Source organism: Felis catus, chromosome A3 (assembly GCF_018350175.1).
Source record: "Felis catus isolate Fca126 chromosome A3, F.catus_Fca126_mat1.0, whole genome shotgun sequence".
Classification (NCBI taxonomy): domain Eukaryota; kingdom Metazoa; phylum Chordata; class Mammalia; order Carnivora; family Felidae; genus Felis; species Felis catus.
Genome location: NC_058370.1, coordinates 108,393,521 through 108,970,236, shown reverse-complemented (window position 1 = coordinate 108,970,236; position 576,716 = coordinate 108,393,521). Strand labels below are relative to the sequence as shown.

Here is a 576,716-nt window from a genome sequence, read left to right as displayed (position 1 = left end):
AGAACACCACCAGAAACTCCAACGCTACAAGCATCATAATGGCAATAAATTCATATCTTTCAGCACTCTAAACGTCAATGGACTCAATGTTCCAATCAAAAGACACAGGGTAACAGAATGGATAAGAAAACAAGATCCATCTATATGCTATTTACAAAAGACCCACTTTAGACCTAAAGACACCTACAGACTGAAAATAAGGGGATGGAGAACCATCTATCATGCTAATGGTCAACAAAAGAAAGCCGGAGTAGCCATGCTTATATCAGACAATCTAGACTTTAAGATAAAGACTGTATCAAGAGATGCAGAAGGGCATTATATCATAATCAAGGGGTCTATCGACCAAGAAGACCTAACAATTGTAAACATTTATGTGCCAAATGTGAGAGCACCGAAATATATAAATCAATTAATCACAAACATAAAGAAACTCATCGATAGTAATACCATAATAGTAGGAGACTTCAACACCCCACTCACAGCAATGGACAGATCATCTAATCAAAAAATCAACAAGGAAACAATGGCTTTGAATGACACACTGGACCAGATGGACTTAACAGATATATTCAGAACATTTCATCCTAAAGCAGCAGAATATACATTCTTCTCCAGTGCACATGGAATGTTCTCCAGAATAGACCATATACTGGGACAAAAATCAGCCCTAAGTAAGTACAAAAAGATCGAGATCATACCGTGCATATTTTCAGACCACAATGCTATGAAACTCGAAATCAACCACAAGAAAAAATTTGGAAAGGTAACAAATACTTGGAGACTGAAGAATATCCTACTAAAGAATGAATGGGCTAACTAAGCAGTTAAAGAGGAAATTAAAAAGTATATGGAAGTCAATGAAAATGATAGCCACAACCCAAAACCTCTGGGCCGCAGCAAAGGCAGTCATAAGAGGAAAGTATATAGCAATCCAGGCCTTCCTAAAGAAGGAAGAAAGATCTCAGATACACAACCTTACCTTACGGCTTAAGGAGCTGGAAAAAGAACAGCAAATAAAACCCAGAACCAGCAGAAGACAGGAAATAATAAAAATCAGAGCAGAAATTAATGTTATCAAAATAAATAAATAAATAAATAAATAAATAAATAAATAAATAATAAAAATAATAAATAAATAAATAATGAACAAAGTGAGGCTCCAAGGGATTAAAAACTTGCCAAAGTCCCATGGCCGCTCAGCAGAGCGCCTGGGGCTCGGACTGATCGATGACTCCCTCCCCTGCACAGCACAGCCCCTCCAGGGCTTGGGGGTGAGGATGGCTCAGCGCACAGGCAATGGTACTTTTATTTGAGGCAGATTGGAAAGTAGCTTATTAATGTTTCTCCAAGACTTTGAAACAGGTGACGGACTAGTGCCACTCGCTACCCACCGCTCTGAAAAGGGAACTCCTTCTACCAGATACTGAGTCTATAGTTCATTTCTCCCACTTCTGCTCTGGTTCCAGTTTGCAGTCTTCTCTGCATCCAGCAGTGAACTGTGTGGTGAATGCGCCTCTCTCCTCATGTTCCTCATGATTCCTGGCATTCCAGTGTGCCCTGGCCTGGAGCTGGAGCTGTTCACTCTCTGGTTATATAAGGGTGAAATCCACCAGGCATGGACAGAGAGGAAACCCTTGTCAAGAATGGATCCAGATTTGCAGGGCCTACAGCTTATAAAAATTTTTAAGATCATCTTGAATGGGAAACAATGCAAAAAAATCTTATTTTTTGCTATTTATACAAACGCAGGAACGCATCACTAGGTCCCCTCCTTGTGCCTTAGAAGAGGCCAGGCCCTGGAAAGTGAGGGGTGCTGAAGATTAATTTTCTTTAGCTTCAGGGTAAAATTGCCCCTGGGCCTTATATAATGTAAAATAGGACATGCCTGGGGCACCCTTTCTGATCCCCCACATGTCTTTGAACAAAGCTGGTCAGACCCCTTTGGGAGGTAGGACACACAGTAACCAGAAGCCTTGGGGTTTTCAGGACAATTCCTATTTCAAATATTTTATCAGACCATATGTCAAATGATGCCTCTTGAAAAAATGTAGGTGATAATGTGATAGAAAAGAGGTACAAAAAACAAAACAAATAAATAAAATAAAATAAAATAAAATAAAATAAAATAAAATAAAATAAAATAAAAATCAACCCTCTTCCCTCTCCCCACCAAATGAGTCCAAATGGAGACAGAACTGCTACTTGCTTCCTATGGATGTTCTGCTTCCTGTCTCAGAATGGAAGAAACAAACCCAGGAACTTCAATAATGGAGTACAGCCGGGGCACCTGCGTGGCTCAGTCGGTTAAACGTCCAACTTTGGCTCAGGTCATGATCTAACGGTTTGTGAGTTCGAGCCCCGCATCGGGCTCTGTGCTGATGGCTCAGAGCCTGGAGCCTGCTTCGGATTCTGTGTCTCCCTCTCTCTCTGCCTCTCCCCCACTTGTGCTCTGTCTCTCTCTCTCAAAAATAAATAAAATGTGGGGCGCCTGGGTGGCTTGGTCAGTTAAGCGTCCGACTTCGGCTCAGGTCATGATCTCACGGTCCGTGAGTTCGAGCCCTGCGTCGGGCTCTGTGCTGACCGCTCAGAACCTGCAGCCTGTTTCAGATTCTGTGTCTCCCTCTCTCTGCCCCTCCCCTGTTCATGCTCTGTCTCTCTCTGTCTCAAAAATAAATAAACATTAAAAAAATTTTTTTAATTAAAAAAATAATAATAAAATAAATAAATAAAATGTAAAAAAATAAATAAAAAAAAATAATGGAGCACAGCCTCTGCAGAGACAGAAGTGTCTACCCTCTAAGAAAACAGCAGGAATCTTTAAAAAGAAATCACCTTCCCTTAGTAGGCAGCAATAATCACGTGGCCAAGAAAATCCTGCCTCCTTAGACTTACCTTGGGTAAGAAACAAAACGTAGTCAGAAAGGACAAGTTGAGTTCCAAAGACTGGAGAACCTTCTTCTAGTCCCTGTCGTCAGTTTTCCATTCCATGGTAACCACGCCCGAGACTTCAGAGCAAAACATTGAAGCGGATGTGCCATGTAGGTCTCCCATCCCCCAAAGACTCAGGCTCAACTGTCCCACAGACTTCTCAGGGGCTGCCAGGGAACAGATGTGCGGCAATAAGCTATTCACCAAGCAAGAATGGGAAGAGGTGTTCGTTTTGCTTTCCAGGAAACACTCTCTATCTGAAAGGCAGAAGATAACATACGCAGCACTTCCAAGGTTAGCACAGTGCATTTGCGGCTTGTTCATAACGGTAACAGTGATGACGTGCATCGCTACTGTTTACTGAGACTTACTATGTGCTATAAATGTATTATCTTGTTTAACCCACATAACAACCCTATCACTATTCCTATTTTACCTACGAGAAAACAGAGATGTTAAGAAGCATACCTAATATCATACAGCTAATAAGTGCTACAGCTGGTACTCAAACTAGTTCTATCATCAGTTCTAACCAATGTGTTTTCCTGTCTCCTTTAATGGCCATTTGATAGATATCCGAGTGATTCACTAAGAAAGAAAGGAAAAAAGGAAGTGAGAGAAGAAAGGAGGAAGGGAGGAAGGAAGGGAAGAAGGAAAGAAAGAAAAATTCAGTTAAACATTTCCACAAAGATCAGCCAGTCCCTGCCTGGTGGTGATGTCAACCGAAATTGCTGTGGGGCAAGCTCCGTTCCCTCACCAGTTCCAGCAGCAGAATAACCTGGGCACTTAGGAAAAAGGCCAGTTGTTGGGCCCATTCCAGACCTACTGAGTCAGAATCTCCGGGGATGGGGCCTAGGAGTCCTCCTGACACATGCCTCCCTCCACTACCACCCCGACCCCCCAGGCAATTCTGTCACACTGCTGCTTGCCCGATGTTTGAGAACAGCTGCTTGTCGACAGGCCGTGCCTCCTGGCTCACCTGGGAGACCCAGTTGTCCGAGCATAAGTGGCAAGAGCACCCCCTTTATTCTCCTAAGTGTTCCAGTGCAGACAATCCATTCGCATGTGTATATCTCTGTATTTTTCGTACCAAAAATCAGACCATATTGTACATGCTATTTTATAACCTGGCTTTTTTTTTTTATTTGACCATTCCTACTTTTCCATATAAATGAAGTTTTATCTTGACTAATACCAATCCATATTCAGATTTCTTCAGTCATCCCTGAAATCTGGTTTAATCAATATGTAATCATTTTATAATGGTTATGACTATTATAATTGCTTTATAATAACAGTTTTCTCTTCTAAACTGAAAAGTTTCTTTTTTCTTTACAACCTGTCCTATCAACTAGACCAGGCAGATGCACTGTGGGCCATGGCATCTTTTGGATTTTTCTGGATACTTGTTAATTAGTTTGCTCCCCTGTTTTCCATATTGCTTATCAACTAAAAATTAAAGTTTCATGGAGTCAAGTTTGGCTATACATCATAGGTAATGTTTACTTCACCTCTGTATCACATCAGGAAACAGGTACCATCTGGTCGACCTACCATTATTGATGCTAAGATCAACCACTGGATAAAGGTGCTAACTTTCTGATCCTACGATGGGAGAGTTACATTGTTTCCCTTGCACCTAGGAAGTAATCCGTACAGCCTCACTTTGGCTTTATATGAACATACAGTCTCCCATCAACCATACACCTAATGCTTTTAGCACTATTACTATTTAGCACTGATAACTATTGCCTGAGTTAGGGATGTTGCAGAATGTTGACTTGCTAAATCTATCAATCCTTCTACATGATTGGCAGGTATTGTTTGGTAAAATCAAGATTTTTATGCATCATCTGAGGCCATTTGGTTACCAGTCCCTATTGAAAAGGAAGGTTAAATTTCTTTTTCTCTACCATTTTCCAATTGAGGAGCTAGTTTAACAGCCACATGGGCCCAATTTCTGGAGTCAGTTGTACAATATCTGTGTCTGTGCTCAGACATGATTGGCAACCAGAAATACTCTATCAAAAAGAGTATCCATAAGTGTTGACCTAAGCTAACTACAATTTTCACATCTGACCCTCAAGCCACAATCTTGTACTGCATTTCTTTGAGCTCAGGAAGTTCTTAAAGAACACTTAGTTTATGATAAAACACATTCTATTGCCTCTCAGAAATGAGCTTTCATTAAGTAGAGGCAGAATTGTTCTAGTTAATGGGCTTTCAAGAAACATGAGCACTGTACCAAGCTATGGGACAATGATTCTTTGTGTTTGCAGTTTGACATGTGGCATAGGTCTTTAAAAAGAGTTAGCATTTCCGAGGGAACATACATCAGACACTGTGGCATGTTCAACAATCTCTCATTGTACATGTCCTTCTTACATTGTGACTCTGACACTCCTGGCAGTGAGAGGTGTGGTCTGTGTTCCCTTCCCTTGAATCTGGGCAGGCTTACAGCATGGCAGAAGTGACACTATGTAAGAATATACCACCATTTTTTTTTTCATTCGCTTGTTGATGGACATGTGGCTGTTTTCAATTTTGTGCTATTACAAATAAAGCTGCTATGAACATTTGTGTACAAATCATTCTGTGGACATGTTCTTTCTTTTCTCCAGAAGTAAGTGGCTGGGTCATATGGCAGGTATATGGTTTAACTTTTAGGAAACTGTCAAATACTTTTTGCAAAGTGTTGAAACACTTTTTGCAAAGTGTTTTACATTCCCACCAGAAGTGTATGAGAGTTCTGGTTCCTCCACATCCTCACCAACATTGACTATGGTCAGTCGTCTCAATTTTAGCCATTCTAATAGGTATGGAGTGGTATCTCACTGTGGTTTTAATTTCCATTTCCCCAGTGACTAATGATGTTAAGCATCTATGCATATGCTTATTGATCATTCATAGATCTTCTTTGGTGAAATCTCTATTCTAACCTTTTTGACATTTTAATTGGGTTGTTTTTAAAAAAAATTTAACGTTTACTTATTTTTGAGAGAGAGAGAGCGAGAGCGCACGAGCAGGAGAGGGACAGAGAGAGAGGGAGACACAGAATCCAAAGCAGGCTCCAGGCTCTGAGCTGTCAGCACAGAACCTACGCGGGCCTCGAACTCATGAACCATGAGATCGTGACCTGGGCTGAAGTTGGACGCTTAACCACTGAGCCACCCAGGCACCCCTAATTGGGTTGTTTTTTTATATTGAGTTTTGAAGGTTGTTTATATTTTCTAGATACAAGTTCTTTATCAGATACATACATTGCAAATATTTTCACCTAGTCCATGGCTTGTCTTTTCATTCTTTCCAAGAGCAGAAGTTTTTAATTTTGATGAAGTCCAATTTATGAGTTTGTTCTTTTATAGATCGTGCTTTTGGTGTTGTAACTAAGAAATCTTAACCTAACAATGTCACAAAGATTTTCTCCTGTTTTTGTATACAAGGTGTTTTCTTTTTAAAGTTTATTTATTTTGGGAGAGAGAGAGAGAGAGAGAGAGAGAGAGAGAGAGAGAGAGCATGAGCAGGGGAGGAGCAGAGAGGGGGAGAAAGAGAATCCCAAGCAGGTTCCACACCATCAGTGTGGGGCCCGCTGTGGGACTCGATCCCACAACTGTGAGATCATGACCTGAGTTGAAGAGTTGGGTGCTTAACCAAGGGAGCCACCCAGGCACCCCTACCTACAAGGTTTATAGTTTTAGCTCTTTTTTACATTTAGATCTATGACCAACCTTGAATTAATCTTTGTATGTGGTACAGCATATGCATTAGAAGTTCTTTTGTTGTTGCTTTTCACTTTTGTATATCCTATTGTTCCAGCAACATTTGTTGAAAAAACTATGCTTTCACCACTGAACTATCTTTTCATCTTTGTAAAATAGTCATCAGTGTATGTGTAGATCCCTACGTTCTTTATTCTGTCCCACTGATCTATTTCTATCTTGTACCACCACCCACTGAGTTTGAAACCAGATAGTTTTAGTTCTCCAATTTTGTTCTTCTTCAAAGTTGTTATGACTACTCTGGGTCCTTCACATTTCATATGAATTTTTAGAATCAGGTTATAAGTTTTAATTGGAAAAAAAAAAAACCCTGCTGGGATTTTGATAGGGATTGACTTAAATTTATAGATCAATTGGCAAGAATTGACCTTTTAATTATATTGAGTCTTCTGACCCATGAGAAAGTAGACCTGTGCTTTTATTTAGGTCTTCTTTAATTGCAGCAATTTCTTGTAGTTTTCAGTGCACAGGTCTTACACATCTTTTGTCAGGTTTAGTCCCTAAACAGTTCATATTTTTTATGTTATTGTAAGTTGTACTTAAATTTTTTTGCAATTTGATTGTTGCTAGTATTCATTGACTTTTAAATTTTGAGTTCTATTTTTAAATTTCTTGGGAGTTTTTTTTTTTTATAAGTCTGTTCTTTTTTGTTGCTGTTGTTTAAAAGCACCCCATACTTGGGATGCAAAATCTTATTGAAGAATGTAAGTTTTTGCTTTAAATTTTCTTCTGCTCCCTGAATAGTCTGTTTTCTCCAGGTTTCTCTGTTGTTGCTTATTTGGGTCTTTATCTTTCATGTTAAAGTACTGATTGGGGCAGAGGGGAATCCATTCATATTGAAGAGAAAGACACTAAAACGCCAATTAGAGCTCTGCATGCATGGGCGAGCACGGTTCACTACTACCCATCTCTGTAGGGTAACTGTCCATTTCACACACACACAAAAACCCCCAAAATGTTGGAATCTGTAGGGATTTTTGCCTTTGACTGGACAGGTTCTCCAGAGAAGAATCTTCCAATCTTTTTCCCAGAGAACCTAGTTCCAAGAAGGGAGAGGGGGTGGGATGAGGACAAGGTTCCGAAGGGGAGTCTCAGTTTTCCGCATGTAGATTTTCACTTAATTGTCGTTTTCAGGATTGTGCTTCAGCGTGCATCCTCTCTGCCTTTGTTCCTAAGTCTGATGCTTCTCTAGTTGAATTTCTTAAGAAAATAAACTTCCTTTCTACTTTCGGAGTACAGGAGAGGTAGTCCTGTTTCAGGGTAGCATATGGAAAGGAATCTGCGGTTTAATTGTTCCTTTTAAAGCCTTTCAACAAATCATCCTGTTATGAGCCCTCTCTCCCTGAACTGGCAGAGTTCTGCTGTGCAAACTGGCATGCCTATTGGCACTTTCCTCTATAAGCTAGGTCAGTTACCACTTGTCCATTTGCTTCCCCTTTTTTAATGTTTGTTGACATCTCTAATTCACTAGCTTCTGCTGTCCCGTGTGGATTTAAACGTGTTTATCCTTTGCACAAGAGTGCAGGCCACAATGTTTATCTAGAAGTCAAACAGCTTTTGAATTACCAATAACCCTCTGTGGCAGTCCTGACCCTTCATTGCATCCAATGAGGCTGTGAGGCTAAGTCTAACGGAAGGAGTGAGGCTGAAAGGTGGAGTCTGCTCAGTAATTAGTAATTTCAAATCCATACGTGGTAGTTGTAAAGATATATAAGAAAATGTAAATCACTATTTCTACAATAATGACAAACTGGTTAAAAAAATTGCAACATGTACGTCAGACAGAATGGCCCCAATATAACAAGAACAAAACAATGCTTATAAATCAGTAAAAAGATGAACGCTAAGAAAATAAATAGGGGCACCTGGGTGGCTCAGTTGGTTAAGCGTCCGACTCTTGATTTTTGGCTCAGGTCATGATCTCACAGTTCATGGGTTCAAGCCCCACATCAGGCTCTGCACTTAAAGTGTGGAGCCTGTTTGGGATTCTCTCTCTCCCTCTTTGCCCCTCCCTCCTCTGCTTACACTTTCTCTCTCTCAAAATAAATAAACTTAAAAAAAATTTTTTAAGGCAAAGAAAGATGGTTAAAATATATAAAAATACATTACAATAAATGTGCAAATTAAAATAATATTGAGCTAATTTTCACCTATGAGATTAACAAAGTTTAACGGTTCAACCTTAAAAAAAATAGTTGTCTTTCTTGGATTGAGCAGTTCAATTTGACAATTCCACCAAAATTTGAAATGTGAATAACTTTTTGACCAAGAAATTCCAATCCAGAGTATCAGGTCAGGAGCATATAAAAAAAATTTTAATGTTTATTTTTGAGAGAGACAGAGACAGAGCATGAGCGGGGGAGGGGCAGAAAGAGAGGGAGACACAGAACCCAAAGCAGGCTCCAGGCTTTGGGTTGTCAGCACAGAGCCCAACATAGGGCTCAAACCCATGAGCTGTGAGATCATGACCTGAGCTGAAGTCGTACACTTAGTGAGCCACCCACATGCCCCCAGAGGATCAGGAGCATATAAACAAGTGCTCAAAAGCTACATGCAAAACCCATTGGTGTGAAATTAAGTTACCATTCTATCTCATGGAGAATATTCTGCAGAGAAGATGATAGTGAATTTAGAGATGATTTTCCTTTTGTTTACACCGATTTGACTGAATCTTTTGTAATAAGCATGTCTTACTTTTACAGTCAGAAAAATTAAGAAAGGCATTTTTGTTTTATTCATTTAGAAGCAATTTTAAATAGTTAAGGGGCACTGGGTGGCTCAGTTGGTTGAGCATCCAACTCTTTATTTCAGCTCAGGTCATGATCTTGTACGTGGGGTCAAGCCCTGTGTTGGGCTCTGTACTGTCAGCGCAGAGCCTGCTTGGGGATCTCTCTCCTCCTCTCTCTTTGCTCCTCCCCTGCTCACGCACACTCTCTACCTCTCAAAATAAATATATATATTTTTTAATAAAAATAAAATAGTAGTTAAGACTATGACCTGGGTTCAAATCTGAGCACCATTCCCTTGTTCAGCCTTCAGCAAGTTGCTTCGTGTCTCTGTTCCTGTTTGCCATTATTACATACGGTTATTTTAAGGAGTAGATTAATGTATGTAAAATGCAAAGAACCTGCTTGGCATGCAATAAGCACTTGATATGCACTAGTTATTATTTCATTTTGGAAAAACAAAGATTATTTAGTGATTTGTGTTTAGGTTGTGTAAAAATGTCTCTATTGTCAAAACAGCTGACTCAAAATGCCAATAAGTCAATGGGATGAGACAAAAACAAAATGACAAGTTTAAACACTGGAAAGGAAAAGACAAAGTGCAATTATTTTCAAATGCTACAACTGTCTACCGAGGGAAATCCAAGATACTCAATTTAAAAATTATCAGGATTAATAAGAGAATCCAGTGGAATGGGAAAATAAGGGTTAAGTATTCTGAATTCAATAGCTTAACACTATAGTAGCAATAACTAGTTAGAAAATATAATGAGTTTCAATTCACAGTAAAAATAAACAATACAGCTAGAAGTAAGCTTCACAAGAAATATATAAACTCCACATCAAGAATATCACAAAAATAGGGGCACCTGGGTGGCTCAGTCGGTTGAGTGTCTGACTTCGGCTCAGGTCATGATCTCACACTTCGTGGGCTCGAGTATGAACATTGTTTTTTAGACATACTAGTATTGTACACTTCATAGACTATAGTATAGAGTAAACATAACTTTTATATGCACTGGGAAACCAAAAAATTCATTTGACTTGCTTTATTGTTTTATTGCAGTGGTCTGGAACTGAACCCACACTATCTCTGAGGTACACCTGTATTTAGACTGTGGTCAGCAGTAAGCCCCCAGAGGTCCAACCAGGTTTCTGTCAGAAAACTAATGCAACTCTATTAGTTTTCTATTCTTGTCATAACAAATTACCACACACTTAATGGTCTGAACAACATAAATTAATTACCACAGTTCAATAGATCAGAAGTCTGACATTGGTCTCACTTGGCTAAAATCAAGGCTGTGTTCCTGCTCGGAGGTTCTGGGGAGAATCCACGTCTTTGCTCATTCAGGTTGTTGGTATAATTCAGTTCATTGCAGTTGCAGCACTGAGACCCCCATTTGCTCTCTGATGGTCAGCTTGATGGCTGTTCCCAGCTTCTAGAAGCTGCCCACATTCCTTGACTTGTGGCTTCCATCCTCCATCTTCAAAACCACCAACAGCAGGTCGAGTTGTTCCCATGTTTGAATCCCTCCTCCTATCTCCTCCCTCAATGCGGACAGAAAAGTGTCTCAGTTTCAAAGACTCGTGTGATTAGATTGGCCCCACCTGATAATCCAAGATACTCTGCCCATATAAAAGTAAATTTACTCACATCAGCAAAATCCTTTTTGTCATAAAGGTTACATAGTTACAAGTTTTGGGGATTAGGACTTGGGACATCTTGGTGGGCAATTAAGTATGTGTGCTCTGGAATCCTCAGGGGTTGGAATTTGGTTCTAATAGTCAATGGCTGAACAACCTTGGACAAGTTACTTTAAATTTCTTCATCTTTGTAATAATGCTGGCACCTATCCCAACTATCATAAGAACTATGTAACACATACACTTAGCAGTGCCTCACTGCTCAATAAATGTTAGCTATTATTAAACTTAAATGAGGAACCTTTTCTTATCTCAATTAAATTTCATCTTATTCTTTCCAACTCAGGGCCGCAGGCTGTCAAGATAGTTTTTAATCTCAATTCTGTGGTCTTCAATATTATAACTTCCTTTTAGATTTGTGTTATCTTCCCCTTGATAAGCATGCTTGCTCCTTCCTCTCGGTCACAAAGTTAGGCAAGGTCAAGCTGTAGCTTTGGCATGAATGGAGACAGCTTTCATCTTTGAAAACAATTTCATGGGACAGACCCTGACTCGAAGGATCAGGTGCTAAGAAAGGGAAAGGAAATACAAAGATTCCTCTTGCACTTATGGACATTCCTAATCTAATGGCCCCTTTCAAGATGAGAAAAAAATAGGGTCACTGCAAAATGGCACCCAAGGCCTACTGGAAGACGACTTATTTTTAAATGGATAAAGGAGATATTTACATCTCCATTTTATACATTAATAAACAACCGAGGCTCAGTCCATTTTAAAGGACTTGTTCGGGCTCATTATAGCTGATAAAGGGCAGAGTGAGGCCATGAACCCAGGATTTCTGACTCCAAATCCTACCGTCTTTCCCCTTCAGCACTCTTCCTTCTAAGGGTTCTGCTTACCACATCTGGGAACTGGAAAAGCCCCAGAAAGGAGACAACTAAATGATGGAAGAAATCTTGGGTCTTTGATGAAAGAAGAGATACTTCATTGGAAGGAAGGAAGGAAGGAAGGAAGGAAGGAAGGAAGGAAGGAAGGAAAAATTGGAACTCTTTTCTTCAGCCTAGAAATGTTACAACTGAGAAAAAAAAAAAAATCAAATCCAGACTGACAAAACTAAGATTGATGGGCACTATTTGCTATAATCTAGTTGGCGCCTTTCAAACTCCTGTTAAAGTACTTCTTCACAGAGCATAAATGTATCCAACTCTATACTTCGTGTAGTGCCAGCAAGAAATATTCAGGCAATCAGTCTTCATAACAGTGACTTCCTGGAAAAAACTTACAAATTGATCATTAGGAATTATAGTGTGTTTTCCCATTTCCCAACAGTATGATAAAGAGGCTCGACCAAAGGAGTATTATGTCAAATACATCACACATACAGCCAACATAGGTGAAAATCCAATATTATGACTTCAAAACTCCGTATTCATAAAAAAAGGGTCAATATGTACCACATCCTGGTTGTGCAAGAGATCTCAATGTACTATAACATGTGTATACAAATATATGTAATTTATGTATATTTAATACTAAAAGTGAAATTCTATCATATAAACTTCTCTTAAACAGTTTAATTTTGTCTGCCTTTAGAATTTAGGAGGGCTTTTGAGGTTGTCTGGGTGGTTCAGTCAGTTAAACATCCTACTCTTGGTTTTGGCTCAGGTCATGATCTCCCGGTTTGTGAGTTTGAGCCCCACATGGGGCTTCTCACTGACAGTGAGGAACCTGCTTGGGGTTCTCTCTCCTTTCTCTCTCTGCCCCTCACTTGCTCACACTCTTGTCTCTCAAAATAAACTTATAAAAAAAAAAGAATTTAGGAGGGCTTTTATTGAGATTGTAGGAGTAAGCCAAGTCATAAAAAAAAAAAAAAAAAAAAACTGTCCAACTAGGTTGAAATAATTACAACCATCAACTTGTTGGATTTTCTGTATCTGAGTGAGATATCCTACTTTTTAATCTATAAAATCCTTTTTTATTGCTGAAAAATTCTCAAAGGAGCAGCTGACCATGAATTTGAAATGACAATGATTGGGTTGTAACCGCTTGTATTTCCATCCCAAGTGTCAGCCCCATGGCAGTGCAAAGGCCCTCTCCAATGGAAGTGCCCCCTATCGGTCCTAAAGATTTGTATGGACTACCACCAGAAGTATTTTTATATATATTATTTCATTGTGAGGTAAGTAGGACAGATACTATTATTCTCATCTTACACATAAAGGATCTAAGGTTTAAGGGACCTTAAATGACTTCGCTCAAGGTCACACAGCTCATTAGTAGAGTAGCTGGGACAAAGAAGCCAGGTCCCACAATCAAGGCACAGTGTCTTTTCCTGCATTGTATCCACTCACCTGTCTGCCAGGACAGAAAGGTTTCTTCTAAGAATCTTTGGGAATTGGCAAGATGATCACAGCAGGACTTTTGGTTGATACAGTGTGACTATAGTCCAGACAGACTACAATCCAGGTCTTTCCAGTAAGGTGTCGCCCATTTAATGGAGCTATTTTTAAAATGCCTACAATCACTCCCTCTCACAAGATGGGCAATGCACAGTGAGATTTTCTTGTGATCACAAATGTCTAGATTTTTCTCAAAGCCACATAGCTTTGGAGGGAACAAAATAAAAATTCTAACTACTGTGTTTCTTTGCTCCCACTCTGAGTCAGAATCATCCGGTGTACCTCAGATACTGCAAGCTTAGAAAGGCAAACCCAGGGGCGCCTGGGTGGCGCAGTCGGTTAAGCGTCCGACTTCAGCCAGGTCACGGTCTCGCGGTCCGTGAGTTCGAGCCCCGCGTCAGGCTCTGGGCTGATGGCTCAGAGCCTGGAGCCTGTTTCCGATTCTGTGTCTCCCTCTCTCTCTGCCCCTCCCCCGTTCATGCTCTGTCTCTCTCTGTCCCAAAAGATAAAAATAAACGTTGAAAAAAAAATTTAAAAAAAAAAAAAAAGGCAAACCCAATACCCAGGTATGCCAACACTGCCATTCCCCTCCTCCATCACAAAACCTGACCCCATCTATCTTACCCATAACCCGCATTAAGAGGTGGCTGATGGGGCGCCTGGGTGGCGCAGTCGGTTAAGCGTCCGACTTCAGCCAGGTCACGATCTCGTGGTCTGTGAGTTCGAGCCACGCGTCGGGCTCTGGGCTGATGGCTCAGAGCCTGGAGCCTGTTTCCGATTCTGTGTCTCCCTCTCTCTCTGCCCCTCCCCCATTCATGCTCTGTCTCTCTCTGTCCCAAAAATAAATAAACGTTGAAAAAAAAAATTAAAAAAAAAAAAAAAGAGGTGGCTGATGTCATTAGGGAATACCATGGAATGGAACCACTGTTACGCAACCACTGTTGCTTGGCAATGATCTCCTCAGACAGCTTCCCATAAGCTAGGATAGAAATTTCTTCCCCTTATCCAAGCTACTTCTGTGACATATACCAGCTTTAAGGATCTTCACATGAACATTCCAGATGCAAGAAATTGGTAGGCAGCCTGATCCTTTCCTCTATTCACTAAAAAATTTGCTACCGAGGGCAAAATTACTAGGCAACAAGAATAATTAATTTGATCCGTTTAGGAAACCTATCTGGATAATTCAGACAAAAAAACACCTGTTACTCAGGAACAATTTTACCGATTTTATCCAAATAATTTCAACAGCCCCTTTCCTCAATTGAGAACTGCTAGGTCAGAAAAGAAACAACAACAAAACACCACCAAATAGAACTGCTTTCTTGAGCAAACAGCGTCACCCCGCCTAAACCCTACACTGTATCAACACTAGACCTAGGAACCATTACTACAATCCAGCTCTCCTTCCTCAGTCTCTGCCCTTTGCACCAAATACAATCACATGCTCTTCATTGGAAAAGCACCACAGCCCATTAAACAACCTTGGGTTATAGTTACAGCTCAGTCCAATGTGTCACACCTGATGGCAAGTAGGTTGAGGGTGGGGCTCTAAGATGTTTGCCCTGTGCATTTCAGGGTCTTACTCTACAATTTATAAACCATGTGGTCCTCATTCACACATAATGGAAATAATTCCCCAAAGTGGTCCTACCTTCCTCAGAAACATAAATGAACTAAGGAAAATAACAGGTTTTACTAACTGAGACTAGTGTTTAGAGCAGAAACTCTAGGGAGCACAGGGTTATTACACAGCAGGAGGAGGTACAATAGGCTGTGAAACGATTTTGGTCTTTTTGGTCCAGTGGTAGAAATTTCAGCTCAAACAACGGCACTTTGCTGAGAAGTATCTTGCTGTTAAATAAACAATTGTATGAGGCCTTTTTAGAACAATGAATTTGGATTGGCAACAGCTCTGTAGATATTACTTATAACAGTTTAGCAAGAAAAGCTCTACCATGATTGAGGTCATTGATATTGGCATCAGTCCTCTCAATTATTTTGTATTAGGCAGAAAACGCTTAGGTTTTATCATGTATCGTACAGATGCATAAAACAAAATGCATTAGCCTTCTCATTTTAGATAAGTCTCCTAAAGCTCTCTTGAGCAAACCATGAGCAAAAATTTATATATTATATACATAAACATTTTTGGTTTCACATATTATTTTCTATATAAGCCAGGGTCTAATTGCTCAAGACTTTGAAGCAACTATGAATGTTAGCAAATGGATCAAAGTCCAAATACAATCAGGTAGACTGGATAAGACAGTCTATGAACTTTCAAGGAAATTTGGGTAGAATTATAAACGTCTGCCTGTAGGCTGAGGCTCCTTAAGACAGCTCAAAACTTAGGACAGAGTCCCAGCAGAACCTGAACTGAGCAGCTAGCGCACTACCCTGGTTTAGGAATGCAGAGAAATTCTACTTTTCACTTATGGAATCATCCCTCCCTTTCCCAAAACCTCTTTCCTAACTGCTCACTGTTCACAAAACTCCAGTGGGCTCTTTCCTGGCTCCAACTCCCCTGCCCCATAGTCCAGGATGACAGACGAGAAGTGACCAGCCATCAGAGCAATACAACCATAAACCAGATCTAGAATCACATCTTCTGCTGGTGTTGGTAAAAGTAACCCACTTTCCCCCTATGCCCCACATTCCTTCCTCAACCTATCTAGCCAGCTACATGAAAGTCCTGACGCACTCACTGTATTGACCCTTCTCTAAACTGAAGGGTCGCTGGGCCAGACCTTTTTTTATTCCCATTTTAACGTGTACAATTCCATGGCATTTAGTACGTCACAATTTGGTTAACCACTACCACCATCTAGTTCCAGAGGAATATCATCACACACCACCCCCACCAAAATCCTGTACCCATGAGCTGTCACTCCCCATTCACTCCTCACCCCTCCCCCAGTCCCCGGCAACCACCCATTCTACTTTCTGTCATTTTACCACAGCAATTAATACTTTGGGCAAATACAGCTAACACTTCCAAGTCACTGAGAAAGATCAATTAACTTAATGAAATAAAAGGGCTTTTTTGTTTACATAAGAATCTTAAGGATTAACATCTGGGTTTTACGTCAAATTGAACTTCAGGTCATAGCATCCCTACAAGGTTTTGTTAAACTTTAACAGATCACAGTATCTGGGCTTCTCATCATTAGTTTGTGAAACATTACCGCTTCCCTCCACACACCCACGCAGTGCTAATCACTCCTTGACCTCATTTTTCCATTTTATAGAATTCATAAAAGAACAGATTTAAATATATTACTCAAAGATCAGAGATTCACTAATTGATTTTTAGTTCCTCCTACTTAGGAAATAGTGTTTCCTATCTGGGAAGATACCTTTGCCATTCTTCTATTGGTTCCTTTGTAAGCTCAAATTAACCTACTGACTGCTAAAAGCTGTCTGTTTGAACTTCTAATGTCTGGTACATTCCATGCGCTTAACAGATATTAAAAAAAAATAAATGAGTTAAATGTCCAAGAAGCCAAATGGTTGCAAGCGACATTTCTGGAATGGTTTTTGTCGAAACTAAGGCAAAATCTGCAGATGGACTGGCTATCAGTAGGATTCTAGTTTCTACTCATGGAATCGTTCCTCTTCCTCAGCCCTCCAACCGTCCGACCCCTCCCCGCCCCTGCCACCTGCGAAATCCTCTTTTCTAACTGTTGCAAATCATGCCAAGTATTACTATGCAACATAGGTGTTATCTACGTTTTTCTCACCCTACTGTCTTAAAAAAAAAAAGGTATTTCAAATAAACAAAACCACTTCAATAACCATCTTAACAACCTAAGTTTCACAATCCTAAATTATAATCAGGTTTCAAGTCCCCCAACTATCCCACTGGTATTCAGTTACCTAATTAGCCAATACTTAAATTATGGTAATAATCACAATATTTGAGGCCATTTACTAGTTTACTTTCCAGACTTTCAATAATCCATAACTATTCCCCAGAAAGAATTAATATTGCTCTTGATTTCTCTTGGTGTTTCTCAGGAGAAAAAAACAAATGATAACCAGATTATCAAATCAACTCAAAGCAAATATTTCAAGGTTATTCAGTAGCTTTGGTCTTATTACTGTGTCATATTAGGGAGCTGTGTATGTTTTCAAATCAGAAATTGCCACTAATTCAGTGCTTCTACTTAATTCAATTAAATTCTGTAAGATTTACATAAAAGGACTGAAGTACACAACGGAGAGAATTTTTAGGTTGAGTATATATTAAAAGCAACTCACTAACAAACCTACAGAGAATAGCTTCAGTATAGAAAAGTGTCCAGAGGTATTTGACTTATGTTTAAACTTTATGGTACTACTTAGGACAAAAAAATTCAAAGTGGGAAAATACAATGGGAGTCATAAGCCCAGACTGGCAAAAAGATAAAAATAGCTCAGTTTAAAAACAGGGCTACCTGTCAAACAATTCTCTGTACTCTTTCATTTGTGTTGTTTGTACACTACAATGGCTTAAGGTGAGATTTAGGCACTTAGACATTCTTAAAAATGTCTAGCTAGGACTTCAAACTGAAAAGGGAACTCTGAAGACAGGAGTCTACGGAGCATGAGCAAAGTAGCCTATGCTCACAGTGGTTTCCACAGCTGTCTAAATTAGTTCTATCCTCTTCTGTTTCTTTTTTTCCCCACCTGCTGGTATCTCTCAAGATAGCAAAATGGCAATACAGTCCCAGGCCTACCTCATAAATGCAGACCACACGACTTTGGGAGAGCATCTCCTTACCCCTTCTTCAACAAATCCTAGGCTTCACTGTCTTTGGATCAACCTAGGTTTACCAGTTCAACCCAGAACCAGATTAGGTTAAAGCAATGGTTCCCAATCCACACAATCTGACACCTTTAACATTATGCTCAAATAAACTTCCTTGATTATACCTACCTACCCTCCCACCTACCTACACACACATGCATGCACACACACACAATATTTGAAGGAAAACAACATAAAACCTTAATTATATAAAACCTGACCTGCATACTGTGAAGCATAAATGTTCAGGAATGGTTACAGTAGAAGACAAAGAGATGAGCATGACTGCTGCAAATGAAAACTGACCCTGATGTGTTATAATATCAATGTAATGTCAACTCAATCTTTCCATGACCTAATTTTCCAAAATAACAAAGAACTTTCAGAAATACTGCAATCATCTTTCCTTGATTTACAAGGTAGTTGCATTCCTATGAAATTCATTGTACTGTATACAAAAAGAGTTTGTATTTACAAAATTCTTTTTTTTTAATGTTTAGTTATTTTTGAGAGCTATAGAGAGCAGGCATGCATGCACAGGTAAGGGGCTGAGAGAGAGGGAAAGAGAATCCCAAGCAGGCTCCTCACTGTCAGGGCAGAGCCCAAAACAGGGCTTGAACTCACGAACCTTGAGATCATGACCTGAGCCAAAGTCAGACGCTTAACCAACTGAGCCACCCAGGTGCCCCACCTGAAGAACTTTTTAAGTGAAGCAAAGTTCCTTGTGCTTTTGCTTCCTAATTATGGAAGAATGCTCTATGGTCAAAATGTCTTTATTCTAGAAAGAATGGAGTATCAATGGTAACTACTAAAAAGCAGTTACCTAGCAACCTATCCTTGCAATAAAAAAAGAAAAGATGAAATGTAACTAACCCCATTTGGTAATTTTTATTTTCTTCTCTCAACTGGAGTCCTAGAAAACATAGTCTGGATAACCAAATCACTAGGATGTTCGTAAGTCTCATGTCAGCTGCAACCATAAATTTTATTTGAGGTAATACCCTCAGCAGGAAAGTGAGGATTTTAAAAGGCAGCTTATATTCCTTAACTCAGTTATACAGATATATTTTCTAATATTTAATGGGATTTAGATATGGGATAGGATTCCAATACTTAAAAAATAAACTCAAAGCTAATATTATTTCTTTATAGCTATAGCATCTACTCTTTCATGTTCTCCTAAAAGCAGAAAGATAGCACAAAGAATGTTTATCTAACATTGTTGTTAAGGCTAAGGAAATACAGAATGTTGCCAAAGCCAATTCCATTCCAGGATCAGATAGTATCAGGTATTAACAGCAGTGACACCCAAGTAAACTGTCAAAGACATTACTGATAACAATAGTATAGGGCTGACATACCAGTGTATAGATCAGCAAGGTATAACTTAACAATACTTTACACCTTAGGAATTTACTCATCATTCTGTTGGGGAAAGAGCATTAAGACAGAGTTCGTATCTAAAAGTCAATACCATTTAAACCAAATCTAAATTAATTAAGACTTGTCACCATCCATGGGTGTGTTTCCTAAAATCTTAGGCACAAAATAATCTAGAATGCTGACATCACTATTAGTTTTCAGAAAAGGGAAAGGGAGGGAGACAACTATTACATAAACTCAGAAATTACCTTTTAAAATAAAGATAATTTCATTTTGCAACAAATGTAAAAAGTATAGGGGAGGGGGAAAAAAAAGATTTGGTTATCGTAGAGTTAGGTAAACATAAAATTGGCAACAAATGAATGAGGAACACACAGAGCCCAGTATCATACAATTACAGTTCATACACAAGGTGCCCTTGGCATAACTTACTGGGTTCCATGTAATGCCTCTAGATTGAATTTAAATTTTTCTAGATCTTTAGAGGGCTAAAGGGACACTGGTTCACAGCTGTTAAAATTCAAGGGGAAATAAATGTTAACGTGTGTTTACTTTCCATCTTAACTTCCTATTCAACAGCTCTAAAATTTTTTAAACCCTTGCCTCATTTCTAAATGGATTAAGGCAGACTGTTTTTATGTTAAAATTCAAAATAAAACTTTTACAAAAGATCTAAATAGAACTTCTACTTGGAAATTTGTTTAAAAGTCTCAAGATCACAAAACTGCTACAGCTAACTATAGACTTCAGTTATTCTAGGTAGATGAAACATATTCCCCTTCTATTAAAGATAAATACAAAATGGCTACATCACATTTTTATTATAAAAAAGCTATGAATTTGATAACAAGTGTGCTATAGTCTCTTAATACCATGTTTAGTCCTTACAACTCCTTGAGATATATTATTTTCCAAAAAAAGGAAAAAAAACAGTTCCAATGGGAGAAAGAATGTTTAATAAATGGTGTTGAAACAAATAGCTATCTGTTTGGAATAAAAATAAAATTAGATCCTTACACCTTGCACCATATAGAAAAATACATATATTACTGATGGATTCAAGAGTAAAAAATAAAAATGCAAGTACCCCAAATTCTACATCCAATATTAAGGGGTTCACGAACTCCCTAAAGCCCATCCATGGATCTCAGGTTAGCAAGAAGAGGAACTGTTAATCATAACTTCCATTAAAATCTCAATGCCAAACACCAGATGTGTTTTCAAGATCAAGTCACATGCAACAAATGAAGATGAACACATTAACTCATTGTTGTAACTTTATAAAATCTCCAAACTGGAACTAGAAACAGAGGCATGTCAATACAAATGGACAATGACTTAAAAAAAAAAAAAATTACACCAATTTAAATAAGTTTGAGTGCATACTGTACAAGTGTACCCATGTCTGTTAGCCTTTCAGAAATATAAAATCAGCTAAATCTTTAGTACTTAAAATTCATTATGTGCAATGTTATTCTCAAACTTGATTAAAATACTTAATAAATACAAGTTATGTTTAATATGAATAACTGCAACATACGTAAACATCTAAACATATAATAGGAATTCTATATTAAAATGCAATACTTTCACCTGCATTAATCTCATACACAATGGAAAAATACTTGCAGATAGTTAGCATTAAGAATGCAAATATATTTTCACTGTGGAAGAAAAATAATAAGATTAGAAATCATATATTTGAGTAATCTACAAGGAAGCTGTAGATAGTCTACATTATGATATTCTATTTTAAAATGAAAACAATTCAATATTTAACTTTACAACAAATTTACTCAAGGCAAAATATTTGTTTATTACAGAACAGGATCTTAAATCAAAGGAAGCAAGGCAACATTAGATCAACAATCTTAGATTTTTTTTAATGAAGTGTAGCTTTAAAACTGTAATAAAGGTGAACATAAATTCTAACATGCTCTTCTCTTCTTATAAATGGGATGATGTAGAAAAGCAAAGCTTCAATGTGTAGGGATTGGAACCATCTGTAAAAATTAAAAAACAAAGTTAACAGTTCACTTCATCAAACTTTCAAGATTACCTTGAATTAGCAGAGTCAATTATTTCACCTTCATATAGCATCAGGAGCAGAAACATAAAGAAGGAAAATTTCTATGCAAGGAAAGGGGAAGATTACTTCTGTACATCGCTACTGGCAGTTAACCTACATGAAGACAGGGACTCTGTCCACGGTTACATTCCTACTGCTGAACATTATCTGACACACAGAGGAACTCAATGCTTCTCAGTGAATTAATTAATCATTACAGATAAATAGTATAGGATTAGGCTTATGTTCACCAGCAAAGCTCCCTTTGCAGAATACATTAGAATGGCAGTTCCTCTACAAAAGCCAATTCAAATACAGGCTGGGAAATGGGACAAGACTGGAATGTATAGGAAAATATTAATAAACTGAAAAAGTTCCAGAAGATCTACTATTAAATTCTAAAATTACTCAATAAAAACAGTATTATCCACAAAAAATTTTTCCATTTTATACATTTTTCCTTAACTTTTCAGACTAGACAGAAATAATTCTTCCTTACTTGATTATGCAAAGAAATAATTCTGGTATCTTAACGTATTAAAAGCTATCATCCTTCAAGAAAAACATTCCTATAAAGGAAAAAGCTTATAAATAACAAGTATTTGCACGACACTGGAGAGGATAAAAAGATAAATAATTGTTCTAGCCTCCAAGGAGTTTAAAATTCATATACTATCTTGTCTACGTCTCAAATATACATGTAATTTTAGCCTTTAAATAACTTCTATTGAGGGGGTGCCTGGGAGGCTCAGTCAGTTAAGCGTCTGGCTCTTGGTTTCGGCTCAGGTCATGATCTCACGGTTCATGGGTTCAAGCCCTGCATTGGCCTCCACACTACCGGTGGAGCCTGCTTGCAATCTCTCTCTCAAAAATAAACTTTAAAAATAAATAAATAAAAACCTTCTGATATTAAGCTATGATTCACTACCTAAAATTTACTTTTGTGACTAAAAAGTTAAATGAGGAGATATTCCTATTTATTTTTTATCTTTTAATTAAAATTTTCAAACATAAAAAAATTTATAGATTAGTATGACAAACCCCTATATATCACCTAATTTTTTGTTTTAATTTTTTATGTTTATTTATTTTTGAGAGTGAGAGAGACAGAGTATGAGTGGGAGAGGGGCAGAGAGAGAGGGAGACACAGAATCCAAAGTAGGCTTCAGGCTCTGAGACGTCAGCACAGAGCTCGATGCGGAGCTCAAGCTCAGGGACCACGAGATCATGACCTGAGCCAAAGTTGGTCGCTTAACCAACTGAGCCACCCAGGTGCCCCTCTATCACCTAATTTTAATAATTGTCAAAGTTTGACAGTCTTATTTTATCTACCTACCCTCCACACACTTTTTGGGAGCTAGAATATAGAAAAAAAAATTTTTTTAACCATTTATTCATTTTGAGAAAGACAGAGGGTGAGTGGGGGAGGGGCAGAGACAGAGGGAGACACAGAATCTGAAGCAGGCTCCAGGCTCTGAGCTGTCAGCACAGAGCCTGACGCGGGACTTGAACTCACGAACTGTGTAATCATGACCTGAGCCAAAGTTGGATGCTCAACCGACTGAGCCACCCAGGTGTCCCTGGGAGCTAGAATATTTTAAAGTAAATCCTCAATATGTTATTCTACCCATAAATCCTCAGTGCGTATTTTTCCTTTCTTTCCTCATCATACCTAATAAAGTTAGTAATATTTTTTCTTCCAATATTTAGAAAAATAAACTTTTAACGCCCTTTAGATCCAGGATCAAAGTACACAGCACAACACTTCAGAAGTTATATACTTGAGTGTTCTTTGCATGGTAGAAAAAGAGGCCATTTACCATTTTGGAAAGATTAAACAGAGAGACGATTTCATTTGATACAAATTAAAACCAGTATTCATGGTAAATCAAATTGTGGTACATCTCTACCATGAATAGCTACTATGCCTATGCTTTAAAAAAAAAAAAAAAAAAAAAAGTGGCTTTGCATGTGCTGATACAGAAATAGCTCTAAGACATAGTAAATGAAACCAGTAAGGCAAAGAAGAATATGTACAGGAGAACCATTTTGGGGGCACCTGGGTGGCTCAGTTGGTTGAGCATCCGACTCTTGATTTTGGCTCAGGTCATGATCCCAGGGTCACGGGACTGAGCCCCACATTGGGCTCTGCACTGAATATGGAGCCTGCTTGGGATTCTGTCTCTGTCTCTCACCCTCTGCCCCTCTCTCCTGCTTTCTGTCTCTCAAATGAAAAAGTAAAAGATTCTCTCTCTCTCTCTCTCTCTCCCCCCTGTCCCTCTTCCCAACTTGCGCTAACAACAACAACAAAAACAACAAAAACAACAACAACAACAACAAAGAAGAACCATTTTGTGGGTGTGCCTGGATGGCTCAGTCAGTTAAGAATCCAACTCTTGATTTTGGCTCAGGTCACCATCTCACAGTTGTGAGACTGAGCCCCTCACCTGGCTCCACACTGAGCAAGGAGCCTCCTTAAGATTCTTTCTTTCTTTCTTTCTCTCTCTCTCTCTCTCTCTCTCTCTCTCTCCCTTTTTCTCCCTCTGTCCCTCCCCCACTTTTATACATGCACAGGTGCATGCATGCACCCTCTCAAAATATTAAAAAAAAAAATTTTATGTAAATTTTTAAAATGTAGATATACATACACTGGAGGAGGAATAAAGAAGACAAACAGATTATAAGTTGTAGAAACCTTTAACTTTCATTTTGTACCCTTATGTGCTTTAAGCTTTTTAACCATATAAATGTATGTATTACTTTCTTCTAAAAACATCAAGAGGGATTGTGGGAGCCAGCATCCAAGATGGCCTCGATGATCCACCCTTCCGGTATTCATAGCCCTGTACGGTCTCCTCCCACACTGTACCACAGTTGGTCTGTGCAATTAAAATACAGCATAAATGATAGTATGTCATTTCCAAATATTAGGGTATAAAAGACATTGTGGCTTCTGGTTTGGTTTTTGCTCTCATTTCCTTTGGATCACTTACTCTGAAGAAAGCCAGCTACCATGAAATGGCCAATGTAACTTGACTGGACTTGCAAAGGACCATGTAAGTGAACTTGGAAATGGATTTCCCAGTCCCCAAGCATGACTTGAAATGGCTGTAGACCCAGAAAACAGCTTGACCACAACCTCGAGAGATCCTAAGCTAGAAATACCCAGCTAAACTGTCCACAGATTACTGACCCTCAGTTTGCTGTCTTAAACTGCTGAAAGTGGTAATCTGTTATACAAGCAATAGGGAACTAACATAAGGATTGTGTGGGGGGTGGGATTTATATGCCTTTTTACTTTGTACTTCTCTATATTAAAAAGACAGTAAGTGTTATGGTAAAATTACTAATGTTTTGACAGTAACTGCTATTGAATAATTATGACACAATTTCACTTACTTGGAACTCTTATCTGGTAGTGATTAAGTGCGGTAAGGGCTTCCACTGCATCAGTTTTGCATTCCCATTCTAACAGCCCAGAAAGTGTTTTGGCAGAAGCTAAAACAAAACAAAGAAACACAAATCCAGTTGTTATTGGCTTGTCATCAGTTTAACCAGAAAACCTAAAAAGAGGGAATGTGCACTTACGTTTTGCATCAAACACTTTATATTTGATGAATGTAAGAACTTCATGGTCATTACATAACTGTCAAAGAAATGTAAAACTCCATTAAAAATATGGCCAAAATAATAATATTCCTGTTTTTTTTAAGAAAGTAAATTTATGGCAGCATTTAAGACTGGCATGCATGAATTAAATCAAACACTTTTTAGATTAGTAAGTTCTAGGAGAAAATCAACTAAAAAAAGTGATATTCTGTGAACTATGTAACTTATTTAGTGCTATACAATAAAACCACAAACTGGTAACTGAAATACATATTTTCAGAGCTGACCAAGATTTATCTAGTGTCTAAGGTAGGGAGTGGAGTTCCAGAAAATCAATTCTTTTCTGAAATATTTCCTACATTTAGGCAAAAAGGTAGGGATAGATAACATTTTTTTATGGGCAAGATTTAAGGGCATAGTAAAAGAACTTTCTGAATCCAGAAGTAAGGTCTCTCACTCTCAATCTAGCTCTCAAAAAGACTGAGCCACAAACCAACAAAAGACTAATGCAGAATGGAAGCCAGAAAAGTACAATGACCAAAGAATGAACTATAAAGTACCAAATAAATAACAGAATACTATTAACATCAAAAGTAGATGAACAGCACAAGACTTTAAAATGAGGCTAAAATATTTTAAATTTTGAAATAAGACAGAACATTCTGCACAACTCTATTTCAGCACCCACCTTGGTGAAGGTCTCCTCTGTGACACACAATGGAACATTATAATAATGCAGCACGCACGAGGGCGGCTGAATTATATTCTTAGATGCTTGACCAGCACTTGTGAAGCGATTATTTTTGCTCATTGCAAAATCTTTGTAGCTACTTGTACCATCCTCCAGCTCAAATATTTGACTTGGAACAACTGAATGTTGTTTAGACACACTAAAGATTGGGAAGGAAAAACGTACAGAACATAGCTTGTTAGATAAAAAGCAGCAAGTAGACAGTCTCGAAATGTTAATACATATGCCTGCATTCATTTTAACAAATAAGACAAATGTAGCTATTTTAAATGTGGTTTAAATATTTAATATTTTAAACATTTATTTGAATATTTAAATTTAGTTTGAGTTATAATCCATCACTCATAGCTTAGATACAGTCTTGTATTAGGAAACTTTACATAAAACTTGCCCATTTTTACATGCTGTTTTATGGTAACACTAAAAACTAGGTATAGGTGAGCAAAACCTGAATTATATGACCCTAACATACTTTGTCTAAAATAGTAACATTATAGGTGCTAGTTTCAAATGTGCTCTCAATTACATTAAAATATTCTGAAATTGAAATTAATGTTTCTAATAAAAATGAAGTTTTTTTTAACACTTTTAAAATTTACCACTTAAGATAATTACCAAACATTAAGTCTTTTCCCAAATAATTTGACATTGTTAAGGTGTGTGACAGCTCTTTCTACAGCATACTCATCACCCATTTCTACCAGTGCTGTACCAGGAATGGTCTTCATAAACTTTACCTGTAAATACAAAATCCCAAAAAGGTGACTATTTATTTCCCTTCTACAGTAACAGAATTTCTGAAAGATAGTATGATTTAAGTGGTTGATGTCAAATACAGAAGATCACCTGGAATCTTGACTTTATTCTGCTGTGCTATTACACACTCCTAGCTCTTATCAAAATTCAACAGTTAAAAAGGAAGATGATAGGGGCGCCTGGATGGGTCAGTCGCTTAAATGTCTGATTCTTGATTTTGGCTCAGGTCATGATCTCATGGGTCATGAGACTGAGCTCCCACTGTCAGCATGGAGCCTGCGTGGGATTCTCTCCCCTCCCACTGCTTGTGTGCATGCACTCTCCCTCTCAAAATAAATAAATAAACTTAAAAAAAAAGGAAGACTATAATTCTATTATATAGCACAATAAAGAAGAGCACAGGCTTACCCTGACTCTGCTATTTATTGTGTGATTTGGGGCAATTTACTTCACTTCCCTGAGCCACACACTTCCCTATAAAATGGAGGTAACGATAACATCTAGTAGGATTCAACAATATTTACTCATTCAACAAACATTTACTAGGTGCCTCAAATATTTTGATAAACACTGTGTGAGGTACTGGGAATTAATGGTGAACATAATAGACACAGTCTTCTTGAAACTTATATTCTGGTAGGTAGGTCAAAAATTTTAAAGTAAATAGTAATTACCGACTTTTCAGAATGCTGTTAAGACAATACTCAAGATACTGTAAGAAATAATACAAGATGGCCTTGAGACAGCAAGCACTCCCAGGAGGAAGGCTTGTACAAGGTTAGGGGCACTTTAAAACACAGGCTTTACTTCACAAGTTCTCATAACATCTTGGACAGAGGCCATACTTATCCTCTTATATTATTCCAATTTTAATATATAACAATGTAGTAATGAGGGTTAGATGGGTTAAAGTATGATAATTATTCAGCATAGTACCCCGCCCCTTGGAAAGTCCTTAAAATAGCTATTCTGTACCACTAACATTCACGATACCTTGAATATACTCCCTTCTTATTTGTTAGCCTTAAAAGAACACTACAAACATATTTACACAACAAATGCAGCATAGCATTTATACCCACCCTTGCAACTAACTATCCTTTTTAACGGGCTATCTTGGCATTTTTATACTGCTCCTGTATTTAAACAAAACTCAGCTATAGTAGAACTTTTCAGCTTTGCTCAAAATCAACTGTCTTCTTGTGGGCAAAATTTCTATACATTGATTTAATCCAATAACATCCTACAAATCTAATAATGACTAAATATATTAAATATGGAGCTCTTATATTCATGAATCTCAAAAAAAGGTGAGGAATAATTAACTATATATAGGTCTTTTAAAGGACTATCATAACTTGAGATTAGTGTATCATAATATATTATTTAAAATGTTTAAAAATTTTTGAGATATGGGACTAGAATTGTTCAAATAGCACACAGAAGATTTTGCATTTATCACACAAAGTGATTTATGTTTCTAAATCATGAGACAATTAGTTCATAACACAAAAGACAAAGATATACTGAGGATGTTGACTGAACTGCCTGATTCTGATTATCTACAAATATGATAAGCACAGAGACAACCTAAGTGATAAGGCTAAAATACACACTAAAGCCCATTTAGTCATCAAACATGCAGTTCCTAAACCTTAACTAACACCTAGGTGTCTTAAGATAAATGTCTGTGTGAAAAAATCCTGGACTACTTCTCCCAGTATTGCTAAATCTATCCCCTGTATTCCTGGCTAGTTACATAAGCAGAGATATCCCATATGTTAGCCCTAGACCAAAAGTGGAATTTTCTTTCTTTTCTAAATGTGGTCAAATTGTTATGTTGAGGAAATTCTTGTCTCAGAGATTTTCTGAGTTGCTTCCTCAGATCAAGGAGGCTTTAGAATTAATAAACCAAGTAAGAACTAAGAGTACCAACTATTCAAGCCATGCTCCCCCTCCCACACATTTATGACTCACATGCTTATACCTTTTTATTGTAGTGAAAAGAACACTAAAATCACTTAAAACAATAGAGAAAAATAACATTACCTCAGTACTGAAACTCAAATTGGCAAGGGTATCGAACAATTGGTGACTTAAGACTACCGGTCACTTCCCCAGTTAAATTTTCCATGATTCTTTAAAAAACAGTTTAGCATCTACTTTATGATAAGAACTATTTTAAGTATTTATATCAATGAACAAAACATCACAGATCCAGGGAAATAGATGCCTAGTGAAAACAAGGTTACAGCTCTTTAAAGATCTTTAAAATATATAAAATTTAAATGTTTTGCTACTTTTTGAGTGAGTATAAGCCTCCAGACAAAGTTTTGGACACATTCTTTCAAAGTGGGTCAGTTTCAAATACTGATAGAGCTAAAAGCACATTGTTCCTCAGAAGATACTAGAACTCTAGCATTTGGAAGGCCAAGTATATAAATCCAGGATTTTCCTAAAAATTCATGACTTGTGCTCAAGCTCCACGAAAGTAACTGCTCTTTCAAATTCTACAGTTCAACATGTTAAATGCTAGACAGAAACTCTTTGTAATGATAAAATTAATACAGGCTTTATGTCTATAATACTCTAGTGGTTGATTAAACTGTTTTGGACTTCTATTTTTAAAGTATTTTTAGTACTAACAACCTATACCGATCGCTTACCAACAAAAAACAATTTCTGAAGTTCCCACCTAATGAATTTTTTGCGTACATTGGTTACTACTAAAAGAACTTGTATGTTCCCAATAAAAGGCAAAGACACATGTATTTACTGCCTGTTCAGACTTTCCTGCTAGATATCCTAGCAAAAGAAATTAATATGAAATGAAACTTACCTTTTCAATATTTCCATATAAGCAGAATAGGTTGAACACTCTTGAACAATTCATTTTTAGCTGATGTAATCCACTAACCATTACAACTGAACCAGACGGATTTCCTCCATGCATGTAAGAGGAAGAAGCCTGTGGTAACGGATACGCCACAAGCTCAGGTGTATCTCGAGAGCCCATTCTGTAACGACTTGGTAAAGGCAATAATGGACCATGGGAGCCTATAAAAATGATACAAAACAAAACAAAACACAACTTTAGCAGATACGCTTCATCACACAAAAAGTGAACTCTTACTATTAGCTAGTTTGGTGTATGTCCCAGGAAAACTCAAATGTGTTAATATTCAAATATAACCTGTGGGGATTAATAAAATCTGTAATTCTTTGTATCAGATCCTATATACATTGACCTGCACACCCCTGCATATACATCAGGCTTTAAGTTTGTATTTTTAAAAATATTGTTGAACCAGAAGTATACAAAATCAGGCCATAGATAGTGGGAATAAGGGGAAATCAGTGTAAAACTTTGGGCTGCTGTGTATAAATTATACCTCAAAAGTTTTTTAAAAGCCTCCTGCCAAAATCTTTTGGAGGATAATACAGTAACATACACAACGAAATCTCAGAAACTATCTCTATACAGATATAACAAAAGGAACATCTCTTTAATTCCAATGAAAAGCTGCCTCCTTGAATATACTTTACTATAATGTGCTTTCTAGTTAGTATTTTATCCCCCAATTCTAATTTAGGAAACTAAACCTCTAATTTAGTTAATATCTCACCTACTCAAAGGTGTCATTTATTCAGCACCCTGCACTATCTGAAACAACATCAAGAGCCCAGAAGAAAATAATGGCTGAGTGTCTGAAACTGTTGTCACAGAAACACACATAAATCTATGTCTCGCGCTGAGAATCCTTATTAAGAATCAACATGCTAACTTTAGAGTAGTTCTAAACAACTCTATCTGGTTTTCCCATCCATAACAGATTGGAAGTAACAAGAAAAATAAAGCTAAAGTGAATGGAACAGACAGGAATGAGGACGGAGTCTGGAGAAACTGATATAAAAGCAGGCATAAGGCACATTCACAACAGCAAGAAGAGAGGCGTAAGAACTGAGAAGCAACTAAGAAACAGACTCATAAACTGGAGGTTGTGGGAGGCAAGGAGGGAGGGGGGTGAAATAGGAAGGGGATTAAGAAGTACAAACTCCCAGTTACAAAAAAAAAAAAAATTAAGTCTCAGGGATAAAAAGTACAGCACAGGGAATATGGTTGATAACACTGTAGTAACGTTGTATGGTACCACACTTCTCGTGGTGAGCAATGCATAATGTATAAAATGTCCAATCACTATATTGTATAACCGAAACTAATACAACAGTGTATGTTAGTTGTAGTTCAACTAAAAAAAAAAAAAAAAAAAAAAAAAAGCAGCAACTCAGATGGAGATACAGCTCAGAAACGTAAATCCATACACCTTCAGTGCTCCTGAGTTAGTGATTACATAATCGAAGCATACTCTGGTAACATGCAAAGGTCTTCTTGATGTGCAAGAAACCAATCCAAAAACCCAAGTCTTTTCCTCATTTCTCAAGAAGTAAAGCGTATATAATACTACTGACTTTCATTTTTATCCAAGACTAAGGGACAACTGTCATCTACTAAGTCAGTCACTAAGAAACTACATCTTGGTATTCACAGCATGCTATTAGAACTTATGTGGACTCCAATTCAGAATTCAGTATTCTAAATATAGTTGCCATTCATAACAATTCTGCAACACTACCACTGGGCACACACACAGTGTGAATTCCTACAACTTCATGAAGGCAGAAACACCTTATCAATTCATCGTTATCAGTGTTGCCTTAAATTGGAATTCAACTGCTCTTCCTGCTGGGAATTGATAGTTTATTAAAACAATCAATATAGCTCATCAATATATACTTGTTAGTAACTATACATATTTTGGCCTCTAATTTAGAGTGATACATATAATGGGGTCAAATATCAATCATTCTTAGCCCTACTGCAAACACACACATACATATTACACCATACATATTACACTACCACCATTTGCTTGTACAGTAATGACATTTCACTATTATCACTAAATATTCTTTTTCATAGGAAGTAGAAAGATGTGTGTATGTGCTAGATGGGCAGTGGAAACTTCCACTCTACTTAAGTTCCCCAAGGTCCAAAAATGCTGAGATTCACTGCCCTAGGTAACAACTGAATTCAGTGCAAGAGAATAACTAACGTTTGTAATTATGACCTCAGCCATCAGGATTAAATTATGTTATCTATGCTATTTACATTGCTGCCTATATTGTTTAAGAAGATAAGAAAAAACAGAAATCTTTAAAAGCTTTCTATATATAAAACAAAAAGTTCATGCAAAATATTTTGATCCTTAAAAAGCTAATACTTCTGGTATTTAAAAAATTCACTTATGTGGGAAAATACTACCTAAATGGCATTACTGTCATTTTAACAGCATTTCTCATCTTTGATACTTTAAAATCTTTGGTCCAGGAGCATATCCAAAGACACTAGCAATTAATATATAAACTTTTCTTAGGCTCACAGCAAATAAATCTGTATAAAAGTAGCAAAAATCATACATTTCAAATATGAGGGCATCTGCAAGTTTACCTCATAGGACCGGGCTCCCCAAATTAAAAAATTTAAAATATTCTGAAAGCATAGATTTATACTGCTATAATAAATCAATGAATAAATTTAATCTAATTAAAAATTAAATCTTTTCTATTCCCTCTTTCTCCTATACCATCATAAAAGAAAAGCCACTTACGATATGACACCAAAATGCAAATAAATACACTGGTTTTGCTGAACTACTCATCTGAAGGCACACAGCTGTGATTTGCAATGTTTTTTAAAAGGCTCAGTATCAGAGCGCCTGGGTGGCTCAGTCGGTTGAGTGTCTGACTCTTGATTTCGGCTCAGGTCATGATACCAGGGCTGTGGGATAGAGCCCCACATCTAGCTTCACGTGGAGATTCTCTCTCTCTCCCCATCTCTCTGCTCCTTCCCCTGCTCTCTCTCTTAAAAAAAAAAAAAAAAAAAAAAAAAAAAAAAAGTCTCTGGGGCACCTGGGTGGCTCAGTCAGTTGAGTGTCTGACTTTGGTCATGATCTCACGGTGTGTGAGGCGGTGTGTGAGTTCGAGCCCCGCATCGGGCTCAGTGCTGACAGCTCAGAGCCTGGAGCCTATTTGAGATTCTGTGTCTCCCTCTCTCTGCCCCTCCCCCACTCATGCTCTGTCTCTGTCTCTGTCTCTCTCTGTCAAAAATAAATAAACATTAAAAAAAAAGTCTCAATGTCACTAGCACCTATTCCCATCTTCTTTACTTTTTCCCCCATTTCCTCACCTTACTTCTCTACCTCTTTTTATTCATCTCTCTCTCTCTCCTCTTATACTCTATTCTGCTTATTTCCCTAGAAAAGAAGAACAAGTTTTCCTCAGAGAGGTAACTGCTTCAATGGACAGAGCTCAGAATGGTCCCTACACAACCATTCCTGCTGAGCAGGACTCTCCAGAATGATCCCTATTTAACTACCAATGTAAAGAATTTTACACCTCTCTTTAAGTAAGCTTACATTTTAAAATTTACACACACACACACACACACACACACACACACACACACACACACTAAACTGGGGTATGAAACTGAAAAAGAGTTGGACAATAAGCTTTTTAAAACTATAAAGTTCTTCTAGGGTATATAACATATTTTTGTTTATATAATTTTTCGGTAAGATGGATTTTACAAAGAAAAGCAACTCTGAAAATCCATACCAAGAAAATAGTGTCAACACTACCACAGTAGGGTTCTGTCCTTCATTTATTCTTTCACAGGTTACTCTAGACCCTGTGGCAAAACATTTAAACAATTTTTAGCATTCAGCTGACTGCCATGACACATATACTCCACAACTACACTACAAACTTGTGATTACAATTCTTTGTAACCCTCCATTATGGAAAGCATAGTGGGCTCTTAATAAGTGTTTCTTTACCACAGGAGCAGAGCCATCCATATGACCAGATTTAATATTTATGCTGTCGAAGAAATAGCTAAGAAAAATTATCAAGGAGCTCATTAAAATAATTGTAGTAAGATTTTCATTCTATACCACACTTACTGTTTAGACAGAACACAGATCAATCATTTCTGCCATATAGACTACCATAGCAACTTGAACATACACTCACACACACACACACACACACACACATAATAAATCCTGGAGTTCAAAAAAACAAACTAAGGAATAAGCTTAAGCTCACAGCTAAGAATAATGATCAAACACGCAGGCATGCTGAAAACATTTCAGAAAACAGGCAACACTGGAAGCTTTTCAAAGATAAATCCTGAGAGCACAATATAGCAATTTCTATTTTCTATACCACTTCTAATAGCATCATACTTCAGCTTTAAACCACAGAATAGGTGGGGTCAGTAACTATTTAAAACTAAAAAATATTTAAAATCACAGAACTTCTAACCAGTTACAAGACTTATCAGTAGCAATTCTCAACATCTACCTATAAGGACAATAGTCTGATACCTAACTTTTTCCTGGGGAAGAGTATTATTCTAGGTTTCATGATCTTAAATCTTATCAATATACCAAACATTAAAACTAAGAATTTTTAAAAAGAGGAATTAAATACAAACAAATTTAGCCAAAGCCAAAATACCAACTGTAGAACTGTCTTAACTGTAAAAGACTTAAGGCTCTAACAAGAAAACATATTTCTTTTGGACAAATACCCCATCTTTTCTGCCTTTATTACTCAAAGTTCCTCTTTGCTCATAATTGGTATAATGGAAGAAAATATACTTACTAAAGCAGTATCTCTTTTTGGTCTTCTAACAGACCAGAACCCACTACTAATCAAAATCAAAATCAAAACCAAACCAAAACAAAACAAAATGGTAAAAAAGCTTTTCAATCTCCAACCAGCAGCTCTCATTCATCTCAAGGATTATATATCAATATCCTAAGAAAACAAAGGATTTTGGACAACTCCTTGGGAGTACATTATAAGTGACTAATCCCCTATAAACCAAGTCAGGTGAGCAGGAAAAATAGAGACAAGAAATGTGCCATTCTTCATCAGAAATGCAAAAATTCTAGTAGTTTGTCTATACTACCTTCCTTCTGCCTTGACAAACTTACCATAGCCATCATGTCTAAACGAAGAAGGGTGTTCTCCCAAAATGGCTTGTCTCTGGCGACCCTTTCCTCTATCTGACACAAAAGTAGAAACATGGTTTTAACAATTTTGACCCAAGTACTTAACAGTTCTCACATGGGAAACACCCATTCAAAACATCCATTACAATTCATAAAAGAAATAGGATTCCTGGTTAACTTTAAACATCCATTCATATCCAATTTAAATACAAACACCAAAAGTTTAAGGAAGTAATTCTATCTAACAAATTCCACTTAACTTGAAAATATCTTTTTGGCAAGTGCCAAATACAATCACACTTTCAAATTTAAGGAAAGAATGGATACTTTTCGGAAAGTGAACATACACAATGCTAGAGTTTGACACTGTACAGAAGGTTTTACCAATACATGTCTTTAAAACAAGCTTTAAGTGCAGTACTTTTGAAAGACAGTACCTGAATCATACTATTAGCTTCAACAGCAACACATTTTCAAAGTGGGCTTCTTTCAAGAAGTTCAGCATAAGCCAACAACAACCTGTATTACATGGTTTCACAATCAGTAAACACAGAGTATTTTGTATGTATATACACATATTTACAAACACCTACTGACTTGAGAGCTGGAAATTTGCACATCACTGGCCCATATTATAGCATGGATTGGTCATTGTCTATAGACCTTAACACCAGGCAGGACTATGAGCACCCTCCAAAGTTTAAATACGCCAAGATAAAGCTAACCAAGGGGGCTACATTATTGGATGAGAGTACTACAATACTCCTAAAAGATAATTTTTATTCTAGCTATGTTTTCAGGAAAGGCATGCCAATTTTCCTAAATCTAGAATGAGAGATCAATAATAAAATTACTTACAAGTTTCTAAAATAGCACTTCCTATGTTGGTTGGTAAATTTTAGAAATTATTGTACAATGCTTTTTAGAAAGTTTGCTGATCAAATCATAGCACCCAATAAGATTTTTTTTTTTTTTTAATGTATCTTAAGAGTCTGGTAATTCTAATCTTTGAAAATTTAGAGAGAGGCCTTCTATAAATCCTTAGTCACCTAAACAAATGAGGTTTATGGGAGATGAGAAATAATTTTCACTTCAGCCTAGAGAAGTACAATTTTAAGTACCTATTTGAAGTTATCATAGCATTAAAAGGGACCTAAGAGGTCATCTTGTTCCATTTATTTTGTATAAATTCTCTTTACATTATCCCTATCAGTTGGAATCATCTAGCCTCTGCTTACCCAACACCAATTAACAAGGTTCTCATGACTTTCCCTTACATTTTCAGTTAGTCCTAAATAATGAGAAAATTAATGTTTATATTGTATAGAAATTGGTCCTCTACCCATATTCTATCCCGTCTGAGGCTTCGTAGACTTAGTCTTTCTCCAAAGACCCTTTCAAAACTTCCAAGTTATTAAGATCCTCCCTCCATTTCCCCAGTCATTTCTTCTCCAGTCATTCACAGCTCCTTCTTTCCATTATATGGGTTCCAGCATCCAGTATCATCATTTAAGTCTCACTCCTCTTGAATCAATCCAGTCTGCTAATCCCTTCTGTTAATGTTCCTTTACTTAAGTATGCCACCCAACACTACATACAATTCCTCATCTGATCAAAGCAATCTTAAACCAAAACCACCATAATGTTTTCATGACACAGTTTTATTGATATAGTTAACAGTGTCCTATAAAGGAAAGAGCACTAGAGATTGGGAATCAGAAGATTCCAACTTAAACACTAATTCACTGGATAATTACATAAACTCACAACCTTCATTCATAAAATGAAGGAGTTAAGAGTAGATAATCTCCTAAGGTATCTTTCAGCCGAATATTGTCATTATTAATAGTTCTTTGGATTTGAAGCATTAACTACCTAATATAAGATCACATAAAACAGAAGTGTGCAGAAGAGTCAAACACTAATTACATCAGTCTATAAATAGTAGTTTGAAACTTTTCATGAATTCATCTGAAATCTGATGGAATCTGTGTACATTCTCCCCAAAAAGATGTACACATAGACAAGTTTTGCTTAACGTTTCTGGAGTGATTCTCTGGAGTCCAGGCTAAGAATTTTTCACACTAAAATGTAATTTGGGCTGAAAAGGACTTTTAAAAATGAGGTTATATTTATTACAGAGCTCTTTTTAGTAGAAAAAGTTACAATTCATTCACAGGATGCCTGGGTGGCTCGGTGGGTTAAGTGCCTGACTCTTGATTTTGGTTCAGGTCATGATCTCAGGGTCATGAGAATGAGCCCTGCGTCGGGCCCGGCACAAAGCGTGGAGCCTGCTTGGAATTCTCTCTCTCCCTCTCTCTCTGCCTCTACCCCACTCATGCTGTCTCTTGTGTTCTCTCTTTCAAAATAAATGAATAAACTTAAAAAAAAGTTACAATTCAGTATCAACTTGAGTAGAAGAGGAAGTCACAAGACTTCAAGAATGTAAACTGGTATGGTCTCACCAGACAAGTATCTGTAAGGATTTAGAAAACAAGAGTTTTTCCCTTGAAACATAACCAAGTAAAATTCTACTTTACTTCTTTATATTTTGCTATTTAAATATCTATCTCACCCATTTGTAACCTTTTCTGACACTAATTACTTGTATGAAAAACTAATCTAAGTTGGCTCTGCATAAACTTCAGACCTTCTAAAAGAACAGATGTGAACACTAATAAGAAACATATCTACAATGTTTTAAGAGACATTAAGAGAAAGGTTACCAGAGCTATATCAAAAGAGTTTAAAAAAAAAAAAAGTGTTCAATAACTGACTATAATTTGACAGAAGTGAGAGATTTCTCATCAACCACTTGTTCTGTTGTTTGAGTACTAAGGCTTTGTTTTCCAATGCTGTATTCAACTGTACTAAGCCTATGCCAAGTGGATTTGTGAGTAGTGAAAAACGTGGGGTCCAGCCGAAGCTGCATTATAATACAAACCTGTTTGCAACCCCATGCATAAGACAAGATGATTTCCTAAGAACTGAGAATTAAGGGGCCAATCACCCAAAGTCCTAAATATTTGAACATGCAAAAGATCATCACATTGTCTTCTTTTTTCTTTTGGCAAGAATACATACATGCACTATAGAGTACCTACTGCCCACAATATTTTGGATGCCATAAAAATTTTTCCTACTTTGTGGATTTTTACAGATATGCTCATCTTGGTGAGTTTTTTCAACACGTGGTTCCAACACTAATATTGTAGTTGAGGTGTAGCCAATACTGCAGCCCCCTTGTTTTTACAAGATCCACATTTTAATTTGTATATTCCAGAATTGCCACACAGTTAGTTGAACAATTTTATCAGTCAGATCTATGCTCATGAAACCTAGCATTTATCAGTTATAGGTGAAAATGCATCTCAAATGAAATGCTCTTACTTTAAGATTTATCAAGTTTAGATATTGTCTACCTTGAACAGACATGTTACTTTCACCTACATTTGAAATGTCAAAATTTCTAGTTACACAAGTTAACATGAGTGATAACCTTAAATTGTTACAAAAAGTGACAACTTATGAACAGCCACTTTACAAAAAAAAAAAAAAAATCAAACCACACAGAGATCGTCTTTTACATATAATGCATCTTTTCATCATCAGGTTAATCTAGTCAATGTCCACAGTTAAGGAAAAAAAAAAACCCAAAAGAGTAAACTTAGGTGCAGCAGGTGTGTGCACCTTTCTATTCCTTTTCTTTCTAATATCTGTGTGGATTGGTTGAGCATAAGCAGTTCTTAAGACCTGTTGATAATCTGGCCCTGGTTATTTGCCAATTAACAATTTGAATCTAGGCTGCAAACAGTTACAGTAATGGGCGTTAAGATTTACAACATCATAGATAAAGTTCTAGTACCCGTTAGTGAAAAATCTTAAATTCTACAACTGAAACCTTAAGGGAAATCAGACCAATATATACATACAACTTGAATAAATGGGCACAGTCTATCATGGTGTTCATCCCATGCAAGTCTGAAGTACTGTTAAGTGTCCTCCTTTAAAAACTTGGGGTGATGGTGCATGCAGTATGCAGTCAAGGTGAATTGCAAGTCTGAGTTTTTCAGAGGGCTTTCTGCTGATGCCGATGTTGTGCATGATGAAGTGTAGAGTCAGCCTGCTGGAGTCCTCTATCCTTCTTAATGCCTTGTCCAGCTTGGGGGAAAAGTCCTTTCCATAGAGAAGCAGTGTGCAAGTTTGCAGTTTGTAAGGAATATTCTGAATCAGTTTCCTCTCCTCCAAAGAGAGAGAGCTGCTTGGAGAAATGCAAGTCCTTGAACTGCGGGCGTGCCTGTATGTGTGGGCTCCTGGTTGAACTAAATATAAATAACTCCGTACATACCAGTAGGGGGCACTAATTTCAAGGTTATTTTCCAGCATTACATGGCCTTTGGCAACAAAAGCATTCACCAACAAGGTTTTCATTTGAATGAACTAGCTCACCTCAGGAAAAAGGAATCTAACTGCATGTAAAAATTTGTCAGCAGATGTAAGCACATTCTAAAATGCATAAAATACTTACCTCGTCTTCCCAAATATGGTTTAGTGTAGTCCCAACTGTCATTGTCATTCCTAATAACATTTAGACGAGTTGGCTGTTAAGATTAAAAAGAAAGTAAGCTCAAATTGTATATCCAAAGCATAAATATTTCTTTGGCGAAGTGTTGAAAAAATATTTACCCTTGCATATTCGATTTTTAGTGTGCAACATCCAGCATATATATCTGCTCCATTGAGTGCTGCTTTAGCTTTCTGGGCACAAAGGACTGATTCAAACATAAGCTCTATTAAGGAAATTTGGTTTAACGTATCCAATATTTTATCATTATTCGCTGCCTCAGAAAAGGACTGAAAACAATCAGAACTCTCACTTCTAGAAATGTTTTACCAATAAAATTTCTAGATGAATTTTAGGAGTACTTATTTTCAAAATCAAGGGTGCCAAAGAAAACATAATAAACCAAACTACATTAATCCAAGTCACCTGAAGTACTTCATAAATTGAAAGGAAGAGGGAAAATGGAGCATGGTTACATTCCCAGGCAAAGGACAGTTTGCTATCTCGAAACAGGAAATATTTTACTCTTAAAAGTAGGAAAAACAGGGGTGCCTGGGTGGCTCAGTCGGTTGAGCGTTCAACTTCGGCTCAGGTCATGATCTCACAGCTCGTGAGTTCGAGCCCCGCGTTGGGCTCTGTGCTGACGGCTCGGCTCAGAGCCTGGAGCCTGTTTCAGATTCCGTATCTCCCCCTCTCTCTCTCTCTCTGCCCCTCCCCCATTCAGACTCTGTCTCTCTCAAAAATAAATAAACATTTAAAAAAAAAAGTAGTTGGGGCGCCTGGGTGGCGCAGTCGGTTAAGCGTCCGACTTCAGCCAGGTCACGATCTCGCGCTCCGTGAGTTCGAGCCCCGCATCAGGCTCTCGGCTGATGGCTCAGAGCCTGGAGCCTGTTTCCGATTCTGTGTCTCCCTCTCTCTCTGCCCCTCCCCCGTTCATGCTCTGTCTCTCTCTGTCCCAAAAATAAATAAACGTTGAAAAAAAAAATTAAAAAAAAAAAAAAAAAAAGTAGGAAAAACATTACAACCAAACCAAAGTTATATAAAACAAATATTTGATTATATTTCTGAGAAGACAGGGTTTTATAACCATTAAACTATCTTCACTTTGTTGGTTTTCAAAAATTACTTGAGTCTATATATTGTTTAAAAAAAAAAAAACAAAAAAACCCCCACCAACGTGGTTTTTTAAAAAAAGGGCAAAAATACCTTGCTAGAAGTAAGCACCATTAAGAATTTGCTGTATATCCCTACCTTTTTCTATGCATACACATGTACATATAGGATGTGGGGTGAGGGTAGTTATTATTCTTTTGTTTACATGGGATTATACAGTACATACTATTTTGCTACTTGTTCTTTTCACTCAACATATCACATATCTAACAAAGAAAAGTTCTTATAATAAACCTTGACCATTTAAAAGAGTCAATAAAAAAAGGTAAGAATAGTTTTACTGACTCTAAAGTTTTGGTACTTCCAAACCACCTATTTTAAGGAGAGATTCAGAAAAGTCCGTTTAGGATACATTTAAAAAGGTAGAGATGTACATATTATCAAATAATGTTATTTCTTCTCCCATTAAAAAGACAAAGCACACTATGAGATGAAGCACTGGAATGTTTTAGGTAGCAAGTTATTATCTGTGGGCACTGCAGTTTTTAAATCTAAGACAAATAGATTTTGGGGGAGGAACAGAGAATAAATACCACTTGTCCAGATATCATTAAGCAGTTAAAAGTAAGACGTATATTACACAGCATTCATATACATCAATTAAAAAATTTACAATCAAAGGATATTCAACCATTGCTTGTATCCCATTTCTCTTGAATATAACAATACGTTGTACTTTTCCAACAGGGTTGCATACTGTATATAAAACATCCTATAAAGGAAAGAAAACAAGATTTCTTCACATACAAGATTTCTTCACATTTTATACTTGGAAAAACAACAAAGTTACACCCTGCTTTTTTTTTTTTTTTTTTTTTTTTTACTAAAAAGACACCTGTCAAGATGTCATTTCGATTCATTACTAATTAAACTTTTAAAAATTGTTATCCTTCTAAAGTTACTTCCTCACCTATACAATATACCCAACATTAGAGAAGTTATAATGAAACATTTCAAAAAGACTCGTACCTATTTTATCTCCTAAATAAACCCTCAATTCTTATTTTAACAGGTACTTAAAATAGTATCTGACAATACACAATAAATAAGCCAAAACTATAATCAATTAATGGTTTGTTTTCCAAATGTGACTCTGGAATGTTTAATATTATAATCACTTGAATTATAGTAATAAATATTTATTAAGGGGTAGTAATCAACTCAGTATTCATTTTTCAAGGGACAATGACTATAGAGGAAAGACTCAGGAAAGATCATTTATACAATGTTAGATGTCAGCAAACAAGATCGCTGTTTGTAAGTAAGAGAAAAATTAAAAACCCCCTTAAGAACAATTCTTCAACTGTCAAATTTCTTGAGCACCTACAATTATACAGTGGCACCATTAGGTACTAGGGATACAACAATAAGCAAAGCAGAGTACTTGTACTAGATTAGGAACATTCTTTCTCTCAAAACACATATTAATACTGCTTTTAATAAGTCTAGAAATATTAGAGGTAAATAATATCTAACAAAATTTAAATAGTATCTTATGCTTTGTTTTTAGTTTATGTCCCAGTATCGTATAGAAATCATTTTTTATTTCCCAGAGAGCACAAGCAAGGGAGGGGCAGAGAGAGGGGACAGAGGATCTGTAGTGGTCTCTGCAAGCCTGATGTGGGGCTTGAACTCACGAACTGCAAGATCATGACCTGGGCCTAAGTAAGATGCTCAAAGGAGCCACCCAGGTGCCCTTTACTAGAAATCATTGCTTTTTTAATTTTTACTTTTTATTTTCTTTTAATGTTTATTTATTTTTGAAAGACAGACAGAGAGACAGAGTGCAAGCGGGGGAGGAACAGAGAGAGAGGGAGACACAGAATCTGAAGCAGGCTCCAGGCTCTGAGCTGTCAGCAGGGAGCCCGATGTGGGGCTCAAACTCAGGAACTGTGAGATCATGACCTGAGCCGAAGTCAAACACTTAAATGATTGAGCCACACAGGCGCCACGAATCATTCTAATTGAAGCTTCCCTTACTGTGATATTCTACTCGTCACAAAAATAAAGTGTCCTTGTCACTAGCTTATTATGAAACATCATGTGATTATGAAGTAGAAAACTTAACTGGTTCAGGACATGAATCCTTTGTAAAAATTCTGTTAATACCACTTTTTTAAAGAGTTAAACAGGGAATTTTAAGTAAATCAGACAGGTTTTTAATAAATTATCTCAAAACCACTTATAATAATATATGCATTTTATTATATACTATGAGATTCTGTCCTTACCTAGTAGACACTCTTAACACACATACTGGCACATGAGTGAAACAAATTTCTTGGATCACTTCTAACAAGTCTAATTCCTTACCAGAAACAGAGTTAACTCTGATGCTAAATAATAAAAATTTTTAAATGTGCTTATTTAATTATGACCACTGCACTTCTGACCTTTTTACCTTTGGTGCTTCCATTTCTTTGTTCATTAAACATGACAGTCAAAATTAAGATTCATTTTAAAAATTCTTTAAAAAAAACACTGTTTTTAAATACCTAGATGGCAGTGAAGAAAACTATAGGTTAGTCACTCTGAAGGCAAATTTCAAAGTCACTGTTAATTTAGTTTATCATACTAAAATACATACCACTGTAATTGGATAAAGAGGATTCTGAATTGATAGCAGAAGAACTTTGTTGCCTCCTGATGGATCATCGGTATTTCCTGGCCGAGTGATCCTTTTGCTCGTAGAATAGTTGAAAAAAGCCTGTTGACCAGCAATGTACACAGGTTCATCCGCAGCAAAGGTCACACATTCTTTGGCACTATCTATGTTTTCAAATTCCACTAGAGCCTGCCGTTTAAATGGCATCATCATAACATAGCTGAAAGGCAGATTGGGAAGGAATACCGAAAGAATAAATTCAGTTAACATTTATTCTCAATCAAGGAAAGGCAGACTCTAATAAAAATGTGTCAAATCATACAGATTAGTATTCTTCACTACCTATATTCAATGTTAATCAATTCTTTTTTTTTTTTTAAGTTTATTTATTCGGGTGGGGGTGGGTTGCAGAGAGAGAGAGAGGAGGACAAAGGATCCAAAGCGTGCTGTCAGCACAGAGCCTGATGTGGGGCTCCAACTCACAAACCATGAAATCACAACCTGAGCCAAAGTCAGACAATCAACCGACTAAGCCACCCAGGCACCCCTAATGTTAGTTAATTCTTATAAACTGTGGTACACCAGGCAGATGGTTCATATGTGAAAGCTTATCCTCCTGTGACAGAAAGGTTTTCCATCTTTTGCCTTCCTCAAGCACAATTCTGTTATCAGTTACCAATGACGCCTCCCTGTTTATTCTTCAGGCTGCCACTCCCAAGCAATACTAGAAAATCCCTAGATACAGAAACCAGTGGAGATAAAACTGAACAGAAAGTTAGCAGATGGGACCTTTAACAACAGAAACTACTACCTCAACTGTATTTTCCAAATAAATAAGTGCCCACACTAATAATAACCAAGGACTATAAAATTTCGCTTATCTTACTAAAAACAAGAGAATTAAAATATACATAGAAACAACTGCAAACCAACCAAATTTCACACAAATAATCTCTTCCAAAATATTTTTTAAATATTAAAGAATCCATGAAAAGATATTCATCAGATGATGATAATCATGGTTGTCTGTGAACAAAGAGGGTGAAGTTATTTACATTTCATTGTACACTCTTGGGGAGGAACATATTTTAACATGTGAAATGAAAAATAAAGCAATGAAGAGAGGGAGGGAAGAAAGAAATCAAAGCACATGGATCACAGCAGGGGAAATATTACGTCCTCTATTCATAAGAACAAGCACCTTAAAAAAGGTTTTAAAATACAATTAGCATGGGTTTTATAATAGAAGGCTGCAGAAAGAACATCAGGTCAGGTACTCAGTGACAGCACTATTTCTGAATCAGGCATCTAGACCTACCGCTACCCTTTAGAAAACAGCAAATGATTTACTAGTAAGAAACAGACCACTTTGTAGCCTGGCATAGTATGTAGTTTCTTATGAATTTCACCTTTTCTCATTTATAAAATGTGAAAGACTGTTGTCAAGATTATAGTTACTGAATACAAACTGCTTGCCTCACCTCATTCATCTTCATATTCTCAGAATCTAGAAACAGAGCTGACACGTAACTGGCATTCAATCAATATCTGTTGGTCTATGAGGCTTGTTAGCTCTCCCCGCCCACATTGTTCAAACTTAAAGAAGCTATTGAAACAGTAAGATAGGGGCGCCTGGGTGGCGCAGTCGGTTAAGCATCCGACTTCAGCCAGGTCACGATCTCGCAGTCCGTGAGTTCGAGCCCCGCGTCAGGCTCTGGGCTGATGGCTCGGAGCCTGGAGCCTGTTTCCGATTCTGTGTCTCCCTCTCTCTCTGCCCCTCCCTCGTTCATGCTCTGTCTCTCTCTGTCCCAAAAATAAATAAACGTTGAAAAAAAAAATTAAAAAAAAAAAGAAACAGTAAGATAAAGAATTATCAATTATGAATATAAAATATAAATTCCAGGAAAGAAATATTATTTTTAGAAACTTCTTGATGAAGTTCTGAAGTCGTGCATACAAAAAAAACAGAAAACCCTGGAATCAGGACTATGCTAAAGAAATTAAAGAAGGAGGCACTTGGGCGACTCAGTTGGTTGAGTGCCCAACTTCGGCTCAGGTCATGATCTCGTGTTTGCGGGTTTGAGCCCCGCATGAGGCCCTGTGCAGACAGCTCAGAGCCTGGAGCCTGCAGCCTGCTCTGGCTTCTGTGTCTCCCTCTCTCTCTGCCCCTCCCTGCTGGTGCTCTGTCTCTCTCTCAAAAATAAGTAAACATTAAAAAATCTAAAAAAACAAAGAACAAAAGAAATTAAAGAATAAACATTCTCCCCCCACAAATATAAGGTGGTTGAATAGCTAAATAGTATTACCAAGTAAGTATGTTAATAATGCCCTTTGATTCTTTGGAACACAGAAAATTATAAAGGTTGAAAAATAAATTTTTTATTGACCTGTCATAGACTTGGTCTTAGTAAAACTGCCTTCTATGGTAACTACAGTAAGAAGTGAGCTAGAAGCACAGACTTAGATGTGAAAAAGTGGCATCACGTGAAGATAAAGAAGGGAAAACTAGAATGTTGCAGACGTTTTAGAATGCACCTAAATTATCTGTCATGTAATTTTTAAGAAATCTTGAAAAGCATATGAGGAAGATATGAGAAGAACAAAGAAAGAAAAAATAAAAGGGCTAAGGGACATGGTAGGGTCAGTGCTTTCAACTTATAACTCAAAACACATTTACTAATATTTAAACAAAAGTTGGAGGAGGCAAAAGATTTTATTATACAAATTGGGTCCCAAAAGGTTTGTTTTAAAATATTAAACCAATATAGCTAATTATACCTAGCATGCTCTCCTTTAATGGAAGGGGAAAAGGGAAGAAGAGAGAGTACATCTTTTTAAACATTCTTTTGATCCTAACAGATGAATATACTACAGAATAAAGACAACAAATATACAGAATTTTATTAGACTGACACAACCATTCTCAACATCTTATAGTTTCTCCTCAACTTCTTTCCTACGCATCTAGTTTTCAGGTATAAACTTACTCGATGTTGAACTTGGTGACGCACATTTTTATATGAGCAGTTTCTATATAATCTCTATAATCCCACACACACCACTAAAGAAATAAACAAACACAGAAAGGTTCTATAAATGCAACATTTTGAAGCAAAACACCTACTCCTCACCAGAGGCTGTTCAGGGTTCTTTCAGTTTTAACAGCAGCCACCTCTTATTCAAGATCATTTCACACAATTAAAACTCCTAGTGCACATATTTATGCCAATTAAACTTTTAATTTTACACTAATTTGTTCCAATTATTTCACGACTTTTTTATCCACAAAACTACCAATCCTGAGGGCAGAACGATGTACTATGCAAATTAACAGAATTACATTCACATATAAAACACTTTACCATGGACTAAATATCAAAAAGTATACAGGCCACTCAAAAGTGATTCACGTAAAAAAAAAAGAAAAAAGAAATGATTCAAATAATTCAACAACTTCCACAAATAGTTCTATTTCTTTAAAGCCGAACATTCAGAGCTTGTGTCATAATTAACATAAAAATGTCAATATAGTTATGATTGCTCTAAAGTTCCCACCAGTATTTGCTCGTCGACCTGTTTTCTGACAGGACTCCAGTATCTCTTGGCTTTAAAGAAATCACTTTAAAAGCCTAAAATAAAATTACCAAATAAAAAATTAACCAGAAATAACCATCTCTTTCTAATCCCATAGGACAACGCAACCCACGGGGTTAGTCTAGTACCAACGTGCAAATCTAAATAAGGTCTAAGTTTGCTTCAATATATAATGTTCCCGACAAACTTCATTTCCAATATCCTCTTCAAATGACTAAATAGTGATGTAGTCATCTGAATGACATTTCAAGAAACGGGCTTTCCTTTGCCCACGTGGACTGCCAATTTGTATGTCCAAGAATAAACAATACGTAACAGTGGTCTCTAAGGTGCATAAGTTGAAGATAACAGGTTTGCCACGTCACCCACCTCTCTGTAAGATCATCAAAGAAATTAAAAAAGATGCCATGATGGAAGGTGTCACCTAACTCTACTATTCCTTTGAGGCAATGATTCCTTTCTGTTGGACATCTCTGCTCACTCTCTCACCATCTATTAATGCATCCTTTCAATACCCAAAACTCCACATAAATTTCCATAAAATTGAAGCAATCAAGTTATCTCAGCAAATACACTGAAATCTCTCCCCTGTTTATGTATTTTGACTTAGACTGTGTCTCTGATGCCTCTAACCAACGTATTCACCAAGGAAAAAATAAAATAAACTCTAGACTATCCATACTAATAAGAGAACAACAGCCGGGCACACTCCAAAAATAATTTAGAAAAAATTTTTGAGTGTCTATTTTTGGCAGTACATTCACTTTTCTGATTATATTTTCATTTGAGTCAATATTCTTAAGCATACGCTAACTATGGAAGAGAAATGAGGAGACTGAGTGAATACAAAACACAAAAAGAAACTAGGATAAAACACTGACTTCTCATGATCTGCAGAAGAACTCCTGGCAGCACACACTTAAGGCAAATAATGCCTACCCTTCATCTACTCACTTTTAGTTGCCAATTAATTCTTAAACATTCCAAAATAAACAACAACAAATCAGTATTTAAGTACCGCTACTTGAAACTCTAAAGATGAAGGGCGTAAACTCATTCAAACATGAAAGCAGTGTTTAACAAGGAGTCATGGACTCATTTGAAAGTCAGATAAAAGATGAAATTACCCATTTTGCATATAGCCTGGCTGGGGAGTGATAGGTGATCATGGTCCACAAAAATACATCTCTGCATCATCCCAGGAAGGAAAAAAATAAGAGGCTTAAAAGGTTCTAAAGAAATACTATCACAGGCAAACTTAATATATACTATGGTCAAACATCAAAGCTTATATTATAGCAAGCAAGCAAGGCTTGTTTTACTATACTGTTTTCAATCTGCATGAAGTCCCTAGGGTCCTTACCATATTGTCCCAAATTTCTCCAGGGCCTCCACAAGGTCTGCTTCCACCACAGATTCACAGAGTCCTCGAACATGGACAACAGGTGAAACAGAAACTTTATGATGACTTCCACCTGCCTCCTAGCAAAAGAAAATAATTTCTAGTTAAAAATTTTAAAGGTCTAAATTGTATCTATAGTAGATTCAATTCTGCATTAAAAAGAAAACATCAAAAAAAATTCCAAACCAAACTGCATTCACAAGTTAGCAAAAGGACCTGAGAAAAAAATCACCAATTGTTAGGCATGAAAATTTAGATTTCTTAGAAGAGGGTATTTTCTCTTAATAAGAAGTACAACATAGGGGTGTCTAGATAGCTCCGGGCTAGCTTTTGGTTTCAGCTCAGCTTATGATCTCACAGTGTGGGGTTTGAGCCCCGCGTCAGGCTCTGTGCTGAAGGTGCACAGCCTGCTTGGGATTCTCTCTGTCCCTCTCTCTCCGCACCTCCCCCATTTTGCACGCACACTCTCTCTCAAAATAAATAAAAAGAAGTACAACATAAATTAATAACTTATTTCAACTGCAATAAAATCTCAGAAAAAATTTCAACAGATGCAGAGTATGCTATGACTGGAATTATATCGTATACTGATAATTTCATTACAAAATATCAAAATCTCAAGTAGTCCAAATGAACAAAAAAAAATCCCAATTTAAAATGTTTCTTTAATACAAAGATTATAAACTTTATATCATCTTTTGTCCTTGTTTAATTGGTTATCTCGTTCCACACTAACTTAAAGCTACTGTGCTTACTTAAGCAGCACACTTGACAGCTTAAATTTATACAAGGTACCATCTTTGTTGATGAACAAGTAGTGCTCAAAAATGCAAGCCTTCCTGGGCTTCTCTGGAATACTCTGTATCTTTTGAGTACACCCAGGAGGTAGTTTTAAAATACACGTATATGGACTATGTATGAGAATTATTTTGACCGTGAAAATGGCTCTATCATTTACTTATTCAAGTTCTTTTTTTTTTCCAAGTTCTATTTTTTTTTTTTTTTTTTTAAGTAGGCTCCATGCCCAGTGTGGAGCCCAATTCGGGGCCCAAACTCATGACCATAAGATCAAGACCTGCTGAGATCAAGAGTTGGATACTTAACCAACTAAGACACGCAGGCTCCCCTGAAGTTTTATTAAGACAAAAATCTGTATTTTACAACAAGCCACTGGGCACCTCTCTTGCATCACTTCAGAAATGGCTTCCATATACAATCCACACACACACACACACACACACACACACACACACTCAAAATCTATTAAATGAAAAGTTTTTTCTCCTACAAACAGACTAATCTAAAAGCATAAATGTTTTATCATTAAAACTTAAGAATTATTTTAAGAAAATTAAATGTCTTTATGGCTATATTAAAAGACTCACCAATTTCTCTTTATAATATTATAAAGACTGTTAGAAAAATATAACAGTCCTGTGCACTGCCAATAAAAATGTTATGTCACAGTTTAAAGAGTTGATTTAAATATATAAAGTAACCATGGGACTACTCTCTTATACTATTGTCAAATTCAACAAATAAATTTAGTCCTCTGCAAATATTAATCCAATACTTGGAATTTCATTTGAATTGCTTATGCTGAGTCAAGCAGATATTCATTACATGCCACTAAGTTTGAAATAAATCATTCTGATTGTACACTATGTAACCCAACACTATTACAACCTTAACAAATGAGACTCTTTCCCTAAATGAAACTCAACAACCAAATGTGCACTGTCATTATTAAACTACTAAGCATAAATGGACAACTATACAAGAGTTCTAAATCATAGCTAAAACCTAATGTAGAGCATATATTTAAATATATTTAAAGTATAAATAACAAATTTTACTCTAAAAATAATCATCAGACAACAACAGAAGTCAAGAAATAAGACAGTCCTCTCAGTTGATCCCTAGAAATCTGCTGGCAAAGGTAAAAGTGCAAAAGAAAACTTCACTGGCCAAGACTATTCAAAAAGCTACTATAAAAAAAAAAAAGTGGAAGGAGGATTTCAGGTTAGGACTAAAAAGAGACAACAAGGGTGACTAGGTGGCTCAGTGGGTTGAGCGAAGGACTTCAACTCAGGTCATAATCTCACCCTTAGGGAGTTCAAGCCCTGCATGGGGCTCTTTGCTGTCAGCAATGAGCTGGCTTCAGATCCTCTATCCCCGCCTCTCTCCGTACCTCTCCTGCTCGTGCTCTCTCAAAAATAAACATTTAAAAAAGAGAGAGAGACAACAAAGGCATTATTTGAGTCTTCATTTTATAATGGATAAAAACTACTAGGAAATATGTTTTAGAGACAAATGGAGAAATTTAAATAGAGATAGGATTTTATATTATGTAATAGAACTATTTATTGTCTTAGGTAACATTATAATAGTAATGTTTATGTGATAAGAATATCCTTATTCTTAGGAAAGCTGGGATCATTTAAAGATGGACTGTCATCAAGTCTCCAACTTTCACAGTTTAGGTGAAAAAATGTATATAAATATAGATATACACATATGGAGATAAAATCCCAAATGGCAAAATGTTAAAAACTGCTGAATCTAGGTGAAGGGCATATGTAATTGAATATTTCACAGAATAAAAAGTTGGGAAATTATTTTATTATGTATTTAAGGCCTATAATAAGGTATGAGGAACAATATAAATAGTCATTAACTCACCAACCACTTTAATAAATAAAACACTACCCAACAGTTGAATACATCTCCTACCTCCCTTCCCATCATGGATAGCCACTGTCTTGAATATAATGCTAAAAAAATATGACTATTTTTCAAATTGGTCTTCTCACAAAGAAATGGATCTCAGGACCAATTTTAAAATCCCTCAAAAATATCTGATTTTAATATATTATTATTTAATTACATTTCCTAAATGGAATAGCTCCAGACTTAAGTCATTCTTCAGAAGTAGGAACTTATTAAATGCAAACAATATGGTACTTAGGGGAAGATATGATTATCTCAACCTCAAGGCAGAAAACATACCCTGTATCCACTGTATTTCCCTATTTCCACTCAATTAATCTGCCATTCATAGAGATTTCTCTAATCTTTACATTATGTCCCCTTTTCTTGAACTTAAAATTTTCCCATCTTTTCTGTAGTTTAAATAAAGAAGAAAAAAAAAACAACCTGAAGGAGTCACATCTGAGGGACCACAAAAAAAGAAAAAAAACCCTAGTGTTGTTTCCAAATATAAAACTGATATATTAATGGTATCTTTTCAAACAATATTTTCACAACCCCCTTTTTCCCCCAATACTAAAACTTTTCTTAAATCAGTATTTTCTTATCTCTATGCTTTACACTGGTGGTAAGAAATCTGCAATCTGTACAGCTTCTTTTACCTACCCTAAAGTTACCTCTTTTAAGCATCATACTATGTATCTGAGTCTGAAATTGGTGAGTAAATGAGTATTATTTGCCCCATTGTCATATATTAACACTTTGATCATGTCTTCTCCAGCTCAACAAAGTTTTTTTTTAATCCTTTCTCATACAGAAGCCCAAAGTCCTTTCATTTCTAGGTTCCCTCTTCATCTATTTATGTCCATTACTTGTCAGACTAAAAACAGTATTCCAAATAAGCACCCAGCAAACGAAGACACGCCTGCAATTTATATACACTTTTTTTTTTTTTTTTTAAGTTACCCTAGTCCTTCTTTAGGCAAACTTTGTCAACTATAATGGAGGCATTATTTGGTCCCTTGGGCAGACTACCGACCAGTCTAGTCATACCATTCCAAACTCTCAGCCCCTTAAAAGTTATCTCAAGGACAAACTCCAATAATACCAATTTTCAGTGCTAATTTTGACTATTGCAGATTGAAGACTGAGTGCTACTGAAAAGAAGGGAAGCTCAGGAGGGTATAAGTGAAGCTTCCGAGAGGAATGAGAAGGGCCCGTTAACGCCTCTTCACATAGTAAAATAAATGTAAACTGGCAAAGGCCAGGCACAATGTCCTTATTAGGCTTTTTTGTTTTCCCAACATCTCCATGCCCAACACATGCTTAACAGCATAACACTTGCTCAACAGCAACTGAACAACCTTCTTCTGCCCTCTCAGAATTATAAAAAAGACCAAACTCAAGTTCAATCATTCATCCCCCAACACCAGACACAGAACTACTGCCAAGTGCTTATCCAGCTTCTCCTTAAACACTTCCAGTGACAGGAAACATACTACTCATGAGACAATCCATTGTATTTTTAGAAAATTCTTCGTATGTATCCAAATCTGTCTCCTTGTAGCTTTGTATCCAAAATGGTCTTTGAAGTCAGACCAGTGTTTGAATCTTTGGACATTCACTGGCTCCAGTGATCTTCAGCTAATTGCCTTTTTGAGCCTCAGTTTCACTATTAAAAAAAAAAAAAAATCCTTATCATGTAAGATTACACTAAATGGAACAAAAATAAAGTGTCCAGTACAGTGCAAGATGGAGTTATTAAGGGTTCAAGAAATATTGGGGCACCTGGGTGGCTCAGCCGGTTGAGCATCCTCAGGTCATGATCTCACACTCCGTGAGTTCGAGCCCCACATCGGCCTCTGTGCTGACAGCTCAGAGCCTGGAGCCTGCCCCAGATTCTGTGTCTCCCTCTCTCTGCCCCTCCCCTGCTCATGCTCTGTCTGTCTCAAAAATAAGTAATAAAAACATTAAAAAAAAAAAAAAGGAAATATTAAATGGCACCCTTACCCTTATCTACATTTCCCTCTTCTACATGACAAACCTCCAATTATTTGTAATGATTTCTCAAACCACACCTAAATATACCCTAGAGGCTAAATATCCCCCTTGCCCCACCCCCATTCTTGTCATTCCTCTTATAATGTGATTTCAAGTGTCTTTTTCTATTCTAGTAATCACTCTCTGGATGCATTAGAATTCATCAACATTAAAAAAAAAAAGAATTTATCAATATTATACCAAAAAATGAATACAGTATTTCTAGGTATTTAAGGTTTTCCCTTTTACTTTGGATACTGCATATAGACCAAGGAAAAAGGAGTTTTAAGGGACAGCTGAAAATATCTTTTAACCCACACTATGCTTAGAGTTAACTACATAATTTTTCTTACTAAATTAAACAATCACATCTCTTCGTCTCTTTCTTTTTTTAAAGAAACAATACAGCAGATCCAAAATATGAGAAATCCTTTCATTTTCTTACCTAAGTTTTCAGGTACACTTGATCCCATAACAGAGCAAAATTAAAAAGAACAGCCACACCATTCAAATAACTTTTTAAAAAATAACCTTTACTTTTTTACTCATGCAGCAGGGATTCTCTGGTTTTGCCTACCCAGGTCCCCTTCCCCCTTCTTCTGGTTAAACACGTACACAACCCTGAACTCTGTATTATTCCACTGGTATTTTCAATCACACAGTCATGCCTATCCAACTTCAGAAGTAGCCCAGTGATTAGCTGCAGGGCTAAGGAAGCTAAAAAGTGTTGATCAGAAGGGATAAATATGGGCACCGGGGAGAGGAGAAGAGTATTCTCTATTTGCTAGCTATAAAAATTGCAAGTCTAGTTTTATAACTACATGGAGGAAATAGAGCACATAGAATCAAGTTTCAGTGACATCATCTAAATCCCTAGATCCAGCCATGCCTGAAACCGCGACCACAACTTAGCTTTCTCAGTTACACGGGCCAACTTTTTGTTTTGCTTAAGCTCACCTGAATTGTTGCTGTGGCTGAAACTACAAGCTTTGAAAGGTGTATTCAATTTCAGAGGCAAAAAAAAAAAAAAAAAAAAAAGCATTAAATGACGTAGAGTCACAGATTTTTAGATATGGAATTTTTAAAATTAATTTATTTTGAGAGAAAGAAAAAGAGAACTGAAGCCAGGAAGAGGCAGAGAGAGAGAGAGACAGAGAGAATCTCAACCAGGCTCTGCACCATCAGCGCAGAGCCCAACTTGGGGCTCAAATCTACAAACTGTGAGATAGATCATGACTGGAGCCGAAATCAAGATCATGACTGGAGCCGAATGAAATTAACCAACTGAGACACCCCGGCACCCCTGGAATTTTTTTTTCTTTACTTTTATAACCCCATCACAGACAACAGCACCTGGCACATAAAAGGGGCTCAAGTATTGTTTTTTGACGAATTAAGAGATCACAGTGATCATCTGATCCAACCTCCTCATGATGGTTGAGTTCCAGAGAGGTTAAGTCACAAAGCATGTTGTTGGTAGCAGAACCAAAACACCTGCCTTGGTTGGGCTTATAGGTCCATTAAAAAGCTCTTTTCATTGTATGTACTAACACGAAGAAATGTAGTCACTTGTTAAAACCAAAAGATAACAAAACCTACTACCTTTCTCTTCTTTCCTAATACAAGGCCTGAAAATCCTCACAACAGCAGCATAGCTAGAGACAGAGGACATTTATTGCTATAGAAGCCTTAAAAATTAAAACTCTGGTGCTTACCTCCAGGGCACACACATCCTTTAGCTTTTTCATTCCCCAGGGTGTATTTACTATGCTCACTGTCAGCCTCTAAACTTTTCCTGTGGGAACTAAGCTAACAAAGTGACCTCACCTTATCCCCCATTCCGTATTCATCTAATAAACCATCATTAATATTCCTATACATCTCTGTAATTCAGATCCTTAAAGTATAATAGTGTATCTTAAATTCAAACTAGCTCCTCCACATAATATATATCGCTAAGAAATCCTAGGATCTACGTTTTTATCATGACATTCTGCCATCTTACAAGTCTATTTATTAAACATTGAGAAACTTAAATTTTCATCTCATCGGCAAACAAGCCACTTTAACAATCTGATTTGCCTGTTTACTCACTAGCAGAAGACAGTAAAAAAAAAAAAAAAAACACTTGAAAGTCTCCAAAATGAATTAGCATTCCATAAATTTTTATCGATATCAGTCTTTATATAAGCAGATCTTTCTAGGTAACCTCTCAATTTAATTCTTCAATTGGTTTCACCAAGTAAAGCCCTAATATTTGAAGTCAAGCTGCTTTCTAAAAAATAAACAGATACAGAAATTTACTATTCATATGATCTTGAAGGTTGAAGGTCATGACTTCTAAATTTAAGACCACCACTTACTCCACAAGAATAAAGTAACTTATAATACACAGCACAAACTTTCATAATCCAGCTTTGTTCAACAATGCAGCACAGTGAATCTGAAACACTCTAGGAATTTCTGGTCTTCAAATTAAGTACCAGAAGACACAAATTTGAAGAGTGTCTTATTTCTCATATCCGAACTACTAACTCACTTCTCTATACACCTTAACACATCATGATCATTCACAGTGATCAATTCATCTTTAACTTAGGAGCATTTGTAGAAACATGGCTTTTCTTAAATACTTTCTTTCCTCTTTACATCTAATTAATAGATTAAATTAATAGATTAAACAGATTAAAGCACTCATGGAAACTTAATTATCAAAAGCTAAATAATGTAAATCCTTGAAGACTTACTTTGCACTTGACAAACCTCCAACTGAGTTGAAAAGATTGCCCATCATTGTACCTAATCTGCATTTGCTGTTATTTAACAGTTTGACCACAAAGTATTTCTTCTCTGGCTGGACTGTCGGACAACTGAGGTTGAGCCAAAACCATTTCAGTTAGATAAATTACCATACTTCTGGCTGATGACGCACTAGACGTTAAACTTTTATCCAGGGAATGCCTATCCTAATAAAATTTTATTATGCACAGGTTTCCATAGTTGCAATAATTTCAAAATAGTACCAAAAATCGCATGAAGAAAAAGGTTTAAACACAGGAAAAATAAGCCTTCATTAGATTTCACAGTGCAGCACTGCTCCTACTGTTAAAAGCAATTCACACTCTGAGAAACAAAATAGCAGTAAATAAAAATTAAAATTTATAACTCAATCTGCATTTATTAGATCCTGCCTGGGTAATTTAAAAGCTGCATTACATTAATCACTGAATTACAACTTCAGGTATAGAAAGGCTCAACTTTTATACTAAAAGAACTCAAGACTAGGGGTGAATTGACTTTCCCAAAGGCACACAGATATGCGAGCTAGGACTCCTGACTCTCCCCAAGCCCTGACAAGTACTATTTCCACTGCCAGATACCATTCACTTTGGATATATTAAGCATATATTATTTTCTTCCCAACATGCAAAATAACCTATTGCCTTAATGTTTAATCTGTTTCTCAAAAAAGATTTTTTTTTCATTAAAGAATTGAGGTATCTTTCCAACACACTTAAGACATTTCATGCTACTGCACAAAAAACTCAAGACTTGTGGCAAAAGAAATACACTGACCCTTCTAAAAGATCAGTTACAATATTCCTGTTTCCAAACTTCCACAATGGAATTGGCTTTGAACTGAAACATTTAGAAGACATGCATTTTTTAATGCGCAAGCCCAAGATACATTTTGAGTATGCCAAATTCCTAGGCACAAAAATCAAGTCATACATATCTAGCTATAAGGAAACATTAACTTAGAGGAAGAAAAAGTTCCTTTTTTCTAATGTGTTGAAACCTATGTCACAGCTTCAAATTGGGAAACTAACGTTGGTAACTACTGACCAGAATTTTTTTTATATAAAAACTCAAATAGCTAGGGGCACTGGGTGGCTCAGCCGGTTGGGCACCAGAGTCTAGATTTCAGCTCCGATCGGATCGTGATCCCTCGGGTTTGTTTGGGGTTCTCTCTCTCCCTCTCTCTGCCCCTCCCCCCCCCCACTCTACTCTGTATCTCAAGATAAATATTTTTTAAAAATTCAAATACCTAAAAAGCTTATCATTGGCCTCTTATAAAGGGTGAAAAACATTTTAATAGAATATATGTGTACATTTTCTTAAATTTCAGGAAAAGTCTCCTTTCAAAAAATCAATTAAAATGTGTCACATGTTTAAAAGACATCTAAACCGCTAACACATGTGAAGTACACCAAAAAAGGGCAAAGACTTTTGCTTTGCTTTGTTTCCTTAAAGTCTCCATGCAACTGAAGCTGAGTTACTACTTGCGGCGGATAAGACGATTTTCACATTCCTTCTGCCTCCAGCTAACGTTTCCGATAAGAGCAACAAGAATCTAGGAAGGTGTGTTTAATCCAATTCCGAGCTCAGTCCTTCCTTTCGTGGGGCAAATTTGGAATAAGCCGTCCATGAACCGTGGTGATTTTAAGATTTGTTTTACTTGAAACTAAGGGTGGTGTTCACACCTACCAACACTTGTTTTTTTGACCGAAGAGCTAAGATCTGCACTGAGCAATAATCCTAAAACTGGGTAGCAAAGCATGCGCATCATGCCTGCCAAGAGTAAAAATTTTGAAATTAGACCTCCAGGCGAACTAGGGTGTGAGCTCCAGGGCGTAATTTGTCATTCAGTTACGGCTCTGCTCAGGACCCAGGTGAAGAGAGACCCCGGCGGAACCGACGCAACAACCATCCTGCGACCGTGACCAGCGCGCAGATGCTGCGGGCACAGGGGCAGAAGGGAGCGGGGCGTCCCGACGCCGGCCAGCAGCCGGAGGAGTTGAACTAACAAAGAGCTTATCGCGCACCGAAGCCCCCCGGGAGCGGAAGCAACGCCGCCCCGCCGCCCCCGCCGGGCTACCCTCCCCAAGTTCAGGGCCGGCAGACGACTCGCACGCGGGGCCTGCAGCCAGGCCGGAGCCGGGTTCGCGGTCGGGATGCGGGAAACAGGTAGGGCAAAGAATAAAAACCCCGAAGAGAAGAAAGAGCCGGCGCTTCCCGACGCGGCCAGCGCAGCAGCAGAGGGCAACGAGGCGCGCGGAAGGCCCCGGGGCCGAGTCCCCGCCGCTCGGCCCTGCTTCCCAGGGAGCCGCCAGGCACAGCGGACAGGGCGCCGCGCTTTGTTACCGGCTGTGAGAAGCTCCGGCCGCTGCCGCCGCCGCCGCCATCGCCCCCGCCCCGGGGCGTCGCTTCCCGGCGGTTCTCGCCTTCCTCAGCAGAGTAGTCGATCTCCCCCTCCTCGGTCTTAAGGCGCTTGGCCTGGCTCTCGTACTCGCGGTCCTCCTCGTACGCCTCCCTGGGAGAGGATGAGGAGGAGGACATGGCGGCGGCCGGAGGGACCGGCGGGCAAGCGGGTGGGGGTGGCGGCGGGGCGCGGGCCTCGGACGCCGCCGGCCAGTCCCCGCCACTGGCCGCGTCTCTTCAGCGAAGGTCTGCGCTGCCGGGCCGTCCGCGGGGGCCAGGCGCCCAGGAGCCAGTGGGGGTGCAGAGATCGGGCGGGATGAGGGGGCGCCCCGGGAGGAGGCTCCGGAGCGGCCGCTCCCCTTTATTACGGAGCCAACATTCAGCCTCTCCCTCCTCCTCCTCCTCCGTCTTCGCTCCCAGCCCGGGGGAGCGAATCTAAGGATGGGGACGCGACTGTGGCTTCCGGTCTTCCCTCCTCCCCTAATCCGCTCCCCGCCGCCCAGGCCGAGCCTCCGCCCCCGCCTTAGCTGCCGGCGCGCAGGATCGAATCCAGCCGCAGCCCGCGGGAAGCGCCCCTCAGCTTGGGTCCCGCTCGCTATTGGCAGGGGGAAAAGTCGACCAGGCTTCCAATTGGTTGCAAGGGCTGTTCGTCAAGTGCCGCCCACGGCTCGGCCTCGCCCCCCCTCCCTGCGCCGTGTGAACTCGCCGCTGGCCTGCCAGTCCCGAGCGCGCGACGTCCGCAGCGCGCTGTCAGGGAGCCGTTGCTGCCCGGCGGCCGTTAACGTTGTTCGGCTCCCCCGAAGCCAGGCGCTGAGTGAACCCGGGTGGTGACGAGGCGTGCAGTGAAGCCAGGGCTGCGGGTGTTAACCGCCCTCCCGCTAATTTAAATGCTTTTATTACTTCTCTTCAGAAGAGAATGAGGAAAACCTCTAAAATCCCTGCAGATAGACCTCGCACAGCCCTTAAAACTACAGAGGCTGAGGGGAGGAAAGGGTTTGGAACCATCAAAAGTAGCCTTCTAGGAAGAAGCCTTATGTGGTGTGCAAAATCTGATAAAAGTGGGTGCACCCTGTCCGCCCCTAACTAGGTATTCGAGAACAGCAGCCCACATTTCCATTTAGCAAGGTGCCAGTCAGAAGAAGACGCTCCACATGGGTGAATGTCAGTTTGATCACTTAACACTCATTTGTCATCTAGACCCTTCTTTCCTGACAGTTATAAGGGACTGGTCTATAAGTTCCTGCTCCAGTTAAATGTTTTAAATCTCCCATATAATATGCCAGGCTTCTTCCCAGCCCTTTCCTTTCGGGACGATCTGTTTATTTCACATCATTTATTCTTGAAAGATACATACAAAAGCCTATCAAAACCCTTCAGGCCACAGCTCACTTCCTCTGTGGAGCCCTGAGGATTCTTCCAAGCTTCTGGTTGCTGTTTTCTCTTTTTGCAACAAGGCCCTTTTATACTTAACCTCCTAGAGTGTTCTAGAAACGCTGGAAGACGAACTTTGCTCTTTTCATCTTTGCAAATCCAGTTCCTGTGCAGACCCCTGGCACAAGTTAGGTACTCAGCAATGCTGAATGAGTGATTCCTAGGAAATAAAGGTCCAGTATCTTTCAGGAGAGAAACTGGAAAATCTAGCCCAACCTAACTGCCCTCTGTGACTTAACCCTGGGAGGATTGTCTAGGATCAGGAGTCACTTGAGTGTTTCCATTGTCCTTGTCCCTCAGATGCTCCCCTAAATGTGGCTCTTCCTTTCCTAACCATGTGGATTGTTTCCTCCTCCAGCCTAGTTCTCTCATTTCCAAGGTTACTTCCTCCAAATAAGCCGTTTTAATTTATTGCTGGCAATGCTTTAACATATACTATTTTGTGTTTTATAATTTACACTGCCTGTCATTTTGGAAAACAATTGCAAGTTTTTCACAGCACCATACAGCTTATAATCAGATTTGTGCGCAGTTGCAAGTGTCTACTGACAAAACAGAACAACAAAAAATTTTAGAAATGTATTTTTTAAATTAAGATAGAATGGAAGTGGACAGAAGAAATATCAAAGGGGGGAGCTGCAGTGCTAGCTACAGAGCAGAAATATTATTGGCAGAGCACTGCGAAGAATGAGAAGAGCCAGAAGGAAGGCCTTATACAAACTTTCCAAATATTTCATAGTAATGGTGAAAATGTTTTAAATTCTCAAAACCTACCTCCAACCCGTAGATTATACCAAGTTAAAATGCAAGTCTCACACCAATCCATAAGGAAACCCAGCCTTACTGAACTTTGTTGCTATACTGTTTACTAACAGAGGGTAGGAATCAATATGTACCAGCATGAAACTTCATCTTTTGATGAATAGCTCACATCAAACTGTTAAGTAAAAAAACAAAACAAAACAAAAACTAAGAAGTAAAAATGTAGAAAGGATGTTTAAAAAACATAGATCAGTATGTTGGCCATGGGTTATCTGTGAGCTTGTTGCTGATGAGTTGTTCAGTGACAATAAGTCCTTCGATAAGGAAAATGCTAGCTAGCTCATCATTCTACCATGAGAAGAGCTAAAGAAGGAGGGCATAAATTATACTCTGCATGGTTTAACTTAGATGAAATAAAGAAATTACTTCTATCCAGTAGCCAGAAATGCCTGAGAAACCGAAAAACAGCTCCTAAATGCCATGACTTTCTGGAATTTCTGTTGCAGGACACATAGCTTCAGTCTTTTGGCTGATTGTCTAAATGTTTGATTGGATTGGCCGCTGTTGATTAGGGTAAGAAGCAGCCTTGAACTCCCATTGCCACAACTCAGAGTGGATTCAGGGGTTATACTAGAGTGAGAGACAAGTCCAGAGGAGCCCTGGGGAAATCCATAGTCAAGGTCCTTTATCTAACCCCGATTTGCCCTTTAGTTTTAAATCTCCATGCTGACTATGTAATTTATAAGATACTGTGCCAGGTGATGAAGGGACCAGAAAACTATATGAGATGGTCTTTGCCTTCTCAAAGCTTGCAATCAAGTCGAGGAAACAAGGCACATGTAATATACATGCAGTAATAATTACAGCCATTTACAATGTGCCAGGCACTGTGCGAACCACTGTTAAGGGCCATGTGAACAAATTCTGACAGAAGCCCTCTAACAGGCGTTATTATTGCTATGCCCATTGTATGATTAAAAAAAAAACAGTGTAGGAAGGGTTAAGGGACCTGCCCTAGAGACAAAGTAAACCAGAGAGCCGGTATTAGAACCCAAGCAATCCGATTCCAAAGCCAGTATACTTCATCAAGAAGAATGATTGAATTATTACATTTTTTTTACTGCCATCAGAACACAGATCTTATAGTCCTTTATCGTGATACTAATTTATTCGCTAATTTCTTTTTTTTTTTATTTTTTTTTTTAACGTTTATTTTTGAGACAGGGAGAGACAGCATGAACAGGGGAGGGTCAGAGAGAGGGAGACACAGAATCTGAAACAGGCTCCAGGCTCTGAGCTGTCAGCACAGAGCCTGACGCAGGGCTCGAACTCACGGACCACGAGATCATGACCTGAGCCAAAATCGGATGCTTAACCGACTGAGCCACCCAGGCACCCCTTATTCGCTAATTTCTACCAGGGCTTATGCAGCTGTATGTCTAGAAAGAGGTGAATAGATTATAATTTTCACCATTTTCATTGGTATAAGGAAATTCAATTCGCCTCCATAAGAAATTACAAATATAATACACTGTTTTAGTATATTTTTTTAATGTTTATTTATTTATTTTGAGAGAGAGAGAGAGTGTGTGTGTGTGTGTGTGTGTGTGTGTGTGTGTGTGTGAGAGAGAGAGAAGGGGGGAGGGACAGAGAGAATCCCAAGCAGGTTCCATGCTGTTTAGTGCAGAGCCCAACACAGGGCTCAAACTTGGGGTTTGAACTCCTGAACCATGAGATCATGATCTGAGCTGAAACCAAGAGTCGGACACTTAACTGACTGAGCCACCCAGATGCCCCAATTTAATGTTCATTTATAAATTTAATTTCTATAGAAAAAGGCTCAAAAATCATGAGAAAAGTATCACAATCTTCTGATGGATACCTCATTTGAACCAGAGATGCAAATTGTGAACTTTTCATGCCCAAACTCAATTTTCAATATTGCTGCTATTTTTTTTTAAGTTTTTAAAGTTTTATTTATTTATTTTGAGAGAGACAGAGAGAACATGAGCAGGGAGGGGCAGAGAAAGAGGGAGAATCCCAGTCAATTAGTTCCTATGAAATCAATTCGTTCCCATGAAACTTTGTCAAATCCAGAATATGTTTGCGATGATACCACTGCCATGTTTCACAGAGATCCCCAAGAAAGGGCACTGTGGTGCTGTTACCCAAACTAGTCCCTTTAATTTGATCCACATTTGGTTTGTTAGGGTCAAAAGAAGCCACTGTTCCAAGAGGATGCACCCCGCAGGAAGCGCCCCGAGCACTATTAGCTCACTGTGTAGTCAAGTGTAACCACAGTGGTATTCTTTTTCAGTTGCTATCATCATGCACATCTCCTTTGGGGCTAGAACTACAGCCGTGTTTGGCCTCTTTAAAAATAAATAAATAAATAAATAACAATCTGTGATAAGTCAGCAAAAGTAAAATAGATTAACCTTACAGAACTAACTCATATACCAAATAATGATAGGTAAAGTTCAGATTCTTGTTATAGCCACTTAGTCTTAGAAATAATACTTAAACTATTTCCACTTCTAACTCCTGTGAATTGAGACTGCTTCACACATCTTTAAAAATAATTTTCGTAAGTAAAAAGAGTAAAATCATGGCATTTCTATCCACAGTTGAGAGTAAGTAGAATCTGTCAAAGCAAATTCACCTTGCATATGAAAATATAGATAAAACAAAATAACAAGTAGTTGCTAACACAAAAGGGTATTAAGTGCTACTGATCATTCCCAATTGTGTGGAATGTGAAATAGTTGGTAGTAATCAGTAGTTCTTAATGCCTTTTTGTTGTTAAGCATGAGCTCTTAGTTCTTTTCTGTCTTTTTTAATTTGAGAAAAACAAAAATATCTTGGAAATGGCCCACTTCACCCCATCAGGGAAGTTTCCTTAGTAAGTTACTAATTCACTCCTTCTTCCTTCCTGATCTTTGATGCTGGGACCACTCTAAAAATGACAAGGAATACTACAGATAACACATAAACTAGGTTTTTCAGAACTTTTTTTTTTTAATGTTTTTATTTATTTTTGAGAGAGAGAGACAGAGCGCAAGCAGAGGAGGGACAGAGAGAGGGAGACACAGAGTCTGAAACAGGCTCCAGGCTCTGAGCTGTCAGCACAGAGCCTAACATGGTGCTCCAACCCACGAACCAATGAGATCATAACCTGAGCCAAAGTTGGATGCTTAACTGACTGAGCCACTCAGGCGCCCCTTAGACCTGTTTTTTGACCTTTGCTGTCTTCAGCTTTTTTGGCCTGGTGGTATCGTTGCATTCTGAATATGCTAGGGGACATTTGAATCAAATAGAATAGATTTTTTTTTTTTAATTTTTTTTTTCAACGTTTATTTATTTTTGGGACAGAGAGAGACAGAGCATGAACGGGCAAGGGGCAGAGAGAGAGGGAGACACAGAATCGGAAACAGGCTCCAGGCTCTGAGCCATCAGCCCAGAGCCTGACGCGGGGCTCGAACTCATGGACCGTGAGATCGTGACCTGGCTGAAGTCGGACGCTTAACCGACTGCGCCACCCAGGCGCCCCAAATAGAATAGATTTTTAACAGAATTGTATAACTGTTTCCCTTGATACTATGTACTTTCCCAAACCATCGTGGCACTTTCCCCACCACCACCCCTAAGACCAGAAAATTAATAGACCACCTTTGTTTTAAGACAGAAGAAAAGTGTTTTTCCCATGCATCCTAACCACAAGTCAGCTACTGAGTTTGGCTAGGCCTGTGCCATTCAATACAGTGGCCACTAGTCACACATGGCTACTTTTATTTAAATTAGTTAAAATTACGGGGCGCCTGGGTGGCTCAGTCAGTTGAGCGTCCGACTTCGGCCCAGGTCATGATCTCGCGGTCTGTGGGTTCGAGCCCCGCATCGGGCTCTGTGCTGACAGCTCGGAGCCCAGAGCCTATTTCAGATTCTGTGTCTCCCTCTCTCTCTGACCCTCCCCTGTTCATGCTCTGTCTCTCTCTGTCTCAAAAATAAATAAACATTAAATTAGTTAAAATTAAATAAAATGTAAAATTCCGTTTCTGAGTCACACTGGCCACATTTTAAGTGACCAATACCCACATGTGTGACTGGCTGCTGCTTTTGACATGCTGGACTGGACTGTAGCATAGGGAATGACTGTCTCATTCATCTTTGCGTCTTCGTCACCTACAACGTTGTACAGAGAAGGCACTGGCTAGACATTTATTGGTCTGAATTAAGCTTCTCTTTCACATACCTCAAGAAAATGGACATAAAACAAAGAATGGAAGCTTTGCAAGATATGTCTATGTGTATGTCTCAAAGATTGATCTATAATTTGATTTGCTCCTCACCCATATTTGAAATGAGCTCACTTAAAAAATATAATTACAGGGCTGTCTGGGTGGCCCAGTTGGTTGAGCATCCGACTTTGGCTCATGGTTTGTGAGTTCAAGCCCCACATTGGGCTCTGTGCTGACAGCTCAGAGCCTGGAGCCTGCTTCGGATTCTGTGTCTCCCTCTCTCTCTGCCCCTCCCCGGCTCATTCTCTCTCTCTCTCTCTCTCAAAAATAAATAAAATAATAATAATAATAATAATTACATTTTTCAACCAACTAAGCTCATTTTGTACACTGGATATACCAAAATGTGTATGATTTAAATTCATAGGCGTGCCTGGGTGGCTCAGTCGGTTGGGCTTCTGACTTCGGCTCAGGTCATAATCTCGCGGTTCATGAGTTCGAGCCCCACGTTGGGCTCTGTGCTGATGGCTCGGATCCTGGAGCCTGCTTCGGATTCCGCGTCTCCCTCTCTCTATGCCCCTCCCCTGCTCATGCTCTGTCTCTCTCTGTCTCAAAAATAAATAATGTTAAAAAACATTAAAAAAATTTTTTTTAATTTAAATTCATAAATCAACCAATTGTATTAAATGAGACACATCTAATGAAAGAATTCCTATTGTGAATCCTTTTCAAAAGTGAAAATTCCTTTCACAATGCAGTCACTCTCTGATTTATCTTTAAGAATGCCATTACATGAACATCAGAATTTGCACCGAAAGAAGGATTAGGCAAGCAAAAATCTTTAAAGGTGCTTTCATAAGCATCCAAAGCAAGGGGTACCTGGGCATCTCAGTCGGTTAAGCGGCCGACTTTGGCTCAGGTCATGATCTCACGGTCTGTGAGTTTGAGCCCCGCGTCGGGCTCTGTGCTGACAGCTCAGAGCCTGGAGCCTGTTTCCGATTCTGTGTCTGCCTCTCTCTCTGACCCTCCCCCGTTCATGCTCTGTCTCTCTCTGTCCCAAAAATAAATAAACGTTGAAAAAAAAATTTTAAGCATCCAAAGCTAAAAGTTTGTAGGATAAATTTACTATTATTACTACTTACAAATAAAATAACCAGCACTACATAGCACTTTAATATGTACGAAGCAGTTTCATATATCTTGCCTTATTTGATTTTCACAGAAACTTTATGAGGTAGACAGGGTAAGTCCTTACTATCCCCATGTGGCAAAGTTCAGAAAGGTTAATGTTTTGTCTCTAAGTTGCCATCTTCTTTCCAGTATAACAATGAGGACATATGAAGTATTTTTTTTTTGTAGTGATTAGATTGGAATTGGAACTTTTAATTTTTCTGCCCTATTTGGATGGAACTACTTTCTTAGGAATATAATATTTAATCATATAATATGTGTGTGTGTGTGTGTGTGTGTGTGTGTGTATACATGTTCAGAGAAGGCCCTCAATAAATACTTGCTAAATAAATCTGTGAATACATGCATGATCCTGAAAACACAGACTCTTATCAGTCAAAGTTTAGTTTCAGAGAACTGAATCCATTCCAGTTAGTTTAAGCTGGAGGTATTAAAGTACTTTAAGAATAATGGAGAGTATTACTAGAATGATTCTCAAAACCCCACCTCAGAACTAGGATACCAAAAGAGCTGTGCTCTCCCTCACTCAGACCTGACAGCTGCAGAACTGCACCAACACGGCTGCTGTCTGGCAGCCACCAGAATCCACTTCCACAGCCAGCCCCAGAGTCCTACGCTACTAACCATCACCCGAACCGGCAAAATGGATGCCCCACCCCAAGCTTCCCAATGGTCACAAAGCTAATGACTGAACGCTAGAACCTATACAGAAGAGACAATGCCTCCGCGATCACGGCAGCAGAGAGGCAGCCTTCCAGGGCTTCCGTGGAAGCCTCTGCTAATTGTTGAAACCTAAGTACTTCCATGGTAATAGCTGCAAGAGAGTCTGGAGGGTGTCATTTGTGCTTATCAGCCTCTGCAGCACAGGAAGCATACTCCAAAGCGAGAAGGAGGATGTAATGACTGCCAGGTGCAATCCTCTGTATCCTCCACACTCACCTAAAGAAATCGACCTGTTTTCTTAGATTGGTGCTTTCAAACTTCAATGTGCATATAAATCACCTGGGAATCTTATGAAAATGCAGATTCCGACTCAGTAAATTGGCATAGAGCCTACAATTTTGCATTTCTAACAAGCTTCCAAGTGCTGCTGCTGATGTTGAAGACCACATTTCGCATAGCAGCATGTTAGATACGTCTCCTCCACCAGGCTGCCCAGTGAATGCAGTGTGCTGAGGTAATGATTCCCTTCATCCCTTGGGACAGCTAGGTGAGGCCACAGGCACACACAGCCTCTAAGCCAGTTGGCTCCAGCTTCCCTCGGTGTGCCATGCAAGTACTAATATTTTTTCCCTGTACTGTGATATGGGAAGCATTGAACTATTTGAATAAACATGTCAGTTACTGAGTCTTCGCAAGTAGTGGCCAATTCATGTGCTCTTTCTGGAATCTTTTAAAAATATTAACTATTCTTGCAACAAGTTTAGAGAACTAAAGATATCTGTAGTCAACTTACGTATCACCAAGTCAACTCTTATAATGAAGATTTAGAGTGAGAAAAGATAATATTGGTATATCATGTTATCTCAAGCAAGGTCTTTAAGATGGCTTCAGCTCTTCTGCCAATGACATCAAAATGACCTAGGGAGGGAGAGGAGAGAAAGTCAATCTGCTTGATTATTTCTAGAATGCAATGGTTTTTTTGCACAAAAGAAGGGGAAATTTATAAAAACAATATTTGGAACTGTTTCTTCATAAATACCAATGTGTACATCTGCAATTTAGATGTAGAAAATCTGTGTGTGTGTGTGTGTGTGTGTGTGTGTGTGTGTGTCCTGCAGACAGTAAGACAAACTCTAATCCTTTTAAACCAGGTGAGGCAACAGTTAGTCAGTCAAATTGAGTTGCTGTTTTTTTCACAAGCAGCAACTTTTCAACCACTCCTTAAATCCCTTCTCTGTCCCCAACCTCCCAGCCTTATCAACCAGCTAGAAGTGGAGCAACTCAAAGTGTAGTTGTTGGGTAAGAAAAGAAAAGAGAGGGGCGCCTGGGTGGCTTGGTCGGTTAAGCGTCCGACTTCGGCTCAGGTCATGATCTCACCGTCCGTGAGTTCAAGCCCCGCGTCGGGCTCTGTGCTGACCGCTCAGAGCCTGCAGCCTGTTTCAGATTCTGTGACTCCCTCTCTCTCTGCCCCTCCTCTGTTCATGCTCTGTCTCTCTCTGTCTCAAAAATAAATGAACGTTAAAAAAGAATTAAAAAAAAAAAAAAAGGAAAAGAAAAGAGAGAATTTTGTAGTCATAGCCTTACACGGAGAGCAAGCCTGCGAGACCTGTGGTGTGGGGTCCTGAATGGTTGGGGCACCGTGGCTGTTGTAGGCCCAGGGATGGAGGGCAAGGAGCTGAGATCCCCAAAGATAAATTTCACCCAGTTCACAACTTCAAAAGATTAAGTCTGCCCAGTATTGTTGTGGGGAAGGAAGATTGCCAAGGACCTCCAGATTACCAAGCCCCAGCCTTAGAAATTCAAATAGAAGACAGAGAAGAGTGGGTTAAAGAAGATAAATGATCTAGAAATGAAATGGTCTGAAGAATCAGGCTTGTACTGATTGCTGTTTACTGTATTCCTGGTTCTTTGAAGGAATCTAATTGTGACATGCCAGACATCCCCACAATTCAATCCTGAGACAGATTCAGTGATTCATAATCCAGTTGACATCATTGCCACATTGGGAATGAATCGATTCTTACTTTTAGACACCCACAGCTACAACATGAATTCTCTTCTGCATTTTCAGCTGGACCTACAGCCACCTCACTAAAGACTGCATTCCCAGCCCCCTTTGTAGCCGGGTGTGGCCATGTGACAACGTTCTCGCCAGCGGAATATGAGTAGGTAGGGTGGTGGAACTTAAATCCCTTCTCTGTCTGCATGATTTGCTGAAAAAAGATATTGTTTGCCTCCATGTTCTCTCTTTCCCTTCCCACATGCTGGAGTGCAGATGTGGGATTGAATTAGCTTTCGCCATGCAGAACACTATAAAAGGTGGCAGAGCAGCAAGATCGAAGGCACTAGGTCCCTGGATGATTTTTATGGAGCAAAGCCACTCCGCAGCCTGAACCACATACTTCCAGACTGTGACATGAGAAAGACGAACTTCTGTTTTGCTTTTATGCCTTAGTTTGGGATCTCTTGGTAATGACAGTGTCTAGCCTGTACCTAACATACCTATGTTAGCCCCTCCAGGGAGGGATACAGGATTGCTGGAAACCACAGCTTAAAAGAATACAGATTCTTTTACACTTTACAATTTTGTGCCATATACACATATTTCCTAGTTATTAAAAATTCATCAGTTGAGGCACCTGGGTGGCTCAGTCGGTTGAGCGTCTGACTTTGGCTCAGGTCATGGTCTCACGGTGTGTGAGTTGGAGCCCCGCATCAGGCTCATTGCTGTTGGCACAGAGCCCACCTCAGATCCTCTGCCCCCCTCTCTCTGCCCCTCCCCAGCTTGCGCCTCTCTCTCTCTCTCTCAAAAATAAACATTAAAAAAAATTTTTTTAATTCATCAACTCATTAATTTGTTAGTGCCTTTGTATCCTTGTCAAATTAAACAAAAACTAGAGTTACCTTGCTAGAGAACTCTCAACACAAAATTACAGCATTAGAAACTGGTTAAAGGCAAATTTTAATTGGCTTTGAGAAACTAATAATAATAATTAATGTATTTTGCCAAAGTTAATGTTTATAACGTCCCCCTACCAAGTTTAAGAGTCGTTAAAAACGATAATACCCTTTACTGAGGTCATTTTACTCATGAGAAATTAATTCAAACTAATACAGAAGCCATCTGTATGAAAATTTTCATAATGTTGTGATATCTAAGAGTGGGGAAATCGTTACATAAATCGTGATCGTCAACTGGATGAAATAAGTGATAATTATAAAAAACTTGTAAAAATAAAAAAGGATTTAATAGTTGTTAAAAGCATAGTGTGTGTGTGTGTGTGTGTGTGTGTGTGTGTGTGTGTGCGCGCGCGCGCACGCATGTACAAGGGTTTCTCAACCCTGGCACTACCGTACTATTGACATTTTGGATTGGATAATTCTTTTTTTGAGAGGGAGCTACACACTGTAGTATGTTTGTTGAACAGCCTGATCCCTAGATGCCACTAGCACCGACCTGTCCCTAACAGGGACAATCAAAATATCTGCAGACCTTCCCAACTGTCTCCTGGGGGACAATCTCCCCTAGCTGAGAATCCTTAGTAGATGAATTATGTGTATCGTGCATATTCTGTGATCGTGGTTATATAAAATATAGGCACCTATGGACAAAGGTGGAAGGAAATTTAGAAAAATTAAAAAGATGGAGCTCCTGGGTGGCTCAGTTGGTTAAGCGATGGACTTCGGCTGAGGTCATGATCTCGCGGTTCACGAGTTCAAGCACCATGTCAGGCCTGGAGCCTGCCTCAGATTCTGTGTCTCCCCACTTTTTGCCCCTCCCCTCCCACTCTCTCTCTTTCTCAAAAAATAAATTGAACAAAAAAAATTTTTTTAAAGAAAAATTAGGGGAACCTGGGTGGCTCAGTCAGTCAAGCGTCCAACTTCTGCTCAGGTCATGATCTCCCAGTTCGTGAGTTTGAGCCCTGCGTCGGGCTCTGTGCTGATAGCTTGGAGCCTGGAGCCTGCTTCGGATTCTGTGTCTCCCTCTCTCTCTGCTCCTCCCCTGCTCATGCTCTGTCTCTCTAAAATAAATAAATGTTAAAGAAAAATTAAAAAGGCATCTTTAACAGGGTGATGAAATTACTGAAGCTTTTAAACATTCTCTTTAATATTTTGGCAATAAAAATATTAAGAGGGTTAAAATAAAACTGAGTACTGTTATGATTCACAAACTCTTCTTAAGAGTTTTAATCTTTAAAGGTTATTATACATTTTATTATTAGAGATAATTTTCTTTTTTTGTTGTTAATTTTGAAAGTTTTTATTTTAATTCCAGTTAGTTAACATACAGTGTTATATTAGTTTCAGGTGTACGATATAGTGATTCAGCACTTCCATACATCACCCTGTGCTTATCACAAGTGCACTTCTTAATCCCCATCACCTATTTCACCCATCCTGTCATCCCCTCCCCTCTGGTAACCATCAGTTTGTTCTCTATAGTTTAAAAAAAAAAGTCTCTTCCTTGGTTTGTCTGTCTTTTCCTCTTTGCTCATTTGTTTTGTTTATTAAATTCCACATATGTGTGGAATCATAGGGTGTTTGTCTTTGACTGACATTTCATTACCATCATACTCTCTAGCTGCATCCATGTCATTACAAACGGCAAGAGATAATTTTCACCTTCCCACTATAGTCGTATCATCAAAAGAAATTCCTCAGATGGTTGCAAAATCATTTTTAAGGGAGCCAAACTGATAGGTGATTCAGATGCGAAAGGACACAATGACCCATTAATACTGGAAATGATTCTTATTCTGCAGAATGCTTCTTGGAGCTAGCCCACATTCAAAATTCCCACTGATTTCAAAAGAAACTTTGTGCAAGAAAAAAAAAATGAATTGAGAATTATTTCATCACTGATCCCTATGATTTGAGTAAGAACTTAATGTTGTGTTTGGCTTCAACAAGAAAGTCACTGAAAATATTTGGACGATGCCCAATTTAAAAAAAAAAATGTATTAAGGATTACAGCATCTAATATGCAGAATACTTTACAGCACTTGTCTTATATAATGGATGTGAACACAAGAAATAGAACCTCAGTTATGAACATGTGCTGAGTAATAGGGCAAGTGTATAATATAGGACAAAGTGTAGGCTACTCTAACACTGTAGGATTCGGAAAGAAAAAAACCATTGTCAACACTTATACAGCCATCCTCTTCCTTGCTCCATTAGTACAGATGATTAAAATGATTTTTGAGGGGCGCCTGGGTGGCTCAGTCGGTTAAGCGTCTGACTTCGGCTCAGGTCATGATCTCACAGTCTGTGAGTTCGAGCCCCGCGTCAGGCTCTGTGCTGACAGCTCAGAGCCTGGAGCCTGCTTCCAATTCTGTGCCTCCCTCTCTCTCTGACCCTCCCCTGTTCATGCTCTGTCTCTCTCTGTCTCAAAAATAAATAAACATTAAAAAATTAAAAAAAAAAAAAGATTTTTGCAAGTCTCAAAGACATTGTTCTGAAAAGGAATCTGAGAGGCAGGTGATCCGGTGGACCTACTAAGCTTTGGCACAGGTGGGGATGTGGGTAGCTGATACACACCTTCTGTTCTGCGATGTAAATTTGAATCTATAAACAAATACAGGGGTGTTTGACACTTGATTCAGTGAGTTACATTCGGAGCCTTGGAGAATTTGGAGGCTGAGAAAGAAAGGAAAAGAGAAGATTTCAAGCAAGAATCTGGGAGAGCAGAGTGGAAGGCATGGTTTCTCACCTCTCCACGTCTACTCCACCCCGACCTACCTGTTCCTATGGACTCACTAGGTCCTTGCAAAAAGAAGTGTTCGAATTAGAAGCTGATGGGGTGCCTGGGTGGCTCACTCACGTAAGCATCTGACTCTTGGTCTCAGCTCAGGTCATGATCTCACGCTTCACGGGTTCCAGCCCTGTGTTGGGCTCTGTGCTGACAGCGCAGAGCCCGCGTGGGATTCTCTCTCTGCTTCTCTCTGCCCCTCCCCCACCTGCGCTCTCTGTCTCAAAATAAATAAATAAACTTTAAAAAAAGAAGAAGAAGCTGAAACTTTCTCATGATACTTCGCTGGACTGGGCACACACAGCGCTGTTTTGAGACCCAGGCAAGAAAGGACAGAGTGGGCTGAGGGCATTGTCTTCATTTCTGAGTGGATGGAGCAAATCATGCCTACCAAGTGCCTGTAGGTCAGAGCAGCAGAAAAGCAGAATTTACATGGCAGGTCCCAGCAACAGGGTGGGTGCCTCCTTCAAATAGATTTTGAAGAAGGGACTTCCACCAGGAGATGGACCACCACAGGAACATGAGCACGTTTGTTCCTAAGCACATGTAAGAAACTCATTCACAACCCCCAAATTAATTAGTGAAGATTTTATGGGGGAAAGTTATTGAAGTCTTTTAGGTAGGCATGTATTGTTAATGTGACTTCTTTGGTTTCCGTGGGCTGAACAGGTGTGAGAACATTCCAACTACAGCTGGTTTACCACAAGAAAATTCCCCACTCATTCCCAATTTTATATTCCATAGGTACTCCTCACTTTATAAAATTGTATTTCAGAAAAGTTGACTATAAATAAAATGTAAAGCAAGTAATTTTTTCTCATAGGTAGCTATTTTTGGTATAATTTACATACAAGGTAATCATTAAACTATTTTCCAGTGGAGGAAAAAATTCCAATAAATGGGACTGAAAACTTTTGATAAAGGGGGACATTGAAATGAAATGCCAGGCTGGGCATTGACAAGTCAATAGGGGCACATGCCCTACTCAAATTATTCCTCTGCTATTAGCCTCTGCCAGTCTCCATGTTCACAATTAACAGATTAAAAAAAAATTTTTTTTAATGTGTTTATTTATTTTTGAGAGAGAGAGAGAGACAGAGTGCAAGTGAGAAAGGGGCCGATAGCGAGGGAGACATAGAATCTGAATGCTGTCCGCACAGAGCCTGACATGCGGCTTAAACTCGTGAACCATGAAATCATGGCCTGAGCCGAAGTCGGATACTCAACCGACTGAGCCACCCAAGTGCCGCCACAACTACCAGATTTTTAAGCTGGTATTTACAGAGTCTAAAGAATGAGACTGTAATCGCATCATTTCTGCAGGTGCTATGGTCATCACACCAAATTAAAATTTACTTAAAATTATGTAGAACAGGGGTGCCTGGCTGGCTCAGTCGGTAGAGCACAGTCTGGGTTGTGAGTTTGAGCCTCACACTGGGTATAGAGATTACTTTTAAAAAACCTTTTAAGTGCTCGCTTCAGCAGCACATATACTAAAAAAATCTTTCAAGAAAATTATGGAGAATAAATCAGTTCCATCTTCATTCCAAAAGCTTAGAATGTTCGAGTGCTATACTCCCCATTAGGGGCCATGCTGGTCACCACACAAGGATGAGATTCGAATCCATTAGTGGCAAATGAACCTGTTATGGACATCTCTTGTTTTTAACAGTCTGATTCCTCCCCTTTATGTCAGAACTCTTCTTTCCTGGGAGGAACCCACTCCCGTGTCTTAGGTGGGGCTGAACTCTCACTCACATGGCCATCGTCGCAGAAGTGTGCAAGCGACTAAGGCAGGCCAGTCAGAGTTCCTTGTTTCTTCAGTGTCATTGCTCATTTCAGAGATGTATATGTAACCCAGCAGAACATATCAGAATTGCTTCCAGGAGTTTTTGGTCAGAACTATTCGGAAAGATTCTCCTTTTCGGTCCATCTGCTAAAGTGGGAGCATAGGCATCTGGGACTGAAGAAGCCCAGAATGAAATTGCAAGAGATAAGCAGAGCTAGGAAACAGGCCTGATGACACCATTTGAACTCCTGGATCCAGTTATGCCTGAAGCTAGATTCGTGATGTCTCCCCTTTCTTCTCCTACCATCCATTCTGGAGGAGGAGGCTCAATGGCTTCAATCCCAAATCAATTTCCCTGGCTCATCAAGAGTAAAAACTCCTACCACTTCCCAGTCCTGGGTTCCTGGGATTTGCTTCTGGGCAGTGGTGCCAGTAAAGCAGCTGGTGAGGCAATAAGAGTGTGCAAGCACACGGTTCTTTACTTTCATTCACTTGGGTCAAAGTCAGGGAGAGAGACAACAGTGTAGAAGTATCTAGAAGCCCTCTCAAGCCCACAGGATCTAGGTAATACTTTTTATAAACAAATAATTTTCCTAATGACATTATTCTTTTATCTGTGATCAAATCACTTCCAAAACTCCCCTCCAGATAGTCTCCCACGGTTTAGTTAGCTACACTACCTGTGGCTTTGCTGCTAATTGTTACTTAATTTTTTGCATGTGCTCTTTGTCATTATCACAAAGAAGATGTCCCATCGTCAGAAGACCCGTGGGTAGGGGTGCCTGGCTGGTTCAGTCCACAGAGCACGCGACTCTTGATCTTGGGGTTGTGAATTTGAGTCCCACGTTGGGTGTAGAGATTACTTAAAAAAAAAAAAAAAAAAAAGAAAGAAGGAACACTTGTGGAGAAAGAGCACATCACAACTTTAATGAAGCTTGAAGCATCCCAAGTTCAATCCCCACTGTGTGCTTGGCTCCTCTTGCCTTTGTGTTCACAAAACCAGATATTCTGCAGTTCCTGCCCATTTTCCTTGTTTTGTCTCCAAAGCTTTTGGCTGACATGTTCATTTTGTCCTGAATTTACTGCTTTAACTTATTTTATCTTCACTGGCTAATGCAGATAGCTTTTTTTCCTCCTACATGATAGATTATCTCCATGAATTTCTCTTTTGTTTTTAAACTTTTTAATGTTTACTTTTAAGAGAGAGAGAGAGAGACAGAGACAGAGTGTGAGTGGGGGAGGGGCAGAGAGAGAGAGGGAGACACAGAATCCGAAGCAGGCTCCAGTCTCTGAGCTGTCAGCACAGAGCCCGACACAGGGCTGGAACTCACAAACCTCAAGATCTGAGCCGAAGTTGGACGCTTAACTGACTAAGCCACCCGGGCGCCCTCCGTGAATTTCTCTTTTAGACCAAAATTGTCCATTCAAGTCCCTGAACCTCCCAACTTTTATGAGCCAATAAATTCTTTTCCTTAGGCCTGTTTAGGGAGGGTTTCTTTCACTGACAAGTGATTCAAGCTCCTACCACGATGTGCTGACCCATTAAACCATTCTCGGGGGCTTTCCTTCCTACAGCGTTATTAGGATATTTGCTATTGCAGTTCCTGAGATTCAAAATGAGGTCAATTGGGAAAATTGAAGGAAAACATTCTAGTGTGACCACACACCTGTGCTTTCTCCCGAACGCTAGTAAAATAACAGTAAAAGAATACAGCAAAGAGGTATTCGCCCCAACAAGAAAAAAATCGGAGAGGAAACAGAAACAAAGACGATTCAACAAGCTTCTAAAAGATGAAAAGTGAATGGAGAAGTAATAACTAACCCAATGGAACAGAGGAAGTTGAAATCCAAGCATCTCAGAGGGGGATTTCCAGTGAATAATGAGCTAGAAACTGAGAGTCTCGGTGCTTGGACCACAAAAGGTAGAAGTGTAGGTGAACTCTAAAAGTAACAGGATTGGTGAGCTCTATGTGGAAAACGGTTGGACCTCTAGTCCCAGGTCCCCTTCTCCACGCTAAGGAGCCAGAGAAATGCCACCTCACAGGAGAATGGAGGTTTATCTTCTGGGAAAATTAACCCAAGAAGCTCTGGACTTGGAGACTAAGCCACATGCAGGGTGAGGACCAGTCATTGAGTTAAAAACTGGAGTATTAGGTAAGAAGTTAGCACTGACCTATTAGCTTAGGTCAAGTATGTCCCTGTCCCCTGCTCGTACGCACTGAGAGATTCTCCTCTGAAGAAACTAGACAGTCCCGGAGGAAAGACCTCCAGACACTGACATTAGAGAGTCCTCAAATAATAAGGCTGGTTCTGGACCCAGGGCCCCTACAGCAAGGCTCTTCAGGCAATAAACCTTGTCAATGCACCTGGAGCTCCCAAAGAGCTTTTTCATGAATCAGTCTTAAAGATTAGTGGCCAGCCAAGGAAGCCAGACATTTGAGGAAAACCTGGAATATGAAAGAAATATCCCCAAGCAAACAGAAAATGGCAGCCAGAGAGTCCTTGACCCTGGAAAGAGTAAAGTCGAGTTACAGTCACTGCTTCTGAGGATGTTTGATCAGCAGAGTGAGCACTACTGTGCCCGAAAAGTCCCATATCACTAGGATCACATTCAGTTGCAAGTGTCAAAACCACGCCGTTCTCATATAACAAGACATTAAAAGTATTCAGCAATAGGCTGCTGGAACTCAAGCTCCAAGTTCAAAGATCTTTGCTTTGAACAGCACCTGGAATATGGTAGGGTTCAATAAGTATTGATGAAATGAATGAATCTCTTCCTCTTTACTCCTTGGTCCCCTACCTCACCTCCTGCCTCTTTAAAAAAAAAATTTTTTTTTAATGTTTATTTATTTGTATAAGAGAGAGAGTGTGTGAGCAGGAGAGGGAGACACAGAATCCAAAACAGTCTCCAGGCTCTGAGCTGTCAGCACAGAGCCCCACGTGGGGCTTGAACTCATGGACCATGAAATCATGACCTGAGCCGGAGTCAGATGCTCAGCTGACTGAGCCACCCAGACACCCCTCACCTCCCACTGTTTGAAGAAAACTGTAACATCTCAGGCATATGAGGGACTTCTTACAAAAATGGAATTGTCTTCTAGTTCCCATTCTGCGCTACAGTATTTTCACATTGTCCAGCCAGCAAAGAGTATTATCCACCCTCTGCAACTCTCTGAATGACTAGGCTTTTTAAAATTTATGCCCCCCAAAATGTGATGAAGAAAAATAAATTGCACAGCCTTTCCTTCTGCCACTGCTGCTGGCTGCTTATGAATAGATCCTTAGTGACCACTGCCACCAGGAAACCACTCCTGTGTTCTTTAGGCTGAAGTGTTAAGGAGAAGGAGGTACAGCCGTTACAGTAGACTGTGGTTAGAAGACCAGACAAGACACGGGTCTGAAGCAGGGCATTTTTAAATTTTTAAAAAATGTTTATTTTTGAGAGAGAGACAGAGGCAGAGAGAGGGGGAGACAGAGAATCTAAAGCAGGCTCCAGGCTCCCAGCTATCAGCACAGAGCCCAATACGGGGTTCTAACTCACGAACCGTAAGATCATGACCTGAGCAGAAGTCGGACGCCTAACTGACTAAGCCGCCCAGGTGCCCCTGAAGCAGGGCCTTTTTAAATAGCATTTTGACGTAGCCAGGTCCAAATAGCCTATAAAATGTAAAATCACTATCTTTAAAATGCACCAAGTAATGGACGCAGCCTACGTTCTTGACCTTAGCCTACCCCCTCTCAGCACTATTATCAAGACACTGTTTTCAAATTTAATGATGACTTTTGGAACTTAGAATAATAGATCCTGTTTGATATATATTTTTTTCAGCCTAATTGTATATCAGATCAAGATCAAAGATCACATAATCATGAGGTCTACAGGAAGTATCTCTCCTTGAGTCTAGGCCAGTATTTCTCACCATTAGAAAAAAAAAAAAAACTTTCTCCTCTTTCAGTAAATACAAGGATCTCAACTCCTATAGAAATTCATTTCCTACTGGCCAAGGAGACTTTGTCAAGCTTTACTTTCTTTGGTTACAATATGAAATTTGTTGAACTAGCCAACCCAAAGTCTCTCTGTGTTAACTTTTGAGCGGTCTCTGGGATAATTCAGTCACCAGGGTAGGTGCTCGGTGATGTCCTGAGGATAGTGGTTCAATGATGGGGACGGCAAGGTAATGGGGGAGAGGGACCTCAGATCCAGGTGGTATCCGGGATCCTTGCTGGTCTGTACTGGGAACGGCTGGCGTGGTCTTGTCCCTACATGATGAATTCTGAGTGCAAATGTTCCCTCCTTTCTGGCCATATGAGATATTAGGCAACCATCACTGATGAAGCTGCTGGCTTTGTCTATTTGTTTTTAGTCACAAAAATCTCCACGTGGGTGGCTCTTTGTCCTGGCGCAGGTGTGCTGCTACATGTTTAACAACTGTCTATTTCCAGGGGCGCCTGGGTGACTCTGTCAATTAGGTGTCCCCACTCTTGGTTTTGGCTCAGGTCATGATCTCACGGATTCCTAAGCCCCATGTTGGGCTCTGCACTGACAGCTCAGAGCCTACTTGGGATTCTCTCTCTCCCTTTCTCTCCCCTCCCCTGCTCATGCTATAAGTAAATAAATAAATAAATAAACAAACAAACTTTTAAAAACCCCACAACTGTCTATTTCCAACTCACATCGTGTCCTCAGGCCCATAACTGCACAGGGCACTCCCTAGGGTGCCTCTTCTGGGACTGTGTATTCGTTACTCTGGCTATGCCCTCATGAATCCTCTTGAATCTCTGGCTGCTATGGAAGACAAGAGTGTCTCAAAGATCTCCTAGTGGTTTTCTCTGGTCTCTGGCTAAGTGGAGATGAGAGCCTGTGGTAGCTACGAGTAGACAGGGACTCCAGAGAGTTACACTGAGTAGATCCACGGTGGTGTCCCCACACCCACGCCTTCGGCCCTCTTCTCACGCAAGACTGTCACTGGCCAAGCGAGGGAGAAACTGAGAGAACAGGAAACTTTGCTTTCCCCTCCTGGTCTCACTCTCCAGTAGCTGCACATCCATCTTGAGGGCCCCATTCACTTTTCAACAAATATTTACTATTGTCCTTTATGTACAAGGTACACACTGTGTATTTCAGGGAGTGCAATAGTGAACAAAAACCACGATCCTCATTTGTTCTCTGAGATTATAATCTAGCACAGGAGAGGAGATGTGTATACACATTATGATTTTTTTATGTTTAATTATTTTGAAAGAGAAAGAGTGGGGAAGGGGAAGAGAGACAGGGAGAGAGAGAATTCAAAGCAGACTCCATGCTGTCAGTGCAGAGCCTGATGTGGGGCTTGAAACCACAAACCGTGAGATCATAACCTGAGCCAAAGTCAAACGCTTAACTGACTGAGCCACCCAGGTGCCCACAAATTATGATTTTTTTAGTGTTACTACCTTGTGTCAAAAGTTTCTAAAGGCAGATGAATCAAACCTCTTGTGTGGTCCTATCCCTCAAATACGTTGTAAGCATCTCTCATAGCTCACACAGATTGCATTTGGATTAGTAGTAATTTGTAATTTAAAGAGATATGTTAGTCAGCATTAAAAGATACATAGACAACATGGAAAAATAAAAATGGTTAGTTTGTTCAGGTGATGGAATTATGGGTGACTTTCCCTCAATAGTTTTGATTTATATCACCATTACATAGTGATGTTTATGAACTTTTTATGCTTTAAGAAAAGAAGGCTAAAAATTATTGTCATCCACAACCTAGTGCCAGAGACTGATTCCCAAGTTTGCCTAGGTAAACCTCTGAATTAATCTCCTGAGGAGCTGAGAACTCTGTAGAACAGAGAACACTTCTAGACTTACATGGTCATAGCAACATATTTTAAAACAACTTAAGGACATTTTATGTATCATACATAATGCAAAATACAGTTTTTAAATGGTAAGTATCAAACCTTTGAAAAGTGATGTGCTCAGAATACAAAATCATACAAAACTCAGTTGTATTTCTATGCACCAACACTGAAATATCTGAAAAAGAAATCTAGACAACAGTCCCATTTACAATAGCATCAGAAACAATGAAACACTTTGGAATAAATTTAACCAAGGAGGTGAAAACTATAAGGGCTCACAAACAATGAGATCATGACCTGAGCCAAAGTTGAACGCTTAACTGACCGAGCCCCCCAGGCGCCCACAAATTATGATTTTTTTAATGTTACTACCTTGTGTCAAAAGAGGACATGGAAACTATAAGACTTTGATGCAAGAAATTGAGAAGACACACGTAAGTGGAAAGATGTCCTGGGCTAATGGATTGGAAGACCTATTATTATTAAATTGTTCATACTATCTAAAACCATCTATAGATTCAGTATAATCCCTATCAAGATTCCAATGGCATTCGGCATTTGTCACAGAAAAAAAAAGTTCTAAAATTTGTATGGAACCACAAAAGACCTCAAATAGCCAAAGCAATCCTGAGAAAGAAGAACAAAGCTGTAGGCATCATGCCCGCCTTATTTCAAACTATGTTAGAAAGGTATAGTAATCAAATAGTATAGTCCTGGCATAAAAATAGACACACAAACTAATGGAACAGAATCAGGAGCCCAGAAAAAAACCATGTATCAATGGCCAACTAATATTTGACAAGGGAGCCAAGAACATTCATTGGGGAGAGGACCGTCTCTTCAATAGCTGGCTTTGGGAAAATTGGATAACCAATCATGAAAATGAATGAAATCAGATCCCTTACACCACTCACAAAAATTAACTTGACATGGATTGAAGACTTAAAGGTAAGGCCTGAAACTATAAAACTCTTAGAATTAAAACAGCAGGGCTGGGAGGGGGAGGTGCACCTGGGTGGCTCTGTTAGTGCCCGACTTCGGCTCAGGTCATGATCTCGTGGTTCACGGGTTCGAGTCCCGTGTCGGGCTCCGTGCTGACAGCTCAAAGCCTGGAGCCTGCTTCAGACTCTGTGTCCCCTTCTCTCTCTGCCCCTTCCCAGCTTGCACTCTGTCTCTCTCTCAAAAATAAATTAAAAAAAAAAAAACATAGGGGAAAAGTTCCTTGCCATTGTTCTTGGCAGCGATTTTTTGGATATGATACCAAGAGCACAAACAACAAAAGTAAAAATAAATCAGTGGGACTACATCAAACTAAAAAGCTTCTGCACAGCAAAAGAAACAATCAACAAAATGAAAAAGCAATCTATGGAATGACAGTAGCAATGACCAACAGGCATGTGAAAAGATGCTCAACATCACTAATCAAGGAATGCAAATCAAAACCATAGTGAGATATATATCACTTCACATCTGTTAGAAAGGCTATTTTCTTTTTCTTTTTTTAATTTTTTTTAATTTAAATTTTAGTCAACATACAGTGCAATATTGGTTTCAGGAGGAGAATTCAGTGGTTCATCACTTACATACAATGCCCAGTGCTCATCACAAGTGCTGCCTTAGTACCCATCACCCATCTAGCCCGTCTCCCACCCACTTGCCCTCCATCAACCCACAGTTTGTTCTCTATCATTAAGAGTCTCTTGTGGGTTCTTCCTCTCCCTTCTCCCCCCTCCCTTCCCATATGTTCATCTGTTTTGTTTCTTAAATTCCACATATGAGTGAAATCATATGGTATTTGTTCTTTATCTGATTGACTTACTTCGCTTAGCATTACACACTCTAGCTCCATCCTTGTCATTGCAAATGGCAAGATTTCATTCTTTCTGATGGCTGAGTAGAAAGGCTGTTTTCAAAAAGACAAGAGATAAGTGCTAGTGCGGGTGTGGAGAAAAGGAGGGAAGCTTTGTGCACTGTCAGAAGGAATGTGAATCGGTACAGCCAGTATGGAAAAACAGTTGGAGGTTCCTCAAAACATTAGAACTCCTGGGGCGCTTGGGTGGCTCAGTTGGTTAAGCATCCAACTTCGGCTCAGGTCATGGTCTCACGGTTCTTGAGTTCAAGCCCCACATTGGGCTCTCTCTGCTGACAGCTCAGAGCTTGGAGTCTGCTCCGGATTCTGTCTCCCTCTCTCCCCCTCCCCTGCTCCATTCTCTCCCTCCCTCTCTCTGTCTCTCTTTCTCTCTCAAAAATAAATAAACATTAAAAAAATTTTTTTTTAATTGGAACTACCATATGATCAAGCAATCCCACTTCTGGGTATACATCTGAAGGAAATAAAATCACTATCTCAAAGAGACATCTGTACTTCTGGGTTCACTGCAGCATTACTCACAATATCCAAGAGATGGAAACAACATCTGTGCACAGATGAATCAATAAAGAACACACACACACACACACACACACGCACGATATTATCCAGCCACGAAAAAGGAAGTCCTGCCATTTGCCACAACATGGATGGACCTTGAGGGCATTATGCTATGTGAAGTAAATCAGACAAAGAAAGACAAATACTATATGATTTCCCTAAGACGTGGAATCTAAAGAAACCTAAATGCTAGAAAGAGAGTAGAGCAGTGATTGCCAGGGACTGGGAGGTGGGGAAATAGGGGGATGTTGATCAGAGGGTACAAACTTCCAGTGATAAGATGAATAAGTTCTGAGCATCTAATGTACAGCATGGTGACTCTAGTTAACAATACTGTATTATACACTTGAAAGTTGCTAAAAGAGTAGATGTTAAGTGTTCTTGCCAAAAAACCAAAAACGTAACTTTGTGAAGTGATGACAGAGGTATTGACTAACCCCATTGTGGTAGTCACTTTAAAGGTATATTCATGTAGCAAGTCATCATCTCATTGCACACCCTAAAAATGATGTGCTGATAGAACTCTTTTCTCAAGACTCATTTTGCTTTGTTGTTGTTGTTGCTGGTAGTTAACAGTCCCACATGGGCGCACTAACCGCCAGTGAACTAGATAGAGAGTCTCCTTAGGGAAACGGATGTCAGCAGCAACACAATCTGCTAATTTACCAATGATCATTACCCTGATGACCCATATTTAACAATTAATAGTCTAAACCAAGTGTCGTCAAATGGGGATCGGGCTGTACCGAAACCAAGCAACGTGGGACGCCTGGGTGGCTCAGTAGGTTAAGTGTCTGAATCTTGATTTCAGCTCAGGTCACGATGTCACGGTTTGTGGGACTGAGCCCCGAGTCGGGCTCTGTGTGGACAGCACGGAGCTTGCTTGGAATTCTCTCTCTCTCTCTCTCTCTCTCCCTCTATCTCTCTCTCTGCCCCTTCCCCAGCTCACATTCTCTCTCTTTAAAAAATAAACATTTTTTTAAACAAAAATAAATAAATATAACCAGGAAACAAGCCTCTGAGACTTTGGCAGCCATCAAGCCAAACATTCCCTCCCGCTAACAATTCCCTCAGGACTCTCCCAGATTTCCATTTCCCCAAAAAGGCAGGGGGCCAGCAGCAGTCTGCTTCCTCCTCCACTGTTCTCAGCCCTCACTCTGGTCTCTCTGTGACCCAAGACTTTCAGGGAAGTGCTTAGGTGGTAGAGATCTCTCTCAGAGGGTGACAAGATAGGGAGTGGCTCTGAATCTGTTATAGTGGTGTTGCGTAATCCTCCGTGGCTTCACAGAGTGTCCTGTACTCGGTATAGTTACAACCTGACTGGGAAAAAAAATCAGTAATAAAAATAGCATCTAATGTATTGAGAACATAACACATGCCAGGCACTTTGTCAAACACTTTACATTTATTAACTCACATAATCCTTACAGCAACCCTGGCAGATAAGTGCTCTTACTGTCCCATTTCACCAACGAGGAAAGCGAGGCCAGGAGGTTAAAGAACTTGCCTAAAGTTACACAGCTGGTAAATAATTGTTAGAATCAGGTTTTCTTACACTGTAAGCAATAGAGACCTGTTTGAGTTGATCCGGCTCCCCCTCCTACACAAAAAGGAGATTTAAGAACAGTTCCTGTTACCAGGAACCCAAGGGTAGGAACATCAGGCATCAAGATGCACTTGAATCAGGAATTCGAAATCTGCTGGGAACAGTGTGAATTCCCAGAATTCATGTTTGTGGTTAAAAGTCCATCTGTGTCTTCCTTTCTATCTTTCGTCCTCGAGGTCTCTTGCTTCATTCTCTGCACATCTTCTTCCTTCTGTTTCCTTCTTTTCTATGCTGGGGGCATTGGCTCTTCTGCTCCATATGTGCAGAGCCAAATATAGTTGCCCCCACCCACCCACCATAGCTTCCAAGTTTGCTTGTTTTAAATCCAGGTGATAACAGCTCTAAATATTTGGAGAGGCAATTTGATTAATCCTGTTTTCCTCCTCTGATCCAATCAAATATGTCCAGGCAGGCCACCACACAGTATAAACATGATTATAGGGTACATTCCTGGGGGTGGTTCTCAGAAAAGGAGGCTTTGGTCTGGGGAGACTCCCAGAATGTGTATTCTCCAGTGCTTGAGATCGGATTAGAACCCAGGTCTCTGTAACTCCAGAGCCAGAGTTCTTCACTACCACGTGATTCTGAAAGAAGGAAAGTGACTACCTATGGGATTTCCACACTGCTAAAATCATAGCAAACAATGTTTAGTAACGCTTGATTTATTAAACTGGATGAAGTTTCACTACAATATTCCATATACTTTTGTGTATCTCAAATATCTCATCATTTAAAAGGCCAAAGCAGGGGCGCCTGGGTGGCTCAGTTGGTTAAGCATCTGACTTCAGCTCCAGGGATGATCTCACGGTTTGTGAGTTTGAGCCCCAAGTCGGGCTCAGTGCTGACCGCTCAGAGCCTGGAACCTGCTTCAGATTCTGTGTCTCCCTCTCTCTCTGCCCCTCCCCCACTTGTACTCTGTCTCCCTCTCTCCAAAAATAAATAAACATTTAAAAAAGTTAAAATAAAAAGGCCAAAGCATTGGGAACAACAAGAAAACAAAGCACACACTGCCCAGTGGCTTCCGGAAATTTCTAGTCCACAGTGTCAAGGAGCTTGAAGGGCTGCTGATGTGCAACAAATTTTATTGTGCAGAGATTACCCACAGCGTCTCCTCCAAGAACCTCAAAGCCATTGTGGAAAGAGCAGCCCAGTTGGCCATCAGAGTCACCACTCCGAATGCCAGTCTAGGCAGTGAAGAAAATGACACATAGCTTAGGTGAATGACACATTTGTGTTAATAAAAGCAAAAAACTACAAGAGCACCTGGGTGGCTCAGTCCATTGAGCATCTGGCTTTGGCTCAGGTCAGGATCTCATGGTTTGTGAGTTCAAGCCTCATGTCAGGCTTTGTGCTGATAGCTAAAGAAAGCCCCTCCCGCCTAGCACTCTTTCAAAAATAAACATTAAAAAAGGTTTTTTTGAAAACCCATATAACCACAAAAAAATAAAAATAAATAAAATAAGATGTTAAAGCATCATAAAACATTAAGATTTTAGAAAAAAATTCAAAAAGTGATTATGGACTTTCATTTTTAGCCATATAGCATCCTGTCTATTCAGAGTAACTCTCCCAGTAAAGAACACCTAAAAATGCTGGATAAAGTATTTCTTTTTTAAAAACACACATTAAACAAAAAAGCAGTTCTTTTAAATGCATGGTCAAGCTGGCTGGAATGCCAAGGAAATCCGTGGGGGCCAGAGAAGTTATGTGGTGAGTGTCTGCCCTGAGCCATCTGCTGATCCCTGGTGACCTAATACTTGAGCTTTAATAAACCTCTTGAGTGTGAGGGCTGCAGGAGAAAAGCCTGAGTTTTTTACGAGATGGGAAATCAGAAACGCTCCGCTAGAATGCTCTAAGATAACCCACTAAATGGATGACGTAAGGAAAAAAAAACTAACCTAGTGAAGTGCGATGAGGAAATCCTCATCTGGTTTAGCACTGAGATCTCCAAACCTACAAACCAGGTACTATCACATACATCCTGGGCATCCATCCTGCCTCTGTGGCCTGAAACCCCCCAATCTGACAACTTAGCTCAAGTGGTCCGAGACTGCCAGTACTCCCAAGCGTTTAGCAGGTACAAAAAAAAAATTTCTCTTTGCTGGGACCACACTTTAAACCCAGGCCTCAGAGAATTTCCACAAAGTTCCAAAGAACATGACCTCACCTCCGTGAGTGAAAGTCCGCAGAAAAAACAAATGGCAAAATCTGCCTCTACCACAAATACAAATGGAAACACGTGTCTTTTTCATAAACAAGACATCATAAAGCTATCAATTCTCTCAAGGTGATTTATAGATTCGGTACAATTCTGAATCATAGGTTTTTTCCATTGAACTTTACAAGTCTCTTCTTGCATGTAGATGGAAGAGCAGGGGCCAAGTATAGCCAAGACACTCCTGAAACACAGATGCAGAGGTTTGTCCTACTGAATTTTTTTTTAATTTTTTTTTGACATTTATTTTTGAGACAGAGAGAGACAGAGCATGAACAGGGGGAGGGGCAGAGAGAGGGGGAGACACAGAATCCAAAGCAGGCTCCAGGCTCTGAGCTGTCAGCACAGAGCCTGATGCGGGGCTCGAACTCACAGACCGCGAGATCGTGACCTGAGCTGAAGTCGGACGCTTAACCAACTGAGCCACCCAGGCACCCCTGTCCTACTGAATATTAAGACCTATTATAAAGCTATAATATTGAAGACTTTGTGGTATTAACCCAGAGACAATAGACCAGCAGAACAGACTAGATAACCCAGAAATAGGTTTACAAGTGGAGACCCGATATATAATAGACCCAGCACCACGACAGGTCATAGAGACATGCACACAGTAGGATTGCATTTACACGAAAGTTGAAAACAGGCAAAATCACTCTGGAAAATTGTATGGAGTTTCCTCAGAAAATTAAAACTAGCATTACCCTACAACCCAGCAATAGCACTGGTAGGAATTAATGCAAAGGATACAGGAGTGCTGATTCATAGGGGCACGTGTACCCCAATGTTTATAGCAGTGCTATAAATTGGTTGTGGGGGAATTCTATTTTTAATTTTTTGAGGAGCCTCCACACAATTTTCCAGAGTGATTTTGCCTGTTTTCAACTTTTGTATAAATGCACTTCTACATTTTGGCTATCAATAGCCAAATTATGGAAAGAGCCCAAATGTCCATTAACTGATGAATGGATAAAGAAGATGTGGTATACACACACACACACACACACACACACACACACACACTGGAATACTACTCAGTGATGAAAAAGAATGAAATCTTGCCATTTGCAACAATGTGGGTGGAATTGGAGGGTATTATGCTAAGTAAAATAAGTCAATCAGAGAAACACAATATCATATATTTTCATTTATGTGTGGAATTTGAGAAACTTAACAGAAGACCATCAGGGAAGGGAAGGAAGAAAAATAGTTACAGAGAGGGAGGCAAACCACAAGAGACTCTTAAATACAGAGAACAAACTGAGGGTTGATGGGGGTGGGGGACCAGGGAGGTGGGAAAAATGGGAGATGGGCATTGAGGAGGGCACTTGTTGGGATGAGCACTGTAAGTGATGAATCATGGGAATCTACTCCCGAGGCCAAGAGCACACTGTATACACTGTATGTTAGCTAACTTGACAATAAATTATATTAAAAAAATTTTTTTAATAAAAAAAGAAGAAAACAGGCAAAATCAAGCAGTATATTATTTAGGGATACATGAGTATCTGGTAAAATTATTTTTAAAAACAGGAAATGAAATGCAAACTTTCACACCCCCAGGGCTTGGGGAGAATAGGATTGTGGAGTTGCTCGCAGCCATCTAAAGCGTTGGTCCTTCTTAGACTGAGTGGGGAGTACAGAGGTGTTCAATTTATTATTAAACTTTAAATTGTACAAATATATATGCTCTTTTGTTTTAATATCTTCGTATTTTTAATTTAAAAGGTAACTTGAATTCATTTTTAAAATAATTAAATTAGAAACAATTAGAAAATGCCTAAATGATACAGAATTAAACTATCAGTGCTGTATGCAACTCATATAAATTGGCCAGATAAATACAAAGACCATGTTAGAAAATGGCACAGAAGTCGAGAATAGATAAATTCAAGCAAGATAAATATAAATAGAAGATAAACATAAAGAGTAAAAAAAAAATTTTTCCGTCAACCTAGTAGTAAAAAGAAATTAAAACTTAATATTTTCATGTCTTAAATTTTTAAAAAGATTAAACCCACATTCATTTTTGGCACTGTACTGCTGATAGGCAGGTAAATTAGTACAAATTTGTGAAAAGCGATTTATCAATACCTATCAAGAGTCCTAAAGTGTTTATACCCTTTGGTTAAATAATACCACTTCCAGGAATCTGTTCTATAGACATTATTCTTATACATCAACAATTATTTTTTGTTACAGAGAGGATAATATTTACTGAATGCTTACGCCACATGCTAAGTATGGTGCTAAACTGTATGAATAGGTGGTGTCATTAATCCCAGTCCCACAAATAAGGGGACTTGAGCTAAGTTACTGCCCAGATTACTCAGCTGGAGATACTAGGGCCCAATCCAAACCCAGGCAGTGTGATTCTAGAACCTCTATAAGTTCCACACTATACTGGAGCATTGGAGCACTGTTTCTAATTGTCAAAACAAAACAGAGCATTTCTTGGGATGCCTGGCTGGCTCAGCTGGTGGAGCCACTCTTGATCTCGGGGTTGTGAGTTCAAGTCCCACGGTGGGTGTAGAGATTACTTAAGAATAAAGTCTTGGGGTGCCTGGGTGGCTCAGTCGGTTGAGCATCCAACTTCGGCTCAGGTCATGATCTTGCAGTCTGTGAGTTCAAGCCCCACGTCGGGTTCTGTGCTGACAGCTCAGAACCTGGAGCCCGCTTCTGATTCTGTGTCTCCCTCTCTCTCTGTCCCTCCCTTGCTCATGCTCTGTCTCTCTCTGTCTCTCAAAGGTGAATAAATGTTTTAAAAAACAATTTTTTTTGAAGAATAAAGTCTTAAAAAAAAAAAAAAAGAACACTTCTTACCAATCCATTAGACAGTGTGAGACAGTTATTCCTGGGGAAGAAATGAAGGGGAAAAAAACTAGCAACAACACCAAATAGCACAATAAAGTATGGTACTACATTTATGGGCAATAAGAAGGGGAAATTACTCATTTCAGAAAAATGTTAATACACGGGAGAATATGCATCTTAGAATTGAAGAAATGTGGCATCATGTTTCAGTGCAAATGTATTACTGTTAAACTAAAAATGAAAGTCCTACTTATGGTAAATCAATAGCATCATCTTAGTAAGCAAAGGAGAACACTTTTGCATTTCTATTTTACATTAGTGTTAATAGATAAGACATTCACATTGTCCAAACAGGCATAAAAATATACACAGTAGAAAGTCTCCCTCCCGCTCTGTCCCAGATCCAGTCTGTTCCAGTCTGTTCCCTAACCTCAACACAGCTCATCAATACCAGTAGTTTCTTGGTTAGCCTTCCAGGGGACTATTCCTGGTCAAAGAGGACAATTGTTGTCCTTTTCCTTTTTTACACACATAATGAAATACAACACACGTTTTTTCAGGAGCTCGATTTTTTCGTTTAGTCTATCTTGATGAAGATCTTTCTAAATCAAGACCAAAAGCACTTACTCATTCTTTTTTGATAGCTGTAGAGTATTCCAAAGTAGCTGTGCCATAAATTATTTAACAAAACCTATATTAATTGACATGTGTGTTGCTTCCAGTTTTTTGCTATTATGAAAAAAATGCTGCAATGAATAATATTTCTTAGATCTTATCTCTAGAAATTATTGTTAAAAGTAGAATGCTGGCAGGGGCACTTGGGTGGCTGGGTCGGTTGAGCGTCTGACTCTTGATTTCTGCTCAGGTCATGATCCCAGAGTCATGGGATTGAGCCCCACATTGGGTTCTGTGCTGAGCATGGAGCCTGCTTAAGATTTTCTCACTCTCCCTCTGCCCCTCTCCTCCGCTCACACTCTCTCTCTCTCAAATAAATAAATAAATAAATAAATAAAAAGGAAAGTAGAATGCTAGGTCCAAATGTATATCCATTTATAGTTTTGATGGATACTACCAATCCCTAATGCACTTATACCATTAGGTCTTCCTATCCAAGAACATGCCCTGCTTTTCCATTTGGCCCAGCCTTCTTTTGTGGAGGACAACACATTTTGGAACCACTACTTTTCAAAAAGCAAATGCGTATACACAGAACTGTATATATCAATGGTTTCAGTTATGTGAATAAAAGGGGGAGGGGTCAGAGTAAAAGGAGATAATTCTTTATGACAACATTAATCTATCAGGGCAGGTGGGATTATGCGTTACATGGGTTACCTCTGTAGTCTTTATCCTTTTCTGCATTTTTCTTGCTTTATTTTGTTTTGAAAGAATGAACATGATTAGTTTTTAATTTTTTTCCCTTAATCTTTATTTATTTTTGAGAGACAGAAACCGAGCACAAACAGGAGAGGGACAATGAGAGGGAAACAGAATCGGAAGCAGGCTCCAGGTTCTGAGCTGTCAGCACAGGGCCCGATGCAGGGCTCAAACTCACAAACTGCCAGATTATGACCGGAGACGAAGTCGGACACCCAACCGACTGAGCCATCCAGGCGCCCCAAGCATCATTAGTTTTTAAATAGGGCTCAAGTGTCATCTGACCCAATCTTTTGCCTTTAGTCTGCCAAGATGAAACAACTAACACAAAACATTTAAGTGACAGGCTTGGGGTCACATTAAACTATTCATCTTGGTTAGAGACAGTTCAAGGCTCCTGCCTCCCGGCATGGGACTTTTTCTTCCCCCACTTCCCATACCTCTCTGCGTTATTTGGCAACAATGGAGGTTTGGGTTACTTTGTAAAGTTTGGGAAAGTGGACTCCATACATTTCATTCTGTTTTTATGGGGTGTGTTCAAGCTTGATTTAGTGCTGAGTTTTGATAGAATTCTAGGCTGTGTTTTGAAAATGAGGTCAGCATATCCCTGTGATAAATGTCTCCTCAGAATTCCAGGTATAGGATGAGCACTGGGTGTTGTATGTAAGCCGATGTGACAATAAATTATATTAAAAAAAAAAAAAGAATTCCAGGTATCGCTATCACTTTCTTGAAGACTAAACTGAATACAGTTCAATCTGGCCAACTCCCACTCTGATACCATATCTTTGCTGCCCAAATGTGCACTTGGATCTTCGAAAGTGAGGTCTACCTGCACTATAAAAAACTATATAAGACTTTTGCTTGGCAAAATCCTGCTCAATTTTATGATCTATAGCCCTGAGGCAATAAATACATTGGAAATTCTACGTTTCCAGGAAAGACATTGAGAGAAAAGGTGATGCATGATAGAGCATAGGAAGCAGGTGGAACCATGAATATGTGGGCTTTCTAGAAGCCTGAAAAGGAAGCACAAATCTGCAGTTATACAAAGAAAAAAAAATTTAAGCTGTACACTCACAGTGAGGCTTGAACTTACCACACTGAGATCAAGAGTCGTATGTTCCACTGACTGAGCCACCAGGTGCCCTTTTTTTCTTTTTTCTTTTAAGTAAGCTCTTCACCCAATATGGAAGAAAAAACATTTATATTTGAAATCTCGGATTAGTCAGTAACTTTTCAAAGTAGTAAGACTTCACATTATTCATCAGGGGGAAAAAAAGCAAGATAAACCCACGAAAGATTGGCCCAGAGAATTAGGTACTTTGAGATGAAATTGTAAAGTGTCTAGATAAAGCAAATTCCCTTTTTGTTCTGACTGCACCTATATCAAGTGACAAGTTCATGAAAGACCAATAAAGAAGCAGCTATATCCTTGCTCTGAGTTTGACCTTTCTCAGAGAAGAATGTGGTTTTGCTAAAATAAGAAAAGAATCTATTAAGGTCATGCTGTACTTGATTGTTATCTTACAAAATTTGGCAGAAATTTTGCCCTGAACCCTATCAGCTGTGCTGACAATCCCATAGAAGAATTTATTTAAACTGGTGCCACCATTGCTGATGCGGAATCTCATTTTAGAAAATTTGACAGTCTTGTGAAACCACAGTCTAGAGATGTGTAATTTGATTTTCTATGGGACAATTTAAATCAGAATTTCTGAAGGGAAAAATTCTAACACAGAGACTCATTGAAGGAACAATTTACTGAACGTTTCCTTTAGGGGATATTTGCTATGTGGTATAAATTACTTTCCCCTTTTGGTCAATTCTGATAACAATTCTTTGTATGGAACAAAGCCCTTTGAACTTCATATTTGGGGAAGGAAAGAAAGAAGGAAAGGATGGAAGAAAGTCTTAAAATTCCGGGGGTAATGAAAAAGGGGTGCTCAGTTACCTTAGGGGATCATCCTAGACAAACTTACAAGCAAGTTTCCCTCTGCTGCTATTATAGCTCCCAGTACCCCCTCCCCCTTTTCTGTTTCATACTGTTCCAAACTCTTGTTGCCGGCCAGATGTCATCTTACAAACAAATCCTCATTAAGATGATTTACTTTTCCAAGGGATACTCACATTTCAAAAAAGATTTCTAAAGGCCAAAAGGAACATAACTCTGACGTTGACATTTAAGAGCTTATAAGAGGCTGGTGGGGAACCTAGGACGTGGGGGACGGGGGGGGGGGGATGTATCAGCATTCCTGATTATAGTACACAGGTTAGTCACATTGGCCACCTGCTTAAGGTGAATCCCAGTTCACCAAAATGCCAGAGAAAAAGAAACCTGATTATTTCTACCTTCAAATAAAGTAGGAGGGACAAGATTTAAGCGGATAACATATACATTTTCTCTCTTTTTTTTTTTTTTGAAGCGAAAGATCAAGCCACGCATCCAAATCATGTCATCCATTTCATTTAATACATTCAAAACATATTTAACTACGAGACAAAGGAAACTCACAAAACATTCATAGAAAAATAATAAATGACAATATCTGCCACACCTAATTGTACCCTGGTATGAGAAATAATTAATCCTTCTAATTATACATTTTATTTTTCTGTTACTTGTCAGCTCACTGAGTCTTCCTGGATCAGGAACAATGCTAACTCCTACCCGCTAGAGCAGATTGTTCCTTTTTATTCTCCTGACTTAAAAAAAAAAAAAAAAATGTTGGGCATCTTAGAGAGATTCATAAATGATACAGGATTTTTTAAAAAAGTGTACAAATGAAAGACATTGAGACAAATGGCAGATGAAGGTGAGAAAACAAAGTCATGATGTAGTGAATACACAGAAGCCATTCCATGAGGATCTTTCCTGTTAATACAGGGGGATTGTATCTTTGGTTTTGAACTTCTAGCAGGCAAGCAAGAAAAAAAAAAAACACAAATCTAGATCAGTTAGGAAATCAAAGCCAGGTTGGAGTTCTATGCCCAGAGCCCAAGTAAACAGGGCCCAGATGTTGTTAAGTGCAGCATCATGCATTTATTTGAGCTCTTGTAGGAATCTGGTACCAAGGGCCAAGAGGCAGAATGGTAGTCGGGGGAAGACAAGCCATATTTAGGGAAGAGCAAACTGCTCACCCAGCCTGGTGGCTCCTGGGGGATTCACACACCAGCTGCAGAGAGGTCCGGCCTCTGGGGGTTACAGCTGCCATTTGGCTCATCCGCATCCCACGGCAAGAACACAAATGCCCTCGAGCAGCCAAGAAAAATGAAAGAAAGAAAAGCATTCATGACACGAAAGGAAGAAATAGCAGAAAGTGAAAAATGAAGTGGGAAGATTCACAGCAAATGTATGGTCAGTCGTGGCAGGGGTGAGGCCGAGATGGGAATGGGGTGACGGGTGGGGACCAAAGGTACTTCAAATTAAATACACGGAAGTACACGTGAAGGCTAAAAGCAAAAATGCCCACCTGCTAACAACTCACAATTCTGGGAGGTGAGACAGCTTTGTATTTTGTACTTAGCTGTATTTTTTAAGTTTACTTATTTATTTTGAGAGAGAGAGAGAGTGAGTGCACGTGGGAGAGGCAGAGAGAGAGAGAGAGAGAGACAGTCCCAAGCAGACCGCCCGACACAGGGCTCAATCCCACAAACCCGAACCCAGACCACAACCTGAGCCAAAATCAAGAGTCGGACGCTTCACCGACTGAGCCACCCAGGCACCGCTGTATTTTTTAATTATTTAAAATCTTAAAAATAAAAATAGAGGCGATGGTAGTAGAAGGGGTTATAATGGTAAGAGTTTCCCAGAGGAGATGAGTTTTGAGGCCAAGTATAAAAAGTGGACTTGGATGGTCCCGGGGGAGAGATGCCAGCGTGAAAGACTAAGGAGCTTTCTGTTTCAAAACAGACCCTGTTTTCTAGAAGCTAGTTAGGGATATAAAAGTTACCTGTGTGAAACACCTAGATGCCAATACATAGTCACACAGAGTTGAAAGTTATATCACTTATTCCTGATAACAGAGCGAGCAAAAAAATTACATCAGAATGAATAATTCAGAGTTTTCCACATGACTCAACCTCACACACACCTTCTCCATTTCTTTCATCTTCCTCACTCATGCTCACCCGTACCTATTCCAATACCGAGCCACTGATTTCTTTGGAATGGTCTAAAAATAAGAGAGAGGTAGGAATGCAAACTGGTGCAGCCGCTCTGGAAAACAGTGTGGAGGTTCCTCAAAAAATTAAAAATAGATCTACCCTATGACCCGGCAATAGCACTGCTAGGAATTTACCCAAGGGACACAGGAGTGCTGATGCACAGGGACACTTGTACCCCAGTGTTTATAGCAGCACTTTTCAACAATAGCCAGATTATGGAAAGAGCCTATATGTCCATCAACTGATGAATGGATAAAGAAACTGTTGTTTATATACACAATGGAATACTACTTGGCAAAGAGAAAGAATGAAATATGGCCTTTTGTAGCAACGTGGATGGAACTGGAGAGTGATATGCTAAGTGAAATAAGTCATACAGAGAAAGACAGATACCATATGTTTTCACTCTTATGTGGATCCTGAGAAACTTAACAGAAGACCATGGGGGAGGGGAAGGGAAAAAAAACAAGTTAGAGAGGGAGGGAGCTAAACCATAAGAGACTCTTGAAAACTGAGAATAAACTGAGGGTTGATGGGGGGTGGGAGGGAGGGGAAGGTGGGTGATGGGCACTGAGGAGGGCACCTGTTGAGATGAGCACTGGGTGTTGTGTGGAAACCAATTTGACAATAAATTTCATATTAAAAAAATAAAATAAAAATGAGAGAGGAAGGGAGGGAGGGAGGGAAGAGTGGACAGGAAACTAAGAGAAGCAGAGAGAGGGAGAGAAGACCAAAGAGAGTTCAATATATGTGCAGATAACTCACTAATGGACAGGATTATCACGCATCCTAGAAAAGAAAGAAAAACCGAGTAAGTCCACAATAGATGTTCCACAGTATCATCGTAGAAAGCAAGAAGTCTTAGATTTTGAGAGACAAGAGCAAAGGTTTCCCTAGAAGGATACGTGGCAAGTCTTTCAACCCTGTGATTAAAATACACCGGAACATTTTTGGCTCTGTTGGGTTGGCTATTTTCACGACTGTGTGGTTACAACAAAAATCCTCCACCTCTTGTTTCTGGATGCTGTTTATATCAACTCAAGCTCTTGCTGTCATTTTTGTGTTAGAGTCCTTTTCGTTTTGAGATCATTCGTTATCTTGGTATCTTTGGGTACCGTGTATCAAGTAACAGGGTAAGCCCCAAGACACCTGGAAATAGATGCTGTTACCATAGCTGCAGAGCTCATTTCTGCTGTAAAACTGTATTTAAATTTTGTCTTTTAGAGTCTGAATGAAGTATGATTCCATTATGATACCATTGAGCACATTTTTTGTGTGAGCATTCACAAACACTCCCTCTGTGATGAAATGGTTCAGTTGCCCTTTTTTCCTCAAGTGTCGAAGACTGAGATCTGTTGCCTGGCTTAAAGCAACTGTAATGTGAGGTCCTGTAAGTCCCCTGAAGCTCCCAAAGCATTAACACCATATTGACCATTTTCCTTGGGGACAAACCCATGTATTTTCACTATGGTTACTGTGTCTTAGCCCTTACTGAGGTATGTCTCTTCCAGAGAAATTTAAAAAAGAAATTCTGATGCAGGGGCGCCGGGGTGGCTCAGTCGGTTGAGCGTCCAGTTTCGGCTCAGGTCATGATCTCACAGCTCGTGAGTTCGAGCCCCGCGTGGGGCTCTGTGCTGGCAGCTCGGAGCCTGGAGCCTGCTTCGGATTCTGTGTCTCCCTCTCTCTCTGCCCCTAACCCACTGGCATTCTGTCTCTGTCTCTCTCAAAAATAAATAAACATTAAAAAATTTTAAAAACAAAAAAGAAATTCTGATGCAGATAAAATGAGGAAGGTAAGTGAAGAAAGTGAGAACATTCAAATCGCTCTGAAACGATGATAAATTATAAGAGCTTCTAACAATCACTTGGTTCTTATGAAAAGTATTTACCATGGCAACCACTATATCAAATTGCCCTTAATAGGTCCTGAGCCACATGCAAAGAAAAAGGAAGCAAGAGAAAAGTTGTCTCCTAGACCCTGTTTGTTCCGTTCATAGACAAGGAGGTGGCCTACAGTGACACAATGATAAAAACATAATATATGTGCACAATGCTTTCCTTGTTATCCGACACCTCACATACACTATTTCACAGAAGTGCTCATGATGCAGAATCAGTTTAATTATCTTGCTCTCCTTCCTGATGTTTCAGAAAGGACTCCCAGGCTATTTAGCTGTGAAATAAGGAGACTTCAGCAGTTCATGCAGAGGGGTCCTTCCTCTCCTCTCTTGGAATTACTGAAATAGTGTCAAATTCTTGAGGTCCCTTCCATATCACAAGGTTCCTTCCATACTTTGATTTCCTATTATAAATGACACTGTACAAGAGTCTTAAGGAAGTAATCTAATTTGTGGACAAAGATGTAAGAACAAAGATATGCAGGGCAGCCGTATAACAACCAAGAAATTAGAGTGTGTTCTTAACTTTTTGGGGGGCCCACATTATTAGGGCAACTCTGGAGCAAGACTGCCTTGTTTTAAGTCCAGGCTATGCCACATCCAAGATATACGACCTCTTTTTCTCTCACTTTCTCATCTATAAAATTGGGATAACCATCGATACCTATGTATAGGATTATTGTAAGGTTTACTCAAGTCACTACAGGCACAGGGCACGTGAACAAGTGCACATAATACATAGCAAGTGCGATGTGAGTGTTTGCTATAACCCTCATCATCATTTATTAGTAAGCACACACTCTGGGCCTGGCCACGAGATCCCTTGTATACATAGGCTGACTTCATCATGGCAGAAAACTTACATGGTGCGTCTTATTAGTCTCATTTTACAAGTAGAAAGTCAGAAAAATCACACGATCTGCCAAAATCACATAAGAAGTAAATGGTGCGTAACTAATTGTATCCATAATTTAGGACTCGGCCAGTTTTTTGCCAAATTGAGGTGGAATGTTTGTGAAGAAATATCCGACTTAAGATACAGGCTACATAGTTTACAAAAAAACTCGCTTTGGGAGAGGACTGGAGAGTAGTTACCGTCCAGAGTAGCTGACACTGAAGTATAACACAAGACCATTGGGAGCGCTCACTGGGAGAGACACACAGTATTTACAAAGCTGTTACAGGCAGAGAAAACACGAAATGATCTCAATTACCATACCCAAATACTAAATCACAGGATCAGCCTCAGCAAATTTACTGTTAATGTGCAGACTGCAGCCTAGATACTTCTCACATGCACAGTTCTACATAGGGTGGTCCAGGAAGCAAATGATCATTTATTATGTGATAACTGTGGACTTTCTAGAAGAGGATCACAAATATGACTCATCAGCCAAATCCGGCCCACTGCTTGTTTTTCCAAGTCTTATCAGAACACAGCCACACCTATCTGTTCATATAGTCTCTGTGGCTGTTTTGAACTGCAATGGCAGAGATGAGTAGTTGTGAAGAATACCATATGGCCCAGTAAAGCCTGAAGTATTTACTATCTGGCCCTTTATAGAAAAAATTTCCTCATCCCTGCTCTAGAGCAACGCTGGAAAGGCCAGCCTGTCTATCTATCTATCTTGTACTTATGAGGTTTTAAAATTGATATGTTTGTGTCTATGTGTGTGTATGGATATATAAACGTTTTTACAAGAGGAAAATACATCTGAATTAGAAAGAATTAGATCATTAAATAGATGATCATATTTTGTAAAGAACAGTTTGTATGCCCAAGGCTTTTGTAACTATGACACTCACATGTGAGGTTTTTTTTAATGTTTTTTTAATGTTTACTTATTTTTGAGGAAGAGAGAGACAGAGTGTGAGCAGGGGGAGGGGCAGAGAGAAAGAGAGAGAGAGAGAGAGAGAGACGCAGAATCCGAAGCAGGCTCCAGGCTCTGAGCTGTCAGCACACAGCCTGACACAGGGCTGGAACTGTGAGGTTAAGACCTAAGCCAAAGTTGGACGCTTAACCGACTGAGCCACCCAAGTGCCCCACATGTGTTTTATAAGGAGAAAGTCTGGGAGGAGACCGTGAGCTCTGTCCTGAATAGGACAAGTATACAATGGCGGTTTCACATCCAAGCTTCTAATTAGAATACTTATTAGGAGGCAGGTAGAGATAGAAGTCTGATGCCCGGAAGACAGGACAAGATCAGAGGTGTTGACTTGGGGAGTCATCAGTCAAAAGGTGCACTTTCGAGTTTATAAAGATTTAGAAAGCATATGAAAGAAAAAAAAAAAGAAAAAGAAAAAGTACCTTTTGACCCAGCATGTCACTACCACTTCTAGGTATAAATATTAGAGAAGCCGTCACAAGACAGTATGTGTGTATCCAAATGCAAGCAGCAAGATTCACCCATCCCCGGGAACGGGGATAAATGATTTGGACATACAATTTGTGCTAACCTGCACAGCTCTAGTGAAATGGGATCACTTGAATTACATGTCACAACATGAACCAAACTCACAAATATAGAGTTGAGTCAGAAATCAGGTTGAAGAAGACTATTTAAAACATATAGCATGAATGGAGGTGCCCCAAACGTGCACTTTGGCATGGGGCCCATCGGTACAAACCAATATTTGCTGAAGACAAAGACAAATGTCAACATCCAAGAATGGCTTCCGGGGCACAAGAATGAATCTGAAATTATAATTAGAATATTGCTATTTTATCATTAATTTTAGTAGCAATTACATCCTAGCACATAAAGAATCATTGCTGTAGTGCCGTCAGGTGATATCATGCTCCTGCGGCCACTGTTGTGCTATGTGTGATGTTGAAAAAAAATTTTTATGTTTATTTTTAAGAGAGAGAGAGACAGAGGGCAAGCAGGAGAGGGGCGGAAAGAGAGGGAGACACAGACTCCGAAACAGGCTCCAGGCTCTGAGCTGTCAGCACAGAGCCCAACGTGGGGCTCAAATTCCTGAGCTGTGAGATCATGACTTGAGCCAGTCAGACACTTAGCCGACTGAGCCACCTAGGCGCCCCTACTATGTGTGATGTTTAACAGACACATTTTCATCTGAGCTCAGGACAGCAAGCTATTCTGAGATCATCTAATTTTTCTCTAATACTTTTTCCTTCTTATTTTGAATTTTGTGTGCTGTCTGAATCAAAATGACTTATTGTAAATATTGTGCATGATTTTGGAGTTTTCCCTCTTGGTGAAATTTTGAGATGGCAAGATTGACATTCTCCTTTAAATTTATCCTCATTAAAAAAATACTCCCAATGACCCTTCTTAACCAATCCGTGATCGAAATGGAATTTTAAAACTAAAAATTAAATACAGTTCTTAAAGATTGTTTTAGTTAATGTTTTGGATACTAGTATACAAACAGTTGTACAATTATGAAAATTATGATATAGCCTAATCTCTATTATTCTGACTTGTATTATTATTTTTATGTGGATTTCCCTTTATTGACATGATAAAAATCTATTGTTCTTCCTAAAATTGTCTGGCAAGTGTACTGAATACTTGTATTAGCCGCCCACTTTCCTACTTCACTGTTAAAAAGTTCTTACTTTTTTATATATAATTAACAGCTCTTATAATCATCAATTATTGCAGCATATTCTTCTTGCAACAATAAATACATATTTAAAAAAAAATAAATACAGGGGCACCTGGGTGGCTCAGTTGGTTAAACAACCGACTTCGGCTCAGGTCATGATCTCGCGGTTCGTGAGTTCGAACCCCGTGTCGGGCTCTGTGCTGACAGCTCAGAGCCTGGAGCCTGCTTCAGATTCTGTGTCTCTCTTTCTCTCTGCCCCTCCCCTGCTCATGCTCTGTGTCTCTCTGTCTCTCAATAATAAATAAACGTTAAAAAAATTTTTTTTAAATAAAAAATAAAAAAATAAATACATATGTATTTTCACTTCAACCACTGATATAAGTTCAACATACAAAAACTTATAGAAGGAAGCCTGTGGCTCAGTTGCTTAAGTGCCCAGCTCTTGATTTCAGGTTTGTGGGAGCAAGCCCCAATTTGGGCTCTATGCTGACAGCATGGAGCCCGCTTGGGATTCTTTCTCTTCCTCTCTGTCTCCCTCTCTCTCTGCCCCTCTCCTTGACTCATGCCCCCACGCACACACAATCTCTCTCTCAAAAGAAATAAACTTAAAAAAAAAAAAAAAAGGATTCCATTCCTAGGACAGCCAAAACTATAATTGTCTCAGTTTCATGATGTGGGGATTAGCATCAACAGCTCTATTTGGGGCCTTTTGTCTTGTTTTAAACAAAGTTTACAATTATAAAGACACATCCTAAAGTTTTTTTCCTGTGGGGAAAAATGGGGAATGCACTAGGGAAAAGATATATAGAAGGTCCAATTTTATTTGTCACATTTTATTTCTTAAGCAAATAGTTGAAATTTAAGTATTATATTATTCTCTACCCTTTTTTTTACGTGCTTCAAAAATTTAATAACAAAAGAATAAAAATAGCAGAGAATAAAAACAATGCTTATTAAGAAGCCCATGCAATTCTAGAAACTGGAAATATTTCTCATTTACAAACTTGTTAAATTGGAAAAAAGATTTTAAAATAGGGAGTTATCTTTTCTTCAGAGATGAAATTACTGGTTTTTAAAGCACCCACTTAGCGGTTGGTTTATTTAAATCTCAGAAAATAAGATAAAAATAAGCATAAAGCTAATGTAGCCATATACCATTTTTAGTGGCAAACTGGTACAAAACGTCTTTCTGCTATAATGATGGTAATAAAGGGTAAAAAATAAAATAACATAACATAAAATAAAATAAAATAAAATAAAATAAAATAAAATAAAACAAAACAAAACAAAACAAAATAAAATAAAATAAAAGAACTAAGAGGAAACGAAACTAGGTAGTTTGATTGTGTTTGAAACCAAAGGAACAACATTCAAATCCGCGGTCGTCTGGGGTAAGATCTCTGCTTTAAGTGACATGTAACCCCATATCAAAAGCTGGCTCATGGAAATGTTCCCCCCACTTCTGTTGCACATTTTCTCTTTTCAGTATTACCTGGCACAAATTTTCTGGTTTTCTCCACAGCTCCTCAAACCTCTGATCAGAAAGCCCTGACCCCAGGAAGTGCCTGGGTGGCTCGGTTGTTTTGGCATCTGACTTCAGCTCAGGTCATGATCTCACCATTTTTTGAGTTCAAGACCCATGTCGGGCTCTGTGCTGACAGCTCAGAGCCTGGAGCCTGCTTCAGATTCTGTGTCTCCCTCTCTCTCTGCTCCTCCCCCACTCTCACTCTGTCTCTTTCTCTCTCTTTCCAAAATAAATAAACATTAAAAATTAAAAAAAAGGGGGAGGGTACTGGGTGGTTTGGTGGGTTAAACATCCGACTCTTGATTTCGGCTCAGGTCATGAGCTCACAGTTCATGGGATCAAGCCTCTCATCAGGCTCCATGCTGACAGTGTGGATCCTGCTTGGGATTCTCTCTCCCTCTCTCTCTGTCCCTCCCCCACTTGCATGCGTGCGCGCACACACTCTCTCTCTCTCTCTCAAAAATAAATAAACATTTTAAAAAATTTAAAAGAAAGAAAAAAAGAAAGCCCTGACCCTGGAACCCCTAGGTGATGGTGGTTTGCCTGTGCTAACTACCTGCCTCATTTCCTGTTTTCTCTCACATCTAGATACAACAGGTACCAAGCAGAGCAAGATACGAGACGGTTAGAGGGAATGCTGCACACAAGAATGAAAGCAATCACTCTTGAGTCTTAGGTGCATTTGCTTGTTTTCATTTCAGTAGATAAACGATATCATCTCTTGCATTTAAAGTGGGCCAGGCTGCACCCATTCCAGGAGACAAGAAACGGCACCTGCCTCCAGTTATCGCAATCAATTAGCAGCTTGTTGGACTTCTTCAGGCCTTGGGGGAGGGGGAGGGTTGGGTTTTTTTTTTTTTTTTTTAATGTCCGGGAGAGTGAGGGCGAGTGGGGGAGGAGCAAAGGGAGGGAGAGAGAGAGAGAGAGAGAGAATGAATCTCAAGCAGGCCACACACTCAGCACAAAGCCCTCAGAGCTCAGTCCCACAACCCTGGGATCATGACCTGGGTCAAAATCAAGAGTTGGTCGCTCAACCAACTGAGCCACCCAGGCACCCCTGCATTTTTTTTTTAAGTTTGTTTATTTATTTTGAGAGAGATAGAGAGCACAAGTGGGGGAGGGGCAGAGAGAAGAGGGGACAGAGGATCCAAAGTGGGCTCTGTGCTGACAGCAGAGAGCCAGATGTGGGGCTCAAACTCACAAACCGTGAGATCATGACCTGAACCAAAACCAAGAGTCAGACGGTTAACCGACTGAGCCATCCAGGCGCCCCACCCCTGTATTCTTTAATTAAAGCCTTCCCACTAGTGAGATTTTGAATTTGAATTTTGAGTTTGTAATTTTATATCTACTCTATGTCTTTAAAAATCTCACTTACTGTAAGAAAGTTTGGAATATAAAACAGACAAGATTTAGAAAACAGCATGATCTATCATACAAAATGAGGAAAGAGATGAGGGGCTTAGAAATTCTGCTTTCACCGAGTGAGATACTGAATCATTTCCTTCACAAAAAACTCTACCACCGCAGATGAATTGCCTTTCATGATATGTTTAAGCCTGTGTAACTACCCGGAAGCTCATTTTTACAATGCTTTCTACTGACTTTCTAGCAGAAAATCACCCTTTTATTTTTTTAATTGTTAATTTATTTTTGAGAGAGACAGGGGAGGGGCAGAGAGAGAGGGGGCAGAGGATCCTAAGTGGGGTCTACACAGACAGCAGAGAACGCGATGTGGAGTTCGAACTCACGAACTCCAAGATCATGACTCGAGCGCAAGTCGGACGCTGTTCCAACTAAGTCACCCAGGCACCCCCAGAAAATCATCCTTTTAAACACTTGTTCTCAGAGAGTGAAATAATGCTTGCCTAGTCCCGGAGGGTTGGGGGTAGGGGTAAGAGTGAGTGCTAGGGGGCGGGGGTTTAGTTTGGGGATAACGAAAACGTTCCAACCTTAGATTCGGGCGGTGGCTGCACAGGTGAATATACACCATACACACCAGAGATTTGGGGTCCAATATATCCTAACCTTCCACCCCGCTCTCCCTCCACTTCCCAACATGATCCTTCCTTACAGTTTATCTCATGAATACTGTAGCCCCGTGCCAGATGCTAGAATTAGCCCCAAAGCCATTCACAGGGTCCTCTTCGCTTGCCTTTTCCTACTACAAGACTACAAGACGCTAGAAAGCAAAATACCCGATTTTGCATTTTTGCTGTAAGGAGCGGACAGGTGGTTCAGTTCTGGCCAATACAATGCAGATAGAACTCTCTTACCTAAGGTCTCCAGGAACGTTTCCCTTTCCAGATGCAACTGGCAGAGCTCCTTTCATCCCTGTGGCCTTTCCCTCTTCTTCCTGCCTAGAAAGCAAACAGGAGGCCTGGAGGTGGAACAGCCAGTTGGGGACATGGAGTGACAAGCATGAGGATCAAAGCCCATAAGCCAAGGCAGGTGGGGTGGAAAGACTGAAAGAGCCTTGGTCCTTGTCAGCATTTCTCTTGTACCAGTGCTGGACTGCTCAGTTTGGGACTTCTCATTTTAGGAGAAAAAGGAAACCCTCTTGTGCTAACCTACTGTTGCTTGCTATTGCAAACAGGTATCGTGTGACTTGCAACCAAAAGCACTTCTGACCAGCCAATTGTGAGACTTTCCTATTTGAAAATTATGTAAATGTGCCAGTGTCAACGTGGTTTTTTCTTTAAATGTTTATTTTTGAGAGAGAGAGAGAGTGCACAGGAGAGGGGCAAAGAGAGAAGGAGACAGAGAATCTGAAGCGGGCTCTGTGCTGACAGCTGAGAGCCCAATGTGGGGTTTGAATTCACGGACTGTGAGATCATGACCTGAGCCGAAGTCGGATGCTTAACTGACTGAGCCACCCAGGCGCCCTGAAGTGGTTTTCTTTTAATGGCCAGGTGATACTTCTTATACACAGAAAAAACCATTTATAATTAACTGGGGTACAAATTATTTTATAATTTATTGAAGAATCACGTTTTGCTTAAACCTTAAGGTTTAATTTAAAATATTTTATCTTCTGGGGCACCTGGGTAGCTCAGTCGGTTAAGCATCCAACTTCGGCTCAGGTCATGATCTCACAGTTCATGAGTTCAGGCCCCGTATCAGGCTCTATGCTGACAGCTCAGCCTGGAGACTGCTTCGGATTCTGTGTCCCCCTCTCTCTCCGCCCCTCCCCTACTCCCACTCTGTGTCTGTCTCTCTCTCTCTCTCTCTTTCAAAAATAAATAAAATTAAAAAAAAATAATAAAATATTTTGCCTTCCTTATAGTTCTAATAAGGTATGTGCCATACTAGAGATCTGTGCACAGATGAAGAAAAGAACATTTCACAGAGAAGCATTTCAGCGAGGCCCTAAAGAATGAAGAGAAAAGAAAGTTCCAGTCTGACAGAATACACACACTCAGAGGCATGAAAGATCATGGTGTGCTAGATGGGTGTGTGAGGCTGGAGAAGGGGAGATGATGTTACCAAGCAGATTGAGACCGAATCCTTTAGAGCCTTGTGTACCAGACTACGTCCCTTCAACCTTATCCTGCAGAATATAGAAGGTCTTAGAGGTTTTGAAGTCAGGGAGTGATAGGATCGTGTGGGTGTTTTAGAAAGAAAAAGAGATTGGGGGCCGTAGCTAGGGAGGCTACCTGGAGACTACTTCAGAAAGGATGAGGAACCGAATAAAAGACAAGACCCCCTGAAGAGTCTGCGGTGGACCCCCAGGGCAGGGATCCAATGGAGGAAAAAGCAGAGGCTGAGGGTCCACAGAGGTAGCTGAGGGGAGGCAAAGTCTGGAAGGGAGAGGGGGGTCAGTGTTCCCAGGAGGCATTGCTAAGGGTGTAAAGGGCCACCTGTCAACGGCTGGAGGCTGCAGCTTAGGAACCAGCACAGCACGTAGCAAACAGGTGGACAAGGCAGCAGAAGAGGCAAAGGACCCCCAGCCTGAGATGGTGGCTTTTCCTGCTGTGACAGACTCCTAAGCCGCACCCCTCCCTCTTCTCCTTACACCTGCTTACCATATTAGGAAAAGAAGCCAGCAAAGGGGGAAGTTATCTGAAGTTACAGTAGTAATGGGTATGTTACAATATTAACATACCTATTAAATTAGTTAAGCAAGGTGACCACTGAGGTGGCCCTAATTGAATGGCAGCCTCTGTAAGTGAACCAAAATCTAAGCCTATAAATGTCTCCAGGTTAGGAAACTGAAACATAAGGACAGCCAATCACAGCCAACTGGCTTTCGACTATAGCCAATCAGTAATTTCCCTACTTGGCTTCCACCTGTTCTCTGGGAAAGTCTTGCTCCTAACCGCCTCCAGTTTGGGGCTGCCCATCCGAGTAGATTTTTACTCAAATAAGCTCTTGAAATTTTTAATATGCCTCAAGTCTATCTTCTAGTCCACCCAAAGCCACCCAATTATCAGCATCAGCATGCTTTTTTTTTTTAATTTTTTTTTAATGTTTATTTTTGAGAGAGACAGACACAGAGTGTGAGCTAGGGAGGGACAGAGAGAGGGAGACACAGAAGCTGAAGCAGGCTCCAGGCTCTGCTCTACCAGCACAGAGCCCGACATGGGGCTCAAACCAGGAAGCACGAGATCATGACCTACGCTGAAATTGGACGCTTAAGTGACTGAGCCACCCAGGTATCCCACCATGCTTTAAATCAAATTAGACATTTAGCTAATCACCACCACCAACAACAACTAACCACGTAGGTAGGAGCTCCAGAGAAACCCAGATCAATTATGGACAAAATAATCGGAAAATCCATCTTCTATGCAAAACGCAGTAGTAACACAAGTTAAATTATGCAGCTCTGGTACAGAAGCACCAAGAAAGCAGAGTCAGACATACCCGCGTTGGCAGATTATATCCAGGGCTATCCATGGGTGGCACGGAATCTGGGGGACATCAGCAATCTGGTCACCAGAGGTAACTCTTTGCCCCAGCTCTTTGCCCCCATCTGTGCTCATCAAATGGCCCTCGATTATTAATTCATTGTCATCAGTTCTTTAATACTAGAGACTGGTCCTGGAAAAGGAAACCCCTCCTGCCTTAAAGAAATAGAATGGGCTTAGGGCGCCTGGGTGGCTCAGTCTTGATTTCAGGTCAGGTCATGATGTCATGGTTTGTGGGTTCGAGCCCTGCATTGGACTCTGCACTGACAGTGCAGAGCCTGCTTGGGATTGCACCTATGTGGAAAGAGCACACAGTCCAGCGGGGTGCACGTATTTCCTCCAAGCTCCCATGCCGGCCCCACAACACAGTGCAGGGATATTGGCCAAGCCGTTCACTCGATGATTCATCCCTGACCCTCTTCCCATCACCTGGTGCACTTCCCTCTGACCTGCTCTTAAAGTTCTGGCCGCTGTTTAAAAAAAAAAAAAAAAAAAAAATTAATGTTTATTTATTTTTGAGAGAGAGAGACAGAGCATGAGTGGGGGAGGGGCAGAGAGAGAGGGAGACACAGAATTCAAAGCAGACTCCATCCAGGCTCTGAGCTGTAGCACAGAGCCCGACGTGGGGCTCGAACCCACAAACTATGAGATCATGACCTTAGCTGAAGTTGGACGCTTAACCGACCGAGCCACCCAGGCGCCCCTCTGGCTGCCGATTTTTATATTCCTTCTCCTATTTGTTTCCCCCCTGTTCCTATTGGATTTGACCTTGGCCAACTCCTAAAGCCTAGGGTGACACCTTTCATATTTAGCCTGTCTGCCTCTACACCAACCCTGTAGAGAAGAGCTGCTTTCCCAGCAGGCCTCATGCAGCCTTCCACCCATGGGACCGTCCAGGGCACACCCTTCATGTCAGAGAGGCCCAAGCTAGGATTAACCATGTTATAATCAGCATGAGATATATGTAGACTCCGGTAATTTCTAGAACCGTTGGCTGGGCTCTGCCCTAAGGATTCAAGTGCAGCACACAAAGGAACAAACACAACAAACAAAACAGTAAAACCCCAGGAAACATTCAGCAGGAATGGTGATTGCCCAGGAAGGCTCTGAGAAAGTAGCTGCTTCAGTAAGTCGCAAGTATGAGCTGAAGCTTCCCCACGTGGTGGGGCAGAGCCGCCCTATCAGCGCTGCCCTTTCCACAGCAGTAATTGTGGGGTGACTGACACCGTGTACTGTACTGCCATGACTCTAGCTCGCAACCAAGCCACCCCTGCTCCACACGTTCCCTTTTCATTACTCACCATTTTGACCTAGAGGGTGGAGCTAGGCAGGCCTTATTTGAATACCCACCTTGCCTCCTCAGCCATAGTCTTCCCCGAGGCTCCATTTTCTCAACAGTGAGATAACAAGGATTATTACCTCTCCGGCAGGTAGACTCGCATGCACATCCGCCTGACACACAGCAGGCCCTGCCCAGTGTTAATTCTGATTCCTTTTTCTGAATTTCTGATTCTAACCTGAGGCAGAATCTCCGGGATCCTGAAGATTGGCCTCACCTAGGGGTCCTCTGTACTCAGCTGTAATTCTTCCTTGTCCTTAGTCGGGGGAAGATTGTAACCTGAGGGCAGACTTGGGGCTCTTCCCTCAGCGTGATTGGAGGAGAGGGAGACGACTCAAGGAAACCCTCGCTCCATGATTCTCAAATTCCAGTGAGCATAGAATTATTTAGGGAGTTTATTAAAAATACAGATACCCAGGAGGTCCCTTTCTCAGTGACTGAGAGTCACTGAGCCACTGAGAGTCAGACCCAGGACTCTATATAAGGTCCCCAGAATATGCTAATGTGTACCAAAGTTTCCTCCTCCTTGACCTGGTTACTCCCTGAAGGCAGAGTGGGTGGTAGGGCCCACTTGGGGGCTGTGGGATAATAAAAAATACTTGAGAAAAAAAAAAATACTTGGTCTTTGTCTCCAGTTCCTGGCACAAAGCTCCCTAAGCCCTTGGACTCTCTCTTAAGTGAGAAGAGTGCCTTAAGTGATGAGTGTTTTATGCTGATAAGACAATCCCTTGTGGTAGGAGGCTAGAAAGCTTCAGGGCGAGAACTGGTCATAAGAAAAACCAACCAAGTAATTAGAGGGTTAGAATTGTCAGCCCCACCCATCGACCTCCTGGGAGGGGAGAAAGGTAGAAATTGAGTTCAATCATCAATGGCCAGAGATTTAATCAACCATACCCACCTAGTGAAACCTTGATAAAAACCCTAAAGGGGAGGTTCATTGAGCCCCCAGGTTGGTGAACACATCCATGCACTTGGTTGATGGCACAGCAGGAAAGAACATGGAAGTTCTGGGCCAACCCCCAGCCCCCACCCCTACCCCCTAGAATTTGTCCTATGCATTTCCTCTGCTTGGTTGTTCCTGAATTATAAGGAACTTTAGAATGAACTGGTAAACCTAAGTAAAGTGTTTTCCTGAATTCTGTGGGTCATTCTAGCACATTATCAAATCTGAAGGGAGCTCACAAAAACTCCCACATTTGTAGTCAGGCTTGAAGAAGTATGGGTAGCCTGGGTACACATTTGCGACTGGTGTGTGACACGGAGGCAGTCCTATGGGTCTGAGCCCTTTGACTCATGAGATCTGACCCACACTCTAAGTGAATGGTGTCAGAATTGAGTTGAATCGTTGGGCACACAATTGGTGTCATAGAATTGGTTGGTATATGTAAAAACATGACACATTAAGTGTCAGAAAAAACCACACAGGGGCCCTGTCACATTTCATCTTCTGACTTCACCTGGCCCTTGTACAACCACACTTCTTTATAGAATGTGGTTAAGCCCAGAAAAAATGGCCAATTCTGTTGCAATTCTCTGACCTAAATTCAGCGTGAGCCTTTTGAAGGCGAGTAGAAGGGAGGCTTAAATTTTCCCTGTTCACACCTACTCTAAGGAGGGCCGAATTTCCCTCCAGGCTTCCGACCTGCCGATTGTAATCCACAACACAGACAGTGGACAATTTCCAACAGGCCAGGGAAGAAAGGTCTCACTCTAGAACAGGGTGCGAGTCCATTTTCTGGAATCATTTTATGGACTCACTCACTGACCACCTTGATTCTGGCTGGACACCACTTTGATGTGCCCCTTGACTTTTTGAGTCAGGTTCACATGTCTGCCAGACCCTTCCCATCTAGCTAGATTCTTTGCCCTGGTTCCTCTTAGCTATTTATCAGTCATCAAGCCTTTCCTTATGCCCCCAAATTTCTACAATCAATTCTCTCAGCCATTTCCACCAGAATATGCCCCCAGGAGTCCAGGTGAAGGCTTTGCTGATAAGCTTTCCCATCCTGGCCTCATGTGTGAGGTCTCAGCTGCACTGTTGTTCCAGCATTTGCCATTAGGATCTTTCTCCTCCCTTCCTTGCCTTGTCTTCCCTCTCCTCCTAGAGAAGCCTTACTCTTTTAGCAGTCAATGCCACCCATCTTGGTGTACCTCCTAGACATACCTGAAACCATTCAGAGGGCCCTCATTCTTCATCTTTTTTTTTTTTTTAATATGTGGTAAATTTTGACGAGACTTCTTCTACTAAGACCCTGTTAGGACAAAGTTACCTGGTCAATGATTGTCTTGCCCACATGCAGGGAGGGAGTCATGGTCAATTTGGTAAAAGGTGGCACAAAATTGAGGGACATGACAGAGGCCCTATGTGCTAAAGTCCAAGTGGAATGAACTAGCTAAGTGCTTCTACTTGGAGCAGAGGCTCAAGTCTTCCATGAAAGAGAGCTCCCCAGGAACTAGGGGGCTATACCACAGAGCCACCATTAACTAGTGGAGAGTACCTGCCAGCTTCAAGGTCATCCCCAGGGACCTCAGCTGGGTTCTACTTGGTGTAGTGCCCCAGTCACTTGCTCCCAGGAAATTCTTCCTGTGACTACACTGGGTCAACACTGACTCCTGAAAACCCTCCCTCCAACTTTGGCTCAGAGTCCTGTTTCAAGATAAAAAGAGCCCATGTACTGTGGCTGACTGTAACTTTGACTTCTCCACGTCTTCCAGGGGAGCCAGTTCTGGGAGGGCTAGGGGAAATCCTATGTGGCTTGAGCTCTTCCTCCATTGAAAAACTCATCACCATCACAACAGATCACACCCTGCACCACCCACCCTCTGGACACGAACCTCTCCACGTAGAGTTATTTCAGACCTCGTCACTTTGATCCTTGGAATTTTACCTCCACGCTCACAAAGGCACCATCATCTGGACTAATATCCCTGTCTTCTTCCAGATCCCTGGAAATCCTCCGACTCCTTTGTGTTCTCACCTTGGGCAGTACCTGAAGTGTACCTGACACCTATAGTCCCATCCTCCGTGTGTGCTCACAGCTGTCTGGCTAACACACGTCCAAACCACAGGCTCAAGATTTTCACTGTGTGCAAAGAATGGGAGGCACAAAGTGACCTTTAGCAACCCTACAAGGTCCCTGGAAAATATTTATTGAAATATTATCAACTTTTAGTAAAGAATGTGCTAGACTGCTCCAATATCTTCTCCTTTATACTACATTAACAGAACCCTTAGAAAACAAGATTATACATTTCCCAACTTACCCTGAAGTCTGATATGATTAAGTGAATAACTTCTGGCCAATGTGATATAAGGGGAAGTAACATATGGAAATTTCAGGATGTATCCTCAAAGGGGATACAAGAGGCCTGCCTCTTCTCCAACATTCCCTGTCCTCACCTCCTCTCCTCCATCCTGTTGCTCTAAATGTGGACACGGTGGCATACCTCCTTGGCTAAGGGGACTTCAGGCCACACCTTTCAGATAGTGAAGCAACAAGCTGTAGGGAACTTATGTGCCAGATGACCACGTTGAGCAGAACTGCCATACTAACCCTGGACCACCTGTTGAGAGAAGCAATCCACCAAGGCCTTGAGCATCCCTGAACACCCTTTTTGAGGATGCTAAGAATGCAAGGCCCTGACCACTCTTTAGGCAACCATTTCTTGGGGTTGAGTTTCCAGTGAGCAGATTCATCTTCTCCCAGACAAAGAGCAGGCTTGCTTACCACTCACTATAAAAGTGGTAGATGCAAACCCACTGTATATGTCATGCCCAGCTTGGTTCCTCCTTGTAACCTCCATGGGTCTTGGAGGGCATAGGGAACCAACACCAGCAGGATACACATGCTGCTTGCTATGCGGTGAGTGATGAAATCCTTTGTCTCAGACCCAGGAATCTGTGTCTTCTGTCAGCCTCCACGAAACAGTAATTTATCAATTTGCAAGTAGGGTACGATCCCAGATCCTGACATCCCTAACTCTGGACTGTTTTTAGGGGAAAAACTCAACTTGTATCTCTCTTGAGCCACTGTTATTTTGGATCTCTGTTATAGGCAGCCAAACCTAATTCTAACAAATCAAAGAGTAACTTTTGAAAGTTCTAATTTGGCAAAACAAAAAAAGTGCTTATTACATCTTTTGAGAAATTTATCTTTCAAGCTGAGCCAAATGTGATCATTGAAAAGCAAGAAATTATAAAAATAAGAAGTATATGTTACTTGGGACCTCTCGAACAAGTGTCATAGAAGAATGAAGATCACACTATGACTGGTTAGCAGATACCGAAGGCAGTGAATCAAAGGTTACTTAATCAGGTTGGCAAATTCACAAGAGCAAATTCTCCACATTTATTCGAGCAAGATAATTTGTAGATGTTTTAGGTGCTTGAATGTTACTTTCTGCCAAGAATTATATTCGGCCATGCTTTTTTGATGTAAGATTCCATATTATGAGGAATGGAGTCCAGATGAACTCGGAGAGCAATTCCCTGATCCGCCTTGTTCTCAGACAAGGCAGGGGTGAATCTGCTTCAGGCTAGGCTGAATTCGAGTTAACATTCTTTCTCGAATGTTGGCAGCTCTTGTCCTTTGAAAAACAGCAGGGTAATTGAAGATGTTGAGAAAGGTTCAAGCAAGCTTGCGTCACTACCACATTAGTTAGGAGACCAAGGCCGACAAAGATAAAACAAGAATAGAAGCAAGGATGTGGCAACACCTGCTACCGAGCGAGCGACTGACAGAATGCTGAAAGCTCTTTGTGAGACGCAGGTACTTTGATGTGTCAAATATTCTAAATGCTTGAACTCTCTACAAGAATTCCCAGTGCATTTATTTCTTATTTTTGATTTCTAACACATTGAAAATTCTCTAATGAAATTACCCATTACTCTTTTTGGTGGGCAAATCTTGTTTTAGCCTGGTCAGCATCCATTCTCACTTTGGGAATAGCATCTAGATTGTCCCTTGGATAATCACCCCTCCCCACGCCCCAGTCCACAGTGTTGCGTGAGGCTGACTCAACCACACCAAGCACCAGGCAATTGGTTCAGAAGGGCACAGGACCGGGTGAGACTCGACACTGGGACTTTTGTTGATACTGTTGGGAATGTGAAGCTTGCTTTGTCTTGAGACTGCTATTGTAAGATAATGTAAGTCTGGAGGTGCTAGAAATCATAGGTAGAAAGAACAGTCTGAAAATAGGGCAAACACAGTGGAAAACCGAACAAGAGGAAGAGAAAAACCAAGTTCTGTTGATGTAGTTTTAGCCCAGATCCAGCCATGCCTGAAGGGAGATTCGTCCACAGACTTTTCACTAGGTTAGCCAATAATGTCCCTTTTTTGCCTAAGCCAAATTTGAGCTGATTTATAACTTGTGGAATTAAAAGAGTTCTGACTCTTGAAAGTATTGTTGTCACAAGGGACAACTAGACGTGTTTATCCAGTCTATATAAAACTAAGGAATGTGCTCAGGCCAGTTGTGGCTTTAGAATTTCTATAAATAGGTGCCACAATCAAGTCAAAGGGAATGTATGAGGGACTTGTTTTGAAGCTGCTTTACATGAAATTGATTAAACATCTATTATTCATATCAAAATGGGGGGAAGGGCAGAGAAAAGAGATTCCCCCCCCCCCAAGCCACTCCCTTGGCAATGACATTCACTCAAACTAAGGAAAGATCAGTCAATAGGGTTTCCAGAGCACTATGGGGGTCTAATACATATCTGGCTATCAATGCTTACCTGAGGCAGGATGATATAGTGGAAAGTGCTGTGGATTAAAATCCTAGCTCTATAACCCCCCAGGCTAAATGACCCTGGACTAATGACTTAAATTCAGGGAGATCTAGTTTACTTTGCAAGGTTTATTATTTGATGTAAATGACATATTTGCATCCTTCTGCACTGCTTTATTCTTCCTTAACATTATAATTATGACATTCATGCCTGAGGACCTATGGAGTATCTAGTGCATTTATTTTCCTGTTACGTCACATTGCATTACACGCGTATACCAAAATTGTTTTATCCATGTTTCAATTGATGGACTTTAGGTTGATTCCAAATTTTGATTCTTACACATAATACTGCTATAAATATTCTTACGTCCATATGCAAAACATCATCCAGGGTATATTCCAAGAAATGGAGTTGCTGGGTCATGGGCTGTTTCTGAGTTTTGTGCAAACAGCCTTGATTACATATTGACAAGTTGTCCTCCAAAGTGGTTTTTATCAATTGAGACTTCTACCAGCTGTGTATGAGAGATGCTTCCCATCCTTGCCAGCCTTCAAACACTCAATCAACAGGTATTTTTTAGCAATCCACTGCTCTGTTCTAGCTACTAGGATATAGCAGTGAAAGTTCTCACTCTCGTGGAGCTTCCATTTTCTTGGCAGAAGACATAATAACAAATCAACAAATGACAACATAATAGATCTGGAGGTGATGGGTGCCTCGTTTCCAGAGTGTACGGCTGCCAAGGATTAGCTCTTCTCCTTGGACCCTTCTGTACTTACAGTAAGTGAACACAATGCCGTCTTGAGCCCATTGTGACCTAATTCCAGAAACTAATTTTTTAAACTTGTAATTACCATAAAAATTCGGAGATGAGCATTTTGCCCTGGCGTAACGTGTTCAAATTTGCAGGCTGCTTTGGACTCCAGGTTCCCCATTGACCACAATACCAGGCAGCATATAAGGAAGTGGTTAAATGCTCCTATCTCTGCAGTCAAACTGCCCAGGATCAAATCTTGATTTCCTGACTTACTAGCCATGTGACCTTGAACAAGTTGCTTAACCTTGGTAAGTCTCAGTTTCTGTATCAGATAATGGTGCCTGACTCATAGGAGTGCTTATCATGGTGCCCAGTTCATTCTTAGCACTTTGTATTTACTAGTAATAATTAATAATAATTGGATGGGCCATTCATGTGATATTATTCCCATTTTATAGTTGAGGAAACTGAAGTTCAGAGTGGTTGAACAAATTGCCTGACCAGTAAGTTCTGATGACTTTCGGACCCAGTTTTTCTGATATCAGAGCCAATTCTCCACTACAGCATCATAAATATGAATGTATCATGTATTCATTCAACAGTTATTTACTGAGCATCTAAAATTGCCAGTTCCTGTGCTTGCTTCTAGGAAATTCTAAAATAATCCCAGTATGACTGAACATCTCTGGGCAACCCTTAAGTTACAACTACTTCGAGGCTGATCCCAGTGCTTGGTTTCACCCAGCATTGACTGGTAATGAACTCTGGAGATTTTATTGCAGGTTTTATGGAAGACAGAGATGAGCATTATATCATATTAAGGTGTAAGCTCCTGGAAGACAAGGATCATGTTTTACTTATCAATGTACAGCCAGCGCTTAGCACAGTGCCTGGCACATACTCCTCGAATATTTGACGAATGAGCACGTCATACAGCAAAATTTAATCCATCTTTCTCAACAGCTTCTCACCTGCACCCATAATGCCTTCCCCAGCAGCTGCTCCAAAATTATTGATGAAATCGAGTTGACCTGAACTATGAAGAATTCTGCCTCTTGTCAACTTGAAGAGGTTCTTCCAGGTTTCCCTGGCTCCCAGATTTCTTCTGAAACCAAGTGTAGTGTTGTTTCCATCACAAAAAATTTGTGAGTCAAAATATGGAGTTTGGGAGCCAAACGTTGAGTAAACAATAACAACAAAATGTGCTCCTGGGCAGATAATGAACCATCTAAGATATTGCATAGTTGAGCACCCAATGAAGCAAATTGACAATAAATGCCATTCGAGTTCAGAGCAATGAGAAAGAGAACAGGAAGATGGTAACTTATCAACAGAAGAGAATCTATTCTGGGTCTCCTTATAGACAAACTGTGAGATATCATGAGTTGGTTTTATTATTACAGCTCAGAGAGTTAGGCATCTTGTCAACAGCTTAAAGCTTTGGAGCCGTCTCCATGGGCCCCAGATCTGACAGATCCCAGGAATAGTACACATGCAGTGTCTTTGTAGAATGAGAAGGTGGAGTCCAGGGTCTAAGGGCTCAGATCTCATTCCTGGCTCCCCACACACTCAGCTTTGGGGACTAACTTCCAGTAGAGAAGAGAAACTGACCTCATTTTTTACCTGTCTACCCTGAGTCCTCAGGTTGAAAGAAAAGGTACCCACTTTAAGCAACTTCTCTTTTTGGTTTGTTGGTTTTGGTTTTGTTTTGTTTATTTATTTGGAGAGAGACAGAGAGAGTGTGAGCAGGGAAGGTGCAGAGAGAGGGGGAGAATCCCAAGCCAGATCCCTGCTGTCAGCGCCGAGCAGAGCCACAAGACTGTGAGATCATGACCCTCGCGGAAGAGTCAGACACTTAAGCAGCTGAGCCACCCAGGCGCCGCTTTAAGTAACGTCTCTTGACATCAATGTCACAATTCCTTCTCTCTTTACCTCATGACCTCACCCCCAGTTCTCATCCCCAAAATAAAAAGAAATACTTCCTCAAATTTGAGGATCTTTCATTTTCAAAGGCACTATCTGGCTTCTGACCCAATCCAACCTTGGAGATGGAGAATATTTCCTTCCCTTAAGGGTGCTTCTTCCTCCGTTCTTTTTAAGTGCACAAATATTCCTTTATATATATTACCTTATTTTTTTAAGTAGGCTCCACACCCAACGTGGGGCTTGAACTCACAACCCTGACATCAAGAGCTGCATGCTCTACTGACAGAGCCAGCCAGGTGCCCCAAGTGCACAAATATTCCTTTAGAGCATCACTGTGGGACTCGGAGAATAGGATATTTTGGTAAGAAAAGTCAAGGTTCAAGCCTGACGGCTGACCCAGCACAAGGTAGTCCTATTTATGACAATATGTTCAGCCCTTAAAAGTGAAAGGAAAATGAAATGAAATGTACTCCTTACATCTTTGAGAGACATCATGGTATGCTTCATTTTCCACCAAGCCTAGCTACAACATCTCCCCTAGTGACACTTGGCTTTGGCCGTTCAAATGCATTCATCTCTTTCTGTGACAACATGAGCTTGGCAGAACATTGAGAACTGGAGGCTGAGAAAAGAAAATGCCGTCTTCCTGCCCACAGAAGAAGAGGTTCTGAGACATCCGTGCTAACACAGCATTGCCGAAAGGGCTTGTATATGAATCAGCCGCAAATGTTAGGTGGGTTGATGAGGATTGCAGAGTTGATGAGAATTTCTGATGAAGCAGCACGCAAGAGTGCTATCGGTTATTGTGTGAGTGTGGCGCAGGCTGTAATTTGACTTGTTTGGGTCTTTTTGTTATCATGTGTGACGCCTCACTAAAGCCTGTTTGTTGCAAGCTCTCTTTTTCCTTTGCTACCACAGTTCCCCTGCTTCATGAATGAGAATTGAGGCTTGTGGCAAGAATGCTAAGTATTCCTTCAAACGACAGACAGAAAGGGCCGAGAGGCAGTTATGTTTTATTCGCATCTGATTCCAGGAACACAACCCCAGTTCTCCTAATTTCCTAATCAGAGATGCATTTTGGCAGCCACCACAGTCCAGTTGGAACCCCTCTGAAGTACCTAGAAACCGAACCAAAAGCAGTGTCAAGCCCAGAGGAGTATGAAGGCCATCAAGTAAAACACTTCCGGCTTCCAGCATCCTCTCTCTTCCTGGGCCCAGTACTGTCTAGAGTTGACACATTTCGCAAAGAAGTACACAGGCTCCTATATTTCATCTGGCAATCCTATTAAGGCCTTTAGGAGCTCTATCTTAGTCTTATGCCATCAGAGTCTATTTGGAGGAAAAAAAAATCTAAGATTAGTCACCCAACCGTTGAGCAGTACTTCTCAAAGTCTGGTCCCAGGTAATCTGCATTAGAATCACCCAGGAAACCTGTGAAAAAGACAGATTCCTGAGTCTTGCCCTAGACTCACAGAATCTGAAATTCCAGGGATGGGCCTGGAAATATATATTCTTGAAAAATCTCACACCATTCTGAGGCACTCGAAAGGATGACAGTTATTTAATGGTCTGCTTGCCTTTTCCTCTCCCATCGGTACCTACTTATAACCTTTTTCTGCTTGTGGAAAGGAAATAATAAAAGTATAGTACGTGACATTTAGGGGGACCTCAATAAATACTCCCTTAAGCCTTTTTTTAAAAAAAAATATGTTTATGTATTTTTGAGAGAGAGGGAGAGACAGAGCGTGAGTGGGGAGGGGCAGAGAGAGAGGGAGACACAGAATCCAAAGCAGGCTCCAGACTCTGAGCTGTCAGCACAGAGCCCAAACCAGGACTGGAACCCACCAACAGTGAGATCATGACCTGAGCTGGTGGACACTTAACTGACTGAGCCACCCACGCACCCCCCCCCCCCCAATCCCTTTTTTTTTTAATTTTTTTTTTTTTAACGTTTATTTATTTTTGAGACAGAGAGAGACAGAGCATGAACGGGGGAGGTTCAGAGAGAGAGGGAGACACAGAATCGGAAACAGGCTCCAGGCTCTGAGCAGTCAGCACAGAGCCCAAACCGGGACTGGAACCCACCAACAGCGAGATCGTGACCTGAGCCCAAGTCGGACGCTTAACCAACTGAGCCACCCAGGCGCCCCCCTTAATCCCTTTTTAAAGGAACTTTGGACTTCAGGAACGAGATGGGGGTATGTCCTCAAGACCCTTCCCCAGTCCCCTGAAGAAAAGAAAGTCAGAGGCTGCCTCTGAGCACCTCCGTGTAACTACACCTGACCCTGTCCAGGCTGCTACTCCAGGCCATCAGCCAGGAAAGCCTCTGGGCGGTGGCTCCAGGACAAACATGTCTAGAATTTTCACTGTGTGAGACAAATATAATGAATCCAGTGTGCAGAGACGCCTTTCTCTAAATTATCTCTGTATTTCTTTCTCCTCTGGATCAGAGTTAAAACCAGAATCTCCCCCCAACATTCATCTTTCTCTAACTCTGCTTTCTGCATCTTCCAGCATTTTATCTGAAAGTCAGCCACCAAAGTTAACGAACTGCTAGCTCTTCCTGTTGAGAAGCGGGAGCCGGAGAAACCCCCCCCCCACCCCGCCCGCCCCCGCAATCCTGCAGATTCAGCATTTGGGTTTAGGAAAACTACAGGCCCCAAAATGCAATTTCACCTTCCAAAGACTACCACTCCCAACATGCAATGCAGCCAGAGTTAGCAAAGGAAAACCCCGTCTGGAAATTTTGCCTTCCTGTGGCCCCCAGGCAAAGGAAAGGTTTAGAAAGTCGCCAGAAGGTATTTTTTTGTAGGAGCGGTCACTCCCCAAATCCAGGCAAGGAAGGGGAGGAGTCTGGGCCGTGTCCCGCCCTTCTCCAGTAAACTTCTCCCGCTCCAGGTTTGGAGGCAGAGTCGGAAGGGCTGGGAGTAGCTGCACGCCCCCACGCTTTCCCCATGGTTTCGGTGACTAGAGCCGTGTTCGGAGACCTGCCCTCAGGGGCAGGGACAGTGGAGAAGTTCCAGCTGCAGTCAGACCTGCTGAAAGTGGACATCATCTCCTGGGGCTGCACCATTACGGCCCTGGAGGTCAAAGACAGGCAGGGCAGGGCGTCAGATGTGGTGCTCGGCTTTGCAGAGTTGGAAGGTGGGTTGAATGCTGTCCCGGGCTGCGGGCGGGCCCCGGGCCCCCAGCCCTCCCGCATATGCCCCCGAGGTGGCCAGGATCCAGGGCGAGTACCCGAGCTGGTCACCCTCGTCACCGCGAGGAGTGCTTGCAACCGGCAGACCCACTGTGTTTCCATCCTGTGTTCGGAAAAAGACACATGAATGGAAACAGCTGTAGGACTTGGTCTCTGGTTGTCCATTCAGGCTTTGCCTTAATTTAGAATAGTTAAGGGTCTGGGGCTCCCGGGTGGCTCAGTCGGTTAAGCCTCTGACTTCGGCTCAGGTCATGATGTAGAGTTTCGTGAGTTCATAGCTCAGAGCCTGGAGCCTGTTTCGGATTCTCCCTCTCTCTCTCTCTCTCTCTGCCTCTGTCTAAAATAAATAAACATTAAAAAAAAAAAAATAGTTCAGGGTAAGATAAAACCCCAGCAACCCTGGAGCGATCTTTGAACTGCCAGGTATGCAGGGCAGGAGAGGGAAAAGCTGGCTAGAGGGGGTGTGGCTCCAGGTCTTGCCTTGTGTTCTTTCTGTAGGACAATCTAAGACCTGTCTCCTCTACTTCCTCTCTCCATCAGATTCTCCTTGAGCCCTGGTTGTCTGAGAAATGCTCCTCGACATGGCTCAGTGGGTACAGACGGCTTAGCCACCCGGTCTGGTGTAACAGCGCCCAGCGCGGGCTGGCTGCTCGGGAACCAACCAAGCAGAAGACCAACTCATGGTCTAGCAGTGAGGTCTCCCAAGTAGGACCAACTTTTATTTTATGGGGTTCCATGGGCAATTAGGATCATGAATTAATCCATGCATTCACAAGCTGTTCATTCAGTCACCTCATTCAGCGAGACAGACAAGGTCCTCACCCTCATGGAGCTTGCACTTTAGCTGGGGGGTTAGACATTAGCCAGGTAGTCGCATTAAAAAAAAAAAATTACAGTTGCAGTGTGATCTCAGCAAAGGAAGGGGTCTGCAGTGCCATCCTGGCCCTACTGTGTAGCTAGACAGGAGGTGAGGTCTGAAATAAAGGTGGCAAAAGGAAACTGCTTGAAAATGAGTACGCTTTGCTCCGTGGTAGGGGCGTGGGCACAGCCTGCTAGAGAAGAGGTTTGAGGTTTTCCTTTAGGTGTGTGTTTCTATCTGTTTGGTTCTTTAGATACATAACATGGCTCATGGTTAGAAGTTAACAGAAAACTGAGTATTGGTTTTCTTTGGTGGGGGTTCAGATCTTCAGTCAGAAGGCAAGAGTTGACAAGTGACAAAAGAGGATTCTTTAGAATGATTTTGCTGAGTCACCTCTCTCTCTGTGAGTACCATAACTATTTTCCAGGCTGACACAGAATCACAAAGAGATTACTTGGCTGGTGCAAAATTGCCCAGTGGAGTCGAAGAATTGGACCTACGTCCTAGAATATCAGAGCCAGCAAAGCTTTGGAGACGCTAAGCTGTCAGCCTCTGCTTTTATCGCCTCATTTCCATCTCTGCCTTATCATATGGCCCTCCCTCTGCACCTCTACACACACACACACACACACACACACACACACAAGACTGCTCTCGCTCCTTATCAGTGTTCGTTTAGATGTAAGGGTCACATAGAGTTTAAAATGCAAAGTGTCTTTGTGGAATTCTTATGAAATGTGTGCCCTGACGGCATGACCGCTGGGAAGCACCAGTGTCTTTTCTTTTCTTTTTTCTTTTTTTCTTTTTGGTTAGTTAACATCCAGTGCAATATTGGTTTCGGAGCAGAATTCAGCGATTCATCACTTATATACAACCTCTACTGCTCATCACAAATGCCCTCCTTAGTACCCATCACCCATCTAGCCCATTCCCCACCCACCTCCCCTCTATCAACCCTCAGTTTATTCTCAATCCTTAAACGTCTCTTATGGTTTGTTTCCCTCTCTTCTCTTCTCCCCCTTCCCATGTGCCATCTGTTTTGCTTCTTAAATCCACTTGAGTGAAACCGTATGGTATTTGTCTTTCTCTGACTTACTTCACTTAGCATAATACACTCTAGTTCCATCCATGTTGTCGCAAATGGCAAGATTTCATTTTTTTGATGGCTGGGTAATGTTCCACTGTGTGTATAGACCACATCTTCATCCACTCATCAGATGGACATTGGGGCTCTCTCCATAGTTTGGCTATTGTTGACAGTGCTGCTATAAACATTGGGGTGCATGTGCCTCTTCGAATCTGTATTTCTGTATCCTTTGGGTAAATACCTAATAGTGCCATAGCACTGGTGTCTTATTAGGCATGGAAGTGTTGATTTTGTGAGGGCATTAATACGGTGGAGTTGTCTCTATAAGTCTGTGCCTCCTGGGGCAGTCTGGATGAGGAAAGTACTATCCCCCAATGTTCTTAAAAGGGAGAAAAAGAAATCGATCTCCTTGGATTATAGTGATCTAGCGTGTGCTTTATTGCCCTCCATCTTCGTAACATCTCTTGAGAATGTTAAATAGCATTTTCTTATTAGCATACATCACAGACTTCACATAATGCCAGGTTGAATCAAAGCATCCAAAATATTCTAGGTGCTCATTCCTAGGCTATAATTTAGATGATTGAATTATTTATTCTAGAAGGAAAGTGAGTGATTTTCAGAAGAGGAGAAGTTGGAAAAAAGCCCTTGGAATATCAAGTAACACTTTCTAATATGTGCAGCCATCATCATGGCTACTGGAAGCGGCTCCTTTGTTCCTTTTTTATGCTCCTGTCTTTCAGTTTTTTCGTAGATTCTTTCTACAAAGATAGATATTGCTAAAGATAAAAGAAGACCTCATGTATGTCATAACGGGGAGCATTCTTGTCTCAGAATAGTGTGAAATGGGGCTCTGCTACGGTTTTGATCAGTTCTTGTGTATTAAAACCCACGTTAAGAAATTGGCGACATTGGGGCGCCCGGTTGACTCACTTGGGGGAGCGTGCGACTCTTGACCTTGGGGTTGTTTGAACCCCATGTTGAGTGTAGAAATTACTTTTAAAAAAATAAAATCTTAAAAAAAAAAAGGAATTGACAGCAGCGATTGCCTTCAAGAGAGGCTCTGCATAGCAAGGGTGCAGGGGTAAGAAGGAGACTTTATTTTCACTGTCTATTCTTTTCAAATATCTGAATGTGTAAGTATTATGTAAACAAAACTGAGGTGAACCATTTAAAACTACAAGACATGACAGAATAAGGGGTTATCTTGACATTACTATGCCCCCAGAATATTTTAAACCACAGGGAGGAGCTAAGCATGTATAATTCCATGAAACATGGTCCTTTTTAACTGCCAGGTTAGATGTGAACAATCTCCAGTTTCCCAGATAGATTATATAAACTGCTTGGATCATGGCCATGACCGGAGGTCAGACTGGTTCAGTTTTTCCCTGGGAAAATGAGAGCTCTCTTCTGTAGAATTCTAAAGAGGTAAATCATACGATCTTTTAGTTACAGCCTAGAAAAGTCACTAATGCCTCCTATGAATCGTTCTGCCATTTTTTGTACCTAAAATATTTAAAAATGCGTTTCCTCTTCATGCTTCACCTACAGTCATTATAACTTCTCTCAAAATCTGTGACGAGACTATTTGCCTATAAGCCACAGGTTTAAACAACCTACCCACACAACCAGTGCACTCTTGCCCTTCGTCTTCCCTCCAGTTACCACCAAACACCCGGCTCTTACGGCCATGGGAGTCACTATGGAAAAAATAGAAAAAATAGACCTAGTGCTTTTAGAAAACCCCGGCCAATAGCGGGTGGAGGAAAAGGGACCCGTTCAGAGACTGCGGTGTAGGCTTGCAGATGCCTGAGTGCCCTTGTAGGAGTACTGGGGATTCCTGGTTTCAATCTCTGCTTTGTCCCTTAAAGTTATTTAACTTTCGGGGCGCCTGGGTGGCGCAGTCGGTTAAGCGTCCGACTTCAGCCAGGTCACGATCTCGCGGTCCGTGAGTTCAAGCCCCGCGTCGGGCTCTGGGCTGATGGCTCAGAGCCTGGAGCCTGTTTCCGATTCTGTGTCTCCCTCTCTCTCTGCCCCTCCCCCGTTCATGCTCTGTCTCTCTCTGTCCCAAAAATAAATAAAAAACGTTGAAAACAAAAAAAATTAAAAAAAAGTTATTTAACTTTCCAGACATGTTTCTTCACCTTAACTAATGGATAATGAGACTAAATGTGCTGCCGCCTGTGATAGTGTCTGTCTGTAGCAAGCAATCAGCCGTTTTTATCTCCTTTCTTTCCCTTGCCCCCAAATGTCTTCCTTCACACTACTTGAGCATTTTACCTTGCTTGATTAATACTGCAAAAAAGGGCATCAAGATCCATGTGGACAGCCAGAAGCTATTTGAAAATATTTAAAATATTGGGGACAAATTAAAAAAAAATTTTTTTTAAGAGGGGTGTTCATTCGGTTAAGCAGCCCACTTGGGCTCAGGTCATGATCTCACGGTTCATGGGTTCAAGCCCCGCGTCGGGCTCTATGCTGACAGCTCAGAGCCTGGAGCCTGCTTTGGATTCTGTGTCTCCCTCTCTCTCTGCTCCTCCCCTGCTCGCGCTCTGTGTCTCTGTCTCTCTCTCTCAAAAATAAGTATTTAAAAGAAATTTTTTTTTAATATTGGGGGCAATTAAAGTTCTTGTCAATTAAAGTAATGTTTGCTTTCCTCCGAAAACAGGTTGTAGAAGCTTAGATTGGAAATAGTAGGTACTTTCATTTCACGCTTTTAGGGCACTCTGGCTGAAGTTTGGGCGGTACGAGGTGGCTAGCATAGCTGGGGTCCGTGGGACGTTAGAGGAGTGGAAAAGTCCATAACGCTGGTTAAGGATTTGTTAATATACTCTGACCAGTCCTTTGCTCAGGAAAAGGGACAGACTTTTCCTCTACCCTATACCCCCCATCAGCAATTGAAAAAAAAAAATCATCATTCATGGCTCGACCTAGAAACTTTTCCCTTTTTTATGGAAAACAGTATTTTCTGCATTTGAAAACAAACGTTTTAGTCATGTCCTATTCAGAATTTGGGGAATGTCACTTCTTGTAATTCTGATTTGATATGAAAGCTTAGTAACGTATGAAGATACTAGTATCTTTGTAACAAATAACACGCATTTGTTCCGAAGCATTTTTCAGAGACAGTTGAGAGCAGCGGTTTCTGGTGTTAAACACTCTTCATCTAAACCAAAGACTGGCAAGTACTGCTTCTCTCCGTGGGCTGTTTACTGTTGCCAGAAAGCCGTCTCTTCTGAGGGAATTCTTGCAAGCCCAGGAACCAGCAGCTTTGCTGTTGGAGTTGTCACTGTCTCCAGTGCCGAGCATGTGGCTGGCAGAGTGGGGACTCCGTGTACATTTGTTGAATGGATCAGGGTAGGAATCAAAAGTAGATACAACCAAATAATTTTTGAACAAAAATTTCTGCTTTTCTTCACATGTTTTAGCTCCTGAAAAGCAGATGAATGGTCCACACTGTACCTCATGGAGGAAATACAAATTAAAACAATAGTGAGGCCCTATCAGAATGGCCAAAATCCAGGACACTGACATCACCAAATGCTGATGAGGAAGCGGAGCAACAGGAACTCTCATTCACTGCTGGCGGGAGTGCAAGATGGTGCCGCCACTTTGGGAGACAGTTTGATTGCTTCTTACAAAACCAAACATATTCTGACCATATGATCAAGTGGTCATACTTCTTGGTAGTTACTCAAAGGAGTTAAAAACTTATGTCCACACAAAAACCTGCACACAGGTGTTTCTCACAGCTTTGTTCATAATTACTAAAACAACCAACCAAGTTGTCCTTTGGTAGGGGAAAGGACAAATGAACTGTGGTTCCTCCAGGAAATGGAATATTACTCAGTGCTAAAAAGAAATGAGCCATCAAGCCATGAAAAGACAGGTAGGAACCTAAAATGCATACTACTCAGTGAAGAAAGCCCATTGGAAAGGGCTACAAAGTATACAGTGCCGACTATGACATCCTGAAAAAGCCACATTTATGGGGACAGTAAAAAGATCTGTGGTTGCCAGGGGCTGAGGGGATGGGAGGGATGAATAGGCAGAGCAGAGAAGATTTTTAGGGCAGTAAAAAAATGATATTATAATGATGGATACATATCATTATTCATTTGTCCAAACCCTCAGAATGTGCACCAAGAGTGAACCTTCCTGTTGAACTGTGGACTTTCGGTGATAATGATATGTCAATGTGAGTTCATCAGTTATTAGAAATGTGTCTCGAGGCGCCTGGGTGGCTCAGTCAGTTGAGCGACTGACTGAGCAGGTCATGATCTTATGGTTCGTGGGTTCAAGCCCCATGTCGGGCTCTGTGCTGACAGCTCAGAGCCTGGAGCCTGCCTCGGATTCTGTGTCTCTGCCTCTCTCTGTGCCTTCCCTGCTCATTCTCTGTCTCTGTCTCCCCAAAATAAATAAACATTACCAAAAAAAATTTTTTTAAAGAAATGTGTCTCTCAGATGGGGGGGTGGTATTGATAATGGGAGAGGCTATGCACGTGTTAGGATAGAGGGTATCTGGGAAATCTGTACCTTTGGCTTAATTTTACTGTAAACCTAAAACTGATCTAAAAAATAAAGTCTACTAAAAATGAAACAAGGCTCCTGGTTGGCTCAGCTGGTAAAGCGTGTGACTCTTGATCTCGGGGTTGTAAGTTCAAGACCCCTGTTAGGTGTAGAGATTACTTAAAAATAAAATCTTTAAAAAATAAAAATAAAACAAAAGTAGATGAAGCAAAACCAAAGAAGGTTGTTTGGCCCTTTGGAACTCCTTTTGGTTACCTGGTATAAGGAGTTTTAAAGCTGTAGCTTCAGAAAGAGAGGAGGGAGGGGAGGGAGGGGGAAGCAGGGAGAGAGGTCAGTCTGGCCTATTCTAAGAGATGGTAGTAAGCTCAATTCACCAGAAAGCTTTGTGCTTTTCAAATAAGGTGATGCTTAAGAACAAGAACCCACAGGGTGCCTGGGTGGCTCAGTCAGTTAAGAGTCTGACTCTTGGTTTCATTCTTTCTCCACGGATCTGTGTGTCACTTCTGTCACATATCGGTCTTCATAGGTACAGGACCTGTCTGGGGTTGTCTCTTTTGTTCCATTGGTCTGTTCGTCTTTCTGGGCCAGCACCACACTGCCTTAACTTAGTGAGTCTTAGGATCTTATAAGGCAAATCACTCATCTTGTTTTCTTCAAAATTGTATAACTATGTTGGCCCTTTGCTTTTTCACAGCAAGGTAGAATCATCTTGTCTAGTTACACACACACACACACACACACACACACACATAAAACCCTGCCTTGGGGCACCTGGGTGACTCAGCTGGTTAAGCGCCCAACTTTTGGCTCAGGTCATGATCTCAGAGTCCATGAGTTTGAGCCCTGCGTCAGGCTCTGTGCTGGCAGCTCAGAGCCTGGAGCCTGCTTTGGATTCTGTGTCTCCCTCTCTCTCTGCTCTTCTCTCTCTCTCTCTCTCTCTCTCTCTCTCTCTCTCTCTCTCAAAGGTAAATAAATATTAAGAACAAAAACTTAGGAGCCAGACTATGTTCAAATCCAGGTTCTTTTGATAACGATCTGTGTGTTTGGGGCAAGTTTCTCAACTTTTCTGTCCTCAGTTTCCACATCTGTAAAATGAGGGTAATAATTGTGTCTACCTCATAGAAGTATCCTGAAGATGAAATGAGTTAGCTGTAGAGTAGTTAGAAAGTGGCTGAGTCTTAGGAAGAACGTGGTGTGAGATGTTATGATAGTCCATGGGTAGGACTCTGAGGACCTACAGGTTGGAGCCTGTTTCCGATTCTGTGTCTCCCTCTCTTCTGCCCCTCCCCCGTTCATGCTCTGTCTCTCTCTGTCCCAAAAATAAATAAACGTTGGAAAAAAAAATTAAAAAAAAAAAAAGAGCAGATTACAAAGCAGCATGTATACTAAGACTCCATTTTTATAAAGAGAAGAAGAAAAGCACATATATCCATAAAAGATGGTGATATATACACAAGAATATTAACAGTAGTACTCTCTAGTGATGAGACTGGGATGATTTAAATTTCTTTGTGTTTTGGGGTGCCTGGGTGGCTCAGTTGGTCAAGTGTCTAACTTTTGACTTCAGCTCAGGTCATGATCTCACAGGTTGTGGGTTCAGGCCTCGCATTGGGCTCTGTGCTGGCAGCATGGAACCAGCCTGAGATAATCTCTCTCTGTCCCACTCCTCCTTGCACTGTCTCTCTCTCTCTCTCAAAATAAATAAATAAACATTAAAAAAATTTTTTTTAATTTCTTTGTGCTTTATAAAGTTCTTTCAAAATGTTTGTAAGGAGCATGCATTACTTTTGGAAGGGGACAGTTTGTATGTAAAGCCAGCCATTTTTCTGTGTTTCCCTGAGGGCTTGGATATGCCTAAATTATTACTACTTTCAGGTTCTCTCAGAAGAAAGTGAGGGGTGGGGGGAGTACCTGGGTGGCTCAGTCGTTAAGCATCTGACCTCTGCTCAGGTCATGATCTCATGGTTCATGAGTTCAAGTCCCCCATCGGGTGAGCATGAGCCCTGCTTGGATCAAGCCCTACTTCTCTCTCTCTGCCTCTCCTGGGATTCTCTTTTTCTGTCTGCCCCTTGCTTACTTGTGTGCTCTCGGAAGGAAGGAAGGAAGGAAGGAAGGAAGGAAGGAAGGAAGGAAGGAAAAGAAAGAGAAAGAAAGAAAGAACGAAAGAACGAAAGAAAGAAAGGAGAAAGAAAGAAAGAAAGAAAGAAAGAAAGAAAGAAAGAAAGAAAGAAAGATAAAGAAAGAAAGAAAAAGAAAGAAAGAAAAAGAATGAATAGAGTGGTGGGCAGCACCGTGAGCCTCACCTTTGGTTTGAAGTTTTAAAAAACACTTTCATCCCATGTCCCTCATCCCATGTCCCTGCAGGGTACCTCCAAAAGCAGCCCTACTTTGGAGCAGTGGTTGGCAGGGTGGCCAACCGAATTGCCAAAGGAACATTCACGGTGGACGGGAAGGAGTATAAGCTGGCCGTTAACAATGGGCCCAACAGTCTGCATGGAGGAGTCAGGGGCTTTGATAAGGTGAGTCAGGGGCATGGACGCAGTCCTCACCTGGCAACTTCACAAGCCCCTTCAAACATACCTTCTATTTGCCAGGCTCGACCCTCGGCCCTACAGCAAATGGGTGATATGGGAAAGAGGCTGGTCCAGTGATCGAGGGCAGTCAAGGCACTGGCCCTGTTCCAGGACCCGTCCTTCTGTAGCTCATCTGACCGTAACAGGCAGGGGTCCCCGAGTGAAAGGGCGGCAGCCCTTGACCTGGGAAAAAGGGAGAATGACTTTCTCACAGCGTCTGGATCAGGAAGTCCAGTTGACGTTAGGCACAACAGAAAAGTGGCTTAAACATAATACCTACCACTTACTGTACAAGACATTTTGCACCTATTCTCTCCCATGCTTTCTAGAACCCTGTATTCTCACCAAATGAGAAATCTGAGGCTATGAAAGGCCATAGAACTGCTGAGTTGGGCTGCCTGACCCGAAGCCCTCATTTCCAGACCAAACCCGCTGGTGTCCTCCACAGCTGCTGTAGGTGCCCCCAGGCCAACACACACCCCTGAGACTGTCGCTCAACCCCCTCCCTGGGCAGCATGGTGCCACATCCAGGCCTACCCTTCCACCGAAGTGCCTCATGCCTCAAAATTACCTCAGATTCTCCCCAGTTACCTCTTTCCACACTAAGAGTCTTATTCTCTAAGTGAACCCCTGGAAAAATAAGGCTGAGAAAGCAAATTGGTCAAACACCTTCTCCTTGAGGTACAAATGCCTGGCCTGCTTCCTAGCTGTGTGGGAGTCTGCGGATTACCCCCCAGTGACTCTCTAACTAGTCTAATTTCAGGGAGGTAATTTTGGTAGCTAACTCTCCTTTAAATTATACCACCCAGTTTATTTCCCGGGGAAGAGCCAGAAAACACAGGAACGTGTACGGCAGTTAAAGGTCACAGTTTCTCCTTTTCTGCCTCTTACTGCCACCTGTCCCACTGAAGGAAGTTGGTTACTGTCTTTCCCCTGTTTCACCAATTTCCTGTTTGTGGCCTAGAACCACATTGCCTCATCTGTTCCCCTTTCCTCTATGATTGAACCACTCACACCAGGAAGGCATGAAGGCAAGAGAGAGCCTCTGTCCTGCAATACTAGGGCAGAGGGTCTCTGGAATGTGCCAGGTACAAGGCATATGGAGCTTCCTCCAGAGGAAGTTGGGCCCAGCTCTGTTCTAACAGGGATCTTCAGAGGAGCCTCAGAACAGCACCTGTTCTAGCTTGTTCCTGTCCCTTCTATTTCACTGTAGTATTTTCTGTGGGGTTGTTTAACATGTGTGCCCCATGAGAACATAGCAAGATAGTGAGTATACATATCCTTCAGTGCACTGGGCCTACTGAGCCCCTTCGGTGAAGTGGGGAACATAATATGGTGGGCGTACCTGAGACTCCAGTAGAGTGAGGGAGCCAGACCCTTACATGAATAGCTGTTATAGGCAACAAGCCCCATAATATGGATGCCAGTGGTGCGCTAAAGGATCTGGGTGTGGACAAACACATAGTAACTGGGGAGGCAGGATTTGAATCACCCTTGAGGAAAGAATAGCATTTCGTTTGGTAAGTAGATACTGGAGATAATGGCTGTGTTGATGCCGAAGCCCAGACAGAGGTAGGGAAAGACTTGGAATGTTATCGTGGAGATGCTGAAAGCCTTTGAGCTGTAAGCTTTCATACAGTAACATGAACAGTATGAGGGGAGCTTTGTTTCAAGTTGTAGTTCATCTCAGCAATTACTGAATAGTTGTTGGCTTATAGGTAAGTCTTCTTGTACTTATTTCAACACATTTTTTAAATTTTTTACTTATTTTTAAATTTTTTTTAACGTTTATTTATTATTAAGAGACAGACACACAGAGCATGAGCAGGGGAGAGGCTGAGAGATGGAGAGACACAGAATCTGAAGCAGGCCAGGCTCTGAGCTGTCAACACAGAGCCCAATGCGACGCTCGAACTCACAAACCGCGAGATCATGACCTGAGCTGAAGTCAGACGCTTAACTGACTGAGCCACCCTGGTGCCCCAACACTTTTTTTAAAGGTGAAATTTGACGGATGCCTGGGTGGCTCAGTCAGTCGAGTGTCCGACTTGGCTCAGGTCATGGTTCATATGTTCGAGCCCCACATAGGGCTCCTTGCTGTCAGTGCAGAGCCTGCTTCGGATCCTCTGTCCTCCTCTCTCTCTGCCCCTCTCCCACTTATGCTCGCTCTCTCTCTCTCTTTCAAAAATGAATAAACATTTTTTTCAAAAAAGATGAAATTTGAATAACCTAACAGGATTAGAAATGGTATATAAGTAGGCCTAAATATGCAAACATGGAAGTTTTCAGGAAATGTGGAAACCTCAGGCTCTGGGATATTCTCCCATGAATAGGAATTTTATTTTCCACAGAATTATACTCATCTGATAATACTGGTTTCCACGAAAAAAACTTTCCACTGCGTTCTTTCTCTGAAGGACAAAAACTAGGTAGCAAATTAAGAACATTTTATTTCAAATATTTTATTCCTACAATTTTCCATTTGGGGGATTCTTTTTTCTTTTTTGAATCATGCATATAACCAGCTTTATATTTTAAGTGTCTTGAAAGTTCAACATTTCTGGGAGATAAGTAGGGTGTAAAATTTATTTTTTACTAAGGTCAGTGAATCTGTTTCAGATCCCAGCTGCTTTCACCGTAGGTGAAGGCAGAGACCTCCACTCCTGCTGGACTCCCCTTCCTGGTAAATGTGGGCTCACTCAACGGCAGTGAGCAATGCCGGCCACACCAGGAGGGGGTGGGCAGAGCCATTCCTGTGGCCCTCAGGAATTATTATCTTTCAGGTCTATTTGGAATGACAGTGTTTGGCCTCAACTCTTGTGTTGAAAAAAGGAGATTCAAACAAAACATTGAAATGAAGATGTGGAATGGGGTAGACTGCCAAGCCTGAGTTAGAATCCTAGTCATGTCACTAATGACACGTATGACTTTAAACAAGGTGGTTTTTTTATCCCCCCTCTAAACAATGGACATGAAGTATGAAAGGATGCTACTCAACTCTCCTGGAATGTGGGAGGTAGGAGTGGACAAGGTAACGCCACTGAACTCAATTTGCTCATCTGTAAAATGGGGTCATAGTATCAGTTGGAGCCATTTGAAATTGCCAGTGTTCAACTGTTTTGACCTACGAAGACAGTCATTTCGTTTGATTCAACCAAATCCTCACCTTACACAATGCTTTATGTAGGGGCGCCTGGGTGGCTCAGTCAGTTGAGCGTCCGACTCTGGGTTTTGGCTCAGGTCGTGATCTCGTGATTCATGAGTTCAGGAGCCTGCTTGGAATTCTCTCTCTCTCTCTCTCTCTCTCTCTCTCTCTCTCTCTCTCTCAAAGTAAATAAAATTTAACAAAACAAAATGATTTGTGTAAGCACCAGTGGCTGGTGAGCACCGAACAAAGGGAGATCTCACGTCAGCAAAAGGCCTTTTGGCTAGTGACCCAGGGCTCCATGAAGGGACTGGGGTCTCTGCACACTGTGTCCTCGGATAATAGAGAATAAGGAAACAAGCTCAGGATCAGACCACTTAGTTCAAATCCACTGTCTTCCTAGCCGAAAGAAGCTAGGGAAAGCAGTGTATTCTGAGTCCCAGCTCTCTCAGTCTAAGTGAGGATCATGGTGCCTACCCTAAGTCACCTCTGAGACAGATAAGATAATGTCTGTGAAGTTTCTAGCAAAATGTCTTGGCCCATCATGGGCACTCAGTAAATCCTGGTTGTCCCTCCTCCATAAAGGTAATATTGAGGCCTCTAGGGCAAGGGAGAGGGGAATCACTGTGTCAATGCCAGATTCCTATTTCCAAAAGCAAAAAACTCCTGGAAAACTTTTCTTCATATTTTTCTTTTTTTTTTTAATGTTTATTTATTTTTGAGAGAGAGAGAGAGAGAGAGCGCGCAAGCAGGGGAGGGGCAGAGAGAGAGGGAGACACAGAATCTGAAGCAGGCTCCAGGCTCTGAACCATCAGCACAGAGCCTGATGCGGGGCTCGAACCCATGAGCCATGAGATCGTGACCTGAGCAGAAGTTGGACGCTTAACTGACTGAGCCACCCAGGTGCCCCTTCTTCATATTTTTCTTGTCACCCTTAGAACCATATTTTCTAGAATGAGAAAAAAACTTCAAGATCTTTTTTCAAGCCCTCTGTGGCAGGAATGGTTGCCCACCATCACACAGTGAGCTAGGAACAAACCTTGTCCCCAAATCAGGACTCCTGACTTGTGGGTAAGACTCTTTCTAACAGAACAAGTACCTTCTTATTTGTTTGGAACTCTGCCCAGGGGATATAGAGAATCTTGGAGCATTTTTTTTTAATATAAATTTTTTTTCTTTTTTCTTTTTTAAATGTTTATTTTTTGAGAGAAAGAGAGACAGAGAGTGAGCAGGGGAGGGGCAGAGAGAGAGGGAGACACAGAATCCAAAGCAGGCCCCAGGCTCCGAGCTGTCAGCACAGAGCCCAACATGGGGCTCAAACCCATGAATTGTGGGATCATGACCTGAGCTGAAGTTGGACACTTACCCAACTGAGCCACCCAGGTGCACCCCCTTTTCTTTTTTTTAATAAATATTCATAAACAGTACTTCCCTGGGACAGAGGAGCTGACTTATTTAGGTCATTTTTTAATACTATTAGCAGATATTGCTATATGACATTTATCAGAATGGGTCACCAAGATAACCTTTTAGGGGCGCCTGGGTGGCTCAGTCGGTTAAGCATCCGACTTCGGCTCAGGTCATGATCTTGCAGTCTGTGAGTTCGAGCCCCGCGTCAGGCTCTGTGCTGACAGCTCGGAGCCTGGAGCCTGTTTCAGATTCTGTGTCTCCCTCTCTCTGACCCTCCCCCGTTCATGCTCTGTCTCTCTCTGTCTCAAAAATAAATAAACGTTAAAAAAAAATTAAAAAAAAAAACCTTTTAAAGAAGGGGAAGAAGAAAATATAGGCACATACATATCAATTTAAGGAGGAAGAGAATGGGGAAGGGGAGTAGGTAAAGAGAAAGAAAAAATTTTTTCTCTCAAAATCTACTTTTCTGTATAAAACAAAATTTTAGAACAACTAAAATCCAAGCTAAATAAATAAAATAAAATAAAATAAAATAGAATAGAATCCAAGCTATTATTCCAACATCTTAAAGATCATATAACCATTTCTCTTCCTAGAATCACTGTCTTTAAATATTGAAATGTGGTGTTTAGCTGGAGATTGCAATGACTTAACAGCTTTGAAAACACTTTTTTCTAGGTCGTCTGGACCCCTCAGGTGCTGTCAAATGGTGTCCAGTTCTCGAGGATCAGTCCAGATGGTGAGGAAGGTTACCCTGGAGAGTTGAAAGTCTGGGTGACATACACGCTGGATGGTGGGGAGCTTATGGTCAACTACCGAGCTCAGGCCAGTCAGACCACACCGGTCAATCTGACCAACCATTCTTATTTCAACCTGGCAGGCCAGGTAAGAGAACTTACCTCTGCTCTCCTGCTTAGTATAAAATGTGACTTACCTCTCCTCTCCTGCCACATGCTTTGTGGAATGACCTGGGGAGTAGCTGGATAGACCCACCCAGAATGGACTTAGCCTGGCAATGGAGTCACCTGGTGATGAGGAAAAATGCCTAGCAAAACAGCTGACTCGTAGTAGGTGCTCAATAAATGGAAGTTACAGAGAAAGATGGAATGAGTACATTGTGTTACTAAGAGAACTCTCTTTCCCACAGGTTCAGACAAGTCCCAGCTATTTCAAGAACTCCCTCTCTTCTAACTGTAACATGAGTTTACATTTGCTTCCTCATTCCACTCCTACTCCCAAAAAATTACTTCCAGTTAAGTTCCACTTTCCACCCTTGGAACTTTAAAAATGTGCCTGGCTCAGCCCCTTTAGGTATGCCACCAACATTCATATGTCTCTGCTGTACTTCCCACCCTAAGAGGGGTATAGGGACACTCTCACCCCTCTTAGGTAATCCCCTCTGCACTACCTTATTCCCAACTAATGGTAGTATTTTAGTTTGTTGAGGAGGCTGTTACATGAGGCAGAGGGAAAAGTTTAGCTAAACTCTGTAGACTGTATCTATTGCTTCCTCTTCATCTGAAAAACTCATTGTTGTCTACTCTACTTGAATCACTTTGGCATGATTTCCTACCACAAGATGATGTTCACAGCCAACTAGTAATATCTAGCATTTTTACACCCTTTTAGGAGTCTGCTGACAATGTGCTGATTTTTTTTTTCTAGGATCTTTTCAAATAGCATGATGTGCTGATTTTTTTTTTCTAGGATCTTTTCAAATAGCACGAATTAATTGGTTCTTATGTAATTTCCAAAGTTCTCCCTTGAAAAATAAAGAGGATTATAAACTTGTCTATCCCTTACCCTCAGAAACTTCTGCCATGCTCCTTGAGATCTTAAAAACAAACCAAAAACCAAAGCTGCCCAGCCATGCGCCTCTGTAATAATGTGCATAAAGACCCTAATTTTATTTTTTTTTAAATAGGCCAATTTGAGGCTTGAACTCATGACCCTGAGATCAAGACCTGAGCTGAGATCAGGAGTCAGACTCTTAACCAACCGAGCCACCCAGGCGCCCCTTATACACCCAACTTTTTATAATAAGCTCAAAAGGAACCTGGCAGAAATAGAATAAAATATTAGTGGGTTTGTATAGGTAGTAGATCATGGTGATTTTTTACTGTTTTCCACATTTTTGTATACTGAGAACATCCTATTCTGTAATGGGTGGGAGGTGGCCTAAAGAAAGAGATTCAGAGATAGGAAAGAAATTATGCATGAAATATTACACCTGCCAATGTATTCCAATCAAGGAGACAAAATGGGAATGTAACATTCACTAAAACTCTTTCCATTTACTTGGCAGGAGGACTCTCAGAGATCACAGACCCCACCCAAAAGGGTGTTCAGTGTTAGCCCCCTTCTGTATACTGTCTTAGTGCAGCTCGAACCCATAGCCACTAACTTCAGGGTTGAGGATAGGAGGGAGCCATCAGCCTTTTGGGGAGCATCACAACAAGAGTGGGTAGTTGTTTACGAGGCCTGGGGTCAAAGGGCTTCTGCATCTTCAAATCATCTCTTACCCTACCCAGGAAAGCATTTTTTAATTTATTTTTGAGAGAGAGAGAGCACAAGTGGGGAAGGAACAGAGAGAGAGACACACACAAAATCTAAAGCAGGCTCCAGGTTCAGAGCTGTCAGCTAGAACCCATGAACCATGAGATCATGACCTGAGCCGAAGTCAGACGCTCAATGGACAGAGCCACCCAGGCACCCCAGCACTACTGTATGTCTTAAACTGTCCCCAGGGAAATAGCTCAAAACTTGATCATTTAAAGTGGTCAGCTCATCTTATATATTTTCTTTTTGTTTTGTTTATTTGTTATTTAATAAGCAGTATGTTTGTGCTACTTGGGGCCAAATTTTGACTCATCACTTCTAAGTTTGAGTGTTGGAGACCTGGAGGGAGGAGAGAACTGGTTCTCGAAGAGTGGAAAAGGTATATAGGTTGCAGGTTGGTTGGGCTTTTGTTGTTGTTGTTGTTGTTCCTTCCTTATCTAACCCAAAACTGGGCAAACATGTTTTTTGTTTTGTTTTGTTTTTTGGTTTTTGTTTTTTTAATTGAAACTTTACCCAAAGAGGTATGAAAGCAGCCTCGGGGAATTTGAGATGAGAATAGTGGTGGTTCCAGTATGACTGGGTAGGTATGTCAGCAAGGACCTTCTGCCTTTCCACTCTGTTCCTTCAGTGTTTTTGGCTTCTGCCTTCAGGCATATCCTTTTATGGTCACAAGATGGCTGCCATAGCCCCAGGAATCACCTCTACATATAGTCACAACCAGAGACAAAAAAGGACCTATTCCTTTCTTCATATCTCTAATGTTCCATTTTAAAGAATAGACAAAAAACTTCCCCCAGAAGCTCCCCAGCAGACTTTCCTTCACATTTCATGGGCCAGAAGTGTGTCCCATGTCCTGCCTAACCTAATCACCAGCAAGGGAATTAGGCCACCATGATTGGCTTAGGCCAATCAATATTCACCCGGTGGGATTGGGGAGGGAGCCCTTTCCCTGAGTATACAGCCTACCATAGGATGAATCAACAAGGCAGGGTTCTGCCAGAGAAAAAGGAGGGCGTCCGTAAAGGAGCTGCTATGACTTTTGGGTGGTATGATAGTGTCCAGGATATCCTGCTAAAGGCGATGACAGCTGAATTAAGGCAGTGGTAGTGGTAATGCACGAAAAAAAAAGAAAACCCTGCAGGCCATAATGAGCTCTATAAATGGTTAATGTTCTGAGCTAGCAGCAGCTGAGCAAAGTTAACCAAAACAACACTGAACCCAAAGATGGGCCTCAGGATCTGTTGGTGGATCAGCATTTCTTGCCAGGTTTTCATCAGCCTGGAAAGGAAATGAATCCAGCAGTAATATTCCACTGAAGTGGGTCATTGCATTATTCCAGGTCAGACGAATCATAAAATGAAGCATGCTTCCCTTTAATAAAGGAATGTAGGTGCCGCTTTGTGACCCAGTGCCCGTTAAGAGAATGGCTGTCTAATAAATGTTCCTTTCCTTCTCCCCCTCCACCCCCCCCCCCCCCCGCCAGGCTTCTTCCTAGCCTCTTAGACTTAGCAATTTATTTTGGTATGTGATGGAATCATTTGCTTCCTGCCCTAATGCTAAAAAACACAAAGAGAAGGAAAGTCCTAAGCAGCATTATTCATCATAATAAAAAGCTGGAAACAAGCAAAAGTCTGTCAACAGGAGAAGGGATAAACAGATTGTGATACATTCGTACAATGGAATATTCCTCAGCCTCCGCTGGAGCACTGAGCAGATAGAACCAAGCAAACAGTCCCCAGTTCTCTTCCCTCATCTCCGCTCCCCTCAGACCCCGAGGCCTCTTCGGTGCTGGCGGTACCACCGAGGCGTGAGGGGATGGCGGCAGGGGGAGCCGGGCAAGAGAGGGACCCCTCTAGTCCAGAGCTGCTCTAGGTGGTGGTGCAGACCCTTCCCATTCTGGACCCGCCTTCTCAGGTCAGAACAGGACCAAACAAGTGGCTAAGAGACTGTGGGCAGAGGCCTGGCCTTGTCTCCGCCCCCCGTCCACTCCTACCCCTGCCCGCCTGTACCCACCGGGAGAACACAAGACCACGGCAGTTCTTCAGAACCAGAGCCTCCTCGGAGTGCAATTAAAGCAATTTCTGGCCTGTTTAGACATCGATTCTTATGGTCCCTAAGATCCTGGCATTTCTCCTCAGGACGACTCCATTTGATTGTGGAGGCCTGAGTCTTTCTGATTAGAGGATCGTTTCAGTTAACCCCCAGGGCTCCGCCTCCCTCTGCTTGCTTCTCAGGAACCCAGCAGGGCTTTCAGCGTGACTTAGCTCGAGGTTTCTCAACCTGAGCATGTGGACACGTTGGGTCAGATAATTTCTTTGTTGCAGGGGATGGGCATTGTAGGGTGTTTAGCAGAATTGCTGGCCTCTTCCCACTAGATGCCAGGAGCATTACCACCCCCAATTATGACAATCAAAACTGTCTCCAGACATCGTCAGATTTTGCCCTATGGCAAAATCATCCCCAGTTGGGAGCCACTAGGTTAGCTTATTTTTGAGCGTTCACTTAGCAAAAGCCCTCTCCTGGTTCTCCTTCCACGTCTTCTGCTATGAAGCTTGAAAATTTACTCCTATTAGAATATAATCCTTTCTAGCAGAAACATATACGTGTATTTTCCAATTTGCAAGGAGCACAACATGGCTTTACTAAACTTCTTCACAAGAATCCTGGAAAAGGTGGAGGCATTACTGGCCCAGTTTTACCCTGAAGGAAAAGCGATTCTAGGAGCACCTGGGTGGCTCAGTCGGTTAAGCATCTGGCTCTTGACTCCGGCACAGGTCAGGATCTCACAGTTTGTAAGTTTGAGCCCCACATTGAGCTCTATGCTGACAGTGTGGAGTCTGCTTGGGATTCTCTCTCTCTCTCCCTCTCTCTCTGTTTCTCCCTTGCTTGTGCTCTGTAAAGAAAGAAGGAAAAGGAAGGAAGGACAAAAGAAAGAAAGAAAGAGAGAGAGGAGAGAGAGAGAGAGAGAGAGAGAAAGAAAGAAAGAAAGAAAGAAAGAAAGAAAGAAAGAAAGAAAGAAAGAAAGAAAGAGAAAGAGATTCTACCTGGGGCCATTCAATAGAGATAGACCACAGGCCTTCTGACTACTGACCCTCTATCTTTGACCCCACTGGGGAGGGCAAGCTGCATCTTTTTAAAAAAAAATTTTTTTTAACATTTATTTACTTTTGAAAGAGACAGAGTGAGAGCAGGGGAGGGGCAGAGAGAGAGGGGGACACAGAATCTGAAGCAGGCTGCAGGCTCTGAGCTGTCAGCACAGAACCTGACACGGGGCTCAAACCCGCGAACTGTAAGATCACCTGAGCCCAAGTCGGACGCTTAACCGACTGAGCCACCCAGGCGCCCCAAGGGCAAGCTGCATCTTTAATGGAAGAGATGGGCAAGCTCTCAAAAGCAGGAACTCCAGTTCTGACTCCCAGGCTTCTGTCATGTGGTAGAGGATGGGTCCTCCGGGTGGGAGCTGGGCCAGAGAAGGGTGACAGATACCCCACCTCTAGCAAGCCTGGAGGTGATACCAGGCCATCCAGTACTTGTGTGTTCCAGGCCAACAGCTCTTGCTCTTCTATTTGCCTGTCATGTGGGAGGAGAGTGGGAGAAACCCCTCTGCTAATAAGCCAAAGTCCAAAAGTCTTTCAAACCAGTGATGTCTCTCTGACTTTTCACGTTCATAATTCCACTTAGAAAAGAAGATGCATGCTGGGGTCACGCTTGAAAACTTCTTTCAAATGTATCCATTGCTCTGCTGAGGACCTATCTGCCGATGCTTAAATGAACGTATTAATGATCACCATAGGTCAAATGGGATTCCTAAAATTCTTGTCAATGCCTGCAAACCGTTCTGCAAGAGAAGTTAAAAAGCAAAAAATATAGGCATGCCTGGGTGGCTCAGTTGGTTGAGTGTCTGACACTTGATTTCGGCTCAGGTCATGATCCCGGGGTCATGGGATTGAGCCCCACGTTGGCCTCCTTCTGCTCTGAGCATGGAGTCTGTTTAGGATTGTCTCTCGCTTTCTCTCTGCCCATCCCCTGCTTGCGCACACACTCTCACTCTCTGTCTTTAAAAAAAAGTAAAATAAGACTAAGCATTAAATCTTTTCTTTCTCTACCTTTCCTTCCCAGGGTTCCCCAAACATCTATGACCATGAAGTCACTATAGAAGCTGATGCCTTTTTGCCGGTAGATGAAACCCTGATTCCTACAGGTTGGTGAATTTAAACTTCTTTATGGGAATGCAGAGCTGGGGTGTGATTGGAGGAACATCGAAACTTCATTTACCTAAATGTATTTTCTCTGTTGGCCTGCCAAATTGCCTATAATTACCATGATTAGACATTTATGTTGGTTGTGGCTGGGGGACCATATAATTAAACAAACAAACCAGGACACTGTTGAGAAGAAAAGGAGATGCTACTAATCATTAAGCCAGGGCAACAGGTATCAACCGGAAGTTTTGTTGTTGTTGTTTTTTTAGTGTTGTATTTATTCTTGAGTGAGAGAGAGAGAGAGAGACAGAGCACAAGCAGGGGCTGGGCAGAGAGAGAGGGAGACACAGAATCCGAAGCAGGCTCCAGGCTCTGAGCTGTCAGCACAGAGCCTGACGCGGGGCTCCAACTCACGAACCGTGAGATCACGACCTGAGCCGAAGTTGGACGCTTAACCGACTGAGCCACCCAGGCTCCCCTCACCTGGAACAGTTCTAAACAAGCTGGGTCATATGGCCATCCTGGCTGAGCCTTAGACAGCAAAAGTTCTCCGCTAAAATGTAAATCTGGTACTTCTTAGCACCTTAGCAGAGATAAATTTACCTAAACATTACCTCACCACTGCAGGACACTGATAGAACACAACGTGGTTTTTGTTTTGTTTTTTTTTTTTAATTTTTTTTTCAACGTTTTTATTTATTTTTGGGACAGAGAGAGACAGAGCGTGAACGGGGGAGGGGCAGAGAGAGAGGGAGACACAGAATTGGAAACAGGCTCCAGGCTCTGAGCCATCACCCCAGAGCCTGACGCGGGGCTCGAACTCACGGACCGCGAGATCGTGACCTGGCTGAAGTCAGACGCTTAACCGACTACGCCACCCAGGCGCCCCCACAACGTGGTTTTTGATGGAGGATGAAACGTTCTACCCCGAGAAAGACAAATGCATATGTCACCTCTGAGACACAGTTGGGGGAATGGGGTAGCATAGGGAGTCTAAAGTATCAAAAGGGAAGGTGAGGTGTTGCCAGAATCAAAGTTTATGGGTGTATGTGTGCATCTCCTAGGTTAACTGGATTGAGATCATCTTGGTTATTATTATTTAGGATCAAAACTGCCTTGGTTCAAATAGGCAAATCCGTAGAGATAGAAAGTAGATTAGGGGGTTGCCAGGGGCTGGGGACAGAGGGGTATGGGGAGTGCCAGTGGGTACAAGATTTCTTTTTGGGGTGATGAAGAGATTCTGGAATTAGATAGTGGTGATGGTGGGATAATATTGTAAATATACTAAACACTACTGAATTGTGCACTTGTGAAAAGGGTGAATTTTGTGGTATGTGGATTATGTCTCAATTAAAAACAAGAAAGACAGAAAGACAGAAAGACAGAAAGACAGAAAGACAGAAAGAAAGAAAGAAAGAAAGAAAGAAAGAAAGAAAGAAAGAAAGAAAACGAACGAACCTTGGTTCCTGTGGAGTCTCCAGGATTAAGTGGTGTGGATTTGTACTAGACTGTAGGTGCACTGCCATCTGCCTCCAGGGGACAGGTGGATGATGGCAAGATGGCCGGCAGGGGTGCTGCTATTCATGTCAGCTTATGGAAATTCACTTGAAGTAATTAACCACCAGAGCAGTAAATATTCTTATTGGGATTTCATTAAAATCAGAGATGAGGTAAGTGTAGAAGTCTTAGTCAAAGAAAACCAAAGTGGGGCGCCTGGTGGCTCAGTGGGTTAAGCGTCCAACTTCAGCTCAGATCATGATCTCATGGTTTGTGAGTTTGAGCCTCGCCTTGGGCTCTGTGCTGACAGCTCGGAGCCTGGAGCCTGCTTCGGATTCTGTGTCTCCTTCTCTCTCTGCCCCTTCCTTGCTTGCGCTCTCTCTCTCTCTCTCTCTCTCAAAAATAAAACAAACATTAAAAATTTTTAAAAAGAAAGAAAGAAAACAAAAGTAGAGGATGAAAGAAAAGAAGAGCAGAAATCCAGAAACACGCAAACACTTGCTCATCAGCCCTTATTCCCCTGGGAAGAAAGCCTGCCCGCCTTGGCCTTGGGCTGGCCAAGGTCTCCTGCTTGATGGCAACTTGGAGGTGTTGCCTCAGACCCCTTTGCCAGAGCATTAACGTCCTGTGTACCATCCTCTGGAGCGTCTGTTCAGAGCTCCAGCCCTCCATAAGCCCATCTGCTGGCAGCTCCGTGTGGAAGGTCAGGAAGGCCTTTCTCTCTGTTCCCACCCCGTGTAAGTGTGCTACTATTTTGGTTGTCATCTCTGCTAATAACGTAGAATGATAGAATATGAGCAGTTTGAAGCCAAAGGCACCATCTTAACCAAATAATCAAGTTTAAATCACCAGTAATAAGATGTATTGTGTCCTCCTCGTATGATGTACTGAAAAAGTACATTGTGTGATATTCTGTCAAAAATGCCTAACCTCATTCCATTCAGCAGAAGGCATCACACGAACCCACTTGAGGGACAGTCTGCAAAATAATTAATCCGTATTCTTCAATAGTGTCAAGGTCATGAAAGACAAAGCAAGGCTGAAGATTGGTCACAGAATAGACCAAGGAGATAGGACAACTAAGTGCAATGTGAGAATCCTAGACTAGACCGAGTCAGAAAAAGGACATTAGTGGGAACGCTGGTGAAATTCTAGTGAAATGTGTAGTTCAGTTAGTAGTATTGTACTAATGTTAATTTCTTAGTTGTGATCATTATACCATGGTCGTGTATGATGTTAACATTAGGGAAAGGACGGTTATACAGAGATGTACTTTTTTTTTTAAGTAGTCTCCATGCCCAATGTGGTGCTTGAACTCGCAACCCTGAGATTGAGTTGCATACTCTGTTGACTTACTAAGCCAGCCAGTCACCCCCAGAGATGTACTATTTTTGTGACCTTGCTGAAGTCTAAGATTATTTCGAAGTTTAAAAAAAAAAATAGTCCAGGGATCCAAGTAAGATATGACTTTAATTTTCCTGGACACCTGCCTTACTTTACAGGTAAGGGCTTTTGTTTTATTTTGTTCTCTTTAAAACAATGAGGCTGTGTTTATGGCCTCTAGTTCAAAATTATTATGAGGAAAATAATAAGAATGTGAGCCTGCATGCTAAACGGTAACTTCAGTTAACAGCAGGAATTAGAAACACATAAATACAGGGGCTATAAAATTAATTAGAATAATAATGAGAAATCAAGATAAATGCATTAAAAAAATTTTTTTTGCATTGCAGTTTTGAAGGTTTTCCTAGCTCTGGGGCTGGTTTTAAAGGCTCTTATGTTTGTGTTGGTAACATGTGTCATCTTCTGATATTTACATGACTCAGTGTGAGGCTGAGTAAACTGGTCCATCTTGTCCTAGATGCAGCCTGATTACATTGGAACTGTGTGTTGTGAACTGTAAGGGGAAAATGGCGGCTACTCTGTTGTGACTGATAAAGAAAATGAGTTAAGTAGCTTACAGGTGGAGCTGATGACATAAGTGCATATTTATTTGTGTATATTTATAAAAGCTCACATTGTCCTATTGAGTTTGGATCAGATGAAAATCACAAAAATGCATAATTCATACCATAGGAAGATTATTTGTTGTGATTGTAAGTGATCATTGTGGCAAAGCCCAGTAGAACTTAACATGTAATCTAATGAAACGCATAAAACTCATGTCCATCTCAGTTCTGCACTGTGAGTGGTTTTAGGATCAAATTTTATACTTTGTACTAATTTTGAACACCTGTGAAGCTGGGTCGGCTGCAGGCCCTCTGGGCTCTGGGAGGCAAAAACCATGGCTGTAGTCTTGAATCTGCTGTTAACTAGCTAGGTGACCTTCAATGTATGCATAACATTTTAACATTTAACTTCCTTAGACCCTCATTTCCTTTTCTGCAAATAGGAGGGATATTGAACTCAATCCAATTTTATGGACCAGTAAATTTTCTTTAGAAAATAAGAATCCTAGACTACGTAGACAGACTTACGTAGAGTTGCCCAACTTTTCGTTTTGCCAAGTTAGAAAGCAATCATAAATATAGGGCTATTAAAACTAATGGGAATGTATGTATATTATATTTCAATTAAAAAAAATTAAACTAACCAGGGTAATAATGAGGAACAGAAATAAATAGACTAGGGGAGCCTGGCTGGCTGAGTCGGTAGAGCACATGACTCTTCAATCCTGGGGTCATGAGTTTGAGCCCCATGTTGGGTGTGGAGCCTACTTTAAAAAAAAGAAATAGACTGAATTCATTTTTTTAAAACCCAAGTTGCCATTTATTATCACCATCTTTTCATAAAGAAAAATACTTTAACTATTTATTTATTTTGGAGAGAGAACTAGCTTGAGCAGGGGAGAGAGGTGGGGGGGGGGAGAGGGAGAGGGAGAGGGAGAGGGAGAGGGAGAGGGAGAGGGAGAGGGAGAGGGAGAGAGAGAGAGAGAGAGAGAGAGAGAGAGAGAGAGAGAATCTTAAGCAGGCTCCATGCTCCAGTGTGGAACCCAACTTGGGGCTTGATCCCACGACTCTGGGATCATGACCTGAGCCGAGATCAGAGATCAAGAGTCAGACCCTCAATCTGCTGAGCCACCTAAGCGTCCCATTAAAGAAAATATTTTAACACCACAAAAGGGGGGAGATTTTAATCTCAGAACAAAGAACAACACTTTACATTGAATTCGTCTTGCTTTTAAAAGAAATGTGATAGTAGATTATCTAAATATGTCTCAGTTTTCTGTGAACCAGTAAAAATTTTACCATGGACTCATGATTGAGAACCAACGATTAGTCTGAAAGGTCACTAGTAGCTCTTACATTCTGTGATTCTACAAGGCTCTCAATATAACATTTTACTGCTAGTTCTACCACCCTTCAAATCCATTAGAACTCTATCATGAAAGTTAGTAAGTTGCAACAACTTCAGAGCACATAAAAAATCCATAAGTCTTTTACCTATCCATACACTAGCCAGTCCCAACATAGGTTATGTCTGTTTTCCCAGAAACACTTCGACTGAAATTACAGGGTGTTTCTTCTTCCCCTTCCTCAGAAATGCCATAAGAAATAAGCAAAGTATATGTTTCCTTAGGAACTGCCTTCCAAAATGGGTGGCAACTCCCACTCTGCACTGCCACGATGGAAGAATTCACATGTCTGGCCCTCTTTCAGCCAAGAGCAAATCTCCAGGAGCCCAGATTTCATTGGACTCTTAACACGGACCAAAAGTGCATGAGCATGTGGCTTCATTCTGAGACCAGTCCAAAGTCATTTGGTCATTTGGAAGTACCTCCCCTATGTTGCTGGGCTTGCCAGGAATCAACAGCCTAGTGGAGAGTCAGCCAGAATAGTATCCATTAACCTGGAAAATATCAGGATAGATAGAACTCGGACACTTGTTATAGAGGGAAAGCACTGTCTGGGGACCCCTGGATAGAGGAGATGAGAGTTAAATAAAACCCAAAAGGGCAAGTGGAAATTTGCCAGGCAACCAGAAGAAAGGTGTTCTGGATAGAGATGAATAAGAATAAGGAGAGCAGGAAACAGCAGGAATACCCCCAGGCCAGCACTGGGCTTCTGGAGCATTCGGGGCACGTGTTTGGTAGCAGAAAACCGATGGGCCTGGAGAGGTTGGCTGGAGCCATGTCGGATCTGCACCAGGCTCTGGTGCAGCTACAATCCCTGGGGTGGCTCTGGATGACCCTCGGCTGGCCTGGAGTTCAAGGCCGCTCCACGCAGGGCAGACTCACAGGTGTACCTGAGTCCAGTCTCAAACTTCCGGATGTTCAGCCAGAAGTGGACTTGAACCACAAGGCCACTTCCTTGAGACGTGCTACAAGAAACCCGTTAGACCAGCCATGCTCTGTTACGAGTTCTGGGTAATTGATACACAGTATCTAGAGATGGTGGTTGCGCTGAATTGAGAAAAGGGAAGATACTGTTTGTCTATCTGTGAGATGAGGTGAAGGTTTATGATAATAATAGCTAGTATTTCAGAGAAGACTTTATAAATGATAATCCATGCCAGAATACTAAAAGGTAGGTTCTGTTAATTTTTATTTACCAGATATGGACCCTGTGGCACAAGGAGTTTAAGTAACTTAACTGGGGATCACGCAGTTAACAAGTGGTGGAAAGCTGGGATTCAAACCTAGGTAGACTGGTATTGAAATTCCTGCTTATAACTAGACCTGTACTCTACAGACCCTACAGTGTGGTTAGATGTCAAGAAGGTTTCGGGGGGTGGGGGGAGAGGAAAGAAAGAAAAGTAATTTCTTGACTATATAGATAGCCAAGATAACCATGTAGTCAAGAAATGGGAAGTAAGCCAAAAAGAAAAAAAAAAGAAGTTCTGACAGTTGAGTGTTCTCATTTCCTGTCTACCTTTCATATAGGTAGTCTCACGGCTTCTCTCTTTTCCTCCCTGTTTCTCCTTCTCTTAAATTTATTTTGATTTTTCTGCATAGAAAACAGAAAACAAATTATATTGAAAAATGGGGGACAGAGGGAAGACAAAGATGCCTGCATAAGAGGCTTTCCTGAGATTAAAGAGCCTGAGTAGAAGTGTCTGGCCATGTTAGACTGACCAGGAAGGGAATGTAGGAAAGGAACAGTCCATTTTAAAGCCCAGAATTATTGGGGCGCCTGGGTGGCTCAGTCGGTTAAGCGGCCGACTTCAGCTCAGGTCGTGATCTCGTGGTCCGTGAGTTCGAGCCCCGCGTGGGGCTCTGTGCTGACATCTCAGAGCCAGGAGCCTGTTTCAGATTCTGTGTCTCCCTCTCTCTGACCCTCCCCTGTTCATGCTCTGTCTCTCCCTGTCTCAAAAATAAATAAAACATTTTAAAAAATTAAAAAAAAAAAAAAGCTCAGAATTATTTCCTGTGCCCCTCAGTAATCTCGGAGGTCATTGCTCTGTTGCAACATAGTACCTTGTTTGGTGACATGTCTCTTGTCCTGCTGGTTCTTGGTTTTCTCATCTGCAAAATCTTGTCATGACCAACTTATGGCGGTGGATTAGGAGGAAACTCAGGAAGCAACATTTTAACCATGAGGTTTTTTATCAGATCATTCTTTGAATTCTGTGCAGGTTTGTCCCAAATGCTTCATCTGACAAATTGTAATTTCTGAGCTTCATTTATCCAGCCTCCTCTGGACTTTCTACCAAGTCCCCCAGGTTTGCTTCTAAGCTTGAGTCTTTCTGTGATACAAGGGTGTTTGATAGTCCCAAGCCCCTCCTTTTGTGACTATTTATACTTGTGTTTGTCTTTCAACTCCTTCTTTTTGTTTGCCCTTTATAAAAACTATTTTTGAGGGAAATGCTGATGTAGGTCTAAACTTTGCAGGTGATTTTCCACCTTGGTTATAGATATTCGGTAAATAATTTTTCAGGTGAAGGGAAAACCCATTGTCATGAGAAAGTAGCACCTCTTCTTTTACAGCAGTTGTTAATACTGTGGCTGAGGTACTCAGTAAAAGGGGACCTTCCCCTGTGTGTGTTTGGGGGAGGGGTGGAGTCTTATCCTCCATTTTGTTTGTTACTGATCTGGCGTTGTCACACAGAAAGGAAAGGGATACCTTGGCATACACTTTTAGGGAGCCAAAGCAAGCACATATCATGAAATCCCCTTGTCTTAAACATATAGCCTCCATTTAGACCTCTACCTCAGGGGCGCCTGGGTGGCTCAGTCGGTTAAGCGTCCGACTTCAGCTCAGGTCACGATCTCGCGGTCCGTGAGTTCGAGCCCCGCCGTCGGGCTCTGGGCTGATGGCTCAGAGCCTGGAGCCTGCTTCCGATTCTGTGTCTCCCTCTCTCTCTGCCCCTCCCCCGTTCATGCTGTGTCTCTCTCTGTCTCAAAAATAAATGTTAAAAAAAAAAAAAAAAATAGACCTCTACCTCAGGCAGGGCCCTCAGACCTCTGAGAATCTCGAGCTCCCTTTCTTCCTGTTGGCAACTTGGAGCATATAAAATGTCTTCAGCCCTTTCAGTCAGTAAAACACAGAAGACAACAGCCTGCATTACGTGCCTCCTTCATTCTCCCCCTTTCTCTGCTCTGCTATGAAAAGCTAGCCTTTTCCCAAAGCTCAGTGGAAAGCCTCAGCAGGTGTAGGGGTAGCAGAAGCCTTCAAAGGGTCCCATTCAAATAATTTAGCACCCCCACCCCCCCACCCCACATTTTCCCCACTGGAAATTTCTGCCATTTTGCCATCCCCGGAGGCTTCCAGGCAAACAATATCCCTCGTGTGTCTCGTGTGTTGTTAGGCTGCAAGACTCCAGCATCTTTGCTTTTCTTCTGGGGGAGAAAAAAAGAAGAAGAAGAAAATATTTTGAATGAAAGAGTAGAATCCACACCTAACTTCTGAAGCTACTGCTCTGGATGTAGTTCTGGGCACTTTGGAGTCGGCAGTGGGGGTTGGGGCACGGCGTCCTTCTGCACAGGTGCCTCTCTTACGCCACAGCTGCACCAACAGAAAGGCTTCTGCAGAGATGGTTCACCTATAGACCAAGAGCAAAGTCTGCAGCTAAGCTGTCGGGCCGGGTTTGCACGTCAGCAGTTAATTTAGCTTTGCTTCTTCCGAGCAGTTATTCTTCCCTACTTAAAAAAAAAGGGGGCGCCTGCCTGGGTGGCTCAGTCGGTAGAGCCTCCGACTTCGGCTCAGGTCATAGTCTCACAGTTCATGCGTTCGAGCCCCCTGTCGAGCTCTGTGCTGAAAGCCCAGAGCCTGGGGTCTGATTCGGTGTCTTGCTCTCTCTCTGCCCCTCCTCTGCTTATGCTCTGTCTCTCTCTCTCTCAAAAATAAATAAACATTACAAAAAGAATTTTTAAAAAATTGCACCCTGTAAAGCATTTGGCACTACTTAGGATAGGCTCACACTCTGTTCCTGGGACATCTCCAGGTCCTCCTGAGTGTATGTTTATGTTTGTTGTTGTCGTTTCCCAAAAGTGGAAATTCTAGAAGACATTTACCAGGAAGGACCAGTGTATGATCGATGTCCACAGAGAGAACATTCCAGTGCCAGATCTCTGGGCTGCCACGTCAGGCATTTAGCTTTGGGGCCTGAGTCTAGTGTCCTGTCCTGTGGCGACAAGAGGAAATTGGTCCCCAGAGCCCTGCTCGGGTACTAAGCCCCCTAAATATGAGCAGGTGAGAAAATTCAGGCCTTCTGTTTCTCGAGGGATTAATTCATTCCCAGGGTTGTAAATATTACACAGCCTCTTTTTGTCTTCAGAACCGTGAGACTTGGAGGCAGTGTGGGCACAGCCTGCCCAGCAAGATATTATCATGTACACAACATTGTGCAGAACCAAGCATGTGTCTGTATAGGCATTTGCAGCACGGAGCTTTTTTTTTCCCCCCTTTTAATTTTGCTGTTCTTTATTTGCAGTAGTAGATAAGGAATTAAGAAAGCAAAAAAAAAAAAAAAAAAAAAAAAAAAGAATGCTTTGACTAGGTCTTTTGCCTCTAAAGTAACATTAGTAAAATTCTGTCTTTTTCTTTCTCTCGAGAAAAGATACCTTTTATTTTTATAGACACTCACCCAACCCATTCTGTCCCCCAGCCCATCTGTGTTCACTTGCTGTTCTTGCAGCTCTCGGTTTTTGAAAGCGCCTTCTAAAATTACATGAAAGCAACCCCGTTTTGACAAAATTAGAATGCTGGTAGGAAAGGCTTACCATGAGGCTGTGGAGAAAGGCCCCGCAAAACCTTTGTGTTTTATTTCACCCCCTCGGGGTTCAACTGACAATTCAGCCAATTTTATAATCACTTCCCTAGGGCGGGGCTAAGCCGCTGCCCCGGAGAAATAACGAATTCTAAAGTAGCCTCCTGGTTCAGAGATGGTGCAAATGGAGACTGTTTTTATCTACATGTTTTAATCATTCTGGACTTCGTACAGAAAATTCCTTTAGATTTGATATGACTCTAAAATGTTGGACGTGGTATTAGTTTCAAACCTGAATCAGAATGTGTCTTTCTTTTCCTGCTGCTTCCCCACACCCAAGTATCATTACTCATCGGGTGCTGCCGACTTGTTAAAATAAAACCTTTTTGTTTTTTTAGAGAACTTTTAGGTTCACAGAAAAATTGAGTAGAAGGTACGGAGAGTTCCCATATATCTCCATGCCCCCACAAATGCACAGCACCCCCCCTTTTTCAACATCCCCCACTAGAGTGGAGCATTTGTGACAACTGATGACCCTACCCTGACACATCATCATCACCCAGAGTTCATCGTTTGAACTTTGAAGAGTGGGGTTCACTCTTGGACAAACGTATAATGACATCTCTCCATCATTATGATAGCACACAGAGTATTCACTGCCCTAAAAATCCATAATATTGCTTTCAACCATCCATCAGTATGCTTCCTCTTTCCTTTACAGTCTCCCCCCTCTACCCCCCAACATTGTTACTCATCAGGTCCTGCTGATTTTTAACTCCTCTAACTATTTCTGGTATCTGTCTCCTCAATATGTATTGTTGATGATATGGTTCTATTTCCATTGTCACTATCCTGACTATACTGACTTTTCTTGTCTGGAGCAGTGCCTGGCTTATATTATGAGTTTCACCAAATTGGGATCGATGACTGAACAAATGAATCTGGAAAATAGCTCTCTAACTGGGGGTGGGGGTGGGGGGTGGGGAGTGAATCTCTTTAGATCTATCCTCCATCTGGTTACTAAAGTTATCTATCTAAAATGCAAATCTTATTTTGATACTCCACAGCTTAAAAACCTTTTAGGTGGCTCCAGGACCACATGCCAGCTGCTTTCCAGACCCATCTCCCAGCATGCCTCACTCATACCCCCCCACCCACAGGGACCACCCAACTCCCCCTTCTCTGCTGCATAAACCCCTACTCTTTCCTCAAGGCTACACTTTTCTCCTTAGAAATCTTTTCCCCATTTCCTGGAAACAATAGCTTCTTTTTATTCCAGGGTTTTTGCAATGACAGACACTGTGTAGAGCTGACCACATGCCCAGAGCTCACCTTTCTTATCTTCCCCTTCACTGGTCTGCCTGAGATGACCTGTCAGGATTCAGTTACAGGTCTGAAGTAGGGGGCTGGAAGGGAGCTTCAGGCTTGGTCTCTTTGGCTCGAAGCTGGAAAACTCTGCCAAACACAAAAATGAAACCCAGTAATAGCCAGTCTGTACATTCTAGGAACAGATATTCCTTCCTTTCCCTATACTCAGTCTCTCTCCATTCTTCTCCCTTCTTGACATTTGTTTTCCACAGAGCATATTAACACAATATTGCAGGGTGACCAGGATTCAGAAAACCTAGGTGAAGGTCTCCCTTCTGCTGTCCACCAGCTGTGCGCTCTTTGAGTCAGCCAGGAACACTCTCTGGGCCTCATACCTAATCTGCTAACTCTCATCAGATGAGGGTCACATCACTTGAACTCTGAGGTCCTGTCAGTTTCTACTGACCCCGTGGAATCTCTAACCTAGGTATTCATAACCAGGGTCCATACGTGTATGCCTGGGAAGATGATGAGAGATCTTCAGGGGATTCACGGGCCCCTGAAATTCTGTGTAAAACCCTGTATGAGTTGATCACATCACCTTGGTCCACAGAGGGTCTGGTCTTCTCTCCTCTCTTAAGGAAATGATAGTTTATGGTTATCCTACTATGTATCATTGTATACAAAGACAGCCATTGTTTTAGAGATTTAGCAGTAGTATGTTTTTCTTTTTGTAATCTTCAGGGTGGCTTTAAATTTTTTTATTTTGCTAATTCATCACCAATACAGTTTTGGAAGGAAGCGAGAAGATTAGCTAGAGGAAGGAGACGGCACACCCAGAAGGAAAGAAATTTCCCCAAGTTTCCGTCTGGAGGAGAAACAGCAGCCAGGGGTGGGGGTTGGATGGGCAGCTTTCCAGTTCCTGCCTGACCAGATGAATGAACTTGCCTTTCAATATCCACCAGCCCTTGGTGCCGTCAAGACTCCAGGCCTGGCCATCAGTCCATGGAGGGTAGGAGCAGGCAGGAACCCTGGGGCCTCACTGTAAGCAGGAAGCCAGAGCATGGTGTCCTGGTTGTCACCTTCAGCTCCACAGTTCTGGAGACAAGCACCTCCAGCCGTGAGTCTGCTCCCCAAGTTTCTTCTTTTTCCGTTCTCCATCACCAACTGACACCAAGTACTTGCTATATGCTGGGTGCTATGCCAGCCCCAGGGAAGCAATGCTGAACAAAACAGATATGCCCTGCTTGTGTGGAGAACCTACAGCCATGAATATAGTACAGGTCCTGTGCTCAAAGAAATAAGACTGGTGTTATTCAGGAAAGGGTTTGAATGACGCTAAAAACCCGAAACATGATATTGGAACTTATGGGGTGTTAGTTAGAGATGTTTCTTCAATGACAGGTCCATCTTAGACAGTATTCAAGGATGTTCACTACAGAAACTGTAAGGACCTCTCCTGATAGCAATAACACTCTCCAACCGGGTGCATTATGGAATCCTTCTCTATAAAGGGGCCCCAAGAACAGTTTTATGAGGCTCCAGAATAACTCCCAAAGCAATACTTGTGTTCCCTGCTAGAAAACACATCACTGCTACGAGATTGGCAAGCATGAGCCAGCATGGTGGAAATTTGGCAGGAAGAAAGCTTAGAAATTAGCACTTGGCCAGGCATGATGTCATTCCTATGAACATTTGAGACTAACAACAAGTAAATTTGCCAGAAGAGATGTTATTTGCTAGAGCTCTGACTACCACCTTTGGAGAACCGCTGTTTAACACCCACCCCTCCCCACCCCAGGTCTGGACAGGGGCTGGCTCTAATTCATACCTCCAAGGTCACCCTGTTCTGAAGGGGCTGAGAGGTAACTTTGAGCTTCGCACCATGGGCCCAAGGCTGATTCACGCGAGTACTCGGAGCAGACTTGTACTTAGTTCAGCTAACATTTATGGAGTGCCTCCTAATTGCTACATGCTTCCTGAGGCACTGACCATGGAAAGATGACTGAACAGTCTCTGCCCTTGAGAAGCTCACAGGCAGTGAAGAATCTGAGGTAGTTAGGACAGTGAAAGAGGCAACGGTAGGAGGAGGCTTTCTCAAGATCACCTTGAGCTTCGAGAAGTTTCTTAGTGTCTCTGAGGATCTAGCAACAAGGAGTGCGAGATGCACTTGTGAAAACACCGCCAGTATTTAAGGTGCAAGAAAAGCTTACACAAAAGGCGCTGAGGGAGATGGTCAGAAGTAGAAGGCAAAGGAAGAGAGGAGGTGACCGGAAGTCTTGGAGTGACCAAGAACATCAGTACTCCAGAGAGTACTCTCTCTGGGGAGACCTGGGAGTGTGCGGGCTGTCGTGGCTGTTCCTGCTGACCTCATTTCACAGAGTGGTGAGGGTAGAAGCCAGGCTGTGACAGCTGGAGAAGCCACTGAAAGTGAGGAAGGAAAGTCAGAGAGTATAGGCCGATGAGTAGTTCCCAATGAAGACAGCGTTCTTGAATACAAATCTCAGGCCCCACCTCAGAGATTTGCTTTAGTGTGGGGCCTGGGAATCTGTATAAGCTACCTACTGAGCTCATGGGAGCCGCTGGTGTTGGATACACTTTCAGAAATCTGTGAAAGGAAGAAGACGGGGTGTTTCCATGAGGTGGAGATACAGGGTCAAGGAAGAGGGTTTTTAGGGGCAAAGGAGACGATTGAGGGCAAGTAAAGTGTTTGTCAAAGGATGCCAGGTGAGGATTGTGATCAGGAATCGGTGGTGGCCTCAGTTGGTGCTACTGGGAGTTTTCTCCAGATTCACGTCAGGAGCAGAGAAGGTGGATTGTGGGATGATCCAAAGGTGGGGTTTGGTCTGGTACAAGGGACAAGAGGACAGGGTGTATGGCAGGTCAGTAAGAGTGTTACTAACCAAAGTGGCTCAAGTCGTAGACACGGGACCCAGGCAGGTAGCAAAGGACACAGGGACCTGACTGACGCTATGTCAGGGGAACCTGAAGACCAGGGGTAGATAGTGGCACTCTGGAGAACAGGTCTATCAAGAATGCCCATGTGGGAAGGCTGCAGACAGACAATGGGCAAACTTTCAACTGGTAGCAAATCCCTGGGCGCCATCTTGATGTGAGTCTAGGATGGAAAATTTCCCTGCATGAAAATGCCTCGTGTGGGCCCAACCGTGAAGTGTAAAATTGCCTTCTCACCTGAAAACAACATGTAACTGGGTTTAGCATTTTATGCTTCAGATGACATGTAATATCCAGAAGCAATACACCCTCCCCTCCCCCATTGCAAGTTCAAGTAAAATCAGAAAACGCTCAGTGAAAAGGAGAAGAAAAAAAGAAAGGAAACAGCAGTGGAACGAAGCCACAAACCCAAAGCATTGGCAGAGAAATCGGGGGAAACTGCAGCAGAGACAAGCTTTGAGGTTGTGTGCTCTATGAAAATTTATAGAAATGTTACCTCAAAAAAAAACCGAAAAAAAACAAAACAAAACAAAAAAACCCAGGGTGCTTTACTTGCCAACCACTGGAATGGAGACAAAATTCCCACCCGGGGTGTTACTTTTAATTATCATTCTCTTTATGTTGTTTCTTAAAATAATAACAGGCATTGTAGAGATGATATACCAAGATGGCTTAATTAGGTGTCAGATGAGTACCTGTGCCCACGAGCCCCATTACCGCCGGCTTCCTTATGCAGATTTGACTGACTGTTCCGAGGCTGGCTAGATAAAGAAACAGACATAATTGGAGCAGCTGGGCTGCAAGCACAGCTGGGCCGTCCCCATGGAGACCAGGCTCCCGCTCTTCCCATGGCCCCCGCGTTCCTCTCCACCTTTTTTTTTTTTTTTTTTTTTTTTTAACTGAGATGAATGTAAGCACATCTGAGCCTGGGTCTCCCTTAGACGCTCTCCACATCAGCGCCTTTCATCTTTAATGCACGCAGAGATCTCCTGGGAAGCTTGTCGCTAGGCAGATTCTGACTCAGTGGGTCTGAGGTGGGACCTCTGGGTCCTGTTTCTAACAAGCCCCACGTGATGGTCCTGGGTCCACACTTTCTATAGCTGTTTAAAAGGCTCTAGAGGCACCTGGGTGGCTCAGTCCGTTAAGTGTCTGACTCTTGGTTAGGGCTCAGGTCATGATCTCACTGTTCGTAGGACTGGGGCATGCATCGGGCTCTGTGCTGACAGTGCAGAGCCCGCTTAGGATTTTCTCTCTCTCTCCCTCTCTCTCTCTCTCTGTCCCTCTCCACTCACACTGTCTCTGTCTCTGTCTCTCTCAAAATAAATAAAACGAACTTTAAAAGAAAAAAGACTCTAAAGAGATCTGTATAGCCTCAAGTTACTTTTTCCTTTTTTGGCCCCCGTTTCTCCTCTCCTACCCCAACAACCCTCCTGTCCTCCTGCTGCCCCTGAGCTACCTTCACTCCCCGTCCTCCTTCCCCACTTTATCCTCCCACCTCCAGGCCTTTCTACAGGTCATTCTGCAAAGCGCTGCTCTCAGCCAATGGCCTCCCTGGAAGAGACAAGCTAGCAGTTTGATTTAAAACAGGAGGGAAATAACCAGAGATCACAGTGTGTCCCTAAAGGAAACAACCTGCTTCCTTATGGTTGTCACATGGGCCAATGGACCTACAGCCTCAGAAGGTCACAGTTGGAAAAGACCTTCTGTCCGGTAGTTGGATCCCAGACTGTGGTACCCACGGGCACTCAGGTGCGCCCGGGTCAGGGTGTTCACTGTCCATCCTGCGCCAGCACATCAGAAAGGCCTTCCTGAAATCGAGCTGGCATCCGTCTACCTAGATCTGACCCCACTTTGCCTACTTCTTGGGTCCCTATAGATCAGGCTCAAGGCCTTAGAAGGTAGCCGTCATGTTGCCCCCAAGTCATTTCTTCTTCAGGCACAGCTGTTCTTTTTATGCCGTGAGTTGGCCATTCTGGCCCTTCTCCTCTGCCTCTGCCTCTGTACGTCCAGGGCCTCTCCACCTGTGATGCCCACACTGCAAACAGCAATCAAAAACTGTCACCACCTCATTACACTCTTTATGTGACTCCTGTCGAACTTATTGCCAACCACATCCTCAAAGTCATTTGCATACATGCTGTGGCTCAGCTGCATCTCCCTAGTCAGTAATAATTGTAGTAATCAGACTTAACATTTATGAGAGTTAGTATAATATGATAGCTAAGAACACATGCTCTGGAACCAGACTGCCTAGGTGTGAAGCACTTAATGAAGAGTCATGTCGTTGGTAGTTATCACCATCATGAGTATCATCATCATCCCTGTGCTAAGGGCTTTGGTCACAATAACTGGTGTGTGTGTGTGTGTGTGTGTGTGTGTGAGAGAGAGAGAGAGAGAGAGAGAGAGAGAGAGACAGAGAGAGAGAGAGACACAGAGAAAGGGTGCAAGTGAGCAAGGGGCAGAGAGAGGGAGAGAAGTGAGGCTCGTGTTTTACCCAAAGCGGGGCTTGAGCTCATGAGCTGTGAGATCATGACCTGAGCTGATGTCAGATGCTTAATGACTGAGCCATCCAGGCATCCTGCCCACAGCAATTGTTTTAATCCTCATGCCAACTTCACGAGATAAAGGTTATGTTGTCCCGGTTTTACAAGTAAGGAAATGGAACCTCAGAAGATTATGTTTTGTGCCCAGGGTAGAGTTGGTTTTTGTTTTTGTTTCTTGGTGTGTTTTGTTTTGTTTTGTTTTTTTGGTTTTTCGGTTTTTCAGACCCAAGTGCAGAACCCTATCTATTGCTGTTATTCACAAATTTCATCTTGTAATGCGTGCTTTACCCCTACTTTGGATTCCCGGTTCTATAATCCCAAGTGGGTCTGCCCCCTAGCTTCATGTTGTCTGTCCTAATGAGAATACCTTCCATATCTTCATCTAGATCATCTACACATCAGAGACCACGTGACAACTCCCTGCAGCTTCTGTTCCCTGAAGTGCAGGTCTCCGTCTCCCGAAGCTCCCCAAGCCACCAGCCTTGTAACCCTGTCAGAGAAGCCTAGGGGGTAGCCTGGGAGTGATTTGTATTTGAATATATCTGTATTTGGCTCTGAGTGAGCATGCCTCATCTTGCCTTCCAGGTCTCCATTCCAGGATTCTCCCCAGAACAGAGAGAGGGCAGCTCCTAAATGGATAGTTTATGAAACTGACCCTCCAGGCAGTGCCAGATGCACAGACCCAGTCGAATGCAGGGTCTGCAGAATACACATCCCAGAGAGGATAATGACCACGTCCTGCAGATAATGAGACCTAGGAGGCTGGCCCTGCATTTCAAGGCTCCCTTCCTTCTGACTCCACTAGTACCAACGCAGGCCTTCTATGTCCTGACTAAACCACAGGAGGCTGAGCAGTCGGTGGTGGTCAATATTTCTGCACAGGGGGAGCCTGGGGCACTGGTCTCATTAGAAGGGAGATTGGGGCGTGCCTTGAAACTTAAATCGGAGGTTTATTTGGAGTGATTTGCAAGAAAGGGAGCACTGATGGAGATCACAGGGGCTAGATCCCCCACATAAAGCCATTTCCTAGCCCTCCCACTCTGCCAGTTGACCAGAAAGGCTGGACTGATTTCTTTCCTCTCTTCCCTACTGGTTTTATTCTCTGACCCTGGGCTGTTAGTGTAATTTGGCTGTCTTCAGTTGCCACCTTTTTCGGTGTCAGGATGCCAGCCACCTTCCCTGGTGCTCTCCTTGGCTTCCTATGAACCATGACAGCGGGATCCTCATGGCTCTTGGAGGACAGCAGGAAGCCATGGGTCTACCATGAACCTGGGCTGCCTAATCACGCCGCTGTCGCTGGGGCCTGCCCAAGCTACTGTGAAGCAGCAAAACAACATGTAGGAAACTTCTTCTGCTCCAACATGTTCCCCTTTTGAAATCAGCCAGCAAACCCCGAACACTCTCTGTGTGGTCAGGCAGATGGGCTGTCCTCTCAGGCTAGAGGAGTTAGGGACCATTGGCAGACTGAGCCCGGTGGATCCAGGAGGATTTGGGGAAGGTAGTAGCCTTAGTTCTCATAGATCAACATCCAGCCCTAGCAGTGCACCTGCTCTTGGGCAATGGACGCCCCCAGATGCCATGAAAAGTGATGGGTACAGGTGAGGAAGCTTCGGCCAGAAATAGAAAATGCCCTCTGACCTTGGTGAAGTGAGTCCTTGGTGTGACATTGAACACACAGAGCTGTTTAAAAGGACCAGTTTTGGGGTGCCTGGCTGGCTCAGTCAGTAGAACATGCAACTCTTGCTCTCAGGGTCCTGAGTTCAGGCCCCACATTGAGTGTAGAGATTACTTAAATGAATAAATAGCTCTTAAAAATATAAATAAATAAATAAACAAACAAACAAACAGACGGACTGATTTTGACACGTTATAATCAGGAAAACAAAGTAGTTAAAGGCATGAACTCAAACCCTGACTGTTTAGGTTTAAATCCAGCTCTGTGACATTAGACAATTTATTCAGCCTCTGCAGACTTCATGTGTAAAGGTACTAATTGGACCTCCCTCGTTGGTGGTGAAGATTAAATGCAGTAATGCATGTAAGGTGTGTAGAGCATCAAGTCCTGGCATTTCATAAGAGCTCCATAAGGATTAACCACTATTATTAGCATTATCATCACCATCACCACCATTTCTGCGTGTTCAATATGTACCAGCCACTGAGCTAAGCACGTACACGTCATCACTCATTTAACCGCCCTTTGAAATAGGTGTGTAATGCTTCAGTTATGCCTCAGTTGAGGAAACAGACATTTGGAGAGGTTAGTTGACCTGCACACAGTTAAGCAGGTAAGTTATTGGTGAACTCAGGGTTTGGAGCCAAATTTCCCTTGGCTATGCTGTCTGTTATCACCACTGGCCACTGTCCGTAAAAACAGCTATGTTACTGAGTACTTCCTGCAGACTGGGTAGGATGCAGGGCACTTTTATTTTGTTTATCAGAATCCCATGTTTGTCAGAATCTTCTTATACCCATTTTACAGATGAGGAAAGCAAGGTTCAGAGAAGCTAAGCAACCTCCACAAATTTTTACAGCAAAGAAATTAAATCCAGGCTGCCTGACTCTTAAAATCCATTCTAACATCTATTGAGTTTGACTGCCACACAAGTGAGCAAGATGCCCCTGGGAGGTTGATAACAGTAATTGGTGATCGTGAAGCCTGATACCCAGTATAACCCAGGGTGACACTATTTGCCTAATTATAGCCCCATTTTCTGAGCTGCCGTTAGGGGCAATTTCCACTTGCTCTGATGCTTCACTTTCCTGCACTTTCTGAAAGCTGTTGATGTGCTCAGATTAAGACAAGCTCCTGTGCATTTCACATGTTAGTTTATTGCACATCCTGCAGGAATATGGAGGAATCATAAATAGTCCAGAAGGAGGTCCCGATGGATTATGCAAAGCCTTTGTCACATTGCTATAGGAGTTTGACAGTAGACTCCCAGACTACATTTCTTGACCCAACACCTGACGTTATGTGACTACGATATTCCAAATGTGCATTTCAGTATCAGATCATGAGAGGGCAACTTGCTTGGTGATGAGTAGGGTCTAGGCAGTATATATTCACCAGCCTGTATATCGGGGATTCTTAACCAGTCCCAAATGACTGGTCTTCAGAGGTTCTGAGAACATTCTTTATGTATGTATGCATTTTCCTAGAGAGAGAGAGCCCATAACTTTTACGATATTCTCAAAGGAGTACGTGATTCAAAAACCAGTTTGAGGGGGGCCTGGGTGGCTCAGTTGGTTGAGCGCCCGACTGTGGCTCAGGTCATGATCTTGCAGTCGGTGAGTTAGAGCCCCGCGTCAGGCTTGGTGCTGAGCCTGGAGCCTGCTTCAGATTCTGTGTCTCCCTCTCTCTCTGACCCTCCCCTGCTCGTACTCTGTCTCTCCCTCTCTCTCTCAAAAATAAATAAACATTTAAAAAAATAAAAAAAAAAAACTATCTTGAAGACTGTACTACTCTAGATTAAAAATCTAAATCTAAATCTAAATCTAAATCTAAATCTAAATCTAAAAATCTAAATCTAAAAATCCTGAGAGAGGAAGCTTCAAAAAACAAAACTAAACCAAAAAAACCCTGAATCCCTTTTTAATGAAAATTGCAATGTTCCCTGGAGGCAGATATGCACCTTCCTTTTGCATCAATGATTTATGCTATAATGAATATTGTTCTCTCTCTTCTCTGTTTCTGGAGAGAGAGAGCAAGTAAATAACAGAGAGCACTATGTGCAGGTTCTGCCCTAGAGATAGGACTTCCTTCATTTCCTTCTCTCAATTAAACCTCACAATACGTGTCTTAGGTATATACCACTATTAGCTCCATTTTATAAATAAAGAAATTGAATCTTACAGAGGCATAGAAACTTACCCAAGGTCGCCAAAAAATGAATGAATGTGGAGATTCAGTGACTCTTGCAGTGACCATCTGTTCATTTCCTCAGAGAGTCGGGCACTGGGGCCATCAGGCAGAGAAAAGAGCTATTTGTGATGATGAGAAATTGAAAGCATTGAATTAAAATTCACCCCAGGTGAATTTCCTCAGACACTAAGAGAGTGTTCATGCCCAGATGTTACAGAAACCATTTCACTGGACTCTGTCCAATCGGGAGTTCAAAGGACTAATTCACCTTCTACACTCTGTTTCTTAAGTCAGAGCTGGGAGCCTACAGGATATGTGTAATATAAATGCATCTTGTGCCTACACTTTAGATCTCAACTTCACAGGTGAGAGGACTTCATTCTCATGCTTGTTCTGCCCTGCACCTTGTCCAGTGGGCCAGTCCCAACTTAATCCTTCAAGATTAGGCTCCTGTCACGACCTTTAGAAAACTTTTCCAGACCCCCCATGGCTGCACCGGGGACTGCTTTTCCCTGCTCTGCCAGCGCCTATTGGATGCCAGTCTCATCACATTTGTCATACTCTCCTGTCCGTATTAATTTTTTTTATCTGTCTCCTTCACCAGATTCTAGGCTCCCTGAGATCAAGTTCATGCCTGGTACATAAAAGATGCTCAAAAATGCGTGAACTAACAACTTTGTATTTGTTTTTTCCCCACTCAAAAGCAATTGCAAGGATTAGTGTTTGTTTTTTTTTTTAATGTTTATTTATTTATTTTGACAGAGAAAGAGAGAGAGAGAGAGAGCATGAGCAGGGGAGGAGCAGAGAGAGAGGCCGAGAGAGGATCCCAAGCAGGCTCTGTGCTGATAGCAGATGTGGGCTCGAAACCACGAACCGTGAGATCATGCCCTGAGCTGAAATCAAGAGTCAGACGTTTAACCAACTGAGCCATCCAGGTGCCCCCACATGGACTAGTGTTCTTAAGGAAGAACCAATTAAAGTCACTTATGACTATGTAATAAAAGCACGGGGGTGGGGAGGGGCTTCATTAACCTTCTGTCAAGACTAGTTAAGTGCCAAGAGGTGAGAACATCCTAAGGCAGTATACCAGTCTATTGCTATATAATAAATTACTCTACACTTAATATATATTCTTTCATTGTGTCCGTGGTCAGGAATTTAGACAGGCCATATCTTGTCTCTAGATGTGATGTCTGGGGCTCATTCACTCACATGTCTGATAGTTGATACTGGCTCCTGCCTCGGGGCCTAGCTGGGGCTATCAGCCAGAACACCCCACAGATGGCCTTTCAATGTGACTTGAGCTTCCTTATAACATGGTGGTTGACTTCCAAGGGCAAATATCCTGAGAGAGCAAGGGCCAGGCCAAAACCACTTTGTATTTATTACCTGACCCCTGAAATCACATCGTATCACTTGTGCCACATCCTATTCATTGCAGCAGTTACAAAGGTCCTTCCCAATTTAAGGGAGGGAACAAAGACTCCATCTCTCAGTGATGGAATGTCAGCATCACATTATAAGTAGAGCCTGTGGAATGGGATACATACTGGTGTGGCCATCTTTGAAAAGGGCAACCTGCCACAAGCAGTCATGGGGAAAAGGTCAAAGTCTATATAATAGAATATGTATAAAAACCCCTTATGTGAGATAAGAGATGTGAATCAAGGCAGATGGAGTTCATGAAGGCAGTGCGTTTTTCCTTTGCTGCCAGAAGGCAGGTAATTATAATTCTATCAGGAATGCCAATAGGGAGAGGAAGATTTAACAACCTGTGACGGAAATCTGGAATGTTAGAGAGTCCTGTTTCCAATTATGAGGTCTACATCGTCTTCTTGCAAGGATGGGGCAGCTGTGGTTGCCAGAGTGACACATCTGTTGAGGTCATCTACAGACATCACCTCATTCCTGGCTCACTGTCACTCCAACACACTCTTGTCATAGTCCCTAATTATTTCATTATCCAAGCTGTTGATATTCTGATCTCTCAGCTTCTTGACATCCTCTGTTCCAATGATCTTGTCCACCAACCTTCTCAGTTACTCACTTCCATGGTCATTGGGTCATACCCTTGACTTTATCACCACCTCTTATTGTAGCCGTCTATAGTCCCTGTCTAAGGTGTCTATTTCAGCCCCAACAATTCTTTGATGCCACACGAACCTGCAGTCCCTTGATCCTACCATCCTTTCACTGCCCCTAACCTGTTCATGAGCTCTTTCCCCACCCACTTAAATCAGAAGTCTGTCATTGGAATCACCTCTTTGCATATGTCCTCCATTCCCTCATCGTCTCCCTCTTCTGTCTGTTCTCCTAACAAACCCAACCCTGATTATTTTTTGTTTGGTTGGTTGTTTTTTTGTGTGTTTTTTTTCCAACCCTGATCATTGCCCCCCACCACACCCTCCATAGCTGCCACCCTACAGGGACTGATCTCACTCTAAATTCATGACAGTAACCCCGGGTGGGTCTGCACTGGTGCCTGCAGTCAGGCTTTCCTTGAAATGGGGAAGCAGAAATGCTACCTACCTCAGGCTGCTCGTCTGCCCCAGAGCTGTAACCTCATATCTTTGGGTCAGAGCCCATCATCTGCCAGGCATGTGGCATTGCTGCTCAGGCCTTAATGCACACTCAGCCAACCTTCAGTAGCTGAAGAAATTCTCTTCAAAAAAACAGCTTCTCTCTGCTTTCTGGTGGCTTCAAAACCAAAGTCTGGTGATGTGACATCCTCTCTGAGGGCACCCTTTCCATTTCCGCTTCAATTTTCTGTACACTCAGCGTTGCTGAGAGCACTATTTTGATGTCTTCTATTCTTAGCACCAAAGCACAAAGTCACATATGCAGATAGACCAAAATTAGAATAACAGCACATTGATTTTCCAAATTCTTTGAGAACTCACGAACACTTGAGGGCTTGGGGGTGGAAAAGGCTGTTACCAAGTCACTCTGGGGTGAGAGGCCTGGAGACTTTGACACTATGGAGATGTGTCACCTTGGGCAAGTCCCTTTAGCTGTCTGGGTCCCAGTCTTCTCATCTGCAAAGCGAGGGGACTGGATGAGGTAATTCCTAAGGCCTTTTCTAGATCTTTCTGACTTTGTCACAGGATGCTATGACATTCACAGTTGGCCCTGTTTTTTCTGCCTCTACTTCATTCATCCATCCATCTTTCAATCAAGTGAAGGCTCGCTTCATGCTCAGAAGGTACAAAGATAAAAAGGACACAATTCATACCCTCTTGGAGCTTGATATAATCCTATGGTTATGTCTTAAAACAACAAATGTTTGGGGCGCCTGGGTGGCTCAGTCGGTTGAGCGTCCGACTTCAGCCAGGTCACGATCTCGCCGTCCGTGAGTTCGAGCCCCGCGTCAGGCTCTGGGCTGATGGCTCAGAGCCTGGAGCCTGCTTCGGATTCTGTGTCTCCCTCTCTCTCTGCCCCTCCCCCATTCATGCTCTGTCTCTGTCTCAAAAATAAACAAACATTAAAAAAAAAATTAAAACAACAACAACAACAAATGTTTTGAAGAAAGTATGTTCAAAATGTGATAGGAACAAAGTAGAAAAGGAGATCGGGGGGGTAAGGGGGAAGAAAAGAAAAGAAAAGGAGATTAGTTCTAGCTGTGGAGGCTACAATCCTTCAGAGGAAGTGGCATTGGAGAGTAAGTATTCTTAAACAACTTTGCCAGGATGTGGGGGAAGCAGGGACACAGAGGACATTGAAGCTGTGAGAAAGGTCCCAAAGAAGGCATGAATCCGGGGGACAAATTCCAAAGTTTTCCATGTGCCTGATCAGTAGATACATGAGGTCCACAGGTCAGGGCGTGAGGCTGGAAAGAGATTGGAACCCTTTCTCTTTGTTTCTTCTCATTTAGTAAAAATCTCATTTAGAAGTTTCTCAGTTTTAAGTCAGGGCTTCTCTGCCATTCTCGAAGTCTTACCCCCTCTCTAGGCTCTCCTTTGTGTTATAGATGCATCCGCAAATTTGGCCTGTTTATTTATGCCATTGTCCTGAAACCATTCAAGTATTTCATTTGTTGAGTATTTCCATGTCATGTATAGGCAGCAAATAATAGCTTCATTTTACAGAGAGAAAAGCTAACATTGATTTGTAGATTGCTCAGTATCAGGTAAACAGACCTGAAATAGACCCTAGAACCCTCCTTCATGAACATTCCATGACTTTATTTTTATCTTGAAGTCAAGAGAAATAAGTAATCTTGACTGACTTGTGCAATATTACATTGGGACTGTCATAAGGGTCAGAATTTGAGTCAAGTATGGCTTTAAGGAACTAAATATTGTGAATACCATATAAAGTTAGGGAGGAAAGCATAACAGAAATTAATACTCAGAATATGAGTTGGTAAGACTACAGTCTTCTTGAGCCCATGAAAACAGCTGCTGCTTTTTCCCGGACTAAGTTTTTCATAAGGAAACATTTTGCCTTTTTAAAAATCAGTGTGAGGGGCACTTGCATGGCTCAGTTGTTGGGCCTCCAACTTTGGCTCAGGTCATGGTCTCACAGTTCATAGGTTCAAGCCCCCTGTTGGGCTCTGTACTGACAGCTCAGAGCCTAGAGCCTGTTTCAGATTCTGTGTCTCCTTCTCTCTCTGCCCCTCCCCTGCTGGCCCTCTTTCTCTCTCTCTCAAAAATAAACATTAAAAAAATTAAAAATTAAAAAAAAAATCGGTGTGAGAGGTGGTTGGTCACCCAAACTTCACAAGACAGTAGCACACAGGTAAGTAACTACCATCCAGGATTTGGCCTTATGGCCTGAGGGACCCAAAAAAACAACTATTCATTCTCCCAAAACTGATCAGGGTTTAAACACGCTCTTTATATTGTGTCTCTAGCACCATCTACTGGGAAACAAAGTGACTTTACTTGGATTCTTAGGTGAAAGATGCAGAAACCCAAGTCAGGTAGCAAAGAGGAGAGAGAGAGGAAGAAGCTTAGCAAATTCTAAGAAACAGAGGGTTACGTATATTATATTGAAGTCTCTTCTATAAAGATGTTACCACTAAAACAAAATTACAAACTGTCTCACTTATCAGAAAGACACACATATACACACCATATAGTAAAAAGATTTCAAAAAGTAAACAACTAGAATTCATGAACACAAAAAGCATACCATAAAATGTAATGACAGACTAAGAATATTTAGAACATGTATATGTCATAGTAATGCCATAAAACGCCTCTATTAAACAATAGTCTCTCAGGTTGAATCACAAAGGAAACCCCAAGGGAAGGCTGTGTATTAACCAAGTCGTACAGAAAGGTTGAAAACATGAGATTTCAGAAGCAAACCAAGCAAATAAAAGCCAAATGAAAGCAGGGGGTCTCAGTCTTAACATCAGTAAAGGCTGATCTCAGGACAGAAAGCAAGACACTTTGTAATGATAAAGGACAGAATTCACAAGGCGCCTGGGTGGCTCTGACTCTTGATTTCGGCTCAAGTCATGACCTCGCATGAAATGCACCTTGAACTCCACATCAGGCTGTGCGCTGACAGCACAGAGCCTGCTTGGGATATTCTCTCTCTGCCCCTCCCCTGCTCTGTCTCTCACTCTCTCTCAAAATAAATAAATAAACTTAAAAAAAAAAAGGATGAAATTCACAATAAAAATTCACCATATCTGAGACCGTAAAGAAAACCTCAGGTAATTTCACAAAATACGAGTAATACAGCCAATGCTTGACCTAGAAATGCTTTAACTCTTAATAATTCTTGGATCAAAAGGGAACTCAAACCCTAAAACTAGCAATACCTAGAAAATAAGTAAATAATATATCATAATTAAGTATAATGGAAATATTTACTTAATACATATTAGAATATATAATAAATGGGAATATGGTGTTATCATTATATATAACGGAAACTCCTACATGTGATATCAAGCCTATTGCTCAGAAGAACATTGAAGCACTAAATACTTTGACTAATCCAAAAAATGTGAAAATAAATGAATTAAGCATCTAATGCAAGATATTTGAAAAAGAATAACAAAATAGGGTCACCTGGGTGGCTCAGTTAGTTAGGTGTCCAACTTCAACTCAGATCATGATCTCATGGTTTGTGGGTTCAAACCCTGCGTCAGGCTGTGTGCTGACAGCTCAGAGCCTGGAGCCTGCTTCAGATTCTGTGTCTCCCTCTTTCTGTCCCTCCCCTTCTCTCTCTCTCTCTCTCTCTCTCTCTCTCAAAAATAAATAAAATATTAGGAGTGCCTGGGTGGCTCAGTCGGTTGAGCTTCTGACTTTTGACTCAGGTCATGATCTCACAATTCGTGGGTTCAAGCCTCACGTCAGGCTCTGTGCTGACACCTCAGAGCCTGGAGGCTGCTTTGGATTCTGTGTCTCCCTCTCTCCCTTCCCTTCCCCTGCTTGTGCTGTCTCTTTCTCTCTGAAAAATAAATAAACATTAAATTTAAAAAATAATAATAATAAATAAAACATTAAAAAAAGAGTAACAAAATAAACCCAAGAGAACAAAATGAAAATTAATACAAATAAAAGCAGAAATTCTAATTTTGAAAAGAGGAGGAAAAATGTAGCACTAATACATAAATCCAAGAACTCCTTCATTGGAAGGGGGAAAAACCCACAAAAATAGATAAAGCATCAGCCTACCTACTCAATGCACAAAGTTAGAAATGAGCATAAGCAGGGTGCTGGGTGGCGCAGTCAGTTAAGCATCCGACTTTGGCTCAGGTCATGATCTCACAGCAAGCCCCGCATCAGGCTCTGTGCCAACAGCTCAGAGCCTGGAGCCTGCTTCGGATTCTGTGTCTCCCTCTCTCTCTGCCCCTCCTCCACTCGTGCTCTGTCTCTGTCTCTCAAAATTAAATAAATGTTAAAAAAATTTAAAAAAGAAAGAAAGAAAAGAAATGAGCACAAGCAACTAACCACAGAGAGATGAAATTGAAAGGATCATAAGTTACTGTCTTCCTTGACTCTACCAATAAATGAAAGTAATATAGATGGGATGCATAAGTTTCTAGAAAAATATAAATTTGCAATTATGACACCAGAAAACAAATAGTAAGTAGATTATCATAGGAAAAAATAGAAATAGGAATTGGCACATAGAATTGTCTAATGAAGTACGTAGGAATAAATTTAGTAACAACCTTGAAGACAAATTGAGTGGAAAGATTAAGGTGGAAACAGGCTATATTGCTGTGTGTGTGTGCATGGGTGTGCGCTTACATGCTTGGATATCCTTGTATTCTCTCCGGAAGGGTGCGAGAGGAACAAGTAATGGTGGTTGCTTCTGTTGGAGGAAACTGGATCTTCAGGGAACAAAGATAAGAGATTTTTTTCATTGTATAGTGTTTTGTACCTTTTAACTTCATTACCTTTAAAATTGGTTACATGTACAAATATTCCCCATTCAAAAGTTCTTTTTCATATAAGCAGAATCAAGGCAAAGGAAAGAGATGGTTTTCAAGGATGTCTTTGAAAAGAATGCTACTTGGGGTACCTGGGTGGCTCCGTCGGTTGAGTGTCCGATTTCGGCTCAGGCCATGATCTTGAGGTTCGTGGGTTCGAACCCCACATCGGGTTCTGTGCTGACAGCTCAGAGCCTGGAGTCTGCTTCGGATTCTGTGTCTCCCTCTTTCTCTGCCTCTCCCCTACTTGTGCTCTGTCTCTCTCAAAAAAATAAACATTAAAAAAAATTTAAAAAAGAATGCTACTTAATTTTTCCTAACACCGACTGGTGAGAGGATTCTTTTGTTCAAACAAACTCCCTTGGTTGAACAATGGACACCAGATGCTAGAATGGCATTGGCCAGGCCTCTGTGTTCTCCTTGGGTGTTTTGGACCCCAGGCATCTTCACAGCTCTGTGTGAACTTACAGACTCCAGTCCTCATGTACCAGGAAGACTATGTTTCTGAACAGCAGCTCTGAATTTAAGAAGAGGATGCCCTCGGGGCAACTGGGTGGTTCAGTCGGTTAAGCAGCCAACTCTTGATTTTGGCGCAGGTCATGATCTCACAGTCGTGAGATGGAGCCCCTTGTCAGGCTCTGCATTGACAGTGTGGAGCCTGCTTGGGGTTCTCTCTCTCTCTCTCTCTCTCTCTCTCTCCCTCTCTCTCCCTCTCTCTTTGCCCTTCCCCCACACCCTCTGTGTGTCAAAATAAAAAAAACATTAAAAAAAAAAAAAAAGGATGCCCACTTTCACCCAAAGATAGGAGATTAATGTTTCTTTTAGTATTTGGCAATACACGAAAGCAGAACTAAATGCTTTGAGTGGCTAAAAGTTGGTTCTCTTTTCACTTGGTTAAATCTTTTTAAGGTAAGGTACAAGTTCTTGATTTTTCTTAGTGTCCTAAGATTTCAGACCCACTTTGCATGCTACCTCTCTCCCCTGAAACTAGTGTAGAAACCAAGTTCGTAAAACCTCCCCATCTGACCACATGAAGGGAAAAAGTAATTCTACCCCTAAAAAAAGAGTTATGTTAACTAACTGAGCATTTGTATTCACCTTTAAAATACATGATACAGCTCTAGGACAAAAGAAAACCTTTAGAGAAAGGAAATTGGGCTTCCAACTACGGAATGAATAAGTCACGGGAATAAAAGGTACAGCCTAAGGAATCGAGCCAGTGGTATTGTAATAGCTCTGTATGATGGTGACAGATGATAGCTAGACTCACGGGGAGCGCAGTATAATGTATTGAGGGATTCAATCGCTACATTGTACACCTGAAACTAATGCAATATTGTGTGTCAACTGTGCAAGTAAAAAAAAAAAAAAAATTTAAGTAAATGCAGAAACAACTGGATCATGGTGTGAGGCCCTGAAACCGAGTCCCTGTCCTCTTTCAAGAAAGCCTGGCCAGAGTACTCCAGCCCCCTGCCCTTCTACCTGCCCCTTCCCTCCAGGAGAAGTTGCTCCAGTACAAGGAACTGCCTTTGACCTGAGGAAGCCGGTGGAGCTTGGAAAACACCTGCAGGAGTTCCGTATCCACGGCTTTGACCACAATTTCTGTCTGAAGGGATCTAAAGACAAGCACTTTTGTGCACGGTAGGTGCTTTTCCCTGACTGCCTGTGTAGGGAGGAAGAGATCTCACCTCCTAGGTGAGGAGTTTTTCCTCTGGCCACCTCGATAGCATTTACTACGCTGCAGGGACCATAGCCGCAGGGACCATATAACCACATCCCCGTCTTTTCAAAGCTCCTGTTCCGCGGAGCAGCACCACCGAATGTCTCTCCCCCTCCCCCACACTGCCATGTCTCTTCCCCCACCCACCCTGTGCTCCCTCTCTCCCCATCGGAGCCTGTTCTTTCAGGCCCACTCTTTTGTTAGAAGCCCTAATTCCTCTGGACTGAAGTCAGCTCTGCTTTCCTTGACCTTCCGGAGCCCCGTTTGTGATGCGTGCAAAGTCAGAGGCTGCACCTCTCCCAGGGCGCCCACTGCCAGCAGCCTGGCCTGCGAGGCATTTGTGTGCACTCTCTCCTCCCCGCTAACCTCCCGGCTCCTCCTGCTACCTCTGTGCATCCCCAGCTCTGCCCGAGCACCTCACCCCACACGTGGCAATAGCAAATGCACGTCTGTAGAATAAATGAATTTTAAAGAAGGCAGAGAAAATGATTCCAACTCTAATGGAAACTTCAAAAGCCTTCTCTCCCTTAGAGCCCCAGTCCCTGTGTTCTTCCAGATGGAGTCCACTCTTCTCTGGCCCATTTCTCTCTCTAGTCTGAAGGACACTCTCTTGCCTACTCTCCATTATTCAAGTCCTGGCCCTCCTCTTCCCAGAACCTCTTGATTGACTACATTGTTGGGATGTTTTACCACATCTTTTAAAAAAAAGGAAACCGTGAATCCAGCAGAAACTGACAGCACCTCTGTTCTCGGGGGGGGGGGGGGGGGGGGGGGGGGGGGAGATCTGACTAAAAAGCCCAGGCTGCTCTAGCCCCAGGGAAGGGCGACAGTTTTAGACAAGCGTCTCTTCTCTTTCAAAAGACACAGCTGGTGGCTTTGCCAGGCCCAGCAGAGAGCATCAGCTCTTCCTGAGAAAGAATCTCAGCTCCTCCGGAATCTGACAACTGTGTCTCTGCGGCCTGGCCGCCCCCCCCCGCATGCGCGCGTGCCCGTACACACACACACACACACACACACACACACACACACACACGTCTGGCCAGGGTGAGCCTTCCTCAGAGGAGCCAAGATCACAGTGAGAAGTTGCTACTGGAGGATCCTTAGGACCACCTGCTCATGCCTCACCCATGAGACTGCGAAAATTTCCCATCATGCTCTTCCCATCTTTGTCTCCACGTATCTTGTCCCTGCTCTGTCACTGGGTCTAATTACTGTCTTGAGGCTGCTTCCCAGCTCCTACCTGTCCCTGCTAGTTTTTCCACCCTTGTACCTCTATGATTTGCTTTGTCCCCAGGGTCCATCATGCTGGAAGTGGGCGGGTTCTGGAAGTGTACACCACCCAACCCGGGGTCCAGTTTTACACGGGCAACTTCCTGGATGGCACGCTGAAGGGCAAGAGTGGAGCAGTCTATCCCAAGCACTCTGGCTTCTGCCTGGAGACCCAGAGCTGGCCTGATGCAGTCAATCAGGTAAAGCTACAGGCCAGCTTCTCAGTGGTGTTGTGTCCAAGGTCACACTGTATGACAGGCCACAACCCTCAAGTCAGGTCCGTCTGACTCAAAAGTCCACATGTGTTCTCTTCTCCAAGTCGTGATAAACACAGGAAACCCAGAGCCAAGCTCCTAACATAGCATTTACTTTTTTTTTTTTATCTCCTCTATTTTGTGCCTTCGAAGCCTTTACTCAGTTTAACGTTGCTCTTCTCAATCTTATCTTCTGCGACCACACTTTTAAGATGGCTCTGTCTTCTCTTCCTATTTGCTTACTGGTAGCTTCTTTTTCTAGCCACTGCCTAGAAAAGTGCTCTTCAAAGCACAGCTCAAAAGACGGTCTTGCATGGGGCGCCTGGGTGGCACAGTCGGTTAAGTGTCCAACTTCAGCCAGGTAACGATCTCGCGGTCCATGAGTTCGAGCCCCACGTCGGGCTCTGGGCTGACGGCTCGGAGCCTGGAGCCTGTTTCCGATTCTGTGTCTCCCTCTCTCTCTGCCCCTCCCCCGTTCATGCTCTCTCTCTGTCCCAAAAATTAAAAAAAAAAAGACGGTCTTGCAGTCTTGCCCCAGAATGTGAATCCACACAGCAAGGTCCTGCTACGGCACCATGTGCTCAGCAATGTAGTTTTCATTCTGGCTCATTCATTCTGGCAACTGGTTCTCAGAGCTGGCCTAGAGACCAGTCCAGAAGCCATCCTGAATGGTTGAGGGCATGACCCAGGCTGGCAAGGTGTAACCTACATTGTTTTTCCCTTCACAGCCCCACTTCCCTCCTGTGCTGCTGAGGCCTGGTGAGGAGTATGACCACACCACTTGGTTCAAGTTTTCTGTCGCTTAAGGAAGTGTAAAGACCCCCAGGGCCAGGCTGGGGGCCCTTCAACAGCCTGTCTCCTGTCTAGAGAGATTTAGAGGCTTTACAAGTGATCCTGTGAATCAAAATCATATAAAGGGTAGCTGCACAATAATTAGTCTGGATCTTGATTTCCTTTCCCAGTGACTGGCTACAGGTTCAGTCTATGACCAGCTCTGTCCTCTGTGTGGTTTAGGGGATCCAACTGCCAAGGTTCTCGCCTAAGCCCTGACCCTAACCCGGAAGGGACACCCAGCCCCTTGCTGTGTTGGCCCCATCTCTCCACCCTTCTGCTTTCTTCTCTCCTTTTTGCCCCTCTTTTCTTTGATCCTACTCTCATTCCGTTTCTTTGTCCTCCTCCCCTACCCTAGGCCACCGCGTCCCTGCGCAGCAATTCAGAGCTCCGACAGACCTCTGATAAGGTGGTAGATGATTGAGGGTGAAGGAGCTGGGGCTTAGGGAGCGCAAATGACCCTCATAAAGGCACACAACCAGAAGTTTTAGCCAAGACGTGACATCAGGTATCCACATTCAAGCCCCCTCTTTGCTTCCATTTCAGTCTGCCAGAGCATTCCCAGGATCGCTGGTGGACACGGGGTTCTGACCTTTGTTAGGGCCAGCCTTTCTTCCCAGATTCATGCTTATGGGAAGCATTAGTCTGAGTCTGAGTTTAGCTGTCTCTAAGGATATGACTTAAAGGGCCAGGTCAAAATATCCAGGAAGAAATCTGTAATTTTGATCTCTGCCTTTGGGGTAGAGAAAGCCCCAGCCCATGCAAGGCGTGGGAAAGAAAGCAAGCCTCTGGAGACAAGAGCTGTGTTAGTGTGGAAAGAGAGCCTTACCTGAGGACTGACTGTAGAGTGCACCTGGCACAAGACGTTGGTGTTACATAGTTGAGCCTAGAGCTCCCCCATTTCCTGAACAATTGAATCATCAGTGATGGGTTGGGGTTGGTGGTTGGTTTAGAGTTTTAAAGAAATCTATCTTCTATTATATGCTAGCAACCAGTTGAAATAAAACCAGAACTTGCACCTTCGGAAGACTCTCAGGGCCTTCGCTCATCTTTAAATCTGTCAGACACGGACCTTTGGGAAATTGACCAAGTGTTGGGTATGTTCCTGATTCCACTGTGCTCCAGTGGAAGCCCCAGCACCTTCCTAGAAGAAAATCACCTAACTGGCCGCCTCCTGAGCTTCCCATACTTCCTTAGTAACAATAAACCAAAAGAAGCATTTATTTTTTTAAATGCATTTCAGCATGAATTTTCTGGATACCTACTGTGTATACAGTTTTCTGCTGAGTCTTAAGGAATTCAAGAAGTAATGTCTAAGATGTAGTGTATTCCCGGGGCACCTGGGTGGCTCAGTCGGTTAAGCAACTGACTTCGGCTTGGGTCATGATCTCGCGGTCTGTGAGTTCGAGCCCCGCGTCGGGCTCTGTGCTGACAGCTCAGAGCCTGGAGCCTGTTTCAGATTCTGTGTCTCCCTCTCTCTGACCCTCCCCCGTTCATGCTGTCTCTCTGTCTCAAAAATAAACGTTTAAAAAAAAAAAAAAAAAAAGATGTAGTTTATTCCCTCAGGGATATCAGTCTCTCTGGAGGAGACAAGACGGATAGCGACAGATGATGTAGAACTGCACCATGACAGCCCAAACCCTGAGCGCTATCTCTACTGCTGGCGTTTACTACATGGGCAAACAACCCAATTTTGGGGATTGGGTGAGGCAAAGGGATTAGACATGAGATATCTTGAAGGTACGTCTATGTCCGCAGGGCTAGAACTAAAACTGGCCACTAGTCTACTTCTTTTTCCACAGGCCCTCCCTGTGCCCGTGACAAAAGGACCTGAAAGGTGAACAGCAAATTCTTCAGCCAGCCAGGGCCCTGAGCCACAGATGCTGAGGCCCAGGACCTGTGGTCCTGTTTCTCTTCCCAAGTGGCTTTGAGCAGGCAGTGGGGGGGGGTCTCACCACATTACTGTTTAGAGCCCTGCACAACCTATACTTCCATCACACATCCTTCTTCTAGGACCCTCTGGACAACTGAGTTCTTACCCTGTTATCATCTTTTTAAAAAAAATTTTTTTTAGTTCATTTTTTGAGAGAGACAAAGTATGAGCAAGGGAGGGGCAGAGAGAGAGGGAGACACAGAATCGGAAGCAGGCTGCAGGATCTGAGCTGTCAGCACAGAGCCCGACGTGGGGCTCGAACTCACGAGCTGTGAGATCATGACCTGAGCCAAAGTCAGATGCTTAACTGACTGAGCCACCCAGGTGCCCCTTACCCTGTTACCATCTTACCTGGATTCTCCTCCTTCATGGAGGAGACTGCCATTTTATGATTGCCCAAAGTATGTTTGAAGTTATTTCATCTGACCCTTACAACCTGTAATGAGGTAGCAAAATCCCCATTAAAAATAAGAGGTCACTTGGGAATGTAAACTGCTGCAGCCACTCTGGAAAACTATAGAGGTTCCTCAAAAAACTAAAAATAGAACTACCCTATGACCCAACAATTGCACTACTAGGCATTTATCCAAGGGATACAGGTGTACTGTTTCAAAGGGACACATGCACCCCCATGTTGATAGCAGCACTATCAACAATAGCCAAAGTATGGAAAGAGCCCAAATGTCCATCGATGGATGAATGGATAAAGATGTGGTATATATATATACCATGGAGTATTACTTGGCAATCAAAAAGAATGAAATCTTGCCATTTGCAACTACATGGACGGAACTGGAGGGTATTATGCTAAGTGAAATTAGTCAGAGAAAGACAAAAATCATATGACTTCACTCATATGAGGATTTTAAGAGACAAAACAGATGAACATAAAGGAAGGGAAACAAAAATAATATAAAAACAGGGAGGGGGACAAAACAGAAGAGACTCATAAATATGGAGAACAAACTGATGGTTACAGGAGGGGTGGCAGGAGGGGGGATGGGCTGAAGGGGTAAGGGGCACTAAGGAATCTACTCCTGAAATCATTGTTGCACTATATGCTAACTAATTTGTATGTAAATTTTAAAAAATAAAAAAGAAAATTAAAAAAATAAAGTTCAAGTAATAAAAAAAAAAGAGGTCACAGAGGTCACTGGCTGGAAAAAGTAACAGGACAGATCTAGAATGCAAGCCAGTGTATGCTCTGCTGGCACCACACTCCAAAAAAAGTCCCCAGTTTTTCCGTTCAGAGGGAAAAGTCTAAGATTCATAACATACAGTATTGGTAAGAATTTTTACTCAATCACCATTAGTAGTAATGTAGATTAGTGCAACTTTTTTGGAGGGAAATTTGGCAGAATCTATCGATATTGGCAAACTTGCAAAACTCACGATCTAGTAATTCCACTTTTAGAAACCTTTTGTATATAAATCGGTCAGAGAAAGACTGACCTCACATGATTTCACTCATATGTGGAATCTGAGAAACTTAACAGATGATCATACGGGAAAGGAAGGAAAAGCAAGATAAAAACAGGGAGGCGAACCATAAGAGACTTACATACAGAGAACAAACGGAGGGTTGATGGGGGTGGGGAAAATGGGGGATGGGCCATTCAGGAGGGCACTGGTTGGGATGAGCACTGGGTATCGTATATAAATGATGAATCACTGGCTTCTACTCCTGAGGCCAAGACTACACTGTATGTTAACTAACTTGAGAATTTAAAAAAAAAAAGTTTTTCAATAAAATTTTATGATTTGCCCTGCTCAAAAAAAGAAATCCTTTCTAAGGATATCTATCTGTAAAGACAAACATTCAGACAAGGATGTTTATCTCAATCTAATCGGTAATAAGGAAAATTTTAAACTACCTAACACCCATCAATACAAGAATGGATAAATAATAATCCATACAATGGAATACTATGTGGCCATTAAATGAGATGAGATCAGGGGCTCCTGGGTGGCTCAGTCAAGTGACTGAATCTTGATTTGGGTTCAAGTCATGATCTCGCGGCTCGTGAGTTCAAGCCCTGCATCAGGATCCCTGTGGACAGCATGGATCCTGCTTGGGATTCTCTCTCTCCCTCTCCCCTGCTCATACTCTCTCAAAATAAAATTATTTTAAAAAAAAAAAAAAAGAAGAAGAAGAAGAAAGAAACAGATTGGGCACCTGGGTGGCTCAGTCAGTTAAGCGCCAGACTTTGGCTCAGGTCATGATCTCGCGGTCCGTGAGTTCGAGCCCCTCAGCAGGCTCTGTGCTGACAGCTCAGAGCCTGGAGCCTGCTTTGGATTCCGTGTCTCCCTCTCTCCGCCCCTCCCCTGCTCCTGCTCTCTCTCTCTCAAAATAATATTTAAAAAAATTTTTAACATATAAATAAATTACAAAGAAAAAATAAAGTAACATCTACCAGCCATTAAAAAAGTAATAAACTGGGGCGCCTGGGTGGCGCAGTGGTTAAGCGTCCGATTTCAGCCAGGTCACGATCTCACGGTCCGTGAGTTCGAGCCCTGCATCAGGCTCTGGGCTGATGGCTCAGAGCCTGGAGCCTGTTTCCGATTCTGTGTCTCCCTCTCTCTGCCCCTCCCCCATTCATGCTCTCTCTCTGTCCCAAAAATAAATAAACGTTGAAAAAAAATAAATAAATAAATAAATAAATAAATAAGTAATAAACTAAAAAACAAAGTTACTTAGCCCCAGTAAGGATATGCACCTTTAGGGCAGTTGAAGAAGATACTGGTAATTAATTGTGCTCATGAAAGACAATAAAAAGGTTAAGTATGTCAAGCTACAAATCTGATGAAAGTAGTATTTTAGAGAAATTGATCTTTTGTGGTAGCAACCAATCTATCCCTTTTCATGAAAAACACATAGAAAAGAGAACTTTGATTTCCCTAAGACCTACCACATAGTTATGAGACATGTAGAGTGTGACAAGGTCTCTATGAACTCACTAAAGATGTCAGCAAGAAACAAAACTTTACTGTCTAATAACAGGACACTTAGTTCATATGAGGTGGTGAAGACAAACATGGTATTATTCAATATGAAAACACCACATAACCACAGAATTATTAAACCCTTGTTGAAAAGGCAAAGTAAGTCTCTAGGCCCCCCAGGAGTCCATCCCTTCTTTACCATATACCCCCTACTACCCACAACCAGACTAGTGCAATTATTCTTGAGTTTTGATCCTTCACAGGTGAGCATATCATTGACTTCAGTTCAATGATCTATGGATTCCTGTTTCGAATTCATGGAACTTATAAGTTCTTATCATTTCGCTGTGGGATTTTCATTTTTCCAATTCCCAATCATTTTGCCTAACAAGGTAAGAGGTAATAATACTGAACACCTGCACAAATGTTGCTGTAAAGACATAAACTAAGATGGCCTACTGTGGAGGTTGAACTATCGTGACTATCAGGTAACCAATGACGGTCCACTCTCAAAGGACTGAAGGAAGTTATGTCAACGAATCCACGGATAGTTTGCAAAAAGTGGAACAGAAGAAAATACAGGACTACCAGCAGAAGACAGAAAGGAAACAGCACATACCTCCTGTTCCCCGGCCAGTTCCCATTCTCAGTCATAACCATCTTAAACAACTGGATCACCAGTTTGCAGTGGGCTGTGTAGGCAGTTATGACAGGAGTACAATCCTTTTCCAAGTTTCAACTTCTCCAATTACTCAAATCATAATTCAAGTCTCAGATGCTTTGGGTAGCACTTCCAGCTATAGCCAAGTTAAAGAGGTCAGCAAATCCTCTCCTCAAAAATGCAACTATAATGCCAAGGGGGGTGGGGGGAAGTGGCAAAACAACTTTGGTGCTCTGGAAACTGGCCTAAAGCATACAGCAATCTGAGACGTGTTTGTTTGGAAAATTGCTGAACTTTGTGGACGAACAGTGGGAGACTGTGGCGTTCTCACCCAGGGCTGTTACCATTCCCTACTCCCCCAGCTCAGTCATTATGGAGGTTCTGTCCAGGCAAAACAACATGAAGACCAGCAGGTTCCTGTGGTTGAAGATGGGGTTCACTCAATTTGGAGTGACAGATGATACCAACATCCAATAGCTTTATCAATAGAAGTAATGACCACATTGCTATGCAAGCGGGACACCTAGTGGCTCTACTAACCCTGAGGTTGCAATCTAGTTGTAACGTGCAGCTTTCTGGCCGATCTGAAGCTGCACACATGCAGAGGAGAGACCAGAGAGGTCCAAGCTGTGTATTTCTAGCGAACTCTGAGGCTGCTTTCATGTGCACAGGAACTTAAAAGGGGTTCAGCAAAAAGTAAAAGCCAGGACAAACTTGAAAACACCCCAAACATTGAAGTCACTCCCCATCTACAAACAGATCCATCAGCAGAGGGCAGAAATCTGACTGGTTGAGGTGCCCGTCTGGTGGTTGGCTGACCACTAAGCTATGCAGACACAGGGCAACCCCCTAGAAAACTGAGCTTAAAAATAAACACAAAGTTTCTTTAAAAATAACCAAAAAACTGAATAGAGACAGATTATATAAAAAAGAACCCGGGGCGCCTGGGTGGCGCAGTCGGTTAAGCGTCCGACTTCAGCCAGGTCACGATCTCGCGGTCCGTGAGTTTGAGCCCCACGTCAGGCTCTGGGCTGATGGCTCGGAGCCTGGAGCCTGTTTCCGATTCTGTGTCTCCCTCTCTCTCTGCCCCTCCCCCGTTCATGCTGTCTCTCTCTGTCCCAAAAATAAATAAAAAACGTTGAAAAAAAAATTTCAAAAAAAGAACCCAGTGAAATTGTAAGGTTGAAATGTACAGGGGCACCTGGGTGGCTCCTTCAGTTGAGTGTCCAACTTCGGCTCAGGTCATGATCTCGTGGTTCCTGAGTTGGAGCCCTACATTGGGCTCTGTGCTGACAGTTCAGAGCCTGGAGCCTGCTTCAGATTCTGTGTCTCCCTCTCTCTCTGCCCTCCCCTGCTCATGCTCTGTCTCTAAAAAATAAATAAATGTTAAAAAAAAATAAAAAAGAAATAAAAAGAAATGTACAATAACAAATGAAAAGTCCACTAGAGAAGCTCGGCAATAGATGACAGGAGAAAAAATAAGTGAACTTAAAGATAAATCAATAGAAATGATTCAATCTGAAGGACAGAGAAAAGAGATTAAAGAAAACAGAACAGCACCCTGGAGACCTATGGGACATACCAAGCACATCAACATATGTGTAATGAATCCAAGAAGGAGAGGAAAGAAAGGGTCAGAAAAATATTTCAAAAAACTGGCAAAAAAACCTCAAAGTTGACAAAAACCATTAATCTATACTTCCAAAAACTCAAATAACTCCAAGAGGGATAAATACAAAGAGATCCCCACCTAAATACATAATATTTAAACTGTTGAATGCCAAAAAACAAAGAGAAAATTTGAAAGCAAGAGAAAAAAATGACTCATTACTACAGGGGACCAATTAACATCAGATTCTTCATCTGAAACAATGGGAGTCCAGGAAGCAGCGGAATGACAGAGTGCTTAAAATCCAAGGATTTTGTATCATCCAAATCCACTCTTCAAAAGCAAAAGTAAATGAAAACATAGCTAGCAGACCTGCCTTATCAGAAATACTGGAGGAAGTCCTTCATGCTAAAAGCAAATTAAGACAGCAACTTGAATCCTTGGAAAGAAACGATCAGAAATGGTATAAATATATGGGTTAACGAAACTGGGTGTGTGTATTTTCTCGACTCTTCTATAAAGACCTAAGACTGTATAAAGCAATAATTTATAACATTGCATCACTGAGTTTATAATACATATAGCACACGGGAAGGAAGTCTAGGAAAAGGAAATAAATTGGAGCAAACTTTCTGAATTTTGCCAGAATATTAATTTGAAGTAGGTTGTGGTAAATGAAGATGTAACAATTATGGAAGTAACTCACAAATACAGTAAAAAAGAAAATCAAAAGGGATTAAAATGATACACTAAAAAAATATTTAATGCAAAAGAATGCAGGTACAGGAGGAAGAGGAGGAAAAAGACAGGAGACATATAGAAACAAAATAGGAAATACAAAAAAAAAAAAAGAAAACAGAAAAAAAATATCAATAATTCTATTAACTATAGATGGCTTAAATAACCCAAAAGGCAGAGTTCTGTCAGACTGAATTTAACAAGACAGAGCTTAAACTATATGCACCAATAGGCTAAAAGTAAGTAGATGGAAAAGATCTGCCATGGATACAAAACAGTAATCAATAGAGAGCTGGAGTGGCTCCACTAATATCAGACAAAATAGCTTTTAAAACAAGAAATTCATAGAAACAAAGGTATTTCATAATAAAAGCATCAACGCATCAGAAAGATACAACAAATATAAACATTACATATGCAGCTAGAGGAGTTGTAGATGCTTTGAAGCAGTAATTATGACCAGAGGCCATGCCTGGAGTTGCCTTAGTGTTGGGTAAAACTATAGTTCTAGTAAATATTGCTTCAAATTTCCTGAAAACAGGAAATGTTTTCAGTTAAGAGAATGTTACCTTTTTTTTTTTTTTTAGATGAATATTTCTCTGAGCATAGTGACCTCTACTGGTATTTACATAAATTAAAATGCCGTTTCTGCCATCATAGAAAGGTTCCATTCCAGCATAGGGTCATTTGCTTTGAGAAAGGAAAAGAGAAACATGATACATATTAGAACCTTCTTTTGAATCACATGAGTATTGCAAACTTTCTTACTATAATAGCAAGAAGCCAGGCCAATCTGTCCAATAACTAGTAAACTAGGAGAGGGCATCACTAACCCCCCTACAGCAATAGTTTTCTATTCTGGCTATGTTAGAATCACCAGGGAATATTGTTACAATATTGATGCTCAGGCATCACTCTCAGCAATTTTGATTTCACTGGAATGTTTTGAAGGCTTCTGGGGGATCCTAATGCATAACTAGGGATGAGACACTCCCCTAGAGTAAAAGCTTTCACCAATATTATAAAGTACATAAATGTTTAGCTAGAATTTGCCCCCTTAGCTTCATGAAGCACTTCCTCAAGAATGAGTCACAGAGAAACAACCTTCCTAGACCAGAAGTATGTCTTGGTAAGGCCATTGCAACCCTACCAGTAATGGCACCCAAGATCTGCAGAAATAATTATATTGAAGGTGGTAAAGAGCTAAAGATAAATACCTAAACCAGGGGTGGCATTTTCTGTAAATGGTCAAAGAGTAAATGTTTTAAACTTTTGGGACTTCCAGTCTGTCACAATTACTCACCTCTACCACTGTAACACAAAAAGTCAAGAAACAATAGGTAAACAAATGAGCCTGGCCACATTCCAATAATTCTTTACAGATGCTGCAATTTGAATTTCACATAATCTTCATGTCATTAAGTGTTATTACACTTTTAATTTTTTTCAAACACACAAAAATGTAGAAACCATCTTAGCTCATTAGCTGTATGAAAAAAGCAGTGGGCCAGATCTGGCCTGTGGGCCACAATTTTCTGAATCCTGGTCTAAATAAATAGCCTGCACTCTGAAGGAATATAAACATTAAAGTATCGTGCAGCCATCTTTAAAGAAAGCAGTATGTTCTTATTATAAGAGCCCTGGAACTCTGGTGATGGTTCTTCTGACAATGGCCAAGATAAACTAGCCCATCTACCTTTACCTCTGTCATACGTATTTTCTTTACAGCCAGAATTTTTTAGCCTTGGCATTGAAAGAATTCATTTTCTGGAATCCAGATTTCTTGAAGATCTGCTACATCCCAAAATAAAAACTTAACAGTGCATTCGTATAGGATCACATCCAGACACCTTTAAGCAAGCTTTGGTCACTGAGGACAACCCAAGGGACCTGCAGAGCTGGATAGGATATAACCTTAGGCAGCTGATAGATGAAATGGTTGCTGTTGGTCTTATGACATGACCTTTCTTACATGGGATAGGCTGACTCACCCCAGCTCACCAGTTCTTGGGGTGGTAAGTCTCCACCCTTCTCTGCAGAGAACTTTCTGCGCAGAAATTTTCCACACCCTTTCTGAGAACTCCTTGATGAGGAGAACCCAGATGAGGAGAAAAGAAACCTTGCAATCGAGTTGCAGAGTAGAGTTGGACATTGTAAACAGCAGCCTAGGGATCTAGATCCTCCGCAGGCAGACTCAGACAGGAGTCTTAGATGTGGCTAAATGGAAATGTGAGCTTTTAATTGAAATGGCGATTATAGGTCTCAGAGAAGAGAGGAGGTTCCAATTTTATATCCTCGGCTTAACAGATCATAATTCATTGATTCATTCACCCATTAACTTTCCTTCATCAAATATTTAAGTGTTAAGTACTAGGCAGTGAGGAAAACAGAACAAGGCCCGGTACCTGCTGTCTGTCGCCATTAGCCTTTTGGTGGCACACCTATAGAGAAGTAAACAGGCAAGTTCACTGTGTTGAGAGCAAAGGAGCCTAAACCAGACTTTTGAATACATGGAAACTTTACAGAATAGGGGGAAAACATGCATTTTACCACAGTTAAAACAAAAACCTAGCAAAAATATAAATAAATGCAGGAGCACCTGGGTGGCTCAGACGCTAAGCATCCGACTTTGGCTCAGGTCATGATCTCACGGTTCGTGGGCTCAAGCCCCACATCGGGTTCTGTGCTGACAGCTTGGAGTCTGGAGTCTGCTTCGGATTATGTCTCCTCTCTCTGTCCCTCCCCTGCTCGTGCTGTCTCTCTCTCAAAAGTTAAGTAAACATTAAAAATTAAAAAAAAAAAAACATAGATATATACATATATGTGTGTGTGTGTGTGTGTGTGTATATATATATATATACACACACACACACACACACATCCTTTGACCCAGCAATTCAGCTTCTAGGGTCTATCCAATACATACAGTCACACGTGCAATGTATTGTACTATTCACTACAGCATTATTACTGTAATCAGAAACCCTCACATCCACTAAGAGGGAACTAATTCCTGCTACTTTGCTGAAAAACTCAGTGGAAAAGAAGCAAGTCCTCTCCAAGGTACACAGGTCCTTTATAATCTATATCCTACACCGCTCTCCCTTCCTATGCCATCTCTTCCTGTTCTCTCCCAGTGTTCACTCCATGCTGGCATCCTTACCCAACACAAACCACTTCAGAGTTTCTGCACTTACTATGCCCTCTGCCTAGAACACTCTATCTCCACAAGCTGACGTGCCTTACTCCCTGACATGCGCAAACATTACTATCAGAGGCCTCCCTTAGACATCCTTTACCCAACACCAACCAATTCCCCCTTTCTCTCCCCGCCTCGTTGTTGGTCTGAATCAGTTATTACCCACCTGTTTGTTCATTTGTCTCTCCAGAACTTAAGCTCCAGAAGATAGACTTTGTTCATCTGTTTTCCATGGCTAATAGTACCTGGCACATTGAAGGGGCACACAAGTTATCTGCGTCAATTATGCAACATCCAGGAACTAAATAGTACGCAACATAAAAAGAGTGCCATTTTTACGTATAATGGAAGAACTCCAAAATGTTAAACGAGGGAAAACAAGGTGCATCTATTTTGTGTTAGAAGGGAAATGGAGAAAATCTGTCCATATTTGCTCAGGCTATATTAATTGGTAACAATGGTTGCCTTTGGGGAGGTAACTGGGCAGTTGAGTCAGGGTTAGGGTGCATTCTCACTATATACATCTTGAATATATTACCAAGTCAAAAAATGAAATAAAATGGAAAGTAAGTTGGGCCAGTGGCCTGTGGGAAAAAGAAACAGCACTAGATTCAAGAAGCAGCCTAGAGTGCTCCAACAATTAACTGGCTACTGCATTCCACACGTTCCCGTTATCCTTCTATCCGGCATCTTTGCCTCATGCAGCCTGAAAGAAAATAGCCAAGTTATCAGCAAGTCGACAATGAGTATAATCATGGGTTGTATTTTCTGATTTTCCCATAAGGTTTTTTTAAAAAAAGCAATAAGGTGCCTTATTGATAAGAAAACCAAGGGCTTTGAAACAACACATTAAGATTCAAACATTTCCTTTCTTCTAATAGGAGACTAGTAAACGGTATTAACAATCTCACTGAACCCATTTCCTCTGTGAGATGGGGTTACCAGCACTACATTGCTGTGTGGATCTCACAAAATGTCCTTCAACATCTTTACTAGAATGTTAACAGGAAACCTGTAAGGTGTGGGGGGAAAAAAAACCTATCAGGCTTTAAAACTGCCTGCTGGTGTTTCCCTGCCACCCTCCCTTCAAGATCGTTCTGGATATAATAGCTTTAATACTACCGCTTACCAGAAACCTAAGCATCTTCACTCCATGTCTTTGGTTTGTCACCAGTTCTCACCGCCCTCCGAACACTACAAGACCAGCCAGGCCCCTGGTATGTTACTTTGACCTTTACTTCAGGCCTTTCCAGCTATACAATTACTTATACATCCACTACGTTGTACCCTCCCTTCCAAAGGTCTCCAAACAGTTGCTAAGAGCCAGATCTGATTCTTTGCTATTACTCTTCACTCTGATTACTCTTTGCCAACCTGTCAGTTTTAGAGCTTACACTTCCTTTTACACGTACCTTGGAAATCACCATCCTCCTTTAGACTTCAAGATAGGCTACACAAAGAGGACAATCACAATCCTACACCACCATCCATTTCACCAAGTCTCAAAGTGATGGCATTTCAAAATTCCCTCAGATTTTTCACCGTCCTCAAGACAGGATATGGCAAGGTGGCAGGACCACACTTTCACTTTATGCTTAGCCTAGCTCCAAGTCCAAAGGAAAACTACCACTGTGAAATCAGGTGCAATCAAGGGTATGTATTACCTACCTCTCAACACCTCTCTGTAAGCAAGAGGACTAAAAGATTCTATGTCCAAAGTACTCAGTGTCTGATGTGTTCAATTAGTCACCAAGTAGTGCCAGGTATTTTAGGAATAAGCCTAGCCTAGTACTTATCAAGTCAGTCACATCAGTTTAGCATTCCCGACACCTGAAAATGCAAACAAAAAGAGCACACTGCATCAAAATGTATCACGTTAAGATGTATACTAACCACAAAGGTACCTGCTGTCAAGCATGTGCAAGGCACTGACCTAGATACCTAGCACTCCCTTTCCCATTAAAGGTTGAACTTCCTGTACTTGTTTCCTAGACCCATTTTTGCCCCTACCCCTCCTCCTATCTTTTAGCCTTCTGTACTAATCTCTAGGTTACTGCTTAGTAATCATCCCAAAGCTACAGGATTAATGATTCCTACTCTTGGCTCAGCATTCCCACTTCCAAAAATTGAGTATCAGGGTTGTTTGTTCTCTGCAGATTTATTAAGTGAACTTATCTTTATGTAATACAGAACAATTAAAGCTGACCAAGTGCAACAAATAAGCCTCCCATTTACACACATAGCTTTACACCATTATAATTCAGCCAGTTGTCAAAATTCTGAAAAGAAAATATCCAATCTTCCAATGCACTAGTGATCATTCAGACCAAATAAATTTGATGCAGACCAGTATTCCCTTTTTGAACTGATGCTAAAGAATGCCTGGTAAAAGCTTGACCAGAAAACTCAAAATTAACTATTACTGTCCTACTAAGGATGAAGTCTGAACAAAGAATCTACCAGCTATATTCTAAGATCTACCAGATGCTACCAAAACAACTACATGAGATGTCGCTAAACGCAGATTTACAAAACTGCTTTAGTCTCATTAACATTTCTGATTGACATCTTTTTTCGGATTGACATCTTTATAATTACTTTGCACCAGCCTGGCAAAATAAAATGTTGGTAGTCAGGAACCGAAAAACCTAGGATGGGAATAATCTCTGCTCAGAATAAGGCAATCCATTTCAAGAGAGAGTATCTGGGCTGGAAAATTTTGCAAAGCTGGTTTACATGATGTTTTGTCCCAAATTCAGACAATTCTTCCAACATGCATAAGTTGTGGTATAAAATATTGAAAACAAAAGAACATTGGGTAGAATTTACTAAAATCAGGAGTTCTAATCTGACACCATCTCATCTCATAGCCTGAAAACCTCAATTAGTTACTGTACTAACAAGCCTTTGGAAGCAGTGATCCTCTAGGTTGACAAATTGAGATCGTTAGAGCTTGCTATTATCTAGTAATACCAACTCCAACAGATCATTTAGGGACTTGTCAGATACACTTAAGCTATTAAGTGGACTTGAGTTCTTATCTTACCCACAGCTCTAAGGATAAAAAGGAATTCCCCAAGTGTATGTATACTACAGCTAATGATGTTCACAACTCAAGTAACACCATTAATGAATATAGATCTGTATGAATAGTTAATATCAAGGTTTACCCCTGAATCTTAAACTGAGTATTAACATTGAACACAAATCAAAAATCTAGTTAGAAACATTTTATTTAAATGTGCCAAATAAAAACCCACATTTTCAGACCATAGGATGTTAATACATTCAACAAAAATTTATATTATCTTACTGCTGTGAATTTACAGAGTAATAATCCAGATCCATTTTGATTAGATGGTTGAAATACCCTTCCTAGGTTACACTTTACAGACATCACAAATCCCTTATAATAATGTAAACAAAATAATTTTTCCCTAAAAGGTGAACTTGAGAACTTCAGTCCACTCTTTCAGGACTTGCACTTCTTCGTGGACTTCCTGATGGGGAACGACTAAAAAGAAAAACAATTAAGTTTGGAACTGATTAGTATCTACTAAAATTTACTGTTATGTACATATCAGGACAAAACTCAATTTCAGTAAACTCCTAGGTGGCCAAAAGTAATATATAGCAGAGATCTAAAAATTACCTAAAAGATTTACATACAAATCCTTTGTCCCTGCTTAAGATTAGGCTTCACAGCCTCCTTGCTAAAACCACAAGTTAAAGAAAACTAGTATTTGAATTCTGGGGTTTCGATCATTAAGTAGCAAGTAAGTAGTAAGATAATGCTTTAGCTCTAAGATTTCAACCTACAATTTTTTTTCCCTCATGTGGGTACTTCATTTATCTATCATCCCACGTGGAGGAAAAAGCGCATGTTTAACGTGAAATTCTACACTTAAAGGTTTACAGGACTAAGCCTCTTAATAATCATCCTAAGGTTTTGTGACTAAATATCCAAACATTAATCTCAACTTGAAGTGGGAAAAGCAATCATTTAAGAAACTTAGTAACTAACAAGAATATATATATATATATATATATATATATAGCACCAATTCTCCAAAGAGCTCAAAGCCTGCAAAGCAAGCAGTAAGCAAACAAACTCTGCAGAGGCCATACTTGACAGTTAAGATTTGGCAACAAATTATTTAGCTTACCTTCTTTTTGGAGATGGAGATCTGGACTTTGATCGGCTGTCAAAACATGAGAAATTCTATTAAGAAAAGTACTACCAAATACCTTTCTTATAATCACAGTATCATGAAATGAACCCCCAGGTTGCGCTGAGCTTAATATTAAAAGGTCAGGCTGCAGTTCAACTGAAAGAGAGCCTACCAGTTTTTGCTAACAAAAGCCAATCTTCCAACAACTGTTCTTCATAAAATGAGTGAACTACTTTATTGTATCATGATTAATTTTTACACTATACTTCAAGCACAATGACCTCAGAATGCTTTTTTCCATGCACCTATCAGTTCTAACAAGGCCTCTTAATATAACCCCAAAGTCACAAACTTCTCTCTACAGCTTGACATTTTCTTGTCCAGGAAGTCAGTCAGAATAGGCCATGTACAAACCAAGTTCTAATGTTTGGTTTACTAGTAAGATTCTGTGTTTCCACGAACACCTAGGTTCTGAGTTTACCCTTGAGATTTCAACAATTCAAAACACTTTGAACTCTTTGGATATTGGTGCCATATAACTAGAAGAGTATTAATCAGATTTTTACCCTACCTGCTTCTTGGTCGTGAAAGAGACCTAGATCTTGATCTTGACCTCGACCGGGATCTTAACAGAAAGAAAAACGGCATTGTTAGTTCAGAGGAGTAACGTCCTTCAACACCTACTACTGAGCACTACATTAGGTAAACTAAGAACAGAGAAGCTAAAATTAGGCAAGACACAGGGCGCCTGGCTGGCTGAATCAGGAGAGCATGCAACTCTTGATCTCAAGGTTGGGAGTTCGAGCCCCACGCTGGGTGAAGAGATTACCTAAAAAATGTTTAATTTAGTACTTAAAAAAAAACCCCAAGACTAAGCAAGACACAACTCTTAACTTACATCGGCCTAACACTGAACAAATGATTACACTTTCAACAAGCTTGCAATATCAAAATAAAGAAGCACCGGCACTTCAATTATTTGTTTCTACCATACTCAGTGAGCTAGGTTGTCACAGTTCCTGTACAACATTCTTAAACAGTATATAGTATCCAAGAGAAAGAAAAGGTTTTAAGACTGGTATCGTTTGGTTTAGTTGTAGATCTCAAAACCAAATTCAACATTACACAGACCCCTAAACTGAGATTTCAATTCTTCAGGTAATAACCTCAATGAAAAGTCACAAATGGGTTAAGACTTTATTCTTAGATCATCAACAAGCTTTCGTGGTTCAGGACCACTTGTCACACAAACTAAACCACAGCCTCTGCCATACACACATTAGAGTCCTGCAATCAAATTAATGCATTCATTCATCTAGAATCTAGAGCTTTCTGGAGTGGACCACAAGTTTCAGAATCCCTGCATTTTACAGATCTTGTGCTATTATCGAACAGCACTAACTCACAATGGCATACACTACTAGTGACTTGACCATAGTATTTGTCAACTCCTTATATTCTATAAAATCTTACCCATTTAATTTTTTTGATTTATGTATTTTTTCCCCGTTTAATTTTTTTTAATGCGTATTTGTGAAACAGAGAGACAGCGCAAGCAGGGATGGGGCAGAGAGGCAGAGAATCTGAAGCAGGCTCCAGGCTCTGAGCTGTCAGCAGAGTCCCACATGGGGCTCAAACCCACGAACCTTGAGATCACAACCTGAGTCTGAAGTCAGATGCTTAACCGACTGAGCCACCCAGGCACCTGAATCTTACCCATTTCTGCACCTAATTTAAAGGCCTTCTACAAAAGGAATCAAAAAACCCCTAAGGTTTCTAATTTGATTTTTAATTTCTTACATTTTAGCGTGTATGTGGTTAAATAAGCCATATCCACCCACATATACACAACTACTACCCTAAACAACTTCCCAGTCTCAAATTCACCCTCTCATTCCAAATAGGAGAAATTTAGGTCTCAACTTGCTTCTAAGTCTACCCCTGGTTCTAATGGGCCTCCAGCAGAAATCAAGCAACTATCACCTTTAAGAAGCACTGGAATGACTTGAGAATTTGTGCTTTGGACCCTCCTCTACCATGGCCTCTCAAACAAGCCTCTAAAAATCTTTGATTGGTCTTTTCTTGATCTGTACAATTAGGATAATATCCATTTAGATGCAAGTCATGTACAAATTCAACTTTTAGAAATCAAAATATTTTCTGATGCAAACCACTTCATTTATGTCTTTAAGATAGTGTTAAAGTGCAGTCATTAAGACGTGACAAACCAAGTACAAATAAGGGAAAGAAAGTGTTACATACTGGAAATACCTCGATCCTTTTATAGAACCAGACCTAGATCGTCTGAGTGAAGCTGATCTTGATCTCCGAAGAGACACAGACCTTGATCTTCGTGGAGATGCTGATCTTGACCTAAGAAATAAATCAAAGCTTAAGTCTTATGTCCAATTAAAGTTTATCAGTTGTTAAAACTTGAGTTAGATAATATTTCTCACCTCCTTCCCCTGCTCCTGCTGCGTGAGCGAGAGTATCGCCTACCTCTGGATCTCGAATGTGATCTAGACCGTGACCTATTTTATTAAGTTAGGAAAAAAAAGAATGTCAGATGATAACTCGTTTTGAGAGTTTGTGTGCCTCTGCTGAAACCAAATCTCAAACTATTTAAATTTAGTGTCTCATTTGGAAATAAACTCTGGGCCTATTAGTTTTTTTTTTTTTTTAACTACCTAAAAAAAGATTTGTTAAAAGCTGAATTACATTTTAGAATTACATAATATAAAACACTGTAATGTGTATTTAAAATAAACCTTGCAAGTTTGCAGGTCGACCCTCTTTGGCCCATGGTCTAGTAGATCTAGACGATCTAGAAGTATCTATAGCCGATCGCTGCATCTAGATGTTTTCTTCAATCTAACGACGATCAAACTGACAGCCAAATGAGCCAGGTGAGGCTTGATTGACGCAAGAAGATTTTTCTAGTTGGGAATGTGGTCAATCTGGTGTTCCTCTTTCTAAACCGGAGGGGGCCCCAATTGTAAGCCAAATTTACTGTTACGGCGATCACCGTCTCAAATTTTCTGCCCTTTAAAGAATAAGGTGAAGCTAGGTGTAGATGACTCGAGGGGATCTGGCCTCTTATGCTGATCACCTCAAGGTCTAGGAGGATCTTAATTGTCGGATTTGCAAGGCGCCTCAGCATGATATCATAAGGCTCGTGACATTCTGAATCAAGGCGACTGACTCAAACGAAGAAACCTGAAAGGTTTTGACCAGGTTGATTATTAATATATTAGCATTTGTTTAATTAAACAAAAACTGTAAAATACACCTGTACAATTAACATTCAAGTTTATAGAAAAATACTAGTTTCTGCCTTGCTAATAAAAAAATTACTGATTAACAAGTATACCAACCATTCCTTTATTAAAATAAATACCTGCTTCTCCTCCGCCGGCTATAACGATGACAATCATAAGCATAATGTCCCTTTTCGCCACATTCATAGCATCTATCATTGGGATCAAAGGGACGGCGGGCTGGTGGTCTATCAAAACGAGACCTCCGAGGCATGCCTGTTGATAATTCAACTCTCACTCGGGAACCACAAATCACCCTATAAAAGAAAGGCAACAAATTTCTAATGCTAAAGAAAATACAAGTGACTTCTAGATTTAGAAATTTCCACTCTTTAACCTCAGAAGCTTCAGTTCTCTTTATAAACCCTTCCGACTCCAACTTTGCTCCCCCTTCTCAAGTATGTAGAATTAGGATTAACTATTTAGCTAGCTCGCTACCCAGCCCACAAGAATATTCTAATAAAGGCTGAGTTTCATGACCAACATCTTACTTACTTCCCATCCAGGCCTCGCACTGCATCTTCTGCATCTCTGGGATCTTCAAATTCCACAAAGGCAAATCCTGGAGGATTTCTCGCAATCCACACAGTTCTTAAGGGACCATAATAACTGAAAGCCCTTTCTAACTCTCCTTTGCCGGCACCGGTTCCCAGATTACCAACATACACCTTGGTTTCTGTTTAAAAACGCAAATACAAGAACGCACGTTATGCAAAATTTTGCCTAAGTTTGAGTGAACTCTTTGTCCCAAACAGGCCAACCTTAAGACTGTACAATGCATGTTTATTTAATGCTCTATCAAGGATTTAGTCTTAAAACCAGGAATGCTCATAAATTTCCGGAAAGCTAGGCGTAAGGCAAAGTTCTTAACATTCAAACGGGGAGACGACCTCCAAAACACAAGCAGACACGTGGTAGGATATTCCGCGGCGTGGGGCGGGCTCCGCCCCCGCCCCGCCCCCGGGTCCCGGCAGCCCCGGGCGCGCGGGGAGCGCGCGGGCCGGCAGCGTCGGCGGCGGGCGGGCCCGGGCTGGGGCCGGACCAGGAGAGCTGGGCTGCGCCGGCTCTCGTCCTCCGCGGCAACAGCCCCAGGCGCTGGCTCGCCCAGGACTCCAGCTCCCCGCCCCAGAGCCATAAACCGCGCTCGAAAGAGCTAAAAGAGAAAAGAAAGCAGCCGCCAGACGAAAAGATTAGGTCTCCATTCCCACTCCACAACTCGACCGATTGTCTGACGAGAATGCGCAGCTCGAAGCTGCCACACTTTTGTCCAGTCTGAAATTCACCCTCGGTTTTACAGTTGGGACCAGATCTGTCTGCTAAAGTGGCGGGAAAGCGCCAAGGAAATGCGCCACCATGCTCGTCAATGTGCGCAAAATGGCAGCCGAGGGAGGGGGGGTGGGGGGCAGGCGGGCGGCTCGAAGAAGGGCAACAGGAAAACAGTAATCGTGGGCCTGCCTTGGGCTGTGGTGGAAGACGAAAACGCCCAAGAATACGGAACCCACCACAGACCTCCACCCGCCATCCCCAGGCTGCCTTCGACACCCCGCCCCCGCTGCCTCCGGCTTCGTATGGTGTGCGCCGAAGCCGCCATTACGCACGCGGAATAACCGTCTCCCAACCGCCGCGCCAACCCCACGGCCTCGCAATACTCACTATAGTCACAGCAACGTCCCTTACCGGGCCCTGGCCTCTTACCTCCTCCATAACGCCCGTAACGCGACATGATGACTGGCCCGCGAGCTCTGCTCTTTCAGCTCGCAGTGCCCAAGGAATGAGTAATACAAAAGCCACAAGACCAGACCAGTCGCCAACGGTCCCAGCGGCACTACGAGGAAGAGCTGAGTTCGCGCTTATATATGCGGCGGCTGGGTCTCTCTGCGCATGCGTCAGTTCGACGTTCTGCGCGGCACAAAGGAGCAGGGCGGAAACAGTAGAGAAGCCGCGCGGAGGGAACTGATGAAGCTAAGAAGCTGGGTCGGGCGGAGGGATACGTTTCCATGGGAACGCCAGATCTAGCCAGTAAACCCTCGGACTTCCCCGCGGTGTCCCGCCCCCTCCTCTCCCCCTTTTCCTGTGCCCTCCTCATTTTCCTTCCCTTCTCCCTCCCTTCTTTCCCCGTACTAGGGACCCCCAACTCTAGCAATCTTACTATAGGTACCTCTAAGACCGGCGTTATGAAAGGCTGTAAAATTTAACCGCTGATGTTGCAGCTGTCGCCGCCTTTCTGCTGGGGGACCTGGCCTAAACTGCTGCCCAGTCATCTTTGAGGCTCATCAGAGGTAATCGGGAATTTGGCCAGGGTGAGAACTCCAATGAACCCCGCCATTCTGTGTAGTGGTCTCTGCACCATGGGCCTCAAAAAGGAGTGGCGCCCCCAGGGACTGCACCGACCCTCCAGCCCCTTCAGAACCAATTTTCATCAACACGGTCCGAGTTCTTGGAGTCTGGGGGACAAAGGAATGGAGTACTTTATTTTCCGGTGATACTGAAATTGTGCAAAAGCCCTAAATCCTTAAAGCATTCTAGCTAGTGGCAGTTATGAAATTATTTGCATTTGAAGCACACAGAGTTATTTGTGCTTCCTTTCTAGTGCTTTCTGCTTTGTATTATAGTATCACATCTCATCTACTAATACTCATATCCTGAGCACTGAGACATTGTTAAATTGTCTTTGACTAATAAGCCTTGCTGCTCAGCCACTCTCTTCATAAAATAAATGTAAACCTTTTCTTTAGATAGAATCACTGAAAAATCAAATTTGACTTGATTTTTTATTTTTATTAAGTAATATACAATGTTACATTAGTTTCACGTGTACAACATAGTGTTTGAACAATTCGTTATAGTAAGTACTCCATGTTCACCATTAGTGACCATCTGTCACACAACTTTATTGAAATATTACTATACTTCCTATGCTGTATTTTTCAGTTTTGATTTTATACAATGTATCTGCCAAACAGATTCAACTTCTTTTTCACCAGCCACACAAACACACACACAAAAGACAATTCATCATGAATATTTGGAATATATGAGTTGGATTGGTTCACATGAAAGATGAAATCCTTAGGTATTTGTAGTTTTATGTTTCTCATTTGTAACTTAATGTGATGTATATAGGTATGTGGTACAGAGTACAGGAGAAAGGAGATTTAGTTGGTGAATAAAGTATGGATCCTCTTCTGATAATGCTACAAATTCATATATTTTTTTCAGACTTCTCAAATTATGGAAAGTGTATACATTGCAAGAAAATTCTAGCAAGAAAATAGAAGTTCTATAAAATATGTTATAGTTGTTCTCTCTTAGTCTCCTTGATCTTTGTTATCTACTTAATGGGCAGGGTTCTTCTCAAAGGATTAAATGATAAAGATCTTTTTATATATCCCTGAAAGACATTATCAATCCTGTCAAGCCTCACTAATTTGACTTTCTTTTATTAAGAATTTATGAAAATTGTTGTGGGGCAAACTGTAGGTAACTTATTGAAAGATAGTACTTATTATACTATTAGGCCTCAGTAAATAGTTTTTGTTCTGAATACCAAGTCTGCTGTACTAAAGAGAATTTTTAAAGTAATGGTATAAAAATAAGAAAAGAAACAATTTTCCAACTTAAACTGCTTTCAAGCACATTAAAGGAAAAGGGGTAAACCCAGACTGGCTTGCCTGCCTCTCTAGGTGCTTTGATAAGCTAATTGCATGTTATTTATCTCTATTAAAGGAGGGCCAGTTCTAGGCTGGGTATGCTATCCTAGGCACCATGAAAAAACAATAGTCCCTCATAGAATTTCCACACACTATTATACTGAACACTCACTCTGACACATAACCAGTTCTTTTCACTGAACATCAATCCAAATCAGGGAGATATTATTGTATGGAGTACTTCTATTCCTACTGATTTCTTTTGAAATCAGTTTTAGCCATATAAATTTTGCCTATAGGATTGTGTGTTAAATTAGGATGACGTTCCCAGATTTAACTGGAATATGAAAGCTACTTAATTCAATGAATATTCTAAGATTTCCTAATATGCAATTTTGAGTAATGCTTAACATGTTACTGTTGTTAAAAACTGATTATGTTATTAGTTTAGGAAAGGGTGAGTTCATTCTTAATTCTTTTACAGCAGCTTTCAAAATTTATCTGCTTTTTCTAGATTCAGTTTTTCCAGAAAAGCATTAAAGAAAAAGTTAACTCTATCATATTTTCTTCTCCATTTTAGTTTCACTTTTAAATCATTGCCACTATTTTAGCTTGCATGTGGAAACCTTAAAACAAAAACAAGTTTAGACCTTTTGTACATATACTATTTTTAATATAAAGAAATAGTCTGTACTTACAAACACTAGTCTTTTAATATGTATTCATGGATGTGCTGTAAATTTATGTACTGTGGGTCAGTCCAAAGATCTGTATTCAAGTACAACTTTCTTTTCTTTTTTCAACATTTCATAATCTTCAGTTCTGTCTAGGATGCTCTTATGAAATTCTAGGAAGGAAAAATCCTCAGAGGCATGTTTATAATTCTTTCATATTGTATAAAGAAATTAAATTTTCATTAGCTAAGTACTGAACTACAGTCAGTACTGAAATATGGAGATGGGGTAGGGAGAGCAACAGTTAAAGAACGCTAGTGCCTTGATCAACTTCAAGGAATGAAGAGCAAAAATGTGATGCAAGAGTGCTCCCCTGATACAAATAATACCTAAATGCGTAGTTTAGGAGTATAAAACAATCTAGGAAAAATGAGGCTTTCTGAGGAATGCCTGATTGTATTAAAAAGTGTGAAACTGTAAAACCATCCAACCCTAACCAGTTGTGTCAATTAAGTTGCTCCTTCTCTAAAGAAGGATTAATGAAACTAATTAATGGTCAGCTTGTTGTCTTAACTAGGAAGAGCTAGACTAGTGTGGACAGAGTCGAGCAATTCATTCAGCACAGATAGGAGAGAACCTATGTTATCAGCCAGCTCCCAGTTGTATTTAAAGGTGCTCAAGACCATTGACTTCCCTTATTTAATATTTGGATACTGACCTTCTAGTCCCTGGAAATGAATATTCTCTACTGTAAAACAATAAAAATGATTTTTGTTCATAAATCTTTTCCTTAAGACAGGCGGTGGGTGTAGTGATGAAGAGGAGGAGCTCCGTGGAGTGTGCCAGAGTTGGGTTTGAAGCCGGGCTCCACTATTGGTTAGCTGCCTAGCCTTGAGTAAGTAGCTAATCTCCGCCCACTTCAGCCTCCTCATCTGCAAAATAGGCTTTGATAGTAGTGGCCCATCTCAGAGAGTTGTTAGATGTAGACAAGGTAAATCAGGCAAATAACATTGCCCACTGTCTAGCACATATTGAATGCTCAAGAAATGTTAGGAGGAGAAGGGGGAGGAGGAGAGAGAGGAGCGGTGGTTTGATTAACCTTTGTCAGTTGCTCAAAGTTTGATATGACTTGGGTGCATTGACAAAACTGAAGTTTTATTTGGGCAAAGCTGGGGAGAAGACCCTGAAATATGGTGACCAGCCTTACGTAGCCACTCCGAAGACATCTTTGTCTCTTCACTTACCGACCTCTAAGTGGAATTGTCACTTTTCTCCTTTGACCCTGTCCACAGAGACAAAAACAATCTGACGCATATAAGAAGCAACAACTCAGAAGAAGAAATTTTCTTCATGAAAAGTATATCTACAGGAATCCGCAAATCAAATGCTGAAACCTTCTTAAAGGTTCTACGCAAGAGCATTTGTCTGTGGAATGGGGAGATAACGTATTCATGAGCAATGGGGAGATTGTTGCTTTTTATTACAAAGTTTAGTCTTTGCAGCTAATTTCTATGAGATTAAGTACACCTTTTTTTAAAAAGGCAAGTAGAAAACCTATTCTCAAGCCAGTGACAAATGGGTACATACACTGCAACTCAAATAGACGAGTTTAGACTGCATATGAAAGAAATGGTTTGGAACACAGAGAAACAGGAGGAATTGTATTAAATCATTAGTCTAACCACTTCGTTTTTCAAATGAGACTAAGACCAAGAATTGTAGCATGGCGAATGCAGTGGTTCCCAAATCTTCCCACAAGGACTGTCAGAACTTTGATAAAAATATCTCCCAATTCCAGAAAAATTGGAAATATTGCCAACCACTCTTTCCTGGAAAAGCCATCTTTTATTCTGTGACTATGTCTTTCTTACTCTTTTAAATGTTCCTCTTCGCATTTTTTAAAAAATTTTTTTAACGTTTATTTTTGAGACAGAGACAGAGCATGAACGGGGGAGGGCCAGAGAGAGGGAGACACAGAATCTGAAACAGGCTTCAGGCTCTGAGCTGTCAGCACAGAGCCCGACGCAGGGCTCGAACCCACGGACCGCGAGATCATGACCTGAGCCGAAGTCGGCCGCTTAACCGACTGAGCCACCCAGGAGCCTCCGCATTTTTTTTTTAATGAAAGGATGCTAAGTAATTTTTTTTAAATCTCATGTCTTCTTTTTTAATTTTATTTTTTTGTTTGTTTATGTGTTTATTGTAATCTCTATGCCCAATGTGGAGCTTGAACTCAAGCCCCAAAATCAAGAGTCACATGCTTCTCTGACTGAACCAGCCGGGCCCCCCTCTCATGTTTTCTCTCTTTCTTTTTCTTTAAGTTTATTTATTTATTTTGAGAGAGAGTATATGTGAGCAGGGGAGGGGCAGAGAGAGAAGGAGAGAGAGGGAGAGAGAGAGAGAGAGAGAGAGAGTGAGAGAGAGAGAGAGAGGATATCCCAAGTAGGCTCTGCGCTGTCAGCATAGAGCCCAGCACAGGGCTTGAACTCACAAACCATGAGATCATGACCTGAGCTGAAACCAAGAGTCAGATGCTTAACCCAGTGAGTCACCCAGATGCCTCTCATGTTTTCTTGATAGAAAAATGTTTGTGCCCTCCATCCCCCAGTATTTCTCAGATCTACCTAGTTCTCAAAGTCCAAGAGTCTGGAATTGCTAGTTAAGAACAAAGAATGACAGGGCACTTGGCTGGCTCAGTAAGTAGAGCATGTGACTCTTGATCTCGGGGTCTTGAGTTCAAGCCTCATGTTGGGCATAGAGCTTACTTTAAAAAAAAAAATGACTTCACTCAATAAAAAATAAATTAAAAGAAAAAAACAAGAAAAAAACCACAAAGAAGAAGAAAAACGTCTATCCTAAATGCAAATTAAAACAACATGCTATTTTTGTCAGCAGTGCAGTGAAATTGGCAGTTATACACATCAGAATGTGAAGTAATACAATATATCTGAGGGTCAGTTTGGCAATATGTTGTTTCCTTTCTTTAATAAAGCACATTTATAGCCTATACACACACACACAAACTTTAGAATATATAGAATTTCATTCTTTCAAAATATCCTTTAACTTTTCACTAATTCAGATATAACACTTATAATTAGTATATAAGTTTTATTTATTTATTTATTTATTTATTTATTTATTTATTTATTCATTTTTAATTTTAACTAGACTTCACGCCCAATGTGGGGCTTAAACTCAGGGACCCTGAGATCAAGAGTTGCGTGCTCTACCAACTGAGCCAACTGGACACCCCAATTAGTGTATAATTTTGATATAGTACTGAATATGTTAGCCTGCGTGTTCTTCCTTTGGAAAAACAGTCTCCAGCAATTTGCAAATCATTGGTGTAGAGTATAATTCCCCACAGTCCGTGATCACTTCTCAGCCTGTGTTTACAGCCATATTCCAGCATAAATATGGTGAAGTGGCAAAAGTGTTGAATTGGGAAGTCCGACAACATACGTTCTCATCTTTATTATTAACTAATCATGTTATCCTAGATCTGTCACAAACTTTCTGGGCATCATTTTTCTCTCATATCAAAAGAGAGCTCTAGCCCCCAAATATCTTACTAAACGTTAGTATTCATTAAGCATTTACTATGTGCCAGGCACTATACTAAGTATTTATATTTATTAACTCTTTTTTTTTCACTTTACAAATAAAACACAAACTGCTCATTTTGGGACAAACCTCTGCCGCTTTCCTTATGCTATTCTTATCCTTTAATATTAATATTCCTTGAGGGGCGCCTCAAGGGTGGCTCAGTCCATTAAGCATCCGACTTGGGCTCAGGTCATGATCTCACGGTTCATGGTTTGAGCCCCACATTGGGCTCTGTGCTGACAGCTCAGAGCCTGGAGCCTGCTTCGGATTCTGTCTCTCTCTCTCTCTCTCTGCCCCTCTCCCACTCATGCTCTGTCTCTCAAGAATGAATAAACTTAAAAAAATATATATATATATATATATTAATATTCCTTGATTGTTCCTACAAACAATCCTACCTATGAAAGTCCTACTCGTAGTTTATTTATTTATTAAAAAAATTTTTTTAAACATTTATTTATTATTGAAAGACAGAGAGACACAGAGCGTGAGCAGGGTAGGGGTAGAGAGAGGGGGAGACAGAATAGTAGGCTCCAGGCTCCGAGCTGTCAGCACAGAGCACGATGCGGGGCTCGAACTCATAAACTGCAAGATCGTGACCTGAGCCGAAGTCATTGGCCCAACCAACTGAGCCACCCAGGGGCCCCACCTGCTCATACTTTAAAAACTTAACTTAAATGTATCACTTCCTAGAATCAGGAAAATTAAGTGATTTGCCCAAGGTCATCCAGCTACCTCTTTCATGAATACAGCCTGAGTTAATGAAAAGAGCAATGACCTGGGATTCAAAAGACTTGAAATTGAATCCTGTCTCTGCAATTTACTACTTGGTTCCAGAAAAATCACATAAATGCTTTATACATTCATTGTCTCATTTGTATTCATAATATACGTTCAAGGATACTTTGAAAAATGATTCAAAGCTAATAATCATAATACCATTCAAATTTTTGAATTATTTTGGACAGCAGGTTGTATATTCTGTATTTAGTTCAATTATTCCATTGGATCACATGGATAAGGGTACCTGGCTGGCTCAGTCAGTAGAACATGTGATTCAATCTTGGAGTCATGAGTTCAAGGCCCACATTGGGCATAGAGCCTACTTAAAAACAAAAAACAAAAAAACCCCACAAACCACAAAAATATTATCCATATGATATTAAATTGAAAATGTAAAAACTTTCTTAAATTATAAAAATAATTTACTTATGTTGTAGAAAATGGAAAATACAGAAAAGCAGAATGAAAAAAAATCCAATCTTTTGAAAAACAGAAGTTAGCTCATGCTGTACTGTTGACAATGACTGTGAAGTCTGCAGTCCCACTACCTAGGTTTGAATCCTGTTCCTACACTTACCAACTATGATTTGGGGCAGGCCACTTAACTTCACTTGGACTCAGTTTCCTCATGCATAAAAGAGAAATGACAGTAATACCCACCTCATACCGTTGTGAGAATTACATGAGATAAAGCATGCAAAACTATTACTAGCTTTTTTCCCCGATTATAAGTAATATGTTGATTGTAGAAATTATATAAAATAGGAAAAAGCACAAATACCAGGCTATGAATTTTGTGAGGGCAGGGCCCAAATCTACCTCATTAACCAATGTATGCTAGTTCCTAGCATAGTCTTTATCATATAGTAGGTACTCAATATTTATTGAATGTTGATAAGTGAAGAATGTTATCCATAATGCCACCACTCTGATATCACCATTATTAATAATCTGGAATTTATAGTTTCAATTTTTACCTATGCATATATCACTTCTTTGAAAAAAAATTATATAGTTTTGCAAATAGTACATGTTATGGTTAACTTTATGTGTCAACATGACTGGTCCACACAGATGCCCAGAATTTGGTCAGACACTATTCTGGGCGTGTCTGTGAGGGTGTTTGGATGAGATTAACATTTGAATCAGTAGACGGAGTAAAGCAGATTGCCTCCTCTAATGTGGGTGGGTCTCATCCAATCAATTGAAGGCCTGAATGGAACAAAAGGCTGAGCAAGAAGGAATTTCTCCTATGTGACTGCCTGAGCCAGGACATCAGTCTTTTCCTGTCTTATGACTCTCACTGAAAAATTAGCTCTGCTTGGATTTTGAGCCTGCCAGCTTTCAGATTAGGATTTATACCATTGGCTCCTGGGCTTCAGTTTGCCTTTTACAAATCTTGGGACTTCTCAGCCTCCAGAATTGTATGAGCCAATTCCTTGTTTTATATATAATTTTATATATATCTGGTATTGGTTATGTTTCTCCGGAGAACCCCAACCAATATAGTGCATTACACCATAAACAATTTGCCAAGTCATTAAATACTCCACAACATTATAGTATTGGCACAGTATTCCATTTCATCAATATCCTCTCTTGTAAGAAATTTAGATTATTTTCACTTTTTGTATTATAAATAATGTTGAAGTGTATATAACTTTTATAGATATTTATGTACATCCCTGATAATTTCTTTAGAATAATTCCATAAGTGAAATTGTTGGGTCAAAGAGTATAAAAAGGGGGGCCTGGGTAGCTCAGTCGATTAAGCATCTGACTGGATTTTGGCACAGGTTACGATCTCACAGTTCATGGGTTTGAGTCCCATGTTGGGCTCTGCACTGACAGCACTGACCTGCTTGGGATTCTCTCTCCCTCTCTGCTCCTCTTCCCCTCAAAATAAATAAATAAACATTTAAAAAAGGAGTATAAAAAAATATTAAAGCTTTTAAAACATGTTGCCAAATAGCTCTCCAAAATGGTTGTAGCATTTATATACCCACCAAGAAGTCCACGAAAGTACTTGGTTCTCTGCACCTTCATTAACACTGGATGAATTTTTTTAATCTGCCAAATTTCATTTTTAAGATGGGTATATAATTTTTTAATTTGCATTTTATTATTTACAATGAGATTCAACATTATGCTAATTGGCAATTCATTTATACCCTTTGCTGATTTTTCTGATGGGGTGCTTTTTCTTAGTTGAGTTTTAGGAACTCTTACTATATTAAGGATATCAATTCTTCTTTTTTTTTTTTAATTTTTTTTTTTTAACGTTTATTTATTTTTGAGACAGAGAAAGACAGAGCATGAACTGGGGAGGGTCAGAGAGAGGGAGACACAGAATCTGAAACAGGCTCCAGGCTCTGAGCTGTCAGCACAGAGCCCGACGCAGGGCTTGAACTCACGGACCACAAGATCATGACCCAAGCCGAAGTCGGACACTTAACCGACTGAGCCACCCAGGCGCCCCTCTTTTTTTTTTTTTTTTTAATGTTTATTTATTTTTGAGAGAGAGAGAGCACAAGTGAGGGAGGGCCAGAGAGAGAGACACACACAGAATCTGAAGCAGGCTCCAGGCTCTGAGCTGTCAGCACAGAGCCCAATGCTGGGCTCGAACCCGTGGACCACAAGGTCATGACCTGAACTGAAGTCACTCAGCTGAAGACACTCAACCCACTGAGCCACCCAGGCACCCCAGGACATCAATTCTTTGTAGTATTCACTGTTACATGTTTCTGAGTCTCATAGTTTTAACAGTTAAATGGTTACTTCGTTTTAGATTTGTCTTAGTGTGTATAAATTGAAAACTGTCCTAGCCATTCAACAAATGCTAATTTTGGGGCGCCTGGGTGGCTCAGTCGGTTAAGTGTCTGACTTTGGCCCAAGTCGTGATCTCACAGTTTGTGAGTTCGAGCCCCACATCAGGCTCTGTGCTGACAGCTCAGAGCCTGGAGCCTGCTTCAGATTCTGTGACTCCCTCACTCTCTGTCCTTCCCCCACTTGCACTCTGTATCTCAAAAATAAATAAACATTAAAAAAAATTTTTTTAATGCTAATTTAGTTTAATGATTGAGTGCCAATCATTGTACTTGGTGATGAAGATAGATATACATGCTGCAAAAAGAAGACCTATTTTAAAAAAAAATTTATATATATATATATATATATATATATATATATATATATATAGCGCAAGTGCTAGGATAGAGGTAAGCACAAGACATCATGGGAACACATAGAATGTTCACTTATCTTAGACTGAAAGAAGAGATCAAGAGACTTTCACATCATCTACATCTCTGCTCAAATGTGACGTTATCGGGGAGGCCTTCCCTGACTGCCCTACATAAAATACCAAGTACCTCACACCCCATCACTCTCTAAATTCCTCATTCTGTCTTAATCTGGTTTACTCTTCTTTACAGCAAAAATCAACTGCTGACATGTTATTTATTCCTTTGTTTATTGTTTTCCATGGGAGCCAGGTCTTTGTTTTGTTCACTGCTGTATCCCCAGCACTAAGAACAGTGCTTGGTATTATAGAAGGAGCTCAATTCAGTCTGTATTGAATGAATGACAGAAAGGAAGTCTCTTGTATTTAGTGCAAGAGGTTATTCTCATCTTATCCAAGGCTACTCCTTCCTGCACTTGTGCTCTGTGCATCCCCCTCTGCTTTCTTTTCATTGAATTGTTCCTTTCTGTACCTTCAGCCTCTCCCACTCAAGCCCCCTACTTGACTGATCTTCCTGGCTTAGTATTACTGTTCCCTAATCCATTCTCACTAGATTGATCCATTTTTTATTATTTTTTAAGATTTTATTTTTATCTCTACACCCAATGTAGGGCTCAAGTTTACAACCCTGAGATCAAGAGTTGCATGATCTACCAACTGAGCCAGCCAGGCGCCCCACTAGATTGATCCTTTTAAAAGTAGACAAGCAGATGGGGTGCCTGGGGGACTTAGTTGGCTAAGCATCCAACTTTGGCTCAAGTCATGATCTCACAGTTTGTGAGTTCGAGCCCTGCATTGGGCTCTGTGATGACAGCTCGGAGCCTGGAGCCTGCTTCACATTCTGTGTCCCTCTCTCTCTGCCCTTCCCCCACTCATGCTCTGTCTCTCTCAAAAATAAATAAACATTAAAAAAAAATTTTTTAAGTAGACAAGCAGAGGTGCCACTGGCTCAGTCTTAATTCTGGCTCAGGTCATGATCTCACACTTGGTGAGATTAGAGCCCCATGTGGGGCCCACCATCGAGCCCCACATCGGGCTTTGCACTGAAGGTGCAGGGATTCTCTCCCTACTTCTCTGTCTCTCCCCTGCATGCATGTGTGTGCTCTGGGGTTTGCTCTCTCTCTCCCTCTCTCTCTCTCTCACTCTCTCAAAATAAATAAAACTTAAAAAAATAAAGGATACATTTTTTTAAAAAGTAGACAAGCAGACAGGTAAAGACATTTCAGGTAGAACATTTTAGGCAAGAGAGATAGGAGGATGACTCCACCTCTATCCCCAAAAGCTGTGGGACTCCCACACACAGCAGTCTACATCCCACACCTCATTTAAAACAATTTGAAAAACAAAATAAAATAAAAAATAATTTGGCAAGCACCTGCTATGTGCCAGACTATGGGGTTGGGGGGCAGTGTATAGAATAATACTGAATATTGAGTATTTCCTATGTATGCCAGGTACTGTCCTGACCACTTTAAATATATTAAATTACCTGATCCTGCCAACCACTCTTTGGTAGAAGTACTATTATTCCCTATTTGCACGTGAGGAAACAGAGGCACAGTGAGGCCAAGCAAATGGCAGAATCAGGATTCAAACCTAAGCAGTCTAACTTCACAGTCTGTGCATTTGACCATGCTAGTAACAAGCCTTGTTAAAGAATGTCCAGGGTGATTTGGAAGACGAGAGGTACTGCATTCAGTAAGTAGATCTGACAGGGTTTTGGAGGGGGTAAAAAAAGAGAGAGAGGGAGATCTAATGTGGATGATAGTATCAACCATCTAGAGAGGGAATACAAGAGTTGGAGGAGGAGGAGATGGCCTGTTAGGGATCAATAAATAACATCCCTTTTCCTGCCTGAGTTCAGAACCAATGGGATCCAGATGCAGGAGTCAGGCAGAAGGACACCAAAACATGACCTTTTTGATTAAGTTGATCGTTACTGTGATTTCAGACGTGATGGGCTGCCAAGTGGGCTCGCTGATGCTTTACCCCCTAATTAAACAGATTTGCCCACCTGGTCCCAGGCGCAGCTGGTGAGCAGAAAAGACAGGCTTCCTGGTTTTTGGTTTCAGACTTTGAACAGGCCAATTCCAGAAGGAGGAATCCAGAAGGCATAGAGCAACACTGGTCCAGGTTCTTTTATCTGTTCCCAGTCAGAAGTCAGCCCGGAGTATTCCTCTAGCAGAAAAGTCCCCTTATGAGAACATCAAGAACAAGGAGTTTGGGGGGGAAGGGTAGGTGAAATAGGGAGAGGTTAGTGAAAAAAAATACAAAATTTCAGTTATAAGATGAATAAGGTCTGAGGATCTAATATATAACATGGTGACTAAGTCGGTAACACTGTTTTGTATAAGTGAAATTTGCTGAGAGTAGAAAAATGTTCTCATTTCCCCCAAACCATCATGTTACATACTTTCATTATCTTCCAGTTTTGTCAGTTTTACCTCAATAAAACTGAGGGGGAAAAAATAGGGAGTGTGTCAACTATAGTCAAACATGTTTCTTTTAAAGGGAAGGAGCCTTCCTCCATTAACATTTCTGAAAATGTGTATTATCGACAAAAGAACTCTTTTTGTTTGCAAATGATTTGCTTCACATGTTTTCTATATATTACAAATGATTTGAACTTTTCAGAGGTACTTCTTCTAGGTAAATAAATTATCTTCACACCCCCCCCCCCCTTTGTCTGGCATAGATGAGAATATCCTAATGCTACACCCACACTATTAGTTTGTCTGCCTCGGTTGTAGCAGTGACACTTCGGGCCGTGGAAGAAGTGAGCCCAGTCGGGAGAGCAGGAGCTACCCTCACTGCGGCCACATCGCTCCCCTTCAAATATTTCCCGTCTCAAAGTAGGGAAGCAAAGATGTCCGTTACTGTAAGTAAAAGAGAAAATGATAAAGAGAATGACTTGACATCATGTGTCCTGAGTAAGACAGAAGGTGACGAGGAAAAGTTTGAAGATGCCTATGAAATGATCCCTGTGGCCACAACCATGAACCTAAAATCTTCCCTGGAAGAGTGCACAACTGGATTGTATTTATTTCTAAATAACAGATTCTCAGATGCCATAAATCTCATTCATCCATGGTCGAAAAGCAGCATATACCATGCTCTAATCTATAATATCCTTATGGTTGTCAAGGCCGTTTTGACTTTTGATCCACAGGATATACAGACCGGAATGGCTACTGCAAAGGAAGCTTTGAAAACCTGTAACAATTTCCGAAGAAAGTCTAGGATGATGAATTTTTCTCATCTCGTGAGTAAACAGGGAATAAAGACTATCAAAGAGGAGGAACTGCATGCTGAAGTCTGCTATGCGGAGTGTTTGATTCTGAAATCCACTGTCACATTTATACAGGATGACAGTATGCTTGGTTTTCTTAAATGTGCAATCAACATCGGGTTAAGTTACCAAATATACAAAGACTGCCAACAGGTATTAACACAGGTGCCTAACAACCACAGCAAAACCTACAGACACCTGGTTGAAGGAGTAAAATTTGGACTTGGAGCATTCAATCTGCTATTATCACTTGTGCCACCAAAGACACTTAAACTACTCAATATTGTTGGATATTCTGGTGATAGAGAGGTAGGCTTGACTCTGCTTCACGAGAGTGCATCCAAATCCCATATAAATAATATCTTAAGTGTTTTGACTCTAGTCTTTTATTACACGTACATCTATGTAGCTATTGGTGCTGAAAAGGGTCACAGTTCTGCTGTAGAGGATCTCTTCCTGATCTACCTCCAGAAATTTCCAAACTGTGTCATACTTAAATTTTTTCAGGCACGTTTTAGTATGCTGAAAGGAAATTTTGAAAATGCCCGGTTAATATTAGAGGAGTGCATTTTTATTCAAAATGAATGGAAGCAGGTTCATCACCTCTGTTACTGGGAGCTCATGTGGTGCCACATCTTTCTGCGGAATTGGAAGCAGGCTCACCACTACGCTGATCGACTGTCTCGTAACAGCAGGTGGTCTAAGGCAATATACATGTACAGTAAAGCTATGCTACTCTCCTTGCTCCCTTCAGATTCTGTGAAATCAGTGAGTGAGGACATAAGCTCTCTCTTCTTGAAAGTGGATAGCCTGAGAATCAAAATTTTGGGAACTTCTGTGCCAATAGAAAAGTTCATCGCCGAGAAGGGGCAGCGCTACGGCACCACCACAGGCTGGTTTACGGCACAGCCCATTCTGGAGTTCATTTACGCCTGGAGTGGTTTCCGAGTCATGAGCAAAAAACTAGACCTTATTTCAAGCTGGCTGTCGATAATTGATAAAGGAGAAGACCTCTTACGAAAAAATCCAAATACCGAGTATGGCACAGATGACATAAGTCTGTTAAATTTGCTGAAGGGTCTGTGCCTGAAACATTTGGGCAGATATTCAATGGCTGAGCGTTACTTTAATCGTGTCCTTCAGAAGGAGAAATTGTTAAAATATGACCACTATTTGGTGCCATATACTTACTACGAACTAGGAATTCTCTACTATCTAAAAGGAGATTATGACAGGGCAACAAAAAACCTAGACAACATAAAAAACTACAAAGACTATTCCATGGAAGCTCGATTACAGTTTAGGGCTCACATAGCCCTTGAACAAATAGCTAAAGAAAAGTGATGGTTTTGACACAAAGCATGGTTTTGTTTATGATGCGTGAAGTAGCTGCAACCAGCAAGAAAACAGTCAGAAAAATCATTTCTTTGTGGAAGAAATCCAAGAAGAGACAGCCGCTAAGAATCTGATCAGTAACAAGTAAGAAAGGGATTGGCCATTACTTTTCCCTCTTTCCTTCTCCATACTTATAAAATGCAATGTCTTAGACTGGCAAATGGAGTGATGTCCATTCTTGAAAAAGAAAAGGCAAAGGATGTATAGTTGACCGTTGAACAGCACGGGGATTATGGGCGCTGACCCCACGCAGTCAAAAATCTACGTATAACTTTTGACATCCCCCAAATTTAACCGCTAATAGCCTATTGTTGACCAGAAGCCCTGCCAATAACATAAACATATACTTTACAGGGCTGTACCATATCAAACAAAAAATCCAGATGTAAGTGAACCTGCACAGTTCAAACCCGTGTTGTCCAAGGGTCAGCTGTACATTATAAAGTAAACCCTCCCTTGGAGCGCATGGGTGGCTCAGTTGGTTAAGCGTCTGACTTCAGCTCAGGTCATGATCTCATGGTTTGTGAGTTTGAGCCCCACGTCAGGCTCTGTGCTGACAGCTCAGAGCCTGGAGCCCGCTTTGGATTCTGTGTCTCCCCCTCTCTCTGCCCCTACCCTGCTCATGCTCTGTCTCTCAATAATAAAAGTTAAAAATTAAAAAAAAAAAAAAAAGTAAATCCCCTCTCTTATATGTTATGAATTTCTCAATTACATTAGATAACATTTTCAAAAACTCAAAAAGCATTTTTTAACCTCTCACTAGATAATGCATATAACTTGCAAATAAAATATGAAAAGTAGCTACACTGGGAATCCCAGTGCCTTATACATGTTTTTACACTCAAAAGAAAGAAAAAAACATTTAAGGTCTTTACTGACATTTCAAAACAATGATGCACTGAACAGCACAGACTCTGACTGGTTTTCCCTCTTACACAGTAATTTTTTTTAATGTGTATTTATTTTGAGAGAGTGCAGGCATGAGCAAGGAGGGGGCAGAGAGAGAGAGTGAGAATCCCAAACAGACTCTGTGCTGTCAATGCGGAGCCTGAGTTGGGGCTCAATGCCATGTGAACCAGGAGATCACGACCTGAGCTGAAATCAAGAGTCAGATGCTTAACTGACCGAGCTTACACCGTAATTTTTAGTGGCTTTTTATAGCAGAGAAGATATTTTCCTCTGTGTGATCAGTAGTCTGTTTTACCTTTTTCCCTAGGAAGCTCAAAAATGGGTCTATAATTTGCCATAGAGTAGAGAAGAAAAAGCCCCCCCCCCCGCCCCGCCCCGCCAACTCTTTGAAGATACCTGGAGGAGGAGGGGAGGGAAGATAGATAACACTGGGTAGGAAAAACGAAAAGGCTAGTCCTATGGAGTCCTATGGAGTCCTATGGAGATTTGAGTTACTGCCCTGCCCTCCCTTAGTTACCCTCCCTAAGGTATAAGGAGCTACAGCTTAATTAAACGTGTGTGTCTATCCTGTTGCTGTTGTCAGTGGGCTAATCTGAGAGTATATAGCAGCTGTAGGCATGGGGCTCAGTATTGCTTTACCTGCCTTGGGGATAGACCATTCAATTTCCAGACCATTAAATCTGACAGTGTGTGTCCTCCCTTGGAAAATCACCCTTGGAAACAGACCTTGCTGGGAAAGTCTGGTTTGCTAAAACACATGAGTGAAACACATTATTTTAATGCTTTGGGTGTCCCAAGCAATCAACTGGAACACAATGAGGAGCTAGTACTTAGATTTAAAAAGCTGACTTTGAAAAGCACATTCCTCATTAACTAAAAATAGACTTTTACACGTACAACTGTGCTGGGGTGCCTGGGTGGCTCAGTCGGTTAAGCGTTCGACTTTAGCTCAGGTCATGATCTCGTGGTCCCTGGGTTTGAGCCCCACGTCGGGCTCTGTGCTAACAGCTCAGAGCCTGGAGCCTGCTTCGGATTCTGTGTCTCCCTCTCTCTCTACCCCTCCCCTGCTTGTGCTGTCTCTCTCTGTCTCTCAAAAATAAATAAATGTAAAAAAAAAATTAAAAAAAAATTTAGATGTACAACTGTGCTTAAATTATCCCCCATTGTTTAGTTAGTATGGCATAGTGGTTAAGAGGGCAGGCTTTGATCTGATTGCCTGGATTTGTATCCTTGCTCTGTCACTAGCTAGCCACATGGTCTTGGGCCTCTGTGCCTCAGTGTCCTTTGCAGGGATAATAGTTCCTATTTCATGTTTTTTCTGTGTTCATTAAGATTGAGTTAATACACATTTATTATTACTACTACTACCAGTAGTAGGAATAATGATACACTGTTCCTCAGTGCAGAGGATTTAAGTTACTTTCTTAGAAACAGCAAAGGTCCCTTTGTTATCTGCTTTGCCAATCTAAAATTTGACCTGTTAATTTGCTTTTTCTGTTCTTGGTCACTTATGAAATAAGTAACTCTCCACCTAAATAATGGTCTTGTGATTTGTCCCAACTTCTGCCAAGGAATAGCAAACTTATTAATTGGTTAAATAAATGTATATTGAAAGTCTACTATTTTTTTTAATGTCTATTTTTGAGAGAGACAGAGAGACACACAGAGTGAGAATGGGTGAGGGTCAGAGAGAGAGGGAGACACAGAATCCAAAGCAGGCTCCAGGCTCTGAGCTGTCCACACAGAGCCTGTTGTGGGGCTCAAACTCACAAACCGTGAGATCATGATATGAGGTGAAGTTGGACGTTTAACTGACTGACACACCCAGGCATCCCAAAGCTTTCTCCTCCTTTTTTTAAATTTTATTTTATTTATTTATTTTGAGAGAGAGAGAGTGAGAAAGAGAGCGGGGAGGGGCAGAGAAAGGCAGACACAGAATCCTAAACAGGGTCCATGACGTCAGCGCAGAGCCTGATGCAGGGCTTGAACCCATGAACCCTGAGATCATGACCTGAGCCGTGATTAAGAGTCGGATGCTCAACTGACTGAGCCACCCAGGTGCCCCTAAAACACATTTAAATAAATTATTTATTTCTTTTCCCAGAGAAATACCCATGTTGCTGAAGATCTTTATTACTATTATTTTTAATGTTGATTTTTGAGAGACAGAGACACAGGGCACAAGCAGGGGAGGGGCAGAGAGAGAGGGAGACACAGAATTCAAAGCAGGCTCCAGGCTCCGAGCTGTCAGCACAGAGCCTGATGGGGGGCTCGAACCCATGAACCATGAGATCATGACCTGAGCTGAAGTCGGATGTTTGACCAACTGAGCCACCCAGGTGCCCCTGAAGATCTTTATTTTCTAATAAAGCTTTGAGTCTCAGTATCAGAATTGTTTTCTATGTATAATGTAGGGCTCACACAAATTACAGTGACAGAGAAGTGTTCTCTGTCAGCTGTGGCCCACCATTGTTTTTAAAAAATATATTTATTTATTCTTTTAATTTACATCCAAGTTAGTTAGAATATAGTGCAATAATGGTTTCAAGAGTAGATTCCAGTGATTCATCCCCTATGTATAACACCCAGTGCTCATCCCAACAAGTGTCCTTCTTAATGCCCCTTGCCCATTTAGCCCATCCCCCCACCCACAACCGCACCAGCAACCCTCAGTTTGTTCTCTATATTTAAGAGTCTCTTATGTTTTGTCCCCCTCCCTGTTTTTATATTATTTTTGCTTCCCTTCCCTTATGTTCATCTGTTTTGTATCTTAAATTTCACATATGAGTGAAATCATGATATTTGTCTTTCCTTGACGAATTTCACTTAGCATAATACACTCTAGTTCCATCCATGTCGTTGCAAAGGGCAAGATTTCACTCTTTATGATTGCCCAAGGCTTTCTCCTTAGGAGGCTTTGCCTTTTTATTTCAGAAGGGACAGCCTTCTGGGGGATTTCCATGTATATCTCACTGGCCAGAAGTATTCATATAGCCATCTATCTGCAAGGGAAGCTGCAGATTGAGTTTTAGCTTTCTTCTTCTTCTTTTGTTTAATTTTCTAAAATGTTTTTATTCATTTTTGAGAGAGAGAGACAGAGACAGAGAGACAGAGCATGAGCTGGGGAGGGGCACAGAGAGAGAGGGAGACACAGAATCCGAAGCAGCCTCCAGGCTCTGAGGTGTCAGCACAGAGCCCAATGCGGAGCTCGAACCCACGAACTATGAGATCAGCACCTGAGCTGAAGTCGGACACTTAACCGACTGAGTCACCCAGTGACCCTGAGTTTCGGCTTTCAAGCCTCATTAGGAGGTTGTGGGAAAGGACTATTAAATGAACCAACCTACAGTAACTGCCACAACACATGTGTAAATAACAATAAGCTACAAAAATGGTATGAAAAGGGCACAGATGAGAAGGAGGCAAGGCAACAAGACCAAGGAATCACCTAAAAAAGACTATGGAAATCCAACAGGAAATCTTGGAATTGGCATTTCCTTGGTAAAGTTGCTACTCACAGCCCAGCCTTCTGGCGCTTAAGTGGCCCAAGAGTTGACTAGACACATCCAAGGCTGGTTCTTACCACCAGAGATTAAGGTATAATTTACTCTGCTAATTTATTTATTTATAGTAGGGACTATTCCAGAGTTGCAAATTCAATTTCCTGTGGGATCAGGCAGCTGATGTAAACAATATAGAGCAGCCAAACAAAAGCAATAAAAGTGGTAGAAACTAGTGAGGAAGAGAGAGGAAACCTATATAAAAACTTCCAAATTAAAAAAAAAAATTTTTTTTTAATTTAAACTGTGCAGGTATTAAACTATCTGCATGTCCTGATATGCCCCCTAGTTTGTGATTTCTGGTCTATTCCTTTCTATTGATTAGAAAGTGCTCGTTTCCCTCTCAAGAATCACCTCTCCTGATCAACACTGTGTCTAGAAAACCAGCATGGGGGAGTCACGAGGCATGGGGAGCATCAAATCAGAACAAGAAGGCAGATAGTTTTAGGAAAATCTATTCCGGGCCAAGCTGAGACCTGATGAAGTATGTCGGTTCCCCACCATAGGTATATTCCTCTGGAAAGTCCCCGCTTGCAGATTCAGGGTCTTTGAGAAATACCTCCCAATCTTCTACTTACTGACCTTTCTTCTTTTGTGCCTTCTGCTACCAACCCTGGGGCATTGACTGTCCCGGTAGGGTCTAATATAATTAAGTTTCCATTTACTGACATAAAATCCCATTCCAGTCCGGCTTCCAGAGAATACAACCAGGTCACTCAGTTTGGAATTTCGGTCATCCCCACATTCTGTGGTTATCCAGATAATAGATGGTCTCTTTGTACAAACGAACCACAGATCGAATCACATCCATTTTATTTAACATTTAGGGTTAGTTTATAAGAGCTTGGAGGAGAGACCTCACTGTTGCCTTCCTGTGCCATAAAAACAAATAAAGTGTTATTGAAGCATTTTTTATTCTGTGAAGAAATTTCTTATCTAGTTTAGTAAATATAATAACTATGTGGAGGCCTGAGATCTTGAAAAAACAAAGAGGAAGGAGGGGTTATTATTGAATGAAGAAAAGAACAGAGAGAAGATCTGTTAACAGATCAAAGTTCTCAACATGCCCTTGCCCCACTCCAATCAATCACCAATCCAGTTGATTTTTCCCTTGAAGCATTCGTTGAATCTACTCCTTTTTTCCCTCTTTTTCATTTCCACTGCTATCAGCTTGTGTCCTGTCTGGACCACTGCAATAATTTTTAGGAGCTCAGTAGTAAACATCTTTAGCTCAGGTCAATCAAGAGTTGAATGCTTAACCAACTGAGCCACCCAGGCACCCCAGAGCATGCAACTCTTCATCTTGGGGTCATGAGTTTGAACCCCACGTTGGGTTTAGAGATTACTTTAAAAATGTACTCCAAAATCTAGAACACGCAATTTTGAACTTGGCAGAGGAAAGGGTTGAGAGTGTGTGTATGTGTGTAGGTTTGAGGGGGAAGCAGATACTAGGAAGAAGACGGAAGAAGAGAAGGGGAAGAGGGAGAAAAGTAGAGAATGTGAGAGAAGGACATCAACTGGTAGGAGGGAGGCACCAGGGAGACCAAGAGTAGCGGTTGACGGGGAAAAGGAAATGGCACATGTGAACTTGTTGAGGGTGGACTACAGACAGGGTCTCTCTGTAAACCTCCATTAGAAGTGGGCAGGCTCGGTCTGTTATAAATCAGCGATTCCAATAGGCAGATGCTGTGAATGATTCTTTAGTTTATCCAGAAGACTAAAGGGAGAGGGGAGAGAAGGGAAGGAAACTGCCCCAGTCACATCAATTTAAAAGGAGTAATTTAAGCTTGAAGCTAGCTTCCAAAGTCTTTCATTCTGCGGGACAGTTAGAAGGCTTCAAATACAAATGATCAGTTGTCACAGTTGGTTCAAGCTCTTTTGGACTGAATTTTTATGAGGTCAAACGTTTCATTTCACATTGTAACAACTGGTATTTATATTCGCTCTTTGTAGATTTATAGAGGACTTTAACTGGCATAATCTAATTTAATCTACTAAAGCCACATTAATATAATCAGCCAATCATTCAACGACTCAAAGTTGCCAAAGGATTATTTGAAACGATGGCAATAAGAAACAATATACTTTAAGGATTATGTGAACTCAAATCCCAGACTGTAAGGGAAAAGCTGACTAATTCTTTTTTTTTTTTAAGTTTATTTATTTATTTATTTATTTATTTATTTATTTATTTTTAAATTTTTTTTTCAACGTTTATTTATTTTTGGGACAGAGAGACAGAGCATGAACGGGGGAGGGGCAGAGAGAGAGGGAGACACAGAATCGGAAACAGGCTCCAGGCTCTGAGCCATCAGCCCAGAGCCTGACGCGGGGCTCGAACTCAGGGACCGCGAGATCGTGACCTGGCTGAAGTCGGATGCTTAACCGACTGCGCCACCCAGGCGCCCCAAGTTTATTTTTTTTTTGAGAGAGAGCGGGAGCAGGGGAGGGGCAGAGAGAGCTGAGGAAAGAGGATGTGAGGCAGCCTCCGTGCAGACATCAGAGAGCCCAGTGTGGGGCTCCAACTCAGGAGCCAGGAGATCGCTAGCAGGGAGGTCATGAGCTGAGCCTAAATCCGAGGCTTAATAGACTGTGCCACCCAGATGCCCCAAGCTGATTTTCAATGTTTTCTACATCGTGGTTTGATAGGCCTGTAATTCAGTTTCTGTAAATCTCCCTTGGTGTTCCCATTTGCAGAAACTCAATGTTTAACGCCTCGTACCATTTTTCAGGATCACAGTTAAGAAAAAAATTCCGGACTATGCCAGGAGCCACCTAAGTACCTGAACATAAATCTGCGGCAGAAGCGAGTCTTTTCCGCTTTTCTACTGGGGAGGGGGGCGGGGGTTGGAGGAGAGGCTGGGGCTTTCCCACTGAGAGATCTGCTAGGTGGAATTCATCCCGATCCTGTGCTTTATTCTTTCTGGCTTCTGCAACTCCTGCGGGACTATAGCAAGGGCACATCCCGAAGGAGCAGAGGTATTAACTGCCTCACACCAGCGGAACAAACAAGTCTCTTGGCTCTATCGCTCTTCTCCGAGGCACTTTCACCTCACACTTCTAAAGCTTTAGGATTTACCTAGAGGGTTCTTGTGCTTCGATTCCACGGCAAGGGTGCATTTCCATGTCTACTTCTCAATGAGGACCGGGCACGAGACTTTTCCTCTTTAAAAACAAAAGGTTGAAATGTCCATCGTGGCAGTGAAGAGGGGTGGCTCTAGCGAACAAGGAGCCTTATTATACAAAAATCTCAAGTCCCGCCCGCATCCCGCGCCCGGCTTTTATCCCCCCACGCCCGCCGACTCCCTCAGACCTCTTGGTGTGACCAAGGTCAAGGACTACAAAACAGAGACTTCTGGGGGAAGGAAGTGGCGCAAAGCATGCTGGGTTTAGACGGCGCCGCCGGGGAGACTCCTTCCTTACCGCGTGGTTGCTGCGTGCCTTTCGCCGTGAGGAGCTGTAACTGGTATATTTCTCGTTTGTCGGGATTAAACGTTAAACACCACCAGGTTTGAGTGCTGCTCTAAGTATCGTGCAGCTGCAAGCTAGGTCAGGGAGTCTGCGCTCTAGAGCCTTCGCTGCTGCCCCCCGGTTCGTGCATCTTCCAAACAAAAAAGAGGAAATGGTCGCAAATCCGAGGCCTCTCCCTGGCGGGATCCAGCGGAGAAACAGCCAGAGAGAGCGAGTGGGTGGATAGCAAAGGAGTTTTGTTTTTCACGTTTGGCTAAAAGTGGTGTGGAGAGCAGACAGAGTTAAAGGGTTTGAGCATCTGCCGACCGGAGTTCAAAGCCAGGGCGAAGGCCATCTGGAGTGGTACTGGGTGGTCGAATATAGAAGTAAGCCGGATGAGTTAGCCCCATGGCAACTCGGGATCTCCTAGCTTTCATATTGAATCGTGAATATCACCTATTTCCTGATATGGAACCTGAGGCAAATCATAAGATGTTCTCTCTGCCTAGCATAGGGATTGGGGCATTTGCTTGAGTGGAACATCTATATTAACCCGGACTGGTGGTGGTTTTTGATCTAGTCAGCTGGCAGCCATGAATGAATGGATGAAGAAAGGCCCCTTAGAATGGCAAGATTACACGTACAAAGAAGTCAAAGTGACAGCCAGTGAGAAGGATTATAAAGGATGGGTTTTAACCACAGACCCAGTTTCTGCCAAGTGAGTATGGGTCCTGCTTCCCAGAAATCATAATGACACCCCTTTGTGCTGCCTGTACGTTATATCCAAACTAAGGAAGTAGATAAATGAAAGCCATGTAAGCATTCGCGTGTAAGAATTGTATTGTCTTTAGGGGCGCCTGGGTGGCTCGGTTAAGCCTCTGACTTCAGCTCAGGTCATGATCTCACAGTTCATGAGTTCAAGCCCCGCATCAGGCTCTGCTGACAGCTCAGAGCCTGGAGCCTGCTTCAGATTCTGTCTCTCTCTCTCTCTCTCTCTCTGCCTCTACCCCGCTCACTCTCTATCAAAAATAAACATTAAAAAAAAAAAAAAAAAAGAATTGTATAGCCTTTGAATCTAAGTGCTGTTCAAACTATGGATTACCCTGGCACCAGCCAGGTTTGTAGAAGTGAGACACTTTTTTGTTCCTACGTTTTTATTAGAAAATCTCAAACATACATAAATGTAGAGAGAATAGGATAACAGACAACTAGCTTTACCTTTCCCTTCTAAATATCTTTAAGCACAGCTCATTTAATTTTGTTCATAAATGCCTCAATGTAACTTTTAATAGATAAGAACTCTAATAAATGTAACCACAATACCATTATCATTTTATTCATAAATACATCAATATATCTTTTAGCAGATAAAGTCTTTAATAACCACAATAACATTATAATACCCAATAAAAGTAATAATAACTTCATTAACAGTCGTGTTGAGATTTGCCTGGTTGTCTCAAAAGTATCTTTTTATATTGGTTTATCAATTTGGTTGATAACATCTCTCAAGTATCTTGATCTGTGACTGTGCACTTTCTCTATTTAGTTTTCTTTTTTTTCTCCCCTATTATTTTGGAGAGAGGGAGAGCAAGTGAATGGGGAAGAGGGGTGAAGGGAGAGAGAATCTTAAGCAGTATCCATGCTAAGCGTGGAGCCTGACTCGGGACCCTGGGATCAACACCTGAGCCGAAATTGAGAATTAGACACAACCAATTGTGCCTCCCAGGCACCCCATCTTTTTTAGTTTTCCATGTCATTTATTTGTTGAAGAAATGGAATCATTTGTCTTACAGGGTTGAACACATTCTGAGTTTAGCTTATTGCATTCTCACGGTGTAGTTTATTTCATCCTGTGTATTTCTGTAAACTGGGATTCATATCCAGAGGTTTGATCAGGATCAGATTTGTTTCTTGCAAGACTACTTTAAAGGTGGTGATACACACTTTTTAAATTTTGGAATGATTTTAGATTTATAGAAAAGAAAGTACAGACAGGACCCATCTACCCAGCTTCCCCTGATATTGGCATCTTAACCTAACTGTGGTACATTCCTCAAAACTAAAAATTTACATTAACTAAAGACCTGTCATTTGGATTGCAACAGTTTTTCCACTAATTGTTTGCCTTTTTTCTGTTCCAGGATCCAATCTAGGATCCTACATTACATTTAATCATCATGTGTCCTTAGTCTCTGATCTGTGACAGCTTTTCAGTCTTTCCTTGTTTTTCATGACCTTGACACTTTTCATTGAAGAGTACTGATGAGGTATTTTGTAGGTCTCTCAATTTGGGTTTGTGTGATGCTTTCTCATAAATAGCCTGGGGTTATAGGCTTTGGGAAGAGTACCACAGAAGTGAAATCCCCTTCACATCACATTGCATCATATCATGTATTTTATTTAGTTAGGATTTTTGCATTTGTATTCATGAGTGAGATTAGCTTGTAGTTTTATTTTTTTAATTATCTCTGCTTTTGGTATTGGCCTCATTTAATGAGCTAAGGTACAGTCCACCTTTTATAGTCTCTAGAAGAGTTTGGTTAGATTAGAAATGTTTGGAGCTGGCTCAGTCAGTTAAGCGTCTGACTTCGGCTCAGGTCATGATCTTGCGGTTTGTGAGTTCGAGCCCCGTGTCGGGCTCTGTGCTGACAGCTCGGAGCCTGGAGCCTGCTTCGGATTCTGTGTCTCCCCCTCTCTCTGCCCCTCCCATGCTCGTGCTCTCTCTCTGTCTCTCAGTAATAAATGTTTCAAAAAAAGATAAAAATAAATGTTTGAACCTTGGAGCACCTGGCTGGTGGAGCACGCGACTTCTGATGTTGGGGTTGTGGGTTTGAGCCCCACATTGGGTGTGGAGATTACTTAAGATTAAAATCTTGGGAAAAAAAAAGGTTTGAACCTTAAAAATTGTATATAATTTGTTGGTAAAAAGCCTTTTTTCCCCCTCTTATGGGAAAATATTCTTAAATACTTAGTTTTTATTAATGATTATAAGACGATTTATATTCTCTCTTTCTTTGACTCAGTAGTAGAAATTTATATTTCCCAGGAAGTTTTCTGTTTTAATTTTCAAAACGATTGACATAAATTTGTTCCTAATACTTTATGCTGCCAATCTTTGCTGCCTTTTTTCTCCATTGTAATTAATCTTGCTTGAGTTTTATGAATTTTGCATGTTTATTTTTTCTTAAAAAAGTTTTTTATATGTAATAAATAAAAAACTTTATTTGTGTGAGAGAGAGAGAGAGAGAGAGAGAGAGAGAGAGAGAGAGAGACAGAGCATGAGCAGGGGAGGGGCAGAGAGAGAGGGAGACGCAAAATCCGAAGCAGGCTCCAGGCTCTGATCTATCAGCATAGGGCCCTATGCAGGGCTTGAACTCATGAACTGTGAGATGACCCGAGCTGAAGTAGGGCACTCAACCAACTGAGCCACCCAGGTGCCCCTACATGGTTTTGTTTTTTTTATCTTTTTGTTTTTTTCAAAGAGCCAACATTTGGCTTTGGTGATCTTGTTATTAACTCTTTTATTTTCTATTTCGTTGATTTTGTGTTTTGTTATTTTCTTTGATCTACTTTGAAGGTGAGTTACTCAGTTGTTTTTGAACTCTGAAAGTTAAGTCTGTGCCCTTTCTTCTTTTCTAATATACGTTTAAGCCTTTCATAACTCTTTAATGCTTTAACTGCATTCCACAATGATTTAGGCTAGACAGAAAGTTTAGATGTGCGGCGCCTGGGTGGCTCAGTCGGTTAAGCGTCCGATTTTGGCTCAGGTCATGATCTTGCAGTTTGTGGTTTGAGCCCCACGTTGGGCTCTGTGCTGACAGCTCGGAGCCTGGAGCCTGCTTCGTATTCTGTGTCTCCCTCTCTCTCTGCCCCTCCCCTGATCCCACTCTGTGTCTCTCTCAAAAATAAATAAACGTTAAAAAAAAAAAAGCTCAGATGTATAGGACCCTCAGTGAATACTTATTGACCAAGTACAAACATTTGATGGTGAGTGGATTAATTTTAAACAGGGAAGTTCTTCTTCCCTAGTTTCATTACCTGTTGGGGCTGGTGATGCCTCTCATTCCATTGCTTCTTCCATAGATTTATGAGACTTTAGGTTTTTCTTTTACAAATCTGCTGTGAACTTACTTTTCCTCCAAAGTATTGTCCTCGTGAACTTCCTAGAAGATGGCAGCATATCTGTGACTGGAATTATGGGCCATGCCGTGCAGACTGTTGAAACTGTGAACGAAGGGGACCATGGAGTGAGAGAGAAGCTGGCACATTTGTTCATGTCTGGAGACTGCAAGGCATACAGCCCTGAGGACCTGGAGAAGAGGAAGAACAGCCTCAAGAAATGGCTCGAGAAGAACCACATTCCCATCACTGAACAGGGAGATTCACAACGGACTCTGTGTGTGGCCGGGGTGCTGACGATAGACCCCCCGTATGGCCCCGAAAATTGCAGCAGTTCTAATGAGATTATTCTGTCCCGTGTTCAGGATCTTATTCAGGGACATCTTGCAGCTCCGCAGTGAGAAGCCAAGAACTGTGGATGCGCCGATTGAAATAAGACTTCATTTTTATTTTTTCCTTCGTGAAGTGTTTGGATGTTAAGTCCATCATATTACAAGACTTCAGAGGCACACGTGTGTCGTGTGTGAGTTTTCGTTCTCTGTTGTTTTGGTCAAATCAAAGATGTGGATTATGAGTGCTAATAAATAGGTAAACCACACGGATAGTCTCACGTGCAACAAAATAGCACAAGGCACCTGAGATCAAGAGTTGCATGCTCTTCTGACTGAGCCGGCCAGACACCTCAGTGTCCTTCCTTTTAATTTCAACATACAGGTGTCTAGTTTGTTTGTTTGTTTGTTTGTTTAAAAAAAACCTTCAGAGGCTCTTGCAGGGGTAAATTATGCTCTTGATTGAATTTATTCAAGTAAACTTTATTTCTCTATTGTCTTGTTTCTCCTGTGTCCCAGTTTATCTTTGTATCCTGAATTCCCAGGGTGGCTGGCACATAGCACCTGCTTAAAATAAGTTGGTTATATTGAAATTGTGAGCATAAGTGTGGGAGGATTTCCTGCAACCCCAATTTGGGTCTCAAACTAGCCGTGTAGCACACATTAGTTATAAACAGGACAATCAGCCTCCCTGTTAACTAATCAGATTGCACGCTTCAATTAATCCATCTTAGCCATGCTTACCGTGGAAAAGGATGGTATAAAGATTTGTGGGCTAGAAATAATGGGGACAGCTGGAGTTTAAATGGGAAAGTGCATAGGTGAATGTCAGAGACAGAAGGGCGGCATTAACAAAAACATCTATAATTACAGATTGTTTTGTGTTGGGTCTATAATCAATGGATTAGTTTCCTCCTCATATGGGATAGTCCCTTGGTGCCCGTGTACAGCATGGCCCTTGATTTGTAAAGACATCTGTCTTCTAAAGAGCATAATGCATCTTTGACATTTAGCCTGGTAATCTTGCTAATAAGTCCTAAAACCAACTGCTTTGTTTTTTCAGTTCAAACGATAGGAGAAGGGTTACTGAGCCTAGAAATTATAGTTCCTAGGTAAGCTTTATGTTAGATTTCAACATTTTACAGTCATCTACCTATAGAGCTATATACTCCCATCCCCGTTTACCCCTTTTTAAAAACCCTATTTGTGTTTTACCATATTGGCCAAAGTCTGCTAGGTTGGACTCCCTTCAAATAATGGAAAGATAAGGGAAGGGTGTGTGTGTGTGTGTGTGTGTGTGTGTGTGTGCGCGCATATGTGCATATGTGTGTGTATGTGTGTGTATTTCAAACATCGTAATACGGGCCTGAGTGTGAGAACTTGAGTTGTTTTTTTTTCTTTTTTTTTTTCAATATATGAAATTTATTGTCCAGTTGGTTCCCATACAACACCCAGTGCTCATCCCAAAAGGTGCCCTCCTCAGTACCCATCACCCACCCTCCCCTCCCACCCACCCCCCATCAACCCTCAGTTTGTTCTCAGTTTTTAAGAGTCTCTTATGCTTTGGCTCTCTCCCACTCTAACCTCTTTTTTTTTTTTTTTCTTCCCCTCCCCCATGGGTTTCTGTCAAGTTTCTCAGCATCCACATAAGAGTGAAAACATATGGTATCTGTCTTTCTCTGTATGGCTTATTTCACTTAGCATCACACTCTCCAGTTCCATCCACGTTGCTACAAAGGGCCACATTTCGTTCTTTCTCATTGCCACGTAGTACTCCATTGTGTATATAAACCACAATTTCTTTATCCATTCATCAGTTGATGGACAGTTAGGCTCTTTCCATAATTTGGCTATTGTTGAGAGTGCTGCTATGAACATTGGGGTACAAGTGCCCCTATGCATCAGTACTCCTGTATCCCTTGGGGAAATTCCTAGCAGTGCTATTGCTGGGTCATAGGGTAGGTCTATTTTTAATTTTCTGAGGAACCTCCACACTGTTTTCCAGAGTGCCTGCACCAATTTGCATTCCCACCAACAGTGCAAGAGGGTTCCCGTTTCTCCACATCCTCTCCAGCATCTATAGTCTCCTGATTTGAGAACTTGAATTTTGTAGTGGAAAACATTAGCAGTATTAGTGTCACATGCAAATTGTATTTCCTTTTTTTTTTTTAAGTTTATTTATTTACTTTGAGGTGGGGGGTGTTGGGGTAGAGAGAGAGAGAGAGGGAAAGAGAATCCCAAGCAGGCTCCCAGCTATCAGCACAGAGCCCAACGAGGGGCTTTGATCTCATGAACTGGGAGATCGTGACCTGAGCCAAAATCCAGAGTCAGATGCTCAGCCGACTGAGTCCCCCGGGCTCCTCAAGTACTCTGTATTTTGGTAACAACGTGATGGACTCATAAATTCTTATTCACACAGTACATGTTGATTGCAGTTGATGTGGGCATAACTTTTCAGAGAGATGTGTGGGCATAATTTGTATCTGACTAGTAACTAATAGCCAGACTTTGTAAGTGGTTACCTATCTATTTTTTTTAAATAGGTTTTCTCCACCTTGGCACTACTGACATCGTGAACTGGATAATTTGTTGGGGGGGGGGGGCTCCTGTGCATTGTAGGGTATTTAGCAGCATCTCTGGCGTCCGACCACTAGATGCCAGGAGTACACCCCGATCCCCACTCAGTTGTGCTGCCTCCAGATACCGCCAAATGTTCCCCAGTGGGCAAAATTGCCTCCAGTTGAGAACCACTCGTTGAAAACAAGCAAAATCTACATTTTCTCCTGTGAGGAAACCTCCTTATGGTCCTTGTACATGATAAGGTCCTGTATTATAGTTAATCGACCTCCATGGACAAATAGAGTCTTCCTTGAAAGGTTAGCAGATACTTTGGAGACATTTGAAACCCAAGGATGGAATGAGGCAAACTTACTAAAAGGGGACTCTGGAGAAGTAAATGAGTCGTTTTAGCTACGTTATCCCGTTTTGAATTATTGCAGAAGAAAATCAGCCGTGGATAATCTCCCCTTTATAAAACAAGTTCAACTTGGAAGGAAAATTAACTCCTTCAGGACATTTTCAATAAAGCCTAGGTTGGAGGACGTAGCAGTAACTGCATTTTCTGCATAAGGAATAATAATAAAAAAACCTTCGCTCTTTGAAATGCTTCTGTTGAAAATGTTTATTAGACACATTGTTACACCATATTTAGGAATACCGTATTTGTCATGTCAGGGTCGTCATCCTAAACAGATATTCATTGCTGGTATTTATAGGAAGTTGCCTTTTCAAACAAACCCCTTATACTGTCTTTTGTTGCCATTTCTTTCCTAAAATGTTGAAATACAGGAGGAAAAATCCAGTAAACTGATTTTTTTTTTTTTTTTTTTGAAAGAGAGAAGGCACAAGTAAGCAAGGGGCAGAGAGAGAGAGAGAATCATTCCCAGGAGGGGGAGAGAGACAGAGAGCGAGCTCATGTCTGCCCAAAGCAGGACTTGAACTCACCCAATGTGGGGCTCAAACCCACGAACTGTGAGATTGCGACCTGAGCTGACGTCAGATGCTGAATGATTGAGCCACCCAGGCACCCCCGTACGTTGATTCGAAGTCATCGTCCTCACAGCTGTCTCACTGGGGCACCGCGTCCTGGCTTATTTATTCAATTAGCTGGGCTAGAACTGACTGGGGAGTAGACTCCGGGATGGTCCCCGTTAGGCAAAGAAGGCAGAGGCTGAACCGTCTGTGGGAACAAGCTCGTGTTTGGGCTGCTGTCCTGTATCTTTATGAAACACGGATGCCACTCCTTCCTGCTGGTCCACATGTAGGGCACTAGTGATTCTCCAGCAGAACTCTTTCTTTGCTCTTTGACAAAACAAATTATTAAAACATTTAAGATTTGAAAGCACTTTAAGGATTAGTGATTGGCCACAAATCCTATTTAAGACCAATCTCTTTGATATTATCATTGTGGGGGCGATAACTTAGAAGCTGGCGAGAAAAAGTCTCTCCCGTTAATGATTCATCGTGGTTAATGGTTTACACAGTCATTACGTAGCTTTACATGTGTGAGGCTGAAAGACATTGAGTAAGTCTATCACTCTGGAACAGTCTGAAACTATTGCCGTGACAATAAATTGTATTAGCTGGCTCTGTATTGTTTCCACCTGAGGCACTCCGTACTGTGAGTCCTCAAATATTGACTGACACAGTTTCATGACCAAGTTCTAACTTCTGAAAACAATAGCTCACCCTGTATTTATTAACCGCCTAAATATTTTAAGCAAACTCCACCCCCTGCATTTAGGAGAAAATAAGCCCTAGGAATTATGCTTAATTCTGGCATGACGTAGGAGGAAAGAGCCATCGTCTGCCCAGGCTTGTTCAAGCACAAGGGCAGTGGGAGCAGAATTCTGTCCCCGGAATCCTCATTTATGTGGCAACGAAGTGAGCCTCACAAGACACCCTCGGAGTGTCAAGCCCGAGCTCACCAGCTCTCGGCCCAGCAACTGAGACAACGCAGCAGAATGCAGTCCTCAAGAAGCCAGCCTGGGCCGCACCTGAAAACCACACCGTTGGTCCCAATTTGCTTACCTTTGCTATATGTTTTACAGAGTGACTTTCACAATGTCTTATTTTATGATACCCTCTTAGGGACATATTCAAACCATTGCCTGGAAATGAAAAAGAACACTGACCACATGCTTGCAGACCCACAGTCTGTGTGCTCTGGTATATTATTTAAACTGCTCAAGTGACAAAACGGAAGGGTACAGACCAGAATTCATTCCTCGTCAGGGAGTTTGAATGGTAGTATTCAGATATGGAGCTCAAGCAGGAAGAAGGCACTTTGTCAACCTATGACCACCTCTGTGAGAATGTTGTTACCTATTCTCATTTCCTGAGAAGTCCCCGCAGACATGCACTACAACAGTGTCGCAGACTAATTTTGTAGCAGGTACTGCATCCATATTATTTCCTAGCTAGGTTCCAGTAAAACAAATGTTTGAGAAACATTTACAGAGTTCTCCAGAAAAGAACATTAAATGCTGATCATCTTTTACAGTTTTTTTTTTTTTACAGTTTATTTAGAGGGAGAGCAAGCAGGGGAGGGGCAGAGAGGGAACCCCAACGGGGCTCCACATGGTCAACGTAGAGCCCCACGTGGGCCTTGAACTCACGAACTGCAAGATCATGACCTGACATCAAGAGTCAGATGCTTTAGACACCCAGGCTCCCCGATGCCGACCATCTTGTTGGGGCTTAGAAATCTGGTGTCACCTTGAAATGCTACACTGCACTCTGATCTTCAATCGCAAAGAAGTAATCCTATTTCATTGATCTCATGTTAGTGATGGGGCTTAAGAAGTTTAGTCTTGCAGGTGAGGATTTTTATGTTGTTTTTTTAATGTTTATTTTAATGTCTATTTATTTTTGAGAGAGAGAGAGAGAGAGAGAGAGTGAACAGGAGAGGGGCAGAGAGAGAGGGAGACAAAGAATCTGAAGCAGGCTCCAGGCTCCAAGCTGTCAGCACAGAGCCCGACATGGGGCTTGAACCCATGAATCGTGAGATCATGACCCTAGCCGAAGTCTGGCACTTAACAGTCTGAGCTACCCAGGTGCCCCAAGGATTTTTCTTATTCAGCACCTTCAGTCAAGGCTTCCCAGTCTTTTCCACCTTCTCGCCCATCTGTAAAACGACTTGTGCGACTTGTGCGTTTGTGCCTGGCTGCAGGTGGCCAGCCCACGATGACTGCCCCGAGGGGAGCGATTGCTCAGTACTCTCAATGGATGGTTTTGTTGTTAACTACCACCCGGCCAGCTGGCCAGTCGTATGCTGTGCTGCGGACTCGTGTTGAGAGCTGTGGGTCCACTCAGGCCGATGGCTCGATCTCGGGCAGCCAATATGAGCTCCGTTACGGCACCAAGAGTCCACACTGGTTTAAAAAAATGTGTTAGGACGGTTTTCTCCTGCATTTCTCCTGAGCAGTTCTGTAACATGAGCCTTGTTTCCAGGGCAAGTCAGAGCCTGAATGCTGTGGGTGCTGTGCATATGCGTGTCTTTTATTTAAAGTGATAACGTGAATTCATGCCTTTTAAAAATACTACTTAGAATCTCAGCTCTTCAAGTGCGCCAAAGTTTAAACATGCTTGGTAATGACCGTTTTGGACAGTCCAGGAGGTTTTCTGGAAACTGAACAGAATACCTTAAAAAGTGACCACCCTTCACTGCAGTGGTTTTGCTGATTCGTTTGAATTCTGTCTCTAGTGTGAAATCTATAGTGACTCTACCTGAGCGCTAGACAAGCACAAGAATATTTTTTTCTACTCAGCCCTTCGGGATTCTTCCTGGCCACGCTGAAAAATGTCCAGAGGCAATGTAAATGTACTCATGGTTTTTCAACATGCTGGCTCCCCATTCACCTAAGTGGTGGTTGAAAATAAGCAGTCTCGTGGAAGATATTTTTATGGCTGTAAATCTGACACTAGCATGGCAAACTTTTCTACATCGACCGTGCCAACTCTGCTCTGAGAATACCATCAAAATTCCCCTTTGGGTAAGGAGGAGTGTGGCCATTAGATCTGGGTGTGTGCCTAAGAGAGAGCAAAGATTCCTAAACGGAAAACCTAAAACAGCACGAAGACACCTAGACGGTTCTGCTTTCGAGAATATGAACGTTAAAGGTGAGACCAGCTTGCATTCTAATAACAGAGAAGAGCTCTTTAAGTTTGTTTTTTTAGGTTGACCTTTAATGAGTAAAAGTAAAAATCCCTCACAAGTCAAGTTTGCTTTGTAGCCAAGAGCCTAAAATGAAATTTTAATTTTTCTTGCTCACATGATTTTTTTTTTTGTCCTTTTTCTGTTCTAACTTCTTTCAGATGAGCCGTTATGATAGAAAAAACATTCAGTATTTCTCCTCATGCTCCTCCCTCACCCTAGTAAAAAGCAGGAGAAAAAAAAAATACATAGAATAAAACAGAATTGTATTAAACATTCACTTTTGTGTTACTGGGTGAATTTCCTTCATTCCAGGACAGTCCCAGAGAAAAAGACAGGCAAAGCTGGTTTTTCGACCGCCTCACACCGACACTCCAAATTGTGCTGGGAGCGCCCCTGCTCGGTCTGGGGGTCTGGGAGGCTTCCCTCGTGCGCGGCGCCTCAGGGCTTGGCTGGAGGTAGAGGTGCTGCCGTTATTTCCCAGGGGAGCACAAGGGGCGGGGCAGGCGCTCTCCTGAGGCAGGTCTTTATTGTGTGGTGACAAGTTTCACAATCATGCTGATGATCCGGGATCCTCGAGGACACGTACACAGATCTGTGCTCGGGTTTTTTATCTTATCCTGGAGGAGCTGGTCAAGTTCACAACGAAGTTCCTTTACTAATTCGGCCACCTAAAATGAAAGTTGCAGTGTAAGCAGCGCTTGGGTCAACGGGGGAGGGAAGGTTATTACAGGAAACATCCCAGTGATGATTATCATTATTCTAGATTGCTGCTATTAATTTTACCTCCACGTGGTGGGGGAGGAGAAACTAACACAATTTATTCTAAAAGCGCTTCTAAAATTTCTTGATGGAGGTGCCTGGGTGGCTCAGTCGGTTAAGCGTCTGACTCCGGCTCAGGTCATGATCTCACAGTCCGTGAGTTCGAGCCCCGCGTCAGGCTCTGTGCTGACAGCTGCAGCTCTAAGCCTGGAGCCTGCTTCCGATTTTGTGTCTCCCTCTCTCTCTCTGCCCCTCCCCCACTCATGCTCTGTCTCTCTTGCTCTCAAAAATAAAAAATTTTTAAAAAGTTTTAATTTCTTGATGCAGCTATAGGAATGTTCACTCAATGTCCACATCTCCTTTCAAGAAAAGATTAAATCTGAAAGCATGGCTTTTATGTAGTGTTCTCCATATTAAAGCCTGGTCACCTTTTATAATTTGTTCCAAGAGGAGAAGCAGGAAAATGGAAAATTAAAAATGGTAGATACTAAGAGAAAAAATCTCTAGCTTTAGGATACATTCTATGCTTTGCTGGGGCTAATGGCTCCACATTCTTTATGGCATTTTGCTCGTGCTGCTGTTGGAGCAGGCACTGGAGAGGTCTTCCCGACATGCTTTGCCCCTCCCCCGTCGTCTGGCCACCGTGCAGTTTGTGCCCAGACGGAACTCAAACGGGCTCGTGCTGTGGGCTTTGCCAGAGTGAAGGCTCAGGTGACCCGGGCCTTACAGTTTATGACACTCCTTTGGCCACAACAGTTGGTTTAAGAGAGGAGGTTTCTGGTCTCCCCTTCCGGACACTACACTGCAACAGACGTGAGGCCGGGGGCTGCCGCAGCCATCCTGCCCCCACAAGGTCAGCCAGCCTCTCATCACCCAGCTGCCTGGCCTTCCGGAAACTGTACTGGGCAACACGACGGCCACTCGTCACATGTGGCTCATCCAAGGGCCACTTTGAACTGAGATGTGCGGTGAGTGCGCACAGTCCAGATTATAAAGATGTCGCATGAAGAGTCAGTACGCCCTTATACGATGATACGATGACATGAAAACTTTTTAGATGTGTTAGGCTACATAAAATTAAGATGAACTGCGCCTATTTGTGTTTTTCAAATATGGCTACTAGAAAAATTGAAATTACACATGTGGCTCATGTATTTTTATTGGCCTGTGCTGCTTTAGATATTACAGTTCAACGTGCCAATAAATTCTCTTTAACGTTTGAGTTGGTGTTTCTGCTTCTTGCCATCTAAGACCTCTACCCGATGCAAATGTCAAAATGAATTTTTATTTCCTAAGCGTATACTCTGCCTCCAGTGTCTCTGCAGACACTCCAGTAGTGAACACGTGAGACCTGACAATAGACAATTCAGACCCATTACCTTTTTTTTTTAATGATAGTGGTGGAATCAGGGTGATTTTTATTTATTTTTGCTCGTCTGTGTATTTTGGGACTTTTCTTTGGAGAACGTGTGTTATCTGTTGAACAGTTAGGAAGGTCCAACGTCTCGCCTGCAGCTTCTGTCCTGAGCCTCCCACGCCAGCCCGTCCTGGGCTCCCCTCCCAGTGCCTTCCTGTCTCTCACTGAGGCTCCGGGCCTGGGCTCCGTCCGTGGCCCGCTACCCTCTCCTCATTCGCTCTTTGCCAGCTCTGCCGTCCTCGCTCCCTGCAGGAACCCGTCTTCTCCTCAAAGCCCCTCGGGGCCCCTGTGCCTCCTAGACAGGCCCGCCAGCCCTTACCTGATGGGAGGCAGCCGCGAAACGGATCCAGCCGTCATCCAGGGACACGACAAACGCTCCTCTCTGAAGCTGCACGCTCACCTGGCCTCCCCCGAACAAGACCAGCGGGTACACGGACACCATGCTGCAGTCTCGGATGAACACCCGACTTGTTCTGATCTTTTCGTGGTACACCAGGTAGGGGCTGTCAAAGTGTCTGACCTGGAACAGAAAACCTCAGATGTGGACACCGGCAACCGAAGGGGAACCCCACCCATTCCACAGATGTAAGCACCACCTGGCCATCTGGGGCTCCCCAGATTGTCTCCGGCCCGAACCTTCCCCCCGAGACCGGACTTATACAGCGACTGCCCTCTTGACGTCTCCCTCTGGACGTCTAACGAGCATCTCAGACTTAGGTTCAAAAGGAATTCTTGATTTTCCCACTCCTTTCCAGCAGCATCCCCTCCAGCTCAGTAAATGATGCATCCCTCCTCGGCTGCTCACGTCCCAGACTGAGAAGCCTTCGACTGCTCTTTCCCCTCACTCCATCGAAATGGTCACTAAGTCCTGTCGCTTTTCAAAATACATAATGAAACGACATATTCTCACCACCGGTATGGCTCAAACCATCATCAACTCGCACAGCCCACTGCCAGGGCTTTCTAAGTGCTCGCTGGGTTTCTGCTTCGCATCTTCACGGTCTCTTTCCCACCCGGCAGCCACCATGATCTTTCAAAAACGACACCCGCCAGTGACTTCCCAAGAATAAAATCCCAAATCCGTACCATAGCCTACAAGGTCCCACACAACCTGACCTGTGCCTGCTTGTCTTAAAACACGTGCTGCTCTTGCACTGATTTCCTCTGCTGGAATGTTCTTCCCTGACCACTCTGGGCAAAATGGCCCCTCCCCTATCACTCCTAAAATCTCTTACTCTGTCCTATTTCTTTTTTTTAATTCTTTTTTTAACATTTATTTATGTTTTGAGAGACAGAGAGAGACAGGGCACGAGCAGGGGAGGTGCAGAGAGAGAGGGAGACACAGAATCAGAAGCAGGCTCCAGGCTCTGAGCTGTCAGCACAGAGCCCGACGCGGGGCTCAAACTCACGAACTGTGAGATCATGACCTGAGCCAAAGTCGGTCGCTTAACCGACTGAGCCACCCAGGCGCCTCACAATTTCTATTGTTCTATTTCTCTTGATAGCATTTGTTACTAAGATGAGATGACTTGTTTCTTGCCTGTCTTCCTCAGCAGAGCATAAGCTCCCCGAGGGCAGAGACCCAGTCTGTCTAGTTCACCTGCCCGCAACAGGGCCTGGAAAAGAGAAGGCACTGGTAGGTACCAAAGGATGCACTGCATGAATGTCATGATGAACTCAGAAGAGGGGTAGCCCTAACTCAGTCCTCTGGCCCCTAGGTACGTATGCAGCTGACAGCCAGAGGACCTCCAGGTCCTCCAATTCTTCTGGGCTCTCGGAGATACTTTTCATGCTTTGCGGACACGTTACTCAGTAGTTCCAGGGGGCCGAGCAGCCCAAACACTTCAAACTCTCTTCCCCCATCCCCCATCCCCTGTCCCCTGTCCACCCCCCCCCCCCCCCCGCGCACCCCCCCCCAGAGCTTTACTGAGCATCTGCTTTGGGCCGGGTGCCAGGCTAGCCAATGAGGACATAGAAATGAATACACGTCCTGTCTTTAGGAATTTCACAATTCCATGAAGACGTACCACAAACCGTAAAATAATGGGATAAGCGCAACAGTGGACAAAATGCACACCTCGTGCTGGTGGGACAGAGGAGCAACTTCGAGGGGGAGGGACCCCGGGGAGGTGGTTTTTAATGGAAGCTCCAAGGACAGGTAGGAGCCTGCTGAGAATGGGACTGTCATCCCAGGCTCCGAGGGAGTGCGTCGTACATCATGGCACACAGAGTGACGGAGGAGTGACAGGGGACATGGTAAAGAGGGGCAGGTGTGGAGGGTCGGATGAGAGTGTATGGGAGCCTCCATATATGAAGAGTTTTAAGCAAGGGGATGATATGACCAAACGGAGGTTTTGTAAAGTTAATTGTGGCAGCAGTACTGTAAAAGGTGGGAGAGAAAGGACCAGAAGTCAGATCGTTACAGCACTCCAGGTAAGAGGCGGATGGTGGGCTTTGAACTGAGGCAGGGCGGTGGGGAGAGGACGCGCAGGCACATCTGGGAGCGTCGACAGGCAGAACTGCTGCCCGGCGCCCAGATGGACTGGAGTGAGGCGAAGAGTGGCAGGGTCTCTGTGCGCGGGGGCCTCCGGCTGGGAAGGTGCTGTTTGCCCAGGACAGGCGAGAGAGGAGAGAGGAGAGAAGTGGGAGACAAGGAGCCTGAGCCGACTGGCAGGCGTCCGGCTGGGGCTTCCAGCAGGAGGGCTCAGGACAAGCCCAGGCACAGGGAGAGCAAACTGGGGGCTCTGTGACAGCTCCAGGTGGCAGTTTGGAACCACGGTGTCGCGCTCTGCGGGTTCAGGAAGAGTAAGTGCTCCGCGGTGAGACAATGAGGACGAGGGACAGAGCGCCATTTCAGAGCAAAGGAGAGAAACCAACAAAAGGGGTATCGGGTGGTGATGGGAGAGAGAGAAGGAAGTGGTATTTCAGGAGCAAAAACACATCAAAGATGGTTTCAAGAGGATGGGAGGTTAGCAGGGTTGAATACTACACTAGAGTCACGCAGGAGGAGGACCAGGGAGGGGGTGGACCCCAAGGAGGTCACAAGTCACTTCTGGGGCTGGGAGAGGGTGTTGGCAGCAGGCAGGAGGGGGTGCGAAGTGAGGGAGCGCCAGCAGCAAGCGCCCATCACTCCCTCCCTGGTCAGGCGAGGATTTAGGGATGTGATTAGATCCTGACTGCTTAAGTCCCCGCTGCAAAGACGTAAGCTTACACTTGAAAGCAGGCTTGAGCGTTTTTTGTTTTTTTTTTTTTTGTATCCAGTAGAATTTTCATCAAATGGAAATAGTCTTTCCAAACACAGTCCAATTTCCAGTCTGTTCACGCTTTCTCAACCTTCCCCAAGTCAGTGGTGCTGCTGGGGACAGCAGGTGACGGGATGAAGTCTGCTGACTAGAAGGGGCTGTGTTGCTCCCCTGAGACCTGCCCTATGCAAACGTGAGTGGACCCGCCATTCCAACCTGATAGTTCACCGAGGAAGGGTGAATGTGCACATATCCATCGTTCTTGGTGACAAACTTCAGCTCCTCTGATTTTGGTTGCATTCTGACAGCTCCGGTACTGGTCTTGTGAAATTTGCCTTCTGGGCTTTTCACCTAAACAACAGGTATTCACAAAAAAATATATATATATGACATATGTATATTTCCATTGGAAAACGAGCAATGTGTCAGACGTTCATTGCAGATGTCAACTGAGCATTTAACAAAACGTTAAATGAAAAACAATTTCGTACTCTCACAAATTCAGTCTTTCTAAGTTTGACAAGGGCTGGATAATTAAAACTCAGGTAAAAGTCCGACAGCACATACAGGTAGGGTTTTCCAGAAAGCTGGCCACAAGTGGTCCCATGGCAAAGCACTGACTTGTTTGATTTTGTTCCTACCTAACCGTGGTGCAGAGTAGAGACCGTAAGGAAAACTATAGTAGAATCAAGTTTCTACCTAACATAAAAGGCTAGTTATGTACACGTTGCCTGACAGGATAACATTTATGTCCATTTAAATTTCTAGTATGTCAGAAGGATTCAAAACAAGCACCTCATTTTATACAATAAATGTGTTCTTGAACAATGTTATCTTAACAAATTTGGATAACTGAAGCACTGGAAATGTATACAAAGTTTAAAAGGCTCTGTGTGTGTGTGTGTGTGTGTGTGTGTGTGTGTGTGTGTGTATCTCTTTAAGGTGATTAATGTGTATGTCTTAACTTAAGTCCCTTGGCTACGAATCAAAGAAGTGGGAGGACCCAGGAAAAATGTTTTGTTACCTGCACTACATTTGGATAAAGAGCAGCACACAGCATTGCTGATATCAGCTTGGGGTTCTCAGCATTTGAGTTTGCCTAGGAGAGAAAGACAGCATTGATCTTATAAGTAATGTGGCCACTTCTGTTTGTACCCTGGAACTTATCATCACATTTCACTTGCTTTCTATCTTAAAACAAAACAAAACAAAACAAAACAAAACAAAACAAAACAAAACAAAACAAAAATACCTTATTTCTATCCTTGTGCTGGAAAAACTCTTCCTTTCTAAGTAAAAAACAAGGAAAAGTAAAAAACCATATGCACATAGGGCCCACTCCAAGAAGCCCACAGTTAACTCTGGGTCTCTGCAAAGCAATTACAAAGCCAGTGCTCCTAAGGATCCGTGGAGACAGACTCTGGTTCAGGAGATGGTCATAAATTGCAGAAAGTACTAACTGCACTGAGAACAGCGGGGCATCAGGTTCGTCTTGAAGAAGTGTTCTTCCTGTGGTCACAGAAAAAACTATCCTTGGTTGGAAAAAGGCTGGTGTGATTTAAGAAGACATTACTGAAACATGTTTCACCTCTTATGGGCTTATCAAGAACCAGCATGAAAATTAAAAAAAAAAAAAAATAGTAGCAACAGGAGTGCTACTCCTGCGCTACAGGTGGCGCAGTCGGTTGAGTACCCTTTGTGGGTTCGAGCCTAGCATCAGGCTCACTGCTGTCAGTATGGAGCTCGCTTCAGATCCTCTGTCCCCCCTTCCCCCCACCCCTCCCTTGCTCTCGCTCTCTCCCTCAAAAATAAATTAGAAAACATGTTAAAAAAATAGCAACAATTAACAACAACAACAAAAAACCCTTTTGTTTTTTGGAGTGTTTACCTGACACTTATTGTGGAAAGAAAATCAAGAATGTCACTAAGCCCACTGCTCCTAGTGCTTAAGTGAATAAGACCTACCAATGTTCCTGTGCTGATTAAAGAGAAATAACAGCACTAACTACACATTCTTTACCTCTTCGCCTGTGGCGTCCAAGATACCGTCTCCTGCTTGGGCCCTTTTCTCAATTTCCCTTGCTCTGAGTCCCTCCTTTACAAAGCCGATGTCTGATAACAGTTCAGTGAATTGTCGTTTGAGGCTGGCCATTTCCTGAAAGAAGTGGGAAAAAATATTCAAGCACAGGCATCAGCAAATCAAAGGTAAGTGCAGGGTCTTTGCTTCAGTGGCTAGTAATGAGGCTCATCTGGGTTCACCAAATAGGTACGAAGATTATCTTGTCTGGTCATTTCCAGAAGGGCAGTTTTCACTTAGGCAAATCGGCAGAGAGAGTGAAAAGAGTTACACAGACATTCACCAACTTCATAAAACCCAAGGATCATTTATTTGACTTAGTTCGACATTTAAAAAAACACATTCATTGGATCTGGGGTAGGTCTGACTTCCTGGAAATTCTCAGGACAGCAAAAAATGTAGTTTACTTTGTTTGTAGTTTACTTTGACCCCGGCTCAAGGTGCCGTGACATCATCTGATTTTTCCAACTTGCATTTCTGCTCAGATCCTCGTAGTTCCTTACCGGAGCCTAGAGTGTGCCCTCTCAATGTGTGCAGGACACCCAGCTCACTCACCCAGCTTACTTAGAAAGTAAGTAATAGAACTTACTTTCTATTACCTTATGATGTCTCTGGCTCACATCTCTTCCTAGGAATAAGGATATTATTAAGTGGTTTAGATTTAGATGTCCCCCTGTGTAACTGAGCACAAGTGTGAGAAAGAAAAGAACAGACCTCTTTTTCTTCTGACTTCTGTTCAAGCATAGGCTATGTATCAGATGATGGGGAAGAGGTTAGAACCGTCAAAGGAACTGAGAGCTGAGCACTATCTTGTCTCCTGATGACAGTTCAGGTATTTTCTTGGAATATCTCAAGTACGCATGGATAATACAGCAAAATAGAGCTAGGACTTCTCTATCATGACAAGGTTTTAATTGCTAATCTTTTTTTTTTTTTTTTTTTTTTTAAATGTGTGTTTTTGAACGAGAGACAGAGCATGAGTGGGGAGGGGCAGAGAGGGATACAAGGAATCCGAAGCAGGCTCCAGGCTCTGAGCTGTCAGCCTACAGCCCGATGTGGGGCTCTAACTCATGAACCATAAGATCATGACCTGAGCCTAAATCGGATGCTCAACTGACTGAGCCACCCAGGCACCACCCCCCTTTTTTGATAGTCTTAATCTTAATGTCTTTAGTGAGAAGAGGGAACTCTGATGGGCATCCTGAAGAAAATGTATAAATAAATTTAGTAAGAAATGTAATTTTTTTTTGTTTATTTTTGAGAGAGAGGGAGAGAGAGAGTGGGTGAGGGGTAGAGAAGGAAGGAGACGCAGAATCCGAACCAGGCTCCAGGCCCTGAGCTGTCAGCACAGAGCTGGATGTGGGGCTCAAACTCACAAACTATGAGACCATGACCTGAGCCGAAGTTGGACGCTTAACTGACTGAGCCACCCAGGCGCCCCGTAAGAGGTGTAATTTAAAAGAAGTATCACTTTACACTTAAATGTTAATGACTTGAGGAAAGATCTATTACTGCACCTCACATATAACACACCCTTCAGACCAGTGGTTCTCAACGCCAGCTGCATACTATCACCTGGGGTGCCCAACAGACATCAACAGATGCTTAGGCTCTACCCACAGAGATCCAGGTGTAACTGGCCTGGGGTGAACCTGAGTGTGTTTACTTATTTACTTTATGAATCTATTGTGATTGACAATGACTGCTTTTGATGAACTTAGAATGTATCTAGAGCTTTTCTCCTCTCCTGGTGCCTCACCTCCAGGCAGAGAATGAAGGCAAACAGTGGGATGCTCCTAAGGTCTTACTTCATTGTAAATAACCAAATTCACTCACTCACGCATTTCTTCAGTGAATCTTTACTGGGTGCCAGCTATGTGTTAAGCAAAGTTCTGGCGCTGGGAATACGGTAAGGTCTCTGCTCTGTCGGAGCTTGTGGGGTAGAGAGATAAATATCCAGGCAGTGGTAAGTACTAAGGACATAAATTTTGTGTTCTACTCCAAGACGTCTTTTAATATGAAAATAAACTCCTTCCCCTTGAAGGAAAAATAAGATACGGAAAGGGAGGCAAACCATAAGAGACTCTTAAATACAGAGAACAGACTGAGGGTTGATAGGGGTGGGGGGTCGGGGGAAGATGGGTGATGGGCATTGAGGAGGGCACTTGTTGGGACGAGCACCGGGTGTTGGATGTAAGTGATGAATCATGGGATTCTACTCCTGAAGCCAAGACTATACTGTATGTTAGCTAACTTAACAACAACAACAAAAAAGTCCTTCCCCTTCCCAGCCTCAAAATCTTTGAGTAAAACAGATGCTTTGCAAAGATGTGTACCAGCATTAGTCTGGCTTCGCAGACCACTTTGGAAAAGGGCCTACAACACTGTCACAACAGAAGACAGAACCCTCTCTACTATTACAAGATAATTAACTTTCTCTTTCTTGTGCACTCGTTATTGACATCGTAGCCTCTGACGGTCATAAGAAAAATTAAAATCCAGTTCAGTATTCGTTGTCTGGTTTTGAGGAGAAGGTGAAGAGTTTGGGATGCTCACTGTCCACTTTGAGAACATCATGAAAGCTATGGTCCCTCTCTCCAGAATAAAGCACATATGTACAAGCATATACTTTTGTGCACAATTTCAGGGGTTTATGGACACAGGTTAAGAATGCCTGGTATAAGGGCGCCTGGGTGGCTCAGTCGGTTAAGAGTCTGACTGGCTCGGGTCATGATCTTGCGGTTCATGAGTTGGAGCCTGCTGACAGTGCACAGCCTGCTTCAAATCCTCTCCCTCTCTCTCTCAAAAATAAATAAACATTAAAAAAAAAAAAAAGAAAGAAAGAAAGAAAGCCTGGTATAGTCACTGAAAAAGCTGACTTCCAGTAAGCAGTGATCTGCAGAGTGCCTATATTCTATCCTCCACGTAAGTAAACACAAATTCACTGAAAAGAAGTAAAATGGGTCAGTTGGACGGTTCAGCACAGAGGGCCTCATGTGAGAGGATGTGAAATAGGAGTGTGTTTTACACAGCTGCTAAAGCCAAGCGTATTCCAGAAATAACACTTTCAATGTCAAGGGAGGACAAATAAGACAAAGTTACAACACCCTCTGGTGTGCCCCTGCAATAAAACGAACGTAAACAAACTGCCACAGCAACAACTCACCTGAAGAACTCTTCCGGACAGGAAGTTCTGTCTGCAGTAATTGTAACTTGCACGCATGCCTTCTTTCGTACTTAGCTGCCATCCCTAAGTTTTGAAGAAAATATAAGTGAACTTACTCTGTCTTTGCTGCCAATTGTGGTAAAATACCTCAGCTATGAGGTTAGATACTTACCTTATATGCTCGCAGAAGGGCCAGATAATCACTGTTGGCAAATGCAAATTCTAGCTTTTTCTGGTTAGCTTCCTCTTTTTTATCCCAGGGAGACACCTAAATGAGGAAAACCAAGTTTGAAGGGCACATTTTACCTGAGGTTTCTTTTCTATTTTTCTTTTTTAAATAATCACTGCCTTTTATTTTATTTTTTTAAGTTTATTCTGTGAGAGAGAGAGAGAGAAAGCACATACAAGGGAGTGAGGGGCAGAGAGAGAGGGAGAGAGAGAGAATCCCAAGCAGGCTCTGCACTGTCAGCACAGAGCCTGATGCGGGGCTCAGTCTCACCAACCATGAGATCATGACCTGAGCGGAAACCAAGTGTTGGATGCTTAACTGACTGAGCCACCCAGGCGGCTCAAGATTTTATTTTCAAATAATCTCCACACCCAACAGAGGACTCAAATTTACAACCCCTAGATCAGAAGTCACATGCTTTTCCTGACTGAGCCACCCAGGCGCCCCTACCTGAGGTTTCTAATGGCACTTTCCCATGGCTGAAGCCAGGTGCCTTGGGAAGTGTTTTGTGCGGATCACAAAGTAGACAGTGAGTGGCTGATTAAAGGCAAGTGTGGTGGTAACAGGCAAGCTAATAGTCCTATTGCCCTTGAGTCTCTCTGTCCATGCAAACCAAGCTCTGGCGGGTCTTTTAGTTCCTTGTGCCAAGATGTCATGTCATCAAAGAGCCACTCATTCTAAAAGCCAGATCTAAACTCTAACATTCTGTTCGTTTTGGGGCGCCTGGGTGGCTCAGTCACTTAAACGTCTGACTGTTGATTTCATCTCAGGTCATGATCTCACGGTCCATGAGATTGAGCCCCATGCGGAGCCTGCTTGGGATTCTCTCTCTCTCTCTCTCTCTCTCTCTCTCTCTCTCTCTCTCTGTTCTGCCTGTGTGTGCTCTGTCTCTCTCTCAAAACAAACTTAAAAAAAATTGTTAACTCTGTGGTATCTTTATTTTACAATTTCTTATTCACTCATCTTTTATGCTTGAGTCTCCCCTACTTCCATACCCATAACTAATGTTTTTTTCCTATAGACTAATACCTCTTATGAATACAGATGTAAAAATTCCTACCAAAATGATGAAAAGAACAAGGCTGCAAGACTCACATTTTTAAATTTCAAAACATACTATAAAACTAGAATAATCAAGATAGTGTGGTACCGGCATAAGGACAGACATTCTACTCAATGGAATAGAATTGACAGTCCAGAAATAAACCCATATATTTATGGTCAACTAATTAAGTAATTATTTATTTTTAGTAATCTCTACACCCAACATGGGGCTCGAATTCATGACCGTGAGATCGAGAGTCACACACTCTCCCGAATCAGTCAAGTGCATCCCAGTGGTCAACTGATTTTTGACAAGAATGCCAAGACCATTCAATGGTGAAAGAATAGTCTTTTTCAACAAATGGAACTGGGACAACTGTACAGTCATATGCAAAAGAATGAAGTTGGGCTCTTACCTCATGCCGTATACAAAATTAACTCAAAATTGACCAAAGACCAGGGCGCCTGAGTGGCCTAGTCGGTTAAGCGTCCGACTTTGGCTCAGGTAAAGATTGCATGCTTCATAAGTTCGAGCCCCGCAATGAACTCTATGCTGACAGCTTGGAGCCTGGAGCCTGCTTCAGATTCTGTGTTTCCCTCCCCTGCACTCTCTCTCTCTCTCTCTCTCTCTGCCCTTCCCTCACTTGCACTCTTTCTCTCAAAAATAAATAAACACTTAAAAAAAAAAATAGACCAAAGACTATAATGTAAGAGCTAAAACTATAATACTCTTAGAAAAAAATGTAGGGATAAATGGGATAAATCTTCATGACTTTGGATCTGGAAATGGATTTTTTTTTTTTTTTTTTTTTTTTTTTTTTTTTTTTTTAGTATAGTTGACACACAATGTTACATTAGTTTCAGGTATACAACACAGTGATTTGACAAGTCAATAATTGATACATTATGCTACGCTCACCACAAGTATACCTACCATCTGTCACTAGACAATGCTATCACAATGTCATTGACTATATTCCTTATGCCCTGCCTTTTAGTCCCATGACTTACTCATTCTGTAAGTGGAAGCCAGTAACTTCCGTTCCCCTTCAGCCATTTTGGCAATGGATTCTTTAACTATGGCAGTGGAAGCTTGAGGAACAAAAAACTGGGTAAATTGGACTTCATCAAAGTTAAAAACTTTTGGGTTTCAAAGGACATATCAAGAAAGTAAGAAAGGTAACCCACAGAATGGGAGAAAATATTTGTAGATCATATGTCTGATAAGAGACCTGTATCCAAAATGTATAAAGAACTCTAATGAATCAGTAATAAAAAGATGAATAACTCAATTTAAAAATGGGCAAAAGGGGGCGCCTGGGTGGCTCAGTCGGTTAAGCATCCAACTTTGGCTCAGGTCATGATCTCGCGGTCCGTGAGTTCGAGCCCCGTGTCGGGTTCTGTGCTGACAGCTCAGAGCCTGGAGCGTGTTTCGGATTCTGTGTCTCCCTCTCTCTCTGACCCTCCCCCGTTCATGCTCTGTCTCTCCCTGTCTCAAAAATAAATAAACATTAAAAAACAACAACAACAACAAAAAATGGGCAAAGGATCTACACAGACATTTCTTGAAAGAAGATATACAAATGGCAAATAAGCAAATGAAAAAATGTTCTCTATCATTAGCTATTGGGGAAATACAGATCAAAACCACAAATTCACACCCCCTAGGATGATTATAATAAAAATGTTAGATAATAACAACTGTTGGTGAAGATGTGGAAAAATTGCAACCTTGATAAAATGCTGGTGGAATGTAATATGCAGCTACTCTGGAAAAAAAGTCTGGAAGTTTCTCGGAGAGTTACCATATTTGATCAAGTAACTTCCCTCTGAATACCCAAGACAAATGAAAACATATCTCTACATAAAAATGTGTACATGAATGTTTACAGGCAAAGGTGGAAACAATCCCAAGTGTCCATCAGTGCTGGACAGATAAAATGAGGTTATGTCCATTCACAGGAGTATTGTTTGGTAAAGGAATGAAGACTGATTCATGCTATAACATAGATGTACCTTAAAAGCATTATGCTAAGTGAAGAAGCCAATCACAAAAGAACATACATTATATTATTTTACTAATACGAAATGTCTAGAGGAGGTCCATCTGTGAAGGCAGAAAGCAAACTGGTGGGTGCCTAGGGCTGCAGTGGATGAGGGTTTTGAGGGGAAAGAGGGAGTGACTGCTGAGGGGTTTCTTTATGAGGTACTAAAAATGTTCTAAAACTGACGATGGCGAGGACTGCATAATATTAAAAACTTCTGAATGTACAACTTAAATGGGCGAATTATATTTCACTAATGCTGTTTTAAAAAAGTGATCTGGGGAGCCTGGGTCAGTCAACTAAGCATCTGACTCAGTTTCGACCCAGGTGGTGACCTCATAATTTGTGGGTTTGAGCCCCCTGTTGGGCTCTACACTGACAGCGCGGAGCCTGCTTGAGATTCTCTCTCTCCCTCTCTCTCTGTCCCTACCTGCTCATACTCTGTCTACAAACAAACAAACAAACAAACAAACAAAAGCAGGGATCCAGTGTATTTTATGCAGGGGCACCTTTCGCTTGCTTGCATTTTCTGATTTTTCTTTCTGTTTTTTTATTTTTAAATTTTTAAAAAATGTTTATTTTCTGAGAAAGCGAGACACAGTGCAAGCAGGGGAGGGGCAGAGAGAGAGGGAGACACAGAATCCGAAGCAGGCTCCAGGCTCTGAGCTGTCAGCACAGAGCCCGACGTGGGGCTTGAACCCACAAGCTGTGAGATCATGACCTGAGCCGAAGTCAGACGCTTAACTGACTGCGCCACCCAGGCGCCCCGTTCTGATTTTTCTTTAATGAGCAAGGATAGTGGATACCATAAAAGGCACATTTATGTTATTTCAGTAAGTTGGATCTTCAGTTCTTAATCTTTACTTGGGGCATGGATTTCTTTGAGGATCAGACAAAAGTTAAAGACATTGTGACCTAAAGAAGTCCCATATATCACCCTCACAAGAAAACATGTAGGAGGATCACATAACCCTGAAGCCCCCATGGTCCCCTTAGAGACCTAGGGACTCCAGTTTCAATGAATGTTGTTTACTTACAAAAGGAGACTTAAAAGCCAAGCTGGCGGCAATGGTGAGGGCAGGATCCAAGCAGCGGAAGATAGACCCAAACAGCATCAGTTTGCCGATTCTCACGTCCACCGGCAGGGAGGCCAGGTGATACCCTAGAGGGGTCAGCTTTTCATCTGGAGTTAATGCTCCTAAGTCTCGTAATCGTATTTTTGAGGCACGGAGAGAATCTGGGTGCGGCGGCTCAATGAGCCGAGAGAAAACAGACTGGAGACTGTGAGTGCTAAACATCTCTAAAATTTTAATTCTACAAAAAGAAAAAAAAACATAATGCGTCCATTTTATTTCTGGAGAGATGACACAGAGGAACAAGCTTCTTTCTTGAACGAAAACAGTTGCCAATTTCCAAGGCACATGCTTTCATAAGCTAGACCATGCTAGGTGAAATACATTAAAAAAAAAAAATCTCTTATGTCTTCTAGTTCTAGCAATAAATTATAGAAACATTTTCAAATCCTACCCTGAAACTTATGGGAATTCAGGATAAAATTCTGTCTATAAACTTTCAAAATGCTTCTCTCTATCAAATATGGGTTCAAATTATGAAACAAGTCAAATGACCCATTTACTCTTTCCCACATCTGAAATTGTACCGTAATTGCTGATAAGCTTAATCTGCAATGTGTCTTGCCTTGAAGAGCTACTCTTTTAAATTATGAATTTAAGCAGTTTTCAGAAGAAAAAAAATATATATATACAAAATTTATTTATTTCACTTATAATTCCTTTTTAAGCTGTCAACCTAGAAACATAGTTGTTTATTTTTACTAATTTTTTACTAATTTTTACTAATGTATATGCATTTGGTACCTAGCTTTCTCCCACTTCAACTCCCTAGATATTTCACTTTAAGACATGCATGGACAGTAATCCACTTACTTAGACTTTAAATGAAAAAAAAAAAAGATAAGAAAAAAAGATGAACCATGTTGGCCTATATAATTTGCCTATTTCCCCACTGCTGTATATCTGAGTTGTTTTTAAATCATATGTGCCACATATATTACATTTCCCCTCTCTCGTCCCCTCTCGTGGGTCATTCCACTTCCAAAGCTTTCTCAAGTCCCTTCACTCCTCATCTGCACTATTACTACCTTAGTAAGGTATGTGCCTGCCCAACTTCTTAAGACCTGACTGTGGACACTTAAAAGCAGGGCCTGGGTCTTGTATCCTACAGTAGCTCTAGTGCTCAGCCCAACCCCTGGCAAATGGAAGGCTTTCAAAATATACCTGCTGGATAAGAGGAAAGCTATAACATCTTTGTATAAGTAATTTGCTTTGGGTTATTATTTCATGGGCATATTCCCTCATAGGGACTGGGTCAGAGGGCATGGATGGTTTGAGTTCTTACAGAACACCAACCACATTTTCAGGAAGGTTGAACCAAACGTTCCCTAGCTTCAATAACACTAAGTTTGATCATTCATTCATTAAATCCTCTTTTATGATATTTGTTCTTGTTTGTTTATCAGCTAAATAATGGTGTTTTCGAGTTGTTTTTGTTCACTTTGCTCTGATCACGAGGCTGTAGACTTTTGACCTTTGATGATTCAATATTGGTATTGCCCCTAGCAGAAATTTCTTGATAAATTAGATCACTTTCCTGACTTCCAAATATATTCTTAAGCTCTATTTTAGGGCCATTGTTTGCAATGTAAGAGATCTTCGTGTGCAGAAAGTTAAATCCAATGGTAAAAGCAACACTGAACAGCTCCTTTTTTGCAAATTAATGAGTTCATCCATGCCCACTCTTGGCAAAATGTCTTCTACTAAGAAAAATAAACCCACGGAACTTAGGGTGAGAAACATGTAGACCTTCTGGAAGCAGAACAGAAAGATCAAGATGTACCTCAGACACAGCTGTTCCAATGGCACTCTTTGTATTTCTGGTAGCTGCTGCTTTAAGAGCTGGTGATTGAAGTGATGGCTGGTAAATAAATGGAAGCAGACCCCAGAAGCAACACGGCCTGCTCGACCTTTTCTTTGCAGAGCATTGGCTTGAGAGACAAAAGTATCCTCCAGGCTTTCCATCCCTTTGCTGGCATCATATCTATAAGAAAAAGAAAATGTAGAGAAGAGTTTTTTATAAAAACATGGGTAAGACCCGACCTAGCACGGACAGAACAAATGAACTACCTCACTTGCAAGGAAGGACAGTGTCCTGTGTGTTCCGGGAATAGTTCAGCCCCTGGACGGAGCACACAGTGCTGTTTTAAGTGGTATCAAATGCTACTACACATAGTTCCTTTATGCAACCTTTTCTCTTTTTTTAAGTTTATTTTATTTATTTAGAGAGAGAGCAAGCAGGGGAGGGGCAGAGAGAGAGGGAAAGACAGAGAATCCCAAGCAGGCTCCATCAGCACAGAGCCTGACGTGGGGCTTGAACTCACGAACCGCGAGATCATGATCTGAGCCACAATCAAGAGCCGGACGCTTAACCGACTGAGCGACCTAGGTGCCCCAACCTTTTCTCTCTTCATTCTTTTTCATGGTTTATTTTGACAAATAAAAACTGGACATAGGTGTACAAAATGGTTTTGATATATGTATGCATTATGAAATGATTTCCACAATCAAATTAATTAACACACCCATCACCTCCCATGTCATTCCATCTTTTTCATTCAAGCACATGTAAAGCATATGGAAAAAAGAGGAAAAATAATTAATTACTTCCAAGGGAAAGCCTTAAACCTTCCACCTCTGTTTGACTTTAAGACTATGGTCCTGGTATAGAATCACTCATATATACCCATATGCGGTTTCCATAAAATATTTTTCCAAACGGTAACCCATGTAGCTCAAAAGCATCAGCCATTAACAGCCGTGGCACTCCAATGCATCTTTAGCCCCTCTCTCACATTGCCAAAAGAGAATACCTCTTTTCTTTCATTTTCCCAGAATCGATGACATAGACAACATCATCAATGGTTATGGATGTCTCAGCAATGTTGGTAGAAATTATAATCTTAGTTACACCCACAGGGGGTTTTACAAACACAGCCTGCTGCTCTTCACTGGATAAAGATGAATGAAGTGGGTGAACCACGCATCTGGAAGGAAACAAACACACATTTAATATTCTGGCACAAAAGGCTGGAACTGGATTAATGGTGGGTGAATTTCTATTAAAATTAACAATAGAACTCCAAGTATCAGCAGCTTCTCTAGAACCTGCCCTCAGGGTCCAGCTCTTCTAAAAAAAATTTTTTTTTTCAACATTTATTTATTTTTGGTACAGAGAGAGACAGAGCATGAACGGGGGAGGGGCAGAGAGAGAGGGAGACACAGAATCGGAAACAGGCTCCAGGCTCTGAGCTGTCAGCACAGAGCCCGACGCGGGGCTCGAACTCACGGACCACGAGATCGTGACCTGGCTGAAGTCAGACGCTTAACCGACTGCGCCCCCCAGGCGCCCCCCAGGCGCCCCCCAGCTCTTCTAAATGAGAAGGTTCTTTCTGAGCCTTACAAAATGTTGACTCAGCTCTATGAACTAGAAACCTTGCACTGACTTGGGAAAAAACTGGAATGTAACTCAGTAGTAAGTAATCAAGAGAAACGTATAGCTGATATTCTATAAGTAACAAGCCTCGCACACTAACCAGGAGAGAATCATTTTTCCTCTACCTTTAAATCCAGAGGACCAGAGGCAGAGGTAGTGATGTGAGCTAAGCCAAGATATTCCTATATTCCTGGGAGTGTTTCTCTCTTTAGTAGCTGTCGCTTTAGATCTAAAAACACATATCTTGCTACTGGAAAAGGAACTATTGCAAATTATTTTTTTCTCAAATGGTAACATTTCTTTGTTGTTACTTACACTGGCTTCTCCCATCCCTCCCCACCCCCCATCTGGCAACTGAAATTACATGCAATTTTGCTGAGTCACTACGCTAAGTGAAGAGAAAAATTTTTATTTAATGGAATGGGAATGATTGATTATCTGGAACAAATAGGTTTGTCTACTTCCAGCTGGCATAAACAGACATATTCTCGAGCAGTGACACCATGGTCTAAAGAGGGTGATGACTGTCACAGACCATTCTGGTTATTCATCTTTGCATACAATACAACTGCAGATGGTTAAGGCTACAGAAAGCAATTAACTTACCGATTACTGCGTCTGTTGTTGAAAAGAGAATTGGACTGTAGCTGTTCATATAGCATTTTGATTTCTGCTAGTCCCGGTAAAAATACAAGTATAGCCCCTGGGTATACAAAAAGAATCGATCTGACAGATGCAAAAAAGGAAAAACTAATATGGATTATAGAGCTATTTTAAACTTTAAAAAATGTAATAATCTGAGATTTTTCACTATCAATTTTCTTTTTTTTAAAAAGTCCCCAAGGATTTAAATGGATGACACTGTTTTTTATCCATTTTCTGATTTACCTTTCTACAAGAGGAAAACTGAAGTGTAGAAAAATATAACACTTTAGGCCATATAAGAATCATTAGCAAAGCTCTTTTTAATTCTTTTAACGTTTATTCAGTTTTGAGAGACAGAGAGAGACAGCGTGTGAGCAGGGGACGGGCAGAGAATGAGGGAGACAGAATCTGAAGTAGGCTCCAGGCTCTGAGCTGTCAGCACAGAGCCTGACGTGGGGCTCGAACTCACAAACTGTGAGATCATGACCTGAGCTGAAGTTGGACGGTTAACCAGTTAACTGACTGACTGAACCATCCAGGCACCTCTCATCAGCAAAGCTCTTTAAATATACTTCTTTAGTGCACTGGGCACTGACATTCTGTTTCTATAGGAAGAGTTATCCTTCTAATCTTATAAGACAGGAAGACTCTTCTCTCTGTTAGTAAATAAAACCCATAAACATTTTACTGGAAATGAGAAAAAGAAAAGAAAATTGGCTGGTCAACCTGATAATCTAAATTCAGATAGATGTTAGAGAGGCAGCACATTAACTGGCCATGCCCTATTGAAGGTTTTATGGGCTTTTAAATTTTAATTAAAGAAAATAAGCAGTGATAACCGATTACAAAATATTTCTGTGCCAAGAGTGGCCACTCAGCAAGTCACCTTCTTCTGAGCTTTATTCAAAGAGGGAATTGACACCATCTTCACTAGCCCCTCCCTTTAATCCTACAAATATTTATTGGGGGCCTATGTCCGCTCTGTGCTAGGTAGAATGGAATATAAACCAAAAATCTGCCCACAAGGAACTCAGGACCTATTATTTATCACAGTTATTTGCTCTACTAAGTAAATAAGGAAACTAAGTTATTATGAAAATGGAACTCTGAAGAGGGCAAAAGACATCTTTCAGGGTTAGTTTCAAACACCTCATAGTATACAAAGTATGTTTACGTACATTGTCTCATTTGATCCTCATGCCACTCATTAAGGTTATTAGTACCTTTAAAGTGACTCAATAACTCAGCCAGGCGACAGAGTTAATGAGAGTGGGGCCTGGACACAAACCTGGGTTTCTGGGACCCTCTCTCCTCTCCCCTCTCCCTATATTTATATCATCTATATCATCTATATCTGTATCTGTATCTGTATCTATATCTGTATCTATCTTTAAGAGAGAAAGCACAAGCAGGGGAGAAGGACAGAGAGAATCTTAAGCAGGCTTCATGCTTAGGGGGGAGCCCGATGTAGTGCTTGATCCCACAACCCTGGGATCATGACCTGAACCGAAATCAAGAGTCAGACACTTGACTGACTAAGCCACCCAGGTGCTCCTGTCCATATTTTTATGTGCCTCCTGATGTGCTCTGCCCTCACAGCTTGGCCATTTGTATCAGCGGTATCTTTTTTTTGTTTTTTTTTTAAAGTAAGCTCTATACTCAATGTGGGGCTTAAACTCAAGACCCCGAAATCAAGAGTCATATATGCTCTTCCCGCTGAGCCAGGGAAGAGGTGTCCCTTTAACATTCACAAATATGTCAGAGCCCCCACTTGCTACATCTACTCTGCTTTGAATTCAGGTAATTTTCTAGCAGTTCTTTTGTCCGCTATACCTGATTTTTTTCAATAATAGTCTTTTCTTTTGGGATGAAACAAGATATGTAGACCAGTGATAATGCATTAGCAAACACGGACTACCCGCCCGAGATGACAACAACGTACTTCAATCCTTTTGCGTGGCTCATACGTCTCTTCAGGAAATATCACGTAATGATTAAAGTCTAAGCGGTGGCGGACAGCCACTCCCATTTCTCTTAAGCGCTGTGCAGCGAGCACATGAGGTAAGTGTTTGATCTGTCGTTCAACTTATGATCACCCAACAATGGCTGCATCTATTCAGGCAGCAAATATTCCAGGTACTGCCCTAGGGTCTGAGGAACACAGTGGTGCCTGATAAATCCACATTCTTGAGCAGTTTACATGCTATTGAAGGAGACCGTCAGTAAGCAGAACTATGCTTCTGGATAGTGCGTGGTGCTACGATGAAAATGAAAATCATTTTTGGATATCACGATAGAGTAAGAGTTCAGAGAAGACTCCTCTGAAGAGAAAATGTTTGGCAGAAACCTGAATGATGTGACAGATTCAGTTACGAGAAGATTTAGGGGATGAGGGTCTGCCCAGTGAGCTTAAGAAGGCCATTGGGATAGGACGACGGTGAGTAAGGGGAAAGTAGTTGTTGCTCTGTGTCACAGTAGTAGCAATGTTCATAGGAATAATAATGACAAAATACGTTATCATTGCAACGGTATCGTTTTTAGGCGGAGTATCGATGGGCATTAACTGCATGCCAGGCACTGCGCCAAGTGCTTTACATATGGTTTCTTTCTTTCTTTCTTTCTTTCTTTCTTTCTTTCTTTCTTTCTTTCTTTCTTTCTTCCTTCCTTCCTTCCTTCCTTCCTTCCTTCCTTTCTTTTTCTTTTCTTTTTTTTAAAGATTTTATCTTTAAGTAATCTCTACTCCCAGTGTGAGGCTTGAACTCACAGCCCTGAGATCAAGAGTCCTGTGCTCCACTGACTGAGCTAGCCAGGAGCCAGGGACCCCATACAATGGTTTCTTTTAATCCTCAAAATATCTTCATGTCAGAGGACTTATTATATTGTCTTCATTTCACAAACAAGGAAACTGAGGCATAGCAAAGATAAGGGCTCTCTACCTGCGACTACACAGTTCCTGAGTAGCAGAGCTAGGACGTTATCAGACTCCTAGAGTCTGTTCTCTTAACCCCCCTGCCCTGTGACCTTCATGTGAATCAAACACTCATTACCAGACTCCCATTTAGCCTGGGGCTAGGTGTTTAATATGTGGATCACCCAGGCCTTCTTTTCAAACTTCCTCCTTGTGGATTTTGTGTTGTTAACATCTTTTTGCCCGGCGGGAACAAAAGAGTGCTGAGTGAAAGCTGCAGGTGAACCTCGAAAAGTAAAAGGTAAAATCCTCCCCCCTGAAAAGCCTAATAAGCAACTTTACATACAACTGTCAGTGAAAAAGTGAGGGTGGGGGTGACAGCTCCAGGAAGGGAGGTCGCTCCCACAGCACCCATCATCTAAGTGAGCCGCCTTCCTTTCGCCGTCTCCCACACAAATGAAGAAGTGATTACCTGGAGGGTAGGAGTGCTTTCCATCCACGATCCACTCTAACAAGGCCTCTATTAATTCCAGATTAACCTTTTCGAAATCCATGATGGACATAGTTTTGATGACTGATTTGCTAACCCCTGAAAGAAAGGTAAAAATCAGAAGGATAACTAAACCTTATTAAAGACAGCGATGCCTGTGAACTAGGTGGGTCTCACCTTGAATTGCCAACACAGATGTTCACACTGATGCACTGAAATGACCTGGTTTCTTTCAGTCGCTCAGAAAGTACACGTTTACTAGGAGAACTTTTTGCTTGAACAAGGACCCAAAGAACAGGCTCCTGACCCTGCTGGAAAGGCTCAGATAGGCTGCTGTTTCCTTTCTTCCTCCCCCCTTTTACCCATCACACACTTAGTGACCATTTAAATACCAGAAACAAAATTCAAAGACAAATACACTTTAGAAACCCCTCCTAGATTCAGTCAAGTCATGAGTCAGATCAGATGGAAGTCCAGGCAATAGTAATCCAGGGAAATCAACAGAGACCAAAGCTTTCACTGACATCTTCACAATAGTGACTCTTTCCCGCCCCCACCCAAAGTTTATTTTGAGAGAGAGTGTGAGCAGGGAAGGGGCAGAGAGAGAGGGAGAGACAGAATCCAAAGCAGGCTCTGCACCAGCCATGCAGAGCCCAGCACAGGGCTTGAACCCTCGAACCATGAGATCATGACCTGAACTGAAATCAACAGCCTGAAGCTTAACCGACTGAGCCACCCACATGCCCCACACAAGTTTTGGATCTTCCCTGAAAAATACATGTGATTTTAATGGCTTCACTAACAACTCCTGAAGGCTATCCTCAGACTTCTAGTTTAAGGGTTTCTAGTCTCCTCCGAATCTATCTGAGGCCTAGTGAAAGACACAGTTCTTTGTGCTTGGGCTATAAGAGCTATAAGCTTGGGCTCTTTTTTTTTTTTTTAATTTTTTTTTCAACGTTTTTTTTAATTTATTTTTGGGACAGAGAGAGACAGAGCACAAACGGGGGAGGGGCAGAGAGAGAGGGAGACACAGAATCCGAAACAGGCTCCAGGCTCCGAGCCATCAGCCCAGAGCCTGACGTGGGGCTCGAACTCACGGAGCGCGAGATCGTGACCTGGCTGAAGTTGGACGCTTAACCGACTGCGCCACCCAGGCGCCCCAAGCTTGGGCTCTTTTAAAAACAAATAGCATATTCTTGGGAGTCTAACTCTCTAAAGACTACTGGCCTTTCTTCTTGGGTCCTCTTAATAGCCCATCACCCTAAATATAGTCTAACTAGAACAAAATAGCTGCAGGTAGAATCATGGAAGAGACGTTTCCTATATTAGGCTAAAAAGTTTGAAAAGGGGCAAAAGCAGTTTCTAAACAATGTTGTTCTACAGTGCGGAGCCTGTGTGGGTCAAAAATGAAAGAAAGAAACAGGTTATATAAATAAGGGTGTGGTGGGGTGTGGAAGGCAGAGAAGGAATCATTTTTATCTGTCAAGATTCCAAAAAGCTAGACTTGAATTTTCTTTTTTTTTTTTTAAGTAAGCTTCATGCTCAGCGTGGAGCCCAGTGCAGGGCTTGAACTCATGACCCTGAGATCAAGACCTGAGCTGAGGTCAAGAGTTGAATGCTTAACCCTCTGAACTGTCCAGGTGCCCCCAAAAAGCTAGACTTTTTTTTTCAAAAAGGAGAAAAGATCAGCTAACAGAAAAAAAGAGAAGTGAAATCGTTTTTTAAAAAAATTTTTAGGGGCACCTGGGTGGCTCAGGCGGTGAAGGTGTCCCACTCTTGGTTTCTCGTGGTCCGTGGGTTCATCCCTGCATCAGGCTCTTCACTGACGGTGCACAGCCTGCTTCAGATCCTCTGTCTCCCTCTCTCTCTGCCCCCCCCTCCCCAAAAATAAACATTAAACAAATTTTTTCAGGGGCTCCTTGGAGGCTCAGTTGGTTAAGCATCTGACTCTTGATTTGGGTTCAGGTCATGATCTCACAGTTTCAGGAGTTCGAGCCCGTGTCGGGCTCTGCCCCGACAGCAGGAAGCCCGCTTGAGACTCTTCCTCTCTCTCTGCCCCTCCCCTGCTTGCACTCTCTCTGTCTTTCCCAAAAATTAAAAAACAAAACAAAACTTTAAAAAAATAAAAGCAAAGGGGCACCTCAGTGGCCCAGTTGGTTAAGTGTCTGACTTTGGCTCAGGTCATGATCTCACAGTTTGTGGGTTCGAACCCCGCGTCAGGCTCTGTGCTGAATTCTTGCTCGGAGCCTGGAGCCTGCTTCAGATTCTGTGTCTCCTTCTCTCTCTGCCCCTCCCCCACTTGTGCTCTGTCTCTCTATCAAAAATAAATAAATGTAATAAAAGAAGTTAAAGAAATAATAAATAAAAGAAAGTTTTTATAGTTGGGCAGTTTTTACTACTTAAAAGGACTGATTATTTTTTTAACTAGAAAAAGTTTTAAGAGTTGACCTCAGAAACATTATTTTGATTTTCTGAAAAATGAGAGAGTCTTGAGATCAACCAGATTTAGTCTTTTTGTTATAGGGAAAGAGAAGCTAGTGACAGAGCCGGGTTTCATGACCCCAAATCTTCTATCCTCCTCCCCCCTCAGAAAGGAATTCTCAAAAGTGCTTTCTGAACTTTGGTAAACTGTGTGCTTGAAATTGGAAAGGCCTGGCTTAGATCCCATCATAATTTTTAAAGAAAATTCCGAAATTTCAAAAGAGAAACCAAAGAGGTTTTCCTGTTCCATAATTTAATAGAATAAGGAAATGGGAATTATCAGCTGGTATGATGTACAGAAGGAACACAAACTTGTGACTCAGACATATTTCAGTTAAAATTACTAATGTGTATTGACTAGATGGGCACCGTGCTGTGGATTTGTATTATCTCATTTAACTCCCTAAACAACTCCATTTTATAGATTAGGAAACTGAGGTACAGAGAGGACAAGGGACTTGCTTGAGGAATTCTGAGGGAGCAAGTTGAACCCAGGTCTGTATGATGCAAGTTCATACTCTCAACCTTACTTCTCAGGATGTTGGGAAGATTAAGTGAAATATTTAGGAGCTATGCGTATCTTTCTGAACAGCAGAATAATAGCTAATCCCCTAATTCCTGGATGATTACCACTCCCCACGCAGGACTGGGAAGATAGTCTTCGGCAGAAGGAGAAAAAGGAAAACTCATTTGCTTCTTCTCCTATAGAACAGGGGGATGCAGGCTCTTACTCCTTGAAAGGTAAGCACTTTTGTTTTTTTGGAAGGGCTAGAGGAGTTGGGGTGGCAGTCCAGGGAAAAGAGCAGGGAGGGCAGTTGAGACATGTCTCTGGTCTAGGCTTTAAGGAAGAAAGCAACAGTAGTAATGTTGCAGTGTCTGTGTGTTTAGCCCAGCTCATATGCACAGAAGACTATCTAGGAACAAAGAACAGTTAGGTGGGACCTGGCATAGGAGGAGGGATCAGCTAAGAACACATAAAGAAATGCTCAGTATAGGATGGACCCACAAAAGACGCTATTTGAAAGCCTGTGAGTAATGCTAAAACTAGTGGATGACATTTTGAGGATTTTAGAGGCTATTTAAAAAGTCTTCAAATATCTCTCCACAAATGACGTATTAACTATAAAGGGAACAAACAGTGACCTACACAGGGAGACACGTAGCCAGCATCTCCTTAACCAAGTGATCAAAAACAACACTGCCAATAAAGGGACAAACCAATGTCATATGCCTCCTGATACGATGTACCAAAAAGGACTCAACATTGTTTCTGTGGTTTTCTAACCAAAAATGAAACCCAAAAGGTTGGGTTTTCTAACCTAAATTTAATCATGGGGAAACATTAGACAAATCTAAATGAAGGGATATTTTAGAAAATAACTGGCCCAAACTCCTAAAAAATGTCAAGATCTTAAAAGAAAAATAAAGGCTGAGGAGTTTTTCCAGATCAAAAGAAACTAAAGACACACAACAATGAATGCAATACATAATTGTGGGTTGGATTCTGGGCCGGAAAAAAATAGCAATAAAGGACATTTTTGAGATAATTGGCAAATTAGAATAGTGACTATGGATTAAATAATAGTATTATATCAGTTAAATGTCTTCATTTTGATCATGTCCTGTGCTTATGGTCTTAAGAAATACATATGTCCGTTCTTGACTTCATCTCAGATCATGATCTCCCAGTTCATGGGTTTGAGCCCTGCATCAGGCTCTGTGCTGACAGTGCAGAGCCTGCTTGGGGTTCTCTCTCTCCTTTCTCTGATCCTCCCCTGCTTGCAGGCGCGCGTGTGCTCTCTCTTTTTCTCTCTCAAAATACGTAAATAAACATTAAAAAAGAAAAAAGAGAAAGAAATATGTACTCATATACGAGGGATTAAAGGACATGATATCTGCAACCTACTCAAAGGTTCAAGAAAAAAATATATAACGTGTACACAGTGCAAATGATAAAGGAAATGAAGCAAAATAATAATTGGTGAGCTGGGGTAAAGGATATATGAGAGTTCATTGTATGGTCCTGCCAGCTTTTATTATGAATTTGCAATCATATCAAAATAAAAAGTTACAAAATACTAAGGAATATACTTGTATTTCACTAGTTCCCAATTTTTCTATAATAAACATTTCTTTTATAATCAGAAAATACCTATATGTAAATATAATAACAATTATATCTAATATGTGTTGAAACTGCTATTTTTTTTTTCCAAGTTTAAGGTTGTTCTGATGCATTAAAGACAATGTAGCTGTGAAACAAGGGCCACGTTTTTCTTCCTCTGGATCACGGTGGGGGGCGGCGGGGGGAAACTGGTTCCCTACGACATAACCATAATATTCCCCCAGGAAACACATTACCTTTATAGCGGGCCAGGAGCTGCTTGAAATCCAACTGTTGGTCTGGCACTGCATCTCTGACAGAATCCTGGTCCTGGAGGTGAAGGGAGAGCCTCAGGTCTTCTTCTACTTCTTCAAACGCAGTTCTGCTGCGCCTCGCTTTAAGCTTCTCCTTTGACATCTGTTTCATGGAGCGCAGATAAGGGCTCCCATCCTGCAGCACGTACCTGAGCAAGTTAAACAAAGGGATGGGGCTGTTAGTATGTAGGTCTGTTGGTGAGGAATGAAAATATTCACCTATTTATGTTTTCCGATCAGCAGAGTGTTGCTCTGTCTCTGCCCCATTCATGTGCTTCTCTTTCACCAGTCCAGGGTTCTGCTGGCCTGTGCCCTATTTCTGGTAGGGAACACACTAGAATGTTTTTGGTTCTGTTTCAAGGTAATTCTGGAGGCAGTGAGTTTGAGAAAGTGAGAGAATAAAGACAGGTAAACTAGTTAACACGTTAACTTCCCCAGAGATTCACAGCGGAAATGGGGTAGGGCCCCCACATAACAATTTATTTAATAAGTTCCCTACATAGGCTTATTGCACACAAAAGTTTGAGAGCCACTGTTTTGGGGTTTTTCGCTTGAGAAAACTGTACCATTAAATAAATAATTAGAAGTAGGTCTTATTAGAAAGGGAAGGAGCAGGGAGTAGGAGAAAAATTCTGAACCGAGTTTTCGGTGCCAGACTGCAAGGGCATTTTCTTTCTGGAGCTCAGAGGTCAGGAACAAAGATACTGATTTGGAAATTCTTGGCACAGAGGTGACATCTGAAATCACATGAGTCTAACAGAGGGACAAAAGAGTTTAATGGTGAGAAGGAATAGCGCAAGGATAAAACCATGGGGCGGGGGGAAAGGTGGTGGTTTCATGGTCAAAGAGTAGGAAGAGGAATCAGGGCTTTCAAAGGAGAGAAATATGTTTGTATCCAATGGAAATGGCCATTTTTTACCCAGCACTGAAATTATGCAGACATCCTGACTCTCACACTAGACTGCAAGCTCCCTGAGCACTGCAGGATGATGATGATGATGATGATGATGATGATGATGATGATGATAATAGCTAACATTTGTTAGGTGCCAGGCACAGTTCTAAGCATCTGCAGCTATTAACTCTAAGAATTAATTAATCCATCCTCATGACAACCCTGTGAAGCAGCTATTAATATACCATTTTACTTGTGATGAACCTGAGTCACACAGAGATCAAGCTACTCATCAATGTTACAGTTAGTAAGTAGAGGGATTTAAATATTGGCAGTTTATCTGCAGAATGGGTACTTTTTTTCATATTAAATTCTCCATATATTTGGTCCTTCATCATTTAAAAAAATTTTTTTAATGTTTATTTATTTTTGAGAGAGAAAGAGAGAGAGACAGAGACAGAGAGAGCGTGAGCAGGGGAGGGCAGAGAGAGAGAGGGAGACACAGAATCCGAAACAGGCGCCAGGCTACAAGCTGTCTGCACAGAGCCTGATGCAGGGCTTGAACCCATGAACCATGAGATCATGACCTGAGCCAAAGTCAGATACCTAACTGACTGAGCCACTGAGGTGCCCCTGTCCTTCATCATTTTTTCAATAGACTTCATTCTTCAGTACAGTTTTAGGTTCACAGCAATATTGAGCAGAAGGTACAGAGGTTTCCTGATACTCCCTGTTTCCCACAAACGTATAGCCTTCCCCATTATCAACACCACCCCCCCTGCCCCCCAACACCAGGGTGGTATAACTGTTATACTGATGAAGCTACAATGGTACATCATGATCACCCAAAGTCCATAGTTTACATAGTTCCAGTCAGTACTCTTAACATGCAATGTGTACTGTGATGTGAATTGCAAATGATTTGTATAATATTTGCTGAGAAGGGAAAACCAAACACTCAAATGGAAAAATTAGAAGAAAAACTAACATGTCTATTAAAATGCTGGCACACTGAGGTAAAATAATGTTTTCAAAGACTTTCACCAAACCTTGATTAATGTCTTCCTTACCTTGTCACAGCAATTGCATCTTCCAGAAAAAACTGATCAACAGGAAACGTACGACCTAGAAAGACAAGAAAATAAAAGACTCCGGATACCTGTTCAACTACCTTGAAATAAATAGTTTGCAAATGTAAAATTCTCTTAAAACAAAGCTTGGCACATTAAGGTACTGTTTGCTTTGTTGTCTTAAACATATCAGAAGAAAAGAAAAGCTTTTGATGAGAGAAATTAGAAGGGATAGATAGATTCCAGCTCATAAAAAAACAGAAGTATATAGGTGGAAATGCTCATTTGGTAATAGGACATTTTTTAACCTCTTTTTTTTTTTTTTAAACCTGTTACACTTTTCCCACCCTCCCCTTCCCCAAGGGGACTTTTAAACATTCAACAACTACAAGAAATAGTATGATTATTCGTCAAAATCGTCCATAAATTGTTCTTGTGACAATCAACTGCAGAAGGATAAAGCAACGTCCAAGGTGATAAATTAATCCCACAGTGAGACTGTGAAAGCACCAGAACACACAGACTACTCAACTTCACTTTCTCCCAGAGTGGACCAACATCCAGGAAGTTAGCAGAATCCTGTAGTGAACAAATCTGCTATACACAGAGACAACTCTATGACAGATTACCACTATTAACTCATACTTCAATATTAAACACAACGGAATTCTAGAAATCCTAATAACTGAGACTTTTTTCAAAAGCACATGTAAAACTGAAATCTCTTAGCAAATGGATATAATGTTGCTTCTTTATTAATTTCATTATATGGTCATTAATTTTATTTGTTATAAATCTAATCACTTCTTGAGAAAATATCAATACCTGTTATTTTACATCTCAGATGAACTTTAAAAATAATTATATTTGCTTATCAGAACAAGGCATATTTAATGATGCATATTAATCACCTGGTATAGTAATAATTGGGCAGGAACTGAAATATTCTGAAAAGAGCTCAGCATTTAAAGTTGCACTCATTAGAATAACTTGAAGAGTTGGTCTCTGCAACAAAATGTCCTTCAAGACTAGCAGCAAGAAGTCACTAAGGGAAATAAAAGAAACACCTCAAGATCAAACAAATTTAATACATAAAAATGAATTAGCTTTATTTTTTTAAACGTTTATTTTATTTTTGAGGGGGGAGGGAGAGAGGAGAGGGAGAGAGAGAGAGAGAGAGAGAGAGAGAGAGAGAATGAGCAGGGGAGGGGCAGAGAGAGACAGAGACACAGAATCTAAAGCAGGCTCCACGCTCCGAGTTGTCAGCACAGAGCCTGACGTGGGGCTCGAACCTGTGGACCGTGAGATCATGGCCTGAGCTGAAGTCAGATGCTTAACCAACTGAGCCACCCAGGTGCCCCAAAATGAATTAGCTTTTGATGCATTTTGAGCAAGGAATGTGTAGACCTATGTGAAAAAAAAAAACAACTCTACATCTTATAGAAAGATATGTCATGATCCTAGATGTGAAGACTTAAAATTATGAAGATATAAACTCAAATAACCAAATAAACTCAAATCAGTGTAGTACCAATCAAAGTACCAACAGGATCTATCATTGCATTTGATAATGCAATGCATTTGATAATTCTACTTCCGGATATCTACACATACATAATGAAGAATATACAAAGATTTTCATAATAACATTGTTCGTAATAGTAAAACAATGACAACTGCCTACATGTCCATCAACCAAGAAGTGGTTGGCTAAAAAGAAATCACCCAATCTGTGGAATAACATGAGGCAGACAGTAGGAAATAACACAGAGCTTTAGATACTGATATGAAAACATCTCTGAAAAAAACCCAAGTATGTACTGCAACAAGTACTGCACAAAAGCAGTATCCTTACTGGTTGGTCTCCCTGCTTTGGCCCATCCCCTTGCAATCTCTTCTCAATAGCGCAGACCAATGGTTCTGTTCGAATGTAACTCTTACTGTGCCAGTCTTCAGCTCATAATCCTTTGATGACTTATTAAAATCCTCACTAACAAGTTAGGTCCTACATGACATTTTCTGCCCCTACCACCACTTGTCTCCGGCTGCTCTCCCCTTATTCACTCACTCCAGCCACACGGTCCTCCTTGTTGTCCTGGAGGCATGTACCTCAGGTCTTTTGCACATGTTATTGATCTGCCTGCAATCGGCTTCTCCCAGACATTCACAGGTAGTTCCCTCATTTCCTTCAAGTTTTTACTCAAAGATACCTTTGTAGCCAGGCCTTCCCTAGTCACTCTATTAAAAATTCAAATGCTCCCCTCCCCTGCATTTCATATCACCTTTTCTCTTCTTGGCACTTAACATATTTTACTTATTTATCATTCTTATTGTTGAGCTCACCCATCAGAATAGAAGCTCTATGAGGACAGGGATTTGGATCTATTTTGTTTACTAATAAAATAATCTAGAACAATGTCTGGAACAATAGTAGCTGCTCAAAAAACCTGTTGACTTACTAAATGAACACATCAGTTGTATAAGAAAAAAAGGTCAGAAAGTAAAAGTACCTATTTCTAACAAAGTAGACATAAATGTCAATGTATAAAAAGGACATATCACTAGTCTCATCACCACAGTTATCTCTGGGGAAGAGACTGGTAATGCTTTGGAAGTGTTAAGGGAGACTTTCATTTTATCTGTATTGCTTGGATGGATAGATAGGTAGGTAGATAGATAGATAGATAGATAGATAGACAGATGGATAGATAGATGGATAGATAGATAGACGGATAGATAGATAGATAGATAGATAGATAGATAGATAGATAGATAGTAGGCTCCATGTCCAATGTGAGTCTCAAACTCACGACCCCAAGACCAAGAGTTGCATGTTCCATTGACTGAACCAGCCAGGTGCCTCCTGTATAGCTTTAATTTTTAATGAGAGCATATTCCTGTACTATTTCATTCTCTTTAATTTCATGAGCTAATTAACTTACATGTAGGACTTTTGTTTCTTTTTTAGGGAAAAGGACATAATATAACAATTAAGAAATGTTTAAATAATTTATAATACACGCATACTTAAAATCTCTTTCTGCAATTATTAACTTCAAAGATAGTTCATGCTATCACGTTAACTATTATATGAGAAGCAGCACACACAACTCCAATAGTGTTTGTGGGGACATATATCTCTACCACATCTCTCTCCTAACTCCTAATATACTCCCAGAAGAAAACAGACCAAAATTGTAACAGGTAATTATTATACAGGGGACAAAAAATTTTTTTTGACATTTCTTTGATACTTTCCAAACATTGAGAAAAATCATGTTATCTCTATGGTCAGAAAATCTATTAAAAATTTTAAACAAACACAGCTATAACTTTTCTATGTTTAACCTTTAATCTTATGTATATTTTTACTGATTTTGAGTCCTAGATTTTACTATTTTTTTGTTTTTCTTTTTCCATCTGAGCCGGCAAATATTCCCCTTTTTCTTGTAATTTGTACACTCCTTTCCCAAAGGCTGCTATTTGTAAATGACTGAATCTCCCTTCTCCAGAGTGTAATTTATCTTTCATCGGGTATTATTTTGAATTTTTAACTGCTGATATTCTACAAGTCATTAAGTTTTATATAAAAATCTTTCTCTTTTGAGATCACGATTGAGAAACCAGATCCAGTACTATGCTCTAGTTTCTCTGAGTTTGTGGAAATATAGATGTTATGAAAGTCAAAACCATTTTTTATATTTAGAATTATACTGGATATAATTTCCCCTAAAATTTTAAATGTACCTTTAGAATATAACATTTAAATATTATTAGTCTGGTAGAATGTCATATTTGATTTCCTCCTCCAAGTTGTTTAGTGATTCTGTGAAAATATTTTCTTCTTTCAAATGTTCACTTGAACATTTACCTGCAAAAATGAAATGACTTACCATTTATTTTTCCCCCCACTGTTTTCTGGAGTCTCTACAAAAAAATTATTTGCCCCTCAAAGATTCCCAGTGTTTTGTGTATAGTCATTTAAAATTTACTATTGCCATGTCCTAGGAATTATTTTTTTATTTTGATCTATTCTTTTTATATGTAAGTCTGCTTTTCTTTAGTTTCCAATTACTTGATATTTCTTATTTACTAGAGTATCAGTGTATTTATTTCTTTGAACAAATAGTCTTCTGGTCCTATGTCTTCCCTGCTCAGTTCTTAAAAACTTTTTATTAGCAGTAGCAGGGAATCCTTTTCATGTTTTTTGGTTTGTTTCTTTTTAAAATTTTGCTATTAGCTATTTTCTGCTTCTCTGGCATTCTGCCAACTTTAGTTACTTAGATTTTCCTTCTTCTCAAGGTACTTATAATAGTATAGTCCTTTTTGGGAAAGTCTAATAATTTTCATGGGATTCTTTTTTTTCCATACTACTTTTTTTTTTTTTTATTGCTCTAGAACATGATCCACATGACAAACTATGATTAATGCCATCTATTTACTAGGTCCTTCCTTTTAAAATACTCAGAATTTTGATTTTACATCCCAGCCCTTTAATGACTTCTAATTTCATAGAATAAAATCTAAATGCTTTATTGTCCATGGTATATAAGCCCCTGGAAGATCTGGTTTCTTCCTTTTCTACCTGCTACTTTTTCCGTCATTTACTACAACCAGCTGCGCAGGCTTCCTCCAGTTTCTGGGCTCATGATACCCTTTCCCACTGCAGAATCTGAGAATGGTGGCTTTGCCCCCATTTGTCACACAGGATGTCTTCTCATACTTCTGTTTTTAATTTAAATATCATCTCTTGAGAGATAGCAGCTCTGACCATCTCAGGGATCTCTCCCCTGCAAACACAGCAACCTGTTTATTCCTTCATAGTACTTACTCCAATTCATAATTGTTTACGTATTTATTTGCTCATTATTTGTTTTTCCTACTAGACAATGAGATAAAGGGGAGTCATATATGTTTGCTCACTATAGCAACCCCAGCAATTAACAGATCACTTGGCACTTAATACAGTCTCAACAAATGTATGAAAGAATGTCAGGACTGAATGACTGACCAAATGAACAAAGAAGGAAGGACATACTGACCAATCCATCAACTACAGCATGCCTTACATCTGCTACTCCTAAGTACAGTGCCCAGCTCAGCATGATGCCCAGGAGGTGTTAAGTATCTCCTGGGAGAAGATGCCCATCTGACAGGATGACTCTTCTAGTGATGAACATATGCCCTCCTAGCCTTTTTAGTATTACAGACCCTGGAGATCAGGAAAGCATTCCTCTTCTCTAACTTGGGCCTCCTCTGTGGCCTTCCTCTCTAGCTCTGTGAAACTGAACTGGAAACAGAACAAAATTCTTTCAGCCATGTCTTCATTTTATGTGTGTGGCTATTTGTTTGGAAAATCTTTGTTTTACCTTTCTTCTGTCCTCTCATGAACTTCATCAACAATGATATGGGTGATTCCTTGTAGAGCTGTGTCTCCCTCCAGCCTTCTCAGCAGCACGCCTGTGGTGCAGTACAACAGTCTGGTGGCTGAGGACTTACACAGAAAAGGGCATAGAAGGCATTCATGGAATTTTTGAAAAAAGGAAACTCTTTCTTTCTTTTTTCTTTTCTAAATTTTAACGAGGCTCCACATCCAACTTGAGCCCACGTGGCTTGAACCCATGACCCTGAGCTTAAGAGTCATATGCTCTACTGACTGAGCCAGCCAGGCACCCCAGGGAACACTTTCAAAGCCAAAGTGGTAAGGCCATTTTGAATGGATAGGGACAAAGAATATTGAAAACATCAGCAGTTGCATTTAATCTGAAACCACACTAAATGCATAGTTTCTTTCTGGCCAACAACAGTAAAAGCTTTTCTACTTTATATCAAAAATTTAAGTTTAAACCTCATAAAAAACATTCAAAAAGTATTATAAAACATAAAAACAACAGTGAATAATAAACCCAATTCTAAATTTGTCTGTTCCTTATTTGGTTAAATGGATTAAGTCTCAGGATTAAGAGTAAAATAGCAGTTACTAGATCACTTCTGCCAATAAAGAATAAAAGGTCTTAAAAAAAAAATGTTTCTTTTATTTTAAAAGAGAGAGGGGGAAAGTGTGCTCGCATGTGCAGGCAAGCAGGGAAGGAGCAGAGTGAGAGAGGGAGAGAGAGAATCCCAAGCAGGCTCCGTGCAATCAGCACAGAGCCTGGTGATGTAGGTCTCAATCCCATGAACCATGAGATCACGACCTGAGCCAAAATCAAGAGTGGGACGCTTAAATGACTGAGTCACCCAGGTGCCTCAGAATAAAAGGTAGAGGAAATTAAGTACACCCAAATAAGAGTTTATACCAAAATATTTCTGAAAGGTCTTTAGCCCTACCTAAGTCTATATCCCAAATTGCCCATGTGTCTCCAGACCCCAAAAACTCTTTATACTTGAAAACTAAATTTCTGTTATCAGGAAACAAGCAGAGCATACGAACCTTGACACTTTCCAGCCGGATCTGGTACCCCACAGTCAGACCCACTCTTTCTGTCCTTTCTTTAGCAACACGTTCAGCAACAGATATTGCCGAGATTCGTCGGGGTTGCGTACAGATGATGTTGGCCACCTTCTCAGGTGGTCCATTCAGAGAATCATCCAGAATAAACTGAGGAATCTGTGTGGTTTTTCCACATCTGTATGTCAAAACAAATAAGTCCTAATATGAGAGTTTTCAAGTGCTAGTTACCAAAAAAACAAAAACCAAACTAAAAAAAAAAAAAAAAAAAAAACAAAAAAACCCAAAACAATCATGTGCAGTGAGGAAAGTGAGAAACCTGATTATGATAAAATTCATAATCTTCATTTATCTTCTAAACTGACCTACTGACTTGTTACCTACAGCTCATAACTGCTAGGAATTTGCACTCAGATTAACAGGGCAATCAAATAATCATTTAGTATCATTTGTAAAATTGAGACAATTGAACAGACATTAGATTAAGTTCTGTAAACACCACTACAAATGACCTCTATGTTTGAATCCTAAAGAAATGGGAGTATTATGTTATGATTTTTATGTATTATCTTACTGATTTGGCTACAAGTAGACTGAGGTTAAAAAGATATGAAACTGGGGCACCTGGGTGGCTCAGTTGGTTAAGCGGCCAACTTCAGCTCAGGTCATGATCTCACGGTCCGTGAGTTCGAGCCCCGCGTCGGGCTCTGTGCTGACAGCTCGGAGCCTGGAGCCCGTTTCAGATTCTGTGTCTCCCTCTCTCTCTGACCCTCCCCTGCTCATGCTCTGTCTCTCTCTGTCTCAAAAATAAATAAACGTTAAAAAATTAAAAAAAAATAAAAATAAAAAAAAATAAATAAAAAGATATGAAACTGAGGGGCGCCTGGGTGACTCAGCCGGTTGAGCGTCCAACTTCGGCTCAGGTCATGATCTCAGTTAGTGAGTTCGAGCCCCGCGTGGGGCTCCGTGCTGACAGCTCAGAGCCTGGAGCCCACTTCAGATTCTGTGTCTCCCTCTCTCTCTGCCCCCCTCCCCTCTTGCGCTGTTTTCCTCTCTCTCTTTCTCTCTCTCTCTCAAAAATAAATATTAAAAAATTTTTCTTAAAAATATAAGAAACTGGAAGATCTCTTTAAATGTTTATTTATTTATTTTGAGAGAAAGAGAGGGCCAGCAGGGGAGAGGGGCATAGGGAGAGGGAGAGAGAATCCCAAGCAGGCTCCACACTGAACCGACATGGGGCTCAATCCCATGACCACAAGATCACAACCTGAGCTGCTATCAAGAGTCAGACTCTTAACTGACTGAGCCACCCAGACACCCCAAGAAACTGGAAGATCTCAAATTACTACTATATTGGTGAGTCTGGGCACGAATGTAATTATTAGGTTAAATACCTTTGAATAGAGAACTAAATTAAGGCTACAACCTATCGCTGCTAAATAAATTTGGATAACATGCAAAAAGGGTAAAGTAGGAAAAATAATATGCCCTAAGTTGTTATTAAAAGAACAAATAAAAGCTCTAAGGAAATCAGAATAAATTTAGCAGATGGAAGTTTCCAAGTTAAATGTTCTAGAACTATCCTTTACATTTAAAAATGGGCCTGGTAAAAGTCTTCATTTAGACCTTTTACCTTAAAATTGTCTCAGGGAAGAGGTGTGCAATGTCTATAAATTACTTGATGGATTTCTGAGGTGTTTTTTTGTTTTTTGTTTGTAATTTGGGTCTGTTGGCTAAAGATCTGTAAAATTAGGTTCCGTGAAATATTATTTAGTATCTGACAAGTAAAGCACAAATAACAACAGTTACTAGTTTTTTACAAGTAGAACTGGTTATGGTAACCAGGGTGCATACCATATTCATGGATGAAAGCTGCATTACAAATAAATTGCATTCTTACCCAGTCATACCACTTATAACAAGCACTTGGTGATCGCTCAACAATTTAAGAATGGTTTCTTTTTCTTCCCAAGCAGGGAGCGATTGTCTTTCTTGCAGAATTGCCTGGAACTGTCTGGAAGCCTAATAATATAAAAGATCCAGGCATCAGTTACGTTACTTTGAATCATCTTTCACAAAGATCTCAGGTTGGAATCTCATAGCTAGACCCACCCTTTCTGCTCTTTCTTTAACAATTTGTTCAGAGACAGAAATTGCAAATTTGTTAGGATTGGGGGCTAGACTTCAACAGAAGGCTGCTTACAGAATCAGCCAGAGAAAGCTGTGAAATCTTTGTGATTTTCCTACATCTGAATAAACTGCAAGATCTTGTAAGAGAAATAAGCCTCTTGTTTAGCACTACCCAGCTCTTCCTAGCAGGATTCTCTGCACCAGCACTATCCAGTAGAACCTTCCATGTTAATGGAAATGTTCTATAATAGCATTGTCCAAAAGAACAACCTCTGACTACATGTGGCTAGTGAGTATTTGAAATGTGGTTAGTGCTACTGAGGAACTGAATTTTTAATTTTATTTAATTTTAATTAACTTAAATTTAAACACCTGCATGTGGCCAGGGACTACCACACTGGATAGCATAGTTCTATCAGATTTTTACTAAAATCAGTAATAGTAAGAACACTCATGAAAGGTTCTTTTTGGCCACGCATCACATATATGTAACTCAGTCTGACGTGCAATGGCCAATAAACATTGTAGCATATGTTAAATCTAAAGATATATTTTTGAATAATATAAGAAATTTACATTAACACATCATTTTCTGCATATAATGTTATCATATAAATTTATCACCTCTAAACACAAACTGATCAAACTGAATATGTAATTTTTTGTTTTTGCTATCTTACTACTTATGGTGTGAATTTCTATTCATTTTGATGTTCTATAGGCATTGCACTACGTATGCCATAGTGTTATGCTGTGTCAAAAATCAGAATCAGAACTTCACAATTAGAAATGCTGCTAGACAGCATCCAATCCAATCCCCAAACTGGCTAAGCAACTTGTTTTTGTCCTACATCCAACCCTGCCCTAACAGTTCACTTACAGGTTCTTTGAAAACAATCTTCATGTGAATGGGATAAAAACAATATGGACTTTGGAAACAGAGATTTACCTTGAAGCCCTTGTGTGGCCACCTGCTAGCTATGTGACCTTAGGCAAGTTATTCATCCTAGGATTCTCTCAAATGGAGTCAGAGTCCCTCCTTCTCCTTTCTCCACTATTTTTTCTAATATAAATCACAGCACTAATTTTCATTTCACTTATCAGATTGTCTGTCATAGTACCAGAGCCACAAGATTCTGAGAATATTTGGTATATATGCGTGCATTTCACTTTCACCAGCCATTGGATTTTCCAAAACTATCTAGAACATGCACCCAAGTTTGCTGTGGCTTGCAGAAACCACGTGGAGTTAAAGAGAAACAAAAGCATACTAGGGAGGGTAGCCAGGCTTTCTAACTCCTAACCAGTTCATCTGTACAGTAGGGAGGCAATGCTAGCCAATCTCTGGGAACACCCTACCTGTTTGATTCGGAACTGCTTGCAGAGTTTAGCATTTTCAGCATGTACTGATTTTGCCTGCCAGTCATATCTTCTGGAAATCTTTTTCTTAAGGTTCACATAGCTCTCATTCTCCACTATAACTGGTGCAGGACCTTCATCCTCCTCTGAATCCTCCTCAGGTTCTGATTCTTTTTCAACTTGCAGGGGATAAAAGGAAACATTTTCCGTATGGAGCCCTTTCTTTAGCAAAGGGGGAGAGTCACTCTCTAACAAAGTAACAACAACAAAAAAATCGTAAGATGGAGAAAAAGCTAAAGCTTGAATAAAGCAGGTTCATTCGTTTCAAACAACTACTTCTACTGCTAAAGAACTTAAAATGCATCTTCAAATATACTTTAATTAGGAATAAGTGGCTATTGCTAAACCAAATTAAAAACGAAGAAGAAAAAAATCATGGCATGCTTTGTTAATTCTGTAGACTCTTTACATTCAAGGAATTAACTGACAGTTTCAACTATTTGCAAGTGTTCCTAAAATTCTATGACATGAAACCCAAATGTCTACCAAATGATAAATCAATACACAAAATATGGCATGTCCTTATAATGGAGTGTTATTCAGCAATAAAATGAAGTACTGATATGTCCTACGTGAACAAACCTTGAAAACATTATGCTGAGTGAAAGAAGCCGATCACAAAAGCCACATATTGTATGATTCCATTTCCAGGAAGTATACAGAATGGGCCAATGCACAGACACAGAATGTAGATTCATAGTTGTCAAGGGTTGAGGAAAGGGAGAAATGAGCACTCGCTGCTAGTAAGTATGGGGTTTCTTTTAGGGTTGATCAAAATGTTCTGGAATTAGACAGTTGTCATGGTTGGGGCGCCTGGGTGGCTCAGTCAGTTAAGCGTCTGACTTCGGCTCTGCCATTCCTGAGTTGGAGCCCCGCGTCAGGCTCTGTGCTGACAGCTCAGAGCCTGGAGCCTGCTTCAGATTCTGTGTCTTCCTCTCTCTCTGGCCCTTCCCTGCTTGCGCTCTGTTTCTCTCTCACTCAAAAATAAAGATTAAAAAAAAAAAAATAGTCGTCATGGTTGCACCACTCTGTGAATATACTAAAAAGCCACTGGATCGCACCCTTTAAAAGAGTGAATTTTATAGTATGTACATTGTATCTCAATAAAGGTGTTACTTAAAAAAAAAAAAGGCCCTGTCACACAATCTGTCATTTCTCCAGGAATATATTTGAATCCCACATACTAGAAACTGCTGTTTGGCAGCAGGTGGCTAGTGAGTGAACCTGGCCAACTGTATGCCATCCACACCTTAATGCAGTTTCATTGTTCTCTACTTACTGATGTTTACCTAAGAACTCTTGTGAAATCAGGAAAACTTGTTTCTCTCAAAGAAAGATGGCAACAAATAAGAATTCCTTGAAGAACTTTGAAAAAGGAGTTTAACTGTGGCGTACGAATCTGTATGGCAAATCCGCAAAGCGATCAAGCCAGAAGGTTCCACAAACATTTTTTAAACTGAGGGTTTAGGACTTCATAAAGAGAGCCTTAACACTAATGGACTTTGGGGGTCTAGTATACTGTGGAAAGAGAAATATCTCTAAAAACTCAGTTGAAAGTAATTCCATGTAAAACATCAGAAGTAAACATGTAAAACCAAATGGATTAAATCAAACATATTTTCTGGGAAGATGCTTTAAAGTTCTTCCAACCCCCAACTGTAGAATAAACTTCTGTATCACTACAAACTTTCAATGCAGACAGCCCAATCAGAGTGACAAAACTGGGGCTTTCAATTAAAGTCAGGCCACAGTTCAGGGGATTCTCATTCCCTTTTGCCCTTGGACTGAAGAGACTGATTGGCCTAAGATCACCGGGAGATCCTAGAGAAGCCCTCAGAAGCTCGGTCTTCCTTAATCCATCCTGAATGCCCCCTCCACAAAACCCTCCACTCAATCAAAGCCTTCCATACCTTCAGGAGTCTGATTTGGAGCGAAAGAATTGTTTGGGATCACTGGTTTACGACAGACAGGATTATTTATTCTGGTCCCAGACGACACTGGCGGAAAGTTCACAGGAGGGACACTGTATTTGTGATGGGTATTTGTTAGTAAATTGACTATTTCTGATTCTTCCTCTAAAAGGGTTATCAAAGAATATACAACAGGTTCGGAAGTTTCTGCAAATGTCAAGGCCTTGCCATAAAGGAACTCAGAGATATGTAAACGACAGGCCAGAGGTAGATTCTCATTGGTGGAATAAAATGCCACAAGGGGAGCTTGGTAGGGGTATTTGTGGTCTTTAGAAAATCGAATTTCAAGTTCATATAAAAAAGAGGCATCTTCATGAGCATTAAGATGAGAATCATCTACAATTCTTTCTGCTCTTCCGACAATTTGATTTGGGGGCACTTCATGTTTGAATTTGCATCTTGATCCAAATTTACAATTTCCTTTGAGGTAAAATTTACAGATTTCAAGTGAAGTCTCCTGTGTATTTTTGGTGCTTTCCTTTTGCTTTGATTTGCAGAATTTACTCGTCAAATACTCCAATCCCAATCCAATGGTCCAGACTCGGTTCTGAATTCTTTCGATAAATTTTTCTCCACAGATTGACTTCAGAGCAAATGCCTCTTCCTGCCGCTGTTCCACACACTCATCCACGCTCACATGGGCAACCGCCTCAGAGAGCTTCATCCTCTCCCCAAACGTCTCTGAAAAACACTGTGTGAGCAGATGTTCCAGCGATGCCCCCACATCTCCATCACAGATCCGCAGGGCTGCCTGACAGCGTTCAGGGTTGAACCCATACCTACCAAGTGTGAAACATGACAAAAAATATTGAGTAATTTCAAATCACAGAAGTGAAGTTCATTTAAACATGCTCATGTGAAGTTATAACTGTATATAGGCAGGATTGGCATTTTGAGAAAGTATCCCTGGTAACATGGATTCCTCCCTAGTCACCCTGTGCTGAAAGAGAGGGTATTAGGCACCTCAGCACCGCAGCAGCCCCTGCGACAGGAGAGCTTTCCAGGAGGGGGGAGTAGGGTTTGTAATGTGATTCCAGTTTCTTCAGTTCTCCCCCAGCCGCCGTAAATGTTGAAAGCAATCACCTGGCAAGTTTCTGCACTGCAAATGTTGAGACTGTGAATTCTGGATTAGGAGGCTCCACTAGGCCTGAGCCAGCACATTCCAAAGGGTCACAGTCGGGAACAAGGGAAGCTTCTCGGCCAGCAGGCCAGTACTGTTCATCATCACAATCAGGCTCGTCATCTTCCTCTTCCCCAGAAATGCCTCTTCTGACAAAGGTAACATGTTCATGTTATTAGATATTAAGTTCCACTTACTTCAAAGTAAAATTTAGCAAGAGTCTAAGAATTTAATTCAGGGAGCCAAAGGACACAGGACCCTAACCATTCTTCAGTCACTGATTTGAACTTTTACTGATCTAACTTCTATCTTGGCAATTAATATTTATCAGGCATTTATTAATGCCAGGTTCTATGCTAAGTGTTGTATGTGTTCTATCTCTTTAAAAATCTCCCCACAACCTTCGATCAGATACTGCTGGGATGTCCATTTTTCAGATGATCAACTAAAAGTTAGAGAGGGTTAGTAATTGCCAAAGGTTATACAGTAAAGAGCAACTAGAGATTTTAACCCAGGCAGTGTGACCCCAGAGCCTGTACTCTTAACCACAGAAGCCCTGGCCATCCTCCTTCTCCTCATTCATAAAAACCATCCCTGATTTTTTGCTTTGCCTAACCACCTTTCCTAAATCTAAGGCAGGTAAGAGATATGTAGGTAAGACGGAGGCTGAACTGTTGACTAACCCACCCATCGGTTCTGGTGAATGGAATGCATTGACTTCTTTGACTGAAATCACAGAGCAAAAACAGCCAAAATATTAAAAGTTGTTTCTCTGAGGCAGATGGTTATGAGAAAGTGTAATCCTAAGACTTCATCTGATCAACTCAATATTTGCTCCTCGAACAACATGTCTACTTGTTCACTGCAGGGTTTTATTTGGAAGGCTGTCAATAAAGCAATTACTGAATCCATATCAGCATTGTCCTCAGAAGAAAAGACGCAAAGGCAATCTGTACTGCTCCCAGATACTGCAAAACAAACGCACTCTAAAACTGCTGCTGAATAATTATTCTTGTTTTGCTTTTGCCTCACTTTCAACTAATCACATTGTCACAATAGGATCAGTATTGAAAAGCAACCCAAAGACACACTGGACGGACGGACGTTCCCACTGCCCCCACTGCCCCCACTGTCCCCACTGCCGAAACATCTTCCTTAACATAATAATTGACTCAAATAAAATAACTCACTCAGATCCAGCATCCGCATCTTGTTCTTGCAGGTCTCGGAGAAGAGCTTTCACTTTCTCTTGATTCTCAGAAGTCATATGCAGAGTCTGAAGGGGCATTTTGGCTTCGGGCTTCCATTTGGGGCGTGCCTCTCCTTTTCTACTGTTGCTAGGTCTGCAAAGGACACATTTACCTGTGACCAGAACTCTTACGCTCTCCTCACAGTCCTCAAACAGATACAACATGGACTGGACTGTCAAGTGTTTTACAAAAGATGACAATGACTGTGAAGAATTTCCCCTTTTCTACAGTATTTACCACACTTGATTATCTTGCAACTGCTGGGGAAAGAAAACAACCTGGTTAGATTCCTAATCACTAAATCTGGCTTCACTAACTCAAGAATCCTCTGGAAAAAGTAATGCTATGATGACTCCTGCTGCAGTTGAGAGTAGAGACTTTCAAAAGAAATGTTACACGCAAAGCATTTATTTCATTCTGTTTTAGGTGCCCAATCTGAAAACAATGGGAACATTAGGCCTTACTTTTGAAATATTTACTGACCTTATCGTTATTTCCTGATTACAAAAAAAATAATAATAAATACATGTTCACTGGAAAAAAGCAGAAAACAGAAGTCATCGTAATTCATATCAATTCTTTTTATATACACTTTTAAATGAAAGTATACAGCACATATAATCTTTTATAATTTATTTTATTTCCTCATCAAAATAAAACTGGAATTTTCGTAAGATTAAATATTCTTCTACAACATATTTTAATTTTTTTCTTTTTAATATTATCTGTTATTTTAGAGAGAGAGTGCATGTGAATGAGGGAGAGGGGCAGAGGGGGAGAGAGAAAGAGAGAGAAAGAGAGAGAATGAGAGAGAGAGAGAGGGAGAATCTTAAGCAGGTTCCATGCTCAGCACGGAGCCCAACACAAGGCTCAGTCTCACGACCCTGGGATCATGACCTGAGCTGAAGTCAAGAGTTGGAAGCTCAACCAACTGAGCCATCCAGGCGACCCACCTATATTCCTTTTTAACTAATATTTAGTTGGGAGTTATTCCCAGAAAAGGGAGAGAAAGAGAGAGTAGCTAATCTCTAAAAATTCCAGTAGACAGCTTGCAGCGCTGTTTAAGAGACAATGAGAATTCTATACCTATACTGCATAACATGCAGTAGTAAAATCTTTACTTTCATTAAATATTCACTAGAATGATCAGAATTTATTTGTTATTTAAAAGTTGAATATGAAAGAAGCCTGGATATGACTCTGTCACTGGTCATCACCTGAAACACCAGTGAAGATTTGGCTGATATGTCTGGAAAATAGATAACTCATCAACTAAAAAGACAGAGTACAGTCATGTCGAATTTTGGGATTTTCAAACTTCAATGTGTAAGGAATACTTAAAATCATTTTCATCACTTTCGCTATTTCCAATATTTGCTTTCCTGGTAACGTTAATTTCAGTGACAGTATTACATTCAATTCACAGTGTCATGTAAGTTGAAGTTAACTTCAGATTTCAACCTTCCAAAACAAAAAAAAAAAAAACGCTGTTACTTGCCATCATGCCTTTAGAAAAGGTTACAAAGTGGGGGCCTTCAAGGTTTTAAAGTAAGAGGAGGGCCACCTGGGAGGCTCAGTCGGTTAAGCGGAAGACTCTTGGTTTCAGCTCAGGTCATGACCTCACAGTTCATGAGTTCGAGCCCTTCGTGGGGCTGACAGTGTGGAGACTGCTTGGGATTCTCTCTCTCCTCTCTCTCTGCCCCTCCTGTGAGCTCGCTCTCTCTCTCTCTAAGTAAATAAACTTAAAACAACTTTTTAATTAAAAAAAAATAACACAAGAGTATAAGTCCCACAGATTAGAAATCGATACCGTTTCTATCTCTGAACATGAGAAAGGCATAATGACCTGAACGTGCGCCTCGATTCACTGAAGATACAAAAGTCGTCACCGTCATCCCAAATTCTACTCGAGGCCTTTCTGTTGCCAGCACTGCCACCACCACTGCTGCCACCACCATGAGATTTACTAGTGTGACTCCTGCCTCCTCTTCCTCCTCTAGAAGACCCTTTTCCACCTCCTTTGCCTGGCTTGCCTTTTCTTCTTACTGAGGAACTCATTTTCACCTGCAAGAGAAAAAAGTAATACAGACACCATAAAACCAGACAAATATAATAACCCTTTGTCGAAGTTATGGATATAGCCCATTATAGACAGATAAGGAACTGCATATTTTTACAAGGGTCAGTCTAGGGGAAAATAGGTAAATTCTTTTACAAAAGTTTTATAAGCACATCCCTCTGAGGATTAATATTTTTTAGTGACTTTCTCTGACACAGGTTGCTTAACCAAGGATGTGCATCAAAAATACATGGAGAAGTTTCCAAACATGTGTCCTTAAGCCTCAATCCTACATTCTGATTTGGTTAGATTTGGTATAGGGTTTTAAAAACTCTAGTCGAGAGGGGCACCTGGGTGGCTCAGTTGGTTAAGGATCCAACTCTCGATTTTGGCTCAGGTCATGATCTCACAGGTTCGTGAGACTGAGCCCCACGTTGGGAGGAGTCTGCTTGGGATTCTCTCTCTGTCCCTCCTCCCATGAGCACATGTGTGCTGTCTCTCTCTTCCTCAAAATAAACAAACATTTAAAAAAATACTTTAAAAAACACTGTAGTTGAGGAGAGATGTTTTTCATGTATTTAATACATGATCTGATAAAATTTTACTTTACATATACACTTTCAGAGACACAGACCTGGCTCAGAGATTTTGCCTGGGTAGAGTAAAAGTATAGGGCCTTTGTATGCCATTGAAGTTGTTAATCAGTTTAAAATAGAATGTTATCACTATAAGATGTTTTATGTAAGCCTCATGGAAACTACAAAGCAAAAATCTACAGTAGGTACACAAAAGAGAAAGGAAATCAACATACTGCTACAGAAAAAGCATCAAATGACAAAGACAGCAAGAGAGGAAGAAAGAAACAAAGGATCTATAAACCAGGAAACAATGAATAAAATGTCAATTATTAAGCCCTTAACCTCTCAATAATTACTTTAAATGTAAATAGATTAACTTCTCTAAGCAAAAGACACAGAGTGGCTGAACAGATGAAAAAAACAAGACCCACCTATATGCTGCCTAAACGGAATTGATTCAGCTTTAAGGACACACACAGGCTGAAAGTGAAGGAATGGTAAAAGCTATTCTGTGCAAATGGAAACCAAAAGAGAGCAGGGGCAGCTATACTTTTATTGGGCAAAATAGACTTTAAGGCAAAAACTGTATCTAGAGACAAAGATGGTCATTATATAATGATAAAGGGATTAATTCATCAAGAGGATCTAGCAGTTGTAAGTATTTATGCACTTAACATCAGAGCACCTACGTATATAAAGCAAAATGGAAGTTATAGACCATAAAGAAAGTAAAAATGAAAATATGATACATTAAAATTATAAAATACAGCCAAAATTAGATTCAAGATATTGTTTTGGATTACATATTCCTATAATAAGAGAAAATTGTTTTCATTCAAGAAGTAATAGACTGCATTACAAAGAATAAAATACCTAGGAATAAACTTAACCAAGGAGGTGAAAGAACCGTGTGCTGAAAAGTATAAGACATTGATGAAAGAAACTGAAGAAGATACATATAAATGGAAAGACAGTCCCTGCTCATAGATCAGAAGTGATACTATTAGAATGTCCACAATGCCCAAAGTAATCTCCAGATTCAATTCAATCTCTATCAAAATTTCAATTGCATTTTTCACAGAAATAGAGCAAACAATCCTAAAATTTGCATGAAGTCACAAAAGACCCTGAATAGCCAAAGCAATCTCGAGAAAGAAGAACAAATCTGGAAGCATCACACTCTGATTTCAAACTATATTAAAAAGTTATGGTAAGCAGTATGGTCTTGGTATAAAAACAGACACAGAGACGAATGGAACAGAATAGAGACCCCAGAAACAAACCCATACATACACAGTCAATTAACTCACAACAAAGGAGCCAAGAGTATAATTAAAAAAAATTTTTTTTAATGTTTATTTATTTTTGAGAGAGAGAGAGACAGACAGATAGACAGAGCACAAGCTGAGGGAGGCACAGAGAGAGAGGGAGATATAAAATTCGAAGCAGGATCCAGGCTCTGAGCTGTGAGCACAGAGCCCAACGTGGGGCTCGAACTCACGAACTGTGAGATCATGACCTGAGCTGAAGTTGGATGCTCAACCGACTGAGTCACCCAGGTGCCCCAAGAATATACAAGGAAAGAAGTTTCTTCAATAAACGGTGTTGGGAAAACTGGACAGCCATGTATGAAAGAATGAAATTCAACTACTATCTTATACCACACACAAAAATGAACTCAAAATGGATTATAGACTTGAATGTAAGACTTGCAGCCATATAACTCCTAGAAGAAAACATGGGCAGTAAGCTCCTTAGCATCAGTGTTGGTAACGCTTTTTGACTCTGACTCCAAAATCAAAGGCAGTAAAAGCAAAAATAAACAAGCGGGATTACATTAAACTAAAAAGGTTTTGCAAAGCAAAGGAAAACATCAATAAAATGAAAAGGCAAGCTACTGAATGTGAGAAAATATTTGTAAATCATATATCTGATAAGGGGTTAATATCTAAAATATATAAGGAGCTCATACAACTCAACAGCAAAAAGGCCAAACAATCCAATTAAAAAATTGGCAGAGGATCTGAATAGACATCTTTCCAAGGAGAACATACAGATGACCCACAGGTACATGAAAAGATGCTCAACACCACTAATGGGAAATAGAAACCAAAACTACAATGAAATATCACCTCAGATCTGTTAGAATAGCTATTATAAAAAAGACAAGAAATAACGAGTGTTGGTAAGGACGTGGAGAAAATGAACTCTTGTATACTGTCGGTAGGAATGTAAATTGGTGTAGCCACTATGGAAAACAGTATGGAGGTTCTTCAAAAAATTAAAAATAGAACTACCATACAATCCAATAATTTTATTTCTAGGTATTTAGCCAAAGAAAATGAAAACACTGATTAAAAAGATATATACACCACCATGTTCACTGCAGCATTATTTACAATAGCCAAGACATGGAAACAATCTAACTGTCCACTGATGGATGAATGGATATAGAACATGTGATACACACACACATATACCATGGAATACTATTCAGTCATAAAAGAGAATGAAATCTTGTTATTTGCAACAACAAGGACGGGCATCAAGGGCATTCTGCTACATTAGTCAGAGAGAGAAAGACAAATAGTGTATGACCTCACTTATATGTGGAATTTAAAAACAAAAACAACCAAGCTCATAGATACAGAGAACAGACTGGTGGTCACCAGAAGTCGGAGGTTGAGGGTAGGTAAAATGGGTGAAGGGGGTCAAAAGTTACAAACTTCCACTTACGACATAAGTAAGTCATGGAGATGTAAAGTAAAACATGGTGACTATAGTTAATAATACTATATTGCATACTTGAAAGTTGCTAAGATAGTAAACCTTAAAAGTCCTTACCATAAGAAAAAATTTTTTTTGGTAACTATGTATGGTGATGGATGCTAACTAGACTTACTGTGGTGATCGTTTCACAATATATACAAGTATCAAATCATTATGTTGTATACCCAGAACTAATATAATGTTACATGTCAATTACACCTCAATTTAAAAAATGATCCAACTACATGGTATTTATCACTTGAAATTCAAAGATACAGACAAATGAAAAGTAAATGGGTGGAAAAAGATAAATTATGCAGACAGCAACCACCAGAAAGTTGGAATGGCTAATAGCAGACAAAATAGACTTTAAAGCAAAAAATGTTACTAGAAATAAAGAAGGACATTTCATAATGATAAAGGGGTCCTGTTATATCAGGAAGATATAACAATGATAAATATATATGTACCTAATAACAGAGCACCAAAATACATGAAGCAACAACTGACAGACATGAAGAGAGAGATAGACACTTCAATAATAACAGAGGAGATTTCAATACCCCACTTTCACCAATAGTGTTAGAACAACTAGATAGAAGATCAACAAGGAAACAGAAGACTTGAAATACAGTATAAACCAACTAGACCTAAGGGGCATCTATAGAACACTCTACCCAACACGATACACATTTTTCTCACATGCACAAGGAAAATTTTCCAGGATACACCGTATCCTAGGCTATAAAACAAATCTCAATAAATTAAAATAGATATAAAACAAAATATGTTTTGCAACCACAGTGAAATGAAATTAGAAATCAAAAGCGGGAAAAAATGTGGGCAACTCAGTCAATGTGGAAATTAAACTAGGCCTCTTGGTATTCCTTTCTTCAAAATCCTTCATAATCATACATTTTTATACAGTGTTTATCTTATATTTATCTCCTCCTTCCTCCTCTCAAAAAAGTTCTTTGAAGGCAAAGGATTATGTCTCTTTTTTAAGTAACACAGTACCTCTAACACAGTGTTGGGTGTATGGTAGTAACTCATGACTAAAGGCTGAATAAATGACTGATATGAGAATGGAGATTCATTCAGTCCACAAACATTTATTGAGCACTTATTATGTGTCAGTTCCTAGGGATATAACAGCAAAAAAGACAAATTCCTCATGAAGTTTATGTTCCAGAGGGTAAGACAGACAATAAACAAATAAATAGATAATATCAGCCAAGTGCTATAAAGAAAAAAAACAAAACAAAACCCTGAGACTGTTATTTTAATTTTTTTAATGTGTATTCATTTTTGAGAGACAGAGAGACAGAGGGGCAAAGAGAGAGGGAGACACAGAATCCGAAGCAGACTCCAGGCTTGGAGCTGTTAGCACAGAGCCTGATGTGGGGCTTAAACTCATGGACTGTGAGATCATGACCTGAGTCGAAGTCAGATGCTTAACCGATTGAGCCACCCAGGCATCCCTTGAGACTGCTATTTTAAATACAGTGGTCAGGAAAAGCCTGAGATCGTATTTGAGCAGACAGCTGAACAAATTGAGAGAGTGAGCCATGAAATATTTGTGAAAAAAATATTCTAAGGGGAAGGTGCCAAGTCCAGAATAGCTTCAATACACCGAGCTGGACAGTCAGAAGTCTGATGGGTCCGTACTGAAGTGAGGAGAGGAGATGAGGTCAGAGAGCAGAGAAGGGCCAAGAAAAAGCTGGAGACAGGGAGCACAAGGAGGAGAGGCAAAAGATAACAGGTTGTGACCTCAATAAAACCTGCAGGCCACAGAGCAAAAGCTGTAGAACCACAGTAACGATCTAGGTGTTTAGGTTTTAATTTAAGTTGCAGTTATTGCCAATTTAGGCTAATACTTGGCTTTTGTGTGTTATACGTCATGACTTGGAGATCTCTGCTCTAAACAAGAGAATGAATTTTCTTAAAGTGAGCTTAGTTTATGAACTTTTGGTGATTCATGAATGCACATAGATTCTGTGATCCCGTTTCATAGTGCACCATACAGGAACACTTCCTATAAATGAACTGCTTTTTATTTTCACGTTATTAGTACTATTACGGTCCCATTACATGCCTATTAACCTCATACATTTGTCATTAGTCTTTGAAGGAAAAAAATATGTAAATATGTATGTGTAATATAAGAATTTCTCTCTAAAGCAGGGCTTAAAGTTTTTGAAGAAGTTTGAAAAAGTGTATCATGTGAATTCCAATTTATCTCCATGCCAAGAATTATGTTTAGATAGGAAAAAAGAGACTTGTTTTGATCTCAAGTAGAGAAATAGATTGCTTTGGGTTTTATGCAGCTTTAGACTTTATTTATTTTTTAATGTTTATTTAGTTTTGTTTTAAAAAAATTTTTTAATGTTTATTTATTTTTGAGAGAGAGACAGAGAAAGACAGAGTACAAGCAAGGGAGGGGGAGAGAGAGAGAGAGGGAGACACAAAATCTGAAATAGGCTCTCCACGCTCTGAGCTGTCAGCATAGGGCTGGGCGCGGGGCTCAAACTCGGGATCGGCAAGCTCATGACCCGAGCCAAAATCTGATGCTTAACTGACTGGGCCACTCAGGCACCCCTGTAGCTTTAGACTTTAAAAAGGCTAGAATTTATTTTGTTTAAGAGATGCTAAGTATGCTAGGAAGTCACTAAAGAGCCGAGGCAAAAGACTGCTAAGACTGACTCATGTTTTCAGAAAATTACTAGCTGCTATGTGAACAATAGACTGTAGAGGGGTGAGAAGCCAGGAGGCCAAGTAAGAAACTACTCAGTTGTTCAGGCCAAACAAATACAGAAAAAATACAGTGGGTCGGACTAGGGTGGGAGGAGCAGAGTTGAAAAGTGGTCACAGATTCTGAATGTATTTTTTTCAATGTTTTATTTAGTTTTGAGAGAGCACAAGCAGGGGAAGGGCAGAGAGAGAGGGACAGAGGACCTGAAGCGGGCTCTGTGCTGACAGCAGAGAACCTGATGTGGGGCTTGAACTCATGAACCACGAGATCATGACCAGAGCCAAAATCGGATGCTCAACTAACTGAGCCACCCAGGTGCCCCCGAATGTCTTTTAAATGTAGACAAATTATAGGACAAGTATGAGAAAGAAACGTCTAGAATTACTATAAGATTTTTTTGGCCTAGGTTAACTGGGTAAATAGTGGTGCCATATGCTCAGCACTATAATATTGGGAAGGAAAAGATCTGGGTGGGGGAGTCACAAGTTCAGGTTGGATATGTTACATTTGAGCTGCCAGTTAGATACTCAAATGGAGACATGTTGAAGGTAGCTGAATACACAAGTTTGCATCCAGGGGAAATGTAAGATGATTTCATTTAACCCTCTAAAAACCTTGTAAGGTAAATATTATTTTCTATATTTCATAGAGGAGGAGGAAACTAGAGCATAGATAAATTATATGAGTTGTTTAATGTCACCTAATGTCTAGCAGCAAAGTCTGGAGCCAGGGTTTGAAACAATCTGACACCAAAGCCCAAATTCTTTCTGCCACATCTCCTCCTGCTCACCACATGCATGTACCTTGTATCGTCAATTCAAAGTTTAATGATAAACCAAACCCCTTTGAGTTGTGCCTGGGTCTTAATTTATAAAAGTAACCACAAGGAGAGGTCAATGTCACTGAAAGAAAAGTTTAATGTTATTCACCGTTTGGCCAGGAAGGAGAGAGGCATGTCATGCCATGCCAGGCCAGGCCAGGCCACAGGAGGAAACACTGGTGTCAGTCAGGAGGCACAGAGGAGACAGTGGAAGGCAGAAGGCACAGCCTTTCTTGGGGTTTCTGCCAGAAAGGCAGGACAGAGTAAATAGTTTAGGATTGGCTAAGTAAGATAATTCCAGAAGGCTTTGGGGCTCAGGGGCTGTCCCTCCTTGGGTTGATTTCAGGGAAGAGAGGAATTGGCTTGATGTGCAAAAATTAGATAAAGGAGGTAGGTGGTTGGGGGTTGGTTTGCAGATGAGAGGTGTGTTCACAGGTCAAGGTGTTAATTAGCTATCCCTAGGAAGGGCAGTTTCTTCCTGGTCAGCAAGGCCTCCAGTGTGTCAAAATATAACAAAGTATGACAATAAAAAATGACTAATACACTTTTCCAATCTAAATTTTAAAATCCTTTCACTGTAAGTTTCCTCTGACTCCAGATCCTCTTAGATAAGAATATCATAACTCTCAAACTCTTCTGTAAAAACGGTGAAACTTATACATATACTCACAAAAATGTAGGGTCATTAAAAGCTTAACGGGAGGCCGAAACAATGAGACAAACTGAATTCTATAAACTTGCACATCAATAATTACCTACTATTTCTAAAATTCAGGAAAAGGGAAAGAATATACAAATCAGACAGAAAGATCAGTGCTTCAGCTCAAAAACCACCCAGACCAAGTAAATCTGTGTAGTAAAATACATTAGGGAAAAAAAGCAAGAAGAGACTGTCCTCTGATTTTTAAAAAGAAGAGTGGCTAGCCAACCAGACCAAGCCACAGCTAGCTCGCCTAAATAACAATCAACAACTTGTCTCATACCAACCCAGAAAATGTCACCCTTACCTGATCTGAGATCTGCTCTCAAAATGTTGAAGGAAAACTTGCTGGCTATATCCAATAGGACTCTGCCCACATGTTTGAAAAGGAATGGGAATTAGGTTGTATAATCTACATGGATGGACCTCACTATTCTATTCCATTTAGCCTGGGAAGGTTCCAACTATCTTCCTACACCGTAGACACAGGGACCTAAGTTTGGCGCAAAGAGTATCCTTTGTTTCGCACCCCAAATAGGCCCCCAGGAACAGAATCACCAGCGGGGCACTGAAAACTGATCACACACCATTCCGCTCCCAGGCAAATCTCTGACTGACCCCATATATCCGGCTCCACGCTGATACCTGCACCTGGTACCTTTCTTCCAGCATACATCGTCTCCAATGAGCCACTCAGTTTGAGACGGTGACAGAGACAGGATGCAATGCAACCCCTTACCCCTCTTTGAGCTGAATTGGGCTCCCCCCCCTCTTGCCGGGGTGTGGACAACCCGGAATCCTGATGGTCCAGACTCACCGGCCCCAGCTAGCCAGGGTGGATCCCGCCGGGCGGGATGCTCCTCAGACCCTGGCCACCCCCGGAGAGGGAGGCGGTAGAAGGATCCGCACACGGACAACCAGGGCGGAGCGCAGACCACGCACACGGGCACACATCCCTTGCCCGCGGAAAGGGAGGCCGTAGCGGGTTGGCAGCGCTGCTTCCCGGGGTGGCTGTCAGGAAGGAGCGCCCAGGATTGAGGGGTCCCACCAGGGCTTCGCCACCCACCGCGATCTCACCTGGAGCGGCTCAGCCGCGGCCCGGCTGCAGCTGCACAGCCTGCTGCCTCCCGATTGGCTCAGCTTCGGCCCCTCGCCTATTCGCTTCCGGGTGAGAGGTGCCTGGTCGCCCCGGCAACCGAGTCGCGGTCCGCGCTGAGTAAGCGTTTGGTTCCTTCAAGGCGGTAGAGCTGGCTGCCCAGGAGGAATCGCCGAGTCAAGAAAATCTTAGCAACACACCTCTGTCAAGTAAGTGCCCTTCTCCCAACGCCCTGAGCGGGGAAGGGCACATTTAAGTAGAACTCGCATGAAGCCAGATAGCTTCATGGTGGTAGCTCAGGTGTGGGTGTGACTATTTCCTGACGGTCCTACACAGCTGGTGGCGTGGGGGCGCAGAGACCCCCCTCCCCCGGCCTAGAAATCAGACACCTGGATTCTAGCTCTGATTCGGCCATTGATTTGCTGTTGTGACATCTTAGGCAAGTGCCATCCTCTCTGGGTTTGTTTCCTCCATGATTCCAGATGGTCTCCATCTCTTAGGTTGCCCTCTAGCTCTAACATTACAAAGTTTCGAATGTGGAACCATGTTTTAGGGCATTTGAAGGCAGTTCTGTTTTTTGTATGATCAAGTTAAGCGCTCTGCTTAATAAGCATTTAGCGATTGCTTTCCAAATGCTATTCATTCACTAGACATTGAGTTCCTACCAGCAAATACTAAGCACTGAGCTAGTCACTAGAGTGAGAACAAAGATTCGACTAATCCCTGATCCCTAACCTAAATGAGCTGGGTATTGTGATAGGGGGTTCCACCACAAAAGCGTTATTTTATTAGGGTCCTAAGTACTATGGTAGGGATCAGCCCAGGGTGCTGTGGAGACTCCCAGATGCATCTGGGAGTGAAGGGAGATCAGACAGGCTTTGCTCAGGTAATACTTGTCTTTTTCTTTGTGCCTTTTTCTGGGATAAATTTCCAACCTCGTTTTCCAGTTCACCAATTTACTTTTCAGTTGTGTCCATTATGCTCTTCAGTCCTTACACTAGTTACGTAATTCATTTCCTAGATTGCTAATTGGTTCTTTTTCATAACCACCTCTTCTGTCTTAAGGATACTAGACTCTCCCTTTCTCTCTGTTACAGTATTTTACAGTATGTTATAGTATTTTAAAGTCTTCTGCCTATTTTCTTATATTTCCTCAAAGGGGATGAATCTCTGGTATTTCTCAATTGGCACCTAAACTAATTTAAAAAATTTTTTTAATGTTTATTCATTTTTGAGAGACAGAGACAGACAAAGACAGAGAGACAGAGAAAGTGGGGGAAGGGCAGAGAGAGAGAGAGGGAGACACAGAATCTGAAGCAGGATCCAGGCTCTGAGCTGTCAGCGCACAGCCCAATGCAGGGCTCAAATTCTAGAACTGCAAGATCAAGATCTGAGCCAATGTTGTATCCTTAACTGACTGAGCCACCCAGGCGTCTCCTGAATTAATTTTTAAATTAAAAATATCAGTTCTCTTGCCCTACCCATAGAAATTCTGATTCAGTAGTATAGGAACTTGCAAGCATCCCAGGTGATTCTGATGCACAAGACACATTTTGAGTAACATTCTGGTAGACTCTATTGTCCTAGAAGTTAAAATTTACTTATCTTCTCTACATATATGTTTTCTTTGGTATTGGAAAAAAATAATTTCTACTGATTTGGTCCACTAAATATTCCTGTGCTTTGATGCATTGATTCCCCTCAGTTCTGTGGTTTTCTTTCTTTCTTTTGACTTGGTCTCCATTCCAATCTCATTTTGTTTAGACACCTTTACTGCTACTTCTCCCCACTATCATTTACTATCTTTCTTTATTTTCTATTCCCTCCTTTCGCCAATTCCTCACTCCATTTTACCTTTGTGAGGGCATCAATAGGTCATATAGGCTACCCAAGAGAAAGAAAAACATATATCTGTACAAAAACTTATACATGAGTGTCCATAGCAATGTTGTTCATAACAGTCCAAACTGGAAACAGCCGAACTGTTCACCAATTGATGAATGTATAAACAAACTGGTATTTCTGTACAACGGACTATTATTTGGCAGTAAAAAGGGATGACGTACAGCTACATGCTACAACATGGATGAACCTTGAAAACATGCTTAATAAGTCAATCACAAAAGGCCACATATTATATGATTCCATTTATATGAAGTGTCCAGAATAGGCAAATCCATAGAGGCAGAAAGTAAATCAGTGGTTGCCAGGGGCTGGGGCTAGGGCTGGGGTGAGGTGGAGACGGGGGTAGAGAAGAGGTGGGAGTCGAAATTAGGGGAATAGAGATTAACTGCTAACATATTCTAAAGTCAGATTGTGGTGATGGTTGCATGGCTATGAATATGCTTAAAAACATTGAATTATATACTTTTAAAGGGTAAGTTTTCTGGTATGTGAATTATATATTAATAAAACTATTATAATAAACACATAAAAATAGATCATCTAGACAAAGTTATTTATTTCCCCAAGATCCTGCAGTAGACACTGGAAATCATGATATGCTTGTGATCATATGAACTGAGTCTGTTTGGTTAGCTCTTAAAGCACATTTGTTATAGGTCTTCTGACATAAAAATACGTAAGCTTATGTGATGTTTCTTAAATCTTTTAAAACAGCTGCAGAAGTGTATAAGATAAACTTTGTATTTCCAAATGGAGACAAGTATGGTAAGCATACATTTCAATTACTTTTTCTATCTAGACTAAGATTAAATAGCATAAGAGTAACAGCATCATGAGACTGTAAATTTTCTAAAACTACTATTGGGATATCAACTCCATTAAATAAAACTAACATAGAAATACAAATAGATGGACAGATTTTAAATTTAAACTCTAATGTTAAGTCTAGACAGTATGCCTTGGAAACATATGTACAGGATCTATCAGTCTTCCTGGCTGGTTTGTTTCAATGGTTACAAGACCTCCTAAGGGGTACCTCACTGGCTCAGTCGGAAGAGCATATGACTCTTGATCTCAGGGTTGTGAGTTTGAGCCCCATGATGGGTGTAGAGATTACTTCAATAAATAAATAAACTTAAAAAAAAAACAACACAGGACCTTCCCAGTCCATGGATCTCCTTATCTCTGGTCTCATTGGTTTCAATGCTAGACTCAGAGACCCATAAGGTGCAGCTGTGATTAGTCCTGAACATAAATACTTTATTATCTACTGAAATAAGGCTCCCATTCATAATGGATCACAATATATTTCTCTCTTGTTTAGATGGTGACTGTACAAGAACATCTTCTGGAATCTTTGAGAGAAATGGAATAGGTATTCATACCACTCCTAATGGGATTGTCTACACAGGAAGCTGGAAAGATGACAAGGTATCATTGCTGTTTTCAATACTGACAGTGGATAAGTAAGTCTATTGGTTACATGATTCTTGGCATTTCACCATTAATCAAAAGCACATGTGAGTAGGCTACACAGTACAAATAACTGATACAAATATAGGAGTAATATTAAAGTCATACAGTGTTTATTATCTTTTTTTAAAGTTTTATTTATTTAGGTAATTTCTATACCCACTGTGGAGCTTGAACTCACAATTACCGCCCCCCACTCAATGAAGAGTCACTTATTCCTCCCACCCAGCCAGCAAGGCACCCTATCATCTTTATTATCATCTTTCTCATCTCCTATTCACTGGGTAAGGCTAACCTCACTACAGAATTTTCTCATTTAATCCTCACAGCAACCACATGGGGTAGGTACTATTAATGTTCCTGTTTTATAAGTGAAGGAAATCAAGCTCAGGTTTCTTGCCCAGTGAGTGATGAGACCAGATTCATACTCAGGTCTGCTTGAATACAAATGTTTGTTCCTAACAACTTTTTTGTACTGTTTCCTGGGCTAACTAAACTGGTTGTCCTTTAAGATTTTTGATATATTCAAGATATCTTGAGGACCCTATTTTCACCATCATGGACACCCCCTTGATGTTCCAATGCCCCAGATCAGGAACATTTGACTTGGTGGACTTCAGGGAGAGAGATATATTTAAAGGACAATGATAAATGGTAAATGTTGTCTAATTTTTGTGGAAATGGTGATACAATGATAGATTAAATAATAACTAAGTGGATGATAGACATATATGTGCCTTTTTGAAGTGTTCTAGGGAAACTGAATATTACTGAGGTCATTTCCTTTGTCACAAACAGATGAATGGTTTTGGAAGACTTGAGCACTTTTCAGGGGCAGTATATGAAGGACACTTTAAGGACAATATGTTTCATGGATTGGGGACTTACACATTCCCAACTGGGGCAAAGTATACTGGAAACTTCAATGAAAATAGGTGAGCTTAAAATAAAAAGTCATTGTAGTTCTAAAAGGTTCTTTTCAGGCATGTTTGCTTAATTATTATATTTAGTCAATGCTAAATATTCTTTTGTAATATATTTCATTAAGATATATTTATTAAGAATTCTTGGGTTAAAAAAAGTAAAAAGGAAAGAATTGTTGGGTTATTTTGGGGGGCAGAATGTTATAAGAGAGGCTAAGACCATTATGAGCCTCCAAAAGAAAATCCCATTCTTGGTGATAATCTATTAGATTTTTCATTTATTTCCTCTTAACTCTCCTCTTCCTATAGAACTTTTTACAGTCAGCTTGGAAATGGAAAGCTTATAATAATTATAGAGAAAATTTAGGCCAAAAATTACTTTCACTTGAAATGTGCTGATAAACTTTTTAAAAAGCAGCCTTGGCAATAATTTCATAATTGTTTATTGCCTTTGACCTGATATATGTGTATTTTTACTAAGCTAGTTTTTAAAATGTAAGCAAAATTAGTTAGTTTTCAAATTGTAGAAATGTACCCACTGTTGTCCTCTCTGAGCTTATGCTTAAAGGAAAACTACAGGTGAAATGAAACATAAGCACAGTTTCATAAGCTTAACCTTCACACTGAACACCATACTGTGTCGTCTAGAGGCTCATGTTCATTTATAAATACTGCTTTATTTATTTCCAGAATTGAAATGCAACCTAATTATTATGAAATGGTCGATATAAGTACATTTTGAGGTGGACAGAAAAGTGTTCACCTATTCTGACTCCGATGATAACACAGACTTTTTCCACTGATGTTAATAAAGGGAAAAAAAATCTAACCATGGAATAAAGGTCTGTTTATGTCTGTGAAGTACATTTTCACCACTCCCAAGAGTCCCAAGAAAACACCCACATAGAGCACAGCACCTCAAACATCGTTGATGGTTAATAAATATTTGTTGAATAAATAAATGAACTAATATGAACTTTTCATTTTTTAACTGATTATTTTGGTTTTATGTAAATTTAGTGTATGTGATCCTAAAATCTTGGATTTACACTGAAATTCGTAAAATGGCAATGTCTGGAATAGTTAATGGTTTTGGTAGGATATGAAAGCAGGATGCTGATTTTTATTTATTTATTTTTTTAGGATGTTGAATTTTATTATATTTATTCATTAAAATTTTTTTTAAATGTTTTTATTTATTTTTGAGACAGAGAGAGACAGAGCATGAGCAGGGGAGGGGCAGAGAGAGAGGGAGACACAGAATCGGAAGCAAGCTCCAGGCTCTGAGCTGTCAGCACAGAGCCCGATGCAGGGCTTGAACTCACAGACTGTGAGATCATGACCTGAGCTGAAGTCGGACGCTTAACCAACTGAGCCACCCAGGTGCCCCTCATTTTTTTTAGTGTTCATTTTTGTGAGAGAGCGAAACAGTGTGAGTGGGGGAGGGACAGAGAGAGAGGGAGACACAGAATCCAAAGCATGCTCCAGGCTCTGTGCTGTCAGCACAGAGCCCCATTGAGGGGCTCGAACACAAGCCATGAGATCATGACCTGGACTGAAGTCGGACGCCTAACTGACTGAGACACCCAGGCGCCCCTAGGATGCTGAATTTTAAATCAAAGTTTGAAAGTGGAAAGATACCATTCTTTAGGCATAGAGTATAATATGCCAGACAATCTTCTTTCCGGACTGTAAATTCTTGGTCTTGATTAACGAACAAACTTACTTTTCTCTATTGCAGGGTAGAAGGTGAAGGACAATACACTGATGTCCAAGGACTGGAATGGTGCGGTAACTTCCATTTCACTGCTGCTCCGGGCCTGAGACTAAAGCTCCACATGTAGGATATCCTGCAGTAAAGTTTTAATGTAGTAATGAAAGCTTTTAGTTGTAAGGAAAACACTGAAATCTGTCAACTGAAATAACTTCATACCCTACCTCTAGATCATAACTTTGCCAATAAAACCATCACTCACACCTTTTTGAACTTGATTTTCATCATCGTATACTCAGTGTAAAATAAATTATGTGATTCCTTTTAATAAACACAGCAGAACTATCTAAATCTTGGTAAAGTCAATTTCCAATTCTGTGCCTGAGTTTTGTCATCTTATTTAAAAAGTATACCTGTGTGGCGGCACCTGGGTGGCTCAGTTGGTTGAGTGTCCAACTTCGGCTCAGGTCATGATCTCACGGTTTGTGAGTTCAAGCCCTGCATCAGGCTCTCTGCTGTCAGCACAGAGCCTGCTTCAGATCCTTCGTCCCCCTTTCTCTCTGTCCCTACCCCGCTCACACTCTCTCTCTCAAAAATAAACATAAAAAAAAGCATATCCGTGTGTTAAAGGAAACTATCAAGAAAATGAAAAGACAATCCACAGAATGGGAGAAAGTATTTACCCATCATATATCTGATACAGGTTTAGATTCCAGAGTATGTAAAGAACTCATACGTAAATGTATGTAAATAAAAACACAAACCCAATTAAAAAATGGGTTGAAAAGACTTGTCTTCAAAGAAGATATGCAAATATCCAATAAGCAAATGAAAAGATGCTCAACATCATTACTCTCTAGGAAAATGTGAATTAAACCTACAATAAGACAGGACTTTACAATCACAGGCTATATTGAAAAAGACACAACAAAGGTTGGCAATGATAGGGAGAAATTGGAAACTGCCAACAGTTCTGGCAGGAATGTAAAATGGTACGGTTGCTATGGAAAACAGTTTCTCAAAAAGTTAGACATGTAGTTCTCATATGATCCAGCAATTCCTACCTTGGGGACATTCCCCAAAAGAATTGGCCTGTATGGGAATGTTCATAGCAGCATTGCTCGTAACAGCTCAATATTGGAAACAACCTAACTGTCCATCAACTGATGAATGGGTAAACGAAGTGTGGGATATCCATAGAAAGGAATGTTTTCAGTCATAAAAAGGAATGAAGTACTGACCATGCTACAAGACAGATGAACCTTGAAAACATTATACTAAGTGAAAGAAGCCAGTTGCAAAAGGCCACAGATTAGCCTTTATGTGAAATGTCCAGAATAGGCAAATCCAGAGAGATAGGAAGTAGATTAGTGGTTGCTGTGGGAGGGAGGAATTGGAACGCATGGGTTTCTTTGTGGGGTGATGGAAATTTCTGGAAATAGTGGTGATGATCACACAACCTTGGGAATACTAAAAAACACTGGATTGTTCACATTAAAAGGGCAAATTTTATGTGTGGTATGTGAATTATATTTCAATTTCATCAAAAGTAGATCTATGTGTCCTCACATATTCTATGCCAAGGAACCTTCTTTACCTTGTAGATAATATAATTTAAAAATTATCAGTGCAGTATATGAAAACTACATATTAAAACTATAATAAACTACAATAAAACTACAATAAAGACCTGAGGGTTTGCTGAAACTATTTTCCAAAACTGACAAATGGTGTAAACAATGGCTTCCATATCATATTTCTTCATTCAAAATCTTATTGAAATTTGTACCTCTCAATATATCATTGCTAAATTAAAAAAAAATTCTGTTGTAATACTATAAATCTGGGTTAAAATGTTTTTTAAAATATATAAATAAAGGGGTGCCTGGGTGGCTCAGTCAGTTAAGCGTCTGACTCTTGATCTTGGCTCAGGTCATGATCTCACAGTTGTGAGAACGAGCCCCATGTCAGGTTCCATGCTGAGTGCTGAGTGTGGAGCTCTCTCTCTCTGTCTTAGCCCCTCCCCTGCTTGCGCACTCAATCTCTCTCTCAAAAATATATATATAAATAAAAGTGGTATTTGTGTTAGTTTTTCATAATCATAGATCATGTATTTAATTTCAAAAGACCCTATTTTTAACTGTTCAAAGATAAATTTTTAAAATTAGACACTTTTGGGAGTGCCTGGGTCGCTCGTGTCTGTTAAGTGTCCAACTTGGGCTCAGGTCATGATCTCACAGTTCATGAGTTCAAACCCCACGTTGGGCTCTGTGCTGACAGCTCAGAGTCTGGAGCCTGCTTCAGATTCTGTGTCTCCCTCTCTCTACCCCTTGCCTGCTCATACTCTGTCTCTGTCTGTCTCTCTCAAAAATAAACATTAAAAAAAATTAAAATTAGACACTTTTGGATTTGTTGCTTAGCATCAATTGGTATGTTTTAGAATTAAATATTATTGTATTGTAATTCATACAAATTAAGATAAAGTGAGAGGCTGTTTTCAGGGAACAGGACATATAATGTTATTTCAAAACTTCTGGAAAATATAGGAAAATACCTGTTTTACTGCAAACTAAAATTTTCATAATATTTTTCTTTAAAAGTATTTAAGGCAACAAGATATATACTTTGGTCTTAAAATCTTTAACTTTTTGATATAACTTTTTAATGCTGAAGTTTCCAGTTTTCTAAGATAACAAAGTCATTCCTTTTAAACAATTATCTTTCTTTTACTCCTTGAAACTAAATGCAGTTCAGTTGATTAGTTGATGCTAGAATTTGACCTGGAGCTTATATAATTAGAAGAGACACTAGTTTTCCTCATTTAAAAGCCTAGTTAGCATATGACAGTCTCGTTTCCGGGGAAGTCAAACCTCTCCTTTTTTTTTTTTTTTTTATATAACCTTTAAATTAATTTAGAATCCAGATAAGCCTTGATCTGAGGATGATATAACCACAGCAAGCAACATGGGGTAAGTGTGTGCTATTATGTGCTTTGAAAGGCATTGAGAGGGGAAATATTTTCATAAAAGAAGAAATCCCATAAATCCTTACTAATTTAGATTCAAACCATGCCAACATTTATTTAAGCTAGCTATTTAAAGAAATAACTATTTAAAAGTTCTAACAACTTGTAAAATATTCATATATTTTCTTGCTTAATGTTTAAATTATATCATTATCTGCCTTTGCAAGTTATCAACTAATGAAACGTTCGGGGACTAAAGAGTTGCATGTTTACATATTAATCTGAAGCGGAATTAAATTTTGATAACAATCTTAAAGAAAAAAAATGACAGGATTCTTGATTTACAAGGCAGATAAATCCAACATGTATATGCCTCTTTGGGACTAAGAATAAAGAATAAAAAAGATTAGAAATGCCTTTTGTAACACATAAAAGAGACCAAAGATTCTATCAGAGTTCACTTCTCTATGTACAGAATAATGTGTGCTGATTAATTACACAGGGACATTAGAAACTTAATTCTAACTCTTTGTGGGGTTTTGGGAGCATGATGAGAAGAACTGGGTTTCACTTGAAAGCTTTCTATTCTTTACTTAAATGAGAATAGCATTCCATTATAATTAGTAGTGTAATTATATGTGTTTTTATATGCTAAAACTAGTATTCTGAAAATATAGAAATACATCTTTTTATTACCCTTTCATCTTTTTAAATAGCTCTTTTCAATACAAAATTACATTGCTGCAAATGGTATAGCTATTTCATTGAAGGTACTTCTGAAGGATTTAACAGAAATGATCAGAAATTTATACTAGAGAAATTTTTTGACACGTTTATTCTAAACAGTTTCTATGAATTTAATTAATATCTACATTTTTGTTAATACCATGGACTCTGAAAATGCAATCTAAACCAGCCTGAAACTTCAGAGGCTTTTGAAAGGAAAATGATTATACTATTGTTAACTTTTAATACAAGTATCACATAAAAGTTAACAGGTAAATACTTTGTACAAATTTCACATACGTTTGGTTGATTTGATTTGGGACAGAACTGATGAGACTCCTTGTTTCTCTTTATTCCCCTTCCTTCCTTCTCTCTTCTCTGTATACAAGAGTGAACATCAATATAGCAGTAAACTAGTAAACTCCAAGCAATAGGCACACAAAAAAGTCTTCCTTTCTTCCTTCCTCTCTGGAAAAAAAAATTGTAAAATCACACAAAATTTTACAAACAGTATTAGGAGATTTACAGATGGTCTGAATTTTAATCTATGGACCCCAGGTTAAGAATCTTTGATTCTGAATTTAAGGACCAGAGCATGAGTTTCCCAATACTTTTCTCAGTTTCTGGATTTTTATAAAATATAAGAATCAATAATTCCTGCTAATCTTTTCTCAGGGACAATGTTGAAGGTACTGATTCTCCAACTGACCACCTCCTGACACACACACACACACACACACACACACACACACACACTTTACATGGGAATACAGTTTGTCCAATATCCATAGTTTGATAGTCACATTACTGCTGCTTGTCCCTAATGACTTGATTAATTGATTAATCATTTGTGCTTTCAAGAGTGCCAGAAATCACCTTGGGAACCATGGAAGAAAAAAATCCTCATTATTTTATCTGTAAGGTGCTTTCTTCTCAGTGCCCCAAATAAAATGAACTGAACCATGAATTGCTAAATATTACAGAGGACACTCTTCTGATTATTTTGTTATCTGCTCCTCCCTTTATTGAGAAAGGAGAGGTAGTAGATATTAACACCCTTTTAAGTCTTCCTAAAATAATCAGAAAAATAAAAAGAGAAATTGGCAGCCGAGTAGATGCTCAAATTTGTTCATCGGAGGACATCTCTAGAATTTATCCCCTGGGAATGAGGAAGTAGTGCTTTAGGATTTCGTGGGGTGGAGGTTAGTTATCTCAAAGCTCTTTGAGAATACAATGCGCTTATATGGGTCTGTGCCAGCTCTTTCCATGTTTCCTCAGGCTATGCTGGCATGGTTTTAAGCGAGCAAGGAAGAGGCAAATGTTAGCAAATTCTTATATTCTCTAGAAAGCTTCCTCTTTCTCTTAAATTTTCACTGGATTCCTAATGGAATGTGTGGGTGGACGGGGTGGGTAGAGATGGCACGTAAGGGTGGTAAAGGGATAACTGGGGAGAAGTGGAAAAGCTTTACTGTGTAAGGTAGCCTGACACCTGCTATTCACCATAATACCTGGGCAGAGGATGCACAATGGGAAGGAAGGGATGATTGTATTTCTTTGCTAAGATACTTTTCAATACTCTTTCCCCATCTACCAGTTATTCATGCACTCCCCCATTGACATCTAAGGATAATAGAAGTTAAGGTTCTGATAAAATTGTAGAACCAGAAAGTTCATTATTACAGCATATTCAGCCTCCTTTTAGTTTAATTCAAATAAGTGTAATTTTAAAAATTTCTTAATGGGTATATTCTTCACATCTGACTCTGAGAATTACAATCCAAATCTTTTTCCTAGGCAACGTACACATTTAGCTCATGCAGTAATCTCTGAAATGTTGCTTCTGTGTCTTCCTGTCCTTTCTAATGGTTGCTTCTCTAATTCAGAGCATCTTTACCTCCTACTCTCTACTCACCGGCCTCTTTGCAGCTGGTATTTCCTGTGTCATGCCTTTTTTAGGAGGCATCTTCTTACTGAAGTCACATGATGGGCCTACTCTCTTGTTTAAAATCTCTCAGTGACTCCTCATTCTCTCCACTGCAGAGCAGGCTCCCAAAAAGATATTCATGGTCCTGTATCTGTCCTCAGTCTACCAGTCTAGTGTTTCCTCCTCCTCTACCCTTCACACTCCGTAGAATCTCCAGATGCACCTATGCCTTGTGACTTTCTACCTCTGTTCCTTTGCTGCTCCTCTTTTAACCATTTCTACATATTGTTCAAACCGTAGTTCAAATCTTATCTTCTTCATGAAATTTTCCATAATCCCCACAACTGGAACTCATCCTTTTTCCTGTGAAAGTTTTAGGCACCTTATATTTTTCTTCTTGCATTTCTTACTGCCCATCACATGCTGTAGTTACTCATGTGTCTCCTTGAAGGAGGAGTAATGTCACCTTTCTATTTCTCCTACTGCCTGGCACAGGGCTTTTTACATGATATGTGCTTAATAAATGCTTGCTCCATTGAAATGAACTATTTTCCCTTTAATCCACAAAAAGCTAAAAACTTAATTTTAGCCAAACTTCCTTCTTTCTTACCCAATAGAATGGCCCCATTTTTCAAGTTCCTATCTGAAGAGCTCAAATGAGTGTATAAAATTCAAAATGTGGGTGTTGCAAGGGAGGAAGGTAAAAACAAGGACTGGAGTGACACTTTAGAGGCTTCTGAAGAGTGGAGAATTCATTGTTAAGTAGAAGGGACGCACAGGCTCAAAGGAGAGAAAACTTTCAAGAATTAAAAAAGCTTCTTGGTTCAAGACTATTTCCTAGAGGGCCAGCATCTCAGGAAGTTTGGGTTCATCTGTATATGATGGAAAAGCAAAAGAATAGTGGCTTAAACAAGCTAGAAGTTTATCTTTTACGTTAAAAAAAAAAAAAAAAAAAGCTCAGGGGTGCCCGGCTGGCTCAGTCAGGAGTCAAGAGTCAGTGACTCTTTCCTGCTTTGTCAAAGATTAGTTGGCCATACGTTTGTGGGTCTAGTTCTGGGGTTTCTATTCTATTCCATTGGTCTATGTGTCTGTTTTTGTGCCAATACCATGCTGTCTTGATGATGACAGCTAAGAGTCAGTGACTCTTGATGACAGGGTTGTGAGTTCAAGCTGTACATCGGGCATGCAGCCTACTTAAAAAACAAAACAAAACAAAGAACAAACCCAGAGGTAGGCAATCCAAAGCTGTTAGAGCAGGTCCTTGTGGGAAGGATCCTGGTTCCTTCGATCCTGTTCTTCTGCTGTCTGTAGTGCCTCCCTCTTGGTCCAGAAGGTTGCTCAGACTTCCCTGGCTCATTTGCATTTGGACAGCAGGAAGGAAAAGTAGGAAGAAAAAGATGTGTTCTCTCTTTTGAGGAGACTTCTCAGAGATCACTGTCATTATTTCTACTACTTCAGGGGTAGAATCTATTCTTGTGGTTATACCTAGCAGTGAAGGAGAAGGGGGAATGTAGTTTTTTAACTGGGTTACTAAAGAAAAAGGAACACTGGGTGGCAATGAGCAGCATCTGACAGAGCAAGTATCAGGCCTTACATTGTCCCTTATATTCCTTCAGGGCAAAGAACAGCATTATGCCCCAAAAGGAACATTTTTGAAAAATTTTTGTAATGTGTATTTATTTTTGAGAAAGAGAGACAGAGAGGAGGGGCAGAGAGAGAGGTAGACACAGAATCCGAAGCAGGATCCAGGCTCTGAGCTGTCAGCACAGAGCTTGATTGCAGGGCTCCAACCCACGAACCGCGAGATCATGACCTGAGCTGAAGTTGGACACTTAATCGACTGAGCCACCCAGCCTACCCCAAAAAGGAACATTTTAAGAAAATTTTCTGTAAAGTTAAAAGGAAAAAAAAAAGAGCAGACCAAGCTGGAAATAAACATAGAGTCTCTTTGGATATAGGAGCGAACCTTGACAAAATGATGACGGTGACAAAAAAAAAAAAAAAAAAAAAAAGACAAAGGTGGCCAAGTAAGCCTTTGGTCCCCCAAGGGCCCACATTCCAGTCTCTGGCCCCCAACCTTCATCTCCTTTCATCCTCACATCTGCATTGTTATTGTTATTATGCCAATTATACAGATTAAGAAACCAACGCCCAGAAAGATTCTGTCACTTGGCCAAACTTCCCAAGGAGTTTCAGATAATGAAAAATAAATAGAACATATAGCTGGGTTGAAACCCGCTGTATTACTCAAAAAAAAAAAAAAAAACCCATATACTCATAGGGTATTTTCCAAATGGGTTTCCACTTAATTTTAACCGTGGATCACCTCAATTAGCCCCAGCAGAAAAACCTATTACAAACCTATTCCACTTGTCACTTGAAGTAGGTGATTTCATTTAATGTGGGATGCTTAGGAAAAGCTCTACATTTGTGGCTTTCATTATTTTAGGGTCAGATGAACTGCTCTGAATGTTGGAGTACTTCAGCTGATTTGAAATACATACAAATTTATTTTTATTAGTCAATAATAGTTGAGCTCATTTGTATTTGTCAATAATAGTTGCGTTAATAATAATAGTTGAGTGCCTACTCAACACCAAGCGACTGAAAAATGGAAAGACTCAAAGAAACAAGAACTTTTACTTTTTACTTGATATGTTATTAAATGATTAGAATTTTTTAACAGCAATCTATTGAATATACAATAAAAACCTTTAGTTATAAAATTATTAAAACAAAGGGTGGTATAAATTACAAGGTACCTATCATTATCAATGGCATTTTATTTCTTGTAGAACCTCTAGAAAAATCAGAAAGACTTCACAAAACATGGTGTGATGTCTACTGGTGGAGACAGGCCACGAGGTGAGTGAATATTTCAAAGAACCTGTTTCTAGTAACCACACAGATGAACGGAGAGCTTAGCTTAAACCAGTGTCCTTGTACTTTATTTATAAATGTAAATGTAAACATTTATAAATTTCTTAAGAATCTTGTAACTCCTCTTTGTTTAAAAACAAGCAAATATATCATGGGATTCCTTATTAGTTAGCAATCAGAGCTAACAGCCACCTTATAAACCAGCCATGTTACATCAGACTTTTACCAAATGTATGAATGCTTACAGTATTGAGACAATAGTGAACTATATTTTCATTGAGTTCTATTGTGGATGTCTTTGGGCAGGGCAAAAAAAAAAACAAAACAAAACACCTAAAGGACAACAAAATTTGCATTAAACTAATATTTACTGAGTCCCTACTTCATACTAGGCTTTGTAACGTGATAACTATGTGGGATAGGTAAGTATTAACCTCATGTTACAATTGAGGATGTGTAGGCTTATAAAGGGTAAGTAACATTCCCAGGGGCACAACACTAAATAAGTAGCAGATGTGTAATTTGAAGTTAGATGTCTCATGAATTTAAGGAGAAAGTCCTATGGTTTAAAACATTATTTGTAAGTTTCAAAACTAAAAAGCACACATTATAAAACAAACTTGATCAAGACAGAAGAACATAAGTATGAAAGCCCATCTCACCCCTAGCCCGTTCCCCTTTCCAAGCATAACCACTGCTACTAATTTGGCATAAATGTTTCTATATTTTTCCTTTTGACTAATGTACTTTTTACTGTATCACACTTCCTGTCTGCTTAAAAACATCAATGAATGGAGGAGGTTGAATTTACTATATATCTACTAATATAAACGTCTACCTCTAAATAGTAACTGAAATGTTGAGGTGCCTGGGTGGCTCAGTTGGTTACACAACCGACTCTTGATTTCAGCTCAGGTCATGATCTCGTGGTTTGTGAGTTGAAGCCCCACATTGGGCTGTGCACTGATGGCATGGAGCCTACTTGGGATTCTCTCTCTCCGTCTCTCTACCCCTCCCCTGCTCCCCCCCCAAAATAAATAAATAAACATTAAAAAAAATAACGGAAATGTTCATTCATCTAACATTAGCCATCTAATTGTAGAGATTCAAAGAAGTATAGAACTGACTTTCTGATTCCTAGGGACTCTTAGTCTAGTGCAGTGTTCTTAGTTTGGTTGTGAGAGGGTAAATATGGACTTTGTTGAGAGTCTTATGTGAGCTCTGAATCTTCTCCCAGAAGAAAATGAACCCCCATAAAATTCTGCCTATAATTCAGGGGATTCACGGACACCCTGAGAGTATATGGACCCTTGCCTTTTGTAGAAGTAAGATTTTTAAGTGAATACTTTCACATAAATACCATGTGAACATAGTATTTCTGGGGACAAAACCCTAAGGCAGCACAAAAAAAGCAAGGGCTTACCTTTAGCAAGGCATGTCAAGAAAGACAGGGAAGAGTGGTACTTGCACTGACTTTGACAGACACAGGAGCTAACCCAGAGTAAGGGAAGGATGTCCACCGAGGAACAACTTTATAAAGCCCAGAGGCTAGAGAGGCTAGAAAAGACAGGGAACCACAAGACTGTCTCTGTGATAGGAGCCCTGACAGTGACTGACATAGATGCCAGATGAAGGTAGAGGTCCACTGCATGAGGACGTCTGAACTTTAGGAGTCACTGAAGGATTCTGATTAAGATTTTCATAGGTAGGTAAGAAGCCTATAATTAATGTATGATTGAACAAATGAACATGGGACTAATAAGTTAGATGATAGGATAATAAGTTAGATGATAGAATAAGGTAGAAAAAAGAGATAAGACCACTTGATTCAGACTTGTTGGAGGATCAGTGATGAAACCATATGCTATTAAAAAGATATGTTGCTAAAAATCAGATGGAATTCATTGCAAAGTCTTTGGTTTTGCAAAGGAGATTGGGAGAACGAAGCTCGGAGATGGCGTGTGTAAGATAAAATTCAAAATTTGGGCAGCAGTTTGCGCCCTCAATGCAGGGAGTCCCATGTAGAACCAGACTAGTGTCAGTCACTCAGGGTATATCACTCACTTCTGGTCTGCACACCCCCTGCCTTCTGCATGGACTCTAGTAACTCCTGGTGGACTGTTCACTTTCCTAGCAACTCTTCCACCTGCAAAGAGTAGCAAAGAGAGGAGGATAAAATCAGTTGGTTTCAGTATTTCTACACTGAGTATATGTATTTCTTTTATTATTATTTTTGTAATTTAGGTTTCAAAGTAATACAACCAGAGCAAGGCTTACAAATAATTCCATAGCTAGTTTATTTCTTTTTGACTCTACCTAACCTAATATACCCAGGTAAAAATCCATCTGTAGTCTTGCCTCCTACTGCTTGGCAGTGGCTTCATAACTGAGGAAAGACTATAATGTCTCAAGGATATTTACTTGATAAATATTTATTATTAATTAAAATTTTACTTATTAGATGTTGTAGGAGCTTTGAAGACTAAACTTACATATATATTGAATAGGCACTTTTGTGTGTATGATGGATCATATGTATATATATATATATATATATATTTTTTTTTTTTTTTTTTTTTTTTTTTTAATACAAAGAAGCATTTGGTCTTTGCCAAAGGGTAGTTGCTCCAAAAGATTTCCTGGTCCATATGTTTAGACAGTGAATTTATGTTAAAGCAGAATTTATAATTTTAGGTAAAATAGCATTGACTTTTCCAGCTTGCCTTTTCTAGCTTATTAATTTAAAACAAAAATGTATCTCCTTGCTATTACTATGAATAAATAAAGTTCTGTACTGTTTTCTTTTTCCCTCAGCTTTAGTGAGGAATAACTGACAAATGAAATTGTAATGTATTTAACCAGCTGATTTGTTATATGTATATACAATGAAAGGATTTCCCCCATTGAGTTAATTAACACATCCATCACCTCACATATTTACCGTTTTTTGTTTTGTTTTGTTTTGTTTTTTGGTTTTTTTTTTTTTTTTTTTGTGAGAACATTAAGTTCTACCCTCAGAAAATTTCAATTATAGGGGCACCTGGCTGACTTAGTAGGAAGAGCACCTGACTCTTGATCTCAGGGTTGTGGGTTCAAGTCCCATGTTGGTTATAGAGATTACTTAAATAAATAAACTTTTTAAAAAAAGGAAAATTTCAACTATACAATACAGTATTATTAATTATAGTCACTATGTTATACATTAGACCCTCAGACTTTATTCATCTTATAGCTGAGAGTTTGTACCCTTTTACCAATCTCTCCCTATTGTTGTTTGCTTTAGGGAAAAATAATCATTAACCATCAACATCCTCTGGAATTGAATTAAATTCAACTCAAACTTGTGTTGAGCATTCATCACAAAACATTCTCAAACTTCACGTCAGAGGAACGTGAACAAATAATATAAATGTATTCACCTTTAAAAGCCAAGCTAATTTTTGCATGCCCCTCTATAAAATATCTCAGCATTTAAGAATGTATATTTTTAAGTTGCGTATTGTTAAGTAAAATTGCCAAATAAGGAGATGATCTATATTTATCCTGAGGCTTAAAGTCCAGCTCTCTAGTTTGGTAAGGATTCACTGTACCCACTGGGTACAATGGATATGAATAAGAAATGGTCCCTGCCCTACTGGGGCTGACAGTATCCCACGGGAATCAGACAGAAAGACTGTAGCCTACAATGCCTAGCAGGGAGAGATACTAACAGTATAGTGTGAGAATGTAGTAGAAGAGAGGTTGACTAAAGATGACTTGGAAGATCAGGGCAGGCTTCATAGAGAAAGGTGCTTGAATTGAGCCTTGAAGGATGAGAAATACTTCTTCAGGCAAGGAAAGATACTTGAAGCATAACGAATGGGATAAACAAAGGTACAGAGCCCAGTGTTTGATGAAATGCATGAACTGTGACCATCTACACATCTATACCGCATATACTAACTACTATAATGTTTCATTTTAAATACTATGAAATAGAGAAACAAATCAAGTAAGTTCAACTGGTTCAGTTGATAGCTGCTACAAGTAGCAACATTATATCAGCTAGTGTCTGGTTGGCACAGGGACACATGGGGAGCCCCACCCATGCAGCCTCTCCAAGGTTCCAGACCATTGTGCTGGAAAGGAGATGACGAGATTGTGATTTGCAGAGCCAATGAGCTAGAGTTAGTGAGAAGGGGCTCCTAAGATATAAAATTAAGGATCAAGACACCTGAGGCAGGCTAAAAATCTGATACTCATTCAAACGGATTTACTATCAATTTTCAACATTTGAATAAAGGACAAGCTGATTCCTTCATGGAGGAAGAGCGAAAAATGAGGCCCCTGAAGGGCAATACTTGGCCTCCCATCCAGAATCAATAGCAGCTCAGCTGCAGCCTCACTCTACAGCTCTCAGCAAAACATTTTACTAGGAAACCGGACTCACCTTTCTTAGAAGGCTTTTTGGTGACCATTTGTTGCTACTTAAGACTGCATCTAGGGGGCGCTTGACTCACTCAGTCAGTAGAACATGTGACTCTTAAATTCAGGGTCGTGAGTTCAAGCCCCAGGTTGGTTGTGGAAACTACTTAAAAAAAAAAAAAAAAAAGAATTATGGGACGCCTGGGTGGCTCAGTTGGTTAGGGTGTGGGACTTCAGCTCAGGTCATGATCTCATGGTTTGTGGGTTCGAGCCCCCCTCTTCTTCAACTCTGGTCGGGCTCTGTGCTGACAGCTCAGAGCCTGGAGCCTGCTTCAAATTCTGTGTCTCCCTCTCTCTGCCCCTCCCCCGCTCAAGCTCTATCTCTCTCGCTCTCTCAAAAATAAATACAGATTAAAAAAATAAAAAAGATTAAAAAAAAAAAGACTGCACGTAGGACAGCCCATCACCCCCATCCCCAAACACACCCACGTGCCCGTACCCACACACCCTCATAATGTTGATCAAGCATTCCTTTCAATCACACAGGATACTTTCCTTGAGAGAAGTCCTGACAAACATAGTTTTCTCCCTCTCCCATTTCCAGAGCTCTGTTACTGCCTCTGCTAGACTGGTGCATGCCGGTCCTTCATCTGGCTGTAACTGGTGTTCAGGCCCTGCTGGTTGCTGGGGGCTCCCCCATGCCACAGCTGGACGGAGGCTGCCTGCAGAGGCAAGCTCCAGAATCTGGCTCCTGTGGTGGTAACCAGGGCCTCTGAATGACTCACTTTATTATTTCTGTCCAAACAAGAGCTTAGGATTTAGTCAAGTCACTTAACCGCGTGACCTCATTTTCTTCATTCCTGAAGCAACAGGGTTTGGCCGGCTGATGTCAACGTAATCCTTCAGTTCTGATTTTCTTTACCACTATATGCTTCATCTTTAGTTTGTGCTGCAAGTAATTCTGGTTTGGTTTGGCTTGGTGTCTCCAAACTATGATATTGGTTCATTCATTTATTTAACACCTATTTACTTGAACCTATTCTATGCTGGATCTTGTGTCAGACTTCGGAGAATGCAGAGTGAATAAAACTGCCCATGCCCTAATGAACTGGAGGTTCAATGGGTCAAGATGGTCAACGAACGATAAATAGATAGCGCTGTCATTTGCTGGGAAATGCATCCAGAAAAATGAGGCAATGGAAGAGAGATGGGCAGTGGAGGCCGGGTCCTGCTCTTAACATGTGGTCAGGGAAGGCCTTTCTAATAAGGTGACGAAAAGCCCTGGAGCCTTTTTATCCTTGCTATATGATTATGGGATATTGTAAATTTGAGAAGACCTTGAAGTTGCCAAGAGATAGGAACGAAATAGGCCCTGGTGGAGGTGTGTAAGAGTTTGGGTTTCAATCTAGCTTTCCCTTCTCACATCTTTCGTGTCCTAAGATTTTCACCAATGAGCTTCTCTCGCTTCTGTGAGTCTAAACATTCTATTTCAGCATTTGAATGATTTTTCAAATGTACTGCATCTACCTATTTATCTCATTTTTCCCCCCATGGGAATTACGGCTATTAACAATGAAGTAAAAAAGCTTTGATAATTGAATTTACAGGAATTTACCAAGCAGGGATTTGTTTTGCATGTGAATTTTGCATCCAGATCTTCAGTATTTTTCTCTTCAGCTCCACAAACCACAGCCTAGAGGAAGGACCCCACCTAAAGAATGTGTGGGAAGGAGGTAAAGAATCAAGGACTAGATTGGAAATACTGCTTTCAAAGGGTGGGCCTCCCCCCCGCCCTGCCCCAGATTCATCTTGCATCTGCTGGCTCCTTTACTGCCTATAAGGTGATTTGCTTTGGAGGAGGCTGGAAGTGTGGGTCCCCAAGCAGATGAATAGCAGACACTGCAGGCTGAAGGCAGGTCCTGTGGATGTTTAAAGAAAAGAAGTGGGCAAACCCCAGGTAGTGACGTTGCTAAGGTGCATTCCAAAGTGGGTTAAGGATGAAAAGGATTCACTTTACCTCTAAATCCAAAACATTCTAGTCTAGTGTGTGTGTGTGTGTGTGTGTGTGTGTGTGTGTGTGTGTGTATGTTATATGTATAATAATAATATATAAGATTATATATAATATAGAATATATAATTATATATTCTATATATAGAGATAATACATAAATATAGAATATATAAATATATAACATATAAATATATAATATATATAATAATATATATATAATCTAATTCTAATCTTATTTTAATTAAATATATATCTGACAGGGGCTAAGCCACTACAGATCATCTACTTTTGACCCTGTAACTCTGAAAATGCCCTCTAAGGCTGAGATAGAGCCGTAAATCCCTCTGTTCCACTATCCCAGCCTGGATTTCCTGTGGCCAAGTTCTTCCTCCCTTAGTCTCTACATCCGTGACTACTGATTATCAGATTTTTAGGTAAGAGAGCACTTAGCCAATTAATTACTAATAGTTGATTACACCTAATTAACACATTAGATTACGTGCTAAATAGTTATCATTGACAGTGTTTGGCAGTTTTGTCATCTTATTGAACAAGCTTTTATTGAGATTCTACTCTATGTAAGAACATAGAATGGGCACCAAGGATCCCAAGAGGTAGAAGAACTAATCTCTTTTCTCAAGAAGTTTATAATCTATTTAGACAATGAGATTATTTATGTAAGATAAATAACAGGAGAAAGTCATGGTTTTGGTTCCAATTGAGTTCAGAGGATTCCAAGAAAGGAGGGCTAATTTACTATTGGATTGAAGGAGGAATTTCCAGAGGTTATGGGCCTGAGTTAGACCTCAGGGAATGAGGAAGGATTTGACAGTTGGGGTAGGGTGAGGAGGGCAGACAAGGCAGAAGGAATGGGAGAGACAAGGCAGGAATGTAGGTGATGAATTAACTCAGAAGGCTGGAATTATCCCCTACAGGTTGGAAACAAGGTTGGAGAGGAAGGTCAGGGACATTGTGGAGGACCCTGAAAAAATAATTTATGTATTACATTTTATAACTCAAGTTTTTGAGAAGGAGTAAGAAACGACCAACGGAAAATAATCTAGTAGTGGCCTAGAGTGTTGAGTAAACTAATTAGGACGCTCCTACAGAGGTTTAGGCACAGAGGAGTCAGGGTTGAAACAAAGAGGTAACATGAAAAGCAAAGGAGGAAATTTAAGAAATCTGACAAAGAAAGACTCAGAAGGATTTTACTTCCTTTAGACTGGACAGGGAGAGGAAGTTCATTCGGAGGTCTTGAGCCTGGGTCAATGGTAGTGCTAATGACAGAGCTAGAGGAATCTGAAGGATGAGGCTGGATAGGTTAAGATGACCAGTGTGATAAAAACAGCTTGAGGGGTGCCTGGGTGGTTCAGTCGGTTGAGCGTCCAACTTCGGCTCAGGTCATGATCTCAGGGTCTGTGAATTCGAGCCCCGCGTCGGGCTCTGTGCTGACAGCTCAGAGCCTGGAGCCTGTTTCAGATTCTGTGTCTCTCTCTGTCTCTGACCCTCCCCCATTCATGCTCTGTCTCTCTCTGTCTCAAAAATAAATAAAAAACATTAAAAAAAATAAAAAAAAAAACAGCTTGAGTTTGAGGTGACCATGGAACAGCCAAGTGCAAATATTCATTGGAAAGAAATATAACAACCAGGGATATTCATTTAGCAGGGGGAAAAAAAAAAGATCAGAAGAAAAGCCAGTTTTGTTTCTTTCCCTCAAAATTAAGACCTGAGTACTAGGGGCACCTGGCGGGCTCAGTTGGAAGAGCATGCTACTCTTGAACTTGGGGTCATGGATTTTAGCCCCACAATGGGTGCAGAGATTATAAATAAATAAATAAATAAATAAATAAATAAATAAACAAACAAACAAACAAAAAACCCAAAACCAAACCAAACAAACAAAACGACCTGAGTACTAAAAAACAGCCCAAACTGCATACTGAAAGAATTAAGGATTGGGAAATTATAAACTACTTAACATAATTCCAGTTGGGGTTATAGTGGGTTTTTTGTTTTGTTTTCATTTTGGTTTTTTGGTGTTTCAGACTGAACAAAAAAACAATTATGGGAGGCTGTGGGGACTGAGGGGCTGGGGAAGGGAGGCCACCGGTTGCTATATCACCATGTTGCTAAGTAATATTTGGAGATACCCTGCTAGATTTTATTTATTATTATTATTTTTTTAATTTTTATTTTTTGTTTTTTACCCTGCTGGATTTTAATCTCAGCATTTTAGAGCTCCAAAGACTTTGAGAGCCTCCTTGGACTAGATCTGAGAAAATGGAAGCCCAGACTCTCGTGGCTTCCTCTTGGCCCTGCCGAGTGAGCAGTCAGGGTCGGATCTCAGTCCAGTGTTCTTCCCATTTCTTGACCCTGCCAATCAGCAGGTCAAGATCTGGGGGGAACATTTTTACATTGATCCATGGTGGGAAGCCTTGGTGAAAATGTTCAGATTGCATGATTGAAAAGCAAAATGGATGGTCTGTGAAAGGCACTAAGTCCCCAGCATTGGAGGTGGAAAATGATGTGGCTCAGCATGTGTGTGCCCCTCTGTTAGACTGATTTGCCTTCAGGTAAGGGAATCATTTTCAAATGACATCAGGACAGGATGAAATGGGCATAATCTGTGCAGGGAATGATTTCCTTATAGTATGTTTAGGCAGCCCTGGAATAGATTTCAAGTGAGATTGTTCACTGTGTTTCTATATACAGTATATTCTTCAAGGTTCTGAAGGATAGGATTGCTATCTAACTCTCCGGGATGGGAGAAGTATGTAGTTGTTTGGAGACAGGAGGATGGAGAACTTCTATGTTTCATTTACTTACCCTTGTCCCAAGTTTTTCCCAAAAGGAAATTGAAACAGTGCAACAAGAGATTTAGGAATCAGTATATATAGCTTCTTAGCGAAACCAGTCCCAATGTGTTCTGGTCTCTTTATGGAATATTTCTAGACCTCTCCACTTTGCGCCAAACTTTCCAGATATTGGTAAGAAATGGTAAGAAAGTACTCAGTGATTGGGTTCAGTATGCTTTAGCTCTAGGAAGGCCATGTATGAAACAGGCTGAAATGATTAAAGAAACAATAAAACTAATGATGAATTTACATTTTTTCATCGATGAACAAAAATATTGAATGCGTCTTATATCGAGGTTAATATGTTGTTGGACTCTAGTCATAACAGGTTATAAGATGATCCTTGCCTTTGTGAGGATAGGTGACAGTTGAGGAGAATAGGTGACGTCAAGGCAGGCTTATGAAGGGTATAATTGCCCTTTGAAGGTTGAGTGGGATTTGGGTTGGCAGAGTGCAGAGGGTTTTAAGGCAGGGGAAAGGCAGGGACTGAGATCCTCAGGTATAAATGCATAGACCAGTTGTGCAGGGAGAATGTTGTCGTTTTTTAGTGGCTCAAGAACATCACTGACTCCTGTCAATGGTGCACGAGCTGGGGGCTATTCTTCTAACTGAAGTTATAGATTTGCAGGGTTTGTCTATGATTTCCAACTTCTGGAGCTCCCTGGGAGGTAATGAGAAATTACAGTCATTCTCAAGATTGGACTTGCTCTATTCTCCTTTCTAGCAGTTCTGAAAGTGCCAAAGGCAGATCCAAATTGGATGTGTCACTTTATCTGAACTATGAAAAAACTTCTCCCAGGAGAGGCAGCGGTAACCTGGTTTCCCCTCTTACCTAAAAAGGCTTTGGTGACTGATGATCTATTTCACAAGGTACTACTAACTCAGTCACGTGATCCAGCTCTTGTGAGGCCCGCTGCTGTCTCTGCCTCAGCAGGAGGAATGCTTCCTGAGGACTAGCTGAAGTTGGCCACGTTGATAGACCCCTCTGCTAATTAGGGTCATCCCTAGGGCTGGAGGGAGCTCTCTCTGGGGCTCAGGCTCTTTCCTTCACAGCTCTCCCAGGAGCCTCTCTTGCCCTTCCCATTTTCCCAGGCAGGACCAACCTGGTGAGAATACAGCGACAGTCACTTCCTCTTCCTTTGAAGTACGCATTTGCCTTGCACTGGGGCCACACTGTTCTCTCCATCTCTTGCAGAGTGTCTCAGAGAGGCTCTGAACTTCAACTCAGATGAATCCAGGGAGAGAGCCTGTTTGAAAGGTTGAAATTAAAGTGAGTCAAACTGGGATAAGAAAAGAGAGAGGGCGCATTTTCCTAACCAGACCCATACTATAAAGCATTCAGGTTCACGAAATTGGGTTCTGGCACATTTATGTATGTCAGTCAATAAAATGAGTCAGAAGAGCCCCTGGAAGTAACAGGGTCGGAAACTCTTGGTACGTTTTGATGTCTTAAATGACATGATAAGTTAAATTTAAATTTTAATTTTAAAATAGTTATCTCTAACCACTGGGTTGTTGTGTGTGCGTGTTAGCATGCTGGTGTTCTTTGTTTTCTGATTGACATGTTGACACATGGCAGCTCAACCAAATAACTATCCTGACTGATATTAGGGTAAACAAACAACTTAATGCCCCATGGAGTGGAAGTGGAAGGATCTCTGTTATTCCATATTCTTTTTTTTTTTTTTTAATTTTTTTTTCAACATTTATTTATTTTTGGGACAGAGAGAGACAGAGCATGAACGGGGGAGGGGCAGAGAGAGGGAGACACAGAATCGGAAACAGGCTCCAGGCTCTGAGCCATCAGCCCAGAGCCTGACGCGGGGCTCGAACTCACGGACCGCGAGATCGTGACCTGGCTGAAGTCGGTCGCTTAACTGACTGCGCCACCCAGGCGCCCCAATTCCATATTCTGATGTAAAGAACCTCTGTGTGCTCTTGATCTATGGAATCACCCACTCTTTGCCCTCTTCTCACTGGCTTTGGGTGCTCTGAGGTTGCTGGCAATGGTGAGCTTCAGTTATAATTCGTTTTGGTGTGGGACCATTCGTCAGGAGATCCTGCTCTATCCTGGTTCCAATGGTGGGCACAGGGGATACATCCTGCCACTAAAACTTTGCTTGATGGGTTTTCCCCCCTAACAAAAATTACCTCCAGGCTAAACCCTTGTTCTATGTAACAGTAATTCTTTTTTGCTTATGTGAAGCATGTGTGGGAAAAAGCATGCTTCTCTTGTGGTACTGGATGAGAATTCAGTTCATTTCCATGAATATTCATTGATGATGTGCCCAAAATGGCACAAGGAGCTGGGGATACAAAGATGAATAAGACCACCACTCTGCTCCCAGGTTGCTCACAGTCTGGTGAGGAGACTAGCGCTCATGCAGTTAACCAAGGATGTGATGATGGCCTTATGACCTGGTCAGTGGCAGGGCTGACCTTTTTCTAGCAACACCTATATTTGGGAAAATGGGAAAGACCATTTTCAAAATAAGACTGCTTATTTTTTTTCTTGTTCAGCTAATTTTTTAAAATTTTATTTTATTTTTAAAAATTTGTATCCAAATTAGTTAGCATATAGTGCAACAGTGATTTCAGGAGTAGATTCCTTAGTACCCCTTACCCATTTAGCCCCTCCCCCCTTCCACAATCCCTCCAGTAACCCTCTTGTTTGTTCTCCATATTTAAGAGTCTCTTATGTTTGGTCCTCCCTCCCTGTTTTTATATTACTTTTGCTTTCCTTCCCTTGTGCTCATCTGTTCTGTGAATAAGACTGCTTATTTTGAGGGATGTCTGGTGGTCCTATATTTTAATTCTTTAATTTATTGCCTTTGCCACCATAAGTTGCTATGTATTCAATAATGATTTGATGATTGTATATATTTTTGGAAGCAGGTATAAAAATTACATTATCATTGAGGTATCCTCATTATAAACACTTGCATCTGTGCCCAGGTATTGTGAAATTTGCTTTATCTCCTTACCATTTTGCTTCTAAGGGTCACACTGTGCTTTCTTTCCTTTCTTGAATTATGTTGATTAATGAACTGTATTAATAGATTTGTAAGCATCCAGCCATTTTTACACTGTAGAACGAACTCATGGTATTGTAATTTTGCTTTCAGACATTTTATTTAGAATATTTGTATTTTATTTATTTAAGCTATCCTAGAGTAGCTTTGGTATCGGAATCTCATGGGATGGATTTCGTGATTTACATATATCCTATTCTCTGATACAGATTAAATACTACAGTCACTGTTATTACAGAAACTTCTTGTGATATTATCCTGGATTATTTCTTATTTGAAGCATAGACATTTGACACCCCTCTTTCAATTATCTTCTCTAAATAGGTGTTGTGGTTGACATTACAATTTTTAAATTATTTTATTTTATTTTATTTTAGAGAGAGAGCACACAAGCAGGGAGGTGGGACAGAGGGAGAGAGACAGAGAGAGACAGAGAGAATGCTAAGCAGGCTCCATACTCAGAGTGGAGCCTAATGTGAGGCTTGATCCCACAATCCTGGGATCATGACCTGAGTTGGAATCAAGAGTCAGACGCTCAGCTGACTGAGCCACCCAGGCGCCCCCAAAAACAGAATTTTTAAAACAATATTTCATAGCCTCTGAATTGGTGGTTATAGCCCTCTTCTTTGTCCTATTTTGTATTCTTTCTTTTTCTCTCAATCTCCCTCTGTCTCATCAGACTTGCTGGAACTTTTCTCCTTTTACCAATACATTTAACCTGTTTGTTCAAACAGTTCGCAGAGCCCATATAGGAAGTAAGACATTTGTTTTAAAGTTTATTTAATTTTGAGAGAGAGAGAGAGCACGGGCAGGGGAGGGACAGAGAGAGAGAGAGAGAGAGAGAGAGAGAGAGAACCCCAAGCAGGCTCCACACCGTCGACGCAGAGCCTAATGAGGGGCTCAATCCCATAAACCTTGAGATCATTACCTGAAGCAAAATCAAGAGTCAGATACTTAACTGACTGAGCCACCCAGGCACCCCAAGAATACATCTTTAATGACAGTAAAAGTGGTTCCTTCTATTATAGTGTTTTGGAATCCTGTGTCATGAAGTGGCTTATTTAAAGATCTAGGCTAATAGAATAGTGGTCTTACTTGGAGCTACTTCTTGTGTAACTTTGAGTAAATACTTAATTGTTCAGAGCTTCAGTTTCCTTTGGTCCTGGGTGGTAACAGTGCCCTGCACAGCACTGTTGCAATGATCAAGTGATACAATGTAGGAGAACCTGCAAACTGCGACATATGTACAAACAAGGTCATGAAATATGCCATTTCATAAAACCTATGTCACTTCTAAGCTATAGAAAAAAAACAAACAACTACTTCCATAATTTTTTTCAAGCATTCTTCTACATCACAAAGATTTTAGAGATTTTCTTCTCTGAAAACATTTGCAGAATTTGTCCTGATGAATTACTTTAGTTTCAGGGGAAAATATTTCCTCATCACCCTCCCCCCAACATAAAAAGTTCTCATTCTACTAAATTAGAAATGTGCACTAAAGACCCATTCAATAAAGGACACTGAAATGGAAATTAGCTCAAGTCTGCTTTCAATTAATTTCAATTCCCCAAAGTGCCAAACTTTCTTTTTCTGTCACAGCAGTAATTGGAAAGTAATAGACAGTCCTAAGTTTTTGTGGTCTTATGCGTGTATGTGTGTGTGCGGTATACATTCTAGGTCAGTCTGGGGGAGGGTCAGGAGATTTTTCTCAGTACTCTTTAGGCTTGTAGTAACTTTACTAATATTATAAACTTTATTAATTTCATAAAATCTGGCTATAACTTCTTAGATTAATTCCTATTTCTCTATTGCAATAATTTTAGAGCCTTTGTTTTCAAGCAGCAGAAACCAATTTTATTTTATTTTTAATTTTTTTATGTTCATTCATTCTTCAAAGGCAGAGCATGAGTGGGGGTGGGGCAGAGAGAGAGAGAGAGAGAGAGAGGAAGACACAGAATCCGAAGCAGGCTCCAGGCTCTGAGCTGTCAGCACAGAGCCCGACGTGGAGCTCGAACCACAAACCGTGAGATCATGCATGACCTGAGCCGAAGTCGGAAGCTCAGCTGACTGAGCCACCCAGGTGCCCCTAGCAGAAACCAATTTTAAAAGGAAATGCTTCCCCACAAGCTGCAGTTTGTTTTCAGGCAAGAACAAAGAGACTCTAGTTGAAGGGGATGGAGAGAGGGGCCCGGGACTCCACGAGCTTGGTGGCTTTGTTTCTGTTCCCAAGGCAGGTTTGAAAAAGCCCGAGGGCTTTGAAGAGTACAGACTGAAAACCATTGCTCTATATAATAATCAGGCAAGGTTTAGTAACTAACAGACTTTTCCTAAAAACATTTTTCAAGGGTCTGCCAAGGCCCACACAGGTATTTTTAAAGGCTAGCACTGTAGAGATGGAAAGACAGGAGGAAGACTGGGGAGGAGTAGAAGCCATATGAACTTGGTGAGAGGAATGTGGCAGCATTTGATGGTTATTCAAAGGTAGGAAGTGATTCCAGGGCAATGAAGGAGAGAGCAGAGAACGGGCTCAGAGAGTGAGGGATTCCCACAGAAAATGAGGAAAAGACTGTAAGTAAGATCTCAAAGGGAATCTCAGAATGTAGTAAGTCTTTTCCTAGAAAAAGTCATACTACTTTTCCATGTAATCTTGTTGTTATCCTCCCTTTTAAGATGTGCCTTTCGATATATGTTAGTCATTAATATGACCATAGTGTTGGAACCAGTAATTCTTTTCTGGAAACCTTGCCTAAGGAAAAACAATGTCTTAAATATGGAAAGAAAAAAAACTATATTCCTTTTAATATTCATTTGTTATAGTGGAAACCAAAAAACTCTCCTAATGTTCAATAATTTGGGGGAACGAAAGACAACAATAACACATTTCCTTAAACAACTATCTTTCAGTAACTAAATATAATGGTTGTTAACTATTTGGAGAAAGCTGCAAGTGATAAAAGTACCAGCTCCGAAATCACAGAGACCTAAGTCGCAATCCTGGCTCCCTCTGCCATTTTTTAACTATGATCCTGGCTCTAATATTACCTCCTTTTTCCAAGTCTCAATGTTCTCATCTATAAAATGAGGATAATAATACGTGTTCAACAGGACCAATATGAGGATTCAATTAAATGTGACAGTATAAATAAATATGAAGCATAGTGATTGGCACATAGCAGGTGTTCAATAAATGTTATTTCTCTCTCCACCATTCTTTATAAGGCACATGGAAAGATGCTTATGCTCTATCAACAGATTGGTTGACAAACGTAAGGAAATACATGGTTTCCTAGGAAAACATAAATTACAAAATTAAGCAGAAAAACTGAATAGAGCAATTACCTTTGAGCAAGATCTGTCTACCTTTTTAAAAAAGGCACCAGGTCCAAGCGGTTTCATAGCTATACTCTATCATCTTTTAAACACCAGATAATTCCAACTTAAGTGAAAAATTTCTAAATTATAGGAAAAGATTGAAAACTCTCTAATTCATTTTAAGAAGCTAGCATAACCTGAATGCCAAAAAAGAATAAAAGACAAAAAACAATAAACCTCCCACAGATCAAAATCATTTATGAATATAGATACAAAATGCCTAAATATTAACAAATAGAGTTCAGTGTACCAAAAGAGGTGTACTTACAGCCAAGCAAATATTATAGGAATGCAAGGATGATTCAACATCAGGGAATCAGCATAATGCATTAAAATAATAAAGGAGAAAAAAGCAATTCTATCAATAGCTCTTGAGAGGACTAATAAAATATAGTATCCATTCCTAATAAGAAATTTTAGTAAAATAGAACTAAAAGGAAATTACTTAAGTATGATAGAGATGATTTACCAAATAAGAAGCATCATTCTAAATGACTTTAAAGACATTTACATTAAAATCAGAAAATGGATAATGATGTCCACTATCACCATTATTAGTAAACATTATTCTGGAAGCTCTAACAAATACAATAAGGTAGGACAATGAAATAACCAGTATAAACATTTGAAAATAAGGATAAAAATCACCTAGAAAGCGAGCACCTGGCTGCTTCAGTTGGAAGAGCATTTGACTCTTGATCTTGGAGTCGTGGGTTTAAGTCCCACATTGGGTGTAGAGATTACTAAATAAACAAACAAACAAACAAACAAACAAACTTTAAAAAAAATTAGAAAGCTGAATAAATACTCATTTAAAAATCTTCCATAATTAATAAAGGAATTTACTAAGGTGGCTAAATGTAAAATAAATATGCAAAGAAATAGAGAATACAAAAACCAGCTAGAAGTAGAAGTGAAAAAATACCATTTAAAATAGCAATAAAAAATACTTAAGAATGAATTTCACAGGAACAGTACCAGATCTTTAAGAAAAAAACAATAAAAGGGGCGCCTGGGTGGCTCAGTCGGTTAAGCATCCGACTTCGGCTCAGGTCACGATCTCACAGTCCGTGAGTTCGAGCCCCGCATCAGGCTCTGGGCTGATGGCTCAGAGTCTGGAGCCTGCTTCCGATTCTGTGTCTCCTTCTCTCTCTGCCCCTCCCCCATTCATGCTCTGTCTCTCTCTCTGTCTCAAAAATAAATAAAAAACGTTATAAAAAAAAAAAAAAAGAAAAAAACAATAAAATCTGATTGAAAGACCTAAAACAAGATCCAGTCAAATGGAAAGAATATACATGTTCAAGGATGACAAGATCTGATGTAAGAAAGTATCAGTTCTCCCAAATTAATATATAAACCTAATGCATTTCCAATGAGAATTTAAATTTTTTTGTAATGGGTAAAATGACTTTGGAGTTCATTTATTCACATGGAAAAATAAATGTCAGGTAAAGCAAATTATAAAAAAAAAATAATAGTTGACTTGCCTTACCAAATATGTTTAAAACACAGAAGAACAGCCATAGTTTGTGGTTTGGGAACAGAAATAGATCAGAATAGGATAGAGGACATATAAAAGATCTCTGTGTGACAAAAGTAATATTCAATTCCATGAAAGAAAAGGATGGCTTATGTAATGGCTGGTGCCAGTACAAGTGACCATCCATCTGGAAAATAAAGAAATTAACACTCCCTTGCACCATATATTATAATAACAAGTTCCAAATGAATGAAACACTTAAAAGTAATGAAAGCCTGAGAAGAAAATTTAGGGAAACATACATATAAAATCTTGGGGCTGCATAGAGCTTTTTAAAAAAAATTTTTAAAAATGTTTATTTATTTTGAAAGAGAGATAGAGAGCAAGCAGGGGAGGGGCAGAGAGAGGGAGATAGAATCCCAAGGAGGCTCTGCACTGTTAGTGCAGAGCCTGAAACATGGCTCAAACCCACAAACTGTGAGATCATTACCTGAGCTGAAATCAAGAGTCAGATGCTTAACTGACTAAGCCATCCAGGAGTCGTAGGATACAGAGAACTTTTAAAGCAGCTCAAGAAATCAAGAAGTAAATTAGGAAAAAGTTCTATTTGACTTCATAAATTAAAAAATGTTTTAATAGCAAAAGTGACTGCAAAGTCAAAAGACAAAAAAGACAGTTGGGAAAAATAACTAAAATTCACATGACAAATAAAAATCTAATCTCTAGAATATAAAAACTCTTACTAATTGATAAGGAAAAGACAGATGACTCAATGGGAAAATATGCAAAGCAGAAGAATAGGTAATCCCCAAACAGCAAATCTAAATGTACAGGAAGGACACGTAGAGGTGCTTGGTAACTCCAGCAATCAGCAAAAGTAACAATGAAATATCCCTTGTCACACTCATCTGACTGGCAAGAACTAAAAAGTGTTAACATCTACTATTGGCCGGGATGGGATGCAGGAGAAAAGGTACTCACACAGTTTTCCTGGGGGATATGGGAACAATTACAGCCTTTTTGTAAAGCAGCCTAGTCATATCTATTAAAATCCCACATAATTAAAAGTAAGGCTCTATGCACCAAGCTGTTTGTTGTGGCATTGTTTGCAGTGGCAAAATAATGGAAATAGAGGGAATGTACATCAATACAGAAATGATTAACATAGGTCATTCACACCTCAGGTATTGTGCAGCCATGAAAAACAATTTATTAGCTCTACACCCATTAACTTGGAAAGACTGCCATGAAAGAAATAAGATGCAGGGAGGTGGAGTGGGATACTACCATGACATGTATGTTCTGTATATATGTTTGTACATGGTGATATGAAAGTGGAGAGAAGAGTGGAAAAACACCGGCAGATTGTTAACACCAACTGGGACTGGGGAGGAATGCCACTCTCTGCTAAAGTGACCACCACAACAAAAAAAACCATGAGTAACAATGATCCAGTTAAAAAAAATTTTTTTAATTAATTTATTTAGAGACAGAGAGAGGAGAGGAGGAGCAGAGACAGAGAAGGAGAAAGAGAGTCCCAGGCAGGCTCTGTGCTGTCAGTGCTGAGCCGACGCGGGGCTTGAACTCATGAACGGGGAGATCATGACCTGAGCCGAAACCGAGTCGGATGCTTAACTGACTGAGCCACCCAGGTCGCCCAACAATGATCCAGTTTTTAAAAAGAAAGTAAAATGCTCGTGCTATAATGCAGGTGAAATAGTAGATACAAGTAGGTCCATGAACAATCATGTAAAACTAATTCAAGAGAAAGAAAGATGGGCAGGCAATACAACTAAATGATCATCATGGCTACTTAAGTGAAGGCATTAGAGTTGTCTTTTCTGTGTTTTCCAAATTTTCTCTAATGTAGTTTTGTTACTTCTGTAATTAAATATATAAAATAAAAATTCTTATTTACCCTATATTAACCACACTCTTTTGGTTATGTCTTGAAATCCATGACCATGTGTACATATGTGAGCTTGATGATGTCCTAACTCTGAAAATGTGTAAATTTACACTATATCTATGATATATGAATGGTATTTTTGGTTTGTTTTCAATGACTTGTAAATTAGATAACTAAATCCCTAGGAAGTAATTAGCCATAAAAACATGGCTTTACATATTTCAAGCTTTTTTTCCTTCTAAACAGTAACAGAAATCACTTCTAAAAGTCATTTTCAAAGCTGTGTGGCTTTGGGCAGGTCATTTCTCTTCCACTCTCCAGACCTCAGTTGCTTCACCTATAAATGATGAAGCTGGATGAAATAATTTTCTCAGGGCCTTTGGCTCTAACATTTCATGATTTAATTTACATACATCAAAGAATGCATTAGTTGTCAAACAAAGGAACAGCTGCTAAGGAGAAGAAAGTTTTCATCTCAGTAACACTCACATCAGCTGTAAAAGACATTCAGATAACTAGAGAAGATGCTCTACCCTGACATAATGTTCATGCTCATGTGAAAAGGGTGTAAGATCCCAAAAGTATATAGCCTTGATTTTCTTGATATCCCTCATTTATAAATTATTATATGTTGATCAATCATTGGAAAGGATTAAAGTTCTAGATGGCCAAAAAGAGGTCCAACATCCACAACACTGACATTTAATCGCATTTTGAACCCGCAGCTATGTGTCCAATGGTCGCTACAACCAGGCCACATTCGATAAGCACCTCCAGTGTGTAGTCTGCCAGATGCTGAAAGTGGGAACAAGGTCATCCAGGAGCTTACTGTGTGATGTATTGGCCTTCATACTTGCTCAAGTTTTTTTTTTCTTTAAAAAAATTTTTTTAATGTTTATTTTTGAGAGAGAGAGAGAGAGAGAGAGGCAGAGCACGAGCAGGGGAGGGGCAGAGAGAGGAGACACAGGATATTAAGCAGGCTCTAGGCTCTGAGTTGTCAGCACAGAGCCTGATGTGGGGCTAGAACCCATGAACTGTGAGATCATGACCTGAGACGAAGTCAGATGCTTAACTGACTGAACCACCCAGGTACCCCATCAAGTTGTTTTTTTCTTAAGATGATTTCCCTGAACTATATAACCTATTAATAAAATCAATGGGCCTAAAGTAATTGATATGATCCAAAAAAGAATATATTAAAAACTATACATTAAAATTTTTTAATTTTTTAAACTTTATTTTATTTTTTAAATTTTTATTTGAGAGAGATAGAGTGAGCAGGGGAGGGGCAGAGAGAGGGAGACAGAATCCCAAGCAGGCTCCACGATGTCAGCACAGAGCCTGACATGGGTCTTGAACCCACAAACTGTGAGATCATGACCTGAGCATAAATCAAGGGTTGGATGCTTATCTGACTGAGCCACCTAGGTGCCCCTAACTTTTTTTTTTTTATGTTTATTTATTTTTGAGAGAGTGCAAGTGGGGGAGGGGAGAGAGAGGAGAACAGAGGATCTGAAGCAGGCTCTGTGTTGACAGCAGTGAGCCTGATGTGGGCTTGAACTCATGAACTGTGAGATCATGACCTGAGCTGAAGTCAGACGCTCAACCGACTGAGCCACCCAGGCACCCCAGTTAACTTTACCTTTTATTTATTTTATTTATTTTTAATTTTTTTTTCAACGTTTATTTATTTTTGGGACAGAGAGAGACAGAGCATGAACGGGGGAGGGGCAGAGAGAGAGGGAGACACAGAATCAGAAACAGGCTCCAGGCTCTGAGCCATCAGCCCAGAGCCCGACGCGGGGCTCGAACTCACGGACCGCGAGATCGTGACCTGGCTGAAGTCGGACGCTTAACTGACTGCGCCACCCAGGCGCCCCTAACTTTACCTTTTAAACTAGCTATGAACTTAGTATCTTCACTCTTCTGAAATTACATAAACCTCAAGTTGCCTCTAATAGCTGTGTTCATTCCAATCATTTTAAGTTAGCACATAAAGTAAGTCCAGTTACTTCACCAGTTCTGCCTGCTAACCCTTCCTGTTGATTTCAATGGGCAGGTCCAGAGAAGAAGGGGTGGCCTGATCCAGGGACAATGAAGATGGAATGCTGAAGAGTAAGGTGGAGGAAAGAAGCAACAGGCACCATGGAAAAGACCAAAACAAAGCAAGGTTAGATTTTTTCCAATGTCTTGCTTTAGATCTCAGAACTTAAGAAATGTAGGTTTCAGTCTTCTTTTGCCATTGTATCAAAACATGAGAATAAGTTGCCTTGGCTAGTCTCATTTCCTTATTATATAATGACACAAAGAGCACAGACTTGGTGCTGGAAAAGCAGGAAATGCTGTATCTATAATTTGGTGTGAGTTGTTATCTTATTTTTCTTAGCAATAACTTTGGGACTTGCTTCAGAGCAACCTGCTGAATAAGGCCAAGATACAGATTCAACTAATAAACACCCAACACCTTCTAGGTTAGCCTAGAAACATAAGTGCTCTCTCTTTTCATCTTTACCGTATAGAATCAACCATACAGAAGTAGTTTCTGTCATTCTCTCCAATTTACAGATAAGGAAACAGTCATAGAGATGTCAGGCTACAATCACAAAGTGTCAAAGTTTGATCTGGGAGCCTGGACTTGGTTCCCATGTTCTGGTTCTTGCCATGGTACCAGGCTGTTGGGACATAGTATAAAACGGGCTAAGTAATCTTTACTCAGACTTGTGTGGGGAGTTGTGGTGGTCTTAAACCATCTAGATTTTATAGGAACAGCCTTCTGTCTGTGTAAGCTCTGGGCTGAGGTTATATATTATTTATTATTTATATTTATTTAGAGGTTGGCTCCTCTAAGGAAGGGTTTTCTGTACCACCATATCTTAAGTGAACAATATATACATCCACACAACCAAATATTCGCAACCATGGCTTAAAAAAATTTTTTTTTAACATTTATTTATTTTTGAGACAGGGAGAGACAGCATGAACGGGGGAGGGTCAGAGAGAGAGGGAGACACAGAATCTGAAACAGGCTTCAGGCTCTGAGCTGGCAGCACAGAGCCTGACGCGGGGCTCGAACTCACGGACCGCGAGATCATGACCTGAGCCGAAGTCGGATGCTTAACCGACTAAGCCACTCAGGCGCCCCAACCATGGCTTTAATCTATAAACTGCAGAGTGACACAATGGAGATATAGCTAAATGGATGAGCAAATGAGCTGCATGTTTTACTTGGATTGTCCTTCTTCATGGCCAACCAGTGTGGTTCTGCAAGGTACACTGTAAGCCGACCTTTTTTCTCCCTAGTTTGTAAGTGGTTTTTACAACCTGCTATTTCCTTCGTATTTGCCCTGTGTTTCTCAGTCTTTAGTGTTGCCAATACTATTTTCTTTCTGCCTGCATCCTTCCCAGAATCTTTCCTTTGACAATTCCCTTCTACCAACCCTCTTGCCCAGGAAGACAGTAAGATTGCCTTAGGTGATCTGGGCAGTGACAGCAGGGGAGAGCTCAGAAGTTTGGCAAGGACATTGTATGCAGGCCTCCTGAGAACAACACAGTGACAACTAGACAGGTGCTGGGGCAGCCTTCCTAATTGTAGAATACCCTCTCAAGTAAACTTCCACCAGCCCCAAGGACAGGAGGGAAACCTTCATGGGCATTCCCTTCTGGCTGATTAATGAGCATTCATCATTCAGTTTCGTTGCAAAACTTGCCCACTGTGGTAGGACATTTTTGTTTTGTGTTGTTGTTTTACTACAAGAAAGAGTTATATCAGATAGATACGGTTTGGTCATTAGGATGTGAATCTAGAAACCACCTACACCAGCTTATGTTTTGTTCTTGTATCATTGGTTTCTTGTCATGCAGCCACAGATTTAAGATCCTAGAAGTCCCCTTATTCCCTACGTGTGTGTGAAGGGGATAGGGACAGAATGAGTCATGTCCATTGAACAAAGCTCTTTCTTCCCACAGGAGAGAATGAACATATACCAATGAATAATCCTTCCACACAGATTTACCAGGTAAAGACAACTTAGATTGTTTTGAACACTCCTATATGTAATAGTGATGACTGTCATTTATGTATAAAGTTTTCCAGCACTCAACAATTGCTTCCACATTTGTCATTGGTGTTTGTTAACTTAACAAGACTGAGGTAGGCGGGGCAGAGAGCACCATTCACATTGTACTTTTGAGCAAACTGATTTTTGAAGGACAACTTATCCAGGTTATAAATTACAGTGCTACCCGCCACCGCCCCCCCCCCCCCCCCCCAATCAACTCTGCTTGTCTCGCCTGTTGCCACCATCACTATGGCCATTAAACTGTGCAATAACATTTCCGTAAGAGAGAAGGAGAAAGCAAGGTCTGTTTTTTCTTAGTTTGCTATTTTAGCAGAGAGCATTAAGAACTGAAAGGGGGTTAACATTGCAAATGTTCAAATATGGTGACAGAAAAAAATTTAAGCTCCTTTTAAACAATGGAAATAATTTACAAGAAAGATAAAAATTCTTCAAAACATTTTATAATATATTTGCAACAAGGGTCGCATCGGTCTGCTTTGGCTCTCTAAACAGTGTTTATTTGGCTTCTATCTCTAAATGTAAATTTAAAGTAAAATTCTGTCCTTAAAAATCATGGAAGTTTATTCTGATATAATATGTAATATAAAAGCAGCTTGGGCTAGGAAAATCCATGCTCCTCTCTAGAGTTAAGGCACTGTTATCTGGAAAGCATGAGAAGGAAGAGACAATTGACAAGGCTTGGTGGAGGCTGGCAGAAAGGGTAATTTCAAGTTGGCCATAAGACTTTAACCTGTGGTAAGGATAAAGAGTGGTCTCCTGAAAAGAGATACAGGAATCCAGAAGAGTGGAGAGTTTTGGGGGGAAATGTTATTTAGATTTGTTGAGTTTAAGTGATAAGTAAAGTGAAAATAACAATAGTTCCCAGAAATATGTAAGATATCATCGCTGTGTGCCGAGTCAGAGCAAGCCAACACAGGATTATGAAAACATTTCTGTAATCATATTGCTCCTAGACCAAGACCAGCAATGGAAAGGGGTAGAGGAAACAGCCTCATTTCAATTTAATACATATTTATTGAGCAGTTACTATGTGCAAAATCAACTGCTTGGCCTAATGAAAAATAAAACAGATGCAACAAACATTCACAATTGATTTTTAAATGTCCACCACCTGGAAAACATATACAATAAATAGCTCACACAAGGCAGGCCACTGGAAGGATTACACAGAGGCATTGATATGGGGGAGTGATGAATGAATATTGGCTGAAGGATTTCAATGAGGCATTTAAGGACAAGTTGATCATTTGGTAAGTGGATATGGGGAAGGGTATTTCAAACAGAGGGGCCAGCTTGAACAAAGGCCTGGAAGCAGGGGTCAGTCTTTCCTCAGTGCTAATTTGATGCCTCACTCATCTATGACCTTCAAATGCCTTCCCTGCCCACCTCCACTCTGTTCACATCTGACCTGTGTATGCATTTGAATGAGTGTGAGTATGTCTTTAAACTGAGGTATGATTTAAAATCTATTATAGGTTTTATGTAGGTCACTCCCTGAATGTTGGCTAAATATAGCAGCAGCGGGGGGTGGCCTCATTCTCTTATTGTATCACAAATCCAAGTACATCTGTTCACAGTGGAACAAATGAAGCAGTGGAATGAAGTTGGTCTATATGACCTCTGTGATGCTGTGATTATAACCCCATCCTTGTTTTAAAAGAACGCTTCCTAAATCCCAGTCTGTTTACTCCAAGCAACATTTAACCAAAAGAAGATGAAAGAGAAGTAAAGAAGAAGAGGAAGAGGAAGGAGGGAAGCAGGGAGAGGTTAACTATAATAGAATACAATTTACAGCAAAAAGGGAGAGCAAAATATGACATTTGAAGCAAAATATGATATTTCAGCCATTTTCTATGTCTTTATTTTATTTTCTTGATAGACCCCAATCCCTACCTGAAATTATAGCAAATATTAACTTGTTTCTTTCTTTCTTTTCTTTTCTTTTTTTTTTTTTTTAATTGTGTGTCTCCTTCTCTAGAATGTAAGCTCCAAGGGCAGGGATTTAGTACGTTTTGCTCTCTGTTGTATTCTCAGAAGAAAGTACAGTGCCTGGAATATAATGCATGTTCAATAAATATTAGTTGAACGAATGAATGAATATCTGCAAGATGTATATATTGCTTTGAGCCAAGAGATCTGATGCACTTATTCAGTCTGGTGCCAAATGATGTTTGGAAAATTGTCTGGTTCTTTTGGGGAAAATTGTCTTGTTCTTCTTTGGGAAAAAAGGAAAAGAAAAGGAAGACATCCTTACTTCATACCCCAATCAAAATAAACTAAAAAATGGATTAAAGGACTAGAAATAAAAAAAGTCAAACCATAAAAGTTTAGAACTAGTGAATATTTTTCTTGTATCTGGATGTGAAATGTCTTTTTAAGTAAAACAGCACTGGAGGAAATCACAAAGTAAAGGGCCAGAGAGATTTCACCCACATCACAATTAAAAATTTTCCCAACATAAATATATTTTTAACAAATTCAGAGGCAAATAACCAAATGGGAAAACTTCTTACAAGAAAATATCATAAGGGTTTAATGATATAAAGATAGTTGATACAAGTCAGTAAAAAAAGGAAACTTCAGAGATCTCAGTAGATTAAGGGCAAAGGACACAGACAGTCTACCAAAGTAAAATTACAGATGGCTAATAAATAGAAGATTGAGGTTTTCAAAGCTGACAACAATCTAATTAGCAAATAATGAAATAATATTTAGTTCTGATGAGTGTGTGTAAATTGGTGGAAGCTTTCGTAAGAATTATTAGTTAAAATACAGTGAAAGTATTAAAATGTTCATACCTCTAATTGGCTTTCTGTTCTTTGGATGGACTTGACCTCCTTGGTGAGTAAGGAACATTGACCCAATCAGGTCATGGAAGGCGACAGGAGAACGAGCACTACTATCTCCCAGTTCGTTCCAGAAGTATTACCAGAACAGGTGAATCTGTGTGGATACACTGACTGTCCTTAGCTCACATTCCTTTTGATTGGAATCCAATCCATCCCACTTCAATCTCATCCTTTGTCCACTGTACATAGGCCTCTCAAAGTTTACCCAATCTCTTTTCCAGAGTCAGATTGTGTTGCTTCAGACTGATTACTTCCGTTTGCACAAGGATTCTTTAAAATAACAGTCCATTAACATGAGCAGCGCTGGTGGAATCTGCCAGTCAAGGCAACAGATGTGGTAACTGCACCATTTAGATCAGCTCAACTCTTGCCTGATGATGTGAATTCCAACTGTGTTTTTGGCTTACTTGTAGGGATGTAAATCCTGTAGCTTCTTCCACTTATATTACTTATGTTTTATGTATTTTATCCAAGACATGTTTTTCTAAATACACTAATTTTGCCCTTTAGGTCAAATACTGCCTAACATCCTTAAACTCACAGTAATTTCATATTTAGGAATTTATCCTAAGGCAATAATCTGAAATACATACAAAGCTTTAAATAAAAAGCATTATATGCCAGCACTATCTATAATATTGAAAAGTTATTAAAAGTTATAGATTTCCAAGAAGACTGAATGGGTAAACTCTGGCACAACCATAGGATGGAATATTGAGTGGCCATTAAAAATAGAAAACATTTTGAAGGCTATAGGAAAAGGCTTATAAGAGTGTTTGGCAAAAAAAGGAGGGGCAGAATAAAAATATATCTGTAGGGTGATTTCAACCATATAAATGTCTGCACTTACATTCATAGAACAAAGCAGAAGGAAATGTGCCAAAACATTCGTGGTTATATTAAAGTAAGGAGATTCGAAGAGATTTTTTTTCTTTTTTCTTTTTGTCTGTAATGAAAAGAATTTAAGCCAATGAATTATGTGCCAAAAGGACCCCTAACTGAAAAACCATGGGAACCAGTCCTACAGCAATAGGTTTCATCATTAAAATTGTCATTGTAAGTTTCCAGGATTTGTAAGTCCTATTCGAGCCTCAGTCTCTTTTTGCCATTGGGGAATATCTTCTAACACCAGAGAAATTAGTTCTACTAGGCCTGTGGTGCATTCGGGGATGGATAAGATAAATATCCAGCATGCCACACTTCACATCAGCTTCCATTAAGAATGGAAGAATGGAAGTAGAATGACATTAAGGATCAACTTCTCTAGGGATTGTAGAGGAGTAGATTTGGGAAATTTGCTCTTGACCATTCGGGCAACTTGCTGCTCACTTTGTGTTTTAAATTATTACATTTATGGGGATTGATAAAGAGGCCTAAAATTAAGAATATGAAAGCTGGCAGAAAGACCACATTTGCTCTCTATAAACCCTGGTTTAGGGGGAAACCAAAGAAATTATGTTGGCATCCTTGCCAGCATGTGCTGCTTCTCACAGAGCCTTTAGTCAGGTGTCGAAGGAATTCAGCCTGCCTTCTGGAGTTTTTTCAAATCTTGACATTTATGACTCAGCAGGGTTCTCAAGGCACAGGCCCAGTCCCCCGAATTTGCCCCATAGTAGTCTTTGACCTTGATAATGGGACAGAATGAAGAACAAGTCTGTGTAAAAAACAAGTGGGAACAATTTGCATAATGTATGAGAATTTAGTCTGAGGGATCTTTGGTGGAAAAAAACTGGAAGACATTGATTAAAATTCACCTTGAGAAGAGTTAAGAAGCCAAGAAAGTAAAGAAAATTGAGAAACAGAAATTAAGAACAGGAAATAGGAAGAATTCGGACTCCTCTCCCCTATTTCTTTGAGCCTAAGATGCCCTCTGTGGTACCCTAGGCTTCGAAGTACAAGTCTTCCCTGAACCTGCCTCCAGTGGGAGCCCGTCTCCAGCGGCAGGATGGAGGGATCATAACCTCTCTAGAGCAGCTTCATGAAAAAATCAACGAGATGAGGAACGTGTTCAACTCGCTGGAGAACAAGGTAGACACCCATTTCTAATCCTTGGGGTGGGCTGCGGGCTGTCAAACAAGAGAGTTGAAGAGACAGCAGAGAAAAGATGTTAAGTCCATGTCCTGGGAGTATTTTTCATTCACAAAGGAATGGCCAGTTGGTACTGGAAAACCAGTCCATAGCAGCTAAAGACATTGAGCCCCACGCATCTTAAAAGTGACATGTGTCTCAGGTGTGTGATTGTGCTCACTTTTGGCATCTCCTCCCTGTCTGATCAGTGGTTGTGAAGCCGTTTATAAAGCAGTAGTGTTACTTCAGTGGTAGGTACCCAAGGGGCTCAACGTAATATACGGGAAGGAAATGGGCTCATAGCTAAAATGGTTTCAAAATTCCCAAAGTCCCCATACAACCTGGCTGTTAGGGAAAACTTAATTTTTTTTTTTTTTTTTTTTTTTTTTTTGAGAGCTGGGGTTCTACAGGTGAGGAAAAGTTTCCCCCGAGGATCCTACTGCTGCATTTTGCTGCTGGGGAAAACTCTACACATCCACCTAAGGGAGCAGTGATAATGAAACCTATTTCTGTCGGATAGTGGTTCCCTTTCTTTTCAAAGAGGAAACCTGAGAGAATTTCAGAGCACCTGAATGAATGTCAGGTTTCCTTCCTTCAACTTTAAAACTTGCATAAATTTTGCTTTGATATTATATACTGTTGATTTTTTTCAATTTTGTTCACAGAAGATGAATTTACATAATGAGAATTACCAGATCAAAAGCAGTTGAGCTGGTGATTCAATCCATTCTGATGACTAGATTAGGATGTGTACTAAAATCCATCATGAAGATTAATTAAAATTAAAAATGATTGGAGTGAAATACAGATTGCTCATGTTGTTTCTCCGGCTTCCAGCCCTGAACATGTGGCAGATCCTGTTTTTTTCCTCAGAATGATCTCTTTGGTTCCTCTACTTCCTCCCTATTCCCAGCCCTTGAAAGAAACCTTTGCGAGGCACAGTGAAACACAAACCCTATATTTTTAAAATGTGGTGTAGGAGACCAAATCACTTTATAGTGGGAGGTGTTTTTGCAAGTTGGAATAATTTGGATAACCAGATTCTGAAAATGTTTAGAAATACACATTTGAAGGAGTTTTGTTAATTTTGTGAAAAGTTCTGTTTTAAAGAGAGATCTGGAGCTAAGAGTTCCTCTACTTAGCAGAGTGTAAGGTCATAAATTTCAAGAAAGTAACGTTTTTATCTTATTGTTATTATTATCTTAACTTTCTGTCTGTTGAAATGCTTTTTTCATTTGTTCAATAAAAAAACCTGAACTATAGAAGTGCTCCATTTTCTCCACATTTCTGTTTGTGCTTAACTTTTTGATTTGCCACTTCAAGGGGGAGAAGAATTAAAATTTCTTGAACACCTTCTATGGACAAGCATGCACTGTAGCAGAAAGCTTATCTACATTTATTCATTAATTCTCCACACAGTCCTGTGAAATAGGTGTTATAGTAATTATTTTATGTATGAGGAAACTGCTGTGAAGAGGTTAACCAACTTGCCTGAGGTCTTACTTCATATAGGAGAGAGCTAGGATTTGTACCTTATCAGACTCCAGAATTGACACCTTTGTCATGGTGTGGAAGTTGACAACAGAAATCCAATGCGCACACTCCTACACGACCAGGCTTGACTCTTGGAGAGAACTCAACATCACTGTCAACAATGTGCTGAACTCCTACCATTTTATCTGTTTCCCACCACTGCAAATGCTGTTATCTCCTTTTCCATGACATCATTCAACTATCTACCTACCTATCTATATGACTTCCTCACCTGCAAAGAAATTCTCAGATATGCTTAGTTATTACTCTTTTTATTATTTTTAATTGTTTAAGGGGAAAAAATGACTGAATTTCTTCATTTTCTTATACCACTAGGGGTAATATGACCTATCCCTTCTTTCATGGAATTGAAAGGGTTACTGGATCAAGATTCTGTTTCACATGCATATGTTGCTTTTCAAGTAAACCTCACTTTAAGCAAAGGTGTTAGAAGAAACAGTAGCTGGCAGGGACACTTGTAAACTTAATTAATTGCTTGCTTGCTTGTCATAATCAAGCTTCAGCATGTGCTGCATATAAAAGACCCTCTTTTCACTAAATGAATGGGGCCAAGTTTGTCTTAAGTTGTCAAAACTTTAGTTTACCAGGCTGTAGATTTTCTATATCCTGGTTTCTTAAAAAAAAAAAAAAGGAAAATTCAAGGGTTCAGCGGTACTATTTATAATAGTTAATAGCAAACTGAACTTACTCTTGGCGATTATCATTTAGTTGCAGGCCTTGGCCTCTGAACTGAAAACTGGCTTCACAGAAGCAATGCAAGAACTGTCCAGAATTCAACATGGCGAGTATGCTTTGGAAGAGAAGGTTAAGAGTTGCCGATGTTCCATGGAAGAAAAAGTTACTGAGATGAAGAATTCGTTAAACTATTTCAAGGTAGGCCCCTCTTCTATTTCCCTGCTAAACAGAAGTTCTTGGTCTTAGTCACAGAAGTAGAAACTACCTTTTCATGTAGCAGGCAAATATAAGAATTTTTCCTCCTGGTCTATTCATTAATTATCAGGCAAAAAATATCTATTTCATGCTTTTCTTTCTTGTATCTCTGTGTTAAAATTATAGGCCACAGTAGAAGTAAGATGCTCATCTCTCATTCATTCATTCAACAAATATGTATTAAAATATGTATTATATACCATGTTATATCCTTTTATCTCTTTTACTAGATTAAATATGTATCAATTCCTATTTTTTAGGAAGAGCTGAGCAATGCCATGTCAATGATTCAGGCTATCACTTCCAAACAGGAAGAAATGCAACAGAAAATTGAACAGCTTCAGCAGGAAAAGCGAAGAGAATCTCGGAAAGTTAAAGCCAAGTGAGTGTCTTACAAAAAATTGGTGAAAGGCAAAGCCATAAGCAATGGCTTATCCAGTGGCATCCAGAACACCTTCCCTGCTATCAGTATACAGCTAACTGTCTATATACTGGTGGAATCTGTGGGTCAGCCTGTGATGGAGGTTATAGAATCATAGAAGTTGATTGATATTAGGGTGCCTAGGTGGCTCAGTCAGTTAAATGTCCGACTTCAGCTCAGGTCATGATCTTGCAGTTCATGGGTTCGAGCCCCACATCAGGGTCTGTGCTGACAGCTCAGAGCCTGGAGCCTGCTTTGGATTCTGTGTCTCCCTCTCTCTTTCTCTGCCCCTCCCCTGCACATGTTCTCTCTCAAAAATAAATAAACATAAAAAAATTTTTAAAAAAGAAGAAGTTGGTTGATACTAAAGATGGATGGTGATGATTACATGGACTCAATATAATAGGAAGTGGAATGAAAATGACAGAAGATGGTATGTAGAATTTATTTAAACTGTGAAAATGTAAAATAACAAAGATGAATTTTAAAATAATGATTGGTGTGTTAAGATACTGGGGTCACCAGTGATTTTCTTTTTTTATTCATTTTCTAAAATTTCTCTAATGCTACTAGTTTACTTCTACCATTGAAAATTAATGTATGTTAATAGCTCAACCAGTTTGAATCAATTAAGCCTCACCATTAAACATATGCGGTAATCATTGTCATGTTTTTAACTTATCACGTTTTAAATAGAAATATGCCAATAATAACTGTGTGACCCTGGAGACTGGCTTATTGTTTTTCGTTGAAGATCTGCTGCTTCCCGGGACCTTTTGTGTTGTTTTGTTAAGAGAATGTACATCATCCCAAGCAGACTGTCGCCATGGCAAACTCTCAAGATCCTGATGACAAGGAAGCCAGTAACAGAAAAATAAAAATATAGGTGGTACGGTTAGGATGTGATTTATACATATTTGAAATCTTTCCCCAGCTTTGGCGATGAAGTAAGTTGAACCCTAAAAATTGCTAATATATGTTTTTAATTTACAAAAACAGCAATTTTATATGGTTCAACCTAATAATTTAGAATTTTTCTTGGATTATTCTGAACTGATTCTCTTCTGAACCCCTCAGGTATTAACACCCTTTGTTTCCCTTCCCCAGGAAAACTCAAAAAGAAGAACATGGCTCACAGGCGGGGCCTGCTCAAGCACAAGGAAGTCCTTTCCGTTCAATCAATATCCCTGAACCTGTTCTTCCAAGTGAAGACTTTACAAACCTTTTGCCTTCTCAGGCCTATGAAAAAGGTACATTTTGCAAATCATATTGAAAAAGCCAACCTTTCCCCCGGATTCCTAGAGCTTAAGTAATAGTGAGCATGGGTTTATGTCTTCCATCCTTATCTTATTTAATGCTTATGTATTTATTTTGGGGGGGGGGTGGTGAGGGGCAGAAAGAGGGAGATAGAATCTCAAGCAGGCTCCGCACTGTCAGTGCAGAGTCCAACACGGGGCTTGAACCCATGAGCCGTGAGATCATGAGCCTGAGTCGAAGCCAAGAGTTGGATATTCAACCGACTGAGCCACCCAGTGCCCCTGTCCTCCATCCTTATTGCAGGAAAATGATGTATTGCTCAAAATTTTTCCTCCAATAACTGGAATTTAGAAGAATCCAGAGCATCCTAAGAGACCAGGAGATCTGCCCAATTTGAAAGATTTTCTTTTGTGCTCGCTTCGGCAGCACATATACTGAAAGATTTTCTTTTTGGGGGGCGCTGGATAGCCAGAGCTGGTGCTGTCCATTGGCTGACAGTCACTAGCACATCTCTGATCTGAGGGATGATAGAACAGATGCTAGAAAACTGTTACTGGGCAGTCCTAAAGAAACTGGCTTTCCATCCAGTTCCATCTATCTGTAACCATGTCCAGTTCCACATTTGCTACACTTCTGTATACTCAGCAATGTCCAGCAAAGCACTTCTACACAGGAGAGTGAATGCAGACATTAACATTGTTTAGAGGAATTGTCCCGTCTGTCTCTCTCTCTGTCTCTCTCTCTCTCTTGATCTCTCGTTTTTGTTTTGTTTTGTTTTGTTTTTTTTTTTTTGTCACATCTAGAAAATCTCCAAGAGTCTCAAGGGCTTCTGAACCAATTGTAAGCTCCTCAGTGGCAGTGCTGGTGGTTCCTACCCTTATGGCTGAAGGAACAATATATTCATAGACAGTAAATATGTTCTGCATAATTAAATTTAAAAATCTAAATCAGGGGATGCCTGGGTGGCTCAGTCAGTTAAGCAACCAACTTAGCCTCAGGTCATGATCTCAGGGTTTGGGGGTTTGAGCTCCGCATTGAGTGAGCACAAGCCCTGCTCTGGGCTCTGCACTCTCTCCCCCTCTTTCTGCACCTCATGGGATTCTCTCTCTCTCCCTCTCTCTCTACCCCTCACTCACAAGCGCTCTCTCTTTCTTTCATTAATCAATCTAAATCAGATGGCTTTTAAAAAATTTTTTTTAAACATTTATTTATTTATTTTTTTTGAGAGACAGAGAGAGACAAAGCGTGAGCAGGGGAGGGGCAGAGAGAGAGAGAGAGACACAGATTCTGAAGCAGGCTCCAGGCTCTCAGCTGTCTGCACAGAGCCCAATGCAGGGCTCGAACCCACAAACCATGAGATTATGACCTGAGCCGAAGTCCAGGGCTTAACCAACTGAGCCACCCAGGCGCCCCTAAATCAGATGGATTTTACTCAGTATAACTTCTAAGTATGGATTTGCTTTTATTTCTGTAAGTTTTTTTTGTTTTGTTTTTGTTTTTGTTTTTGTTTTTTTACCTCTTTGAGTAGTTACTTTTGAGACCAGTAGGTGCAGCTTGGCAAAACTCCCTGATCCATCTGGGGAATGAGGGGGTTCGTCACAAGGGGTTCTATTTTCTTTGCTCCATGTCATGAAGAACATGATGTAAAAGGATGATCTTATTAGGAAAGAATACAGGACAGCCTTGGAAAGTAGAGGGCAGATCGATGCCAAGTGTGGGGAAGTTGAACATGTTCACAAGACAAAAGGTTTAAAATGATAACTTGCGAAGTGCTCGATGGAGTTCATTTAGCTGCGTGATGGTAACCCTCCTTCCCCCACTGTTGTAACAGAGGTAGCTTATATAACATAGTTGATTCGTAGCTGCTGCTATGACTCTCTTAGGAGATTGCAGTCAAGGTGTTGACTCTTCCATTACCCATTCGTCTTTCCTCCTATCCATCCATCATCCCAGACACTGACTTAGATGGTGGGAGATAGTAGTGAACAAAACAACAAACACTCCTGCCCTCCTGGAGCCTTTGTTCTGAAGGAAGCAGACAATGAACAAGATGCATAAAATATGTAGTTTGTCAGTGATAAGGGGGAAAATAAACACAGGTGTAATTTTAGAGAGGGTGCCCGGTAAAGACCTGAAGGAAGTGAGGAAGTGAGCTGCTGCATACCACAGGGAAGAAAGGGAACAGGTCCCGGTGGGAACACAGCCAAGATTTCAAGGAAGAACAGGAGCAGTGGGGCTAAGGCAGAGTGAACAAGGGATACAAGGGGAGATGGGGTTTTAAAAAAAGAAGGAAACACCAGGCAGGGATGGGAGCAGATATTTTAGAGCCTAATGGTCATTATACAGCCTCTGGCTTATGGGAAGCCATTGGAGGGCTAAGCAGAGGAGTGACAGGGTCTGACTTACATATGAGCAGCGTTGTTCCCGCTCTTCCCATCATCACCATCCTCTCCATCACAGTTAAATAATAATTTAGCTCTTACTGTGTATAGGTTACACATAATAACTGATTTAATTCTTACGGTAGTCTATGAGGTAAATGCCACTTAATATATCTTTTTACAGATGGGAAAATAGTGCTTGCCACTATATTGAGATTTTATTATTTTTTTTACTGCTCTGTCTCTCTCAGTAGACTGTAAACTTTGAGTCTGTCCCCAATGTCTGGCTCATAGAAGGTCCCAGCCCATGTTAGTGGAACGAGTACTGATTGAAAGCTTTCCTTCCTCTGCAGCTCAAGAGTCCCGATCCATGCATGTAGGAGACAGTAATGTGAAGGGGATGATGGGTCCTGGTAAGTGGCTCTGTTTCTAGTTCTCTTCTCTTCTAGCAAGTATACCCTTTCCCTGCTTTTACCTTTCCTGTTTCTACTCCCTCAGTCCCAAAGCAGGCATGAAAGAACTCAGGCAAAGAGAAAGCACTATGGTTACTAAGAATCTAAGATGAATGGTGGAGTAGGTCAGTGACTCAGTTAAACCCAAGGAGCGAGAACGGGTCAGGATGTTTAAGACAAAGCCAGAATCCTTGGTTCTTTCTGGCTCATTTCAATTATCAATGAAATAACATTCAGGGGAAACCTACAGATGTACGTAGCATGACCTAAGTTTTCTGTGGACACATTTTATAGTTTATTTAATTTAAAAGTTATTTACTTAATAGACAATTCACCAGTATTTTATAAATTATTTCATCTTCCCTCCCTCCATTCCTCCTTCCTTTTTGCACCTTACCATTATCAGGACCAAGGAAGACAAATTCCACAAAAAAACATTGTGTTTGGCATCTTTCTTCTGTATTTTTTTCTCTGGTGTGCTCACCTAAAAGGAAGGAGATACAGGGAGTCAACGTATACTATTACAAATTAATATATTATTATATAAATGTTTTAATTTTTTTTAATGTTTATTTATTCTCTCTATCTGAGAGAGAGCAGAGCCTGAGTGGGGGAGGGGCAGACAGCAAGGGAAACACAAAATCCGAAGCAGGCTTCAGGCTCTGAACTCTCAGCACAGAGCCTGATGCAGGGCTCAAACCCGTGAACTGTGACATCATGAGCTGAGCCAAAGTCAGTGCTTAACTGACTGAGCCACCCAGGCACCCCTATAAATTTATTTTTTAAAGTGCCTTAGTTAGTAGAAACTACATACAAAGAATAAGGATGTATAGGCCAGAAACAGAAGTGATCCTTTGTAACTGTGGAAACTTTAATCCTTAGTTGGTGTATTTAATCCTCAAGTGGAGGGGGTAGGTATACCCAAACAGGGGCATACTATTTAACCGTTAACAACAATTTTTTTTTTTTAACTCAGATATTGATGGCGGGTGCTATTTTTCAGGAATGAACCCAACAACTCCTGAAGCGGAAGAAAACCTTAAGCCTTGCCTTTCGGCTGATATCCAGCCCAAGGGCCATCTCTCATCTGGTGTGTGGAGGCAGCCCAAGGATGGTAAAGAATGGGGAGAGGAATATGTCACGAAAGACCACCCAGATAAACTCAAGGACGCTGGTCAGCCCAGGCACAGTTCTCTGGAAAATGTTTTATGCGAAACCTCTTTAGCTGGTAAGCCCTAGAGGGGAATGCAGGCCGAAAGTTTGAAGAACGGGAAGCCTACAGGCTACAATTCTTGCAATTTAGATTCAGTGGAGATACGAGACCACCTGGTCTCCAGTTTTCTTTTCAGACGAACACTAAAGCCTGTAGAGGGGAAGGGACTCACCCGAGGTCACATGGCAGGCTTGGGACCACCACCTTGATTCTGGGGATCGATGACATCTAGAAATGCAGTGCTTTGGGAGAAAAAAGGCATAAAGGTGGTGGAGAAGAGGGCAGAATTTTGTGAACTCTTTTGTCAGTGATGCAAAACCTTCCATATGTGCATCTTGGATCGGAAGTCTGCCACCAAAATACCAGATACGGCATCAAGGTCTGTCTTCCCGCCCTCCCTCGTTTCCTTCCTTCCTCTCCTTTCTATCACTAGTTGCTACTGAACACCTATTATATGGCACATAATGGCATTTCCCTCTGGCTATTTTGTGGAAGGTAATTTTCAAAAATTAATTTTTATTATCAAACACATGAAAAAATAAAGAGTACCGAAAGGTTTATTATGAAGAAAGCAGCAACCCCTTTAAATTGTTTTCACAGTTTCTTCTGGTACTTGCTTCTGTGTTTTGAAACCAGTTTATGCTGCTATTTTTTTTATCAGTACTTTACTGAGGGTGGATTTACATAAAGCAAAATTCACAAAACCTAAGTTTAAGCTTATTGACTTTTTATGTATGTATGTATGTATATCCCCTTGTGATCATTCTCTGGATCAAGATATATAATATTTCTGTTACCTCAGGGAGCTCTCTCATGCACCTGAAGAACCACTCTTCTGACTTCAGTCACCATAAATTAGTTTTGTCTGTTCTGGAACTTCATGTGGAGGGAATAATACAATGTATACTCTTTTGAGTCAGACTCCTTTCTCTCAATACACTATGTGTCTTTCATTCAGTAGTTCAATCACATGGAATGTATTTACCACAATTTGCCTATCTATTTTCCTGTTGATGGACATTTGGACTGTTACCGGTGTAGGACCATTATAAATAAAACTGGTATGAATATTCTCATCTAAGTCTTTTTTGGATGTATGCCCTCATTTCTCTTGGATGTATACCTAGAAGTGATTTCTCTAGATTCTGAGATAGGATTATGCTTAACTTTGAAAGAAAACATCAAACAGTTTTCCAAAGAGGTTGGGACATTTTATACTCCTACCACTAATGTCTGAGAGTTCTGGTTGCTTGACATCCTTCCCAATATTTAGTATGGTCAGTCTTTGAAATTTTAGCCATTCTCATGGGGGTGTAACTGGTATCATATTGTAGTTTTAACTTGCACTTTCCTGATGACTTATGATGTTGAAAATCTTTTCGCATGCTAATTGGTTATTTGTACATCTTCTTTTATGAAGTGCCTCTTCTTATTATCAATTACTAGGATTTCTTAATATATTTTGGATATGAGTTCTTTGTTAGATATATGTGCAGAGAATATTTAATTCTGGTATGTGGCTTGCTTTTTCACTTTCTTAATATTCTTTTGATGAACGGATGCTCTTAACTTTGATAAGGTTTATCAATTTTAAACTTAATTTTTTTTAATGTTTATTTATTTTTGAAAGAGAGAGAGAGAGACAGAGACAGAGACAGAGAGGGAACAAGCGGGGGAGGGGCAGAGAGAGGGAGACACAGAATCCAAAGCAGGCTCCATATGCTGTCAGCATAGAGCCCAACCTGGGGCTCCAACCCCCGGGCCGTGAGATCATGACCTGAGCTGAAGTTGATGCTTACCTGCCTGAGCCACCCCAGCACCCCAATTTTAAACTTTTTAAATAGATCATGACTTATGTGTCCTTCCAAGAGATCTTCACCTATCCCAAAGTTGTGAAGATATTCTAGTTTGTTTTCTTCTAAAATCTTTATAGTTTTAGCTTTCACATTTAGATCTATTACTTATCTTTTGTTGTTGTTGTTAAGTAAATTCTACACCCAACATGGGGCTCAAACTCATGACCTTGAGATCAAGAGTTGCATGCTCTACCAACTGAGCCAGCCAGGCGCCCCAATCTATTAATCTTGAATAAATTTTGATGTATGGTGTGAGGGAGTCCAGGTTCTTTTTTTTCCTCGTGATTATTCAGTTGCTTCAGCACCTTTTATTGAAAATATCTTCCTTTCCATATCGAATTGCATAGAGAACGTCAAGTGATCACATTTGGGTGGGTCTAATTCTAGACTCTATGTTCTTTTTATTCCAATTAGCAGAGAATTTACATCTTGATAGTATTGAGTCTTCCGATCAAAGAACATGGTATATGTCTCCCTTTACATAGGTCTTCTTTAATTTTTCTTAGCAGTGTAATGGAAAATCTTTCATTTGCATTTTTCTTCTTTTCCCCAGAAGCATTTGTCCAAGAGACCTCTGTCCTCCTGCTCCGTGCTGGCCTGTTGCACTGCTGCCTTCCCGGGACTTCCCACTCTTCCTAGGAATTCCCTTCATAGTTCTATGCTAGATTCCTGTTTGTTTTTTTTTTTTTTTTTTTTTAAATTTTTTTTTTTCAACATTTATTTATTTTGGGGACAGAGAGAGAGAGAGACAGAGCATGAACGGGGGAGGGGCAGAGAGAGAGGGAGACACAGAATCGGAAACAGGCTCCAGGCTCTGAGCCATCAGCCCAGAGCCTGACGCGGGGCTCGAACTCACAGACCGCAAGATCGTGACCTGGCTGAAGTCGGACGCCCAACCGACTGCGCCACCCAGGCGCCCCAATTCCTGTTTGTTTTTATCTTGTGTGTCCTTCTTGGTTTCTCGGTTTACTTCTTGTTTGATGGAACCTATCGTCCAGTAGCTTCCGCATACTTTGTTGATAATTTAGGTGAATACAAAATCTTTTTCCCTCATCATTTTGAAGCCATTGTTCCATTGTCCTCTAATTTCTCGTGTTACTGTTGGAAAGCCCAGTACCATTCTGATCCCCAGTCCTTTGTATGTTACTGGATTTTTCTCTCTGGTAACTTTTAGGATCTTCTCTTTACCTCTGGTGTGCTGAAGTGTCACAGCGGTGCGAGAGTCTTTTTCATCAATTACGCTGAGCACAATGGGCTCTTTCCTCTAGAAATGAGTGTCCTGGTATTTTTTTTTTTCTATTATTCATTTGATAATACGCTCTCATCCATTTTCTTTCTTTTCTCTGAAACTTCTACTAATTTGATGTTGGGTCTCATGGATTGATTTTCTCCACTACCATCTTTTTCTAGTCTATTTTTCTTCAACATGTCTTTCTTGTTTTGGGGGTGGGGGAGTAGGGAAGAAGGCAGGAAACCTCCTTGACTTTACTTTCCACTCTTTCATCTTTGAAAAAATGCCAAAAAGTTTCTTTTTCTCCTTCTCCTTCTTCTGGAGTGTTCTCTTTTCTTAAAACAAAACAAAAACAAAAAAACAAACAAAAAAAAACCCAGCATCATGTAACTATTAAAAAATTTTTTTCCCTAATGTTTATTTATTTTTGAGAGAGAGAGAGAGAGAGACAGAGCGCAAGCAGGGAAGGGCCAGAGAGAGAGGAAGACACAGAATCTGAAGCAGGCTCCAGGCTCTGAGATGTCAGCACAGAGCCCGATGTGCAACTTGAACTCACAGACCTTGAGATCATGACCTGAGCCAAAGTGAGCCACCTAACTGACTGAGCCACCCAGGCGCCTCTAGCATCATGTAACTATTAAATGATTAGAATGTTTTTTCGTACCTCTTTGAGGTATTAACTGTAGGATTTTTAAAAACTTTTGTTTCTCCATTGTCTCTTTTATTAAGGTATATATAATTGACATGCAACATTATATTAATTTTAGATGTGCAGCATAATGATTTGATATTTGTATATACAGTGAAATGATCACTACAGCAAGTCTGGTTAACATTGTCACTATACATAACTACACTTTTTTTTCTTGCCAGAACTTCATGTCTACTCTTTTAGCACTTTTCAACTATGCAATATGATATTATTAACCATAGTCACCATGCTATACATTCCATCTCCTGCATTGTCTCTATTTATTCCTAATGGGTAAATACCTTTTTCTTCATATACATACAGCCCTAAATAAAAAGAAACTGCAAAATTCTATATTGGCCAAGCTTATCAGGAAATGGGCTTCACTGTAGGCTAATCGGGTGGCAAATTAACTTTTTGATAGGTGACTTCCTTATGTCAGTGTCTGTAGGTCTTTATTCCTCGGAGAGTTCCATTTCTTCAGTGGTAGATCCTCCAGTCTCCTGCCTGAAGAGTGGCAGGAGTGGGAACTGGCATTGTGGGAAGACCTCCAGAGGAAGGGGCTGCGGGGGGGGGGGGGGTCTCCCTCTTCCTCCAGAAGGACACAAGCCTTCTGAGTTCCCTTGTTTTCCTTTTGGCATCTCAACTCTTCCTTCTCCTCTCTGATGTTTTTAGTCCAGACCCCAGAGATAAGGGCCCCTCTAGTTTAGTTTTTCCCATTTTCGCATGGGGCATAAATGAGGAAGCCATGTGGCATGGGGGGAGGGGCCTGGAAGTTCAATTGCACTTTATGTAGACCATGTCTCCTGTTTTCAGCATTGCTCCTAAATTGCACTTTCTGTGGCGCCTGGTGCCTCCACTTCTTGAGCCTTTCTGCTTCTTAGCAGATTTTCCATCTGCGGATGAGAACACCAAGGTTTTGTGCCCTCACTCTGCTGAATTAATTACCATGCTTCCATTCTGTTTTCCATCTTCCAAAAATTTGCCGATGTCTCTTTTTATTGGGTTTAGTGTCTTTTTATTGCTTTCTATAATTTAACAGAGTTTTGGGAAGGAGTGGTTGACAAAAATTCCCTCTTTGATTTATTTTTAAAGCTAAAAGACAGACCGTGGCTCTAGAACTGCTTGAATCGGAAAGAAAATACGTCATCAACATCTCTCTGATCCTGAAGATCAAGGCAACGTTCCAAGGGTCAGATGGAAAGAGGAATTCCAAAGAGAGAAGGTACCCACGTATTCATTGCCTTTCCTTTTTCAGATTGCTTAAGATTTAAGGTAAGTTGTTTATTGTTTCCATTTGGGGAATTCTGGGACCTGTGAGGAGTTCCAGGAATAGTCTTTGAAAAGAGCGTAGGCAGTGATAGCAGGTAACCTCTGGCAAGTCACAGATTTAGATAAGAAACTGAGTATAGTCTCTGGGGCCTTCAGTATCCCTGGCATGTCTGTAAAGAACCTAAAGGGAAAATAAATGCTACAGTGAGGGAGATGTTGCTCTCTGTTGACATCTGCATGTTCTCGTGGGACCACAGGTCTCACGGGGGGTGTAAGGGAATGGACGCAGGGAGGTCTGAAGCACTAAGTGGCCATCAGATAAATGGCATGGGGCTGGTTAACCCTGGGACTTGGATCTTTCTCATTTGTTCAGGTGGTCCCATAGTACCGAATCGTGCACAAGTGGCGTGTGTATGTGGTGTGTGTGTGTATGGTGTGTGTGTTGTGGGGCAGTGCTTCCACAGGGTCTGGAGCATGCTGGCCCCAAGATTACAACACTCTTTTGACGGGTATCTGTCCATAATCTTTCTATTTTCTCCGCCTCTTCTCCATTGAGAAAAGTAGGAAGGAGGAAACTCTGGTTTGGTGGAAAGGACTAATGTGATGAAGATGGAATAATCCAGATTAGTTGAGGAAAAGGTCAATCCGAAAGCTTGGAAAGTCTAGATTATGGCCTATTATAGATAAACGTAGCATTACCGGTTTAAATACGCTATCAAGTAATAGACACTGATGGTTCATATGGTGAATCTATCTAGGGAAGCCCCTAATTGTCAAATTTTCCTGCTCTTTTCCATCCCCTCGTTTTACTTGGCTTTGTGGCTACCAACAAGGTACCTAGTCACCAGAGCACAAAGCTTCCCCTAGCTAAATGGCCGAGATGAGGGGATACTCCCTGACAAACTCGAAAGTGACTTGACTATTTTCAAGAATTATTTTACTGCAAAACTGAGGTACACAAAGCATAGAAAACAAGGGACAGAAAGGGTGATGTGACATGGTGAAAGCTCTGACCACTGGAGGCCCTGGACCAGGCTTCACCTTCTCTCAGTGGCCACCTAGATTCCTGCTGGTCGTTCCTTCCCCATCTGGCCCCTTAATTCCCCTGCTAGACTCCAATCTTACATATGAATCAAATGTAAAGGCAAGTCTACCTCTGGGTGTGGTTTTGCTTCCACATCTGAGATACTAAGCCAGCAGCTTCTCTTCCTTGTCCCTGAAAATTTGGGGATGGGGTAAGGAGAGAGAATTGTTCATTTTGGATCACAGTAATTAGGCATTTCAGTTATAACTTCATGAAACCTTCACAAGAACCCTGTGAACCCTGTCTTACAGATGAAGAGACTCAGGTCCAGAGGGGTTTAAAGTCACATGGCCAATTAGTGCCCGGATTCAAACCCAGGCTTGTGTGCCCCTGTCCCTGTGATCTTTCCACATCATGCCACTTCTCTAAGGACCTTGTAGTTTCAAAGACGTCACCTGACTGACAAGCACTATGTCAAGTTTCTCAGCCAGAAGCAGACTTTCTGTTTCTTCCCATCTCACAACTTACGCTTCCCTTCTAACAGCCCACAGGTTCTTACTTCAGATCTCAACTGATTTGTCAGGTAGGGATGCTAGAAACGTGCTTGGCTCACGGAAGCTCTCTTCGACTTGCCGTCACTTCCTGCTTGTCTAAGATGTTCTCCTATGATCCATTGCTGAGGAAGGACTAATCTCCCCCAAATCCTGAGATTAAAAAAAAAATTAAAACTATTATACAAAATTCCATGAAAGTAAGATAAGTTATTCCTGATATCCATGATGATGCTCTGCATGTTATTTACTAAGCTGACCCTCTTTTTTCTTTTCATAGATCAAGATGAGAAAAGCTTTAAGTTGATACTCTCAGTCTTACTAATATAAAGATTCTAGTTCTGAGCTTTGCAGTGTTGCCATTTTTCCACCCTAGGGTTAGATTTCCATTATCCTCCTTCAGTGACTACATTTCTTCTTTTTTCTAAGCTTTTCTGAAGCCTCCGTGTGTGCTTTAAATAGACCAGCTGAATGAAAACATAGCAGAATGGGATTATTCCTTTTCTCTACTGACATTTTCCCCCATGTAAAGATGAAAATAAGTTAATAACATTTCCTATCTCTCCCATCACACATTGCAAGGCTTCAGCACTTTCTGCTCCTGCTGAAAAGTAACCTGGGGGTGAAAATAAAACTCACCGTAACTATAACCTGACACTCAAAACTGAGGTTGCCACATCTTCTCAAACCTTTCAGACACAACTTTAGGATTTCCCTAGGGGGGAAAAAGCCTTCAAGAGCCTCCTCAGCCTGTTTCAAGCCAGCCCTGCTTCTGGGCTGGAAATTGCAGTGGCACAAGCTACCAGCGGAGGTCTGAGTGGAACATGTGGGCTGTTGTTCATTTGCTGGAGGATCACAGAAGTTGGAGTTCTTGGATTTTTCTGGTCTGATTCACTCTATAGATAGAATTATCAGCTCAGGATCAAATAGTCCTGTCTGTCTGAATACTTGTAGGGAGGGGCAAAGTCAGCTTGACTTGACTGCCAGTTAGTCTTATAAGCTAAACTCCAGTGCCACATCCACCAAGAACTCAGTGTGCTACAGATCACCACCAGGTGGCGAATGTTTCATTATCCACGCGGGTCAGATTGGGTCACATCCTGCTGCTGAAACTCAGGAGTTATTTTGGCCTAAAATTGAACTGGCAAGAGCTAAGTTATTAATTTGAAACTATAACTGGGTTTTCTTTCATTGCTTTTAGTTTATTTCCCTTGTTTTTAAGTACTGTAGTGTGGGAGCTGAAATAACTTTGAAGGTTTTAAAAAACAATAAACAAATTCACGTTGCCGTAATTTCACTCCTGGTAAGGAACAGATAAGAAATTGAGCATTTAATACTTTCATCTTCATGAAAAAGTTGCTTCTGAGAATCAGGTCTGGCTCTAGGCAAAACAGTGAAATAGGTTATGTGTGTGTGTGTCTATACTGCTTGCCTTCTTTCTCTCTCTGTTCTCCATCTCCTGGCTCACTTTCTCCGCACTCGTCTCCAATTTCAAATAATAACCTTATTAAATAGAACATTTTTTCTCCAATATTTGGTGAAGAACCCACCACAAGTCATTGCTCTTCCTGTAACTTTATATGTTTCCATAATACTTGATGGGGGCATTAGCCTTTTCTGACCCTCATCCCTCACCCTGAAATCTCTGTTACCCCAGTGGACAGTCCAGGAGGTACTTGGACTCCAACCAAGTTACCAGCTCTCCAACTCTGCAAGTACACTGATCACCATGTAGTAGAAGGCAGCTGTCTCAAAAGAAAGAGAAAGAAGGTGAGCTCAGGTGAGGCCAGGCAAGGCCAGGAGAGCAGTAAAGAGAGAAAAAAAGGAAAGGGGTAATCTAAGAGATATTACAAAACCTAAAAGGACAACCTATCTCCAAGTCAGATCTTACCATGATGTGGGGCCCTAACAGCTTTCAGTGTCACATCAGGAATATCACCGGAAGCCATGGTAGCCTTGGGTGGGGAGAAATCTTTCACATCTAGACCTTTTGCTGGCACAGTGTTTCACTTGTTCAGTTCAATCAGTTGTGCTTTCCTCCAGCAATGTTATGGTTTCCTCCCAGTCAGACTGTCTCCTAGCCACTCCTCCAAATTCCCTCTGATCCAGACAGGGATCACTTAGATCTCCTAAGCCCACTATGCCAGCCATAAGAGCTCAGGAAGCGCAGACCAGCTGGCTTTGCATATGCGGAGACCAGTGGCACAGGAGGTGGAGGGGGAAAAGGCAGGAATGAAGGAGGCCTTGTATCTTTTCACAGGGGGCTGGGTACCCTCTCCAGTCTGTGTGTCTTCTCTGAGCTATAGCTCCAGGGGAGTCTTTGCTTTCCTTGGAGATGGGTTGAAAGACCTCTTATCAAACTGATGGTCTTTCTACTGTTCTCAACAAAGGTCTGCTTGTTCAGGGTGGACAAAGCACACCAACTGTCCACTAACTTACTCTCGTTGGACCCTGGAGAAATATCCACGTAAGTTCAGCTCTCAGTGACAAGCAGGCCAGCACTTTCATCTTTGTTAAACGTGTGGTCTTCAAAACACAAGGGAACCTACTTTCAGTTCCCATAAGTCACCAAGTTAGTGCTCAGATCCCTGCTGTAGCCCAGCAAGACTCCATTTCCTTTCAGCTTGCATCCTTATTCCCATAGGCCTCTGATTGTCCCACTCTTCTCCATCCACCCCCTTCTTCCTCCCATGATTCTTTCTCTCTCTCCTCTCCACTGTGTCCTTCTCTGACACTTCTCCTCCCTTCATTTCCTCTGAAAAAACAACAAAACAACTAAAAACAAAAACAAACAGACAAAAAAAGAGGCACACTAAGGGATGGGGGAGAGGGCTGTGAGAGTAGGAAGGGGGCTCTGTCAAACTCCTGGGAGTAACAGGCGAGGCCTGGTCTACAGCCTTCCCAGGCAAGTCTCTGTCCTTGCTCAGTTTTCCTCTTGGATAACGAAGGGAAGGGAAATGAACACTTTCATATGCCTGTCCCCTGAGCGTTTAGTTGCCAGCTTTAAACAAGTTTTCCTTCTTCCCTAAATCAGTCCCTTACCCAGTAGCTAAGAATGACCAAGTGCCACCTCAGTGCTGTTGTCTACAACACTAATTAGAATAGACTATTTTGCAGATCAAGTGGAAATAACTTTAAAATTTTGGAAAAGATTTCCCTGAGAATTTCAACTGTCACATAAATGAGAGAGTAACAGTTTGGCTTTAAAAAGGCCATTCAAGGGGTGCCGGGATGGCTTTGTTGGGAGAGCGTGTGACTCTTGATCTCAGGGTTGTGAGTTTGAGCCCCTTGTTGGGTGTAGAGATTACTAAAAAAAATAAGCTTAAAAATAAAAGCCATTCAAGTGATATGCTCCTTATTAGTACAATATAGATTTGTGTAGGAACCATTGCTAATGGGTCTTTTTACATCCTGAGGATATTTTCTGTCAGGTCTACAATGGCCAACTTAAAAAAAAAAAAATCCTGAATGCAGAGCTCAGGATATGCAGAGCTCAGAATATTTTGAATGACTGGGAAAATGGGACCTCCTGCATATGTTCTTATAGGCTCTTTTCTTCTCTACACCTGGTTTGTGTGATCCTATCTCTATTCTGTTTCAAGCCTCTTCCCTGGTTCTTTACGGTACCTTGTCCAGCAGCACCTCGATTTGCTCCATGCTCTGCAGGAAAGGGTCCTGAAGTGGCCACGCCAAGGAGTTCTTGGAGATTTATTCCTTAAATTAACAAATGATGAGGTAAGTTGTAAAAAAAAAAAAAATCCTGCATAAACTTGAATTACATGCATCTGTGTCTCTCTTGTCTGCTTCTCTGAATGGAGAACCTCAAACCAGTGATTTTTCAGAGATAGGAAACCCACTGAGATCTGGTCTAACCTCCTCACTCTACAGATAATGAAATAAAGTTCAGAGACATTAAAAGACTTTGCTGAAATCACCCGGCTAGCTAGGCAGTCATGGATCTGTTACCCAAGTCTCCTAACCTCCAGCCCATCGCTTTCCACTGTACTATGTAGAAGGGCCCATTGAGTATGCACGTAAGTGTGTGTGTGTATTTGTCTGTGTATCTATCTATCTATCTATCTATCTATCTATCTATCTATCTATCTATACATATCCATCCATCCAAAATTAGTATAGGGGGGTTTGTATATGTGCTTGTATTTCTCACCTAATTTCATTCCTTAGCGGTATTTAAAAATGTGATAGGCAGTGGTTTGTCTTGAATGTTTTTTATTTTCACTTTTTGGAGAAGAGTGCTAAGTTTTGAAATCTCTGTAATGTTCTACAAAGAAAGTATGACCCAGGCCAGAGGTTGCAAACTCAAATGCCTACGGGGCCAGGTAGTGATATAAATCAGTGGAAATAAGCGGAGTGTAATACAGTATGGACTGCTGGGAGGTGAGCTTAAGTGGAGCACATATGCTTTTCTACAAGGAATATTATCCAATTATTATCCAGGAAGAAGGGACTAGAGTTTCCAGATCTGATATTTTAAGAGACGCTGGAAATCCAGAATTTTGTATGAAATTTCTTATTTAAAAAATATTGTGAGGGGCACCTAGGTGGCTCAGTCGGTTGAGAGTCTGACTTCGGCTCGGGTCATGATCTCACAGCTCGTGAGTTCGAGCCCCGCATCGGGCTCTGTGCTGATAGCTCAGAGTCTGGAGCCTGCTTCGGATTCTGTGTCTCCCTCTCTCTCTGTCCCTAACCCACTCACATTCTCTGTCTCTCTCAAAAATAAATTAACATTAAAAAAATATATTGTGTGGGCTAATTAAAATTGGTCTGCAAGCCATAGTTAGCCTGCAATCAAATTCTGTATATTGGTGATTCTCAACTGTAGGTAATAAGACAAAGTTCACAAATTATTTACTTGTATAGTTTACAAACTATTTACTTGTATGGATATAATGCAATTCCTCTAATACCACTTTTACTTGTTTGTATTCAGTATGTTTTCTTGGGCTGAGAGTTGTTATATCTGTGGGAATATAACTTTGGAAGCTGAAAATTGTTTTCTTGAAGGCATACTGCATAGAAGAATAAACAAATGGTGGGAATATACAATTAGTGGCAAAGATTGAGAATCACTGGTCTAGACACCGGAAGGTGGGTTGGACAACGTTCCTCACTGGATGCAGATGACTGAAATTAAAAGTAACTTAAAAACAAAATATGCATTTTAATCATTTAACAATTTAAAAATACTTTTTCGAGGTGCCTAGGTGGCTCAGTTGGTTAAGTGTCTGACTCTTGATTTCAGCTCAGGTCTCAGTCTTGCAGTTCTATGGGATCGAGTTCTGCATTGGGCTCTGTGCTGACAGTGTGGAGTCTGCTTGGGATTCTCCCTCTCTCTCTGCCCTTTATCTCTCTCAAAATAAATAAATAAACACACACAAAAAAATTTTCAACTTACATGACCCCTCTCCGCTGCATTGGTTTTTTACTTCTCTCATGAAAGCAGGATTATTGAATTTTGGTTCTCAAGTTCATAAGGATATTTGCCTTAAAACAAAAAAGTTTAAAAAAGTGAATTTAAAAACCTCCCAAAACATATTAACGAACACATTAAATGATCAAAATAATCTCTGCAAAGTACTCCTTTGTGAAACACACGACTGTAAAAATATTAGCTGCTATCATTCCTGTGTCCAGAGTCTTACCATGCATTTTTGTGTTTGTTTTTAAGAATAATTTCTTGGATTATTATGTTGCCTACCTGAGGGACCTACCTGAATGCATCTCTTTGGTTCATGTTGTTGTTCTGAAGGAGGTAAGGTGACTCTGTGTGTGTACTGCCCTTTGGTTACAGGTATATCTGTAGGAAGTTGCTCATCCACCTAGGGGAACACAACACATGCACTCAGCTTGTCTTCCAGGCTGAGGAATGGCTCCAACAGAGTCCCTGACACCCTACCTGGAGTTAAAGGAGCCCACTCGAGGATGAGTGCCAGTGCTTTGGTCCACGCCCTGCCTCGCTGACTCTCTGTTCTATTGCACTGGAAGCTTACGCAAAGTAAACAGGTGTTCTAAGCAGAGATCCTCAGGCCACAGCTTGCATGCTCTATGAGGGTTTTTTTTTTTTCCAGGTACAATTTGAATCTGAATATTAAACTGAAATCATCCTGTGTCAGTTTATAAGATCATAAAGTGGTTCTAATCATGTAGCTTTAAGTATTGCTACTGCAATGCTATAGTAGGTGCTCAAGAAGCACGTATAAATATCTAACAATTCTAGTTATTTTAGGTCAATAGGAAGAAACTCTATCAGAAGCCTAAAGTTAAGAGTTAATCAAGTTTCACGAGAGGTGAGGGTCTCTTTCTTATTAACATTCTACTTCCACCCCCCCCCCCCGCCAACTACTCTCAACCCTATAAGTATAACGCCTACCACATGTTAGCACCCATCAAATATTTGAGGAAAGGAAAGTAAGGGGAGGGGAGGAGAGGGAAGGGAAAGGGAGGGAAAGAAAGGGACATGGGGAGAGTCCAACATGTTTGCTCTGCCAGCCCGGCTGACCAGTTTCTAGTAATACTCTGTCTCCACCCTCATGAGGCTCCAGTCCACCCTTAGGGCCTATTACTAAGCCACTGTAATGAGTACTTACAAGAGAACCTGAATGAATTTATTCAACTCGGTTATAATTTATTGAGTGCCTACTTGTGTCCAGCACTGTGCTAACAAGAGTAGTGGGGAGGGAGGGGGTTGTTTGGAAAGTTGGGTGGATTCGAAAGAATGATATGATATGCTCCCTGCTACAGAAGAATTGTCTCCTTGAGCATGTCTCTGAACAAGTGGCCTATCCAATGAAGGACCATGACACTTTAGAGAAAGAAAATGCTCTGGGAATAAAAAAAACTCTGCCTACTCTGGTAGGACTGACTTTGGGGTTCTGCAGCCAGAGCCGGAGGGACACCGAAGAGTGACTCTACCTTTCTTTCATTCAGGGTGACGAAGAGATTAAATCTGACATCTACACACTGTTTTTTCACATAGTCCAGCGCATCCCTGAATATCTGATACATCTACAGGTAGGCGTGGCTGGGAAGCCACCAAGATGACTTTCAAGCTAAACTACTATTTTTGGCTTCTAAATGAGAAACACTGTAAAGGGTCAAGGAAGAATCATTGGTATTTCTAAAGAGTAATTAAATGATTTAGATTGCTATGATTATCCCATTCCTACCTTGTAGTACGAACCACAATCTCAATGTCTAAAAATTTTTGGTTCACGATGTCTGCCTTTGAAGTTCTATCTTCATTTACCAGCAATCACCACCTCTGCTGATCCAGGATCTTTCTATAGAAGCTCCTGGTAGACTCTAAGTACCTATTGAGTCCCTTCCATCTTGTTCTACAGCCATCTAAATGTACCCCTAAACTCTTACCCCATCCCTAAGAAGCGGGACCTAAGAAGTATCTATGTAACCTGTCCATTTAACTGCTCTTTGACTACTTTCTTTTGGCTTGAGTCCAAGAGCCTGCCATATATTGCTTATGTCTTATGTCACAGACAAAGCATGAAGAAGTTGATGAGGTGACTTCTGCACATCATTTTTCCACAGGGCTTGCAGCCCCTTGGAGGAAGCAGAGTTGAGAGAAAGGCTCACCAGCATCCCTACCAGTCCCTCTTATTTCTAACATCCACCTATTCTGGTTTAATTGCTGACTGATTTTCCTAAGTAATTCAGTTGAAAGCATCTTAGAAATGCTTGGGATTTATCTCAGGTAGAAGTAGCCCAGTATCACTATTAAGAAGACTTTCAATTATATGTGGCTTTAGATTTTAAGATCTTCTCACAATAAATTAAATTATCTTATTTAATATTTTCAATAATCCCATGAAAGAGGTATTATTACCATTGCTTAGATAAGGAAATAGAGAGCCAAAGAAGTTAAGTAACTTGCTCAAGTTAACACATGTTATAGGTGAAAAAATCTAGGGCTCAAACCCAGGTCTTGCAAGCAGTATGATAAATGAGAGCCCTGATTCTACTGTCTGACGAGTTCAAATTCTGGCTCTGCTACTTGTTAGATGTGTGGCCTAATGAAGATTACCTAACTTCGGTGTGCCTTGATTTCCTTATTTGTTAAACAGAGATAATAATTGCACCTATCTAATCTATCTGTGGTAAACATTAAATGAGAAAACGAATATGTAAAGGGATTAGTACTTGGCAATAGGAAGACTCAATACACATTAGCTTTCCAGATCCAGATCCAATGAACATGCATGTTCCACTACCACACAGTAGGCAATATAGTAGGGACCACCAGACCAGGTTTGATCATAAACATCCTCCCCTTGATGTCTGACATTCTCACCATTAGTCTGACTTATTTGGGTTATAAGGCACTGCTTATAGACAGTAATTGTTAGAATGGCTCCATTACCTCAAAAATCTAATGAAGAGATCCTTCAAATTTTTCAGATGGAATTAGCCTATGTTTACATCCAGCCAAAACAGGAACAGTGATGACTATTAGTCTCCCTTGGTGGGATGGACAAAGAGAACGTCAAGTTTAACCTTTCAGATTAATTAGATTAAGATTCATCTTTCAGCCAATTAGATTGGCCATATGTATTGTTGTTTTGATTAAATGGCTACCAAACGCTCACAACAGATGGAGGCAAAGGGTACAAGAGACAAAATGTGTCATTCTAATTATGCAATGCTGCTTCCTTTTTTCCTCCATCCAGAATGTCCTGAAGTTCACAGAGCAGGAACACCCTGACTATTACCTACTTCTGGTGTGTGTTCAGCGCCTTCGAGTATTTATCTCGCATTACACCCTGCTGTTTCAATGCAATGAGGATTTGCTTATACAGAAACGGAAAAAGCTCAAGAAGTAAGGTTCTGATGGTGCTGCTTAGAGGGTTTATCAAAGGTTTCTAAGAACAAGAATACAGACAATGTGGGTACCTGTCACAAGTAACCGCACTGTATTGAAAGTGGCTGAAATGCAGTGACAGGAGGTAGAAGAGAACAGAGAAGAGGTGGGGAATGAGATGGCCAGGCTGGCTATAGGGAGGGAGGTACCTATTACCTGGGGGAAATTACCTCAGAAAAATAAACAGTTTTACTCTAATACTTATGCAGACCCCCTTATCTCATGTTACTAACCATTGAAATTGTTTCCCTAAGCTTGCCAGACTAAAAAAATGCAGTTTAAAGGCTAGAATGTGGGTTCTTTCATTAATTCAACAAATATTTATTGAGCACTTACTATGCATCAGGCATTGCTCTATGCACTGAATATACTGCAATGAACAAAACAAGCAAAAATCTTTGCCACATGGAACTCACTTTCTAGGGCTGGACAGCAAGTTAATAAGTAAGTTAGATAGTGATAAGTGCTATGGATAAAAACAAAACAAATAAGGGAGGGGTGGTGGTTGAACAAATTAATGCTAAAAAGAAACAAAAAGGGCTGACTGGGGAGAATCTGGGCTTCAGAGGGAACAGAAGCAATCTATAGCAGAACTTTCTAGTGACCTGGATTTCCTTCAACCTCATTCCAACCAATGAGGAAAACAGAATAATTTCTGTGGGTGTTTGAGACCGGAAAAAGATGCTGGTCTGGGGGATATCTTCCTATACCACCCCTTTCCCCCAAACTTAATTCAGGCAATTAATCAGCATCCTTATTCTTGCCCAGCATCTAGCTTACACTGTTATGTAAACAACCTTGTTTGTAGAGGGCCAGAGAGACAGAGAGAGAGAGAGAACTTCACAGATGAGCTTCATCTAAGAAATGTCTCCTTATCTTTCTTGTCCTAATCTGTGTGTTCAGAGCCAATTTCCCAATGTACACCCTGAAAATGATTACTTCTATTCTCATAGGTCATCCATGGCGAAGCTGTACAAAGGCCTGGCTTCCCAGTGTGCAAACACTGGACAAGATGCTTCCCCCACTGCAGGCCCTGAGGCTGTCCGCGACAGCGGTATCCACTCAGAAGAGATGCTGCAACCCTACCCTTCTGCTCCCAGCTCTGGCCCTGCTGTCACGTAAGCACCTGTTGCTGTGGAAATGCTAATGGCAAGGCCCTGGGTGCCAAGTGGTCTGTGTGGGGTAGCAGGACAGCCGGAACCAGGAGTATGATCTACAGGACTCTCCTCTCTCTTGCCCCATCAGGCCTATGTGGGCAGGCAAGCAGCTGACGCAAAACTTGGATCCCAGAGGAAGGCTAATGTCAAGGGGCAGGCCTAGAGGCTGACGGCTACTCCTAACAATTTACCACACATAACCACCCTCCATCTACAACATAAGTCTCTTTGGGTTTGGACAGTGATTGGGTGGAAGAGAGTGCTGCAAGAAGACAGGAAGGCATCTTATAGCTCCTCAGAAGGGTGGGAACCTACTTACGTTCTCCAAAAGGTACAGTAGAGGGAGGGAATCCCAGTCAGGGGGGAGTGGAACTCCAGGCTCTGAAAAGAGAAATAGGCCTGAGGTGATGCACAGAGAGTGTAGTTTAGTCCTCCTGATTCCCCTTGAAGCTTCTTCATAAAAGGACTTCATAAGCTCTTTTCTCCACTTGTGACAGCTTCTCTTAAAGTTTTTCTGTGCAGTGGATGTATCTGACAGCTTTTTAAAGTCCCTGCATACAATCCTCTAGCACACTAAGCTGGATTCTTTTTTTTTTTTTAAGTTTTATTTATTTTTGAGAGAGAGACAGAGAGAGTGAGTGGGGGAGGGGCAGAGAGAGGGAGAGAGAGAGAGAATCCCAAGCAGGCTCTGTGCTGTCAGCACGGAGCCTGACGAGGGGCTCGAACTCACACACCGTGAGATCATGACCTGAGCTGAAACCAAGAGTCGGACTCTTAACCGACTGAACCACCCAGGTGCCCCCACTAAGCTGGATTCTTATTGAGCAAACTTCTTGATGATTTTTACATTAAGGAATAGGCCATTTATGTATCTGGAACTCTACCTCTAAAGGATAAGGATAAAGTCAACTTGGCTACTTTTGAAACCAGGATTTCTGGAAAGATAAGGGGAACTAAAACTCAAAATTCCAGGGGCACTGGGGTGGCTCAGTCGGTTGAGCATTGGACTTCAACTCAGGTCATGATCTCAAGGTTCATGAGTTTGAGCCCTGTGTTGGGCTCGCTGAGAGAGAGAGAGAGAGAGAGAGAGAGAGAGAGAGAGAGAGAACACACAGGAGCGTGTGGGGCAGGGGCATAGAGAGAGGGACAAAGAGAAACCCAAGCAGGCTCTGTGCTATGAGTGCAGAGCCCAACTCGGGGCTTAAACTCACGAACCATGAGATCATGACCTGAGCTGAAATCAAGAGTCGGATGCATAACTGACCTAGCCACCCAGGTGCCCCCACTTCAGCTTTTATGAGAATGATCTTTGAAGTGAAACAAATAGAGCCCCAAAATGAAATCCCTAGAGATTATATCTAGCCTGAAAAGATGGCTGCCATTGCACTCTGTTGGGAAAACAGCCAGTAAAAAACTCAACAATTTTCCAAGTTAAAAGACAATTCAGGTTAGGTCAGCATTTCATTTATCATTTCTTTTCACCTTTGAAAGTGGGAGAACTCATTTTCACCTGAGAAAGATACTCACCAGAGTATCACCAGAGAAAGATACTCAGCATTTACATTTGTATTTTTTTTTAATTTTTTTTCAACGTTTTTTATTTATTTTTGGGACAGAGAGAGACAGGGCATGAACGGGGGAGGGGCAGAGAGAGAGGGAGACACAGAATCGGAAACAGGCTCCAGGCTCTGAGCCATCAGCCCAGAGCCCGATGCGGGGCTCGAACTCACGGACCGTGAGATCGTGACCTGGCTGAAGTCGGACGCTCAACCGACTGTGCCACCCAGGCGCCCCTACATTTGTATTTTTAATACATTTTTGTGGTAGGATTAATAAACGAGTAGAACAATCAGGCTGGGTCAGTGTGTAGTCCTCCACTCACATCTGCCTGGCTGTTACCTTCCAGAACTGGCAAATCACATCCAATCTGATGTGTATGCTACCCTAATATCCTATGTAAATTATTCGTTATTCATGATTAAACAAAATATCCTTCCATGAAATTGGGCATATTCAGAGTGACAGCCTTTTCATTTCGGTCATGTTTTTGTGGGTGAAAGTTTGAGACAACTTTTAAAAGCATGCTCTATAGCCACAAGGAATTTTTTAGTTTTTTTTCTTATGAAAACTTCCAATATACACAAAAGTGTACAGGGAACGCCACATACCATCATCCAGATTCAACAGTTTTCAAGTTTGTACCACACTGATTTCATCGAGGAATATAATTGTTCTTAAGCGTGTAGGTCCAGGAGTCGAATAAAAGTTCTTTCCATTATTTTGTATCATATTGCTAGGGCAAAAAAGGGAGAGGAGAGAAAGGAGGCACCTTGGCGCTCTGGACACGTGGTGGGCGGGTAAGAGCTTCCATATGTGGAGTGATGACCATCCTGGCTCACCAGCCATCTCGGCGCAGAGCCTTCTTGCTCAGACGGATACTTCAGGCATCCGCTTTATAGACAGCATTTTCACCCTCCCATGTGGGGGACCAGGGCTCGTGGGGACTCCCTGGCTGGAGACGCCTACGGAGCTTGGTCGGTGACACACGTAGACGCCTGGGAGGGCAGGGAGAGGACCTGGCAGTTTTGCGCCTAGGTGCTATCTGGCTCCCGTGTTGCTCCCGGCTTCGCGCTGCTTGGGAAGCGGCCTGAACTAACCAACCGTAAGCACACCTCTTTTTGTACTGTTTCCTTTTTTTTACAGACATTTGATGCCCCCAGTGAAGAAAAGCCAACAACAGCAAAGCTTGATGGAGAGCATGCAGCCCGGGAAGCCCAGCGAGTGGGAGATGGAGGGCAGAAAGCACGAGAGGCCCGAGAGCCTCCTGGCGCCAGCGCAGTTCTGTGCAGCCGAGCAGGACGTGAAGGCGCTGGCCGGGCCCCTGCAGGCCATCCCCGAGATGGACTTCGAGCCCTCGCCCGCCGAGCCGCTGGGCAACGTGGAGCGCTCCCTGCGCGCCCCGGCCGAGCTCCTGCCCGACGCCCGCGGCTTCGTGCCCGCGGGCTACGAGGAGTTCGAGTACGGCGGCGAGATCTTCGCGCTGCCCGCGCCCTACGACGAGGAGCCGTTCCAGGCCCCGGCCCTCTTCGAGAACTGCTCGCCCGCCTCTTCCGAGTCCAGCCTGGACATCTGCTTCCTCCGGCCCGTCAGCTTCGCCATGGAGGCCGAGCGGCCCGAGCACCCGCTGCAGCCGCTGCCCAAGAGCGCCACGTCGCCGGCGGGCAGCAGCGGCGCCTACAAGCTGGAGGCGGCGGCGCAGGCGCACGGCAAGGCCAAGCCGCTGAGCCGCTCGCTCAAGGAGTTCCCGCGCGCGCCGCCCGCCGAGGGCGTGGCCCCGCGCCTCTACAGCACGCGCAGCAGCAGCGGCGGCCGCGCGCCGCTCAAGGCCGAGCGCGCCGCGCAGCCGCACGGCCAGGCCGCCGCCGCCGCAGCGGCGGCCGCAGCCCGCGGCGCGCCCAGGACCTTCTTCCCCCAACAGAGGTCCCAAAGCGAAAAGCAGACCTATTTGGAAGTAAGGAGGGTAAAGTAAAACCGAACCCAGACCCACAGCGCCGGCAGCCCCGGGCCTAGATCTCCAGGGAGCAGCCTGGGCTCCCCTAGCGTGGAGGGGAAAGCGGGCTGGCCAGAGGGGGAGCGGAGGCCGTCGAGGGAGAGCCCAGATCGGAGGTTTGCCCCCTCAGATGCCCCCGGAGGCGAGCGGTAGCGCCCGTTCTGCAGTGCCAGGGCACGAGGGCGTGTTCTGCATGTGTATGTATGACGGCAAAGAGCCAGCAGGAAAGACGGACTTAGACCTGCTTACACCGCCCACCCTCCCGCCCCCTCCAAGAGTTAGAGGTGTCCTGTGCCTCGCTGCTTAAGCTGTGGCACTTCACAGTTGCACTTCACTTTTAAAGACCTGCACGCAAGTCCCAGGCTCGTTTCTTCCTCTGCCCGCTAGGCGCACCTTCTTGTTGAGGCGTTTAAAACCCAACACGGTGTGCCAGCCTGCTCCACTCCTCGACACGCACTAGCTCGTAGCTACTTGCTCGTAGCTAGGGAAGAGGCAGGTGGCTCCATCTCACAGTGGACTCCCTGCAAAGTCAGCGGCAAAGCGAAGTTCATTTCTGCTTGCTTACCTTGTGCCTGGGAAAGGGTGTTACACTGCTTTGCAGACTCCACTGGGATGGGGACAACAAAATAGTCAAGGAGACATTGACTCACAAGTACCTTCTTTAGCGTCCATATCATTGTTCAGTATTTTGATGTCTAACCTTGCTGTCTGCAAGCCTTGGGACATTTAAAGAGGTGTTTAAATACTTACCCATGAAAGGTCTAGTAGTTCCTGAGCAAACACTTAATTTCTCAGCATGTGATTAGAATAACACAATTTCTGATTAAGCAGAGAGTAGCTGGATAGCTTTGACCTCTGCCACCATCCTTCCTCTTCAACATCACTTTAGAAATGGTGGTTAGAGTTTACAGGGCAGCTCTGTATTGGTACATCTTGAAAATGATATAGTCCAGAACTAACTTTACCTGCATTAAGTATCATTTGTATCAAGCGCTGGAGATCCTTTGCCTAGGCTGAGGCTGCGGGTGTTCCAGGAATAAGGGCCTTATACACCTATTCCCATTTCCAAGTGAGTGGGGACAGAGTGAGGATCACTGACTCCTTTCATTCATTCATTTTTCAGCAGACACGGAGCACCTGCCTCCCACTGGGCTCTGTCCTAAGTGCTGAGGGTTCAGAAATGAATGGTGCCTAGTCTCTGACCTCCAGGACCACTGGCTTATTGCAGGGAGGAAACACAGAAACACAGAATTATAATAAACTGTGGGAACACAGGGGAGGAGTATTTAAACCTTCCTGGGGTGATGATGGTCAGAGAGGGCCTCCTGGATAAACTGAATGTCTGAATTCAGTTTTAAAAGCTGCCTAGATGATGAGTGAGATAGGGAAATATGAACAAATGTGACAGGCCACAGGAACAGGAAGGGACTGGGTTGTGAAGAACCTTGGAACTTGTAGCTGATCTGGACTCCAGGAATCCAAGTCCGACTAGTTTCTGCAGAGGGACCTTCCTATGCTCAGCTAAAATTGCTGGGATTCCCCCAGGGTTCCCAGAGTTTTTTTTTTTTTTTTTTTTTTTTTTTTTTTTTTGTGGGGGCTCTGATTTTCAACTCTGAGTGTTACAAAATTCTATTAGGCAAAATTTCTTAGACAACTCAATCTTGGATATGTGTTGAACTTTAAAAGTTCATTAACAAGGGAAGGAGATAGGAAATAATAATGCCAATTCAAAGTGACTTGGGATGGGCAAAGATTTACATACAGAACCTTCTAAGTAGTATAGTCTAAGCTGCAAAGAATGCTTTTCACATGTTCATAGAAGTATCTTTTATCCCCCTATTTAATATGTGGAAAAATGGGAGTTCAACAATTGACAGGAAAAAAAAAAAAAACCATTAATCAGAGATAACAATATACCTGAGAAGCAAACAGTAAGTAAAATATTTGTGGCTGTTTATCAGGCATACCAGATAATACTAAACAATATATCAGGGACTATTAATCACACATACTAGACAGCAAGTTTCATTCCTTAACAGTGTCAGACATGAGTCAAGTCAGTTCAGAAAGTGACACTAGGAGATATCAAACAGAGATCAATTAAAACAGGCCTTTTCTCTTACGTTTATCACTAAATTTGCCAAGCATGTGAGGTTTTCACACAAAGTTCACCTTATTATTTCCATTTTTGGACAAAATTTTTCTTTCTAAAAATCCAGAAGGTGTGGATCGTTAGGAATCCTAGAGAGAGGCAGAATGCAAAGTCCAGGTGGGCCGAGGCTGTGTGTGTCTGTGGGTCTATGTGTGTGCATGTGTGTATGGGTGAGGATGTACATGCATGTATGTATAGGGCACATCTTTGTTTGTGTATATATGTGTATGTGTGTGCATGTGAGTGTGAGTGTTTTTGAGGTGAAAGTGAGATGGGGTTTTAGTTGGCAAAAGATGAACCATTCAAAAGCCGTGTCTTTAACGGTGTCAGCTCTTTCCTGCTGAGATGTATAAAGCTCTTACTGTTCCATCTCCTTAAATATACTCTGTGTATCTTCCACCCCTGCCCTGCGGAACCAGCCAAACCCTGTGTCTCAGAGTCAGGAGAGAAAGCAACATGATTTAGTGCAAAGAGCACCTGACTAGGTGTCAGGAGATCTGGGTTCTAGTCCCGGCTCTGCTGACAAATAGCTCTGTGCTTTTGGACAATTCACTTGGCATCTCTGTGCCTCCAGTTTTCTCATCTGTAAAAATAAGCCAATATATACCTTACTTAACTCACAGGGTTGTTGTAGGGTCAGGCCAAGAAAGATAAAGTATGTGAGAATGCTTTGGTAAAGTCTGGGATGCTATATAAATGCAAGATATAATTAAGATCATGATTGCACAGAGAGATTTTCCTTAGACTTAATATATGTAGTTCCTAAATAGTCCCTAAAAGCCCAGTTTTCAAAGTGTGATCCTTGGGCTAGTAGTTCATTACCTGGGAGCTTAATTGTAATTGCAGAATTTGAGCCCTGCCCCAGACCTACTGAATCAGATTCTGCATTTTAGCAGGCTTCCCCAGGGTGACATACAAACATTAAGTACAGGTGGGCAGGAGGATAACTCAAACCACTGATTTTTAAAATCTAAGTGTGCATAAGGATTACCTAGACCTAACTCCAGAGTTTTCTGATTCAGAAAGTCTGGGTGGGGCTCAGGGATCTACATTTTATGTTTTATTTTTTAAGTTTATTTATTTATTTTGAGACACAGAGAGAGAGACAGAGAGACGGAGAGAGAGGTGGGAGGGAGCAGAGAGAGAGGTGGGAGGGAGCAGAGAGAGAGGGAGAGAGAGAGATTTCCAAGCAGGGTCCGCAGTCAGTGTGCAGCCCTCTGTGGTGCTCGATCTCATGAACCATGAGATCATGACCTGAGCAGAAATCAAGAGTCTGATGCTTGACTGCTCAACCAACTGAGCCCCCCAGGTCCCCCAGGGACCTACATTGTAAATAGAAGCTCCAGTTGATTCTCTTGCTCCAGGACCACACTTTGAAAAATGCCACAGTTAGCCATCAAGATATTGCTCTCCATAGTTTAGTTATGACTCTTAGTAGAGTCCAGAGAATCTCTAGATCTGCTACTACAACCCCACGTTAAGTTCTCAAAGTCAAACCCATGTTTCCTGAAAAAAAAGAAAAAAATCCCCACGCTTCACTTCACTGTCAGCAAGCAGTCACCCATCCAGTTTATGAAAGTTTCGGGTAGTGTTTGCTTTGACTTCTTGGGTTCTCACGTTCAAAATTAAGCAGCTATTTTTGGTTGCTTTTAAGTTTCAGTCACCCTCATAGTAAATATTTTGTTCATATGGAACATAAATATAAGTGCATTTTTTATTTAGCACATCTCACATATTTATTTATTTATTTATTTATTTATTTATTTATTTATTTATTTATTTATAAATATTTATTTTTGAGAGAGAGAAAGAGAGACAGAGCACAAGCAGGGGAGGGGCAGCGGGTGAGGAAGACACAGAATCTGAAACAGGCTCCAGGTTCTGAGCTGTCAGCACAGAGCACAGCGCAGGGCCTGAACTCATGAACCACGAGATCATGACCTGAGCCGAAGTCAGACACTTAACAGACTGAGCCACGGAGGCACCCCTAGCACATCTCATGTTTAAAAAGAAACTAGAAAGTTCACAGGAGATAGAGCCTTCTTTTTGATTTATTTTTACTTCGCACGCCAAATACCACGGACTAAGAATTATAAAAACCGTATTAAAGGTGTATTTGCAGGTTGGAAATGTGTGGCATGCACACAGACACTTGCACGTACATGCCCAGATATACATAGTTGCCATTTACTTCTAAACAGATCTGACCTCTCAAACCTCCTTCCCTCATTTATGTCTAGGAGAGTCAGGAACATGAGTTTAAAACGAACATTACAATCAAGAAGCTGCCTTATTTTGTGGAAAGAGAAACATGCAGAGATGTGGGGGGACCACTACTTGTTTTCCAGCAGAACAGTATTGGTGCCAGAATAAGAAGTTATTCTCCATAGTCTAGATACTTGCTAACTTCCTTTATGTCCTCATCTTTATTGTTATAGGATAATCCTACTCAAAGACTGTTTGCCTTGATACATACAAATTATTTCTGCACTCAGCAGAAAATTGTCCTCTGTTTAGCTTCTGATTTATTTATTTATTTTAATGTTTATTTATTTACTTAGAGTGAGGGAGAGTAGGCACGCATGTGCAAGCAGGAAATGGGAAGGGGGAGAGGGAGAGAGAGAATCCCTAGCAGGCTCCATGCTTAGTGAAGAGCCTGATGGGGCTCAATCTCACAACTGAGATCATGACCTGAGCAGAAATCAAGAGTCAGACGCTTAACCAACTGAGGCACCCAGGCACCCCTCAACTTCTGATTTCTTAATTAGCCTAGGTTTGCTTTAGTTGGAATAGGGTGCTCACCATTAGTGCATTGGGGTGGGAGAGGAGAGTGACAGAAGGTAAAAAAAATTGTCCCAGTCAGGATGATATTAGCTTTGGAAAAGAGTAAATAAACACCCCTCTTTTGTGTTTTCAGGAGATGCATTTAGAAGATACCACCAGATTCTGTCCAAAGGAAGAAAGAGAGAGCGAACAGACCTCTTTCAGCGATCAAAACCCCAGGCAAGACCAGAAAGGGGGCTTTCGCAGCTCCTTCCGCAAGCTCTTTAAAAAGAAGTGAGTAGCCCTTAGACAAGACAGCATCATAACTCCTTTCCCTTTGGGCTAAATCTTGAGGTTTTAATAGTAATAAGTTTCAAGTAGCCTGGTTCAACTGCTTCAAGCTCAGTGCCTGCAGCCAGTAGCCATGATTCCTGCCAGGTCAGGATGTTTCTCATTGTAATCTCCTAGAGTAAAAGCAAACTCAGCCCTGTCCTCTGCCTCTTCTATCTTTTAGCTCTACTTCCTTGTTCCCAAGTCATGTGTCTGAGGAGAGTAAGCAGAGGAGGTCCCCTGGGTAATGAGCTGGTGACAATCAAATCCCTTTTAGACTGGGAGGCGTGGGGTTGGGTGTAATGGGAGGTTCCATGCGAATCTCCCCACCTGTGGAAAGTTTTCCAAGGGATCTCAGCACTTCTGCCTGTAGGAGTCTATAGTTATCCTGGATGCTAGTACATGTTTATTGGGACTTCTGCTAGTGTTTTCCCTAGCAGAAATGATAGAATGAATTTGGTTTGGGCCCTAGTTAAAAAATCACTTTAATGGAGCTTCCATACTCCATAGGAGGCAAAAACAAGACATTTCCCTTCTGTGGTCCTTCTAAGATTCTGAGTCCTTGTTGTATGAAATCACCCACCGGGCATTTTGGCCAGCACTTACCAGCACTGTCTTACAGACTGGGAGAAGGTGGCCAAACCCCAGCATGAAATGTAAGGAAGAGAGATCTGAGCATTTAGAGTTTGACCTTAGAGGGATTGTCCAGTCCAGCCATTGTCTGCCTGAGAGACTACTGTCTCTATCTCCACTGGGCCTCAGGCCAACCCCCCTCCTTTAGAGAGATTTCACCCTTACTTAGTTTCTCTTGGTAGAGGTGGTTCTTGCAGTCAGTTTTAAACATTTAGTGGATGGGATATTGCTGCCTTTGGAGAGTTGCTGATAAGTGAGGAAGTACAGGGAAATCACTTTATCCTTGAGGGTAGAATTTACTGGCTGATTTAGATAACGGTTTTGATGGAAGAGTTGAGGACAGGCCTGGAGTAAGAACTTTTTTTCATGGTTTGTCTAATTTTTCTCCTATGGGGAGGGTGGTACTGAGATTAGTGGATCTCTGACTGAGGATCCCTGCCTGTTATTACTGAAAGAATGAGAAAGAGGAAGAGAGCAACAGTATTGCAATTAGACACAGCTAATTTCGGCTGAGGTAGTCTGGTGCATGCCTGTTGCTAGATCCCTTTATGCAAGGGGTGAGGAGTTAAGACTTGTATCCCTCTCTTTAGGTTCATAGACAGATTTTTCTCGGCCCAGTGCCTGTTTCTATCACGTTTGGCTGGGGTAGAGAGACCTGGAAGGAGACAACTCTCCAGCCTGACCTTGGGATTTAGGCCCCTAAATCCTTCTAAGGACTCCTAAGATAGGCACTGCTTGAGCCTATCTCTTTTTTAAAACCACAGTATTCCCAAAACAAACAGCCACTTTTTGCCCACTGACATTTATAATGAGTGGGTACTGTCTGTTGGAAAGCAATGAGCCATGGATTCGCAAATTTCCTTTTTTCAGAGAGATGTTAGAAAATGCTCTGCCGGTACTTGAGACAGAGGGAGTAGACTTGTCCTCTGTGTATCCAGGGGGCAGAACTAGGAGAAATGGGTAAGAGGTGCCTGAATCCGGAGCTGGCTCCCTCATGAGGGTGTGGGTTCTCCTGAGTAGAAGACGGTGGCCCTCCTCAGGGGTGCTAACGGAAGGGATTCCTACACTAAGTGAGAGATTGCCCAAGATAAGCACCTGAGTTCTTCCTAGTGCTGAGATTTGCTTTGTTGGCTTTGTTTTAGATCAATCTGAGTAATCACATCTTTTTAACACCTGGAACAAGAAATTAATATGGCGTTGGGACCTATAATTTTAAAGACTCACCATGTGGAAGACCTGATTTTATCTTTCTGTAGCCCCCCACCTCCCTTGGCACAATGCTGAGGACTAGCTGTGGACTCTCCAAATTCATGTTGGTCGATTGCTTTCTGTCTTCTTGTACCTTTGGGGGATCCTTCTTCTTAGAGGGTTAAATGGATCCCCTTAGCCTTCTCATCCTTTCTCATAGATCAGTCTCTCCTGCATCAATCACAATACTGCCACCAATCGTGCTGCTGCCTTTGTATTTAAAATCTGAAGCATTACCTGAATGGAAGTAAAGGGGGGTACCACACAGATGGCTCTTCCCTCCGGCAGGCTTTCCTGGCTTTGAACATCTGGGGTTGGACTGTGAGCACCACCAGGTGATACTTGCTTATCGCCTGCGTGCACGGTGCCACAGCGTGCGCTCTGGGACTCTGCACAGGATAGAGAAGCAGCTTGAGTACCTTCTCCTGAGTGTTCTCAAGGAAGAACCGTGGGGAAGTTTGCTCTATTATGCTAAGGTGGAGAGGAAGGGCAGGAAGGTCCCAGTGTAGCACAGAAAGGCCAGTGACTCTTAATTCAGATGAGAACACACCATTCTTCTCAGTAGTTAAGCATTCTTTCTTACATGCACGTACTGTATGAGACGCTTGTATAGGAATCGCGAACGACACAGTCCCAGCTGCTGTATAGGAGCTTGCACTCTGAAGTCAGGCATGTGGACAGGTACAGGGAGGAACCGGAACGAGACATTTAGCTTATTCTCCTCCCATGTGTTGAGAGGTCAGGCTGGCAGCAAGCCCTGTGACTTTAAGAAGTGGTTAATCCTGGGTACCAAAACCATGCCAGAACCTGGCCTCAGAGGTCCAAAATGGACTAGTGCCAGAAAAGCCACCTGTGTCACACCTGGGGCTCGCTGCCTGCCTCTCCCACAGCCCTCTGGAGGCTCATTCCTGTCTACACTGACACACTTTTTGTATCCATAGGGGCTTGTTTGGCTGGTGGCCCCACACACCCAGAATGCTGCTTCGGGATGAAGCTAGGCATGGAGCCAGATGCAACAGAAAACCTGAGAAAGGGTTCTCTTCCCTCTGAGGCTGGGAGGGCCGAATGAATGCTCATACCCACAAGGATTCAAAAGGGAGAGTCAAGTTGACATCATTAAAAAAAAAAATCCTGAAAAACACCCAAGATATTTGGGGAAAAGAATGATGCTCTGATTATTTCTATCTCAGGCACATTTGTCCTGGGTAGATACCAGGTCACATGTCCCTGAAAGCTGCCCAGAATTGATCAGCATAAAGACTATACGTATCTAAAGCTTGAAAATGTTAAGTGACTTTAAAATTTTTTAATGCAGATCCTTAGAAGCCAGAAACAGACCTAATGTGATAGGCTAATGCTGCACTGATTCCTTATTTCCCTGCCTTTGATCAGGGAGTAAGGCAAACTCCATTCTAAAAGGCTGTACATGGAGGCTGTCAAAGACATATCTAGACTATTCTGAAATGTGAGGCAAATGCTACTTTATACATAAATCCTGCACTTACTTTAGTAAGTATTCTTGGTTAGGGGTGTGGCATGGAGGAAGAGGATTATATAAGGCAGTTTAGGGGTAGAATGTAGATGCTCTTTTTTTTTTGGGAGAGTAGAAGAAAAAGAATATGGCTTCCAAATGACTAATTCTCCTTCCTTACCCATTCCCTTCCTCTTTAACACTTTATAACTTACATACCTCAGTGTCTCCTCCCTGCACCAATCACATCAAAATCCATTAATCATGCACACGCACACACACACACATTTAATTCTACAGCACCCCCATTTAATTGAACGTCAGTGAATTCTCTTCTTTTGGTGACTTATCAGTTGTTTTAGTATATGCCCAACCTGGGCAGTGGAAAAGATCATGTCATTGAAAGCAGGACTCCTAAAGATTTAATTGATAATTTTACCCTCACCTTCTTCTTTGCCTCCTCAAAGCCTATCTCAAGTCCTTCTCCTATTCTTACCCACTGTGGGTTTCTCTCTCATTTCCCATCTCATTTCCCTACATAACTTTAAAATTGAAGGAGGTGATTAAAGGCATAACATTTTAGATTACTTAAACCTCATTACAAATTTTTCTTAATAGGTCATTTGAAATCAATCACTAAGTCAGTGTACTAGGTTCTGTCCAGCACTAAAGAAGTAAAAGAAATAGTTCTCGCCCATTAGAAGCTTACCGTTCAGATGTAAGGGTAACCTAGCTGAAGGTTCAGTACCTAGAGGATATTAAGCACTCAAAAGACATATATTAAATGAGTGCTCATTGTGTTACCCTGTTGATTACTAGGGCTGACTCATTTGGCTGACAGGATGGTGTTCCCCTGCTCCCTTACTTTTCCATGTGCTCCTAAAGCTTTCACAGTGAACAATCTTTCCAATCAGAAAACCAGCCCTTCTTAGGTCAGAGGGTTCCAAGGCGCTGGATTCTACCCCTCCTCCCTTTCCAAGCTCCAGACAAACTTTCAAGGCTTATTTGTAGCAAATCTGTACTTGTATAATGTACCCAGCTTGTTATTTTCTTTGTGTGGACTGAGTGGAAGGGAACTTAGCAACAGGTTGTTCTCTTTCCATCAAACACTTGGATGGCTATGTGTCCCAATGTACTGGCAGCCATTGTACCCTGGTCCAGCAAGTGTTTGCCTGCCTGTCCCTCCAGTGTCTGCTCAGATCTGCCCTGCATTCAACCAGAATGGCCCCAGGAGCTCAAAAGCCATTCCTGTTTTATAGATAAAGGGAATAAAAGCAAATACGCTGGCCATTTCTCCTAGATTCTGTAGGTATTTCCCAGTAATTTAGGTACACATTACATCAGAGCCTCATAGCCACACATTTGGAAGAGTCCAAGTGACCACATACCATGTAAGCATGTAAAGAGATCAGTTAAAATTACCTTTACAAGGGTAAAAATAAGCTTATAGTTCTGGCTACCGTAGAATGCTGGATTTTGAGAAGGATTAGTAAGTTAGCCATTAGTTAATTAATAGTTACTATCGAGAAATGCACACACCTGGAGACACAGAGAAGGCGGTTTGTGAGAAGAGCGGTTAAAAAAAGAAAATACTAAGCTGAGTTTGTGGACTTTGAAAACTAGACAGGGCGATTTTGGCATTTGTTTCAGAAATGGGAACGCAACTGGTGAAGATTTCTGTGGTCCTTGGGGCTGGTGGTGACATCAAAGCTTTCCCATTTCCAGGTAAACACTAAACAGTTGCATGTTGGAACCATCAAAGTGTGACATATTGGGTTTTGGAGAGATCAGATGCAGCTAAGAGGGGAAACGAGAGGTAAAGATTTTAAGTTCTGACTAATGGCTTTCTGATCAGAAACTGCCATGTGGGGGAACATTCAGAAGAAACACCAGCCAGATTCAAATCTTGCTTCCTACTTCCCACCCCCCATAACTATAAGCATTCCTAGCCTTCTGTATAAAAGAAGATATGGGGAAGGAATAAAATGGTCAAAAATACATCTTCCTAACATTTTGGGTACAACTGTACTAATCAGGGATGATTTGAACTGGAAGTAGGTGGGAGTTCTGAGTTGAGAGAAGGTGTAGAGTTTGGGGGGGGGGCACGTGAAAGCTGTTTCAAGGGGGCTTCTGAAAAGGAAAAGGACTTTCACCCCAGCCAGATATAATCTTACCTGATGAATACCCAGATGCACTGGTGTGGTGAGAAAGAATAGTTTTTCCTCCATGCCCTGGGATGTAGTGGGATGGTGCTTCTTCCTGACTGGAAGTAGAAAACATGGTGGGCAGCTCTGGCTTCATCTGTGAGGCCAAGTATCAGGGTGAAGAGTAAAAAAAACTCCAGTCAGTCATCAGATTTCTAGACATCAGGATTTTAGTCTTTGTGTGGATCCAGCTGCTTTCTTTGAATAATGTAAAGGGATGTTTGAATTCTGCCCAATTAATTCAGTAACTGATAAGAGTCATAGTTAACTTATTTAACAACAACAGGGAGGACTTGTAGCATACCAATGATAGTGAAAGAACTTACCTTTCTTTTGTGGATAGTGGAAGCATGCCTGATTCTGCCTCAGCATATGGAGAACTTGTTCAGTTGTATAGGAGCTTTGGACAAAGAATTTCATGTCTAACATCGCTTCCATACATCATGCATGAGGTCTTTTGATACTGGTTCTCAGTCAGTGGGCTAGTTTTACCCATTCTAGCTCTGAGTTTAAGCTAGCCAAAGGGCCCAGCCTAGCCTTTCAAAGGTTATTTCCAGAAAGCCTCCTCCCTCCAGGGACTTCTGACATGAACAAACTGGAGAAGGTGCAGAGCTGGGATGGATTACCCAACTGGCTTAACCAAGATAAAGGAAGAATGCACCCTCGACTGGGGACTCCATTGGACTGATTTGAGTTGTTGACTATTGATTGGGCTTGGTCTCCTTTGTGGTGGTTGAGATTATAGAATCTCCTCAATCTGACTACTGTACTAATTTCTGAATTCTACCAAATGTAGCATATGTGTATGGTTGGCTTCAATAAATTTTTCATTTAAAAATGAAAACAAGCAACAGCAAGAGTTTGTAATGTAATGCCCAAATTCAATGATGGCTCTTGTTAGATAACCTCAGTTGAGACCAATGAATTCCATCCATTTTAATTTAAGGGCCTTGGTAATTTGTGGAGTAGTTACTCGGTTGAAACAAAAATAGGATTTACTAAATTTTCTGAGCCTTTATTTCCCTTTTACAGTGTTATCACATAATATCTTACACTAACATACACAGTTGTCACAATTGTCTCCATAAAGCATTAGAAAGAAATTCTCTTTATGTTCTTTGCAAATTTTAGCTACACATGTCCTGAGTCATGAAATTCAGGGGAAGTAAAAATTATTCCAGATCTAAGAGGCAACTGTTTTACAAATGCAAAACAATTTGGATAGATAAAATATCTGAAAACAATTAAAACCAAATCAACCTGTACTTTATCTGTGTGCTGAGATTTTAGGTCCAGTGGATCAGAATACAGGGAAAAAACTAATGAGAATCCCTCAATGGATCCTTCACCCACCAAACAAGATTTCTTCAGAAACCGACTTGCTCTTGCAAATGACCTTGACCAAGGAACAGCTGTGTAAAACATACTTAAAGTTGTATTGTCAAGTGGTAAGATGAGGGTAAAAAGCTTGTATATATCTGTGTAGGAATATATATATACATATATATATATATATAGATGTATAAGTCCCTGAGGAAAACTAATATAAATACTTACATATGAAGCTAAATCAACATACGAGACATTGAAGAGATGAAGATTAGTCTGTGGTTGAGAGCTGGCTTTTTGAACTTCAGCACTTGGGAACAGGGAAACGAAGACTTTTCACAGCATTATAGAAACACAATAAATTTGGAGGAAAATAAATGTTTGTAAGAACAAAAACTTCCAACTTGAAGTCATTCCCCCCAGTATAAAATTGAGCGTGTAACATGGATGTGAATTTTATGCTTCCTAGGCATTTACCTTATTAATTCATCCCAATGTTCTTAGGCTAATATACACGATGTTAGGGGCCAGTTCTGTCTTGCTATATGTCTTCCCCACAGCAATACCCAACATCCCTTAAGGCAAAGGATCAGTAAAGAGTTGTATTTTACGTGTTGCCAATCTGAGTCGTGGAGAATTTGTGCTTAAACCATGACATAGAAGGTTCAAGGGTTATAGACACACTGGTCTCTAAACGGGAAGAGATCCCGAAGAGTAGTATTTCTCTCTCTGTGGCTGTGAGAATCAGTACAGGGAACAGTGATTTCTCTTGAGACTGGGAGGCCAAAGAAACATTTTCACTTGTGTGAGTTGTGCTGCAGATGAGAATAGTCTAGAGTCTTTGTGTTATTGAGTTCTCAGGATTCAGAGACACATTAGTGATCCTGAGTGCACATACACTCATAAGCAGATGGGTTGGGGGGAAAAACACTTATTTAGCTACGTCCTCTTTTAAAAGACTTTCTTCAGTCTGGAAAGAAGGTGGCAACAACATCAGTGCTTTAATAGCACATGCACAGCAGTTGCTACAAAACACTGGAACAGGATGAAAATTTAGGGCTGGTAAGACCTTGTTCTGTTTTCCAGAAGTAAGCTGTTTTAAAAAAAAAAAAAACACAAAAAACAGAGTTCTTAACAGCTCAGACAGAGGAATCATTGCAGTGAGGCTTTCATGGCTACAGGATAATAAAATGTGCTCTGCTTCCCCATGTCCAGGATGGTCCACAGCCTTGACATGCCCCTAACACAAGAATAATAGAAAAAAATTAGTTTTAAACAATTTGTCTCTCTTCCCAGGCAGTTATCTATAATGAATTAGAGGCATTTGGTTACCACTCATTCAAAATCTTGGTACTCAAAACGACTTCTTTAGAGGCTCTTCCTCTAGGAATGCACTGCTTGATAAAATCGTAAAGTTTTACTTGTTACACGTTTTCTACAAGTCTGATGATTAATTAGGAACTCATCCATTAGCCTTTGAACAGTAGGGGGTCTGGAATGTCTACAGGATTGCTGTCAAGTTTTGGGAGTTTCCAGTATTTAAGGTTAAGCCAAGCTTTTCATTTTCCTGAAATTAATGAACTCCTTTGAAGTTAGATTTATCTCTGTTTAGTAGGCCAAAGAAGGTTCGGGGGCAGTGTCTGAAAGCACAATGCAGAACTGACTGGATATGGAAAGTGAACTGCAAGTCACAGTCTTTTAAGTAAAATGTAAAAACAATAAAATTTCTTTCCCCTTCATAATGTTTATCATAAAAATGATGGATTACTTGGGAAGGTTTCAAAAACTTCACACACCTCCCAGATTTTCATTTTGATAACATTCTTTGAAAGAATCTTGATGTTACATTGGTAGCACAACTCAGTTTCATTGTATTTTATGAAACTAGCATGTAAAACTAGTAATAATTAGTGCTGCTACTCCCTGGGTCTCCTTCACCTGGTATCTGGATTTTTCCAGTAGCTTTCTAGCTCCGCATCAGTCCTGTACTTCTCTTAACACATTAATATTCCCAAATGCTGCATTGTGTGAAACTCTCTGAACGTTCTTTTTTGTCTACAAATTCTGAACTCCTCGACTTGACCTTCAAGGCTGTCTGTCCAGCATGGTGTCAAGTCTTCTCTTTGGCTGCTGTCTCCTACTTTGCCAGCCTACTGGACTCCCGGCCCTCAGTTACACTGGGCTTCTCTTGCCTGCTGGCGAGCCATGGCCCCTTGCGTCATGCCTTTTCCGTAGCCTCCTTCCCCCTGCCAGTCTTCAAGGCCCTGGGTAAGTCCCTCATCTTTCTGTGAGTGCCGTAATTTTCTCTGGTGCCGTAACTTGTCTATCTTCTTATATATTTGTCTTGTCTTCCCAACAAGAATGTTGAGTCCCCTTGAGGGCAGGAACTATGACATATCTTTTAAAATTCCTTTCCACCTCTAGAACAGTACACAGTTGCAGAGAATAATTTCTGCTCATGATTTGACAGAGCTTCAGGGTTGTCTCTTTACCTTCTCGCGTTTCATTTTTTTTTTCTTTTTAAGAAAAATACCAATCACAAAAGAAATAAAACACTGTTGTCTTCTGGAGCAGTAAAAGGCACTACTGGCCTTTTCACAGCATTTAACATTTGCAAACATCTTTCCACAAAAAAAGAAAGAAAGAAAAGAAAAGAAAAGAAAAGAAAAGAAAAGAAAAGAAAAGAAAGCAAGAAAGAAAGAAAAGGAAAGAAAAAGAAAAGGAGAGAAAGAAAGGAAAGAAAGAAGGAAAGAAAAGAAAGAGAAAGAAAAAAGAAAGGAAAGGAAAGGAAAGGAAAGGAAAGAAAGAAAGAAAGAAAGAAAGAAAGAAAGAAAGAAAGAAAGAAAAAGAAAGAAAGAAAGAAAGAAAAAGAAAGAAAGAAAAGAAAGAAAGAAAAAAGAAAGTTTGCTATTCTTTTCTGTGTTGTCCTGGGTCACTTCATAGTATTGTAAATTGACAGCAGAGATAGGATCTTTGATGATGTTTCTTAATGACATTTAATGTAATGTTGCATTAAAGACGAAATCAGGGTGGGAAAGAGGTTTGCAATTCCTCTATCTGTGAGCTCCAGTCCCATGGAGAAGTACAGTTTACATAGGGGACCACGGCTGTCTTCTGGAAGTGTTTGGGTCCCTAAACAGAAGGAAGCGCCCCACCAAAAGAGGAGTTGGGTATTTCTGCACAGGCTGGGAGGGCCAGCAGGTCCCTTCTGTAGCTGGGTGTGGCCTATATACAAGCCTAAACAAGGATTTGCCCCACTTTACTGACTCTAAAACTGGAAGCTTGGAGAACCAGGAATGTGTGGACCAGCACTCCAGGGTCCTCTGTTTCGCCCTATGACAAATAGTTGAAACCTATCTGGGGCTTGCCATTAGAATGTTTCTTCCTTGCTCAGGGAGAACTCTTTGAATAGTACTTTCTATAGCACCTCATGACTCGTTCACTTACCTTCTTCAAGTCTTTACTAACACTTTACTTTCTCCATGAGACAACTTGTAAAAATTCAGATTCCTGGGGCGCCTGGGTGGCGCAGTCGGTTAAGCGTCCGACTTCAGCCAGGTCACGATTTCGCGGTCCGTGAGTTTGAGCCCCGCATCGGGCTCTGGGCTGATGGCTCGGAGCCTGGAGCCTGTTTCCGATTCTGTGTCTCCCTCTCTCTCTGCCCCTCCCCCGTTCATGCTCTGTCTCTCTCTGTCCCAAAAATAAATAAACGTTGAAAAAAAAAAATTAAAAAAAAAAATTCAGATTCCTGGCGACTAGTTCAGTCCCACTTTATTGGAATAAATTTGAGAGTGGGGCCCAGGTATCTGCATTTTAAATGCACCCAGGTGATTCTTTGGCCCACTGAAATTGTATAGCCATTACCTCTTAGACCAATAAATTGGATGATCTAGTATGTAATCAGCACTCACATTCTAGCCATAGATGGAAGTTTAGGACAGAATAGAGAATTGATTATATTTACCTTGAGATACAGAAAGCTGGTAGAGTGACTCTTTCTGAGGTTTTCTTAAATTCATCTGTGATCTTTACTATCACATACAGTAAAATTTTGGTTAAAATATACATATATACAGGATTAGTGTTCTTTGTAATAAATTGGTAAAGTTGATTGTATATTCTAGATAATTGCATGCACTTAGAAAAATGGTAAAATGAATGTCTTCTGTTAAGTTGTGTAATAAAATTAGATACAGTTTTCAGACTAAACTTTCTCTTGAAACATCACCATTAATAATTTTCTTCCTGAGCCTAAAACAGTAACTGGGGACACTTTGGATTCTCATATCCTGAAAGTTGATTTAACTTAAAGATGTAAGTGTAGTGTTCTCAGCATCCGGGCATCTTGGCATTTATGGAATATAGGCCAGTGAGTCTCACATGGTGGGGAGGGGGTGAGGGAAAAGGAAGAGGAGATACACTTCTTCAAAAAGGGAAATGAGTAAAAAAAAAAAAAAGGTTGAGGAAATTGATGGAAACCTATATATTTTAAGGGAAAAAATAGAAATTGGTGTGTGACACTAGACCTAAGTTTTAAACATATGTATAAAAATATGGGATATGATTTGGGCAGTGCTGAAGATGTTGTTTTTGGAGGCTGTCAGACATGCAAAATAGTCAAGATTTTTCTACCCAAATAACTTGTTTTCCAAAACTTGTTTTCAAAGAGCTTATACATGATCTCGGTAAGTCATCTAAACATGTTTCTTATTTATAAAATAGATTCTCCCTCCCGCCTTCTTCCCTCATTCCCTTCAGAGGTAGTAGCATTAAAATTCTCTTAATTCTTAGCAGGAAAACGGAGTGTGTTGTGTTCCCTCCTCGTGTATGTAAAGCTGTTCATCTGAAGACAGTGGGATCTACTTTGTAAAGGACTGTTGCTCGATACTGTGTGTGTTTCTAAGTGGGTTGTTTCCATTTAGCACTAGGTCACCCTCTCCTTATTATCACATTTTCCAACTGGGGCAAACCCTTTAGCATTCAATCATGCTCTTATTTCTCCCATTTTTAAAGCAAAAAGTATCTTGACTGTTCCAGTTATGCTGCACGTCTCTGCTTACCTTGAAAGAGGAAACTGCTCCAGTTCTTGCCTCTTATCATTAAACTCACTGGGCTCACGGGGCGCCTGGGTGGCTCAGTTGGTTGAGCGTCTGACTTCGGCTAGGGTCGCGATCTCACGGTTCATGAGTTTGAGCCCCGCGTTGGACTCTGTGCTGACAGCTCAGAGCCTGGAGCCTGCTTTGGATTCTGTCCTTCCCCCTGCTCACACTGTCTCTCTCTGTCTCAAAAAAGGAATAAATGTTAAAAAAAATTTTAAACTCATTGGGCTCACACCTCCCCCCTACACCGGTCATGTCCAGATCATCGCTGACTTTCACCTTGCTAAATGAGTACTCCACTCTCCCTATCAGATAGTGTTTGACATGCTTATCACCTCTTCCTTCTGAAATAATTTACTAGGCTTCAAGGGCACAACACCCTTTTGGCTGCCATCATTCTTCATTGGCAGTTCCTTCTTTGTCTATTTGCTGGTTCTCCTTTCTTCTCCCTCTCTTGTTAGTGGGTCCCAGGGCTCTCCTTAGATATCTTCTTTTTCCAGTCTGTACTTCTTTGGTGATCTTATTCAGTGGGCTAGCTTTAAAATATCTCTATAGAAGTGATTCCCCATTTTATATCCTTGGCCCAGACTCTTTCCCAGATTTCGGACTTACATCTCCCACTGCCTCCTGGCACCCCTCAAATGTCTGACATTTTTATTGAACTTCACATGTCCTAGCCTCTGCTTCAACTCTACTTTTCCCACTTCAGTTAATGGTAACTTTGTCCTTCTAGTTGGTCAGGCTAAAAACCTTGAACTCATCCTTGGCAATTCTATTTCTTAAACTCCATGTTCAGGCTCTCAGCAAATTGGCTGTCTTCCAAATCTATCCAGACTCTGAACAACTTCCCACCACCTCCACTGCTATCACCTTGCCCAAGCTGCCTTCTACTGGGCTAGCCTCCCTACTCCCAGTCTTAACCCCTAATTATTCTCAACATGGCAGCCAGAGTGATCCCCTGCTCAAATGCTCTATGGGCTCTATTTATTTCTAAAGGAAGCCAAAGTCATTACAAGTGACCTGGACCCCATTAAACCTCTGATGGCATCTCCTATTCTGTAACCTCGCTACATGTACCAGGTATGCTCCTGCCTCTAGGCTCTTGAACTAGAGGCATACTCCTTTCTCAGACACTTGCACATCTTCCTTCACCTCCTTCTTTACTTATATGCCACCTTCTCCATGAGCTGACTCTGACCATCCCATTTATATATCACCAACCTGTCCCCTACATTCCCAGGAACCTTCTTTTTTTGTTGTTCATAGCAGCTACAACATTCTAATGTAGAATATGCTATTTCTTATTATTGTCTACATCTCCTCACTAGATAACCAATCTCATGATGATAGAGATTTTTGTTTGTTTTGTTCATTGCTGTATTCCTAACATCAGAAGTGGACTTGGAACAGTAAATATTTTTGAATAGTCAGATAGGCCCTATCAAATGTTTATAATACAGTCACTCAAAACCAATTGAAGTGATAGTAAACATCAAAGGAATCTGGATACCAAAGAATCAAGTTAGGGGGACTTCAGGATGAAGTCTCAGCTTCTTAAAAGATACCTAAAAGCAGGCCGACTTTGAAAACATATCCCTTATAGCTTTAGTTACCTTTATTAAGCACCTATTCTGTGAAAGGCATTGGGTTTTACACATATCACCTTTAAACCTCACATAGTCCCCAGTAGATCTATTAACCTCATGTGTTGATGAGGAACAGAGACTAGGATTATTTAAGTAACTTCTCCAAAGTTACACATCTAGTAAGTAATGGAACCAGAATGTGAACACAGACATCTGTGATTCCAAAGCAACTGCTTATTGTACTTTACCACAGTGATTCTTCCTTTTCTTGAGGAGTCATGAAGGTAGAGAAACTAGCTTCTAAAAAAGGACTGCATTTTTTTTTTGCCTCTAATGAGAATCAGCAGTCTTAAAATGTTAGAATGTGCATAAGATTTTTTTAAATGTTTATTTTTGACAGAGAACATGCACAAGCAGGGGAGGGGCAGGGAGAGGGAGACAGAGGATCTGAAGAGGGTTCTGCTCTGATAGCAGAGAGCCCAGAGTGGGGCTTGAACTCATGAACTGTGAGATCATGACTTGAGCCAAAGGTGGATGCTCAACCGACTGAGCCACCCAGGAGCCCTGGATAAGATTTTTTGGAATTCTACTCTGTCAAAGCTCTCCTTGCCTCTGGAAGCCATGTACATCTTTAGCCCAGTTGTGGGCTATACCCTAGAGACTTAAGTGCCCCGAATCTGTGATGAACTAACATGATTAAAATGAGTAAAAAGCAAACCACCTGGTTAAAATTCAAGTGACATTTCAAGAGCAAACTCAGAATCAGGTTGACTAATATCAGTGTTAATGTTATTTTCTAATATCAACATTAATGTTATTTTCCTTTAGCTCTTAAACTGATTACCTAGAATATACTCAATAAGACCTGCTTGGATTTCAGTGGCCTATAAATGGAATTTGTACAAATTAATGATTGTGTGTCTTTAAATTTGGAGGGGAACCGCAAATACATTTTAGCTGTTCCTAAAAACAGTCCTCCAAATGCCAGGAGTCAAAGTTGAGCCAATTGTCTCAGTCACTAACTGCCACGTGATATTGGCTTAGTCATCTCACTGCTCCTGGCCTCCTCTGCCTTAAGTTTTAAGTAAGGGTATGAGATCTCTAAGTTTTCATCATATTCTAAGTTTGTTTTTCAGAGAGAGAGAGAGAGAGAGCGAGCGAGTAGCGGGTGGGGGAGAGAGAGAGAATGCCGAGCAAGCTCTGCACTCAGTGCAGAGCCCAATGTGGCGCTCCAACTGATGAACCCTGAGATCATGACCTGAGCTGAAGTTGGACACTTAACCCACTAAGCCACCCAGGTGCCCCCAATTTTTTTAAGGTTTATTTTTGAGACAGAGAAAGGGAGAGAGAGAATCCCAAGCAGGTTCCACACTCCACGCAGAGCCCGATGTGGGGGTCAGTCCCATGGCTGTGAGATCATGACCTGAGCCAAAATCAAGTCAGACATTTAACTGAGCCACCCAGGCACCCCAGTTTTTCATCAATTTTGCATTCTGTAGTTCACCATGAATGACCTCACACTTACAAAAATTCTTGACAGTGTATAATTCTTTACAATGTATAACCATAAACTGTATCTTTTTATGCCAAGCCTAGAAAGAGTTGCTGAACGTCAGGCTGCCACTTTCCAACAGGTCTCAGTGAAACTTGCCTGTGAAGGAATTGTGAGATCTTAAAACTTTGATGGAATACAAATACCTCCCTCAGCCCTTTGAAAGGTGATACTGAAGGTCACTAATTTTCATCCCAAGGGCCTCCTGCTCACTACAGAGAGCTTGATACAGAAGGAAATACTGAACTTTTTGTAGAGAACATGATACAGGAAAAAGTGTCTCCAAAGCAAGACCATGAGATAGAACAAACTATTTGCATGTGGAAAGCACAAGCTAAAATGAGAATCACGACTGATCTTGAAGAGTGCTTTCTAAAATAAATACAAAAATAATACACTTGTGGACTAGGTAAGGCATTTTTCTTTATTATTTTTCAATTTATCTTAGTAATGCCAGAAAAATAACAGCCATTATTTTCACTTTAAATGCAAACCAAATACTGCTGCACGCAGAGTACAAAGATTACCTACGAACATGGTCAGGTACAAAGGCCATATTAGATGTATAGACTGCACTTTATTTTTACATCAAAGTAAGACTGACAGAGCAATTTTTTTGACAATTATTTTAGCAAATACCGTGCTACTAAACAAAGGCAAATACACACACACGCGCGCGCACACGCACACACACACACACACACACACACATATACATGAATACGTTTCAACTGAAGTTATACATGTCACTTTGACAAAGGCTTCTTCTCTGGTGTGTCTCACCAGATATTTGCACCCCAAGGTCCCCCTGCCCTGATCCCGCCCCCAAATGCTGACTTGATCTGAAGAAACAAATTAGAGATGTTCTTAATTAAAGGCACATTTGGCAGCTACTGAAAGTGGCATGCATCTGGCACAGGTGCGCTCTCCCTAAAGCCACACCACACGTGACTTCCATGCTATGCATCTTGTTTGAGTGGTAGTCCAATGTGATCCACCTTTAGCTAACTTGCTTTGTAATTCTGCAGCAATTGGCTACTTAATGCACTATTTTCATTAAAGGCAAAAGGGAAATTTGCTCACAGTCGACAGAAAATGCACTTTACGGTGTCAAAAATGGAAAATAAGGCATGAAATTTACAAAACAAGTATTAGGTGCTTTTGTTTAATCATATAGACTTCATGCTTCTTAACCAGAGCTCAAAATATTTCATTGGCTCATGTGTAAGGGATTTTGATTTTAAGTTAGTAATGGGATGCTTCAAAGGAGAAATATTGAATAAACAAACTAAGTCATCACTTTCCCTTATAAATAATTCTGCATAATTCTTTCAGCCAAACCAATTTTAACCATGTGGTATGTATTTTATTGATAAAGATTAATGTGCAACAGGACCTACACTTGTGCAACAGTCATACAATATAGGTTAAAAGAACAAGTGAACCTACCCACAGCAGTAGAATACCAAGAAACAAATGGTTAGTTTCTTTCTAAATTTGGAGGAAATAAAAGGTTTTCTTTGATATGTACAACACTAACAAATTGGGAACCTCTCCCTCCATTTCCATGATTTGTTTTGCTGAGCCACTTAAAACTGAATTTAAGCCGTCTTTAAAGACAGAGGATGAAATACATGACTAAAGTAAGCCAAGCTTGAGAATTAAGATCATGATCACAGATACCAAGTTTCGGTTTATGTAACTTTCAACTTAATAGAAAACTCATTAAGGAAGAATTTAGAACCATAACATAGCCTCCAACTGAAATGGTACTTGTTCACTAGACTGTTGTGTTGATTGTAGTATCACTAAGTGTGGCAGGTGCTTTCCTAAATTCAGACCCATTAAAACATTTCTTGAGCTGTTAGAGAGTAGTAACCTACTAAATATCTCCTTTGATACCCAACAACCTTTAATTAAGAAAACTTTTAATGCTTGTTTATTTCCTGATAATTTGTATTCTTGAAATGCATTAGAAAGGCTGGGAACAGTAAATAATCTTTCAGTAAACTTAGAAACATATACTTATCTGTTCCTGTTTTAAAAAGTGCTCAGACGTGAAAAGCCTCCCTTTGTATTGTTCTCGGTTGATAGCCCACTTAAGTTAAATTCAACCTTGAAATATTTTTATTTTGCGATCCAAAGATGACACATGTAAGAACATTTCCATTTCTAAAAGAAATGTTCCATGTTTTGGGATGTGGTTTAGGAATAGTCATGCTGCATTGACTGTCTTGTAATGTCCTGGATTCAAAAACAGAATGTTGTGGTGATGCATTTGTCTTCTCAGCCACTTCTTGTCCCTGAATAAGTATATTTTAGTTACTACAGAGAATAAATTTGTCAGCTAATTCATGTTTCATGTATGAAGAAGGCAAGGATACAGTCTTCTCCACCTCCGTTTAAGGGCACCCAATTGGAATTTTTCTAAGCAGTCACCACTGCGGAAAATATTTTTACCCAAATGTCAGCTTCAGAATACAAATATCCTCTATCCACAGTGCTGATGCACAGTGAAGTGGTCTCCTAGAACCACTGGGGTAGAAGAATGGTTCCCTTTGGGAGAAGTATGACTAGAACTCCAAATCTAAGCTTTTGCTCTTTAGACGATCAGGCGGGTTGAAAAGCCTCCTTTAATGAAGGCTAACACACTGGCCAGGGAGATATTGAATGGGCTCCAATGTGACTTCTCAGGTTCTCATATGGAGTGGGGTGGGGTAATTAAAAAGAGAAGTGATCAGTAAGACAGACAAAGGGAAACCCTAGGGAAAATGAGGCTGTTCTAATAAAAAATCATGGGGGACTCTGGAATGTGTATTATGATTAATTGTAGCAGCACTAGTAAGCAGGCTTAGATAAACACTTGTTGAATGAATGGTCTTATGGATGTGTTGCACACAAGAGTGGATTCGAAATTAATTTTTTGGGAGACTTTTAAAAGGAGACATTTTACAGAGAGAAAAATGGCTACCATAATAGGAATGGTACAGATATTAAACAAAGATTCAACTCTAACAAATAAATAAGAAAGGATGTGATAGGATGGATTGCTTAATGATGATGCAATCAACATTCTGGTCTTAAAGGACAATATACTGTACTACTGTGATGTACATTTAATGCTCTAATAAATATCACAGGAAATTATTAAAGTACTAGGTTTGCACCATGATGCAGCACTTCTAAAAATGTCTCTAATGGCATGGTTAACAGAATTGCTGAAATGTTGCTTCATTATTCTGAGGACACATGCAGATACTGACGAATGGATGACTAATGATGGAATGCTGCACATTTCATAGACATTAGAGTGGAGATTAATAAAACTTTTTCTCTTCAACAAGTTGCATGCATTTCAGTCACAGTATTTGTTAGACTCAGAAGATCAGTACATAGGCTTAATGAATAATCCATATTATGATATTAATGATGTAGGTAGATGTTCTATTATGAATAGTTTTGATAGAGCAAAGACCTCAAGCAAGGTAGAATGTTTAATATAAACTAACAAACTGTATACATGTTGCTTAGCAAATTAAAAAACTTACAAAGTTCTGCTTAAAAGATACCCATCCTATTCTAACCAAATTTTTTTCCTACATGCCAAACTGCAACTTCTTATCATTCTTTAAGATGAATACATACAATCCAGAACTAGAAACCAAGGCGTACCACAATACGTGCTTTTATGCTTAGTGTTTGCGTGTGTGTGTGTGTGTGTGTGTGTGTTTCAACTGAAAGAAATAAGAATCAACCATTTTCTCCATATAATAATTTAATATATGCCAGCCAAACAAAGTATTTGTATCTTTATTCAATTAAATTAAAACAGACCTGCCAGGTTTATTATATAACATTCACTATATACACATGATTTCGGCAATGCAAGGTAATTCTAGATCTGCGGATTACTCAACTATCCGTAAAACATGAGCGGTGTCAGGGACGCCCAGCAATGCTCCTTTCCACACTGGGTGACTGCATTTCCAGAGAATGGTTAGAGGGACGGCTATGAGCCATGACATGGGTTACCAGTAAACTTTTGTGGGGGGTGGGGGACGATAACAATCTAGCACAGATTAACAGTCTCCTAAATGTAAATCGTATACTTGACAGTTACATTTTTTTAAAAAAGTTCTTCTGTCATGTTAATGACACAAAACTTCTTGTTTGAAGGCATCACCACCATATTTTGTTTGTAGGGAGGGTGGGTGGGGGAATGCTCTTAAAATTAATATAATTATTCCTAAAAAAAAAAAAAAAAGAAAGAAAAAGAAAAAAAAGTACCTCTTTGGTGAAGCCTCGGTACCCATTCACTTCACTGTAATAACCTGTAAACGGGACTGTGGCACAGCACGGGGCCTGGACTCCCACAAGGTCAGGCACCACAGCCACTCCCCACAGTCCTTTAAATGATTTCTAGGAAAATATTCTAAAGTAGGATGAGTAAAAGCAAAGGAAAACAAAGGAGATATGAAGATCCCTGTTTAAGATTTCTTTTTAAAAAGTGCATATTTTGAATTACAAAAACTGTCATCATGTGGGCCTGCTGGACACTAGACTATGTTTTCCATCCCTTTAACGATAAAGATCACTTCACAAAAAGAGGACTCCTGCCTATTGGCTGGAAAAAGTCCCTTTACTTGATTTTCAGGTGCAATCAGTTGTCCAATTCCTCTACATCAGTCTTTCCGTATCTAAACGAATACCATTTTCATTTTATAATTATGTCTAGGTTAAAATTCATTGTCTTATACTGCATCTTGAAGTAGAGTCGTTAGTGTTTGGAGTTGTCACTGTAACTCCTCAGTGCTGGCACATTCCGTGCATCCATTGCCAGCAATGGATTTGGGGCTAGGAAAATGTCCATCCTGGAACAGAGACACTCAGGAAGAATGGGCGTTCTCCAACAGGGGTGGTCCATCTCTGTGCATGGAGGGGTGTGTGTGCTCCCTTTTGTAAGTTTTTGGAGGGAGTTTAGGGATATGCTGAGAAGTGCTTTGTCGTGGAGGAACCGGCGGCCCAGTGATGGAAGGAAGGTCCACTTCTTGTGTCAGTGGTGGTGATGGCAGATGCCTTCTCGTGCCATGAGGAGAAGGTGTTTGAGGAGGAGGTGGCGTAAATGGGGAAGGGCTGTTTGGGAAGAAGGCATTGCCATGATCGCTTTTTTTGCCCAAAGGGGGAGGCTGGAGATGTAGTGGTGAGCTGGAGAAAACATCAGGTGTCCTCACAGGTTCTCGCGGTGGTAATAAGGGAGGGCTCTCGGGAGGGTCTGATATAGAGGTCCGGTCTGCTATTGAATACCGCGGTGAATAGGCTTTTGATGTGGGCTGTCTAGGAGGAATTGCTGGGGGGCTGTCCAAATGCTTAGACATAATCTAACACAAATGAAAAAGGAATAAAACACACATTTATTATTAATTTATGCAGTACTGTGACTATATTAAGAATTGGGGTTTTCAAACACTGTTGGAAGAGAGCGAGGCACGGATCAGGGGGTTTTGCCATATTTTTTAAAGGGAGGGAGTTATGCCAATTCATTAAAAACAATTTTTTTCCAAGTTTCAATTTTTCTCAAAATTTTGTTTGCTACTGTGCACCTATTGATCTAAGACAATTTATGACTTAACGTAAGTCAATCTTACAATTTTAAACCTACTATGTTCACATTTTATGACACTTTGCAGAGTGTCCTGACTTGTCCAGGTGCCCTGCTCTCCAGATCCTCTGAGACCACCGAATCAAGTCAACAGTTGCCAAAGAAAGAAATTTAAGCAAGTGGAAAAAAATAGCTATTGTAAGTCTTTAAGGTCTCTTCCAACCCAGAACTGTTATGAAAATCCCATTTAAAAGCATATCAGATTTATTATCAAGGGTGCAGACGGGTCATGTTTAAGTTTCACTTAAAACGTGCTTTCATATATAAAGCTTCACACCTCTTTGCTTTTCTTTCTCTGTGTGGTCTGCGTGAGACTACATTCTACTCTTTTGGGATTAAACTTGTTTTCTCCTGGACAGTACCCATGATTTAGACTCACAGGGTTTTGAAAACATACCAAAAAACTACTTTCAGAAGATAGGAAATAAACATTACCGCAGGGTAAATCCGTATTTAGTCCTCGTCTAAACTCAGTTAAGCCCAGATACCCTGAAGTGTTGACCTAATCTGGTAGGAACTAAACTAGACACAGGCACGTGATTCTAATGTTACTGTAATGACTCTGGGCTCCAGATGACAGGACTCTCTACGTACCTTAGATGGCGAAGATTCCGCGGGGGCAGATTCTGGCCGTCTTCGTGGAGGAACAGGAGGGGGGACAGGCACTTCGTCAGTGCCCTTGGTTAAACTTATAGATGATACTGAAGCAGATCCTGTAGGATGTGAAATTTTTTTTAACAGTTCACAGGAATTTTATCTCATCTATTAATCCTGAAAAGGCTTAGCTGGAAACTGCTTATATTTATTAAAAGAAATGTACAGAATTATCAAAAGCAGTTCAATAAACCAATACATGGTAGTATTTCCTTTATCAAAGCAAACTGCTATAAAAGCATGCAGAAATTTCTTAGCAGAATTTTCAGGGGGAAAAAAAGCTGCCTAAGATATTCTGTTATTTTGCTTTTTGAACAAAATAACATTCCCACTGTTAATTATTGGAAGTTTTTATTTGGGTATGATTCTCAGATTTCTGGGAGAAACCTTTGGAATGGTAATTTTGTTAAGCCTTTGTGATGGGCTCATTTTCTTTCCCTGACTGTATTAGTATAGAATCTCCCTGCCGTTAGGTGGTAGTCAGTCCTTGGGATTAGTTTCTGATCTGAACTGCTCTCCCCAGCGACTGTCTCAAAGGATGCCAGGAAGAATCTTGTGTCTGGGGGGAGGGGTCTCTCCTCACTTTGCTTACATATAGGCTGGCTCTCCTTGGCAGAAAATCGGGTTCATCATACTCTAATCCAAACATTTTAATTGTGATGGAGCTATTTAAGATGAGTGAGGCAGCCCTGATAAAAACAGAAATTACACTAAATCTAGTGAACCGGATTTAAAAAGTTGATAAACTGGCACAAGACAGGTGAGTAAAGCTTCTAATCAGAACTCATCCTATAGACATTTATGATGACAAGGGCATAATCTAGGCATAAAATAATTACATTATGAAAGACAACATTCATGTAAGTTGTTAGTTTATGCACAGTATAAAAAAGATATGAAAAAATACATAAATGATCATCCAGAATTATACTTGGCAGGTTCTCATTTTCCTTTAAGCTTTTGTCAACTAAATGTTATAACAATATAGAACTTGAAGAGTACTTTGTGTACTGATGTTATTCAAATGAGAAACATTTTAATCACCTACCTTTTTTTCTTAAGAGACTATGTAATAAGTTAATTAGTTTATAACTAATGTCTTCCATTGGATACGTTTTGAAACCATTTGTATGAAGGACAGCAAAAACCATTAACCTATTAGCTTAAAATTTATGGAGTAATTTGGTGAATTGTTAGTTGACTTTGAAAATAAAAGCAAATATCTGTAATGGCACTTTATTTCGCTTAACAGTGATGAATATTTAGGCCGTATGATTTAAGTAGTTACAACTATAAGATAGTTCTTCTAAAGCCAAATTACGGTCATTTGCCTGCAGTCTGTGCCAAGGTCGTCAGGCTAAGTGTATCTTGTGACTCAGACGCTGCCCGTAGCCGCCAGCATTCCCATATGCGCATGCATGCTCTTGCTTTTTTTTTTTTTTTTTTTTTAAGTTGAGCATTAAAATACTACTAAGAACTCTACAGTTGGGAAAGAGAAATGGTTAAATGTGGAAGTCACCCATATAATAATGTTTTTTTAAAAGAGAAAAGGGTTTTACGAAAAGCATGAAGAGTATATACGTTTAAGCAAATCATCTATGATCAAAAGGTAGCACAAGGGAAGGCCTCACTTCTAAGATGTTGCAAGCGGGGTACCAGTGCTGCCAGGCCCAAGAAGAGTTTTAGCAGGGAGGGGGGCACTTGGTTTAATTTTTGAAGCCAAAGCAAGAATTAGGAGTCTTAAACTAAATATACTAACTTGGGCCATGGGGCAGTGAAACTTGGACAAAGACGGTATCGCTGCCTGTGAAAGGAAACAAGAGAAGCAGATTTTTTTCTTTCGTTGATAAATTCAACTCATCTGCAAAAATTCATCCACGATAGAAATGTTATTTTTGTCATTCAAGTAAAGAAGGGTACAACAGTCTTTTTCGTAAAAGCTCATTACGTCTCAGTTTTGAGAAAAATAAAGAATTGAGTTAATATCATACTGGGAATGTTGAAGATTCCTTTCAGATTCACTACCTGATGCCATAATAATTCAACAAAAAGCATTCATGAGGAAACTAAAGTTTTCTCTATTAGTGGAAGACTTTTAAAATATGTATAAACTCAATTCAAGCAAAGAATTCAGCTGGACATATAAAAATATGTCACTTACTAGAGATTATTTTGAAAACTCAACTGTGTGAAAGAAGTAGTAAACAATGAATTTATGTTAGTAAATTGAAAAATAAAAGGGAATTTCTTACTAATATTATTATATACTTACGAAATTATTCTTAGAGCATGACAAAATAACTACAGCTTTGGATATTACAAAACAAGCTTGAAAGTGATATAGCCTTTTTCCTTCTATATTCTTGAACACTTCTTTAAAAAAAATCAATTAATATTTGGCACTTAGACACATTTTGTACAGGAAACTCACTGACAATTTTACAATGCTTCATTTCAACAGATTATTAATTCATCTAAGAAAAAACCTGAAAACCATAAAAGTCAAAGCCCCAAGAGCAATAAAGGCGAAAAACAGACAAAAGGTTAAGTTATCTGTAGTGGTTCTAAATCAACATAGTTGTCTCTGTTACACTGCCTCATATTACCAACATACGGAAGAGATAATATCCACGAGACTAAAATAATTCCTGTAACACTAGACTCGGCTGATTTTTTAAAACTCAGGTTTGTCTCTCCCCCTGTCTCTCTTTCCACAATAGACAAGCACTCAATTTGGACCACTGTTTCTTTTAGCTTCTTTGGTGAGAACAAGAATAATTTTATGTTCCAGGTTCAGTTGGCAAGATTATTAATGTGATTGCTACTTCTATAGCTATGGGTTTGTTTTCCATATACCCCAGTTTCTAACAATCTATTCCATTAATCTCCTTTCCTTATGTACTGATACTTATTTGGAGGCCACAGTTACCAAAGGTAGCAATCCAGCTAATTCTAATAAGTTATCTCTCAGAAGATTAATTTTTATACTTTGATATTAAATGAAGCAGTTGCTCTGTCAATGATTCACTCCACTGCTTATTAGGCATAACAGGGGTTAAGGGAGTATTTACCTTTAGTGTTTACCTACTTATGTTTTTTCTACTTTTCTTGGAAAGGAAATAAATATGCCTCCTGGAGATAAGCCTCAAGAATATGGTAGTACACTTAGTATAATACGGGAATAAAATAAAAACACAAAGCTTATGATAGTTATAAACTGCAGACTTGTAAAAAGAATTATTATACCTATACATAAACACTTGTGCATACACAGACTTGGTTTTGGTCATATTTATATACATGTATGTCGCAGGCTTAGATTTGTATGTTTGATAAATCAAGGGCATTTTTCTGATTTGTCATTTTAAATGGATTTCTTGGTCTCACTGCCTGGAAAATGCCAAAAAAAAAAAACAAAAAAAACAAAAAAAAAACACCCTCTTTGAATTATACATGCTCTAATCAAGAAATATATACTAGAAATCCTTGTCAGTGAACAAATTTACTTATAATGAGTTAGGAGTGAAAACCCACTTAATTAAAAAAGTATTAATTTGTTAAGTACAAATCCCAAATGACAGCTCAGTGGTTCTCAGTCTCAAGCTTTTGGAGTGCCTGGGTGGCTTAGTCGGATAAGTGTCCGACTTCGGCTCAGGTCATGATCTCACGGTTTGTGGGTTCAAGCCCTGCACTCGACTCTGTGCTGACAGCTCAGGGCCTGGAGCCTACTTTAGATTCTGTGTCTCCTCTCTCTGTCCCTCTTCCAGTCACACTCTTTCTCTCTCTCAAAAATAAACATTAAAAAAATAAAAAAATAAAAAAAAGAACCCCCTGGAAAGCTTTTAAAAATTACTGATTCCTAGTGCTAATACCAGTCTAATTCAAACAGGGGCTGGGCATATAGGTATTTTTTTTTAAGCTCCCCATGGGATCATACTGCACAGTCAGGATTGAAACCACTGTTCAAGATGCTTTCAATTTATAATGAGTCTTTCTTAAAATAGAAATAAGCATTTCCCTATAGACAAAAATTGTATCAATCATGAATAACTTCTTAAACTCACAAAAGCCTGTTATGCAAATTCATTTGAGATCAGAAACTAAGCACCTACAAGAATCTTCTATGAAGAAAAGCCTTGCATTCCACCTTCAAGCTTGGACTACCATCTTTTCTTGTCAAAGCTTCTGCTGCAGAGGGACACAGCTAAGTTCATCTGCAGCACACAGACCAGGTGGGGCCTCTGGCTCCCTTTTCTGACCAGGCCGTTTTTACACAGGGAGGTCCCTAGAGCATCTCATCCTCTCCACCTTGTTAGAGCAGCAGAGACAAAGCAAGAGAGCTGGGTGGTCTCTCCCCTGGTCAGGGCCACTGTCATCATCACCTCAAAGGTAGAGCTGGCCAGGGCAGGGTGTGGGGCAGGGCTCTGAATGTGAGGGTGTATGTGGGTGCAACTAAGAGGATGGCCAGGTTCCTCACCACAAAGCTTGATGTGACCATTCTTGCCCATTCTGTGGTCATCGTTTGTGTAAACTCCTACAGCATTATGTCTTCACCACTCATTTAGCACTCTGCTTTGCTAAGCCCTTACGTATCTTCTCTAGTTAAGCTTGCAATCTTACTGAGAGTGAAAAATAAACACAGTACGAAGAGAGAATTGCAGCATTTAACAATGGTTAAAGCACTAAACTGTGATTTTCTTTGAACCATGATTATTTTTCCTCTCTCAGTAAGATTTATAAACTTTACCAGAGAAAATGTGATGTAGGAGTACTGGGCAAGGAGTGAGGTATGCAACAGATACTGGCTGAAAAATTAAGTATGGTTTTTGTTTGTTTGTTTTTAAATGTTTATTTTTGAAAGAGAGAGAGGGAGACAGAGCATGAGTGGGGGAGAGGCAGAGAGACAGACACACATACACACACACACACACACACACACACACACACACACACACACACAGAATCTGAAGCAGGCTCCAGGCTCTGAGCTGTCAGCACAGAGCCTGACGTGGAGCTTGAACCACAAACCGTGAGATCATGCATGACCTGAGCCGAAGTCGGACGCTCAACCGACTGAGCCACCCAGGTGCCCCAAGTACGGTTTTAAAGTAAATCATTCTGAAAGACAAAACTATATGAAGCAAAACAGTACTATTATAACTGATCAAAAATTCTGGTCAAACTGCCTTTTGAAAAACTTAGGCAACGGAACTTTCTGCTGTTCTGTTGAGTGGCAGGTGTTCAGATGACATAAGAATGTAGGCACGGCAGCTCTTTCCTGCCAGGCCCTGAGGAAGGGGGAGTTCACGCTGTGGTGGCAACACAGTGGGCAAGGTGGTGGCCCCCATGGTACCAGCAGATCTGTTAAGCAGAAGTGAGGTCAACAGCAGATGAGGATCTTTACTACACGCAGGCCACGTAAGTTTTAAGTAAGCGACTAACTGAACATACAGATGGTTTTAGACTTGGCTAGGTTTTTTCATTTCAAAGTCAGTTATTTTCAGTTTCTACCAAGAGCAAAAGGAATAGTAGCAGGTGTTTTCTTTATCACAAAGAAAGTGAAATTGAGAAAACCCCCAAAGCTAAGACTATGAAGCCCAACTCCTGGAACAGTGGTTTCTCCACTTGTCCAGTATTTAATCCTGTTCCACCGCCACATACAGCAGAGCACAGCTCCAGACCGCTGCATTCCAAGACGACCCCTTCTTCCCCTTTTGACTAGTTATCGTAAAGATTCAGCACTAGTAGGGAACTAGTAGGGAACTAGCAGGTAACTTATCTCCCGTTTCCCCACCTCTTCCATTTGTAGCTACTTTTTAAACTAAGAGAAGTAGAATTTGCAGTTGATAGCTTTCACAGGACTTCAATAATTTACTTATTTGGGAATCCTTATAATACAGACTAGCTCTCTGCTTCAAGAAAAAAAAAAACCCTGCAAACAGTTAAGTGGGCAGAAGAAATAATGATTTTAGGTGGGGTATACTGCAAAAAATGCTGGTTTCATTACTTAGCTTTAGAGGATTGGGGAGAATAGGTGGGATTTTCTTAACCTGGTATTTATTTGAACTTATCAGAAATATATGTATATAACGTGACTCCATAACCCCCAGGAGCAAAATAAAGCCAAGATGTAGTAATTCTCCAAACAAACACACTTTAGGGTGGTCAACAGACAAGACAAACTTCTGGGTAACTACAAATGTATGTATAACACAGGAACAAATAAATAGGATTCTGGACCAAATCTCAAAATAATATACCTTCAAAGAATAATTTTAAGTCGATTTTTGTTAAAAAGTTAGATCCTCTGATTCCTAACTCCTAGGTCACCCGCCTCTCGACCTCCTCCCCACAATAATGACACGCTGTCCCTCAGGACTGGATTCTGTGCTGCCAGATACTGGGGTTGAACTTGGTCTGTACATTGAGCTGACAGCCAATGGGAAAAGCATGTGCAAGTGGCTGTGAGAGGGTTAAAGGTGATGGGATTCAAGTTTGGATTTAATACTGAACAAATGGAAAAAGGCTGTGTGTTCTTAGAGCTTTAAAACTGCACGTGGAATTGGTTAGAAAGTCAGTGGAAGCAAGGTGACCCATGTATAAAACGTAGTCCCTTCAAAGGGCTAGAGCTGAGCATTACAGTTTGGTAGCCACCAGCCATGTGTGGATTAAACATGTGAATGTGGCTGGTCTGAATTGAGGTGTGCTGTAAGTGTAAAATGCATATGGGATTTTGATGGTTTAGAACAAAAAAGAATGTAAAATACTCAATAACTTTCCATACTGAGTTCATGCTGAAATGACATTCTGCATACACTGAGTTAAATAAAATATATTAATCAAATTAATTTCACCTAATTCTTTTTGCTTTTTAAAATGGGGCTGTAGAACATTTGAAGTACATACGTGGCTCATATTACATTTCTATTAGACGACACTGGTCTAGAAATAAGAAAGGGGTGAGCAACAGTGTGCAGTCTGGGAGATCTGTCTGGCTGGGCTGGAAAGCACAGGCAGTGGATTAGCGGGCACCACATACTGTCCGCCAGACGGTGCAGACTAAGGAAGAGTTTGAACTTGATTCTTGCTGCAAAATCTGAAACTACAGAGTTTGGTGGAACCGGAATGATGTACTGAGTAGTATGCGGAGATAATAATTTTGGAGGCAGCATTTAAAGCGTCAGACTGACAATCCTTGCAGATTTCAGGAGTTATCTTTGTTTTCTCTGGATATGAGGGATGCCATTTTAAATTCACCAACTGAAAGCAAATACTCGAATACCAATTTTCAAGCTTAAATTACTAATTTTCATCACCAGTCCTTTCAGTAAAGTACAATAAATTTAAAGAGAGCAATTCCAACAGGTTTTTTAAAAAAATTATAAGTTGCTGGAGTTCAGAATTTGCTTTATATTTTTGTAATAATATCTTTTGGAATGGTATTTGTGTATAAATTTACAAAAAATAAAAAAGTTATACAGATTCTTTATTACTGCTAGCACACAGAATACTAACAACTACTTTTAAGCACTTAAAATTTTAGCACCTACTTGAGTGAAAAGGGCTCGAATGATCAGAGTCAAATACGCTGCAAACATCTGTGGTACTAGAAGCACCCGAAGCAGGAGGAGGTGTTAACGGTGTTCTTGGAGAGTTTGGTGCAGATGCTGTACTTTCTGTCTCACTTTCGGGGATCCTACTGTAACTAATTTTCCTTGGCTCCTGCTGCAGAGGTGTGGGATGTCTCATGGTACCTGGTCTTGGGTTTGATGGACGAACACCAGGAGATTTTAGGGGATAGCTGTATTTTTTTGGCTGTAAACATAACAAAAGAAACACAATATTTAAAACACCATAACAGAAAGGAAGGTTTTTCTATATATGCCTGGTAAAACTCAACTAATATCTAGGAAAACCATAAACCATTAGTAAAGAAGTTGTATAATGATTAAAACTAAAGTGTCCAAGTTAAAATATTAACGTCCCATTTCCATAAAGCCTTGGCTATCTAAAATATTAGGCAATGGATTTCTTTAAATAGCTGAGTCTTAGTCCTAAAAATGCCAGAGTATTTGTTATCTTAGTATTTTTGAATGGAAGTCTTTCTAAGATATATTGTAGATTTCTCTAGCTTTTTAAATAGACCCTGTTGAACGAATTTAACCTTGCTGGAGAAGCCAGGATCATTATTATGAATTATGATACCTTACTATGCTGTAATACTGTGATGCTGGAATCATTTGAGCTATTTACAAATGCATTAAATTGCTGGAGTTTTCATCCGTGTGTGTATATGTTTAGGTTTCTGAAATTTTCTTACAGAGTACTATTAGCGAGCCTCTTTGGAGCAAGACTCTATAGCTATTTCCAATTTTCTGTTTTTAGTCCATCTTTTGAGAAACTGGTTTAGGCCTTGAGAAATTTTCTTGTGAGGTCATTGCATAAGCTTTAGTTCACAGATACTCTGAAATTTATCTTGGTTACGTAGGAAGCCATTTATATTTACTTATTGATTTTTTTACTTTCTTATGAACAAGAGAGATTATGTTCAGATCAGTGAGGTGATGATACTAAACATAAAGTTGGCCAGGCATTGGCAAGTAAAGAAGACAATGGAAACTTTATTTCCCCCACAAAAGTATCTTTAACCAAACTTGTTATTATTATGGCTAATGATTCATAGTTAAAAGTTTTCATAAGTCATTACTTTAGAAAAGTCATAAATACATGTTTATTATAAAAGGATTGGTATAAATTAATCAAATTTCTGCCCTTAAAGTAAATCTTGGATAAAATTTTTGTTTAAAAAAAAAAAATGATTGGGGTGCCTGGGTGGCTCAGTCGGTTAAGTGGCCAACTTTGGCTCAGGTCACGATCTCATGGGTCACGGGTTCAAGCCCCACATTGGGCTCTGTGCTGACATCTCAGAGTCTGGAGCCTGCTTCTGTGTCTCCCTGTCTCTCTGCCCCTCTCGCACTTGTGCTCCCTCCCTCCCCCTCTCTCAAAAATAAATAAACATTAAAAATATTTTTTAAACAAAAAACAAAACTTATTTATTCGCCCAATTTCTTCGTCTACCAGGATTTATTCAGATTAATGTTACTGCACTTATATGCAGCCAAATGGAATATTCCTAAGCATATTTATTAAGCATTTATTCGTTACTTTTATCCATCACCTGTGCACTTCATCCCCGAATGCCCTTATGGAAAACTAATCTGTGCAACACATATGGTGTTAATGACATCACCAGATATCGATAACTGCAAAAGATATACAAATATGAAAGAAATATGAATATATGTATGCTTACAAATCTTGGGAGAGGCTTAGGGTTTCGCGGTTCTATTTCTAAGGATTTGTTGAAAAGATAATCTGTAAATTCTTTTTCCATGCTATTTCCCATTGGATTCAAATTTTCAAAGAACCTCTAAATGCAAAGAAATAAACAGTTATTAATATTAAATATTTTAAATGCAGTCTGACATTCACAAAAATAACTGCAGAAAACATTTAACAAAATGTTAACTTTGAGTTATTTTTAGTTTTATTTTCCTTTATCTCTTCTCTGAAATAAACCTGTCTTTCATCAGCCGGTTTATAAACTTAATTAGAAAGATGTATCCTCAAATAATTCAACTTACTTTGATATCTGATTCTACTCGTAAACAATAAGGCTGATTTTGGTACTGCTGGATCTCTCCTGTTATTTCTGCTACTTTCCTCCTTTTGCTAAAGTTTATAAGCTCTTTTCCATGCCTTTTTAGGACCTCAGGGTTGCCTTCTTCTGTTTTCAAGATATTAGTTAGATAAATTCCTAGAAGATACAATGAAATTATTTCAAGGATGAAAAAGGAACCAGCTAGTTTGTCAGTAACTGTAGGCATAGGTACAATCAATATGTACGTGTACAATAAGGTATGTACAATGTACCATCTCAATCACCATAACCAAAGATTTAAGGCACAGATTTCCATTCTATGAGAAACAACTAGCTAACTAAATATCAAGAGAAACATTTTTGTAAGTATCAAATTATTCTGTGACACTTAAGTTTTATAATACCAAGTTTAACGAAATTTAAGAGTTTTATCAGGAGGACTCCCCAATTTTCTGTACCTCCAAAACCACATGGTATTTGACATAAGTCACCATTCTGTTGAAGGAATTTTAAGAATAACCCATCACTTAATAACACGTATTTCTGGCCAAAGAGGAAAATGTTAAATTCAGAGGATCATACTTTCTGCTTATTCGAAGGTTGCTAAGGATTTGTAATTCGGAGGCAGTACCGCTTGGATAGGCTTGCTCATGGGAGTGTGGAAGGCTCTGCAAGCCTAGCAAACACAGCACTGCATAGAATTTATTTCTATTCTGATCTTCAGCACTTTTAGATTTAGTGGCAATGTCGAAAATGAGCTCCAGTTTCCCCATCACTGCAGGCTGTGCGCTGGGTGAGGAGGAGAAGGAACCAGGTAACAGGCGTTCTCATTCTGTACACAGCCCTGTGGTTCCAGGAGCACCTGAGTTCCTTTCTGTTCTAGCATAAAGGTTCTGGAGCCAACTCTGCTGCACTCTACTTGTGTGGTCTTATGCAAGTTGCTTAACTTCTCTATGCCTTGGTTTTCTCATCTGTAAAATGAGGATAGCAGGGTTGTTGTGAGAAATAAGTGAGTAAATGTATGTCCAGGCTTAGAACAAGGTCTGACTAAAGTAAATGCTTAATTAGCTACGGTTGTGATTGTTGACGCTATTGTTGCTATTCTTGGCCTGGTCTCTTAGGCTTCTGCGTCTTCCCCTAAAGTACTTTCCACTAAAGAAAAGGGAATGTATGAGTACCTGAGTTCATTCACTCAGTACATAAGGACTGAGTCTCCGCTGTATGCCCAGCACTGTCTTAGTACCGCAGATACAGAGATGAACAAGACACACAGTCCCTGATCTCAAGGAGTTCAAAGCTTCGAATGTGGGCTACAGTACAATTTGGTCAGTACTGCATTAGAGTAATGCATAAGATGCTGTGAGGCCGCCGAGGATGTGTGCCTAACTCTGCCTTGGACTGGTGTGAATAGAAAAAGCATCACAGATGAAGTGATGCCTAAAAAGTCTCTAACAATGAGTGAAGTCAAATGAGCAGAGTAAGCTGGAAGGGGATTCTAGGCAAAGCATCTATGTGTTAGAAGGCGCTGGTTTGCGACGAAGCTCAGAAGGCATACTCAGAGACAGTACGTTGGTCAGTACGGCCAGACCACAGGGCTTTGGTGTATGGGCTCAGGAAGGGTGCAGGCTGCAAGGACAGACGCGGGCAAGGCATCAGTGGTTCTGGTCCTCCGTCACTGCAGGTTGTGCACAGGATGAGGAGAGGAACGAACAAAGTAACAGACGCTTAGGTTCTAATCCTAGTCAAGTGGGTCCAAAGGCTTTTGTGGTAGAGGCCTACTTTCAACTACTTGAATATTTGCCCTCATTCTTGTAAAGATAAATGACTCAAACTCAGTGAATAAGTCAGCAATAATGAAATATGATAGACATCCATGCCTGTTTGGTTCTAAAAAGTATCCAGTTTTTAAGTGTCTTAGTTGGCTATTTCCTAGCACCTAGGCTACTCTTGATTGTACATTCATGAGTCAAATTTACGATGTGTTCTAAAATGCTCAGGCTTTTTATTTTCCACATCTGCCTGTCACTTGGCTCTTTTACTTGCAGCCAGTTATATTCTCCACTACGCTAAGTTGCGTGATGCACTTAGCTCAATGTTCAGTCTGACAAACGTGCCCGTACAGTACACATATTTAAGGGCAGCTGGAATCAACTTTTCATTACTGGTCACACATTGAATGCCCAGCTATGAAGAGTTTGTGGATAGCAGTACCTGGATTGGATCATGAAGAGGCTTTTTTAAAGAGCTTAATTTGTATTCAATAGTTAGGACATTATTAGCATCTTTGCATTCTAGAAGGATTACTCTGGCTGGACTATGAAGCTAAATGGGTTAGAAGGAGTTAAGACGGGAAGCAGGATGATCAGTTAGCAGGATGAACGTAGCCCTGTTGAGATGATGGGGGCTATCTTAGGGTCCACAGGGATAGAGTGGAATGCACACGTATTTAAGGGGTAGACTCCACAACAACTGATTAACTGTTTTGGGCAGAGGGTGGGGGCTGAGAAAGAAGATTCTCAGCTTTGTGCCTGAGGGACTGAATGGGTGGTGGTGTAATGACTGCCACTGGGAAGATGGAGGGCACTAAGTTATGGGATGTTGTGTGTGTTGAAAGTATACTTGAATGAAGTTGTGAAAATGCTTATAAGTAGCATTTTAAAAGAGCTCAGGATAAAATGTGGAAATTATCTTATGACATATAATGGCTAATTAAAAGAAGAATAAGTGACCAAAGAGAGGGTGTCCAAATTTTGTTGATCATACACTTCGATCAGTAACAAATGTTTAAACATGGATCCTCTCTCTCTCTCCCTCCCTCCTTCTCTCTCTCTCTCTATATATGTATATATATGTGTGTATATATATACACATATATGTGTGTATATATATGTGTGTGTATATATACATATATATAAATTTTTGAATAAAAAATTTAGTATAAGTATATACAAAGACCTGAATATTATATACTGTTAAAGCTTAATTTTTTTCAATAGATCATTTTACATACCCTGCTCTGGTGACAGCTGTCTGGGGAGAGCAAAAGCAAAGCATTATGATGTAAATAATGAAGAGGGATGAGGTTTCATGTTTTTGCTAATGCTTTTCCCAGCCTTTCCAGGAAAAAGTGGCTCCTCAGGGTTCTAGGTTCCCATAGCACTTTGTTCATCTCCAACCTACACATTTTTACGATGCAGCATTACATTTACTGCATATGGTACTGTAATTTATTCTTCTGCTCTTTCAAGAGAGCTTATTGAGGGAAGACTCTGTTTTGTCTCTTGATTCATTACACTTAGCCCTGGGCCTGGAACACAGAGACATTCAGCAATGCTTCTGAATGAATAAAAAGAAGCACATTATTTCAGAATAGAAGAGAAAGCATTTGAAGAATAGATCAGGATGCAAGAGACATACAGTCAGTTCTAAAATGGCGAGAAATAAGAGTGGAGAGGAAGCAGATTGACAAGAAACAGGAGGAGGATGCAAAACTAGAGCTGTGTGAAAGGAAAGAGCAAAGCCAATGGTACAGGCTTGGATGTTTGAGAAGAGAGGTGAGGCTTGGTTGAGGGAAGAATCTACATCCTTTTACCTTACAGGAAATGTTAGTTTGCCTGTATATGTCCACTTTACCTACGAGTAGAACATTTTATTATATGGAGAAAAATTGGGATGTGGACCCAGAGTCTGGGGTAGCCTTGGAAGAAGTTGCCTGACTTTTATTCTGTAAATGGTGTGGTACTAGCAAAAGACCTGAATGAGAATTCTGGTAAGATGACAGAGGAAGTAAAAGAATCAGATACTACCACTGGTCCTCCCATAGAGAGGGGAAAAAAAAAATCCAAAAAACCAGTGTCCAGCATTAAGGATAAGAATCTGGAAGGAGTTTCTCCAAACCACCATACAGAAGAGATAGAATTAAGAAGGAGCAATAAAATAACATCTGGCTCTATTCTCAGGTCAGAACCATTATAGGCTGTGTGGCTAATCCCGTGAACTGAAAACCTGGGAACAGCAAAAACCTTCCTAGAGCAGAACAGACCAGGGACAGCCGAGAGGCCCTCCCTTAGAAGAGAAGAGGCTCAACAGGCAGGAAAACAGGCAGAAAAGGGCAAAGAGCTGGCAGGTGCGCCCTCCGTTCCTATCAAACTGCCTGCATGATTGTGTCCAGTCACCAGATCACATGGCCAAGCTTAAAACACAGAATCATACTCTGTGATTCCAGACCTGAGACTTCTTTTCTTCTTGTAACAACATGTTATGAAGATCAGTTATGGTACGTCATACATTTGGGAGGGAGAGTACTTTAAAGGGTTCAGTCTGTGGGAACAAATGCTCACCGATCAGGGTGATGGGGTCGCAGGGGCCAGACAGTGAGTCGGGCGAACGGGCCCTGAAATTTCTTTTTACCTCTTTGTACCAGAAGCAGTAGGATATCACAAGTAGTGTGACTGTAAGTTCAGTGAACACACTGAAGGACTATGTATTTTTCACTTTTTCTAAGCACCTGACATAGTCCCTGATACTTCACAGGTACTCAAGAAATACTTGTTGACTGACTGAATGAAATGAACATCAGGCCTACCCAGGTCCCTTGTATGAACTGGCACCATACTCACCATGCTTAAAATACATAGACTTTAAATGCATCTGGCTCCTGATTCTCTTTTTGTAAATTATTTTTGAATTGTTTCTTTACTCCTTATCAAAATTGTCTTTACACTCTCTCCTCTATGAGCTGTGGAAGGTCTGTGCATCTTCTGTAGTGCCCGGATAGGTGTATCATTTCCAGCTTCTAAGATCTTATGTAGGATACATTCCACTTTTAAAATTAAATCTGACTGAATGTGTACTTTTATAATTAAAAAGAAAATGTTTTACCATAAAGAGAAAATAAAATAGTTTTATCAAGAATGTAGGGGGCAAAAAGTTCTCAGGAAGACAATAAATTAGTAATGATAAAAGGTAATACATGATATAAAAAACAAAATCAGATGGGGCACCGGGTGGCTCGGTCGGTCAAGTGTCCAACTTTGGCTCAGGTCATGATCTCGTGGTTCGTGAGTTCAAACCCCATGTTGGGCTCTGTGCTGACAGCTCAGAGCCTGGAGCCTACTTCAGATTCTGTGTCTCCCTCTCTCTCTGCCCCCCACCACTCACGCTCTGTCTCTCTCAAAAATAAACAAACATTAAAAAAATTAAAAAAAAAACAACAAAATCAGAGAGTAATTAAGTTTAAGATTTTATCTTTTTGAAGTAAGCAAAGTAAAACAAGTAAAAACAAACGGGAAAAACATATTGCAAATAGGAACAATTTTAAAAAATAATGCTTTTGAGGCTATAACTGAATACTAGTATTTTAAAAATAATGAAATTAGACAATTGTGTATCAGAAAATAGAAATAGAAAAAAAACTAAGGAACAAATGAAAACGTTACTAAAGAATTACATCCTACAAAAGATTCCAGGCCCAGATGGGTTTTTCTATTGGAATATTTCAAAGTTTAAAGGCTAGATCATTTCATGATATTCCAGAACAGAGTAAGATGGAAAGCTACTTAACTCATGTTACAAGGCAAATACAACTATAATAACAAAAGCTGATAAATATAGCACAAAAAGAAAAAAAATCACAGATCAATCTCGTTTATGTAGAGGGATACAAAAACCCTAAATAAAATGATAATGAATAGAATTCATTTGTGCATTTAAAAGATCAAACTACCATGAATAAATAAGTTTTAATATCAGCAAATAGGAAAGTTTGGTATTAGTAAATCTGTAATTTTAATTTGCTAAACAAAAAAAACCATCTTTCTCTCACTAAGATGGCAACTATAAAAGTAAATGTATTCTGCTAACAAAAACACAGAAGATACAGAAGATAACTATGAAAAGAAACTTTAACATAACAAAAAGCATCTAATCGAGCAAAGAGCAGAATCACCCTTATTCCCGCTGCAACGGAGATGAAAACAGAGATACTTATTTTTGTCATTATTGTTTAATCTTTGTGTGGGAAGGTATGACCAATGCTGTAACGCATAGCACAGAAATAAGACGAAAGGAAGAGACATAATCAAATATTTAGAAAATCCAAGAAAATCAAAACTTCTTAGAATCAGTCAGCTAAGCGTCCGACTTCAGCTCAGGTCACGATCTCCCGGTTCGTGAGTTTGAGCCCCACATCGGGCTCTGTGCTGACAGCTCAGAGCCTGGAGCCTGCTCCGGATTCTGTCTCCCCCTCTCTCTCAGCCCCTTCCCTGCTCGCACTGTCTCTCCCTCTCTCAAAGATAAGTAAACATTAAAAAAAAATTCTTAGAATTAAGCGTAATTGACTATTAAAAAATGAAGATCATTCACAACCAAAAGTATCTATCATCAGTGTTCTTTCCTAATTAATTGATAGGCTGTTCCAACTGTATTTTGGGGAATTACACCCTCTCCCATTATAAAGTGCATTTGGAAAAATAAAGAGACAAAACTGGTAAAGAAAATACCGAAGCAGCATTGACGAACCAACTTTATCATATATGAAAACACTATAAAGCAAGGTTTCTCCGCCTTGGCATTATTGACCTTTTGGACTGGATAATTCTTTTGTCATCAGGGGGCCGTCCAGTGCACTGTAGGATGTTAGCAACATTCCTGCCCTCTATCCCATAGAAGCCTCTAGCACCTCCCAATTAGAATAATAATGAATGTCTCTGGACATTGCTAAGGGTTCGGGGTGGGGGTGGGGGGGCAAAAATTACCCCTGGTTGAGAATCACAGATTGTAAAGTGCCAGTCATTAAAACTGGGGAACTAATAGAATAAGTTAATGGGAAAAAATATTTATTAAAGGAGGTACCATATATAAATGGGGTAAAGAAAATTATTCAGTATACTCAGGTCAACAAGTAAACAATTTAGTGGAGAAATAAATTTGAAGATTTCATATGATATCTAAAAGAGACTTTGATTAAATAGACTTAAATATGATTTTTAGAAGTCACATTATTAAGCTAGAAGAAAATATGATTGAAATATTAGGGGCGCCTGGGTGGCTCAGTCGGTTAAGCGGCCGACTTCAGCTCAGGTCATGATCTCGCGGTCCGTGAGTTCGAGCCCCGCGTTGGGCTCTGTGCTCACAGCTCGGAGCCTGGAGCCTGTTTCCGATTCTGTGTCTCCCTCTCTCTCTGCCCCTCCCCCGTTCATGCTCTGTCTCTCTCTGTCCCAAAAATAAATAAATGTTGAAAAAAAAAATTAAAAAAAAAAAAAAAGAAATATTAAATTGTTAGACTGGAAGAGCTTTCTAAGGCCAGAAACAAGAGCAATCATAATGGGGAAGATGGGCAGATTACAGAATTTTAAAATATGGTATATCAAAGAATAAAAATAAAAAAGCAGATTGGTAAAATATCTAGCTCAAGAAATTCCCAGGTAGATATAAAGTATCTAGATAGATTGGTTATCTAGCTCAAGGGAATATTTTCAAATATAGATAAAAGGTATAAATATGATGATATTGATCACATTTAGGAAAACAAAAAAGCTGGAAACTATGTATCTAGTCATAGAGTAATAGTTAAATAAACTGTCATACCAACTTTAGAGACTATTATGTAGCCATTTTAAATGATATTATGAAGACTGATAAAACACAACAATAAGTTTAAGATATGGTAAGTTAAAGTAAATAATGTGTACATGTCATATACTTATGACTATATACAATGTGCATGGCAAAAAGATGAGAAATAAATACAAAAGTGGTTGGTTATAAAGCTCGAACAAAAACAGGCTTTTGTGATAACTGTATGATGTTAATTGAAAGAATATCAGGACAGTATAACTTAAAGCTATATGGAAAATATACAGCTATAGATGAGAAAATGGCTAGAAGGAAATATACCACTTACTAAAAAACCTAAACCATAATATGTGTAATAGGCATGATATTTGTAAGCATTCAGAGGAAGAATCATCAGAGCATATATACAAACAGAAAAAAAAAAAAAGAAACCAGTTGCGAAAGAGATATTGAAGATATGAAATATAGGAAATAAATGATGGAATAAGATAGAAGAACCTGTACGAAGGGTGAAGATTTGGATGGTACATGTTTCAGCTTTAAAAGGAAGGAGAGGGCACTTCCTTCCTCTGGTGAGAAGGGAAAGAAAAAATGGCAGGTAAAATTTTGATGTATAGAAGGTGTGGGTTCAAGAATGCATGCAGTATGATTTTTAGCTATGTGAAACTGTTTACAAGAAACATGATTATAAATATAAATGACCAAGGCCAAACCTCTTCTGTAGAATGTATGGTTTATCAAAATTCAACAAAAAAAGATTTCTATGAATATAAAGCACAAAGAAGCATTAAATGATATCAAACAGCTGCCCCAGATGGAAATAAAAAATGGAATGTGTATGTTGGGTGTGATCTTAAAAAGTCCTAATAAAGAGAGTAAAATTCTAAGGTGACTCAGGTGCTAGGTATTTATTAAATAAGTATTTTCTGCTGCTATATTACACATATGTACATTCAGTCATTTAATGAAATAAGTATCTTGTTTTATCCAGAAACACAAAAAAATTCAAGAAATGCTTACCAAAGAAAGGCACACACGGTGGATTAATAGACCTGAGTTTTGCCAAATATTTCTTATAGTGATCTTCGCTTAATTCATGAGCTTCTTCTAAAATTTTCTTTTGGCGACTTGGTATTTGCTACAGTAAAAAAAAAAAAAAAAAAAAAAAAATTAGAGAGTGTGAGTTTATAAAAGGAAGCATAGGTTTTGCCCCAAAATGCCAGGCTAAGAATAAAGCCCAAGCACAACGGTATCAGTTTGATTCTAAGAATAACCACATCAAGACACTATCTTCATGGACCCCAGAACAAATTGCAAGAGTGTGGTGTGTGAGTGAAATCTAGTTTATCTTGCCATTCCTTATACAATTACGAGAGTATCTGATTTTACGTTATATATAAATTAAGTGCTGAAAGGTTTTTCTTCTTGTCACCTAGGCTAGGGCCCGTGAAAGCATTTTAACGAGAATTCCTAATTTTAAAAGTTCAATACAGTTCAATACAAATACAAATATAGTGGAATTGAGACAATTCTAGCTTTTAAACTGTCACTGAAAACAAAGATGAGGCGCTTAACAATTAAAGACCATGATTCTTAAAATCCTGATTGTTCATTTACAAAATGACTAGACGAACCTACCTCAAATGTGTGGTCTAGTCTGTAAACAGGTGATGAGTTCATAGCACTGACAACCTCCAGGACACCATTGAAATTGTTCAGCTCTTGAAAGACTTGTAGAATCTCAATTATTCGACTCACCACAGCTACTCTTTCTTCTAAGTTTTCAGTTTCTACAATACATCTGGGAATCAAAGACAAAAAAATGAATTAAATAATCTATAGTTTCCCCAACAAAGATATGCTTTAAGGAATTTAGTAAATAAAATAATGTGTGTGTGGGGGGGTGCGGTTATCAAGTAACCCTGGAGGATCTATATTCAGAATGACAGGTAAAGAGCAGGAGACTGGATCGCGAGGCGGTGCTCCAGTCAGGCAAGGTGCTCTTCACTGGTTTTCACATGGACACAGCCACCAGTCAACCATTTTCCTGCTGTATTAGAATTAACTGGTGAGACTAACATCTTGTTGACCGTCTGCTGGTCTTCGGGATGTGGCTGTGTCCTAGGGGAATTTATTCTGGAACTCAAGAATTCTGTGTCTCCTATTCTTCACCTAATTTCAAGATTTTGGTGATCATGTTTTCTTTCTTTGAAATAATTAGCTACATTTCTAGGAATGGCTCTTCAGAAAAACATTGTGATGTTAAAAAGTCAATGAAAGTATTTTACCATAATTAAGAATAAAATTTTTTTAATTACTAAGAAAGAGAAAAAAAATCAAAGGCACTTTACATTTAAGTACCAAGAATCTTTGGAAGGTATACAGCTAATATACCAATAAATAGCTAAAAGAAAGCATACTCGATTCAAAAAGAGAAAATTCCTCGGTGAGCATTTACTCTCAATATTAGAGAGAATCTTAAATTTACTAATCACCAGTAAAGAAAAAGGCATTTTAAACTTGGTTTTTAATAATGTAATATAAAATAATGTATAATCTAAGAAAAACAATACACAAAAGAGAAAATAAATATAAATCAATATTAAACATTTTTAAAATTATAAAGGTGAAAATTACATTATTCTCTGATGAGGATAACCTGACACTAAGAAAAAAACTGTTGCAAAACTATCAAAATAAACATAAAATCAAATTTGCTATCAAATTAAACATAACATGTTTACATGTTTAAAGCATTAGCTAGATCTCTACAAATACATCATATACTGGCTAACTAGTTAGCTGGACATTTAAAAGGGTATAATACAAGTATAATATATTTACATCTTGTATTTGACTACTTCAGTTGACATCACCTAGGTATACAAATTGTCATCACCTGTGGAGTTTCTGTAACAACCAGGTAAGTCTGGGGTGATTTATCCATAGGTGACTCCAATTCTAATATACGTCCATGGCTAAGAGCCACCGTAGCAAACGGACAAGAATCTCTCACACTGAAAAGGCAGAAGTTGGAACCCCTGTGTACTGCTGGTGGGGGGAATGCAAATGATACAGCCACTATGGAAAACTGTATGGAGGTTCCTCAAAGATTAAAAGTAGAGCTATTGTATGATTGATCCACCAATCCCACTTTTGGTTGTTTATTCAAAAGCAGGGTCTCAAGGAGATATTAGCACTCCATGTTCGTTGCAGTGTTTTTTCACAATAGCCAAGATGTGGAAACCACCCAAATGCCCATCTATGGATGAATGGATAAAGAAAATGTGGTACATACACACAATGGAGTATTACTCAGCTTTAAAAAAGAAGAAAAGCCTGCAATATGTGACAACACTGATGAACACTGAAGACATTATTCTAAGTGAAATAAGCCAGTCACAGAAGGATGAATACTGCATGATTCTACACATATGAGGTATCTAAAATAGTCACAATTATAGAAGCATAGAATGGTGATCGCCAGGAGTCAGGGAGAGGGGAAAATAGGGAGTTACCAATTAGCATGTATAAAAGTTCAGTTATGCAAGATGAATAAATGCTAGAGATCTGCTATACAACATTATGCCTATAAATTAATAATTTATATAACAAATTCTGTATTGCACAGTGGAAAAAATCTGTTAAAAGGGTACCTCTCATGTTAAATGTTCTTACAGTAATTTAAAGAAAAAGGAAAAAGTGCAGGAAATGGCCTTTTCAGTCATCTATTAAAAAACAGGACAGAAATAAAAATGGTCTATTTTATCAGTTATGTTTCTCCTTTACAGACACAAATTTTAATTATGATGATAGAAAAGGTCTTCTGCATATTTAAGTGGAATTATTTAATTTGATAATGAAGAAATCAGGAAGCAACATTTAGAGGGCAAATGGTAAAGTTTTACTGTTTACAGGCTAAGAAATAATAACATAAGTGACTTGGAATGCTTATTTCTCTTTAGGAATTGCTTTTAAGTCTTCATCCACATTGTAGCATAGGTTCTAGTCATTCCCTATGTCACTGGCCTCCTGTTCTGATAATTCCAATAGGAACCTCATTATCACCCTTATAAAATATTAGTCAACTAGTCATAGTGTTTTTACTCAAAAAAATATGGCTGACATATATAATGCCAATCTGTGGCCCCAACTATAAAACTGCATTGAGATTCTGGATTGCTGACATGACCGTATAAGCAGGTCTGCTTACCCACTCCTCAGTGAAACTAGTGAAGAGTATATATATGAAGAAAAACATAATCATGATTAATATCATCTTCCCCAACATTTAAAGTCTCTGGAAATGGCTCTAAGAGCAAATGGCAAATAAAGTAACGTCTATTTGGGAAAACTACAGAAATTCAGTAAGAGAGGCAAGAGTTTACAGCTTTTGAACGAAGCCCGCTCCCTCCTTCCTCCCAGAGGACCCCAGGCAGTGGAGGGAAGAGTCTACTCCAGACAGCTGCAGCTGAGAATGCAGGCCTCCCTGTCCACCTAGCTCCCAGCTGGAGGGCTTTCTTCTCTGGAGGAACAGGACTTCAGCATTTCCAGTCCCCAGCTGGCGGTGGCTGAGGCTAAATCTCTGGTGAGTGTAGCTGGGAAGTGGGGACTCCCTTCTGCCTAACTGCTGCATGGAACACAGGCTCTCACTTGAATGTGGCACACTGAGAATGCTGGGAAGACAGCCTCTCCCTGGTTCCCGAGGCAGTGGTTCCATGCCAGGAGAGGTGAGTAAAGAGGACCTCACACACCACCTCCAACCAGGCACTCAGCTCCTAGAGCAGGAATGTTTCAGGGAAATTTGCCACCAGCACAAGAGTGCAGGCTCAAACAGCTCCTACTCTCGTCATTTGCAACAAACCGTTGGAGAAGTTTAAACCTAAAGGTGCTCTCAAGAACAGTGAAGGGGGTGCCTGGGTGGCTCAGTCCATTGAGCGTCTGACTTTGGCTCAGGTCGTGATCTCAATGGTTGATGGGTTTGAGCCACAGGGGGCTTACTTCTCTCAGCACGGAGCCTGCTCCAGATCCTTTGAGTGTCTCTCTCTGTCTCTTTCTCTCTGCCCCTACCCCACTTGTGCGCGCGCATGCGCGCGCTCTCTCTCTCAAAACACACACACACACACACACACACACACACACAAAACAGTGAAGGTTGTGGTGCAGGGCAATGGTAAGATTCTTGGATCTAACAATTGTTGGTTGACTAGTCTGCAGGAGAGAACCAGGGAATAAGAGCTGGGACGAGCCTTCCAAGGGTCAGAACAAATATCAGAAACCTAAGAAACCACTCCTTAAAAGGAGTCACAATTTGGTTGGATTAGTTTGCAGAGCAATTTATACCACTAGGGAAATTGCTGAAAACAATACAGTAACCAGCTGGCAATTAGCAGAGTTTAACAGCTGGATGTGGTCAGGACAGGAGTGAAAGAAAGCACTACCTCTCCTGCTGCCTTCTTGGAGTGACCGTGGACATACCCAAAACAGTACCTCTCAGAAGAGGAACTTCTCAGCTTAACATCTAAGTGTGGAGGGAGCTGGAGGATAGGCTTGTCGAGAAGAATCCAGCTAGTCACTAAAGGAACAAGCTCTGGGCGGTGGGGAGTCGGAGGGGCAGGACCCACAAGTTGCTACAACAGCAAGTGTCCGACAAAGAATTACCAGGCATGCAAAGAAACAAGAAAGTACAGTAGTGTCCCCTCATCTGCTGTTTTGTTTTCCCCAGTTTCAGTTACCCAGCAGTCAACTATGGTACCACAGATAGCTTCCTTTTGAGGTGTCGTAAGGTCATTTAGTAGCATACCGCTAATGTCACAGTGCCTAAAGCGTTCATCTCACTTCATCTCATCATGTAGGCATTGTATCATCTCACATCATCACAAGAAGCGTGAGTACAGTGCAGTAAGATATTTTGAGAGAGAGACCACATTCACATACCTTTGTTACAGTATACTGTCATAACTGTTCTGTTATTGTTAGTAATGAACAATTAAAAAACAGTATAAGGGGTTTGGTACTATCTGTGGTTTCAGGCATCCACTGAGGGTCCTCTGTGGATAAGGGGGGACTATTGTATGATCCGTTCACCGGGGGAATAAAAGCAGGGAACAATCATTGCCTGTGAGAGGGACCAGATGTCAGGTTTAACAGAAAATGATTTCAAAGTAGCCATTATGAATGTGTTCACAGAACTAAAGGAAAGAAGGCATGATTTAAAAAGTAAAGAAAGATATAATGACAATGTGCAGAAGAAAGTATCATAAAAGACACAGCAATAACAACTGGCAACTCAAACTGAAAAATACGATAGTTTAAAATAAATTTACTAAAGGGGCTCAATTTTTGAACCACCAGAAGAAAAAATTAATTAACTTGGAGACAGAGCTGTTGTTCAAAAGCAAAGGCAAAATAAAGACTTTCCCAGGTGAACAGAAACGGAGAGAATGTGTTGCTAGCAAACCCACCGTACGAGAGATAGTAATGGAAGTTCTTCAGGCTGAAAGCAAAGAACCCCAGATGCTAACACCAGTCCACCAAAACGAAGAGCGGCGGTAAAAGTAATTATGTGATTATAGGAGACAGGATAAACGCCTGTTTTTTTCTCATTGCTTCTCTTAACTGATTTAAAAAGCAACTGTATAAAATAACGTGAACGTAACGTATTGTTGGGCCTATAAGATATACGTATAGAATAAATTGCCAATAACCAGACAAAGGAGGTGGGGAAGAGCAAAGCTGTAATGGGCTAAGAAAATAACAAAGGGGAAAGCAATAATTGCTACATGTATTGTTAGATTTGCATCATTAATTATATGTAATATGTATGAGAGTAGTGCCAGAAAAAAGGAAGACAGGGAACAGAGCTATACAGGAGGAACATTTCTATCACTGGGATTAAGCTAGTAGAAATCTGAAGTGGATTCTGATAAGCTGTCTATGGTAAACCTTAAAGCATTCACTAAAAAACCCCCCAAAAGATATAATGAAAAAAATCATTAATGAAATAAAAGTGCTACATTAGGAAAGTATTCACTCAGTGCAAAAGAAAGGAGGGACAGAGAACAAAAAAAGGACGCAAGACATATAAAAATAGAATTGCATTTAAAATCATAATAGCTGACTGCTCCGAAATGCGAGAGTGTCAGTAACACTTACTTCTCAAACCACAGAGTGAGGTTAGTGGTGTGCCGGATCATTTTTAGGAGATTAGGAGAATTAATTTCTTTGTCTTCTTTTGTCCACACGCTTCCAACTAATTCTGATGGCTGTACAGCTCTGAAATCATCAAGACATAATTCTCCATGATCCTTTTCCCTGTAGCATACTGTTTTACTAAGTAAATGAGATAAATAAAACTAAACTCCCATATAAACCTTTTGTTTTTACACCAATAGAAAGGTTTATGAAAACAACATATCACAACTAATTATAATTATGTGTACTTTTCTAGATTAAAAAAATATTTTTATGCATATATTTGTGTACTTTTATTATTGCTTTATAGTAGCATTTTGCTTTGGGCAACATTGAGATTTTTTCATAACATCTTTCCTAGCACTTAACAAAGATTATTTAACAAATTAGGGTGACAATGTAATCGGGGATTGTTCTTTTAAATAATGATACCTGTTATAATAATCAGTTCAATGAGGATATAGTAATCACTGTAATTCAGAAATCTTTTTTTTCTTCTAAAGGAGGGAGGGAAACCCTACCACCTTTTGGTAAATAAAGGGAAATAAAATAGATTCTAATATTGGTTTTTGGGAATAGTGATGATCTTTGGGGTGGGAGGAGATCTATAAATTTAGTTCCTTTTTTTTTTTCATTTAGTTATTTCAGAAGTTTGCAATCCTAACTAGTCCCCATTTAAAACAAACAAACAAGCAAAAACGGACACTTTTTGAGACAGTAGTTACATCAATGTAGAAAAACTAAAAAAGGCTGTGACGGGCCATGACTTAAGTTTACAACTACAAGGGCAGTAACTAACTTACTGAGCCCTCACTCTGTGCTGGGCTAAGCACTGTATGTTATATATTGACTGTTTTCAATCTCACAACAGCCCCAAGAATAGGTACCATTATTAGCTCCATTTTAACCTTGAGGAAGCTAAGGGACAAAGGGATTAAAGTTTCACATGAAGGTTAAAGTTGCCCAAGCATACCCAGCCAGCGACTGGTAAAGTCACACGCTGCACTCAGCTTTACCAGGTAGGAGTGAGAGAAGAGGTGGCCTTCTATACATCAGGCTTTATTACTACTCCCCTTCATATACTAGCTCACTTAGGTCTTACAACATTCCTATAAGGCAGAAAACAGTATTTCATTTAAAAAATCAACTCCTTGGAAATGATTTTTCAGCTTGAATGTCAAATTACATACCGATATAGATCTGATTCAAGTAAAGTGAGTTGTCGAGCAATTTCTATTGGGTGTAAGGTGAGCAGGTCAAAAGTCTCTATGTGCCCAGGCCTGCTTATATGCCACTCAACTGTGGGAGGTGAACTCTGAAATGTAATATTATGACCTGGTCCATTGTCTCTTGCAATTTTTTTCCTTTGGATTATTTTAGTGATGGATTCAACCCATTTTTTCATTGCTTTACCTGAAATACATTACATTTTAAATAACATTTAAATACTTTTTACTCAATATTTTATTCTTTTAAAATATTTTAAAATCATACAAGTGATAGTTGAATATATATTTGCTATTACAAGGTTCAAATGATCAAAATAAAAAAAAAATGGAAGTTCCCCTTTACCATTCCCTGTTCCCTATCCTAATCTCATTCTTCTTCACATGGGTAACTGCTGTTAATAGTCTGGTATATATTCTTCTACATCCCTTCTAAATAAAATTAGAAAGTAATTTATTCATAGACATTTTTCACCTTTACTCTTCTGAACGTCAGTTCAAAATATTATAATTCTCCATAGGATAGATCTTACACACATGAGATTTAGAAGTACAGACAATTCATAGCCACTATTAATCTTATTAATGTTGCATTTTATAAACCAAACAGTACCAGAGGATCCATGCCTTCATTTTAGTGCGAGTTTTGATGTGGCTTTGTTTTGTATTATGCATGAAAGTACTATTATTTAACTCTTTACTTTCTGATTCTCCTTTAGAGTGCACAAGGGCAATTAGAAACAAGTTTGTCTAGGTCATTCTTAGACCTATACGATCACAGAATCCTTAGAACTAGAGGGGAGACTTTGAAAACATCAAGCCTTACTCCTTATGTTACTGATGAGGAAACCCAAGTCTAAAGAATCAAAGTGGCTTGGCCCAAAGTCCTGTATCTGGTGAGTGGCAGTGTTCAGAAGAGAACTCTCGCTTCTTGGCTCTCGGTTCAGTCTGCTCTGCTGCCTCTCTGATACACCTAACTGGGTGTAGTCACTTTCCTAACTGTTCACCTAACTGGGGCCTCGTCAGTTTCCATCAGTGGTGTTACAATGGCACACCGCTTCCTGATTGTCTTCTGGGACACAGACCTTCAGATAAGTGGAAAGACAGAATAAATCGAGACTTTTTCTGTCCAATTCCAAAATGATCAGTAAGTGGATTTACTAAATGCAAATACACTGGGTCAGCAGGGTGATTATTGAGCAATTTGTAGGTCAAAATGTTGTTTGGTGAAAACTTTTAACTTTTTCAAATGGTTATCCTGCCACTTATAAACAACTCTTAACAACACTGAACAATGACATCAACTGAGAGTCACCAAAAGGTACTTTTATTACATATGAAACCAGGTACTTAAAAAAACCATACCTCTTACTGTTCCAATAAACTCTTCCATTCGCTGCAAAAGATCTGCATCTCTTTCAAAATCATAGAAATGGTGCTCTACCCAATGCCGACATACATTTAATACTCTATGACATTAACAAAGAAGAATAACTGAATTACATGGGAACTCAGGCATAAATGTTTATCACAATGAATCACATAAATTAAAACAGTAATTCTTACCAAATAATTTTATAAGTGGCTACTTTCAAAATTCTATGTTAATTAAGACTTATACAATAATTTCTGATAATTGCTTTCTACTTCACTCTTTTTACTTGTTACCTTCTCCTTGCTTGGGAAAGATCCTTATTTATGTTAACTCTGGAACAAAAATTCAGTACAGACTTAATGCCTTCACTTATTTAATTACTGCTTACCGCAGTTGTACAGGCTGTATGTATTCTTTCCTAAACCTTTTTAGTTCTGCACTCAAGGGTTGATCTCCATTCTCTATAGCTATGCGATCAGCTTCTGTTGGCTCAGGCTCTGGAATTTCAAACCTAACATAAAAGAGAACAAACTAATGAAAATACTAATAATATCAAGTTACTCAAATAGAAAACTACAAACCTTTTCACCAGTCAGCACAATCAAGAGAGCGCTGTAAAAAATTACTAAAGACATACACACACATCGGTGAAAATAAGTAAGACTTCTACTGATCTTAATTTCTAAAAAAGAAATTAATACTTGACAACAAAAACAAACCTAGAAACATAGTTAAGAATAAAGAATACATGCAAAGTCTAAAAATAGATGTGATTATAAAGTTATGGGACTGATGTTTATTTTTGGCTGTGTAATCACTCAATCAGCTAACATAAAACTTTACCCTTAAGGGTAATCCTTAAAAAGTAGACTGCTCTCTGAGTGGCTGAAACACTTCCCGATTATATAATGTATTTGTTCACTGACAAGCTCCATTGTATTCAACATGTGGTATATTTGAAAAATTCTGTTTAGAACATCTAAATCATCAAAATTTAGAAGTCTAAAATATACATTTTAATATAGTTCTTTAACTATATAATAAAACTATATAAAAGTCCAAAAGCCAGAGTCTAAAATATACATTTTTATATAGTTCTTTAACTTGACTAATTCCATAAATATGCAATTTCATAGTTACCATATAAAAAAGAATGCTTATTTTTATACTTTAATAAATGAAAACCACAAGATTATTATAAAATAAATGGTCATCTAAGAGATTTTATTTCTTAAAAAAGTACTCACGAACTACAATTTAAAGCTCATACAATTTATTTCTGAGAGACATGTAGGATCTTAGCTCACTCTCTTTAAAAAAAAAAAAAAAGAATTTACACATTTTACATTAACAGACCTTTCTATTATAAGACTCAGTAGTTCTTGAGGTTTACAAAAGGATCTGTATGTTGTAAGAAATGTCCGAACAAAATTGGGATCTAAGAAGAAAAAGGAAAAATATCTTATTAAAATCTTTGATTCAGAATGATTAAAGCTATTATTAAAACATTTTCAAGAGAGATGAAAAACAGTCAGTTTTGAAATTCCCAAAATGTTTTGACCACATAGAATGCTTTGGACTTTATAACAAACTGCTAGCTTGAGCACTTCCTAAATTAGTGGCAAAACCATTGGTACTAGGATTCTGTAACAGCTTATTTCTTGACTTCTGTACACTGTGACTAGCTGAACTGAAACTCCTCATAGGCTGCAGGAATGCAAAAGGAAGAAAGGCAAAGAGCACGCAACACAAGTTCCCACCTGCTACCTGGATCTTAGAGCATCTCTGGTTGGCTTCTTTCTCTTGAGAAAGACAAACAGAAAGAGAAAGGCCACAGCAATAGCCCAGTACTTCTGACATCCAGACTGTTTACCTAGGATCAGTTATCTAGATTTCTTTAAATCACATTAACAGAGCATACGACTAGAAACTGGATACTACAGTGTTCTAGATTAAGCTAAATACACTTTCTAAATGATTTGCTAGAGGTCTTAATTAAAGCTGCTAAAAGAAGCTTACACATACCTGTAAGTTATTAAAACTCTTAAATGTGTGAGAATGTTGATTTGGTTCTATTCACAACTTAATCCCTTTTATTTCAAGTAGTCACAATAAGAGTTTCATCATACGAGCAGGGGTCTCCAGCCCCTTCCAAGAGAGGACCTACTTTTCATTCACATCTCCATGAAGTAAATCAGGAGGCTGACTGAATGTCACCACTTCCCCAGGCCTGGCCTACTCCAGTCTCTCCTTGACAGTATTCTCCCAAGTTGTGGAGAAAGGCTGCTGTCATTAGCACAAGAGACCTGGTCTGTCATCTTCTGTGTAAAGAGGGGGAGAGACATCTTCCCACAATGGAAAAAAAAAAAATCACGCACTTCTATAACTCAAATTTCATCACTGTCCACATTTAGTTGTAAGTCTTCAAAAAGAGGGAGGAGAGAATTCATTAACTTTTCTATTGGGAAGATCCTTTTCCTATTTTACATTACGGACCGGTAAGCTCTAATTTAATAATAAATTCATTGAGAATAGTGAGTACCTTTGTGGATCCTTTCTAAGTACAATATCTTTTATTCAGATAGGATTTACTAAGATTCAGAGTTCATTTGTGTGGAAAATTTCTACTTAGGCTGATTCCGTCTGATTAAGAACCACTCTAAATTTAGCCTTAACATAAAATAATGAAAATATATTAACTCCCCCAGCAAAGCAAATGAATGGATTTATCATAAAAATAGAAGTCTATTTCTAATCTATTGGTAAATGTGGTCATCAAGATAATGAACTGATTTAAATATCAGACAACCTTGAATTTATAATGCTTTTATAAATTAAAGAAAATTTACAGAATAAAAACATACTGGTTTTAAATGTCCCTCTTCTCCTTTGCCTTCCAAGTCTACAGTGGGTTACTGATAAAGGTAATTTAAATATATACAATCCTTTAGTAATTTCCTCTCTGTTGGTATCTTATTGTTTGTCTTCAGTTACAGAGTTCCTCAAACGTTAAAGACTAATGTCTCATCCAGAAGAAAAGATTTTAAAACAGAAGGCTGTACAAGATTTTAAAACAGAGATTTATATCGGTTTCATCACAATCCTCCCTTTCAAGAATCTACTTCCTGTTCTGCAAATCTATTTGTAAGGTGAGGCTACTCAAAACATCCTATGTTTAGGAATCCAAAGCAGTGGCCCCTATAGAGATGCTGAGCTGTCACTAATGGAGAGAGAGCCCAGACACATGGTACAAAAGAGTGTTCCTAGAATCCCTGAGCTGTGTTCTAAATTTAGGCTGACCCCTCCTTTTTAAAAAATTAAAAAAAAAAATTACTTTGGTCTAAAAGCCTAAAATTAATATTCAGATCCATTTCTTCTCAGATGCCAACTGAGTTAGGTTAAAAAGTTGTGGGCTATCAAAGGTACTTTTAAGTTGAAAAACAGAACAAAAGCAAGTTCTAGATGAATTGTTTTTTAAGCAAATTGCCTATTTTTAAAGGCAAACTACTTTAAAATTGCCTTCTCATCTTCTACCAAAACTTCTGGTCATTTCAGTACTTGAGTAACTGATGACAATGCTGGGAAAGTCGTGCTAGGCGTTGGTGCCACATCAGTCACACGGGGATCAAATCAATTCCTGATATCTGTTATGTAACGTTCGCAAAGAGCATTCACATAATTTATTCCATATGACTTCTGTGAAGTGAGTGGGGCTGTTGTTTTCCCTTTCTGCATATGAGAGAAGTAGCTAAGACTCATCCAAGGTCACACAGTAGAATGGCAGAGCGTCCAGATTGTGCGATTTCTAGTTTTATGCCTTTTTCTACTGTGTCACACATAACCTCGCTGGATTAAAGGATCCTTTACGGTTTCCGCAGCTGTGACATACAAATATAAAGAATGGTTCCATGAGTTATGTAATCATTATATAGAAAACTTAAATGATTAATTCAGAATATAGCTGTACTCTGCTAATCTTGGTTTAAGGCACTAGGAAAATCACTGAAAAATCAGCAGTCTAATTGTGATTCTGTAATTCTTGTTAAGCCTTCTTCCAGATTTTAGGAAGTAGCTGCTGTGCCTTCCTGTACAGTCTTCAGAAAAGGAGTTTCTGAAGCGGGCAGTGAGATAAACACTCCCACAATCGTCACTGTTGTACTACGTTCTAAAGTGACTCAAGTTTAAGTTGTTTTTTAGCTTCATCAGAAGTAAAAGCAGTCTTGCCAAAACGAAACAAAACAAACAAAAACCAGCAGAAGCTAAAAATAAACCAAAAAAATTTGGTAAAAGTTTAAGCACTTTCAAAAAATATCTGAAAAGGCTGCATATATTCCGAGGCTTGTATAATTTATAGAATCCATTTTTAGTCTAAAGCAGTGCAAAATTGCTAATGAGTGAAAAACTTCTATGGAGAGGACATAACACCTGTACTTGAAACTTTACACGAAAGAAGGGTAGATAGTCCAGAAGCTATTTTTACCTCTATCAATTTCCCCACTTAGGTGATTCCAACATGTACTATGTCACACTAACCCCTAGAAACCGTGATCTTACAGATGATGTAAAGGACTCAGATAATTCAGTATCTTAAAAATACTCCTCAGTAAGGACAGGCTGTGTGCTTTTGTGAGAACGCAGAGTACAGGCAACCATCAAAGCTAAGTCTTACGCTGGCTCTGCCGGCTGTGGAGGGGCCTCTGCCCACCTGTGTTATAAAACGGTGTTGCATAGACAGCTGGAAGGCAAATGCATGAAAATACAAAAGCCAGGCCTGCTTTGGTTTTAAAACCTAAGTGCAAATACTTGTGGAGAACACGAAAATTGGCTATTTTGATAGTCTCTTTGTCTGTTTATCACTTGATTGTGGATGTAAATTCCAGAAGCCTCTTTCTCAGACATAATCCCAAATGGATTTCAGTGTGAGCGATGATGCAAACTTCCTTGTGGTTTTTCTTCTTCAATCATTTTACATAACGTTGTCTTCTACTAGATCCTCCTATCCCTGCAGTAAGATTTCCACCAGGCTCACTAGCTGGTCTGCTTCCTTCCCTCGATGCAGCTTGCCATGCAAACGCCTGCCGGCTGTACCAGCAGATTCCTGGGCTAGGTCCAGGTTGTTTCAAACACAAGCTGCAGGGACTATTTTCTGCTGGTCTTCTAGCTGCCTTGTCTCCCTAACTCGAAAACTATCCTTTGATAATACTTCATTGCACAATTCATCAGAATCTTAGGAACTCAGAATATACTATCCTACGTTAATGTTCAGAATATAACCTAATAAAGTTGAGGTGATAATCCAATCCTTTTTTCTTAGGTACCTATTTTGATTGACACTTGACATTTTATTTGGTAAGGTCAATGAAATTTATGAAATGTTTGTTCTATGGAGCTATTTATGTAAAGAACGCCCCTTCCCCCACCACCGTAGGTAGTGAAACACTGTTAATCAGGATGTCTGTTCATGTGATAATTCTCCCTCTAATACAGCCATTTAAAAAGCCACCAGAAACAATAAGCTCCTCAACAAGGATTTATAAACAATCACTCTTGAATTCCTTAAAAAAGGAAACAGACGCTATGCTGACGCACAAACACTTTAAAAAAGTTATCAGAGAGTTTAAAAATAGAACAGTACTGCCCTATAGATCAAAAATCGTTCAAGAGATTTTTTTTTTTTAAAGTTAAGACACCCAAACTGAACTTATATAGGCCATGAATGCAAAAGAAATCTAATTTAGGTTTTTGAGGATTTTCTAGAAGGGCATAAAATACCGGTAAATACTTTAAAGAAAAATATCAACAGGCTTAAGTTTTTTCAACACCATTTTCTAGAAAAGAGAAGTTCATCATGCATGGGAAACACCTTTTTCCCACACTTCAAACATGAAAAGCTTTTATTTCCATGTAATGTCAGTTCTAAATTTTCCCTATTTCAAGGTCACCTCATTTCTCTAAAACAAGACGATCAAACCACACAAACCATTACCACACATCTCTTTACTCACGCTGTTGAAAGTCTCAATAATTAATTTGTACTTTAGAAACAGAAGTAAAAGTCCTCCTCTCATCACTGCTTCTTTATGTACGTTGCTCTGTGCTTTCTTAAGGTAGGTAAGGAAGAAAGTCTCTTCCTATTCTTGCCAGATTCAGAATGCCCTAAGTAGATAATGCTCCCACGCCCCACGGCATTTGAAATGAATTCCAAAGTTCTGATGTAGCCAGTGACTTACTCAATGTCCAGAAATATTGCATCTGAGAGACAAGTATAAATCAGATTCCACATAAGACCGTGTGGCAATCTTCTAAGCAACAGTTAAGCATTTTCTAATTAACCTAAATTAAGTTTTTCTCCCAGAAAGTTTTTTTTTTAATTTTTTTTTTTTTTAACGTTTATTTATTTTTGAGACCGAGAGAGACAGAGCATGAACGGGGGAGGGGCAGAGAGAGAGGGAGACACAGAATCGGAAACAGGCTCCAGGTTCTGAGCTGTCAGCACAGAGCCCGATGTGGGGCTCGAACCCACAGACCGTGAGATCGTGACCTGAGCCCAAGTCGGCCGCTTAACCGACTGAGCCACCCAGGCGCCCCAAGAAAGCTTTTCTTTACAGAGCACACAACACCAGTAGACTAATGACTGGATTTTGCTAAAAACTAAATGATGATGCCCAGTATCTAACTATATACTAAAGTCTATGTATTAAAATGGAAGTTTATCTATAGTCAGAGTTTATTACCTATTTCAATAAGAGAAAAAAATTACTCTGCTAAAGTCTTCATAGTAAACTTGTGTGTGCCCAATGATGAACAAGCCATTTATACTACTGGAAATTCAAACCAAGCAAGAAATTCTCTTTATTTTTATTATTTGATACACATAGTAAAAATTATGTTATATTTTAATCACGAAGAAAAATTTGCCTTGGATGAGTCACTATAACATGGTGGAAAGTATAGTCTATTAAGAAAAGAAACCTAAATTTTAGTCCTTGTTCTGCAATTAATTGATGATATAATAATTTCTGGCAAATCATATAATTTTCAGGGGACTTGGGTTTTTGTCTCTAAATTCAGGGATTGGTAATCTGGTCTAACACTACAAATCTATAGCACTGTTTGAACATTATTGTTAAAAACACTTGAGGGATCAGGTTGGTTGAAGCCACAGTAAAGTCTGAATTAAGTAAAGTTAAGCCAGTTTTTCTTTTTCTTTTCTTTTTTTTTCTTTTTTTTTTTAGGTTTCTGACCAACCCATAACCTAAAAAATGTGTGTAAGTGGTGCTTATCAGATACTAAGTTTTCTTAATTATAGCCATTGTCTTTTATTATAATTCTGTACAATATAATAAAAATGTACAAGTTAAATTTTAGCCTTTGTTTCAGCCCAATTTGCATTGTGTGTCCTCCAATAAACATATCTAACCAACCAACTGAGACAAACAAACCAAAAAGAGCAGATGAATAATTCTAAAAACAAATGGCAACTTGATCTGTTATTATGGTAGTGAGGACTCAAAGTACATTTGGGCTGGAAAAGACCTTAAAAAATTAACTGCTTTCATGTTTTATGAGTTCATAGATGGTCTATCAGAAACACATCCCACGTTGCCTGTAACACGTTCAGTGAGACCCCGTCCAGAAGAGCCCAAATAAGCTAGGAATTAATACTAAGCTGTGTGTACTGTAAATCACAGCTCATGAAAAGTGCTTGTGGATTCCGGTTACACCAGTCATGCACTTTAATCACATATGTTAAAATATTCAATTAAGCTTCAAAAGAAGATAGAAAAGAAAAATGTCAAAAAACTCGGCCACAACACTTTTTATTCCTCAAGATATTAATGAAAGGAATTTTTTTTTCAAAATTTTGACTTTTTAAAAAAGTAAAACAGTCTTGTCAATTTAAATGCGAACACACTTAACTTTGCAAACTTCTATAAATTTGGAAATTTCAGTGTTTTATATTAGCTAGAAGTAAAACACTTAAAAATACTATTCTACTCAAAAGCTAGAAGTTAATATAAATGAATGCAACTACCTAGAGTGACGAATAAGAAACCGTGGCACACGTACTACGTCTGCAGACTTGGCCAGTGTTGTGCACGTTAAGGAGAAAACACAGCCAAGATGCAGAAAAACCATCGGCTATGCTCATTCACATCTTAAAGTATCCTTGTTCGGAAAATAAGTAAAAGGCACACAGTTCCCCAGAAAATATTTAATTGTAGTTCTGCAACTGCTTACTAATAATCGTTAGTTCTGTGAAATTCAGCAGCAGTTTAAAAACAATTTTTATCATTAACAATCAAGTTTTACAGAAACAATTACATTTAAAAATTAGGAATTTGAAAATGGTTTCCAACTCAGATCCCACTGACATGACAGTAAACATTAGGTAAGTCTCCTTAGCACTTTCCACTAATACTGTTCTACAAGAAAAAAAAAATCAGTAAAGCTTTGGTCCCACACAGATAAAAATCTAAGGATCAATTTTAAGCTAAACAGTTTAAGAGCTCAAAACACAGGTATTTAAAATAAAATGATGAATAGCTTAGAATACTTATGTTAAATCAATGACTCTTTCAAGACACTTAAAAAAATCAGAATAATGTGGCAAGAAGAGCAATTGAAGCTTTGTGTAACCTTAAAAATTCCTTAAAAAGCAAAGAAATAAGTGTTTTGCAACCACAAATTTTGAGTAATTTAATGAAACATTTTGGTAGTTGTATTCTAGGTCTTAAAGAAGAATACAGAGGTTGAAAATCATGAAATAAGTTGGTCATAATAATTACTGAAAATTGCACCTCTCAAAATGTTTTATATGTAAAAAAGGTGCCAGAATAACCTATTTCTTTTTCATGGAAAATCTTAGGCAGCTTATTTAACTCTCCTGTGCTTTGACGTTTTTTTTTTTTTTTTGAGTCAGTAAAATGGGTGCATGGACTGTGGCAGTTTCTAGGCAAAAAATCAGTAGTAAAACTGGAACCCCAGACTAGTCTTATTTCGCCATCTTCAATGTGTTTCAGCTACTGACTGCTACTACCAAATGCAGTCTGTTTAGAGAACCCAAACTGCTTTTAATGGCCTATGGAAAGCACTAATATCTTACTATGGAAAAGGCTAGCAAGAGAACTACCAATTAGAGGCCAGATAAAAATTACAAAGAAAACAAAACTCTGGCTTATTTATCCCAGAGACATGTGGACACGATGAAACGTTATGTTTATAAAAGTGTTTGATATCACTGCTAAAAATATTCTAATTTTACTTTTTTGCAAGGTGGCCCTGATACGGTTGCCAGGCCACTTAAGTAATTAAGTGGCCATTTAATAAACTGAAAAGATTAACGTTATTGAATGCTAGTCATCTTTGTTACAGTCAAGTAGTTAAAAGTTTAACTGGTGCCAGAGCAGTTTCCAGAGAGAACTGAGAACCCATTTATAGGACTTTAAACAATGAAAAACATCCACGATGAAAAAAACAAACCAAAACCAGAAACACCTCTCCCTCAGAAACGCACATCTCCTAGAGACAGGAATATATTTAAGCAAGAAGTATAGGGATGGAGGTTAACTTTCTCATTCAACTATTTAAGAATAACACTTATGTTCTAAGAGTTACATTTCAGTTTATAGGTCTTTGTAATAAAAACATTCTTTGAAAGTAAGTTTACATTTATATTTACAAAGAGCTTTCACCTTTAGCAGTTCATTTATTCTTTCCGACAGCATTTGAAGGTAACTGTTGTGATGTTGATTTTTGAGGTGAACTAAGGTTCTGGGATGGTGAGGAGCTGGGACAGAGTGACGACATAAATCCAGATTTCCACTATACCACACGCTACAGTAGTTTACAATTACCAAGCTTTCTACTGAAGGTCGAAGAATATTGGATTATCATTGGTTACTTTATTAGAAGAAATAAAATTACTTAAAAAAAAAAAAAGTCATCACATTTGTTCCCTGACTCTCAAACATCATATTTGATTCAGCCTCTACCAATCTTCCTAGGTAGTTTGGACATGTTCGTCCTTAAAAAACTGCCCTACTAAGATGGACTTTTTTTTTTTTTTTAAATAACATCAGTTGTAAAATGCAAAAAATATTGAAAACTTACATGACTCTCAGGATTGCTAAATTTAATTAAGTCTTAGGAATGGAAATGAAGAAAACCCAATGCTGTGTATATTTGTACTACCAGCACAATTTTGATGATGAACATATATAAAATTTTTACTGACTTTATCATCCCAGTAATGGAAACAGACAAAAGAAAAAAACAAGTGGTAAAGGTTATGTGAAAAAGTTTTTTAGACCCTAACGATGATGATTTCTCAGTACTTTTAGTCTTGTTTCTGCCGCTAACTGGGAAAATTTAGCCAAGTGACTTTATTTTCTCATTTGCAATCGTGGCTATAAAGCTACAAAATAATATGTAAATGTGGTAGACAAAGTATAAATGGCAGTGTTTTTTAGGCAAAGGAAAATGAACTGGGATAATGCAGAGATCATCCTTTGTTGTTAGTCTGCTTTCTATTTTAGGCACAGTGACCTGTGCAGCAAAGAATCTCAGCTGGAAGCAGCAAAACACAAGTGACAGGCAACTCAATTACATTTCTTACCTGCGTACATATGGTACGTGAGCCTCTCAATAAGTTTAATAACAGTTCCTGCTTTGATAATTGGAATTCCAGCCTTGGGCTGTGTGTTCTCTTCAAATATTATATTCTCTTCGGAGTCAGGCTCTGCAAATCGATAGACATCAGCACTAGGGAGCCTCATCTGCTCCTCCTTCTCTTCCTGTAGCATCGTCACGTCAAGCATCCTTTCCAGTGTGCTCCGGTACTGGAGAGATATCAGTGCTGCCATCCAATTGTTTTTCTCTTCAGCTGACTTGGCAGAAAATATAACACTATTTTCATCTTTTAAAATTATTTCAAAAGCATGCTTGTACTCACTGGTGTCATCTTTGTCATTAATTTGTACCTTTCTCATGAAAAACTTTTCTTTCAGACGATACTCTGCATTGCTAGCACCAGGAAGTCTTGGCTGCCCATGATTTGATTTACAGCAAATCATTAAGCCATCAAAGAGAAATATGTGTCTCTCATGCTTGGCTCCTACACGTGTAAGAGTTCCTTCCATTATAAATTCATTGCAACACTGTCCAATGTCTTTTCCCTCCCAACCATCAATATTCTTCTGAATCTCGTTCATTTTCTTGATTGCTAGTTGTTTCCCCTTCATTTGCTGACTATAAAACCGACATGCAGATTCACTGGGATAAAGGAAAAAACAGTATTAGTGCACAGATAACAGGCAACCTAGAATTCACGTAAATAAAGGACAGTAATAAGAGTACATTTAAAAAAAAGTTGCACTGACAAAGTGTTCACTAATTCTCCACATATATTAGTGATACAAAACTGTACCATTTAGAAACCAAAGCAACACAGTAGAGACTTTTTTTAGTGACTACTGACAAAATTCTACTCTATAAATCCAGCTACGGAATGATTACTTCTACCTTGGCTACTATTTAGAATGACAAATATTAAAAAGTAGCTCCATACAGTGAAAAGAAGAAAAGACTTAAAAAATTATTTAAAAATGTTTAAGTGGATAAGAGCTAAAGCTAAAAATCATGCACAGATTATAATGAGGAAACTGGAAGCAATGTATCTGAATTAATACCTCAAGTTACATAACCCCTAAATAAAGGACACTACGAATTTTACTTTCACAGAACGGTGATGTTGACATAAATCTACGCAAGACATTTTTCTCTCTCTCTCCTTTAGCTTACCAGTTGGCTCTCAGGAGGTCTTGTCTGGGAGTATGCAAGGAAAATGCACAAATATGAAAGGTTTTTCAAACAATAACAAATTCTCTTGGCTTTGATGTCACTTCCTCTGAAAGACCAAGCTTGTCACTAAAACTATTTTCTTCATTGTTTACTGACGAGGGAACTGAGATCCCTGAATCTATACCAAAATATTCAGGGTGAAAAGGAGGATTATTAAAAAAGTAAAAATATTCACCTCAGTCTTCGTTTTGCAAGACTTTTAGAACATATTTTTTCCATACCACTCTGAACATTAAGCAAAGCTGTTATTGCTTGTTTCAAACATTCCTTGTCTTCTTGATCTTCACTCTTTTCTTCTAACTGCTGCAAAGTCAAAATGACAAATCTGAACCAGTAGGACAGTTTGGGACAAAAGGAATAAAGATAACATCGATTCAACTCTTTCTATCACAATGCAACTTGTAAATGTGTCATAAAATGCATTCTTTTAAAAAAGCGTTTTCTTCTTTATGTATCACTTTCTATATTAACATGCAACCAAGTTTTCCACATTAAAAAAAAAAAACAGTAGAAGCAGTGTTAAGAGATGTCACACCTTGTGACAGGCAATAATGTGCAGTTTCTCAGGTGACTATTCCTGAAAAGAAATGAGGGACATAAAGTGTCTTCTTAACCAGCACAGGATTTGCACAGCAGCAAGCACATAGATGAGGTTTTCTGAAGTATGGAATCTGGTCTTAGGTTTCTGATTCCAACACGGCTGCTGTAGCAACAGGATGATTAGGAAGATAAATACACACAGGAGGATGCAATATGGTGGAGAGGAACTTGAAGACACAAAACCTAGGACCAAATTTTGACTCTACTGCTGTGTGACTTTGGGGCAGATTATTTGACTTCTGAGTCTCACTTTTCCCAACTATTAAATGAAGCTTTATAAAAATCTTGCCCTGCCTACTTAATGGGGTTCTCTCTCTCTCTTTTTAAAGTTTATTTATTTATTTTGAGAGAGACAGAGACAGTGTGAGTTGCGGAGGGACAGAGAGAGAGAGAAAGGGAGGGAGAGAGAGAGAGAATCCTAAGCAGGCTCCACACTGTCAGCGCAGAGCCCAACGCAGGCCTTGAACTCACAAAACAGTCAGATCATGACCCGAGCCGAAACCAAGAGTTAGACGCTCAACTAACTGAGCCACTCAGGTGCCTATTTAATGGGATTCTTATTAAAAATCAAAGCATTGTGTAAATGGTAATGTACAGTATAAGTTGTTTTCTTTGTAGTTCTATAGAATTAATATTGGTATCATGAAGAATTTTGTCAGTATTCACACATTAAGACTATGAGTAAAACTAGAAATGTAACTATTAGTGAAACCCAAGCACATTTTCTACTGGTGGCAAAAGTCTGTGCTTAATAAGGATTGAGTCATCAATTACTACCAGTTATCAAATACAACAGGTGGCTATAATTCAAGCAAGCAGTTAACTGAGCAAGGTATGAGTTACAATAAGTAACAAGAATTCAGTAAACTTATAAACCTGCTTCTGGCTACCAAAAAGAAAAAGTTAAGAAATAGCATTTACCAATAGTTTTCATGCAATATTTAAGAACATTTACTCTTTACGACAAAGGAAAAGACAGGAGAAATAAAACCACAAAATATTCAAAGTACCTTGTAAAGGTTTACTTTTTTTTTTTTAATTTTTTTTCAACTTTTTTTTTTTTTTTTTGGGGACAGAGAGAGACACAGCATGAATGGGGGAGGGGCAGAGAGAGAGGGAGACACAGAATTGGAAACAGGCTCCAGGCTCCGAGCCATCAGCCCAGAGCCTGATGCGGGGTTCGAACTCACGGACCACGAGATCGTGACCTGGCTGAAGTCGGACGCTTAACCGACTGCGCCACCCAGGCGCCCCAAGGTTTACTTTTTAATGAGAGTAATTATTCTTATGACTCTAAGGATTTTATGTTCTTGAAAGATATTCCTTAAAGATCAACAATAAATTCCTTTTCATTTCTGCTAAAGACTATATACACATTCTGATGATTTGTGAAAAGTAAACTTATTTCTTACTCAAAGCCCTAAACCGTTTTTCTAAAAATAATTTACTTAAAATACCTTAAATGCTCAAGTATTCCATAAGTTATAAATACCGTATTGTAAAGTCTATTTAATGCTCAGCTTTTATCATCCAAATTTCTTATATTCATTATTAAAAACTCACCATACTTTCAACTAAAAGGTGCAAACTACACTTTTTAGAAAAATATTCGGTCTCAATTGTGTTAGTAAAATAAAAATCTATTCACAATAATCCCCCAGATAAAAAGGGTAAAAAAATGGTTCTCCCCCCAAAGGATAAAAGACTTAAAATATACATATATATCATATATCTATATATATCAGAAGATACTCAGATATCACTTACTCATAGTATTGTTCTTCACTGTGGCCAGCTAGATTAAAGGAAGTCAATGGCCAAGTGTTCATGAAAGACAGCTACTAGATTTTTACTTAACGGCTATTACTGGTAAGCTGAAGGCTGGACTTTGGGTAATCTCTCAAAATACCTTCCGTCCCTATCACTCTGAAACTATTCACCTCTCATATGGCAGAATTTTGGGAGACAAATAAAATGTTACTGTTAACCTTTACTTCCAAGTCAGCAATCTCACACTGAAAGCAGTGTTCATGAAAAAGAGGCAGAATTCTACATGGCATAATGAGAGCACCACAAATGAGAACTATTTCACTGTGTTGTTTCAGAATTTAATTGCTCAGATATTCAAGTCAATAAGACACATGGAGAGTTTTTAGTTTTAAAGAGTTGGCACCAACAGGGAACAGAATATTGAGTCCTTCATATTCTATCCTGTGGTATTTTTTGTATTATTAATTCAGGCAAACAAACCTAAAGTCATACAAAACACAGTTTTAACATACATAAAAAGAACAATGAAAATAACAAATGCATTTAGGCATGCATTTAGTTTTCTCTTCCATAAATGTTTGAAGATTCTGGGTCATTTATCTATCATTAACGATAGCATTTCACATACAGAATATACCAGTATCTCAAAAATATTGTTAATACATTCTAAAACCACAAACCCAAAGTCTATGTCAAAACCCATAAATCTTTACTAATAAAGTAATTTTTAAGTTTTTTTAAAAGATTTTAAAGTTTATTTATTTATTTTGAGAGAGAGACCGTGCGCAGAGCAGAGAGAGAGAGAGAGAGAGAGAGAGAGAGAGAGAGAGAGAGAGAGAATCCCAAGCAGTTTCTACATTGTCAGCACGGAGCACTATGTGGGGATCCAAACTTACGAACTGTGAGGCTATGATCCAAGCCAAAACCAAGAGTTGGCCACTCAACTGACTGAGCCACCCAGGCACCCCATGAAGTAATTTTTAAATGTAATTTTTACCTTCATAGCATTAGTCAAGCATCTAAAATAAATTTCAATGTAATAAATGACCTTTCTTATAGGCACTTTTGCTTAACATAGCTGACTTAAACTGGGCATTGGTGCCGAATAGTTGAAGTTAACTACCATCAAAGCGGTGGCTTATTGTTGCTACAGAAACAAAGCAGTGGCAATCAGTATGTAAATAAGACTCCACAAAGCAGCATCCTCTTTTTACCAAAGTGATGTTCAATACCAAGCTTTTCATGGGTACCTATTTAATAACATTGTGCAACAGCAACAACTTAATTTTACAAATACAGTTCTATTTAAATAGTTAAAAATTATCAAGTCTTGAGGTTAAATTGCTGTATATGAGATTATATTTAAAATAATCCACAGAATCATATTCCAAAGCACAGTGAAAACTCATTGCTCTATACTGTTGATAAAATTTATATTCTCAAAAGAAAGGATCCACTTATACAGTGATTACTTTTTCTTGGTCCTTTAGAAATAAGTGAAGGGGCAGAAATCAATATGGGGTACTGCGTGTCCAAAGGAAACCCTGGGAAGTTTCCAGGGTTTAAATGGGTTTAAATTTAAGAAGCTGTGAACTGGAAAAGGAGACAAAACTGAAGACTGTTTATATATAAAAAATAAAGTGTTACACCTGATGCATTTTATAGGAGTCCAACTAATTCACAAACATGTAATGGTTTCCTTTGGTTAAAAAAAAAAAAAAACCCTTTGAACTCATGTTTTTATTTCTAGAAATTACTTTTTCCAACACTAGATTATTTAAAATGAAGGAACTGCCATTACTTGGTGGCAGAGGCAAGCAAGACCCAGGATTTCTGACCCTGAGTTCAAGGGCTTTTCAATATACTAACCAAAACACCAAAATAAGTTTGAAATACCTATTTAGAAAATATTCACCAAATAAGATCTAGCCCATTCAGATAGGTAAACTGCATGCAGTGCACAGGATGGCAAAATATAGAATCAAGAAAAATGTAATTATCTACGGTTTGGGACATAAAATAAAGATTTGTCTTTGTCTTAAATGTTGCGTGTATATAGAGAGTTTATCACAGAGTGGGAAAACACAAGCAAAGATGAGGATCACATTTTGATTGTGGAGTGGTTACTTGTATACTCTTTGATGAGATGCTAAGAACAGATTACAAAGTGGAAAATATATGGTCAAATAGTAAATTTACTTTACTAGTCCTGTTAACAAATGTATGGAATATTATCCAAATTATCCAGAAACCAACTAATTAAACCACTGCTCCCGACTCTTTGCTATGCTTTAACTTAAATATCCCTTTAAAGGCTGAGCACAAGAAAGGCAATGACCCTCAACTATTCTTTTATAGTAGCAGCACAACTAAAAGCTATGGGTGAAAAAGATGAAATTCTTAACTAAAATGGGATTTAGAGATTATCTTCAGCTTTCAATTGCTCATATTACTTATTAAGTCAGAAAGTACATTTCAGGATGCCTGGGTGGCTTATTTGGTTAAGCGTCTGACCCTTGGGTTTTGGCTCAGGTCATGATCTCACAGCTCAGCACTTCGAGCCCCATGTTGGGCTCTGCACCAAAAGCGTGGAGCCTGCTTGGAATTTCTCTCTCCCCCTCTCTCTGCTCTTCCCTTGGCTTGTTCTCTCTCTCAAAAATAAATAAATAAACATTTAAAAAATCTTAAAAAATATATGTTTTTAAATTTAAACTTTTTTGTTTTTAATTTCATTTATATTTGAGAGACAGAGTGCGAGTGGGGCAGGGGCAGGGGCAGAGAGAGAGGGAGACACAGAATCCGAAGCAGGCTCCAGGCTCTGAGCTGTCAGCACAGAGCCCGATGTGGGGCTTGAACCCACAAACCACGAGATTATGACCTGAGCAGAAGTCAGACACTTAACCAAATGCACCACCCAGGCACCCCAAGAAAGTACATTTCATAACCAGTTCCCTCCTTTCCCCTCAAAGTTATTTTTTAAGTTAGTGATTTCATACATGCAAATAACTCTATTATAATATATGAAATTTCAACCAGTAAGTGATGTTAATGATATTAACAAAATGTAATCTTCTTTTACTTAATCAGCCTAAAGAAACCCTCATTTTCCCCCAAGACAAGTGAGCAGATGATCATTACCAAAGCTGCATATAATACATGGAATAAACAGTATAAATTTACGGCATAAATGTATACTTCTTCTACAGTTGTAAGTTAAATAAAGTAATATCTTTATAAAATTAGTCAGTGGTTGAAAATATAAAAATGAAATCTTAAAATATAAATTATAACATGACTTATAATTCACTATTAGGAAATAAAAGCAATATTCTCAAAGATGTTTCAGGAAAGTCACAAATTTTTGAGATAATTAAGTAGATGTCTTTTGTCTTTTAGAAACTAGAACATTAATAGTAGCTGAGTGGAAAAAAAACCTCAAAAGGGCAGATCAACAAGGCAAAGCCAATCAGGTCCCAACTGGAATTAATTTAGCAAATATTTAATTAACCATCCATATTTATAGCAATGAAAATATGATGGTGAGCAAGCCCATTTGGTCCCTACTGTTAGCTTAAAGCATGAAAGAGAAGAGAAATGAATGACAAAGTGTTATGTAATGGAGGAAATATAGCCTTCTGCAAATACACAGCAAGAAGAAGCGTTCCAGAAGGAAATGACTATAGGAACTGAAGAATAAGAATGGGGAAACACTGGTAAAAGAATTTAAAATAGGCAGATGAAATAGTATGTGTGATTGAGAGATTTTTAGGGACCAGGACTGAGAGAAACTAGCTGAAGAGTGGAGCCTGGTGGGTGGGAAGAAAAGAGGTTGGAGAGAAGTGATGGGTCAACCTCAGGCTTTATCAGGAACTTGGACATTAACCTGCGGCAATGGGGAGCCATTAAGGGTTTTAAACTAATGACTAACATGATCAAATTTGCAATTTAGAAGGATGACTTTGGTTTACTTAGCTCCTCAAGAGCAGATTGTGTAGGGAAGGGAGATGGAAAAGGCAAAACTAAAGGGAGACTTTCAATAATAGAGATAAGATGATCATGGCCTTCAGAGTATGGAGAGGAAATGAAAAGATGAATCTAAAAGAAGATCCTTTTCAAGAACGAAAAGGACTTACTTGGTGACTAAATGGATGTGACAGAAAGAATGAGAGAGAAGAGTTGAAGACTTTTGGGTTTCTTTTTTTTTTTTTAATTTTTATTTATTTTTGAGAGAGACAGACACAAAGTATGAGTGGGGGAGGGGCAGAGAGAGAGGGAGACACAGAATCCGAAGCAGGCTCCAGGCTCTGAGCTGTCAGCATAGAGCCTGTGCGGAGTTTGAACTCAAGAACTGTGAGATCATGACCTGAGCCGAAGTCGGACGCTTAACTGACTGAACCGCCCCAATGTGGCTTAACTGACTGAAGCCCCAAGGACACTCAGGTTTCTACTGAGGAGAAAGATGGATAGTGGGGGCTGCTCATGAGAGAGTGAGCACAGAAAGAGTACTTCTGCTGGAAAAGGTAGTGAGTTTTGAAGAAAGTGAATTTGACGTGCTTACATAATAAACAAGCAAAGTTGTTCAATAAACAGTTGGATAATAAACAGCCTACATTTCCACATTTCCCTTTTTTTAAAATGTTATTTATTTTGAGAGAGAGAGCACGAATAAGCACATGCACGTGGGAGAAGGGGCAGAGAGAGAGAGAGAGAGAGAGAGAGAGAAAGAGAATCCCAAGCAGACTCTGCACTGTCAGGGCAGAGCCCAATGCGGGGCTGTATCTCAGGAACGTGAGATGATGACTCGAGCCGAAATCAAGAGTCAGACATTTAACTGACTGAGCCACCGAGGCATCCCTCTACATTTCCCTTTTTATACTGCTCTCTTCATTGAATCCTTTTAATTCTAATGAGAACTGCAGAAGTTCCTGATTTTTTTCATGTTGCCATAATCAACGTTTGGTGTGGCAGTTCATTACCTAATAGCAAAGGGGTCACTGCTTTATCCAGAGCAATTTCATGAGTAAATGATGGGATTGGGGGTGGGAGGAGGTGAAAGGAGTGATGGGTTTCAGGACATGCTACCCCCCAAAATAGCACCTTGACATATTAAATATTTTAAGTCGAAGGGGTTTTAGAAAACAGAAGATCAATGACCTTCTTGCTTCTGTCTTCTTAAGTTCCTTCACCTTAAATATTCAGTGTGCCAATGCTCCTGTATCATGTAAAAGTGACATCAAATAAACTTGTATGAATAAATAAAGTTGTATGCTTTTTTTCCTGTTAGTCTTTGTCAGTTTACTTTTCAGACCCAGTAAGTGGGTTGAAGAAAAATTTCCTTCCCTACAGGTCCTTGGAGCTGAATTTGTTTTTTTTTTTTCTCAGTACATTTTAATGGAGAACACTTGGCAGGGAAATTATGTCTCAATAATGCTGTTTTTTATTTATTTATTTTTGCTGTTTTTTTTTTTTAAAGTAATACTTTAACACTTTTAGCAGATGCTAAATATGTGCTCTTCAGCTTTCTGTATACCTATCAGAGTATCTTCCTTCTATAAAAAGACTAATAGTTTTAGCAGATTGAAGCTAAGTTCAATTTCTAGTCTGAAACATGCAGTAATAAAAGAAATTACAGGGGCGCATGGGTGGCTCAGTTGGTTTGGTGGCCGACTTTGCCTCAGGTCATGATCCTATTATGGCTTGTGAGATTGAGCCCCACATCAGGCTCTGTGCTGACAGCTCAAGCGTGGAACTAGCTTCAGATTCTGTGTTTCCCTCTCTCTCTGCCCCTCCCCCCTCTCAAAAATAAACATTAAAAAAAATTAAAACAACAAAAAAACTGTGTTTATTCCCCAAATTATACACAGCTCAGGCAGCAGAAAACTGAAGCCTTACTGGTTTCACATGCCAGGGGATAACGTTTAAAGCTGAGAGAATGGCTGGAAATTAAGGACGAAATTTCCAAGTATAAGGGAACCACAGAGACTGTGCCCCCAAATCTGAACATCATCTCTGCCCACACACTTATCTGACTACCAAATCATACATGTGTAGGGGAGATCCAAGAGAATCAGGCTAAAAAAGCAGCATATGGAAATCCTAGAAAGTAAACAGAGATATCAGCTGCTGTATAACACAGAAGAGACAAATTTGCAGCTGAGAGCAGGAAAGTTAACTGTCTACTAAAGTAAAAAACCAACAATCCAAAAACAAGAATCCCACAATCCTCAACACTATAGAATCCAGAGTTGTTAACTAACAAACAATAGGAAAATATGACTCATGTTCAAGGAAAAAAAGTCAGTTAATAGAAACTGACACCAAGTGGACCCAGATGTTGGATTTAAGAAAGGCTTCAAAGTGGCTTTTCTGATCATGTTCAAAGAATTAAAGGAAAACATGGTCTTACTGAATGGACAGATAGGGAGTCTGTGGAAACTGTAAAACAAAATCCAAATGGAAATTCAAGAGTAAGCAAGATACTAGCAGTTCTATTGATAGATCAATAAAAATTACTAATTTGAAGAACAAAGAATAAGATTTAAGAAAAACGAACAATCTTATAGATCTGTGGGACAACATAAAGTGGTTCAACATATCTGTAACTAGAGTTCCAGAAGGAGAGGAAATTAAAGAAAAATGGCAGAAAATGCAACAATAATGTAAAAGCAAGTTAAAATCTGAAGGATGGAAAGGAGTCTGAAACTTTAAACAGGATATCAACCCTACAAAAATGTTAGGATAGCTCATTTATAAAAATAAAACACCTTTCAAACTATCTATTCTTATCAAAGAGAAAATTACCAAAATTATAAATGCACCTCACAGCAGTTTGATTGATTTAAAATTTAAAACTGGAATAGTACAATAGCCAGCTGTTAATTGTGTTTTTACTACAATGGCTCCTGAACTACACTATCCTATGCTTAACTTTAGACATTTAACATCTGTAGTCAGCTATAATACCATTTAGCTCACTGCTTTGAACCCATGGTTTCTGGATAAGAATGTCTAAATTTAGAAATCTAGTTTAAGGGAATGGAAGCTAGATAGACCTCTGTTGCACTTATTTTTATGATAGAAGCTGTTTTCTAAATCTTCTCTTATTGCTGGTATTAAGACATCAGCTCAGGGGTGCCTGGGTGGCTCAGTCAGTTACGTGTCCGACTTCAGCTCAGGTCATGACCTCACAGCTCATGGGTTTGAGCCCCACACCAGGCTCTGCGCTGACAGCTCAGAGCCTGGAGCCTGCTTCGGATTCTGTGTCTCCCTCTGTCTCTGCCCCTCCCCTGCTTATGCTCTGTCTCTCTCTGTCTCAAAAATAAATAAAAACATTAAAAAAAAATTTTTTTTTTAAATGGGGTGCCTGGGTGGCTTAGTCGGTTAAGCGTCTGACTTCGGCTCAGGTCATGATCTCACAGTCCGTGAGTTCAAGCCCTGCATTGGGCTCTGTGCTGACAGCTCAGAGCCTGGAGCCTGCTTTGGATTCTGCGTCTCCCTCTGTCTCTGTCCATCCCCTGCTCATGCTCAGTCTCTCTCTCTCAAAAATAAATAAACATTAAAAAAAATTAAAAAAAGAAAGACATCAGCTTATAGGCAGTATAAAAAATGGTCTGATGGGGTACCTGGGTGGCTCAGTCGGTTAAGCATCAGACTTTTGATTTTGCCTCAGGTCATGATCTTGTGGTTGTGAGACTCTGAGATGAGTGTGGAGCCTGCTTGGGATTCTCTCTCTTTCTGCCTCCCTCTCTGCCCCTCCCCTGCTTGTTCTCTCTCTTTCCCTCTCAAGAAATTAACATTTTAAATAAATAAATAGATAGATAGTTTGAAGCATATAGCAGTTAAAATAAATGCAAAACATGAAAAAAAGAAGATAAATTATCCACAGTAGCAGACGTTTGATATTGTCCAGCTCCCAAACGTAAAGGCAGCAAACCAAAGCCATTAACAAATGTATACAAGATGTTTGCAGAAGGGGTCTGAGGAGATTTCTTTACAAAGAATTTCTGGCACACTATGTGAGGGTCACTAGTGAGTGTTTAAAGTGTATGATGTAGCACAATTTTTATTTGCCTTTTCCAATTTGTTTTGCGTAACATTAAAAAAAACCAGACTATTTGGGGAGGATAAATAATCTCTTAATTTTAACATTTCTCAATTTAAAAAAAAAATTTTTTTTTTAACGTTTATTTATTTTTGAGACAGAGAGAGACAGAGCATGAATGGGGGAGGGTCAGAGAGAGGGTGACACAGAATCTGAAACAGGCTCCAGGCTCTGAGCTGTCAGCACAGAGCCTGACGCGGGGCTCGAACTCACGGACCGCAAAATCATGACCTGAGCCGAAGTCGGCCGCTTAACCGACTGAGCCACCCAGGCGCCCCACCATTTCTCAATTTTTGATCCTAAGTTTTCCACTCAACTGCACTACTCAGTTCTAAGTTTTTTTTATTATTATTATTTTTTTAACGTTTATTTATTTTTGAGACAGAGAGAGACAGAGCATGAATTGGGGAGGGTCAGAGAGAGAGGAAGACACAGAATCTGAAGCAGGCTCCAGGCTCTGAGCTGTCAGCACAGAGCCCAACGTGGGGCTCGAACTCAGCCCCTGTGAGATCAGGACCTGAGCCGAACTTGGAAGCTCAACCAACTGAGCCACCCAGGTGCCCCTCAGTTCTAAGTTTTTATCTGTAATCCTTTCCCACACAATTCCTGTACTTAAGCATTTGGGGCTACAATTTTTGTAATATTTGTGATGGTAAGGGGAAAAAGGACCAATCTTCAAATTGGTCTACTACACAAAAATCAAGGAATATTAAAAAATTTACTGTTTAACTTTAACATATAGCCAAAGTCCAACCATGCGAGCCTTCAGACTAAAGTTGTTAGTGTTCCTATTTTCTAAAATAAGCTTATTATCACGATAAACACTGCACTATTATAAATGAAATTACATCAACTACAGTCTTATCATTCTGTTGGTCCTCAATTTAATCTTCTCTATAAATACATGGTTATTATGATGTGTTGAAATTGAACTCAGACATGTTTTCTCTCAATTATTTTGCTAATCTTGTACTTTTTATTACCAATAAAACCTAAGAAAGGTATAGAGATTTCAAGTGTTAAATTTTCTATTTTTTCATTTAAGAGAAAGCATACATGATAACCTCAAACTCAATTATGTACACTTAGTCTTATTCAGATGATTAAGCTAGTAATTTTGTATTCCTGTCGGTTTTTACCTGCCTATAGTCCATGTACATGAAAAATACTGCAGCTGTTTGCTTTTTGCTAGATTTTATGGATGTATATATCCAAGGTTGTTTCCACACAGTTGGCCATGTAAACAAAAAGGGCACAAGATTAAAATATCTGATGATTCCTTTAAAATTCACTCCTGAAACTAGAGAAAATGCACCACTTTTTTGCAGACTCACACTGCCCCCCCCTTTTTTTCTTTTATAGAAAGAGGGGGAGGAGAGGGAAAGGCAGAAGGAGAGGGAGAGAAGAATCACAAGCAGGCTCCATGCCCAGTGGGGGGGCTTGATCTCATGACTGTGAGATCATGACCCGAGCAGAAATCAAGAGTCAGATAACTTAACCAACTAACCCATCCAGGCACCCTTACATTTACTTCTTAACTAGAAAAAGAAAATAGATACAGACTAATATTCATGGGTGCTCATATAATAATTCACAAACTGGTAAAAAAATTGCATCATATTTGAATGTTTTATAAATAGCAGTAAGAGTTATCTTACCTTCAAAAGCTCAAAGTAATGCAGACAGTGGTAAACAGGGGCTAGAAGTAGCCTGGGTAAAACATATTGAACAGCTTCTTTGAAACCTTCGCCTATTGACTAAAAAAAAAAGGGATTAATTTTTTTTTTAGATTACTTTTCAGACATCATATATCTTGATTTAAAAATTACTATACCTGTAAATAGAGTGCTGCTCCTGGCTTTGATAACTGACTAAGGAAACGATCATGAAAACCAGGCCGTAAGATATCTCGAGCATATGATTCATATGGATCAAATGCCAGTTCCTTAGAAAATAAGGAAGGTAAAACATAAATAAACTTTCTCCAAGTTAAAACATAAATAACCTACCACCAGAAATACAGACAGATGAAATTATGGGTACATCTAAGCTAGCACAATTAGGTACTTCTCTTAAAGCCTCTAAACAAAATTACATGGCTATTAATTATAATTTTTATAGGATAAGTTTAATATTCTCCAGTAAGAGAGTAAGTAAATCAGTTCTTTCTGATGAATAATGGCATTCTTGTATTTTATGATACTTCCCATCAAGGATTCTAGTAGAGCATTATCAACAAAAACAGTCATAAGAATGGGCAGACTTTTGGTTCCAGAAAACAAAGTTTAGCCTGAACAACAAAAAATATAGATATCTACAATGAAGTAAAGTATAATAAACCTTTAGAATACAGGTGCCCAACATTTATTTTCTCAAGGTTATTTCTTAGTGGTAGACTTTTACTTTCACATTCTGTAAGCCAGAGGTAACAGTTTATAGCATCTAAAATTCATTGTTATGGTTTTCACAAGCAATTAAACAAGAGTTTAATCGAAACTGCCCAAAAATTCTATCATCAATCATTAAGAGACTAAACAATTTTAAGGGTTAGGTTGTAATCTATTGGTTTTGATGATTCCTGAGGAACAAGAGAATAGGCGTCATGATTTTAGCAGAAGCCATCCTATGCTCTAACTTATTTATGGTTTAAGAAATTATTATGAAAACAGTACTCTAGTTTCTAGCAAGAGCTCATTTCTAGGAAGGGTAATTCTAGAAAGAGGAAGAGGACATCTAGTGGAGGAGTACAGAAAGGACTGACAGAACAAATGATGTTTGTGTTAATTACTCTTAATGTTTCTTAGATTTTTTTTTTTTTTTTAAGATTGAATAATGACAATATAAAATCAGAAATCAGGAGACCGGAGTTCTATTCTTTGTGAAACACAATATGGCTTACATAGTTCTAAGTCATCCTGAATTCCTTGAACTGGTTCCTAATTCATTTCCCAATTTCAACTCCTTCAACTACTTTCCCCAACTAAAAATTTCTATAAGAATGTAAACTGGGAATTGCAGTCCACTGTAGGTTTTACAAGAAGGGATAGTAAGGTTTCAGCAATAACAAGGAGTCAGGTATGGACAGAGTAAATGGGTGAGAGGAATAAAAATGTGATTTGATGCTTTTATCTTGGGTCTCTTGAACTCTAGAAATTATCTTGTACAGAAGATGATGTTTGCCTTCCTCCTCTTTCAATAAACTCAAATGTACTATAGAATTTTCATGACAACTATACACATAAAGGCTGTAGAGTAAAGTCACTTAAAAGCCTAACTTTAGAGTCATAGGGACTCAGATTCTAATTCTGATTGTACTACTTATTAGCTATGTGAGCTCTGATAAACAAAGCCAGTTTCTTCACTGGAAAATGTGGATAATACCTACTCTCAAGGGGTTGTTTTAGGAATTAAATGATAACGTGCAAAATGCTTACAAACAGTGCATGCACATATAAAGTACTGAATAAACGGTATGCAGTATTATAATTTTAACTGGCTAATCTCAAAAGGGAAAAAAATCGCCAACTGGGAATCCAACCTCTCATCACATAGTTTTATCTTTGAGCATAAATTTGTAGAACTCTTAGCACTACTAAGAATCCTTATATAAGTTAATACATGATTTTTTGATTAGTTTACTGGTTAAAATTCAATACAAGATTCACAAAACAATGATCAATATACACAATTGTATATTAATGATTAAAAATGTAGAATATTCTAAACATACAGAAAAGTACATTAGAACAACTGATGTAACTATATTCACCATTTAGCTCCAAAAATTTCAACATTTTCTAATTTCAACATTTTATAAGACAATAAATAATAATATAATAAAAGCAATAATTTCTTTAAAAAAAAAAGAAAGAAGACAGTTTAGTGGTAATTGATCCTTCTTTCACAAGCTTATCTCCTCCCCTGCTGATCCCCACAGGAAATCATTATCCTGAATTTGAATTTTATCATTTCCATGTATGTTTTTATATCATAATTACACATGTATCAAGAAATAAGGCAATGCTTTCAAACTTTATATAAATATCATAATGTATTTATGCTTCTGCAATTTGTACTTTACATTCAAACTTATGTCCAAGACTTATCCATTTGGATTAATGTAGTTTCTTCCACTCATTTATTCTAAATTCTTTAACATTGTATTGAATAAATATACTTTTTTTGAGATAATTTAGATTCACATGCAATTGTAAGAAATAATATAGAAAGATCCTGTGTACACACTACTCAGTTTCCCACAAAGGTAACATCTTCCAATAGTACAATATAGTGCAATATCACAACTTGGCCATTGACATTGATGTAGTGAAGTACAGAACATTTCCATCACCACAGGGATCTCTCATTGCCCCTTTAGAATCATACCTCACTCCCTCCCATTACCACCCAAGTCCAAATTATGTATTTTTTTGTTTTGTAGCTCATGCTTTGGTTGTCACATCTAAGAATCCTTTGCCAAAGCCAAGACTGTGAAGATTTAGCCATGCTCTCTTCTAAGAGTTTCATAATTTTAGCTCTTACATTAGATCTATTTTATGTTTGTATATGGTGTGAGGCACAAAGTTCAACTTCATTCTTTCATATTCTCACAACTTTATAGTGTCTTTTTGTGAATAGAAGTTTAAAAACTTTAATCTTTTATGGCTTTCACTCTCTAGGTTCTTTACGAAAACTTTTCTTTTTAAACATATTTTTTAATATTTATTTATTTTTGAGAGAGAGAGAGAGAGAGAGAGAGAGAGAGACAGAGTGTGAGTGGGGGAGGGGCAGAGAGCCAGAGGGAGACACAGAATCCGAAGCAGGTTCCAGGCTCTGATTTGTCTGCACAGAACCCGATGTGGGGCTCGAACTCATGAACTGTGAGATTGTGACCAGAGCTGAAGCCAGTCGCTTAACTGACTGAACCACCCAGGTGCCCCAAGAAAGCTTTTCTATCTCAAAGTCATAAATATATTCTCCTATATTCTCTTCTGAATTTTTTAAAAGTTTATTTGAGAGAGAAAGAGAAAACGTGTGTACAAGTCGGGGAGGGGCAGAGAGAGAGAATCCCAAGCAGGCTCTGTGCTGTCAGCATGGAGTCCAACGCGGGGCTTGATCTCATGAACTGTGAGATCACGACCTTTAGTTGAAATCAAGAATCAGACACTTAACTGACTGAGCCACCCAGGTGCCCCTCTCTTCCAAACTTTCAAAATTTGCTTTTTGTTTTTTAGATTTTTAATCTGTTGAGAACTTGGGTATGAAGTGAGCTAAGGAAGGAGTTTTTTCTTTCCATATGGATAACCAGTTTTTTTAAAAATAAACATGGATTTATTTTTGAGAGAGAGCACACACAAGCACATGCACGTGAGCAGGGGACGGGCGGGAAGAAAGGGAGACACAGAATCCCAAGCAGGCTCCACACTGTCAGTGCAGAGCCTGACACAGGGCTCAAACCCACGAACCACAAGATGACGACCCGAGCTGAAATCAAGGGTCAGATGCTTAAGGGACTGTGCCACCCAGGCACCCCTGCTGAACACATGCTCTTACATTTAATGAAATCTAGCTTATCAATCTTTTCTTTTATGGTGTTGGTGTCTTGTTTTAAAAATCTTTGCTTATTCTAAGGTCATGAAGATCTCTCACATTTGCTTCCGCAAGCATTATTATTTTAACTCACTCTTGAATAAAAGTTTAGTTGGACAGAAAATTCTATTTTCCCTTAGTACTTGAAGATATTCCTCAACTAACTGTTAGCCTCTATTGTTAAAGAGAAGTCTTCTGTCATTCTAATTATAGTTCCTTTTCAAGTAGTACTCTTTTCTCTCTTACAGCTTTTAAGATTTTCTCTTTATCCTTGATCCATAGTTTCACTGTAACGTTTTTGACTGTAGGTTTATTTTTATTTATCCTGCCCACTATTTGGAATTCATTTTTGACCTGGGAACTCATGTCTTCATTTCTGGAAAATGCTCAACTTTTACCCCTTCAAATTATTCTTCTCCACCATTCTTTATCTGAAACTCCTATTAGACAATATTAAAGTCTTTCAGTGTAGACTTCATTACTCTTAGCTGTTCTAAGAGGATCATATTCTAATCGTGGTTTCTGTGTGTCACATTTTCAGTGAATTCCTCAATTCCTTTTTCCAATTCATAAATTTTCTCTTTGAACCAGGTCTAGCAAATGTTGACTACATAGTGAGTTTTTATTTATATTTAATTCCCAATATCCCTAATTGTTTGTAAATTTTTATTTGGTTTTGAGAGAGTGCACACATATGCATGAGCAGAGGAAGGGTAGATGGGGTGGGGTGGGGTAGAGGATGTGAAGTGGGCTCTGTGCTCACAGCAGAGAGCCTGATGTGGGGCTCGAACTCACAAACTGTGAGATCATAATCTGAGCCAAAGGCAGATGCTTAACCAACTGAGCCACCCAGGCATACACCCACGTCCCTTTTTAAGTAGGCTTCATGTCCAGCACAGATCCCAAAGCAGGGCTTGAACTCATGACCCTAAGATCAAGCAAGACCTGAGCTGAGATCAAGAGTCGGACCCTTAACTGACTGAGCCGCCCAGGAGCACCTAATTGTTTCTTTTGATAGCTACCTGTTCTTATTTTCCCTCCACTTATTTTTGTTTCACAATGTCTTCTTTATAAATATTTCTTCACTTATCTGAGCCTCCTAAACTTCTTTTAAAGTCTTCATATATCTATTGCACAAAATTAATTTCATCTGGAATGATTTTTTTTCCTAATTGTTGATTTTGTTAGATATCACACTAAGCATTATTATTTGTCCTGTATTTTGGAATTGCGTGTTAGAGATTTCTTAGGGGGAGGCTTCTAATGTTTGGTTTCCTTTTTTTCTCTCCCATCTCTTTATGATCATTCTTTCAGACCAGAACCTGTTCTGTGATTTTTGGGTCTCAGGCTCTGTAGTCACATTGGCTTAATATTGTGGGATAATTTGTTAAGTTTTAAAGTATATTTGTTATAAGGTAGTGTTTCTGTTCCCCCACCTCAAGTCTACAACTTTGTATAAAACTTTGCAGGCAGGAAACTGACAGATTTCTCTGGCATCCTCTTACAATCAGGGTCTTGAAACAAGAAATCTTGCTCACTTTCACAGAGCACATTTAATCTTCATTATCCTTAAGAGCTGAACACTCAGCTACCAGAGATCATTACCTTGAATGTCTACTCTATTTCTACTCTACTACTGATCTTATTTTTTAGTCCAGTTTTGCATATTCCTTCTTTTTAAGTTTATAAAAAATATCTATTTATTTATTTTTGAGAGAGAGAGAGCACACAGTGGGGAAGAGGAGCAGAGGGGGAGGGAGGGGGAGAGAGAATCTCAAGCAGGATCCACACACTCAGTGAGGAGCCCACACGAGGCTTGATCCAATGATCCTGGGATCATGACCTGAGCTGAAACCAAGAGTCAGATACTAAACTGACTGAGGCACCTGGGCACCCCGTATATATATTCCTTTTTTAAAAAAAATATACTCTATGACTTCTATGTGTTTGAAGCAAGAGTGGAGGGGCTGTCAGTGAAGCTTAAGCTATTCTGCCTGAAAATCTTAAATTTTTTATTTTACAAACTCAACCCTGTGTTTGTGGATTTTAGAGTAAGAACAAAGGAAGAGCTAAAAATTTCAGAATGACTACCAATGCGAACTTATTAGGACTAACTCATATACTGTAGCATTTGAATCCCCAAGGAGAGGGTCACTATTTTTCCACCCCCACAGCATTTGAATCATCTAGGTCCTAGACCTGATTTTCCTATTCACTTCACTCCTCCTATTCCAAATTATAATGTATAGTTATCATATATTGAATAGCTTACTGTGTGAAGGTGGTTAGCTAAATATTTTAGGTAGGTTATTTTAATTTTTACAAAAATCCTGAACCCTATTATTATCTCTATTTATATATATATATATATATATATATATATATATATATATATATATATATATGGAGGTTTAAAGATTTGAGATAAATTGCCCACAGTCACATACAACTCGTAAGTAGAAGAATTTAGACCAGAACACAAGTAGTCTAACCTCAGATCCAAGTTCCATGGCTTCTTCATTGACAGGGCATTCATGGACTTTTCTTAGCTTTGCTATATAAGACAGATGATTGAGTGTCAGCTGTAAATGCCTCTCCTTGGTGGGATCTCCTTTTTCATAATGGATAAGAGACTACTTTTTTGTGGGTTTCATAAGACAATAGAAACAAATGTTGACAATGACCCTATGAGGAACAGGCAATATAGCTGAGTGGTCATCAGTTAATATCTATGATTTTAGCTGGAAACATGAATTAAGACTCCAATTTTAATGCAATGTAGGGCTTTTATATGGACTTTTTTGGGTATATAATTAAAGTACTTACCTCTGCTAAGTCTTCAAAGCAGCTTCCTACTAAGGGATGGGGACTACCTTCATCAGTCATTTCCACAGTATCTTCTATATGGCCCAGTAACTTTACACTAAGTTCATGTATATCTACTATACGACTAAATATATTTTCTACGTCCTGTCGGGAGGAAAAACATATTAATTCAGTTAGGCTATAGAATAAAAAACAAATTTTGAGCCAATAAGTCATTTTATAATCATAAAATTTAACATGACAAATACAGTGAGAAATTTTAACAACTTAGAAACGTAAGCGAAAGACAGCTTAAGAATTCTTTTTGCAAAGGTGTACAATTTGCAAATATATTTAAGGTCAGTGGTTCTCAATATATAGCACTTTTTTAAAAACTGTTATTTCCTTAAAACAGTGAGAAGACTAGCACTTTTTTACATTTTTGCAAATCTCTAATAGACTTAATAGAAGGTAGCTCGATTTTCACATATATGTATTTAATCTGTTGTGAGACATTGTTTTGGTTAAAGCATACAAAGAAAATCTAGCTTTACACAGACAGGTAGTTGGAAAAGGGAGGAATATTTTAATTGTCTATTCAAATAATTGTAGATATCCTTTTCTTTTTCAGTACAGTTTCTTTACTGAGATAAAGGTATGAGGTATGAGGTATTCAAATAATTGTAGATATCCTTTTCTTTTTCAGTACAGTTTCTTTACTGAGATAAAGGTATGAGGTATGGTAAGGTACTGAGGTATGGTAAGTCACATACCATAAAATTCATCCTTTTAAATTGTACTATTCAATGGTTTTCACATATTCAGAGCTGTTCAATTATTGGCAGTATAAAATTCCAGAATATCTTTGTCACCTCAAAGAGAAGGTCTATCTATGTCCATTAGCAGCATCCTCCATTCTTCTTTTCTGCCCAGGGGGTGGCCACCACTAATCTACTTTCTATCTCCCTGGATTTGCCTATTCTGGACGTTTCATATAAATGGAGTGAACACTCTTTCATGCTAGTATGCCCCAAATCAACAAATGATAGTTTCTTAAAGGTTAGTTGCAAGTGGAATCTGAAACCACATCGATTTGGTACTGTAACATCAAAATCCATCGGGCTATATTAAATTTTGAAAGGATTCTTTACCTATGTGTGTTTTCGTAGCATTATGAATTTGGTCACTTGGAAAACAGTGGTCCATTGAATTTTGCAGATTTTCCAAATGTTAACACATTTAACTATAGAATATTAAAAGACCAAACCCATTAGTATCACCACCGATCTTGGGAGTAGATACAAATTTTCCAAAATTTTATTTCATTTGGAAGCTCAAATTTTATCACTGTCAACAAATATTGCCACTCTCCTTGAAGTGACAGGTTTGTTCGTTTTATTCCCCCATTTCATTCATTTTTGAGAAATGTCTGCCAAACACACAAGTCTAAATAACTACAGACCTGTCCGTTGTTCTTTCAGGTAAAAGTAGTGTTTCATGAAGAAAATGGCTAGTTCAGGTAGCCCTTCAGTCATACAGTGCTTTCCTTCAACACAGCCACCCTACTTTGGTATGGAGCAGAAGAGCTTACACAAACCTCCTAACTGCCTCAGCGCTTCTCTTACCTGGGCTTTCTCATGGGATGCCCAGCTCTTGTTCTACCAGTAGTGACAGAAAAAAACCCCATGAGTCCAGACGGTCCCCTTTTTTTTTTTTTTTTTTTTTTTTTTTAAAGAAAGGCAGACTGCCACGTGCAGCGCCTCATTTGGATGTGTCTGGAGTCTTGGAAGCTTGACTACCCTACGTTCTCCTACAAATGGACCTTGAGAGCTTGTTTGGAGGTTCTAGCAGGGGAGCGCAGCTACTCGTATACCCTTGACCGAAGAACGGTCCTCCTCTATCGGGGAAGGTCGTCCTCTTCGACCGAGCGCGCAGCTTCGGGAGGGACGCACACGGAGCGGTGAGGGAGGAAGGGGACACCCGCCTAGCCAGCCAGATCAGCCGAATCAACCCTGGCGATCAATGGGGTGACAGATGTCGCAGCCAGATCGCCCTCACATCCCAGACAGTCCCCTTTTACTTCATGTCTTCATTCTCTTCCTTTGTTATCTCATTTTTGTTACAAGTAGACATGATACAAGAATGCTCAATTCAACACTTGGTGACTTACGATGTTCTGTAGGTCAGATTCCTGGATGGGCTTCTGTCATGGGGTTACACACTTGAAATGTCAATGGATATTTTCTTTAAAAAAGTCCACTGGTTTACCCTCCCATAAGTAGTATATGGGAGTAACAGTTTGGTCAAACCCTTACATACAACCCTTACATACAAGATTGTCAATCTTAACTTTTAGAAAAATGTCTAGGTAATTGAAAAACAAATACTCATTTGCATTTGTTCAGTTACTTTTTTTATTTGATTATCTTTATTATTGACTATATTTTTTTGTCAAATCAACTTTGAAGTAGGATTCATATGCAATAAGATATACCTATTTTGATGTACTTTTAGATGAGATTTTATGATGTTATTTACTCTTATAACTGTCACCACTGTCAAGATATAAAATGCTTTTATTACCTTGAGAAGTTTCCTTATGTTCAATCCCCATTAATCACCACTATTGCCCCCAGGAAACCAGCAATCTGCCTTCTGTCACTACAGATTAGAATTCTACAATATTAAACAAATGGAATCATAATCATATTTGTTTAGTTTCTTAGGTTACGTTTTTGAGATGCATCCATGTTGCTTATATAACTACTTCATTCCTTTTAATTCTGAGTAGTATTCCATACGTATGGACATACCACAATTTGTATATCCATTTACCTGTTGATGGATATTTGGGTTGTTTCCAGTTTGGGGCCATTACAGATAAAGCTGCTATGAACATTCACAAACAAGTTTTGTGTGGACATGTTTTCATTTCTTCTGGGTAAAAACCTAGGAGTGGAATTGCAGGCAGTATGGCTAGTTTATGTGTAATGTTACACCAACGGCCAACCTCTTTTCCTAAGTATTTGTACCAGATTACATTCTTACAAGCAACGAGGGAATTGTACATTCCCACAAGCAGTTGCTTCACACTCTTTTCGACATTTGGTAATGTCATTTTTTAATCACAGCCGTTCTAATGAGTTTGTAGTAGTATCTCATTGTGGTCTTAACTTGCATTTCCCTGAGGGCTACGGATGTTGAGCATCTTTCAATGTGCTTTTTGGTCACTGGAATAGCTTCTCTTATAAAGTGTGTAAATTTCCTGCCCACTTAAAATTGTCAGGCTGTTATTCTAATTATTGAATTGTCTAAGTCCTTTATATATTATGGGTTCAAGTCTTTTATTAGATATATGTATTTCAAATAGGTTCTACCAATCCGTGGCTTACATTTTTATTTCTGAGACAGTGTCTTTAGAAGAACAAAAGTTTTTCATTTTAATGAAATCCAATTCATTAATTTTTTACTTTATGGTTCTTGATTTTTGTGTCCTAAGAAATCTTTACCTATTCTTTACTCCTTTATTTTTCAAAACAACTTTATTAAGGTAAAATTTACATACCATGTAATTTATCCATTTAAAGTCAACAATTCAATGTCCTTTTTACTATACTTAAAGGTTTGTGCAACTCATAAACTACTCCTGTTAACTTTTAACGTTCACTCATTGCCATAACTTGAGCCCCAGTGCCAGCTTCTGTAGTGAGCACTGCTTTTCTATCAGTCACCCATGCCTAGAGTTCTACCTTAGACAATCTACGAATGCAGCCCCCTTAGACAATCTCAACTGTTCTCAGCATTCAGCATTTCCCCAGGATTCAGTTAGGTTGGTTTGATTGCTATTGTAAGATCAGTAATCCCTTCTCTAATTTTCTATGTTATTGGCTCCCTCTCTTTGCTCCCCAAAATATTGTCATCGCACTTCTATTATGGTAATTACCGTACTGTGTTGCAATTTAACATCAAGTTTACATTTCCATCTTGACTAGACTCAATTTGAGGTAAGGAATTGTTTCCTACTCATCTCTGAATCCTCACTGCCAAGTACTGTATGGTGCCTAACAGTATATACAGGCAGTACTGATGAAGTATTAGTTGAATGACTCAAATGAGTCAAAATAAACAAAAAAAATCTTCCACTTTAAGAAGAGGCTTTATTCCTTGGAGTACATGGAAAACTGAATTCACTTGCACTTATAGTTCAGTCTAGTTTAGATTTGGTCTTTTAATTTTTGATGTTGAATTTATTGAAACTGTTGTAGCAACTCTGAGATCATAGTCACTATGAATTAAATCACACAGCTTAAAAAGTTATGACAAATTATCAATCATAAACTACACAAATTCAAATTTAAGGGATCACGTAAAATTAACACGTACAATGATATATGTGTATACAACAATACTTACATTAGCTGAAAATAATTTTGAATTGGAGACAAAGGGCTCTCTAAAAACTTTTATAATTAAATTTAGTTCCCTTATGTACTGTCGAATTTCTGCCATAAATGCTTTTACCAAATCATAGTAAGTTTGCTCTCCTGAGGTGGAAGGCTCTTCATCGGTTAAAGATAATATATTTATATCTTCTACATCTTGATGAAACATATCCATCAATACCTACATAGTCAGAGATATAAAAAAAGTACAGTGAAATATGAACCTGTAGTTAAAGATAAGCACCCTAAGTTGCTCTTTGAATACAGTTCATAAGTGATAAAAAGCAGAAACACAATAATCTCTTCTTGGCTATATTGCCACTGCTTCCTGCATATTTTCTCTACAAACAGAATTCTACATCTAATATCACAAACTGCCTCCTCCAAGCTCTCTGTTAATACTGCTACCTGTCTGTCTCTCTTGTTAACCTATTAGTTCAAATTTGTTCCCAAACTTTGTCTTAGACTTCCCTTAGTTTCCTCTGTTTCATACCCTTGTCATCACCACCTCATTCCAGGGCCTCACTGCCCTGTATCTGAATAATTCACAGTCTGCTAATTGGCCTCCTTGACTACATTTGTTGGAAACTGATCAAAACTAGTCCTGCTTCTTCCAAGAAGCCTATTATTATTCTCTTACTAAATCTCACCTTTCCCCTTCTATAAATTTTGACATCATTATCTCTACAACATGATGAAATATTTTATCTTGTATTACTCTGTGCTTGTTTCACAAATGTAAATTTCCCTTCATCAACTCTGCAGCCTTGTTTTATACTTCTTTTGCATCTCCTCTCTGTGTAAGCTCATAGTATGTACTAAAAAATATTTTACTTATCTGATTTAAAAGCTAACAAATATTTTATATTCATTGAAAAATATTTTAAAAACCAAATAGTTATTCATTTAAAAATGTCAATACATTTGAGACCCTTCCTCAGATCAGGTGATTTTTACTCTATATGCTCACATTCTAAAAGAAAAAATAAACATTAGAACATAATTAAGTGGATTCAGTAATCAGAGAGAATAGTCCAAATCAATAAGAGTATAGTGAGGAAAAAATGGAACGAAATGCTCATCCAAAAATATTTTCTTTTCTGAAAAGTCATTTTCATAAAATGAAAATATTGAGGCAATCTAGAGTAATAACTAAGAGCTTTAGAATGAGATCTAGAGTTTGAGTCCAGGTTTTGAAACTTCTTAGTAAGTTCTGGGTCAATTTCTGTATCTCTCTAAACTTCAGTTTCCCTTTTATAAAGAGTACCTACCTTACAGGGGTACCACAAAGACGAAAGGAAATAAATTACATATATGCTTAACTTCAATAATGTTTGCTCTTTTTATTTTTAGTAGGCTCCACACACATCGTGGAGCCCAACGCAGGACTTGCACTCATGACCCCAAGATCGAGAGTCAGACACCTAATCGACTGAGCTACCCAGGTGCCCCAATGTGTATTCTTAATATTTTTATAATAAAACCACAGAAGTAGTATCTAAAGAGAGTTAGGTGTTGAAATAAAGCCCTCAAGAGTTTAGTATTTTTACATTTTCAAAATTTGTTTTCAAAGTTCATCATCTTCTAAGTATTCCAATCTAAATACTTTAAAGAATTTCACTAATAAGAGATTATCACTATCATTTACTCTACTTGCAGGAACACATAAAAGAAAAACTGCATGACATTTTTAAACACAGTTTACAGGCAGCTGGGTGGCTCAGTCAATTAAACATCTGACTCTTGATTTCGGTTCAAGTCATGATCTCATGGTCTGTGAGATCAAGCCCCAGGTCAGGCTCTATGATGACAGTGCAGAGCCTGCTTGAGATTCTCTTTCTCTGCCCCTCCCCCACTCACAGGTTTGCTCACTCTCTCTCTCAAAATAAATAAATAAAACATTTTTAAAAATAAACATGGTTTAATACTATATATATAATACTCTATTTCTATAAAGTGATATCTTGTGTAGTTGCTATTAGACTACTGGAAATATACCCTAACACATAATATATAATTTTATTATCTGAATAGTATGTTAGCATCCAATAAATCAGGTATAAAAACTTAAGAACAAGACATACAGAAGATCAGTATCCTACCTTATCAGCACACATTGCCACTTTAATATCTTGTTTTGTAATTTCATAATGCCGTATATTTCGTACATAATTCCCCACCAGCTTTAAAATGTCTGCAGAAATGTATTCTAATACTGCTACTATGTAAACAGAAACCTGGTGGTCAATTTTATAACCTAGGACCTCCTGAAAAATTAAAAGAAAAACATGTTTAAAAATCAGATACTATAAATTTGACACACTGATTAAAAATAAAAAAAAATGTATACAATTTAGCTTAACTTTTACTGAGGCCTGTGATTATCAACAACATTTCATTGTAAGTGGTTCATCTATGAATAATATACATATTGCTATTTGGAAATGTAGGTAGAGCAAAATTACCTACGATCATGTAAAATACTTAATAAGTACAGATTACTAAATAGATCATCCTTAACTTAAGAAGGGAAGCCCCAGTTTGGGGGACAGGAGAAATGCTCACTTTACCTAATTCAGAATACCTGGAATTAACTATGAAAAAGAGGTTTTTTCTTTATTCAGAACAAAAGTTAATGTATTATTGATATCTGGGAATATGTACACTAGCCTTATACCTCTGTTCTTCATTCCAAAGGAATCTGGGATCCCAAAACCCTGGTGGCGCATTTCTGGTATTTGTACTGTTTCAATGAGAAAAAATTTATGCTATGTTCTACTGAACAACAGTGGTTACTAAGAACATGTTAAATAGTATTATTAGACTTCAAAGAAGGTATGGGCTTTTGTGGGGCTGACCAGTTGCTACAGGGAAACAAATTCTATTTTCTAAACAATCTGATTTAAAAAAAAACCTTTGAAACACGAAGTTTACTTATAAGTTGGCGGCAGGTGGCATTTACCTTTAAAGATATGTAAAAACTATGAAATGGTTATAGTGATAAAGATTTATTAATAAACTGAAATGGTATTTGCAATTAGATCATAAAATTCAAAGTTCAGGATCATTACTGACACAGCAGGCACATACCTCAATGTGTTAATTCTCTCAGAATAAAATTCAATGTATGGCTAGTAAAAATTAGGAAAAGAGAATTATACAGAAGTATGTAGTTACTAGTAGTTTAGTAATTCTCTATAGCTTGCACTTATTTCCTCAGACCAGTAAAATACAGACAGATATTTCTATTCCAACAACCCGAGTACAAAACATAACCTTTGACAGTCTTAAACATAATCCAAGTGTTTAGTCTTAAATCTTAAGTCTTGGACGAGATCAAACAGACCTGAATTCCCTAACACCATCACCTGGAGCCCTGTGAACATGGACTAAAAGTTACTTAATCCATTTTTGCCTCAGTCACCTCATCTACAAACTGGGGATGACAATAATAACTTTGTTGAGTAATAAAATTTAGAGGTAATGTATGCAAAAGCATTAACATTTTGCTTGTATTATAGTACATAAAAATGATTGGTATCATAAGTATTAAGGTTTTAATTACTATAATACCTATATTTTTGACGTGAGAGTTAGTCTATAGTTTGTTAATCTTATTAAATAAATAGAAACAGGATTATTAGCATTTCCAACAATTATTCTTTCTACTAGCTCTGGAGAGATTCAGCTGACTGATTTAAATGAGAAGTGGGACTGGGTAGTTTAGGTAATCTTTAGACAATTTTTGCTCAGAAATTACACATAGCCCTGTGGCAGACTCACAGAAGTCCCTACACATCTAACAACGTGAAGGATTAAGATTTGAAGGATGTGTAGGGACACTTAGGTCTAACCAATAAGAAAGGAATTTTATAAATTCTCTTTGAGGTACTAGTAACACCAGAACTGAACGAAATCCACAATTATAACTTTTCTTAGTCCCTTCAATTTGCATATTTTTGTCAGTATGAAATTACTTTAAATCATGTTGCCCAACTTATATTTCCCTATTGTCATATCATCCCTCCCCGTGACATGAATTTCTGGAAAAATTAAAATGAGAGAATTTTACTCTTCAATCGACTATTATCCATAAAATATATGCTGAGTGTTTGAAAACGATGGGTTTTATTTTGCTTTTAAAAGGCAAGAAGGTAGTATTTCAGCTTTACCTTTAATAAAGGATGAATTTTTTCTACTGGGAGAGATAAAGGGTTTCTTCGCTTCCTCTTTTCAATAGCCGATTGGGCATCAGCTATTGCCCACTTATCAATTGGATGAGGGAAACTTTTTTGAACACGTTCCTTGGAAAATAGGAAAATAACAACTAAGCAACAAATATATTAAATAGTGCTCTTCACTTATAATTTACTTTAAAAATCAAAGAATACCAAAAGCAGGCTTTTCACATGTGCTATAATTTATACTACAACCATACTTAAGAGAAAACTCTACTGTCAATGGATTAGTTTCTTAATTAGACAATTAAGAGATTAAACATTCTTTGTATTATCTAGGGGAGAATATCACATTCAGAATTTCAACTTAGCTGTGATAAAGCTAATGACAAGAATGATTAGAATAAACATTGCTTGTATAAAATCTCAACAAGACCTAAGCTCAAGAAGCAAGTATCTAATTTTCATTCATTTGACCTTTTAATAATACCAATTACAACCTCAAGTAGCATTTTGCACTTGAAACCTCTAAGAAATTTTTTCTTTATTCATCATGCAAAAGTACTTGACTTCAAAACTATTTACAGATCATGGAAAACAAGGGTTTACATTGGTAACAGCAATTTTTATACGCCATAGTTCATCATTAGAGTTTGAACCCTCTATAAATCATTAATTTTTACAAAATACTTCTCTTTAATTTCTAGCACTTACTTGGTTAGCATTTCCATTGAAAGTGAAGAAACTCATGTTAATGTAAAAGCTGAATTTTCCTACTTTAATAAACTAATGTAGTTCACTTCAAGCAAAAGTGACTCTTTCAGGATACCACAGTGAAAACCAGTAGAGGTCGCTATTAACATAATTTAAAACCATGTAGATAACTAGTTTGTAAAAACTATTAGATAAAATTAAATGTCACTCCTGATTATAAACCTAAATAAAAAGTTTTGTCAGTTGCTATTAAAATGAAAAATAAAAAAAAGAGACTGTCACATGACACTTTGGAGGGAAAACATGTTGATTTTAGGACATCTTAAGAACAAATTTATAAAGTGAGAATAATTTAGCCCATTCAAGTTAAGTAAATTTTCTCTTCATCTAGGTTTGAGGCTTGAAATCAGCTGCCAAAGTTAAGAAGTGATCGTTTCAATTCTAATTAATGGAACTGGAGGTATGTTGAAAGAAATTATTGTAGTTATAAATGGAGTTTACAAATTTATTGAAATGCCTAGTTAAAAAGCTATTTGCCAGGACACTATACAGATAATACAAAGGTCCAAAATATTGGGGGAGTTTGGAAGGTAAAAAAGGAGAAAAGAAAAGGAGGAGAAGGTGGAAAGCAACATCAAAAGCTAAAATTCTTTTCCTTTCTCCCAGTCAATACTAGATTTGCTAATCCAAAAATGACAATTAAAGAGATTTAGGACTAACTTAACTATGGCTTCCAATTAAAAATTTCAGTGATGGGTTTAACCTGTGGTTAACCATGGTACAAATCTTATAATGGTATGGCCCTGTGCTGCTATTTTCGTTCCCCTCACCTCTTTCCCTCCCTCCCTCCCTCCCTCCCTCCCTTTCTTCCTTCCTTCTAACCTCAACTCACAGTAAGAAATAATAAATTCTTTTTTTTTTAATTTTTTTTTCAACGTTTATTTATTTTTGGGACAGAGAGAGACAGAGCATGAACGGGGGAGGGGCAGAGAGAGAGGGACACACAGAATCGGAAACAGGCTCCAGGCTCTGAGCCATCAGCCCAGAGCCCGACGCGGGGCTCGAACTCACGGACCGCGAGATCGTGACCTGGCTGAAGTCGGACGCTTAACCGACTGCGCCACCCAGGCGCCCCAGAAATAATAAATTCTTAATACATCTCATTGCATCCTTACACATCATACACATACTAAACAAAGTTCATAAAACAAAACCTGCCCTTATTACACGCTGATATTACACTGATATTTTCTATGCATTAAAAAAAAGTTAGTTGGGCAATGCATAATGTGATTTTATGACTTACTAATGGGTCCTGACCTAGAGTCTAAAAAGCACTGGTGTATGGTAGTGAAAGTATAAGAGAAAAGACGTTGAACTCAATACGACAATTCTTTTTTTTTTTTTAATGTTTTTTTTTATATGAAATTTATTGACAAATTGGTTTCCATACAACACCCAGTGCTCATCCCAAAAGGTGCCCTCCTCAATACCCATCACCCACCCTCTCCTCCCTCCCACCCCCCATCAACCCTCAGTTTGTTCTCAGTTTTTAACAGTCTCTTATGCTTTGGCTCTCTCCCACTCTAACCTGTTTTTTTTTTTTTCCTTCCCCTCCCCCATGGGTTCCTGTTAAGTTTCTCAGGATCCACATAAGAGTGAAACCATATGGTATCTGTCTTTCTCTGTATGGCTTATTTCACTTAGCATCACACTCTCCAGTTCCATCCACGTTGCTACAAAAGGCCATATTTCATTTTTTCTCATTGCCACGTAATATTCCATTGTGTATATAAACCACAATTTCTTTATCCATTCATCAGTTGATGGACATTTAGGCTCTTTCCATAATTTGGCTATTGTTGAGAGTGCTACTATGAACATTGGGGTACAAGTGGCCCTATGCATCAGTACTCCTGTATCCCTTGGATAAATTCCTAGCAGTGCTATTGCTGGGTCATAGGGTAGGTCTATTTTTAATTTTCTGAGGAACCTCCACACTGCTTTCCAGAGCGGCTGCACCAATTTGCTCAATACGACAATTCTTAAACATATTTCACATAGGTCTTTGGAAAAAAAGTCACTGGTAGAATTACATAGGCAAAATGGAGGCAGGGGTTGAGGTGGAAGAAAAAGAAAATAGAATAGCAATCCCTTCCCAGAGAAAGAACAGGTATAATTATGGAAAGACAAGACTTAAGAAATTAAATAAAGAAAAAAAATAAATTTAACAAAGAATATACTTTACCAGGGACATAGAACAGAAAAAAAATACTATTAGCTTTTTCTTCTATTTTTTTTATAAAGATTAAATACAGAAAATGAGGGAGAATGAACCGGATTGGAGCAATTTTTATACACTATCTTCTAACATGAAAAATTATTGTGAAAAGACAGAAACAAACAATACATATCCCTCCTCTACATTCCCAGAGCACTCATATAAATGCTTCTTTATTCATCGGGAACACTGCCTGACAGACAGCAATACTCAAATACTGGTGGCATGGATTGTTGAATTTTGGCTATGTCAGTAAAACGAAATCCCTTTCATTTGGACTCTGATAGTTCACAATCTTTAGTACAATTTCTCAAAACTTTTCAATTAACATAAGCAAGATTAAATAACATAATATTCAATTAACATAGTATAGATACATATATAGTCCATCAGTTTTCAAGCACTTTCAAAGTATCTGTATTCCTAAAACTATAGGGCAACTAAAACCCACTTTTAGTTTTTCATTAAAATAAATCCCCTTGGGGCCAAGTATTAAGGAAGAATTGCTACTCTACTTTGAATTATGTTTATACTTTAATCAAAACGTATTCTTTAGAAAGACAGAAATTTTATATATTGCATTAATTCAGACTGATCTATTTTTTTAAATGTTTATTTATTCTTGAGAGAGAGAGAGAGAGAGAGAGAGAGAGAGAGAGAGACAGACAGACAGACAGACAGACAGACACAGAGCATGAGCAGGGGAGGGGCAGAGAGAGGGAGACACAGAATCCGAAGGAGATTCCAGGCTCTGAGCTATCTGCACAAAGCCAAACGCAGGTCTTTTTTTTTAAGTACAGTTTTTAATATGGGCCTCAAATTAAAAAAAAAAACTTTGACGAATTATCTCTTACCTCGAAATTTATTTGAAGGGCTTATAAAATTCATGACCCTTATGACTTAAAAAAAAAGGCTCTGTAAATGTATTAAGGAAATAAAATAAATGTATTAAAGAAATATAAAATCCTTATGAACGAAGAAAGTGAAAAATTGTTTTCTGATAAAAGAATCTAACACACCATTATATTCATTTAAAATCTCTATATATCTATATTTTTGTCTAAATACGTTTCCAGGAATGGTACAGGAAGAAGGGTATTTGACCATGATTAGATTCCAGGTTTCCACCTTTTTAAAAATCTGTTCTAGGGGCGCCTGGGTGACGCAGTCAGTTAAGTGTCCGACTTCAGCCAGGTCACGATCTCGCGGTCCGTGAGTTCGAGCCCCGCGTCGGGCTCTGGGCTGATGGCTCAAAGCCTGAAGCCTGTTTCCGATTCTGTGTGTCCCTCTCTCTCTGCCCCTCCCCCGTTCATGCTCTGTCTCTCTCTGTCCCAAAAATAAATAAACATTGAAAAAAAAAATTAAAAAAAAAAAAATAAAATAAAAATCTGTTCTAGGGGCACCTGGGTGGCTCAGTCCGCTAAGTGTCTGCTCAGGTCTTGAACTCAGGGTTGGGAATTCAAGCCCTGCATTTTATTTAAAAAAAAAATAAAAAAATTAAATCTGTTCTACCATTCTGAGGGGTGTGTAATCTATAAAATAAGCAGAGTAATAACTACTCCATAGGGTTGCTGTAAAGACATAACTATGTATATAACAGTACTCTGAAATTACAAAGCCCATTACCCAACTGATGGCTATTTCTATTTCACTCATACATTCTTCCCAACCTTTCCCAATTCCAAAGCCAGCTCATTGGTATATCACATGGCTACATCCACTTTAAGGGCTCAGATTTACCGCTTAAAAATAACATGACAGGGTACTGGATAATTATATATCTTCAATATCTCAGAAGTTTTCTATTAAGAAGCTAAGATATATCCTTTATTAATATTTAGAGTCTTGAGGGCCGACATTTTGATCAAACCTGTGCAACTCAAAAACTGACGCAGTAATTTTCAAGAATTCATGGGAGATCTCCTTCAATACTGGAAAAATTATATATTAGTTTCTGTATTAATAAAAATAAGGAAATTAAATAAACACAGTATAGTATGAGATATCAAGAAAGAACTGAATTTGAGTTTGCAATGTTATCAAACTAGCAAATTCCTAGAACGCCCTCTAACATCAGAATGATAATAAGCAAGATGAGTTCCATAACCCTACTCTAACACACTAGGCACAAGGCTGAATGCTGTATTTTATAAACACTGTGGGAGAACCTAACTAAGATCCAAAAGAGCAACTGGAATTATTCATGAGAAGAGTCAGGCAACGAGTTCTATTCAAGATCTACTCTGAAGACCAATGTAATTAAGTGCCTAAAGGAAATCATGAATAAAAGATAGTTGACCTTATAATTCAATGGAAAAATGGGATAAAAATGTATGAAACCTTCTTTAAATTACTTAAGAAATCAAAGTGAATTACTATTCCATTGTATACAATCTTTTCTACATCTACAACCTCTGTAGTTCAATGTTTTCAAATATCTCTTTGCCTCAGCTGAAATCTGGAACTCCCTTGAAGACTTCGAGAGCAAAAACCGCCCTTGTCCCAAAACCTGCATGAAGGTAAATTTAGCATCTTTTCCATTCCCCAAGCTGTTTCTGGATCATGTAAAATCTTGTCATGATCCTGTGTGACCTTACTGTCTACCTTAAGGACACATGAAATACCCTGGCCTCTTAATTCTTTGAATACCTCATCTTGGAGACTTTCTACCCCAGCCACCATCACATGGCCACATCCCGCTTTGTAACTGTGTTACTGAGGAAATCTTAAATTCCAACAACTTTGTCTCTGATCCCAATCTATTCTTTTAATTCTCTCACTCAGGTATTCTAGTGTTATCAGTTCTTAACTTTATTGGGAAATCCAATACCCTAATTCCCTCCATGTTTTTCCAATCTACTTGTCCTCTCCTGGCAGGATGCTTGAGTTGTAATGTACATCCAAAAAGCTTAGACTTTCTGGGCTACAGTCTTGACTCCGCTACTTATTAGCTGTGACCTTGGGCAAGGGCAATTTATCTAACCTCTCTGTGCTTCAGTTTCCACATTTATTCATTCAACATGTTATTTCCTGAGTGCGTTCTCAGTGCCAGACATTGTTCTAGATGCTAGGAATTTGGCAGTAAACAAGAAAAATAACCTTGGAGCTTACATTCTAGTAAGAGAAGAAAACAGCACCATCTTCATGGGGTTATTAAAAAACTTTAAATAAAATATAAAGCACGGAACTATTTAGAACAGTACACAATATTACAGCAAGCACTTAAATATCAGCCATTATTATATGTCACTTTTTCTCCTATCCAGTTTAGGTTCTCTGATGCCCTTTTCAGAAGTTTCTCATTAGATATGCCTATATTATCACTCCCTCATCCCCCGGGGGACAGGGTAGGGCCTGGGGTAGACAGATATACCTCCTACCCAGCCACCATTTGAGATAAAATCTTTGTTACATTCTATGTGTGTTGTGTCTTGAAAGGTTGTAAAGCCCTGTTATTACCAATTTCCACCACTTCCTTGTCCTACTATTCTACTGTATGTCTATGGTGAAATTCCATTCAACCCGACTATCTTTCTTGTGCCCACGTTTGAGTACTGCAAAAGAAATGTCAGAGAAACTCAAAGATTTGTACTAGTATACATTCAAGGTCACTAAAGTCAAATGTTCTTAATCGTTGTTAGACAACTTTTATATTTCCAGCTCTATCTCCCATTTTCTACAGTTAGAACTTCAAACCTTCTTTCTTTTCTTCTCAGACTTTTGACTTCTTCAGATGCCTCTTTTGGGAAGCTAATCCCTAAGCCCCAAGGCCTGTGTTATTAGTTTGTCCCTTTTATGGTGTCCCTCAAAACTTTCATGCACAGTGGATCACATCCTGTTATTGCCATTATTCCTGTATCTCCACCAAACTTTAAGCCCTAAAAAAGACAGGGGCCAGGTCACTGCTGTAGTAGACTGCAGAACTTCCTAGGTTTTTACATGTTTCTTTCCCTTCCAATTGGTGGGAAGGAGTTCACTTACTATCTAAAATACATGTAACAACTGAAGACCAACAGATTAATAACTAAATGTTTTTATTTATTTTTGAGACAGAGAGAGACACAGCATGAGCAGGGGAGGGGCAGTGAGAGAGGGAGACACAGAATCCAAAGCAGGCTCCAGGCTCTGAGCTGTCAGCACAGAGCCTGACACAGGGCTCGAACTCACAGACTGTGAGATCATGACCTGAGCTGAAGTCGGACGCTTAACCGACTGAGCCACCCAGGCGCCCCAAAATGTTTTTAAATGACAGTGGGCTTTAAAAACAAAAGAAACATTTGAACATATTCCACTCTTAAAACTGTGTGTGTGTGTGCGTGTGTGTGTGTAAAATTCTAGTATCAAGGAGTAGTGTTTAGGGGTGCCTGGGTGGCTCAGTTGGTTAAGCATCCGACTCTTGGTTTCAGCTCAGGTCATGATCTCACAGGTTCATGAGTTCAAGCCTCGCATCGGGCTATGCGCTGGCAATGAGGGGCCTGCTTGGGATTCTCTCCCTCTTGCCCTTTCTCTCTGTCCCTCCCCTTCTCACGCTGTCTCTGTCTCTCTCAAAATAAATAAACTTAAAACAAAATAAAGGCAGTGTTTTGAGGCCAACAAAAGTTCATTTCAGAACACTTTCACTGACACTGCAACAAGTACACAGTATGGGTGTGTGTGTGTGTGTGTGTGTGTGTGTGTGTGTGTGTATAAAGCAAATACAAGGCAAAATTTATCATACCTCTACATCTGAAGCACTTCGGGGCTGAGCTTGGCATAGCATATTTAATAACTGCAAGATTAATTCTTCAACATACTGAAGAGCATCATCACTAGACTCAAGAGTAGGATGAACTTGCCCCTGGACCTATAAACAAAAAGCAAAGTAATTAAAATGTAGGTTTATACTCAAGCACATGGTCTGAATTGCAAGTACAGATTTAAATGTGATGACCCAGAAGTTCGTTCTCAATCTCTCCCCAGCCACAATACCATACATGCTTATTAACATGCTCCTGGAGGTTCAGATACCTAACTGCAGATTTCAATATATTTTTTTCTTTAAACCACAGTTACCCTGAGACATGGGAATGCAGAGAAGGAGGGAGAGGCTATGGTTTTCATCCAGAACCAGAACATTTACTCAACATACTGCTTGGGCAAAATTGACCTCCCATGGGTCTCTGGCCCTTGTTTGAACTCTACCTTTCCTCCTAAATGATAAAATCCAAGAAGGATTTCTCTTATTCACCAGTGTAACACTAGCACCTAGCACTGTGCAGGGCACAGAATACAAACTTGATAAATGTTTGTTGAACACAAAATCACCCTATACCAAAGGACACAAAATGGGCACTTTTGACAATCTGTGACTGTCTCTGCTTTATGAAGATAACTTGGTAGTCACTCATTCATAAATGCCTAATCATCTTTACCTTCATTTTCCTCAACCATTTGGTTGGAGGCCCATCAGGCCACTGGCCTCTGTAAAATTTACATTTTAATTACCAGCATGCTAGCCTTTACGTGCATCCTTTGTCACTCACTATGGGTCACAACTATTCCATTTAACAAATGGCAGAAAAATCAGTTCCAGGAAACAAACAATATAGGTTTTAAAATATAGTCAACTCTCCAAAGGGCAGAGCCCTCTTGGGAGAAAAGTGCACAATACTCGCTGGCCAAGAGCATGTAGTATGATCTGTCCTATTACACCTCATTATCGAACAGGGTATGACAGCCTTAGTGTGGGGGTACATTTTTATATACAGTGTACTATATTATCAATTTCTGGAACGTGTGTTAAAAATACATAGATATGTATATATCCGTACACATGAATTTAAAATACTTTTTAAGGAAAAATATTTTAGAGGCAATCACAATTCAGAACTGTGGGGGGAATGCTACATCAAGTATGAGGTTTAAAGCAATTTATTATTATTTTATAGGTGAAGAAACTAAGCCGCAAAAGGCTTAAATCCCTTGCCTGATCATTTCCGGTCATATTCAGTATAGCAATTAGCAATCTGATTGTGATTAATCTGTTTATAAATCTCTTCACCCTGTTAGATGACTGAATGGTTGTGCAGTTAAAATAACGGATAACGTTTGGACTTAGAACCCCAGAATTTGTGTTTCTCAGCTCTGGGCTTACTATTTGCCATGCCATCACACTCTAATGTGTGTAGCTAATGGACCTTGTAAACTTACTTCCCTTCAGCACATAACAACATTAAACCACCTTTTTGTTTTTAAGATGGAATTTGATAAAAAGTTTTATTTATTTATTTATTTATTTATTTATTTATTTATTTATTTGAGTACAGGTGACACATAACGTTACAACAGTTTTAGGTCAACAACAGTGACTCGACTTCTCTCTACCTTATGCTATGCTCACCACAAATGTAGTTACTGTCTGTCATCATGCAATACTAACACAATATCATGGACTATTCTGTTAATAATCCCATGATTATTCATTCCACAACCAGAAGTCTGTATCTCCCATTCCCCTTCACCCATTTAGCCCATCCCCAGAGCCCCCTTCCCTCTGGTAGCCATCAGTTTGTTCAGGTCTGATTCTGCTTACAAAATTTTATTTTTATTGATTGAATTGCATGCACCCATTTGGCTTAAATTGTCTTGTCAGATACCCTTTAGCTTCATAACCAACTTATCTTCATTTATCAGTGAATCCTAACACCACATAGTGTGGGCTTTTCTTGAGGGACTCTCAGTCCAGTCTTTTCATTTTTTTTTTTTAATTTATTTTGAGAGAGAGCATGGGGCGTGGGTGGCATGGGGAAGGGGCAGAGAGAGAGGAGAAAGAGACAGAATCCCAAGCAGGCTCTGTGCTGTCAGTGTAGAGCCCGACATGGGGCTTGATCTCACAACTGTGAGATCATGACCTGAGCTGAAATCAAGGGTTAGACGTTTAACCGACCGAGCCACCCAGGTGCCCAAAGTCTTTTCATTTTTTAATTCTCTTTTCTGACCAGTGACACAACCTGTCCTACTTCTCTTATTTCTTTGCTCCTTTTCCATTTTCTTGTGGAGTTCCTTAGCTTCCTCCACCTCTTAACTGTGGATTCTAGCCTTTTCTGTCTGCTCTTTTCTTCTGTTCTTTCCCCCAAGTAATCTTTACCTCCACATTTTAAACTACAACCAATGCAGACAACTTCAAATCTACCCCTAGTTCTGACTTCTCTCCTGAGTTTTAATTTTTTTTTAATATTTTATTTTATACTTTAGAGAGAGAGAGAGAGAGGGGGGGGGAGAGAGTGCACACGAGAGCAAGCACAAGCAAGGGAGGCGCAGAGAGACGGAGACAGAATCTGAAGCAGGCTCCCAGAGCTGTTAGCACAGAATAAGCAGTGAGATCATGACCTCAGCCGAAGTCGGATGCTTAACCCACGGAACCACCCAGGTGCCCCTGCCTCCTGAGTTTTAGACACACACTTCAAATCACTTGTTAGATTATCTCCATCTATCCTACCAAAATCTCTAATATAACTTAGTGAGAAAAAGGAACTTACTATAAAAGTTTAATAAGAAAAACTATATCCCAGGGTGCCTGGCTGGCTCAGTTGATAGAGCATGCAATCTCTGGGTTGTAGGTTCAAGCCCAAGTTGAGTGTAGACATTACTTAAAAGTAAATAAAATCTTTTTTAAAAAGCACTTGAAAAAATAAAGAAAAATTATATGTCACACATAGAACTCAGTTTAACAAATGGAAATATATTTTAGAAAAAGACAATATAGAAGCCCCTGTTTTCACTAAGATGTAGTACTGGAAAATGTAACTATAATTGGGGTTACATTTCTGTCCAAGGCTCCAGCATCATATAAACTATAGCTATAGATTTATAAAACCGAGGAATTTTAGAAATAAAAGGAACTTGAGAAGTCATTTAACTCAGCGCCTCTATTTAGCAAATGAGAAAAAGAAGATGCCCATGATCCTGCAGTTAACTAGCAATGCTGTAAATACCGAACCTGGGCCTCCTGGTGTCTGGGCCATATAGTTCTTTCCACTAAACCCTTGACTGTCGAATCTGGAGTCTGAGGAGTGTGCTAGTAGCTCCATCAGCACAGAGAGAATGCCCACAAACTGTATCTATTCACATAACGGGCTTCCAGAGAACACATGGCTTGATGTATGCTGTCTCACTTCAATAAACATTGTCATGGAATAAATGCAAATGCAGCACTAGAAATCTCTATCATCTGAAAAGGTAAAATCATTTTACTCATTCAAAATTACAAATAAAGTAAAATTTATAAATTACAAATTTACTAAAAATCCAACATATAGCTAAAATGCTGGAGATAATAAATATTAAAATGAAAATACTGGGGCGCCTGGCTGGCTCAGGCAGTACAGCATGTGACTCTTGATCTCAGCGTCGTGCGTTCAGGCCCTGCAGTGGGCATGGAGCTTACTTAAAAAATAAAAAAATGAAAAAAATGAAAAAGAACATATTTAATCAGCAATCATTTTAATTAATTTTTTAAAATATCAAAGACTTTTGAGGTATAGGTACACAGAAACACATTTTAGAAAGTGTTCAGGAACGTGTAAATTAATCAGATTATTTTTAAAAAATGTTCTTTGTTTTTCAAAGAAACCCATGGAAACATAATTCTTCATTAATATAGGTCCCTCTCCAGCTGCTCTTCAATTTACACTTTAAGCTGAAGCAGCAATTCAAACCATTTGTAGTTCGCTAAAACATGGCATGCAGTTTCACTCACACTGTCCTCCATGCCTGTCATTCACTCTCTCATCTACCTGTTTGACTTTCAAAACCCAGATCTCGTCTCATTTGGGAAGACTTCCTTGTTTCTTGCCTCTCTCTAAGGCAGAATTAATGTCATTCATTTAAATGACTTACTGACCCCATTATAAATATCAGACTTTGTTGGTATTGGATACATAGAGCTAAGCCAAAAACAGTTCCTGCTTATATGGGCCTTATACTCTGCTAATGCTTGTACTAGATACCACATTTTTGTTACCAGTTTGTCATAATGAATTAAAATTACATGTTTCCTTGTCTGCTTGATGTCGATGATCCTACTGGGCAGGGCCTTCTTCATCTATCTATAGAATCTCTTAGCATTTCACTCTCAATCCCCGACATTCAGAGTATACTCACTCAAAGCCTTGGTGTTGCAGGGGTGAGAGGGATAAAATATTTCATTCTTGGAATTAAGGTTGAAAAGGGATAGTGGTAAGGCTAGATGATTTCAGGAGCATAAGCCCTTAAAGCAGAAACCGTTCAACATACAAAGACAAAACTAAAATAGATGTTTATTTTGTAGAATCATATGAACTGTATATAACCACAGTGGTAAAATGCTATGCTTTAGACAAACAAACTTGATACTGCTTACAGTTCAGGCACATATAATCCAAATGCTGGCCAAGTTTAACACCTAGCATGATGCATAAAATTTTAGAAATTTAAATTCAAACAGTTTTATTTATTGATGGTTATTAATATCCAAATAAAACCTATTAGGTAAATAAATCACACAAAGAATTAGGCCTGAACAGAAATAATGCATAATGCCAACTGTTCTTCTAAGTTTCTGAATATTAACCTTCATCATATATTAAACCTGTCAAATTAGGATCAAAAGGTTCCTTCGTACAAGAGACTAATAAATTATTTTACTTCCTTAAAAACAAAAAGAATACTTCAAAATCTCTGGCTGAAAAGCATGGGCAATGGTAAATACTTCAAGACAAGCAGAACACCAATTTCTGAAATACAGACTTTGCTCTTTATTCTTTTAAGGAAGATGCTATTAAGAGATTTCTTTAATGAGCAGACAGAAGTAGTATTACATTTCCTATACAGATAGAATAAAAAACACTTCTTTTCTATGAGATAGTATTACAGCTAAAGTGTTCTATTCCATTTAAGTGGTACTGAAAGGTATTTAATAGATCAAATGATCCAAATTATTCAAGACCATACAGAATAGGTTACACTGCCAATCTTATGACAGCCTTCAGAAGTCATCTACAGCTGATATTCATTAAGGGTGTGTGTGTGTGTGTGTGTGTGTGTGTGTGTGTAGTTATAATAAGCACTTAGGATTGGGTTTATAAATTAGACGTGAGTTTTCCCTAATACACAGTTTTCAAAAATATTATATTTTATACTTCTATTTACTGATATCAAAAACCTCACATACTTAGAAAATTACTTTAGGTACCTTAGGTAAAGCAAATGCAAGAACTTCACTGAAGAATTAATTAATCATAGTCGTGAATAAGAATGTCACATGATCATGACAAGAATTCTTTTAGGGTATAATCATCATATTCAACTAAAGATGCCACATTGAATTTTAAACCTTCTTTAAGGACTGCCTGTATCTCTCTTGATGGTTCGTTTGGTCTCTAGTGGTTTCCAACAGATTCAGAAGCAACTTTGTTGGCTCTTATTGCCAGATTTTGTGGAATCTGAAAAAAAACAAGGATCAGGTCTGTATCAAATCCTAGGTTGTTTGAGACTTGAGTTCTCTAAGTGTACTCAGCAGCCCCTTGGGTAAACTGCCAGAAAACACTATGTTGAATTCTGATGAATTTTTAATAGCCTTTTCTAGCTAATGGCTCTCTGAAGAATTAGAAAGGCTTCTAGAGTGTATTTTGTCATATCTTGAGCCCAGATCTGCTACTTTTATTTATAAATATAACAGGAGAATATAAAATAAAACTTGTATTCTCAAAACCTTTATCATAGCAAATAATAAAGTTTTGCATTGTTAAACTTCTTTGCAATGTTACAATGATTATTTAGCCAACATCTGATGTTTCAGGTCCTCATTTTCCCTCATTCATAGATTTAAAAATCAAAGCAAAACCTTTAAAAAAATTAAAGGAGATAAAAATAATCAGAGAACTTAAATCTTTTCTAGAAATAAAATTGACTAAAAATATTTTCTCATTTCTTGGAGTCTGTTAATTAGCCTTTAGGTCCGTATATGTAACAATCTTTTTAATTTCGTGAGTTTTTTTTTTTTTTAAAGTTTATTTATTTTAAGAGAGGGAGAATGCAGAAGCAGAGAGACAGAATCCCAAGCAGGCCCCATGCTGTCGGCTGTCGGCACAGAGCCCAGCACAGGGCTCGATCCCTCGAACGGTGAGATATGACCTCAGTCGAAATCAAGAGTCACATGCTTAACCGATGAGCTACCCAGGCGCCCCTTTCCTAAGCTCTTATTTGCTGGAGACACAAAGAGGACACAAAGAGTTCAGCTCACACAGTCAATATACGCAACTGACTTAATTAACACAGTGTGATGAGGCTAAAATGGAGTTATATTTAAGGCACAGTGACAACACCCCCCCCCCAAAAAAAGAGTGACCCTTGCTGAATGGTGTGTGAGGATTATCAGAAGTAAGTATCAAGTAAAACACACTTGAACCGGTGCACAGAGAACGAAGGTGTTAAGGGCAGCACATAAGTTACTAAAAAAGCTAGCATATAAAAAATTACAGAGGCCAAGACAAAATGTGAGGACAGCTAAGCCTGGAAAGGGCAGGCTTGTGTGGAATGCTAAGAAGTGGGGAAGTGACCGGGGAAGTAGAAAATAATTGAAAGGTTTTAAGCAAGACATTGACATAATTAGACCCCTTTGCTTAAGAATCTTTCTGGTATCAGTATGAAGAATGAGTTAAAGGAAGATGAGGTTGAAGGAAGCAAAACTAATTGGAAGGATGCTGCAAGGTCTGGAAAAAGAAACCGTGGATGCCTGAACAGAGGGAGAAACCGTGGGAGGTGGGAAAGTGAGGAGGTGTGTTTGGATAACTATTTTGGAGGAGAATGGGGGCAACAATCAGAACCACTAACTTAACCAGGATAGGAAATATTAGAATAGGATAATATCTTGCAGAAAAGAGAAGAAGTTCAGTTTAACACCTCAATTTAAGGTTTTTGTATTACATGTAGTGAAACAAAACTGAAACTGGTTTTTTTTTTAAGTGGTTTTGAAATTTTTATTGTATTTTATTTTTTTGGTTGTGGAGAATTATTTACCCAAACAGTGTTTCAAATACTCAAGTAGCAAAACAACCTAACTACTGGGTATTTACCATAGAGATATATTTACTTATTAACTTACTAGCTGTCATAACTACAGGAAGTAAAAAGGACTTATTTAAAGAATATTTACAAGTAACTTAGTCCCAATTTCCAAGATTCTTCCCCTTTACTAATGTTAGATGACAATGGTTACAATAAATTGACTGAAATAAGTAAAAATTATTTAAGACTACTTATCACATATTTTGTCGTGTGAGCAAAAATAAACAAAATATCTGAGAACCTGTGATCACTGTAGAAGAAGCTTTAGACCACTACTATGGCCAAAAATATGCATATACAAAAATAATGAAGATAACTTAAATTGTAATGTAATTAAATTTAAAAAATGAAAGCAATGAAAAAATGATACAGCTAACATACAGCAAAAACTTTAAATTATAGTAAATATTGTTACTAAAAAATTCTATCTCATATTATATGAAGAAATTTCCAACTATAGTAGGAGATATGCACAGAATTTTTAAAACACATACACATTTAACTCTTAATTCAATCTAAATTGTAAATGAAAATATAAGCCTGGGATGTCTTATTGTACCAGAAAGCAAGGAAGCTCTCAGATGAATGGGCCATAACAAACAAAACAAAACGTAACAAAACAACACAGGAATCTTATGAAAAGGCAAAGGGCTACCTCAAAAACCAAATCAACTGCAACTAAGTGAAACACACTGAATCTGTGCTTGCTTCAAGCAGCATATATACCAAAAATCGAAATGATACAAAGAAGATCAGCATGGCCCCCGTACGAGGATGACATGCAAATTCGTGAAATACATTGAATCTACAAAAACCAATGAGGTCAAAAGGAGGTTTCAAAAAATACCAAATTGGAAATAAGTGGGGCACCAAGTCTTTATCCTGAAAGAATTACTACACATCCTTCTTTTCCTGTCTGAACTATACTATACTCTGGGATAAACCAAACAACTGGCATTGATGAATTGTTCCTTATAGAAGGATTCCAGGTAACAAATGTAAAAGGAACACAGAGTTAGAAAACCACCCATTCGCGACTTGAACAACATAAATTCAGACACTAATTACCAACAGATGAAAGAAACCACTACATAAAGAGATGATCTTTTTAAGTAGGGCTCAGGCTGTTACCTCCTGAATCCCCTGATCAATCTTAGTTAACGTCACTAAAATTGGGGCCAGACTTGATGCAGTGTGAAGCCACAGCACCACCTGTGAAGTATTCTTGCCAAAAAAGCTAAAAATAAATCTAATCAAGCTTCTAAAGCTGACTTCCATTTATAGCAACTATGACAGATATAAGAAAAGTTAGATATTACCCCAAGGAAATAAACAGAGAACTCCAAAATGTTGAACATCTTGCAGGACAACTGATTCAGTTCCTGCAATAAGTCAACTGGAAGAGGAGGATCTGTATATTAAAGAAATTTAAGAGACATAACAACTACATTTAATATGAAGACCTTGATTCCAATAAACCAACTGCAAAACTGACACTTTTCAGACAAATGAACAAATCTGAATTTTGACTGGTATTATTAGATGGAACCAACAAACTGCTGTTAATTTTGATAACTGTGATAGTGGCATTGAAGTTATGTAAGGGAAAAATGACCTCTGGTGAACTCAACTTGCTTTCAAATACTTCAGAGAAAAATAAAAAGGTAGATGAAGTAAATGTGACAAAATCCAGATACCTCTTAACTCTAGGTAATGAGCACATGAATATTCGTTTTATTTTGTGTACATTTAAATTTCTTCATTTAAATATGGGTGAGTTTGAGCCCTGCACTGGGCTGCCTCTCTGCTGTCAGTGTGGAGCCTGCTTGGGTTCCTTGGTCTCCCTCTATCTGCTCCTCCCCCACTTGCATGCATGCCCCCCACCCCCCAAAAGTAAACATTTAAAAAAAAAGACTCTTTAAAAACACCGAAATGGGACATAAAAATATTGCACATCACCTACAGAGACTATCAACAACGCAAATCCACCCCACTCCAACTATTCCCTTTGCCATGGTCTGGGGATGGGCCCCAAGGTCTGCATTTTTAACAATACCTCAGGAGTGTCTCAGGAGATTCTTTTTTTTTTTTTTTTTTAAATATGTATTTATTTTTGAGAGAGACAGAGACAGAATGCTAGTGGGTTAGGAGCAGATAGAGAGGGAGACACAGAATCTGAAGTAGGCTCCAGGCTCTGAGCTGTCAGCACAGAGCCCGACATGGGGCTCAAACTCATGAGCTGTGAGATCATGACCTGAGCCGGAGTTGGACGCTCAACCAACTGAGCCACCCAGGTGCCCCTGTCTCAGGCGATTCTTGCAAGCGGTCCTGAAATCACACTTCGAGAAATATTAACATAGAAGAAAGAACTCCTAGGGGCACCTGGGTGGTTCAGTGCATTAAGGGTATGACTCCTGATTTTAGCTTACGCCATGATCTCACGGTTCATGAGTTCGAGCCTGACACGTGGAGCCTGTTTGGATTCTCTCTCTCTCTCTTTCTCTCTCTCTCTCTGCCCTCCCCCACTCATGCTCTCGCTCTCCCTCTCTCAAAAATAAACTTACAAAGAAGAAGAAGAAGAAGAAGAAGAAGAGGAGGAGGAGGAGGAGGAGGAGGAGGAGGAGGAGGAGGAGGAGGAGGAAAAAGAAAGGACTCCTAATGTCCTAAATATATCTGGACTAGTTAAGGGGGGATTGATAGAAGATTTACAACCTGAGCTGACTTTTGAAAACTGAATGAAAATCGTCTGAGTGAATCAAAGAGAAGGGCAATCTAGAAGGAATACTACAGGTAAACACAAAGAGATATGAGAGTATGTATTGCAGGTTAGGAAATGTCAAGCAGTTTTGTATGATTAGAATATTAGGAAGCATGGGGAGGTGGTAAGAATTCAGGTGGGCAAGAGATAGAAAATAAAAGATTTCTGTAGGCCATGCTAAAAAAAATTAAACTACACTTAATATATTTGGTGTTAAGGGAAATTTTATTCTACATTCTAAACAATTCAGTTATGGGACTTTGGAAACAAACCATAGTGCCTTGAGGACTATTTTTGTCTTAAAAAGGGTCTTGGTAAAAAGACCTTTTTGTAAAAAGACAAGATACCACTACCACAAGGTTACCTTCAACTAGGTTCCCTACCCTGTCCACTACCTAAAATGAGGCTTAAAAATAGGCACTAAAGTCAAATGTTCTTAAATAGAATGACAAAAACAATATGCCCACGTTACCATTATGTACCTAAAGTATGTACCTACGTACATACTATGAAATACATGTATTTCCTAGTTCAGTCCACTGAGAGGACCTAAAGGTACATATACCTTAGTAACAATGAGCACATCCAGTGCCCTGGTCCTGGTTTCCAACACCATTCTCCAAAAGAGAAAGCAGGGTTCCTTGGCGACATGCCTGATTCTAGGTCAGAGAAGGGAATAAACGAACTGAGCCTAAAGCATGCTGTAGTGCTAGAAAGTAAAGAAGTGTTGGGGCGCCTGAGTGTCTCAGTCGGTTGAGTGTCTGACTTCAGCTCAGGTCATGATCTCATGGTTTGTGAGTTCTAGTCCCGCGTTGGGCTCTGTGCTGACAGCTCAGAGCCTGGAGCCTGCTCCGGATTCTGTCTCTTCCTCTCTCTCTGTCCCTCCCCCACTCATACTCTGTCTCTCTCTGTCTCAGAAATAAACATTAAAAAAAAAAAAATTAAAAAAAAAGAAGTGCTCAAAAAACAAAAGGGTAGGGTATGTCAAAAAAAAAAATCATAGGGGGGAGTGGGAGGAGCAGAAAAGAATGAAAGGGAAAGCAATACAGGAACCAACATTAAAGAGCTCCCAATGGTTAAAGCTAGAACAATTTGAGCAAGAAAATAAGTAATATAGTACTGGATTATAACCCAAACCCAAAGTACAAAATAAACAAACATCTATGCGGCCATACTGATACAAATAGATATATGAAACATAAATATGTATTTATGTTCTAAAGAGAGATTGTCTCTTTCCATATATATATATATATATATGGAACACACACACACACACACACACACACACACACACACACACACACCTATAAAATTACGCCCTCCCCTACATTTTCCATATTCTTCTGAAGCAAGTTAGGGGAGGGGTACTTAATACTGTTCTCTTCAGTTATAGTCCATTTCCATAGAATATGTAAAAGAAGGGGGAGAGGGAGAAACTTTATAATGGATACAGTTAACAAACACTACCCTGGCCAAGTGATCAAGGTTACGTCAAAAATGAGAAGTCATATTTATAACACATGCCTTTGATATCCTTTGGGAAAAAATAGCACTTGACTTCTATAGTTTTCCTACCAAAAACCTATGACCTCAGTCTAACCATGAGAAAAGCAATGGACAAATCCAAATTGAGGTGTATACTGCAAAAAACCTGACCAGTACTTCTCAAAGTCATCAAGAACAAGGAAAGTCTGAGAAACTGTCTTAGACCAGAGGAGGCTAGGGAGACAAGATGACTAAATGTAATGTGGTATCCTGGGTGGGATCCTAAAGTTGTAAAAAGGACACTGGGGCATACGGGCAAAATGTGAATAAGATATGAAATTCAGTAAATAATAACGTACAAATAATGTTGATTTCTTAGTTGTGACATATGTACTACAGTGACATATGGCATTAATAAGGGGAAATTAGGTCAGGGGTATACAGGAATTTTCTGTATTATGTTCGCAACTTTTCTGTAAATATAAAATTATTCTAAAGTAAAAGGTTTACTTTTTTAAATGTGGGTTGTGGCTGAAGCAGTATTACAAGGAAACTTAAAGCCTTAAATGTTTATATTAGAAGTAAAGAAAGAATGAAAATGAATGGGCTAAGCATCCAAATTAAGAAAATGGGGGTGGGGAGAGAAAGATATATTAGAACAGTACTCCCCAAAGGAAAGAAATAAAAAGTAATAATAAATAATAAATAAAAAACAGAGAGCTCTCCGGCCCCCTCACACCATGTGAGGATGCAGACAAAAAATAGCTATCTATGCACCAGGTTACAGGTCCTCACCAGTAACCAAATCTGCCAGTGCCTTGATTTTTGGAGTCCCCAACCTCCAGAACTGTGAGAAATACATTTCTGTTGTTTATAAGCCACACAGTCGATGGTATTCTGTTATGGAAACTGAATGGACTAAGATAGAAAACCATATAAAAAAAAATCAAAGATGGATCAAGTACATAATTGTGATGAACAAAACATTTAGAACCCTTTAAAAAAAAGCATAGAAGAGGGGCGCCTGGGTGGCTTAGTTGGTTGAGCGTCCAACTCTTGAATTTGGCTCAGGTCATGATTTCAGGGTCATGGGGAGAGCCCTGAGTTGGGCTCTGTTCTAAGTGTGGAGCCTGCTTAAGATTTTATCTCCTTCTGCCCCTCTCTGCTGCTTATGCTCTCTCTTGCCACCAGCCCCAAAAAGTATAGAAGAATATCTTTATAACTTGAGGTAGGAATGAACTTCTTTGAAAAGACACAAAAAGTACAAAACAAAGAAAAATCATAATTCAGTTTCTTAAATTAAGAACTACTACTTTGCGGTGCCTGGGTGGCTCAGTTAGTCAAGGACACAACTCTTGACTTTGGCTTCGGTCACGATCTCACAGTTTGTGAGATCAAGCCCTATGTTGGGTTCGGCTCTGACAGTGTGGAGCCTGCTTGGGATTCTCTGTTTTCTCTCTGTCCCTCCCCTGTGTTCTCTCTCTCTCTCTCTCTCTCTCTCTCTCTCTCTCTCTCTCACACACACACACACACACACACACAGTCTCTCCCTCTCAAAAATAAATGTTAAAAAAAATGTACTGCTTCATCAAACACAAAAGGTACAAAGCTAAGTGACACACTGGGCAAAAATAAATGAAGCACATATAATCTACAAAGGATAAATATCCAGGATAAATAAAGAACTATTAAGTATTAATGAAAACACCTCATTTTTTTAAATGGGGGAAAGACATGTACAAGCATTTCATAGAAGAGGAAACACAATTGCCCCATAAATAATACAGAGGTACTCGGCCTCAACCTTATAAGTATTCAAGTCAAAACAAATTAAAACTATGAATTATAATTTCAGGTCTTACTATTCTGACAAAAATTTAAGAGTCTGAGAATATCAAGTGTTAGTGAAGAGATGAAGAAATGGGAATTTTCATTCACTACTGGTGGAAATATAAAGCAACATGACCTTTTTGGAATAAAGTTTGAGAACAGCTAGTAAAGCCGAATATGTGTGTGTGTGTGTGTGTGTGTGTGTGTGTGTGCGCGCGTGCACGCGTGAGCACATTTTATGATCTAGCAATTCCACTTCTAAGTATAATATAGAACTCTTTTAATTTTTTTTTTTAAATTTTTTTTCAATGTTTATTTATTTTTGGGACAGAGAGAGACAGAGCATGAACGGGTGAGGGGCAGAGAGAGAGGAAGACACAGAATCAGAAACAGGCTCCAGGCTCTGAGCCATCAGCCCAGAGCCCGACGCGGGGCTCGAACTCACGGACCGCGAGATCGTGACCTGGCTGAAGTCGGACGCTTAACCGACTGCGCCACCCAGGCGCCCCAAACTCTTTTAATTTTTTAAAAATGTTCACTTATTTTTGAGAGAGAGAGAGGCAGAGAGACAGGGAAACCGAGAATTTCGAGCAGGCTCTGTGTCATCAGCTCAGAGCCCGACACAGGGCTCAAACCCATGAACTGCAAGATCATGACCTGAGCCAAAATCAAGAATCAGAGGTCCAGCCAACTGAGCCACTCAGACACCCCTGAATCTTTTATTAAAAACATTCATTAAACTCTCTCCATAAAGAATACTCTGCTAGGTTATATTAAAAAGGATATAGAAAATGATACCTAGTTAAGAGTTAACAGTAAAGCTGAAGAAAGGAAACACAAACACATACAATCATAAAATCTAAGTGTTGGAAAGAAAGAGCTAGAAGTGACTCTGTATCCTAAATTCCCCACCTAAAGAGAATGTCTTACAAAATAGCTTGAAAATACAAGGCATCACATCAAAAAGTTGAAAAACCTGACAAATTAAAGTACTAAGAATAAACAAGTCTTGGACTAATTAAGTACAGGTGCCTGGTTTCTTTGCCTTGTTACACACTATTAGCTTCTTATCATATTTTCAACCCAAGTCAGGGTATAAAGATGCTGAACAGGGATATTTTCTCAAACCTGAGTTTGAAATTTTCACCCAGAACCATCCTATTTCTAATTTTAATGTTTAATCCAGGGAGAAAAGTTAACCCGCCTTAATTTAACTAATATCATGAACTGTTCAATTTATTCCATTTTGTTATTTATATCTAATATGTAATGTAAATCAAACTTGAAATAAGGACTTAAGCCCTCAGCTATTACGTAGCCAGGAATAGGATAGTTAGGTATTTTACAAAACTTGTCCAAAATCTCAGTTCATATGGGAAAATAGAAATATGATTCAAGCTGCAGGAAGAGGAGAAATAAAATAAACACTACTATATAAACATCAGAGTTAAGACTATAGACCACATTAGCCTGATAGAATGTTTTAGTTCTTATAATGCCCTTCCCCTTGCATTTCTTTCATCTGTGCCACAAATATTTTGAGCAGCCCATATACTCGGCGGTGTGGTAGGCATTTGGGAATAGCATAACAAAGTTCTAGTCCTCACAGAACTTACATTCCTTGCTTTAGGTTGTGTTACTTTGTCTTGTGTTACTTTGTCTTTTCCCTCATTTTCTTTTACATTTTTGGCAAAGAAAAATGAGATCTATGTTAAGAAAGAATAAAGAATAAAGAAAGTATTTTTTTTTAAGTTTGTTTATCTTGAGAGAGACAGAGACAGCACAAGCAGGGGAGGAGCAGATAGAGAGAGGGAGAGAGGGAGAATCCCAAGCAGGCTCTGCACTGCCAGGGCAGAGCCCGACATGGAGCTCAAACCCCCGAAGCCGCTAGATCATCACCTGAGCCAAAACCAAGAGCCAGACGCTGAGCCACCCAGGCACCCCAAAAAAGAATATTTAAGAAAAGGTATCTTAATGCAATTTTACTCTAAATTTACCAAAGAATGTCTAGAAATCAAGCTAGGTCTTAAAGCTCAAGAACGAGGTTGAGGCCAAAGACAAGGATCTGGAATTCACCCAATCACTCACAGGAAATAGTACAAACTAGAGGTGGATAAAATCTCCCAGCCCAAGGTAGACCATAGGCAGTGAAAGACAGGATGAAATCTTGGTAGCACCTACATCCAAGCAGCAAGCAGATGGACATGAGGCAAAACAAAAACCACTGTCTATCAGCTTTAAACACAGCAAAACTCAAACAGAATATTTTGAAAAGGCCAACCAATGAACAATTATTATCACATAAGTGGTGACCTCTTAGAGAATATGAATCGAGTAGCAGGAGCAGAATCCAATGGCAACTCAAATGGAACTCAACCAAATGAAACTCAATTGGAAGGCCATAGAGGAGTACATGGGAGGAGAAAGAGGGGCAGGGGGACCCCAAATTCAGACTGCTCTTAGGGGAATGTTAGCAAAGAAAGAAAGAAGAGACACAACTGTAGAAGTCTTGAAAAGGGATGCAGAACATGGAGGGTAAAGGAAATACTAGCCCAATTGTGAGTAAAAAATTTATTACTCGTTATTTCACGCCCTTTATAGTAACACATTTTACCTCTGTTGATAAAGGCTTAAGAGAAATTACTGACACATGTGTGTGGTTCACTTCACATTCAATACCCATGAGGCAGACTAGCATACTGCCTGACACATCCACTCATTCAGGAAATATTTCTTGAGAGCCCGCTATGTTTCAGATAAAATACCAGGCACTGGGAATACAATGAAAAGACAGCTCTGCCTGTATTCATGTGGTTTACAAATTAGTGAAAGAGAAAAATATGAAACAATTATTAAAACTGTATGGAGAAAACAGTTTTATGCATAGGAATAATCTAATTTAGATTTAAAAAAAATTTTTTTTACGTTTATTTATTTATTTATTTTTTTGAGAGACAGAGCACAAGTGGGGAGGGCAGAGACAGCAGGAGACAGAATCCGAAGTAGGCTCCAGGCTCTGAGCTGTCAGCACAGAGCCTGATATGGGGCTCAAACTCACAAACTGTGAGATCATGACCTGAGCCGAAGTCAGAAGTTTAACTGACTGAGCCATCCAGGCACCCCAAATTTAGATTTGGAGATCAGGGGCATCCTCTCTGATCAAGTAATATATATATATATATATATATATATATATATATATATATATATATATATTTTTTTTTTTTTTTTTTTTTTACATGTTTATTTATTTTTGAGACAGAGATGGAGTGTGAGCGGGGGAGGGGCAGAGAGAGAGGGAGACACAGAATCCGAAGCAGGCCCCAGGCTCTGAGCTATCAGCACAGAGCCCGACGTGGGGCTCAAACTCACAAACTGTAAGATCATGACCTGAGCCGAAGTCGGATGCTTAACTGACTGAGCCATCCAGGCACCCCAAATTTAGATTTGGAGATCAGGGGCATCCTCTCTGATCAAGTAATATGTGTGTGTGTGTGTGTGTGTGTGTGTGTGTGTGTGTGTGTGTATATATATTTTTTAATGTTTATTTATTTTTGAGAGACAGAGAGACAGTGTGAGCATGGGAGGGGCAGAGAGAGAGGGAGACAGAATCCAAAGCAGGCTCCAGGCTCTGAGCTATCAGCACAGAGCCCAATGTGGGGCTCGAACTCACAAACTGTGAGATCACGACCTGAGCTGAAGTCAGACACTTAACTGACTGAGCCACCCAGGCGCCCCCTGATCAAGTAATATTTAAGCGGAGATCTAAAGGATGAGTGTGGGTTTCCTGTATTACTGCTCCCAGAACACACTTACCTCCATGCCTTCTCATGTTTGTCCTCTGCCTTGACTGTCCTCCCCTTAACCTTGTCGACTGAAACCCTAATGATCCTTTTGTGACCCTGTTATCATATCAATTCACTTGATCTCCCTATCAGAATTAACTGAGGCCTTCTCCAAGTTATTATACCTTTTTTTGGTTAATAGTTCAACACTGATGTATACTATAGTTGTTTCCCTCAATGAACTGAAAGCTCTTGCAGAGGACAGACTGTGTCTTTTTCATGAATTGCCTACAACGCATACTTACTGACACACCATATATATCTAATAGATGTCCCATGACTTGCTTTTATTTCTAATAAAGGTTTAGTGGTTAATGAGTATGTTTTCCTTCTTTCTGTTCCTAACCAAATTGGATATTACACATGTAATAAAATGACTAGGGATAAATATGACTGGGAACACAGACTGGGAACTATACTGAAATCAGACATTTTGTTTGAGGATAATGATTTAGAATCCATTTGGGAAGAAAGTAGAAATAAACAGTAGATTGAGAAAAGCGATGGAAAAGTGTGCAAAAGCTGAAAGGGTATTAACTGCCAGCTAGGACAAGTGGGACCACTATGCCTGCCTGTCCCCTCCCCAGTTTCCAGTTTTCCTACCCACCTCCAGCAGTTGCAACAAAAGGAACAGGTCCCTGGTCATGATAGAGTTAAGAGGTCCCAGAATTACCTTCCCACTTCAAATGATTTATAAAACCAAATATATGAACCAAATATTTTCAGACATTTGGGAAACAGGCAGCTCAAAACTACAGTGCTGAAAGAGAAGAAAAACAAATGAGGTGAGCCCTATAATTGCTCAGCTTCTGCCTGGAGGCAGTGTTCAGATCACTGAGCAGGGAGAGTGTGGAACAAAAACTCAAAAGGAGCCTAGCAATCTCAAGTTAAGGAGAAAGAAAGAGGAATCGTGCACGTCAAGGTGGCTAGAATATGTGCAGTAGGGTACTAGGATGGAGGGGACTGGCCAAGATGGAGGAAGCTCCAGAGATTGCAGAGTACCCTTAATTCTATGGCTGAATACTGATATGCGTATGTGAGAAAAAATGTCCCTAGGCCAAGAAAGAACCACCAGAAGACAGTTGGCAAAACAACTCCCGGAGTTCACACAGAACTGGGATTAGTTCATGCTCCCATCAGCCAGACTGGAAAGATTTCTTAATAGTACACAGGGTATCAGGCAAAGTCCTCAGGAAAATACGGTCTCAGTAGTAAAACTAAAGTCTGCTTTGGAACTGCTCTAACAAAGCTTAAAGCAAGTCTCAGAAAGACTAAACTTATCCAAGATAACTTAATTACTTGTCAGAACAAAATACACTACTCATAGAAACGTAACAAAATCCAGTACTCAACAATGTAAAATTCACAATTCCCGACAACCAATAAAAAATTACCAGTGTGTAAAGAAGCAGGAAAAAATAACCCAAAAGCAAAAGAGAAGTTAACCAATTGAAACAAACCTAGAAAATGGCAAAGATGATGGAAGTAGCAGACAAAGAAATCAAAATAGCTGGTATAAGGCCACAAACCAAGTCTCCGCAAATTCAAAAATAATCAGTCACACCATGCATCTTTTTTGACCACAACACTCTGAAACTAGAAATCACCACAAAAAAAATCTAGAAAAAGCACAAATACATGGAGATAAAATAACATGGTACTATACAATGAATAGGTCAACCAAAAAGTCATAGAAGAAATCAAATGAAAATGGGAACAAATGAAAACGAAAACACAACGCTCCAAAATCACCAGTATGCAGCAAAAGTGGATCTGAGAAGGAAGTTTACAGTAGTCTAGGCCTACCTCAAGAAGAAAAATCTCAAATAAACAATCTAGCCTTACACCTAAAGGAACTGGAAAAAGAAGAACAAATCCCCAAGACAGCAAAAGGAAGGAACATGAAAGTAATGAAAAGGGTGAGAGAAGAAATAAATGACATAGAAACTAAAAAAACAATAAACAGATCAATGAAACCAGAGGATGGTTCTTTGAAAAGATCAAAAACATTGATAAACCTCTAGCCAGACTCAAAAAAAAGAAGAAAGAAGGAAAAGAAAGAAAGAAGAAAAAGAGGACCCAAATAAATAAAATCACTAACGAAAGAGGGAGAAATAACCAACACCATAGAAATACAAACAACCATGACAGACTATTATGAAATATTCTACCAAACATTTAAAGAATTAATACCTATTCTCAAACTATTCCAAAAATAGAAAAGTGAGGAAAACTTCCAAATGCATTCTAGGAGTCCAATATCACCCCGATACCAAAACCAGATAATGACACCACACACTCAAAAAAAGGAACCCACAGGCCAATATGTCTCATGAATACAGATGCAAAAATTCTCAACAAAATATTAGCAAACCAAATCCAATAAAACATTAAAGAAATCACAGACCATGATCATATGGGATTTATTCCCAGGATGCAAGGATGGTTCAATATTTGCAAAATAATCAATGCAATACATCACCAAAAAGAGAAAGGATAAAAACCATATGATCATTTCAATAGATACAGAAAAAAAAATTTGACGAAGTACAACATCCATTCATGATAAAAACTTTCTGCAAAGTAGGTTTAGAGGGAAAATACCTCAACATAATAAAGGCCTCATATGAAAACATCATGCTCACTGGTTAAAAACTTAGAGCTTTTTTCCCCTAAGGTCAGGAACAAGGTAAGTGTGTCCATTCTCACCACTTTTATTCAACACAGTACTAGAAGTCCTAGCTGCAGCAATTTGACAACATAAAGAAATAAAAGGCAACCAAATTGGTAAGGAAGAAGTAAAACTCAATTTGCAGATGACATGACACTCTATATAGAAAACCCTAAAGATGGCACCAAAAAAAACCTACTAGAACTGATAAATGAATTCAGTAAAGCAAGAGGATACAAAATCAATGTACAGAAATCTGTACATAATACCTAGGAATAAACTTAACCAAAGAGGTGAAAGACCTGTACCCTGAAAACTATAAAACACTGATGAAAGAAATTCAAAACACAAAGAAACAATAAGACATTCCACATCCATAGGTTGGAAGAACAGAAATTGTTAAAATGTCTATCTTACTCAAAGCATACAGATTTAATGCAATCCCTCTCAAAATACCAACAGCATTTTTCACAGAACTAGAACAAACAATCCTAAAATTTGTATGGAGCCACAAAAGACTTTCAATGGCCAAAGCAATCTTGAAAAGAAAACAAACAGGGGCACCTGGGTGGCTCAGTCAGTTGAGCATCCAACTTCAGCTTAGGCCATGATCTCGCAGTTCATGGGTTCGAGCTCCACGTCGGGCTCTGTACTGACAGCTCAGAGCCTGCTTTGGATTCTGTGTCTCCCTTTCTCGCTTCCCCTCCTCCACTTGTGCGCGCGCGCGCGCTCTCTCTCTCTCTCAAAAATAAACATTTTTAAAAAGTTTTTAAAAAAAGAAAAAAAACTACAGGTATCACAATTCCAAGTTTCAAGTTGTATTACAAGGCTGTAGTAATCAAAACAGTATGGTACTGGCACAAAAATAGACACAGAGATGCACAGAATAGAAAGCCCAGACATAAATCTACAATTAGATGGTCAACTCCTCTTCAACAAAGGAGTAATGAATATACAATGGGAAAAAGACAGTCTCTTCAACAAATGGTATTGGGCAAACTGGACAACTACATGCAAAAGAATATAACTGGACCATTTTCTTGCACCATACACAAAAATAAACAAAATGGATTAAAGACCTAAATGTGAGACCTGAAACCATAAAAATCCTTGAAGAGAGCACAGCCAATAATTTCTCTGTCATTGGCCATAGCAACATTTTTCTAGATATCTCTCCTATGGCAAAGGAAACAAAAGCAAAAAGAAACTTCTGGAACTGCATCAAAATAAACAGCTTTTGCACAGTGAAGTAAACGATCAACAAAATAAGAAGGCAACCTATTGAATGGGGGATGATATTTGCAAATGACATAGCTGATAAAGGGTTAGTACTCAAAAAAATTAAATTAAAAAAGATATATATATATATATATATATATATATATATATATATATATATATAATATCTACAACTCAACACCAAAAAACAAATAATCCAATTAAAAAGTGGGGCACCTGGTGGCTCAGTCGGTTAAGCGTCCGACTTCAGCTCAGGTCATGAACTTGCAGTGGGTGGGTTCAAGCCCCATGTTGGGCTATGCGTGGACAGCTCATAGCCTGAAGCCTGCTTCAGATTCTGTGTCTCCCTCTCTCTCTTTGCCCCTCGCCCACTTGTGCACTCTTTCAAGAATAAATACAATAAAATAAAAAAAAGAAAAAATGGACCATAGACATTTCTCCAAAAATGACATTGAGATGACCAATAGACACTGAAAATAGACAATGAAAAGATGCTCAACACACACACGTCATCAGGGAAACACAAATCAAAACTACGATAAGAGATACCATCTCACACCTGTCAGAACGGCTAAAATCAAAAGCATAAAAAACAAGAAGTGGGGGTGAGGATGTGGAGAAAAAGCAACCTTCCTACACTGTTGGTAGGAATGCAAACTGGTGTAGCACTGTGGAAAACAGTATGGAGGTTCCTCTAAAAGATAAAAATAGAACTACTGTATGATCCAGCAATTGCAGCACTTGGTATTTGTCCAAAAAATACAAAAATACTAATTAAAAGGATCCACGCACCCCTATGTTTACTGCAGCATTATTCACAATAGCCAAGCTATGGAAGCAGCCCAAGTGTCCATCGATAGACGAATGGATAAAGAAGATGTAGTATATATACACAATGGAACATGATTCAGCCGTTTTTTTAATGTTTACTTATTTTGAGAGAGAGAGAGAGTGCAGGGAGGAGCAGAGGGAGAGGGAAAGAATCTCAAGCAGGCTCTGTGCTCAGTGTGGAGCCCAACATGGGGCTCAACCTCATGACCATGAGACCATGACCTGAGCCAAGATGAAGAGTGGGATGCTTAACTGACTGAGCCGCCCAGGCACCCCTCAGCCATTTTTTAAAAAGAATGAAATCTTGAACCGGCAACAACATGGATAGAGGTAGAGAGTATAATGCTAAGTGAAGTTAGTCAGAAAAAAGACAAATACTGGGGCACCTGGGTGGCTCAGTCAGTTAAGAGTCCAACTTCAGCTCAGGTCATGATCTCGCGGTTTTTGAGCTCAAGCCCCACATCAGGCTCTGTGGTGACAGCTTAGAGCTTTGGATTCTGCGTCTCCCTCTCTCTCTCTGCCCCTCCACCACTCGCGCTCTCTCAATAAAAAAAATAAAACATTAAAAAAAAAAAGACAAATACCACATGATTTCACTCATATGTGGAATTTTTTTTAAGTTTATTTTTATTTATTTTGAGTGAGATACAGAGAGCAGGCGGGAGAGAGGCAGAGAGAAAGGGAGACAGAATACCAAGCAGGCTCCACACACTGTCAGCACAGAACCTGATGAAGGGCTAGAACTCACAAACCGTGAAATCATGACCTGAGCCAAAATCAAGAGTCAGACGCTTAACTGACTGAGTCACCCAGGTGCCCAACTCAAATGTAGAATTTAAGAAACAAATGAGCAAAGTAAGAAGAAGAAAAAAAAGAGAAACAAAGAAACAGACTCTTAGCTACAGAGAACAAACTGATGGTTACCAGAGGGGCAGTGGAGGGTGGGGAATGGGTGAAATAGGGGATGGGGATTAAAAAGTACACTTGTCATGATGAAACATAAATAAATACAGCTAATATAAATATACCCTATATACTTAATAATGTAAAGGGAAAATATGAACATGCTATGGAAAAAGATACAAATATTTAAGTAAAACTTCTAGAGATAAAATTATATTATCTGAAAGTGAAGACAGAGCAGACTGGATATTGCAAAAGAAAATATAAGGGAACTTAGAGTCATAGCAAGAGAAACTCTCCAAAATGAAGCATAGATAGGGGGGAAAAAAGACTAAAAAAAAAATGATAAGCCTCCATGACCTGTGGGGGCAATATTAAGCAGTCTAACATATATGTAACTGGAGTCCCAGCAATGGAGACAGAAAAAAATTTTTAAGAAGCAGCAGCTCCACTTTTGGGGGCTGTGTCTGTGCTCCGGAACAGCACTTTCTCAAGCACCTCAACAAAGTAGTTGGCTGTCTGTGTATTAATAAGAACCACAAGGATGGTTTGCTATGGACCATTCATATTTCTAGTTTTTACTCTGTGTAATGACTAAAACCTTGACTTATGTTTAGTCTAAGTAAGTCCCTTTTCTTATATTTATCAATGCGGGAGGGGTAGTAACATTAAAAAAAGAAAGGAAAAAGTTATTTTCTACCTCGACCTGGACTCAAATATTTATTGAAGCGCTACTCTGTAGCCAGACATTATTCTAAATGTCAGAGATCCAACATTAAACAAAATATATCAATCCTTGCTCACACTGAGCTTTTATTTTAGTAAGAAAAGGGCTCCAGCCATGTGCTTTTTCAAAAATAGGATCTTATTTTGAACCTCAATCCACTGAAATGAGACATCAAGTATATGTAAGTAAAAAGGAAACTACAGATGCAACTACAATACATATGATAGTCTTTTTTAGTACATCTAAGCTTTTCTATGAATTGAATGTCTAATTACTCAAAGTACAAAACACACTCTACTTACACACAACTAATGAATGTATCATGTAAGCACATAACTGGTGGTTAATCCAGAAATCATCTCTCCCCCCAACAGAGCCAGGCCTGTATCCTATCTACACTATTGTAACTATCATGTCACCTGTTAATTCCACTCCTTCTTGCATTCTCTTCCAGAAGCCACTGTCCCTACCCATATTAGGATAAATCAGAGGAACAAGAGTTCACAGAGTACTTATGAAATGAATGGATGAATCACATTGCTAAATTCTATATAGTATTAGCTATATCATTATGAGTTAAACATGCTTTGCAGGACACTGTTGTTGTTGGGCTGAATTGTGTCCTAAAAATGCATATGTTGAAGGCCTAATTCCCAGTACTTCAGAATGCGACTATATTTGGAGACAGGATCTTTAGAGGTAATTAAGTTAAAAATGAGGTCATTAGGGTAGGCCCAAATCCAATCTGACTGGTGTTCTTATAACAAAAGGAAATCTGGACACATATATACAGAGAGGAGAGACCATGGGAAGACACAGGGAGAAGATGGCCATCTACAAGCAAGGAGGGAGGCCTCAGAAGAAATTAACCCTGCCAAAACCTTGATCTCAGACTTACAGCCTCCAGAGTTATAATGAAGTAAATTTCTGTAGAGACACCCAATTTGTTATGGCAGCCCTGGCAGACTAATACAACCATGTATCCATTAAAAAGAACTAGAGCTATGCCATTTGACAGACTTCCACAAGGTATTTTTAAGACAAAAATTAAACGTACAGGGAATGCGGGGCGCCTGGGTGGCTCAGTCGGTTAAGCGTCCAACTTCAGCTCAGGTCATGATCTCACAGCTCGTGAGTTCAAGCCCCGCATCGGACTCTGTGCTGATGGCTCAGAGCCTGGAGCCTGCTTCAGATCCTGTGTCTCCCTTGTTCACTGCCCCTCCCCTGCTCATGCTCTTTCTCTCTCTCCCAAAAATAAACAAACATTAAAAACAAAAAAAGTACAGGGAATGCTCAAAAACCCATGTACACATGTGTGTATGTACCATATATTATAAATATATATTTGTCGATGACATTGACAATATGGACAAATATAAGCTAGGTTATTAACATGGGTTAGAGGATTCTGGCAGGGATATGGATGGAAAGGACGAAAAAAGGGAGAAAAATGAACCAATCACCCTCTCCCCATCCCCCCAGAAAACTATACTGAAAATAATTGTGCCATATTTATGCATTTTTGTAACATTTTATGTATGTGTGTAGATATGAAGTAAAATATAAATTTAATTTTTTTCATTTTATTTAGTGTTCATTTAAATAAAAATTTTCATGATTGCTTTTCTGCTGTGTGTACATCAGCCATGGGAAAGACAGTATTTGAAGTCATTTCTCACAGAAAATAACTATACAAGTCAAAATCCAAACGTGTCAAGTGCCAAGTTCATATCATCTTGCATTTGTTTTGCTTTAAAAACAGTAAGTATGACTTTCCAAAACAAATTTTTTATTGCTTTTTGTGATAACAGAGTTCCCACCAATAAAACAAAAAACTGATTTGAGAAAGCCATCTGATGGTTTTTTAGTTCTTCAAGTATTTTCTTTTTTTTTTTTTCAAGCATTTTCTTAATCTTCATACTCAAGAGCCTTCCAAATGTGACAGAAAGCCCTTATCAGTGGTGTCCTGACACAAGTAGGAGCTCTTTATAAAATTCCCAGTTTTTCCCCACAGTGCTCCCATACAACCTCTCCTATCTGAAGTCTGAATCCCATTCAAAGAGGCGTCTTTAAAGCGGGAGTAACCATTCATAATACATGTGTATCTATTGTCTATTTTTTGGTAGTTTTCCTAAAAATACCAACAGATAACAGTTTGTGACTTGAACATTGTTTTAGTAAGATTCACAACTAATTGCCCCTAACTTCTAAGTGTAATATAATATTCTAAAATCTAGTGAATCAAAGGCATAGAAGGAGAGGGAAAAGCTTTTTCAAATGCAAACTTTCCCAAATAGATCAGGTTCCTTGACATATAATCACTAACAGAGCAAACTGGTTTACTAGATGAATTAAATAGATTTCTTTGCATTTATAGATACTTCCACTTCGAGAAGGTAAAATAGTCAATGTCATCTGTGAATTCCACTTATAAATGTTATCCATTTTCAGACTTTGAGTAAAAGAGGTTATATCCCAAATAAGATACATGCACACAGGCATGTGTTCACCACATATTGTGTGAGATACTAGGATACAAAATAGACACAGTCCCTGCCCTCACAGAGCTTAGAAATACAGGAGAACAAGACATTAAACAGATCATCACAAAAACAACTACATAAGAGGCAAAGGAGTGAAGAGGGTAAGCGTGGGCTAAACCATCCAGTTTCAAATCTTGGTTCTTTCAATGATCAGGGTGTAACCCCAAGCAAATCACTTAACCCCTCCTATAATATTATGTACCAGTTCACAGTCAGTGTTTAGTAAATGTTAGCTGTAGCTACTGCTGTTGTTCTTTTTAAAACAAAGGATGCCATGAGACTTAAATGGGAGCCTACGTTAACCTAGGGTTCTGGAAAGGAGGAGTAAGGCTGAAACTTGAAGGGTGAAGAGTAGAATTTAGGTGAAAAGTGGACGAATGAAGTGACAGGGTAAAGGGAACAGCATGAACAGACACAAAAGGGAGAGTAAAGGAGCTAATATTAGAGATGGTTTGGTAGGGCCCAGATCACTGGCCAGATGCACCAGACGCAGATGCATTTACTAAAATAAAGAATACTGTAAGAAGAACAGATGTTTTACTACAGGGGAAGGGGAACAAGGAGATTAAGAGTTTAGTTCTGGACTTCATTATGCTTGAGATATCTTTGAGACATGAAGTTAGTAAATGATCAGTTTCATGTACAGGTAAACAAGTCTGGAATTGTATTTTTAATAATTTCAATCATACAATGCCTCTATCCTATCAAAACAGCAAGAAGTGGTTAGATATTAAATGACCATAAAATAATAATGCCACAGGAAACCAGATGAAACTTTTTTTTTTCCTCCTAGACATCCCATACTACTGAGAAGAAACTGGAAGTATTTCAATGTTTTGAAGACCGTAACCTCGTAAGGGGTGCTGTTCCCCAATCAATTCCATGATGGTAGACGGTAAGACTACAGAGGGTATGTATAAAACAGGAATGTTAGAAGTGGCTTTCCCCTCCAACTTTGCACTATTCTAGAATGTGGCTGAATGTCCCTGGAAAAGAGCAGAATCGACTGACTCCTCGGCTCAACTGTGACAAATACATTCTTCAAAGGGAAGCTCAGAAAGAACAGTCGTATTTGGGGTGCCTGGGCGGCTCACCCAGTTGAGCATCCGACTCTTGATTTCAGGTCGTAGGATCAAGCCCTACCTCAGACTCCACACTGAGTGTGGAGACTGCTTGGGATTCTCTTTCTTCCTCTGCCCCTCTCCACTCCCCACCCCTCACTCACTCTCTCTCTCTCTCTCTCAAAAAAAAAAAAAAAAAAAAAAGTCACATTTAAGAAAAGCATACTAGGCACAAATGGTTGGTTGTAGAGATCATTTTGATTCAAGAGAAGAAAACAGTGTCACAGAATGACAGGTTTGCTTCAGATTTCCTGACAACTGACATTAATTAGCATCTATTAAGTATCACATATTTATACTTCATAAAAATACTTCCTTAAATAGAATCAGTGTAACTCAGTTTTGTAAATATTAAGCCTTGCCAACATGGCAAAAATAATAGGGCTGTCAAATCATAAAGTCTTGTCTGCAAAATAAAGTGTTATGATTTGTTTAACAAGTTCACACTTTTCAATCACAAAACAATTAAATCCATGGGATCTTTGTAATAACAAACAAGATCTGCTATTTTCTTGGAGATTGCCAATACAGGAAATAACAGTTGTCAGAATGCGTATCTTGGAGGTCTGACTTTACCTGTATGTGTGATCTTAGGCAAGACATTAAATTTCCTAAAATCTCAAGTTTCTCACCTGAAAATGGCAATATCATTACCCATCTCCTCAGGATACCGTAATGATCAAATAAAATCATATTATCCGAAAGCACCTTAAAAAATACAATGCCACGGGCGCATTGTATTGAAGTGTCCGACTTCAGCTCAGGTCATGATCTCGCAGTCCGTGAGTTCAAGCCTCACGTCGGGCTCTGTGCTGACAGCTCAGAGCCTGGAGCCTGTTTCAGATTCTGTGTCTCCCTCTCTCTCTGACCCTCCCCCGTTCATACTCTGTCTCTCTCTGTCTCAAAAATAAATAAACGTTAAAAAAATTATTTTTTAAAATACAATGTTAAATGCTTATGAGTAGTCATTATTCATATCACCACATGCAGCGAGATACAAATTTTAACAAATGAACATAAAAACCATAGATGAAGATTATATGTACTTGAATTCATCATCAATCTGCTAGTTTCTCTTTAAAAATATATACCAACAGGGCCACCTGGGTGACTCAGTCAGTTGAGCGTTTGACTTTGGCTCAGGTCGTGATCTCACAGCTTATGAGTTCAAGCCCCACATCAGGCTCTGTGCTGACAGCTCGGAGCCCAAAGCTTACTTCGGATTCTGTGTCTCCCTCTCTCTCTGCCCTCCTCCAGCTGCCACTCTGTCTCTCTCTCTCTCTCTCTCTCAAAGTATAAACATTTTAAAAAATTAAAATATATATATATATGTATATATATACACACCAACAAAATCCAGTTTATCCCACTTTGCATTACATAATCCCAAATATTAGTGATTCTTAACCTAAACTATGCGTAACAATTATCTGAAAAAAAATTTTTTTTAAATGCAGCCTTCTGAGTCTCATCCCCAGAGACTGTGGTTCAGTATGCCTGGGGTGAAGCCAAGGAACATGCTTCTTTTTTTTTTTTAACTGTGGTAAAATAAACTTACCACTTAACCATTTTTAGGTGTACAATTTGGCACTAAGTACATTCACATTGTTGGACTACCATTATCATTATCCATCTCCAAACTTTTTCATCATTTCAAACAGAAACTCTGTATGTAGCCCTTAAACAGTAACTCTCCATCCCCTCTTTTCCCCAGGCCCTGGTAACCACTATTCTATTTTCTGTCTCTATGAATTTGGCCACTCTAGGTACCTCATATAAGTGGAATCCTACATTTGTCCTTTTGTGTCCGACTTCTTTCACTTAGAAAAATGTTTTCAAGGCTCTTCCATGTTGCAGCATAGATTTGATTTCATTGCCTTTTTTTTTTTTAACACTGATAACACCTAATCTTTTTTTTTTTTTTTTTTTTTTTTGAGAGAGACAGGGCACAAGTGAACGAGGGCAGAGAGAGGGGGGAGAGAGAGAATCCCACAAGGGGGGGGGGGGAGAGAGGGAGAGAGAGAAAGAGAGGGAGAGAGAGAGCGCGCGCGAGCGAGACTCACATTCACCTGAATCGGGGCTCCAGCTCACACAATATGGGACTCTAACTCACGAACTGAGAGATCACGACCTGAGCCGAAGTCAGATTCTTAACCAACTGAGCCACCCAGGCACCCACACCTAATCTTTTTCTTAAAGACTATTTCTTATGGCAGTTTTAAGTTCATGGCAAAATTGAGCAGAAGGTACAGAGATTTCCCACATACCCTCTGCATAGCCTCCCTTTGACTTCAGCTCAGGTCACGACCTCACAGCTTGTGAGTTCAAGCCCCACGTCAGGCTCTGTGCTGACAGCTCAGAGCCCGGAGCCTAAATCCCCACCAGAGTGGTACATTTACTACAACTGATGAATCTGCACTGACACAGCATTATCACCCAACATCTTTAGTTTACATTAGAGTTCACTATTGGTGTTGTATGGGTTTTGACAAATGTATAAGGACAGGTATACACCATTATAGTATCACAGGAAGTAGTTTCAATGCCCTAAAAATTCTCTGTACTCTCTTCATTGTCCCCTCCCACCCAAGCCCTGATCTTTTTGCTGTCTCCAGAGTTTTGCCTTTTCTAGAATGTCATATAGTTTGGAGTTATAGCGTACGTAGCCTTTTCAGATCAGCTTCGTTCACTTAACAACATGCATTTAAAGTCCTCTATAGCTTTTCATAGCTTGTTAGCCCATTTCTTTTTAGCACTGAATAATAGTCCATTGTCTGGATATACCACAGTTTATCCATTCACCTACTGAAAGAAGTCTTGGTTACTTCTAAGTTTTGCCAATTACGAATAAAACTGCTATAAAATCCATGTGCGGGTTTTGTGCATGGATGTAAGTTTTCAATTACTTTGGGTAAATTCTAAGAAGTGTGATTGATGGATCATATGGTAAGAGTATATTCAGTTTTGTAAGAAATCACCAAACTAATTTTTAAAATGACTAAACCATTTTGCATTCCCGCTAGCAATGAATGGGAGTTTCCTGTTGCTCCACATCCTTGCCACCATTTAGTGTTCTAGATTTTGACCATTTTCTTTAAACTTCATTTATTAATTTTGAGAGAGAGGCAGGGAGAGAGAATCCCAAGCAGGCTCTGTGCTGTCAGTGCAGAGCCCAATGCAAGGCTCAATCCCACAAACTGTGAGATCATGACCTGAGGTGAAATCAAGAGTCAGACACTTAACTGACTGGTACCCCTGCTTTTCAAATCAGTTTGTGAATATCCACAGACTAACTTGCTGGGATAATTCTGATTGATATTGCACTGAATCTATAGATCAAGTTGAGTATAACTGACACCTTGACAATATTGAGAGCTCCTATCCATGAACATGAAATATGTCTCCATTTACTTAGTTCTTTGATTCCTTTCATAAGAGTTATGTAGTTTTCCTTATACAGATTTATATATATATTGTTAGCTTTATATCTAAGTATTTCAATTTTGGGGTGCTGATGTAAACAGTGTCTGTTCTTTGCTTTTTTTTTTCTAACTGTCTAGTTTAAGATGACTTTATCAGCCCTACTCCATTTTTGAACCAGCCATTCTGGATCTAAAGCAGGAGTTTTCAGCCTTAGCACTACTGATCTCGTGAGCCAAATAATTCTCTTTTGTAGGGGGCTGTCCTGTGTATTTTAAGGTACTTAGCAGCCTCTAACCAGGTTTGATGTCATTAATTAGATGTCATCAGCAACCCTGTGCTGGCCAGTTGTGACCACCAAAAATGTCACCAGAAATTGCCAAATGTCCCCTGCAGGTAGGAGTAAAATCACTACGGGTTGAGAACCAGTGATCTAAAGCACACCTTTGCCCTACTTCTTCATAGTCTACCAGGTGCAACCGGACCACTTGCCCTTCTATACATTTTCCTGGATAAAAATTAAATCCCCAACACTTCATAATTCTCCAGCGTGGCCCAGCAGACCTCTTCCTCACTACTGCTTATATACATTCTCTTAAATATTCCTTTCCTTGTGTTTTCACAACACGCATCCGCATTCTATTTATATCAGAACTTTTAAAAACAGCAAAGTCCATGTATTTATACCTTAATATCTACTGACAAATTATACCTTTTTGAGGCAAGAGAGGTAGGTGATATATTTAAAACTTGAAATGAATTTTTACTAAAAACTCAAAGTATGCCTCGAAAGAAAAGACTTACGAAATTTTTAAATAAAATCTCTTTAAAAGACAAATTTAAACCCACTTGGAAGCTCTTAATTAGTTGTAAAAATAGTCTCTTCAAACTAGGCATTCAAGAAAAACTGCATACCACTCAAATTCTCCAATTAAAGTTTAAAATGAATATGACAATTTACTTCTAAATATCAAAGTTCTGTTATAACTTCAGAACTCTTATGAAGCACCATTACTTCTTTGGTAAAATGGAACTTTAAAAAAGAAGTGGCTCTAAGCATATACAAAGATCTCAAAAAATCACTTACTGCAGAAATACTTTAATTTTTAAAATAAATGCATTTTTAAAACTAACATTTAACGAAAGGTTTGTTAACTCTTACAGTAACAGGAAACTTCTTACACTTTTTCTTTAATCTTCAAACAATCTTGCAAGATAGGCAGTATTTTCTCCACTATACAGATAATAAAGATTGATACAGGCCATTCTCAATATATGTGAATAATTAAGACCTGAATTAAAATCTTGATTCCTGGGGTGCCTGGGTGGCTCAGTTGGTTAAGCGCCTGATTTGGGCTCAGGACATGATCTCGCAGTCTGTGGATTCAAGCCCCACGTCAGGCTCTGTGCTGACAGCTTGGAGCCTGGAGCCTGCTTCAGGTTCTGTATCTCCCTCTCTCTTTCTCTCTGCCCCTTCCCCGCTCATGCTCTGTCTCTCTCTGTCTCTCTCAAAAATAATAAAACATTAAAAAAAAATTTTTTTTTAAATCTTGATTCTTTTAGTAGCTATATGACTGGACAAGAGATTTAACTTCTTAGTTTTCCTACTCCATAATCTGAGGATAATACCTCCACTACAACCAAGATTATGTCACAACACAGATTAAATAATAAACTCAAATATGTTATATAAGTTCACTCAAGGGATTATTATGTGTATGAATGGGCCCATAAAATTTTAAGTAACTCCATTATCAGTGAAGTGGTAACTGAAGTCCCTTTGCTATACATTGTATCACAAGACAGTAATATCACATCAGTTAAGTGGTGACTTAAGAAAATTTCTTTCAGAAATTACTAATAATCCAGGTGTTTTTGTACTACCGTACAAAAAGTGTTATTTTAACTGCAATCTTCTCTTCTTTCAATCAAGGCAACAATCCAGTTTTAACTAACCTTTGGGTTCCTTCTGTGGGTTTATCAAGGTATTTTACTCTTTCCCTAAAAGGTGGTGAATATGTGTCTTTCCTGGTTGCCTTCCTAATAGGACTCTGACTTCCTTTTGAGGAATTACCTTTCCCCTCTGTACAATGTTGGTAAAAGAGTAATTTCTGGTGACCACTTCCCACCAGAGGAGCCAACAGGCTGGCCCCTAACTCTTCCAGTTCCAGGGGGTGCGCACAAACACTTTTCCCTAAAACATAAGCAGGTAATGCAAGGAAGGAAAGACAAACTGGAAGTCGGTCACACGCAGCAGCAGAGATCCAGCAGGCCTTTCCCACTTAGAAGTCTGCAGCATGAACCCTGAGGCCCCAGACAGAGCTCCCTGGGCTCCTGCCAGTTTTTCTGTCAAGGGTGCTCTCCTCCCTTCATGAACCTCTGAGCAGCACCTTCCAACAAATTTCTTTTACGATCAAGACCTTTTATTTGAAATCAAGAGCTCCAACTGATACACTAAATTAATGGCAAACAGAAAGGTTCGTCTTTTTCACCTCTGGAAATAAATTAGATAAGGAAGGTGGATGAGTTTCTTTCTCATCCTGACACTTGGCCTATAGGGCTTTAAGTGTAATATTAATTAAAATTCCTAATCATTAAGATATATCAATAATTATTTCCTAAAATTGAATTTTTAAAGTATCAAGTCATGACAGATATCTCGGGTACATAAAACTATATAAATATTTCTGTCTGCTTAACACATAACAGAAAAAAAAAATTCCAAATGTTCATCTTTAACTCCCTAAACTGGAGACAGGCCTTTTCCTAACACCTTAGTAAGAATTTGCCTTTGTTTAATTGGGGCTCCTAATCATACAATATAACACCATGATAATTCTGTAACCTCCTTTGGGGTAGGAGATACATCTTTTTTTTTTTTTTTTTTTTTAAGTTTGTTTATTTTGAGAGGTGGGGGGAGGGGTGGAGAGGCAGGGGGAGAGAGAGGAGAGAAAATCCCAAACAGGCCTTGTGCTGTCAGGGCACAGTCAGACACCAGGCTCAATCTCATGAACCATGAGATCATGACCTGAGCTGAAATCAAGAGTCAGACGCTTAACCAACTGAGTCACCCAGGAGCCCCAGGAGATGCTTCTTTTTAACCCCTGTATCCTTGGCCTGCCACTCAATGATCTGGTGAATTCAGTTAAAACATCAAATATCACCTGAAAATGTAACTTCCTGAAAAGGCATAGTTTATTATACCTTTAAAGTGAAGAATACTAAATACATCAAGCAATAAATGAAATTCTTTTGGAAAAACATGTTGAATGTTACTGACTAGTAGCTTAATTGTTTCAATCACCTAGATTTAAATAAAATCCTAACATAAAATAATGATTTTCTACTTTATATTTTCCTGAAATAACTGATCACCTATGTGATAGGTCCTCATAAGACAATTTTTAGTGTTTTTGCAATGCAGAAGCACATTTATGCACTTTATAGCAAAGTATTAGCAATCCAAATGACTCAGTACCACCTTTTTTTTTTAATGTTGACATTAATTTTGAGAGACAGAGACAGAGCGTGAGCTGGGGAGGCACAGAGAGAGAGGGAGACACAGACTCTGAAGCAGGCTCCAGGCTCTGAGCTGTCAGCACAGAGCCCGACGAGGGGCTGGAACTCACAAACCATGAGATCATGACCTGAATCGAAGTCAGATGCATAACCGACAGAGCCACCAGGCGCCCAGACTCAGTGCCACTTTCATTTCCACCAACACAGGACAGGGTAAATGTTTCTGTCTGCAAAATGCCAATGGCAATCAGGTATAAGCAATTCCACTCCGGGATTCCTATTTTCACATTCAAAATCAGATACGTTCTACTGGTAGGTTTTTATTTAATTAAGATCATTTGAGGGTCGCTTGGGTGGCTCAGTTGGTTGAGAGTCCGACTTCGGCTCAGGTCATGCATGATCTCTTAATTTGTTGGGTTTAAGCCCCGCATCGGGCTCTGTGCTGACAGCTCAGAGCCTGGAGCCTGTTTCAGATTCTGTGTCTCCCTCTCTCTCTCTGCCCCTCCCTGCTTGTGCTCTGTCTGTCTCTAAAATAAACATTAAAAAAAAAAAGATAATTTGACACAATAGTGAGTTTGCTAAGAAGTCAGAGGAAACGGCAAGCACAAAAGCATGACACAGGAGACTGCTTAGAGGAACACATGGCAAGAAGTTCAGTGTGACTAGAGCAGAGTCAGCAGAGTTTGGAGATAAGAAAGACAGGAGGCCAGATCACTTAAGGATTGACTTCGAGCTCAACGGAGCAGTAATGATGAAAAGCCAATGGTAAGTAAGGTCTATTGAGCCTTTTGAGAAGGGCGCACTGTTACTTTTAGTTCAGGGAACAAAAAGTTCATTGCTATGGTTTCAGATTCCACACTGCAATTAAGAAACTACCACTTGTGGGGTCTGATGTCAAAGAAAAATACTCATAGTATTTGAAAAAAGCTGTTAAATATATTTTCCCTTTCCAACTATTTATATGTATGAAGCTAGATTTTCTTCATATAGCTCAACTAAAATGACATATCACAACTGACTGACTGCAGAAGCAGATATAAGAACTCAGGCTTGGGCACCTGGGTGGTTCAGTCGGTTAAGTGTCCGGCTTCGGCTCAGGTCATGATCTCACGGTTTGTGAGTTCGAGCCCCACGTCGGGCTCTGCTGACAGCTCAGAGCTTGGAGCCTGCTTTGGATTCTGTCTCCCTCTCTCTGCCCCTCCCCTGCTCAAGCTCTGTCTCTGTCTCAAAAATAAATAAACATAAAAAAAAAAAAAAGAACCCAGTCTTGTTCTATTAAGCAAGACATTAAAGAGATTTGGAAAAATGTAAATATGTAACACAATGCCACTCACTAATTTTTTTAATTTGGAAAATATAGTTATTTTAATAAAAATGTGTTGTTTAACAGTTTATTATTTTTATATAAAAATATAAGTTAAAATTTTTTGTTTTATTCTCAAAAATATAAATTCATGGGTATAGCCCATATAAACAGTGCTCTTTGGGAGCCTCAATAATTTTTTAAGAGTGTACAGGGGACCCTGAGATCAAAAACTTGACAACTACCCATCTACCAACCTAAGGTGTCCTGGAGTAACATTCCCCAAACACCACTAACAATTTGGAAGGACTCCTTGTCAGATTCACTACAGAAAATCTATTTACAAATAATTTAGTCAGCTACAAACATCATCTCTATTCTCTCACTAAAACCCTAAACCATAAACCTGTTAGTCCAGGAACCTTCAGAACCTTTAGCGGGGAGAAGGGAGCTCCCAAGAGAAATCTCCACCGAACCACAGTATATAATACCAAATATGACATGAATAAAAGTGAAGCTACTCTGGTCAAAGTGAGGTTGGTATTTTCTGCCTCCAGTACACCCACTCCCTTAGCTACCTTGAAGACCCCCTAAGGTACTGCCTAGAATTACACTGATTTAATTACACTGATTTAAATCTTTGTTTTAAACCGCTGCTTAAATCTGCTGCTTACTAAAGTCTCAGAAAGGCTTCTGCTACTGTTTCAACTTCACCCCCTAGTAGAAACCAGATGTGTATTATCTGCATCTCTATAGACAACCACAAAATTGTTAAAATCTCACAGAGAACTCTCAGACCCACGAGAATGTCTCCAAATTCTTAAGAAACTGCTTGAGGACTGGTAGATGGGTGGAGTTAACATAAAAAGGCTTTCTGAAGAAAGACACACTACGACTAGGCAAGCAGAAAAGGCTCAGCTCAGAGGAGAGGTTCAGTGAGGAAGGGCTAAGATGAGCCGCGGTTTCCAGGCCATAAGAAGAACCAACTGCCAACCGGTCTGTGGCTCTAAAGTACCAAAGTTCTGCAGATTTACACTCAAAAGTTTGTGATTCAGATAGTAAAATAACTCCCTATTCCTCACTATGGGCCGGATGAACATTTCTTACTTTGCTAAGTTCCCTACTCTAGGTAAAATTTAAAAGGTGAAAACACACCAAGCCTGAAGTCTTAACAGGAATATCTGCCTCCAAGACAAAAATTATTCCAGTTGCACGTAGGATAGGGCTGTGTCACTATTCAAAGAAGACAGAGGGGAGTCGTTAAAGTTTTAAGAGTGAAGCAGAAAAATTATTTTAGCAACATTATACAATGGTTAGAAGAAGCTACTGGCTGTAGGGAAGTCTAGGCATGAGCTGACAAAGGGCAACTGGGAAATAATTTCATAAGTCAGTCAGCAGTGTTTTCACAATCTATTTTTAATGTTTAATATAATTTTCTGTGCATTTTACAGTTGGTTCCTGAGAAGCTAGATGTTTATGTGGAGCTACCTACTTGGCTACCCAAACTCCTCTAAAAGAAACAATGCAGATCAACTAATTTATGAAAAAAGCAACCTCCCAAAAGTTGCTTAACAATTACAGTGAAGGGCTAAATGAAAAAAAGACATTTTAGTATTTCAACGAGTTATCTACTGGCCTATAACCTAGAAAGGTGAAAGCAAGACTGTCCTTCCCTGTACCCAGACTCAGCTAGGGAGATTTTTTTTTTAAGGTGGGGGAGGAAGGGGAAGGGCGGGCAGCTTTACACTTTTTCTGTTACTTCCTTTCCTCAACCCACTCCCTTTGAATTTTCTAATAAATGTAAGATGTTTCTTAGAAACAATCTGCTCAATGCGCTCCATTTTACATGAGTTTATTTATGGAAATCTATCCCACATCTCACTAGCACACATTCTTTAACATCAATCTTCTTCCTTATGTTACCTTTAAGGACAGAATAGAAAAGATGTCTACAAGGGTAGACACTGGTCAAAGGGTACAAAGTTTCATTTATACAGGATGAATAAGTTCTGGAGATATAATGCTGGGCTGGTTATTTATTTTTTTTTTTTAAGTTTTATTTACTTAAATAATCTACACCCAACATGGGACTTGAACTCATGACCTCGAGATCAAGAGGCCCATGCTCTACCGACTGAGTCAGCCAGGAGCCCCTCTGGAGATCTAATGGATAGTAGCATGGTGACTACAGTCAATAATACTGTATTATATACTTAAAATTTGCTACCAGAGTAGATCTTAAATGTTCTCACAACACAAAAAACTGACAACTATGTGAAGTGATGGATATGTTAATTAGCTTAATTGTAGTAAACATTTCACAGTGCATATGTATACCAAAACATCACGTCTTACACCCTAAATATATACAGTTTTTGACAATTATACCTCAGTAAAGCTGGAGGGGAAAAGGGAAAACAAAAACAAAAAGATATCTATAAAATATACCTTTTAAAACCTAATTATTTGTCAGGCTAAATTCATGTGGGTTTGTCTGGTCTTGTTTTTGGTATATAGTGAAGTAATAAAATACCATTTACATAAAAATATATGTATCAAGTATAAAAACTCATTTAAAAGTATTAATCTTTTTATTACCTAATGAAATGTGTTACCAAGGAGATCTGTATTTGAAAAACACTAAAAATATATTAGCTGAAATAAATTTTTACTTCTCTTCTAACAACAATTTCAGAAATAAATTTACTAAGACCTACCTATACTTACCACTAATTAGCTATGTGATCTTAGATTAAGTGATTTATAATTTTTTTTTAATGTTTACTTATTTTGAGAAAGACAGCAGGGAGGGGCAGACAGGGAGACACAGAATCTGAAGCAGGCTCCAGGCTCTGAGCTGTCAGCACAGAGCCAGATGCAGGGCTTGAACCCACGAACCATGAGATCATGACCTGAGCTGAAGTCGGACGCTTAACCAACTGAGCCACCCAGGGGCCCCTTGGATTAAGTGATTTAATTAATCTCTATGGGTGGCATTGAATTGGATGATCTATAAAGTTCCTTTAAGTTCCAAAATTCTTTGATTATTAAATATTCTCTTAAGTTCAAGGAAATCTGTGAGGATCTGAAGAGAGATAGCCCTATGAAGAAAAGTTTACTTTATGTAAGTAGGAGTCTTAAAAGAAACCAATTGAGCCACTAACAAGGGCTAAATATTACAAGAACTTATATATATGCAAGTACATGCAAATTATATATGCAAGTGTGGGGTACAAATCTAAATTTTATCTTTTTTTTAATCAGGTAGAAACTCCTCTGTTTATCAGCATTACTCTAATACTTTATAATTGTTAATGTGGATCATTAAGGTAGAAATCCTGAAAACAACAGTACCAGCACCACTTAGAAATGTAAAATCTTGGGCCCCGCCCAAGACCTTCTTAATATCTAGGAAACTCTAGGAGTGGGCCCCCAAGGAGTAAATTTTTAACAGCCCCTCCAGGTGATTCAGATGCTTAATAAAGTTTGAGAACAATTGATCACAAGCACAAGAGTTTAAGTTAAGTCCAGGATTAACCCATGATGAGAAGAGTTTAAGTATTTTCACCTATTGAAAATTAAATGTTTGGGGCACCTGGGTGGCTCTGTCAGTTAAGTGACTCTTGATTTCGGCTCAGTTTATGATCTCACAATTCATGGGATTGAGACCCATGTCGGGCTCTATAGCCTGCTTGGGATATTTTCTCTCTCTCTCTCTCTCTCTCTCTCTCTCTCTCTCTCTCTCTCTCTCTCTCTCTCTCTCTCTCTCTCTCCCTTCTCTGCTCAATCTCTCTCTCTCTCTCTCTCTCTCTCTCTCTCTCTCTCTCTCAAAATAAGTATTAAAACAAAATTAAGTGTTTATGTAAGCTTTAACTATTCTTTTTCAATCACAATATTATATTTTTAAGAATGCTGTGATTCACATAACGGGAGAAAATTTTTGCAATTCACGTATCTGATAAGGAACCTGTATTCAGAATATGTAAAGAACTCTCACAACTCAACAACAAAAGTACAAATAACCCAATTAATAACTGAGAAAAGAATCTGAATAGATATTTCCCCAAAGAAGAGGTAAAAATATGCTATGTTGAATATGCTATTTCAACACCATTACTTATCAGGGAAATGCAAACAAAAACCACAATGAGATATCACTTCACACTCACTAGGATGGCTAAAGTGTTGGTGACAAGGAAAAATCAAAACCTCACACACTGCTGATGGGAATATAAAATGGTACAGCCACTTAGGAAAATAGTCTGGAGTTACCATATACCCCAATAATTCCACTCCAAAAGAAACGGAAACATTATGTCCACACAAAAACTTGGAAACAAATGTTCATAGCAACATTATAACACTGTAACAGCCAAAAGGTAGAAACAACCCAAATGGCTATCTACTGAGGAATGGATAAATAAAATGTAGTAAATCCATACAATAGACTATTATCTGGCATAAAAAAGAATGAAGTACTGATACATACTACAACATGGATGAAACTTATAAACACCTTTCTAAGTGAAACACACCCTGTCTGTCTCTGTCTCTCTCTCTCTCTCTCTCTCTCTCTCTCTCTCTCTCTCTCACACACACACACACACACACACACACACACACACACACACACACACTATATGAAATGTCCAGAATAGGCAAATCTATAGAGACAGAAAGTAGATTAATGGTTGCCTGGGGCTGGGAGCCTAGGAGGTGACAGCTGAAGGGTACAGGATTTCTTTTTGAGGTGAAGAAAATAATTGATAATTGACTGTAGTGATGGTTGCACAACTCTGTGAATATATCAAAAACCAGTGAAATGTATAATTTAAATGGGTGGCCTATACTTTGTAGCAACATGGATGGAACTGGAAAGTGTTATGCTAAGTGAAATAAGCCATACAGAGAAAGACAGATACCATATGGTTTCACTCTTATGTGGATCCTGAGAAACTTAACAGAAACCCATGGGGGAGGGGAAGGGAAAAAAAAAAAAAAGAGGTTAGAGTGGAAGAGAGCCAAAGCATAAGAGACTCTTAAAAACTGAGAACAAACTGAGGGTTGATGGGGGATGGGAGGGAGGGGAGGGTGGGTGATGGGTATTGAGGAGGGCACCTTTTGGGATGAGCACTGGGTGTTGTATGGAAACCAATTTGACAATAAACTTCATATACTGAAAAAATAAATTAAAAAAATAAAAAAACTCAAAAAAAAAAAATAAATGGGTGGCCTATACAATACATAAATTCTACACCAAGAAAACTCCTACCCAAAAGAAAGAGAAACAGAAGCAGAGAAGAAGAACAAGAAAAGATAAAGAAAAACATATATATTAGCTGCAAGGACAGTTTCAGTAGTATGCTTAAACCAACTGTTGAGCAATTAAATACTATAGAAAATAACATCATATGAATCCTGACAGCATTCTAGGCACCCATCCTAACTAAGCCTAGTTTGAGTTATATTTATTGAGAAATTAACCAGCAAGATTTGTTCCAAATGTTGAAATTTCTGACAAGGGAACATTTATATTTGGAATATAAAGGTATTTTAAAAATACACTTAAAAAATTAGATGTATTCCTCTTTCATAGAATTCTCAACTAATTTCTCCTTGCTTTTAATGATGAGCCACACACACAGAGCATAAGTTTTCGAATTATGAGCTAAGAACTGAGAGCTTCCCCAGAGGTATGTGGAACACCACCAGGTAAAGGTAAGGAGGCAGCATAATTCTATTCACTGCCTCTGCAAGAAGAAAAAAAATATACAACTTTCTTCATGATCTCTTAATATATTGAGTTTTCATTTAATGTCTTGTTTATTCACTTTCTTAAGCGCTATCTCTATTTTTAAAAATGGAAAACAAGTTTATTGAGGTGGAGAACTAAGGATTTTGAAATCCAAAATATTAGGCCATATAGATTCTGAGGAGCGAAGCTGGTGAGATGAAGGAAGGAAAGGAGGAGGAAGAGATTTTCATTTTTATCTTATATGTATCTGTATTATTGATTTGAATACTGAATGCTTATTACTATTAAAAAAAAAGATCCCCATAAGTGAGTCACAGGTAAGGTCTCAATGTTTTAACTTCTTGTTTTAATTTTTGTGATAGCTATAAAACCATTATGGAGATTCCCAGAGTCACCAGCATAATGCCTTTTAAATGTTGGCCATTCAAAATTTTTATTATTTAAAAAAAAATTTTTTTTTAACGTGTATTTATTTTTGAGAAACAGAGAGACACACAGAATGAGCTGGGGAGGGGCAGAGAGACAGAGAGACACAGAATCTGAGGCAGGCTCCAGGCTCTGAGCTGTCAGCACACAGCCTGATGCGGGGCTCAAACTCATGAACTGTGGGATCATGATCTGAGCTGAAGTCGGATGCTTAACCGACTGAGCCACCCAGGTGCCCCCCAAATTTTTATTTTTTAATACAGAAATAAACTTGTATTTTTGCTGTAACCAAAGCATCCAGACTAAAACAGCTTAGTACTCTAAATTGCTAAAAAGCATTAAGTACTGATATTCTTAGAAGGAAATCACAAAAGGAATGTTTTGGCTTTTCCTTGATATGTACATTTTTTAAGTTTATTTCTTTTGAGAGAGAGAGCAAGAGCAGGCAAGGGGCAGAGAGAGAGGGAGAGAGAGAGAATCCCAAGCAGGCTCTGCACCCACAAACCATGGTATTATGTATGACCTGAGTCAAAACCAAGCGTCAAAACACTTAACCTACTGAGCCACCCAGGGGCCTCCCTTGACATTTTTGTTCCATTGTGGGGACTATATGAAAAAATTAGGAGCTGTTTAATGGCATAACAATTAAATAAATTCTGTAAGAAGCTGGATACTTTGGTACTTTCATCATTAGAAAAGGTAGAATTCATTTCATATACTAAAACTGTTAATAAATTATCAATAAGTGTATTAGGTTGTGTATTTTGTCGACTTCAAAGTTGTTCAACCTGAATCCTGTAAGAGAACTCTCAATAAAAGACAAAAAAACCTGAAATTGACTTATTATACAGACATGAAAAGAAAATTGGCTACTTATACTTTTCCTACCTTGCAACGCTTTAAACTACTCAGGTAAAATGCTATTTTAACTTAAAATATAGTCATAAGGAGATTCCACTACACTCAAGTCCTGGTAGTTTTATAGTATAAATATTATGTGCTAAGATATTTGATTCCAAATTTCAAGTATGTCAGTGAAGTGAAAAAAATAGTTTTTTTTTTCAAAAAAATAAAATTTACTTAATAAGGGAAATAAAGGGTTTTTCTCTCTCCCATTTTTTTAAATTTAAATTTTAGTTAACATATAGTGCAATATTGGTTTCAGGAGTAGAATTCAGTGATTCATCACTTACATACAACATCCAGTACTCAACAGTGCCCTTCTTAATACCCATCACCCATCTAGCCCATCTCTCACCCACCTCCTTCCATCTACACACAGTTTGTTCTCTATCATTAACAGTCTCTTGTGGTTTGTTTCCCTCTCTTCTCTTTCCCTCCGCCTACCCATGTGTTCATCTGTTTTGTTTCTTAAATTTCACATGTGAGTGAAATCATATGGTATTTGTCTTTCTCTGACTTATTTCGTTTAGTATAATACATTCTAGCTCCATCCACATCACTGTAAATGTCAAGATTTCGTTCTTTTTGATGGCTGAATAATATTCCAATGTAATCTACATCTGTATATGTATCTATATCTATATCACATCTTTATCCATTCATCAGTCAATGGACATTTGGGCTGTCTCCATACTTTGGCTATTGTTGATAATGCTGCTATAAACATTGGGGTGAATATACCCCTTTGAATCTGTATTTTTGTATCCATTGGGTAAACACCTAAAAATGCAATTGCTAGATCATACGATAGTTCTATTTTCAGTTTTTTCAGGAACCTCCATATTGTTCTCCAGAGTGGCTATACCAGTTTGCATTCCCACCAACAGTGCAAGAGGGTTCCCTGTTCTCCACATCCTTGGCAACACCTGTTATTTCTTGTGTTTTTAAATTCAGCCATCCTGAGAGGTGTGAGGTGGTATTTGATCTACATTTCCCTAATGAGGAAAGATGTTGAGCATCTTTCTATGTGTCTGTTAGCTATCTGGATGCCTTCTTTGAAAAAGTGTCTATTCATGTCTTCTGCCCATTTCTTAACTGGGTTATTGCTTTTTGGGTATTGACTTTGATAAGTTCTTTACGGATTTTGGATATTAACCCTTTATCAGAAAGGTCATTTGCAAATATCTTCTCCCATTATGTAGGCTCTCTTTTAGTTTTGTTGATTGTTTCCTTCACTGTGCACTTTAAGTCCCAATAGTTCATATTTTCTTTTGTTTCCCTTGTCTTCAGCAACGTGTCTAGTAAGAAGTTACTACAGCTGAGGTCAAAGAGGTTGCTGCCTGTGTTCTCCTGTAGGATTTTGATGGTTTCCTGTCTCACATATAGGTCTTCCATCTATTTTGAATTTATTTTTGCATATGGTGTAAGAAAGTGGCCCAGTATCAGTCTTCTGCATGTTGCTGTCCAATTTTCCCAACACTATTTGTTGAAGAAACTGTCTTTCTTCCACTGGATATTCTTTCCTGCTTCATTGAAGATTAGTGGACCGTATAGTTGTGGGTCCATTTCTGGGTTTCCTACTCTGTTCCACTGATCTATGTGTCTATTTTTGTGCCAGTACCATACAGTTTTGATGACTACAACTTTGTTAATATAGCTTGAAATTGGGAATCATGGTGGCTCCAGTTTTTTTCTTTTTCAGGATTGTTTTGGCTATTCAGGGTCTTTTGTGGTTCCATACAAATTTTAGGATTGTTTGTTCTAGCTCTGTGAAAAATGCTGGTGGTATTTTGATAGGGATTGCATTAAACGTGTAGACTGCTTTGGGTAGTAAAGACATTTTAACAATGTTCTTCCAATCCATGAACATGGAATGCATTCCCATTTCTTTGTGTCCTCCTCTTCAATTTGTTTCATAAGTGTTCTATAGTTTTCAGAGTATAGATCTTTTTACCTCTTTAGTTAGGTTTATTCCTAGGGACCTTTTTGGTTTGGTGCAATTGCAAATGGGAGCGATTCCTTGATTTCTCTTTCTGCTGCTTTATTATTGGTGTACAGAAATGCAACAGATTTCTGCACTTTGATTTTATATCCCGTGACTTTGCACAATTCCTGTATTGGTTCTAGCAACTTTTTGGTGGAGACTTTTGGGTTTTCGATATAGAGGATCATCTTGTCTGCAAATAGTAAAAGTTTGCCTTCTTCCTTGCCAATATGGATGCCTTTTATTTCTTTTTGTTGTCTGATTGCTGAGGCTAAGATTTTCAGTACTGTGTTAAAGAGCAATGTTGAGGGGCGCCTGGGTGGTGCAGTCGGTTAAGCGTCCGACTTCAGCCAGGTCACGATCTCGCAGTCCCTGAGTTCGAGCCCCGCGTCAGGCTCTGGGCTGATGGCTCAGAGCCTGGAGCCTGTTTCCGATTCTGTGTCTCCCTCTCTCTCTGCCCCTCCCCCGTTCATGCTCTGTCTCTCTCTGTCGCAAAAATAAATAAACATTGAAAAAAAAAAGAGCAATGTTGAGAGTGGATATCCTTGTCTTTTTCTCTCAGTTTTTCCCCACTAAGGACGATATTAGCTGTGGGTCTTTCATATATGGCCTTTATGATATTGAGGTATATTCCATCTATCCCGACTTTGTTGAGGGTTTTTTGTTTTTGTTTTTTTTTTTAATCAAGACTGGATGCTGTATTTTGCCAAATGCTTTTTCTGCATTTACTCATGGGATCATATGGTTCTTATTCTTTCTTTTATTAATGTGGTGTATCATGTTGATTGATTTGTGAATACTGAACCGGCCCTGCAGCCAGGAATAATTCCCACTTGATTATGGTGAATAATTCTTTTAATGTACTGTTGAATTTGATTTGAGAATTTTTACAGACATGTTTATCAGGCATATAGGCCTATAATTCTCCATTTTGGTGGGGTCTTTCTCTGATTTTGGAATCAGGGTAATGCTGGCTTCATTCATAAAATGAGTTTGGAAGTTTTCTTTCTATTTTTTGGAACAGTTTGAGAAGAATAGGTATTTATTCTTCTTTGAATGTCTGGTAGAATTCCCTGGGAAACCATCTGGCCCAGGACTTTTGTTTGTTGGGGGATTTTTGATTACTGATTCAATTTCTTTGCTGGTTATGGGTCTGTTCAAATTTTCTATTTCTTCCAGTATCAGTTTTGGTAGTTTGTGAGTTTCTAGAAATTTGTCCATTTCTTCCAGATTGCCCGCTTTTGGCATATAATTTTTCATAGTATTCTCTTATAATTGTTTATTTTTATTTTTTTAATGTTTATTTATTTTTGAGAGACAGAGTGTGAGTGGGGGAGGAGCAGAGAGAGAGGGTGACACAGAATCTGAAGCAAGCTCCAGGCTCTGAGCTGTCAGCACAGAATCTGACACAGGGCTCAAACTCACAGAATGCAAGATCATGACCTGAGCCGAAGTCAGACACTTAACCGACTGACCCACCCAAGCATCCCTCTCATAATTGTTTGTATTTAAGTGGTGTTGCTTGTGATCTCTCTTCTTTCATTTGTGATTTTATCTATTTGGGTTCTTTTTCTTTTCTTTTTGCTAAGTCTGGCTAGGGGGTTATCAATTTTGTTAGTTCTTTGAAAGAACCAGCTCTTAGTTTCATTGATCTGTCCTGGTTTTTTTTTGTTTGTTTGTTTCGATATCATTTTATTTCTGCTCTAATCTTTATTATTTCCCTTCTTCTGCTGGCTTTAGGCTTTATTTGCTGTTCCTTTTTAGCTCCTTTAAATGTAAGGTTAGGTTGTATATCTGAAAACTTTCTTGCTTCTTGAGATAGGCCTGAATTGCAATATACTGCCACCTTAGGACTGCCTTTGCCGCATCCCAAAGGTTTTGGACTGTTGCGTTTTCATTTTCATTTGCTTCCATGTATTTTTTTAATTTCTTCTTTAGTTTCCTGGTTAACCTACTCATTCTTTAGTGGGATGTTCTTCAACCTCCATGTATTTGAGGGCTTTCCAAATTTTTTCTTGTGGTTGACTTCAAATTTCGTAGCACTGTGATCTGAAAATGTGCATGGTATGATCTCAATCCTTTTATACTTTTGAGGGCTGCTCTGTGACCCTGTATGTGATCTATTCTGGAGAATGTTCCATGTGCAACTTGAAAAGAATGTGTATTCTGCTTTTGGAGGAAATGTTCTCAATATATCTGTTACATCCATCTGGTCCAGTGTGTCATTCAAAGCACTGCTTCCTTGCTGATTTTCTTGATCTCTCCGTTCTTGTAAGTGGGGTGGTAAAGTCCCCTACTATTACTGTATTATTATCAAGGAGTTTATGTTATTGATTTACATATATGGGTGCTTTCAAGTTGGGGGCATAAATATTTACAACTGTTAGATCTTCTTGATGGACGGTCCCTTTAATTATGATATAATGCCCTCCCTCATCTCTTGTTACAGCCTTTGGTTTAAAATCTAGTTTGTCTGATATAAGTATGGCTAGTCTGGCTTTCTTTTGACATCCATTAGCAGGATAGATGGTTCTCTATTCCCTCATTTTCAATTTGCAGGGGTCTTTAGGTCTAAAATGAGTCTCTTGTAGGTAATGTATAGAATCTTGCCTTTTTTTTTAGTCCATTCTGATACCCTATGTCTTTTGATTGGAGCATTTAGTCCATTTACATTCATAGTGATTACTGAAAGATATGATATTAGTGTCATTGTTTAGTGGTCACAAACTCCTTTAGTTTTTAATATTTGTCTGGGAAACTCCTTCTTTCTCCTTTTTGAGCGACAGTTTTACTGGATAGCGTATTCTTGGGTGCATATTTTTCCTATTCAGCGTGTTGAATTATCTTGCCACTTCTTTCTGGCCTGCCAAGTTTCTGTGGACAGATCTGCTATGAACCTGATCAGCCTTTCCTTGCAGGTTAAGGACTATTTTTTCCCTTCCTGCTTTCAGGATTCTTCCCTTGTCTGTGTATTTTGTGAATTTGACTATGATATGTCTTGGCAATGGCCAGCTTTTATTGAATTTAATGGGAGTTCTCTGTGCTTCCTGGATTTTGATGTCCTTTCCCAGATTAGGGAAGTTTTCAGCTATAATTTGCTCACATATACCTGTCCCTTCTTCTCTCTCTTCACCTTTGGGGACTCCTATGAAATGAATGTTACTGAGTTTTAATAAATCTCTGAGTTCCCTAAGTCTGCCTTCATGATCCCTGACCTTGATCTTCTACATCACTAATTTGCTTCTCTGTGTCCTCCATTGTCATTTTTGTGGCCTCCATTGGGGTTTGCACCTCAGTTATAGCATTTTTAATTTCAGCCTGACTAGGCTTTAGTACTTTTAACACCACAGAAAGGGATTCTTTGGGGTCTCCTATGTTTTCAAGCTCAGCTAGTATCCTTATAGTCATTGTTTTTAAATTTTTTTTTCAACGTTTATTTATTTTTGGGACAGAGAGAGACAGAGCATGAATGGGGGAGGGGCAGAGAGAGAGAGGGAGACACAGAATCGGAAACAGGCTCCAGGCTCTGAGCCATCAGCCCAGAGCCTGATGCGGGGCTCGAACTCACGGACCGCGAGATCGTGACCTGGCTGAAGTCGGACGCTTAACCGACTGTGCCACCCAGGCGCCCCTAGTCATTGTTTTTAAATGCTAGTTCAGACATCTAACTTATATTTGAATTGATTAAATCCCTGGCCATCATTTTTTCCTGTTCTTTCTTTTGAGGTGAATTCCTCCATCTTGCCATTTTAGAGGAAGAAACAAACAAACAACAACAACAACAATAGAATGAAATAAAATTTTAAAAATTAAAAAAAAAAAACAAATAAAGGAAGCTAGGTCCTAGGTCTGTTTTGATCTGCTTGTTCAGAGAAGCTTGATAGAAAAAAAGAGAAAAGATACAAGAAGAGAGGAAAAAAAAGAAGAAAAATTTAAAAAAATTAAAAATCATAACGTAATAAAATAAAAATAAATTGTTGTGTGTCCAAGAAACAAAAGAAAAACTACAGCAACAAAAACAAAACACAGCCAAACAAAAACAACGAAGAAACAAATGAAAAAAAAACAAAAAAACCCAGGGGCGCCTAAGTGGCTCAGTTGGTTAAGTGCCCAACTCTTAACTTCGGCTCAGGTTATGATCTCAGTTTGTGAGTTCGAGCCCCATATCAGGGTCCACACTGACAGCGCAGAGCCTGCTTGAGATTCTCTCCCTCTCTCTGCCCCTCTCCTGCTCACATGCGCACTCTCTCTCTCTCAAAATAAACAAACATTAAAAACAAAACAAATGAAACCAGATCCAGTTTCCCCTTGAGCTGAACCTTTGCAGTCTACTCTAAATACACTAAGCTTGTGGAAGTGATTTGTGCTGGCCTTCTGGGGAAGGGGCCTGCTGCTCTGATTCTCAGGTGGACTGGCCCTAGTGGAAATATGCCTGGAAGGCACAGGAGGGCAAGGGTTGGTATAATGGCTCCAGTCTCCACTTGGCGGAGATATTTAGATCTCTGGGGTCAATCAGTGTGGGTGGGCTAGCGATGAAAATGGCTTCAACCCACTCTCTAGTCTCTGGAGTGGGAAGTATGCACTCTCAGAGATGTGTGATTAATCACCCCTCCTGTGTCCCTCATTTCCGTCAGTTCTCTGCCTCCCCCCAACCTGTGTCTAAGCTGTCCATTTCCTAGGTGGTGCCTCCCTTCAGAGTTTTATCTCAGGTGCAGCTGTGTTTCAAAACCCCACACATCAGAGATGCCCATGGTTTGGGCCTGCAGTGATCTTCTGGGGGAGGGTCTCACCCCATTGTGGCCCACCTGCCCCAGGAAATGGTCGCACCACCACATAGTGGCAGTGGCTCAGAGTACATAGTAAATCGCAACACAGAGCCAACTCCGGGCTTGTTGCCCTCAGCCAGTGTATTTGCTCCTATATGGGTGAACGTGGTGGTTTAATGGCACCCCCTGGGACTTTTATCTGTGGAGAGGCCACATCACCTCTACCAAATGCACTCGAAACAGAGGAACCACTTCTCCCTGTGTGACCTGGGGTATCCTCAGCCTGTGATGCCCGCTCCCAGGGAGTCACCCTGCTTCCTCACCAGATAACCGCCAGGCACTGAGCTCTGAAACTTCAGACTCTGGGCTCTATTTATAAAAAACTGGTGGTACTGAAACCCTCTCCTTTTTCCCCAATCAATGGCTTTGGGGAATAGTTTTCTTGTGCAGTTCCCTGTGTGCATTTTTCACTTTCTCTCTAGCTGCTTTCAGGGGGAGTGCTTTCTTGCGCAAACCCGATGCACTGCTCTCTCTTCCCCCCTCTTTCTCTTCTCTGTGAAAATGGCTCTCTCCCCTCCGCAGCAACACAGCTCTTTTCTCCCACAATTCACCTCTCCATATCATGCACCAGCCACATTCTCTCCTGCAAATTATGCAGATTTTTCTGCTAATCCTCAGATTGATTTCCCACATGTTGAAAATGGTTTGATGTTGATCTAGCTGAGTTCAAGGAATAAGACAAACCCAGGGTCTCCTTACTAGTCGGCCATCTTAACTCCTCCACCAATGTCAGGTGAGAAAATTACTTTTATAATAGAATTTGAAATACCCTGGCTGAGAATGGGAGAATGAGGAAAGGGCAACAGATAATTTTAATATATAATTTAAATATAATTTTTTCCTTCACCGGAGATTTTCTTTTCAAGGGTTTCCATAGCTTTAGCTGCTATAAATAATGGAGTATAACACTGCCATCTAAAAAGTGGTTTCATTATGAAATAAATTTTCTAGAATTTTCTGGGTTATTTTTATTTCAGGACCAACACAATACAATTTCAGTTGGGAAAAAAATATTTTCACACACCAAAAGAATCATATGCAAATGCAAGGCAGAATTTGTAAATAGATTGGCCTGAATGCAGCCAGAGAAAAACAACACTTTACCTACATTAGAAAAATAATTAGAACAACAACAGATTTCTCAACAAAAATCATGGAGGTCAGAAAAATGTGGCACAACATTTTTTAGATGCAAAGGAAAAAGTTATTTTTTTAATATTTATTTATTTTTGAAAGAGACAGAGCATGAGTGGGGGAGGGGCAGAGACAGAGTGAGAGACACAGAATCTGAAACAGTCTCTAGGCGCTGAGCTGTCAGCACAGAGCCCGATGTGGGGCTCGAACTCGGGAACAGTGAGATCATGAGTTGAAATCAGATGCTCAACCAACTGAGCCACCCAGGTGCCCCAAGAAAAAAAATTATTAATCCAGAATCCTATATCTAGTAAAAATACATTCTGGAATGACGAGGAAATTAAGACAATCGAAGCAAAATTAAGAAAATGTGTTGCTGGCAAACCTACCCTAAAAGAATGGCTAAAGGAAGTTGTCTAAAAAGGAGAACAGTAAAAGGAAGGAACTTCAGAATATTAGGAAGAAAAGAAGAACATGAAAAAATATACAGGTAAATACAATAGGCCAATTATGTTTGATGATTAAAGCAAAATTCTAATGTTGTCTCATGTGGTTCTAAATGTATACTGAAGAAATATTAAGACAACCATTAACAGAAGTGAGTAAAGGGAAGGAGGTAACATTCCTCTATACTTAATCAAACTCATCAAGTGACACAGTACCCTGAAATAAGCTATGCATATACAATGTATTACCTACAACAGAAAACAATAACTAAAATAGCAGGCCATTTATGGCAAGCCATAATATAGCAATAATTACAGTACATAAAAATGGTCTAAACACACCAATTAAAAGCAAACGCTGCAAAGAGGATTAAAAGACATGACCCAACTATGTGCTATCTACATGATACTCACTTCAAATATAGTAAGTTGGCTGACATAAAAATATATATCACATGAGGATTAATCAAAAAAAAGGAGTGACAGCATTAGTATCAGATAAAGTAGACTTCAAGGAAATTTATCAAAGACAGAGAGGGACATTACATAGCTATAAAAGGGTCAATCCAAGAAGCGATAGCAATCCCAAATGTGTATCCACCAGGCAGAATTCCAAAATATGTGAAGCAAAAATTGAGAGAACTGAAAGAATATAAAGACAAATCCAAAGTTATAGTTGGATAATCCAACACCCCTCTTTGAACAATAAAACTAGACAGAAAATCACCAAGAATTTAAAAGAACACAACATCACTATCAACCAACAAGAACTAATCAACATTTATAAAACACTCCATACAACAAGAGTGGAATACACATTCTTTTCAAGTGTGTAAGATTTAAAAAAAGAACATATCTAGGACTACAAAGCAAAACTTAGCAAATTTAAAAGTATCGAAATCATATAGAATATATTCTCTGACCACAATAAAATAAAACTAGAAATTAATAATAGAAAGGTATCAGAAAAATCTCCAAACACTTGGAAACTAAACTTTTATCTAAATAACCTATGGCTCGAAGGGGCGAAGAGTAAGTCTCAAGGGAATTTACACACACACACACACACACACACACACACACACACACACACACACACACACCATATATGTACATACACATATATATGAAAGAAAATAAAAACACAGTATATCAAAATTTGTAGGGCATAGGTAAAACAGCACATTATAAAAAAAGAGAAAGCCTCAAATCAATCATCTAAGTTCTTACCTCAAGAACCCCAGAAAAGAGCAAACTAAAAGCAAACCAAGAAGGAAAGAAACAATGAAGACCAGAAACCAGTGAAATTGAAAACAGGGGGAAAATAGAGAAAAATCAGTGAAACTGCTATTCTTTTAAGAAATAAAAAATTGACAAACATCTAGCAAGACTGGCAAAGGAAAAAGACAACACAAATTACCAATATTAGGACCAAATCAGGACTGAAGCATGGATAGCCCTACAGACCATGCAACTATAAAAGGATAAGAGAAAACTATGAATAACTCTTCAGACATAAGTTGACAACTTAGAAGAAATGGACCAATTTCTCAAACAACAACACAAGCCTCCCATAACTTAACCATTATGAAATAATTTGAATAGCCCTATACCTACTAAATAAATGGAATCTGTAATTTCAAAACACCCTAAAAACTCTCTAGACCCAAATGGTTTCGTTGAAATTTATAGCAAACTTAAAAAAAAATTAACACCAATTTCCCACAATCTTGTCTGGAAAATAGAATTGAAGGAAACACTTTCAAATTCATTCTTTTTTTTTTTTTTAATTTTTTTTTTCAACGTTTATTTATTTTTGGGACAGAGAGAGACAGAGTATGAATGGGGGAGGGGCAGAGAGAGAGGGAGACACAGAATCAGAAACAGGCTCCAGGCTCTGAGCCATCAGCCCAGAGCCTGACGCGGGGCTCGAACTCACGGACCGCGAGATCGTGACCTGGCTGAAGTCGGACGCTTAAGCGACTGCGCCACCCAGGCGCCCCTCAAATTCATTCTATAAGCTAGTATTATCCTGATACCAAAACCAGACAAAAACAGAACAAAATGGAAAACTACAGACCAATATGCTTCAGAATTATAGATTCTTAAAATACCAGCAAGTGGAATTCAGCAATATATACACAAAATAATTATTACACACCATGACCAAGCAGAGTTTATTACAGGGATGCAGGTCTGCATCAATATTGTAAAGCTAATCAATGTAATCCACCGCATTAAAAAGCTAAAGAAAAAAGTCCACATGATCATGTCAACTGAAGTAGACAAAGCATTTGACAAAACACAACACCCATTCATGGAAAAAGAAAAAACTCTCAGAAAAACAGGAGCAGAAGGGAACTACCTCAACTTGATAAACAGCATCTACAATAAACCTAAAGTTAACATACGCTTGACAGTGAAAGACTGAATGTTTTTCCCCCAAAATTGGGTGGTGAGGAGGCAAGAATATCCACTGTCAACATATTGAAGATAATGCTGGAAGTTCTTTCTAGTGCAATAAGATAAGAAAAGGAAATAAAACACATATAAATTTGAAAAGGAAAAAATATAAATGTCCCTATCTGCCAATAACATAATTATCTAGTAGAAAATTCCAAAGAATCTACAAAAGAAATCCTGCAAAACCCCAAAAATAACAAAAAAGAGGGAACTCTTAGAACAAATAAGTGAATTCACAAAGGACACAGGATACAAGATAAACCTACAAAAATCAATTGTATTTTGATATAGTGGCAATGAACACATGCATACTAAATGTAAATTAAATTAAAAATAACCCCTACAACCAAAATACTTCAGTGCAAATCTAAGAAAACAAGTACAGGATGTGTATGCTGAAAACAACACAATGTTGTTGTTGTTGATTAAAGAAACCAAAGCTCTAAATAAATGGAGAGACATTCTATGTTCATGGAATGGGAGACTCAACACAGTAAGAAAATCAATCCTCCCACCCCCTTAAATTAATACATAGGTTTAACACAACTCCTACCAATATCCCAGCAAGATTTTTTATAGATATTGACAAGATTATTCTAAACTTTATATGAAAAAGAACTAGAATAGCTAAAATAATTTTGGTAAAGAATAAAATGGGAAAAGCCATTCTACCCAATTTTAAGACTTATTATATAGCTATGGCAATAAAAATTGTGTAGTATTGGCAGAGAGAGAACCATGCAACAGAATAGAGAACCTAGAAATAGGCCCACAAAAATTTGCCCAAATAATTTGTGAAGAAAGTACAAAAAAATTCAATGAAGGAGAGATTGCCTTTCCATCAAATGGTGTTGAAGCAACTGAACATCCATAGAAAAAAAAAAAAAAGGAACTTCAACTTAAATCTCACAACTTACACAGATATAACTCAAATATATCAAAGACTTACATGTAAAATGTAAAACCAAAAAAAAACTTTTGGGAAAAAATATAGGAGAAAATTTTCAGGATCCAATAATAGGCAAAATTAAAAATTTTAGCTCTGAAAAGCCCCTGTTAAATGGATTGAAAAGACAAGCTAAGGAGTGGGACAAAGCATTTACAAACCACATTCCCAACAAAGAGCTGGTATCTAAAATATACAAAAAAAAAAACAAAACCCCACAAAAAAACACAAAAAACAACCCAACATTCAAAACTCAACAGTAAGAGGGCAAACAATCCAATCAGAAATGGGCAAGAGACATGAAGATTTCACATACAGATGATATAACATACATACAAGTTTCGCTGCAACAGTGTTTACAATACAAAAAGATAGGAAATGACCTGTTTCTCAATACATAGTTAAATTATAGTACAACCAAACAATAGCATGCAGCCACAGAAAAGAATGAGGGTGGTCTTAAATGCTATGCTCTCTAAAATACGTTGAAAAGGGGGGAGGGGAAAACAAGGATGCAAAAGAGGGTATACCAAAATTAAAAAAAAAAAAAGAAAAAATTAAAGTCAACAAGAAAAAAATTATACATATATATATATTGCACATACTTATTTATCATAAAAGAAAATCTGTAATAAGAGACAAAAATGGGGGTTACCTGGGTGGCTCAGTTGGTTAAGCGACTGACTTTGGCTCAGGTCATACATGATCTTGTGGTTCATGAGTTCAAACCCCATATCAGGTTCTGTGCTGACAGCTCGAGCCTGGAGCATGCTTCGGATTTTATGTCTCTGTCTCTCTCTGCCCCTCCCCCACTCATGCTCTGTCTCTCCCTCTCTGTCTCTCTCTCAAAAATAAACATTTAAAAAATTATTAACAAAGACAAAAATGGATGTTGCATAATGATAAAGGGGTCAATCCAACAAGAGGATGTAACATTTGTAAATATTTATGCACTCAACATAGGAGTACAGAAATGCATAAGACAAATAATTAACAGACCTAAAGAAAGAAACAGAGAGCAATACAACAATAGTAGGGGGTTTTAATACCCTAATTACATCAATGGGTAGATCATCCAGACAGAAAGTATTTAAGAGAACATCAGCCTTGAATGACCTATTAAACCAATAGGCCTAACAGATACATACAGAACATTCCATCCAAAAGCAACAGAATATACATTCTTCTCAATTGTACATGGAACATTTTCCAGGATAGATCACATGTTAGGTTACAAAAAAAGTGATAATAAATATTAGAGGACTGACATCGTATCAAGCATCTTTTCCAACCACAATGATCTGAAACTGGAAATTAATTCCATCAAGAAAACTGGAAAATTCACAAATATGTAGAATTCAAACACCATGCTACTGAACTACCAATGTGTCAAAGAAGAAATCAAAAGAGAAACTCAAAAATACCTTGACACAATCGAAAATAAAACTATAACAAAAATTTGTGGGATGCAGCAAAAGCAGTTTTGAGACAGCCATTCATAGCAATATGCCTCCCTCAAGAAAGAAGAAAAGCCTCAAATAAACAACCTAACTTTATGCCTCAAGGAACTAGAAAAAAAGAACAAATGAAGCTCAAAGTTAGTAGAAGGAAGGGAATAACAAAGATTAGAGCAGAAATAAGTGCAATAGAGACTAAAAATACAACAAAGAAGATCAATGAAACTAAGAGCTGGTTCTCTGAAAAGATTTAAAATAGTATGGCATTGGCATAAAAATGAACATGTAGATCAATGGAACAGACTAGAGACCCCAGAAATAAACCCACGCATATTTGATCAATTAATTTACAACAAAGGAGTCAAGAGTGTGCCATGGGGAAAGTCTTCTCAATAACGAGCACTGGGAAAACTGGACAGCTACATGCAAAAGAATGAAACTGGACCACAAAAATTAACTCAAAATGGATTAAAGACTTGAACATTAGACCTGAAGCCATAAAACTCCTGGAAGAAAGCATAGGTGGTAAGCTCCTTAACATAGGTCTTGGCAATGTTTTTCTGAATCTGACACCAAAAGCAAAAGTAAGTGGGACAACATCATACTAAAAAAGCTTCTGCACAGCAAAATGAAAAAGCAACCATCTAAATGGAAGAAAATATTTGCAAATCATGTATCTAGTAAGGGCCTAATATCCAAAATATATAAAGAACCCATACAACTCAATAGCCTCCCGCACCAAAAAAAATTTTTTTAAGGGCAGAAGACCTAAATAGACACTTTTCCAAAGAAGACATACCAATAGCCACTGGGTATGTGAAAAGATGCTCAACAACATTAATTATCATGAAAGTGCAACTCAAATCAAAATGTGGTATCATTTCACACCTGTCAGAATGGCTACTATTAAAAAGGCAAGAGGGGCGCCTGGCTGGCTCAGTCAGTAGACCATGTGACTCTTGATTTCAGGGTTGTAAGTTCGAGCCCCACATTGTAGAGATTACTTAAAAATAAAATCTTTAAAAGTTAAAATTAAAAATCAAAAAAATAAAAAGATAAGAAAAAAATGTTTGCAAGGATGTGGAGAAAAGGGAACTCTTAAGCACTGTTGGTGAGAATGTACATTGGTGTGGCCACTATGGAAAACAGTATGGAAGTTCCTCAAAAATTAAAAACAGAACTACCAAATGATCCAACAATTCCACTTCTGGATATTTATCCAAAGAAAACAAAACAAAAACACTAGCTCAAAAAGTTGTATGTACCACCATGTTCACTGCAGCTTTATTTATATTAGCCAAGATATGGAAACAAACTAAGTGTCCACATATGGATGGATAAAGAAATTATGATATATACAATGGAATACTATTTAGCCATTAAAAAAGAGAGTGAAATCTTGCCATCTGCTACAACATGGATGGACCTCAGGGGCATTATGCTAAGTGTAAATGACACCTAACTTACACCACATAGAAAATTTAGATCAATGACCTAAATATAAGTGCTAAAACCATAAAATCCCTAGAATAAAACTTAGGGGTAAATTTTCATGATATTGGATTTGGCAAAGGATTCTTAGATATGACATTAAAACAGGAACAATGAAAGAAAAAAGAGATAAACTGAACTTTATCAAAATTAATTTTTGCGCAAAGGACATTATCAAGAAACTAAGACACGTTTGGTTGGGTTTGAATGAGTCTAATACCAAGAACATATATAATTATTTACAAAAACTTAACAAAAATACAAACAACCTAATTTTAAAAATGGGCAATAGACTTGAATAGGCATTTTCTATAAAGATATAGAAATGGCCAACAAGTGCATGAGAAAATGCTCAGTATCATTAGTCACTAGGGAAATACAAACCAAAAGCACAATGAGATATCATGTCACACCAACTAGGATGGCAATCGTTATTTTAAATTTATTTAAATTCAAATTAGTTAACATACAATGTAGTATTAGTTTCAGGAGTAAAAGCCAGTGATTCATCACTTACATACAATACCCAGTGCTCATCCCAACAAGTTAGGATGGCAATTTTTAACAAAAAATGAATATTGGTGAGGATGTGGAGAAATTAGAACCTTTGTGTATTACTAGTGGAAATATACAATGGCTGCTGTGGAAAACAGTATGGCAGTTCCTCAAAAAGATAAACATAGCATTGCCAAACAACCCAGCAATTCCATGTCTAGGTATGTACCCAAAAAAACTGAGAACATGGACTCAGATACCTGTATACTAAAGTTCACTGGAGCATTGTTCACAATAGCAAAAAGGTAGAAGCAACCCAAGTGTCCATCAACAGATGAATGGATAAACAAGCTGTGGTATATACATACAATGGAATATTATTCAGCCTTAAGAAAAAATGAAATTCTGACGCATGCTACAATATAAATGAACCTTGAAGACATTATACTAAGTGAAATAAGTCAGACACAAAAGGACAAATATTGTATGATTCCACTTACATGAAATATCTAGAATAGGCAAATTCACAGAAACAAAAAGTAGATTAGAGGTTACCAGGGGCTAAAAGAGGGGGAAGTGGAGAATTATTGCTTAATTTGCACAGAGTTTCTGTTTGAGGTGATGAAAAATTTTTGGAAATATAGTGGTAATGGTTGCACAATACTGTGAATATATTTATTGGCACTGGATTATACACTTAAAAACAGTTAAAATGACTAATTTTATGTTATATATAAAATTAAGAGAAAAAAGTTATTAAATATATGTACAGAAATCAGAATCCTACCGAAATCCTTAAACAAAACGGGTGTAAGTGTAATTACCAGTAAGTGCATTCCATTATAATTTTTTTTTAACATTTTTTCACTTTTGAGAGAGCATGAGCAGGGGAGGCCAGAGAGAGAGGGAGACACAGAATCCAAAGCAGGCTCCAGGCTCTGAGCTGTCAGCACAGGGCCAGACATGGGGCTCAAACCCACAAACTGCAAGATCATGACCTGAAGTAAGATGCTTAACCAACTGAGTCACCCAGGTGCCCCAAGTGCATTCCATTATAAATTATTTGGCCATATATAGAAATCAATTTACTTGCAAGTGGCTTAGATTATAGAAAATTAGTCTTGTCTATATAGAAAAGTTCATTTCAGGCATTATAAAATAACTGGAATTATTAGCTTATTACAAAAAGTCTCTGGTTAATGAAAAATTTAACTTTTCTTTTCATCTCAAGACCTATTTGTTATTTATTCTGAACCTGAAACAAACTTCTTTCTATATACTAGGATTAATCCCATTTGAAAACGGGATACTTTAACATATATGGGCAGACTATAGACTTTTTTTTTTTATCACCAGATACAAGTTTCATAAAAACAATTGTTTTATTTTTACTTGCATATCCATAATGCTTACCATACAATAAGAGCTCAATAAATTTAGCAAATAAAACCAAACCAGTCAAAATCAGCATGAAAGCAACATTAAAGAAACTTTTTTGAAATCATATTCCTGTTACACTTTTTTTTAGTTTGTTTGTTTTCAGAGAGAGCAAGCATGCAGAGTAGGGGCAGAGAGAGGGGGAGAGAAAGAATCCCAAGCAGGCTCCGCACGCAAAGCACAAAGCAGGGCTCGATCTCACAAACTGTGAGATCACGACCTGAGCTGAAATCAAGAGTCAGACGCTTAACCCACTGAGCCACCCAGGTGCCCATTACACTTTTAAAGTATCTATTTTAAAAATAATATCTAAGTAATTTAGAGTCCATAAAACCAAAACTTCAAATTACTTTTCACCTATGTATACTCCTATCCCCAACTCCAATGGGAAGTTCCCAGAATTTATGGTACCAGAAATTAAGTTACCAGACTTCATGAGGAATTTCTTTACTGATTTGTGTTTGTCTGCCTCCAAGATAGCCCAGCCTGGAAAGGAAAATCAACAAGTAGTCACCTTCATGGCCAGAGAGCTGGACTATTCAAGGTAGTGCCGAAGTGCTCCGAGTTCACTAGCTCACGTAGTAATAACATGGGTATCATTTGCATTGTTTTCTTTTGCCTTTACTGCTTTGTTTGTGGGTCTTGTACATCAAAAGGTTAATTATGAAATAAACTTGAATATGAAAGGCAAACTTTATTTGGTAACTACTAAAGCAAACTGTGCACTGTTAGTATCAGCAATAATGAACTTGTGACTTTCAGAACTCAACCTAAGATATCTTTTCTGAAAGCAAAAGGGATTTGGGAGGAACAAATTATCCACTTTCAGTGGAGGAAGTCTGTAACCATATTATCCTGAATCAGGCCATCGATAGCCTCAGAGGTGACCCTGGCTGGCTCTGAGAATGAGTCTCTCAGACCTCAGACTCCAGCTGCTGCACTATGAAATCCATCACTGTGTTTGTGCAGAGGCTCTGCTTCTCCCAGGCTGCCCCCCGTCAAGGACCGAGCACGGCACGCATACTAAGCCAGGCCTCTTCCTGGGGGATGACGAATTCCTGTGACCCGCAACTTTCACTCAAGAACTTCCTGAGGCCTGGGTGAACTTTCCTTAGAACTGCACTGCAGTGTAAGACACTTTCACCCCAAGTTCCTTCCTCCCTTACCTCTCTCCTTCACTTGGGAGTCAGACTTGCCTTACAGTCTTAAGACTCTCCTTGACTCCTTCCCCATTTTCTCTCACAAGCACTGCTAATACATTTCTTGTATACCCAACCCCACCTTGGCATCTGCTTCTCCCTTGCATTGCACACTTTTTAAAAAACTAGCCATTTAAGGGGTGCCTGGGTGGCTCAGTCGGTTGAGTGCCTGACTCTTGATTTCGTTCAGGTCATGATCTCATGGTTTGTGAGTTTGGGCCCCACAAGGGGCTCTGTGTTGTCAGCGTGTGGAGCCTGCTTAGGCTTCTCTGTCTCCTCTCTCTCTGCCCCTCCCCTGCTCGTGCACACGTGCTCTCTCTCTCACCCTCACTCTCAAAAATAAACCTAAAAAAAAAAAATCTAGCCATTTAAAATGAGTTATTTCTAAAATATAGTATTTGCTTACCTATGTGCTAAAATGGAATACACTGAACATGGCAATTCCAATGCCTTTTGAAGTTGAAGATCTCAGCTAACACCCAACAAGCTCATTAGTAGTATATTCTTGAGGGGACGGGCTCAGAACCACATGCAATTCAACAAAAGGTCCTGAGCACCTGCTTGCTATATGTGAGAAATATGCTAAGCATTATAGGGAATATAAAGGTGAGTAGGACCCTATTCTTACCTTCAAGGAACTCCCAGTATAGAGAAAGAGAAGCCACAGATAAAACTTTGAAGGACAGACTATCATTAAGTACTAAAACTGACATATAAAGCACTAAGTAAATTAAGAGATACATTCTACTTAGGGGATGGGGTTGCAGTAGAAAGCCTTTGTGGAGAAAATGGTATTTGAAATGTACTTTGAAAGACTTTGTCAGAGCCTTCATTCCTGAGAGCAGTCCAACAAAGACACTTTCCATGCTTGCCATACTTGGCTCCTCCCCTCCCCCAAAGTGTAAATCCCTCCCATCATAATTCTCTCACATCCTCTCATTCCCAGAGAACTGGAGGCTTCTTAGTTCTCCTCCTAATGTGCTCCTCCCCCAGTATTTCTTTCATCCCACTACCACTTAGACCCTTAAGCCAGAAACATAGGAATCAGTTTTTACTCCTCTCTTACTACTCTGTCATTCAATCATCAATCTACTTTTACATCTAAAAATCTATCCACTTTTCTGTATGCCCACAGCTATTGCCCTAGTCAAAACCACCATTATCCCACCCTAACTGGCCTTCCCCACTGCTCACAAGATCTGGCCCCACGCTTCAGACTCCCAGCTACTCAGAATTTCTAAAATGCTCAGCTCCTCATGGACTCCAAGCCACCATAAATCTTTGAACACACTTCCTCCTCATCCTCACCTGGTTAACTCCCACTGCTACTTAAAACATCACTCCTGTCACTCCCGAACAGAAGCACACAGGACAGTCTCCAAGCTACCTAATGCCACCAAGACATTTCTCAGCCCATTCCTCTATGGTCTATACTGGTTTTCCATTAACTAGTGCCTTTAAAAGTCTTACTTTTTTATGCAGCAGAACCATTTTTTCAAATGTAATCCTATGCAGAGCCCTAATATGTAAAAGGGCCGAGCTTCTCAGCTTAAAGCAAAAGGTTTCGAAGCTTCATTCAACCTCCTCTATCCTAAGGTACTTCTTCCCTAAAATCTAAAGTGCAAGACAATGAAAACACTACTGTACTATATTATACTGCCTACTCAAAGGAAGCAATACAGTACAGTACAAAGAGTGGTCTTTGAAGCCAGACAGATTCAGGTTCAAATCCTGATTCTATTCCTTATTAAGTTATAAGATCTTGAGGAGTCTGCCCTAAGGACCCATTTCCTCTGCTGTAAAACTCAGCCATAGAAACAGATGACCACTCTCACTACTTTCATTTAACAGTTAATGGAGGACCTAGTCAGTAAAATAAGGCAAGAAAAATAAATATCGGACTATCTGTAGTAGCACATGACATAATAATGTAGAAAATGCTGTGGAATCTGCAACTGCCAGCAAAATCAAAGGATACAAGTCCAATATATAAAAAGCAGCTTTATGTCTGCACATTTGTGACAATTAGAAAATAAAATTCTAAAACAATTTACAATAAAATTAAAAAACAAAGTATTTAGGGTTAAACTCAACCAAAGACATGTAAGGCTTTTACACTGAAAACTACAAAGTGTTGCTGACAGAAATTAATAAGTCTAAATAAATGGAGAGATACACCATGTTCACAGGTCCAAAGATTTAATATTGTTAAGATACAAATTCTCCCTAGTGATCTATAGATTCAATGCAATCACAATCAAAATCTCAGCAAGATTTTTTGGTAGAAATTGACAGCTGCTTCAAAATTTATAGTGAAATCCAAATCTAGAAACGCTAAAACAAGATTTTAAAAGAAAAACAAAAATTGGAGGACTTATACTACCTAAGTTCAAGACTCAGTATAAATCTACAGTAACCAATAGTGTGGTACTGGTGTAAAGATAAACAGATCAGTAGGATAGAATGGAGATGTTTGCATATATATTTACATAAATATATATAATACTTATTTAATTTTCAAAAAAACATCACAGTCAACAGGGAAAGAGAAATCTCAACATATAATTTTTTTTATGTTTATTTTTGAGGGAGAGACAAAGCACGAGTGGGGAAGAGCAGAGAGAGAGGTGGGAGACACAGAATCTGAAGCAGGCTCCAGGCTCCAAGCTGTCAGCACAGAGCCTGACGCAGGTATTGAATTCATGAATCACGAGATCATGACCTGAGCCAAAATTGGACACTCAACCGTCTGAGCCACCCAGACACCTATATTTCAACATATACTTCTGAAATAACTAGATATCAGCATAAAAAATGAATCTCAATTCCCACTTTATATTATACACAATAATTAATCTGAAATGGACCACAGATTATGTAAAAACTTTTCTATAAAATTTTTAGAACACAGCATTAGGAGAGTATCTTCATGGCTTGGTGGCAGGCAAGAGGTTCTTAGATACAGAGAGCAATAACCTTAAAAAAAAAAAAACAAACTAATAAATTTGACTCCATCAATATCAAAAACTCTGTTCATCAAAAAACACCATTAGGAGAATGAATAGACAAGCCACAGGCTGGAAGAAAATATTCATAAAACATTTTTCTGATAAAGAGCAGTTACTCATGATATATAAAGAACCCTTACAATGCAATACTAAAAAGAACGCAATATTTAAAATGGGCAACAGATTTATGCAGACACTGCCCAAAGAAAGATACAAAATGGCCAATAAGAACATGAGAAAGTGTTCAATATCACTAGTCACCGGGATAATGCAAATTGAAACCACAGTGAGATACCACTACAAACCCACCACAGTGACTAAAATTAAAGACTAATAACAACAAATACTGGCAAAGATGTGGCACAACTGGAACTCTCATACATTGTTGCGGGAATATTAAAGGTACAACCAATTTGAGAAAAGGTCTGGCAGTTTCTTATAAGACTAAACACTCTATGAGCCATTTCTCTTAATATTTACACAAGAGAAATGAAAACATAGGCCTACAAAAAGACTTGTATAATAAGAACATTCATGGAAGCTTTATGTATAATAGCCCCAAACTGGAAACCTCCTAGGTATCCAGCCACTTGACAAACAAACTCTGACATAGTCCTATGATGGAAAAAAGAACTGAATTCCTAAGAAACACAACCTCAAAGCCTTACAAAAATTATATACTATATGACTCTATTCATATGATGTTCTAGAATAGGTAAGATTAATAATCTATGGTAGGATGATAAAAGATCAGAACAATGGTTACAGGGATTGACTGAGAAGGCACAGGAGGTAAATTTCAGGAGTGATAGTAATGTTCGTTATCTTGATAGACGTTTGAGTTGTATTTGTCAAAACTCACTAAATGGTACAATTAACATTTGTGTATTCCACTGTACATAAATTTTACCTAATTTTAGGTTTTTACCTAAAAACCAAAAAGAACTGTAAACAAATACTGAACTCTAGTTAATGACATGCATGTTGCAATGTTTGGAGGTAAAATGTACTGATGTCTGCCACTTACTCTGAAATGCATCAAAACAGAAGATGGATTGGTGGATGGAGGGAGGCAGGGATGGATAGGCATGCGATAAAACAAACATAGTAAATGTAAATTACAGAATCTAGGTGATGGGTACACAGGTGTTTTAATGAATAATTCTTTCAACTTTTTTGCATATTTGAAACTTCCCATAATAAAACATTGGGTAAAAAAAAACACAAAAAAACAAAAAAACAAAAACTTAATTACAAGACAAAAACACTCTAAAATGAAGTGCAACGTTTTTTCCTATTCTACCCAAAGCTGTGATACAAAATACATTATGGGGAACAGGGAGTAGTTGCCACTTTTATTATTTGGTTGAAGCATCCTCACTGCTGTGATTTCTGGATCTCACTGCCATGGCTGGATTACAGTCTTCCTTTCCACTATGACATGTGCCATAATCCTTGCGGACTTCGTCACCACCCATATATGTAATACACCAATCCATCATTCAATACACTAACTCCAGAGCTCCCAATTGTCTTATTTCTTTCATTTCTGGAATCTTAAAACCCTAAATTATTAGGATGATCTCCAATCATAATCCCCTGTCTGCTCTCGCTACCCTCCTCCTCCAACTCATCAAAGATTTCTAATCCATGGAGCCTTCATCTATCCCCCTATAACCCATCTTACAGCTTTACTTTCTATCACCTGAAATATTGCTATCCTCTTAGTCTCTACTGCAGCCACCTGCCATCAACTCTCCTTCTGTGTCCATTCACCTGAACCGATGAGTGCTGCTGGAGGAAATCTCACAACCACCAGACCAATGAATGTGCCTCCAAATTTATGGTCTTCACACTCTGCACTGCTCAGCAAGTTCTTTCTGATTCACTGGTTGGCTCCTTCTCCACGCTCCAAAACAGCAATTTCAAAACTTCACCATGCTTCTTAAACTCCTTACTCATTTCTCTTTCCTCGCTCTATGTAAAGAATCTTGCTATTCATTTCGTTAAGAAAATAGAGGATACCTAACGTGAACTCCCTGCTGCCCAACCTACAAACCCTTATTTGTCTCTTTCCCTCCTATCTCAGGAAAAAAGATGCCATCAAAGATGCCCTGCTAGAGGTAGCATAGCATAGTATTTAAAGCTGCAGACTCTCTAACCAAATTATTCTTTCTAAACCTCAGTTTTCTCTCTTGTAAAATGGAGGCAATAAGAGTAATCCAATGAGAATTAGAAAACACATGTGAGTACTTAAAATAGTACCTGGCAAACAGTTCAAGACAAATCCCATTACTTGTGTTCCTGGGCTACTCATCTCCTTGTTGTTCAGTATCTTCACCAGCACTCTCTACCAGCTCCTGCCCCAGAGACTCCTAACATATACAAGTTTCCATCACCTTCAAATAAAAAACCTCCCCAAGCTTGAATCCCCTTCTTGCCACAGCAGTATCTCTTTTCATTTCCAAGCTTCTGAAAAAAAAAAACAAAAAAACCATAGTAATCTGGAGAGGGGGGGGGGGGAGGCAGAAGTCATCTGTCCTTGCTACCTTGCTATTGTCTTTCCATGTTCTTCCGTCATCTATCCACACTGAAACCGCTCAGTCGGAAGTGACCCCTTAGCTGTCAAATCTAACATTTTCAAGCACCTTACCTCACTTATCCGTAGTCTGACGCACTTAACGACTCTTCTTGCAGCTCCTTACTTTCTCGGCTTCTCAGACACTAGGGTCTCATACTTTTTACCTGACTCCTTCCTTCTTTTTATATTTCCCCTTCAAATTCTAATAGTTTACTTCCTATGCCCTAGTTATAAAGTTCAGAGCAGAGTTTCAGCATTAAATAATGATATATACAAAGTTGCAGATATCAGTTAATCAGTATAAACGCCAACAAAACATACCAACACTGATTTTGTGCATTTAGAAAAGAAGTATTTCCCGGATAAGTGGAAAACTGTGTGGATGGCTTCTGGAAGACCTTCACTCTAAGCAGCTTTATAGTGAAACATTTAATTAATTAAGATTTTAGATTTAAGGTTTTGTTTTTAAGTAATCTCTACAACCTACATGGGGCTTGAACTCACAACCCTGAGATCAAGGTAGCATAATACTCACTGAGCCAGCCAGGAGCCCCGTGAAACATTTAATTTAGAAGTCTGGGCCTCCTTTCTTCAGCTTGCTGTATCTACATTCACTGAGTAGACCCTGTATTGATCACTGGGTCCCAGTTTGTTCCAGGCTCTGGGTTATACTTCCTATCTCAACCGACACCTGGAATGAATAATGCCAGGTACAAGATGTACAATAAATACGAAGAGGGGGATCAAGATCTGATGTCTCTTGGCCTGACCAAAGATCCAACAGAGAAATAATTTTGGCAGAAGCCTCAGGTCCAGAAGAGAAAAACAAAACCACAAGGCCCAGGACTGAGGAGTCTCTACTCCAACTCCTTCTTTCTTTGATTTTTTTAAACATAGGGGTTTTTTTGTTTTGTTTTAAAGTGTTTATTTTGAGAGAGAGAGAGAGAGAGGGATAGTGAGCAGGGGATGGGCAGAGAGAAGGGGACAAGCAGGCTTCACATTGTCAGCACAGAGCGTGATGTGGGGTTCGATCCCACGAACTGTGAGATCATGACCTGAGCCGAAGCCAAAAGTCTGACACGTAACCGACTGAGCCCCCCAGGCGCCCCTCCAACTTCTTCCTTCTTCATCCCCTTGAACCAGTCCTTCCCCTGCTCTTCTCCTACACACTATTGCCCACTCCTCTCCCTCCCCATCCAGGTCTAATGACAGCCCTATTTCAGTCTTACCTCTGATTTTCAGTAGGTGGCTTTATCTACTTTTAACACCTTCACTGATGTACAACTGACATTCAACAAATTGCACATATCTGAGCTGTAAATCTGCTAAATTTTAATGTATGTATATATCCGTGAAATTATCAGCACAATCAACAAATGAACATAAAAGCCTCCCCCTAAAACCACCGCTCACTTGCTCCTTGTCGTTGTAGATAAGTTTGCAATTTCTAGAATTTTATGTAATAGAATTATACAGTATATACTCTTTTTTTGACCTGGTTTCTTTCATTCAGCTGAACTATTTTTTGAGATTCAATCATATTGTCATGTGTATCAATAATTCATTCCTTTTTATTACCCAGTAGTATTCCAATGTATGGCTATTTCACAATTTGTTTATTCTTTCACCTGTTAATGGACATTTGGATTGTTTCCTCTTTTTTTGCTGAAGAGAACTGTCATGAACAGAATCCTTGTATAAGTCTTTGTATGGATAAAGACTTCATCTATTCTTTTTTTTTTTTTAACGTTTATTCTTTGAGAGAGAGAGACGTTTATTCATTCTTTGAGAGAGAGAGAGAGAGAGAGCACGAGCAGGGGAGGGGCAGAGAGAGGGAGACACAAAATCTGAAGCAGGTTCCAGGCTCTGAGCTGTCAGCACAGAGCCTGATGTGGGTCTTGAACTCACAAACCACGTGATCATGACCTGAGCTGAAGTCAGACGCTCAACCGACTGAGCCACCCAGGCGCCTCCGAGGCTTCATTTATTCTTAAGGCTTTACCTCCACCCCTGGAAGTTCCAAATTTGCGGTGGCAGATACCAGTGACAACTGCCAGCTTGACAAGTCCACCTGGATAAGCCGAAAGGACTTTTGAATCAACGTGTCTAAAACTCATCTCTTTATGCCACTCTCTCCATCACAACGGTTTCTTCTCCATCCTCTGTTCTGACAAAAAGCACACAAACCAGAACTTAGGGACTCTTCCTGCTCTCTTACCACTTGCCCTACTCACTGAGGGAGTGACTGGGTCCTGTCAATTCTACCTTTAAACATCTCTCAAAATCCATCCCTAAGTTTCCAACCGAGTTCAAATGCATCCTTAATTCAAATGCATAGTATCTCTTGACTGGACTATTAAACTAGCCTTCTAACTTTTCTCCTTACCTCAGGTCTCATTCTTCTCCAATCCATTTTCTATTCTCTGGCCAAAGTGAATTTTCTAAAATTCCAATCTGATGTTACTCCCCTATTCCTCAATGACTTTCATCCTCTCAAGATAAAATTCAAACTCCTTAGCTTAACATTTAAAAAACTTCTCTCGAAACCAGTTTCCTATCCAAACTCATCCTCTGCCACTTCCCACTGTGCTCTGACTTAGTCGTTTCTGGATGATGTCATACCTTTTTATTCTTAGTGCCGAGGGCAATGCTTGGTCTGTAGTAAGCATGATATATTTGTGCAATAGACAAGATAGGACTTAGACTGAGAGAGGTAGTGGGACACTCTGGGCATATTCAGGAAAAGTAGTAGTCCAGTCTGGCTGAAGCATAAAGAATATGAAAGACCATGGTGGGCAATCCAGCCAGGAAAGCAGGATGAAGCCAGATCACTGATCACCATCAATTCTCTGCTAATGACCGTACACCGCATCCTGTGCCCTCAAAAGATATCGTTAGTTCTGAGCAAGAGTGCAACGTGTTCAGATGTGTACTAGAACTTCTGAAATTTGAAAAATAGATACGGGAAAGGTGAGGCGCAGTAAACTAGTTAAGGTGCTATCACAGTAGTCTAGGAAAGAGGACTCAAGGGGCGCCTGGGTGGCTCAGTCGGTTAAGCGTCCGACTTCAGCCAGGTCACGATCTCGCGGTCCGTGAGTTCGAGCCCTGCGTTGGGCTCTGGGCTGACGGCTCAGAGCCTGGAGCCTGCTTACAATTCTGTGTCTCCCTCTCTCTCTGCCCCTCCCCCGTTCATGCTCTGTCTCTCTGTCTCAAAAATAAATAAACGTTAAAAAAAAAAAAAAAAGGAAAGAGGACTCAAGAGTAGGAGGGAACAGATTAGAAGAATGTGTCAAAGGGAATAAACCTACAGGCCATGCTGGGTTTGGGCAGTAATGTAAGAGAGAGAAGTCCGAGACGACTCCAAAGTTTTTAACCAAATAAACAACAATAAAGCCGTCAAGAGGAATTTTTTTTAATGGTCAGTGAAGGAGGAAACAGATGATGTAGTTTGGGTATTCCGCCACCCATTCATTCAAGCAACGGAAGTTCCTACTAGGTGTCAGGCACTGTATGCATGAAGGATAAAATGAGGGTAAAATATCATTCCTGTTCTCAAGACCATCTAATCTAGTTGTGGGATGAGGCAGACAAGTGAATAGGAACTTACAATTTATTATTAAGTGCTAGGCTTCAGTGCTAAAAGAAAATGAAGACTATCCAACTCAGCCCTGAGGATTTGAGAAAACACCTGAGGTCAAGTGAGTCCAGAAGGAGGAGTAGTGTTAGGCCAGGCACAGGGCAGTCCAGGGGTAGAGAATAACATGACAACAGAGCCTCAGGTAAAAGAGCTCAAGTTGGGCACATCCGCAATAGTGCATTAAGTCTAAAGGAAGAGTTCAAGATAAGGAGAGCAGGCAGGTGCAAATGCAGGTTCTGAGCTCCCAAGAGTACATCCAGATATGAAATTGTATTCTCAACCTCATCTTAGGTGGAGCAGAATCATCACCAGTGGCTATCTTAAATAAGAATTAGAAGAACCTATCGGCTGGATTGTGTATGCTCCCACCTCCTCCCATCACTTGTGTCCTGCAAGAGGATCTCTGCATATGGTTAAGGCTGTTTTTGCAAATAAGCAAAGAGGACTGAGGGGACCTTGGCAAATGGGAGATACATGTCCAGTCTAAAGAAGGAAGCCATTTACTCAGCTCCAGCAGTTTATTGTCTTGCCCAGTGGGGAAAGGCCCTCCTATTCTTCAAGAAAAGCTGAAAATTCGGATTTGAACATCTCCCACTTTTAAATAGTGGCAACTAATTACATTAAAAGTAAAACAACAGGGTGCCGGCCAAACAAAATGCTTCTGTAGACAGATTTCAGCAAGGGGCACCAGGGTGGCAGAGTCAGACCTGGTCGGCCAACTCTTGGAATGCTCTTTCGACTACTTCACAGTACCCTCACAACTGACAGAGTATCTTGATGGTTCCCTGGAACAGGAGTTGTTTGCTCTTAAGCAAAACAGCCCCAAACTGATGGTGTTTTGAGTTCTTCTGTATGTTCGCAACAATTTTTTGGTCTCCTCCCCACTCCACTCCCACCTCTGCCAGAACCGGGCTTCGGACAGGACTGAGACCTCCTACTCCCCTATTATAAGCTAAGACGCCAAGCTTGCAGGTAAAGCAAAAGTAAAAAGAGATCCCTGATGGAGTTTCTAATGAATAAGGTATGTAAGGAAGATGGCATCTCTTTGGTTTTCTTAGAAAACAGTATCACGGAGACGTTTGATGTCACTTAAGGGAAAAAGTCAGTAACTTACACCTGAAAAAAATGAGCAAATTCTGCTAACACACTAAATAGTTTCCACTGTAAGTCTCCAAGGAGGGGGAGGAGGGCAAAAGGGAAAGTAAAAGTTGCTGGCCTTTGGGAAACATCAGGCACCTTTTAAGACACAGTTTCTTTTCAAAGTATACATGTTCAGAACAAAAGGTACATCATAATCTCAACTCTCAGTAGGAGCTAAAATACATTTTAATAACATAAAACGTTCTTTGAGCAACAACAAATTGGACTTCAATCTCCACAGAAAAGGTAAAAGGGAAACAAAATATACGGATTGTTTTTATCTTCAAACACAGTTTCTAGTGTTGTAATGTATTTACTAACTCACAATGTTGCTTTAGAAGCTTTTAAAATGTAGCAACATTTCCTACTACTACTAAAACATTTAAAAGCAAAGATCATGGAGCATACAACTTTAGATAACAAGGTGGCAAAGCTGAAGACACAGAGAAAGGTTAAAAATTTCAATCAACAGCCCGAAAGATAGTACCAAGACTCTAAACAACAACAAAAGTGGCATGTGCATCCGCCCCTGTGAATCGGAGGAGCGGGGGAATTCAGGGGAATGAAGAGCGATTACAGAGGGCGAGCAAAGCAGGCCGTGTTCCCGCTGGCAAGCGAGCTCTGCAATTACTTAGAGCAAGCATTATGGCTAGAGCATTCTTGAGCCCACTAAAACCAGCATACTGGACACCTAAAACCGGAGGCTGACAGCAGCTCCAGGGTAAGACCGAGAAGGCGGAAAAGTGGCCTGCTGTGACCTCCACTGAAAACTGAGCCTCCTCCAACTCTCATCTCGGAATCGGGGACAGGACATTAACCTCTCGGGAGGCTGTTTTATTCGGACAAACTCTGCCTGGCTTGCCGCGGCCTTCCCACACACCGGGTGAATGTCAACACGGAGCCAGCGAGTGTGGGGGAACCTCTCAGCGTGCGCGGTCCTTTCTGGGAGGCGGCGAGACCGGGAAGAAAGACGGCCTTGCGCGCGCCCCGCCTCCCCAGCCCTTCCACAGCCCCGGCCCCGCGCCCTAGCGGGGGCTGCAAGCCGGGAAGCGGGGGTCCCGCGCGCTCCTCACCTTTTTCAGCGCCGGCACCAGCAGCCCCCGCCACTTGGGTGCGTTCTCCTCGCTGAAAAACTCGTACGGCAGCTGCTGCGCCTGCATGGTGCCCCCGGGGCGCCTCTGGGCGGGGAGAGGGGCGGCGGCGGCGGCCGGGCCGGGGAGCCGCGAGAGGGCGAGCTCGCAGCACCGAACAGGGCCGCGGCCCCACCGGACGGCCCGGCCCCCTCGGGGCGCCGCGCGGCCGGGCTAGCCCTGGAGAGGGGGCTGAGGGGCGAGGCTCGCGCCCGGCCACCCACCCGACACGGGCACCAGCCGCGGAGAGCGAACGCAGCCCGGAGGCGGCGGCGGCGGCATCCCGCACCACCGCCCCGGGGCCGGGCCCCCCCCCCACCCCTTCCCGGCCCGCCGGCGCCGCCCCGGGCTGCCCTCCGCCGCGGCCGCCGCCCGCCGGGGCTACGCTCCCGGGCCCGGCCTGGCCCCGCGGCGGAGCCGGCGGCTGGGGGAGGGCGTGCGGAGGGAAGCTCCGGCCGCGGAGCCCGCTCCGCGCAGCGGCGACCCCGAAACGCGAGCGGCCCGAGGCGGAGCGGGCCCGGGGGGTAGCGGGGGAGGGGAAAGGCCCGAGGTCGTCGTTGGAGGATCTGGCTGCCCGGAGGTGCCGCCGCGGCCGCCGCCGACGCCGGTGTAGCGCTCGAGCTTCCTACTAGCGAACTGAACCTGCTGGCTACTGAGCATGCGCTGCCGAGCAGGGCCGGTTCGCTCCGGGTTTTCCTGCTCCCCAGCGAAGGAGGAGGGAAGCGCGAGCGAGGAAGGGCGCCCCGGAGGACTGCAGGGGAGGAGCGAAAGGGCCCCAAGAAGTCGAACCCGGGCCTTCCGGGTGGGGTGCGAGCTACGGGGAAGCGGCCCCCATTGTGTGGTTGGGCCGCGAGGAATCCCACCTCTCTTTTGGCGTCTCTGGGCCTGTAGTTTCGGAAAGGGGCGTGTATGTGTGTACTTTGTTCCTGAACACGAAGATAAGAACTGCCCAGAGCATGCAATGTATAGTAAACAGACTGGACAAAAGATAGGTGCCTTTCTAACGAAACCTACTGCTCAATATTTGTCCGGTAATAGAAACGATTGCAGTGTTTCCGATTAGTCTTTCCACATCACCAGGAATAAAATGCGTACCTGCAGTATAGATTTTGTGTGTGCGTTTCAAATTCAGTATGTTCATCTCTCAAGCCCACTTAAATTTGAACTCCAATAACCACTGACCTCAGTGGAAATTGAGACCTCTCTTGCAGCTCCCAGATCCCTGAGCACCTTACTTATGTCCCTCTCAGGGCATTTAGTTTATCTGTTTTGTAATCTCTCCAGGCTCTTTCAAATAGATAGCAAACTCCTGGAAGGCAGATCTTTTTCACTAAGGGCTCTACACAGAATAGACACTTAGTGAATGTTTGAGGAGTGCTAAATGAGCATTATCTACAAGTTGTTCATCTCAGTGGTACGGTGCAGCTGGCCCTCATGGTTTACCATTAAGCACTTTTTGAGCACAATCTCATTTAATAGTCATAGAATCCTATTGTTTTCATTTAACAGATGAGGAGACAGCGTAGAGAATTAGCCTTGGTTGAAGCTGATATTGTTCAGCTATTTCAGAGAACAATACCCAGGATCACGTGGATGAAAAATGTTTAAGCAGTGGTTCTTAATCTCTACAAGATCTCTTTACAAATCTCATAATAAAAGTCTTAGGTCCTTCCCTTTTAAAATGTACACACATGGTTTACATTTTAATATCCTTCACGCTTTCAAAGTATTTAGAATGGCATTTTGAAAATCATACATACACCCTCTGGGTAAGACGAGATAGAGGAACCATAGCTTTGAGTGGAGTTAGGGTAGGAGAAGGGGGACTCAGAGGAAAGGGACTCCATGTCAGCCATCTTCAAATATCTGATATCAAAGGATTAATATAGAAAAAATCGTATGATATGTAGGGGTGGCTGGGTGGCTCAGTCAGTTAAGCATCTGACTATTGATCTAGGCTGAGGTCATGATCTCACAGTTGGTGAGACCCACAAAGCCTGCATTTGGCTGTTTACATTCTCAACCTTTTCTTACCATTCTCAACCTTGTCTCACCACACTCCAGGCACATTGGCCTTCTGTCTATTCCTAGAAAACAGCAACCTCTTTCCTGCGCAGGTGCTTTGCTCTTCCCTCAGCCTGAAACTCACTCTGCTCCTAACTGTTCACTTGGCTGGTTAGAAACGTCACCACCTCCAAGAGGCCTTCTCTGATCACGCTAAATTCCCACCTATATGTTGTTACCATAAACCTTGGTTAGTCCCTTGCTAGCATCATCACGGCCACTAGAATATACTGCAAGAGATCAACCTACTTCATCATTACATCCCCAGGACCTACAGTACTTGGTACACGATAGATGCTCAAGACAAGCTAATCACAGTTGTCCCAGGAAGCGGGGCTGTGCGGATAAAAACGGTACATTCATTCACTTGGGACGTCGGGGTTAACAGGCTGGACTTGTTGACCTCCGAGATCCCTGACAACTTGGGAGCCTCTGATTTGACTGCAGAGGTAAACAAGCCCTAAGAAACAGGGATTACAGCCCGTCATGGGCATGCTTAGCAGCCGGGACAGGTTTTCACTAGTTTGGACATTTGGGCCGCAAACTGAGACCAAGCAGCTGGAGGAAAATTGCAGTGGAGAGGCTCGACGCTTTTCAGCTGAGAGACCTGGGCTCGGCACCGCTAAGGTCGGGGAGCAATCGAGCCCCTCTGTGCCATTTGGTTGTATCTCTTGGCACAAAACACCTATGGGCGTGCAGCCATTATAGACAACCGTGGCGGACTCAAAAACGCGCTAGTGGAGACGTGAAAACTCCCGGGGCCCTCAGCGTTAACCGCCGACAGTGGCTGGCGGCGGCGCAGGCGCAAAAGCTCCCTTCGCGCCCCTCCTCGGCGCTAACAAGCCTAGTGCCAGAGCGGACGTGACGCACGGGGGCGCGTCCAGACGAACCAGCCGAGGCCCGAGTGGGACGCGTCCAGGCGTGCTAGCCGAGTTCCGAGAGTGTCGCGACGGGATCAGGGCAGCGGGGCAGGGGGCGGGGAGGGTGTCGGGTCCAGCGGCGCGCCCCCTGCAGGCGGCAGTGCTCTTTGCCCTGCTCCGCCTCTGGACGCAGCCACAGGGTTCCCTTCCTCGCTGTGTCCTCAATTGTCTTCCCGAAGCAAATTTCAGGTCCGGTTACTCTCCTGTTCAGGAGCCTTCACTGCCCTCCCAGGATAAAGTCCGAAGTCCTTAGCTCTGTATTCAGGACCTTGCACAATCAGGCTATTCCTTATCTTTCCAGCTCTATCTCACTTAAAGTGAACGACTGTTGCCTCCTATTAACCCATCCTTTTCTCTGTTTCCTGCCTATGCTGCTCCGTCCGCCTGGCGTGTCCATAACCGTTTTTCTTTTCAGTCCCTCCTGTCACAGCTTCACCCCATCTCCCATATAGGCACTCACCAAGGAACTCTTTTCCACGCTGTTGTTTCAGCGCAAATGCCGCCTTTTCTCTGAAGTCTTTCCTAGCCCCCATTCAGGACTCTTCCCCCCCAAACTTTAGAACCCACTAGGCATAAGAAACAGCAGTTTCAGGAGCATATCCTCCCTTTATGCTTCAACTCCCCCTTTCTTCCCAGCCTTTACTTTCAATTCCACTTCTCCAAATAGTATGTCCTTCGAAAATACAGCAGAGAAAATAGTGGCTGATAAAACTCCTGGATACCCACATTTTATCACCTTTAGTTACAACTTGGATTTCCTCCGTTTCCATCTCTCTCTCCCTCTCCCTCTCTCTCTCTTGCAAAGATGGTGGGGAGCAAGGTAGGTACAATTAGAAGAAATGGTCGAAAGGTCTCTAAGATCTATGGGACTGTTCCTGGCACTTGTTTTTGAAAGATTTCCACAGAGTCGAGTTGTTTTACAAAAATCTCTTTACAGTTGGTTCAAGTTATAGTGGCACCTCAAACCGATTGCATCCCAGTCCCATGCAACTTCAATCAAATTCCCAACAGAGTTGCCATGAAACTTGATTAACTGATTCTAAAATGTATATGGAATAACAAACAAAACAAAACAAAACCCTAGTTCTTCTATCAAACAAAAGGTAAGAAAACATACCAGGTATGAAGACTATTACACAGCTAGAGTAATTAAAACTATGTGGTGTCAGCACAGGAACAGACAACAAACCAATGGATCAATAAAGGGCCAAATATATATAGAAACTTGATTTATGACACAGCAACCATTGCAGATGATTGGGGAAGGGATATTACTGTTCAATAAATGAAATATGGGCAATTGACAAATACATATAGAAAAAATGAAATTCTACCCCCAACTCACACCCGGCACAAAACAATCCCACGTGGATGAAACTTTTTAAACATAAAAAACAAAACTATAAAATTTTGAGAAGGAAATATGGAATATCTTCATAAGCTCATCATAGGAAAAGATTTCTTAAATAAGACACAAAAACACAAACCATAAATTTAAGGTTTGATAAATTTGACTTCATTAAAATTAAGAACTTCTGTAAACCAAAACATAACATTAAAAAGTGAAAGGACAAGGGCTGCCTGGCTGGCCCAGTTGGTAGAGAATATGACTCTTGATCTTCGAGTCAGGTCATGAGTGTGAGCCCCATATTGGGCGTTCAGTTTACTTTTTTTTTTTTTCTTTTTTTTTTTTTTTTTTTTTTAATTTTTTTTTTTTTCAACGTTTATTTATTTTTGGGACAGAGAGAGACAGAGCATGAACGGGGGAGGGGCAGAGAGAGAGGGAGACACAGAATCGGAAACAGGCTCCAGGCTCTGAGCCATCAGCCCAGAGCCTGATGCGGGGCTCGAACTCACAGACCGCGAGATCGTGACCTGGCTGAAGTCGGACGCTTAACCGACTGCGCCACCCAGGCGCCCCTCAGTTTACTTTTTTAAAAAAAGTGAAAGGACAAGCCTAAGTTAAGTAGGAGAGACTGGTTGCAACTCACATAACCAAAAAAGAATTAGTATTCAGAACATGTAGTTTCCTTTAAAGGAACTGACGATGGCTACATGCTCACCTCATTACCAATCAGGAAATGTCAAGTTAAAACCACGGTGAAATACTATGTCATCGCCATTGAATTGGCAAAAATTTTAACGTTGCAGAATACTAAGCTTTGGCAAGATGTAAAGCAATTGAAATTCTCATCCACGACTGTGTGAAAATAAACAAATACACAACTTTAGATAACTGTTTCTTAAAAGGTGAACATAGGCATGTCCTACATAAACTACTATAGATATATTCCCATAGTATATATATTCCAGAGAAAACTCCTCACTTAACTGTAAGAGTGTAAACAGTAGAATGGGTAAACAAATTGTGGAATATTAGACATCTGTGAAAATGAATGAACTACAGCCATACAACATTCCTATAGACTGAATGTTTATGTTCTCTTCAAAATTTGTATGTTGAATCTTAATCTCCATTGTGATGGTATTTGGAGGTGGGATTTGGGGGAAGTGAGTAGATCATGAGGGTGGAACCATCATGTATAGGATTAGTGCTAAAATAAAAGAGACCTCAGAGAGGTTCCTCACCGTTTCCACCATGTGAGAAGGAGAGAGAAGACAGTTATCTATGAACCGGAAGCAGGCTCTCACCTGTTGGCACCTTGATATTTGACTTCCCCGTCTCTAGAACTGTGAGAAATAAATTTCTGTTGTTTGAAAGCCACCATGTATGGTATTTTGTTATAACAATCCCAACAAACTAAGGCGCGCATCAACATAGATGAACCTTTAAAAAAAGAACACTGAGGGGCGCCTGGATGGCTCAGTCGGTTAAGCGGCCGACTTTGGCTCAGGTCATGATCTCACGGTCCGTGAGTTCGAGCCCCACGTCGGGCTCTGTGCTGACAGCTCAGAGCCTGGAGCCTGTTTCAGATTCTGTGTCTCCCTCTCTCTGACCCTCCCCCGTTCATGCTCTGTCTCTCTCTGTCTCAAAAATAAATAAACGTTAAAAAAATAATTAAAAAAAAAAAAGAACACTGATAATATAGAAATGTGCCTTGTGAACCTCCAAAGAGGAGGGCAGGGGGAACACTGGGAAAGAGAGAAATCTACCCACTCTATGATTCATTATATAAAATGCAAAAAATAAGTAGAAGTGAGTTGTGTGTTATTTTTTGTGATACCCAACCTGCATGATGGCCCAATGAGCCTTACCTCCTGCTATTCCTGCCCTGGTATAGACACCACTCCCACACTGCCAGACAATCCTATTCAATAGTCAGTCTGTAAAATAGGACTTAGAAGAAATTGTATATGCGGCTTCTGAGGCTAAGTCTTAAACAACATTGTGACTTTAGTCTGTCTCTCTCTCTCTCTCTCAAATTTCTCATTCTAGAAGTAGCCATGTTATGGAAGCGAAATCAAGAAACCCTATGGAGGAGCCCACACTGCAAGAAACTGTGGCCTCCTGCCATCAGCACATGAATGAACCATCTTGGAAACTGATCCCTCACCCCAGTAAGGCCTTCAGATAACTGGAAACTGTTTAATATTTTGACGGCAAATTTTCAGAGATTCTGAGCCAGAACTACTCAAATAATCCATTTCTAAATTCTTGATTCTCAAAAACTGTGAGATAATAAATATATGTTGTTTTAAACCACGAAGTTTCAGGGTAATATGTTAAGCGATATTAGAAAACTAATATTTTTATGGATACATACACAAGTGTGAAATTATAGCACAATATTAAATTAATACCTGATTCATAAAGGTAGTTATGAGAGATGTACAGATATGAAGAGACTTTAAGATATATTGTTAATTGTAGGAAAAAAGAGTATAGAACAGCGTTTGTAATTGGGAAGGTTTTATACAAGTACCTATTGAGAAACTGGTAATATTCTCTTTCTTTTTTTCAAATTTTAAAAAATATTTATTTATTTTTGAGGGACAGAGACACAGAGCAAGGGCAGGGGAGGGGCAGAGAGAGAGGGAGACACAGAATCTGAAGCAGGCTTCAGGCTCTGAGCTGTCAGCACAGACCTCAATACGGGGATCGAATTCATGAACCCTGAGATCGTGACCTGAGCTTAAGTTGGACACCTAACCAACTGAGCCACCCAGCCACCCCGTGTAAAGTTCTATTTCTAACCTGAGTAGTATATATACGCAGATATTTGTCTTATTGTTTAAAAATTTACACACATATGCCCCTTTTTGTATGCATGATATGTTATAAATACATGCTACACGCCAAGGAGGCATGAAGGCCACAAAGGACCAATATAGAGAGAGCAAAGCGAATTTATAGACAGTTCTGAACAGGATGGTGACAGACTCAGAAACACACTTACAAAATAAAAACTACCTGCTCATGAGTATAGATCAGAGTTGGAAGGGGCTAGAAGTAAGCACAAGTAAGCAGCAGTTTAAAGACAAACCAGGGGCACCTGGGTGCCTCTGTCGGTTAAGCATCTGACTTTTGATTTTGACTCAGGTCATGATCTCACAGTTTGTGAGACTGAGCCCCGCGTTCGGCTCTGCACTGATATCGAGGAGCCTGCCTGGGATTCTCTCTCTGCCTCTCCCCAACTCGCTCTTGCTCTAAACAAACAAACAAACAAATAAATCATTAAAAAATCATAAAGACAAACCATTATGAAGCATCTGTACTGACTGCCAGTTTTTTTCTCCTCTCACCGTCAACAAAAGGTTAACATCTCCAAAGCTTCTCAGTCTCAGGTAATAATGGTTAGAGGAGCAACGGAGGAGAGATAAGAGCTACTCAGGTTAACCAACTCAGTCCTTTATTGCTCTTTGTTGCCTTAAGCAAATTACTTAATATCTATTGTAACAACTTGTATAATTTATGTCCAGAGGAACTCCATCAGCCAAGCACCTGCTGTACAGGGAGTTCCATATCTGAATATGATGAACCATGATATGTAATTGAAAGATACTCAAAGGTTATTTTTTAAAATCATTTGGCATTTTAAGTTCCAAATAAGTAATATATTCACATGATTCAAAAAGCGTCTTTTTCACCCTGGCCACAAGCTGCAGTGCTTCTTTCTCCCCTATTCCCTAACAGGTAACAGTTTTCATTAATATCTTATTTATTGTGCCAGAGATGCTCCATGCAAACACAAGCAAGCACAAATATAGATTTCTTAACAAAAAAGTTTCCAGATAGTTTCAGAAACTTTCTTCTGAAGAAAAAGGTTTTTTTGAAAACCTTTCACAGAAAAGTTTCAAAAACAGTGCAAGGATTCCCATATACGTTTCATGTGGATTCACCAATTTTTAACATAGTAACACATTTGCCAAATAATTTATTGTCTCTGTCCTTGTCTCTGTTCTTGTCTCTCTATACATACGTACATACATACATACATACATACACATATGTGTGTATAGTATTTCTTCAGAATTACTCGCGTGCAGTTTGCACACATCATTCCCTTTACCCCGAACATTTCAGAGGGTCAGTGTGCATTTCCGAAGAACAAGGTTTTCACTTACATAACCATAGTAAAATTATTAAATTCAGAAAGCTAACATCGATACAATACTACGCTTTAACCTCCAGACCTTTTTCAAATTTCATCACTTGTCCCAACAATGTTCTCTACAGAGACTTCTTTTCTTGGTCAGGATCATAGATACTGCATTTAGATTTCATGTCTCCTCAGTCTCCTTTTCTATCTGGAACAGTTCCCCAGTCTTTCTTTGTCTTTCATGGTGTAGACATTAAGGGGACAGGACATTTTGTTTCATAATGTTCCTCAGTGCAGGTTTGTTTGCGGTTCTCCCATGATAAGATTTAGATTTTGCCTTTTTGGCAGAAACAGTACATAAATGATGTGTCCTTCTGAGTGTGTCACATCAGGGGGCATAACATGGCAGTTTCTTCCATCATTGGTGATGCTAACTTTGGTTACTTGGTAAAGGTGGAGTCAGCGATGTTTCTCCAATGTAAAGTTATTTTTAGCCCTTGTATTTAATTAGTAACATGTACAAATGTATCTTACTTTTAAAAACAGCTTTATATTTTTAATTTAAAAAAATGTTTATTTATTTATTTTGAGAGAGAAATTGAGCACAAGCACGGGAGGGGCAGAGAGAGAGGGAGAGAGAGAGTCCCAAGCAGGCTCCATGCTGTCAGCTCAGAGCCTGATGCCTGGCTCATCTCACGAACCCCGAGAGCATGACCTGACTGAAATCAAGAGTCAGACACTTAACCAACTGAGCCACCCAGGCGCCTCTAAAAAACAGCTTTATTGAAATGTAACCCATATACTGTACAATTCAATCATTTAAAGTATTCAAATCAATGGTTTTCAGTATATTCACAGAGTTCTACAACCACCACCGTGATCAATTTTGGAATTTGTCATCACCCCCCGCAAAACTTCATATCCATTAGAGTCATTCTGCATTTCTCCCCAACCTCCACCTGTTTCAGGCAACCACTAACATACCTCCAGTCTTCATAGATTTACCTATTCCAGAGAGATAAATGGAACATACGACATGTGGTCTTGTGACTGGCTTTTTTTACTTAGCAAAATGTCTTCAAGCTTTCTTGATGTTATGGCATGTATTTCATTAGTTGTTATTGTCAAATAATATTCTATTATATGGATATACCACATTTTGTTTATCCACTCATCAGTTGATTAAATTTGGGTTATTTCCACTTCTTGGGTAGTGAATAATGCTGCTATGAACATTTACATACAAGTTTTTAGGTAGACATATGTTTCCATTTCTCCTGGGTATGTAAGTGGGAGTGGAATTGCTGTGGCACATGGTAACCCCATGTTTAATCTTTTGAAGAACGGCCACAACATTTTCCAAAGTAGTTGCATCATTTTACATTTCAACCAGCCAAGTATGAGGGTCATGATTTCTCCATATCCGTACCAACACTTTTTATTGTCTGTTTTTTTTTTTTTTATTATAGCCACCCTAGGTAGGTATGAAGCAGTATGTCGTTGTGGTTTTGATTTTCATTTCCCTGGTGGCTAATGATACTGAGTATCTTTTCATGTACTTAATGGCCATGTGTATATCTTCTCTGGAGAAATGTCTAGTCAGATCCTCTGCTCATTCTTTAATTGGCCTATTTGTCTTTTTCTTATTGAATTGTACGTGTTCTCTGTAAATTCTGGATACAAGTCCATTACCAGATACATGATTTGCAAGTATTTTCTCTGATTCTTTGGGTTGTCTTTTTATTTTGCTATTGGTCCTTTGAAGAACAAAAGCTTTTCATTTAAGTCTAACTTATCTATTGTTGTGTTTACTGTGTGTTTGGTGTCCTTTTAAGAAGGATGTGCTTGGGGCGCCTGGGTGGCGCAGTCGGTTAAGCGTCCGACTTCAGCCAGGTCACTATCTCGCGGCCCGTGGGTTCGAGCCCCACGTCGGGCTCTGGGCTGATGGCTCGGAGCCTGGAGCCTGTTTCCGATTCTGTGTCTCCCTCTCTCTCTGCCCCTCCCCCGTTCATGCTCTGTCTCTCTCTGTCCCAAAAATAAATAAACGTTGAAAAATAAATAATATGCAACAAAAGTTTAAAAAAAAAAAAGAAGGATGTGCTTAACCTGTCATCATGAAGAGTTATCTCCATGTTTTCACCTAAGAGTTTTGTGACTTCAGCTTTTATATTTAGGTCTATGATCCATTTTGGGTTAATTTTTGTGTATGGTGTGAAGGAGTCCAATTTCATTCTTTTGCAGATGGATATGCAGTTGCCCCAACACCATTTATTGAAAAACTATTATTTTCTCATTGAATTGTCTTGAGATCACTATTTTTTAAAAATTTTATTTAAATCCAAGTTCGTTAACATATAGTGTAATAGTGGTTTCAGGAGTAGAATTTTATGAATCATCACTTACATATGACACCCAGTGCTCATTCCAACAAGTGCTCTCCTTAATGCTCATCACCCATTTAGCCCCCTCCCCAACACCCCTCCAGCAACCTTCAGTTTGTTCTTTGTATTTAAGAGTCTCTTATGGTTTGTCTCCATCTCCGTTATCTTATTTTTCCTTGCCTTCCCTTCTGTTCATCTGTTTTGTTTCTTAAATTCCACATGAGTGAAATCATATGATATTTATCTTTTTCTGCCTGACTTATTTCACTTAACATAATACATTTTAGTTTCATCCACATTGGTACAAATGGCAAGATTTTATTCTTTTTGATCACTGAGTACTATTCCATTATATATATGTGTGTATACATATATACATACATATATATATGTATACACACACACACACACACACACACACCACATCTTCTTTATCCATTTGTCAGTCGATGTACATTTGGACTATTTCCATAGTTTGGCTATTGTTGATAGTGTTGCTATAAACACTGGAGTGCATATGCCCCTTTGAATCAGCATTTTTGTACTCTTTGGATAAATATCTAGTAGTGCAATTGCTAGGTCGTAGGGTAGCTCTATTTTTAATTTTCTGAGGAAGAGATCATTATTGAAAATTAATTGGTCATAAATGTCAGGGTTTATTTATGGACTCTGAATTCTATTCCATTGATCCATATGTTTATCCTTATGCCAATTCTACCCTGTCTTGGTTACTGTATTTTGTAGTAAATTTTGAAGTAAGGAAATGTGAGTCCTTAACTCTGTCATTCTTTTCCAAGACTGTTTTGGCTATTCTTGGTTCCTTGCAATTCTATATGCATTTTATGATCAGCATGCCAATTTCTACAAAAAAAAGGAAGCTTGGATTTTGATGGGGATTGCAGTGAATATTGCCATCTTAACAATATTAACTTTTGAACATGAGATGTCTTCCCACTTGTATAAATCTTATTTAACTTCTTTCAATCATGGTTTGTAGTTTTCATAGTATAAGTTTTGCACTTCTTTTGTTAAATATATTTCTAATTTCTCTTTTATTCTTTGTGATCCTATTGTAAATAGTTGTTTTCTTAATATCATTATCGGTTTGTGTATTGGTAGTATATAGAAATGCATTTTTGTATATTTATATTTTATCTTGCAACATTCTAAACTCATTTATCAGGTCTGAAGCTATTTATTCTTACTTTCTTGTTTTATTAACAAATTGTAACAAACACCATTTTAAATATTTTTCCTACCCTTCATGGTTTATCTTAAAAATGTCTCCAAATCCATACATAGAGAGCATTCTCATGTTTACATAGTTACATAGAATTCTATTACATAGACATACAATAATTTATTTTATTTGTCCCCTTTGGAGAGAATTTGATTTTTTCCTAATCTTTGATTACAAACAGTGCTGCAATGAGTAAAGTTATTTTGCTTATATTCAAGTATATCTGAGGATAAATTCCCTGAAGGGATTTGTGGGTCAATAGAAAGTATATTTGCAATTTTGATAAATATTGACAAATTAGAGGGCTGATTATTTAATGTTCATAATGGATTTTAGGGTGCACATTAGGAGTGGTGCAGTAATAATAAGCCAAGAGAGTATATTTTAGTTACCTAATAGTGCTCTTCCTATTATATTAGTACCTATAAGGACTTTAAAGCAGTATTTTTAGTTTCTTTGAAGTCATATGTCATGCCTTGAAGTGGAAATACCTTCTGAGCTATATAGAACAAATGATCATTTTTTATACTATTGTCTTATTCTGTGTTCATTCTGTAAAGCATGTAAATTAATTACAGCAGATAAATTTATTCCACAATAAATCTGCTGTCAATCTTTTATTTTTATTTTATTTTTTAAGTTTACTTGTTTTGAAACAGAGAGAGAGAGAGAGATGATAGAGAGCACAAGTGGGAGAGGGACAGAGAGAGAGAGAGAGAGAGAGAGAGAGAGAATCCCAAGCAGGTTCCACACTGTCAGTGCACAGACTGATGTGGGACTCGATCCCCAAAACCGTGAGATCATGACCTGAACCAAGACCAATAGTCAGACGCTTAACCAACTGAGCCACCCAGCTGCCCCAATTCTTTTTTTTTTCTTTTTTTTAAAGTAAATTCTACCCCCAACTTGTGGTTCGGATTCACAACCCCAAGATCAAGAGTCCCATGCTCTTCCGACTGAGCCAATCAGGTGCCCCTGCTGTCAAGGCTGTTACCCCATTGAGAGCTAAGATGATCTGCCAGACTAGTGGAGTCACACTGGCTGTATTCGCTAAACACACATGACCTACAAAAGGGCTGTTTTTTACAAGTATATAAACAAATGACAGAACTGGTCAGGTCAATTGGTCAGTTGTCATTTCTTTTTTTTTTTTTTTAAGTTTTTTTTTTAACGTTTATTTATTTTTGAGACAGAGAGAGACAGAGCATGAATAGGGGAGGGTCAGAGTGAGAGGGAGACACAGAATCCAAAGCAGGCTCCAGGCTCTGAGCCATCAGCACAGAGCCCGATGCGGGGCTCAAACTCACAGACTGCGAGGTCATGACCTGAGCCGAAGTGGGACGCTTAACCGACTGAGCCACCCAGGCGCCCCTCAGTTGTCATTTCTTAGAACAGCTGGTGTTTATAAGTTTTACAGCCTCATCATTTTTTTTTTTAAATAAGAAATTGTACTGAGGGTTGATGGGGGGTGGGAGGGAGGGGAGGGTAGGTGATAGGCATTGAAGAGGGCATCTTTTGGGATAAGCACCGGGTGTTGTATGGAAACCAATTTGGCAATACATTTCATATATTAAAAAAAAAAAAGAAATTGTGAAGAAACGGCACATAATTTGTTTTGTATGTAACACTGATCTAACTTGCGGCAGACATGGAGATGCCACGTAGCCCAGATGTCCCTTTAAGAAAAGACTCGTCGCCCAACTGCAAGGACTGTGCAGTTGGCTGACAGCCTCCAGCTGTTAACTCCTTCAAGTCTCCTTCAGCTTTTGAGTCAAGGCCATGCTCGTCTTGAGGTGGGCCCCCATCAGTGACTCAGCAAGGTGGTGGAACGAAAGCCTGGCCATGTCCACCCAAGGCAGGACTCCTGTACTTAGCAATCTTTGCTCTGGAACTCCCTGCTGGGATGGTGGAGTCATTGGCAGATGGGTGCTGTGGTCTGCTGCCTCCTCTGCCCAGCCCTGCTTCCTCCTTTCTCCCTTCACAGATGTTCCTTCTCAGTAAGCCTTTCGCACTCTTAACTTCATCTCAGTTGGGTCTCCCCAGCGGACCCAACTCATTTATGTTTGACTATAAATATTGTTTTACAGGATATCAATCGGTATTTTGAATCATGATGCATCCGCATAAACACTCAAATTCATTGATTATAGAAATACATATACAATTTTTTAAACTGATTTCTTTCATGTGATATGCACAGAAATTGATACGGCTCTAAATGTCTCAGTAAAGAGATTGCAGTTACCCTAATTTTGATTATGTTCCTTAAGCAGGTTTTCATCATGATAAATACAGCTAAAGCATTGAAATTTCGTCTTCTTCTTTGACTGCTTCTGACAGAGACAATCTCTTCATTTTTGGGCCAATAAACTATCAGCAATTCTAAAAAAAAAAAAAAAAAGAGGCAGAGAGAGAGAAAGAAAACAAATACAAAACATAACACATCCCATCATCCCTTGTGCAACAGCTAATTTCCCCAAATCTTTGAAAATTACTTATACATGCATGGTTTATGAAGAGAATGCCAGAAACAAGAGTCATAAGGATTATATTAAAAGTTTCTCTCCCTGAGGCAGAAGCATTGCTGCTTCAGAATCGATTTCCTCTTAACCTCCTCTGCCTAAAAATGAAAAAATTTGCCTTGGTTTATGGGGTGGATAGTTTTGTTTTCTTAACTCTAGCGTAGAAGTTCAAACACAAACAACAAAACCTTGGGATGGAAAACAACACCAACAGCTAAAGATGAATTGAATTTCAATTTGCTCAGTTGTTCAGGCAAGAACAGATTTTCTTATTACTGAGACCAATGGGACCAGTTCTCATGAAATATTTTCTTGTAATATTCCTTTCAGTTGTTTACTGATTTTAGTTAGGAGATTATGGAACATATTCTGTAGGTGAAACAGAAGGAGAAGGGCTTAAGGTAGAATCTGTGTGCCTATTAGGTCTAACACATTTCTTGTAAGTTTATTTCTGGTTCTTGTTAACTTTTGTTGTCACTCGGAATAGAATTTTAAGATTACATGGCTACCTGACCCTTGTTAGGCCAAAGAAAAAGCATTGTTTTTTTACATATAGTTGTCTTAAATCTGGCCACCTTATGAAGGTTTTCATTCGTTCCAATAGTTTTCTTTTTAAAATACAGCGTCTCTGGGTGGCTCAGTAGGCTGGGCATCCGACTTCGGCTCAGGTCATGATCTCACAGTTCGTGAGTTCGAGCTCCACATCGGGCTCTGTGCTGACAGCTCAGAGCCTGGAGCCCGCTTCGGATTCTGTGTCTCCCTCTCTCTCTCTGCCCCTCCCCAACTCACGCTCCTCTCTCTCTCTCTCTCTCTGTCTGAAAAATAAACATTAAAATTTTTTTTTTTAAATACAGCGTCTTTGATTCTCTATGTTTACAATCCTTCTTTCTGCAAACCTTGACAATTTTGCCTTCAGCCTTTCCATAAATGTGGGAGGAGCTCCTGGACCCCATACCCGCTCTCCACTCTGCCTTGACCACAGTTGGGAAGGCTGCCACCGCTGATGCTGAGAGCTGCTGAATCAAGAAGTCATCTGCCAAATTAATAAGCTGCTGCTACGGCAGCTGGCTCCAGGACTAGACCACCTCTGCCATGGTCTACACCAACAGCACAGATGCTTTATGCACGGCCTCTCCACAGATGACTCAGTTCCAAATCGAAGTCTCACGTGCATGCTCCTGTTTGGTGGGACCCAAAGCACATCTTGAGCCCTGGCCACAAAGAGTCTGGGAGTCTTTCAGCTTCCATCTGTGCATTCATTCTAGAGAGCATGCCAATTTGCAATATTGGCCACAGTATTCCTTATGTTAGCATGTTTCCGTATTTTTCTTTTTTCTTCTTCTTATTTTTTTCTTAATTGTGATTAAATACATTTAACAGGGGCACTTGCGTGACTCAGTTGGTTAAGCGTCCAACTCTTGATTTCAGCTCAGGTCATGATCTCAGGGTTTGTGAGCCTGCTTGGGATTTTCTCTCTGCCTCTCTTTGCCCCTCCCTCGCTTCCGCTCTCTCCCTCAAAATTAAATAAATAAACATTGAAAAAATACACATAACGTATAACTTACCATTTACCATTTTTAAGTGTACAGTTCAACACTGTTAAGTATATTCACGTTATTATGCAACAAATCTCCAAAAACTCTTCATCTTGCAAAACTGAAACTCTGTACTGTTAACTCCCCATTTCCCCCTTCCCCGGCCCCTGGCAACCACCATTCTACTTTCTGTTTCTATGAATCTGACTTCTCTAGATACCTCATGTAAGTGGAATCATACAGTATTTGTCTTTTTGTGACTGTCTTGTTTTACTTAGCATAATGTCCTTAAGTGTCACCCCCATGTTACAGTGTATGTCAGAATTTCCTTCCTTTTTAAGGCTGAATCTTCCACTGTATGTTTATTCACTCATTGTTTATTCATTCAGCTGTCAATAGACACTTGGGTTTCTTCCACCCCTTGGCTGTTGTGAATAATACCCTAAGAGCATGGTTGTGCAAATCTCTCTCTTGAGCCCTGCTTTTAATGCATACCCATTTCTTTCTTCTTAGAGCTTTAAAAAGGCAAGGACGGCTGAATTTTATCAAACAAGTTTTTAGTACCTGTGGCAGATGATATACTTTTTAAGATGCTGCAACATCATCACTATCACTCACGCTTCACATGTTTTTCACGGAGTCGTGGGGTTTATACTTTCTCTCCTTGAACCCGGGAGTATCTTTGTGACCGCCTGGACAGAGTATGGCAGAAGTGATAGTATGTTACTTCCAAGGCTGGATCATAAAAATGCCACGCACTTCTACCTTCTGTTCTTGGGATGCTCACTTTGGGATCCCATCAGCCATGCTTATGAGAAAGCTCAGATTGACCCATGGAGAAAGCAACTGGAGAGGCCATGTATAAATTTTCCACCTGACAGTCCAGCATCAAGTGCAAAACAAGCACGTGATGACACCTCCAGATGATTCTGTCTCTCAGTCATCAAGGCATCCCAGGCCTTGAGTCTCCCCAGTGAGGTTCTGGACACTGTGGAGCAGAGATAAATGGCCCCTGCTGTGCTCTGTTAGATTACTGACCCTCAGAATTTATGAGTGTAATAAAATGGTTGTTTTATGCCCCAAAGCTTTGGAGGTGGTTTGTCCCACAGCAATAGATAACTGATACCGTATCTAATGATGTGAGCATTGAATTATTCTCCTTTCATCTTTTGATGTGATATTTACGTACTCGTGTGTTCTTAGAATAAACTGTCCTTGCTTCTGTAATAAACTTCTGGATTCAGTTTGCTGGTGTGACAGAGGCAAATAATTATTATTCCAGAACAAAATTTGTCTTAACTACTTCTGCCTTATGCAGGGGAAGGTAACATGACTTATACTGGAGGTAGAATAAATATCCACGCTACTCTATTCCGCTCTCAGGGCCGTCTCTTACTGTCCTTTTCCCCCTCTTGACTTAGATTCCATGTTTACCACTATGATCAATGCCTTGAAAATATTTTCCACTTCCCTGCCTCTCTCCCTTCACCATACTTGCCTTGCAAGAAGTCCAGTCTCAGATAAGCCCGTCCATCCACTCGTTCTGCGTGTGCACGTGGGACTTGGGCTGTGCTAGAGAATCGCTCAGCTGGCGTCACTGTGATTTCATAATCATGCACCTCAAAAGGGCTCTTGTAAGTGCAATCAGTCTTCAGAACACCTAATTTACACCTTTTCCTCTTATTTCTCCCATCCATTTCCACCTCCTTTTTGCTCCTGATCTTGACTTTTATTTCATTAATAAAATCAAAACCATTAACCTGGAGCTCTCGCATCCTGCCATATCCTTCTCCTTCATTCCTAAAGCAAGGGCCATGTGTATCACCCCATGGTGCTGCTCTCAAATAATTGGTTTGGCTATGAGCAAAGGAAACTAGCCTTTTTTGAGCATTTCTAACATCCCAGGTACCTTACTTACATTTTTAGTTTATGAAGCAGGGGTTAGTATCCCCATTTTCCTGAGAGAAAAACTGAGGCTCAGCTAGCTTAAGCACTTTGCCCTACTTCCCCCAGTGCAATGCTTTTGGCTGACTCTAAAATCCGTACTAACTGGGGGCGCCTGGGTGGCTCAGTTGGTTAAGCGTTTGACTTCAGCTCAGCTCATGATCTCGTGGTTTGTGGGTTCAAGCCCCACGTTGGGCTCTGTGCTGATAGCTAGGAGTCTGGAGCCTGCTTCGGATTCTGTGTCTCCTCTTTCTCTGCCTCTCCCCCACTCGTGCTCTCTGGCTCTCTCAAAAATAAACATGGAAAAAAAAATTAAAGTCCGTGCTAACTCAGTTCACTTCATTTCCAGAGAGTCCCAATGCCAAGGACTCTATGTACGTTGCTGTGTCAGATTTATCTTTCTGAAAAATGAGACTGTTCAAGAGAGGGAAGTTCCAACAGTTTCATTCTTTGATCTTTTGAAGGACACTCATGTGTGAGACCATTTCAGGTCCAGCTGGGGCTGACAGCAGGCTGCGACTTAAAGAGTTTGCCCTGCTCAATCCCATTCTTGTTCTTCAGTGTTTTGTTTTTTAGGAGGTAAGTAGGATCCTGAGTCACAAGGCAACTTCTACCTTTGAAACCTAGTCCTTGAAAAATGGATCTTTACGGGGTGCTTGGGTGGCTTAGTCAGTTAAGCATCTGACTTCAGCTCAGGTCATGATCTCACAGTCCGTGAGTTCAAGCCCCATGGCAGGCTCTGTGCTGACAGCTCAGAGCCTGGAGCCTGCTTCGGATTCTGTGTCTCCCTCTCTCTCTGCCCCTCTCCTGCTCATGCTCTGTTTCTCTCTGTCTCAAAAATAAATAAAAACACTAAAATAATAATAAATAAATAAAAATTAAAAAAAAGAAAAGAAAAGAAAAATGGATCTCTGGCCTAAGTTCATGACACCAAAAATATATGTTTATGTTTGTGATATGTACACGCCCTGTTGCTCTACATAAAGTGAGGCCATCACTGAGTGTCCCAACAATGAGACACGCTAAGTTAATTTAGCATGATATGACACCATCAGAAGGGGGAAAAAAGGTTGTTTTCTACTATTTTACAAATCTTTTAAAATTTGAAATATTAGGACATTTTCTTAAAGCCAAATAAACGTGTACGCGTAAGTGCACACTGGAATGTCTTTAATTATGTGTTTCTATTGTATATAATTATCGTGGAATGTAGGGGAGCCAAAGACTGGACACGGTTTTCCCCCTGGGCTCTCAGTCTGGTACAGCCGACTTTGGCTCTCACTCCAGGGCACTTGGAGATTAGAGCTCAGGAGGCGGAAAGAGTGGGCACAGCCCTTTAGCGCTCTTGCTTTGCTCTGCTCTCGGGGCTCCACAACCCATTGCTAGGACGGAAAGCAAGAGACACAAAGGCGTCTCGCTGGGCTGGAAGAGTGTGAAGTAAAGGGAGGAAAAGGCTGTGCTGATTGGGGCATGGGATAGAAATATAGGCCATTGTTGAGCCCAGAACTGCAGAATTTCAGTCTTCTCAGCTCTGCCGAAAGTGACATTTATAATCCACTTGCAACATAAGAAAAATGAAAGCCAGCCCAGTTTTTCCAGGTCATCCTCTTCTTCCCCAGCTGACAGACAGGTTTCACTGTCAAGCTGCCCAGAGCTCCGTTCAGCCCCCACTACCCACCTGGCTGCCTCTCTTCTCCATCTCCCCATTCCTTGCCCGAGCCTCACTTCCCAAGCTCCTCACTTGCCCAGCTCCAAACGACTACGTCCCCAGAGATTCTGAATTCACTGAACCAAACCCTGACATGTAACCTTATTTTTGCCTGTTTAGTTCCCCCTTCTGCCGGTAAGAGCTTTGCTTTGGAAAACCCCTTTCCCCCACTGTTTGCCCATCAATATGATCTACCCTTTCCCGGCCAAGGGGGTCTTTATTGATGAAATTCATGTAAAAAGGCAGGAACTAGAGAAGTGTACCCTTTACTCTTATGCCCACTGAGGATCCAACTCCACTCATTCCTCAGAATGGCTTCAAGACTGGTTGGGGGTCTGTAAAGAAGAGAAGCCTGGCCTGCCTAAAATACATAGAGTATTAAACTCTCTGTCTTCTACAGACTGTCAGTAGCAAAGAAACATACATTTTCTGATATGGTCTTCCTTAATCTACCTCATTATCACACGGAATTTCACAAGAGCGTTCATGGTTTTACATCTAGCAAGAAAGTCGTACTGGTTCCAAAGAACTGAGCTAATTTATTTCTGCAGAGTAAAGTGATTCCTAGCCCGCCTCCCCCCTCCCCTGCTATATAAAGCAGAGTGGCTGCGGCAACATTGATTTTTTTTTAACTTGTCTTACAACATTTCTCTTTCACATTCTTTTCAGATCTATATTGCTAAGATGCTAAGACAAGCAACTTTCTTAGAAAAAGAAATCCCTGATGCAATGTTATAAAAATAATTTTCACTAGAGATGGGTGTCTCTGTATTGCTATTTTCTGAGTCCAAAGCCACAAAATGCAGTAATTTCTCTGAGCCTAATTTCTTCAGGCATTGTAACCCTCTGCCATTAGGCTTATGGAAAACATTTAGTTCAAGATCCTAATTTTATAAGTAAAGGGACAGAGCCTAACGAAAAATCAAGTGCTTGCTTGAGGTCAAACAAGTCCGTTAATAGTAAAAGCAAAATTAGGTCCCTTGGTCTGAAAGTACTCATAAGGTTTCAATGTGATCTTGCCTGGTGTTTCAGGGAAGGTCTGCCCTCTTTAGGTCCCGTGATTCTAGGACCAGATAACAACACGAGCAGTATCTGAACTTAGAAAAGGTGTTGGTCCACTTTCTCTCTTTTTTTTGCTTTTAAATGTTTATTTTGAAAAATCCTTGCTTGTGTGGATATCCTCCTCCTTAACAATCCATCACCCAATGGTTCTCAAACCAGTGGTTCTCAAAGTGTGATCCAGGAATCGGCATCATATGGGAGCTTGATAGAAAGGCAAGTTCTTGGGCCCCACCCTAGACCTGCTAACCTCTGGGGGTGGCATCCAGTAATCTGTGTTTTAACAAGCCTCTAATTGATTCTGGTGCACATTGACATTTGAGAACCTCTGAGTTAGATAATCCTTGCTGGCATTAATTAAAACGCTTCTCTTTTAGGCCACATAATAATTATTATTTTTTCTTGTGGTGAGAATATTTAAGATCTAGTGTCTGAGCAACTCTGAAGTATATCATACAGTATTGTTCATCACAATGCTTTGCAGCAGATCCCCAGGACTTATTCATCTACTGACTGCAGGTTTGTACCTTTTGACCAACATTTTCCCATTTCCTCCAGCCCCTAGCCCCTGATAACCACCATTCTACTCTGTTTCTATGAGTTCAGCTTTTTTAGATTCCACGTATAAATGATATCATGTAGTATTTGTCTTTCTCTGTCTGACTTGTCTCACTTAGCGTAATGCTCTTAAGATCCGTCCACCTTGTCACAAATGGCAAGATTTCATTCTTTCTCAAGGCTGAAGAATATTTCAGAATATTTCATGTGTATGCACATGATACACACACACACATATGCATTCAACCATTGATGGACACTTAGTTTATTTCCATAACTTGGCTATTGTGAATAATACTGCCATAAACACGGGAGTGAAGATGTCCTTTCAATATCCTATTTTTATTTCCTTTGGGTAGACATCATCCAGAAGTGGGACTGCTGGATCAGCAATCTGGTAGTTCTATTTTTTAATTTTTTGAGGAAGCGCCATACTGTTTTCCATAGTGGCTGCACCAATATATATTCCCAACAACAGTGTGCAAATATGCCCTTTGCTCCACATTCTCGCCAACGCTTGGTGTTTCTAGTCTTTTTGACAATAGCCATTCTAAACAGGTGTGAGGTAAGATCTCATCATAGCTTTGATTTGCATTTGCCTGATGGTGAGTGATGTTGAGCCTCTTTTCATGTATTTGTTGGCCATATGTATGTCTTCTTTGGAAAACTATCTAGTCAGTTCCTCTACCCATTTTGATGGGATTTTTTTTTTTGCTGTTGTGTTGTATGAATTCTTTGTACATATTGGATATTGATCCTTTGATACATGGTTTGCAAATATTTTCTTCCATTCTGTAGGCTGATTTTTTCATTTTGTTGATTGGTTAGTTGGAATCCTTCTATATGGAAAAACTGATTTGCTTGCCCTACTTTTCTATTTTCTTCTCTTCCCCCAACACCACGGACTCATAGACTTTGGAAATTCAGTATGCAAAATCTGTTACAGTCACCATTCTTTTGAATATCCAAATGGTCCCTCACTTACCTGATGGAATCTCCTTCAAGCTATTCCTGTGTTCTTTCCACCATGCTCCAGGAGATGTTGAGAGCATCTTGCTGCCTGACACAGGAAGACTGGGTGATTCTTGAATGTGTATTTACCTGTTTTTATGTGAATCTTGAAGGCAGGAACAAAGTCTGCTAGTTAACATTAACCAGAAGGGACCTACATAATGTTCTACATAATGTCCTCTACAGTAAATATATTTGAGCAGGTGAGTTTCACCATTATTTTGGAAAGGGCAAAGCCTGTTCAAAGTTATATCGGAGTCTCCATGATTGTTGGACTAGGGTGATTCAGAATAGGTGTAAATTGCAGTGTTTTGTTAAGACTTTAGGTTAATTGACTCTGAGGTCTGATCCTTAATGAGATAGAAAAAATGCTTACTCATAATTGGCAAGAGCATGCCAGAGATAGTAAAATGAGATATATGGTTTCTGTCTTTAATTTGTATGGTTTTTAGAATCTATGTAGTATGGCCTATACAAAGCTACTTAAAATATCTCAATGCATATCAGAGGAACCTAAGCATAAAATTAATTTGCAGATTTAATACAGCTGTTTAAAATAATTAATATTTCAATGCAGACCAGAGTAACCTAAACATGAATTAATTTGCAAAGAGAATACCTTACCCTTATGAAATGACTATTGTGAGTCAGGCACTGCACCAGGTGCTTAGCACATATTAACTCGTTTATTGCTTTCAAAACCTCTACGAGGCAGGTGCTTTTATTATCCCTGTTCTATGGATGAGTAAACTGAGGCAGAGAAAGGTTTAATATCTTACCCCAGGTTACGCAGCTAAGTAGTGGTAAGCAGTCCATGCTCTTAACTGCCACACTATAATGCCTTTCTAAATTTGTACTAGTAACTATAATTAACTACAGAGCTTGCTCTATGGTTAACTTATTATTTAGTTTCATAATATTTTCAGGAAGAGAACAGAAGCAGTGGAGTACTGTGGCAACGGCCCAGGAGGTTTGAATGTCAAAACCTGCTTGTGGGTTCCAACTAAAGCTCACGTACGAATTTAGGCAAAACTGCTCTAAGCCTCAGTTCCTTCATCTGTAAATCTAGTAATAAGTTCTCTCGCTACCTCATAATCATGAGTATTAGCATAATGGGTGTGTGAAAATGCTTTGTAAACTGGGTTAGACATGGAATCTTAATGGTATAAAACATATCTTATGTTTTTTTATTTATAAAGCAAGTTCACATCTCAGTTTAAACTATTTCAGAAACAAACTGTTTCTCTTATACTTTTATTTATGACAGAATTTTCCAAACTGGCAATTTTCTCCCCCCTCCCCCCCATAATTATCTGACTTCCCATCTAGGACTTATTAAAATTTTTATAAAATCATTATGCAAATAAAGCATTTTTACATGCTTCTCCCAGGGGCAAATTTTAACTTCTTGTCATGTTTCAATTTTATCTGCCACATGCAGGCCACATAATCTGCTGCTCTGGTGGCTCATGCATTTGTGTTTTGCATATTTCATATAAGAAAATGGAGAAAAGAGAGAAGTCGGCCAGATGGGATTCTCTTTCCAGGCAGAAAAGAACTAGAAAAAAATTTGCATGACCACAATCTCTTCCATAGACAAAGGATGCTTGTTTTCAGGACTGGCAATTGGTCATCGGATGACAACCCATCCCCGAACTCCTGAGGCAGCCTAGGTTTACAATCTGCGGCTCTTAAATAGTTCCCAAGATGCAATTATTCCCAAATTTAATCAACTCCAGAAAATAGCTAATTAAAAATAATCATGTAAAACAGCAGGTCTTTTCTCCAAAATTAAACACACACTTTCTTTTACTGGCTGTTTAGATAAGTCTTGCAAAAGCCCAGCCACCTGTTCTGGGGATGTGGGGAGGTGGGGCGGTGGGGGGGGGGGGGGTTGGGGAGGGAGGAAGAGGTGCTGGAGAGTTCCTAGGAGGTGACTGTTCTTGGCAGCCACCTCCACCCAGTCCTTCCTGGAATCTGTCATTGTCAGCTTCTGCTAAGATATGACTTTGTACTTGGTGGGTAAAGATAGGCAGGAATTTTTTTTTTTTTTTTTTTACCTCTCTTTGAATCTCTTTTCCATATTTTTCTGTATATTCTTTAAATGACATGGAGTACATCTCCTAAAATAGCATGTGATCCTCCCTCCCCTTCTCTTTTTCCCTACCTTCTTGGCCCTGATGGCCCTGTTTCCCAGGCTCTGCCCTGCTACCCAGGAAGTTGGGTGTGGTTCCCAGGAGGTTTGGTTGGGATTTACATTCTAGTTTGCATTGATGATTTAATCCATCCTTTGGGCTTTTTTTCATCAGAAAACCAGGCAGAATATTTTTCTGACCTAATGTGTTTTTCTCTAAATAAAATAAACCTATGGAATAGAATGCCACAGAGTAAAACCAGTATAGAGGGGAGTATTTTCCTAAAATCAAGAAATTCTCAAGCACTCATGAACCATAGTGGAGATACTTGGGAAAGCCATACTTTGGAACTTAGATTAATGTTCTTTTCCAGCTCAGTTTGTTTTCTGATGAATGTTCACGTGTCTTAATAGGTAAAACAGACAACTGAAAAAACAAGAAACAATGAAAAAATACTTTAACTTCTTCTTGGGCGTTGTGGATTTTTCATGTTGACGTCCACTGAGTAAGCAGGGAAGAGACGAGCCCTGGCGACTCAGAAAAATAATTACATTATTTTGTAATGTGCCACAGCTCTATTTTTATTTTATTTCATTCTATTCTTTCTTTTCTTCTTTCTTTCCTTTCTTTCTTTCCTCTTTCTTTCTTTCTTTCTTTCTATTCTCAAGTTAGTTAACATACAGCGAGTCTTGTCTCACAACTCTATTTTTAAATGTTTATTTCTTTTTAATTCAGTTCTATTTCAGTTCGTCATATTGTTTAATTGACATACATGTTGCATAGAGCTCAATGCACAGATACTAGATGTACAATTCCATGAGTTTTGATTGTCAAAACTACATCAAGATGCAGAACATTTTCATCACTCCAAAAATTCCCTTGTGCTTTTTACCTATCCCAGCCTAACCACAAATAACCACATTTCCGATCTGTATCACCATACATTGAGAGATCTTCCTGTTTTGTATTTCCGTAAATGGAACTGTGCACTATGCACTCTCCTTTTTGTATCTGAATCCTTTTACTCAACATAACGTCATTGAATGGAAAGTCTCTCATCCATGTTGTTACATGGTCAGTAGTTTGTTCCTCTTTTTTTTTTCTTTTTTCTTTTTGCTTTTTCTTTATTGTGGCAAAATATACATAAAGTTTACCACTTAACTATTTAAAAAAATTTTTAAATGTTTACTTTTGAGAGAGACAGAGAAAGAGCATGAGCAGGGGAGTGGCAGAGAGGGAGGGAGACACAGGATCGGAAGCAGGCTCCAGGCTCTGAGCTGTCAGCACAGAGCCCGACGCGGGGCTCGAACCCACGGACCGTGAGATCATGACCTGAGCCAAAGTCAGATGCTTAACTGACTGAGCCACCCAGGTGCCCCTACCATGTAACTATTTTTAAGTGTACAATTCAGTGGCATTAAGTACATGCATGCTGTTGTGCCACCATTGCCAAATTTCTAGAAAATTTTCAACATCTCAAACTAAAACTCTGTACCCAATAAACCGTATCTCCCTAGCCCCTGGTAACCTTTATCCTACTTTGTGTCTCTGTGAATTTCATTATTCTAGATACCTCATACAAGTGCAACCATGTAATATTTGTCCTTTTGTGTCTGGATTCTTTCACTTAGCGTAACGTTTCCAAGATTCATCCATGTTGAAGTCTGTGTGAGAATCTCATTCCTTTTTAAAGGTAATGATACTCCACTGTATGTATTTACCACATTTTCTTTATCTGTTTATCTGTTGATGGACCTTTGGGCTGTTTCCACTTTCTGGCTATTATGAATAATGTTGCTATGAGCATTGGTAGACAAAGACCTGTTTTAATCCAGGCTTTCAGTTCTTTGGGGTCTATATGTAGGAGTGGAATTGCTGGAGTATACGCTAATTCTAAGTTTAACTTTTTGAAGAACCACCAAATTGTTTTCTATAGCTGCTGCACCATTTCACATTCCTTGAAGCACTGCGTGAGGGAGTTCTCAATTTCCCAGCCAATACTTGTTATTTTCCTTTTTTTTTTTTAATAATGTCTATTGCAATGGATGTCAAATGGCATTCTCATTGCAGTTTTCATTTGCATTTCCCTAAGGACATGATGTTGCATGTCTTCCTGCAGATTTACTTTGCAGCTTTCTTAATTTTTCCCCACATTTTCCCAATCCTTTTGCAGGAACAATTTGAAATACTGTATATCTAGAAAAATAAACTACAGATTTTTCATTCTCACAGAGTAATTCCATTTGAAAATATTTTAGAGGAATTGGCTTATTATATTTTGTAGTTGTTGCTAAGAAAGGACTTAATTATTATTGCCATGTCTTATGGCCATGATTTTATAAATGAGAAGACATTTCAACTTTTTAAAAAAGGAAGAACAAAGGAGGGACTTCTGAATTAATTTGGCTTTAGGAAAAACTTATTTTTGGTCCATATTTTTCTCATTTTTGCTGTGGTCCAGAAAAACCAACTGTTTTTTGAGACGTGCTGGTCTGGAGCAGACATCCCCAAAGGCACAAGATCTCACGGAGGGAAAATATTGGAACTTCTATTCACTTTTTTTTTTCTTGTCTGGAAAATAAGAAAGAAATGAAGCCTTCTGCTACCTAACACGAAGGCCAATGCTGGCACCCTCACTCAGCCACATCTGAGAGAAAGGGGTTCCATGACATGGATAGTTTGACAGTGATGCTTCCGTTCATTCTGTGACTTTTAGCATATTGGAGTATTTGTGGAATCTCATAGTGTTGGTGAGCCTTCTTACGTGGATTTAGTGGAATATTGATAACACTTTGTAATGAGGTAGGGAGTGTGGGAAACATCTTTTCCTTTGGGACTACTCAAAGTCTTTAGAACTGTCTCCACGATTTGATAATTCCCCAAATTTGATCATTTGTAAATCCCACTTCTCAAAATAGAATGTGAAAAACCATATGGCCCAGCCTTTTTCTGAGCTAAGGTGCAGACGTTTGATTTAGGTTCCTTGTGTAAGGCTCACCTGAGTAAGACTTTGATTTGGAACTGAATTACGCAGGTGAAGAGGCAGGGTGTGAGGCTTCATGTTGCTGTCATGGTTGGTGGCAAACGTGACATGGTCTTACAGCACCTGGGTGGCTCAGTCGGTTAAGCGTCTGGCTTCAGCTCAAGTCACGATCTCGCGGTCCGTGGGTTCGAGCCCCGTGTCGGGCTCTGGGCTGATGGCTCAGAGCCTGGAGCCTGCTTCCGATTCTGGGTCTCCCTCTCTCTCTGCCCTCCCCCAATGGTGCTCTATTTCTGTCTCCCTCTCTCTAAAATAAATAAACATTAAAAGAAGAAGGAGGAGGAGGAGGAGAAAGTAGCATATTCCTAAAGCCAGCAGGCACAGGTGGTAGGTCCCTTGGGGAGCCAGTTCTGGTTCAGACCCTTAGGAGGAGTTTCACTCAAGGAACTGTTTCCCCAGCCCTTCTGATTATTCTTTGAGTTACCTGTGTCCCGTTCTGCTCAAACTAGCTAGAGCAGATTCTACTGTTTTCAACCAGGAGCCCTGCCTAATCAATTTCGGGAGATGACCAGAAGACAAAGGTTTCCTGATTATCTAGAGGCAAAGTCCTGAAAGGAATTGTCAACCTTGGTGAAGAGTTACCTATCTCTTTGACAAAAAGACAAGTGTTGATCTTTTAGGTAATGACAAGAGGCTCTCAGTCATTTTTAAGCTTGCTGTTGGATATTTTCTGGAAAAACAAACCAGACCAACTTTTCAAGACACCGGTGATATTTTAGAAATAGTAATACAGTAACTGCTTTTTGAAAGAAATGTATACTTTGGAGAATTTATTCTGAAAAAAATATACTTGGAAAGGATCCTATCATTATGTGACTTTTTTTTTTTAAAACCTCAAACAATATAATGATATGTTTAAAAAAATCTGCATGTGCACACATGAAAAACTTAAAAACAGAATTTTCTAACGTGTTTTAAAATCTTACAAATGAAGCGTTTCAATAGGTTTTTTTTTTTTTAATTTTTTTTTTCAACGTTTATTTATTTTTCGGACAGAGAGAGACAGAGCATGAACGGGGGAGGGGCAGAGAGACAGAGGGAGACACAGAATCGGAAACAGGCTCCAGGCTCTGAGCCATCAGCCCAGAGCCCGACGCGGGGCTCAAACTCACGGACCGCGAGATCGTGACCTGGCTGAAGTCGGACGCTCAACCGACTGCGCCACCCAGGCGCCCCTCAATAGGTTTTAAATACACTTATTTAAAATAAGAATTTGACAAGATTTGTAAGATGATTTGCGATTTGTAAGAATAACTAATTCACTTTAGGGAAAATGGAAAACTTTCGTAACCAAATTTCAACAAAACATTAATATAGTTGTTAGATAAGGATTAAAAATGAGTATTATGGTTTAGTAAACTTATCTAATAACACATAACACATATTGGTTTGAAGTATTTTTTTTAGCTTTGAGAGACTTTAAAAGAATGTATTGAAAAAAAAGCTGAATGTAGAACCAGACCTTCGCTTCACTGCAAAGTGCTAAATCAAACATTACAATTATGACATAGTCAGTCATATTGCTGTTACTAATTATATTGCTGTACTAATATGATATTACTAATTACTAATAATTATGATATTTTTTAGTAAGAGCAAAATTTTTATGTAATTAAAATATTTTCTAATGCACATCATTTAGCTTCATATGTATATGTGTATGATTTATAAATATAGACGTATTAGAAGTACATGCTTACAGGGGCGCCTGGGTGGCGCAGTCGGTTAAGCCTCTGACTTCAGCCAGGTCATGATCTCGAGGTCCGTGAGTTCGAGCCCCGCGTCAGGCTCTGGGCTGATGGCTCAGAACCTGGAGCCTGTTTCTGATTCTGTGTCTCCCTCTCTCTCTGCCCCTCCCCCGTTCATGCTCTGTCTCTCTGTCCCAAAAATAAATAAACGTTGAAAAAAAAAATTAAAAAAAAAAAAGTACATGCTTACAACTTTTTTAACCCAATATATCCAAAATACTATTTTAACATGTAATTGATTAACAAGTACCAGTGAGATATTTTACATTCTCTTTTTTCATGCTGCCCTTAAAGTCCACTGTGTATTTTACATGTAAGCATATTTTGTGCACTTACAAGGGCTCACATAGCAGCTACCGTGTTGGGCAGCACAGATCGAAACCGTGTAGCTGTAATTATAATTTAACTTCCATATCTTTAATGTCGTTTCTCCTTATTTTCAATGTCCTTTCTAATTTTGTTTCATTCCAGACTAGGCTGAAAACAGGCAAGTGTAATATATTTTTCCTGCCATCTTTCGAAACAAGCAACAAAAATCAGGAAGAAACAGTGTATCAAGAATAGTGTGTGCCTCCTTCTGTGTGGTTTTATTGGAAACAGTCTGGAGTTTTTGCACCTAGAATTCCTTATCTACCTCTCCTGCTGGATAGAGTCTATGCTAGGGGAATCTGGATGTGGGTGTAGTAATTCCCATCTACCTTCTCCAAAATAAGACTTTAGGTAATTATATTTTAAACCAGAATTGTGGTATTTTAGCCACCACTTCTATTGAAGTGTCTGCATTTTATCAGGTGAGGGGCAAGTACTTGTTTTTCTCTAAGAATTCATCACTTGAACCACATTCAAGTGCCTGCTTAAGACTGTATATTGTATTTAAACAATTCAGATACAATCTAATGTACTCTTATTCTCACACTTCAGGAAACGTAGTAGGTAATGTCTAAGAAGGGCAATTATTTTTTTTAAATTTTTTAAATGTTTATTTTTGAGAGAGAGAGACAGAGAGACAGAGCATGAGCAGGGAAGGGGCAGAGAAAGAGGGAGACACAGAATCCGAAGCAGGCTCCAGGGTCTGAGCTGTCAGCACAGAACCTGACGTGGGGCTCGAACCCACAAACCTCAAGATCATGACCTGGGCCAATGTCGAAAGCGCAACCGACTGAGACACCCAGGCGCCCCTAAGAAGAGCAATTATTAAGCTAATCTCTGAAACATAAGTAGGATAAATAAAGGGCTCAAATAAGAATTCACCTTGAAATTAGCCAGAATAGATTTAGGGCCGTAAATGATACAAATTGGCTGGGTTGATGCAAATGCAGGCTACCTATGAATCATTCTTATTTGTTTATTAAGCCTGGAAGGGCAATAAAAGATTTTGGCTCCTGGTTTTAGTTTTGTCTATGCCATTGGTTATTTTTAAGCAAAAATAATAGAAAACTGGTCATTATGTGGTCAGCGGTACATTTTAGAACTCTTAGAGAATGGTCACCTGGACCAATCTCCCTCATTTTATTGCTGAAGAAACCCAGGCCTGAGGTGTGTGGGCTGGGGCTGGTTCCCAGATCTCTTGACTCCCTGCCCAGTGATCTTTCTACTAAGCTCCTGAAGGAAATGAATACACAATATTCAAAAGAAAATATACAAGTGGCAAAAACACATATGAAAAGCTTATATCTAGGGGGATAAAACATAAAAGACTCTTAAACATAGAGAACAAACAGAGGGTTGCTGGAGGGGTTGTGGGAGGGGGGATGGGCTACATGGTAAAGGGCATGAAATCACTGTTGCACCATATGTAACTAACTTAGATGTAAATTAAACAATAAATAAATTACAAAATAAAAAAGAAGAAAAGCTTCTATTGAATACAAATCAAAACCAGGAGTTACCATTTTTCATTTAGCAAATTGGCAAAGACATAAGCCTATAACAAGTTTTTAAAATGTTAAACATTTTTTAATGTGAGACTTTTGGGAAATGGGTTCTAAAGCACTCACTGCCGGGTCCCTGACACTCCACCATTAGGTACCTATTCCTTTGGCTTAAAGTGTTGTCTGCCTTACCAGGCATTTACGCCTCAAAAGAGATTGAGTGCCTCGGCTCCTTTCCGGAGAGCAAAGGGGGTTTCCCTGAGGTAAGAGGAGAAAGCAGAAGGGCTGTGGGTTCCCAATGCCTCAGGAGGGCGAATGTGTTTGCTGCACAAGGTCAGGAGACAGAAGCCAACGGCCGTTCTCGCAGTTTACCGATGGCTGGCTCCCATAATAATCTGAGTCCATGATGGGATAGTTTCAGGATGTTAGAGTCACTTAAAAAAAGAACTTCCAGAAAAAAAAAATTTTTTTTTGGTCTCTTTTTCTTTCATTCTTCATAGTTGGCATTTGGGTTGGGGCTTTATCTGGCAAGCATTCTTTCCTTTGCCTTTTTTTTGTTGAATGTGTGGAGAGGTTCTGTGTCTTAGAGATGGTCACTTGGAGCTGGAGATGAAGGTTGAGGGCCCCACTTCTAAAAGTTCCCTCCTTCCAGGAGACTGCAGAAGCAAGGCTATTTATAGGCTTAAGAACATGGTGCTAGACACTGGGTACTTTCTGCTCACGCGACCAAATGGCAAAAATAGGAAAGCAATTATGAACAGAGAGGGAGGCAGGCAAACCATAAGACACTTTTAAATGCAGAGAACAGACAGAGGGTTGATGGGGGTGGGGGAGAGGAGAAAGTCGGCGGGGGGCGTTGAGGAGGGCACCTGTTGGGATGAGCACGGGGTGTTGGATGTAAGCCAATTTGACAACAAATTATATTACAAAAAAATAGGAAAGCAATAAGGCTCCTATCTCCAGTCCTTCAGATCTAGGACCCTGGATTTAGACCCTCTTTCCAAAAATGGGTCTGAGGCACTGTGAACTACTAACTACTGCTTTCAACCCGGAGCTCTCACTTGCAGGGGAGAGGTTGCCAAAGGACCAGGGGTTTTGTAGGGTTTTGTTTGTTTAGGTTCTTGCGTTAACTTATCTCATAGCAAGATAAACCAACTAAGTTTATTACTATCATGAGCAATTTTCTTTTATCTGCAGAATATTTTATAATTTACAGAGGACTTGAAAATTGTTTCATTTGACTCAACAGTCTTGCACGCTAAGGAGGAACGGTCTGGTCAGTTTGCAGATGAGGAAACTAAAAATGAGAGACTTCTGGTCTTTTTTTTTTTTTTTTAAGTTTATTTCTTTTGAGAGAGAGGGAGAGAAAGAGACGGTGTGAGTGGGGGAGGGGCAGAAAGAGAAGGAGATCGAGAATTCCTAGCAGGCCCCGCGCTAGCAGCATGGACCCATGAAACCGTGAGATCATGACCTGAGCTGAAACCAAGTCAGGCGCTTAAAGACTGAGCCAGCCAGGCTCCCCATGAGGCTTCTTTCTTCTCTTTTTTAAGATTGTTTTTTTAAGTAATCTTTATATGCCATGTAGGGTTTGAACTCATGACCTCGAGATCAAGAGTTGCATGCTTTACCAACTAAGCCAGCCAGGAGCCCCCCCCCCCACCCCCAAATGAGGGGCTTCGAATCTCAAAGTTACTAAGTGACCAGTAGGACTCAGATGTAAACCCAGGCCTCCTAATTCCAACCCCTGTGCCTTCCACTTTACCACACTGCCTCTCAATCAAAGCAGAGGGGGAAAAAAAAAACCACATCATTCATCATTCCAATTAAGATGATAAATCCCGGCAACTTTATTGCCTGAAATTCACTCCCTCCAAAGTGTTCCCCAGCTCTCTCTCTCAGAGTCCAAAGGCTGCTGCCTCAGGCGAGTCCCTGAATGTCTCTCCGGCAATCGTCAGCTCCGGTCAAGTCCAGAAGCAGCCACACTGCCCTCGTGCCACCTCTGCCCTCTGCTTCCCACCCCACTGGCGTCCCCAGGTCTCTGCTGTGACCACAGTAGCAGAGAAAGGCTGGCTGTCCACCAAGAAGGAATCGCCCGCTTTTCCAGAAGAAAAGACAGGGCGAGGACAGGCCTGCCAGGCCAGAGTACACAGCCCGGCCTCCCTTCCTCCCAGGTGTGCTAAGCTCTAACCAAGGGAGCGTGAGTAAGAGTCGGGTGAGAAAATGCCTTCTCTCTTGTGTCAAGGGAAACTCCCTCCACTTTCCCTCTTCTCCTTTCCTTTGGGCTTGAATGGCGATGACTAAACTGACCTCGGCAGCTGCGTGCCAAGGGAGACCGAAGCCCCCGCCCGGGGTCCCTGAGTGTCTGTGTGGAGCAGAGACATCCGCGGTTGGGGAGCCCCACCTTGGACTGTGAGGTGACAGGAAGTCAGCTTCCATGCAGTTTCCGTCACCGAATTGGGGGAAATCTCCTATTTATAGGTGTGCAGGGTTTGGCTCCATTAGGGTCCCCTCAGCTGTTATCCCTTGACTTCTTTCCCCAGCGGCTCCGTCCCATCTGTATGAAAGCTCCTCAATTTCTCACTGCACAGCAGTCCCAGGCTATCATTTTTAATGAGCCGTTATGGACAGTTTGGGTACAAAGGACAGAAACCATTCCGAGGCAGCAGCTTGGCAGATAAACCTTCAGGGTCTACACCAGCCTCGCTCTCCTGCTTTATTGGTGGCCCTCTTCCCCCCCATCTATGGCTCCGCCCTGCAGGCAAAGCACCTCTGGCCTCTGGCTGTTGTAAGGATGGTCAGTAGTGGGGACAGACCAGTTCCCACCCACAAAGGGCACCATCACGAGAGTAAAAGACTTTTTGTTTTTGTTTTTGTTTTGATATGCAATACCTTGGAAAAAAGGAATTGTCATCACGCTATTCTACTTAGATGTGCAGTGAAAGGTACCAAATAGCCACCGCAGTGGTCCCGGTAAGGTCACCCACCTTTAGCTCCTGCCCTCTCTGCCCCAGGCACCGTGGATTAATGTGGGCACACACTTCCCGTTCGCCTCCTCCTCCTTGCCTTCCCCTCCTTTCTTGCATTAAAAACATTTTTTTTTTTTTTATTGCAGGTGGCCAGCGGAGTCAGGGCTGAGGACGCAGCTGAAGAGGAGGTGAAGGGCTCCCATCTCATTCAAAGTCAAATCCAAGTTCTCACGGTGGTCCGCAAAGGCCTCTCGTGACTGCCTGGGGTTTTTGAGCGTTTTTAGAATCAGTCTACTGATTCTAAAACAAGTCTACTTACAGAACACTGTAAATGTTACCAACCCTGGCGACAGAAGGTACAGCCGACAGAAGTTAGCAGGGAGAAAGAGGAGAGGTGATCACGGAGTAATGTTTCCCACCTTATGAACTGAGTATCGTTGACTGATTTTAAAAGGTGTAAGTATACTAAAGGTCTAAAGGGATCCAAGAGAGGACCCAAATAATGCTGTCTCTCTTCAGAGGGGAAGGAAAGTGGAAATGAGGAATAAAAGTGATCGAAACCTGCAGTCAGCAATCAAAAGCAAAGTAATAAAGGAGCGCTTGGGTGGCTCAGTGGGTTAAGCGTCTGACTTCAGCTCAGGTCATGATCTCACAGGTTCATGAGTTCCAGCTCCGTGTCGGGCTGACAGCTCAGAGCCTGGAGCCTGCTTTGGATTCTGTGTCTCCCTCTCCCTGCCCCTCCCCTGCTCTCAAACTCTCTCTCTTAAAAATAAACATTAAAAAAAAATAAAAAAAAAAAACCCAAAGTAATAAATACCTAGTTTAATTTCACAACTTTAATATCTAATAGTGCCAGAGGGTATCAACTTTTATTACGACTTTATAGCAGACTTAACAAAGGTATGCACACATTAACTGCTGCCTAAAGCGTTGTGGGATCTTTCTCCAAAGACGGCCCCCATGCAGCATGCCTCCTGGGTGCTCCTGGGTTCTCAGTCCCCTGCCATGCTGAAACTGGGCTGGCCTGGGAACTCCCACTGACCAGTGGAAAGTGGCAGGAGTGACACCCTCTCCCTTCCGGGCGGGCCTATGCTCTCAGAAGGGCTTTGCAGCTTCTGCTTTGGGCCTGTTTTGGATCCCTGAGTAAACATAGGAGAAGTCTCGCTACCCTGTGTGTTAGCACTGTGTGGAGAGATCACACAGAGAGAGAAATGCTTGAGATTACAGGTGTGTGTGGGGGGGGGCGGGGAGACAGAGAGAGGCCTGGCCGCCCAGTGCCCTCCCCACCCCCCCCCCCCAGCGTGCCTTCCAGCAGATGCATGAGTGAAGCCATGTTGGCTGCTTCAGCCCCATCACTATCTGACAGCAGCAGCATGAGATACCCCGAAGGAGGCCAGCAGAAGTAATCATCCCACCGAGGCCCTGCTGCCCCACAGAAGTGTGAGAGATAATAAAATGGCTGTTGTTTTCAGCCTCAAAGTTTTGGGGTGGTTTGTTATGCGGCAAAAGATAACCGAAACAGGCATGTTTAATCTTTTTCTGTCAGGTCACCCACTTCCTGTTCAAGTTCCAAAATATTAATCCCCAAATTCCAAGAACTGAGGAGAATGGGGGGAAGGGAGAATAGAGAGAGAGTGCTGGAGAGGAGGGAGAAGACGGGATGTGGGGTGAGGTGAGAGTAAAACGACCTCTGTGGTGGTGGTGGGGAGGGGGGTTGCAGAGAAAGGACTTTGATACCCATGAATGGCAAAATTCAAATCTGGAGTTTTCTGGAGCCACTAAAAATACCCCACCTCTGTCTTCTCCTTTTCTTCCTGTCCGTAGTAAGGACTGCTGCCCACAAATTACTTTGTATGCGTAGAATTTTTGTAAAAAATCGGAAGCTGAATTCATGGCAGGACACTTCCTAGGGAAAAATTTGGAACCCTGAGGGGAAGGCTTTATTCGGTCCTGTAGGTTGGGCATCAGACTGCGAGCAGATGTGTCCTGCCACCACTCCTGACCAGGAGATTCTAGAGGCATCGCAGGTTTCTGCCAGGCCTTTCGCTCCTGTGCCCTCTGCCTCAAGAAGGGCATGCCCCATATAGGACCCGCTCCCTCAGCCTGGGTCCCTAAGTGAGCAGACGCTTGGACCTGTTCTCAAGCCACAGCCTGCAGCCAACCCCCGTTGACTGTCCTGTAACGCGAGCAAGGAATAGACGTCTGTGGTCGGCCACTAAGATGTTGAGGTTGTTTTGCAGCCCAATCTGGTGAAAGCAGACTAATATGAAGCCCAAACTCTAAAAGCTTCCAGAGGGGAGAGAGAGAAATCTCGTAACTTACGAAGGACGTAAGTCAGACAATGTCAGGCTTAAGATCGGCGATGCCAATCAGCAATCTTAAGATCATTACCTTTAGAAGGTGTTGGAGCCCTGTCCTCCAAGTTGTGAGAGAAAAGTATTCTGAGTTTACAACCTGTAAGTGGGGCGCCTGGGTGGCGCAGTCGGTTAAGCGTCCGACTTCAGCCAGGTCACGATCTCGCGGTCCGTGAGTTTGAGCCCCGCGTCGGGCTCTGGGCTGATGGCTCGGAGCCTGGAGCCTGTTTCCGATTCTGTGTCTCCCTCTCTCTCTGCCCCTCCCCCGTTCATGCTCTGTCTCTCTCTGTCCCAAAAATAAATAAACGTTGAAAAAAAAATTAAAAAAAAAATAAAACCTGTAAGTGATAAAATTATGAAGATCTACGCATGCATGCGAGAACTTGGAAAGCATACTGTTCATGAGCTCCTCACAGAATAAAACTATACACACACACACACGTGCACACACATATATATGGCATTATGTTTTATCCTACCAAAGTGGAAAGAAAAAAAACAAACCCTCTTTCTTGCTAGTGAGGGCATAGGGAGAAAAAATGATGGCATAGAGAAATATGTAAATTAATTTGTTTCTGGAGAATTTAGCAAGACATATCAAAATCCTAAAAATATCCCCACCTTTCGAATCAGCAATTTCATTTGCAGAAATCTTTTTGAAGAAAATCAGCATCAATATAGGCAGAGATTTAGCTACTAAGATGTGGCTTGGAGCCCTATATATGATAGTGATAACTGGAAACAGCTTAATGTATATTCTAGGCAGGCATTAACTATGATGCTGTAATTTTTAAAAATTATCCCTTTGAAGTAAATACTTTGTGTCTTAACAACATTTTAAACAGATGTAAAATAAACCTTATTTTTACTCTTATGCTCCAGCCACTGAGTTTCCTCCTTGAAGGCAAATGTTCCAGTTTCCCTTCCAATCTTTCCAGAGACATTCTCCCCTGTATATGTATATATGTATATCCTAGACTATGTAATCTATTAAATTATATATGCATACGTGTATTTTTTTAATGGTAGCATACTATCCACACTGTTCTGCTCTTGGCTTTTTACCCTTGATTCTCCTTAGAGATTATGCAATATAAGCACATGGATAGTGACCTCATGCTTTTAAGTAACTGTAGAGTTACATCCATATCCTTTGATATGTGTCCCTTAATTTCCCTAAGCCATTTTGAGAGGATCACATTCGTAAAGGATTTATAGAACATTTAATTACATGCACAGATGTGCTGATAGTGTGGACCCTGCTTGGGATTCTCTCTCTCCCCCCTCTGTCTCTGTCCCTCCCCTGCTCCTCTCTCTCTCTCTCTCTCTCTCTCTCTCTCTCAAAATAAATAAATAAACTTAAAAAAGATAACATGCATAGATGTTCGTGATTTATTAAGTGAAAAAAAAATGAAGCTGCCGATTACAGAGTGGTTGAGAACTATAGTAATCTGCAAGTCTACAGATAGTCTATCCCAAATGCTTAGGACACATAGACACATATTCACATGAAAGCTTGGCATTTGCCATTACAAATTCCTGGACTGACTCAACCACTGTGCCCTTTGTCCTAGTGAGCTGGCCTTTGTAACCAAGGAAACAGCCCTGCTTCATAATCTAAAGAAATATTGCAGTGATAGTCGAGCTAAAGATAAGGAACAGGGCTGTATTATTCTCTGGGTACTTGGTGATCTTTCTCTCTCCCTCCCTCTCTCATACTTACCCTCTCTGTCTCTGTCTCTCTCTCTCTTTTGTTTTGTTTTGTTTTATAACTTTGACAATCAGTGGTTAGTTCTCATCCACATTGTCTACAGGTTTTTGAAAATGGTGACAGGTACATCCTTATTGTGTTTCCTTGACAACGACCTGGGGATACCGTATGGCACATTCTTATTCCTTTGACCCAGATACTTTGCTGAACCTGGTGTCAATGCACATACCTGGCATTCCCATCTCTTTCAAGGCAAATTTCCAGATGTTTCTGAGTGCCTGCAGGCTATGCTTCTTGAAGCCCCCTCCGTGATGTACGTGTGAATGTTGATGGTGTATTCTCTGGTCACTACCCTACTGATGGCAGAATGACCCTTCTCTCCACCCTTCTTTTGGGAGACATTCTGCAGGTGATCTTAACACACTTTTCTTTTCCATGGGCCACTTGTAATGCCAGGAGCCCCGTAGTAGAAGCATCCAGCCCCAGACTTCCTTGCTGCTTAAAGTCAATCCAGAAGTGGACTCCCCCCCCCCCACCTCCTTTGCTCACTAATAAATGAGTAAGAAATATATCAGAGGAATGGACTGATCAATGAGTGACCATTGGTGATCAGGCCTTTTGGTCCTGCAGAAACTATAAAATCAACATTAATAGAAAAACTAGCTGGAGTCCTGGGATCAGGCCCTCAAGATCTGTCTGCGCTGCCCCATCTGAGTGTGCCCTTTTGGGCTCCCTCGGGCTGGACAACTGGACCCTCACTGGGAAGCAATGACAAAAAGGGAGGAGACTAGTTCAGACCCTGAGGGTATGAAAAGCCTGTCATAGCTGGAACCTTATCTCTGCCTTCACAAGTGCTGTTCCTGTTAAAACAGGCATCCTTAAAACAAAAACAACAACAACAAAACCAAAACAAACAAACAAACAAACAAACATAACCCCCAAACCCCACCCTTTTCATTTTGGAATAATTCTAGATTTACAAAAAAGTTGCAGATACTACTTATAGTTCCTGTATACCCTGACCCAGTTTCCCCTAATGTTAACATCTTACATTACCATGGCACATTTGTTAAAACCCCAGAAACCAATATTGGTTCATCACTATTCACTAAATTCCAGGTTTTATTTGGGTTTCACTAGTTGCTCTACCAATTTCCTTTTGCTGTTTTAGTCTGGTCTGGGGTCCCACATGACAGTGAATCATGTCTCCTCTGCTCTGTGACAGTTTACTAGTCTTTATCTTTCATGACCTTGACAGTTCTCAGGAGTATTGGTCAGGTATTTTGCACACTCAAATTTGGTTCATCTGATGTTTTTTTCCCATGATGACACCGGGGTTATGGGGTTGTGGGAAGAATACCACACACGAAGCACCCTTCTCCTCACACCAGATTGGGGGTACGAGACATCAGCATGGCTGATCAATGGTGACACTAACTTGGATCACACAGGGAGTGGGGGGTCTGCAGGTTTCTCTCCTCTCAAGTCACTATTTTGTCCCTTTTCATATTCTATTCTTTGAAAGAGTCACTAAAGCCAACTCACACTCAAGGGGAGGGAAACTGAGCTCCACCTCTTGGAGGGAACAGTATTGGAGGGAAACTAAAGAATAGTTTCTTTTTTTAAAATGGACATAGTAGGGTGCCTGGGTGGCTCAGTCAGTTAAGTGTCCCACTTCGGCTTAGGTCATGATCTCAAGGTTCATGAGTTCAAGCTCCACATCTGATCCTCTGTCTCCCTCTCTCTCTCTCTCCCCCCTGCTCACATTCACTCTCTCTCTCTCTCTCAAAAATAAACATTAGAAAAAATGGACATATTAAATACTAAAAATACTATTTTGGAGAACCTGGCTGGCTCAGTTGGAAGAGCATGTGACTCCTGATCTTGGGGTTGTAAGTTCGAGCCCCATGTTGGGTGTAGAGATTACTTAAACATAAAATCTTTAAAAAAATACTATTTTATAGAGGCATAAGAATTTAATGAGATAATTTAAACGCATAGCATAGAATCTAACAAATAGGTATTGCTTAATAAATATTAGCTGCTATTTGTTATGTGATTTAATTTTATTAAATTAAGAAGGATATAGGTAATATGCACATGAGAACACACACACACACAGAATCAGTGGTTGATGATATCCTTAGTGATTTTTATTTTCTTCTCTTTGCTTAACTATACATTTAAAATTTTCTATACTAAACATTTATTATTTTCCTAGTAGGAGAAAAAAATAATAAAAGTGTCCAGATTGCTGACACCTGTCATTGCTGAAAGTGTGGAAAACGACCACTTTCTCATACCATTGCTGGGGAGAGACGCTGTTAAATCTTTTCTGAAGAATGTATTGGCAATAAGCGTGGCGATATGCGTGGCAATTTTGCAGACCATCCCACTCGGCAATTCTACTTCTATTTATCAGATGAAAATATTATACAGCACATATATGCAAAGATTTGTCCTTGCAAATGTTCAATGCTTCAATTGTGAAAGCAAAAATTGGTAATAACTGAATCTTAGATATGAATTATGGTCGTGGGTAACCAAAAGATCATTTTGTGGAAAAGTATAAAATTTGTTAAATGTGGACAATACATTTAAGTGACAGAGGGCAGTTGCAAAATTATGACCAGTATAATTTTATTTTTGTAAAACACACACAACACGGAGAAAAAAGTTGTTCAAAGAATCTATCTAAGTGGCGAGTTATTATCTCTGGGTTGTTGGATCACGAGTGACTTCCTATTTTCTTATTGGAGTTTATCTGCATCTTCCAGATTGCCTACAAGGAACCTAAATTATTTTTGGAAATAGAAAAAGCCAATGCTATTTTTAACATGCTCATCATTGAGAATTTGGAAAATATAAAATTTTATACAGAAGAAAGTAAAGTCATAATTCTACCACTTAGGACTAACTATTATTAATAATTTGTTGTATTTCTTTAGGTCTTTTATGTAAATTTGTGTATAATCTATGCCACCCCCCAGGTCCTACCCAGTTTAGGATCATACCATATGCAATCTTTTCTATTCCGTTTTTTGAAAAAACTTAACACTATATCATGAACATCTCCCTAAGTCTTGAATACTTTTAAAAATAATGTTTAAAAAATATACACCATACAAACTAGTGGGGCAGACCTGCAAGAACTGATTTATAAAAATTCATTATAAAGTGCAAAAAGCAAGTTGCAAAGCCATTTTACAAGATGATCATATAAAAGAGTCACTGAGCACATAATTTTGATTATCTCTTAAGGGGAGGAGTTATGGGGAAATATTTGGGGGTTTAAAATTTTTATTATTATTTTAATGTATATTTATTTTTGAGGGGGGCGCAGAGAGAGAGGGGGACAGAATCCAAAGCAGGCTCCAGGCTCTGAGCTGTCAGCACAGAGTCTGACATGGGGCTCGAACTCATGAGCCACAAGATCATGACATGAGCTGAAGTTGGGCACTCAACCGATTGAGCTATCCAGGTGCCCTTGGAGGTTTAAAAACTTTTAAAATAGTGTGTATATTGTTATTATCTCTGTAAGAAGAAAAATAATATAGCTTTAAAAATAAATAAAAATCACATTTTTAAAGGCCTGTACAATATTCCACTATACCCTAAAATTTCCTGTTGGACATTTAGATCTGTTTCCACCTTTTCATCATATAAATAATGATAATTCTAGGATGAATATCTTTGTTTTCAAAGGGTTCTATACTGAACTCTTTATATCCTATGATAAATTTGAGGAAGGGGACTTCCCAGATCAGTTTGTGTGTACCGATCTTAAAGGATTTTGCTTGAAATGTATGCTTGTACGCACATGTATGCTTGTATATAAAGGCTAACAGATTTAACTTTCTATTTCTTTTTTTTTAACCTTTATTCATTTTTTGAGAGATGGAGAGAGACAGAGCATAAGCGGGGGAGGGGCAGAGAGAGCGAACGAGACACAGAATCTGAAGCAGGCTCCAGGCTCTGAGCTGTCAGCACAGAGCCCAACGTGGGGCTCGAACCCACGTGAGATCATGACCTGGCTGAAGTCAGATGCTTAACCGACTGAGCCACCCAGGCACCCCTTAACTTTCTATTTCTTAACAGATGTCATCAAGACCTCTTAGTTTATGGCCTCTGATTTATTCAGAAAATTTCTCATGGGAAAAACTGTATTCTCCTTTGAAATATATTCCAGAGTCTTATTTGAAAACTCCGATAGAAACTCTGAAACCTAGCTAATAGTCTACGACAGAGAAATGGAGGCAACAGATCAATGTTCTTGATTCATTAAGCTAATGTGATGCGGGCCAACTCACTAGCAGTGCTGTAATGTGGAATTCAGAAGAGAGACTGGAAAAAATAAAAATGAAATAAAAAAAAGTCACTAAGGGTATTATCCTCTATTCTATACTGAAAAGTAAACATAGCCCTGCTCTTCTTAAAAAAGTAAGTTTTATTGAGATATAACTCATAGATCATAAAATTTACCCTTTTAAAGTATGCAATTTGATGGTTTTAGTATATTCACAGACCGTGTAACTGTCACTACTCCCTTATTTTAGAACATTTTCATCGTTCTTGTTTTTGGAAATTATTTCCTCATTTTATTCTATAATTATTATACATAGAGGCTGCTTCAAATGCATTATCAAATAAGGCAACCAAGAGACACAGGTAGTTAAATAAAACTGTTTTGAGCACCCAGTTAATCTGTGTTTAACATTTCTTTGGGGCGCTGAACTTTTTCAAGGCCTTGGTTTTCTTATCTATAAAATCAGATGTTTGGTGTGATCTCACAAAGGATTCTGATTTAAATTCTATCTTTTTAGGTAGCATTAATATGGCTGTTTCATACTTCATGGTAATTTCAGTACCATTATGTTGGTTCAAGCCAGGCGTTGCATATATGGAAGAGGAATATACAGATGCCTTTATTTACAAATGTGATGAGATCAACCCCAAAGACACCTTGCTACAGTTTGGGGCTAGCCACTTAGTGAAGGGCATATGTTTTTACACAGTTATTTTGGTTAGGATTGGCCTTAAAGAAATTACAAATATCAGGATGTAAGAATTTAGCAACTACTGAAAATGCTCTAAAGCAAGGGACCCGGCTTCAGACAATTAATGCTTACCACCTTTAAGGGCAAAAATAAGTGAAAAGTTTGGTGCAAGGTTTCTGAAAATTTTAACTTTTTAACATGTTTATTTATTTATTTTGAGAGAGAGAGAGAGAGCATTAGTAGAGGAGGGGTAGAGAGAAAAAGGGAGAGAGTGAATCATAAGCGGGTTCCACGCTGTCAGCACAGAGCCTGATGCAGGGCTTGATCTCACGGTTCCTGAGATCATGACCTGAGCTGAGATCAAGAGTTGGATGCTTAACAAACAGACTGAGCCACCCAGGCACCCCAGTTTTCTGAACATTTTAAAGCCAGCTCTGCCAATTCCTCACTATCTCTCTGAACCTGAGATTTCTTACTTGTAAAATGTGGCCAATACCTACTTCCTACAGTGTTTGGGAGAGTATATGAGAGAGTACATAGAAAACACCCAGTGCAATGCCTGACATCTGAGGAGGGCCTAATGCAATTTAGTTCCCTTGGACCAGTTAATCTACCAAAAACATAAAAGCCATCAGAAGAGAGATGATAATACATAATCCAATACATGATACATGCATAAATTGCTGAAATTAAGGATAAACTGAAACAGCCATAATTTGCCTCCATAATGGGTCAATGACTTTTATTTCAACATGATAACCGTTTTATATTTAGAATATTGATTTAAAATATTTCTTTCCTTTTTACTAACATAAGGCTTGAGATTTCTATTATTATTTAATGATTCTCTCTAGCTTGGATCCTGTCAAATTTCCTAAAATATTCAACTGTATTGGTCATTATTGCTCCCTTGGGAGTTCAGAAATTCTGAAAATTAAGGGGTGCCTGGCTGGCTCAGCCAGTAGAGCATGTGACTCTCGATCTTGGGGTCACATTGGGGGGCAGATTATACTTAAAAATCTTTACAAAATAAAGGAATTCTGAATACTAAAAAAATCAAACCAAAAACACTTGGCAAATTTGTGCAAGATAGGGTCTGATGGTTAACAAGTTGAGATAAAATAAAAATACTGTAAATAATGTTTTAGGATTTTACATATTGAGAACACTGCAAAATCTCCTGGCAATGTCTCCAGATAGAGTCTTCTTGGGATCTTGGCCAAGGATTTACTTTAATCTTTAGGAATTGTGCGGTTTGAAAACTGAAGTTTCAATTTCACTTGTGCTTAATAGCTATTCTTTCAGCCATATGTATTCTTCTTTGTCGATGTTATTGATCAAAGGGCAGGTTGTGCACTTATTGGGCAAAAATGATATTCTTCCTCTTGAGAGTGGCATCCAGCTTATCTATTTATGGTATGCCATAATCTGTGGCAACAAGGAGTTTAAAGTGCTTACAAAGGCAAAGCAAAACAACAGCCATAACAAAACCAATACCAAGCCCGGTGTTGAATAATGGAAACCTCTTATATATTTCTGGTTTGCTTAAAAATTGGAAGCTGGGCTCTGGCAAAACAACTGCACCCTCAGGATTTTGCCCTGCCACCATGGAGCTAGCTCTCTGCATCAGGCAGGTTGGAGAAAAGAGATCTTGGAGTAGATCAGGACAGTGGAAGGACACAGGACTAGTCCCTGCCCTGGGAGGCAGACTGAGCATGCTCTCTAGCTAGGCTCCTTGTCTGTCCTCACCTCTCTATTCCATCTGTGACAGACCCGAGAAAAGGAGGGTGGAAGAGGACACAGGCACAGGACAAGAGATAAGTGCCGGTTGTTTGTCTATATCATTTCACAAGATATCTTAGCCAGAGGGATCTTTAGAAACGTTGAGCTTGACTACTCCTAATTACAGACCGAGGGGCCAGAGACAAAAGAGAACATTGGCTCAGCACAGTGCAGTCAACAGCACAGTTGGCTCTAGAACCCTACCAAGGTATTTCCCTTTCCCTGCACTGCTCTGATGAACTTTGTAAGAAATGATGACTGCGGGTGGCAGTAGTAAACTTTTGAGGTTCACAGTTTGCTGTAGGCATATTTCATCTCCATTTCTCACCCCTTGTGGTGCCCTCCACTCCCGATCCCTAAAGAGAGACCTAGTGACCTCATGTTGCCCTCCAGCCACTTAGCAGCCCCACCCACCGCAGCCCACGCTTCCATTTTCTCAGCCTACTGATGACAAATAGCTTCTGGAAAAGCTAGTCCTCTAAACAAATTCACATGAAAATCCTAACTGGTACTTTATCTCCCTAATCTTCTCAGTGGGAATACTCTGAACTCAGATGGATTTCTAAATGTTAAATATTTAAAACAGAATGAGGAAGAGATTTTTATCTCTTCTAGGCCATTCCACCTCTGGGCAGAATAGTCATGGTCTTGCTATTTCGAGTCTAAGAGCTCAAGATGCCCGGAAAGGCAAGCTGGGAAGTACCAGGGCAAGAGGGAAGAGGTCCAATGTCGAGGTCGTATGTCCTGTGTTGGAAGTACTGTGAGCTATCTAGGTGTTAGCCTGGAAGAGCTTTCTGGAGTATGGGGCAACAGTAGCCCTGAGTTACATTATAGAATTTGGATTTGGAAATGGAAGAGGGGACTTCCAATGGATCCCTTGAAGCTGACTCATGGCTAAGAACCTGTGATTTAGAGGAAATGTTTGATGGAATCAATTTTGGTGAGAGATTTTTTTTCCCCAAATGTGATCCCATTAAAGGAAGAACAGAGAGTATGGCATCTAAAGAAATTTCAATATCTAATATACTCTTTTTTTTTTAATTAAGTAAGCTCTACACCCAACATGGGGCTTGAGCTCACGAACCCTAGATCAAGAGCCACATGGTCTACCAACTGAGTCCTCTAAAAGAGAGGCGCCTGGGTGGCTCAGTTGGTTAAGCAACTGACTCTTGATTTTGGCTCAGGTTATGATCTTGCAGTTCGCGAGTTTGAGCCCCGCATCGGCTCTGCACTAAGTGCAGAGCCTGCTTGGGATCCTCTCTCTTTCCCTCTCTCTCTGCCCCTCCCCTACTTGTGCTTTCTCTCTCTGTCAAAATAAATAAATAAATAAAAAGAAAATAAAACATATTTTAGAGATTTATTTGAATTCAATCTAAGATTATTTTCAAATTTAGTTTATATAAGGTAGTGCTGGGGTTCTTATATTAGGCAAGATCAAATACAACATGATTTTCTCAGACCTGAAAGTGGCAGGTAGTAGAAGGGGAAGGTTAGCAAATCCATGAGGAAGGACATTGGATAATGGAGCAATTTCTATGCTTTTCTGTCAGAGCAGAAAGTGAGGTGATGGGTATTTGCTGAAGGAAGAAACTCATGACATAGGATAGGGTTTCCAATCGGAAAAAAGTAGATGCGTGGCTAGAAAGGGGGATGATTAAGAAAAAGGAAGGGAGGAACGGTGGAGATCTCATGGCGGGGACTGTGGCAGGGATGAGTGACAAATGCCAATTCTTCCCCTAGGTGCACTTCTGATGGTTCCTCCCCTTTCCTTGTTTTTCCCTCACTGCCAGCATTTCTCAAAGATGAAGACCGACTCTTCTTCTCACTCACAGAACATCTTCACTGCCTTGCAAATATAAATTGTTCTTAAGGTTTCAGTCGCCAAAACACACACATTAAATTAAGACTTGTGTCTAGCACGGTCTCTTGCTTTTTTTCTCTAGTTGAGTTGCCAGTAACTAATCATCCTGGACAAACACAATATTACAATTGTTTTGTGTACTCCCCATACCTAAAGTGGTTTTTCATAAAAATTTAGTTGTACCTCCCTAGCCAATTCTTCTGTCTCTGATGATTCTGGCCCCTCAGGAAGTCTCTTGGAGTTATGGTCAGATTATCTCATGATGCGGATATTGGTGTCTTCTCAAAGTTTTCTGGTGAGGTCTTAATTTGTGGTTAATCCCATCAGGCTGTTTCTTCTTGGTGGCTACATATTCCCTTGAAAGCTTGTTTTCTTCTGTGTCTGCCCAGTACCTGATAGCTTGATAGTGTTTGCTAGACAATAAGCAAACATTTCAAATAATGTCAATAAATTCAATCAATGTAAAAAGAAAAACTTGACATTTCTGTCCGCCAGAAGATAAGAGCCTTTTCACGTTGGAAATGCAAAAGCCAGCACATGCAAGATAGAAGCAGTTGAGGATGATGAGGTCTCACACCTTTTGGGGAGGAAACGAGGCAACCACTGTATTAAAAAATATTCTAGATCGTTGCCAGAGGGGAGCATGGTGACAGATGGGCAAAATAGGTGAAGGGGATTAGGAGGCACCAATTTCCAGCTACAAAAGAAATAAGTCATGGGGATGGAAAGTACAACATGGGGAATATGGTCGATAATATTATAATGACTTTGTATGGTGACAGCTGGTAATATACTTCCTGTGATGAGCATTTTGAACTGTATATGAATGTTGAATCACTATGTTGTACGCCCGAGACTAATACAGTATTTATGTCAACTATACTTCCATTATAAATAAATAAATAAATAAATAAATAGTCAAACCAGAAGAATTCTATGGGTTTCTTTCAAAGGACCACATATTAATGTAGAAGTTAATATATTCCCAAAGTTCTAGAAGGTAATAAAAGTAATAATCAATAGGGGCACCTGGGTAGTCCAGTCGATTAGGTGTCCAACTTCAGCTCAGGTCACGATCTTGCAGTTCGTGGGTTCAAGTGTGTCAGGCTCTGAGCTGTTGGCACAGCCTGCTTCAGATTCTGTGTCTCTCTCTCTCCCCACCCCTCCCCCACTCATGCTCTGCCTCTCTCTCTCTCTCTCTCTCTCAAAAAAAAAAAACATAAAAAAAGTAAAGTAATTATATAGCTCTTTCAATTACAAAGCACATTGACATCACTGTTTCATGTAATACTTTTAACCACCTCAGGTGTTAAGATTCTCATTTCAGGTGAAGTGTTATTATTCTCACTGTGGAGCTGAAGACACTGATGATCAAAAGTCATGATCTTGCAAGTGGCAAAGCCAAAATACAACCTCTGGTAGGATGTCTTTCTGGTTCAGAGAGAAAGGGGGAAATTGTGGAAACACAACGGTACCAGTCGTCCTGAATATTCAAAGGTGCTAGAGACCTTTTTTAATGAGGAGAAGCTCTTGTCATGCAATTGGATAAGGCTTTTCCTCAACAGCCTAGAAGATGTTCAGTGGCTGATGTCTGCTGAATGGGAGGCTCAGTGAGGACACTGGTTAAAAACACCCAGTAGGACCCAAACTGACTGACTCTTATTTTGGGCAAAAGGTAGGACGCTAATAGTCTGGCATCTATCCAGTTATCTAACACAGATGTGAATATTTTTCTTGCAAAAAGAAGGAAGTTTCCTCTTCGGCCGCCGTAAAGAGATCGGGTAAATTTCTACCGACAACGTATGCATGTGTTTGGTAAAATCCAATGTCTGGATCATTTCTTCATTACGGTTTTTTAGATTTCCTGCATAGGGTGGTGACACATGTTTTATGAGAAGATGATGTCCTCTTTGGAAGCATAACAGCCTTGACTAAAATAAATAGGATCCAAAGAGAAAGGGCCAGTGGGTAGTAGGGAAGAATGATTTTCAGATTCCCAAGAGTGTATTTATAGCTCTAGGCTAAATAACTTCAGATCCCATGCCTTACTTTAAGTGTGCACATTATTTGGAACATGCTTCTCAACTTTAATGGAACTCAGTTTAAAAACATACTCTGTTTCAGTTATCTATTGCTACAGAACAAATCATCCCAAAACACAGTGGTTTAAAACAATTGACTATTTCTCATAATTTTGGAGGTGGATTGGTCTCAGCTGGGCAGTTTTCCTGTTCTACTCGACACTTAACTTGGCCATAGTCAGCTGGTGGCTGCTCTGAGTTACAAGGTCCAAGAAGGCTTTACTCCCATGACTGGCCCCTTGGTGCTCCTCCAGTGACCTCTTTCTCTTCACACGGTATCTTATCATCTGGAGGTCTAGCCTAAGCTTCTTTACAGCGTGGTGGCTGGCTTCCCCAGAGAGACAAAGCCGAGGTTGACAGGCTTTTCAAGACCTAGGCCCCAAAATGGCATAGAGGGACATCTGTTGCATTCTATTAGTCTAAGGAAGTCACTGGTCACAAGGTGGGGTGGGAGAGGGAGCCTTCACCTCTTGATAAAAGGAATGGCAAAGTGTCATTGCAAAAGGCCCATGGAATGGGAGAAATCGTTGCAGTCAGCCTTGGAAAGAATCTACTGTTCTCTTTCAACATAAGCACTATTAAAAATCATGAAAGCAGAAAGGCTAGTTCAAAAGAAAATAAAAGAAATGGAAGCATCTTTAAGTAATGGCCTCATTCATTATGGTACTAATTGTCTTTCTGTCTTTTGATCATTCGTCTAAGTTTGGTCTTGAGACTTTTCACCTTTTTAAGCCTACAACAGAAACCATTGTTAGGACCTGGAATTGAAGTTGTGAGAAAATTTCATATTTTGTAGCTTAAGTGCTGGGAAGGGTCAGAGAAATATTTTGATGAATTGCAAGAAAAAGAATCTTACAGCCTCAAAGGAAATGTTCTCAGGGATAATCGTCGATCGGGTTGGACTGGAAGAGATTTTGTTAGTTTTTCCATTTTGTGAAAATTCCCAACCCAAGGCACAGAAAGGAATAGTTACTCCATCAACTGTTCAGATATTCCAACGGAGAGGAAATTAAACGAGTTCTGAACTTTCTATGTGAATGTGAGTTTTTCCCATTTAAATACAAAGTATTAGGCAACAGACTAACAGGAGAGTTGAATGGAAGTAAGGAGACAGGAATATTTCTAACTTTTATTAAAATAAGCTAGAGAACATATTCAGGTTAAGTTATATATACAAATATAAGGTCACCAAAGTATTTAAGCCCATATTTAGGTTCTCTAAGTACCTTAAGCTAAATTTTAAAAGTATTATGTATTTTTAACATGCTACACCTAAAAGTTTGTAGTGAATTGCTTCTGGTAGCATAAGTTGCCATTATGCAAATTATCACATGCTAATTAATATATGGCTACAATTTCATGCGATTTGAAATAGATCTGCTTCCGTACTAACATGTTCTAAAATCATAAGTAGACACAACATCTTCAATGTGACAATATTGACAGATATGGTCAGTGACTAGTGTTCACAACAGAAAGACAAATTTTAACTTTATAAATGCAAGGTGTTTATACTCCTGTTAAGTAGGGTAACCGATTTTCAGCTTGAGTAAATTGCAGGTTAAATATAAAGTAGCCCGAACCTGAGTCTGTGTTGCTCAAATACAACATGGTTATAATTTATATATATTTGCAGAATTCCTTTAAGTTTTCACCTACTGAAAGTACTAAAAGTTTTGCTGAAGTTAGAAATGCCCTAAGAGTTCTTTGCCTTAATGGGTATCTTAAATTAATATTTCATAGCATAGGTGTCATATTCAAGCCAACTGGAGTTAGATGAAAACATCAAAGAATGAAAAAAAAATAAAAAAATAAAAACAATCAAAGAATGATTACATATTACTCTGTATTTTCAAAGCACACCTGTTTTATTTACATTAACTAAAATTTAGCGGTAATTAGCTTTAAAGCCCACTTCAGTTTATAAAATGTAACCTCTGTTAGATGATTGTCTGCAAACTACTATTGACTTGGCAGAACTAGCAGGGAGTGGTGGTGGGTGTGTGTTTGTGTGAGTGTGAAAGCAAGCAAGCAAGGGAGAGATGAGAGAGGGGGAAGGAGAGAGGGAGAAACAGGGAGAGATCTCTTAGCTCCTGGTTAGATCAAAAAACCCCAAATTTAGGGGCACCTGGGTGGCTCAGTCAGTTGGGCATCTGACTTTGGCTCAGGTCATGATCTCACAGTTCGTGGGTTCAAGCCCCACATCAGGATCTCTGCTGTCAGCCTGTCAGCACAGAGCCCGCTTCAGATCCTGCCCCCCTCTCTTTACCCCTCCTCCGTTGCACTCTCCCCTCCAAAAACAAATATTTTTTAAAAACCCCAAATTTTATCTCAGTATTATTAATGAGAAACAATCTCTACAAAGCCTCTTCTAGTGGGAGAGATGTCCAGGACAGAAACATCACGTGCTATTGAAAATCACAGGAGTCCTAGAAATCAGCTAGTTTGTCTCTTCCCTTATTTACAAATGAGAAAATGAAGGCACAGAAAAGTCACATGTTGTGAAGAAGCTACACAGAATTCTGTGCCATTCAAGCTGTTCCAAACCCAGGACTGGAAATCATTAGTGGTGACAAATGATTAAGAAAGTGCCATCTTGGGGTGCCCGGGTGGCCTAGCTGGTTAAGCATCCAACTTTGGCTCAGGTCACGATCTCACAGTTGGTGAGTTTGAGCCCCATGTTGAGCTCTGTGCTGACAGCTCGGAGCCTGGAGCCTGCTTCCGATTCTGTGTCTCCCTCTCTCTCTGCTCTCCCCCCACTCATGCTCTGTCTCTCTCTCAAAAATAAATGTTAAAAAAATTTTTTAAAAAGAAAAGAAAGTGCCATCTTTTTTTAAAAACAGTATTCCTATGGCAAGGCAGCTGAAGAACCATAAAAACATCTTCAGAGTTGAGAATTTTTTCAAAATAACTTATAAATTTTCTTAGTCTTATAGTCTGGGAGATCTGCAAGACCAATGAAGAAGAGGAATATGGCTCACTTAAAAGAGGGAACATCTATTCCTGCTCACTTCTGTCTTTCCTACCCTAGAGCTTTGTTTTTACTCCTTACTCAATTATCTCCCTAATCCAAAGCATTCAAAAGCCTCTCAAATACAACTTAAAAAAAATTTTTTTTAATGTTTATTTATTTTTGAGAGAGAGACAGAGACAGAGACAGAGAATGAGCAGGGGAGGGGCAGATAGAGACGGAGACACAGAATCCAAGGCAGGCTCCAGGCTCAGAGCTGTCAGCACAGAGCCCAACGCGGGGCTCAAACCCATGAACTGGGAGATCATGACCTGAGCTGAAGTCAGACGCTTAATCAACTTACCCACCCAGGCATCCCTCAAATACAACTTTTTAATAATTTCAGTCTAGTTAAAATAATCTTCAAAAAGTGACCCTCTCCATCCCCCCTCCCCCCCCCCCCCAAAAAAAAAGGGCTTTGTGGTTGGGGCAAGTTGGAACAAGTGCATTCAGATATCACCACGACTGAAATGGAGACCAAAGGTAGCCTTACAGGGCTGATAAAGGTCTATGAGGTGTCCTTTTCTATGGTGTATTTC

General features: G+C 40.1%; 9 protein-coding genes, 2 long non-coding RNA genes, 1 other non-coding gene and 1 pseudogene across 57 annotated transcripts; 6 read left to right on the top strand and 7 right to left on the bottom strand.

Annotated features, from left to right (window-relative positions):
* Positions 1 to 20,921: 20,921 nt before the first annotated feature.
* HNRNPLL (heterogeneous nuclear ribonucleoprotein L like) lies at positions 20,922 to 58,689 on the bottom strand. Of its 2 annotated transcripts, XM_006930353.5 has the most exons (13): positions 58,158 to 58,689; positions 48,225 to 48,343; positions 43,250 to 43,487; positions 41,289 to 41,374; positions 39,612 to 39,708; positions 39,454 to 39,526; positions 34,908 to 34,979; positions 29,681 to 29,898; positions 26,701 to 26,822; positions 26,023 to 26,224; positions 25,314 to 25,371; positions 25,125 to 25,223; positions 20,922 to 21,660 (listed from the first exon to the last, which is right to left on the bottom strand). In XM_006930353.5, exons 1-13 carry the CDS (start codon positions 58,350 to 58,352, stop codon positions 21,605 to 21,607), a joined length of 1,635 nt encoding a protein of 544 aa, XP_006930415.1. In that variant the 5' UTR covers positions 58,353 to 58,689; the 3' UTR covers positions 20,922 to 21,604. The 2 variants fall into 2 exon arrangements, with proteins under 2 accessions (XP_006930415.1, XP_006930416.1); XM_006930354.5 differs by lacking the exon at positions 34,908 to 34,979.
* Positions 27,634 to 27,734, bottom strand: LOC111559946 (annotated as a pseudogene).
* GALM (galactose mutarotase) lies at positions 57,256 to 172,968 on the top strand. 10 transcript variants are annotated; one of them, XM_045054678.1, is made up of 8 exons: positions 57,256 to 57,980; positions 128,202 to 128,356; positions 133,644 to 133,850; positions 138,149 to 138,298; positions 139,644 to 139,725; positions 168,938 to 169,079; positions 170,453 to 170,627; positions 172,501 to 172,968. In XM_045054678.1, exons 1-8 carry the CDS (start codon positions 57,968 to 57,970, stop codon positions 172,804 to 172,806), a joined length of 1,230 nt encoding a protein of 409 aa, XP_044910613.1. In that variant the 5' UTR covers positions 57,256 to 57,967; the 3' UTR covers positions 172,807 to 172,968. The 10 variants fall into 10 exon arrangements, 8 of the variants coding, with proteins under 8 accessions (XP_044910613.1, XP_044910615.1, XP_044910611.1 ...); XM_045054676.1 differs by lacking the exon at positions 57,256 to 57,980 and adding an exon at positions 118,834 to 119,303; XM_045054679.1 differs by lacking the exon at positions 57,256 to 57,980 and adding an exon at positions 118,845 to 119,303 and having other exon boundaries at positions 171,410 to 172,535.
* Positions 146,962 to 168,104, bottom strand: LOC109498289. 5 transcript variants are annotated; one of them, XR_006595802.1, is made up of 6 exons: positions 167,531 to 167,545; positions 167,257 to 167,339; positions 162,572 to 163,077; positions 160,052 to 160,161; positions 150,704 to 154,395; positions 146,962 to 148,001 (listed from the first exon to the last, which is right to left on the bottom strand). It is a non-coding gene; the product is annotated as an uncharacterized LOC109498289 (long non-coding RNA). The 5 variants fall into 5 exon arrangements; XR_006595800.1 differs by having other exon boundaries at positions 167,257 to 168,104; XR_002155037.2 differs by having other exon boundaries at positions 150,704 to 150,826; positions 167,257 to 168,095.
* Positions 172,969 to 185,810: 12,842 nt separating the features above from the next.
* On the bottom strand, positions 185,811 to 191,945 carry SRSF7 (serine and arginine rich splicing factor 7). Of its 4 annotated transcripts, none has more exons than XM_006930351.4 (8): positions 191,780 to 191,944; positions 190,580 to 190,760; positions 190,165 to 190,341; positions 189,224 to 189,298; positions 189,039 to 189,140; positions 187,339 to 187,392; positions 186,762 to 186,797; positions 185,811 to 186,109 (listed from the first exon to the last, which is right to left on the bottom strand). In XM_006930351.4, the coding sequence occupies exons 1-8, from the start codon at positions 191,805 to 191,807 to the stop codon at positions 186,055 to 186,057; spliced, it is 708 nt and encodes a 235-aa protein (XP_006930413.1). In that variant the 5' UTR covers positions 191,808 to 191,944; the 3' UTR covers positions 185,811 to 186,054. The 4 variants fall into 4 exon arrangements, with proteins under 4 accessions (XP_006930413.1, XP_003984355.1, XP_006930414.1 ...); XM_003984306.4 differs by having other exon boundaries at positions 189,030 to 189,140; positions 191,780 to 191,938; XM_006930352.4 differs by lacking the exon at positions 186,762 to 186,797 and having other exon boundaries at positions 191,780 to 191,945.
* Positions 191,946 to 192,101: 156 nt separating this feature from the next.
* Positions 192,102 to 231,448, top strand: LOC101096974 (tetratricopeptide repeat protein 39B-like). Of its 8 annotated transcripts, XR_006595797.1 has the most exons (5): positions 192,102 to 192,363; positions 195,204 to 195,303; positions 228,242 to 228,574; positions 229,543 to 229,625; positions 231,251 to 231,448. XR_006595797.1 is itself a non-coding variant. In XM_019827655.3 (3 exons), exon 3 carries the CDS (start codon positions 204,908 to 204,910, stop codon positions 206,672 to 206,674), a length of 1,767 nt encoding a protein of 588 aa, XP_019683214.1. In that variant the 5' UTR covers positions 192,102 to 192,363; positions 195,208 to 195,303; positions 204,737 to 204,907; the 3' UTR covers positions 206,675 to 206,886. The 8 variants fall into 8 exon arrangements, 5 of the variants coding, with proteins under 5 accessions (XP_019683214.1, XP_011279461.1, XP_019683215.1 ...); XM_019827655.3 differs by lacking the exons at positions 228,242 to 228,574; positions 229,543 to 229,625; positions 231,251 to 231,448 and adding an exon at positions 204,737 to 206,886 and having other exon boundaries at positions 195,208 to 195,303; XM_011281159.4 differs by lacking the exons at positions 228,242 to 228,574; positions 229,543 to 229,625; positions 231,251 to 231,448 and adding an exon at positions 204,737 to 206,886.
* Positions 214,530 to 219,599, top strand: GEMIN6 (gem nuclear organelle associated protein 6). Of its 2 annotated transcripts, none has more exons than XM_003984305.4 (3): positions 214,530 to 214,660; positions 215,225 to 215,362; positions 218,792 to 219,599. In XM_003984305.4, the coding sequence occupies exons 1-3, from the start codon at positions 214,575 to 214,577 to the stop codon at positions 219,165 to 219,167; spliced, it is 600 nt and encodes a 199-aa protein (XP_003984354.2). In that variant the 5' UTR covers positions 214,530 to 214,574; the 3' UTR covers positions 219,168 to 219,599. The 2 variants fall into 2 exon arrangements, with proteins under 2 accessions (XP_003984354.2, XP_006930411.1); XM_006930349.2 differs by having other exon boundaries at positions 214,559 to 214,660; positions 215,229 to 215,362.
* On the bottom strand, positions 225,821 to 280,500 carry DHX57 (DExH-box helicase 57). Of its 3 annotated transcripts, none has more exons than XM_006930350.3 (24): positions 280,361 to 280,500; positions 271,452 to 271,669; positions 269,546 to 269,698; positions 268,319 to 268,504; positions 267,176 to 268,014; positions 265,206 to 265,453; positions 263,617 to 263,738; positions 261,699 to 261,894; positions 260,638 to 260,762; positions 256,180 to 256,313; positions 255,269 to 255,323; positions 253,247 to 253,452; positions 248,387 to 248,503; positions 244,968 to 245,064; positions 243,739 to 243,912; positions 242,709 to 242,909; positions 240,830 to 241,106; positions 236,647 to 236,742; positions 236,475 to 236,558; positions 233,252 to 233,386; positions 232,256 to 232,330; positions 231,448 to 231,582; positions 228,309 to 228,509; positions 225,821 to 226,481 (listed from the first exon to the last, which is right to left on the bottom strand). In XM_006930350.3, exons 2-24 carry the CDS (start codon positions 271,661 to 271,663, stop codon positions 226,338 to 226,340), a joined length of 4,212 nt encoding a protein of 1,403 aa, XP_006930412.1. In that variant the 5' UTR covers positions 271,664 to 271,669; positions 280,361 to 280,500; the 3' UTR covers positions 225,821 to 226,337. The 3 variants fall into 3 exon arrangements, with proteins under 3 accessions (XP_006930412.1, XP_019683213.1, XP_019683212.1); XM_019827654.2 differs by having other exon boundaries at positions 265,206 to 265,384; XM_019827653.3 differs by lacking the exon at positions 280,361 to 280,500 and adding an exon at positions 280,101 to 280,333.
* On the top strand, positions 280,086 to 286,760 carry MORN2 (MORN repeat containing 2). The gene is made up of 7 exons (XM_003984303.5): positions 280,086 to 280,205; positions 280,302 to 280,451; positions 280,522 to 280,588; positions 282,999 to 283,049; positions 283,609 to 283,715; positions 284,556 to 284,692; positions 286,422 to 286,760. The coding sequence occupies exons 1-7, from the start codon at positions 280,086 to 280,088 to the stop codon at positions 286,522 to 286,524; spliced, it is 735 nt and encodes a 244-aa protein (XP_003984352.2). The 3' UTR covers positions 286,525 to 286,760.
* A 2,519-nt stretch (positions 286,761 to 289,279) lies between these two features.
* Positions 289,280 to 409,935, top strand: ARHGEF33 (Rho guanine nucleotide exchange factor 33). 17 transcript variants are annotated; one of them, XM_045054667.1, is made up of 20 exons: positions 289,280 to 289,363; positions 294,805 to 294,874; positions 316,017 to 316,127; positions 317,924 to 317,973; positions 322,770 to 322,913; positions 325,215 to 325,379; positions 325,697 to 325,818; positions 326,965 to 327,107; positions 329,849 to 329,908; positions 330,951 to 331,175; positions 336,034 to 336,163; positions 341,388 to 341,520; positions 343,475 to 343,558; positions 344,734 to 344,817; positions 346,488 to 346,636; positions 347,632 to 347,796; positions 350,539 to 351,355; positions 356,455 to 356,594; positions 361,633 to 361,707; positions 363,477 to 363,609. In XM_045054667.1, exons 3-19 carry the CDS (start codon positions 316,103 to 316,105, stop codon positions 361,682 to 361,684), a joined length of 2,688 nt encoding a protein of 895 aa, XP_044910602.1. In that variant the 5' UTR covers positions 289,280 to 289,363; positions 294,805 to 294,874; positions 316,017 to 316,102; the 3' UTR covers positions 361,685 to 361,707; positions 363,477 to 363,609. The 17 variants fall into 17 exon arrangements, with proteins under 17 accessions (XP_044910602.1, XP_044910603.1, XP_044910604.1 ...); XM_045054668.1 differs by having other exon boundaries at positions 363,470 to 363,603; XM_045054669.1 differs by lacking the exon at positions 363,477 to 363,609 and adding an exon at positions 362,762 to 363,434.
* LOC111559855 lies at positions 290,177 to 342,299 on the bottom strand. Its single transcript, XR_002741248.2, has 7 exons — positions 341,413 to 342,299; positions 337,794 to 337,938; positions 337,365 to 337,426; positions 331,333 to 331,402; positions 330,345 to 330,431; positions 305,265 to 305,408; positions 290,177 to 290,553 (listed from the first exon to the last, which is right to left on the bottom strand). It is a non-coding gene; the product is annotated as an uncharacterized LOC111559855 (long non-coding RNA).
* Positions 372,156 to 524,356, bottom strand: SOS1 (SOS Ras/Rac guanine nucleotide exchange factor 1). Of its 3 annotated transcripts, XM_011281163.4 has the most exons (24): positions 524,122 to 524,356; positions 452,156 to 452,281; positions 444,438 to 444,569; positions 442,368 to 442,532; positions 440,237 to 440,446; positions 435,845 to 435,988; positions 429,264 to 429,374; positions 429,088 to 429,186; positions 417,134 to 417,261; positions 416,079 to 416,370; positions 415,715 to 415,985; positions 406,453 to 406,534; positions 405,485 to 405,607; positions 405,087 to 405,190; positions 403,686 to 403,908; positions 402,457 to 402,576; positions 396,940 to 397,102; positions 396,322 to 396,439; positions 387,710 to 387,882; positions 387,379 to 387,495; positions 385,616 to 385,880; positions 379,825 to 379,869; positions 378,006 to 378,124; positions 372,156 to 377,130 (listed from the first exon to the last, which is right to left on the bottom strand). In XM_011281163.4, the coding sequence occupies exons 1-24, from the start codon at positions 524,206 to 524,208 to the stop codon at positions 376,639 to 376,641; spliced, it is 3,909 nt and encodes a 1,302-aa protein (XP_011279465.1). In that variant the 5' UTR covers positions 524,209 to 524,356; the 3' UTR covers positions 372,156 to 376,638. The 3 variants fall into 3 exon arrangements, with proteins under 3 accessions (XP_011279465.1, XP_011279463.1, XP_011279464.1); XM_011281161.4 differs by having other exon boundaries at positions 415,715 to 416,370; XM_011281162.4 differs by lacking the exon at positions 379,825 to 379,869 and having other exon boundaries at positions 415,715 to 416,370.
* On the top strand, positions 460,227 to 460,331 carry LOC111559925. The gene has a single exon (XR_002741393.1). It is a non-coding gene; the product is annotated as a U6 spliceosomal RNA (small nuclear RNA).
* Positions 524,357 to 576,716: the final 52,360 nt, after the last annotated feature.

Coding starts and splice junctions, on each gene's coding strand:
- ARHGEF33 (XM_045054662.1), top strand. CDS start 316,103: ATGGAAAAGACCAAAACAAAGCAAG. Junction 341,521..343,474: donor TTAAATTAACAAATGATGAG/GTAAGTTGTAAA, acceptor TTTGTTTTTAAG/AATAATTTCTTGGATTATTA. Junction 347,797..350,538: donor AGCTCTGGCCCTGCTGTCAC/GTAAGCACCTGT, acceptor TTTTTTTTACAG/ACATTTGATGCCCCCAGTGA.
- SOS1 (XM_011281161.4), bottom strand. CDS start 524,208: ATGCAGGCGCAGCAGCTGCCGTACGAGTTTTTCAGCGAGGAGAACGCA. Junction 444,570..452,155: donor GAAGTGCTTCAGATGTAGAG/GTATGATAAATT, acceptor CTATTTTCCAAG/GAACGTGTTCAAAAAAGTTT. Junction 378,125..379,824: donor TTCACTGCCCCATGGCCCAA/GTTAGTATATTT, acceptor CACATCCTACAG/GATCTGCTTCAGTATCATCT.
- GALM (XM_045054676.1), top strand. CDS start 119,114: ATGGTTTCGGTGACTAGAGCCGTGTTCGGAGACCTGCCCTCAGGGGCA. Junction 133,851..138,148: donor ATTTCAACCTGGCAGGCCAG/GTAAGAGAACTT, acceptor CCAATTTGCAAG/GAGCACAACATGGCTTTACT. Junction 170,628..172,500: donor GGCCTGATGCAGTCAATCAG/GTAAAGCTACAG, acceptor ATTATATGCTAG/CAACCAGTTGAAATAAAACC.
- LOC101096974 (XM_019827657.3), top strand. CDS start 204,908: ATGTCCGTTACTGTAAGTAAAAGAGAAAATGATAAAGAGAATGACTTG.
- HNRNPLL (XM_006930353.5), bottom strand. CDS start 58,352: ATGTCCTCCTCCTCATCCTCTCCCAGGGAGGCGTACGAGGAGGACCGC. Junction 34,980..39,453: donor ACCATATTTGGGAAGACGAG/GTAAGTATTTTA, acceptor CTTTTGTGTCAG/ATAGAGGAAAGGGTCGCCAG. Junction 25,372..26,022: donor CAGAGGAGACCTTCACCAAG/GTGGGTGCTGAA, acceptor TTTCTTTGACAG/TTATGTAATGACCATGAAGT.
- MORN2 (XM_003984303.5), top strand. CDS start 280,086: ATGGTCCAGACTCACCGGCCCCAGCTAGCCAGGGTGGATCCCGCCGGG. Junction 280,589..282,998: donor TAGCAACACACCTCTGTCAA/GTAAGTGCCCTT, acceptor CTTTTAAAACAG/CTGCAGAAGTGTATAAGATA. Junction 283,716..284,555: donor GAAGCTGGAAAGATGACAAG/GTATCATTGCTG, acceptor TGTCACAAACAG/ATGAATGGTTTTGGAAGACT.
- SRSF7 (XM_003984306.4), bottom strand. CDS start 191,807: ATGTCGCGTTACGGGCGTTATGGAGGAG. Junction 190,342..190,579: donor GTGCGAGGCCTGGATGGGAA/GTAAGTAAGATG, acceptor TTTCTTTTATAG/GGTGATTTGTGGTTCCCGAG. Junction 187,393..189,029: donor AAAGGATCGAGGTATTTCCA/GTATGTAACACT, acceptor CTTTCTGTTAAG/ATCCCGGTCGAGGTCAAGAT.
- DHX57 (XM_006930350.3), bottom strand. CDS start 271,663: ATGAGTTCCTCAGTAAGAAGAAAAGGCAAGCCAGGCAAAGGAGGTGGA. Junction 233,387..236,474: donor TGTCCGGAAGAGTTCTTCAG/GTGAGTTGTTGC, acceptor CACTTCTTTCAG/GAAATGGCCAGCCTCAAACG. Junction 226,482..228,308: donor TCGCGGCTGCCTCCCATCAG/GTAAGGGCTGGC, acceptor CTTTCATTTTAG/GTGGCCGAATTAGTAAAGGA.
- GEMIN6 (XM_003984305.4), top strand. CDS start 214,575: ATGCTGGGTTTAGACGGCGCCGCCGGGGAGACTCCTTCCTTACCGCGT. Junction 214,661..215,224: donor GCCGTGAGGAGCTGTAACTG/GTATATTTCTCG, acceptor TTTTTGATCTAG/TCAGCTGGCAGCCATGAATG. Junction 215,363..218,791: donor ACAGACCCAGTTTCTGCCAA/GTGAGTATGGGT, acceptor TTTCCTCCAAAG/TATTGTCCTCGTGAACTTCC.